Consider the following 576,716-nt stretch of genomic DNA (forward strand, 5'->3'; position numbering starts at 1 on the left):
AGCAGTAACCTGTCTGGACCGAGGCCCAGAGGAGCTTCCTCACCCCACCCCCAAGCCCCACCACTCAACATCTCAGGAGGCTCCTGGAACCCAGAAACACGTGAGGCTGTTTTTCCACCAGACGAGTGGAGTAAGGCTCAAGGCCAGAAAGCAAGCTGAGTTATAGAGAATAAAGGTGTGTTTTTCATAGACCTGAGTTTATGCCCATGATTCAAGGCAGAGAAGGTGGTGAGTGGCATGAGGGACAAGGATGTAGTGGCCCCAGGGCTGGAGGAGGCTGGGTCTGACTGTGGAGAGCGAGTCTGACTTCTCCTGGATTACCAAACTTCCACGCAGAGAGGGAGTTCAAGACCTGGTTCTCACAGAGCAAAATCTGTGTGTTCCGACAAAGTTAAATGTGTGATTGCTGATCAACAAGATACTAACGATAAAGCACTTTGTTAAACGCCTTCATACATGTTTGTTGATGTGGTGAATGCTGTAGTGAGAATTGCTAAGATACAGTGTTTACGTATTAATAAACTGAAAGGGATTTGGAACTTTTCCTATGAAGCGTGAAATTTATTCCTCTGAGTTGGTTGATGTAATGTTCATGATAATCAACCAAATGAGAAAGTTTATTTTGGCAATGGGTGTCAGGCGTTTTATTGTTTTCTTCTTAATCCTTACGCTCTTGCAAAATAAACAATGCACCTTAATACAAAATAAAGAACCGAAAGCATGTTTTAACCTGATTTGTGTTAGAGGATTCAAGATTTCCCTAAGAATGTATCATGCAGCAATCTTCTCTTCTACTAATTTACCTTTTTTTTAAATTAATAGACTTTATTCTTTTTTTTTTTTGAGTAGTTTTAGGTTTTCAGAAAAATTGAGTGGAAAGTACAGAGAGTTCCCATGTATCTCCTCACCCCCACCCCCTGCCCAATTCCCCCTATTACTAATGTCTTGCACTAGTGTGATACAGTTGTTACAACTGATGAGCCAATATTGATACATTAGTATTAACTAAAGTCCATAGTTTACATTAGGGTCCACTCTTTGTGTTGTACAGTCTCTAGGCTTTGACAAACATATAATGACACATATCCACCATTACAATATCATGCAGAATAGCTTCACTGCCCTAAAAATCCCCTGTGCTCCACCAATTCATGCCTCCCAAACCTGGCAACCACTCCTATTTGCTTTTATTATTCACACAGACAATTCTGGAGAAAATGAGAAGCCAATGAATATAAGCACGATTTACATATATTTAAATTAAGTCCTCATCTTTATCAGTAGACGAGCTTATTTTTTTTTCCCATAGCTGTAATAGCTGCACTATTGTGAATTCTAACTGTTTTCAATCAACATTATTTCATAGATCTACTTCCACGAACAAGCAGAGTCCACATACTTATCATCGCTAATCTTTTTTCCTTTAAAGATTGGCACCTGAGCTAACATCTGTTGCCAATCTTCTTTTCTTCTTCTTTCTTCTTCTTCTCCTCCTCCTCCCCCTCCCCTTCCTCCTCCTCCTTCTTCTCCCCAAAGCTCCCCGGTACATAGTTGTATATTCTAATTGTAAGTCCTTCTGATTGTGGCATGTGGGACGCCGCCTCAGCGTGGCCTGATGAGCAGTGCCATGTCCACGCCCAGGATCCAAACTGGTGAAACCCTGGACCGCCGCAGCAGAGCTCGAGAACTTAACCACTCGGCCACGGGGCCGGCCCCTATCATCTCTAATCTTGCCATACTTTTTAAGGATGAATTACCTTATAGTTGCCATGATTTTGCAGGATGAGTTGCCCTACAGTTTTGAGATGTTTGTTCAAGTCTAGCTCGTCTACAGACACAACGGCCATTGAATTGCAATTTGATTCTTTACTTGTGAACTAAATGATGTCTAGCTTTTGTCCACCATCTTACACAGCGGGTCATACTTTACTCAAGGAAGAAGTTTTTAGAGATGTCTCATAAATCAAGACTCATTTTCCCATAGGAATAAATAAAAAGTATGAGGGATGCATTCCTGGCATACAAAAATTTATAACTGTTGACATACATTTTTATTTTAATGCTGCTTTTAATTTTTAAACACTGTTTAAAATTTTTCCCATGGGGCTGTCTCTTAAATTGATAGCAGAGTACAAATTTGGTTGATTGGCCTTATTCACACAATTTTATCATATCTAACTTTTATTCTTAACTTTTTGATTTATGGTTGCATTTTTCAAGCCCACTTTTGGCAATATCATTCTTTGAATAATATTTTTATAGGATTTATAAAACCCTTTAAATTATAAAAATAGTAAATGTTAGAATAACAATGTAATAAACGTTAAAATCACTCATAAAATTGCAGGTGTCTTCAAATAATCATAGTTCTCCTGACATGGGGAATGAAGGGAATTACAGTTTGCCAGCTAAAGGGCCTCAGCCAGGGGCCAGACAGCAACAGAGAACAGGTTACAAGTCACCGCCTTCACAGTCAGACAATAATTCTCTATTATCCTACTATTGTGGGAACCAGAGCTGACATGAAGATTTTTTTAAGGTGAAAACATTTGAGATTCAACAGATGCAGAAAGAAGCCTTCTCCACTTATCTGACTAAACGCGGCAACTTCTGAGAACTGAGCTACCATAAATCCCTTGTCTGGGGGAGTTTCATGGCTTCGAGGAAGACAGAAAGACCACCGCACCTGCATAAACAAACACCACAAACTTTCTTCTCTCTCATTTGTTCTCCTAAAAATGCATTTGTCTTTCTTAAAGAAACCCACTTGTTCTTCCTGTAGTGCCTCTCCCCTCTCTCCCTTGTCCCTCCTAAGTTAGGTCTGTAAACCTCAAATTTTAAGCATTTAAAGAGCCAGCTACTTCTTTTGTTGGCTTCTGTACACACGGGAATAAACCTGTTTCTCCTGCTAATCTGTCTTTTGTCAATTTAATTCACAGGCCCCAGACACTAAACTTAACAGGATAGAGGAAAAGTTTTTCCTCTCTCACACTTTAAATTCACAAAAATCAAATTTGCTTACAATGCATCTCCACATCTGAATGCAGCCCTTAGCCTGTCCCCTGAATTTCATGTATCTTAAAAACACTTGGAATGTAAGCTTGTTTTTTAATTGAGGTATAATTGACATACAACATTATACTAGTTTCAAGTGTACAACATAATGATTCAACATTTGCACATGTTGTGAAATGATCACCACAACAAGTCTAGTAAACATCTGAGAGTTTTGTTTTTTTCAGCATGAAAACTTCCAAGGAGCTGGATGACAGCAACTACTTTAAAGAGGTTTCATCCTGGCAGGGCAAGAATCAGTCTGATTCTTGGGCTACGACTTTCTTTTTCCTTGAGAAGTCACTTTGCATAGATTATAGGCAAAGCTGTGTCTGTGTTCCACCATTTCCCATGCAGGACTTACAACCTCACTGCTGAAGGAAGGCCCAGGGCGAGGCTTTGAAACAGCCATTTTTCAGCCAACTTCTTACATTCTTTTAGGTGAATGCAGATGCTGCAGAATCCTGGCCACCCAAGCCCTAGATGCCTATGATGTTCCTCAAGTCAGCTTTGCAGACTATCCTGCAAGAGCCACTCCATGTGTACCAAACCTGTGTAGACTAGTTTTTTCACTATGGAATTATGAGTTCCTTTTATTTTTGAAGATTAACCCCTTATCATATATATGATTTGCAAGTACTCTCTCCCATTCTATAGGTTGCCTTTTCACTCTGCTGATGGTTTCCTTTGCTGTACAGAAGGTTTTCAGTTTGATGCAGTCCCACTTGTTTATTTTTGGTTTTGTTGCCTGTGCTTTTGGTGTCATATAGCTAAGATGTGGAAACAAGCTAAACATCCATCAACAGATGGATGGATAAAGAAAATGTAGTATATACATACAAGGGAATACTATGCAGCCTTTAAAAATGAAGGAAATCGTGCTATATGAAACAACATGGATGAATCTTGAGGACATTACGCTGTGTGAAATGAGCCAGTCACAGAAAGATGAATACTGCATAATTCCACTTATATGAGGTCTCTAAAATAGTCAAATTTATAGAATCAATTTGTGGAATGGTGGTGCCAGGGGCTCAGGGGAGGGGGAAATGAGGAGTTACTAAACAACAGGCATAAATTTTCAGTCCAACAAGATAAGCTCCAGAGACCTGGTGTACAACATTGCACCTACAGTCAACAATAACATGTTGTACATATAAAATTTGTTAAGAGGGTAGATCTCGTGTTGTGTTCTTACCACTATAAAATAAAATTTTAAAAAAACATGCAGACTAAAACGGAAATGAGCAAAGGGAAATACAGACAGCTTGCCATTGAACATCTCAGTTGGCTGATGCAGGCTGGTAAGGGAAGATCTTGAACTACGATCTCCCAGACCTTAGGATATTCAGCAGAGGGTCAGGAGACAGAGAATGCCCATCTGCTTCTCACATGAAAAGTCCTCACAGTAATCCACAAAGCCCTGGCTCCTGGCTATTTCTCTGACCTCAGACTTCTACCTCTCTCCCCCTTGCTCACTTTGCTCCAGAGGGAAGGGCAAAGAGAACTCAGAGATCTCATTAATAGCAAAGGAATATATAAAAGAAGCCATAAGAGATCATATTTCTTATAAAATGGCTGTTAACTGATGAACCCATACTGGTTCTTTGATCTGTGGAATCTAGAGCCTTGCTACTCAGAGTGGTGGGGTCCACACATCCAAGAGGCAGCATGCTAGGGGCTGAATTGTGTCCCCCTAAAAATTTATATGTCCAAGTCCTCACCCCCAGTACCTCAGAATGTGACTGTATTTGGAAATAGGGTCTTTAAAGGGATAAGTTAAAAATGAGGTCATCAGGGTGGGCTGTAATCCAATATGACTGGTGTCCTTTTAATAGGAGGAAATTTGAACACAGACATACACAGAGGGAAGACTATAGGAAGATGTGGGGGACAAGGCTGCCATCTGTAAGCCAAGCAATGAGGCCTCAGAAGAAACCACCCCTGCTGACATCTTGATCTTGGACATCTAGCCTCCAGAATTGTGAGAAAATACATTTCTGTTGTTTATGTCACCCGGTCTGTGGTACTTTGTCATGGCGGCCTAGGAAACCAATACGCAGCATCACCACCACCTGGGAGCATCTTTGACATGCTCATCTTCAAGGCCCCAGCCAGACCTTCTGAGTCAGAATCTCTGGGGGGTGAAACCCCAGAATCTGTTTGAACAAGTCCTCTGAGAGAGACTCGTGCAGCTGAAGTTTGAGTAGCACTGGTCTAGAGCAGTGGTTCTTAAGCTGCACATTAGCATTCCCTGGGCAACTTTTGAAAAAGAGCAGTGCCTGGGGCTCACCTTAACATTTTGATTCAGTTGGATGAGGGTTGGATAGTCAGGGGTGGCAAGAGCAGGCCCAGCCTAGGGATTTTTTTTCCTTTTTTTTTGTTTAGGTATCTTTTTAAAGCCCCCGTGTTGACTCTAAGGTTCAGCCAGGGTTGATCCCCAGGTCTGGAGCCTGTTGGCATGGTATAGAAACCTGCAGAAGAGATGACTGATTGCAGATACTTTGGGGTAAACTGAGGCAGCTTACTACCTCTCTAGCCTAAGGAGCCTTGTTGGGAGTCTGTGATTTCAAGAACAAACCGGAATCCTTCTCTAGAGATAATGAAGCATCCCTTCTTCCACCTGCAAATCCCCAGCTCCTCTCTGTGACTAGGTGTGACGGTTAATTTTATGTGTCAATTTGACTGGCCACAGGGTACCCAGATTAAATATTACTTCTGGGTGTATCTGTCAGGGTGTTTCCAGACGAAATTAGCCATTTGAGTCAGTGGACTAAGTAGATGGCCCTCCCTGATGTGGGTGGGCATCATCCAATCTGTTGTAGGCCTGAGTAGAACAAAGAACCGAGAAGAAGAAGTTTGACTCTTTTTCTTGCCTCAGTGCTTGAGCTGGGACATCTCATCTCATCATCTCCAGCCCTCAGACTTGGATTCATATCATCAGCTCTCCTGAGTCTCAAGGTTTCAGGCTTCAACTGAATCCCACCACTGGCTTTCCTGGGTCTTCAGCCTGCAGATAGCACATCATGGATCTTCTCAGCCTCCATAATCACGTGAGCCAATTCCTCACAAGAAATCTCATTTAGATAGAAAGATAGATGATAGACGATAGATAGACAGATAGATAATCTCCTACTGGTTCTGTTTCTCTAGAGAACACTGACTGATACACTGGGTAAGCACAAACACTGAGGAGGTAAGAATGTCTTAGTAGATCAGAGCAGCCTGACACCCAAGATGGAAAGAGAGAAATTCAGGGGTTCTGGAATGAGAGCTACTGTCCTTTTGTCTTGCATGGAGGGGGCATGTGCAAGCCCCCTCTAGAATAGCTTAAGGATGTATAGTGCCATTTCTCCTAAGGGGTTAGTAAAGTTTATATTCTAAGTTTCCAGGTTCCCTGTTGAAGATTTTATAAACCCCTCCATGCTGAGGTGTAAATAAATGCCTGATTAGGTTTAATGAGGTACCCTTTCTGCCTGTGTTTGCATTTTAAAAAAGGATAAAGCCTTAGGTTATGATAAAACAATTCTGCAGGTGGAATTTTATGCATTAACAAACCAGCAGGAGAGATAGGGTTGGACAGCAAAATGATAGTACCAATGGTAACAATCACTGAGTATTTACCACGTGCCATGCCTACACTTAGATCCCTTCATCCATTATCTCATCTACTCTTCACAAGAATGCTGAAGGTAAGTTGGGAGAACTTGAACCTGAACCATCTACACCCACACGTTTGACTGTCTACATCAACATGACTTTTACTATCCCACTGCCTTCAGGACTACAGCTTTAGGAAACTCTTGCCCAGGGAGATGAAGTTACAAATAACTTCTGCTAATTGTCCTGAAAATACTCCCCTGGTCTCATCAATTCCCAAAGGCTCCTTCGGAAATCCTTGCCTTGCTGTGTCTGTCAAGCCTTTGTCCACTCCTAATCAAGCCCCAAACTCATAAATACCCCTCCCTCCTCTGCTCTCCCTTTTCTAGATGCTGCTAAGACTCTGTTGAGGTAGAGATCGCCCTTATCTCAGCAAGCTAGAAATTCAGCTTTGCTTTGTCCAGAAGCCATTAGATGGGGATTTGGGGAGCAGCATTTGACAGTACCATTCTTTTTTTTTTTTTTTTTTAAAGATTTTATTTTTTCCTTTTTCTCCCCAAAGCCCCCCGGTACATAGTTGTGTATTCTCCGTTGTGGGTTCTTCTCGTTGTGGCATGTGGGACGCTGCCTCAGCGTGGTCTGATGAGCAGTGCCATGTCCGCGCCCAGGATTCGAACTAAGGAAACACTGGGCCACCTGCAGCGGAGCGCGCGAACTTAACCACTCGGCCACGGGTGACAGTACCATTCTTATCTCCATTTTACAAGTGAGGAAACTGAGGCCCAGAGAAGTTAATTAATTTATCCAAAGACATAGAGCTAATTAGTGGTAGGTCCAGGGTTCAAATCCTGCCATTCTGATGCTAGAAAGTACATTCCCAACCATGTCTACATTGCCTCCCCGTAAATTTGAAATCATATAGTACAGTCATTTTTTCTTTCTCCACCCATGGTCAACCATGTGGTAATAATCCCAGAGAAGCCAGAATTTAAAATGGCTCCCTGACCTAGGCTACATTTTAAGCTTGCTGAAGTCAGACTATGGTGCTGTCCAACTGTCTAAGCCCCAGGGCACTCCTGCCTGCTTAGAGCATTACACAAAAAGAAGTGTGCTACCTGATGTCTGTTAAAGATTTCCTTTGATGCCCATCTGCCTGAGCCATAGCCACTCTCCACTTTTCACAGAGCAGCTACCTACCCACCACCATTGTGTCCCTGGTATCCTGGCGTGACTTCACTCCCCACTTCACAGTGAAGACTAGCTGCTTCTTTCTTCTCCTCCGCTCCCCACAGCCACCTTTCTCTGTCTCCAGACGTATGCCTGCCCTGTCTTGCAATCCAGTCTAGGATGCCCAACATCCTGGAAGTTCTAGCAGACCACGCCTTGGCAACAGAGAGCAGGCAGGCAGGCAGAAGCACGCTGCTTTGGGTGGGGAAGTCTTCCCACCTGGCAACCCCTCCCAGATGGAAAAGTCAACACAAACTGTGAAAGAACGTGTGTCTTCAGCTTCCCTCTCCTCACTGGTAGGTCTCTGCTGCCAAGGGTGGCCAGGGGCCAGGACCTCCTTAGATGGGTCCTTAGGAAGCAAAACCCTCTGGGAGGAGGAGAGAGGAGTCAGGTAAAGTGGGAGACTCGCGATGTCAGCAAACACCACACTCCTCTGCCTCAATTCATGCGGGTTCTTACCAGCCAACTGTGCGTCACTTAAGTTCAGATCTGCTGTGGGTTAATTCACACAAGTTGATACAGGGGCTTAAAACATCTAATTAAGGGAGAAATGTCTGCTTGCTCATTTAGCAGACCCAGACCAAGGACACGCTCACAAACCTATGGAAATCAGCCAGCTGCAGTCAGAACCCCCTGCCCCCCCTTCTCACCCCCCACCGGCTTCAGTCTGTTGCTCCACCAGCTCATTACCTGTTTCGGTTAACTATTGCTGAATAACAAACCAACCCAAAACTTAGTGGCTTAAAACAATAACCATTTTTTTCTGACAATTCTGTGGGTGAGCTGGGCAGTTCCGCTGGTCTTGTTGGTTCTCTCTCCTGGATGCATTGAGCAGAGGCTGAGCTGCAGGCTGGGCTCAGAGGTGAGGTCTGGGGGTGCCGGGCCTCTCTTTCCAAGTGGTCTCTCAAGGAGGCTGGGTTTCTTCCCATGCAGTCCCAGAGCAGCATTTCAAGAAGGCAAGAGCAGAAGCCACAAGGCTTCTTCAGGCCTGGGCTTGGAAGTCGTATGGTATCACTTGCGCCACTTGGTCTAAGCCAAGTCACAGGTCAGCCCAGACTCAAGTGGGGAAGTGGACGCCACCCCTTACAAGGAGAATCGTGTTTTCATTGGGACTGTAACTGGCATCACCAGAGGAAGTCAACTCCATTATCCAGAAAGACGTGGGAAGCTTCTTAACATCCACTAATAATAACGAGTAAGAAAACAAAACCCACTTACTCTGTACTGGACACTGTGCTAAGGACTTCACAAGACCCCAATGAGGCAGGTGTTAGGGCTGAACTATAATTTATTCCCCAATGCTCCTGTTTCCATGCGGAGAGACAGAATACTAGAGGAGAACTTCCTGCCTTTCACCCTCACCCACCGCTATTTCCTCCTTCCCATGCGAGCAGCGACTCCTCTACTGGTGAATCTAGGAGAAGGAGTGCAGATCTTTCCCCCTGAGATCTCCCAGCCGTAAGGAGCGTGCATTCTGTCTGCGCTGGGGACAGGTGTGCCCTGTGGAGGAGACCTGCCAGGGGCTCAATTCAATCAGAAGGAGGGGTATACTAGCAAATCCATTGGGTCCACCACAGTCACATTCTCCAAACAGCTTTATTGGTTGTGAATGAATTACTGTGAACTCCATCTGCCTGGGTTTCTCAATTGTTTCTGAACCAGGCAAAGAAAGAAGGGGTGCAACTTATTGGAACCTTTCAAATCCCAACAGAAAACACTGTCAGCCCCTTTTCCTGGAAAAGTTAAGTAACTAGTATAAGGTTGCATAGTTAATACCTGACAGAACCTCATTCCAGAACCAGCCTCCTTGACCGGAAGCAGGACCTCCTTCACCCCCTCTCTCCCTGACCGCAGGAAGACATTTAACACTTATGTCACCATTTACTTTCCTTTAACCAAACCCAGGTTAACAAGCAAGTCTTCAAGACTTTCTCTGTTCGCACTTATTCTTCATATCTTGTGTGTCAAGCACTTGCACCCCAGAGGTCAACAGAGGCATCCTGACATTTGAAAATTCAATTAGAATTAACTTGAAACCCCTCCCCTGACGTCAGTGTGGTGAAAGTTCTGAGTCCCTCCCATTCCCCTGGACTTGGGGTGGCAGCACCAGTTTATCTTATTTTACCTTATTCCTAGTGGGTTGCACTCCACAATCCTGCTTCCACCAAATTATAAATTATCTCACCATCTATGTGCTGTTTTTCCTCCACACTATCCCCGGACCTGGAATAGAGACTCGTTGCCTTGGTTTCCCCCCTTAAACAGCCCTTACACTAAACACTGGGGAGTGAAGCAGACCTGACCGAGGGGCGGAGTGCTGGGGGAGTTTGCATTGCTCAGGCCCCTCAAGCCTCTGCTGACCTCTAACTGTCCATCCTCGCTCCCCTCCCACTTTGCACTTCATTATGTAAAACTTCAAACATATCTAATAGAAGGGATAATATTATAATGAACCCTATGTTCCCATCACTTAGTTTCAACAATCACCAACTCTCAACAGTGCATCATTTCAACTATACCTTCATCCACTCCCCTGTCGGGATTATTGTGAAGCTAATTCTGGATACCACTTTATCCACAAAAGTTTCAGCATGCACCTCTAAAAGAGATGCTTTTAAAAACAAACCACTATACCAGTACCCTCCTAAATATAATTAATAGCAATTCCTCAATATCAGTAAACATCAGTCAGGGTTCACACTCTCTCAGTCCCTCCTCTCCCACCCCTGGGCTTCAATCACACCTAACGGAGACGACTCACACACATGTATCTCTGGCAGATCTCAGGTCTCCTCGATGAAACACACACCCATATAAGGACCGCCTACCTGAACAGGGCCGACGGCTGCATTGGGTACAGTAGGCCCAGTGCCGACAGCCCACAATATTTTTAGGAGCTCACAAAAATGTTTTAGTTCTTTTTAAGTGAGAAGAAAAAATTAACTTTCATTTTAAAATGTTTTAATATATAATATTCATATGTCCATCTTTATACCAATGCAATCATAAAATATAATTTTTAATATTATTTTAAGGAAGAAAGAACCCAGAAAGGCAAAAGTGCCTAGGGTCTGTGAAAGTCCTAATGCAGCCCTGCACCTGACATCTCCTTTTACATGTCTCAAAGGCATCCTCTAAGCTAAGTGTCCAGAACTGGACACCTGCTCCTCCACTCTCCTCTTCTGGTCCTCTCCCAGTGTTCCCTACATCAGTGAAGGGCTCTCTATTGTGTAAAGAAAGATCACCCAAATGAGAACACATCAAGGCTATTTATTCAGAGCTTGCTATAGCAAGGGAGTCAGCCACTGTCACCTGCATTTGGCAGAGACTCAAAGGCAGAGCAGTGGAAAGCTTATAGTGGGATGGCGTAGGGGGAAAGCCTTGGGTATACTCTGATTAGAAGCTGTTGGCGTGGGGAAGTTGGAGGCTAACTAGAAACTGGGCATCCTATGTGATTGGCTTAGAGGATATATTTGGCTTTCTTTCTCTGGTTGGTCCTGCGTTGGAAGTGGGGGCAAAAAATAGGCACCAGATCCTGACCATTCTGGACTGCAGAGGCTGTGGTTTGGATTCCTGATCTGGTTGTGCAGAGGTTGTGAGTCAGCTCTATTGTCATGTATGGCCTGGCCATTGTCCACTTGTATATTCAGACTGTCAATATCCATCTTGTTTTATAAGCTAGAAATCCAGGTTATCTTGAACACTTCCCTCTCTCCCACCCTATATCCAATCCATCACCAAATCCTGTAAAAATTCACCTCTTCAGATATCTCTCAAGTCTGTCACTTCTTTCCATCTCCACCATGGTACCACCAAACGATTTTCATCTTTCATCTGATCTACTAAATAGCCTCCTAACTCGGTCTACCTACCTCCACTGCCCCCTCCCCAATTTATTTGTCAAAGTAATTTTTCCAAAAGACATCTCTGATTGTGTTATCCCTATGCTTAAATTACTTCAACAGCTCCCACTGGTTTTAAGATAAAGATTAAAATCTTTAACGTGGCCTCCAGGGCCCTGAATGGCCTGGTTCCCATCTTTCTGCCTCCTCCTGCATCACACAACCCCTTTTTTCTTTCCATATGAGACACTCTGGCCTTCTTTCAGTCCCTGATGCATCTCCCCACCTGCCACAGGGGACTTACTGGAAGACTGAGCAGCTCCTAAGTCTAAGGAATAAGTGAAGAGCCAGGGCAGCTCCAGGAACACAGGTAGTAGGAGCAAAACGAAGTCTCATCAGGGCATCAGTATTGAGAAATAGGCCCAACTAGCCCCCTGCCCCTTGCACCACTCTGCTTAAGATCCAAAGCCCTAGAGGACAGTTCAATGGCCATGGCTGGCTTGAGTCACATGCCCATCCCTTGGCCCGGACACTTTAATAAAAGTTCCAGTAAAGCTTTAGACAATGAAGAGAAAGTAATCCCCCAAAAGAAAATTGGGAGTTCTTACCACAAGGAGGAGGAATGGAGGCAGGGTGACCCCCAAATCAACAAATGTCCACTAACCCACGTTCCCACTCCCTGGACTGACTTCCTGTTCCCTCTTGGGTTAATCCTACTGATATTTAGATTCCAGCCCAATTGTCCCTTCATTAAAGAAGCCTTCCCCTGCCTTCCTAAGGGAGCCAAAGTCCTCTATTCTGTTATTTCATAGCACTGTACCCTCTCCTTCACAGCACTTGCCACTGCTTAATTTTACATGTATTTGTGAATGTTTGAATTCCATCCATCTCTCCCAATTGGCTTAACACTCCATGAGAACAGAGCCCACATCCGTTTGGCTTCCTGTGATACCTCAGGGCCCGCCGGCACAGTGCCTGGTGAAGCAGACCCTCCACATTCATTTAACATATGAATCAAGCCACGAAGATATTCATTTTCTCAGTGATATGAAATATGCCACTCTCCTCTTAGAGGCAAAAGGAGCTAAATTTTTAAACAAGCTTTTTCCAGTTCATACTTTATTACATAATTTTCCTATTTAATCTTTACAATAATGCAGCAGGACCCACTTTACACATCAAGAAACTGAGGCACAGGAAGCTAGGGAATTAATTTAAAATTACATACCTCGTAAAGGATCCATGGGAACACCAACCCAGGTCTGTCTGATTCCAAAACTCAAGTTCAAAACTTCTATATGGTATTGCTTCTCCACAACACAAGTTAACTCCTTAACACACACAGTTTAGAGACGGAACTCATTCATTTGTAAAACTGATTTTCAAATAAGATCATCTTCACGTAAACCTAGATATGACATAAAAGTTAGTTTAATTTGTAAAATACTGACCCACAGAGAGAATAAAACAAATTAAATAGAAAACTCTGGCCAGATGCAATTTGACAGAGAATTATAACATGTACCAAAAGCCTTACTTTTTCTGTCATTCATGATCAATGACACTGAGGGTGAGGGAAGGAATAGAGATTGGTGGAGATGCAATCACTTAACGTTCCCTAAATTTCATCTACAGATTATAAAAAACATTTCGACTTATCTAAAAAGGCCTCACCATGTCCGTGTTGTCTCTCAGTAATGAGGGGAGGTTGGAAAAGTGACACAAAGAATGATTTCTTGGGGCTGGCCCCGTGGCTGAGTGGTTAAGTTCAAGCAGTCCGCTGCAGGCAGCCCAGCATTTCATTGGTTCGAATCCTGGGCGTGGACATGGCACTGCTCATCAAACCACGCTGAGGCAGCGTCCCACATGCCACAACTAGAAGGACCCACAACGAAGAATATACAACTATGTACCAGGGGGCTTTGGGGAGAAAAAGGAAAAAATAAAATCTTAAAAAAAAAAAAAGAATGATTTCAATTCTTAGGATTTAGAGAAGGGACCAAGGAGAGATCAGCGACTGGGGACGCAGATCTCACTGGCAAATATAAGGAAGAGTGTTTCTTCAGGTCAGTTACGGCAATGAGACGGCCAAGATGCTTGTGAGGAGACAGGAAGGAGAAGAAGGCAGGCTGTCATTTTCTCTTTTATTGTATGCTGGAGTCCTCAAACCTGCTAAGCACATGATGACAGGGAACAGGAGCAACTGCTGTTTGACGTCACAGTGGGGCCCCTGAAGTCTCATGTTTTTTGAGGGGGCAAGGGAAGACAAACTGACAGGACCAGAGTCAGGAACTAAGTCATCTACTACGTCTTCTAATACATAACTAGGGTTTGACTGAGGTGGCTTTCTGTATTTAACGCATAATAGGTTCTGCCAACTCCTGGATCCTCGGAGAACATTGCGTTTTCAAAGCAGCTGGCTTGACTTTAAAGACATCTGGATCATAATATACAATACGCACAGGAGCCCTGAAATGAGGGAAAAAAGAATTCAACCTGAAATAAGATGAACAGAAAATGGAACTAACATTCCTCAAGCTCCACTATTATTAGGCACTATGTTATTATCCCATTTTGACTTTCATAAACACCCCATGAAAGAGGAATCTTGACCTCCACTATATAGATAAGGAAATGAAGGCTCAGGGAAGTTATAAGAATGATCTGTGGTCAAATCCAGATCAGATTCCTTTGCTCTTTCCACAGAAAGTAAATTCTGGAAATTGCTCAATAATTCGACAATGTTAAAACAAGCCAGACAGCCCTCTGGTGGACTTATAGAAATCAAATTGTTGAAGTTTCCACCCTTAGCACCTTATCACCAAATAATAACCTTGCCAGTGGGATAGAATCTTGAACACTTGATCTCATTCTTCCCTTTCCTTTGTCAATGAACAAAGAATGAGCTTCATTTCATTTGATGTTGAACTTTTTTTTTAAAGGAAAAACACATTGTAAAAGTTTACAAATATTTTATTATGTAAGAACTAACGTATTTACTGTTCCCTGAGCTCAAGACTTCTACAACTTTTTCAGTGTCTCCTAGGATTACCAGATGATGCTTAAAAAGGGGGATCAGATATTATCCCTTGAAGGTAACACAATGAATTGAGGTTCAGGCAAGTTAAGAGGTCTTCTAAAAAATAAACAGTAAGTAGCCATTTCTTCTATGTTGAATATATTTTCTTATTTATTTGAAATGGGTCCTATATGGACATGATGCAAAAACATTGAAAAATACAAAAGCTTAATTAGTGAAAAATAAGCCTTTCTCCCATCCCAGTTCCCCAGGCCCCCAAAAGCAACCATCGTTACTAGTGTCTCGTATACTCTTCTGAGATATTTATAGGCATAGGCAAGCAAATATATGGCACATATATATTTTTTTCTTACACAAACTACAACATATTACGTGCTCTATTCCGTAACTTGTTTCACTTAACAGTATATGTTAGATAAATAACCCCAGGTCCATACTCACAGAGTTGTCTCCTAAATCTAAGTTTCAATACTAGTCTACACACCCTTTAACCGTAGCCTTATACGTATGGTAAGAAGACCACAGATTTGTCACAATGAATGTAACACGTAAGCAAGAAGGTTTTGCAAATTTCCTGTATTTCTACAATTCTTTTCACTGGCTTTATTAGGTCGACTTTCCCCTCTCCCTGCACCCTCAGCCTTTCTTGTCCCATCTCAGCCTTAAATTGACATACCTTGTACTTGGATTAGCTAGTTCTTGAATTCTTGGAGACGCTTTGGAATGGAGAGCAGCATAAGACACCGGCCAGTAGGCATCACGGGCAGGTAAATAATCTTGATGAAGAGGCTTGGCTTTAGCTAGAGCTTCTATTCGAGGGCTTGGTGTGGCTAGCAAGGCAGCGTGGGATACCTATGATGGAAACAAAAAGACACAAAAATACATCCCAGATCTCACGATGTCTCCCTCTCTTTACGGCCATATCCCTAATTGAGCCACCACCATCTCTCTCCTGGATTACTGCAACAGACTCCAAACTGGTCTCCCTACTTCCATTCTTGCCCCTGTACAATCCAGCCTTCACATGGCAGTCACCGAGGGAGACAATGAGCATTTTAATAAGTGTATTCCATGAGCCAGAAGGTGTCCTACGTGATTTACCTATATCATTCCCACTTAATCATCATAACAGCTCTGTGAGGTAAGTCCTTTCTGAAACCCAATTCAGATCATGTCACATCCATAGTCTAAAACCTTCTGGTGGCTTCCCATTTTGCTAAGAATAACTCAGGCTCCTTGCTGTGTTCCAGAAGACCCTCTATGATCTGGCTGCTCTCCCGCTCCTCTGACTTCATCTTCCTCTCTTTCCACCTTGATCATTATGATCCTAGCCACACGAGGCCCTTCTGGCCCAGCTCTTTCCATCTCAGGGCCTTTGTACTTGCTAGTTCTTCTGCTTGAAGTCCTCGTTCCTCAATCCTGTCATGGCTGCCTCTTCATTATTCAAGTCTCCAGACTCGAATATCACATTCTCAAGGAGTTCTTCCCTGACCATCCAAGGTAAATCAGCCTTTCTAATTACCCTCTTCTACAGTACTCATTAAATCTTCTTCATAGCACTTACCAACACCTGGCTTAGCTCCTTTATCTCATTGTTGGTATGTTTATTATCTGCTTCTCCCCATTGGAATATAACCTCTTCAGAGAAGTACTTGTTTGCCAAAAGCTAGAATAGACCCTGGCACATAATTGGTGCTGAATAATATAATACGTTATAATATATAATATAACATGTTGACTGACTGATCAACTCTTCTTGGTCTTACTTTGAAAACCAAGTCTGCCAGGTTGCCTTTCTATTATGTTGCTCTATTGGTAAAACAGAAAGGCTAACATTTAGCTACTAATCTCTCTCGTAAGTGCTCATTCAAAAGAATTAGGACAATGAACACCATTCAGCAGCCCTGAAAGTGTTCTGTATTACATTGCTACAGATTTGTCTTGGGTTCTAAGAATTTGATGATCTGCAGTGGTATCACTTTTGAAATATACATATTTTTAACACCCAAACAATCCTAACAATTACAGAAAGATGCCTTTCATTCCCATCTTACATACCCAAAAACTGAGAATAAAGTGATTTGCCTGAGGGTCACAAGGTAAGTCACTTTAGCCAACTCAAGACACTCTCCCAAGGGTTTTTGATTCCCAGACTAGTTTTCTTTCCTAAGAATTCCATATCAAATCCTCAGGTTCCCAGAAAGAGGGTGAAATTGGTCCGACCTCCTTCAGCACCATGATCTTTAGATATTTACTGAAAATTCAACTGGGATTGGGCAACAAATTGCAACCACAATGAATGGAGGGGAGTGTCAAGGAGGAAGAGAGAGGGAAGCCACTGAAGGTGCCAGGCTCTGTGCTGAACACCATGCAGTATATTACAAGTCACAACCATCCTCCAAGTGCAACCGCTATCTTTACTCAACTTGCTCCACCCAGCTTCAAGGTCATCCCAACTTTAGGACTTTGACAAGTGCTCTTGCCATTACTACAATATTCTCCTCTCAGATCTTCACTTAGCTGACTCCTTCCCATTATTGAGATTTCAGCTCAACTATCTCTTCCATAGAGAGGCTTTCCCTGACTACCATATGCAAAGTATCTTACTCCCCACCCCCACCCACTGTCACTCATTTCCTCTTTTATTTTCTTCATAGTAATAATCACTACCTGATACTATCTTATCTGTTTACTTATTTATTTTTTGTCTCCCACCATCTTGTTCGCTGGGAGTGGTGCCTGGCACACAGCAGGCATTCAAATACTCATTGAATGAATAAGGCTCAGGAAGGCTGTCACAACATCATAAAGCTAGCAATGGTGAGGCTGGAACTTGAAATCAGCTCTTACTACTCCAAAGCCCATGCTTTTTGCCTTCTACGCCCAAGTCTCTGTCCATATCTTGCAGGTAGGTCTTCTTTCCTGCCACAGACCATTCTTTCAAGATTCTCTTTTCCCATGACTTTGGCTATAGAGGCAAAATAGCACCCTAGGAACAACCAGAAAGTGAACTGAAGAGGATGCCAAGGCAGTGATGGCTTACAGGACGGATGGGCATTTCACTTCTTTCTCTCTCATAGCATAGACCCTCTAACTTGATCCTTGGATGGGCAAGGTCTACAATTCTTGGAGTTGCGACAGCAGTCAGGGTAGAAATTGAAATCCTGGTTTCAATCTAGGGCAGAAAAACAAAATAGTACCTGTAAGTATCAAATAATAAACACTGTCTCAATCAAGATTACAAAGTACAGTCTGACCTCTGGACCAGACTTCTCAGCAAATCCAGCAGAAAGAAAGAGAATCTTGCAGTAACCCATGATCATAGCTGAAAGGATCAATTTCCATCTTTCCCAAACCAGGTTGTATGGATTCCAACCCAGCTTTTCAGGAACTTACTATTAAACTAAAGATGGGGAGGAAATGGCAATGTTACATACTGACTAAGAAATAAATGGTAATACTGATTTGTGGAGCAATAAACGCAGCCAAGAGGGAAGGCTCACCCTCACCACATGAGAACACTATAAGGGGGAGCATTCTGCTTCATTCTTACTATTTTTGCCCTTTGGAAACTGGGACTCACATTATCACAAATCTCCAAGCTCAGAGTGAATTTAACTGGCTCTCTTCTAATTGGAACAGTTAAGAAAAAGAAACCAAAGCCAAGAGAAAGAAGGGCAGAACCATATATCTCCATAGACAATGTTATACCAGTCCCCTGAGTCACTTCTCACTATCTTAATTGTGGAAATGTGTTCAAATTACATAGTCATCTATTTAAATTACTTGTATTCAAATGCAAAAGTTACCACAAGACTTTGAGGGGGAACATAATCAACAACTAGAAGTAAAATAAGTTTTTATCTGTGGGTGGGAAAATAATACACAAAGTTGCAAATCCCTTCTTGTGTTCTTTAAAATGAGATGATGATACTAACACTGACAGTGTTTTACATGTATTAATTCCTCACCTAGGGTGTCATTTTTATTTCTATTTCATTAATGGAGAAACCAAGGTACTGTGAAGTTCAGCAATTTATTTAAGTTTATATAGTTAGTAAGTGGCAGAGCCGGGATTCAAACCCAAGGTCCTATCTGTCTGTATAATACCATGCACCACTAGTAATTAAGCATTTCCAATGAATAAAGTTTTGTCTCCTAACAGGTTTAGGGAAAATCAAAGAAATATATGACAACCACTGCCTTCAGCTGAGGCTTACAATCGAAAAGGAAATAAAACAATCATTCATTAATTCGATTCATTAAACAAATATTTCTTAATTATATTATGTAAGACACCACAAAGAATAATAAAACAGTCCCTTTCCTTAAAGTAATATTCAAGTTAGAAGGAATCATAGACCTATAGGCAAATCATTAAGATTATTTGAGGGGCCAGCCCCCTGGCCGAGTGGTTAAGCTTGTGCGCTCTTCTTTGGTGGCCCAGGGTTTCATCGGTTCGGATCCTGGGGGTGGACATGGCACCGCTCATCAGGTCACGCTGAGGCAGCATCCCACATAGCAGAGCCAGAAGGACCTACAACTAGAATATACAAGTAGGTACTGGGGGGCTTTGGGGAGAAGAAGAAAAAATAAAAAAGAAAGATTGGCAACAAATGTTAGCTCAGGTGTCAATATTTAATTTAAAAAATTCATATTTATTTTAGAAAAGACTATTTGATATCCATAAAATAGAATAAATAAAACTTTGGAAGATACGAGAAGGGTGGAAGAATCCAAGAAGGATTCTCTTTTCAGGGATAAAGAGACATTAGATTGGACCTTGATGGAAGGATCAGATTTTGACAAGCAGAGAGAGAAGGAAAGGTAGGGAGGATGAAGGAAGGAAGGTGGAAGGGAAAGTCTGAGCACAGAGGCAAGAAAGCATGCAACAGACTGCGTCTAGTGATGCAGGGAGATCAGACTTGTAAATGCATTTGAAACTAGATTAGATGTGGGGGGCCTTCTTCATAGCCAGCAAAGAACCATCCGATCTTGTCACTAGAAAGGAGGCATGATGAGAGCTAGAGATTAACCAGTCAGGCGTGTGTGAGAAGAACTGAAGCAGGGACACAGGAAGCTCGAAGGACAATAAGAAAGTTATGGCCAAAAGAAGAGACACAAGGGTATACATACCCTACCCCATTCTAAAATATTTTTTAAAGTTACAATAATTTAAGCAAAATGATACTTGCACAATAAGAGATCAATGTAACCAAATAGAGGAATTCAGAAATATGATCTAGTACAGTGGTTCTCAAATTTTTTGGTCCAGAGCCCTTTGACACTCTTAAAAGTAACTGAGGGTTCCCCCAAACTGAGACGTTTAAGAAAACTTATTTAATCTTAAAAAAATAAGAAACTCATTACCTGTCAATATAAGGTTTTTTTTTAAAAGATTTTACTTTTTTCCTTTTTCTCCCCAAAGCCCCCCAGTACATAGTTGTATATTCTTCGTTGTGGGTCCTTCTAGTTGTGGCATGTGGGACGCTGCCTCAGCGTGGTTTGATGAGCGGTGCCATGTCCGCACCCAGGATTCGAACCAACGAAACACTGGGCCACCTGCAGCGGAGCGCGCGAACTCAACCACTCGGCCACGGGGCCAGCCCCAAATTTTCTTTTTTTTTTTTCTTTTTTTTTTGAGGAAGATTAGCCCTGAGCTAACCACTGCCAATCCTCCTCTTTTTGCTGAGGAAGACAGGTCCTGAGCTAACATCCATGCCCATCTTCCTCTACTTTATACTTGGGATGCCTACCACAGCATGGCTTTTGCCAAGTGGTGCCATGTCTGCACCGGGATCCGAACTGGCAAACCCTGGGCGACCAAGAAGCAGAACATGCGAACTTAACTGCTGCGCCACCGGGCCGGCCCCTCAGTATAAATATTTTTAAGACAAATAACCTGATCTCCCAAAATAAAAAAAAAATTGAGAGAAGATTGGTACGTTTTACATTTTTGCAAATCTCTTTAATATCTGGCTTAAGAGGACACTGTTGTTTTGGTTGAAGTATATGAAGAAATCCAGCTTCACAGAGTAGCTGGAAAAGAGAAGCATATTTTTTTTTTTATTGAGTTAATGCTAGGTTACAATCTTGTGAAATTTCAGTCGTACATTAATGTTTGTCAGTCATGTTGTAGGTGCACCACTTCACCCTTTGTGCCCACCCCCCACCCCACCTTTCCCCTGGTATCCACTAAACTGTTTTTAGTCCATAATTTTAAATTCCTCATATGAGTGGAGTCATACACAGATTATCCTTCTCTTGCTGGCTTATTTCACTTAACATAATTCCCTCAAGGTCCATCCATGTTATTGCAAATGGAATGATTTTGTTCTGTTTTACAGCTGAGTAGTATTCCATTGTATACATGTACCACATCTAAGAGAAGCATATTTTAACAGCCTTTTCAGATAATTGGGGATATTCTTCAATACTACAGTAAAACTTGACAAATGGCAGTTTCTTAAATATTTGTTGCAATGTACAACCTGAAACTACGTCACAGAAATTTTCACACTCTATTATTTTAAAATCCATTGGTCTATCTTGCAGAATGAATGAACTTCTTACTCATGCATGATTTTGAACTTGCAGATCACTTAAAAGGGTCTGGGAAAACTTTATCCATACCTGGGCCACAGTTTTGAAAACCACTGCCCTCATATAAACAACATTGTGGTATATAATCACTGTGGCAGTAAATAAAGCCTGGGGCAATAGTGTGGGGAGGATTCTTACTCCTACTTTATATAAAAATATAATTCAAATAGATTGAGGAATTAACTATTTTAAAAGTTAAAAGTAATCACAAAAATATTACAAGAAAACAGAGTTGACCAGTGGTGTGCAGGTAAATGTTTAACAGCTAGTTCCTCAGAGAAAAAAGACAGATTTGTAGTGCTTGTCAATTTCCGTGGTGTAAAAATCCCCATCGTGGCCAATTTCAAACTACCAAGGTGATGGCACTTAACATGAAGTTGCAGAGAGGTGTGCAACATCAGCTCCTGCGAGCCAGCACAAGCACACCACTGCAGGTGATTTTCGGAAAAGGATTTTCTAAACATAAAGCAATGGCAGAAATCTCAAAGAAATAAGATTAGTAGATTTTACCACACATAAAATTGTAACACTTTAAATGCCCCCAAAGTAACAAAAACAAAATTCAAAGACAAATTAGGGCATTCTGCTTCCAGTAGCAGTAGAGTAGCTTATATTGAACTGATTCACTTGCTGATAAGAGTTATAGACTCTGAACAAAACATTGGGGAAAAAAAAAAAACTCTTTGAAGGCACTGGAGAGCAATCAAAAGCAGGCAGAAACTAGAGCGGGCACGACCCCGGAAAGAAGGAAAGCAGTTCTTCCTCGTCCCTTCCTCATCAATTGGGAGAGGAAAGCAAGGTAGGTGTCTGAGGCTGGTAGGAAAGGAGAAGGCACAGTGTCCCACAGCAGGGTGTCAGAGGATCAAGAGAAGGGTCAACCAAGTAGGAGGGCTTGAGATATCAGAGATACCAGTATGACACGGCTGCTGGGAGTGCAAACTGGTGCAGCCACTATGGAAAACAGTATGGAGACTTCTCAAAAAACTAAAAATAGAAACACCATATGATCCAGCTATTCCACTTCTGGGTATTTATCCAAAGAACATGAAAATACTAATTCAAAAAGATATAGGCACCCCTACGTTCATTGCAGCATTATTCACAATAGCCAAGACTTGGGGGCAACCCAGGTGTCCATGAATGGATGACTAGATAAAGAAGATGTGGTATATACATACACACACAATGGAATACTACTCAGCCAAAAAAAAAGTGCCATTTGCGACAACATGGATGCACCTTGAGGATATTGTGCTAAGCGAAACAAGTCAGACAGAGAAAGACAAATACCATATGATTTCAGTCATATGCGGAAGACAAACAAACAAACAAGCACACAGATAAGGAGAACAGATTGCTGGTTACCAGAGGGGAAGGGGATGGAGGGAGGGCAAAAGAGGTAGAGAGGCACATACGTGTGGTGATGGATAAAACTAGACCATTGGTGGTGAACATGATGCAGTCTATACAGAAGCTGAAACACAATGTATGCCTGAAGCACACACAACGCCATAAACCAATATATGACCTCAGTAAAATAATTTAAAAACCCTGCTAGAATTATAAATAGAAAAGTGAAACTTACAAGCTAAACATAAAAGCCTAAGAAAGGAATAGACTTTTAATTTGAAATTTTAAAAACTGACTATTCATTATTTAAATCGGGAGCGTATCTCTGAACAGTCTTTCCTGCATACGGAACCAGGCTCCAGGACAGCAAAAGATTCACATCAATGGGCGTGGCAGGTTTTTTTCTTAAGTGGCTATAAATTCCTTGCCACTTCTCTCATGGAGAGGTGGAGCTTGTGTCCTGGGCATCCTCAATCTGGCCAGACTTGTAACTGCATCAATCAACAGAGTATGACTGCAGTGACATTACGTGACTTCCAAGGCCAAATCATAAAAGCATGCAGCTTCCACCTGGTTCTTTTGGAATGCTCACCCTCGGAACACTCCATTTTAGGACGTTCCTTCTCAGAATACAGCTGCCATGCTGAGAGGGGTCTAAGACACATGGAGAGGCCATAAGAAGGTGCTCCTGAACATATTCCCAGCTGAGTCTAGCTTTTAAGTCATCCCAGCCTAGGCGCCACCCATAGCTGTTGCTATGGGCTAAAGTTTATGTCCCTCCCCCTCCAATTCATGTGTTGTGTTGAAACCCTGACCTCCAATGTGATGGCATTAGGAGGTGGGGCCTTTGGGAGGAAACAAGGTTGAGGTCATGACTGTGGAACTCTCATAATGGGATTAGCGTCCTTATAAGAAGAGGAAGAGAGATAATAACTCTCTCTCTCTCTCTGTGCATGTGTGTGTGCTCACACAAAGAAGAGGTCATGTGAGCACACAGCAAGATAATGGCTATCTGCAAACCAGGAAGAGAATCTGCTGGCACCTTGATCTTGGATTTCTCAGCCTCTAGAACTGTGAAAATTAAATGTCCCTTGTTTAAGCCCCCCAGTCTATGGTATTTTGTTACAGCAGCCCAAGCTGACTAGGACAACCCCACCATTTCAGACAGCCAGGCCATTAGAGATAGCCCAGCTGAGGCCCCAGACATGAGCAGAGACAAGCAAGCCGTACCTACTTGCCCTGTCAGAATTTCTGACTTACAAAATCCTAGAGCATAACAAAAGGCCTGTTGTTTTATGCCACTGAGTTTGGGGGTGGTTTGGTAGAAGCAACAGACAACCAAATCAGAACTTTAAAGATGAGTCCTCTGTATTGGTTCTAGATTATCTGGAATTTGTTTTCAGAGCTGTTTAGATTTAAAGGTATTAATGATCCTGTTGCCAGTGGTTAAAAAAAAAAAGAAAGAAAGAAAAAAAAGCACTACCATGCACTGGTAGTCCATGGCATGCAGTGGCAAAACAGAAAGCAAGACTTCGGTGACCAAGTAGCTGCTGCCAGAGAACATTTTAGTGAAATAAAGAGGTATAGTGGGGTGTGTTGGTTGCTTTTAAGTGCACTGAAGAACCTGAGGGAAGAAATGATCAGCTTAGGCCTTTAAATTCCCACCTTAAGGTCTAGGTAAGGGACCAGAAAGTTTTCATGACTTCCCTAAAAGAAATCCTTATCTTCCATGGTCACAGGGCTGAAAATTCTGAAACCAAACTCAAAATTTAACTCTGTGATTGGGTCGATTACAGCACAAACTGAATGCCCAAACTTGTATGGTCTCCTGTGTTAAAGTCAGGGCAAATGACTGAGAAGGGAAGGGACCTTGAAAATTGCAATGGGGATATATGGTCAGATTCCAATGAAGCTGGGGACTTCAAACCCCTAACTACTACTGAGCCTTCCCTACCAATAGCATCAGCCCTTCCTCCCCTGCTGAGGAGGCTAGATTCCCCTTGCTTGAAGAACCAGTAATGGGTTCCCCTAAAGTAAATACCTTCTGGGGAACTGCTGACCTACCCCTACTCTCTCTCATTGCTTCTACATCTATAAGCAGACCCAAGCTTCAACTGCCATAACAGCCTTCCATAGAATTCTCCATCAGCTCCCATAATTGCATAAGGTCTAATTCTATATCATCATAGTCATTCTGCTTCTCTGATCAAATCCTGCCTAATACATTAGGCGCATGGGAGGTGGTTAGAAAAGTTCATTTGATGAGAGGGGAAAATAAACAGGAAGAAAAGGAAAACACACACCTAGAAATAAGAGCAGAGCATGTTACAGTTACAAACATGTTACATGTTACAAAATCAATCAGGAACTGTTTCTTTCACACGGACCCACTTACGATTTTTGGAGGAACATAGTTTGGATTTGTGCTTTTGGCTATTGAGAGTCGCAATATCCGGGGAGAAGGATCAGAGACTCGAGGAGACTCTCTTGTGAAGGAATCACTGAAGGGCCTATATGCAAATAGAACATGAAATAGTATAATCATGGGAGAAAAAATAACTGCACTTTTCATTGGTATAATCAATCTCCAATCAATTATATACATTGTTTCCATCTTAGGATCATCTTTTCCCATAACCATTAGTGCCCTTCCTACCAGATTGGTGTAAAATTTTTTTACTATGATCCACAGTAAGAAGTGCATTTTATATGGTGATACAATATATGCAAATCTGTGTGTGTGTGTGTGTGTGCGCGCGCGTGCACGCGCGTTTATGTTTGGGTGTATCTGAAGCAAAATTATCACGAAACAATGCTTTCCCTGGGTAACGTATTCTGATTTTTAACATTTCACTTAAAAAAAACTGAATCAATTTCTTGATCCACTGATAGGTTGAGACTTGTAGTTTAAAAAGCACTTCACTTCGTTCCAAAATCTCATTAAATCCCTGAGATAAAAATTCCAGTCACTACCAAGGACCCCTCTGTGATGGCCAGTCTCCTCTGCACCGCAGTTTGAAAGACTGCAGCTCATAACTCCCAGAAGCTTGGCCAATTTTCACGGGCTGTTCCCCACATATTCCTTTCCCGAACAAAAGACCACCAACCAACAAACCTAAAAAGCTCACGTGGAGAAAGTTTTTTTCAGATAAATATATGATTACCCTCTAGGAGCAGTTTGTGTTAGTCTTTTAAATTAATAAATAATTAACATACATAGAATTTGCCCTTTTAAAGTGTGCAATTCAGTGGTTTCTAGCATACTGACAAAGCTGTGCAACCATTTTCACTATTAAAATTCAGAACACTTTCCATCACCCCAAAGAGAAACCCCATACCAATTAACAGTCCCTCCTCCTTACTCCACCCCTCCCCACCCCACCAGGAACCACTAATCTATTTTCTGTCTCTATGGATTTGCCTGTTCTGGATATTTCAAATAAAATGAATCATACAAATATGTAGCCTTCTGGCTTCCTTCACTTAGCATGTTTTTAAGATTCATGTATTAGTACGTTATTCCTTTTTATGGCAGAATAATATCCCATTGCATGGATTTGCCTCATTTTGTTTATCCATTCATCCACTGATGAACATTTCAGTTGTTTCCACTTTTTGGCTATTACGAAATGCTACTATGAATATTCATGTACAAGTTTTTGTGTGAACATATGTTTTCTATTCTCTTTGGTACATGCCTAGAAGTGGAATTGCTGATCATGTGATAACTCTATTTTTAACATTTTGAGGAACTAGAAAACTGTTTTCCATATAAACTGCACCATTTTACATTCCCACCGGCAATGTATGAGGTTTTCAATTTCTCCACATCCTCATCAACATGTTATTTCCTGTTTATTAATTATTATTGTCATTCTAGAAGGTGTGAAGTAGTATCTTGTGGTTTTAATGTGCATTTCCAAGATGACTAACGATATTTTGCATCTTTTCACCTGCTTCTTGTTCATTTGTATTTCTTCTTTGGAGAAATGTCTATTCAAATCCTCTGCCCATTTTCTAAATTAGGTTGTATTTTTCCCTACAGTTCAAAGAATTCTTTATATATATTCTGAATAATCTCTTATCAGACATATGATTTGTAAATATTCTCTCCCAGCTTATGAGCTGTCTTCTCACTCTCTTGATAGGGTCCTTCGACGCACAAAAGTTTTTACTTTTGATGAAGTCCAATTTATGAATTTTTTTCTCACATGTGTTTTGGTATCATATCTAAGAAACCATTGCCTAGGTCACAGAGATGTATGCCTATGTTCTCTTCTAAAACTTTTGTACTTTTAGCTCTTATGTTTAGGTATGTGATCCATTTTGGATTAATTTTTTGTGAATGGTGTGAAGTAGGGCTCCAACTTCATTCTTTTGCATGTGGATATGCAGTTATCCCAGCACCATTTGTTTAAAAGACTATTCTTCCCAATTAAATTGTCTTAGTAGCCTCATTAAAAATCAGTTGACCATAAATATAAGGGTTCATTTCTGGACTCTCAATTCTATCCCACTGATGTGTATGTCTATCCTTATGCCAGAAGCACACGGTCTTGATGACTGTAGTTTTTCAGTAAGTTCTAGCACCAGGAGCTGTAAATCTTCCACCTTTGCTCTCCTTTTTCAAGATTGCTTTTTGCTATTCTAGGTCCCTTTCATTTCTGTATGAATTTTAGAATCACCTTGTCAATTTCTATCAAAAAAGGCAGCTGGAATTTTACTGGGGATTACACTGAATTTGTAGGTCAATTTGAAGAGAATTGCCATCATAAGAAACTTAAAACTTCCAATCCATTAACAGGGAATGTCTTTCCATTTATTTAAATATCCAATTTCTTTCAACAATGTTTGTAGTTTTTTGGGGGGTTTTTTTGGTGAGGAAGTTTGGCCCTGAGCTAACATCTGGGCCAATCCTCCTCGTTTTTTTTTCTTTTCTCCCCAAAGCCCCAACACAGTTGTATATCCTAGTTGCAGATCATTCTAGTTCTTCTATGTGGGATGCCACCACAGCATGGCTTGATGAGTGGTGCATAGGTTCGCACCCAGGATCCGAACCAGCAAACCCTGGGCCGCCGAGGCAGAGCGCATGAACGTAACCACCTGGCCGTGGGGCCGGCCCTCCGGTTTGTAGTTTTTAGTGTACATGTCTTGCACTTCTTTTGTTAAGTTTATTTCCAAGTATTTTGTTCTTTTATTATTTTTAATTGTAGTAAAATACACATAACATAAAATTTACCATCTTAGCCATTTTTAAGAGTACAGTACAGTAGTGTTAAGTGTATTCACACTGTTGTGCAACCAATCTCCAGAACTCTTTGATCTTGCAAAACTCTATACCCATTAAACAACTCATTTCCCCCACTCCATAGTCCCTGGCCACCACCATCCTACTTTCTGTCTTTATAAATTTGACTACAGTTGGTACGGCATATAAGAGGAATCATCCAGTATTTGTCTGTTTGTGACTGGCTTATTTCATTTAACATAATGTCCTCAAGCTTCATCCACATTGTAGCATGTATGCGAATTTCCTCCCCTCTTAAAGCTGAGTAATATTCCATTACATGCACCATTTTGTTCATTTTGATGTTATTGTAAATGGAATTGTTTTCTTAACTTCATTTTCAGATCGTTCATTGCTAATGGATAGATATGCAATTGGTTTTTTTGTACATTAATCTTGGATTCTGTGCCTTCCCGAACTCATTTATTAGTTCTAATAGTTTTTATGTGCACTCTTTAAAATTTCCGATATACAAGATCACGTCATCTAGAGCAGAGATAGTTTTACTGCTTCCTTTACAACCTGAATGCCTTTTATTTCTTTTTCTTGCCTAAGTGCCCTAAGAATCTCCATTATGATATTGAATAGAAGTGATGAGAGCTGACATCCTTGTCTTATTCTTGGTCTTAGGAGGAAAGCATTTAATTTTTCACTACTAATTATGATGTTAGCTGTGGGATTTTTGTAGATGCCTTTGAGCATATCGAGGAAGCTCCCTTCTATATATCTAGTTTGTGACCATTATTATCATAAAAGTGTGTTGAATTCTGTCAAATGATTTTTCTGAGTCTACTGAGATGATCATGTGGTTTGGGGGTCTTTTATTCTAGTAATTTGGCATATTACATTGATTTTAGTATGTTGAACCCAACATACTCTTGCATTCCTGGGATAAATTCAACTTGGTCATGGTGTAGAATTATTTTTATATGTTGTTGGATTTGGCATACTAGTATTTTGGTGTGGATTGTTGCAGGTATATTTGGATTTGGTTTGATAGTATTTTGGTATGGGTGGTTAAATGTATAAGAGATACTGTCTTTTGTTTTCTTCTCTTCTAATGGCCTTTTCTGGTTGTGGTATCAGGGTAACACAGACCTCATGGAACGAGTTTGGAAGTGTCCTATTTTTTGGAAGGGTCTAAAGGATTGGTGTTAGTTCTTCTCTGAATACATCATAGAATTCATCCATGAATACATCTGGTCCTGAGCTGTTTGTGGCAAATTTTAAAAATTACTAATTCAATCTCTTTACTTGTTATAAGTCTGTTGAGATTTTTCTATTATTGAGTCAATTTCAGTAGTTGGTCTGTCTAGGAATTTGTCCATTTCATCTAGGTTATCTAATTTGTTGGCCTTACAATTGCTCATAGTAATCCCTTATAATGTTTTTTTATTTCTATAAGGTCAGGACTTTATAGAAATGACCCCTTAGAAAGATCTCGTCTTTCGTTCCTGATTTTAGTGATTTGAGTCTTTTCTATTTTTGTCTTGGTCAGTCTAGCCAAAGGTTTGTTTTGTTTATCTTTTCAAAGAACCAATGTTTGCTTTTGTTGATTTTATGTTTTTCTAGGTTCTATTTCATTTATTTCCACTCTAATCTTTATTATTTCCTTCCTTCTGCTTGTTTTGAATTAGTTTGCTTGTTTCTATTTGTAATTTCTTAAGATGGAAGATTAGTTATGATTTGAGATCTCTTTTCTTCTTTAATATAGGCATTTATAGCTAAAATTTCCCAGTAAGCACTATTTCATCTGTGTCTCATAAGTTTGGTATGTCGTGCTTTCATTTTTATCAAAGTGTTTTCTTCTTTGACCCGTTGTTGTTTTTCCCTGTGATTTCTTTGACCCATTGTTTGCTTAAGAGTGTATTTAATTTCACATATTTTTGAATTTTCCAACTTTCCTTCTGCTATTAGTTTCTAATTTCATTCCATTGTGGTCAGAGAACTGATTTTGTATGAATTCAATTCTTTTAAATTTATTGAGACTCATTTTATGACCTAATATATGATCTATCCTAGACAATGTCCCATGTGCACTTGAGAAGAATGTGTGTTCTGCTATTGTTGGATGGAAAGTTCTATAAATGTCTGTTAGTGTTTATCAAGCCTCCTATTTCCTTGTTGATCTTCCGCTTGTTATCCTTTCCTTTATTGAAAGTAGGGTTTTGAAGAATCCAACTATTATCATTGAATTATCTATTTCTCTCTTCAGTTCTACCAAGTTTTGCGTCATTTATTTTGGGGCTCTGTTCTTAGGTGCATGTATGTTTATAACTGTCATATTTCCCTAATGAATTGACCTTATAAAATGCTCCTTTTTTTTTTTTGAGGAAGATTAGCCCTGAGCTAACATCTGCCATCAATCCTCCTCTTTTTTGAAGAAGGTTGGCCCTGAGGTGGCATCTGTGCCCATCTTCCTCCATTTTATATCTGGGATGCCACCACAGCATGGCTTGACAAGCGGTGTGTAGGTCTGTGCCTGGGATCCAAACCAGTGAACCCCAGGCCACCAAAGCAGAACATGCAAACTTAACTGCTATGCCACTAGGCCGGCCCTGTAAAATGCCCATTTTTGTCTCTAGCAACAATGTTTGTCTTAAAGTCTATATTGTCTAATATCAGTATGGCCACTCTAGATCTTTTTTGGTTGGTTGACATAGTACATATCTTTTTCCATCCTTTTACTTTCATCCTATTTGTATCTTTGAATCTAAAGTATGTTGCCTTGTAGACGGCATATTGTTGAGTACATGTTTTTTAATCCATTCTATCAATCCATGCTTTCTGATTGGAGTGTTCAATTCATTTATGTTTAATGTAATTACTGATAAGCTAGGATTTATGCCTGCCATTTTGCTGGGGGTTTTTTATATGTGTTACATCTTTTTTGTTACTCTATTCCTCCAGTCCCCCCTTCTTTTGTATAAGGTATTTTCTAGTGTACCATTTTAATTCCCTTATTATTTTTACTATATTTAAAAAATTATTTTCTTAGTTGTTCCCCTGGACATCTTAACTTACAACAATCTAGTTGGATTAACACAACTCCATTCCCTCCCCTTCCCTTGTGCTGTTGTTTTTTGTTTTTTGGGTTTTTTTGAAGAAGATTAGCCCTGAGCTAACACCTGCTGCCAATCCTCCTCTTTTTGCTGAGGAAGACTGGCCCTGAGGTAACATCCATGCCCATCTTCCTCTACTTTATATGTGGGATACCTACCACAGCATGGCTTGACAAGCAGTGCCATGTCTGCACCCAGGATCTGAACTGGTGAACCTCAGGCCGCTGAAGAGGAATGTGCACACTTAATCATTGCACCACCGGGCTGGCCCCTGTGCTGTTTTTCTTAAATACATTGTATGCTCACCAACACAGATTTACAATTATTGCTTTATGCAGTTGTCTTTTAAATCAAGTAGGCAAATAAAAGAGTTACAAATAGAAAAATACATTTATATTGTCTTTTATATTTACTTATGTCGTTAGCTCTCTTGGTGCCCTTTATTTCTTCATGTGGATTCAAGTTATTGTCTAGTGTCCTTTCATTTTAGCCTGAAGGACTCCCTTTAGTATTTATTGTAAAGCAGGTCTGCTGGTGATGAATTTTCTCAGTTTTTGTTTATCTGAGAATGTCTCAATTCCTCCTTCATTTTGAAGGATAGTTCTGTTAGCTAAAGTATTCTTGGCTGACAGGTTTTTTCTTTTAGCACTTTAAACATGTCATTCCACTGCCTTCTGGCTTCTCTGGTTTCTGATGAGAAATCACCTGTTAATCTTATTGCAGATCCTTTGTATGTGATGAGTCTCTTCTCTCTTGCTGCTTTTAAGATTCTCTCTTTGTCTTCGGCTGTGCAGAGTGTGATTGTGATGTGTCAAGGTGTGGATCTCTTTTGAGTTTATCATACCTGACGTTTGTTGAGTTTCTTGGATGTGTAGATTAATGTTTTTCATCTAATTTGGAAAGTTTGGGGCTATTATTTCTTCAAATATTCCTTCTGCCCCTTTATCTCTCTCTTCTCTTTATGGGATTCCCATTATGGAAATGTTGATACTTTTGATGATATCTCACAGGTCTGTGAGGCTTTGTTAATTTTATTTCATTCTTTTTTCTTTCTGCTCCTTAGACTCGATAATCTCAGTTGACCTATCTTTAAATGTGCTGACTTTTTTCTTCTGACTGCTCAAATCTGCTGTTGAGCCCCTCTAGTGAATCAGCTAAAATATATATCACAAAGCCCAAGCTCACGTAGGTCACTTATTGGAGAGCCCTGTGTGTCTTCAGTAAGCACTTGCTTCCTCCCCACCCTACAATTCTAACAAGCTTGGTTATCCATTCCCAAAGTACAAAACATAAAAAAAAGAGGCTAGTTAGAGACTATTCCTCTGACAAAAAGAGAAATTACAAGAAAATTATGAGAAGCAAATATCTCATAATCTCAAAGCATAGGCGTCAGACCACTTAGCCTAAGAAAAACTGTGCTGTGTACTTAAATAGCTCCTGAGAGGTTTTCTATATTAAAGTATAATAGTCAATGTTCATAATAAAGATCTCAATCCAATGAACAACGGTTACATGTATGTTCAATAGCAGAAAAGTCTGCTTAGGAAAGGTGAGAAACAAACTTTCAAAAATATAAAAAGTTTTAGCACTCCAGGGGGTTTCACTTAGATGAAACATCAAAGTGAGTTCTCTCAAAAAGTGGTGACTGATAAAGTATTCCTCTGGCTTTTATATAGAGATGTACAAGTACCAAATTTATAAGCGTATTTTAACTAAGTCAGCAGATTTTACTGAATGAACTGATAAATAAGCAAGTGAAGAAATTTTCTGGGAGGAATTGGGCCTCTTTTGCTGGATTCTATGATGGAAAAAGACTCCCGTTCAACCTCTCTCTGAATGCAGGAATCTTTTCTAAAATCCACATAAAGTCACTATTCCAGCCTGTGCTTCAATACTTTCAGGGACTGGGGTGGAGAAGGCAGCTGACTTTTCCAGATAAACGTTTCCATTGCTGGATAGCTAGTCAGGAAGATTTTCCTACACTTAGCTGACATCTGCTGCTCTGTAAATTCTTTGTTCTAAATCCAGTTCTAGGATCAACATAAAGTAATTTTACTTCTATCTTCTCTTCCCCTGTCAGATGCTGACCCTGTAAACATTTGAACATGGCTATCACTGCTTCCTTGGTCTCCTCTCTAAGCTAAACACGTCATTGCTCTTAGCTATTTTTCATACAACAAAGTTTCCAGAAGCCTCAACATCTCATTCATCTTCTGAATAGTCTCAAATTTCTTATCAGTTTCTTAAAGTATAACATCTATATGTGGAAACACATATCTAAGGTGTTCCTACTAAAGTAGTGTACAGTAGTACTATCACCTTGCTGTAATTGTACACTGTGCGTATTCCATTAATGCAACCTAACATTTCTCCAGCAACCACATCACAATCTCAGCTTCCATGTGAAAGGTACCAACTAAGTTGTCATTTAAAGACAAGGGGAAATTCAACATCCAAAGCAAAAGAAAGAGCATTTGAAAAGTCACAGAGGCATCAGAGAACATCGAGTTCTACAAATTGCAAAAACCTGTAATGTTTCACTTGTAAATTTCCCTTTAACTGGCTGACAATGGTAAATTTAGCGTGAATTTTAGCTTCACCACAATTTGAGTCAAATGTAATTAGTGATGATGACCTTCTGATTACCTACAATTGCTGCAAATACTTGATTTTTGACCCTGATCCTTTGAAACACAAGTGGACTTTTAGTTTATGAAATTGCATACCCTAAAAGAACAACAATATTGTGACAGTTAACCAAATTAGATTAGAATTTATGGACATTCTCAAGGTACTCCACCTATTCACTAGATACTCTTTCTTGAATCTTTTGGGCTGTGCCAGCTTCTGGATCCTTTTGGAGGGTTGGCTAAACAGGGCAGCAGGAGGGATCGGCCAGATTACAGAGTCTCTACCGCAGCTGAGGTAATATTGAGCCCTGCAAGTTGCAGAAGAGTAAAGAATTAAGTGAAACGAGCATGAATTTAAATTATCATAGTAACTTCCAACATTGAACCCTGGTCTACAGAAGCAGGTATGACAGTCTACCCCTTTACTACTGAGCTATTTTCCACACGAGGAGAAATTAGATATGGTTATAGCCATCAAGTTTTCAGCTGGCTTCTAATATCCTATTCCAAAACAGAAAATTTTCTGTAATAAATAAATTGCATCTTCTAAATAGACCAAAAATACACCAATAAAAAGAGAAAATTTGCTGCTTTTAAAACCAAATACTTGGGCCAGCCCGATGGCGCAGTGGTTAAGTGTGCACCTTCCGCCTCAGTGGCCCAGGGTTCGCTGGTTTGGATCCAGGTTGTGGACATGGCACCGCTTCACAAGCCATGCTGTGGTAGGCGCCCCACATATAAAGTGGAGGAAGATGGGCATGGATGTTACCTCAGGGCCAGTCTTCCTCAGCAAAAAGAGGAGGATTGGCAGCAGATGTTAGCTCAGGGCTAATCTTTCTCAAAAAAAAAAAAAACCCCGAATACTTTCTTAGTCTCTAAGAGATAATCACTAGAGACTGGACAGATATTAAAAGGAAAATAAGAGAATACAGGAACAACTTTACGCCAACAAATTTTAAAACTTAGATGAAATGGATAAATTCTTTGAAAGACGCATACTACCAATGCTCATTTAGAGAGAAATAATCTGAAGAGCCCTTGCCAAGAGTTTAGCTAAGCTACTCCATGGTATTGTTGTCTCAGCAGCCACTTTGTTTGGCTGAGGAGTCCACAGTGACAAACTGACACTGGCTGCTCGTGTAAGCACATGCCCTAATGGCAGCCCACAGAATCACAAGTAAATGTGCATTCCCGATATGACTTCCCCAACAGCCCTTGTGGCCAACGGTCTCCCCTGACTTCCAATGCCTTCCCCTTACACACCCCTTTGATAAGACTCCCAAGGAGCTTACCAAAGTCCTACTCTTTTGGTTTGAATTGACCAATCTGGCCTTAGCCCAGGAACCCCAAAGCACTCCACCTGGGACTCTAATTAAGGCATATGCCCCAGTTCCTGCCTCTCTCTGTCTGCACTCTGCCTTGACCTCCCTGTGTAGCCCCTTGAAATGTACCAGATACTTCCTCTAGGACTTGTGCATATTAAATTTCTCTATTTCAATTTCTCTTGTGGTCTCTTGTTGAACCGTGGCCCTGCACTCCACTTAACAAGTGTTAATTTGACAAATTCATAACAGCTCCGTATCTATTAAATAAATTGAATTTTTAGTTAAAAACCTTCCCACTAAAAAACTCCAGGCCCAGATGACTTCATGGGTGGATTCTAGCAAATGTATAAAGAAGAAATAAATACCAATTCTATACATTTTTGAATTGATTCTAAGAGGACAGCATTACCATAAATAAAGATATTACAAGAAACAAAGACATTACCAAAAAACTGCAGACCAATATCCCTGATGAATATAAATGCAAAATTCCTAAAGTTTTATTGGAACACAGACACGCTCAGTTTACACAATGTCTATGGCTGCTGTCCCACTACAGTGGCAGAGTTGGGTAGTTGCAACTTTGAGGCTAACTTTACCATCTGGCCCCTTCCAGAAAAAGTTGACTAAAGGTGTATATTTAAATAGATAGAGAAATGGCCACCTCAATTATCTTGGACACCAAACTTCAGATAAATAATAGTATCTTCACCTTTTTCTTGTTACTTTAACCTCCCTTACAGCCTGCACCCATCCCCCGACCCACAGTCTTTCCTCAAAGAGCCAACCAGCAGAAAGCTTAGTCATTCAACAAACATGCCCTAACGCCATTCTTACCTTTAGATGTAGTAATTATCTCATGGTAATCAAACCCATGAGTGGTATACAAAATTCATGCACAAATAAGTTCACCCACTACAGAGTTCTAGATGGTACATATCCTTGCTCAACACTCTAGTTTTATTGAAAAAACTCAAAATCCTGATAAGCCAAAACGTTGTAAGATATAAGTCCACAAGAGCTAAATATTAGACCTTACTCTGGAAAAGTTTTACGGTAGCATCAGATTGGAAACACACATAGAATCCCTAATCCTCAATACGTTTTGACTATAGATTGGACAATTTCTGGCTTTTAGATAAAAGGGCTGGGTTATGTATTCATTTTCCCCAGAGACTCTGATGAAGTAACCTGATCACACACCGACACTGACCTGTTAGGGACATATCGGTGGGAGACTTCCTTCGGCTGGGCAAGGTCCTCGAGTCTTCTGGTCAGCTGAGCCTTCAGAGCACCCTGGGAAATAGGGCGAATAGGATCTTGATTCCCCCAAAACAGTTTCCTGTTAGAAAGCAGAAAAATAAAACGGTAAGGAACTCACTACTAACGGACAACTTAGAAATGGCTCTCGACGGCTTCTGTCCTGATTCTACCTCACATCCAGAACACTCTCTGTGAAGTCTTACAATTTCCAGGCATCAGAAACAGATAAACTACATATGGAAGTTACAATAAGAATAAAATAAGACTGTTTCAGCTACTGTGTTAAAACATGGTGACCAAAAAATGAACCTAATAGAGAGAGTTCTGTCTCTGCCATCATGTCATTAACACTGTAATTTATAATCAGGTCCGACATAAAATGGGCATGCCACCTATCTACACTGCTCTCCCCCTTTGGATAAAGCCCTGTACCAGATCTGAAAATAAAATAGCATCAGGGTAATCTTAATCGCTTCCATTTGTGGAATATTTACTGTGGACCAGGTATGGAGCTAAGTGCTTTATAGACATCAGATCTTTTAGTCTCAACAGCCCTGTGAAACAGGTATGATTATTGTGCAGGGGGTGAAGAGAAAACAAGAAATGAGCCCAGGAGTAACCTGAAAAAGCTTCATGGAAGAAAGTAAAAGGCACAGACTCCCAGAAATGACGCACATTCCATGTTGGGGTAACCAGGAGAAATGGAGATAATCAAGCATTAGACAAAGCATGTCTGGGCAGAGGCAGAAAAGTCATGTTGGGAAGTAATTAGCATTGTTGGAATGGGTGGGGAAGGCAGGAGGCGGCCCTGGAGGCCTGGTCGACGAGTCAGAAAAAGGTACCTGAGTAACCTGAGTTTGCACATAACTGAATTTGTCAACCAATTGAGTTTATTCCTTTAAAAGGCCCTAGCTGTTTTTTTTTTCTTTGTATCTATTTTGGCAGATAATGTTTCTTTCTTTACTCTGTAAGCATCAGCCAGAGTCACTATTAGAAATATTAATTAATTAATTAAATCCCCACCCTGTACATTCTGCTGATTCCATTTCCTAAATATGGCTCAAATCTGTCCATTTCTCCTCACTCCCATTGCTATCTCCCTTGTCAGATCCCATTGTCTCCACTCTGTTTTCCACACCACTGCCAGAGTGATCAAGCCATCCCCTTGTTTAAGCTACTTCAAAGGTTTCCACTGGCTTTAGAATGAAGTCCCAACTCCAGAATGTGGCTTACAAAGCTCTCCACAGTTTGGACAAAGAAAGCCCGCCTCACCAGCCTGTACGTTCTTCCAGGGGAGGGACCACATCTTAATCTTTGGGAGATTCCCTCCTTGTATGCTTTAGTGCTGTACACAACAGGGGCACAATCATGGTTTAATGAATGAACGAATAGCAAAAACTGGACCCACCTGATGGTGATGGGACACAGAAATTAGAGAGAATGGGAGGCTAAAGCAGAAGTTGGGGCCTCAGGCGACAAGGGTCAGAGTGGGACTGACAGCGGGAAAGACAGTAACTATGCTTCCTAAAGAAAAGGCTGGTGGATAGAGAGGCTAGCACCATGGAAGGGGAGTCAGGAGAGGAAGATTTTGAGAAAAGATGCATGCAATAGATCAAAAAGCATCAAATATAATTTAGACGTCAAAAAGGATGGAAACTGAAAAAAGCAAAAGAAAATAGGATTTGGCCAGGAGAATATCGTAACAGAAAAAATGAAAAGTATCTTAGGGGTAAACACAAAAGTGCAGGTGAAGAGAGGCTAAGGGGTCAGGGATAGGAAGCAGGGGTGATGGATAATATGCTGGTTTTGTATTCATTGTTTCAAATTCAAAGCAAAAGTAACTTTAGACACAACAGTTAAATCAAGTCCATAAAACATGGTCCTGATGATGCCTTCTAGGAACTGAACCCTTTGAGGTTACGAGCTCCTTGAAAATTCTGTGCATAAAAACTAGAAAACACATAGTGTGAACTAAAAGCACTGAGGATTACGTAAAAGACAGGAGATCTGGCTCAAGATAAATTAGAAGAAAAGGATCAGTGGAATGAGAAAGAGCAGAGACTATACAGTCAAGAAAAATGTGGATACAAAGTTCACCAGGAAGATGGAAGACTAACCAGGATGTTAAAGTAGCATATCATGCAGGTAGTTGTTCACTCTACTGTGCCAGCATTTAAAGAGTCACCTATGTTTAGCTGTCACATGGCTAGCAATATCAAGGAAATAAAATTTTAATCTTCTACGGTCCATATGAAGGACTTGACCCCCGAGCATAAGATTCTTACCCATGTCCTACCTGTTTGCTGGATCCATGAAATATAACAAAGTCTGGTGCAATCACACCCTGGAATTCTACAATAGGGAACTAGAAATGTTCTTGAGAGTTCTGTGTTCAGTCATCCCTTTCTGAACAGCAAAATCTCTAGTCTCTAACAGATTTCCAGAGTCAGGAAACACGAAACAGCTTTCATCAGTTTCCTTCCGCAGTGTTACTGTTCTGAAATTCTTATAATCTCTATTATAAAACAAATATTGATTTAGCTTTCATCTCTTTAAACTGCTTTACATACTTGAAGATAGAAGTCAGTCTTTAATCCTTCTTTGCCAGTCTGGCCCACCACAAACTCTTTGAATCTGTCCTCATAGGATCCATCTTCCTTTTAATAATTTCCTTCCTTGGCTTTTGAGGCTCTCTCTTTCCTGATTTCCTTTTGCCTATGCTTTCTCAGCTTCCTTAGGCAGTTCCTCTTTCACAACTTTCACAATGGCCTGTGTCTCAGGGTTCCATCCTCCTCAATATTTTTTTTTATTACTACTAAATACTGATGATTCCAAAATAGCATCTCCAAGTATCCTCAAGTATTCTCCTGAGTGCTAACTCTGTATTTCCAAATACTTACTGAATGTCTCAAAAGCACCCCCCATGACCAAATGTTCCTTCCTCCCAAATCCATCCCCGTCTTATATTTCCTTTCACAGTTATAACAGCGTTTTCCACTCTATTTCTATAGAAACCTAGAAATCATATTTGACTCCTCCTCTCCCTCAGACTCTTATATTTCATTTGTCACTAAATTCTGTCCATCTCTGTCTGTTTTGTTTTTCTTTTAAAGATTAGCCCCTGAGCTAATATCTGTTGCCAATCTGCTTTTTTTTTTTTTTTTTTTTTTTACTGCTTCTTCTCCCCAAAGCTTCCGAGTACATAGTTGCATATTCTAGTTATAGCTCCTTCTGGTTGTGCTATGTGGGATGCCACCTCAGCATGGCCTGATGAGCGGTGCCATGTCAGTGCCCAGGATCCAAACCGGTGAAACCCTGGGCTGCCAAAGCGGAGCGCATGAACTTAAACACTCAGCCATGGGGGCAGCCCCTGTCCATCTCTATCTTGACTCTAACATTTCTCTTAACCCTTAAGGCCACCGTCTTAGGACAGGCCTTAATTATTTCTCTCCTGCATTATTGTAACAGCCCCAAATCAATCTTCCTGACTCCAGTTCTCCATGCTATCAAAGGGACCATGCCTTTCTAAAACAGTCAGTGCTGTAAATAAATGGGCTTTCTGGACGATGGACATAGATTCAAATTTCAGTTTTGGTACCTGCAAGCTGGATGAACTTTTCTGACTTCAATTCCCTAATGAAATCACTCCTTCAGTTTTTCTACTGGTTTCAAATAGGGGTGGGTAGGGAAGAGTGTTTTAAGATTACTGACAGTTCTAGCAATATTCGTTAACACATCTCTTATCAATGTGTACCTCTAATACATGTATATATATCCATCCATGAAAAAGAGAATTTAAAGCATATTATATTTTTAATGTTCAAAAACAAGGCTTTTAAAAATTCAGTTTTTAGATTATAGCAAAGTTTCAGGATACAACATTAATATCCAAATTCTACTGATTTCTTATATACCAACAATGAACAATTGGAATTTGAAGTTAAAAACATAACAGCATTTACACTAGCACCAAAAAATTGTAAATACATAGGTATAAATCTAACAATATACGTACAAGATCTATATAAAGAAGAACTACAAAACTCTGATGAAAGAAATCAAATAAGAACTGAACAAATGAAGAGACAGTTCATGTTCATGGACAGGAAGACTCACTATTGTCAAGATTTCAGTTCTTCCCAACTTGCTCTATAGATCCAACGCAATCCCAATCAAAATCCCAACAAGTTACTTTGTGGATATCGACAAACTGATTCTAAAGTTTATATGGAGAGGCAAAAGACCCAGAATAGCCAACCCAATATTGAAGGAGAAGAATACATTCAGAGGACTGATGCCACCTGACTTCAAGACTTACTATAAAGCTACAGTAACCGAGACAGGGTGGTATTGGTGAAAGAACAGACAAATAGATCAATGGGACAAAATACAGATCCTAGAAATAGATCTACACAAATACAGCCAACTAACCTTTGACAAGGGAGTGAAGCCAATCCAATAGAGAAATGATAGTCTTTTCAATAAATGGTGCCAGAAAAACTGGGCAGCCACATGCAAAAAAATGAACCTAGACATAAACCTTACACCTTTCACAAAAATTAACTTGAAATGTAACACAGATCTAAATGTAAAATGCAAAACTCTGAAACTTCTAGAAGATAATATAAGAGAACATCTAGGTGACAATGGATTTTACAATGCATTTTTAAGTATGACACCAAAAGCACAATTCATGAAAGAAAGAAATTGATAAATTTGACTGCATTAAAATTAAAAACTTTTTCTCTTCAAAAGACACTGCTAAGAGAATGAAAAGACCAGCATATTTGCAAAACACATATCTGATGTCTTAGTTCATTCAGGTTACTATAACAATACCATAGAGGGAGTGGCTTATAAACAACACAAATTTGTTGCTAACAGTTCTGGAGGCTGGGAAGTCCAAGATTAAAGCATCAGTAGATTTGGCGTCTGGTGAGGACCTGCTTCCTACTTCATAGCCAGGCATCTTCTCACCTTGTCCTCACATTGCAGAAGGGGAGAAGGAACTTTCTGAGATCTCTTTTATAAGGGCACTAACCCCATTCATCAGGGCTCCACCCAGTTGACCTAATCACCTCCCAAAGGTCACCTCCAAATACCATCATATTAGGGATTAGGTTTTAACATATGCATTTTGAGGGGGACACAAACATTCAATCTATTAGCATCTGACTGGTATTCAAAATATACAAAGAACTATTAAAATTCAACAATAAGAAAACAAACAACCCAATTAAAAAGTGAGCAAAAGAGCTGAACAGACACTTCACCAAAGATGGCAAATAAGCATACGAAATATGCTCAAGATCATGTCATTAGGGAAATGCAAATTAAAACAATGAGATACCACTATACGCCTATTAGAATGGATAAAATACAAAACATCAAATGCTGATGAGAATGTGGAACAACAGGAACTATTATTCATTGCTGGTGGGATTGGTACAGACACTTTTGAAGACAATTTAGAAGTTTTTTACAAAGCTAAACATATTCTTACCATATGATGCAGCAATTGCATTCCTAGATATTTACCCAAACGAGCTGAAAACTCACATCTATGCAAAACCCTGCCTATGAATGTTCATAGCAGCTTTATTTGTGATTGCCAAAAATTGGAAGCAAACAACATGCCCTTCAACAGATGAATGGAATAGACTGTGGTACAACCAGACAATGGAACATTACCCAGTGCTAAAAAGAGATGAGCTATCATGCAATGAAAAGACATGGAGGAAGCTTAAACACATACTGTTAACTGAAAAAGTTACATATTGTATGACTTCAACTATATGACATTCTGGAAAAGGCAAAACTATAGATAGAGTAAAAATATCAGTGGTTGTGAGGGGTTCAGAGAGGGAAAGGAATGAGCAGGTAGCGCACAGGTAACTTTTAGGGCAGTGAAACTATTCTGCATAACACTGTAATGGTGGACACATGACATTATGCATTTGTCAAAACCCGTAGAAATATACAACACAAAAAATAAACCTTAATGTAAACTATAGACGTTAGTTAATAATGTGTCAGTATTTCTTCATCAATTGTAACAAATGGACTACATTAACATAAGATGTTAATAATAAGGGAAACTAGAGGCATGGGTGGTAATATAGAAACCCTGTACTTCTGCTCAATTTTTCTGTGAACCTAAAACTGCTTTAAAAAATAAAGTCCATTAATTTTTTAAAGCAATAGGAGATCACAAAAAAAGGAAAAAAAATTCAGCTTTACTCAGGAGCCAAAGAAGAAAAGGGGGAGTCCTATGGCCAAGGGCAGAAGGACAGTGCATCCAGCACGCTGGAGATCCAGAGAACAGGCGTGCTCTGGGCAGAAGCTTAGAGACAGCAGGACCAGATGTGAGAGGCAGGGAAGTTGAACCTGGAGGATGGACACGAGAGTGTCAAAGTGGTTCTCCAATCCGTCTGCCTACTAGAATCATCTGCGAAGCTTTTAACACTCCTGAAGCCTAGGCTGCACCCCAGACCAAGTAAATCAGGATTTCTGGGGACAGGACCCAGGCATCAGTCAGTTTTACATGTCCCCAGGTGATTCCAACGTGCAAACAAATTTGAGAACCACTGAACTAAGGTTAGCCTTCCATACGTTGACTCAACTGAGGTGACAATATTGTTTCAGTGGATCTAGTTGAGCAGAGAGGTGGATATACCTGGGATGCAGGGTTAGTGGGAAGGTAAGAATAATATTTATCTATTTAATATAAGCAACACAATCATCACAAACAAGACTATACAACATTGCCTTACCTATCTGGGGCTCCCCATTGTTTTTTAGGCCTAGAAAGATCTTGGATTCTCTTCCTAGAAAAAAAACTAACAAACACCAGCTGATTAACTCAAAGAGAATGCTTAACAAATATAGTTACATCAGATGACTCCTACTCAAATAAATCCCAAGGGGCAAAAACTCCCCCCACCCATGCCCTATTTGATATGATTTGAAGAGTGCTGAATAGCTCACAGGATTAAAAAATATTGTGGACTCAAAATTCTCACTCCTGGAATCATTAATAATATAGTACAAAGTGAAACAAAAACAACAAAAATGCAATAAAACCAAAGTATATTGTCTCCAGAAGACCTCAGATAAAATGCACACTTAATGGGAAAAACCCTCCATTCTTTTTTTTTTTTTTTTTTAAGATTTTATTTGTTTCCTTTTTCTCTCCAAAGCCCCCCGGTACATAGCTGTTTATTCTTTGTTGTGGGTCCTTCTAGTTGTGGCATGTGGGACGCTGCCTCAGCGTGGTTTGATGAGCAGTGTCATGTCCACGCCCAGGATTCGAACCAACGAAACACTGGGCCGCCTGCAGCGGAGCACACGAACTTAACCACTCGGCCACGGGGCCAGCCCCCAACCCTCCATTCTTATATTGTTAATTTGCAAATGGCTTGATGGCTTTGGATTCTGATGAGATTGTACAGATAAACTTCAGACAGAATATCTGGCTTTGGGAAAAACTATGAAATAGGCAAAATATATTTTGGGTACCACCCCACCCCCTTTCTTCCCTACTCTGCCCCCTTGGACCTTCCCGGACTCTTCTGAATCCACCTACAGCAGACATGTGGGGATATTTGTGCTTCCCAAGTATCCAAGGGTTTCTCTACATTTCCCAGCCTCCCTTGCAGCTGTTTGGAGCTACGTGACGAGCTATGACTAGTTATGTCTAACTTCAGCAGAAGTGTTACGTATCACTTTCAGGGCAATGCACTTAAGAGCTAGCATGCCTCCATCTCTTTCTTTCCCTGTTGCAGTGACTCTAGAAGGCACATATTCTAGATGGCATAGCTACAAGACAGAGCAGGGCCAGCCAACTCACACTTGGCTGTGATGTGAGGGAGAAATACACTCTCATTGCATTAGGTCATTGAGAGTTTTGTATCTTGTTTGTCACTGCAGCATGGCCTATCCTACGCAGACTGATACACCACCTATGTTACTGTAGCTCATATTATGACTGCTTAAGTACTTGCTTGGAGTTTGAAGGGCACAACAAATAACACCCTTTTTTGCCCACCGCAATTAGGAACTAAATGAAAAATAGGCACAGGAGTTGGACCAATAGAATAAAAATACTTTATTACTCACTAAATGATATTGCAGAGAGTAATGTGGATCACTGACATCCCTGAATTGAACTTGTGCCCCAAAGTTGCAAGCCTCCCCCCATCCCCCCCAGGGGCTAAGTTTGCTATGTGACAGAAAGCAGACCACAAAGATGACTCACTGTAGACAGGCAGGTCCCAAAGGGACAGGACCCAGAAGGGGCCGGTTCTCTCTCCCACCTCCATCAGACACATGTCATTCCCACTCCCTGGGGAGTCTAGTTCAGTGATGAGGCAAGAGGCCAAGAGAATTACTCAAGGAAAGTGCTTCTGTTACAAAAAGGGAGGTGACCAGGAAAAGCATTCTCCCTAAAACTTGCCTGAGCTCTTTAACAGGCTCTAAACTGTTTGTGTTAGGATAAGCCCTGGCCCTGGTGTCAGGCAGGATTCAGGCCTGACACAGCCAGTGCAAACCCTCATGTGAAGACATGGCCTCCTCAATTAAACGGTGATTGATGCATCACAAAGCTCCTTTCAGAAAGTGGGACGAGGCCGGGAGGCATTAATAGTTAAGAACTCCCCAAATTGCACAATCACAAAACTGACCATCCACCCTGAACATCAAGTTAAAAGGCTTAATCAGATGGTCTGTTTTCACGTTATTCTGTGTTTAATACACTTGCGTTGCCCTTCAGCCTTCAGTAATGGCCTATTTGCCCCTTACTGCTTTGCCTTACCTGTGCTAGGGGAGTAATGCAAGTAAAGGATTCTATGCATACAAACTAGGCCACAGTAGTGACAGCGGAATAGCTCCCCCGAGGTCAGAGTGGTGGCGACAGCAACCAACCTTGGGGACATGGAACACGTGGTCCAACAATTCTTTTCACCTAAGATATTATTATTCCAGTACTAACAGTGGAGATTCTGGGTTTTATTATTTTAAAATGGAGTGCCATTTTCTTATACCTGATCAAGTTACTTAGTTCTCTGAGTTTTAGTTCGTTCGTTCAATAAATATTTACTGAGCACTTACTATGTACCAAGTAGTGTTCCAGGGCTGGGAGTACACTGGTGAATAAAGCAGACAAAAACCCTTGCCCCCAAGTGGGGACAGAAAGACAATACATGAAATAAAGTAAATATATAGTACATTAGATGGTAGTAAGAGGTATAAAGAAAAATGAAGCAAGTGAGGGGGATAAGGAGTATGTGATGGGGAGAGGGCTGCGATTTTCAATAGGCGGTCAAAGAAGGCATTACTGATCAGGTTACATTTGAACAATGACTAGCTATACACATTTTTCAGGGAAAGATCATCCCATTCCAGTAGCAATAAATAGCAAGTGCAAAGGCCCTGGGGCAGAAGCATACCTATATGTTTGAAAAATAACAGGAGGCCAATGTGGTTAGCCTCATCTATAAATGAAAATAACTGTACCCATCTCAAAGGGTTGTGTGCCTAGCACATTTTAGCGACGGATTGGGTACTCAGTAAATGTTAGTTCTTTTTTCCTTTCTCACCTGCAGCACCTAACATGATACTTTGTATGTAGTAAATACTCAGTAAATGCTAGTCGAGTTGAACTGAATTGGTATTTAATTGTTTAAAATATAAACTCATTATAAGTGCTCTATAAGGGAAAATCATGGAACTATCCGTAAACCGGATAAAGAATACATTTAAGATTGTTTAAACTGTTTTATCAATCAAAGAGGTTGCTAGATAAAATACATGTTTGAAGGTAGTAAGAATGGTACCCCACCTCCACACCCTTTTTTCCCCAGTGTCTCATCCTTCGGACTCTTCTAACTCCCCCCTTTTCTATTGTAACTAATCCACCTGCATTTTGTCCCTCAGGACTCTGCTGCTTAATACAAGAGTTTCCAGCCTGCAGTTCCCAAATCCTTAGGGCATCCACGAAGATAATAATGGGAGTCCACTACCTTCAGAACATTTCAAAAAGTCAAATGGAATCCTATACCACCCACAGCCAGGCTGTAGACACTACCCAAAATACCAAATTTGTTTCTGAATTATATCATCTCCATATGTTACTTCATGCTGATAGGAGACTCTGATCAATACTTAGATGTGTCCTTAACTTTTCAAAAAATTAACAAATGCAGTGTGTTTTGTAAACAACAACAACAACAAAAATCTTTCAAAACATGAGATTGTGGGAGTGGGTAGAGATAACTAAAAGATTCTTTGGTAGTGAAACGTTCGGGATCTGCTACATAATTGATAATGATGTAACCCCAAACCAGCCAGTAAATATCTAGAAACAATGAAGATACCGTCCATTGCCAGAAAAAAAATCTACATCCTATTCAAGAGAAGAACGGCTTTGCCACGTAGGTACTGCGTGAGCCCTGTGAGACAGCCTAAGCGAGCTTTCCAGGGAGGGGGACTAGGTGGAGGAGAAAGAAAGTCATAGCTGCAGACAAAACATTGTATTATATATTAATCTTTTCGAGCAAGTGAGCTTCTGGCTTCCATAATCACCTCCAAGCCAAGATTTCCCTCACTGCTTTCTCTTCACCCGCTAAGCATTTTTTTAATGTATCATTTTATACAAGACTATTGATAGTTTCCTAGTTCATTCCTGTAGATACTTAAATTGGGTTCTTATTTCAACTGGAAATAATCTCATTAACAACTGCTAATTCTGTGTAGAGGTCTGACCAACACCTCCTTTTCATTCACTTACTATGCATTACGTCACCATAGCTACACCTCCAAACTACATCTCTTCATCTTAACTCAGGCTTCCCTTCTCTCTTGGGTATTGCGTTACCTCACAATGTCTAGTCGTGATCCTGTGCAGAAACAAAAGAATGAGGCTGAAGGATTTAACTCTTGAAGGCAGATTTCTTCAAATGAGGATTACACTGCTGTCCCCTGTCTTTATTGACAATTAGTCTCCTACAGTTTGCCAATAGCTAAGAAAGTTTTTGAAATCCTTACCTTGCATGCAGAGCAACAAATATACATTTATATAACAACAATTATGGAAATGATTTCAGGTCTAAATTAATGAGGTAATTCAAATAATTCTCTCTTTCAGTCAAAATTCTCTTTTACATTTAACTATTTTGTTTATACTCAGAAGACATTTTCTTTCATAACAATCAGGGATAGCACATTTGTTTAACACGAATTTTTATAGGATGGGGACAGGGTTACATAATGGAGGTAGCACCATTCTCTCATAGAATCAAACCAAATTAACCAATCAAACAAAAGCAAGAAGTAGCAAAACAACAAAAATTTTAAGAAACACTTTCTTCACAGTCTTTTTTTCAAAGTATAAAACTTACTAGGGATAAACTATTTCGCTGTCCATCTAACCACAGGAGAGTTTGCTCACTCAGCACACACTTATTTGAAGTAATGTGGTATTTTAAGTGGACACTTGGTAACATCTAGTAAACGTTAGTTCCACCAATTGTTCTCTCAGCCACCACACAACTTTGGGAAAGTGACATCATTTCTCTGAATTTCATTTTCTCTCAGTAAAATCTAGTTGATTACGTCTCCCCTATGGACTTCTCAGGATTCTTGTGAGGAAAAAAAATGTTTTAAACTGCAAAACATTACACAAAAACAAGGTAGCAGTATTTACCGCCTGAAAGAGGTGAGAATAAAAACAATTAGAAAGCCTAGTAAATAGGAAAGGCAAAACAACTCTAATAACAATAAACGTAAATGTTAAACAATAACAATAAATATGAATGGTTTTAACTCACTTATTACAAGAGCGGATAAAAATAAAATCTGGTATTATTCACTTCTCATCTATATGAACCATTGACAAGAACCCTTGGTATTTCTCTTTAATGATTCTATCGTTACCTCTTCTAACTATATCTTAGCCAAACCAAGAGTAAGTATCTACTTTCAAGAGGCATCTATTTTGCACATTGTATGTACACACACACACACACACACACTTTTTTTCATAGAGGGCACTTTCTTGAGATTTCGTTAGCTACTGTACTTGAATGAGAGACAAGGCAAGACTGGGACACATTGACCTGGATCTTCAGAAAATCTATGACATGGAGACTGTCAAGAACCCAAGGCCCTTACAGGTTCAGACCTAGCATGTGACACGCCTAGCATTCAGCAAACAAGTAAAACGGGGACTATAATGCTCTCCAACATCTCAGTCTTCTTCCCCATCTCACTCCCAAATCACTTTCTCTCTCTTCTTTCCTTCTCCCACAGGAATTGTCATTAGAAAAGGGCCTAATGAAAAAGGGAAAACACAGAAATCCTCTTCTCACAACGCCCAAGACAGGCTTTCACTTCAAATGGCCCACCTTGAGTCTGTTCCATCCAGCTAGGCTGGAGAGTATTATACCTATAGTCTTACCTTTTCCTTACAAAGACACGGGGACCAGGATCTGTGAAAAGGAAAGTAAAAGCAAAAATTAGATTCAGTAAGAACCGAAGATAGGATAAAGACAGCATCACAAATCAACAGAGAAAGGAGCTAGGAAAAATAACTATTTAGGGAAATGACCAAATTAAATCTGTCACGCTGTGTACCAAAATAAACCACAGGTAAATCAAGGAGTTAAATATTTTTTTAAAACTCTAATTGGAGCAAAAATAAGAGAACATCTACTTAATCACTGGATTTTAATCTCTTAGAGTTAAAGGTGACAAAAGATATAGAGGACAAATACAGATTAGGGACTGCCCCAGTGGTGCAGTGGTTAAGTTCGCACGTTCTGCTTCGGCAGCCCCAGGTTCACCGGTTCAGATCCCGGGTACAGACATGGCACCGCTTGGCAACCCATGCTGTGGCAGGCATCCCACATATAAAGTAGAGGAAGATGGGCATGGATGTTAGCTCAGGGCCAGTCTTCCTCAGCAAAAAGAGGAGGATTGGTGGCAGATGTTAGCTCAGGGCTAATCTTCCTCAAAAAAAATAAAAGGTTAAAATATTTAAAAATTGAAACTTCTCTGTGTCAAAAATTAAAAGTTGAACAGGAAAAAATTTGGAGGAATATTTGGCAACAAATATTATAAAGACAATAGTCTCAATATTTGAAGAGTACAAAATGTATAGATGAATAAGGAAAACATTAAGGTAGGTGTCAAAAGTTAAATGGACAAAGGATGGGAACTGAATTCATATATGAAGACCTGTAAAAGGCTAATAAACAAAAGAAAAAGTTCAAATTTGCTTGTAAGCAAAACATGCAAATAAAATATGAGATTCTTTTTTGATGAGGAAGATTGGCCCTGAACTAACATCTGTGCCAGTCTTCCTGTATTTTGTATGTGGGATGCCACCACAGCACGGCTTGATGAGGGGTGCGTAGGTCTGTGCCCAAGATCCGAACCCACAAACTCTGGGCCACCAAAGTGGAATGTGTGAACCTAACCACAATGCTACCAGGCCAGCCCCGAAAATGAGATATTTTTTAAACTATCAATTAGCAAACTTTTTGCAAAGGATAATGATGCTGGAAAGGTAAGATGAGATGAGTACTTGGGTACTGCTGGTAGAAATTTAATTAGTACACTTTATGGAAAACGACTTGGCAGGATGAGTCAGCATTCCTTATACAGTGTTCCTTAATCCAATTCTAATTCTAGAAATGTACCCTAAAGAAACAATTCCAAGTGTGGGCAAAGATTTATGCACAAAAATGTTCACTGCAGTATCTTTAACAGTGGAAAACTGGATACACCTGAAATTTCCAAAACAGAAGACACGGTTAAGCAAATTAAAAAGCATGTGTAGAAGTTTTTTTTTAATGTGGGAAACTGTAGGAAATCATACAGGCCAAGTTATCCAAAGGTCTATTATAATAGGCCTCATAATGACAGATTGTTCCAGACAGTTTCTTCTTGGGAGTTTTTAATCACATCCAAGAGTTCTGAAATAACATTTTCTACCCTCTGGAGTGCTTTGGGTGAAGGAAAGTGGGTGTGCTCGGGCAACAGACAGACATGGCTCATTTGTTACTTACTTGGCTGCACAATCTCAGGCAAAGGAATTAACTTCTCTGAAACTCAGTTTCCCCTTCTTAGATAGGAGGATAATAGGTAGGTCTGTGTCATAAATGTAAAGCACCTTGTCTATAATAGGTGCAGAGAGTAGACAAATGATAGTTAGAATCATTAGTTACAACTTCAGTGTATCAACAGCTTCAACAGAGCCCTGCAGGAAACACACCATCAAGTATCGATCCACTTCCGCTATGTGCAGCACGGTGCCAGGGCTGAGAGAACAAAAATGAGCGGTCTCTCTTCTCAAGGAGTTGACAGCCTAGTAGGAGATAGGCTATGAACTTTAAAAAAAAAAAAGAAAAGAAAAGAAATGGAATTTTTGAATTCAGATATTTTCTATTACTCTCCTTCTTAAGGGTAACCTGACTCAGACCTAAGGAAAAGGGAGAGTAGTCTACAAAAACGTCCTTGTGCCCAGTCATGCTGTCACTTGTGAAAGACGCAGCACGTGTTCTGTGGACTCCTCGTGTATTACCAAGCTTGGTTTCTAGTTTTATGTACACAGGTCAGAGGGTCAGTATAATACTGAATCAATCCTAAAAAAACTTCTATAAATATGATAACGTGAATGAATAATGCTCTTTCCTATTGTCCTTTCATACTATAACTTCTCCCATGGTAGAGCTTACACTCTTTATTTTAGAAAACACACTTTTGATGTTATCTCACCAACTGGTAGAATGGAATAGCTCTCAGGTGGCTGTTGTTAGCTAATGTCCCAAGCAAAGCGGTGTTACAATGGTTTCCAAGCTTGTCTGCACATCGGAAACGCCTAGGGATCTTTTCTGCAGGTCCCAGTCCAGACCAATTAAACCACACCCTCTAGGGGTAAGACATGGGCATTGGCACTTTTTGAAGCAGACAACCTGGGGACTATTACAGTACTGTTTCATGGGTAAGATCACTGGCTCTGGAATCAGACTGCCAGCAACCAGATCCTGGATCTAACCTCTGATCTTGGGCGAGTTTACCTATGCTCTCTGTACCTTGGTCTTCTCAAGCGTAAAATGGGTTCTTACCTCAAAACGTTGTTATAGGAAAGTTAAATAAGATAATACATGAAAAGCACGTTGCATAGTGCCCAAAACACAGTAAATACACAACAAATGGTAGCTATTATTAATCCTAAAAATTCAAGAGTTAAGATTCTGCTTACATTTCTGTGAATAAAGAAGAACATTTGTTTAAGTAATTGTTAAGTTCAAGTGACTGTTCAGGAAGCATTTGCTATTAAGGGTTCCAACTATGAAAACTAATATTAGTGAAAGGAGAAACTAATTGGGAACAGGTACTCACATGTCTTTTCACTGGTTTCTTTATGTATTTATACCCTCCTCTCATTCCTAAAAGGATTTGCGGTTGCTTACATAAACACATACACTACAATAGGATATTATCTGTTTTAAGATGAAAAACTCAAGGAGAGAGGTAGAGAAATAGCAGAGGGAGAAAGGAAAGGAAAATAAAATGAAACAAAAGAAGAATGTATCATAAAGCTCAGTACAGTTGTATCAGAGCATCCTACCATTGAAAGCAGAGAACACCAACTTTTCCTAATATTGAAATCTGAAATAATTTCTCTTGTGAGGTCTCAATGGTGTTATACAGGCACAAAATAAATTATCAGACTTGATAATGGAGAGGTGAAGAGAATCCTGCTTTCTTACTTTTTTCCTTCCTCAAACTTTACTCTTGATATATGTGTTTCAAAAGATCAAGTTAAATCAAGAAAAATAAGAGAGTTTCAAGCAAAGTACCATAAATTAGTGAACATAAGGCAAGATTTTTCCCCAAAAGTTATTCCTCAGAAAAGAGGAGGTTACCTTATATGCAAGTTCTTACAAAAACCCATCTTATGAGGCACTTTCTCAATTACTTTATTTTTGCAACAAAGAACTGGTCAAGGAAAACATATTAGCCTGAAACAACTTTAATGCTAGAATGGAATAATTATAGAGCTCTCCTTACAAAAATTAATATTTAAAAACAGAAGAGAGTTGAAGAAATTTAAAACAGATTTACTAACTATTCTTGGGGATGATTCTTGTTGGATGTTGCTCTAAGCAAGCTTTAAACATCATTTAAAAAAGCAAAATAGAAACACAAAACACAAAGAATATAGTGATTGTACTGCGAAGATAAAAGTACACTAAGCAAAGCATGCATTTAAAAAAGTTCTTACTGCTACATTACATGAATGGGTTCTGAAGGCTTGTAACATAATTGCCAGTGACAGCATCAAACATGGGTTCAAAAGAGGCCCTATCTTATCCCTAATAAAATAATGGAATCGAGGCAATGAATGAGACTGGATGCTAAAACCATTTGGCGAAAGGTGGATGGGGAACCTTATAATGGAGCAATGAGCTGACCTCACCTGAATCTATTTATCAACCTTAGAACCACACAAATGGGAGAGCCAAACACTGTGTGCCTGGAAGCGTCATGCAAGAGGAAATGCACAGCATCATCTGCGAAATATTCTTGCCCGAAATGATTTATTCTGAATCTAAGCAAGCTTCTTAATCTATATGATTTGCAAGAAATATGGGAGCTAGAAGAAAAATTTAAAGACATCACAAAGAACAAATCAAAGTCAGAATATGGGATATTTTACCCAATTTTTCTAACAAATAGTGTTTTTAAAAGGGAGAAGATAAGGGGCTGGCCCTGTGGCCAAGTAGTTAAGTTCACGTGCTCCGCTGCAGGCAGCCCAGTGTTTTGTCGGTTTGAATCCTGGGTGCAGACATGGCACTGCTCATCAAGCCACGCTGAGGCAGCATCCCTCATGCCACAACTAGAACGACCCACAACTAAAATATACAACTACGTACCAGGGGGCTTTGGGGAGAAAAAGGAAAAAAATGTAAAAAAAATTTAAAAATCTTAAAAAAAATTTTTTAAAAAAGGGAGAAGATAAGGGTTGGTGATAAAGAATAAAAGAGAAGGCACATAACCTCCCAAATGCAATGTGTGGCCCTTGTCTGAGGCCTAATTTAACAAAACCAACTGGAAAATACATTTTTGAGACAATTAGGGAAGCCTAAATATTTAGTGGGTATTAGAGGGTATCAAAGATTAATCATAAATTTTGTTCAGTGTAATAATGACATGATAATTATGTTTTTTTTAAAAAGCCCTTAGCAATTAGAAATGCATACTGAGGAATTTATGGATGAAATGACACGGTATCTGGTATTTACTTTAAAACAATTTGTCCTATAGGATGCCCCAAAAATGTGGGGCTGGAGGTGGGGTGGTGGTGAAGGAGTTGGGAGAGGATGCCTATATGAAACAAGATTAGCAAAATGTTAATAATTATTGAAACTAGGTGATGGGCACATGGGAGTTCATTATAACCTTCTCTATTTTGCGTATGATTGAAAATTTCCATAATAAAAAAATCTTTTGTTTTCTATCTCAAAACTTTACTTAGAAATAAAAATTTACTTAAAAACAAAAATGATATGCCCTGAAAAATTGTTTTAAATTACTCAAAAAGTGACTCTAGTCATGTCAAATATCTATGTGAAAAAATAGAATAAAACTTTTTCATGAAATATGACATTAGAAACAACTATTTCTAAATTATATAATTTATTTTAACATTACTTCAATTTTATATGTATAACGAAATTAACACAATTATAACTAAGCATTTGTCTATTATATCTTTATCCCTAAAAGTTTATATATTCAACTTGGCCAGAATTTTTTAAAATTTCCTTATATTCAAGAATACGTAGCAATCTCACTTTGGCAACATCTTGTTATATCAAATTAAGCAGCTGTACTAAAACACAGAGTCTTAGCACCAGAGATGTCCATATAGAGCGGCTAATCTACCCTCCTCATTTCACTAGAAAGGAAACAGACAGACAGCTATGAAAAACCAGAAGTAAATGCCTCCTAGCTCAATGCTCTTTCCAACAGCATCAAGCTTCCTCTCCTCTGAAGTGTGTGCTCAAATTGAAATGCCCAGTACGGAGCTGGAGCCATGACTCTTGGGCACAGCAGTGTCCAAGCGTTCACATCGCTTTGGGGTGGAGGAGGAGGTCACACACCCAATCCATCCTTATCGGCAGAGCTTCCTGTATCACAACCCCAGCATCGCTCCCTGTCCATCAAATATCTCCCAGCTCCTTCTGTAGGGAGAACACCAGTGCTGCTCTTCTCCCATTTGAGGTCAAGCCGGTACCCACCCATCTAGACCCTGCAGTATTTCACAGGCTCTGGATCAAACTGATAGGGCTTTGAATACTGGTCCACCCACCACATGCCCTCAGACAAAGCACTGAGTCTCAGATTCCTTATCTATAAAGTGGGGACAAAAATAAACTGGGGCCTTTGCAGGGTGATCCAAGAATAAGAGAGAATTGCATGTAGAGGGTCTGGTTATGGTTGGGCTGAATGCCCACATCATGCATCTGGGCTCTGATTACAGATTCTGTCGTATTTACGTCTACATTATTTCCCTTACCTTGTGAACTCCTGAGGAAGGACTCTGCTTTATTTTGTACTCCTCACAGCACACAGTGTAGGCAGTTGAAGAGATGTCTTATTCCCTGACTCTAACAAACATACTAGGTGCTATTGACTAAACACTATGATATCTACTGAGCAGTGACAAGGCACCAGCACTGCGCTGAGCCCTTTCCCTTCATTATCTCACCGACCTTCACCTCTCTGTCCCCCATCGCACCTCGCCCAGGTGAACAGTGTGGGGGTGAAGTGGAGCAGAGTGTGGGATCCGACTGTCTGGGTTCAATCTCTGCTCCCTTACTCTGTGTGTGGCCCTTGGCAAGTCACTTAACTTCTCTGTGCCTCAGTCTCCTCATCTTATAATGGGGAAACAAATAGGACTAACTTCAAAGGGTTGTTTTAGAGATAAAATGAGATGATGTTAAATATGTAAAACACTCAATGAACATAAGCTACTGTGAGCTCAGTAACTACTAAGTGAATCTAGAAAACGTTCAGGAATGTCCCCGTGAACGACTTTCATGCTGAATTCATCCATGCATTCTAAGTGTCAGACTAGAGAAGGGTCAACACAAAGTCCCTGTCCTAACCTCATGCAGCTTGCCTTTCAGGTGGAGAGACAGGAATAAGCAAGTAAATAATTTCAGGCCGTGGTAAGTGCTAGCAAGAAAATGAATTACTGTGATGTGGCTGGTAAGGCAAGAAGGAAGGGGGCGCCCAGTTTAGGCAGAGTAGTCAGGGCAGCGTCTTTCAGAGAAAATGATGCTTCTCCTGTGGAAACAAAAGACAAGAAGGTGCCAGATACATGAAGATCTAAGGGGAGAAGAGGGAATGAGAGAGGAAGGGCATTTCAGACAGAGGACACAGCAAGTGCAAAGGCCCTGAGGTGGAATCAAGCAAAAGGCCCAGCAAGACAGTTGGTCAGTGTGGCTGGAAGGAAGAGAGCCAGGGAAAGGACAGCAGGATTTGTTGTCAGACCAGAGGATGATGAGTCCTGAAGAAGTTGGCTTTTTTTCTAAGACCAACAGGAAGAAGCCCTTAAAGCATTTTGAGCAGGATGATGAATAGCATCTTCCTCTAAGAGACAATCAGAACATTATGGTTGTATTATGCCCTTTAAATGTTTTTATTTTACTGTATTCTGCAGAACATAAACCACGCTGCTCCTGTTGCCCTTTCGAGCTAATAAATGGGATGATCTGACCTATGTTCCAAACCATCTGATGGGGAAGGCTGCCATCTGCTGGGAGAAAGCTGTTTATGATTAAAGCCGTTCCCTGATGGGGATGAGGCACTCCTACACTGGGAGTCCCACTGCAAGAAGTAAAGCATTTTGCAACATGATAAGGATGAAATATCAAAGTACAACTATTCCCCACCTTGCCCTCTTCCCTGCCTCCTAAGGAGCCCATGTTTGAGCTGCTCAGCCTCTAGTCCCTGGTTGTACCTAACGAGGTCCCGCTGAAGACAGCGCCTCTCAGAACAGATCTAGTGGGAGGAAAGGAGAGGGTTAGAGAGGGGAAAGCTGGAGCTTGAGAGAAACAGGAGAGGTATTTGCGGGCAGCAGCTGTCATGGGGACAGGGACTTGGGAAGAGAAATGCCTCAAGAACGTTTTAGCAGGTTTTGCTCTGTGTTAGATGGTGTAATTCCCTTGAAGCTACTTCAGCAAGACCTACATTACTTTTCAAGGCTTTTTGAAGTAAAATTCATGCTTATTTCAGGGGCACTATTGTTTTGAAGACTGGTCTTAAAGTGGTCCAGTTCTATATTGGGTGTGAGTACGTGAACAAACATTGGACGTTCTTTGATATGAGATACTAAGCTGGATGATCTGTTACTACTGTTCATTCTTCCCTGCTCTCCTCTTAGGCACAGTTCCCTACCTGAGCTCCCCAGTGCCTCAGCTCAGGGTAATCTGGGCAAAAGACCGGAGAGCGTGAGACAGGGTTTTGCTTGAGGGTGAGAAGGCAGCGCCAGGAAGAGGGCAAGCCCTTCCATCTGGTTAAAAAACAACAGCAATAAATCTGGGACTTCTATGCAAACTAGAGCTCAAAAATTAACTATTTTGAGCAAGCTAACTATTAAGCTATGCCTCCTCTCACGCCCCTAAGTCTGCACTTTAGTGATTTTTTTTTCCAATTTCAAATCTATTGTTCACGTTCACTTTCACCCAGTCTCCCCTGTGTGAAGATGGCACGGCAACGGGTAGCCACCAAGAAAGGTGGATTTATAACGCACACCATGCACCACGATAAAGTCCAAATGGATCAAGGATTTAAATGTTTAAAAAAAGACTATGAAAGAAAACACATAGGTGAATTTCTTCATACCCTATAAGTAGGAAAGGACTTTCTAATTATGATTCAAAGCCATAAAAGTGATGATTGATGAATTTTACTATAAAAATGTTTTTATGGCAAAATCAAAAATATAAAGATAAGCAAAGACAAAGAGACGACCAACAAACTGCAAAAAGTATGTCATACACATCCCAGAAAAAGGGCTAATCTCCCTGCAAATAAAAACTTAGCAAGTCAAAAGGAAAAGAGACAAAGGACATGAAACAATATATATCAAAAAGGATGATTACTATCACTCATACACTAAGATAAATGCAAATTAAAACTTAGTTGACATACCAGTTTTTTGTATTAGATTTTCAGAAACACAAACGTCTGCCCACATGCTACAACGGTGAGGCTATGAAGAAACAGGCACTTCCACTGCTGGTGGGCCTGCAAAACGAATCAACTCCCATGCAGCCCAATGTCGCTAAATCAAAGTCACACAAACACTTACCCTCCAGTAATTCTGCTTCTGGAAATTCATCCTACAGATATGCCTGCATGTGTACAAGTTGATATTTTGTACAAGTTTACCTATTATGGCATTGCTTGTAATAGCAACATCCTGAAACAATCAAGCGGTGTTAAATTAGTGCACATCTATGTGATGGAACATGAGGCAGCTGTTCTCTTAAAAAATGAGGAAACTCTAGCAGTGGGCCAGGTGGCATAGTGGTTAAGTTGGTGCACTCTTCTCCAGCAGCCCGGGGTCTCTAGGTATGGATCCTGGGTGCGAACCCACGCACCCTCATCAAGCCATGATGCGACAGCGTCCCACATACAAAAATAGAGGAAGACTGGCAAAGATGTTAGCTCAGGGCCAATCTTCCTCACCAAACAAAAATAAAAAATAAAAAGAGGAAACTCTATATGTGCTTATACGGAAAGAAATACTGTCGGGGGCTGGCCCCGTGGCCGAGTGGTTAAGTTCTCGCACTCCCCTGCACGCAGCCCAGTGTTTCATTGGTTCGAATCCTGGGCACAGACATGGCATTGCTCATCAAACCACGGTGAGGCAGCATCCCACATGCCACAACTAGAAGGACCCACAACGAAGAATATACAACTATCTACCGGGGAGCTTTGGGGAGAAAAAGGAAAAAAATAAATAAATTCTTTAAAAAGAAAAAAAGAAAGAAATACTGTCAAGTGAAAAGAGTGAAGAACAGTATAGCATATGCTACCCCTTGAGTAAGAAAGGGGGACACACACAGAACCTTGTATGATATTTTCTTGTATTTATATAAAGATACATAGAAACTAACAAAAGTGGTTACCTGTAGAAGGCAAGAGAGGGGACAGGATGGGAGTGAGACATTTCCTTGTAGTCTTTTAATATTGTTTTGGTTTTTTAATCATGAGAATACCTTATAAATTTCAAAAGTTTTAAATTTTCACTCAATATGATTTCCCTCCATACTCCCACACTTGCCTGAGGTCCTGTTTCTTTTAAATCACTTGCCTAATCCTTTATAAATCCAGATTAAATACTTTCGGTTCTGTATAGTTGAGGTTAAATATTTAGTCTCTATTTCAACCTATTTTAGGTAAGTGGCTTTAATGAGTACTTTGGGTCTTTTTTCTCAGCCTTTCTTCTCTTTTAAAAAAAAGAGGTTTAACTCAGAAAAATGAAGTGACTATCCCATAGGCCACTCCAGTCCACTTTACTTAGTATGCTATGGACGTGTTATTGTTATAGACGTGTTCAGCCTCCCCAACCACAGTAACAGTCCTTCAAGGATGGGATCCACCCCTCACTCATCTACAGCTCAGTGTCTACACCCTGAACACCGTAAGTGCTCAATAAAATTTAACGGTGACAGTGATGATACATTAGTAAGGTGATTTACTAAGGATGGGACCTATTCTATAATATAAATTTGAAGAATTTGCACACAACCAAACTGCCATGTCTCAGTCATCATCACACCCCCACAGGACACAGAAAAGTGCCTTAGAATGCTCGGTAAATGTTAGACGAAGGAACTTTTATTGAGTGAGCAGAGGCATGGTGACATGCTGACTAAATACTGCCTATTGTTTACATTATTTTATGTAAATATTATATAATTATGCTTGATGCTTACTGAGCTCTACTAAAGGGATTAGCGTAAAGATTTATTGGAATTTTTAACAAGAAAAATCTAGAAGACAACTGAGAAGACAGGAAGCTTTAAAGTGATGTTTTCTAAAGCAGAGTTTGAAAACTTTTTAGAGTCTCAACATCAAGCTACTTCACAGGGAGCTACTACAGGACAGCAGCATGGACAAGGAAAACCCTCTAAAAGGTAGGCTTTCCCACCTTTTAAAAACACGGGCTGAGGAATTAACCATGAGACAATCCTGGGAAAACTCCTGGGAAAACAATAAGCATCTGGGGAGAGGAAACCACACATTGCAGGGGCAAGTCTGCGATTGGCCTTTTAGAGGAACAGAAAAGAAGCCAGCATGACTGTGGCAGAGCGGTAGGAGGTGGGGTCAGAGAGCCTAGGGAGCTCTAGGGACCCCTGCAAAAAGTTTGGGTTTATCCTAAGAGCAAGGGGAAGCCACAGGAAGGACTTTACAGTGAGGGAAAGATGTGACCTGATTGGGTTTTTAAAATACTCACTCTGGCTGCAGTTGCAAAGAGACTGCGGGGGACAAGAGTAGGAGCAGGAGACTGCTGCTCAAGTAAAACTCCAGGTGACAAATGACCATCATTGGGAGGAGGGTGTTAGCAGTGTAAATGAATGAATTCAGGAAACGTTCTGGAGAGAAAACTACCAGACCCTGCCTTGGACTCATTGTATTTGAGGGTAAAGAAAGAGGAATCAGGGAGAACTAACAGATTCTTTTTTTTTTTTTTTTTTGGCTTGAGCAACTGGATGCTATTTTCTGGGAGCAACCAGTTGTAAGGAGGAGGGAGGGACAAGATTGGGAGGAAAATCAAGACTTCTGTCTCAAAGTATATGACATTTGAGATGCGTATGATATATCCAAATGGAGATGTCCAGTAGCCAGTTGAATACAAGAGTGTGGGACTCAGGAGAGAGAGTAGAGATGGAATATATAAATTTAGGAGACAGCAGCACAGAGAATCTATTTAAAGCCATGAGTGTAGATATGACCACATAGGGGAAAAAAGTGTAAACAAAGAGAAAAAGGGTTAACATGGAGGCCTTTAGAGTTCAGGAAAACAGGGAGGACTCAGCAAATGAAAGATGAAGCAGTTAGGTGGGTGATAAACTGGGAGACTGTGATGTCACAGAGGCCAAGAGAAAGAGGTGTATGTTTCAAGAAGGGCGTGGCCAATTGTATTAAATGCTGCCAAGAGGTCAAATAAGATAATAATCCTACCTACTACTAACAATGGCTAACATCTACTAAGCGCTTACCATATACCACAATCTGTTCTAAATGGTTTACAGGTATTAACTCATGTAATCTTCTTAACAACCAGAGAAGGAATCATTAGGTTTGGTGACATAGAGGCTGAATGAGAGCTCTTTCATTCAACAATAATTGCTAAATCCTGACCTGTTCCAGGCACTGTTGGAGGCACTGCAGATGAAACAGTGGGGAATACAAAGGTTCTGCCCTCAGAGAGCTTATTGTAAACAGTAAAAAAAAAAAAAAGATACCTAATAGAGTCATTTAGATAAGTGCTTTAAAGAAAATCGGAAGGCCAAAGAGTGTTCTTTTTGACAGAGGTGACAAACACTTGAGGGGAGAGTGTCCTGGGAGAGGTAAAAAGCAAGTGAAATGATTGTGAGGAGCAAGGAGGCCCATGTGGTTGGAGAGCACACACTGTGGGGAGAGTGGTGGGACATGAGGTTGGGGAGGTAGGCAGGGGCCAGATCATGTGGGGTCTTATAGGCTTGCTAAGGACTTTAGATTACAAACTACTTGAGATGAGAACCCCCTCTGGAGAGATGAGAGCAGGAGAGTTGCATATAATGTATGTTCTAAGGAATCCTTGTGACCACTGATATGAACAATGAATGGGGGAGGAGGGGCAACACTGGAAGTAAGAGCCAAGCTGGAAGCTACTGCAGTGGACCAAACAAGAGTGGCTTACAAATATAATGAAGGTTAGATGCTAAGAATTGTCATAGTCATCATATATTTCAAAACTGGGGTTTGCTAATGGTTTGGAGGCAGTGTGTAAGAGAAAAACAAGTGTGAAGAAGGACTCCAAGGTTTTTGACCTAAGGACCTGGATGGATGAATAGTGGTGCCATTTGCTGAAATGCAGAACAATTGGGAAGAGCAAGTTTGGACGTGGAAATAAGAGTTCAGCTATGGACACATTATATTTTGCATGCCTACTAGATGTTCAAGTAGGGATGTTAAATAGACAAGTGGTTATTAAACTCTGGAGCTCAAGGGAGAAGTTGAGGCTAGAGATAATTTGGGAAGTCACCAGCACACAATTAAAGGCATGGAACTGATGATATCACCTAGGGAACAAGGAAAGTTCTAAAGAATCTGAGAGAACTGAGCCATCACTCACGTCAAACTAGAGGCTGGGAAGAGTAGAAAGATCTAGCAAAGGAAACCGAGCCAGGAACAATGAATGAGGCAGGATGACAATGAAGACAGTGGTATCCCAGAAATCAAGTAAAGAAAGACCTCCAAGAAAGAGGAGTGAATGTGTCAAATGAGTAAGATAAGGATGAAGAATTAACCATTGAATTTGGCAAGGCAGAGGTCATTGTGACCTCAACAAGAGCAACTTTAGCTAAGTAGACAAGATGAAAGCTTAAGTGGGTTTTCAGAGAATGAGAGGAGAGGATATGCAGATAATGACTTACAGACAATTATTCAGAGGGACTTTTCTCTAAACAGGAGCAGAGACGCAGGAGTGGTACCTGGAGGGGTACATGGAGTTAAGAGAAGGTTCATTTTTTTAAAGATAGGAGTTATTGCTGCACGGTCATGTGCTGAAGGGAATAAAGCAGGAGAGGTCCTGATTAGGTCCTGAAAAGGTCCTGAAGCAGGAGGCTCCTTTAGGAGCAAAAGACCTAAAGTTAGATGGGATGGGATCCAACACACAGGTTGAAAGAATGGCCTTTAATAGGAACAAGGAGAGTTCGTCCAAAAATAACAGGAGAAAAGGTAGAGTATATATGTACAGATACTGGTAGTTTGGTAGATGCCATGTTAGAAAATGAATTGACTGGGAGAAAGCAGTATGATTGCCAAGCAGCACTGAGAGCCCATTTGAAGTTCAAGGGCATGAATTTAAAGATTAGTCAGCATAGTTGTTTGTTTTTCTCTTATCATCTGTTTTTCAAGTGCAGGCAAGAATTGGATTTAACTAGGCAAGAATGATGGAAGGTAAAGCAAGAGAGTTAAGGATATTTGCAAGGGAGCGATTCCATTGGTGGACCATGGACAACAATGTTAATAAGGAGAGATAGAAGGATATAAGGTAGTGATATATAATGAAAAGTTAATAGCATTAATGGGTTAAAGGTCCCTTTGAAACTAAAGAATTGACAGAAGGGATACAAGAGGAGTGAGTAAGCTGGAAAGACAGGACATGGTTAGAGATTAGAGTGCTTGAAATAGAGATTTTGGAAATAGTATGGCAATGGATGTTATCAAAGGCTAGGGTAGTGGGCGCCTAAGATGGGGTGAAGGACCCCATCATTCAACGTGAGGAGGTCAAACAACTGAGAAGCCAAGCGGATCATTCATATGGCTACTGAAATCTCCATGCATGATGACAGGGTTGGCAGTGGAGAGAAAGGTAGTTACCTAGAGCAGTTTTGGTGGAGTGAGTTATTTCAAGATGGAAGATTCTACAGTATATGTGTATGGTCATGGGTCTGATTCAACAGAAAGGGAGAAATTGATGCTGTATGAGAGGCAGGAACTGCAGGAACAAAGTTCTTCTGGAGACAAGAGTGGAATTCAAAGCACAAGTGGAGGGTTTTGCTTTTCATAGAAAGAGGAACAATTCTTCCCTGAAATATGAGAAAAGATAGAACCCATGAGTGCAGATTTGGGGAAGGCAATAGATTACGGTTAAGAAAATAAGGGAGTTCACGACTATTTGCTTCTATTTTCTTAAGGTGTGAGGCAAAGTCTTCAGCTGTTTGGGGGTCAAAAAAAAGTACGAAGGTTAGAGGAGAGATTAGGAGAACTAACTTACGAGGTGAATAAAGTGGGCTTGCTAGGCGCTGCCAAATGACCAAATGAGATTTGTGGTCATGAAATGGAAATAAACACAGTCAGTCTGATTGTGTGATTCTGTATAGCAAGAGTCAGGTGTAGGCAGAGAGTGAGTGGTTGGGTTTAACCAGGGTTAGGGTTTTGCCAGGAGAAGTCTGGTGCATAAGCAAAGAGCCAATGCGGTGGTGGAAGATGTTCTAAGTGGGCAACTGAAATGATAGACCACAGAATCGAGGCCGATAAAGAGGAGTCAAGGAGAACATGAGATAAAAAGTGGTCAGCCAAGCGACTGGAAGCCCAATGTGAACAAAGAATTGTTTTGAGTGGGGTCATCAATGAGAGGTCATAAGTGATCTGGTATGGTCAGAGCAAAGGATGTAACCCAAGTCCCATCAGCCCTGCTACCTTGTGAACTTGGTGAAGACTGAGCATATGGTAAGCACTGAGTAAATGTACTCTCTGAATTCCTGCTCAATGAGTGTTTTGTTACTATCACAATGTAATGGTAGCATTCACTGAGTGCTGCCATGTGCCAAACACTGACAAAAATATCCTTCCTTCAGGGATCCTCCCCTTTAGTTGGGGAGAAAGATAATGATGTAACACACAATCTTAAGCGCTATTATAGAGGTAATGTTCAAAGTGGCAACTCAGAGGAAAGCAATGAGTAACTGTAGAGAAGAATTAAGAAGGGCTTCAAAAAGAAGTGACAACGGAAACTCAAGGACAGCTAGGAGGTCATCAGGTGGAGAGAGGAGAGAGTGAAGAGATTCAGTTTCTCTGGTTACCAGAGTCTCAATTTCCCACAGAGCCCCTTGAGGTCCAAAGATAGGAGACTGTAAAGCAGCAGGTAAACGAAATGACAAAATAATTACATTCCTTCAGAACAAAGCGAGCTCTTCCATGCAAACCTTCACATCATGGGACGGGATTGCTCAGAGCCTCGGAGGGGCCCCAACACCTACCGCTCAGGGAAGGCAGCGGAATCCGTGGCGGGAATCTGGTCACCAGAGATGGGGAGAACACCACGGCGGTGCTGGGAAGGTCGGCTTGGCGGGGCTTTCGGGGCTTGTGGAGCTTGCGGAGCTCGCGGGGCGCATGGGGCTCGTAGGGTTTGTGGGGCTCCTGGGCTGCACAGGGAGCATGCGGCTCATGCGGCTCATAGGGCTGGTGGGGCTCACAGGGCTGGTGGGGCTCATAGGGCTCGTAGGGCTCACAGGGCTCGTAGGGCTCATAGGGCTCGTGGGGCTCACAGGGCTGGTGGGGCTCATAGGGACTGTGGGGCTCGGGGGTCTCATCGGACTCATCAGCCTCATCGCCCTCGTCTTGCTCATGGGCCTCCTCTGGCTCCTCGGGTTCCTCCGGCGCCTCAGACTCGTGCACGTCGAAGATCTTGAATACGAAGGGCTTCCGGTGGGCTTCGAAGAGAGCAGAGAATTCTGGTGTGTCAAGGCCGTCGGACAGCGCGGATGAACCGGAAAACTCGCCACTTTCCATTGCGGCCCGAGCTCCGGCTGCGCGCGGCGCTCCTGTGCGCTGCGCTCCGCCGGGCCGCAGCGCGCCTTCTGAGCGAAAGGTGAGGGATGCGGGCCGCCCGCGCCCCGCCCCCGCCCCCGCCCGCCACCCCCCACCCCGACAGCCCCGCCCCGGGCGCCCGACCAGCGCGTTCTCCAGTTGCCAAGGGGATGCGCCACGCTCCGGGGCTCCCCGCGCTCTGTACCAGGCAGAGAGGAGCCCGGGGGCGCGTCCGTGGAGAAAGGCGACGGGCTGCTGACCTGCTGTTGCCCGTGTTAAGGGTGAGGACTCTCGCGTGCTCTCCGTTGCCGCTGCCCAGTCCCTGGGGCCGAACGTATCAGCTTACAGTCCAGTTACAGCACCGCTCAGACAGCAGAGCTGGGTCTCTGTGGTGTTTCAGAGGTTCTCTGGCACAGGGTATCCATAGTCCTTTGTCCCCTGATCGTGCTGGGAGGGGATGCCGAGACTGACAAAATTCTAAGGCCCTGGATCAGTGAGACTGATTTCCATCAGATTCTAGTAAATGCGTGGCAATAGGAATGAGGGTTGTGAGAGGAGGGCGATACCAGTATGTCATTTGGTCCAAGCTTAACATTCGGGAAAAGTCTCAAATTTTGATTTTTTACTTAATTTCCACATGAAGTTCTACACACAGTCACAAAGAAATACTGACGAGAGTAAAAGAAAAATATATTCATCTACAACTTGTGTCTCATTACAGGGCATAGTGTTTACTGAAGTGCGCTATAAATCATTGTTTTTATAAATCCTGTAGTTATCTTGTGAACAGCACACTTTTAGTGCAATGTATTTGTTTGTATGTGTGCTTGTGTATTGATGGCATTAGTTTGTTTTATGTGATATCTTTTAAATACAACATACCAGAGTTTTTATAACCTTATTTTTGGCAACCCCCTCTCTTTTTTAATCATTATTATTATATCAAGAGATTTTAAAAAGGTAAGTGGCCAGGATCTCTCTCAATTTCTTGAGGAGTGCTTTCAGCTAATTTTCATGTCGTGGTGCTGTGGTAGAGGAGAAAAGCAATGGTAGAGTTTTAGTGGCATGTTCTTTTCAAAAGGAGAGACTAGAGATGTTAAAGAATAAGTCATCTGCCCAAGTATATGGTAAACCCAAGTATACTTTTTGCACCCTACTGTGTACTCCTTAGATGTTCTCACAGATGCAAAAGTTAAAAGAGAAACATTTTGAATTGTGGCTGTCATCTGGAATGGAACTAGAAGAGAGTGCAATACATGAATCAGGAAATCTGCTCCCCCAGACACACCCTTGTATAGACATGCGCAGTACTATATAGAAATTCAAGAAGTATCTCCCAAAAACTTGGGGAAAGAAGAGATAAAGCTATCCAGAGAGTGTTTTAACTCAACATGTAAACAATCAGGGAAGAGTTATGTAAATTCACCTTAAAGAGGCAGGATGGCCCCTAAATCAGTACATCTAGTCCTAAATGGAATGCCTTCAAATATCCATTGGAAGAGGAGCTTCACCCCACAATGGATATACGGAAGGATATCCATTCTCTGCATCTGTGTATCCTGGCGGCTGTGCCCATTCAAGAACTGTGAGGGGAGAGGGACCGAAGCCAACAGACTGCAAATGTTACAGCTGGTTCTTCAGGCCCTCTTGAGATGCATGTCTGGCCTGATGCCACTAGACATCAACAGATCCATGCTCACCAGGCAACTTTCTGACATGACCCAGCTTCCCAGAGTCTGCTACCTGGGAGAGATTAGGATCACACAGAATGAATTCTGGTTCATATCACAGTTATATATTGGCATTCTGATTTTATACACTAACCTCATGAATCTGACTTATGTCTTTTCTGGGAGAAATTTAGGAATCAATCTTGATTCTCTCTTTCCCTCGCCCCCATCCCCCACTCTAATGCATCAGCAGCTCCAGTTCGTTCTTCAAATATGTCTTTCTTCCATGCTTTTCTTTCCATCTGCAATCACCATGCCAGTCCAAGCCACCATCATCTCTCTGGATTCTGCAGTGGCCTCCCAACTGGTGTTCAGACTTGGCCTATTTCCAGTCATGACACTCCAAACTATTTAGAATAAATCTCAAGCTTTGTACCATAAGGTGCCCCTGGATCTGGTCCTTGCTTCTCTCTCCAGTCCACTCTGGGCTGCTCCACCCTTGCTGTCTACATTCCAACCTCCCTGTTCTTCTCTCACATGTCATGCTTGGTTCCCGTTTCAGCTCTTCCTACACCTGTCCCCACTGCCCGAGCCCACTTCTCTTCACAGACCGGTTCTTTTCTATTCTTTAGGGCTTGGCTTAAATATCACCCACTCAGAGAGGTTTTTCCAGTGCACGGTCATTTTAAAAAATGTTCCCGCCTTTATTTTCTATCTCAGATTCTTGCTTCTACACAATTTATAACTATTTCTTCTGCTTTTTTATTTTTGTGTCTGCCTCCCCAGCAGAATGTAAGCTCCTTAACAACAGGGACATTTTCTGTCCTGGTGGCTGGTGTATGCCCAGTGTGGAGCACAGTGAATGACCTTGGATAGTTGTCGTTATTTCTGTTGTTTTCCTCCCTAGCATTCTTTCCCTCTTCTAAAAGTAGCATCCCTCCTTTCTGTTAGGAATTCATCCACTACGGTTTGAGGGGGCTAATCCTGCTCCCCAACCCCAGTCTGGGCAATATGGCCACAAGGATTGGTTCAGAGATGAATATGTGACCCCAGCAGAGCCAATCAATGTCCTTCCATGAGATTTGCTAGATGGCTGCTTTAAAAGGAAGGGTTCCTTTTACTTTGGGATCATGAGCTGTACGAATGTAGCTTGGTGTTGACAGCAGTCCCCTGCAAAGGGGATCTGAGAATGAGGCAAAGCAGAGGGTAGCAGGGCTGAGAGACAGGCGGTCTTGTTATCTTTGAACCCCTGAATCCACCTATGCCCAAACTGTCCAGTATGATGACTCCAAAAATGTTCACTTTTTTTGGCACACACAAATTTAAGTTGAATTGCTATCATTTTTAACTGAAAGAGTTCTTGCACATTTTCTGGCACGTAGTTGGCGCTCAATAAATGGTGAGTAAATGAAAAAATGAAAAGACAGATCCACTGTTAGTGTGTTAACTAAACCTATAGTTTCTGAGCCTGGAAGGCTGGCAACAGATGCCAGATGTGGTAAGTTCTCCAACGTAATGAATGCCACCCCGTGAGTCCTATTGGGAAGACTGCCAGCCAGGCAGCCTCTGTGACCACACGCCAACTTGTCTTGGCTGAGTGCCATTTCCACTAGAAACTCCTGTGACATATACCTCCCTCGCTAGCCTGAGAGTATCTCAAGTCCCCATTTTAATCATCCCCAGCATCAAGGCAGTGCCTGCAGGTTGGCACTCAATAGCTGTTCACTGAAGGAAAAACTCCAGCCACAACACTTATTGCCAAAATGTGAAAGCTAAAATCAGAATGGGAGCAAAACAAGACTGAACAAGGAAGAACACAGGTATCATTCCTATCCTGAAACCTTTTGGCATCACCTTTGAAATAGGCATCCAGGAACTTATGGCTGTCCCTGACCACTTTAGACAATATAAAGAAGAGAGACCACATAGAATCAGAATTTAGGGCAAGAAGTAGTCTGCATTCGATTTAATGCTTTTCCAGGTGAAGACCAAGTAAGACACAAGATGGTTAAGGGATTTGTCCGGGGGCCGGTATGTGGCAATCCTTGGGCAGAGGCTGAAATTCAGGATTTCTGACAATCCTGAATCATTGTGTGATCCAACCTCCATAGGACAGACAAAGGAAGGTCTGACATTAGACACTTGAGTGGCTGTTGTGATATGATTCTGTTAAACATTATCCTGAAGCTCTGACAGAAACCTAGTAACCTTAAAGGCACACACTCTAATGTCTCATCTCTCCTGGGGCAATTATTTTGCACATACATGCCTAAATTCAGTTATGTTCCGTTTCAACCCAAAACTTGATAGAGAAGGCGATGTGCTAACATTGGGAGGGGATAACCATCTTCACCAAATTTGGTTTTTCATTTTGCCACAGATTCCAAATTTTAAAAGGAAGGATTTGCAGAACAAATTCCCTTTTCAAATCTTTTTTTTTTAGCTCATGATATTTTTAGGTTTTTTAAAATAGACTTTATTTTTAGAGCAGTTTTAGGTTCACAGCAAAATGGAGCAGAACATACAGAGATTTCCCATGTACCCCCGCTCACTCATAGCCTCCTTCCTTATCAATATCCCCCACTAGAGTGGTACATTTGTTTCCATTGATGAACCTACAGATTGACACATCCTCACCCTAAGTCCATAGTTTACATTAGGGTTTACTTTTGGTGTTGTACATTCCATGGGTTTAGACAAATGTATGACATGTATCCACCACTTTAGGATTGCACAGAGTAGTTTCACTGTCCTAAAAGTCCTTTGTGCTCCACCTATTCATCCTTCCCTCCCACCTAGCCCCTGGCAAGCACTGTTCTTTTTACTATCTCCATAATTTTGACTTTTTCCAGAATGTTATGTTGTTGGAATCATACAGTATTTAGTCTTTTTAGATTAGCTTCTTTCACTTAGTAATATGCATTTAAGTTTCCTCCATGTCTTTTCATGACTTGGTAACTCACTTCTTTTTAGGACTGAATAATATTTCATTGTCTGGATGTACCACAATTTATTTTTCCATTCACTGACTGAAGGACATCTTGGTTGCTTCCAGGTTTTGGTAATTATGAATAAAGCTGCTATAAACATCCATGTAAAGATATTTATGTGGACATAAATTCTCAGCTTCTTTGGGTAGATGCCAAGGAGCAAAATCGTGTGGTAAAAGTATGTTTAGCTTTGTAAGAAACTGCTGAACTGTCTTCCAAAGTAGCCGTACCATTTTGCATTCCCATTAGCAATGAATGAGAGTTCCTGTTGCTCCACATCCTAACAAGCATTTGGTGTTCTCAGTGTTCTGGATTTTGGCCATTCTAATAGATGTGTAGTGGTATCTCATTATTGTTTTAATTTGCGTTTTCCTGATGACATATAATGTGCAGCATCTCTTCATATGCCTATTTTTCATCTGTATATCTTCTTTCATGAGGTGTCTGTTAAGGTCTTTGACCCATTTTTCAATTGGGTTGTTTATGTTCTTGTTGCTGAGTCTTAAGGGTTCTTTGTCTATTTTGGATAAGTCATTTATCAGATGTTTCTTTTGCAAATATTTTCTCTGAGTCTGTGGCTTGTCTTTTTATTCCCTTGAGTGTCTTTTGAAGAGCAAAAAGATTTATTTTTGATCGAGTCCAGCTTATAAATTCTTTCTTTCATAGATCACGCCTTTGGTGTTATATCTCAAAAGTCATCGCCATACCCCATACCCAAGGTCATCTAGGTTTTCTCCTATGTTACCTTCTAGGAGTTTTATAGTTTTGCATTTTACATTTAGGTCTGTGATCCATTTTGAGTTAATTTTTGTGAAGGTTGTAAGGTCTGTGTTGAGATTCCTGTTTTGCATGTGTTTGTTCAGTCATTTCAGGCCCATTTGTTACAAAGACAATCTTTGCTCCATTGTATTGCCCTTGCTCCTTTGTCAAAGATCAGTTGACTACATGTATGTAAGTCTATTTCTGGGCTCTCTATTTTGTTCCGTTGATGTATTTGTTTGTTCTTTCACCAATACCACACTGTCCTGATTACCATAGCTTTATAGTAAGTCTTGAAATCAGTGGTGTCATTCCTCCAACTTTGTTCTTCTCCTTCAATATTGTGTTGGCATTTCTGGGTCTTCTACCTCTCTGTGTAAACTTGGGAATCATTTTCTCTATATCCACAAAATAACTTGCTTGGATTTTGATTGGTCTTGCATTGAATCTGTAGATCAAGTTGTAAAGAACAGACATCTTGACAACAGAGAGTCTTCCTATTGATGAACATGGAATATTTCTCCATTTATTTAGTCCTTCTTTGATCTCTTTCATCAGAGTTTTGTGGTTTTCCTCAAGATACAGATCTTGTACATATTTTGTTAGATTTATACCTAAGTATTTCACTTGGGGGAGGGTGCTAATGTAAATGATAATTGTGTTTTTAATTTCAAACTCTACTTCTTCATTGCTGGTATATAGGAAAGCAATTGACTTATGTGTGTTAACCTTGTATCTTGCAACCCTGCTATAATTGCTTATGAGGTCCAGTTTTTTTGTTGATTCTTTTGGACTTTTTTATGTAGACAGTTATGTCATTTATGAACAAAGACAGTTTTATTTTTTCCTTCTCAATCTGTATACCTTTTATTTCCTCTTCTTGTCTTATTGCATTAGCTAGGACTTCTAGTAGGATGTTGAAAAGCAGTGGTGAGAGGGATGCCCTTGCCTTGTTCCTGAAGTTGCCCTTGCCTTGCTCTTGAAGTTGGGAAAAGTTCAAGTTTCTCACCAGTAAGTATGTTAGGGGTAAGTTTTTTATAGCTTTTTTTTTTTTTTTAATCAAGTTGAGGCAATTTCACTCTTTTCCTAGTTTACTGAGCGTTTTTATCATGAATGGGTGTTGAATTTCGTCAGATGCTTTTTCTGCATCTATTGATATGATCATGTGATTTTTCTTTTTCAGCCTATTGATGTGATGGATTATATGAATTGATTTTCAAATTTTGAACCAGCCTTGCATATTGGGATAAATCCCACTTCGTCATGGTGCATAATTCTTCTTTTACGTTGTTGGATTCAATTTGCTAATATCTTTTTGAAGATTTTTGTATTTATATTCATGAGAGATATTGGTCTATAGTTTAATTTTCTTGTAATATCTTTATCTGGTTTTGGTATTAGGGTAATGCTGGCCTCATAGAATGAGTTAGGAAGTATTGTCTCTGTAGATAAGTGGTATAATTTCTTCCTTAAATGTTTGGTAGAATTCATCAATGAACCCACCTGGGCCTGGTGCTTTCTGTTTTGAAAGGTTATTAATTGTTGATTCAATTTCTTGAATAGAAAAAGGCCTATTCAGATTGTCTACTTCTTCTTGTGTGAGTTTTGGCAGATGGTTTCTTTCAAGGAATTGGTCCATTTCACCTAGGTTATCAAATTTGTGGGCATAAAGTTTTTCATAATTGTTCATTTATTATCCTTTTAATATCCATGAGATCTGTAGTGATGTCCCCTCTTTCATTTATTTATTTGTGTATTATTATTTATTTGTGTATTCTCTCTTTTTTTCTTGGTTAGCCTGGCTACAGATATCAATCTTATTTATCTTTTCAAAGGACCAGGTTTTGGTTTCTTTGATTTTTGCTATTGATTTCTTGTTTTCAGTTTCAGTGATTTCTGCTATCGATTTTATTATTTATTTTCTTCTGCTTACTTTGGGTTCAATTTGCTCTTATTTTTATATTTTTCCAAAGTGGAAACTTAGATGATTGATTTTAGATCCTTCTTCTTTTCTAATATATGCATTTAGTGCTATAAATTTCCCTCTAAACACTGTTTTTGCTGCATCCCACAAGTTTTGATAAATTGTTATTTTCATTTAGTTCAAAATAATTCTAAATTTCTCTTCAGAGTTCTTCTTTGACCCATGTGTTATTTAGAAGTGTGTTGTTTAATCTCCAAGTATTTTAGGATTTTCCTGCTACCTTTCTGTTATTGATTTCTAGCTTAATTCCATTGTGGTCTGAAACCAGACATTGTATGATTTCTATTTCTTTAAATTTGTTGAAGTGTATTTTATGACCCACAACATGGTCTATCTTGGTGAATGTTCCATGTGAGCTTGAGAGGAATGTGCACTCTGATTTTGTTGGATGAAGTAGTCTATAGATGTCCATTATAGCCAATTGATTGATGGTGGTGTTGATTTCACCTATGTACTTACTGATTTCCTGCCTGTTAGATCTGTCCATTTCTGATAGAGGGGTGTTGAAACCTCCAACTATAATAGTAGATTCATCTCTTTCTCCTTGAAGTTCTATCAGTTTTTGTCTCATGTATTTTCACACTCTGTTGTTAAGTGCATACACATTAAGGATAGTTATATCTTCTTGGAGAGTTGCCCCTTTATCATTATATAATTCCCCTCTTTATCCCTGATAACTTTCCTTACTCTGAAGTCTGCTGTCTGAAATTAATATAGCTACTTCTGCTTTCTCTTAATTAGTGTTATCATGGTATATCTTTCTTAATCCATTTATTTTTAATCTATGTGTGTCTTTATATTTAGAGTGGGTTTATTATAGGCAACACATAGCTGGGTCTTGTTTTTTGATACACTCTGACAATCTCTGTCTTTTAATTGGTGCATTTGGACCATTGACATTTAAAGTGATTATTGATATAGTTGGATTAATAGCAACCATTTCTGTTACTGTTTTCTATTTGTTGCCTTTGTTGTTTCTAATTTTGTCTTCCACTCTTTTTCTGCCTTTTGTGGGTTTTTTTTTTAAAGGTTTGTTCAATGAATGAATGATTGAATGGGTGAAGTTGAAGGTAGTTGTTTATTTATTTAGTTAGTTAGTTTTTTGGTGAAGAGGATTGGCCCTGAGCTAACATCTGTTGCCAATCTTCCTCTTTTTGCTTGAGGAAGATTGTCCCTGAGCTAACACTTGTGCCAATCTTCCTCTGTGTTTTGTATGTGGGATGTCGCCACAGCATGGCTTGATGAGTGGTGTATAGGTCTGCACCCAGGATCCAAACCCACAAACCCTGGGCTGCCAAAGTGGAGTGCGTGAACTTAACCACTATGCCACTGGGGCAGCCCCCTGTCTTTTTTGGTTTTAATTGAGCATTTTACATGATTCCAATTTTTCTCCTTTCTTAGCATATCAGTTAAATGTCTTTTACTTTTTTTATTGGTTGTCCTAGAGTTTGCAGTATACATTTACAACCAATTCAAACGTTATACTGCTTCACAGGCAGTGCAAATACCTTATAACAACAAAGTAATTCTAACTCCTCCCTCCCATGCCTTGTATCATTGCTGTCATTCATTTCATTTATACATAAGTAACATAAACATATATATACATGTAAGCATACATAATTGAATTCAGGGTTGTTATTATTTTGAAGAAACTCTGATCTGTTAGATCAATTAAGAATAAGAAAAATAAAAGTTTTAACTTTATCTTCACTTATTTCTTTTCCAGTGCTCTTCCTTTCTTTATGTAGACCCAAATTTCTGACTTACATATTTTCCTTCTCTCTAAAGAAATTCTTTTGACATTTCCTGCAAGGCAGGTCTATTGGCAACAAATTCCTTCAGTTGTTGTTCATCTGAGAAAGTCTTTCTCCATTTTTGAAGGATAATTTTGCAGTGTAGAATTCTAGGTTGGTGGTTTTGTTCTCTTAACACTTTAATTATTTCATTCCATTCTTTCTTACTTGCATGATTTCTGAGGAAAGGTCAGATGAAATTCTTATCTTGCTTCTTCTATGGTTAAGGTGTTTTTTCTCTGACTTCTTTCAGGATTTTTTTCTTTATCTCTGATTTTCTGCTGCTTAAAAATGATATGCCTATGTATAGTTTTGGGGGGCATTTATCTGCTTCTCTTAGCTTATGGGATCTATGGTTTGGTGTCGGACATGAATTTGGGGAAATTCTCAGTTATTGTTTCAAATATTTCTCTGTTTCTTTCTCTCTTTCTTCTCCTTGTGGTATTCCCATTACATGTGTGTTACACCTTTTATAGTTGTCCTATAGTCCTTGGATATTCTGCTCTTTTTTTGTAAGTCTTTGTTCTCTTTGCTTTTCAGTTTTGGAGGTTTCTATTGAGATATCTTCAAGCTCAGAGATTCTTTCTTCAGCCATGTCCAGTCTACTAATTAGCCCATCAAAGGCATTCTTCATTTCTGTTACAGTATTTTTTTATCTCTAGCATTTCTCTTTTGGTTCTTTCTTAGCATTTCCATCTCTGCTTATATTGCCCATCTGTTCTTGCCTACTGTCTGCTTTTATCCATTAGAACCCTTAGTACATTGATCACATTAATCATCATTGCTTTAAATTCCCAGTTGGATAATTGCAACATCTCTGCCATATCTAAGTCTGGTTCTGATGCTTGCTCTGTCTCTTCTGTGTTTTTTGTCTTTTAGTATGTCTTGTAATTTTTTCTTGATAGGAAGGCGTGATGTACTAGGTAAAAGGAACTGCTATCAATAGGTCTTTATTAACATGGTGGTAAGGTGTTGGGGGAGAAGAAGTGTTCTATAGTTCTATAATTAGATCTCCATCTTTTAGTGAACCTGTGCCTCTGGACTGCAAACTTCATGTGTGTGTCTTCATTTTCTCCCCCGCTTAGGTGGGACAAGATAGCTAGTGTGGGCTGGAATTGGGCATTTTTTTTCTCCAGGTCAGTTAGGCTCTGATAATACCCCAGCGGGTTAGGCTCTGGTTAACTAGTTTCCCCTGAGGGCAGGTCTTGTCTGGTGTATTTCAAAAATGTTTCCTCTTTTTCTCCTCTGGAAGCACTGGGGGATTTTTCTGTGATACTTAGCATGGGAATCTAGTTGAGCTCCTAGAGATAAATCTCACAGAGTTGTAGGGACCCCCACTATCACTGGATCCCCCTGGAATTTTTAACTCTCAGAGTTGTCCACTCTGAGCCTCCAGCAACTACAGTTCTGGTTTTCCTCCCCGGCACTGGTTCCCGAGGGTAGTTTCTGCTTGTGAGTCTTTGCTCTGGTAAATTGTTCTCCTCTGTGTTCTCTTGTTGGTCGCTCCAATCTTGGGCACAGCAAATCCTGGAAGAACTGTTGATTTTTCAGTCTGTTTAGTTTTTTACTTGTTGTTGGAAAGAAGTGGCAGCTTCCAAACTTCTTACATGCCAGACAGGAAACTAGAAGTCCTTTTTTTAAAATCAAGGCAAGACACTAAGGTTAAAAGTGGCATTTATATCATGTCTGTAGGTAAATAGAGTTACCACTCTTACAAAATATTTCTAATGAAGAAAGCTTATCTACATATAAAAGCAAAATGTCAGGAATTTAAAAAACAAATCCCCACAATGTTCCTCATCCAATATAATAGGCTCCTAGAAGAGAAGCCTTTCCTAAATCTTTCTGAATGCTGCTAATTTATATTTCTGTGTGGGTTTGATAGTGCTTACTTTTCTCATTGCCCTATCTCAGTATTTCTTTCCCTACAGTATTAAACGGATCTACTTAAAAGAAAGAGACCGGGGTTTTTACTTGAAAAGAGAAAATTAAAATATTTTAATATAAATCTCATGCCTTTGAAAAACTACAGATGGGATGAATGCTCGCTAATGTTCACTTTAATTTTGTTGATTAAAAACCCTAATCCCCCCAAATACATTGTTTTTACCAATATTTTTCAAGTTCAAAATCTAAATAAATAGATGCTCTTAATCAATTAACATTATCTTTGTATATATTCTGTGCATTGAGAAAGTAGGAAATGGCTTATTTTTTATTTGAAGGTGGAAGTCTTTGGCTTCTAGGCCGCCGCCAACGCCCCCTGGTGACAGTTGGATTGTGAGCCCCACAGTGGGCCTGGGCTGGGTCACTGCATGTCTGCAGCCAAGTGTGCAATTAAGTCTCTGGCATCTTGCATGGCGGAGGGTATCTCTGAGCCATTCTCAGTCACTTGGGTTCCAAACAAGAACACCTTCCTGTCGTTTCCCACCTCAGATAATGCCAGAGCTTCATGGATATCTGTAATGCGATAGGCGGCTTCAAGATCCTTCACTCAGAATGGAAAAAGAGTACGAAAAAAAAGTGGGTTATTTTGCAGTCCTTCTGAATAAGACATATTTATTACTCTCATTTATTGCTCTCAATGACCCCATCTCCATTTTAATACAGAGGATATTGTGACCCCATTGTTATGACCCTAGTAGTTGTTTGACTAGAAAGATTTTCATCAGAATTATACCAGCATTTATGAGTTATCATCCAAAAAAGTATTTTCTGGAATGAAGTTAAGCCAATATAATACCTTAATCAATTTTCTAAACAGTGCAGTCAATCTGCTTCTGATTTTCTATTTTCCTTTTTATTTTCCCAAGGTTATATTCGACAGGACCAATTTTTTTTTTTTTTTTTTGAGGAAGATTAGCTCTGAGCTAACTGCTGCCAATCCTCCTCTTTTTGCTGAGGAAGACTGGCCCTGAGCTAACATCCATGCCCACCTTCCTCTACTTTATATGTGGGACACCTACCACAGCATGGCTTGCCAAGTGGTGCCATGTCTGCACCCGGGATCCGAACCAGCAAAACCCGGGCTGCCGAAGTGGAACATGTGAACTTAACCACTGCGCCACCAGGCCAGGCCCATGGATCAATTATTTTTAATTTATCTTTAACAATAGAAATTTGATTCATTAATTGGTTTTTGTTCATATTGTATTTTACTGATTATAGCATTTGCCATTGTGAGTTTTCTTTTGTGACCATTATTTCTACTGAAACAAAAAATTTTGGATCAGACTTTGAGGGGTGGAGGTTAGATAGAGAAGGAAGCAGGGAGAGAGTGGATTTAGAAAATGGAATGGTGGGAGAAGGAGGCCAAGAGGGGAGGGACAGGTGGAGAGAAAGAGGACAAGATGGAGAGATGACAAAGGCTTAAAGGAGGGAAACCCACAGGGAGAGGCAGAGAGAGGAGAGATTCAAATGAGCAGACAGAGAGCCTTTGCTTATGCGCACAGCAAGGTCAAAACCTTCTTGAGGTCAAAATGGCAAGGTCAAAACATATTTCTTTGCCTCTCATACATCAAGAATTATTTATGCAAATGGCTTCCGATATTTCCTTTTCTAAATACACACACGGATTCAGTTATAGTTTTTCAGTCCTTTGCAAAAGTTTTATCGTTTTCACTTCTAAAACTGCATTTGTAATTGGCTTTTTGTTGTTGTTTCATAGTGTTCTCCTTAAGTTTTAGGAGATCACTTTTAAATCTCTGGAAATAATCCAATGTTGTGTCATTTTGTTTCATGTACCAGTATGACCCTATCCAATTCCATTACTGGGAACCTGTGAGACATTTCCTCATGTGCCATACATAGTTTCTGGCTGGAGTTGATTACTTTCTTGGATGTTGGTCATCCCAATATATTGCCTTTTTGAAACCTGAATTCATTTAGTCCTAAGCCTGCAGTGACTTTTGTAGCAGTGTTAATGGATCCAGTAACATGTGGACAGCGTCTGAAGTTAATAAATTCCCTGATGGAATTGGAGAGGAAGGAAATAGAAGAAGGAGGGTTGGAGGGGAGGAAGGGCTCTTTGTAATGATAAAAGCTTATCAGGGCTAAATACCAGGTTTATTCCACACTTACATAATTGTGCCTTAGTTTTATTGGTTTTTTTTTTTTCTTTCTTTCTTACAATTGTGCCTTAAAGAGGTCATCACTGAAAGAATAAAGATAGTAAGACTTTTTAAAAACTCTTACATAATAACAATCTGAAAACATAAATTACTTTGGCCAAGGAAGATCAACAAAGATGCATTAATCTTAAATGAGAATATCCAAACCTTTCATTATTATGCCCTAGGAAAAGCTATAAATTTGACACCAAATGGCTCTGTTTATTCAATTTGATGAAGATAAGACATACAAACCACAAAGGAAAGTATTGATACATTTGAATGTTAAAAATGGAAACCTCATGTGCAAAAAGCCCTGGTGGTCTAGTGGTAAAGATTCTGCACTCTCACCACCGCGGCTCTGGTTTGTTTTCAGGGAACCCGGTGGTCAGGGAACAACACCACCCACCTGTTGGTTGTCATTCTGTGGTGGCTGTGTGTTGCTGTGCTGCTGAAAGCTATGCCACCAGGATTTCAAATACCAGCAGGATCACCCATGGTGGACAGGTTTTCAGCGGAGCTTCCAGACTAGACAGACTAGGAAGAAGGACCTGGCCACCCACTTCCAAAAATATTGGCCAGGGAAACCCTACAAATAGCAGCAGAGCTTTGTCTGATATAGCGCTGGAAGGTGAGAGGATGGTGCAAAAAGACTGGGCAGGGTTCCACTCTGCTGTACACAAGGTCACTAGGAGTTCGAATCTAACAACAACAAATGTATAAAAAAGGAAACCATAAGCAGAATAAAATGATAAGCTGGTGAAGGGATTTGTAGTACATGAAGAATGAAACTAATTTGAAACTAACAACCAATAAACACCTGAAAAGACATTCAAGTTCACTACTGGTTAAGAAAATGCAAATTAGAATAGTAAAATAAAATTTCAGCCCCATCAGATTGGCAAAAATGGAAAAGTTTGACAATACCAAATATTGACAAGGATGTGATGCTGCAGAAACTGTCATATTCTGCTGGTGGAAGAATAAATTGATGCAGTATCTTTGGAAGCAACTTTGTAAGAGCTAGTAAAATTGAATCTGTACAAACCCGAAACCCAGCAATTCCTTTTTTAGGTACATGCACTAGAGAAATGTTGATACACATTTACAAGGAGACATATATATGAAGCTTCACTGTAGCACTGTTTATAACAATAACAACTTGGAAATAACCCAAATGCCCAGCAAGAAAATGGTTAAAATGTGATAATTCATGCAGTGGAATACTATACAGCTCACTTATATGTACCCTTATCCTCTACATCTTTGTAGTTTGTGCTACTTAAAATGCTCTTTTTTTTTTTTAAAGCTCCATCCTTTCTTTTAAAAATAATCTAAGCTGCTGGACTAGCTTCTATGCTGGACTTTACCATAGGCTCCTACTTCAGGTCATCATTTGTAATTAGTTTACTTTCGTAAACGTTCAGCCATTGCAGTATTGGGAGAGAAGGTAGGAATTCACCTCTCTTATGATTGACAACACTAGCAATTGAGAAAGGGGCTTTGGTAGTATAATGCTATAGGTGTTTATTTTCTTTTACTTTTTTTGTTGTGGTAAGATACACATAAAATTTATCTTAACCATTTTTAAGTATGCAGTTAAGTAAGTACGTTCACATTGTTGTGCAACCATTCATCTCCAGAATTCTTTTGATCTTGCAAAACTGAAACTCTGTACCCATTAAACAATAACTCCCCATTCTTCCTCCCCCAGCCCCTGGCAAGCACTATTCCACTTTTTGTCTCAATGAATTTTACTACTCTAGGTACTTCATAAAAGTGGAATCATACAGTATTTGTCCTTTTGTGGCTGGCTGATTTCACTTAGCATAATGTCCTTAAGGTTCATCTGTGTTGTGGCATGTATCAGAATTTCCTTCTTTTTAAGGCTGAATAATATCCCATTGTATGTTTATACACATTTTGTTTATCCCTTCATCTGTGGATGGACACTTGGGTTACTTCTGCCTTTTGGCTATTGTGAATAATCCTCCTATGAACATAGGTGTACAAATATCTGTTTGAGTCCCTACTTTCAAGTCTTTGAGGTATATACCCAGAAGTGGAATTGCTGGATCTCATGGGAATTCTATTTTTAATTTTTTAAGGAACTGCCATACTGTTTTCCACAGCGGCTGTATGGTTTTACATTCCCACTAACACTGCACAAGTGTTCTAATTTCTCCACGGAGGTTTAATATTTTTAATGCTTATGTATGAAGTAAATTAAGGTCAGTCCAATTAATCTGAAACAAACTATTTCTTTATACGTGGCAGACACTCAAATACTTTGTTGGAATCAATTCGACAATCAGTAAATGTTTGTTGAATTAAATTTAACATATTTGTTGAATTCCTACTATGCATAAGGCAGTATTTTAGGTATTACAAGGGACACAGAGGTGAATAACAATCTCTACCCTCAAGGAGTTGATAATCCAGTAGATCTAATAGGTATAAATTGAACTGAATATGCAGCGTATTGTTGAATATCTAGCTATTAAAAGTAGACATTTCTGGGGCTGGTGCCGTGGCCGAGTGGTTAAGTTCGCGTGCTCCACTTCGGCAGCCTAGGGTTTCACCGGTTTGCATCCTGGGCGCAGACATATCAAGCCATGCTGAGGCGGCATTCCATATAGCATAACCAGAAGGACCTACAACTAGAATATACAACTATGTACTGGGGGGCTTTGGGGAGAAGAAGAAGGGAAAAAAAAGATTGGCAACAGTTGTTAGCTCAGTTGCCGATCTTAAAAAAAAAAAGTAGACATTTCTATTTCTTGTACTAATAATAAAACTATTGAGTACAATTTCTATTTGCACAGACTTTTACCTGTTTGTTTGCAAACACAACCAGAGGAAGGATTGGGTTTGTTCCAATTAGTTGATGAAGGTGTTTCTTGGCTTCAGGTAATCTGTTGTGATCTGCTGAATCCACCACAAAGACCAGCAGCAATCCCCTGGACAGGTACATTTCCCAGTAGGAACGGAAAGGTTCGCTGCCGCCAACTACAGAGAACAGGAGGGAAAGAAGACACACAAAGCTCGCAGAAGCGTCCACTGAGGAGGGCAGGAAAGGCACGTGTAGATAATTCTGAACAGTGGACAGGTGTTCTGATAAAATACCACTGTGTGAGAGTGTACCCAATTCTGAGAACAACCAGAGAGATGTTACTGGGGAAATGGTTGGTGGCAATATTTACCCTCCATAAGTGGTTCATTCATTCTGGAACACAAAGATACTAAATACTACAGCGGATGCCTCCTGATCCTGTTATACATAGTGGCCATAGCAGCCACTCCATGTCTATCAGTTATAGCTCAAAAAATAGGAATAGGCTATTAAAATCATTGAGGGTGGTGGGTTAAAACACCTATTTCTCTAAAATAAGTTTGGTTTTTTTTGAGGAAGATTAGCCCTGAGCTAACATATGCCAATCCTCCTCTTTTTTTGCTGAGGAAGACTGGCCCTGAGCTAACATCCTTGCCCATCTTCCTCCACTTTATATGTGGGACACCTACCACAGCATGGCTTGCCAAGCAGTGCCATGTCCGCACCCGGGATCCAAACCAGCGAACCCCAGGCCGCCAAAGTGGAACGTGCGAACTTAACCACTGCGCCACTGGGCTGGCCCCTAAAATAAGTTTTAAATGTACTGAATTCATTGGCTAGCCTCATTTGCACAATTTTTTTCCTTTGTCAAAATCCCATAACTAATTTCTCCTCTTAATACTGCACTAAGAGTTAATATGATCCTGTGGGCATTCAGGAATACTTGCCTCAGAAAAAAATGCCTTTGGATGATTTCGTTCTGCTGATTCTTCCCAGAAGAAACTTTTCAGTAATGATAATAATATTTACACAATGAATTTAATTTAGTTTTTATTTTTCTCTTAAGACAGAGGTTGGCAAACTATGGCCCACAGTCTAAATCTGGCCTACTGCCTATTTTTGTATAGCCCACAAAGAATGAATTTTACAATTTTAAATATTTGGGGGAAAAAAGTAACATTTCATGATACATGAACATTATATTGCATTTGGATTTCAGTGCAAATAAAGTTTTATTAGAACAGACAGGTGAATTTGCTTGCATATTGTCTGTGGCTGATTTCACACTACAGTTGCAGAGTTAAATAGCTGCAATAGAGATCATGTAGCCCACAAAGCCTAAATTATTTACTATCTTTATTTTATATTGTCCTTTTTATATTGACTAATTTTATATTGTTATTTTTAACTGGCTCATTGTGTTCAAATTTTGTGCATCTTTGCTGATTTTTTTCTCCTTGATCCTCTTAATAATTGACAAAGATATGTTGAAATCCCTCACTGTCCATTCCTACCCCCAGTTGAATTCTTTCTGTTCTTTTCTTTTTCCTTCTTTCCTTCCATCCCTCTTTCCTTCCACTTTTTATATTTTGAGACTATTTTCTTAGCTATCTATTTAGTTAAAATTATTATTTCTTCTATAGCTTCCGGGCAAATTGAAACCTCTATTCTTAATAATGCTTTTTAGCTTAAAGATTTGGTTACAAGGTTTACCAATTTCTCTGCCCACCATTTTCTCTTCTTAACTGGGTGAAAGCGAAAATAAAAAGGCGACTGCAGTAATCTAAGTAAGAGACGATGGAGGCGCCAACTCAAATAGGGGCAGTGGGAAAGGATGTAATAGATGAATTCAAGATCTGTTTTAGAGGTAGAAAAATTCATAGTGTTTTACTGTGGACTGGAGTTGGGGATACAGGAGGAATCAAGGGTGACTCCAAGTTTTCTGGCTTCAGCAACTTGATGGGTGAGGAGCCATTTACTGTCCAGTGCATTACAGAGAAAGGAACAGACATAGAGATAATTCAAGCATTTTGTTTTGCCCATGTTAGGTTTGAAAGGCCAATTAGACAACCAGGTAGAAATGTCAGGCGACGTTTCGATATGTTTGGGCTGGACAGATAAATCTGGGAGTTTTTAGCATATAGATGGTATTTAATGCCAAGAAGATGGATGAAATCATCCAAGGAGAAAGTGTAAAGAGAAGACAAGAGGATCTGATGCAACTTTGAGGAACAGCAATATTTAGAGAGGCGGTGACTCCAGAATGACTATAGAGTAGGGGCTTCTGGCCTGCCATCTGGCTACAAGAAGAGGTTTGGAGCTTGTCTGTAGTTGCATTTGCAGAGAGGGAAGCACACTGTACACTTAGATTGCGTGTTTATTTGGGATAGTAAGGGAGGGGGGAGGCTGTTATGTGAGAGGCTGCGAAAAAGCCTTCCTCAGCTCCCCTCTATCACCACCTCTGCAAAAAGGAGAAAATACAAAGAGCAGAAACTGATTTCCCCCACGGTGTACCCCAGTATTAATCTACACATGAATTCTAAGAGCCTGGGAAAGTCTGACCCAGTGTTACTTTTCCCAAGGACCCAATGTTGATAACGTTATGTCTGGCTTGAGGTACATAAGCGCGGCTACCCCGTAGCTAATGAGAAGAGGGCTTACTCTCCAGGAACTCCATCTGGCTGTCTTCAGTGTTGATGCACACTGCGTTGAAACCGTGGGTGGGTGCCACACTGTGCTGGACTCTGTTGAAAGCTAGAGAGTGGAGAACGCTGGTCTTTCCTGCTCCATCCAGGCCCAACACTAGGATCTGCTTATTTTTCTCCTGTGAAACAAAAGATAAATCCATAAACTTAGGCTATCAGGGGCCTTGTTTTCCTGCCTCCTGACAGTGTGCCTGCCTGTGGTAGGACCCAATAATATTTGTGGAACTGTAAACCAAAACAAAATTTCACAAGTAATTTAATAGGTCTAGAACAAACTGTACCAATCAGTTTGTATTTTATAATCAGCCATTAGTTACGTGATATTAATTACACATTCCCTCTCCACTCCCCAACTCCTGGTCAATCTGTCAAATAAATACTTTATATATATCAGCATTTATGTGAGGTGCCATAGAGCACAGGGCCAATTTTTCAGACTTCACTTTGCTTCCTGAGTTCGTGTTCATGGGGTTGCACCAGAATTCGATTTGTTGTTTGGGGTCTTGGCACCTTGATGGTCCACATATTGATGGCGCCACTCAGCATGTAAGCGTCTAAGGTCTTGTATTATTAATCTGTCTTGTCTTCCCAATTGGATCACTAGATTAAAAGCTCTTAGGGCAAGGTTCCCCCTCTCATACTTTTTAATATAAGTATCATAGTTAAATGAAAGGCTAAGATTATAGAAATTATTAAACCAGTTCCAATCACAAATGAGCATTTATTTTAAAACCTGATGTTAAAACCTGTTGTACTAGATGTAAACTTTAGAAAGAAGCGTTCCCCCAATGTACCAGCCTTAGAAATTTTTATGACAAGCGACTGAGGGACAAGAAGGGCAGGCTGGTATGAAGACAGAAATAGAAAGTTCAGAGTGCTCAGAAAGGTGGCTTTTAGGGCACAAACTTTAATGTAAACTGTAATAATAAGTGAGCAACAATACAGCCAGACTGCTCACAGGAATTCAATTCTATTTCCCAGACAGCCTACTAAAGAGGTTTCTCATGAACCAAAAAACACTAGTAAATGTCTTCAATGGCACTGTTTAAAACATTAATCTTAAGCATTTCTCCTTGGACACTAAATGTTGCCATTAGACTTAGACTGGATTTCTGGTAAAATGTGGTCCTAAGCAGCACTGGAATGTCTATCCCACCTCTTTTAAAAGAATTATTATCGTAAGATCTATGTGAAAGTAATGTGTTTTAAGGTCTGGTCTGGTAGAGACTTGCATAGAGAGCATGATTTATGAAGACTGTCTAGTGAATAACAGAACTAGAAAAAAGTCTACGTTTTTGGAGTGAATTCTTGATAGCTCTTAAATTGAGTGGTATTTCCACAGATGTTTCCTAACTCCGTTCCCACCACCTTCCCCATTGCTTTCCATCTGCATCTAAATGTTATAGTGTCCTTCTGAGAGTGTGATGGTAAAAAGGAGGGACTTGATGCACAAAGGAGACTTCACTGGGTGGTTTGAAATTGCATCTGTAAAGCAGTGGTGGCCCCAAGAAATGGCTGCAGGGTGTGGATTGTGTCCCTCTTATTATCTCCACCAACAGCCCCACTCAGGCTACCCCAACATATCTCATCAATTCCAGGATGCATTTTTTCCCACACAGTTTAACATCTCTGAAATGAGGGTTTTACAATCCATGGTATGTCATATATTGGTTGGCACATTTTTTTTCTTTCTTAATAGTGCCTAAAATAATGGCATCTTGGAGCCTATGAAATATTGTGAATAAAAACAATTCCCTAGTCCCTTTCCAACCACATTACTGCCCCTAAGCTCATCTTATCTAGTTCTTTTTTTTTGTACACTTATTTATTCATTTTCTTTTCAAGTGTTTTTCTTTTCTTTTCTTTTTTTGAGGAAGATTAGCCCTGAGCTAACGTCTGCTGGCAATCCTCCTCCTTTTGCTGAGGAAGACTGGCCCTGAGCTAACATCCGTGCCCATCTTCCTCTACTTTATATGTGTTTTATATGTCTGCCACAGCATGGCTTGACAAGCAGTGCATGGGTCTGCACCCAGGATCTGGACCTGGAAACATTCCCCTGGGCTGCCGAAGTGGAACGTGCGAACTTAACCGCTGCGCCACCGGGCCAGCCCCCTATCTAGAAGTTCTGCAGTCACTAATGCGCTATGACATCTTGCTTATTTTTTAGTCTAAAATACATACTTCCTCATGCTTATCATCTCTTAAGGAAAGCTGGGATTATTGTAAACCCAGAGTTCGGACACAGAATGTGATTCTGAACACCACTGCTCCTTGTCAAAAGTTATTCCTTTAACTATGTAGGGTTCTAGGTAGTCTGTGTTCTACCAGAGATCAAATCTCCATTAATCATTCAAATTGTTTAGAATCAGAAAGCAGCTCTGAGCCCAGGAACTCCAGGAGAAACAGAGCCCATTAAGCCAATTCAAACAATGCCTGGTTTTTCTTTTTTTTTCCCTCCCAATTTTTTAATTGTGGTAAAAGACACATAACATAAAATTTACTATCTTAACCATTTTTATTTCACTCGTATGTGGAAGATAAACTAACACATGGATAAAGAGAACAGAATAGTGGTTAGCAGAGGGGAAGGGGGCCCAGGAGTGGGGATGGGGGGCAGTGAAAGGGGTAAAGGGGCACTTATGTGTGGTGATGGGTAAAATTAGACTATTGGTGGGGAGCATGACACAGTCTATACAGAAACTGATAAATAATAATGTACACCTGAAATTGTACAATCTTATAAACCATTATGACCTCAATAAAATAATTTTTAAAAATTTACCATCTTAACCATTTTTAAGAATATAGTTCAGTGGTATTAAATACATTCATAATGTGCAATCATCACCACCATCCATCTCCATAACTCTTTTCATCTTGTAAAACTGAAACTCTGTACTCATTAAACGCAAAGTCCCCATTCTGCCTTCTCCCAGCCCCTGGCAACCACCCTTCTACTCCTTGTCTCTATTTTGATTTCTCTAGGTACCTCATATAAGTGGAATCATAGATATTTGCCTTTTGTGACTACAATGCTCGTGTGTAACCGTCCCTTCTGGGCTGTGGTGATCTGAAAACAATGGAAGCAGTAATCACAGGGTGCACGAGAAAAGTCCAGACAGGCCCCAAACACATCCTGCGCAAATTCAGGAAGCCTGCACCTTCCGACAAAGAACTTATTCAACAGAAAGGATTCGAATAGAGAGCCTGTGTGCGCCGAGGGCTCGGGGCTGGGTCCGTGTTGTGGGAGTTCTGAGCCAGTGCTGAGCGCTGGACAGAGACGGGGCCGGAAAGCGCCCTTCCTCGCGTCCCCGTGGAGACCAGCTGAGACCTCTTCTTCCTCAGCACTAGACCTGAGAGGGCTGGGACGCAGGGTCAGGGTTAGGGGTGAGGGTGGGCAGAGGGCCGGGGAGAAGGGGCTGGTGATGGGTCGTTCGAAGCTTGGCACATTCCCTCCATCCACAGATTAAAAAGCCCGAAAGCAAGACCCGATTCCCTCCCGCGCGGGTCGGGGCCTCCGACGTAACAGAGCGGGCGCTCGGGCCTGAACGCCGACAATGGCCTCGGGGACAGGGTCCGAGGCACCGGTCCCTTACCCGCGGCTCCAGCGGGGGCTTCGTCAAGATGCTGTTGTTGTCCTTCTCTTTCTTTTCTTTTCCCTTAAATTGTTCCTTCTCTGTCTCCTGCTCTTTCCTCTTTTCTTCCTCTTTACTCCTTTTCTCTTCCTTCTCTTTCTCCTTTACTTTTTCCTTACTTTTCTTCTTCTCCACCTCCTTCCTTTTCTCCTTTTCCTTTCCTTTTCCCCGCATTTTCTCTTTCTCCGGCTCCTTTCCCTTCTCTCTCTTCTTCTCTTTCGCCCTCTCCATCCCCACCGCCTGTTTCCTTCCCTCCCCTCGCGCGCCCGCGCGCTGGAGCTGCGGCCCTGGGTCCCGGCAGGTGGGGCCCCCGCGGGGGGCGCAGGGCCGAGACGTAGGTCCACGCGGCGTAGAGCACCCCCGCGGTCACCGCAGCCGCGGCCAGTCCCCGGGCGCGCCTGCCGCCGCCGGGCATCTCGCCTTCACTCGCGGGGGGCTGCGCGCAGCAGATTCGCGGAAGGAAGAGCGGGGAGGGGAAGGCTGAGGAGTTACAGGAATGGTCGAGCCCAGCCGAGGGGATCCGAGAGGCCCAGCCGCGGGGCAGATCGTCCGTGCAGGAAAGGCGTCCCCAGGTGCTACTTCCCCGGGAGGGCGCACTTTGGCGCGATTCCCTCAGGCTGGGCAGGGCGGGTCTCAGACAGCCCTTCTACGCCGAACACATTTTAGCGTCTCACCTCCCCCGCATCATCCCCGAGCCTGCACAGCCCACTGTCACCAAACGGTAGAACGCTTGAGGCGCCAGAGTCCTGAGCGTCCCCAGAGGATTCCCTGCTTTCCCGCAGCTAGAAATCACAAGCCTCAAAAGTGGAGTGGGGTATCTCCTCGCCCTCCGCCCACGTTCCACTAGGAATGTCTAGAGGCTGCTATCCAGGATGCTTAGGGAAAAACAATGGAGGAAGTTGAACAGTTCCCTTATTTTAAATTCCTACTACATTCCACTTAAAAAAAATTCCCTGGAGATTAAATTAGTAGTCTGCCAGGATCATAGATACCAGTAATACCAGATATTAAAACCACAACTAAACAGGGAGACGGCCTGTGATCTAGTGGTTGAGTTCCGCTTGTACTGCTTCGGTGGCGAGGATTCTGGGTGTGGACCTATACTACTCGTCAGCCATGCTGTGGCAGCGACCCACATACAAAATAGAGGAAGACTGGCACAGATGTTAGCTCAGGGAGAATCTTCCTCACAAAAAAAAGTTTACACCTCGGTTTATTTATATACACATATGACATGAAGTTTCAGCGAAGTTAAAACCAGGTTCTCTCAATTCCATTAGATTAGTTTTGTGGCTTGCTGGGAGGGGCAAGGGACAATTTTAGATACTCAGCTTAAAAAATTCTTAGCTACACTAACCAGGAAGTCCTCCATAAAATGCCAACACCCAAAACACCTTAATCCATATTCACTGCTAGAATATTTTATTTTAAAATGTGCCACAGTGAATGGATGTATCCATATGGGTTTCTATAAATGTACACATACACACACATATATATACAAAGTATATATGTCATTGTTTAAAGACCTGTCCAAAAGAAGAAATAATTACTAGCAAGTTAATGTAGATGTTTACACTTCATTTGACAATTATAACTACTTAAACTGAGGTTTTAGTTGCTTAGTAAAGACTAACAATGACTGGCAATCACAATGAGTAAAAAGAGAACTGCAAATGTCACTGTTGTACCTTGGGTCAAAATTTTCAATGATGGATAACTTTCACCAAAATTCGGTAGTTTAGTGAACCTAAAAAATAATTATCCTTCACCACAGAAATTTAATGAATCCTAACAAATTTACTAATAATTATTCCTGTAATGGGGAATATATTGAAAAGAATAAATATCTGTCTCTTACCAAGACTATTCTCTGAGAGTTCAAAAAGTATTATGCCATAATAAAACACTCATATGTAGGAGGGTCTCGTTTAGATGCCACCACAGATTCTGATTATGCTGAAGAGAAGGGCAGCACCGCATTTCTTACTTTTATAAAGGAGGAAAGCCTTTTAAAAAAACTCTTTGAAGAAGTTTCATAGATATTTACAACAGAGTCAAACACAGCAGCACTTTATTAACAAGGATGGAGTAATAAAATCACAAGGAAATACTCATAAGTCTAAATTCAATGCTATCTTGGGCTGTATAAAATGAATTCTAACAAGGGTGGGCATCCCAGTGTGTCTGTCTCACAGCTGTTCAAAGGGAAAGTGGCCTGCAAGCAAGGAAAGACCAGAGCGACACTGACACCACAGACTGACTGTATAATACTTCATTACTTTGAGAAGGGTAATGAGTGTTTGTACCCCTAACTAGAAAGAGGAGCCATGAGGATCTTAATTGGGCCAAACAGTTCTGTTAAGTTTTAGTACTGCCTGCTACTGAACTCTGGTATTGATTTCGTCTCTAACTAGGAAGTCAATCTTCATGCTCTTGATAGGGGCCATTAAATCTTTCTGATTGAGACAGTCCAAACCCATCTGAACTCAGAACACTGGGTCTAAGAGTCAACTTCTTACAACATTGATATATTTTCCTTGAGTTCTTTAATGGTGCTAAATCAATATAATGTTATCATAATCTGAAAACAATATGGGGGTACAAAGGAGTCCTAATTTATATATATGTATATATGTATACACACACACATACACACACTATCCCATGTTCCAATATCACATGACAGAGAATTTATGGTCAAAATTAATCAAGACATTTAGTTTTCCTGTGGCCACTCAGGTAATGAAGTGAAGAATACCAGTGTATTAATAAGGTCCCTTTTTATCACATGATATTTCTAAGCAGATATTTGGAATGCTCAGAAGATTCCACTTTCAGTCTCCTAAAGCTCCTAAGACATAATTTAAAGTGGGACTTGATAGGAACAAGTATCTTCAGACTTAGTTGAACCAGTAGAAGTGATTTCTGTTTAAATCCTAGGAAACTTTGGATAACATGCCTTGTTTGTGAAACTGAAAAAAACACCAGATCAGCACACAAAGAGAAAGGATGCAACAGGTATCAAGGTAGATATTCTGAGTCCTTATCATCTGTGCAAAGCTAGGTGGTACAGGTAGGCCAAGTTTGACTAGGCAGAGTTTGCAGAAGATATTTTCCTGTTTGATGCACAAGAAAATAATTGTATGAAAATGTGGGGATGGGAGAGGGAGCAGCTCTGTGCTTCTTGCTGTGTCACCTTTATCATGTTCCTAATGTCAATGAGACTAGTTAGAAACAGCCTGCAACAAGAATGTTCTAATCACCAGCCACCTTTTCCACCTTTCTTCTTTTTCTGTTGCTGTTTCTTTTTTGTTGCTGGAGCCCCTGCAGGTTTCTGGTGTCTTGGGGGTATGATATTACTTGTAGATGCAGATACTGTTGCTGCACTGCCAGGTCTTGGGGAGGTGGGTGGGCTGCTCACAGTTTTACTGGCATCCCTGAAATCATCAGATTAGGAAAGTGTTGGTTATTCACATATTCAACAAAGGAAAAGGCTATAAAAATAATGTAGGTACATGAATTTTACTGTCTACCCTTAAAAATCTCCCACACATATTCTATTTCTTTTAAGGTGGGTTCCCCAGCTCCCTATCCATTTTTCTTTTGAATAAAATTTTTATTACTTTATAATTAAATAAAAAATAATATATGGTACATGCCAACTTGTAGAAAGTTTGGAAAATAAAGAAAAAATTTTAAAATGACCTATAACCCTACCACATAAACTTATTTATTAACATTTTCAATACTTCTTTCTAGTCACATTTATTTATATCTGTTTGTTTATCTAGATATTTAGTTAGTTCAACAACTCAGTGTATTCAGTTTCCTTTTGAAGGTACTGAGACTCTAATATTTACAATACAATCCTACCATCCTAGTATTTACAATACAGTCAAACCAGAAATGCCACATTTTCTTTCCTTTACCTAAGCATACTGCAAAACATTTATCAAAGACATCTGACTCTACTTCTCATACTTAAAATATATTTTTAAAAATTCTTAAAATGATCCTGAGTCATTAGTATGAGATTAGTATGAGACTGACCCTGACTCTTCAATCTCAGAAGGAACCAACCTATGCTGAGTGACTTCAACTGGGGAGCAATGGAGCAATGACTTACAGTTCAGAGGAAGCTCCTGCAGTTGCTCCCTGGGTCCCTTTTCCAATCTGATCCTTCTTTTTACCCTTCTTTCTTCCCCGGTAATAAGAACGTTCTCGCATTGGCAGCCATCTTTCAGGATCTGGGGTCACTTTGGGATCATAATTCTTAGGCAGTTTTCCTATGTAACAATTAATTGATTAAAGAAATGAGAGATCTGTCCATAATGTTTTCAAGACAGATTGTTTAAACCATGTGTCCAAACCTGGGAATAAGTAACATTAAAACTGAAATAAACTTATCTGAGAAAGTTTTATTTGTATAATCTAGCAGGGGAAGAGGCCTTATTTCTAAGCATGACATGAAATTCAGAAGCCAGAAAGGGAAATATTTCATAGATGTATCTATATAAAAAATTTAAAATTTCATTTGGTAAAAGACACAATTTTAAAAGAAATAAAACAAAAATATTTGCATACTATATAACAGAGTGAATTATTATTCTTAAAATAGAATGAACTATTGATAACCACAGGTAAATCATGCAAAGAAGACTGGGTCCAGCTGTAATTAGGATAAGCCAGGAGAAATCAAAGTCTTTAATCATGTGAAAAGATGCTAAACCTAATTAAAAATGAAAATGGTAACAAATTCTATCAAATTATCAAAATTTTAACAAATATTAAAAGTAGTAATACCCAGTGTTGGTGAGACAGTGGGACATAAACACTATAGGCAGAAGTGTATACTGGTATAGCCTTTGTAGAGAGCAATTTCATTTGGTAGTACCAGTCAAAATTTATTACTTCTAGAAATTTATCCTGTAGATACCCACAAACCACAAAGTTACGTGTGTAAGAATATTCTCTATGATATTCTTTAAAATATTAAACTAACTTAAATGTCTCTCAATAAGAGAATGATCAGGGCCAGGCCCAGTGGCCCAGTGGTTAAGTTCGGCACGCTCCGCTTTGGCAGCCTGGGTTCAGTTCCCAGGTGTGGACCTACACCCTCCATCAGTGGCCATGCTGTGGCGGCAGCTCACATACAAAATAGAGGAAGATTGGCAACAGATGTTAGCGCAGGGCGAATCTTTCTCAGCAAAAAGAGGAAGACTGGTAATAGATGTTGGCTCAGGGCAAATCTTCCTCGGCTAAAAAAAAGGAACAATCAAATAAATTATAGTATACCTACACTATAGTAAGTTATAGCTATGGGTTAGAAAGTGAAATACATCTATATTTGATAATTTGGAAAAATGCACAACACAGTCTAAAGTAGAAGATTAAATTACTCTGAGGACATGTTCATATCAGTTTTGTAAAAACTTTTATTGACTGAGCATGTAAACACATAATAATGCATGTTTGTATATACAAAAAAATTAAGTAATTATCTCTAGGAGCATGAATTTGGGGTGGGGAATTTTCCACTCTTTATGCCATTTTATTTTATTTATTTTTATTTTTTTATATTTTGAGGAAGATTACTCCTGAGCTAACATCTGCCACCAATCCTCCTCCTTTCGCTGAGGAAGAATAGCCCTGAGCTAACATCTGCTGCCAATCCTCCTCTTTTTGCTGAGGAAGACTGGCCCTGAGCTAACATCTGTGCCCATCTTCCTCTACTTTATATGTGGGATGCTTACCAAGCATGGCTTGCCAAGTGGTGCCATGTCCGCACCCGGGATCCAAACTGGCGAACCCTGGGCCACCAAAGCAGAATGTGCGCACTTAACTGCAGTGCCACTGGGCTAGCCCCTATGCCATTTTATAATGAAAGAAATCTTAGTGTTTTCTTGTTTGCTTTTGTTTTCCTTTGTTTTTAGAATGAGCATATAGCACTTCTAAGTTTTAAAAAATGTTCATCTGTGAACTACAAAAACTGGAAAAGAAAGAGAAATAGCAGGTTATTGCTACCTATAGTTATCAGGTGTTCCCTTGCAGTATCACTAATACACAAAACAAGATAAAACAAATATTTATTGAGTTTTTACCATTTTCCAAGCACAGTGACAAAAGTGAAGAACTAATAACACTTCTAGTTAAAAAGAGAGAGTGAATGCAAACATTAGCTTCTGCACCATCCCCAAACCCCACTAAAATGGTAACACATTAGAAGGAAGAACAGGAGAAAAGGTATTATTGAGGAGGTTTCGGAAGAAAGAAAACAGACAGAGGAGTGGTAACAAACTTGGCAGACTTGGGAAACCTGAATCAAGAAACAACCTGATTTCCACCACAGATTTCCCAAAGACTCAGGAACAGGTAGGGGGCTCCAGGAATAATCTCCACTAGTTGAAGCCAGGCATTGTTAATTCCACCCCCTCTTGCCACGGATTAAGAACACAGCCTAAGTCAATAAACGCATGGCATTCCCCTGGTTAATGGTCCAGGGCTGGACACTGACCTATGCTGGCCCAATCAGATTAATGGGAAAGACCTGCCAAATGCAGGGAGACCCTCTTTGTCCTGCTGGATGTAAATGACAAGTTATGTGGCCTTGACTGTTTCCAACAAACATCCTCTGACTCTAATCGGATTCAGTTTTGTGTAAAGCAAAACAAAGAGATACAACTACTGGATCAACCAACCTTGATTCTACCCTTCATCTACACTGCCATTTTTATAAACAAATTTTCTTAAGCCAGTATGACGGAGTTCTATGGTACTTGTAGCCGAAAGCACCCTAAAGTATAAGGGCTTACTATGTGCCAGGCATTGTTCTAAGAGCTTTACATGTGGTATTTCATTTACTCCTATGAGGTATATACTATCACATTCCATTTTATAGATGAGAAACTCAGGCAGGTATGTTAAGTAACCTGTTCACAGTCACAGCAAAAGAGCAATGTTACTAGAGCAACATTTGAATTCAGGCAACCAAATTCCAGAGTTGCACTCTTTAAAGTAATAAAATTAAATGTTAGCTATCATCAAGACAAAAGTCAGTGTTCAAAGATACAAGAATGGATATTTATATCCAAAGCTTTTTATACAGGGCTAAACTCAAGCTTTTATCATGTAGAAAGGAATGTAGAGATGGGGAGGGTGGGTAAAAAACAAATAAACAAAAAAACTTACCCTTCTTTTTTTTCTTCTTCTTTTTCAAGTCTCCCTGCCTACAAAGAGAAGAAAAATCTTTACCATCAATGTGGTAAAATATTTCCATAGCACTAAGCATGTGCAAGAGTAACCTGGGCACTTTATCATAAAGGCATTTACAACTTGGTGCAGGTTCATCAAAGCTAATCAACTAGCTGGGATATTAATTCTAGTTAAATTTATCACATTTTAAAAAAAATATTTAAAAATCTATTATGAGGATGATAATGCTTTTTTACTAAAGACAGAATTCATAATGAAGTCAATCATTTACTGTTGCTGATATGTTAATGAAGTCAGGAAAAAATTTACACTTCAAAAGCCATTCAAAAAAGGAGTGAACAACTATGATGGCCACAAAACTGGCAAAGTATTCTCTCTCTGACATTCTCTATTCATCCTGAGTCAAAAACAGAATCTTAAACATTTTACTATAGGCCTCTGCTAACTGTGTTTTTGAGATGGCAATATAGGAGTACAAGGAAAGAATTGGAATTTGACTTCTTATAAATTAATGAAGCTGGCTATCCTTTTCTTCAAATCAGCAAAATAAACCTCATCTGAACTTTGGTTTAGAATTACTAGACTAATACTAAATGGATATACTAAATATACATCAAAAACTTAAGAGATAAATAAAGTAGGGCACATCCAGCCTATAGAATACTATGCATAAAAAGAATGAAATGTCTACATTTAGAATATGGAAAAATCTCCACGACTTAGTAAATGAAAGAAATTGGAAAACAGTAAGTACAATCTAATCCTACTTCTGTAAAAAACATAAAATAAACCAGCCCTAGGAAAATATTTCTAAACTACTTCTGTGTGTAAATACAAAGGAGATCCTGAAGGATAAACATTAAATTAATACCAGAGGTTAATTCTGGGCCGGGAGGAGGGCAGAAACAAGGACTAAGAGCTGGGCACAGCAAAAGAGAAGGGAAAACTAACAAAGGTGACAAATTTTATTCACAGGGAATTTTTATAAGAACGTTTTATTCCTTATATAATTTTAAATCAGTATTAGTGAATGTTACATTACCCTTGCTCCTTTGGTTGACTATCTCCAGCAACTTTTCCGCCTTTCTTCCGAATGTACGTAGCACCAGCAGAATTTTCAAGAGCCTCAACATCTACTTTTAGGGACATGCTATCTGATGAGGGCAAGTGTTTACTAAGACTGGGATCCAACAGTTGAGGAACACAATACGTATACATGTAGACCTCTGCCAATGTAAAAAGACACTTTTTTTTGATGCCCTTCATCAAAAGCAAAACAATGTTCTTAAATCTTCTATAGAATAACAAATCAACAGGTCATAAGGTCAATTATATATCATATATTGTGAAAGGACAACTTGAGAAAAGAGTCACAAAGTAATCATCTATTCCTTAACTCAGTGATGTACTTCAAGGTTGTAGCTTAATAAAAACTACATTTCAAAACAACTATCAAGCTTATAAAACACAAACTTGCTCCCTGCAAAGGTTTGACTTGTGGCTGCAGTTTTGAGAACACAGCTTGGACTGGAGGAGCACACATGGTCCAAACTCAGCCAGTGAGGACACTGAATCCTCTTATCTTCAGTAATTGTTTGACCAAAGACAGTTCAAACAGAATGACATTTCAGAATCATGTACAATTACCCAAATAAAATATGCTTTTTCTTTTTTTTGCTGCCAGACTTGAACTGGAGGGATAGAGGCTGCACCTTGTTGACTTCATTTTTGCCTCTGGATCAAACTGTACCCCAAGTTGGATGTATCACTATTTTTCAGTCACATTGATCAATAAATTCTCATTTTTGTCTCTACTAGTTAGAAGCGGGTTTCGTTTGTTAAAATTTACAACAGAAAGAGCCCTGGTCAAAACAGGTACTGGAAGAGATCTTGTGCGCTACTTGGGAGCTGTCTGGAACAACAATCAAAAGGATACGCTTTTGCTTTCTCAGGATCCACAAGCGAGTATGCAGAAATAAGCTGCGCCAGGGTGTGAATATCTTTTGGATTTTGTCTAAAAGAAGAAATAAGAAAGTTACTAAACAGTTTATAAAACTGGAGAAAGTAACATAAACAAGCAAAATAACTCCCTCATTTCACATAACAGCAATAAAGTTTGGATTTCTACATCTCCACCTTGCAGAGCTTACTTCCATAGCTGCTCTAGGTCACTAATTGCCTCCTTCTTCCGTCCATATTTGAGTTTGAAGTTTGCAGCTTCTCTTACCAAGGACAAATGAGCAGGAGATTTAGGCTATAGGTTCAATAAAAAGAGGGAAAAAAAGGTTTAATCTAAATATCTAGTAAGTCAATGAAGTTACTACATTTATTAGACCTTTGAATGGACCTATCCATTAAATTCCTCATCTTAAGTTTTATTGAATGCACAAAACAAAAACAAATTCACATATACACATACAGGGAGGGGGTAGACAAATTAGTACAAGAGAAGACCAATTTATGAATTTGGAACACAATCCATCTCTATTTAGATTGTCTACAAGTAGAAATATTCCCTCATAATCAAATCTCAAACATATGTCACTACAGTTTTCAAACATTATTTTAATACAATACTCCCTAGAACACTGATATCCCTCCACTGCTAATAGGGCTAACAGTATAAATGTCACCTGTGTGTATACATAAGTTGGATATTGCCTATGCAGAGACCCATACTGGAAAAAATGAAGACGTTCCTATTGGATGGAGATATGATATACAATTATTCTATGTACTACTATTCCACCAATTACTACCATCCATAGGCTTTCTAGCCACTAAAGATGAGCTCTCTTATGTGCAATCATGTACTATTAGCATTCTTATTTCTTAAGATTACATATACAAACACATACATACACGAGAAGAAGCTTCAGAAAACATAACAGCTATGTTTTTTCACTTGGCAACTTCTTATTTCTAATAACTTTATTTGGATCTAGTATACTTTAAAAAATGAATTCGACAGCCTAATAGCATTCTGTTTTTAAAATAGTGACTTGGAATATTTCAATTCTCCTAAATTTTGAGTTTACTACTGCAACTTTTTATTTTTATGTAAAAACATAGCCTCATAACATTTTACTCCATTTATTTACCTGATGGTTTTGATACCACTGGATAGCTTGTGTGAAGACCTCAATGGCACTATCAATATCTTCCTCATGGCTGTACATGGTCACTAACGCAGACACCTACACAAAGGTATAAATGAATGAATAAAATCTCCCCTTCTCTCTCAGAACAAGTTTTTGAAAACGAAAAACACTGAACAAATAGCAAATAAAGGCTGCTACGCACTCTGTGAGTACCTAATTCAACATCAAAATGACTATCTTTATAGAGCGTAATAACTAGAAATACCACGAACAGCAGTGTTTTTCAAATACAAAGGCAGTTATCTATAAAATGTACCTTTCCTCTAAAGCAGTGCCAGTTCACAGTTTGTTACCAGTCCACAACAAGGTAAGTACAGAATGTGAGAATAAGTGCTTAGAAAGTTAGTTTATATAAGAAAACATTGTTGGGATAAGTAAATGTGTGATCAGTGAGGTGCACACGAGTGTGGTTAAACTCCCATGATGAGTTACATGTGGCCTGAGCTACAGAAAGTCAGTGAAAAGCTTGCCTAGTGTGTCAGAGGGACAGCAAGGAGGCCCACGTGATTGGAGTAGAGTAGGGCGGGGGGGGGGGGGGGGGGGGGGGGCGTTTAGCAATAGATGAGGATAGAAAGGAAACAGAAACAAAAAGCTGGATCTTTGAAAAAAATCAATAAAACTGATAAACCTCTGGCCAGACTGATAACAAAAAAAAAGAAGACACAAATAACCAATAGTAGGAATGTGAGAGGATCTACAGATACTAAAAAAAATAAATAAGGAATATCTGAATTTTTATGCAAATAAATTAGACAACCTAGAGGAAGTGGATATATTTCTTGAAAGGCAACAGAAGGCCAGATATTAAATATTAGAAACATTTTATTTTCAGCCATATATTATATTTGATTCTAATTTAAAGTAATTGTAGCTCAGTCTTTAAAATATGAATCTTCAAAAGAGAAAGCACTACCATAATATTATACATTTATTGAGTGCCAACTATAAACAAGCCGTGTTAGAGGACACAGCCATGAAAACAGTCCTGTTCAATAAATGCACATACCACCACTACAGAAGTAGTCTCTACTTTGAAATAGATGCTTTCGTAGCTATATTAGCCATCTAAACCTGTGATGCCTGAATATTCAGAGAACTAAAAACTAAATTTGTTGGCCACTACTACTAAGTTGTTTTAACTGAAAGAAATCACACTTAAGACATGATAAAATAATTTAGGCTAAGAAACTCCCTATACAGCTTTTAGGTTATTTGAGGTTGGCTTTTAGTGATAATATAAGGCCTAAAGTGCCTGGCACATTTGACTAAATAAAAAACCAATGCAAAGCAGAGCACAAAACGAAATAAAATGTATACCAGATAAGTAATTATTATTTTTACTACCCTACATTATGAATAAACAAATAATTAGAAATCAAAATGAATACAAAGAAACAGCAAACATACCAATGGACTATTAATTCCATTACTTTTTCAGTCTAATAATCCTTTAGTTATGAACTCACCATGCCTGGTTTATGCTTTAACTCCTCTATGCTTCTCAATATTAGACATGCTTTGGAAATATTACCTTAAGAGATTAAAAACAATCAGCATCACATTGAAGAAAGTATTTTATGGGAAAAAAAAAGAAATTTAAGAGTCATATTTTGTAACATCACTAAATACTCAAGCTTGGGGATCTTGGGAATAATGTACTCTATTTATTCATTTTACAGATAAGAAAACTGAGTCTCAAGGAAAGAATATATCTTGCTTATACTCATAAAGAAAGTTAATGGCAGAGCTGCTATCAGAAAAAATGCTTCCCGACTCCCAGTCTGTTGGGTCCTATTTTTCCTTTTTCAGGCCACAACTTAAAGGTGCAGTCCTTCACTAAAGGCCTTGAAATATGTTACTGCAGACATGAGAACAATGGAAAATTTCCTATGGTGTTAAGATTCTGATTTTCCACTCATTGCAAACCTCAATAACAAAACTTCCAAAGTCTTTAAAAACAAAACAAAAACCACGACAGGCTCTCTCTCAGTAATTTGAGAATCATGATTAATCCTTGCAAAACTTAAACTAAAAACCAGATGAGGAATGAAGATAAAGAGCACAAGAAAAAGCAGAGAGGTGGGAAAAGGAAAAACAAACAAAGGAGAAAAGGAAAGAAATGTGAGAGCAGGGTAACAGGGAGACCAGCAGTGTTTCTCAAACTTGTTTTCTTTACTACCTACTAAAGAGCCTTTTCAGACATTTTTTCCCCCTAACTGCCAACTCTCCTCCCCTCTAACCACGAAATTTTCATTTCAGCCTCTGTAATAGCTAAGATTTTTTTGATGCCCCCCCACCAAACCAATCATCACCCCCACCAAGAATGCATGGTCTACACCAGAGGTGTCTCGTCTGACAGAACTTTCTGTGATGATGGAAAAGTCCTATATCTCTGCCGTCCAACTAGTCACATGTGGATACAAAGCTTCTGAAATGCAGCTAGCACAACTGAGCAAGTGAATTTTAAATTTCATTTAATTTTAATTTAAACTTAAAATAGCTGTGTGTGGATAGTGACCATCAAATACGGACAGCTCTAGATGATCACTCAAGGTTGGTTCAAAAATCAAGGACAAAAACACTAGCAGTTTTCTGCAAGATTAAAAAATGCCAGTTTCTCCCAAAGATAAGGGTCATAAAGTATAAATGAAGGATAAAGGGCTAAGAAATTTTGAAAACTAGGATGCAAAGTAACCCTTACTGCATGCAAATACAACCAAGTGACAGATATAAGCATTTCTACATATGACATACCCAGGAAATTTAAGTAAGTATGGTCTTTTGGAATAGCAGAATCCTTGGCTTCTACTGACTTTCAAGGCATAGAATAAGAATCATTCTAACAATTTAGGAATAACCCAAGAAAAGGCCAACTAACACTACTAAATCTGTTGGAGCTCCCACCATCCAGATTCATATTTATAGCAATAATTATGCTTCGTCATTATGCAAAAATCTTAAAATCACATAGCTCACAACTACTTCAGAATCATTTCAGCCATATGTTTCCATTAAAATGATATTTTAATCCTGATGAAATCATCATTAATACCTTGGGAAATTTTCAGCTGTGCCATGGTCAGCTTAATTTCAGCTGCATTTTCTGGATGCTGATCTGAAAATTCCTAAAATTTTTTTAGGTGGGGGAAAAAAATAACATTTAATTTACACAACTAATTGTACACATTCCAATTATTTATCTCAGTAACATAAAATTTTAAATCCAGTTTTAAAATATTAAACTTCCGGTTTCAGGTTAAAATTTTAACTTCGAAAAAATTTTATTTGACATCTACTTCACTTTAAAATTATGCTCTGAATGTAAGTGCAATAATGTCAAGTTTGCAGGAAGTCACTACTAGAGAAATAATAATTAAGATTACTATGTAGACTTTTTTTTTTTTTAAAGATTGGCACCTGGGCTAACAACTGTTGCCAATCTTTTTTTTTTTTTCCTGCTTTATCTCCCCAAACCCCCCCTGTACACAGTTGTATATCTTAGTTGCAGGTCCTTCTAGTTGTGGGATGTGGGATGCCACCTCAACCTAGCCTGACGAGTGGTGCCATGTCCGCGCCCAGGATCCAAACTCTGGGCCACCGCAGCAGAGCACGGGAACTTAACCACTCGGCCACGGAGCCGGCCCTTTTTTTTTTTTTAAGAAAGATACTCAAATACATGATGTCTCCTTACTGAGGGTCCCTGCTAAGCAACACTCCCCCTCAGGATGATCCTAATTTTACCCTGTCCAACTTTCCAATGTAGTCTACCCTCAGTAAATTCAAACATGTAATCCAACAGCTGGTTTAGGTTGATAAAAACCAAGTTAGTATCTCTGTAACTGTCTGAGGTTTTAGATTGGGACTCAACGTAGAACACATTATTGAAAAAGGGGTTAGCATGTTCTGGTATTATAAGCCTAAAACAACTCCCCAACTCATGTCAAATCTCCAAATGAAAAGCATTCTTCAGGGTTTATGGCAAACATCTACTAATACAAACTTATTTAAACAAAGCCATATTCCAAGAATTAACTAAAGTGACACGCTGGAATTTGTCTACTGGAGCTTTACTTTTAGTTTTCTCATGAAATTTACAGGCTTGTATGTTATTCTAACGTAATGAAAATGAAACAAGGCTGCAACTACCTCACACCTCATTGAAAATTTAAGTAATTCCTTTACCTGAAGCAGCTCTATTGCTTTTGTGTGCTGCTTTTCACGGCAGAGCTGGGCAGCTTGGATTAACACAGGCAGGAGACGTTCAGGACTTTGGGACTGTAAACTGCCAGAAATTTTGCGGCATTGTTCTGCCTAAAAGACAGTATTTTCCCCCCATGAAAAGAAGCTGGTTAATAAAATTGAACATTAAATGAATGATCAAAAAGAAAAGAAGGATTGGGGAAGGGGGAAGGAAATCAGCTGAAACAAAATAGTAAGTGAAGAACTGCCTAGGGTGAGAAAAGTGGTTTATAGTATCTATTCTCAATTTTTTCCTGTAAGAAAAAGATTTTCACTTACCAAATTTAAGCCATGATTTCTAAAAGCATTTAGGTAAAGGACAAGTTCTAAACATTCATCTGGATGCTTTAATTCCAAAATTTTCCTTAGAAAAACTATATCAAGTATTAGCCTTTGCTTCAAAACAACAAAAGGTATAGTTATTTCTTGCTAAAGTATTTAAGAATAACAACTCAGTTCTAAATGATGTTACTGCCTCTCATTCTCCCACTGAAAACCTCTATTCTAGAAGAGTATGAAACCATAATTTAATTAGAATTAATCCATATTTAAGTTAGAATTAGCCTCCTTAACATTTACAACTTTTTATGATTGTGCACAAACTGAAATGAAAGATGGATCTTAAATCTGTAATCATGATCAGCATCTTTGATGATTTTTACTTGAATTCAGAGATTAGAAATAAGGTAATAAGAAAATTGTCTCATTTACAGGTGTGAATAATGTTTTCTTCCTCTTAAAAGCCACCAACTGCACACCTTTACAAAGAACCGGGCAAATTACTTGCTTAACAAAATCCATGATATATGACATTCTGTAGAATACATGGGTTTAAGACAAAATATAAACAAAAAATATCAATATAGATTGGACTGATACACCCATTGTGCCTCATAAGCCATACTCTGAAACGTTTAGCCAGGGGAACCAGAGGTCTGTCACCTACCTGGTTTGTGTACATAGCAAGCAAAGCTTTGTTAAATTCTATGGCTTGCAGTTGTTTCTTGGAAAGCTTAAACTCTACTCCTTCTGCATTGGTTAATTTCACCTTCTTCTTGGAGTCAAAGACATTTTGGTCCTGACAAAGAAAAGTTCATCCACCATTAACAGCAATTTCAGACTTCAACTCTTTTAACACTCCAAGGCCTTATTCCTATTTCATTTAGTTATTTTATATAAACATGACAAGAGAGCTTGGAAGATAATACATCTACCTGGTTGGGGTGCCTCTGCTCCTAAAATGCATATAAGTATCTTGGGTTCTTGGTTTTCTTTCCTTTTGTCTTTCCACTATTAACTGCTTGTTTTGAGCTTTTTGAAGAAAAGTACTTGGGATAGCACAGATCTTACAGTGGAAGTTCAAACTACAAAGATACCTAAATTTGCAATTTCTACAAACTATGTCCTTTAGAATTTAGATGACAAATGAGGAATGTAATTCATTCCTCTTTGAAATATTATTATGTAAGCTTTGCTTACATTAAAATTCAGAAATCTATTCACGCCTCTTTTGAACCCATTTTTAGCAGAAAAATACTAATGTAATACAGCTACTGTTTTTCCTTTTCTTAAGCCCCTTTTCACCGAGGCAGAAGTACAAGGAAGTTCATTTCTAAAATTTCTGTGTGGGACGACACAGTGTTATCTGCCTAAAGAACGTCCTATTAAGAATCATAGAAAGTCACATACCTTTCGAGGAAGGAAGACAGTTAAGTCACTTTATACCCTGAGGAGGATAAACTGAGCATCTGAGGGTCTACTGTGTGCACAGAATTCTAACTTTGTTACATGATATATTTATTTGCAAATAAGTGATACCACTGTGCTTTTTAAACCAGATCTTCTGTAGCTTAAAGACTAAAAGGAGGCAAAGAAGAAATGTAAAATAAATTCTACTTCTTCTGAGTGTGAACTTCCAAACCAGTGTGAAATTATTTTAATTACAGCAAGAAACTGGCTTTTATATAAATCAATCCTCAAGAAACCGTACTTCCAGTTGGCTGTCCTATGCCCCTATTTTAATACTTCAATTCCTCATGCATGCCACTGCCAGACTTCTTAAACTTTGCTCCCATGGCACTTGTTATTCAAAAATTTTATTTTCAAGGCCTCTCATACCTTGATATCTATCATTCAATCTAACTTATTTTTTTTTAACTAACCAGCATGTATGTATCCTCTTATCTTCTGTTTTCTCACTTTACCCCCCACAAGTGATAAATATTTCTTCCTATGTTCATTTGCTTATACTGTTGCTTAACCTTTGAACTGTATCCCTCCTTCAAGGGTCAGCTCAAATTTGCCAACCCAGAGATCTTTTCTTTCACCAAATACTGAAGTTATAGAGAAGAAATTTAAACATGCACAATTTTTTTCTATACCAGAATGAGAATTTAAACTATGTAATGATTAAGACCATATTTCATATTTCTTTTGCATTACCTATTGCATCCAGCACTGTTTTGAAAAAAGTCAGATATAAATACCTGTTGACTGAATAAAGTTCAGTGCATATTTTTACATTGAGATATTCAGTACTTCACACACTCTCCTCTCCATAATTATATATCAGATCAAAAGAATTTGTCCTCACTGGCATTTCAAATTATTCATGAACATGGGCAAGTATATATTGCTAAGGTTCAAATGCCAGCATCAATTTTTGGAAACCTAAACCATGCCAATGGCCTGCAACATCCTATAACTACTATCATCCTTAATGCCATTATCCTACATCTGGGGACACTCTGAATTTCTGCTATAGGAAGAGAGATATACCATGAATGACTAGAAGGAGCAAGCTTTGGAGTCAGAGAATGGAATCTGAATCCAAGTTCTACCTCTTACTGGCTGTGACCTTATTCAAATTATTTAACTCCTTTCAACCTCAGATTATACTCCCATAAAATGGAGATGAGTATTGTCAGCTACAAAGATAATTGTGAGTATGAAAGAAGATGAGACTTGAAAAATCACATGGCATATCAAAAGAAATCAAATGTTACTTTTCTTATTTTTCTATTGACTTGAATTTCAAATCTGAACTTGAAATGTTTTCCCATTAAAATGATGTTCCAAATAGTGGTTAATTTCATTAGTACAGTACTCCTTAGGACTGTTTATATACATACTTGTAATATTTTACACATGGGTTGGAGGGAGGGGCAGAGAGAGAGAGAACCTGTCCATGTCTCCCCTCCCCCAAAATAAAAACTATTGGAAAGAAAAAATCATGTATAGAAAACTTGCATTCAGACTCACTAGATGAAGAAATCATGTAAAACATGCACACACTTAAAGTTTAAAAGTCCAAACAATTTATTTTTCTAATAGAGATTTTCCATATTATTATAAACTGTGAAAAGCATAAGATTTTAAAGTCCAGGGTCTGTAACTACAAAAAAGTTTTATTACTTGAATATAGCTTGCAGAATCATCATTGTTACAACACTCTCCATTATGATTTTTTACTATAACTGGACTTTGTTATGGAAAAAAGAACACTTATCCTAGGACAAAGGTGGGGTAATATGCTTTCAGGGTAAAATATAAGTGTAGGGAATCTTTGTTATCCCATACCTTGTTAATGGTAATGATGTTATTTGCAATCACAGCTAGCAGTCCCACATCTGTTGGCCTGGAAACAACAAGAAACAGTCAAAAAGGAATAAAGCTTTAAAAGTAAACTTCATTCCCTATAAAAGATACTTCATTTAAATAATCCACTTACTTTAGTTTTATTATCTGATTGTAAAGTTGCAAAGCCTCCTCTGTACGACCCTGGAGCTGCAGAATATAGGCCATCTGCCCGTGAATGATGGCCAGTTCTGCCTGTGGGTCTTCCTCAGTCCCATCCTAAGCAGAAGAAACATTTTTTTGTGTGTGAATTCCTCAAACTGATCCACGTATTTACCAAGTGATCCAAACATTCAAAAGATATACAATCCTAAAGAAGACATAATTTTCAGGAATTTTCCCTTAGAGTTGGTTAAAATTTAGGAATTATCACCAAAGGAAGTTTAAAAGAGAATGGCAAAAAGATTCTGGAAGAACATGGCAACAAGCTCAGAAATACCATTCACTGATCATTATCATTCTCTAAAACCTAAGAATGACAAAAAATGTAAAAGACCAGATAGCAGGTCTAACTTTTTATAGTTAACACCCCTAAATTCTGGAAACAATTTTATCATAAGAACACATTTTAAAAATGCTTCACTCTTAATTCTACCAACTCCAATCCAAAGATTACAAAGTTCTATTTATCATCATACAAAGAACTTAAAAAGCTGAAATGAATTCTGTAATTAAAGGAGCAGCTCTCTTAACCGACACTCCAGATTCTCCAATCGTCTGGAAAGGCTGACTGATGCCCATGCACAATGCTCAAGGCCAGGAGGCTGCTCTCTTCTACCACATCCAGCACTCCTGCTTTCACTTGTTGAGTGTATGCTGACCAGGAGTCAGATGTTTGTTTCCAACCCCATTATGCTAGTTGGGTTTGATAAGGAAATGATAAAACTTTATTATTATAGTAAAAGAACCACGAGTATGAAGAGACTTGTTTCAATGAAAACTATGTTGAATGCTCAGAAATATTTGATAAAGGTGAGTTCCTAAAGAAAATTACTGTCTTAATTAGATGTGAGCCAGAAAACACCAGAGATTGGAGAAAAAGTTAACATCTAATGCCAACTCTATAATGAAACTACTTCACAACTGTCTTTAAGATATTGCTGCACTGAAAATCACAACTGCTGGATTATGTAAGAAATATGCATGGAATCCTATCAATGCACTCATACTCAAAGACCTGAGTGCTACACCTAAAATAGGAAAATGAGTTTATATGAATTTAAAATAAAATGTGCAAGGCACATACAAATTTTTGTCTTGTAATTTCTCACCCTAAAAGACTCCATCAAATAACTGATCAAGAGGGTTTCTACTACGGTTCCTAATTAATGAATCACCATTGATTCCAAAAAGTCAATAAACACTACAATGAAGCCTCCTACAAATTTATATTAGTCAGAAATGTAAAATTCAGGTTTAACAAGAATGGAATACTTACACAATCTTCTGATAATGAACGGCGGCAAAGATCTATAGGAAAAAATTTTAAAATTAACATTGCCTGGTAACTCCCATTCCTTTCACCATTCCAAAAAGCAAGAACTAAATTCTTGGGCAGAGGATTTCAAGATAATTTTAATAAAAAGCAAATTTGAAAATGATCATTAGTATCAACTATATTGCATGAATATTACCAATCTCTGATTATTCTAGCTTTTCAGCATTTTTCTTTCATTTGTAATTTGTGTTAAAAAAAAATTTACAGAACGTTTATCCCTTAAAAAATTAAGACTATATGATCCAGCTATTCCACTGCTAGGTATTTATCCAAAGAACATGAAAACATAAATACATAAAGATACATGCACCCCTATGTAACTGCAGCATTATTCACAACAGCCAAGACTCGGAAGTAATGTGGATGCCCAACAAGGGACAAATGGATGAAGAAGATGTGGTATATATACAATAATGGAATACTACTCAGCCATAAGAAATGATGAAATCTGACCATCTGTGACAACATGGATGGACCCTGAGAGTATTATGCTAAGCAAAATAAGTCAGAGGGAGAAAGTCAAATATCATACCATCTCACTCATAAGTAGAAGATAAGAACGATGACAAACAATCACATAGAGACAGAGATTGGATTGGTTGTCACCAGAGGGGAAGGGGTAGGGAAGAGGGGGAAAGCAGTGATTAGGCCTATGTGTGTAGTAATAGACTGTAATTAGCCTTTGGGTGGTGAACATGATGTAATCTACACAGGAATCAAAATATAATGATGTACACCTGAAATTTATATGTTATAAACAGTTACCACAATAATAAATAAATAAATGGGGAGGGGAGAACATTTAAAAAATATAAATGTGGTGCCGGCCCCATGTAATGGTTAAGTCTGGTGCTCTGCTTCAGTGGCCAGGGTTCACGGGTTCAGATCCCAGGCACAGACCTACACCACTCATCAAGCCATGCTGTGGCAGTGACCTACATACAAAATAGAGGAAGACTGGCACAGATGTTAGCTCAGGGCTAATCTTCCTCAAGCAAAAAAAAGAGGAAGATTGGCAACAGTTGTTAGCTCAGAGCAAATCTTCCTCAACAACAAATATATATATATAAATGTAATAAATGTTGATTGCAAAAAAAATCAATTATAGAAAACTATAAAAATAAAGACAATCATTCTACCATTCAGAGATAATCACTATTAGCATTTCAGTTGCTTTTTAACGTAAACGCACAGATGCATTTTAAAATGAAAGTGGGATATTCTACACAATATTTTGAAACCTCTCTTGCTCCATTTAATATACTGTGAACATGTTTATGATATAATAAATATAGATCTACATTACTATTATTTTAAATGACTGCATGGTAATCTATTTTGTAGTTATAGTAAAACTTAGCCAATCCTCTAACAGAACAGAAACTCATGATGTTTCTAGATTTTTTCTTATGAACATCTCTTCAATTAGCATTCATACAGATACATATATAAATGTATCTAATTATTTCCTTAAATTTCTAGAAATAAAATTCTTGGATCAAAGAGTATACAAATTTTTAAATCTGCTAGACATCACCAAACCTGCCCACTGATAGTCTGTACTACTTTTACACTCAAACCTGCAATCAATGAGAATATCCTTCTCCCATAACACTGTCAATAATGGGTGTGATCAAGAAATTCTAATTGTCAAACATAGTTTTCTTCTCATGATGCTCTAACCTCTGATTTTAACCTTAACATTCAAGAGTAAAACAGACCCTGTTTAACCTTTTTTTCCTCTCCACCATTCACTGCAGTCCCTATATCACTTTTATAGCTTCCAGGGAAAATGTATGCAGAAGAAAAGTAAATGTTTGAGGAATTAAGACTCGACTTAAGTTCTCTAATAAATTTTCTTTTTTCTTATTTAAAAAATTCAAAGCAGGGCCAGCCCCAGCAGCCTAGGGGTTAAGTTCGGCAAGCTCCACTTCAGAGGCCCGGGTTCAGTCCCCTGGCATGGACCTACACTACTCACTTGTCAGTGGCCATGCTGTGGTGGAGACCCACATACAAAAAGGAAAAAGAGGAAAATTGGCAGTGAATGTTAGCTCAGGGTGAATCTTCCTCAGAAAAAAAGAAAACAAAAAAATTCAAAGCATATAAATACTCTATATGGAAACATACTAAATGGAGTTAAAATGTTCTTGAATAGTGTTATTAATGTATAAATCTAGTGTGTGTATATATATGCACACACAGAAACACCTCATATTGTTACTCTACTTGAGTACCTGTTTAATAACAATAATGATAGCCAGTATTTACTGAATACTTATATGCCACGTACTACTCTAAGTGCTTGATATTAATTAACTCACTTAATTTACACTTAACATCTATAGTAACTTGTTCAAAAACCTTCCCCTAAAAATTCAGACTTTAAGGTCTGGGGTGGTTGAAAATGGACACATAGTCTGGCTTAGGGATCAGACAGAAATAGAGGAGAGATATGGTCAAAAACTCTATTGAGAAACTCCCACTGCATCAGTAATTTCCATTTAAAAACTTCACAAAAGTCAAGTGTGATTTTTGGAAATACTTTGCAAAGTTACACACACATTACAATTACATATAATTTTAGTTAAGTCTGACCTTCAGCCTTTTGTAAGATTTTCATTGCCTGACTCAGCTGGCCTTGTCCTATGAGTGCACATGCAGCGTTGTAGCACAGTTCGTGTGTGCCTTCTTGGAGGCCCAGGTTCTCCTGTCATAGAGCAAAATACCAATCAAGTACCACATAGGAATATTATTTTATGGCTGTGTGGGTACACAGAGATACTCACTGGAACCACTTTTTCCCAATTGCTTTGAGCTGCAACAACTGCTGAAAGGTTTGTTTTTCTCTCCTCATCATAATCATCTTGGGAGTTTCGGACAAGATCTCTATACACAGCTAAGCATTCATCGTAGCGTTCTAACCGGTATAACTGAAGAAACAAATAGCAAATAAAAAATCAGAGAAGACAGGTATAGTCATATGTCTCTAACAACATACAAACCCTTTTTGAAACCACTAAGTAGAAAACCTTATTCAGCATAAGATGGGCAATCAACCGTTTTTCCTTTATAATTTTTCAATTAGTTCTGCTACTAACACTTTCAAAGTTACTTGCAATGAATCTCTACTATATTGTAGATTTGTAGTCATGATTCAGGAAAGTCATTGTATTGACGTTAGGTAAGTGCCTATGTGAGCTGTGAAAGAAAAGCTTTCTATAAAAATCATCCTGTTACCTAAATCTGACTTATGATGAAAAAATTTTCCCACAACACAAAACAATTACCAACCCCCAACAAATAGGAAGAAAATTAGATGTTAACAAAAGGATTTAGTATTTCCTAGGAGTTCACTATACTTAATCTTCATTTTCTCTTTTCCAGAAACCAGCTATTGCATAGGGTAACATAAAGTACACAAAACGTAATTTCTGCTTATTTCACTCAAGTTCTTCTCAAAGAGCAATAAGAACTGCCACTCTGGGTCAATTAGTCACCATGTAGGACAGACTGGTACCCTTCATCAATCTCAAAATGCTGGAATTTACCCTAAACTTCCCCAACTTACCTTAAAAGTTCTTTACAGACCTACAATCCATGAACTTTCTTCATCCCATTTGAATTGTTAAATTCATACTATCTCCTTGGGACAACACGTTCAACACAACATTATTTGCCCTAAACTGACATTTTAAAAATCTTTAAGAGGGTTTTGCTAGTTATAATATAACATTTCTGTCCTCTCATCATTAACAGCCCTATTTTACAACAGGCTTAATTACATGTCTCAAAACCATTTTAGAATAAGATATTTTCAGGGAGTTCATAAACTAGCTGAATTCATTTAAATTCTTATCCATCATGATTACATTATTTTAAACTCAGAATAAAATACCAGTTAAAAAGTAGAAAGAAATACAATTTCAAAACTGCATTAAGTAGATAAGCTCATTGGCCTTCATCTTTCCAACTAAAAAGTCCAAATTTCATAGGATAGTTCTTAATTTTCTAATTACCCTCAGGAAGTCATTTGTTCATAGAACACTATATATGCAATTGCTTGTATGAAGATCAAGAACTGGGAATATGTTCAAACCTCAAGAATTTGTTTGGTGGCGAGTTTTCTGGAGCACCAGGATGGACTGGGGTTCCTCATCCCTGCTCCTTCCTACAAGTAGAATCATGCTCACTCAGGATGATTGTCAAGAGTTATTGTAAAGCAGTAATTACCACTTGTCCATAAAGCTCCTTTAGTTTGTCTGTCTGCTGATTGGCACTTTCGATTGTCTTCAAGGCATTCTCAATTCTGTTCAGCCTGTACTCGCAGTATGCCTTCTCAAAGGAAAGAGAGTTACTGAAAAAGGAAAAAAAACAATATTTGATTATGTATTAGCTAACACTGCAGAGCATCCACTATCTGTCAGACACCGCTCTAAGCAGTGGATCTATATGAAGTTATTTAATCCCGATTAACAACAAATGAGGAAACTGACAAAGCTGACGTCTGAAAATCAGACAGCTCCTAAGTGGCAGAAAATATTACATCCATTTCCCTAGCCTCTCTTGTTTTCATGGATATTCTTACCAAAATTATCTGTCTTTTGAAACAAACATTTAAGAATGAAATAATAAATCAGTTAAATAACATTGTCTTCAATATAAAGACAATCTGAACACTATTTTAAACGGTTTATTATAGAAGTTTCTTAAATCTACTAATCAAAAAATAAGCCATATAAAGCTTTTAATTTGTTTAAGAAGCAAATTATTAGCAAAGAAAAAGAAACTAGAAATCTTAAAAACATAACCAAACAACTGGTAAACACACAACTACAAAAACACTACTTCCATACATTGACTTGAAAATTCATCTACATTTAATATGACACCTGAAACTCATTTTGAAGTTTCCACCATAACCCACACGAAAAAATACTTATCAAAGCAAATGGCAATATCCTTTATTTACTTGCCTAAAATAAATTATTTGAAAATTTCCCTATCTTACAAAATGGCCAAAATTCAAAATATTGAATTTTAACATAAACATGTTTACTAGTAGAAAGCAGTGTACCCTTTCCTTTTATTTTTAATGACATTTAACAGTTACTTTTCAATATGTAATACATGTATATGGCTCAAATAAAAAACCAAAAAGATATACACTAAGAGGCTGCACTCCCACTGCGATTCAAATCTACCCTGCTCTCCCTTACCTCCTGGAAGTGACTTTTTATTCACCGTTTTTCTGTCTACTGTTTGTTTTGGCAAATACAGGAAAATACACATATAAATTCTTATATCCTCCTTCTCTTATACAAAAAAAGTATACTATATAATGTTCTGCACCTTATAAACCAGTATCTCATTAAAGAATAAACATGCTGCAAACTTCATTTCAACACACATTTCTTTTAGGGCTTAGGTATAACCGTAAAGAAAAATCAAATTACAGTTACAATTTAGAATACAAGTTTACATTTCATGAAATGATAAATGAAATAAATAAATGAAAAAGGTTAATAAAACAAAAAAACTGCTACATCTTCTAAAGACTGCTAAAGAACCCTGACAATGAAAGATCTTGGCCTAAAATCACACTCACCTAGAAAATTCTCAAAGGGGTAGGGATAAGATTGGGCTAAGACTGTCATACCATCCTAGAGACCTCGATCAGCATAAACACTTACAAGCTATACACATGCGTTCCTGCTCTACAAGTTCTGCCCTCTCTGCCTTTTTCTTTTTATAATTAAACTTCTGCTGAGTTGTTCTCCCTATGTCTTCTAAGAAGTCTTGTTACATTTATGTCCCACAGGCTTGTATGGTTTACCTCCTTCTTAGTGGTTCAACGGGAAGACGCGTAAAGAAAAGGCTCCCTAAAGTAGAAAAGAACTAAAGTTACTATTGCTCCTTCCAGTTTCAGAAACCCTACTGGCAAGCAAAAGAAAAGAAGAAAGAAGAAAAGATAAAGGTAAAAAATCACTGAATAGCAGGGAAAAAAACCATGGAAATGGTTATGACTATGATAAAAGTGTTTCTAATAACTGCACAAACAACTAATTGTACCACTTACTTTGCTAACACTTTGGTGTGAGTATTGATGACATTCAAGGCTTCCTTAAAACTTCCATTCTGGATAAGGCATACCACTTTACAGTGTAGCGCAGTTACATCATCCTTGTTGATCTGCAGTACTAGAGAACACATTTAGGAAAGTAATTTTTAAATCCACTCCCCTTTCACATTTTACTACATTTTCCCACGCCCTGCCTCAGGAAGCTACATTTCCAATTTTATTGCAGCAGAAATGATTAGCTAAAATATTTTTAAAAAGCTGATCTCCATTTTTAACTTAAGAAGTGGCAATAAGGAGAGTTATAATTAGTTAGACTTTCAACGAGAGAGATTCCCGAGATACATGTACCAAAAAAGTAGAGTGAAATAAAGAAGTAAGAAAGAAGCTGTTTTCTACAGCTTTTTCTCTTGGGACCCATGCAACAACCTACATATTTCATTACTTCACAGGGAAAGAAACAAAGCTCATGTAGAATTTGGAAGCAAATGACAAGTTTGAGTACAAGCTTGTCACTAAATGCCTCGAGGTCTTACACAAGTCAATTACTAAATCTCAATTTTCTGATCTGCAAGACGAGTATGAAAGCATTACCTATCTTACAAGGTTATTAAGAAGATTAAATGAGAATATTTCAGAAAAATATATAAGCTGTAAAGTGTACAAACACAATTTATCTTGCTGGCAACATTTCCAAAAACCATTCAAAATTTCCCTTTTCACCTAAGATGACCAACGAGAAGTAACGGACTCAGGTGGCCAAGTTTCAGTGCTTAACAGCTGTTCACTATCAAAATGACCAGGCTCACTCCCCATGTTCTCAGGCAATTAGAGGAATCCAATTCTCAGTCTAAGAATCAAAGTAATTTCAACCAATTAAGAAAATATATACTGGATAACAAACTTTCAGCCGTTGCTGATTAAACAATTCCTGCAAAATACTTACTACACTGCTGAGTGGTATTGGTTGCAGGCCTAGCCAAAGGCTAAAGTTAATTCAAAATAAGTTTAAGAATCAAACGATTGTAATTAGTAGCTATTTTCCTCAATGTCTAAATCACCAAAAGTGCATTGTGAGCACAATCACTCCTTTTTACATTAACCCAGCAATATGTTGTTGAAAATTATTTATACACCTGTGTATGTTACTGACATACCCTGTATGTTATCACTGCTTTGAACAGCCAAACTCCGTCCCGGTAATTATGTTTCCAAATCTAACAAATATAAGCCGCATCTTCACTAAGGAAAAATTTAGCACGACAGAAAGCACTAAAAAGCATGGCCATATTACAGTTACATAATAAAGCATAAAAGAATATAATGAGCAAACCTCACACCGAAGGAAGGCAGTTTACTTGAAATGATCAGTTACGGGGCAAAACACAGGCCAAACTTTTCTTCCGATGTTTTTTCAAATGTTAGGGCTTTTACACACACACGTTCGGGTCTAATGACGTAGGAGAGATTCTATCTGTGGGAATGAGAGGCCTGACATCCAGATCCAGCCCTTCCCTCCACCCTGATTCTGTACAGCTTCCACCTTGTCAGCACCAACTTCTAAAGTACGTGTCCCAGGCAGGTTCCTCCCCCTGCTGCAGCCCGAGAGAAAAAGCTCCCTCAGCAATACTATCTTGAACACTCCGCTAAAAGCAAGGAGAAGAGGAGGCAATGTGGAATATCTGCGAAATAAGGCGTGAAAACAGAGGAGTAAAGAACCGCCTGGAAGAGGCGCCAGGCTGCGGTCTCTTTAAATCCGTCCCTCGCTTCCCGCGGGGGGTAAAGAGGGAAGTACACGTGGCTCTAAGCCCCAGGACCCCGGGCAGGCCCGGAGGACCCGAGGGGCTGCGACCTATGCCCCCCGGGCGTTCGCGCCCGAGCTGGGGGCGGGGGTCTCTCCTCCCAGCGTCTACTGGGAGGGGGTCGCGCACGCCGGAAGGAGGCCGCATCCTCCCGCCCGCTCGGGCTCGCCCCGGCGCCCGTCCCGACACTTACGCTTGTTGACGGTCTTGAGAGCCCGCGTGAAGTCGCCATTCTGGCCGTAACGGTTCACTTCACTCCAGAGCGCTGGCACCGAAACCCCCCCGCTGCCGCCGCTCGCCATCTTGGAGGAGACGCGGGAGGGGCGAGACGACCTCTACCCCGGAAGAGGATCTCGGAGGCGGCCTAGCGGAGGAGGAGGCCGGCGGTTGCTTAGTGTTTCGAAGTTGGAAGCGTCCTTATCCCGGAGCAGTGTTGGAGACCATAATCTTAGCTTGCGTAGCTAGAACTTTGCGTGGATAGAGTCGCTACTCCTGTCCTGAAGCCAGTCTGCAGGAACGAGGCGTCGGACCCCGGGAGCGAATTGAGAAGGTTCACCGTTTCGGCTCAAAGCGGCGTGCGAAACAAGCGTCTTAGTCCTACGAGGCGGAGCTGGGCGACAGTCTATGGAAGATAAATAAAAGGTCTGTGGGCTGGTAAAATAGCAACTAGAAACCGTAGGGAGTCATTTGAAAGAGAGAGACGGCTTCTCATTGCTGCTTGAGAATACTTCGTAGAGGAATTGGCATTTGAAAGGGATCTTGAAAGATGAGGAGGAAAACTTGGGGTTGATTCTAGGTAAAGTTCCGGCCGAGAAGCGAATATGAGGAAAGGCACAGAAGAAGAAAAGAATCTCCAAGTGCAAAGCACCTTTGGTGGAAACTCCTTGGCTGCCCTTTGGGCTCCGGTTGAGGAGCAGTCAGCAATAAGGCCGGAAGGGCAATATGTTTTGGAGTGAGAATGTCCAGGTTCAGTTCCTGGCTGTGCAATTCACTAGATGTCTGTGAACAAGTTACTTATCAGAGTCTCAGTTTTCCCACCTGTAAAATAGGGATAATATATAACCGTTCTAGGGATAAAACGTTCTTCATGCATCCTGGCATAGTAAGCACTCAAGTAACACATAGACATAGGGGGTTTAGGGTTTTTGTAAGACCTTAAATATCAAGATGTTTGAATGTCAGAACAGAATATCTATTGAATATTCTCAATGAGAATGACAGGACAGTTTATTGAACACCTACTCTGCAGGCTAATATCTTGTCACGATCCTACCAACTCTTGCCACTTTCCCTTTCCTCTTTCCCAGCAACCTAGCAAACTCCTTTTCATCCTTCAGTATTTCTGTAACTTCTGGTTCCAGGTTAAAAGTTACTTCTTTGACCTTGCTGAGTACGTGACGTTCCCCATCACTCTCTCTTATAGAGCTCTGTACTCCTGAACACTGATCATTGTTTAAGGCCTCTCTCTCTCCAAATGGACTGTAATTTCCATGGAGCCAAGGACCGTATTTTCCTTGCTCACTGCAGTATCCCTACGGTCTAGTACACTGCCTGGCTCATAGTTGGTACTGAACTTTTTAACTTAAAGTTTTGCTTCTTATTTCTTTTCTCATCTGTGAGTTCCTTGAGGGCAGAAAGTATGTCCAGCTCATGGTTATGTCTTATGGTGTCTGGCACATTTCATGTCTGGTCAGTATAGTACAATGCAAAAACAGCACTAATGGTCAAGCGAACTCTTAACTCAGGAGGATATAATCTCTGTGAATTAGTAAAAATCATGGGAAGAGCTGTGGACTTTTCACTGGCTGTAGAACTGTCAAAGGTTTCAAGCCAGTTATGCCTAGATTTCAGGAGGGTAAAGGGAATTCCAGATGACATTTGGTATACCCAAAATTTTGTGTCAATTTTGTGAGGAAAGGCTTCGTAGCTTCCATCAGTCTCCAAAGGTATTTATACCACCTTCTTCCTTCCCTCTCCACCAAAGGTTAAGAACCACTTCCCTAGTAGTGCTTTTGACTTTATTTAAGGGTTCACAATTTTGACTTTTTTATCAGTCTGATCCCATATACTTTGGTGCTTCTAGAAATTCCTCACAATTCCTCTGCTATCGATTCCAATGTTTCTATTTCCTCTGGCGTTTTAATCGGGTTTTGTGACAAACAGGATATAAATATATGGATTTAATCTGCCAGTTTTGACACAGGAGCCTTCCAAACCAGAGTGATCTTTCAAAGCACATATCTAATGCCACTCTTCTAACCTCAGGATAAAATCCAAGCTACAAAGCCTAGCATGTAAGGTTCTTTATGATCTAGCCTCTGCTTGCCACCTCTCCAACCCACATAGGTCTTTTGTTACTCCCCTTGCATGTTATACTCCTCTAATATTTAGTTATGTGTAGTTCCATGTTGCCATACCTCTGGGTATGTGCAGATTTACTCTTTGAGCAAATATTTATTGAGTGTCTTGTATGTGCTGGTGTCAGGCATTACACTATTAGCTAGGAATACAATTAACAACAAAGACAACCCACTGTACTCATGGAATTTATTTTCTAGTTGGGAGAGACAGGCAATAAACAGATACATACTATGGTGGTAATAAATTCTATGAAAATTAAGGAAAGGTAAGAGGGACTGAGGATAGAGTGCGAGGAGTTAGAGTCCATCCTTTTCACTCACATAGACACTTGTTCTTTAGATCCCTTCTTCCTTTGTGTACTCAGAATACTACTCAGAATAATTCCCTTATACTTGATTCCATATTAAGATGATATAGTGTTTGTCTGCAGCTGAAAGACTCCCAGACTCATTGAGGGCAGAAATTGGATCTTGTTCATTGTTGCATCCCCAGGGTCGTACACATAGTAGGTACTCAAAAACTTATTTTTGCACGAATGGATTTAGCCATTTATGATTTCTGAGAAGCTTCCATATACAGCACCTTGTCATTTTACCCACTCTGAGGCAGGCAGAAGAAATATTTAGCCCCAATTTACAAATGAGAACTGAAGCTCAAAGACTGATATGCTCAAGGAAGTCTTTTCATTTCCATTCCATTGCTGTTTTCACTGCACCACAATGCTAGGTTAACAACTCCACCCTAAGTATTTGAGGTTGTGGGAAGTTAAGTGCAAAAAGCACCATTAAAAGTAAGCATTTTCACTGGCTTTCCAAAGACTGCTGGACTGAAGATGGCAGGGAGAGATTGTGGATGTTCCATGGCACATCATGCTTCTTTTAAGCCACATTATGCTCTCTGTCCTTTTTCCTCATTTTTCAAAATTAAATCAGCTGAAAGGAATATCAAATTCAAGGCAGTTTTTCATGGTGAATCTATTCCACTCATTTCATCCTCTAACTGCCAAATGGATATTACATAACGCCTTATGTGCAAGGATACTTCACGTATATTGACTCATTTAATTCTCTTAACTACCTTAGAAGGTAGGTACTATTAGTCCCATTTTACACATAAGGAAGTTGAAGCACCAAAATTTTAAATAACTTGTTGACGGTCACATCATCCCTCACCTGGACTACAATAGCCTCTTAACCAATCTCCTTGCTTCTTCTCTTGTCCACACAATAGCCAGAGAACTTTAAAACGTTACATGTCATGACCCTGCTGAAATTTTCGATTGGTTTTTCCTGTCACACTTTAGTGTGGCCTACAGGCCCTAAGTGATCTGGCCTTTGCTTACATCATCTCCTTCCACTCCGACCCTTGCTCACAAGAGCTCCACCAATACTGGCATGTTTGCAGGTCCTCAAAAAGGTGAACTGTTTTACTTCCTGTTCCCTTAGTCTGGAAAGCTGTTCCCCCATATCTTTAACATCACTGCTCTGCTCTCCTCAAAACCATTCCTCTTTTTCTCATCACTGTCCTCTCACCTTGGTTCTTCTTCATATGCATGTATACTTTCCTGAATCTATCTGATTTATCTTTTATGGTTTGTCATCCCCAATAAAATGTAAGTTTTGTGAGGGTGGAGCCTTGTCTCTGTTCAGTGCAGCTTTCCTAGGGCCCAGAATAAAACCAGGCAAAACATGTATCTTATGAATGGATGAATGAATAAAGCTTCACACAAGAGCTTATCTGTGTCTTTTATTTGGCTAGTGTTTAAATTTCAGAAGGCATTAAAGCAACCGCAGTTCTAAGCATGGCTTTATGATACAAAATTTAAGTACCACATTATTTAGACACAATTTTTCTTCCCCTTTTTATGTTTAGCTACAAGATCCCACAGAAAGTATAAATACCCAAAAAAGGCAAACTAGGTATGTTTGTGTAAGTTACTTTTTCAACACAGTTAAAATATTCTCAAGCAAGTATTTAGCACTATTTGAGGATATATGTACTCTAATAAGAAACTAATAGTGAAATTGATGATGACCATTGATAAGAGTCCTATCTACCAGTCTAAATCAGTGTTTGAAAATTTTCATGTACTGCACAGAAACAGGTGGAATTTTCGCTAGGTAGGGACAGAAGACCTGAAATAGCAGCCAGTGAGTATTCAGAGATCATGAAGCCAAAGTTTAAAGATATTAAAATCACATCTTTTTAATTGTTCCTGTGAACTAACATATGATAGAAAACTAAGCAGTACATGATTTTTACAATTCCCCCATCCCTGGCACATAGCTAGGCATAGCACAGCAGAACATAAGGCAGTGTCAGGGAAATAAAGTGTAAAATTATATTTTCTCCTCTTGGAGCTTACAATCCAGAACAGAACTACTTATAGCCACTGTAGCTAGAGGTGATTAGGGAAGATTTCATGGAGACAGTGAAGATGAAGCTGTAGTAATTAACAAGTAGATTTTAATGACAGAAATGAGAACATTCTAAGAACTAAAGGTACAGATATCTAACAGTCCAAAAATTATGGGGAAAGCAAGTTCGCTTGATGGGTTAACACCAGTGATTCTTAACCTACGGACCATGGATAGGCTTCAAGGGAACCTAAGAACCAGTGGAATCTGTTCGTAAATTTTGTGTGCAGTTTTCTAGGGAAAGGGTCAATGGCATTCTTATTTTTCAAAGGAATCTATGTTGCAAAAGAGATTTTGAATTTATGTTGAAAGTCCTTGGACAATCAACTTCAAAAAGGTTTGGCTGGTAATGAAGACCTTCTAGATTAGGCTAGTAATGTAGAATTTGACTCCAACTTGAGGCTTTTGTACACAGGATGAGTAAAGAGATGAAATTCAAGACTTGGTGAAGATTTAGATGTGAAAGGTCAGAGAAAAATATCAAGGATGAAATCAAGCTTATGATTTGGGACAATCACTGTAGTCAGAGTTACAAGCTTGGTGCAAGATTGATTAAGTTTGGAGTATTCAGAGAAATGGACAGTTGAAAACACAAGTCTACAGAAACAGAGCTGAGAGTCAGTAATGCTAATTTTAGCTGAAGAAATTAAGATCATCCAACCATTATTTGGTAAAATGGAAGTACTCAAAATTTGGTGAAAAACTCAGTAGGAAACATCAATACTTAAGGGCAAAGAGTAATATAAGTGAAATGATCAACATTTGGGTTGGAATATCTTGGTGTCTAGCCCAACAAAGGAGTGGTTAGGTCAATCATACCCCACAGAGATCAAGTGAAAGAAGTGGTAAGAGATGCTAGCTTGTTAATGGTTGAAAGGGAAGTGAAAAAGTGTAGACAGTGTAGACCAGTGGCAAGGATTTTATTGAGATTCCACCTGTAGCAGATTCTTAACATTTTGGGGGACACAGATCCTTTTTGTAAAAGTGAATATATACATAAAATTTTACACATAAGTTTTCAGGGTTCATGGACACTTGGATTAAAGTTTAGTGATCTACAAAATCCTCAAGGCTGCATAATCTAACAGTGATTTCCAAATATGGTTTATAGACTGATGGTAAGTCAATCCCTCAGTAAGAACTGCTCCTTTAGAAATGAATCTTGCTGGGTACACTGCCCAGACTTATGCTATTACAAGAAAGAAACTAGTTACGGTTATCGACTGGGAGACTCCAATTTCTGAAAATGATGATAGGCTAGGGATTATCAGTGTGGCTAAAATATGTATTATCAGAACTAAAAGAATTTTATGATCCACAGAGGCACTTATCATAACCATACAAGATGTACTAAATCTTTCATTTGGAACTGGACAGGTGACTGTACTTTTTTTCCCCGAGGGAAATTGCCCTCACGTCCATCAGAGTTCTTCAAATAGTCCCCTTTCTAGGGCTTCCACAGTGCCTCTTCATCTTATTTAGTGTGTCTTCCCTACCCCTATCACCAATCTCAACTTTTCCTCCATCCTTTCTAAGATACAAACGTTTTAACTTTCTAAAACTTATAGTTTGAGATACAGAAGGTCAAGTAGTAACTTTAGAGCTGTATAATAGGACATTATTAGTATTTGAATATATTTGATTATGTTACCTACCTAAAAATGACCATATAGTGGGTAAAAGAATAATTTTAAAATGTCCTTATGGTACTTTAACTTTCTTAGTTATGTCGACTCTGGAAGTCTGGAGTTGTCTTAGTCTGGAAGCTCTGTTGAAACCTGTCCACCATAGGTGACGCTACTGGTATTTGAAATACTGGTGACATAGCTTTCAGCATCAGAGCAACATGGAACTGCCACAGTATGACAACTGATAGTTGGGTGGTGTGGTTCCCTGACAGGGAAACGTACCCGAGCCTTGGTGGTGAGAGAGCCGAATCTTAACCATTAGACCACTGGAATAATTTCACTGCTTATAAAGAAATATTAATACACATGTACACATATTCTACTAACCCATGAATCTAGAGAAACATTTACCCACTAATAAATTTTGTTTGCTCTGATTTAAAATCTTTTCTTCTTGATTTTTTTTCTGCAGCTAAACTAGAAATTTATAGTTTTTCTCCTAAGAAATGCAATGACGTTCTTTCCTATAAGTTGCCCTCTCTGATTTTCTTGTCAGACTGTTTCAAGGAAATCCATGTGTTCAATATACTTGCTCGCAGTTTGGCCCATACCAAATGGTTGTTTAATCCAAATATCTGAGCAGCAAACTGAGCTGATCCTTCTGGAGAAAGTACGGTTGAACAGCCAACACCTATTGGTTCAGAAAGGAAAACAGAAAATTGAGCTATCAATTAGTAATGAAAATAGCACGTAGCAAACTATTTTATATTCACAGAAGTCCTGTTAGTCACAGATGGTAAAAGTTACTGTATTATCCTTGTCTAAAGTAGAATCTGTGGAAGGAGTTTTCCATCTTTTCTGTTGGAGTGGTAAAGTGATTATTAGAGGATAAGTAGTATTTATTTTCCATGAACAGATATTTTATGTACATCATCTATCACTCTTTTCACTGAATCCACTTGCAAAGAAATTTACCTTTTTCAAAGTTCTTTTCACATACACTATCCCTATGAATAGCAATAGAAATAAAACAAAGGACAAGGTAAGTGGGTAGAAGCACCTATTCTTAGACAAACTTGAGGTATGTTGTTTTAATAATTTTATAGCTACTCCTTTTGTCTTTGCACTTGAACTATTTTAACATTTTTTGTTTGTTTTGTTTTGTTTCTCCTGAGGAAGACTGGCCCTGAGCTAACATCTGTGCCAGTCTTCCTCTATTTTATATGTGGGTCACCACTACAGCATGGCTGCTGAGTGGTGCAGGTCTGTGCTCAGGATGCAAACCCATGAACCCAGGCTGCCAAAGTGAAGTGCGCCAAACTTAACCACTATGCCATGGGGCCAGCCCTCTAACATTTTTAAGTAGTAAAAAAGTCAAATCCAAAGAATAATTTTAAGTAATATCAGTCGATAAATAAATTCAATAGTAATAAGATCTAAAAGAGAGTAGAGTAAGAAAGTAACTTCCTTGGAGGCCACATGTTTGCTCATGTAGTTTCTTGAGGAGGTACTATTATGTCTGTGTCATCACAGTCAACGATGAACTAGCTTACAGATACCCAAAGCTCCATTTCCTCAAATATGCTTGGAATTCATCAGACTCTCTGACTCTCACTATCCCCAGTAAGAACAGACTAAATACAAATCATAAGGTCATTTTATTCATTTGTATTAATAGTCAATTTATGCAGCTCCACCACTTACTATGTGACATTGGTCAAGTTACTTAATTTTAGTGTCCTTATCTATAAAAGGGGAATGATACCCAATGACATTCTTCACGGAAATAGAATAAAGAATCCTAAAATTCATATGGGGCAACAAAAGACCCTGAGTTGCTAAAGCAATCCTGATAAAAAGAATAAAGCTGGAGGCCTCACAATCCCTGACTTCAAAATATACTACAAAGCTTTAGTAATCAAAACAGCATGACACTGGTACAAAAACAGACACACAGATCAATGGAACAGAACTGAAAGCTCAGAAATAAAACCACACATCTACAAACAGCTAATCTTTGACAAAGGAGCTAAGAACATACAATGGAGAAAGGAAAGCCTCTTCAATAAATGGTGTTGGGAAAACTGGACAGCCACATGTAAAAGAGTGAAAGTAGACCATTCTCTTATGCCATTCACAAAAATTAACTCAAAATGGATCAAAGACCTGAAGGTAGAAATCATAAAACTTCTAGAAGATAATATAGGCTCTACACTCTCTGACATTGGTCTTAGATGGATCTTTCCGAATACTATGTCTTCTCAGACAACAGAGACAAAAGAAAAAACAAACAAGTGGGACTTCATCAGACTAAAGAGCTTCTACAAGGCAAGGGAAACCAGGATTGAAATGAAGACAACCCACCAACTGGGAAAAAATATTTGCAAATCATATATCTGACAAACGGTTAATCTCCATAATATATAAAGAACTCACACAACTCAATTACAAAAAATCAAACAACCCGATTAAAAAATGGGCAGAGGATATGAACTGACATTTCTCCAAAGAAGATATACAAATGGCCAACAGATACATGAAAAGATGTTCAACATCACTAATCATCAGGGAAATTGAAATCAAAACTACACTAATATATCACCGTATACCCATTAGAATGGCTATAATAACAGACAAAAAATAACAAATGTTGGAGAGGTGGTGGAGAAAAGGGAACCCTCATACACTGTTGGTGGGAATGCAAACTGGTGCAGCCACTATGGAAAACAGAATGGAGATTTCTCAAAAAACTCAAAATAGAAATACCATATGACCCAGCCATCCCACTACTGGGTACTTATCCAAAGAACTTGAAATTAGCAATTCAAAGAGACTTATGCACCCCTATGTTCACTGCAGCGTTATTCACAATAGCCAAGACATGGAAGCAACCTAAGTGCCCACTGACCAATGATTGGATAAAGAAGATATGGTATATACATATACAATGGAATACTACTCAGCCATAAAAAATGACAAAATCGCCCCATCTGCAACAACATGGATGGACCTTGATTTCTCTAGGATTTCATTCATATGTCAAAGATAAACACATGGACAAAGAGAATTATTTAGTGGTTTCCAGAGGGAAGGGAGGTGGGGGGTGGGCACAAAGGGTGAAGGGGCACACCTATAAGGTGACTGACAAATAATAACATACAACTGAAATTTCACAATGTTGTAAACTCATAACCTAAATACAAGGGGTTGGGGCGGGGGGGAGAATGACAACTAGTAGCTACTTTATATGAGGATTCCATGAGTTAATACAGATAAAGTGCTAGGAGCATTACCTGGCACATAGTTAAGTACTCAATGAATGTCAACCATTATTATTAGTAGTAAACTAAGTAGAGTGTTCCACTCCAGTAAGTGAAATACCTGTGCCTACTGTCCAGGACTCACTTTTTGATACCAAAAAAGCTTAATTAGCAAAAAACTAGGTTATCCAGTGAGCATGCTATAAGAGAAAGAGAAAAGGAGTTTTCAGGATTTTACACAGGCCACTATAAAACTGTTGCTTGAAAGATTATCCCCAATTCTAATGATTAGAATGTACAAATATTCCAGATTCCCTCTCTCTCCTTGGACAGTACTAGATTAAAACTGTCAAATTTTTGTTCATCGCATTCTTCTCTTCAAAGTTCCAAGGATAATACCTATACTCTTCCTCTGGCATAAACTTGGTTATAGCTTCCTTTACAGCTATGGTAGATTTTTAACTCGAAAAGTTGATATAATCAGATGTCTAGTTAAAGATGGATTAATTACAAGATGTATCCCTGAAATCATATAAAAACAACAGTAAAGGGAATAAAGAAACAGACAAACATAACAACAAAGAGTTAACAGCAATGACATTTTGGCAGCTGAAAGACAAATGGAGTGGTAACTAACTTAGCTGACCAAGAAAATTTAATCCTAGCCTGGAAGCAGGGAAAGAGGAAGAACAACCTGACTGACTTTACAAAACCCACTCAAAGGTTGAGGAATCAGTGGCACCACATACCTTTGAAGGGAGGAGTGGGATGAAAATGGGGCTAAAAAGCAAAGATCTGAGTGAAAGTCAAGGAGCAGTTAGGCTATCAGATCTCCCTCCCCAGTCTACGTGCCTGAGCAACTGCCCCTTCTGCACCAAGGCAGTTTTACATTTTTCTGAAGGTAAAACAGACTTTAGTCCAGACTTCTGTGGACTGGAGAACACCAGGCACAGTTAAGACAAGGAATGCCACAGTGAAAACAGGCGATCACACATGTTAAGATGCTTCCAGAATGCTGGCAGCCAGGTTTATTCCTCCAGTAAGAGACTGGGACTAGAAAGGTTCTCTGGGTAATTCTAATCAACACATGAGAAAAGATCAAAAGACACTGATGTGAGGGGTTATTCAAGCAACAACCCCACCAGATCACCCCACAGTGAAGCCCACTTTTGACAAGCAGCATCACTTGCACATAACTTCTAACTGGTTTTTTACAGTGTTCCACTCTTAAGAGCAAAGAGCCAAGGATTACCAGACAGTTGAGGAAAAGAACTAATGTGAAAAAATATATAATACTCTTAAAGAGATCAAATATCTTATTGCAAAGATTAAACAAGAAAAGAATGTTTGGTCGGGGGAAGGGAAGTGAGAAGAAAAAAGAGCTCTTGGAAATTAAAAATACCATATACAAAATGAAAAACTCAATAGAAGGGTTGGATGTAAAGTTGAGGAAATAGTCCAGAAATTACAGCAATAAGAGAAAGAAAAGAGAATAGAAATCAAGGAGTTCCAAATTTGAATAATAAATCTGAAAATAACAGAAGAGAGAAAATGGAGGGGGAAGGAAATTATTAAGTAATTGAAGAAAATTTTCCAGGGCTAAAGAATCAGAGTTCCAGATTAAGAGAGCCAACTGAAAGCCCAGGATGAAAACTGACTCATCAAGATACATTTTTGTGAAATTTAACAATGGATGGACAAAAGATCCTATAAATTTCCAAAAAGAAATAAAATTCATAAATGACCTAGAATCAGAATGGTGGAAAGGCACTGGAGTTCTCAGTAACTCGAGAAGCTAGAAGACAATAGAGTAATGCCCTCAAAATTCTGCTGGAAAATGATTTTCAACCTAGAATTCTATTCCCAAATTACCAAAGACATGTGAGGCTACAAAAAAACCTTTTAGATATGCAAGGTCTCAAAAAGTTTACCTTTTGTAACCTTTCCTCAGGAAGTTCACTAAGAATGCTCTCCAACAAAAGAAGGAATAAATGAAAAAAGGAGAAGACATGGGACCTAGGAAACAAGAGATCCAAGACTACAGAAAGGCAAAATGAACGTCCGGGATGATGGTAAAGGGTGACCTTAAGACAACAACAGCACAGCAGGCCTAGAGAGAAGCCAGTCCACACTGGAACAGATCAGGGGGTTCAAATACTTAACTGACTCAAATAGTTATCAAGAGGGGATTTATAAAACTGTGAGAAAAGTTTGGTATTTAAGTAATAAGCAAATCAACTCTTACTGAAACAATACTGACTCTCCAGACTTGCAGATCAGATCACTATCTTGGACTATGATGAGCCTACCACAACATTGTTATTCTGAGATTCTGCTCAATCAGTTGATTGATAAAATTTCCTTATATGTTAATTATTCTGGTCCCTAATTTTTAAAAATAAAATTTCATTTGCTCTACAGAAGTAATCAAATTCACTTAAAAAAAATCTCAATACCACAAATGATGTATTCTTGGGGGGAAAAAAGCAAATCCGAACTTGATCTAACTACAGATCTCACCACCAGTTTATAGAAAAAATAGGGGATGGAAGAGCAAGTTGAACAACATCCAGGAACGTAATGGGCCAAATTCAAAATGTGGAAAATTAAATAGGACAAATGGAAAAAAGGAGGGAAATTAAGAGAGACTTAAGAGATATCAACTAAATGCAATGCAAAGATTGTGTTGGATCCTAATTTGAATAAACCAACTGTAAAAACAAATGAGATGACTGGAAAAATTTGAACACTAACTAGAAATTAGATGACTTTAAGATATTACCATTAATTTTCCTTACGTGTGAATATGGTATCATGATTATGATTTAAAAACTAGTCTTTATCATTTAAAGAGCCTTACTTAAATATTTAAGTATAAAATGCTATAATGTCTAAGATCTGCTTTAAAATAATCCAGCAGGAGAGCGCAGCTACAGATACAAGATGTTAATTGCTGTATTCTCTCTATTATTGTGTATGTTTGAAATTTTTTAATAAACAATTTTTAAAAATTCAATATATCTTGGGGCTGGCCCCGTGGCCGAGTGGTTAAGTTCTGCGCTCTGCTGCAGGCGGCCCAGGGTTTCATTAGTTCGAATCCTGGGCGCGGAGATGGCACAGCTCATCAAACCACGCTGAGGCAGCATCCCACATGCCACAACTAGAAGGACCCACAACTAAGAATATACAACTATGTACCGGGGGGCTTTAGGAAGAAAAAGGAAAAAAATAAAATCTTTAAAAAAAAAAAAAAATTCAATATATCTTACCACTGGGCAGTCGAAGAGAAGACCACACATCCTGAGCTCCCCAGTCTGGAGTGAGGGGAGGACAGCTGATAACTGGATATGCTGTGTTAGCAGACATCACTGGTCCTAAACCATTGCTTCTGCCTGCCACTGCCACAAATACAGTGGGAATGCTATCCCCTAGGGAAATTACAGTTTATAATTGTTAAACATTCAAAAAAGATTTAAAGATAGCTTTAATAAAAAAAGGGATTATATGTCTTAAATACGACACTATTAAATAAGACACATAAATAAGGTGCTATTACTATATATATATTTAAAATATAAAGTTCACCCTGCCTCTTATTGTATGTCAAGTAATAAAGTAGCAAGAATAGGTTTGGCCATGTTCAAGATCTATAGTCTAAACGAGGTACCAGGATGTTAGTGAGGGAATGGCTCAAAGGCCCCTTCTACTATTGCTGCTTAGGCTCACTGAAACGAATGACACCACCCGAACCAGTGTCTGTGTCGGTGTCCTTCAACCAACAGGGTATAGGGAGACACAGTTAACAGATACTAGAGGTTTAGGGGCACTTCTTGAAAAAAAGAGTTGAAGGCAAATTAATAACGTAGCCAAATATTTAAAACCCTTCAATATATTTCCCAACATATCTCTTCAACATTTCATTCTTTGGTAAATTTACAAATTATTCCTTTGTTTCCTACAGCAGGGATTCCTTATGTGGAATCCAAAATTTAATGTATCTGCACTTTTCTGGAGAAAGAGTTCTGGCTTTTATTAGCTTATTATCAAAGGGGTCTGAGACCTGCCCCCTTTTGCAAAAAATCTTAATAACTATGTTCTGTGGCAAGTACCTTTAGAAGGAATACTCAATCAACATTTTTTCCAGTTGAGAAACATTTGGTTGTGTCTCCAGGGCACCATTATTTTAGACCAATGCTATCCCATCAAGACATTTCTTTTATATACTAAATTCTGCACTTATTCCTTAATTTCATGTTTGACTGCTTCCCAGGAAAGGCTGGCCATTAAAGATACTTGAGAGGATCTGCTGCTTCAACTTCAGGCCTCCCATAATTTATGTGGGGCCTATTTTCTGTGGGAGCATATTAGAAACAATGTTCGAAGGGCTTCTTATTAGGTAAAGACTAATTCTAGTCTTTATTTTCTGTCCATGCTTGAATTTTCAATTCTTTCTCCCTGATCCAATCTTTTATAAGCTCCTAGAGCACCTTAAACTCTCTAGAGGCGAGTATCAGGAAAGGCTAGAATACCACATTTTTTCCCTTGGAAATGTGGCAAAGCTCTTTTTCAGCATCATTAGTCTAAACATTAAATTTTTTGGCAAAATCAGGGTAACTTCCTCAAATGCTCTAGTTATTTGACATTTACCTTCATATTCAGCTTTAATCCTCAGAGTTTCATCTGGTCCTTTATGGGCAGATGTTACCCGAAGTTCACATGGAATGCCAAAATTTCCACAAGCCTTCTTGATTTTTTCACAGTGGCCGAGATCAGAAGTTGAGCCCATCAATACTACAACTCTGCACTGACTTTCTGGTCTCAGAAGCAACTGGAAAAGAAAACATGGATATGCAAAAGAAGATAAGGACCAAAATGGATAAATATAAGCATGAGTACCATAAGAAGTGAGTTCAGAGCTATAGTTTATAGTAAAACTGTACCTGCACAGAGTATTTTCTTTCTTAACAGGCCAAATTTAAGACAGAAACAAATAGAATAAAATGATAGAGGAGTTATTTTTCAAGATAACTTCTATATGTAAAGGAAAGTGGTCTTCATAATTAAGACCTCAAGAATAAGATTTTTAATTAGATAAATTATGTTTACTATTATAATAAAAAGGATAAATATTCAAACCTTCTAATTAATATTCAGGAAGCTGTAATACAAAATATTTCATCCTAAGATTTTTAGTACATTCTGTTTAATGTAGGTTTTAAGACCCAATCAGCCAAAATACAGAGGTCACGTTACAAATCTTCATTAAGTTAGTTGCTTGGAATTCAAAAGGCAAGTTTCCATGGAAATGTTCTAAAAGGTGGTTATGACCTTTAGATAACCAGAAACCCTATTCAATTTCCATTGAATTTAGTAATAATAATACCATAAATCTTAACGTGACATTTTAACATTACATGGAGTTCCAATTCTGAACTCTGCTAATGGAAACCCACGCTAATGGAACTCTGAGTAGCAGTGGAGAGGTGGGTAGGAAATGTAAAGCTTCTCCAGCAGGGGAAGGGAGGAGACAAGGATTCCAGATTTCCCCAGTGGAATTTGGGAGGAGTGTCCTGGCCAGCTTAACAGCAGGGGGTTCCAGTAAGCCAATGAGGAAAGTTCAGCTGATATATTTCTTAAAGGCGCTCCTTTCTTTAAAGTCATAGGGGGAAAAAAAAAAGTACTGCATCCTCTCACTGTCTTCTCTTTTTGAAGCAAGATTTTTTTGGAGAAAAACACAGAACACAGTATGGATTTACTACAAAAGATTTACCTCTACTCTTTCTGCAACCCACTCAAAATTTTTCTTTACCATCTGGAGCCCTTCAGGAGTTACTTCCTTGAGATCACGATATGACTAGAAAATAAGATAGGAAGTTTAGAATACAAGTATTCTATTAGTAATATTCTTGCTATCTGAAATTATTTGGTTTCTGAGTTTGGGGTACAGATGAATTATTAAGAGTTGGCATAGCAAAGAATATACGTGAAAATGCATCTGAGTCTACAAACTGATTTCCTGAATTAGACTACAGAAAGTTCAGATAGTGAAGTATACTTCTATTTTCACTTAAAGACAAGCGCACTCTACACTAGCAACTACAATGAGCAGGCCTGAAAATTCTTATATAGTAAGTATAGAGAGGGTCTTCCCTAATTTTGTTTTTTAAAGGAAAGAGCAGAAATGGAACCTGATAAGATCCAGACTTCAGACAGTGTCCCACATCTGCCACCTACTTATATAATTGTGATGACAATCTATCCTCTCGGAGCCTTAGTTTTCAGTTAGCCCAACAAGGATAATACTTGCTCTGTATGAGCATCTGTTAAAATAATAAATGAGAAGTCTACTTTATAAATGTAAAGTATTACTCCTTTATTTTTTTTCAAGATACAGGAAATGTAAGAGATATTTATCTTTAAAAATAAATAGCAATCAGAAAAGGGAACCCTCATACACTGTTGCTGGGAATGCAAACTGCTGCAGCCACTAGGGAAAACAGTATGGAGATTCCTCAAAAAGTTAAGAATAGAAATACCTTATGACCCAGATATCCTTCTACTGGGTATCTATCCTAAGAACCTGAAATCAGCAATTCCAAAAGTTCCATGCACCCCTATGTTCACTGCAGCATTATTCACAATAGCCAAGTCATGGAACCAACCTAAGTGCCCAGCAACTGATGACTGGATAAAGATGTGGTATATATACACAATGGAATACTACTCAGCCATAAAAAAGGACAAAGTCGTCCCATTCACAACAACATGGATAGACCTTGAGGGTATTATGTTGAGTGAAATAAGCCAGATAGAGAAAGATGAACTCTGTATGACTCCACTCATAGGTGGCAGTTAACATATGGACAAAGAGAACTGATCGGTGGTTGCCAGGGGAAAGGGGGGTGGGGGGAGGGCACCAGCAGTGAAGTGGTGTACCTACAACATGACTAATAATGATGGACAACTGTAATTTCATAAGGATGTTAACTTTCATAACCTTAATAAAAAATAAAATAAAAAATAAATAAATAAATAGCAATCAACTCAGGTTCAGATCTTAAGGAACAGTAATTGCCTTTTCTTTTCTTCCCATCTTTCCTTTCTCCTCCATCCCAGCCTGATCTTGCAAAGGATAAAAAAAAATCTAATGCACTACTTACCTGTTTGTCTTTCTGTTGGCTTCGATCTCCTGATGGCCAGAGTCTCCAGGAATCATTATCAATAACATCAGCAAGAACAATTTCTTTGGTGGTTACATCAACACCAAATTCAATCTAGAAACAGAGTATCACCAAAGAAAAGTTTTTCAAAACCATACTACTAAAGACAATTCTCAGTTATAATCTTTTCTTTCAAATCTCCCTTTTACTTGTACCTTCATATCAACCAGGGTACAGTTCAGGGGCAACCAGGACTTCTCCAGTATTTCAAAAATAGCCTGTGTTGCATGACTCATGATATCGACTTCAGTTTGGCCTATAGCAAGTCCAGCAAAGCAAAATTTTGCAGCAATTAGCTGTTCCTGAGACCACTGTGGATCATTATTGGCATCATCCTGAGAATAAAGTATAAGAGTACAATTAATTTAAACATAAAAATTTTTAACTTTTCAGATAACCTGAAGTCCTTTTTTCCTTGAGCATTAATTCATCAGAAATATTTTCTTTAAAGATTTAGTTTTTGTTTAAAATACCTTTAATTCACAATTATTTTTAATTTTTCTGTTTTCTATAGCTACTTTAAAATTCAAAATATTTGGATGAGTAACTTATTCTAGGTCATAAAGTATTTGAAAGAATTTGTTCTCTCTATATAAACTAATTTAAACACAAGTTTGTGATTTTTATTTTTCTTTAATCAGTCAATAGAGATGAGGAGGTCGAAATATATTTGAGTTCACCAAACTTTTCCAGATGCAGTTTTCATAACCTCCTAATCTTATTTTTGATAAGAATTTATACATCACAAGTCTTTAGAGACACTATTTGATAATTCAAGAGACTTCATACATAGAAATTAGTAAAAAAAGATAAAACACTTTCATTTTATTCTAAGTAGTGTCCCAACTTTATATGAAATTTTTCTTTTGTGGAGTCTTGATTTGCATAATTATAATCATAATATGATGCTTTAAATTGTGCAGTTCACTGATTAAAAATGCAACACTGACATTGCTTCCGAAGTAGGACCATGCTTAAGAGTATAACAATGGAAAGAGAAAAGCTGTTTCAATAAAGAAAACCAATACAAATTCAAAACCACGGATTCTTATATCCCATATCATATATGTTTTTGCTTATAAGAAACATTGATAATACAATTTTTCTGTATTTAAATATAAAAGATCCCTCATATTAGCCTGTACTTCAAACTCTTCAACAATAAATTCCAAAATTTTTTGAATTGTTACTTTTCCTTTCTTCCTAGTAACTGCTAATTTTAATTTATTCATTTTGTTAGTCCTCTTGGTCCAAAGTAAGATAAGTATATTTTCACAGATGTTTTCTTTTAAAAATCCAAATGATCATTGCCAGTGTACAATACTGGCATCTATTTCTCGAATGACAATTGCAATAACAAAAGCTTTAATAATGTTTACATCTTTTGACTGTGGTTTTAAGTTTGTTGATACGTTATAGTAAGACACAACAGCATAAAATAATTACCTTGAAAAACATCTCCACTTTAGGTGGGTAAAACTTATATCCTTCCTTGACACCAGGATTTCTTTTGAGAAAAGAACCAGTTGCGATTCTTCTACAAACCCATTCAATTGGAATCATCTCACACTTAGGTGCAATGAAAGCTGTCTCCCCACATTTTCTGGTGAAAGCAGTTTTGATGCCTACATATTGATGATAAAAGATTAAAAAAAAAAGAAAAAAAAGCATTAAAGTTGTATTTAAAAGGGTAGATCTGAGGCATAATAAAACTATACCCTTTACCAAATAAAAATCCTACCTGGCCAACTGCATTACCTTTAAATGGCACTATCAAAAATCAATGTAATTTTTTTTAAAAGGTGCAAGTAGGAAAATGAAATTATTAATATGGCTTTCTACTGCTTATCAAAATATTCAGGAATATTTCATCTTAATGTCGTATGGCAAAATACACACTGGATCAGATCTGGGGTCCAGTGATTTTTAACATTTATTCAAAAAATGCTGGACTACTACTTCTGCCACTGCACACTCTACACAAGGCACTTAACTATCTAAGTGGCACTAACTTATCTCTAAATGAGATTTGATTGCAGGATTCTCATATTCTATGGTTCAGTATTATACGGGTCTTGTAAAATATCAAGGTACTCATCACAATCAGATACAGCCCAAAATTTTAGACAGCTTTTTTGTCTTAATATTTGAAGCAAAGAATCCTTGAAAAAACCATCCAACAGGTAGCAGCAGGAACATATCGGCCAATTTGGCCAAGAGCAAAGAAAATGTTTGTCCTTCCTCTCCCTTCTCTTACTCTGTTATGAGTGGATAGACTAAATGTAGTACATACATATAATGGATTATTATTCAGTTATAAAAAAGACTGAAATTCTGATACATGCTACAATATGGATGAACCTTGAAAACATTATGCTAAGTGAAAATAAAGGCTAAATATTACACAATCCCACTTATATGAAGTACTAAAGTAAGGGGAATTCAGAGACAGAAGGTAGAATAGAGGTTACCAGGGGCTGGGGAGAAGGGGAAAGGAAGAATTATTGTTGAATGGGTCAGAGTTTCTGTCTGGGATGATGAAAAAATTCTGGAAATGGATAGTGGTGAAGGTTGCACAATATTGTGAATGTACTGCCACTGAATTGTACCGAACTACAAATGGTTAAAATGGTAAATTTTATGTATGTATAGTTTACCACAATTTAATTTTAAAAAGTATCAGTACCTACTTTAGGTCAGGAATTTTAAATTCATTTTCTTTTTGTTTAATCCTTATAGCACCTGATAAGGTAGATAGTGTGATCCTCATCCAACAAAACAGGTAAGGACAGTGAGGCACAGTGTTCTATCAGCTAGTACTAGGTAAAGAAGGGTTTCTAACCCACACTCTCTGAACTCTGTAGGCTGCCCACATAACCACATATACTGCCTCTCCTAGAAGTGTTATTACATCACAGTACAAAGTAATACTATAGCATTAATGTGAATTAAAACATCTCTTGGAAACGTGTATGGGTTTAACATAATAATGCTCATCTTCAGAATGTAATGTTAGTACCCCAATCCCAATCTAATCCTCTAAAATCAATTTTTGTTAACAGGGAAGGACTGGGGATCTTTGATCTTATGTATGTATTCATACATAAAGGGAGCCTACATTTATGGGAACCTTTCACCGTGCTAAGCGTTTTACATGTTATCTCATTTAACCACACATAAAATTTTCGAGGTAGTATTATTTACATTTTACAGTGAAGGATGCAGAGGCTCAAAGAAGTTAAGTACTTTGACAAGCTATGTCATGTTGCCAATCAGTAATGGAGCCTGGACTTGAAAGGCACTGTCTAGTTCCAAAATCTGTACTGTTTTCTACGCATTCCCTCTGGGTTTGACTAATAGATTCAACTAAAACAGGGAAAAGAATAAATTGTGCTATGCTGCACAAACAGGAATTCTGGGAAAGAACGTTATCAGTAAAATGGTCATTTTAACCTTTAATGACTGATTGGGCTTATGTGCAGGCAGGTGATTTACATCAATCCTTAACTGGAGGTGGTAAGCACATGCCTGGCCTCAAGAGCCCTTCTTTTTTAAGTCTGTTAATCATTAGTCATATCTGCTCATTTGTATACCACACTTGACAGACTAGTATCCACACCTATTGTTTAAATATAAACAATAGTTACTTTTACTCAGAGGAGAACCCTCCCCCCACATCAAAGAGAACCAAAACCACAAAATCAACTTATGGTAATGATCTCATACAGAAAAAAAAAGTTGCTCCCGGAAAAGATTCAGTTTAGATGATATAGTGATTGATTCTAATACACATGCTAACCATTAAAGCAAATTTCACGACTGCATACGATGAGCAAAAGAACTCCCCGTTTGTTTCAGTTGTCTACAAAATTCAAAACTCCTATCAAGATTACTAAGAAAATGTAAATGTCACTTCGTACTCTGAATTGCATGCCCATGTATGATAGCTAATCAGCCCACATATCCCTGGGGCCACCCACATATTAAGGCTCCCAGTTTCCCATCTGTGGTTTAGCAGCTGCAGGACCATTATTCCTAGCACTACTATTACAACTAAATGTAATTACAGTGGGTTTCTGTGGTTGGGAACTGACACTTAAAGGTTAAATTTCGATTTTTTAAGTATTGAGACCAAATCCATGAATTTCATTAGCTCAGGTACAGCTTGTAGAATATTTCCATGGAAAAACAGTATTACTCGTATGTATTATTTGTACAGTATTTAACAGTTTGCTTTTGAGTGACAACGAGAAAACTAGAATCCTGATTTACTGATTCTATTCTGGTGCTCTTTCCATTTTAATTCCTGGAAATACCTACATTTGGATATAACCTGGTTAGAAAGAAAGCAGTTTTAAACAGACCACTGGTGCTGAACCGGACATAGCATTTAACTACTAGCAAGTAAAATTACGTAAGGCTTAAAAGAACTCCTGATCTGTCCTTTAAAACTAATCTGTTGAAGAATTTTTTAAAAACTTAGGCTTTCCTTTATTTCACAGTATATAAAACCTGGAAAACACTTTTCAACATCTGTGAACCATGTTAGTTTTAGCTATGTTAAGTGTGCCAAATACAGTACTTTAAAGATAACTGTTGGAGAACTTCATTTAGGGTGACCAACTTCCCAGTCTCCCCAGAAGTAGGACGTTCAGACTCAAAACTAGGAAACCTCCTGGACAAACAGAGACAACTTGGATCACCCTGATTCACTTGTCCTTAAACCCCAGAAAGTGTACTGTATAGTGCCTTATTGAATAAGCAAATAAAAACTTGGGCCTGTACTTATCTTCCATTACTTAAAAGTATATATATAACTCCATAGCTATGAACAATTACTGTGGGTACATAGAAGCTAGTTTTTGTTGTTAATTTATAGGGTTAAGCAACTTTTAAAAATGTTAATGTACATGGGGAAAAGGAGATAACTAGGGAGGTCAAAAATGGGATCACTTTATCTGTACTGCAGAAGGAACCTAAAATTAGTTTGATGTTCTCTCTAGAAATCTACTCAGTCATTGGGAAACCACCAATCAAGGCAGGCTTGAAATAAAAATTTTGGATCATATTACTTAGGAACTGTGGGACGTCCTTCAATTTATAGCAATATAGTCACTTTCAATGCATAGAGGGATTTATGATGTGGATGACAATTTAGATTGGCAATTAAATATATATTTTTCCACACTAACTTAAAAATGTGAAACAGGTACGTACTTTAGAAGGGGCAAAACTACTCAAGAACCCATTCTGTACTGACAGAACAGATTTAACCTGAATTACCTTGTTATTTTGTGGAAGACGGGTACATCTGTCTTGACTGGAAACAGAAGTATTAAATTCCACTTTGGACTTAAGAAAAATTAATTTAAGACAGACTAATGCTTACTGGAAACTCTAAGAAATGAAAGGGCAACTGGAATATTAGAAGTAAATAGAAAATTATTAAATTATAAAATTAGAACTAAATTATAAGGAACAAAGCTTTTATTTTATAGATAAGGAACCAGAGGTTTCAAAGGTTGCATGATCCAAAGCAATGAGGGAAAGAGCTAGAGGGAAAGAGCTCAAATCTTCTACTAGTTGAGATTTCACACACTACAGACCCCAATCAGCTACTGACTGAATCCCTACAAAAACTTCTTATCCTAATTCCCTTCTTTTACTCCTTATGCCCTCCACATAATGTTTTAATCTTAATTTCATGTTTCGAATAGAATTCTCTATTAGAAATAGTCTTCATTCAGTTTTAGGTTAGAAGGCAACTCCTGGAAATCTTTGATCTAGTCCAAATCCCTCACTTGTGGAATGGCAGGATGAGAAGGTATGGCTGCAGTCTTCAAATACTTTCCAGCGCTTTCAGGTAGAAGAGGGATTTGAAATTCTTCACTATCTCCAAGGGGCAGAGCAAAGAATAATTATATGGAATTACAGGACTCAATTTCAATTCAGCTGCCTAACATCCAGAACGGGCTTTCTTCGTAGGTTAAATTCCTCAAAATTGAAGATTGCAGGAGAGAGAAGTTGTAGAGAAGATACACATGCCAGCCAAAGACAGCAAATTAAGATTTCTTTTTACTAACTAAATGATACTACTTACTAATCCCAAACCAAGGAAACTGTTACAGTGAAATTCAAGAGTTCCTGGCTTGATTTAAATAAGCTTAGCTTGTGAAACATCTCCAAACATGTTGTTAATCCAAATCTCACCCCCTGATGAAAGAGATCAGAGTGTGAGTGTGTGAGTGAGTGAATGAGTGTCTGTGTGTGTGTGTGTGTGTGAGAAAGGCAGGAGGTTGTGGGGAGAGTCACTTACCAGCTTCCTGTAATAACTGAAAAATATAACTGGTAATCAACATGTTCTTAATCCAAATAATGTCATTTCCCCATAAAAGGACCAATGTGTATGTGTGAGAGAGACCATGAAGGGAGAGACTACAGACCACTTACCTGCTTCCTGTAACAATTGAAAAATACAACTGGTAATTTTATTTGAGATTGCAGCTTTTCCTTCCAGGTGATTCTTTCTGGCTGCATTTCCTGCTGTGATCTGGTCCTTGGACTGCAGGAGGACTTTTCCTGGACTGTCTAACAATTCATAGACTTCTTTTGTTTTACCCTCATAGAGTTTTTTACCAATGTTCAGTACTGTGGAAATAAAATGCAAACATCAAATTTCAAGAATAAATTTCCTGAATATTGAAGACTAAATTATGAATGAATGACGAAGCAGTGAACAGAGTGATTAATAGTAAAAATTAACTCATCTGCATAGAGGCTTACTCTACAAAGTATTTTCACATGTATCATCACATCTGATTCACATAATTTTATGAAGAATTATGCTTATGTAAATAATTATAGAGACTAGGAAACTATATCAAAAAGGTGGAGGTCATGCAGTTAGGAAATGGCAGAGCCAGACAAAATCCTAAGTCTTCCGATATCTAATTTTGTGTTCTTTCCACTATCAGCCTACCTCTCTCACGGGAGAACTGAAGCAGAATTAAGATACATTTTGAGTTAATGTATAAGAGGAGGCCCCTCCACCCACTGAAGTTAGTCCATTTGGAAGCACCTCTTCTTATTTCATAATCCTGCTTTCCCATCTCTACCGTTAATCCTCTCTCTTCACTAATAGTTGTAGGAAACTGTGAGAAAGTAAAGACAAGAGAATACAATTTTGATTTGATGCAGGTCATAAGACCTAAAGAAAAGTAGATACTGGTCATTAGAAAGATTGATTTAGATGAAGATCAGAAATAACAGAAGTAAAACTTAAAATTTCCAAGGGGGAGAAATCACCCCTCATGCTCCCAGAACACTGACTCAGTCTCAATATCAGCATTTTTTAGTGTCCATGTGCCAGGTACTGGGGATATACAAGTAAACAAGACCAAGTTCCTGCTCTCAAGTGACCTGAGTCTGAGGGAAGCTGAGATTAAACAAGACGTCATAATAAGTATAACATGAAAAATACATAGACTATGGGATCACAGGTTCATAGCAGGGCCACCTAACCTAGCCTAGAAATCAGAGAATGAAGTATAGAACAAAGTGAGGATTAGGCTGAGATCTGAGGAATGATGACAATTCAGCCAGAAGAGGGAAAGGGGTAGGTAGTGGTGGTGAAAAGACCACTGTGGGGTGAAAGCGCATGGCAGAATTTCAGTATGGGTGGAGCAGTGTGTGTGTGTGTACAGTGCTGTTGGGCAGGGAAGAGGCAGCAGCTAAGGAGAAGAAAGGAAAGACAAGAGATAAGACAGAAGAGTTGGGCAGGGGTCAGACCACCAGATAGTGGAGGTAACCATTAAACAAACCAGTTACAATTCAGTTTAATAGTTGCCACTGCAGCATATCTAATTTAGAGGATGAATTCCCATCCTCCTATTCTAAGTGCTTGACTCACTGACAAGGTCTAAAAGGCCCTTCAAGATATAGCCCCAGCTTAGCACTCCAAATTCAGATTTCTCTATTTCCTTTCTAGAACTCCAACTTCCGTAAGAGAATCTCTATCCCACCTCCCAAGCTTTTGACATGTTCTTCCCCTAGGCCTGGAACACTGTTCCTTTACCTCCCATTTCAATACTCACCCTTCAGGCCTCATAAGCCATGCTGATTGAGTTTAGACTACCTATGAAAAGCCATGTGACTTTTGAACACTTTAGTAAAATGACAGATTTCTATATTAGAAAGATCATTATGGGTATTGTGTAGAAAATGAAGTAAGGGGCGGGGGCGGGGGAAGAAAACCAGAGACTGAGAGCAGTTAGGATGCTATCCCAGCAATCCAGGCAAGAAACGTCCTTGTCTAAAGAAAAATCAGTGGGAAAAAGACTCAAGATATTTACAAAGCAAAAGTTTTAAGAACTGATTCAATACAGAGGATAAAAGAGAGGGAAGAGTTAAGAATGTTGCCCAGCTTAGATAAAAGGCAAAAGAAAGTTTCTACCTACCGCCCCCCCCCTCAATTTAGCTGAATCAGTACTTATTACCTAGTTGATAAATAGGGTAGGAATTTCAATTAATGGGTAGATATAAGAAACAATCATAGGAGACATATACTACAAGTGCCAAAACGCCTGCTACAAATTTGTAGATGAATTCAGAAGAGATTGATGAAGACTGAGAATAATTTGTAGAATTTAAATGTTAAGGGTCTTGAAAAGTATAGAACTTGCACAGAGAAGAGGTAAGAACACCCAGGACTGTGCTGCCCAATAAGGTGCCCTAGCCACATGCATGAAACACCTGAAAATGCGGTTACTCCAATTTGAGATGTGAGTTAAGTGTAAAACACACAATGGATTTCAATATGAGAAAAAAGGATGCAAAACATCCCAACTTTTTATATTGATTACATGTTGAAATGATACTATTTCGAATATATCAGGTTAAACAAAATATACTGAAATTCATTTCACCTGTTTCTTTTTTACTTTTTAAAACGTGGCTACTAGAAAACAAAGTTACACACAGCTTCATATTGTATTTCTATTAGGCAGCACTGTTGTAGAACAAACAGCAAAATAAACAGAGAAGAGTAAACTTGGTGGATTAACCCGACTGGAACATGCTTAGATTCACAACAGAGAAAGACTAAAGTTAGAGATGAAGAGGTTGGAAAGAAGCAGTATGCAGCAGGTGAATGAAAGCGTCTTCAGGCTGGATTCCAACAGCACTTAGGCTGCTATTGAACATTTTTTGAGCAAGGAAGTGCCATTTAGAAACCATGAAAGTGAAATTTCAGAAAGATTAACTGCGAAGAACATGTAAGATGGAAGAAAGTGGGAGAGTAAAAATCTCAGACTCCACCAGTTTAGACGTAAGGCAGGAAAAATTCTGGTCCAACACCTTGATTTTGTGGAGGTGCTACTCGTGATCATCTGGATCTTTTTTAGTCTATAATCTTTTACCTAAATTCAATTTTTCTATGTGGAAGAGAATGGACTAACTGGCCAACACCAGCAATTTGGTTCACCACAAATTTGGAAAGTGCGTGTGTGGAAAAAACCAACGTTTCATCAGCACAAACAATCTTTCCCGAGGATCTGCCCACTCGCGGACAAAATGATCACGTAAATAAGTAAATATCATAAACGCAAAGTGAAGAAGGAAAACTTTTTTGGCTTAGTGGTTTTAGAGCTCTCCAAAGTCATCAGGGAACCAAAAGATTACTTTAAAAAACACACACAAAGTCCGCACGGAAAATAGGAAGATTTTTTAGAAGGCTCAATTATTAACTTTGTAGAATAGCAGGTTACTAGTAACCTAACAAGAAAAGCACTTTGATTTGAAGAGTCAAGACTAGACGTTCCTGTGATTGTTTTACAATACTACTGATCATTAACGCCATTTCCAGGCACCCCTCCAACCCCTGGCCATTTCTCGTTCTTCTTCCACACCCCGGAGGCAGGTGTGGGCGTTCAGAAAGCTCGCGGAGGCCCGGGAGCGCTTTGTCCAGCGCGCTTCTCGGCGGAGCGCGGGACACGTGTCCCCCCGCCCCGCGGCCTCGAGGGGCCGCTGCAGGGACACCGAGCACCGCCCCAGGCCTGGGGCCGTCCGCGCCGACCCACGAGCTCCGGGCCTGTGGGCGGAAGGCGGTGAACAGCAGGGACGCCCGTTACTCACCCTCAGCGGTCGCCATTATCCTGAGAGGGCTCGGAGCCGCGGCCGCGCAAGGAAGGGAGGCAGGACTCTGGAAAAGAGGAGTGGTCAGAGCGGCTCACAAACACGCCCCCGGAGGGCCGCGTAACGCAGAGCGCCCACCGCGCTACTGGCCAGAACCACAGCAGCAGGGAAACCCGCAGCTTCTCTGCCGCCACACACGAACTTAGTCTCCGGCAGCCAGCGAGTGCGGCCCCAAGGCTTCCCGCCACGCAAGCGCAGCAGCGCGGACCCGCCCCCCGCCCGCGCGGGCGCTGTGGCAGGAAAGGTGAAATGTGGCGCGCACTGGAAGCCCCTCCCCGTTCTACAGAAGCTCGCGACCCGGGTTCCTTCTCCCCAGCTTGAGCAGGTCATAGATTGGAGTGTACCAAGTAGTAGGGCCGGGGGAAAGCGTGTGGGGAGGAGCACACAAAGTTTACATCTTTGGGGAGAGAAATGATGTTAACCCCGCTAGTCCTCACCACCCCAGCCTTGGGTGCTGGAAAGTAACGGAGATTTCCACGTGCAGAAAAACTAGTTCCCGCAGGGCTCTGGTAGAGGACTAGCTCCACCCCCACCCAATCATGACTCCGCCCCTCAACCGCAGACTCTCTTCCTCGGTCCTCGCTCATTGGTGCGCCCGGAGAGGGGCGGGAGAGGGTGACGGGAAAAGGGGGCGAGCTAATCACGCTCACTTGGGGAAAGCTCGCGCCGCCGCAGTAGCGAGGGTCGAGCCGCCGTGAGGGAGGAAGCTCTTGCGGGCTCGAGCTCCTTGGGTTTTCCGGCCGAGGGAGACGCTGCTGCTTGGTACTTAGATCCCTCTTGCGGCGGCAGGTCCTTCCACGTGCTATTGGCGGCGACATGGAGCTGGAGGAGTTGGGGATCCGAGAGGAATGTGGCGTGTTCGGGTGCATCGCCTCAGGAGAGTGGCCCACACAGCTAGATGTGCCGCATGTGATCACTCTGGGACTCGTGGGGCTACAACACCGGTGAGCAGCCGGGCGAGGCGTGGGGGTGGCGGCGCGTATGCTTCTCTGTCTGCCCGAGGCGCTTTCTGCTGCCCGAATTGGCAACCTCGCGCGCTTTTGAGGGCCGGGAGGCCGGATCTCTCTACCTGAACCGGTACTTGCCTGTGGCATCGACCAGGTTGCCAAGGCGTGCGCGGGGGCCACCCTGCCTCCCTGGACTTCAGCCTATCCCCTCAACGCCTAATGCTCCCTAGGGGCCCTCTGCCCTCCTCCAGTTTGTGCACGCCTCTTGAGTCTGACCAATTTGTAAGGCTCTGGTTCGCTTAGGCTAGCTTGGTCCGGGCTGCTCCCGATTGCTTGCTCGTTTCAATCTCCCAGAGCCTGGAGCTGCTCTCCTTATCGGCTCGTGTCGGGTGGCTGCTGGTCCAGGACCCACAGCACCCTGAGATCTTCGCGCGGAGCCTCCAAACAGCACAAGCTTTTGTTTGCTTGCAAGGGCAGAACTGTTGAGCAGATTGTGGCTTTGGTGGTAGTTATAAATAGGGTAACTTAGCGAAACAGGACTAGTTGGTGTTCAAAAGGAACTACCGATTGAAGATCTTGTATAAATTAACTGATAATAAACCAATCACAGGGGATAGTGCATCTGCAAAAGATTTCATTGGTAAACGTTTTAGATAATGAATGAAAAGGTTGGTAGTAAGAAGAGTGCCAAAAAAGTAACTCCCTTTTTTAAAAGAAGGAGAGGGGAGTAGTTCCTCTATAGCAGGATACATATTGATTTTGAAAAATTGGTAGGTCCCTTTGAGTTAAAAAATAACTGTGCTTCCGTTATCTTGCCATTTCTTGCTACCTGACCTAACTGGAAGTTGATGTAAACAGTTCAGTTGGGTTAAGAAATATAAACCGAGGTTTGATATTACCACTGAAAGTATTACAAAGTTTCGATAAGGCATTACCGTAGCAACAACAACTAGGACAGTTAAGGAACTTAGCAGTAACCCTTTTGGCAATATGGGAGCAATATGCTTAAATGCATTCCAAATGGTTAGCTTTCCCTCACCAAACTTAAGTTGAAAGTAGCCTTTTTGCTTCTTTTCTGGGTCCCAAATACTTGAGTTTGAGTTTCACATCTTGTGTACTCATTGCTTGCTAAGAAGTGAGAGTAATTTAGGATCCCCGATGAATCAAAAAGGATATTTTTAACTTGAATGACTCTAATCTTGGATAACTGTGGGTTGACCATAATAGAGATCTTGTTTTAAAATACATTTGAGAGGATTAGATAAATAATCCAAGGAAAAACTAAAATCTATATAGTAGTCCAGAGCAACGTTAGTTTCTAACATTCTTAGAGAAGTTATTTTGGATATTCTGTCATGGGAAGAGGTGTGCAGAAACTAGGGATCTTTAGAGTTGCCTTGTGGTCTGTGGGAAATATATGGCCTGATCTTGAATTTTTTTTCTTAACTATGTACTTTTTAGCTAAAATAACTCAGAAAGTCCATCCCCAGTCTCTGCCTGAAGAAAAAGGGGCTGATTTTTTTTTAACGAATACAACTCGATTCCTAGTTACATGCACTTTTCTACAATTGCTTTTATGTGAAAGAATTATGAGATTAGATAATACAAGATAAAAGCGACAAATGTGATTATATGATAATAGAGCAATATTAAATGGGTTCTGTTAGGCTGCTCATTTGATCAAAAGTCTTTGCTAAACTGTGGTGTTGAAAATTGACCTTGTGATAATCTCAACAACAGTGGCAAGAAACCCAGTAGCTTCTGGAAAACAAATGTGTTAGTGGAAAACTATTTAAGATTTTTATTGTGTAGGCATAGAATCATTAAGGTGCACCGAGAGGGCCAGTTCTAGCCCATAATCCTATCCAACTGAAAATTTTAAGTTAGCAAAAATCTTCACCCTTTGGGAAACTGATTCTGATGGAAGAACAATGAAACTCCTTTATGTCTAGAAGATAAAATTTTCTGCTACTCTAAACTAGTAGGTTGGGGTCAGAGATTAAGAACTAATGTTTTCATATGGCATTCAGTCAAGGAATGTCAAAACTGGATAGGTTGTGATAGCTCAATAAACAGTAGTCGTTATATACCCTGTACACTGGCATGTGTGGTCTCTTGCAGAAGGCTCTACCTCCTCTCCCCCCTCCACTGAATGGTTAGTTTTATTTTTATTTGTTTATTTATTTATTTATTTTGAATGGTTAGTTTTAAAACAACAGCAACTAGATTCAATTTTTTTTCCCTTTTTGACAAAGGAATTTATCTGTTATACGTTATCTTTCTATAACATGGAATCTAGAAGGTAAGATTTACTATCATTTTTGCACTGTATTTGGTTCTCTTTTTGTCTTAGCCATAATCTGACCTCAAAAAACTTACTCTCAGGGTGACAGAATACCTGAAAGTTAGAATATTATGTATTACAAATGGAGTAACGATTACTAGATAGTCATGCGCTGGATACTTAATCCAGATGGGTTCATCCAGAAGTACTTCTTTTTAGTGGTCGTCTGGCTATTTGCAGATTTATTCTATAGCACTCCTTTCTGTCAGGGAGAATGTTAGTTTAACATTGAAAATGTCCTCTCTGGCTGTAAGCTGTGTGTGCGTACCTGTTCGTGTCAGCTTCATATAATCACCAAATGCTTTTTCAGTCCTGAAAACACATCAGTGGTTTGCAGAGTTCTGGACAAACCACACACCCCCTTGCAGATCAAAAATCTTCATCTTTAAATCACAGTCACATTTTATGGAGACTAGAATGACATGGACATATTTGAAGATTCCATAAAAAGAATTAGATATTAAAATTTCATAGATTTATCCCATGAATCAACGTTAGCCTTTCCTTGCTTAGTTAGGAAATGAAGATGCCCGTCCTTTCAGTGAATTGGCAATTTCCTGGGTTAGGAATTGAACACTACAACTGATAAACATTTTCACACCTCTTCTAAAAATTTGTGAGATTTACCTGATGAAGCTGGGTCATGTAGGGGGTCTCCTGTCTGCAGAAACTTTCTGTAGAATCTTTGGATTCTGTTATGCTTTGAGGAAACCAGTTTGCAATGATCTCAGGAGCAGTTTTCTTAAAAGATACAGACGCTGGTTCTGCAAATAGAGTATATAACATTATCACTGGAAAGGCACTGTGAGAAAGACAGATGCACTCAGACAAACCTCTATGGAATTAGTTCCCAGTTATCTTCATTTAGTTTGTTGGAGAACCCAGCCTAGGTTGTAAGAGAACTTGCTCTGAGTTGCCAAATTAACACTGGGGACAACTTTATTTTGATTTTCATCTCTGAGTGATAATGACCAAATGTGTCACATTCCTATAGTGCTTTATATCCCCTTGTTTGGGGAAGTGACTTATTTTAAAACTGTCTTTGCTAATTGTTCCAGTCTTTGATTTTGAAAAACTTTTAATTCAATTACTTTTGTGATTTAATGATTCTCAGTCTTAAATCGTGTGTTTTCAATTCTTCCAGTTATAGTATTATTTAGAACTTTGCATTTTGCATTAGTCTGAAGCAGAATTTATCCCCAAAAGTGTCTCAGAGTACTGCTGCTTTATCGTTTTGGTCAGTATTGGGAATAGCTCCTTAACTTAAGACTTGAAATCTAGTCCCAAGTTTCCTAGTAACATCAGTTTGATCTTGGGCAAGTCTTCTAACTTTTGAGTCTGTTTTCTCCTCTGTTGGACTAGATTTATATGTTTAAAGGTCCAGCGCACAAATTCACTGGGTTGGGAATGATACTTCAATGTGGTTAGCCCTTAGCAATTTCGCTTTGCAATAGTATATCCACTAGAGGGTATTAAGAGAAGGCAAAGGTAGAGCAACTCCTCTGGCTTGCAATTTATGTCCAAAAATGGAGAATAAAATTTTCAACTCACTTGAGCTGATGTTGGGCAGGAGGTGGAGGGGGCAGTTAAGAGGGTGTTTCCTGCTATTCTCTAATACTTTATTCAAAAAACATTTGTTGAGCTCCTACTATGTATATGCAAGGCACTGTGGCAGATACTGGGAATACTGTACCCTCAGCGCAAATGTGTTCCCTGCCCCTCACAGAGAAGCAGTGTAGCCAGCTGGTTCAAGAGCGCAGACTTCTCTATGCCTCCATTTCCTCCTCTGTAAACTGGGGATAATGATAGCACCCACCTCATAGAGTTGTGGTGGAGGTTAAATGCATTAATATATGTAAAGTGCTTAGAACACTACTTGGATATACACATACCCCATGACCCTGCATCCCACTCTTGGGTATATACTCAACAGAAATGCATGCATATGTTTATTGGGAGACATGCACAAGAGTTTTTATAGCAGCATTATTCATAATAGTCCCAATGTGGAAGCAATGGAAATGTGCAACAGTGGAACAGATAAAGAGGCTAGGGGGATGTATATTCCTCTAATGGAATATTCTACAGCAACAAAAAGGAACAAACTCCTGCTACAAGTAAAATCATGGATGAATCTCACAAACAATGTTGAGTGAAAGAAGCTTGACATTAAAAAATATGTACTAAGTACATCTTGTCTGATTCCAAAACTAATCTATGGTGATAGAGGTGAGTATAGTGATAACCTGTAGGGAGGCTAGGGAGATGATTCATGACTGGGAGGCCTCTAGGGTGCTGGTAATGTTTTGTGTCTTATTTGAGTGGTGGTTGTATGGGTGTGTTAAAAGTTGAGCTCTTCGGCTGTTTGTATCTACTCAAAACAGTTCGATAAATTATAAATCTTTAAATGCTAAAGCTGAATTTTCATAGAGATCCAGAGAGATGGAGTGATTTGCTCTGTGTTATTAGGGTCAGAGAGAGACTAGAACACAGGTTTTCTGTTGTCAGTCCCTGCTTTTTCTTCTGTACTGCAGTTTTCTTCTTTGCTATGCTACGTTACGTTACCTTTTCTGATGTCTGTAATGGGTTCCTTTTGAATTACTGCTCATGTAATTAGGTTGGCTTGTGAGTTTGGCTTATTTGTAGAATTACTAAAATGTTATTCCCATTACTAACTACCTTTGAAGAAAACCAAAATTCAGAACTTAGTGGTTTGTGGAGTTTTTGCCCTTTTGTATCCCAGTCTTGATAGCAGTCACTGTGAAGTCTAGTTTTAAAGGCTCATGATAAATGCATAGTTGTGCGGAAATTTCTGACTCTGGGAAAGTTTCCATTTACTCTGTTACTTTCACTCATAATGAGCTATGAAAGAAATCATTTCTCAGCATTTTTTGCTCTCACGCAGCTCGTAAACAATATATTTAGTCTAATTTTCAAGGACAGGCATAAACATCTCTTATCAGGTAAAAGCAACAGAAGCTTTTCTCTCAACATGGAAAAACTTGGCATTTCTGAGGCTCTTACCATCTTCATATGCTTTTCTCTTGATGCTCAAAGTTCTTGGGTTTTTGGTATGACCTTCAAATAGTTCTTAAAACAAACAACATGGGAAAAGAAGCATTATGACATCATTTAAAATACATTAGTCTTCAAGCATTCAAGTACACTAAAGTAAGAACATTTAAGCAACTGGACAGGTAAAGAAGAATGAGTTTAAGAATTAGGAGTATTTTGGTACAGGGTTTGGAAAGAAATTAAAACTATTAACTTAGGTACATGTTTTATAATAATTCTGGGGGTCATTTGAACATATAATAGTGTTAGAATTTTATTTCTGAAGAGTTTCTCACTAAATTAAAATGCAAAGAGGAACGTTTATAGAATTTTTTTTAAAAGGTCAATTCCAAGCTTACCATGTTTCCATTTGGCAGTTCTGAGAGTTGGTCGTCTTAGGATGCAGTCAACTTCTTCATAAAATCTCATTTTTCTTTGAGGGTTGCCATTTTTCCTTTGTAAAACTCTATATTCGTATTTTAAATTTTTGTATTTAGTACGACACTGTTTCCAGTCTCTGTCTATTCCTAATTGCGTTAGTCTTCTGGCAATTTCCTCAAATATTTCTTTGTTTCTTGTGGCCCCTTCAAGCATTTGCTGAATTTTTTCGTCAGACCATACGTGTATAAGCGCTCTGACCTCACTGTCACACCAGTGTTTTCCAGCCTCTGTGTCACTCGCTGTTACAATCTCTAAATGACTTTTAGCATCTTCTACAGGAATATGATTACCTATAAATCAACATGATTTGCACTTATTCAAACTTACAGATAAATCATGTATTTGAATGTTATTCATTTAAAACAACTTGGATTGATGTAAAGCACTGAGCATTACAGTGATTTCAATGAGGGTCAAAAAATGTTTTCATACATTCATATTCAAATAAAATATTTTTAAAATTATAAGGCAGACTTATCCCCAATATTAGAATAACTTAGCTGCTTTTCATCAATAAGTGATCTTCACTGGATATTTATGAATATGAAGAGCCTCAGTGTTTACTAATTTCTTGTAGTAAGAAGTAGGAATAGACACTTTCTTCCTCTACCATATTTTATCCACCAGCTCAGGTATGGGGCATTTGGGGTTATACACAATAGAGATCTGCCCTATAACTACTTAAACTGGTGTATATTAGACTTTAAATATCAAATTAACATTTAAAATTTAACAGTTTAGGGCCCCTGGCATAGTGGTTAAGTTCGGTACGCTCTACTTGAGCAGCTTAGGTTCACAGTTTCGGATCTTGGGCACAGACCTATACCACTCATTAGCCATGCTGTGGTGGTAACCCACACATATAAAGTGGAGGAAGCTCGGCATAGATGTTAGGTTAGGGCTAGTCTTCCTCAAGCAAAAAAAGAGGAAGATTGGCAACCGATGTTAGCTCAGGGCTAATCTTCCTCAGCAAAAATAAATAAAATTCAACAATTTAGACCCCATACCTGACCCAGTGGCACTTTGTGGTGCTGTGAGGCTGCCCACCTCTTCTGAGACAGTGCTTATGGTATCTTCTTCTGTCGGAAAACAAAGAGAATAGCAATTTAAATTTGTTGTTTACAAAACTCTAATCTACTTTCGTAATTGAAGATTGTGCTGCAAAACTAAAAACCAGTAAGGCTGGATTCCAGCATCAAAACTGTAACCTTGAAGCCAAGAGCGTATGCCATCTCTAACCAAATTTTAAAATGGCCTTGTAGTATTCACCACCTTCAAAATCTTAGGAGTATTCTGCCTTAAAAGTCACAAGGCAGTATGCTGTATTTGGAGTATGATAGAACTTTTAGACCCAATTTGATAACATCTTTCATTGTTACATTTTAATGCTTGACAAAGAGTTCTTACATCTGTTTGCTCATTTGATCCTCATTATAACTAAGAATGATCTTCACTGCAATACAGTACAAAGAGATAAAAGACATTAAGTGGTTTTAGCAATTTCATGTTGAGACATTAACAGCAGACAGGTGTTAAACATTTTAAGGAACCAATGGTGCTTAGCCTGGTAAATATAACATGGATTTTTCTAATGTACCAATGTATGCATAGGATGTCTACAAATCAGCTGTTTGTAATTTGGCGAAAGCTCCTCCTCATATGCGGATGTTGGATTGCTACGTTCAAGTATAGAAATGCTATGATATTATTCTTTTACCTCAGCTGTACTTTCCTATACACTGGGACGTTATTTTTTTGAAAAACATTCTGCGTTACTAAATATAGTTGTCTATGCAGTTGCTTGTAATGACTATTGTAAAACTAGACAATAGTTGGTGTTAATACACCAGTGAGGCAGAAGGTGGTTAGGGGGCACATAAGCATATTCAACAGTAGGTATGTGGAGATTTATATCAAGATAGGACCAGATCTTCTTATTAAGGACATTTGCACAGTGAGACTGGGATGAAGTTTAGCTTTTAGCAATATCAAGACCTCAAATGACAAGTACTCTGGAGCCACATAGGGCTACCTAGTAAGCTATTTTTTTAATTGAAATTTTTGCTGAATAATTGTAGATTCACCTGCATTTGTAAGAAATAATAGAGAGATCCCCTTTATACTTTGCCCAGTTTTCTCTAATAGTAACATTTTGTAACACCATAATATACGATCACATCAAGGATATAGACGTTGGTACAGTCCACCATTCTGATTCAGATTTCCCCAGTTTCACTTGTACTCATTTGTGAGTGTGTGTATGTTTTTATCACTATGTAAGGTTCATGTCTCCACCGTCAAGGTCAAGATATTCAACTATTCCAACAGCATAAGGATCCCTCTGGTTGCCATTTTGTAGCTACACCTACTACCTTCCATGCCCAAACCCTTCTCCTACCCTTGCCCCAGTGGCTACTTTTTCAAGAGTACAAGTCCAAGGTAACCTTTGAGCTCAAACCTTATTTCAGCAGAATATGAATTTATAACATTTTACTTGTGACTAAAGCCATCAGTTCTAGGCTAAGGTACATATCGTACATATTGAGAAATAGAAACATTTATGGAGATTAGGTGTTATGTAGAAATTCTGAGTAATTAGTCCTAGGAAATAAGATGTCATATGGGGGAGGAATCCTTAAATTTAACATCTTTTAAGGAAGGAGGCGCATTTAGTTTCTCTTGTGTTTCTGCCCCACCTGTGTGTACTGCAATTTAATTCTGGCACTAACTACCCAGAGTTAGCATCAGACTCCACAGCTTTAAAGGCTCAATCTTCCACAAGACTGCTCTTACTTCAGCTGCTAGCCACACTTCCAGCTGAGTGGCTGCAAATTCCAGGTCTGTTATGACCCTCCTTCAGGTTTGATAATTTGCTAGAATGACTCATAACTTAGGAAATTGCTATACTTAGGATTACAGTTTTATTCTGAAAGGTAGAACTCAGGAACAGCCAAATGAAGAGACACATAGGGCAAGGTCTGGGAGGGTCCCGGATGCAGAGCTTCCTTGCCATCTCCCTGTGGAGTCAGGAGATATCATCCTCCCAGCACATCAATGTGCTCACCAACCAGGAAGCTCCTCTGAACCAGAGTTCTTGTTGATGTGATTCATTATGGCATGATTAATTATATCACTGGCTACATGATTGAACTCAGTCTCCAGACTCACTCCGCTGCTGGAGGTTGGGCTGGCCCAAAAGCTCCCACCCTCTAATCACAAGGTTGGTTTTTCTCATGACCAGCCCTTTCCTGAAGCTATCTAGGAGCCCACCTTGGGTCACCCCAGCATAAAGAAGACACTTCTATCACTGGAAATTTCAAAGGTTTTTGAAGCTGTATGCCAGGAACTGGGGACAAAGGTCAGATATATTCTTTGTTATGTCACAGCTTCTTAAAAGTTTATTAAAATATAAAGCAGTAAGAATTAGGAAAGTCATGCCTTTATAATTAACAAGTTGCTTATATTTAAATTTATCAGCTTACATATATCTGAGCTTTTTTTACGTTTATAATTCTTAGGTTTTCTGAAATTTTAACAATCAAGTCTTTATCTGGATCTCCTATTGGATTAAAATTTTAAAGCTTCTCAATGTGTTGTTTCACATGACCAAGGTACATTAATTTACATAATGATTTCACTGATTACCCGAATTGTATGCAAAATATACAAAAGTGTTTAAATATTCCATTTTAAAGAAAATTATTTCCAATTTTTGGTCTGTTAAAAGAAATAAATTAATTGCAGAAAACAAGATGCTTAGCATACCTTCTGAGATACTAGTAATAGATACTTTAATGCCCTCTGCTGGCCATCACATTGCTAATTTTTGTTAAATTATGGGGATAATGAAAATTTTAATTTTGGAAATACATTTTATCACAGCCAAAAGGAAGAAGTTAGTTTTACAATTCTTCTTCTTTTTTTTTTTTCTGAGGAAGATTAGCCCTGAGCTAACATCTGCCACCAATCCTCCTCTTTTTGCTGAGGAAGACTGGCCCTGTGCTAACATCTGTGCCCATCTTCCTCTACTTTATATGTGGGACACTGCCACAGCATGGCTTGCCAAGCAGTGTGTAGGTCTGCACCTGGGATCCATACTGGTGAACCCCGGGCCCCCAAAGTGGAATGTGCAAACTTAACTGCTGTGCCACTGTGCTGGCCCCTACAATTATTCTTAAAAGAACAGTGTCGTCTTTCACTTGTGATTTTTAGGCTGAAGATAAGAGTGACTTCCTCAAATAGGATATAATGTACTACTGCAGGACTTCTGTGCTGAGTTAAGTATGTGTGTCTCCACCCCTCCAAGCCAAAATTCATCTACCTGTGACTGTCCTATACTAGAAAGCAGTGACCTGCAAGAATACCAAGATATTGAGGCATTTCACTTCATATAAATGGCAGCTGATTTGGAGATGAATTAAGTCAGTTTTGTTTCTCCTACTTAGAAGAGACAGGTAGCTGATAAGATTGTCAAACATTAATTTCTCTTTAGGCATTCTTTCTCCTCTGCTAACTTTCTGATTCCTTTTATCCTCTTTTGCTTATACTTCAGACTGGGGAGAAAAATTAATTTATATTAGATCCAAAGAAGTAGTTATTCAATTTTCCCAGATCTTTTCTTTTTACTAAATATAATAGGCCTAGCCTAAGAGTTCTCTGATTTTTCCCAGTGATTAACTTCTTTCATATTGCCTTAATCATGCATTTTTAGGTGTTCATGTAGTAGAATTAGCTAATTTTTCTCCCCTGAATGGAATCAAATTAGAATTTATGTTATTACTCTCCTCAGACTTCTGCTGATCTTATTCTCTACACAAGACAACCTACCTATGGTTTTCAACTGTGGCTGTGCTTGATGATCTATAAAAATACAGGTGTCTAAACCCACTCTACAACCTATACTGGACCAAAATCTCCAGGAGTTCTAAATTGGCAACTAATTATTTATCCAGAATCCAGGGGGTCCACAGCTCTGGCTGGATTTTTGTTTGAAATTAGAAAGAAACTTATAGGATACATTTAAGATAGGAAAGAAATTACTTTGGGGGGATCAGTTTTATCTCCTTCAATGTTAATAATATGGACAGTAGCAACTCCAGTTACAATATTTCATCAGTAAAATATATAAAATAAAAATGAGGTAACCTGTACCTATTTTTACATGAAAATATCATTTTATTGTGTTTTTGTTTCTAAAGAAAGAACATTGGATGTGAATTTATTTCCTAAAGATAAACATCTGTATCTTTATACCTCAATGCAACAACTTTCTAAGTAGCGGAGTGGTGATTTATGCATCAATAGGTATATATTACGGGTGTGCCTAAAATCCCTGCCTGTTTAAATTTTTTTCATATGTATTTAGATATGATAAAACCTGTGTGGGTTTTACCTTTGCTTTTATTTTCATGTGAAAAATTAAAGTAGCGTAATTTCTAGAAGGACTGTAAATATATCCTGTTTCATATTTTCTGGATATATTCCAAATTAACGTGTAAACATACAAAACAATTTTTTTTTAAAAACTGTCAGTTTATATCTTACTTAATCTTTTCCTTTTACATTTAAGAAGTGATCTTGAGGTATTGTAGTTAAGTGAGTTTTCCAGAGGACTAACAAGCTAAAATCTTCTGAATGCCAAAGCTCTTAATTTTTTTCATGGAAATCTTTCTATCTTATTACACAGGATAGCAATCTGATTTTAACTGTTAATGACAGGAATCATTGCTATGATGCCATCAGAAACCTTGGGAACATACAGTTTGTTTGCCCATTGTCATCATGCCCGTAGTCAGCTGCGTGTTCCTGTCCAGCTAGTCTTCTTAATTTCCCTTCGTTTTTACCTGTCACTGTTCTAACAGCTTTCCTTTCTTCCACTGAGCTTTTCTTTTTCCCTTCCCCAAAGCCCTCCAGTGCATAGTTGTATATCCTAGCTGTGAGGGCCTCTGATTGCGCTATGTGGGACGGCGCCTCAGGATGGCTTAATGAGCAGTGCCATGTCCACGCCCAGGATTTGAACCAGAGAAACCCTGGGTCGCCAAAGCGGAGCCAGCATACTCAACCACTCCACCATGGGCTGGCCCGGCCCCCATTGAGGTTTTAGTCATATCTGATAAATCAGAAGAAGTTTGCCAAGAATGTGGGGAATTTGATTACCTTGTTTTATTAGTCAACAGTGATCTTTGATCTTTACACTTTCCAAGGCTATATGAAGCTTTGGACTGAAAGGCTTATGTGCAAGGTCTGTGACAGCCAGGCTTCTGCTTGGGGGCTTGGTGGTCCCCCACCCTACCCCCAATTTTGGTTTGCATAGAAGAGGCAAACTATCAGATAGGAAGCACTCGCTCTCTTCCACCCCCTTAGTACCCTATACCATAGGGGAGTGTGTATCAGAATTACCTAAAGGACTTGACAGATTGATGGGCCCCAACCCCAGAGTTTCTGATTCTGGATGGGGCCCTAGAGTTTGCATTTTGAATAAGTTTCCAGATGATGCTGATGCTGTTACACTTAGAGAACAACAGCCATAGGGAACATAACTTTCATTAATAATTTCCACCTTCCATTTCTGTATTTTGTGAATATGAGTATTATCCAACAGTACCTCACATTTTATAACGTTCTTGTATATGGTTTTAGAACATCTTACAATAATATCTTAGGTATTGTAACATCTTATTATAGTATTATATATAGTTATGTTATAAAACCCATCATGAAGGCCCCCACCCTCATGACCGCATCTAAACATAATCATCTCTTAAAGGCCCCATCTCCAAATATTGTCACATAGGGGGTTAGGGCTTCACCATATAAATTGTGAGGTGACACAGTTCAGTCCGTAGCAGCATTTTATAATAACATCTATATATTTTGTCACACACAAAAAAACAAAGAATATTGTTTTACCTGTGCCAGGACTTCGTTTTGTATCTTTCTCTCTTAGTTCTTCTGACATATTACTGAGCAAGTTATCTTCAGCCGTATCTCCAGCAGTGACTGTATGAACATAATGAGATATATAGTGGTTCGTTTTTGTTTTTTATTCACTTTCAGAATTGCATTTTAAACTCTAATATATTATTTTGCCTTTTAGAGTGAACTTGATACTAAATACCGTGGCTGCTTGTTTTTCTGTAGTTTGGATTCCCTACTCTTAAACATCTTTTAGTTTTAGATATCTGTGATATAGTGATATCTTAGCACTATAGATATCTGGTGTTACAAGTCTCTAATTGGGTGTTCTGACATATAACTGATAGAGTCATCTTCAGCTGCATCTCCAGCAATTGCTGTATGAACATAATCATGCCACCGCTCTTGGGCTACTTTATCTCTTGTCATTTTACATTTTAATTTTAATAGGGCAGGTATATAGTTCTCTGGCAGACCATTTTTTTTCTTTCCAGCCAGTGAAACATTTTAGGATTTCTCACCATTTCCAAATCCTAACTCTCTATCATTCCTTCCTCTCTCTCTCTCTCCTAGACACACACTCATACTCTGAGAATTAAGACGGCATCATTAAGGCATATATTAAGATCTAGAAACATTACGATGAGTAGAGGTCTTTAAGACCATCTTGTCCAGTTCCCCATTTTACAGTGTTAGGTCTACAGGAGATACTTGGTTGATTCAAGGTTCCAGAGGGACTGAATTGGAACTTGCATTTCCTGACTCCTGGGCTAGAAGTCATCCAGTTTATTTCATGCTTTGTGTATACCATATCTCAGTCCTTTGGGTTAAATTCATTTTAAAGAACTTTATGATGTGTTGCAGAAGAACTTAGACTTCAAAGACATTCTCATGGGTTTTGTATTTTTCTAAGTTCTTCAATGCCCTTTTTCTGTTTACTCACAGTTTTTACGACAGTTAGTATGAAAATTTGTTTTAACTTTGCCATGTAGAGCTCTACTTTTACTTTATTAAAATTGGTCTGTTTTTAAACTTCGCCCTGGAAATCCAATTTTTATTATGTTCTGGAGGAGATCAAATATACATTAAATCTGTTTCATTATAATCCAGCAATTAGCTTGTTGAATAGCTTTTAATGAAACCTATTTAACAGACTGTATTTGTGTTATCATGCTACTGAACATTTTTATATGGTGTAGATAATATTAAGATTACTTTTCTTCATCTTCCTACCTGTCTGATGCTCTTCTGTTTTTACATTGGCACATTCTGTAGCTTGTTCTCTATCTTGGGATTCTTGTTGCGATTTTTCTGTTTTATTGTGTCCCAGAATAGCATCCAACTCAGTAAAAAATTTCATACTCTTAGTCGTGCCTAGGTCTTGAGCCATTCTTACAGTCTTATATTCATGTTTTAAGTTTTTGTACTTTGTTCTGCACTGCTTCCAGTCTCTCTCTATTCCAAATTTCTGAAGCTTGGCAGCAATTTGTTCAAATATCCTTTTATTTCTCACTGTTCCCTCTAGTTGTTGTTGTATGCTTTTATCAGACCAGATGCCTATTAGAGCCCTGACTTCTGGCACAGTCCAGTGTTTTCCTCCTTCATTTGCTACAGTTGGAATAAAAGTTGGATTGTTAGGGGGTTCCATTATTGATATAGAGTTACCTGTATCAGGTGGGGAGGAAAAGAGATAGACATGGGTTACATACATCAGACAAGATAAATAATTGGATGCAATATTAGTAAAGAAAGTAATTTTCTCCATAGGAGATGGAATAACAAATTGTAGCTTAGCTTTTCTCTTTAACAGGGAAGTGAAGTACAGAACCTGAATCTGTTCCTTATCGTGACAGTGACTGGCTTTAATAAAGTTATGTTTTAATTAGTCACGTTTTGATCATCTTTATTCTCTATCATTTCTTTCTCTTCCATCCCAATCCTTTAGTATGTGGGGTGTATGCCAGTATATAGCGAAAGTTGAGATTTATTTACTTGTAGAAAGCAATATAATTACATAAGAAAATGGTTCATTTTAGACAATTTTTTTGTGATAGGATAGGTGCAAGCAATTTATCCCCTTCCTTTTCTATTTCTTTATCTAATGGTTTCCGTTGGCTACCTATCAGAGGGAGATTCTGGGGAGCTTTTATAAACCAGTGCCCTGGTCTGCCACCCCCACCCCTCATCCCCAGCTTGCACTTCTAGTTGACAGGCAGGGTTGAGAACCAAGTCATGAATGAAGGGCATGGAAGAGGCACATTCTAACAATTGGTACTTCTTATACCTTGTGACAATAAAAGATATTTCATTGGTCAAAGACCAAATGCCATTTTAAGTGAAGTATTAGGTTCTTTTAATGTAAAGAAATGTGCCGGAAATTTCGTAATGACTTGTTTCTAGGCAGAATGTCTTTGCACAGTTTTGCAACTCATTTTATGGTAATAGCATTACTTGACATGTATTGTTTTTTTAACAACCATATTATCTTATGTTTTTCTCAGATTTCATGTTTAATAAAAAGGTAGTTCAGACCCCAGCATCTGTAATGTAAGTTATTAAAAACCACTCTGTAGCATTTACCTGAAATAGAGAGTCGTTTTTATTTTGTGGTATATATAATGTCTTTGTTTTGAAATGCTTTTCCGTATTTTTGCTTATTTGGGTTAACCTTCAATAAGAATTTAGAAGCAAAAAGAGGATTTCTGTTGACTTTAATTGGGTGAATAAAATCATACTTGACCTCATAATGGATTTGATATTATTTACTTTCAAATGTAAAATTCTGTTTGTCTTAGACCCCTCAGAATGCTGAGTGATATGCTCATTAAATAAATATGCTCATAAATACGCTACTATGTGTAATTTTGGTCATCAGATTTCTTAAAAGCATAGAGGTTGGAAATTTGAAGGCTAATATTTCCAGGCAATGTATAATTTGTTAAAGAAACGATTTGTTTTAGAAATGATTTTTTTAGTATAGATTGGTAAAAAAGGGGGAAATGAATTAATCCTAAGTGTTTCTAACAGGAAAAAATCATCCATTTCTCAGATTAGAAACCAGTCTTTATGTTCTAATTTGAAATTGGATCAGTTTCATTATATTTTTGGCTGATCATACTATACCTAGTTCCATTGGTTTGACATGAGAAACCAAAAGTAAAGGATTTCCTGAGATATCTTCCTTGTCTTCTAATGTGACTGACATTTTGCCTGGAAAGAAAACAGAATTCCTTTTAAAAATAAGTACTAAGGAAATAAAAATTGGATTAATGTAACCTATAGTGCTAGTAGCTTGAGCTGAATTTGATCATATTCACAAAGGATTATAGATTTGTGACAGACACATTTTGTAACAAAGTGGTATAATATGGTTTTAATATTTGTGTATATAAAGAGAAGTTAATTCTTGCATCCCATTGACATGATTTATTTTGAACTTCTAACTGGAATTCTATGCTAATTTTGTAATGGTTGTGGTTTTCAAATTACATTTCTTAATTGAGGCGTTTTAACATAGTAGGCACTTCATAAATGATACTAGCAGTGTAAAAGAGGTCATGTAATGAAATAATCAGAAAATCTTGTTTTGGCACGTGGTCAAATTACTAAGAGTTTATATGTATCTTATGTAATTAATTGATTGATAGATACTAACTCTAGAAATTAATCTAAGTTATGTTTAAATGGACTAGGGAATGTGTCTTTTAAAAAAGAACCATGCCAACCTTCAAAAATGAAGTCCCTCCTTGATTTCCTTGTTTTATGATTTGGATGTTTTATACAGGTTTTCATAAAATGAGTCATAGTCTATGTTTTAAAGTAATCAAAGGAGGGTGATATTGCGGAAAAAGTGAAGTACGTCTTTCAAAGGAATCCAACATACAGAATTTGCAATTCAGTTGGCATGTGAAGTGGAAGATGAGTCCTAATTACAGTGAGGTTTTAGACTGGTTAAGAACATTTTGATTGCTCTTTGTAGTTTTCTGAATTAAAGATTTATTCATCTTATATTATTTCCATATATGTTTTTCCAATTTTGTTTTACTGAGTAGCAGAAAAAGTATTATATTTTACTTTAGGAGATCAAATGTTCAGTGTGATTTTAATGACATAAACATTCATTTAAAATCTTGATTCACCTTATATTTGGAGGCATTCCCATTAAAGAATAAAGAAAATGCTGTTTATCATCTTAAAGATTATGTTAGGGATTCATATATTAAAATAGGAAAGTAAAAAATAAGGGAAGTTTTCCAGTGGCGTAATTGTATAAATTTAAAACTCTCAAAGTAATCGTCAAAAATTTTAAATTAGGCTTCCTAATTATTTGAAGCTAAATTGCAGTTAGGAAATGTTTGAGAATTAGTTGGGAATATGGAAAATAAAAATCGGGAGTTACATAAGAATTCTCTGTAGAGAGAAGTGTGGAAGATACTGACATACCCAGGTAATTTAACATCTGAGCCTGATTATAAGACCAGTAAGGAAAGGTAAGGTTTGCTGTTCTCTCATTTGGTTTAGGGCCTAGTTTTATATCTATAGAAAAGGGCCTGGAGTTGAGCAAACAGATGAGGGTGAAAAACAAAAGCTCTCTACCCAACTTCTTCAGGAAATTTTTAAGTTTCCCAGTGTGAATCTCAAAATTGTATGCAGGAGCCTCATGCCTTGGAGATTTTAAACTGAAACTCTTAAGTCATTACTCCTCATGCATTTGTATAAAGTAAGAGGGGGAAAACAGAGTGGAAACTTAGTCGCTGAAGAAATGTAATTCAGCAGCAGTAGGCCAAAGGTATTTTGAGGTTGAGGATGATTATAATTACCACAACATGAAGCCTCTTGGAGTTTGTATTTGGGTCCTTTGCCAAGGCTCAGCCAGACTACCTACTGCCAAACAGAGGGGACCAAATCCTTTATCCTTACCGCTTGCATGAGGTTAATCCCGCAGTGGAAAAGGCACATTCATTTTTTCCCCCCTTTTTTAGTTTATCGTACACCAATTAATATTCTGCTGGTTCCACCATAGAAAAACCAGTAGACCTTATAAATGAATTAGACCTGGAGAAGGGAGGGCTTTCTAAGCCTTAGAAAATAAACTATTTGATTACATTAAAACCTTTTGGATTTTGTTGGTGAAATAAAAATCATGCAAAATCGTAAGGCAAAAGAGATCATGCAGATTTCTGAGGCCTCAGTTGACATGAACAGTCAATTCATATAAAAGTGAATAAATATTATAGAAAAAATGTTCCATACCACTAGTAATTAAACAAATACAAAGTAAAAAGTTATTGATTGCATACACTATTGTAGACATTTATTAAATTAGCCTACTCCATCATTGATTAAATTAGCAAAGTGTCTTCCCCTCCTACCCCATCCGTTAGTCTTGCATGACAAGGTTCTATAAAAGAAGCATTCTCATTGTTAGTGAAGTACAATTCTTTTGGAAGGCAGATATGTTAGCATTATGTTTCAAAGTAATCATACCCCCTTGACCAGTAATTGAACTTCTGATAGTCTATCCCGAAGTAATAATGTTAAATATAGACAAAGGTATTGATTGCACATCATTTGTGTAAGATGGTCAAAGACCTAAACTCTAGTGTATGCACGCAATTAAATGTTATGGAGCCATTAAAAGTAACATTTAGTCCTAAATTATGATTAATTCTGGGTATAATTTAAAGATTATTTTTAATGTAAACAAAATGCCAATGTGCTTGTAATTTTATAATTTTAATAAGTTAAAAAACAACCACCACTAGTGTTGTGGAAGATGTGTGGAAAGGAGCTGGAAACTAGAGAGACCAGTTAAGGGGTTATCTTAATATTCCTTGTGGTAGATGGTGAAGTTCAGGATGGTGGTAATGAGAATGGAGCAGAGGGGAAAATTTATGAAACATGTCAGTAGGTTTTTTAAGGACTTAGTGACTGACCAAAGGTCAAGGATATCTCAAACATTTCTGTTGAAGTGATCAGAAATACAGTGATACTGAAGTGGAAGCGATTTGTGGGAAGATCAATTTTGATGGGAGAACAAAGTTTGGTTTTAGAATTGGGAGTTCCAGATACCTTAAACATACGTGGTTACGTTGTAATTATGGGCCCTCTGCTTATGAGTGAAACTGGGGAGTTTGGAGCCATGGGGGTACCTGCAAGGGCTAGAAGATCTTGTTAAGAAGTAGAGTTATTAGCACCCACATCTTCATTACACCAACCTCTGGTTAAAATCAAGGCCTTCTAGAAGCTGAGTGATTTACTTATCATTAATCAGTATTTAAGCATTTAAATAATGAAGAGTGCAGGGTGATTAATTAAATAAAATAATGTAATTGCTTTTTAACTTGGTAGTGACTGCTAAGCTTTCTCAGACTTTGGTATAGTATCACAAATGTAAAGGGAGTGTGTAAGTGGGGTGGATTTTTTACCAAATGATTTATTATTGAGCTTTAAACTCAAAGTTCAGATAACCCAAGTTAACCCAACTGTTATCTCTGTCATCTTAACGTCCTTCTCATTTGGCACCCTTATTATACTATGTACTGTTTTCTCTTGGGTGTTAACGTTTATTTATAGTTCCGTCCTTTCTGAGGTTACACATCACTGAATGCATGTAGCTCAGTGCTTTGCACATGTTGTACACAGACAGTAGATATTACAGATTTTGAATTGAACAACTTTCTCTTAAAAATAACATCTGTAAGACTTGGCTATGGGAGAAATCTAACCATTCGTTTCCCCACTTTGCCTAGTGATGCATTCGGCTCTTGCAGACAGTGAGCAAATTCTGTATAAGTAGTGTTGGGCTGAACAACACAGCAGGTCAAGAACTTTATTTTATCATCTGTCATTGAATCTATCAAATCTGTTTTTGTTTTACTTACAGTTAAAATGGAGCTCTTCTTCCAAACAGGTAGTGAAGAAGTTATCAGTTCTTAGTATTTTAGCACTTTTATTTATAAACTTAGGAAAATGGCAACATTAATACAGAGCAGAAAGTTCTGTCTTTTTTGGAACTGTGGGAAAACAACAGTTGAGTGACACATATATATATATATTTTTTTTTTTTTTGCCACTCTTATAAAATTAAAACCTAAAATATTTTCAGAACCCAGTCCATTTTCCAAAAACATATCAGACATGCGTAAGGAGCAGTTGGCACTAGCAGTAAGTGTCATTTTAGTGTGCTTTTTCTGTATTTTACAGATTTTAAAAGTAGTGGTATTTAACCCTTTGTAAATTAATTTTTACCTTGTGCAAAATAGCATAAGAAGTCACTTGTTTTTCTCAACCTTCATATTTCATGCTTTATTTATCATATGGACTCGGAAGTCCTGTACTCTTACAGTTTGTTAGGTAAAAACAAAAGAACGGTACTTTTTCTTTTTACCTTCAGTGGTCTCTGGGGCTGTACTTTGGCTCAGCGTTGCTAGGCACCTGCCATTTGCATCTTCCTCTGTTAATTGTGAGGCAGGTTCATACTGCAGGATTGCATCCAAATCGTGGAAAAACTTCATAGTTTTAGAGCTGTCTCCAGAGTTGTGTGCATGTTTAACTGTTCTGTATTCATATTTGAGATTTTTATACTTTGCCCGGCACTGTTTCCAATCTCTGTATACTCCTAATGCTTGTAGCCTTTTAGCAATATAAATAAATATTCCTTTATTTCTCAGTGTTCCATAGAGTTGTTTTCGTATATTTTTTTCTGCCCAGACACTTAGCAAAGCCTTAACCTCTTCCTGAGTCCAGTGCTTTCCTGCTCCACTCTCCATGTTGAAAGTGACCTGGAAATGATTCACTATTTCTAGCCAAGGTTTTGTTTCCTAGGAAACCAGACGGCTGGTTGTCAATAAGCTCCAGAGAGCTGAAAGGATCTAGTTTAACTGGTTCAAGCTGCCTTGAGGGGAGTAACTTGAGAAACTGCCAAATAAGCAGGCTTTGTGATTAAAGAAGCCTGGACCTGAGTGATTCCTAACGTTATTAATTTTAGCTTTAAGGAAAAATTACCTTTGAGACAAAAGGGAAAGAACCGTTTTTTTTGTTTATTTTCTTACATAATTTACTCTGGTTTACTAAATGATTGTTGATTTTTTAAAAATTGTTTTGGAAATGGTTGGCTGAGGTTCTTTCTGCCATAAGGTTTATAACTAACATTAATTTTCTTTTTCCTCTGATATAAATTGCTTAGTCTTCTAGCATCGGTTGACTTAAAGACCACATCATTTCACTAAATAAAGAAACCCTGTTCAGTCTTATAGGGTATATAGTATTATGCAAAGCTATTTTCAGCATAGTATTTAATGCAGTGATAATTTACGAAAATCATTTCAATTTTAATTTTTTAGAGTTTTACTTTGCAAGTCCATTTAGTGGTATAGTTTTTCTTGTTAATTAAATGCCTAAACAATTATAATATGTAATTTTGAAAAAGATCTTTTTTACCAAATAAATCAATGTATTAATTAACACATACACACATATATGGTAAAGATTTACTTTTTATTTCTACCTTCATATATGTTCTTTGGAACAAAAATTTGTTAATAAACGTCTAGTATTTATAATCCTTGTTCAGAATTAACAATTGTTGAGCAATTGAAACCTTTATCGTTTGAGTTTATACTCCACAGTGGTGCAGATCCTCTCAGTCTTAACCATGTGTTACCCTACCTCCAGCCTAGCTTTTGGCTTTCTCCTCTGTATCGTCACCTAAAATACTAATGCAGAAAACAAGATACAGAGTACCTGATCAGCTTAGGGTTTTTAAGAAGCAGCATTTATTTTTTTCTGATAACAGAAGTCATAGGTATTCGTTGGAGAAAATTTGGAAAGTGCAGAAAAACAAAAAAAAAGAAAAAAATCATAAATAAATTTTGTTCATAATTCCAGTACCCACAACTAAGCATTTTACCTGCTATTTCAAGATTTTTGTTTATATCTACTTAGTCATTTACATACTCAACCTTATTAGAGGTCACATAGAATGGAGGTTAGAAGCAGAAGTTCTAATCTCGGCTGTGCCACCGCTCTCTGTGTGACATTGGGTAAGTTATTTAATTTGTTTCTTTAGTGTCATCTGTAAATAAGAATGGTAATCATGGTACCTACTTCGTTGGATTTTTGTGAAAGCCTAATAAGTTAGAGCATTCGTGTAAATGCTTAGGACAGTGCCTGGCATATTAGAACTCTGACAATATGTGCTGCTGTTGCTAATTGACATCATTATCGTCATGGGAAGTGTCACTAGTACTAGTAGCATTTAATGTGTTGTCAGATTAAGTTCATGGATGCTTTGGAGAAAAGTATGTTTCATAAAGTTCATTAAGAAACTTATCAATGGAGTATATTTAACAGTTGATACCTTTTTATATTCACAGGGGTCAGGAGAGTGCTGGTATTGTGACCAGTGATGGGAATTCAGTACCAACATTCAAAACACACAAGGTATATTTGAACATAAAATAATGTTGATTATAATGATAACCATAACCAGATGATAACTAGTGTATGAGGATGAGGGAAGGAAATTTGAATAAATAATTTTCATTTAGAAGCAATGCTCTTTGGATCAGCTGTTTCCACTTGTCAAATTAGGATGCATTTTTTTTCCAGTGATAGTTTGCTAGACTGACTCACTCAAACAGGTCGTTTATTTGAATAATTAACACTTTGAATTTTTAAAATGCAAATAATTTAGTTTATTACATTTGACAAATTTTATCTCTTAGTACGTCTGTTCCTCAATGTTTTAATGGAAAATATCTCATAAAACAAGCATTTCAATGTTGACTGTATTAAATGCCACTAAATTGCTTACTTTAAAAAGGTTAATTTTATTTTATGCTAGGTGAATTTCACCTCACAAACTTTTTTTAAATGCTGCACAGTTATTACAATTAAGTTAGGGTTTTTTTCCCCCTTAAGGTTAGAATTCTGAAGCACAGAGAAGTGAAATGCATTGTCTAATTTGGGATTGCCTGAGCAGATTCCTAGAAAAGCCTCTACTCACTAGTGCTACTAGTCTATTTTTTTCTAAGACGAGCTTTTACTTTCACTTTGCAAGGGAATGGGTCTTGTAAATCACGTCTTTACTGAAGACAATTTGAAGAAATTATATATTTCAAATCTTGGAATTGGACACACAAGGTATGCCACTACTGGAAACTGTGAATTAGAAAATTGTCAGCCCTTTGTTGTTGAAACACTTCATGGGAAGATAGCTGTGGCACATAATGGCGAATTGATAAATGCTGCTCAATTAAGGAGAAAGGTAAGTTTTTTTTTAATGCTTTTCTCATGATTGGGATAAATTAATGAATCTGTAAAGAATGTTTTCTAATTGTCGTCACCTGTTATCTAACTCTATCAGAAATACCTGGAATAGTTGTCACAACTATAGATTCTAAGATACTACCCCAGAATCTGGGGTGGGAGGGTGCTGAGTGGTCATTTAAATATGCTACTAAGGTGATTCTGAGACACTGCTTTAGAGTAGAGACGTAGAAACATTGATTTACGGTTGCTACTAGAAGCACAGAGAAATTAGCGTTTATGGATTTTTGCTGTCCCTTTAACTTTGTCCCTATGTTCAAAGCATAAGAAGAAAATGGAATATAAACTCAAAGGTGATACATATAAGAAAAAGTGATTTGGAAACAATTACAGGAAACAGAGCCTGAGGAAAGGGCAAAGAGAGTTTACTTATAGTCTCTTTTGTTCATAGCGTGTTATTTCGAGCTTTCTGTGTTAATTTGTGCCTTTGACTTCTACCATCATTTCATCTTCCTTTTTTTTTTTAACTACTTAGTATCTTTGTATTCTTGATAAGTTCTTATTTATCTATTCTTGCCATTCATTCGTGGATGCCAAGTTTCTTCACTTCATTAGATTTCAATCTTGATTTGGTAACCTCAGAAATAAAAACCTCAGGTGATATTTAGTAATGGAATGGTAACACCTATTATCCACTTAGCATCCTAGAACCAGGCATTTCACATGGGATAAATAGTTATAGGAGTCAGAAGGTTGTGAATTGGTTGATGGAAAATATCTAAAACCCATGCTTCTGTACCACTCATTGTCCTCCCTTTTTTTTTGTCCTATTTTTGACTCTAGCTTTAGTTATTTCCCAGAGCTTTGTCCTGTGCCTTTCTTAGGGTCTGGCATTATAATGACCATCAATATACTTTTCTGCTCCTAAATGAAAAACAAATTTTTTTTTAATTCAGGCAATCAAAAAAGTATAAATAGGAAGTAAAAATTACTTAACTCACCACTTAGAGATAACCACTGAAAGTTCAATTCCAAACAATGCCTAGCTCATTATTTCTAGACATAACCTCTTACCCAGATGCTAGACTTCATCTCTACGCATTTAGCTGCCTACTGAAAATGTTCTAGCATCAGTTTAAGCTCAGCCTGTGCATGTCAGTAGTGATGCCCTTGTCCTGGTCAGTCTTGCTCTGAACCTCGTAATCATCCTAGACTGCACTCAAGCAGTTTTTGTTACATCTCCTACATTTAGTGGTTCAATACCATCAATTCCTTTCTTCTACTCTATCAGTGATAATCAGTGAGGATGGGTAGCCACCGTCACTATCACCAACAAACCTGGCTTGACTGTCCCCATTGTAGTGTGCCACTCTTGTGGGAGTGTGTTGTATTTATCAGGAATGTCAGTAGCTGAAAAAATTAGAACCACAATCCCCAGTCCTCATGCCTTCTCTGCCACCTCCCTCCCCATTGTGGGTCTACGTTCGTTCAAAGTTAGTTTTCAAAAGCTTTTCTATATATACCTCCTGAAGCCCCTCTTTTTTTCCTGCTTGAAAACCTTCAGAGACTTCCCATTGCCTCCAGCAGCGGTTCTCCATTATTATATATACATACCATTTGTAGAATTCGGGATTTTCATAACTGAGCATCCACACAATGCCTGATCTCTTTCTATTGTGGTGGGCTATTGGGCAACGGGTGAGGTAGAGCTTACCCTCTAATAGTTACACTTTTCTCCCTTCTAAATAGCTTCTGCGCCATGGTATTGGTCTGTCAACAAGTTCTGATAGCGAAATGATTACCCAGTTACTGGCATATACCCCACCTCAGGAACAAGATGACACCCCAGACTGGGTAGCAAGGTAATTGTAAAACTAGGCTAAACTTGAGGCTCTGGTAAATGAGAGTTTACCTCGCATGTGTTTATAACTGAAATTATTCATTCAATTATTTAATTAATTCCAGGATTAAAAACTTAATGAAGGAAGCGCCTACAGCATACTCCCTGCTTATAATGCACAGAGATGTTATTTATGCAGTACGAGATCCTTATGGAAATCGTCCTCTATGCATTGGTCGTCTTATTCCTATATCTGATATAAATGATAAAGGTAATGAACTTCAGATGGACTATAATTTCATAATGCTTTTGCAAGTCCTTGTCCTACTGTTGGCATGCTCTGAAAGCTTTAGGTCTAGGAAGCTTAGGAGTGAGAAGGGAGTAGGTAAAAGAAAATACTTAGTTTTAAAGATTGGCACCTGAGCTAACAACTGTTATCAATCTTCTTTTTTTTTTTCTGCTTTTTCTCCCGAAATCCCCGTGGCACATAGTTGTATATCTTAGCTGTGGGTCCTTCCAGTTGTGGTATGTGGGACATCGCCTCAGCATGGCCCGACAAGGGGTGCCACGTCAGCGCCCAGGATCTGAACCAGCAAAACCCTGGGCCACCAAAGCAGAGCCTGAGAACTCAACCACTCGGCCATGGGGCCGGCCCCAGAAAATACTTAGTTTTAAAAATACATTTCCTTGAGTATTTCTGAAGATGAGCTACTTTTAATATATTTAATGGACCATCCCTATTTTGTCCTGTCTGAATTGCCTATTCATAGCCTTTGCCCAGCTTTTTCATTTGTGTAGTATGATTTCAGTCATTTTCTTTTTCACTGATCAGATATCTTATTAGAGCCATGGAATCATAATGTTTGAAGGAATCCTGGGATCATTAATTTTATCTTTGGCTCAAGTCAAAGGAGGATCCATGTGCTCTTAAAGTCATAGAAATGGATGTTCTGTGAGCTTTTTTGTTTATCTGTTTGGTGTTTAACTGTTCTCTTGAAATAGGTAGCCTCTTTTAAAATTCCTTGAATCCATTAACTGAATTGTCTTGTGATTTGTAGAGAAAAAGTCTTCAGAAACCGAAGGATGGGTGGTATCTTCAGAATCTTGTAGCTTTTTATCTATTGGTGCAAGGTAAGTTTTATCTCACTCAGCATATTAGCTTTTCCCACATCGATAAAATTTTTTTTTTTTTAATTTTCATATAAAAGTTTTCTTTCTGATGTCTGCAAGGAGACATATTTATAAATGCAATTTCCTTTGTACATTGTGGTCAGCAGTAGTACTGACTTTAAATTTAAAGTTCCAGTAATACTTTCTAATTCTGAAACTGGCATCTTGCTTCCAAAATACCTTGAGACTTACTTTAAAAAGGAAGAATCTCCTCAAAACAGAATAGTTATGATTGAAAAATTTAAGCCAGGCTAAAAATGTTCTCTTTAGCCTTTATTCTTTCAAAAATGAGTAAAACTTAGGGATTTTAAAAAAATTCTAAATTAGAATTTAGAGGGTAACAGATTTACAAAAATTTCTGCTAAAGGAATATTAATTTTTTATTTTTTAAGCCATCTGGAAACTTTATATTAAACTTAACCGTTTTCCTTTATAAGGGAAGAACTCTGTGTACTTTATAATAGACATTGTTATCAAACTTAAGGACTGCTTTGTTTAAAGTCTTCTTTCTTTAACATTGTTTTCCAAGATATTACCGTGAAGTCTTGCCTGGAGAAATTGTGGAAATATCCAGACATAATGTCCAAACTCTTGATATTATACCAAGATCTGAAGGAAACCCAATGGCTTTTTGTATTTTTGAATATGTTTATTTTGCAAGACCAGATAGTATATTTGAAAGTAAGTAAAATATCTTTAACTGTAAAACCTGTTATTTATCTCATTGAAACATGGTGGTTCTTGGCCCAAAGGCTCACCTAGCTTTTTGAAGGCACATAGTTATATGTTGTGGATATGGGACTGAGCCTGCAAGTCATAAGATTGCTATTTTTCCCTTTCATCTGACTCTTGGATTTTGTTTTTCTTTTAGAAGTAAGGATTATGATTTTCAGATCTGTATTAAGGTCAATTTTTTTAAAATAGTGAATTCCCCAGTTTATGTATTTCCATTTTAGTGTTTTTGTATGTCTTACTACTTTTACTCAATCTATAGAGTTTTAACAAGCTAGTTTCTTACAATAGTGATATTATGCTATGTTTTATACTAAGTAAAAATAATCTATTTCCTTTTTAAAACATTCCAGACCAAATGGTTTATACAGTAAGATACCGTTGTGGTCAGCAGCTGGCAATTGAAGCACCTGTGGATGCAGATTTGGTTAGCACCGTTCCGGAATCTGCTACACCCGCTGCTCTTGGTTATGCAGGAAAGGTATTTTCTTTCAATTAACACACAGTGAATTGTTCTTCTGCCAGTGGAATTAGAAATCCTTGGATATAAAGGGAATCTCAATTTATTGTAAGGGAAAAAAAAGGTTGCTTCCTTTATAAGAGTTACTTAGTTGCTTATTTTCCAGCCTTTTCATTCAGTGGCATTATTTTAGTAGAGTCCACAGAAAGGTTCACCCAGAGGCTAGTAGAATGATCCTCTTTGTTTTAAAAAGATAACATCATGCATGTAGTATATAGAATTTAGTGGTGCAGCTGGCCCCGTGGCCAAGTGGTTAGGTTCGCACACCCTGCTTTGGCAACCCAGGGTTTTGCTGGTTTGCATCCTGGGCTCAGACCCAGCACAGCTCATCAAGCCATGCTGAGGTGGCATCCCACATGGCAGAGCCAGAAGGACCTACAACTAGAATGTACAACTATGTACTGGGGGGCTTTCGGGGGGAGGAGAAAAGGGAAAAAAAATGATTGGCAACAGATGTTAGCTCAGGTGCCAATCTTTAAAAAAAAAAGAATTTAGTGGTAATATTTACTTATTATTAAAACCTGCTTCTTGAAGTACCTTCACAAGCCACTGGTATATTTGTACCCTACTGAGTATGAGTGATAATAAAGCCATTTATGTTCATTTGGTATAATGTTCTTAGTACTATGCTTAATTTTGCTTTTTGTAACCAGGTAGGTTATAAGTGATTCTAGGGTATAATACCCAACATTCACCATGTTGGAGAATTTAGTTTAATTAATTTTTAAAAGAAATAGTATGCACACATTTTAGAGAAGTATTACCTTGAAAGATGAATAAATCACCTCATCTCTCAAAAAGCATCTCCTTAGCCTACTGGTTTTAATTCATTTCTTGCTGATAATTTTTAAATATGTGAATTTTTCTGACAGTGATATATTCTTTGTCGTGTCTTCATGTGTTTAGTGTTCTCTTCCAGGATAGAGAAATAATGTATAAGAGAGAAGCATTACAAATTGTAGCAAAATTAATTTGATATATTACTTTCAATGATTTTTCTTTTTGCCTTTTTTCCCCTATGGTTTAAGTAGTGAAGGAAAATTGTAATGTGATGATGGAGAGTTCAGAATAACAACTACATTTAAATTTTATACATATATATTATAATGGAAGTATGACCTAGAGAAAATAGGAACCTAGAGTTCTCTGTATATTACCACTCATTGTCCTTTTATTTCTTCTCTATCAGTGTGGGCTTCCCTATGTGGAGGTGCTGTGTAAAAACCGGTATGTAGGAAGAACCTTCATTCAGCCAAACATGAGGTTAAGACAACTTGGTGTTGCAAAAAAATTTGGAGTATTGTCAGACAACTTCAAAGACAAAAGAATTGTTCTTGTAGATGATTCAATTGTGAGAGGCAATACGATCTCACCCATAATCAAATTGCTCAAAGAATCTGGTGCAAAAGAGGTAAGTAATATTAAAACATATCCTAAAGCACCAATAATTAACAATATGATACAGGCATAAAAATTGCAATTCAGTATGAAGTGAATGAAAATAGTTCAATATAATAAATTGACATTTTTCAAACCAAGTTGGTTTAGGAATAACTGCAGCAACTTGGAAAACATGTAATAGCCACTTTTAAACTACCTACTGAATTTAGTCCGTAATAGATTAAAAAGTTCAATTTAAAAACTTAAAATTTTTATAAAATTAATTTTAAAAACACAAAATAGAATACTTTTTAAATTTGTAAAGTATTTATTACTTTCTCTTTTTGAAGGTATGGAACCAATCCTGATGTAATAAATATGACACATTAGGTTATATTCTTAAATCTCAAAGCTTACTCTAAATATTTCAGTAATTCAGATTACAGAAATGAGATGTAATTTGCAACTAATAGTTGAGCGGATTTAAAAAGAAAATTGTAGGAGAAAGTGGTATGGAAAGCAGTATGACGGTCTATTTAAAAAATTAAAAAATAATTATGATTGTGATTTTCTAGGCTTTTTTATGACTGTGATTATCATTATAATCTCTTTGGAATTCTGTGAAAATAATGTAATAAAAACAGAGATGTAAAGTTACATTCAACATCTATTACAATAGTAAAAAGAATAGACAAAAACAAACGAAAGAAATGGAGATGGTTTATATATCTACCAATAGGACACAGTGTAGTACCTTGATACATCAGTATGATGGAATGTGATTCTGCCATTAAAAGCTATAGTTATGAAGACTGGGAAAATCTTTGCTAGTATAAGAAAAGTAAAAAGTAAATGTAGACATGTATTATAGCCCTGTAAATGTACCTTGACAAAAGGTGGAAAATAATAGTAGAGAAAAATAGCTCTTTATAGCAGTAAGATTTTTGTTATATCATGGTAGATCATAGTTTTCTTTTTAAAAGGGTAAAATAAGAGGTAGGCAAAAGTGCCACTCAAGTGTTAGAAGAGAAAATGAAGGTGGTCCTAGGAATATAAGTCATTAAATAAGAAATAAGACATCAGAAGAAAGTTCCTCATTCATAAATGACAGAAGGAAACAATGGGCAGCTTTGTAAAAGGAACTCTTTACAACTGGCTGACATTTTGAAATTCTTGTCCAGGATACTTTGGAGACTAGAGCAGGCTGCTCAAGTAGGATTCTTGGTAATGAATTAATTCTAAAAGTATTTCTGACTCAACGCTGGAGTTATATATGTACACCACATGATTTTCCGGGACTCTTTTTCACCTATTATTCAATGAAAGAAATTTTGTAGTTTGCTTTATTACCCACATGTTCTTATTAAGTATTCTGTAAAACAATTTTATGTTGCATTTGTCTGTGTCAGAATGTAACAAAATTATTCATACAGTGAATGTCAAAATAATGAATGTGTGAAATGATTTCTTTCCAAGGTACACATTCGAGTAGCTTCACCGCCAATTAGGTATCCGTGCTTCATGGGAATAAACATACCAACAAAAGAAGAGCTTATTGCCAATAAACCAGAATTTGAGCATCTTGCAGAATATCTAGGTAGGTATTAAAATTTCTATGAACTTTATCTTTGTTTATTAATAGAGAAAATCCAAAGCTTCTCAGTCTTTACACTTTCAATAATTGTAAAGAAATTTTTATTTTATTTATTTTAATAAAAAATAGTGTTCAGTGTTTCTTAAAAGTAGATGTTATAGGGGCTGGCCGGGGATGCAGCGGTTAAAGTTCGCACTTTCCACTTCGGCGGCCCAGGGTTCGCCAGTTTGGATCCCGGGTGCAGACATGGTACCGCTCATCAAGCCATGCTGTAGCAGGTGTCCCACATATAAAGTAAAGGAAGATGGGCATGGATGTTAGCTCAGGACCTGTCTTTCTCAGCAAAAAGAGGAAGATTGGTAGCAGTTAGCTCAGGGCTAATCTTCCTGAAAAAAAAAAAAAGTAGATGTTATAATATGTTGAGCAGATATTGAACACTATTCTGAATAGTGAGAGTGCCTAGTGTGTATAGACACCACAGTAAGGGCTGTTGTTGGAGAGCTAGGCCAAGGTGAGATCAGAGGAAAAGAAAGGCTTTCCAGGTCTCCCAAAGGTCAAATCCCAAGAAAAACAAAGACAATTTTACCACAGATTCTAATAGAATAATTTAGATGTGGATAAAAATCAAAAAGTAAAAAGCTTATGCAGCTTACCTTTAATAATGAGGTCAAGAGACTTGGAGATCTAGCTTATCCTGGATAAGACATTTGCCTTTCGAATTCTGGTGAGGTATAAACTATTTAAATATCACGTAAATGTCCAGCCAGTGTGCCTCGCTACCTCCACACTGGTTGTTTATGGCTCGTGTTTCTTTTGACTGGTCCTGCCAGTGGCTTACCACTTAAAATAATTTGAATATCACCCAATTGATATCATATTTTGGGCACTTACTCTTTGCCAGGAATATATCTGTATTATTGTAGTAACATCACAAAAACTCTACAATTAGGCAGTGCTTCCCTTGTCTTACAGATGAAAACGTAGACTTAGGAAAAGTAAGTGACCTTGAGCTTAAATTTGAACCCAGATCTTCCTGACTTCAAAATTTATTTTCTTAATCAAGAAAATTACTCCTGAAGCCTTCTGAATTCATCCTCGACTTGAAGCCTCCCCTGCTATTTTAAATTGTTATCCCTTAAATCCCAATTTAAAATTTAAAAAAATAATAAAGGTCCTGAGTTTTATTGATTTGGCCCCCTCTATGCCTTTTTTTATTTTTGAGAGCGAGAGAGGCTAAAGAAGAAATTTTTATCCTGGCTTGAGTTTTTGTGTCTGTAACTATGCTCTCTTGAAGCAGTTCTTCATTTCTAAAGGAAGTCTCATGATCTTTTTCTTTTTCCCTCTTTCTCCCTGTAGGAGCAAACAGTGTTGTGTATCTGTCAGTAGAAGGACTGGTTTCATCTGTACGAGAAGGGATAAAACTTAAAAAAAAGAGAGAGAAAAAGCAAGATATTATAATTCAAGAAAATGGGAACGGTCATTATACAAACCAAGATAGTATGATTCAAGCAAATGGGAATGGTCTGGAATGTTTTGAAAAGAACGGTCATTGTACAAAGCAGGATAATATAATTCAAGAAAATGGGAATGGTCTGGAATGTTTTGAAAAGAACGGTCATTGTACAGCTTGTCTCACTGGGAAATACCCTGTGGAAATGGAATGGTAGCCATTAGGGGCAGATTTGATATTTCAAGGTAGAAAGTTGGTAGAGAAGTTGTAGTGGTTACACCTTATCCGTTTACTGTTACGCACTTGATACAATGTAAAATGCCACGTGCTTATGTTTACTTTTATAAGTTTAAGATTTTTTTCTGGAAAGGGTACCAAAGTGCTATGCTTTCTTTAATAATCTTAGATAATTTTGGTATTCTCTAGGAACTTGGATGATCCTTTCAGTTTTATTTAGCAGTTTAGTACTTTGAGGCTACCAGTTATGAGGTTGTATACATTTAATTTCAGATCATCAACAGTAATGTAAAGAATATGTAAATTTCTGTTTTAGAAGGGATTGCTAGGTACTTAGGGAAAATTCTTAGAGAATTTTGTGGAATGTCTCTTGAGTTACTGGAATTCAGTTATGGAATATTTTCATAATTGAACCTTGCTGATTGCATATGATACAATAATATTGGTATTCTTTTTTTACACAAGCATCAGCTAGTGTATCTTGTCATGGTGGCATTTCCCAGGTCCATGCTTTAAAGCATGTGCAAGAGGTTAGACTGAGATGGTGTGATGGAAATAGGACAGGTGAGTTAAATATAACATTTCATGCAAACCTTGAATCTGTTATACCCCAAAGGTGTCAACCTCTAGAGTTCTGATTGTAGTTATGACTTTGGCTTCCCTGTCTAACTTTAGACAAATCTTTAAAAAAAAAAAAAAACACAACCTTTTTGTGCCTCACTTTTCCCCACCTGTGCAATGGGGTAGTTATTTTACGAAATTAAATAATTAATAGAAATGTGAATAAGTGTCATACTTTTTGTGGTTAAAGGCATCATTTCACCCCTCAATTTTAAGATAGTGCATGATTATTAGCTTTTGAAATGTTGGCCGTTAGTCTGCAATTGAGATTTCATTATGATGAAGGGTGACATACAGTTAGCAGTGCTTTGCCACCTGACTTTGAGATGCCCTAAGAATGATTGTAAAAACATGTCTTTGGAAAAAATTTTCCTACATTTGACTAGAAAGTATGATCCATACCACTTAGTGCCCATATAGTATAAGCCCAGCAAGTAACCTAGTACATTTGAAGTAAAAAGAAAGTCTTTAGATTCTAACAAACTTCTATCCTTCATTTGATTTTATGCTTTTTTAATGAAGTGCTTGATCACTTGCAAGCATGTGTCCACATATGTGTGCATATACATAAATATCATTGCAATTAAATGATCAAATAGAAACACTGTAGGGGCCAATTTTGTTTAAGGATCAAGGAAATCACTTTTTTCTACTTTGTTTTATTGGGATCTAATGAATTAGATTTTTTTGAAGTTTTTTCTTGTAACATCTGAGATTTAAAATTTTAAGATGACTTGCCCCCAGCCCGTTTATGTAAGATTTTTAAAACATAAGTGTTTTTGTGTTATTGTTACCATAATTTTATGTATATAGTATCCCAGTCCATTTAGAAACTTAATATTTATTAATAACTGAAATCTTTGGTCTTCATTTGGTATATCGTCTTGTGTGTTATGTTATAGCAGGCCAAGATAAAATCTTGAGACAGCTCTTTAAGCCCACATGCAGCAGGCAGCAGCAGGTCAGATAACCCTGTGGCAGTGACACAAGCAAATTGGTGTTTGAATAAAGCCCTGTGTCCATTTGAGTGTATAGCCTCTTGTCTTAAATGTATTCCTCATAGCAGCATGGAGGAGGCAAGACCTATGGGTCAATTTTGAACTGGCCTTATTTACATTTGAGTTTTTAAAACAAGAGACTCAGGGAAAGTACTGAACCAAAATCTCTGATTTGACTTTGTGTTTTCCGTAGGTATTATTTTGTTTTCCATAGTTTTTATTTTGTTTTATTGAGATACTTTTATAAAGGAAAATGGTATTGTGACAGTTTGGTAATTCTACAAATTTCCTACTGTTTCTCCATCATGGCCTTTTATTTCACAAGTTTCTGAAGTCTGAATTCAATTAAAATTTTCTACCAATTTAATTTCGAATGTTTAACTGCTTTAAATTCATATAAGTCTTGTAAACTGCAGAGAAGACGAAAAATGTGTTTTCACAGGATCTATGTTGTGAACTAAAGTAAGCCTACTTTTTTGTGACTTCTTTGTGATGTGTTGGTGACAGATATTTGTAATAAGTATGTTTAAATACGTGTGTGTACTCTTTTTTTTTTTTAACAGTGACTTTCAGTTAGTGCCTTATGGTGAACAGCACAGTGACAGTCACATCCAGGCTCCATACTTGGCACCAGCTAGTCAGATCTTATTTCTCTGATCTAGGCGTTTCAGTAAATAGGCCATCTCTTATGAACCAGGCAAAATTGCTGGCTGAGTAGGAGGGACAAATAAAGTAATTAGAAATGCACTGCTAAGTAAGCACTACGATAGTGGCAAGATCCATGAAAACACTAGCGAGAATAGGGAGGGTGTCACAGAAGAGAAGGCTTAGATTCCAAAACTATGTGGGCATTGGAGGAGTACTTTTTAAAATCAAAATAAAGAAGGTAAATGAATAAACTGTAGTACATCCGGACAATGGAATATTACTCAGTCCTAAAAAGAAATGAGCTGTCAAACCTTAAAAAGACAGGGAGGGAACTTAAATGCTTATTACTAAGTGAAAGAAGCCAATCTGAAAAGCCTATATACTGTATAATTCCAATTATATGACATTCTGGAACAGGCAACACTATGGAGACCATAAAAAGATCAGTGGTTGCCAAGAATGAGCAGGGAGGGAGGGATGAAGAGGTGAAGCACAGAGAATTTTTAGGGCAAACTATTCGGCATGTTACTATAACGGTGAATACATGTCATTACACATTTGTCCAAACCCATAGAATATACAACAACCAGAGTGAACCCTAATGTAAACTGTAGACTTTGGGTAGTAATGATGTTCATCATTTGTAACAAATGTACCCTCTGGGGGGGATACTGACAGCGGGGAAAGTTATGTATATGTAGTGACAAGGGAGAGATGGGAACTCTGTGTCTTCTGCTCTGTTTTGCTGTGAACCTAAAACTGCTGTAAAAAATAGTCTGTTTAAAAATAAAGATACCAGAGTCCTACTTCTAAAAAACAGAAAATAATCAAAATACATGCACATACTTTAAAAGTTAGAAAACAAAGAGGTTACTGCCCTCTCCAGTCCTCTCTAGTGCATCCACATTTAAATATTTTTTTCTGGTGTTAAATCTGTTTTAAATAATTAACTCATACTGCCTCTTACTGTATCAATTTTAGACATTATTTCTTCTGCTCTGGAATCTAGCAAAGTCTGCTTTTAGGTAGACTTAATCCGTGCAATCATTACTACTATTGCCTCTCAAAATCTTGTGCCAGTGCTTCACTTGAATCTCTTAATGCCTTCTTTCTTAGGGTTTCAAGTAAAGCCTAGTCAGCTCCTCTAAGGAAAATTGTCCTCATGTTTCTTGAAGAGGTAAAATTAAAATCTAGGCCTCTCAGAAAAAGCTGCATCCTCCTTAGAAAGACATTTTAGAGTAAACTGCAGTATGCAATGTAAAATTATGCTTTTGTATGCAGAAATCATCTTCTCATGTAGCTGAGTTGTTCTTGGACAGTAGGAACCAATGCTTTTAAACCTTTTTGGAATTTCTTCCGGGATCTACCATAATACTGAACTCCCTGCACTGTGACAAAATGGAAAATGATCGCACAAAGGAGACCCAAGGGGGTCCTTGTACTCTTCCTCAATCATTGAATTTGCTTCATTGGAAATTGCTTGTTTGGGGGCCGGCCCCATGGCTAAGTGGTTAAGTTCGCATGCTCTGCTTCGGCAGCCCAGGGTTACACCAATTCAGATCCTGGGTGCGGACCTAGCACTGCTCAACAAGCCATGCTGAGGCGGTATCCCACATGCCACAACTAGAATATAAAAATAGGTACTGGGGGGCTTTGAGGAGAAAAAGAAGAAGAAAAGAAAATATTGGCAGCAGATGTTAGCTTAGGTGCCAATCTTTAAGGAAAAAAAGGAAAGAAAATTGCTTATTTGGCTTCACTGGATATGTTAGGCAATGATGGTAATTTTATGTGTGAACTTGGCTAGGCTCTGGTGCCCAGTTTGTTCAAACAGCAGTCTAGATGTTGCTGTGAAGATATTTTTTAGATGTGATTAACGTTCAAATCAGTAGATTTTGGGTAAAGCAGATTACCCTTCATAGTGTGGGTGGGCCTCATCCAGTCAGTTGAAGGCTTTAAGAACAAAGACTGGTTTCCTGAAGAAGATAGAATGCTCATGACTGCACCATAGAAACCCTGCCAGAGTTTCTAGCCTGCTGCCCTGTAGAATTAAAACTAAAGACTGCAACATCACCTCTTAACTTGATTTTCTAGCCTGCTGGTTTACCCTAGATTTCACACTTGCCAGCCTCCACAATTGTGTGAGCCAATTTCTTAAAATCTATTTATCCTATTGCTTCTGCTTCTCTAGAAAACTCTAATACAATAAGGTCACTATCTTGCAAACAGCCTGGCTTCCTTCATCCCTCCATTCTTTCATAGTCACCTGACAAAAATGCCAAGCCTGGAGCTGGCCTGTGGTGCAGTGATTAAGTTCACACATTCTGCTTCAGTGGCCTGGGGTTCACCAGTTCGGATCCCATGTGCGGACATACATATGCACCGCTTGACAAGCCATGCTGTGGCAGGCATCCCACATAAAGTAGAGGAAGATGGGCACAGATGTTAGCTCAGGGCCAGTCTCCTCAGCAAAAAAACAGGCAGATTGGCAGCAGATGTTAGCTGAGGGCTAATCTTCCTCAAAAAAATGCCAAGCCTGAATGAACCCAACCACCAGTTTTCTGCCTTCAACTGGGCAGCTGAACACTGTTAGAGTAAATCACACAACACACCATTATCCCAATTGTGATTATGTTCTACAGTGCTACAGAGCACATAACAGGGACCTAACCTTGTCTTGGGGTAGGGTCAAGGGTTTTCAAAATTCTTTTTGAAAGAAACAATGACATTCACGACTGAGATGAGTTGGGAATTTGGTGAAGAGAAGCAGTAAAATGAGAATGTACCAATAAATGTGCAAAGGATCAGCAAGGTACTGGGGTAGGCATTTGACATTTGCCAGGAACTGGAACAATGTAGTTGATGGAGTAAAAGGATAGTTGGGGAAACAGGTGCACAAGACATGAATCCCTACTGTCAAGGTACTTACTGTTTAATATAAGAAGTCAGACTTGGAAATAGAGCAGCTGTTAGAGGTCCTATGAGAAGTATATCAGTCACCATTTGAGAAGGATCTAGCCTTGTACCCTACTTAAAAGCTAATAATTAGCCTGTTACTGTTTCCTGGCAGGGGACATGAGATACCTGGGTCAAAGACAGAACTTTATTACTTGTGGCAAAAGCAGTAGCCAGAGCTTCATGTCTGTCAGTTCCCCATGCCTCCCAAGTCCCACTCGGGTGACTGAGGTGGACATAGATGGATGTCTGCACACACAGTAGGTTGCCTTACAAGAAAAGAATACTAAGTTTGGGGGGTTCACTACTTTTATACTAAGTGGAAGCAAGCACCTCAGCTCTGAAGATTGATCACCCCAAACAACCCAGAAAAATGACCTGGATAAAGAGAAGTCAGTACCTTGCACTCTATACCCAGCAAGAATTTGCAGGGACGTTCAGCCCATGGCACATTGCCCCTCCCAACAGTAGGCTGGGCTCATAGGATGGAGGTTAAAGGATGGGTAAATTCTCAGGCAAGGCTTAAAGAAATGCACTGAGAAGGTGATGTTTAAGCTATTTTTACAAGAGGAGTAAATGTTAATCAGGCATGGGGAGAGAAAGTGTATTTCAGCCGAGACCCAGCCAAAGCACAGGTGTGGAAACTTGATAAGGGCTTGGTATGCTCAGAAGACTCGCTGGGGTCTCATTATAGCTGGAGATTACAGCCTCAGGTGTGAGGATGTGGAGCATGGGGGGTGTGGGAGCAGTGGCCAACTGTGAGATCAGGCTAGAAAGATAATGAACTATCTTGTTAGCCTTGCTAAAGAGTCTGAATGTCATCGTGCAAGCAATGGGGGATGACTGAAGCTTCTTAATGAGGAGATTGCCATGACTGACCCGGTGTATGTTTTAGAATGATCACTCTAGATTACTAGGTAAAAAACGGTGTCTTGAACATAGTCTTCTACGTTTGCTTCCTCTTAGGATGCCCTGAAAATGACAGTAAAGGGATTTTTAAAGAGTCATAAACTCTCAAGGAGAGAGGAAAAGAGATAAAGAAAATTCTGAAATCAAAACCAAAGGGCTCAGATGATTGGAAAAGCTAAATTCTAAACCAGCAGTGAGCAAAGCCAGTAAGCAATCCTATTTACATTTCAGAATGCCCTAAACAACTCAGAAACTGGCTTCTGGAAGTAGGGGTGAAGAAGGTAACTAAAAGGATTGGAAGTTCATTTAGGAATGAGTTATATCCTTATGCCACCATCCATCACCCCCACAGCCTAATTCTAAAGGCCATTTTGTTGTTCAGGAGACAGTAAAACAGAAGTTCTTTATATTGGAGGACATCAGGCACTTGAAACAGGAGAATTAAGTGAACCATTTTATCCTGAATTCTGAGACCCCCCTCCCTTGCCCCTTGCAGCCCTCCTTTTCTCTCACTTGACTTTCAACAAACTTGTCCCACAGACTCAGAGCTTCTAATCAGCTTTTTAAATGCCCCACTTTTAAATACGAGCAGATAATTAAGGATTACCAGACACCCAAGGAAACCTCTAAGGTGAAAGTCCAAAACCAACAGAAGAAAAAAAGAGACTGCAGGGGACAAAAAGTTCTCAAAAAAAACTATTGTTAATATCAGAATTGAAAGATGATACTGCAAAATATGGTAAAAAAAAAAAATGACATTGATGCGGACATCAGTCAGGCAGCAATTCCCAGTCTTGGAGCCAAGCAAGACTGGAACGGCTTTACGGAAAAGCTGACTAAAAAGGCATGAAGTAACGTAGCAGTAGTTGAGATGAAGATGGTAGCATTTTAAAAATGCAGACTGGGGGAAAAATGCAGATTGTAGGTCCCTCAATAGAAAACTAATTCAGAACCTCTGGGAGTGGGGGTCCAGGAGTCTGGAATCTGTGTTTTTTAACATCACCACAGGCAATTCTGATGTAGCTGGCTGGTGGGCACTGGTCTGGAGATTGGTGACTGGAGGACATAGGTTATAACTGGATATAAGAGGATAAAAAAGAGGGGGGGAAAATCTAGGGTTTTTTTTATGGCTGCTAAGTGGATGATGGTGTCGTTCCCAAATATAGAAACAAAGATAAGATACACGTTTGGGAGCCCCCCCCCCCCCGCCCCCAGACCTGTGGTACATCCTGGTGAAAGTCTCATGGGCAAGTGCAGGTATCTCTTACTTGGATTACTGCTACAGTTTCTTGCCACCAACATCTAAGGACACAAGAGCATCCTATGCCTTTTCATCTATCCTTGCCAAATGGTGGGCTGCCTTCTCAGTCCTTTCCCTAGCCAAAGGAGAAAACAAAACCCTGATCATTTCCTCTCTGTTACCGCAGAGTAGCTTAATCACTACACATTACTGCCCTTGACGCTTTTAATAATTAACTTACACGTCTCCAACTGTAACAACTCCCTTGGAAACAGATTTTTATTCAAGAGTATAGCTTACGTAACTCTCTCCCCCTCAGACCTGCTTTATTTTCTTCATACCGCCTATTGAAAGCTGAAAATTTCTTATTGTTTAAATATGCCTTCCAATTAAAATATCAGCCTACTGATGACAGGGTCTGTGTTTGCAAGCCTCACCGCTGGAGTCACAGCCCCCCGCAGTCTAGGGCAGGTTCTCAGAAAATGCCGAATGGATGCAGTCTAGTCACTCGCATTTCACAAACATCTCATCTTTCTTCACATCAACCCTCGGCGATGTCTTTATCCTCACTTTGTGAACTAGGAGACCGCCGCTCAGAATTAAAGTATCTTGCCCAGAGTTTCTTGGCAAGTATGGAAGAGTACGACTCCAAGCCAGTCAGCTCTAAAATCCTTGCAAAACCTGACCAGAAGCCAACACGACCAGAGCGGACGTCTGAGCCGAGAGCCGTCAGTGAAGACGACCAGCTCTTCTCCTAGGTCTGCTCCGCAGTTTAGGAAGGGGCGGGGTCGCGCGACGCTGCGTGCCCCAGGTCGCGGGGTACTGACGTCAGCGAGGCGACGCGGAGGATTCACGGGAGAGCCCGCCCCATTCAGATCCTAGCGAGGTGCGCGGCTGGGTGGCCCTTCGGCTTGTGTGGAATTGCTTCTGCGCTGTGTGGGGAGAGGGGTCGGGGTTGGGCTTTTGGGACAAGGTCCCGATGGGCTCGGACCTGCCCCTCACCCCTAGGCCGTCTGAGTGAGTCTCGGCAGGCGGCAGTGTCTGGTAGGAGTTGTATGAGGGAGGCGAAGTACGACGAGACCTGGGCCTGGCTGTACGCAGGTTTGCTCAGCTTGAGGGCCACCATCTGGCCTCGGATTTGAGCCTGTCGTGTCTGGCGGGCCGGTGTGGTGCGAACTCTAAACCTGACCTGTGTATTTCTCCTGAGTCGCCCTGCCTTAGCCCCTCTGGAAATAAGCCTGCCCCGCCAAAGAATATTTCGGAAGCTATAAAGTGCATTGTTATTAAACGTAGTCGCATAACGTAATTTAAGAAGCCAGTGGATTCGGAAAAATAAAGTTGCTAGATTGTCTGTCTTTAAAATAACCGATAGCCTAGGGAGAGTCCCCAAAGCAGAATTTGTTGACACTCTTAACACCTCCGATGACTAAGTAGCAGCCTCCACGGTTGTAAAAGAAAGTAGCAAATATCTTAAGACTTAATGATCTCATTACGTATAAAATCTGTTGGTCAGATTTTGTTTTTTTTTTTTTACCTTATAAGGTTCTAGAAATGTTTGGGCTTCCAATAAGTATAGTATTCTCTTGGAGAAAGTGTATTTATGATTCAGTTAATGAAAATGAAAACCTTGGACAAGAATAGATTTTTGCCTTAATTCTCTCTAACAACCACTGGAAAATTGGCAAAAGCAGAAAAACACCTTAATTGTTGTATAGATATGTGTGGTGAGTGTTGTAATTTGTCGTAAAAGTGGCATTTTCTTTTTTAAGAATTCATTTTACAATCGCCCCTTACTTTGATGTCAAGTAATTTTAGAGTATAATCTATTGATCAAATTTTCCACACCTCCTTTACATGTTTTTGTATTAAAAAGCGTTTTTTGCACATAGACTATAGATTCTTGTTAAAATGCCTTAGTGGGGGGTGGGGGGGGAGTGCAGAGCGCCTGGAGGCCTAGTGGTTATGTTCAGGCGCTTTGTGGTGCAGGGGGTGGTCTGGATCCCTGAGCACAGGCCTACACACTGTTCACAAACCATGCTGTGGCTGTGTCCCACATACAAAAAATAGAGGAAGATTGGCACAGATGTTGGCTCAGGGCCAATCTTCCTCACCCAAAAAGATAAATAGAATGGCTTAGTATAATACATTCTATAGTGTAGGCAATTTGTTATTCATATGTGGGAGAGGGTAGTGGAAGTTACCCTTCTGCGCTAATTGTATTTTGCAACATAACTCATTCCCCATAACTTTAGTGCATGCTATGGGAAGTCCTCCTTATATAAGGATCATTTGTGTGTATGAGGAAAGCTTAAAAATTTTATCTTGTGCATCACAAAAAGCTAGTATTTATAGAAATGCTTACTAAAAATAGATATTGTAAGTACTAAAGTTATATATATATTTATTTTTTTGAGGAAGATTAGCCCTGAGCTAACATCTGCTGCCCATCCTCTTTTTGCTGAGGAAGACTGGCTCTGAGCTGACATCCATGCCCATTTTCCTCTACTTTATACATGGGACGCCTACCACAGTGTGGCTTTTGCCAAGCGGTGGCATGTCTGCATCCGGGATCTGAACCGGTGAGCCCGAGGCCACCAAAGCGGAATGTGCGAACTTAACCGCTGCACCACCAGGCCGGCCCCTAAAGTTATATTTTTAAACTTTAGAAATCGTAGCATTTCCAAACCTTATGGGTCTCAGCAGTTATTGGTTCATTTTGCTCTCTTCAAGGATGGGTTATTTTCTCTGATATTAATTAAATGACATGGATGAAAATGTTTTATTTTTAATCAGTAGGGAAATCAGTTCAAATAAGTATGAACAAACAAAAACTTGAATAATTAAAATAGGCTACTTGATAAGTCTTATTTGCTTTGAAATCTGGAAATAGGTTTCATAGAGGGGGGGAAAATCACATTTACCTTCAAAAAATACTAGCCGATGTGAGGGTTTTTTTTATCAGTGATCCCTAAAGTTTCTTTGATGAAATACTGTTTCAGATCTTTTTTTGTATAATCTGCATTAAGAAGCCCAGAGAACTTTGTATTGATACAATGATTTATTGAGTTGTAATACTATGTTGAGTCTAAATTTAAATGAATTTATTGGGAATTTAAAAATCAAATTAGAGTATGAAGAACCTACTTCTTCACAATTATAAAAGTGACTAGATGTGACCTCTGTAAAGTATTATAATAAATAGTAATTAGCACAGTTTATGTATAGTGGACTAAAACTGGATTGTAGGTAGAGTTTTTTTCTTTTTTTCTTTCAAGGATTGGTTTTGCTTTCACCTAAATTCAGTTCCTAAAAGCAGACTTTATTTGCATTAGTCTTTTCAAAGTCACCGTACAGGATTTTAACCACTTTATTTTAATCAATCTGTAACAATAACTGAAGAAAAATGAAAAAATTAAGCATGTGGTGCTTTGAATTTGGTTTTATTGGTTAATTTTTTTATATGCTTTTTTTACATTGTGATCAGTTGAGAGGGAATTCTACATTTCTACCAGTTTCATCCTCATCTATGTATACCACTCCCTTCCCACATTTTCTTCTAGCTCTGACCCAGTGTTAAGTTGATTCTGTCAGATTAATTTTCAACCTCATTCTTCTCAGCAAAGTTACTGTGGACAATTTATAAGTTCAGAGATTCTTTAGTTATGTGTCTTTGATATAGTTATTTTTGTGAGGAGTAATAGAAGTTTTTCTCTCTCTCTCTCCCCCAACCAACCTTCCTGAAACTCCGTGTCCCCCTAACATTCTGTATGTAGGTTGAGTTCTCTGCTACCAATGATGTTTAGATAAACTTCAGTGAAATGACTCTTCAGGAATTGGTACATCAGGCTGCCTCCCTTTATTCGGATAAAATAGCTGTATGTTTTGATGAATGTAACAACCAGCCTCCAGTTTATTACACCTACAAGACTGTGATTAATGCTGCTTCAGAATTATCGAATTTTCTGCTATTACACTGTGACTTTCAAGGAATTCGGGCAATTGGTCTCTACTGCCATCCTGGGATAAACTTACCCTCTTGGATTTTAGGGTAATATTTTTTAGAACTAAAAATTTGATATTACTGTAACCTAATCTGTAATTCTTTAATGCATAGAATATATTGCAAGTTACTGTTCTATTTGCTATTGGATTTTTCTATATTGTTTGGTCCATTCTAGATAGACTAAAGGAGTTCATATTTACCCTAGGATTATTTTTAATCGTTTAAATTAGTTAATCTGATCTTATTTCAGAGAGACTAGAAGTATTTACTGATAGTAGAGCATTTAAATATCTCCAAAATATAAAGGCTTCATTTGCCAAAGGAAAACAGTCATTAAATACTGTAGTTAGATCAAAGAAAACAAGTATTTCAGAAATAACATGACTGTTTTTTCCCCAAGACTGAAATTTTAGGTACTTACATATTCAGTAAGTGAATGAATGAATAAATGAGAGTGTTGGATGATGGTCCATAAAAATTGAGATATGAATTGAGGAAGACACTAATTCAAACAAATATTTGCAAATGTTCAATCTTTTTTTTTTTTTTTTGAGGAAGATTAGCCTTGAGCTAACTACTGCCACTCCTGCTCTTTTTGCTGAGGAAGACTGGCCCTGAGCTAACATCGTGCTCATCTTCCTCTACTTTATATGTGGGACACCTACCACAACATGGTGAACCCTGGGCTGCGAGAAGCAGAACGTGCGAACTTAACCACTGCACCACCGGGCCAGCCCCTGTTCAATCATTTAAGTTCTAGAATATTATCCTCATACAGTGGTTTCTCTACTTGGGTTCTGCAGCAAAGAAAAGCTGTTAAAGAAATAGAGAAGTTGATATTCATCCCATAATATGTGTCTTAGTAGATTAACTATATAAATGTGAAGCAAAAAAAGTTTAAAAATTTACTTTCATTCAATCGTTGACAACAATTTATTGAGGATTTACCATGTACAAATATCTAGTGTTCTCAAAGTGTACCTCAAAGTACTTGTAGTTAAAACGACTAACTGATCTTTGATCTTATTTTTACAGCTATTGCCACATACGAATCAATTTTAAAGCTTTTTTTTTCCCCTTTAAGGTATCCAGTTTTGGTGATATAGAACTTTCATGTGCAAATTCTATTAATCTGCATACAAATAAGTTACATGAGGCTATTTTAGCTAATTTTATGTTATCCTGCATAGACAGATGAAGAAATTAAACTCTGCTACCTGTTTGGTATTTTAGCAGTAGCCAATTAACCAAGTGTATTATACTGTAATGCATAAACTTTAAAAAAATCTTAGATTTCTCTATAATAAGTGATGAAAATTTTTTATAGTAAACACTCAGGATATTCAGTCTTAAGAGCAAGATAAAAATAACTATTTATAACCAAAGATGTGTCAACAAAAACATTGAGAATTTCTGATAAAATAGTGAAGTCCATAGAGAAATAGAAATGCTTAAAGTAAGATTATTGTCAACAGATATTCTATGCTCACTCTGTACTTTGTTTCTTTAGAATTCTCCAAGTCCCTGCTGCTTATGCTCCTATTGATCCAGATTCACCACCAGCGTTATCAATTCATTTTATGAAAAAATGTAATTTAAAGTTTATCCTTGTTGAAAAACAGCAAATTAATGTAAGTGTGGGTATTTAAATTGTTCCATTTTATGTGGTACATTTACCTTTCAATTGAAGGGGTCCCATCTTTTCTTGATTTCTAAATTTACTAACTCAGCAGGATTTCTCAGTCTCGCACTGTTGGCATTTTGGGTTGAGTAATTGTTGTAAGGAGTGTCCTGTAGGTTATAGGATGTTTAACAACATCCCTGGCCTCCACCCAATAGATACCAGTAGCATCCCCCAGATATGACAATGGAAATTGGCTCCAGACATTGCCAGGTGTCTCCTGGAGGCATCCTGCATCCCACACACTCCATTGAGGACTGCTACTCTATGGCATGGATATATCGTCTAGTCTCATAGTAATGCATTGTGCATTGTTTTGAATTTCTCTTTCCAAAGTTGTTCCTATACTGTACTTTAAACTTTTATTTTTGTGTATTTATGGCAATTTACAGTAGCTAACAACATTAAAAAGTTATAACCAAGCTTAGATTTTGAAAAAGAGATTGGCACTTAGATCAGACCTTTCTGGAAAACTAAATTTATTATTTTTTTAATTTGTAAGTGACTGCCAACCGTAGACCTAGCCAAGAAACACTGCTTTAGGGGCAAGAGTTGATATTATATTTTCAGCAAGATGCAGCCCATGTTTCATTAGTATTTCATTTTTTTGTTTATAAAATATTATTTTACCAAAGAGAAAGGGTGAACATTTTAGAAGGTATTTACCCATTTCCTATATGAAGCAGTTTATATTGGGGGTGACTTAAATGCATTCCGCCGTGTGTGTGTATATGCGTGCATCCATATCTGTATGTAGAGCAATAAGACAGATCAAGAGCTTGAGACATGTGGAGGACTTCCTAAAGACTCATGTGTGAGGCTTCCAGAAAGAGACAACTAAAGTATTAATCTGGTATTAAATATTTTGTAAATACATATTTATCAGTGTCTGGCCAAAGTTTTCTCTTCTGCTTCTCAAATTGGTTATTTCTTTGTTGATAAGTAAACAAAACTAAAATGGGGATGTGACATTGATTTTCCTTAACAACCTTGGTGAAAGTTTTATAGAAGAGGTGGTTGGATGTGAGAATTAATTGTCAATATCAAGCCATTCTTTATAACTGCATATAGGAAGGAGTTGGGTACACAGCAAAATCTCATAGAAAGTACCTTGTTTCCCATTCTGTGACTTTGATGGTGGTGTAGTGTAAGTGTTCTTCCTTCACTTAACACAGAAGCAATCAGGAAGTGTTTGTTGAGCATCTACTGTATGCCCAGCATCCATTAGAGCAGTGGTTCTCAGCTAGGGATGATTTTGCCTCCCAGGAGACATTCAGCAATGTCTGGAGATATTCTTTATTGTTATGATAGAAATGGGGTGATACTGGCATCTACTGGGTAGATGCTGCTGAAAATCCTACAAGGCACAAGACAGCCCTCGACAAAAATTTATCTAGTCCAAAATGTCAGTAGTGTTGAGGTTGAGGAAACTTGCACTAGAGACAGGGTGTTTAGGAGGGCATTGTTGTGTGAAAGAAGCCTAAGACATGATTCTTGCCCTCTAGTTGCTTTTATAGTTGGAGGAAAAAGGTTAATACTCGTGAACCTGTAAGATGTACATAGTGTGACATTGCCCTAAGCAAAGTAAATGTAACCTAGTAGAGAGAGGACAATTTTAATGGAGAAGGATGGGTTTGAGCTAGGTCTTAAGAATTGTAAGCCCTTAATTTTTTTTAACATTATAGGCCACTCCACAACCTACCCCAAATATACACATAACAAGCACAAATAGAAAACGTTAAGGCTCCTGGGTTGTGACATTTTTCTCTCATATTTATTGATTTCTTCAACATGAAAGCTTAAGTTATGTTTCATTACACTGCTTTTTATCAACCTATAAAGGTATATTCAAACGAAGCTCACTTTCAGCATGTACAAACTGAATTCAGCATCTTTTCATCCAAACTTACTTCTGTATTAATCTAACTCCATCCACGAAATACCTGAGCCAAAAATTCAACAATCTTCTTAGACTTACTCCATATCCAGAAAGTTATCAAGCCTATTGATTTTTTGTTCATAGATGCTTTCTGTCCACTCCTGTTGCAATAGACTAGTTCAGGCCCACATAGCGTTATCTGATTCGTTGTAAAAGTTTCATTAAATGGCTCTCATTTATCAGAGGCTTACTTATCAGTCTTTCCTTGAGGAGTAAAGTCTAGTCTATGCTGTTGCCACCTTCAGTTGGGTCCTATCACTTACAGGTTTAGGTCTAAACTTCTTAGTGTTGAGTATACAAAATTGTTAAGGATTAGCATCTCATCTCCTATCAACAGCTCAGCTCACCTTCTCCCTCTCCCCCAATTCTGCAAATTACTGAAATGCTTAATGTTCTCTACAACACCAGCTTTGTCAGGTCGGATACTCTTTATTGGCTGTTTGCCTAAAGTACCCCTATTCTTTATTTGGAGAATTGGTACTTATAACACAAATATTACGTATGAAGAATCAGTCTCTGCCCTTCCAGGCAGAGTTCAGCCTCCTCTGTTTCCATTAACATTTCAAACATATTTCATCATTGCATTTACCATGTTGCACTGCAGTTGTGTTTTTGTGTCTGTTTTTAAGGTGAGTTTGAAAATAAGCTTTATTCTTGGCGGGGTTTCTTATCTTTTTATCCCTGGATATATAGCAAGTACTCAAGAAAAAGCCATGTTGAATGAGTAAATGAATATTTCATATTATTTGTATGTAAAAAAAGAATACCTTTTAACATATTCATATTGTAAACTTTGTTCCCCATCTAACATAGAAATTCAAATCTTCCTATGAAACGTTATTGAACTATGATACGTTTACAGTAGAACATAATGACATAGTACTCTTCAGACTTCACTGGAAAAATGTTGAGGTGAGCTTGATGCTAAATGAAAGAAAAGAGAAATATGAAAAAGAAAAAATGACAAACAGCACAAGTTCTGAGAACAGCAATGAAGAAAAGTCAGAAGAGCACATGGATGCGAAGCTAAAGCATTGCTTAGCTTATGTTCTCCATACATCAGGCACTACGGGGAAACCTAAGATTGTCAGAGTGCCTCATGCATGTATAGTGCCAAACATTCAGCATTTTCGGTAAGTTCTGTCCTAAGAATCCTTCTTCAGAACTTGTATTTTGAAAGGAAAAAATAATTTTAAAATATTTGTTCTTTATAACTCTTGTTCCTAAATTGATAGTCCTAAGTAATTGGGTCTCTTTTGTTTCAGCTATATCTGAACTTTAGTTCTCTGCAGACTAGAGCTTTACCTGTTTGAGTCAGAACTGGAGCCAAACAACAAACAAATGATATAGTTGGAAGCTTTGCTTCTTAATTATTAATAAGAAGGGAGGAAGCACATTCCTGGCAGAGGTATAGCAGAATTATGGAAGAAAGAAGGAGTTTGGCTTTCTAGAGTCCATTAGGACAGAGCTGAGGAAAGAGAGAGCAGGAGCCATGTGACCTGAGGGGACAGGAGCCTAGTATACCCTGTTGAAGAAGTTTGAACTTAATTCAATAGATGATGAAGAATGATTAAAAAAAGATTTGCATTTCATTAAGTTCACTCCTGTAGCATTGTTGAGTTTGAGTTTGGTTTTGCTGTTATGGTTGGGAGTTGAGAAATCTCTATGAAGTTGAGATTCTCACCTTGTAAAGAAGGAAGGAAATAGAGGAGGAAGGGAACCAGAGGGGAATAGTCTTAGGAAATCAGAGGAAACAAATAGAAACAGAAACCCCAAGAGACAAATACATAATCTTATGTCATCGTAAGTTTTATGTAATTTAAAATTTTCTAGTAACCACATTTAAAAAAAGAAGTAAATGAAATTAATTTTAACATTATATCTTACTTAATTCAGTATATATAAAATCTTTCAATATGTAATCAATATAAAAATTATTAATGGGGCTGGCCTGGTGGTACAGTAGTTAAGTTTGCACATTCTACTCTGGTGGCCCGGGGTTCGCCAGTTTGGATCCCGGGTGCAGACCTACGGACCGCTTATCAAGCCATGCTGTGGCAGGCATCCCACATATAAAGTAGAGGAAGATGGGCACAGATGTGAGCTCAGGGCCAGTCTTCCTCAGCAAAAAAGAGGAGGATTGGTGGCAGATGTTAGCTCAGGGCTAATCTTCCTCAAAAAAAAAAAATTATTAGGTATTTTACCTTCTTTTTTTATGCTAATCATCTTCAAAATCTAGCACTTACACCATTTTGTACTTACACATATCAATGTGAATCAGCTACATTTTTAGTGCTCAATAGGCACATTCTACCGTATTGGACAGCACAGGTCTAGAAGAAGAGAATGGTTACATGCTGCAGAGAGAGGTGTCTGTTGTAATTGACAGTCTGGTCTTAAGTGACTTTACTTCTAAGTGCCCAGGGTTGAGGACAGATTACAGGCTGGAGATAAGGGAATGAGAGATAAGGAAAGGGAGATAACAAAAGTAAACTATTTTCTATAAACCAGTTTTAATAGAAAAGGAAGAATTCTGGGAGGGGATAAGTTTTTTATCTTTGTTTAAGATGGAAGAGGTTTATAAGTTGAGGGTAGAGAGTTGATAAAGAGGGTTGCTTTAAGAAATCAAGTAGTAGAAGTACAGTCATGCGCCCCATAATGATGTTTTGATCAAGGATGGACCACATATACAATGATGGCCCTTAAGATTAGTACCATATAGCCTAGGTGTGTAGTAGGCTACACCATCTAGGTTTGTGTAAGTGCACTCGATGATGTTAGCATAACAGTGCACTTCTCAGAATGTATCCCTGTCATTAAGTGATATATGCCTCTAGTGTATAGGAGTAAGATACTTTGAGATGGGAGGGGATGATATATAAAATACTGGGTAGAATACCTCTTCTTCAGAGAACCTTAAGAAGATAAGAGGGATAATAAATTACATAAATTATTTTATTTTATTTTATTTATGTAATTATTTTATTACATAAATTATTTATGTAATAAGGAATGCTAGAGGAAGCTGATGGATTGTAATTTTAGTGTGAAATAGAAAGCAAAGTCCTATGCTAAGAGTATGGGAGGTGAGAGGGAATGGAGATATAGGGAACCTGAAGAATGGAGCAGATTTAGAATCTGGGGGAGATGAGAGAGACAGCTGACTAAGAGGCACTGAGCCTAGCAGAGGCAGGAATTATCTGGAAGGGGAGAGCAAATATGTGTTTAGTGAGGGATGAGGGGTTGATTAATGAATAAAGCATAGAGATTTCTTGATAGCTGTTTTGTGCTTGAACTTTATGAAATCTGTTTGCCTTTTAAAAATCCCTTTGTGGTGTATTTTAGGTTCCTAAGTAAGTAAGGTGCTAAATAATTGGATTCCGAAGAGATGAAATGTTAAGATATCTAATTTAGAAATTAAAACAGTAATGTTATGGGGCTGGCTCGGTGGCGCAGCGGTTAAGTTTGCACGTTCCACTTCTCAGCGGCCTGGGATTTGGTGGTTTGGATCTCGGGTGTGGACATGGCACCGCTTGGCAAAAGCCATGCCGTGGTAGGCATCCCACATATAAAGTAGAGGAAGATGGGCACGGATGTTAGCTCAGGGCCAGTCTTCCTCAGCAAAAAGAGGAGGATTGGCAGTAGTTAGCTCAGGGCTAGTCTTCCTCAAAAAAACAGACAAAGCTGGGTTATTGCTTACGTTGGTAAGAGACAATGCAACCTGCTTCAAGAATGTGATAGTCTCAGAGAAGGAAGGGCAAGATTTGATTTATTGAGATTTTAAAGTCTAGTTTAAGGCAGATTTTTCAATACAAGGGCTTAATTTTAAGGATTGGGTAAGGTTTGTGATACAATAATTAAGGATTGGTGGATATAGCAAGGTGACTTTTGAGGAGAGGGGTTCAGAGAGTCTTGGGATGTAAATTGTTGATGCTTTTATTAAAGAGTTGATTTGGTTTTCAGTAATGAACAATAAAGTTGTGCGATTTTTATTTTCTTGGTCTAGAGTCTTCTAGAATAATAAAATTAGGCTAATGAAGACAATGGGATAGTAAAGTCCTGTTAATATAGGCAGTGAATTGTGGGGGTAAACCTTTTTGTTTTGTTTTGTTTTATCAACTGTGACAGTACTACAGTCGGAGAGCGGATTATGGCAGTTTGATTTCCTTTTTTCTGTTTGTCTTTTGCTTTATTGTTGCAGTAACACATGAAAAGTATGTGTTGTTTGTGCCCAAAGCTGCTCATTTTACAAAGGCATACATTGTATCTCTCTTTTGTAGTGATAATGTGGAAATGACCTTCCCTTGAAATATTTACTAATCTTTCTAGATAATGCCAAAAAAGAAGAAAGTTAAGGTGAATAGTTGCTCTTTGATAGCTATGCATCAAATATACAGAGTCTTTAGTTGTACGAGCATTTGTGAGGCTTTTAGTTTTTAAAGGAATGGTTTTGTTTTCTGTGGATAATTGCCTAGTTTGATTGCTGAGTCAGAAATGAAGTGGAAATTTAAAACTCCTTTTGTTTCAGTCAAACAAGAAAAGTAGCTCAGTGAGGAAAAAAAGTAAAACTTTTCTTTCTATTATTTTGGTGTGGCGTTTTTTTTCTCCTCCCACCCCCCTTTTACTTCTGGAGTTGGATGAGTTAATATAGTACTTTGAAGAAATACCCACCAAAACATATCCTTTTATATATTGGGTTAGGTTATTATCATGTTAAATACATTTTTGTAATCCTATCTTGAAGAGCCTACAGTTATTTTTCTTATTCTCTTCTCAATTGATCTTTTTAAAATTAAATTGTTAGACAGACATCTTTTCTAATATCACATACCTTAAATAGTCTTCTGGTGAAATTAAAACAGGCAGGTTCAATTTTAAAGTCTTTTAAAAAGTATATTTAGGAATTAGTTGGTGTTTCTGACTTTGACATGTTTCTTAACCTCCCTGAATTCCCTTTTTCTCCATTTTTAAATGGCAGTGATAACCATACCTGCTTCATAGGGTGGTTGGGAAAATGAGAAACAATATATTACATACACAACCCTAAGCCTCACAGGTAGTAAGCTGAACAAACCTTTGTTCCATTCTATCTTTTTCCTTCTTTAAAATCTCTTTTCTCTTTTCTCAACTTTTCCTATATTGAACAGTTCTTAAGCTGCTTTCTTGAAATTAGCTGCCAGATTCTCCATGAATGCTTAACACTGTCCATTTTTGTTCACAGAATTGAGAAATCACTAAAAATGATTCTCAGAGTTTAAGCTTTATAGGGAGCCTGTTGTTAAATTTGCTCTCCCCTGGATGCTAACTAGGAAACCAGACAATATTTGTGAGGAATAATTCCATTAAAAATTGAAGTTTGAGGGGCTGACGTGGTGACGTACTGGTTAAGTTTGCACACTCCACTTCAGTGGCCCAGGGTTCACAGGTTTGGATCCTGGGCATGGACCTACACACCACTCATCAAGTCATGCTGTGGCAGCGTTCCACATATAAAGTAGAGGAAGATTGGCACAGATGTTAGCTCAGGGCCAGTCTTCCTCAGCAAAAAGAGGAGGATGGGCAGCAGATGTTAGCTCAGGGACAATCTTCCTCAAACAAAAAGGGGAAGATTGGCAACAGATGTTAGCTCAGGGCCAATCTTCCTCACAAAAAAAAAAAAAAAGAAAAGAAAAAATTGAAGTTTGAGGGTAGCCTATATCATACAATGAATTTTTATCTTACCTTACAAATATAATGCATACTATAATTAGATTTTTTAAATCTTTATACTGTTGAGAGGAAAAACTTTTCTTCTACCCTCTTAGGGTCAATGTCTGGGGACCTATGAATTAGAAGAAAAAAGGTTTATTTGTATACATATGGGAGCTAACAAGAAGTAGCTAGCTGATTGTAGGGGAGGCTAACTTTTACTTTTTACCCTCTTAGGGTTCCTTTTGGCTGGGCCTGAGAATTAGATCGACATAAGACAGATCAACAGGAGAAAAGCATACAAATTTACGTAATACAAGTTTTACGTGACACAGGATCCTTCATAAGGAACAAAGACCCAAAGAATGGCAAAACCTGCTTGCTTTTATATTATGTTGAACAGAGAGAGGCAACTATGGAAAAGTGATTAAACTATGTAGGGAGGCTAAAGGAAGATAAGAATTATTTTAACAAGGTCTGTTTGTATCGAATTCTCTCGGTCTCAATTTCTCATGCTTAATGATAAGAATGTTACTTTCCTGCTGGTATAGGGAGGAGGACATCTTTCATATGGGAATTTTATCTCCTGCTTTTATGAATAAAACAGGAAGGTCAGAGTGTTTTTCTTGTATATGCTGTTTTTCAAGTGCCTTTAACTCAAAATAGTCAATATGCTAGAGCAGCATATTTTGGGGTGGTATGTTCTGAACTCCTTCATGGTTAAATGGTTGAAGTTAAAGGCTTATATACCTAACTTAGTGGGGGAAAGAGAGGGGAAGAAAAGGCTTCTGTTGGAAGAACAAGTAGGTTTCTTTAGGAAAGACAAAGGGAGATAAGAAACTTTGTTAGTCTTCTGTTCTGCAGGGCCGTAAAACTCCCCTGCAGAGGGGTTTTCTGGGAGGTTTACTTTTGATCTCCTTCCTGGGCGTAAAAGCCAACCTGAAAAGGGAATTTATGGCAGCCTCATTTCCCAGAAGTTTCTGCTATTAGTCAGATAAGGGAACTCCAAGAAGACTTCTTTCTTTGTTGAATCGACAATGTTTTCAATTTAGAATCTTCATACCAACTCTGGGGTTCTGAGTGGGTCTCCACAATACCATATTTGGAGATATTTTGAAGTTAAGGTAATCCCTGCTTTTAGATAGAATGGGTTTTGTGTGTTCAAATTGAAGCAGTGCTGTAGGCTCAACAGTGACTATTATGGATATCCATTATATCCGTAATATCCTATCCACGTATATTCTGTTCTGTTCTTTGTTCAGCTACTGAGGGGAAAATGCCAAAAAGTGGGAAAAGGGAGTCAGAAGTCTCTGCTAAGCATCCTTGAATAAGTAGGGATAGAATAAATCAAGATTCTACTAGAAATGCAGGACCAGGAGGATATATCAGGGATTTATTACAAGAAATTGGCTTACAGCTGTGGGAGCTGGCTAAGCAAGACTAAAGTCTGTAGGGTAGACAGAAAGGGATGATCATGAGCAGGCTGGAATCCCATGACATGTGCTTGTCCACAGGCAAGCCAGGAAAGATTAGGGGGAAGGGAGAGTAATTGCAGACTCAGCTGCTGTTCGGAGTCTCGTCTTCAGAGAAGGCCTAAACAGGGCTGGCCCCATGGCCAAATGGTTCAAGTTTCACATGCTCTGTTTCAGTGGCCCCAGTTTGTGGGTTCAGATCCCGGGTATGGACCTACTCTGCTTATCAGCCACGCTGTGGAGGCATCCCACATACAAAGGAGAGGAAGATTAGCACAGATGTTAGCTCAGGGCTGATCTTCCTCACAGAAAAAGAGAGAAGGCCTAAAAACTCTTTGAAAGGCCTTCCAACTGAGTAAATCCAGCCAACCCAGGACGATCTCCCTTTTGATTAATTTAAAGTCAGCTGATTAGGGACTTTAATCATATCTACAAAATCCCTTCACAGCATCACCTAGATTAGTGTTTGACTGAATAACTGGGAGAAGGTATGTGTGTAACCACATGGCAGCTGACTCCCTTCTGTCCTCCAGCTCTGAAGAGAGAATATCCTTTGTCTTCTACCCTATTAGGAAACATACTAGAAAGGGAATTCTAGAATTCAATTCAGCCAAGTTGACACATCAGAAAGCCATCACAGATGATAAAATATGTCATGGTAAAAAGTAGATATTGCTTTAAATGTCTTTTTTTTTTTTTTTGAGGAAGATTAACCCTGAGCTAACATCTGCCACCAATCCTCCTCTTTTTGCTGAGGAAGACTGGCTCTGAGCTAACATCCGTGCCCATCTTCCTCTACTTTATATGTGGGATGCCCACCACAGCATGGCTTAACTCCACACCCAGGATCCAAACCAGCGATCCCCAGGCCTCTGAAGCAGACCATGCGAACTTAACCGCTGTGCCACTGGGCTGACCTCTTTAAATGTCTTTTAATCTTTATATTTATAATTCTTACATTTTAATCTAGAATTAACAGTACTATTTTGGTTAATCTAAGAAAAACAAAAATTTGGCCAACATCCAGAAACTTATTGGTCGTAAATACTTTTTTAGGATATGTGTTTACCAAATGGTAGATGTTTCTCATAACTACATTCTGTTTTTCCTTAGGGTACTTTTTGAGATCACACAAGATGATGTTTTGTTTCTGGCTTCACCTCTGACCTTTGATCCTTCTGTTGTGGAAATATTTGTTGCTTTGTCAAGTGGTGCCTCTCTGCTTATTGTACCAACTTCTGTCAAGGTGATCCCATCAAAATTAGCTGCTGTTCTCTTTTCCCATCACAGAGTGACTGTTTTGCAGGTACACTTTAGGTGTAAATGAAATGTTTTGTCTTTCATTATTCAATATTTTAAGTGTTTTAGAGAATATTTTATATTTCTGTAGTTCTTTACATTAGGTTAATGATAATCTAGTTAGATTATCAAGGGCTGTCTCCTAATAATGTCACTGTTTTGTTTGAGAATGGAAAAAATCAGTTGATTCTGTCTAGAAAATTCTTTTACTGCATGTTTTGTACATAGTCTAATAACTAGAGGAACTTGACTTTCAAATCTGTTGGGATATGCTGCCTCTCCTGTCTTTAAGTTTATGATGTTTCTCACTAAAAGCTAGTTTAAGTAAGTTAAATTATAGTTGAGTTAGAAATTTAGGTTTTCTGATTTTTACATCAGTATATTTTACATTAACCTACAGAAAAAAATATTTTTTAAGTTTGCCGTTCTTTTTTTTTAAGATTTTATTATTCCTTTTTCTCCCAAAGCCCCCTGGTACATAGTTATGTATTTTTAGTCATGGGTCCTTCTAGTGATGGCATGTGGGATGCCGCCTAATCATGGCTTGATGAGCGGTGCCATGTCCACACCCAGGATTTGAACCAGCGAAACCCTGGACCGCCAAAGCAGAGCACACAAACTTAACCACTCGGCCACGGGGCCAGCCCCAAGTTTGGCATTTTTAAAGATTTAAAAAATATATGTCTGAAAGTGTGTGACTGGTGCAACAAGCCTTAAGATAGTACATTGCAAGCAATTAAAGATTTTAGAGAGAATTAGAATTAGCAAAATTACATGAATATCATGATAAACTAAAAGTATCCGGTTTATATCTAATGTAATGAGATTTGAGAGGATGTTAAATTTCTGCCCAAAAGGCAAAATTTGATATTGACTTTGTTTTTAGGCAATGTGTTTTTCATCCTAATAAACCCATATTATATATATATGAAATGAGTGTAGCAGTGTGGCTTACTATGTATCAATGGATATAAATTCTCATCTATTGGTGAGTGAGTCTGTGAATCTGGGCAAGATTTTAATATAGCTTTTATATTCCTACAAAATTTACGGAGCATGTATTTCAGGGGACATTTGCAAAGTACCTTAGATTTGAGTAATAGTTTCTAAAGGAAAAGAGACTTTCCTTCTGTGTAAAGTCAATGAATTACACCTCTTTAAATCTGATGCCTAACGTTTAGCACAGTCTCAGAGAAATATACTTTAGCAGTAGTTTTTACCCTTTTTGGAGTCATAGATTCTTTTGAGAAACTGATACACATTTCCTAGAACACAGCAAATCCCTTTGTGGAGTCATAGATTCTTCTGAGAAACTGATACACATTTCCCAGAACACAGCAAATTTTACATATAGTTTCATAGTGATTTTATTTAACTCACACTATTTATTTTGATCACATCTGACTTGGTTTGAGTGAGGAAGAGAAGTAAGAAGCTGACAGGCTATCCTTTCCTTTGTATAAGATACACGTCTTGTCCTTTAGTGAATATTAACTTTGTTGTCAGTATTCATCTTTAGCTTCCAAAATCAAATATCTTATCAAGTGATATGTAGGTTGTCAAGGATTTTTGCCTTGATGTATTTTTTCATATATATTCATAAAAGCTCCCTGTACAGGGCTGGCCCAGTGGCACAGCAGTGAAGTGCGCACATTCTGCCTCAGTGGCCCGGGGTTCTCTGGTTCAGATCCCGGGTGCGGACATGGCACCGTGTGGCAAGCCATGCTGTGGTAGGCGTCCCACATAAAAAGTAGAGGAAGATGGGCACGGATGTTAGCTCAGGGCCAGTCTTCCTCAGCAAAAAGAGAAGGATTGGCAGCAGATGTTAGCTCAGGGCTAATCTTCCTAAAAAAAAAAAAAAGCTCCCTGTACAGATTTTGTTTATAAATAATAACCTTACCCCAAACCTAATTGGATGTTAAGCAAGGGTCTTAAAAACTCTCAAAGAGAATACATACTGCTAAAGTTTTGAAAATTGGAAGATATAGAACATCTTGAGTTATTGTTGGGGAGAAAGGCCCCAAGTGAAATGGGCAAAGTTTTTGAGGAAATTAAGGACCTATTTTATTTGTTTTAGGAGTAAGGAGTTTCTCCTCTTGGGAGGAAAGGCCCAATTTTTGTTTCTTACAAACCTAAAATATATTTGGGCATTTTTTGCATATTCTGGGTAACAAAGTTATATTATTTAAACTTGATGCCCTTTAAAAGTGACACTTTTTAATTAGAGCAAAATCTTAGATTGCTAGTTACCAGAATGTCAGCATAATAGTGTTTTTCATTTTTATATGAGTTTTTCCTTAGAAAACTTGGAAGAAACCTTAACATTCCCTATTACTTTTTCTATTATTTGCTAAGTCCTGTTTTTTTATGCCTAGGGTGATTTGGTAGCAAAAGATATTTACTTGTATTCTGCCAAGTTTAGTTTATGAGTATTGAAAAGTGTTACTATGCTTTATCTTGCTGAATATTCATAGTTGTTCATTCATTTGTAGAGTTCAAAGTTGAAATTATCCTTAACCCCAGAAATTAGGCTACAATGTTTCAGATTTGCTGTAGTGAAAATGGAGAGCAGGACCGCTCAGCCATCATTTTGACAAGAGATTTTCCTTATGATAAAACTCTTGGTGGAACAGTCAAGAACTTGATGTAGAATGCCTCGTAAATAGGGTGGCCATTATAATTTATTACCAAAAACTGGAATTTTGAGAGTGAATAGCGGCATTAAATTCCTAGACAGGAACCTGGAATAGTAAGTACATACTGGGATGTATGGTTATCCTACTACTTTTGACAAGCCATGACCTTAAATCATTTTTCTGAATTAAAATTCGAATTGTCCATTAGGGCTTCTTCTAGCTTTTATTGAAAGAAACCATTGAAATATCTTTATTCACACAGAACCTCTGACTGTGGCCAAGTCAGGAGATTGGCACATCCTCTCCCCAAAAAGCAGTTATAAAGCTGGACAAAATTGACAGAGCAACCGTTTCAATGCTTTGGAAATCAACAAAGGCATACAACTATCTGAAAAGTGTTTATGTTTTTAAAAATTACCAAATTTTGCATAAAAGCAATAGGAATCCGTGGCATTCTAGACTGAGGCTGCTCTCCCTCAGGGGCAATAATAGCTCCAAAAGCCTGAGGTTGCAGTGGTGGGGAGGGCAAGCAAATTCCTGGCTGACCCTGAGGCTTTGTGCATGCATGTGAGAGACACAAAAGGGCCCATGGAAAATAAAAGCTGGATCAGGCTTGGAAATGGCCTGAACTTTGAATGAGCTCCCCTGTCCACACACAGATCCATCTGTGTGAACAATCTGTCCAGTCATTGGTTGACTTCTGAGCTATGCAGACACTAAGTGATAGGAAGCAAGACTTAAAAATGAAAACAAGAATATATATTTTAAAAAACAACTGAGCAGCGACATCAGTGGCCTCACATCACAGGGAAGACAGATTTCACAGAGTTAGCCCAGGTAAGTTACTAACTAAGAAATAAACAAGCAGGAGCCAGCCTGATGATGTAGTGGTTAAGTTCACACACTCCGCTTTGGTGGCCTAGGGTTTGCCGGTTCAGATGCCAGACATGGATGGATTTATATACTGCTCATCAAACCATGTTGTGGTGGTGTCCCACATACAAAATAGAGGAAGATTGGCACAGATGTTTGCTCAGTGACAATCTTCCTGAAGCAAAAGGAGGAAAACTGGCAAGAGATATTAGTTCAGGGCCAATCTTCCTCACCAGAAAAGAAAAGAAAAGAAATAAAAAACCAGCAACAGTGACATTTCATAATGACAAAATGGTCAGTACATCAAGAAGTACGTTGTTAGGGGCTGGCCAAGTGGTATAGTGGTTAGTTCACATGCTCTGCTTTGGCAGCCTGGAGTTTGTGGATTCAGATCCTGGGCACAGACCTGCACACTGCTCATCAAGCCATGCTATGGTGGCATCCCACATACAAAAAAGAGGAAGACTGGTACAGATGCTAGCTCAGGGCCAACCTTCCTCACCAAAAAAAAAAGGATATTGTTATATCAAGAAGATGATATCCACCTAAAAAAAGAGTTTCCAAATATACGAAGCAAAAATGGACAGAATTGAAAGAAGAAATAGACAACTCAATAGTTAGAAATTTTAATGTCCTAATTTTGATAATTAAATGAAAAACTAGGCAGAAATCAGCACATATAATATAGAAGACTTGAACAACATTATCAACCAAATTCCATATATAGAACACTCCATCCAACAAATGCAGAATACACATTCTTTTCAAGCACATTGAAAATTTCCTAGGATAGATCATATGCTAGGCCACAAAACAAATCTCAGTAAACTTAAAATATGACCGAGTGAGATTTATCCCAGGAATGCACATTTATTTGGTTTAACATCCAAAAATCCATTGATTTTATACACCACATCATAATGGACAAAAAGCACATAATTATGTCAACAGATATTGAAAAATTATTCAGCAAAATTCACCTCATAAAAAAGAGCTCTCAACAAACTAGGAATAGAAAGGAACTTCCCCAACATGATGACACCTACAAAAAGACTATAGCTAACATCATACCTGATGAAAAGCCATGCTTTCACTCTAAGATTGGGAACAGGGCAAGGATGTTTGCTTCTGTCACTTCTCTTCAACATTATTCTGGTTATTCTAGCCAGTGCAATAGGCAAAAAGAAAAAAACATGGAACAAAGAAATTAAGTACCCACATTGGACAGGAAGAAGTCAAACTCGATTTGCAGGTGACATGATCCTATATATAGAAAATCCCAAGGAGATGGGGGGGGAACTACTAGAGCTAATAAACAAGTTTAGCAAGGTTGCAGGACACAAGATCAATACACAGATCAACTGCATTTCTATATAATAGAGAGTAAAACCCAAAAATAAGAAAATAATTATATTTACAGTAGCATCAAAAATGGTAAAATAGGAATAAATTTAAAGACCAAGACGTGTACACTGAAAACTATAAAACATTGTTGATAGAAATTAAAGAGCTAAATAAATGAAGAGACATTTCATGTTTATGAATTAGAAGTCTCAGTATTGTCAAGATGGCACTTCTCCCCAAATTGATCTATAAGTTAAACACAGTCCCTATCAAAATCCTAGTAGACTTTTTTTTAAATGGTAGAAATTCACAAGCTGATCCTAAGTTTTATATGGAAATGCAAAAGCCAGTCCTGATCCATACAGTGGAATACCACTCAGCAATAAAAAGTCCTATGGTATGAGGGTTTGGGTCCCCCAAAATTCATATGTTAAAATCCTAATGCCCAGGGGCCGGCCCCATGGCCGAGCGGTTGGGTTCCCGCACTCTGCTTCAGCAGCCCAGGGTTTCCCTGGTTTGCATCCTAGGTGTGGACATGGCACTGCTTGTCAAGCCATGCTGAGGTGGCATCCCATATGCCACAACTAGAGGCACCCACAGCTAAAAATACACAACTATGTACTGGGGGGCTTTGGGGAGAAAAAAGGAAAAATAAAGTGTTTAAAAATCCTAATGCCCAATGTGGTGGTATTATGAGGTGAGGCGTTTGGGAATGCTTAGGTCATGAGGGTAGAGCCCTCTTGAATGGGCTTCATTGCCCTTCTAAAAGACCCCACAGTGCTCCTTTGTCCTTTCCACCAGGTGAGGATACAGCAAGAAGTGAGCATTCTGTAACTTGGAAAAAGGGTTGAAGGATATGTTCATTATTTGGATTGTGGTGATGAGTTCACTGATAATATATCAAAATTGATATTGTACGCTTTTTAATTTTTTTGTGTAAGGAAGATTGGCCCTGAGCTAACACCTGTGCCAATCTTTTTCTATTTTATATGGGATGCCACCACAGCAATGGCTTGGCAGGCAGTGCTAGGTCCATGCCTGGGATCCAAGCCTGCAAACCCCCAGCCGCCGAAGCAGAGCATGTGAACTTAACCACTGCACCACCAGGCCGGCCCTATTGTGTACTTTAAATATGTACAGTTTATTGTATGTCACTAATACTACCTCAATAAAGAAAAATTTTGATTCATATTATTTTGTTTAGGCAATTTTTTTTAATACTTCTACACAGTTTTTCTACATAGAGATAATGGGCGAGGAAATGTGAGTTGATTTTATAGATTTTGTCCTTTTTATCTTTAAACCTTTTTGTCTAAACTGTATAATGAAACAACTAATATTTTTGCATAAGCTTTTTGCTAAAGCAAAATTGATATCCTTATTAAGAAAATAATGCTGCCTCAGTAGTGTTCCAAATATGATTTGCCATTTAATAAACACAGCTTTAATTCCCATGTGGGCTCCCAATGTAAGCTTTGAACTTACATTACAGTTTTTACCTTTTTAAGTAAAGGAAAAGAAATCATTTATTTTTAATGTATCTACAGGCAACACCAACATTGCTTAGAAGATTTGGATCTCAGCTTATCAAGTCAACTGTTCTATCAACTAGTACTTCTCTTCGAGTATTAGCCCTTGGTGGTGAAGCATTTCCATCATTGACTGTTCTCAAAAGCTGGAGAGGAGTAGGCAATAAAACACAAATATTTAATATTTATGGTATCACAGAGGTATCAAGTTGGGCGACTTTTTACAGGATTCCAGAGAAGACTCTTAACTCTACTTTGAAGTAAGTGTTTCAATTACTAAATAGGGTAGAGAGAAATTGTATTTTTTCAGTATTTTAACACTAATAGTGTTTTTGATAGGCACTGGGGTAATAATTTTAGAAACACTATTTTATCTAGAATTTTAAGCTGGTAATCCAGAACCTTTCTTAGAACTTGTGCTACAGATCCTGGTAGAACTTTTTGTGACTAAACAGCAATGAATAACATGATACTCTTTCCACCTAACCTTTTCCTCTTGGCAGTCTTTGATTTATAGCAAAAATTTATATATTTTTTTCTTTATTTGGTACAATGTGATTCAAATGAAAGATTTTAAATTTGGTTTGGGTTGTTGTGTTTTCATAGATGTGAATTGCCTGTACAACTGGGATTTCCGCTGCTTGGAACAGTAGTTGAAGTTAGAGATACTGATGGTTTCGCAATTCAAGAAGGCGATGGCCAAGTATTTTTAGGTTGTTTTATATTTGTTGATTGGGAATAATTTTTTTTCAAGAAAAAATGTCTGATGTCTTTTTTTTATTCTTCCTCCAATTTTTCTTAACTCCAGTATTCTTTTCAGTGATGATAATTTTTAATTTCATCCTCATAGTCATGAAACATTTAATAAGTTACCATAATTATTTCAGATAGCAACGTCTAATACATTAAGGGAATATAAAAAAGTAATTTAGAAACTGTAACTTGGACCTTTATATTTATATATATATAGATAAAATTGTATTTAATCAATATTCTAAGAATTTTTTTAATCACATATTTTTAGAAATAAATTTTGTTTTATCCCTTTACTTATTTTACTGAGGTTATCGTATCTAATTTTATGGGACAATGTTTAAAAGTGAGCCCCTCTTTCATATAAATATTCAAAATTGGAAACTAATTTTGGAGATGTTCTTGGTTTGATGGTTTTTAATATATTTTCCATGGATTTTTTATTACATTGGTATTTATATCTTGCAAAGGTGGGAGAAACAGAGTATGTTTTCTTGATGACGAAGTGACAGTACCACTTGGCACAATGCGAGCCACAGGAGACTTTGTGACTGTGAAAGATGGAGAGATATTTTTCTTGGGACGAAAGGACAGTCAGATTAAACGTCATGGCAAACGTCTTAACATTGAACTTGTGCAACAGGTAGAACTACTTAAATATTAAATATCTGTTAATATACATAGGTATTGGAGGCAGCCATTACCAATTTTCTGTGCCAGGGTTCTCTATCACTATTATTTAAACCTAAGATTTTTGTATTAGTGATGAATTACAATAAAAGATGGATATAGTTCATTGTGCCCCTTATTCCCAGCATGAAGAGACAGTTGTTTTTTAATAAGTGACAAAATGGCTTTTAATAACTGTTAAATTGGTGTATTTTGCTCTAGGAGCTATTATTTTTTAAAAACATTAGGAACCCTGTGTGCTGATAATAGTAATAGTAGCAAACAATTTTTTAAAAATCTCTAGTGTATTCCAAAATTTAATTTGACTGTGTTGATTTCAGACATATGTTTGAGCATTTAGGAAGTTTGTTTTTAAATGTCCTCATTGGCAAATTGGGATAATCTCTCTTATAGGTTGCTGAAGGTCTTCAGGAAGTGGAGTCTTGTGCAGTTACATGGTATAATCAGGAAAAATTAATTCTGTTCATGGTGTCCAAAAATGATTTAGTAAAGGATTACATCTTTGAAGAACTGCAGAAACATCTTCCAAGTCATGCAATCCCGGATGAGCTTGTGTTGATTGATTCTCTGCCATTTACATCTCATGGTAAAATAATTCAAAGCAGATATGTTTCAGTGCCAAATGATACTAATTGTATTCATAACTAGTTTAAAGGCCACTTAAATCCTTATTATTATAAGTGATACTAGCATATATTGTGGTAGACCCTCTGTTAAATGCTGTGTATCTCCATAAAATGCTGTGAGTAGGTGGTATCGTTCCCATTTACAGATGTGGAAAATAAGGCTTAAAGAGGTTAAGTGATTTTCCCAAAATCACGTTGCTGGTTAGTGGTAGAGCTGAAATTCTGTTTAGGACTGTTTGACTTCAAAACATATGCTCTTAATCACCGTATTATGTTGCCTTCCCAATAGTCTTTTTATTTAATATTTACTTCAAAATGCAGTGATTACTGAGTTAATAGTACCATTTCTTTAACTCTTTAAATGAGATAAACTTTAATTCCTCCTTTCTTCTTTTTTCATCTATTAGCCACTACATTCTTGGTAGCATGGAACTGTTTTCTTTAGAATTAATTACATATGATAAACTATTCTATAGGATTTCTAACCTTTACAGTGAAATGACTAATGAAGATGTTAAGGGTTTGAGCTGAAATTTAAAAATTATTTCTCTTTATGTTAAGGCAAAATTGATGTTTCTGAGTTAAACAAGATTTATTTAAACTACATAAACTTGAAGTCTGAGTGTAAGCTCAACGGAAAAGAGGAACTTTGGGAAAAATTACAGCATTTGTGGAAGGTACAACTTTTAAGATACAAATTTGTTTTTATAAAAGGGTCATGTTATATCTTTAGAGAACAAAAGCATCCTAATAAGTCTGATAAAATTGTTTAAGAATGTTATTACTGCCCAGATGTTAAATAGTATAACTTTGTGGGGTTTTTTGCTTTTTCTCCCACCCCTCTCCCTGCTCCTCTAGCTTTGTTTATTCAATTTGTATTAAAATAAGTTCTCTACTATAAGATTAGATTAAGCTCCTCATAAAGAAATTTATTGGAAGTGAGGTAGTCATAAAAGGCACTGTAGAGAAAACCTAACTTGACATATCAACATGTGTGTTTCTGCTTAATGGAATTTATATATATATAAATATGTATAGCAAATAATTTTAAAAATTTATTTTGAAATATTTATTTTTTATTACAACCATAGTTCATTACAATTTTTCTTAGATAAATTGTGGAGTTTTCTAAAGGGTTCTGAAAAGAGGATGTAATTGTATAGTCTTATTTGAAAATAGAGGATATCTAGATAAAAGTCTTATCCATTTTATTTTTCTATTCTTGGAAAACAATTTTGATTTATGTGAAGCAAATGAAGATAAATATTATTCCTATATTATAGAAAGACCAGATATTATTATCTTATGGGCTTTATAATTAGTAAATTAGATGTTTTTGTAATTCCATTCCCTATTTTATGGGGAGGGAAACTAATGAGAAGTATAATTTGTAGTTTTAGAGTGAGTTTGTGACAAAATTGGCAGCATAGTGATGGTCTCATTAACTATAAAGAAAATTTTAAAATTTATTTTAATGAATTAAAAATTTTTGTGTGTGTCTTATGTTTATATCATTACTGTAGGTACTGTCATCTATATGTAACCTGTAAATGTTGAATTCTTTTGGTTTTGGGCCTTTACTTCACCATATTTTTCCCTTCTCTCCTGTAGTCTATTCTGAGTCTCTCAGAAGATCCTTTGAGGATTCCTGATGAGTCACTCTTCTTAAATAGTGGTGGAGATTCCTTAAAGTCCATACGGCTCCTCAATGAGATTGAAAAACTTGTTGGCACATCAGTACCTGGGCTTCTGGAAATTATTCTTAACAGTTCCATTTTAGAGATTTACAATCACATCGTTCAAACAGTATTTCCAGATGAAGATCTGACATTTAGCAAGAATTATGCCACAAAAAGAAAATTCAGCGACATTAATCAAGAGACCAGTGGAAAATCTTTACATCAGAACTCTGTCATGCCTTTAAATTGTGACAAGAAGATAAATGCTTTTATTGCACTGAGCAGAGGGGGTCAGATTTTGTCTGTGAATACTACGAGGCCTTTAACTAAGTTAGGACATTGCCCTTCAGCCTGTTCTTCTGATTTAATTTCACAGACTAACACTCAAAATGTAGAAAGCTTAAATCCTCCAGCTCTTAGTGGGAAATCAAAAGATCCATCCTGTGTTGCAGAATTCTTTTCTGAAGAGGGAACACCTGTGATAGAGGCTGAGAAGATGGAGTTATGTGTGAGGTGGATGTCAGACACAGGCAAATGTGTAGATGCTTCACCTCTGGTTGTAATACCAGCTGTTGATAAGTCATCTGCAACTGTGTACATTGGCTCCCATTCTCACAGAATGATGGCAGTTGACCTTTACTCTGGGAAGGTGAAATGGGAACAGATTTTGGGAGATCGAGTTGAATCCTCAGCATGTGTATCTAAGTGTGGAAACTTTATTGTAGTAGGTAAGTTTCTGAATTTGAAGTTTACAGAGTTAAATTCAATTACCATATGATAATGTTAGTAGAATCAAGTTAAATAAAAAAAAGAGCCTATGTGTGGTGGGTTTGGTTGCTGTCAAATAATAATAGTTAACTGTGGCTGATTCATAGTGTGGGCCTTGGGTCAGAGTCCCTGGGTTTGAACCTAGCTCTAAAGCTGTTACCAGCTCTCTGACCTTTGACAAGTTGCTGAACCTCTTAGAACTTCAGTTTTCTCATGAGTACATGAGCATAATAAATAAAACATGTTGCTGCATCACAAATTATCCCAAAATGTAATGGTTTAGAGTAACAAACTTTTTTTTTTTCTTTTTTGAGGAAGATTAGCCCTGAGGTAACATCCGTGCCCATCTTCCTCCACTTTCTATGTGGGACCCCTACCACAGCATGGCTTGCCAAGTGGTGCCATGTCCGTACCCGAGATCCGAACCAATGAACCCCAGGCTGCCAAAGTGGAATGTGCGCACTTAACCGCTGCACCACCAGACCGGCCCCTAAACATTTATTATCTCACAGTTTCTGTGGATCAGGAATTTAGGAGCAGCTTAGCTGGCAGTTCTGGCTTAGGGTCTCTCATAGGGCTGCAGCCGTCTGAAGGGTTGACTTGGGCTGGAAAATCTGCTTCCAAGATGGCTCACTCACATCACTGCTAGCAGAAGACTCTAGTTCTTTGTTGGCTTTTGGCAGGAAGCTTCAGTTTCTTGCCACATGGGCCTCTCCGTAGGGCGCTTGAATGCCCGCACAACATAGCAGTTAATTTCCCTCAGAGTGAGTGGTTCAAGAGAGTAGGTAAGGAGGAATGCAGTAGTTTTATGACTTAGGCTCCAAAGTTGCATACCATCATTTTTGCTTTGTTCTCTTCATTAGAAGCAGATCATTAAGTCTGGCCCACATTCGAAAGGAAGGCAATTAGGCTCTACCTCTTGAAGAGTAACAAAAAATTTGTGGACATATTTTAAAACCACAATTATAGAGCTTTTGAGAGGATTAAATGAGAATTGCTTATGAATCCTTTAGTACATTGCTAGGCTAAGTGCTGATTAAGTGTTAGCTATTAGCTGCTACTCAGTTTCATTAAGGTGGAGGTGACTTTTACTTTACTAGGAATATGGGGGTCCAGGTGAAATGTCTCCTTGACTACCACTCTCTTTTTACTACACACTACATTAGGTTTCACTTTATATGCTCATGGAATCTGTTCATCAAAGCTTTCAGACTAAGTGCTGAGGAACATATCTCCCTATTTGCATGTGCTATCCTAGCTGAGATGTACTTGAATCTGAATTTGATCCTTCCCTTTTGAACACCTACAATGTGAAACTGATACTACAGGAAGCTTTCACTTGTACATGTGAATGCTCATGAGTAATCCCCATCCCTGAGTCAGCTCATTGAGGTTACTGTTTGCATCCCAAGTGTCTAAACTGAAAGCCTGTGGCACATGGTGGTCACTCATTACTTTAAACATTTTTCTATTAGGATATAATTTATATATAGTAAAACTTACCTTTTTAATATACAGTTTTGTGTTTTGACGAACACATACTGTCATGTAACCACTACCACAATTAAGAGTCCATTACTCCAAAAAATTCCTGCAACACTTTGTAGTCATCCCTCCTCCTACCCCTACCCCCAGGCAACCACTGATCTTTCTTCTGTCCCTCTAAGTTTTGCTTTTTCCAGAAAGTCAAATAAATGAAATCGTATAGTATGTAGCCTTTGAGTCTGGCTGCTTTTACCTAGCATAATGTGTTTGAGATTCATCCATATTATTGCATGCATCAATAGTTTCTTTTTATTGCTGAGTATTCCATCGTGTGGATGTACCACAAGTTGTTTATCTATGCACGTTTGGGTTATTTCCAGTGTTTGGTAATTATGAATAAGACTGCTATAAGCATTCGTGAACAAGATTTTGTGTGAATATGTTTTTATTTCACTTGAGTCGGTATGTAGGGAGGGAGGTTGTATGGTAAGTGTAGGTTTAACTTTATAAGAAATTATTTTCCAAAGCGACTGAACCACTTTGCATTCCCACTGTCAGTGTGTGAGAGGTCCAGTTCCACATCCTTGTCAGCACTTGGTATTGTCAGTTTAAAAATTTATGTATTTTAGCCATTCAGATAGTTATGTTCATTGTTTTCTTGGTAGTGAAGCACTTTATTAAACTCTTAAAAAAAAATAAGGTACAACTGCCAAATAGGTATTTTACACAAGTGATTACTGTTCAGCTGGTGCTTTACATTGCTGAAAGCTAGATCTGAGCTGAACATGGAGTCCAGATACACATGAAGAACATCAAATATAAATTGTCATGATTTAGGCTAAAGAATTATTTTCCAGTGACATATCTAAATCTCATCTTTTATATTTTGTTTCCCAATAGGCTGTTATAACGGGTTAGTTTATGTTCTGAAAAGTAGTAGTGGAGAAAAATACTGGACATTTACTACTGAGGATGCTGTCAAAAGCTCAGCAACCATGGATCCAACCACAGGACTCCTTTACATTGGATCTCATGACCAGCATGCATATGCTTTGGATATTTATGTAAGAATTCACCTCATCAGTCTCATACCATAGTGAAGAAGAGTGTGAAGTCGCCAGGTGCTGTTGACCAGGAGAGCAGGTGTTAACTATTTCCCAAGTCTAGCTTTGTGGTCAGGGAATAATAAGGGGTTAATTAACAGTTTTAATATCTTAAGACACTTTTTTTTCCCTTCTTCTTCTCCCCGCAAAGCCACCCAGTACACAGTTGTATATTCTAGTTGTAGGTCCTTCTGGTTGTGCTATGTGGGACGCTGCCTCAGCATGGCCTGATGAACGGTCAGGATCCGAACTAGGGAAACCCTGGGCCACCAAAGTAGAGCACAAACTTAACCACTCAGCCATCGGGCTGGCCCCTTAAGACACTTTTAAATTCCTTTCCGGATTTTCACAAATAAATTTGCTATTCAGAGTTTTGAAATGTAAAGAGCTTAGAATTACTGTCTTGACAATAGAGAAGAACTACAAAAGAAAACATCTGTAAGACCTGATCACATAAAATTTAAAAAAATTTAAGAATTACAAAATTAAAAGAAATAAGTTGGGGGAAAATTTTTGAAATAAATGTAACAGAGTTAAAACTCATTTCTATTTATGTAAGTCTAAATGAAAATAAAGAGCAAATACAAATTAATAAAAAAAAAAATAAAGATCCAGATAGAAAAATAAGCAAGGTATATAAATGCACAGGACCCAAAAGAAGAAACGGCTAGTAAATTTATTTAAATGTTTCATACCTTTAATAATCAAAGGAATGAAAATTTAAAACTATGAGAGAGAGAAACAAATGGTATTGGATTAGAATGATAACATTAAATGCTGATGAGAGAGGTGGCAGGTAACTAGTGAGGCCTCCGAGGGAAACAGTTTGGCCACAGGTAACAATTTCATATCCTTTGATTCAGTAAAATTCTTCTAGGAATCTGTCCTGGAAAAATAATCAGAAACATGGACAAATATATGCACCAAGATATCTATTTCCGAGTTCTTATACCAAGAAATTAGTTGCAAACAATTTTCAATGATAAGGTAGAGAAATTATTTTATGTTCATATAGGATATTATGCAGTAAAGTAGTATTTAAAGAGTTTTACAAAATAAGTGAGCTAAATTAGATACCAAGTGTATATTCAGAATGATCTCAACTATAGTGAACTGTGTGTGTGTGTGTGTGTGTGTGTGTACCAGAAGATCAAAAGGGAAAATGCTAAAATGCTAACAGTGGTTATCTCTGGGTGGTGGCCTTTGTCGTCTTTATACTAACTTGATTCTCCACAGAGTGCATGTATTACTTTTATACTAAAAATAAAAACTTATATTAACTAAATAGACATATGATGAGGGATAGGATATGTGGATTTGTTCACCACCAACAGGAACTAATTAATTTGCTTTCTTAATTGTAGAAAAAGAAGTGTGTTTGGAAGTTAAAATGTGGAGGGACTGTCTTTTCTTCTCCTTGTTTGAGCCTGACTCCACATCACTTGTATTTAGCTACTCTGGGAGGACTTTTACTGGCTGTAAATCCTGTAGGTATAAAATAATATGTATTGATTTTATTACCTATTTTTAATATTCTTTTATTTTTGCTGAATTCTGAAAAGTAGAGGTACTTTTCACTTAGATATAGTCCAGATTCACTGAACCAAATCTCATTAGAAATGACTGACATGAAGTGTGAGAAAATTCAGGCTCTGTGTATGTATTTTATCTATTTTTTAAGTTGGCAGAGTTTTCTCAGTCATTTTAAGAACTTTGTGTCCATTCTAAGGATAGATCTTACGTGCTAGTTCTTTCTTGGTTTTACTGCAAGTTTTTATCTTAGCTCTCATAAATAGTAGATTAATTTTATAACTGTGTATTATATGTGTGCTAGTTTCGTTTATAATGTCAGCTTGCCACTATAGCATCTTCTGGTGTTTATGGCTTTGCCTCTGAGAGATTTATGAGATTGTTTTATAAAGGGTAATGACTAGTAGAATGATTTAAATGCTATGAATTTCTTTTTGCTCATGACAGGCTACTGGGAACAGAATTTGGAAACATTCCTGTGGAAAACCACTCTTCTCTTCTCCACGGTGTTGCCTACAGTATATTTGTATTGGCTGTGTAGATGGAAATTTACTGTGCTTTACTCACTTTGGAGAGCAGGTAAAAATTTCTAGTTCTGTTTTACATATCTTTCTCAAAGGCATAGTAGTTGGTGACAACTTAAGTAAAATTCTAGACATCATTACTCATTGTGTTGAAGATTAATTCTATTTTATTGTCAGGCCATGGGTTTCTTGATTTTTGAGTGATGCTATAGTAGATTTAAAAGATTCTACCCAAACATTGTTAGACGTTTGCCATCCTCCTCCTCCAATTTTTAAAAATTTACCAGTTTTTAGCCAATTTTATTAGAATTCCTATTGAGGTTATGAAAATTTTAAAAAGCCCCTGCTTTTTTATGAAAATCAAAATCTGTTGCATAACTCTTCATTGTATGGCGTCCCCTCTTCAACTTCAGACTGGCAGGGTGGGCTCCTTCTGGGTTATAGTAGATCTTTCGTTGGGAGCATAATCTCCATTTCTTTAGTACCCGGGAGTGACTATCATTTATGGCACAGCTTCTGCTGTGTTTTCCATTGGGGGGATTATTTTGTGGACTTAGAGTGCACTAGCCAACATCAGTTAGCCCACTGATGGCGAGGGTTGATTCTGGGTGCTCTGTATTCTACATTCACCCCTCACAGCCTAGCATTTCTTTTGCTTGTATAACAATTACTTTGTAATGAAATCTTTTATTATGTTCAGTTAATATTTTTATTTACAAAGTAGTTTGAATATATTCTCACCTTTAGATTCCTAAGAAGAAAAGGAAAATGCTATTGCTCCTATTTTATTTAGATGAACCATAGAAATATTAAAGTTATTTTGTCCAAATCAGGGACAGAAATGAGATTACAAATTATATTTTGTGAATATGCCTACTATTTTTATTTTATTTTTTATTATGCTGCTGTTACTGTGCATTTGTAAATGCTACCTTAGATTTGTGCCTTTTCTTCAAAGTGTTGGATGACAGGTTTGTCTGTAGTAGCTTTGAAATAAGCAAATAGTATATATCCACAGGGCTAGCACACACAACTCATAGCTTTTAGTTTAAAGCTTTAATTTAGGGGCCAGCCCAGTGGCAGAGCAGTTAAGTTCACGCGCTCTGCTTCGGCGGCCCGGGGTTTGCCGGTTCGGATCCCAGGCGTGGACCTACACACTGCTTATCAAGCCCTGCTCTGCCATATAAAGTAAAGGCAGATAGGCACAGATGTTAGCTCTGGGCCAGATTTCCTCAGCAAAAAGAGGAGGATTGGCAGCAGATGTTAGCTCAGGGCTAATCTTCCTCAAAAAAAACCCCACAAAACTTTACATTATTGCACATAAATTCTTCCTTACAGCCACACTTACTTCTTTCTCCCTACATTAGGAGACCAGAATAAGATACAGTTTTTAATCAGACACACTGAAAACTCAATGCACTTTTATCTGTGAACTCAGTGTCTCTGACATACTATTGTGAATGGGGTTCACAATTAATTTTACTTCATAATATTATGCATAGCAATGACTCATGTAATAAGGACACTCCGATGTATTTTGTGCTAGATTTTACCACTGGGGTAGAGGTCTTATCTAAGGGTGCTACTTTTCAGAAAAGCCATTATTTTCTCTGCGTAGCTATCATTCAACAGCCTACATCTCTTACATTTTTATTAAGAATTTCATAAAGCTTTAAGCTACAGAATTGTTGAAATGAGATGAAGGAATTATTTTTGCCTTTATCACCCTTTTCAGGTTTGGCAGTTCTGTACCAGTGAACCAATCTTTTCATCCCCATGTACCTCAGCATCAGAGCAAGAAATATTTTTTGGTTCCCATGACTGCTTTATCTACTGTTGTAATACAAAAGGTCACCTCCAATGGAAATTTGAAACTACTTCAAGGGTATATTCAACACCGTTTAATTTCCATAACTACAACCGTAGTGATGAAATGTTGCTGGCAGCAGCTTCTACTGATGGGAAACTGTGGATCTTGGAATCTAAAAGTGGGCAATTGCAAAGTGTGTATAGACTTCCTGGAGAAGTCTTTTCTTCTCCTGTGGTATGGGAATCAATGCTTATTATTGGATGTAGAAATAATTATGTTTATTGTCTGGATTTATTGGGTGGCAATCAAAAATAATCAAGTGCAGTCCTATTCGAGTGTATCTGTGAGATGTTTGCAAATATTTTACCATTATAGAGCATGTGGATAGTCTTATTTTATATTAAAGATTATGTTTTGTTACGAAACTTGTCTATTACCCTTTATTGGAGAACAACCATATTTTACTTCCTGTAGGAGCAACAAATGCTTTTAAAAGGAGTTTAAGAACAAAACATATCAATATATTTAGTAGCACTTTATTTTAATTAGGCTACAGATATTCTACCTTTTTTGTTTTTGTTTTTTTTTTACAGAAGACCTCTGTGGAAAAAAGAGCAGAATATACTTGGTGGGTTAAAACTTAGTCTGTGATGTAATACACCATTCACTCATTTATACTGAGATTCATAAGAAAAAGTTTTCAAAAGTAGGATCTATTTATCAAAAGAAGTTCTTTATTTGCTGTTTTTAAATGAATAAAGTGCCAATATAGAATAATATATATATACTATATAGTTTCAAATTGATATACCCTCTCTTAATTTTTGATATACAAACTTTGATGATGAATATTTTTGCACCTAATTTTTCAATTTATTAGATTTTGCTCTTGTCGCATCTCTTTTTTTGTTGTTCTGTGTCTTAGAGATAGGGAACACAGCAAAAACTAGGAAAGAAAAAACCCTCTATACTACTAAGTTTCATGATTTCTCTTAACGTTTAATGCTGCTTCTTCAGTCCCATAGCACTTTGCTTATACCTACGTGCAGTTGCCTGGTAGTAAGTTGCCTCTAGTGAACTGTACCTCCTCCTGGTAGCCATGTCCTTTATGGAGTTCCCTTATCTTACACCTGGGCTTGGCCTATGATTTGCTTTAACCAATAGAATGCAGCAGAGGTGACATTATGCCACTTCTGAGCTTAGCTTTAAGAAGGCCTGGCAGCTTCTGTTTTTGCAGTTGTGGGAGCTCTGAGCTGCCACATAAGAAGTCTGGCTGTCTGCTGGACAGGTCACGTGGTGGGAGAGTGGACCTAGACCACTCTGAGAACTGAGGAGGCCAGTTAACAGTAATAGCGAAGGCTCCACACATATGACCCCCAGCATTTCTGCCAGCCCCTGGCTGTTCAGGCCGTCCTCGCTGTGCTGCCAGATATTTAATAGCTGACCCAGAGAATGATGAGAAATAATGAAAGAGGAACTGTTTTAAGCCACTAAGTTTTAGGGTACTATGTTATGTAGCAAGAGAGCACTGAAACAGAAGTTCTGTCTTAGTCTTTTCTGTCACTTAAAATACTCAATAGAGGGGCCGACCCGGTGGCACAGCGCTTACGTGCTCACGTTCCGCTTCAGCAGCCCGGGGTTCACCGGTTCAGATCCCAGATGCGGACATGGCACTGCTTGGCAAGCCTTAGGCGTCCCCACATATAAAGTGGAGGAAGATGGGCATGGATGTTAGCTCAGGGCCAGTCTTCCTCAGCAAAAAGAGGAGGATTGGCAGCAGTTAGCTCAGGGCTAATCTGCCTCAAAAAAAACTTCAGAAAAATAAATCTTAATTTTCCTTGAAATTTCATGATATAATGGCTTAGGTAATACAACTGTTCTTTTTTTGTATAACACTTATGAATTTAGCCACTAGTGCTTGTAATAATAATAATAACTACTATTTAAGGCATATTACATCCTAGACATCTGTGCTAAGCACTTAAAGTAACAAAAATGTACTCTGTTGCTGACCTTTCCCCCATCTCTACAATCAATGTGGTATTGTTTCATTTGTCCATTTATTCATCAGTGAAGTCTCAAATATCAAACATGACATAGTTCTTGGCTGTAGGCAATAGAAGCCAACTCAGGCTATTTTAAGCAGAAAATAGTTTTTAAAGAGAATATTGAGTAGCTTGCAGAATTGCAAAGAGGGCTAGAGCAATATAGCCAGGAACAATAAGTGCCTGAAGTCACTATATGATTTCGGCCTGATGAAGACACAGCTGCTACCCTTCAGGCTCTAGAATGCTCAAACTTATGCTGACACTACTAATGCTGGACACTGTTCCCCTCCACTTCCAGACTTCCTCACAGTTTCCCCATCTTTTGGTCAGTTGCTCCCAATTCAGAGTCCCTTCCAATTTGGAGTGAAATAGGTTCCATGGCCATGAAAGAGTAGAGGAAAGCACATATCAGGCATTTCACGTGGTAGGAGGCGAGTGCTGCCTCCCACCAAGACCTATGAGTTGGAGATTTCCCCAAACATAGAAAGGGGATTGAGGTGCTGGCTGGCCAAAAAGAACAACATATCTCCAGGTTTTAGGTCAGTGCTTCTTAAACCTTCATGTGTATATTAACCACCTGGAGCTCTTGCTAAAATGCACATTGCAGTTGAGAGGGCTGGGAGGAGGGTGCTCTGCTGAGCTACAGTGAAGCCTGAGGCAAAAAGAAAATTCAGTAATACTGACCCTGTCTTTATTTAAAATTTTGATACTTGTTCATCATGGAATATGTGCTAATTTTGATGTTTTAAAATACTGCATTAAAATAGTTATTTATCAGAGGTGGCCCCATGGCCAACTGGTTAAGTTTGCATGCTCCCCTTCAGCCACCCAGGATTCCCTGGTTTGGACCCTGGGCATGGACCACTCATCAAGCCATGCTGTGGCGGCATCCCACATAGTAGAACTAGAATGACATACAACTAGGATATACAACCTCATGCTGGGGCTTTGGAGGAAAAAAATGAGGAAGATTGGCAACAGATGTTAGTTCAGGGCCAATCTTCCTCACCAAAAAAGCATACTTAAAAAAAAGTATTTATCTTGATTACTGAGTTTTCTGGCACCCCAGGCGAGGGCCTCACTCACATGGCTCATTCACCCTAGCCCAGCCATGTGAGTCAGTGTGTCTGGTCTGGGGCCCTAAGCTACGTTTCTCACACGCTCTCAGCTCATGCCCTTGCTGCTGTTGTACGGCTCACATTTTGAGTAAGGACGCTGTAGGATCCTTTTGTCTGAGATACAGACCATTCAATTCCAATTGAGGATTGAAATAGATATTTTATTTGCCCCCATTCATTATTTTTCTCCAAAAACACCTAGTGAAAAATATAATAAGGTACCACATAAAATGCCTTGAAATTTTTATTTCTCAACAAAAGCTATGTAAACATGAGCTTGCTTGTAGACCATCATTGAAATTAGTAAAATCTTCAACTTGAAAAGGAAATTCCATCAGCACCAAAGATCTTGTGGGTATTTTTTATTGAAAGATCTTTTCCTTCAATAATGGACATTTTACATTAAAACTTTATACAACCAAAATCTCAAAATAATATTAAAATCACATTAAGGTATTTTGATTGTTAAGTCTACTTAATTTTATTGTTGGTAAAAATATTGCAAGATGCTTGTAACTCTAATGTTCCTGCTTTAAAATAAGCAATTAAACGAAATGTCACAAGAAGAGACAAAAAATACATACTATAATTTGCTAACTGGCTAAAATGATAATTTAATAGTAATTAATAATATGCTGTGTAAGAAACAATTGCACTTGAAAAATTAAAAAAGTAAACAAAAAAACTCTAATTTTTTATATATAAGTCTATGAACAGAGGTTAATCATCTATAACCTTGCCAGAAGTATACATTTGTTAAAAAAAAAAAGCTTGTGTATTTAACATAGCAGTCATTCATTTAAAAAAAAAAAAGTCTTGAATTTTTTATGTTTTTACAGAATTTCCCCCCTAGTTTGTTGATCAGAAAAGACTGCAAAACAACTAAAGCAAAATAACACTTCATTGGTATTTAGTGCAAATTTGGAGTAATTTTTACATGAAATATTAAACATGTATCCTTTAGAAGTTGCTGGAAGTAAGTGCTGTAACTGACCTTTTCTTCAGCATGTGTTTAAAGATTGATGGAAACGTTTTAACTGAGGTATTTCCCCTACTTTGTATGGGCTGGGTGGCATATGAGTCAGCAGAGTTAACTCACTCACCATTCTTTGCTAATAATCTGATTTCTTCGCCTATTCTCTGTTATTACTGTGATAGTATCGAAAGCTGATGGGATGAAAGAAAAAGTCAGTTCAGAAGAATTACTGTAGCACTATAATTCCAGGGCTCTAGGTGAAAAGATCCCCTTAAAAAGTGTTATATTAGTGAGGAAATCACGGAAACTAACAAATGCCTACATATTCGATTTAGAAATGAACATCAGCGTGGGAAACGTGCAGTGGAATACTAAGTGCCTCCCATAGCAATAAAAAAAAATTAAAGTTACATTGATTCTTAACAGTCTGAAGGTCCAGTATATATATTAAGTACAACTTGCAAGAGCACAACTATCCACTTGACCACACATGCCAGCTGCTACCATGAGGCTGAGCCATCGTTTCCAGAAAGAAAATGCCTTCTATATGGTAAATAACGTTGCTGTCATCTTTTCTTTAAGGTAAATGATAGAACAACAGCACATTGCATATTGAGTGAGCATAAAGGGAAATGACTGACACCAATAAAATGTGTTTCTGTAGGAGAAGAGAAAAAGATGTACATCCCCCTGCACTGGGCAAAGGATTTGTATTTATATTTTGGGGTCAGAATCTAAAAAAAAGGAGAATATATGCCAACACGATGAAATACAAAGTTAGTACCAGCAATGTGTGGGTTTGCTGATATGTCTATGTTTCATATAAAGCAAATTTAGGGAAATAAAACTGAATATATGTGGCTTTAAATTGCCAGGTCCCTTCTTTCTATCACATGTGTATAACAACAAGGCCACTTAAAATTCGGGGATGCTTTTTAATGATAGCAAGGTGAATGCTCTAAATTATAAATACTACTGCACACTTGACTCTAAATATAAATTACTTGATTACGGTAAAGAAACTTCCCACAGGAAGTTCTTAGTACAAAGGCTCCAAATCTTGGCTTCCTGTTACCTTTCCCTAAAGACCTAAGGGAATTTTCAGAGACATGTAACGTCAATAGGCTCTTGTATCTTGTAATAAATGGCTGGTTTGGGGATTGTTTTATTATTTTTCCTGTCTCACTTTTGCTTCTTGGGGGGAAATGAGCCTCCCCTTCAGTTTTAGAAACCAGATCACCCTAGAGGCAGTACAGCCCAAGGTTCTACAACCTTTGGGCTACATTGGAATTCAGCTGAAGAGTTTTTGCCAGAATAGACATTCCCAGGCCCATCCTCACAGGATCTGATTCAGCAGGCCGGGGATGGAGCCTGAACATCTTAAGATCCACTGCACTAGGTAGGGATTCACAGAGATGGAAAGAGAATTTGTAGCGTCCTTTCTTCACCATATTAAATAAAAATGTTCTCTAGGAGCCGACTGGGCCAAATTTACCACGTCCTTAAGGAGAGTACTGGTATTACGGGGCCTGTGGACTACCAGTGTGGTAGAAGTGTGAATGGATTCGCTCTCTATGTTATGGTTGCGGGTTGGGGAAGATTCACGAAAAACAGACACGGGCACAGAGTTGAGAGCCCGACTGTTATTTACGATTCCCAGTTACTCACTGCATTCAGGAGAATGAGCATTCCTGGTTCTATCTATATATGATCCTTTCACCATTACTGTAGAAAACGGTAGAAATCCCCAAACATATGATGGGGTAAATGTTCTGGATAAAAGAAATTGGAGTAGAGAATCAAGAAGCCATTACAAAGATTGGCAAAAGTACATGTTCTGAATGGTGTGTGGATGGACGTGTAGAAGGGCCATGGGCTGGGCATGGCAGGCTCACATGAGTTCTTAGTTTAGAGATTTTGCTTCATGTGGTCCCTTGGACAAAATTTTCTCTTTAGAACTAGGAGCTCAAGGCACCAGGACCTAGGGTTGTGCAAATACACTCTTTACAAGGAACACCACCAGTTCAGTTTCTAAGCATTATTTTAGAGCCTATAAAACATGCTTCTTTTCCCTAGCTTGGTTTCTTTACCTCATATAAAAAATAAATAAATAAAAAGGGCAAGAGAGGAGCCAATAACTGGCAATAGAAATGGATGAGAGTCACTCTTCACTTAATAATCTGAGGACAGTCGCTCCAGGCCTTGGCTTTCCTTTTGGCCAAAGCCAGCCAGGCTGGTTCTGTTGACACAGGGGCAGCGTCTGGGGTAGAGAACCTCTTTGTGACTTCTTTCACCAGCGGCGCTGGGGGAGCTGAATCAGAGATCTCCACTGGATGTCGTTTTGAAGGCAAAGGAGAAAGGAATAAGTTAGAGCCACATTTTGATTTATCAGAAGTATGAGAGTCAGAAAGGAAAACCCAGTGAAGCACTGGGCATCCTTGGTGAGAAGAATTAGAGAAAGAAAGCTATGTGATCATAACTGTTTCACACAGATTACAGTGCAGTCAATTCTAATTTCCGAGATTTTTCTAGAAGTCTAATTTTTCTGTGCACAGAAGCTATGCCTGCATGATAATAAGAAATAAAAGGTTAATTTTTTTATTCTAGTCATACAACCAGTCAATTTCATGAAGAAAAAGATCAAACCAGCAGTATGAATTTATCAAGCTGGTGAGGTCAATAGTTATCACCCGCTCCACCAAGCATGCCCTGGGTCCCTCCACCCTGAGACGCACAGATCCTGCCAGGATCCAGCTCTTGTGCCTTTCGGGCCTTCTAACAATTCCTCGGCACCATATCACTTTCTTTACCAGACCTCAGAGGCTTCCTAAGTGAGGTACCAGTCTTATCTTTGGGTCATATTTAGTGCCCGTGGCAATGCCTCCACATTCACAGAACTCAGGAAATACTTACTGAAAAGACAAATACTCAGGACAAAGGCTCGCTTTCTTAAGCTGAACTACATTAACTCTTTGATACTTCCAAGAAGTCAGGCAGAGAAAGGTGTCATCTCTTTGACTTTGGAGCTTTTATTTTATTTTGAAAGAATTATCTCTCTGACACACCCACATAATGTTTAAAACCCTTAATTCCTGAGCATAAGATCAAATGAAATAATGCCCATGGAGGCTCCTGAGAAAATACACAGGGCTCCAAGTGGTTTTCAAATATAAAGTTTTTTTCCCCCCTCACCCAACAGTAAATGTAGCCTTAACAGTGAGACTTCTTTAGGGACCGGCCTGGTGGCACAGCGGTTAAGTTCGCACGTTCCACTTTGGCAGCTTGGGTTTCACCTGTTCAGATCCTGGGTGCGGACATAACACCACTTGGCAAGCCATGCTGTGGCAGGCATCCCACATATAAAATAGAGGAAGATGGGCACGGATGTTAGCTCAGGGCCAGTCTTCCTCAGCAAAAAAGAGGAGGATTGGTGGCAGATGTTAGCTCAGGGCTAATCTCCTCAAAAAAAAAAAAAGTGAGACCTCTTTACATTTCCAGACCCCAGCTAGCAGGTTACCAAGGCATACAAAGCCTGGGGCCAGGAGTTCAGTGCCCTCTGGGGAGGAGGGTTACCTAGTGGGGAAAACAGACACCCTATTAACCCCTGGGAGGAAGCTCATTCAGATTTGTCCATCCTCCAAGTGATTTGTAACAAGGAAATAGTTGGAAACATTATTGGATCATTTTACCTTTGAACAGAATAAAGACTTTTAAAAAAAATGTGTTTGTGTCTCTTGTGTGTCATGAACATATAAACACGGCTGTTGCTAATATTAACATTAAGGACTTAGAGCTGAAAAATCTTGCTCTCTAAAGTCACAGCCGGTCGGAAACTTGCTGTTTGAAATCACATCAGTGAGAAGGGACCATCCCACTTTTGTCTGGAGTATCTGAGCCATGTGGTCACCATGATTCAGAGCAGCTCCCACTTCCACCCGAGGTGCAGAGCTCCAGGTAGAGGTTTCCAGATACAGCTTGCACACATTTAGCCTAACTTTATAGTGTCAAAGGAAGCAGGACCCTGAGTGCACTTTTTAGCTCAGGTTTGACGTCAACCCCTTTATGTGCACCCTTGCTTTGCTTTCAGCCTATCAAAACACTGCTCCACTTAAATTTCACCTAAACTTCACCCTTTACCCCAAATCCTATTATAATCTTGTCTCTTTCTTTGTTTGGAAGGTTCTTATGGGATGTAGTCTCCCTTGCTACAGCAAGTTAATAGAGCTAATTCTGCTGGACTACAGGCAGTGGGGAGGTGGAGATAGTTTGAATGTTCAAGGAATTTAGCAAGCGAGTTGACGCCACATTGGTAGCTTGAAATTGGCCATGGTGGGAGTATTCACACCATGGAAAATGGCAAATGCTACAAATCAGAGGTCTCCCGGCTCCCTGAAGAGCTGATTGTTAAACATTTACTATCACACCACCGCTGGTGGGTGGGTGAGTTCCTGGTGGTCTTTATCAGTATCAAAGTTCAGGAATGGAGTTGTCACCCAGCCTATGCTTTGAAATGCCTAACATGCTGTGCTAGTTATTACACTGGAGGAAAGAAAGCATGCTCTAAGAAGAAACACCTGTAACTGCAGTTAAATAGAAATGGACCTGCTCTCTACCTGTCACAGATGTAGGAAGAGTGTTGGCCTTTTTCAGCTGCTCTCTGCGCTCCAGCCTGGACACTGCGGTCTCCAGCTGCTTCTCTTCAGGCTGAGTGGTGGACTTGTGCAGAGAAGCAGGTCTACTGACACTGCTGCTTCCAGGCTGTGGGCTGACACTGACCTGGATGGGCAGAGAAGGTCAGAGAAAGCATGTTTTCAACCTGAGGACATGGAGACACTGATCACATGAGGCTCTGGGGGCTTCTGCCTGCCAGCCCCCGACCTCTGCTCCCAAAAGAGCAGCTGGACCGCACTGGGGAACAATGTGTGCTCAACCCTGGCCCCCGACCACTGAGCAGCTCAGCGCAAATGTCCCAAAGAGGAACTGCTACTTCCTAGAGAAGCCCCATCGAACTGTCTATAAAATCAGGGCCATAGAGCAAGACTCCTGATTTCCTCTCAATTCACTGCACAAACACAATCATTTTCATATTTCTCACATAACTGTTGTGTGCGTGGATCGCTGCTAATTATATTGTGGGTTCTGCCAAATCAGGTTAACCTAAAGGCATAAGGAAACCAAATCAGATTTCTAACTGAAAATGCTTCCTTGGTTTAACAGTGGTCAATTTATTGACTGCTTTACCCTAAGTACTCTCTGCTAGTCTCGGTTAACCCTTTCTTTAAAAAATCCTTGTGACCTAAAAGAGCCAAGCACAGGAGGCAAAGTTAAAGCTGAAGACCAGGCTACTCACGTTCTCTTTGGAGAGCTTTTCTGCCTGTTTGGTCTCCCTGGCCTGCTTCCTCTCCTCTCGAGTCGCCTGCTGCTCCCGAAACCCCTTCTGCTTCTGCAGGGCTAACGTTATCCACAGGGGCTGTGCCGTTTCACCTTTCTCCGCAAGTTTGGAGCCATCTAAAGAGTGCCTGCTCTGAAGCACTGGCTTTTCTGTGGGAAAACAGACTGTGATATTGTGATTACAGTAAGGAATATATATATATATATATACATATATATATATATATATATTTGATCTTCGTCCTTGCTTCTGGCACAGAGCTCCTAACATCCTTCAAATTTCCTGTGATAAGAGCACAAAGGTGTCTCCTGTCATGTTAAGGAGGTGACTTTGGGACCACAGATACGGATGAGGGCTGGTTGGCAGAGGAACCAACCTTGTGATTAGAGGGTTGGAACTTTCAGTCTTACCCCCAACCTCCAGGTTCAACCACCAATGGCCAGTGATTTAATCACTCATGCCTATGTAATGAAGCCTCCATAAAAACCCAAAAGGATGGCATTCAGTGAGCTTCTAGGTTGCAGATTTGGGGAGAGAGGCCTGCTAAAGCTCCATGCCACTTCTCCATACCCTGCTCTGTGCAGCTCTTCCATCTGGCTGCTCCTGAGTTATATTTTTTATAGTAAACCAGTAATCTGGTAAGTAAAATGTTTCTCTGACTTCTGTGAGCCGCTCCAGCAAATTAATTGAACCCAAGGAGAGGGTCGTGGGAACCTTTGGTTTAAGTCAGTCGATCAGAAGCACAGGTGACTTGTGATTGGCATCTGAATGGGGGACAGTCTTGTGAGGAGACTGAGCCCTTAACCTGTGGGGTCTGAGGCTATCTTGAGGTGAAATGTATGACACCCAGGTAGTGTCCGAGAATTGCTTGGAGGTGTGGGAGATCTCCCCACTTCACACATACGTGTTGGAATTGTGATCAGAATCAGTAAAGACAAAAGCAGGTTTGCAGTGAAACTAACTGCTCACTTATCTCGTCCCTCATCCCCTAAAACTTGCGACATATTAATCAGCCCATGAAATATTCAAGTCCCCTCCTAACGCGAACTCTGTGGTGATGCCTGAGTGACTCCACTGGGTGGGGAAGTAACATCTTGATCAACAGAAAAACAGGAACGTTTCTCTTCCTTGGAAATGGAAGTAAAAATAAAATCTCCAGTGTCATAAAATCTCAGGTTTAGAGGGGACTCAGGCAGTTTTTTGATTCATTGTTTTTTTATTTATTACTTTTTACAATTTATTTCTTCAGTGGAACCTTTTTCTCCTCTAAACGATATCCTTTGTGAAACCCAACGTATGAAAGAGGAAAAAGGGGACGGGTCCCCCTAGTGGGGCTGCTGAGGGCAACAGGGCTCCACGGAACGCAGTAGGACGCCGTGATTTTGGTCCAGTGCCCTCCTTCGATAGACCTGAGTACTAGGGTCCATGGCAGTCATGGGCCGTGCCCAAGGTCACCCAGCAGTTAGTACAGGGGCTGAAGTTTGAACCCAGGCCTTTTGACTTCCAGTCTGTGCTTTTCTTGTGTTGACTGTCTCGCCTACGCACAGGGGGTGGGTATCAGGGTAATCAGGCTCTGGAATTGAGCAGATCTGGGTTTGACCTTATGTGTCCTTAGAAAGGCTACTTCTCTAAGGAGAAGTAGCTACTTTTTTTCAGTTTCGAATCCATAAAGTGGAGATGATAACGGCACATGCCTTGTCAGGCTGCCATGAAGACACATGCCTCGTCAGGCTGCCGGGAAGATTAAGAGACCTTGGGTATCGGAACATTTAGAACAGCGCTCAGCATATAGTAACCACTCTACAAAAGTGAGCTGTTCTTATTATCTATGTCTATGAGAGTCATCCCCTTCTTATCCCTGAAGTAAAAGTTAGGCATTTTTAGAAAGAATCACTCTGGCACTGAATCCCTTACTATCTCAAAGGAAAAGGGCTCACTATAGTCCTGTTCTTTTGAAACCCAATAGAAGTTTACACTTGATGATCCAGAACCTTACCAAACAGGGCTCTCAGTCACCCGGACTTTATATTGAGGAAAAAGAACCAAAACAAGTTTGAATTAGGAATTCAAGCACAAAAAAAAAAAGACAGATTCTGCTTAATTTTCTATACCCTTTAGAACTATAATGCTGTATAAAGCAAATTCATATTTATAATGAGCCCTGGGCATTGCAACCTCCATAATCATCAAATAAAGATGCAGTTAGGATCTAACACAGGAAAGGAAACTGACGCATTTCAGAATTTTTTGTAAAACTGAAACGGAAAGTTTTGAATTAATCTTTAGTTAACCAGAAAATCAAAAAATATTCACTTTAAGCATTCTGCTCAACTGAGAAGCTTTACATACACGGGAACTAATTTAATGTTTCGGTTTTTTACTCAAGGGCAATAAAATGTCTAAAAACCAAATTGCTGAGCTCTAAATGACTTCCATTGAAAGCTATTATGTAAAAGGGGATCCCAGAGCAAACCTTCCATCTGAACTTGCTCGGGAGGGTCATTAAAGCAACTGGACAGTTTTCTGCAAACAACTTTGACTGGTATTTATCACAAGGGTCAAAATACCTTTAAAGTATAATTGCCTAAATTTAAAATTGACTGAAATAATTTGAAAAGATAAACCTCTAGCCATATTTTTATTTCCTGAGAACTATAATTTGCATAGCACCTCCTGGAGTTATGGACCAGACTTCAAAAAGCTGATAACAGGGCCAGCCTGGCGCCATAGCAGTTAAGTGCACACTTCCACTTCGGCGGCCCGGGGTTCACCGGGTCGGATCCCAGGTGCGGACATGGCACCACTTGGCAAGCCATGCTGTGGCAGGTGTCCCACATATAAAGTAGAGGAAGACGGGCATGGATGTTAGCTCAGGGCCAGTCTTCCTCAGCAAAAAGAGGAGGATTGGTGACGGATGTTAGCTCAAGGCTAATCTTCCTCAAAAAGAAAAAAAACCTATAACATAGTATGCGTAAAGGAATAACAGGTCTGGACTGTAGTTGGGGATCAAAACACAGAAAGCAGGATGTTAAAATGGGACTCCTGTCTGGTTTCAGCTGAAGTGCTCAACCACAGCCTGTAACAGATAATCATCGGCCCCCACTCTCACATGCTGAAGTAACGTGCTGGGTGACCTGCTTGAGACTGGCCCAGGAGGTGGCCATCAGCCACCTCAAGGCCATAGAAAAATCAGGGTTGAGGCAGAAGATGCCAGAGTGGAGAATTTCTTTGGAAAAGACTGTGGAAGCATGATGTGTTCCCATGTCCTCTCCCCACACAGGAAGAAAGGAGCTTAAGCCAAGTGAGAAGGTCCTCAGATGACCTGAGTGTGTCTCCTGGCGTCTGTGGGGCACAGCCTTGAGGTTCTAGTCACACCTAGAAAAGTCTGAAGGTGAGGATGGTGGCTGCCAAGGGCCTGCCAGAAGATGGAGAAGAGGAGCTTGTGCTGGGAAGACTCTGGCCTCCAAGTTTGTTGAGTGCTGCGTGAGGTTCAGGCCACGTGGGCCACGTGGGCGAGAGAGAGGCAGCCTGGAGTGAGACTGAGGGACCCAGGGTGGCCTGGAAGAGGCACCAGTGCAATAAGAGAACTGCAGGAGAAGGAGAAAGAGCCCAGGCGGAAGGTGAGGGGTCTAAGGGTGGCACAGAAGTGCCCTGCAGAAGAATCAGCACTCAACATCAGTGAGCCAAGAGCAGCAAGCGCCAATGCCTCACCTCTCTCCCTTCTTTACCCCAGCTCTGGGGCCTGTTTCCGGGCTGGGAGGAAGGGGAGACGTCGACCATGCCTGCATCCCCACTGGAGGCATTTCAGCCCCAAGTGGGCCCAATTAGAAGGGAGACACTTTAATCTGAAATAGAGCTTGGAGTTTTGATTATGGCACTGGAGGTGATATATTAATTACTAACATGAGACTGTCATTACTCTAAGTGCCTAAGGACTTTTTATTTTCAAAAAGTAACTGAAAATATAGAAAGAACTCCTACAACTCAACAACAAGAAACCAAATAACCCAATTAAAAACTGGGCAAAGAACTTGAATAGATATTTCTGCCAAGAAGACATACAAATGACCAAGCATGTGATAAGATGCTCGACATCATTAATCATTGGGGAAATGCAAATCAAAACCACAATGAGATATCACCTCATACCCATTAGGGATGGCTAGTATCAAAAAAACAGAAAATAACATTTGTTGGTTTGGATGTGGAAATATTGGAATCCTGTGTGTGGCTGATGGGAATGTGAAATGGTACAGCTTCTGTGGAAAACAGTAGGGTGGTGTGGTTCTTCAAAAAAATTAAAAGCAGAACTACCATAAGACCCAGCAACTCCGCTTCTGGGTATTCATTCAAAAGAATTGAAGCAGGATCTCAAAGAGATAGGTGTACACCTGTGTACACAGCAGCACTATTCACAGTAGCAAAAAGGTGGAAGCAACCTAAGCGTCCATCAACAGACGAATGGATGAACAAAATGTGGTACATACGTACAAGGGAATATTATTCAGTCTTAAAAAGGAAGGAAATCTTGTCACATGCGACAGCATGGATGAACCTTGAGGACTTTATAATTAAGTAAAATAAGCCAGTCACAAAAAGACAAATACTGTGTGACTCCACTTACATGAAGTATCTAGAGTAGTCGAATTCATAGAAACAGAAAGTAGAGTGATGGTTGCCAGGGGCTGGGGGAGGGGACTATGGAAGTTGTTTAAGGAGTACAGAGTTTCAGTTTTGCAAGATGAAAAAGTTCTGGACATTGGTTGTGCAACAATGTGAATGCACTTAACCCTACTGAATTTTACACTCAGAAATGGTTAAAATGGTAAGTTTCATGTTAAGCATTTTTATCACAATAAAAACTTTTATTTATTTATTTATTTTTCCTTTTTCTCCCCAAAGCCCCCCAGTACATAGTTGTATATTCTTCCTTGTGGGTCCTTCTACTTGTGGCATGTGGGATGCTGCCTCAGCGTGGCTTGATGAGCAGTGTCATGTCCACGCCCAGGATTCGAACCAACGAAACACTGGGCCGCCTGCAGCGGAGCGCGTGAACTTAACCACTCGGCCACAGGGCCAGCCCCAATAAAAACTTTTTTTAAGTGACTGAAGAACTATGCCCAAGATTTTACCCAAGAGATGGGGGGAAAATGAGAGTCACAGATCAGGTTTAAAGGAACAGCGAGAAGAGAAATAAAATAGGTTTTGCTAAATCCTATGGAATTTTGAACAATGTTTTTTTGAGCAAATATATGACTAAGGTCATTCAGTCCAAGAAGCAACATAAGGACACTTATGTGAAAGTATTCTTTAAAGGCTTACAGCATTTTACAAATGCCAGGCAAGAATTACTGGAGGCAGTCCTGGCGTAAGGGGAAGACCGTTTAACCTGAGAAAGAACGCCTCCTCGTCCTGGCTTCGCCACTGTGGGGGGGAGGCAAGTTACCTACCTTTTCAGATGTTGGTGCTCTCATCTGTAAAATGGAGCCGAGATCATCATCTACACATGTGCTCCGAGCACTGAATGAGACAGTGTCAATTAAAGCACTTTGTAAATGGTTAAGTAGAAAGGATGACTGCTGTTGAAATTATCCTCAAAACAGGAAAAACCCTCATTTCAGTCAAGGTTTTGAATGACAGAGATATTCTTTGTTAATTACATGACCTTTTTAGTCAGGGGAGTTCAAAATAATCTAATTACAAATTTATTTGGCTACAATTTAAAGTTATTCCCTCTCATTTTAAACTCGGTGGACAGCAAGAACCACAGCCCACTCAAGTTCCCTCCTTCAGGTTCTGGGGAGACGAGCAAGTGCCCTCTGGAATTACAGGGTTCTAATAACTGCTCCCTAAGGTCAGTTCTTGGAGAAAGGGGCACCGAACATCTCTTCTACCCACCATAAGGAGGTGGGCATTTCAGAATGAGATGGCATCTGATGATATCTGTAATCCAAGTGTTAGAGGACAAACACGGGAGGCTTATTGTCGCTATTTTCATTCCTACCAGGCTGGGTTCTCCCAGTGGCTGGGCCTGCACATTGGTCCTGGCTGGCCTCAGCCTCGGGAATGCAGACTCCTTTCTATAGCAGTGGTCTCCAAAAAAAACGGTGTGTGTGCCCTACGGGAGGTGCAAGAATTCACTGGGGATGAAAGAAGATTAGAATTTCTATTTCTATATTTTTAAATCTAAAAATAAAAACAAAATCAAGCTTTTCTAATATTTAACACTCAGACTGGCCCTGACAACCTCCCTCAGCCCCTGCATCAGGCTATGTATCACAAACGGTGTTTCAAGACGCCCGAGGGAAGCTGGGAGCACTGTGATGTGATGTGATGCGATGCGATGCGATGCGGGGAGAGAACCAGCAATCTGGTCCTCACTTGTTTTGCTTTTAGCATATTGTGAGGTTCTGCAGTTAGATGACTTATGGAGCATCATATCTCCTGAGAACTAAATGATCCCTTATGAAATGGACAAATGTGTAAATTCCTGCAAACTATAGACTTGATATGTTACTAATAACGCAAGCCTAAGAACAGAGCAGACCTGACAAGCTCTTTGTCTGCCACTTTACGAAGACATCGGATCTGACAAGAAGCTGCCCAAAGAAAATAAAACGTAGCATCGTGATTTGCAATGTGGATTGACATCCACTATTGTTTCAGTGAACTTCACTCTAAGGGTATATGGTGCTCACAGGGTTTTAGCTAATGGTAGTACCACATGTACACAGCTAACAAATAAATTGGAGGTCCAGGCTGAACACTTTTATTCTTTCTTCTTTCTTTTTTTTTTGAGGAAGATTAGCCTGAGCTAACATCTGCTGCCAATCCTCCTCTTTTTGCTGAGGAAGACTGGCCCTGAGCTAACATCCATGCCCATCTTCCTCTACTTTATATGTAGGATGCCTACCACAGCATGGCTTGCCAAGCAGTGCCATGTCTGCACCCGCGATCCGAACTGGTGAACCCCGGGCCACCGAAGCAGAACATGCGCACTTAACCGCTGCACCACAGGGCCGGCCCCTGAACACTTTTATTCTGATGGGGTGTTCCATCAAATAAATTTGGTCAGCCCTGGCCTAGAGTCCAGACAGGAAAATCCCAATGGTCTTTAGGCAGCAACCACCCATAAGGCACAACGTCCTTGTTTTCATGGTTCTTTCCTACCAAATGAAAACTCAACTGGTAGAGTCTGACAGCCCAGAATCTGGACAGTGAGGAAGAAAACAGGGGCAGTGATAGTCTTTGGTAGAAAATCCTAAGGCTTAAAGGGACATCTCTATGAGAAAGAAGTAGAGTGGGAACATTATTTCTTTGGGGAGAAGATACGGAGTGATAGAGCAGGCCAGGCTGTGAGAGGGACTCTGACAATACCTTGAAAGCTAACAACACAAAAGCTAACATCAAAACTGAAAATGAGCTTTCTGGTTCCAGATGGTGACATGGGACTCCCCTCCTCCCCAGACATACTGAGTCTACAGCTACATATGAACCAATTTCTCTGAAAGAAATCCAGAAACCAGCTGATTGACTCCTACACATCGGACCAAGAGAAAAAAAAACACATCAAAACGGGTAGGAGCGGCTGAGGCACAATCTTACCATAAACCCCACCCCCGGCGCGGCAACCCACAACCAGGAGGGAGCACATGACTCCCAGCTTCTCCCCGAAGAGGGAAGGGTCTGGACCCTACATCTGGCACCTCAACTTTTAAGACGTCCAGCTGAGAGATGGACCCCCAAAACACCTAGCTCTGAAAGACAATGAGGCTTGCGACCATGAGACCCACAAGGCTACAGGGAACTGAGACAGTTCTTAACCGGCTTGTGGGGGCTCCCATGGCTTTCCCCCCAGGGCCCAGCACAGAGGTACAAAACAAAACTGAATATGGGCTCCTTATCAGCAGGACAAACAGAAATCACTGGGGAGAAATGGTCTGGAAACAGCTGATCAATATGCCAGTCCTTTTGGTTAAAAGGATGAGCAGGGCAGGGCTGGCCCCGTGGCCGAGTGGTTAAGTTTGCGCGCTCCGCTGCAGGCGGCCCAGTGTTTCGTTGGTTCGAATCCTGGGCGCGGACATGGCACTGCTCATCGGGCCGCGCTGGGGCGGCGTCCCATGCCACAACTAGAAGGACCCACAATGAAGAATATACAACTGTGTACCAGGGGGCTTTGGGGAGAAAGAGGAATAAATAAATATATTAAAAAAAAAAAAAAGGATGAGCAGGGTGCCGGCCCCATGGCCGAGTGGCTAAGTTCTCACGCTCCGCTTTGGTGGCCCGGGATTTCACTGGTTCAGATCCTGGGCGCCAACATGGCACCGCTCATCAGGCCATGCTGAGGTGGCATCCCAACACGCCACAACCAGAAGGACTCACAACTAAAAATACACAACTGTGTACCGGGGGGCTTTGGGAGAAAACGGAAAAATAAAATCTTTAAAAAAAAGAAAGTCTATTCAAAAGGACGAGCAGGTTTCCTTAAGGCAAGTAACCAAACCAACACTCCTCAGGAAACAGCCCCTTTCTCTGCAAAAATCACCCCAAACCTAAACAATTAAACCAAAGAGAAAAAAACGACCCCTCTCTAAAAAACCTCAGGGGAGAATTTCTCTGAGAAATGTGAGTAACTTCCTGGCCTATGACCCACACCTGACCTCTTACCCTGTAAAACAGAAAAGAAAAAGTATTTGATGAAGGTTCTCAGGGGCCCCAAAGCCACTGCAGTGATCCCTGAGCAGCCCCAAACCTCAGGTATGTAGAAACATGAGGGTCAGCCAGGAGCAGGGGTCCCTCCCAAATTTCTTTATAGGAGGGCTCTGCAATGGCAAGCTGGGAGGGCAGGATACATCTGCAGAGTATTTTGCATAAAACAGAGTCAAAGTCAATCACCCACACAGAGGCTCCTGAGGCCCATGGAGCTGTCAAAGCCCCCAACCTCCCCGCTTGGCACTGCTACTGCCCAGAGATAGAACAGTCACTGGTCTAGGAAACTCCAGTCTTTACTCTCATTGCACGGCCCCCTCATAATGATTAATGATCAATGAAATCTTCATTAATTAGGACTGTATTTCAATTTCCATCGTCAACTGAAAGTGCGTTTGTCTTAAGTGTCAGCACCTTTAACTTATTACTCGTGTAAATAAGTATTTTGATGGATATGAGCTACAAACACATAGCAGAGTCAGCCTGCATTTCCAAAATTTAAAGGAGGGCTGCAAAGGTAAAGAGCCTCACTGTGACTGAGGAGGGAGGGCCCTTCAGGAATAGCAAACTGTCCTCTAAGTAAGGGAAAAGCGCTCTCACACCAGCCCTGATGGCTCCTTCCAGCTTCAGGCAGTTCTGGCTTTAGCTGTGACACAGACAATGAGCTGGACAGAGGCAGTTTGCCGACCTGCAGCTACATACCTTTCCTGCCGGCCTCGGGGGTCTGGGAAGGCTTCTCTTGCCTGGTGGCAGAGGGAGCCGGGGAAGCGAACCTTCTCTCTGTTTCCACCTCTTCCTCCTTACCCCGCTTCTGTGCCTTCCTTTCCGGGGGTGGTGTCCAGGGCGGCCGGGGGGCACCGCTCTCCTGGCCCTCCTTGCACGGCTCGGTGGGCTCCGGGTCGGGCTTCCCAGCCCGGCGAGCCAGCAGCTCTACCAGGTAGGGCCTGCTCAGTTTGGGGAGTGGGGAGGACGGCGGGGTCTGACTGGCGGGCTTGGGAGCCAGGGCTGGCTTCTGCACCAAGGGCATCCTGTTCGCTGCCTTGTCCTGCTCTGGAGCCAGAGTCTGGCTGCTCGCCCGTGGGGGCCTGGGCTGGGCTGCAGGAGCAGAGTGGCTGGAGGGGCTCTCAGCAGGGTCCTTCCAGGTGGACAGGGCTTGCTTCCTCTCTGCAGGGAGTGAAAGGCCACGCCTGAGGGCCACACCGTCTGTCTCTTTCTCTCCGTTTGTGCTTCCCGGTGCAGGCGGCCCCCCTTCGATACTGTCCCCTGTGCTGCTGTGCCTTTTCTTCTTCTTCTGTTCTGCCTGCTGGTCACAGTGGAAGCGCAAGGAGTAGTTGGTCCTTCTCAACTTTATCCCAAAAGGGGAGGCTTTTTCCTCTCCACCTGGCATCACGGGGTCTGGCTTTCCTATACCACTTGTGGTCTCGCTGTCCAAAGTGGTCACGGGCTCTGCATTGGCCACAGCTTTCTGCGGAGGGTAAGGAAGGCTTGGAACAAGGAAAGATGGAAGGTCTTTGGCAAATTTGCATCCCTCTGTGGTGTCCGTTGGCTCCCGGTGCACCGTCAGTTTCTCTGCACCCTTCCGGTGCTCGTGAGGATCAGCAGCCAGGGGCTGGGGTGCTGTCTCTTCGCTGGGACCTAGCACAGGTCTTTTTCTAATGCTTTCTGCTTCTGTGTTCTGTTTGGAGGCCTCTGTGCCACCATCAGAGAATTTCTGCCAGGCAGGCATAATAGAGAACTTTGCGTTTACTGGCGGGGTCTTCCGGAGGTTCCCTCGGGAATCACTTCGGCCCCTCGGACTGTGCCCATCCCTGGGACGCCCTTGATCTCTCTCGCTGCGCTGGTCACTGTCTGCATTCTTCAGGATTCTGGACCGAATGGACGCCCATTCAGCCAGTGCGGCCACACTGCTCGGGGACTCCTGGGGAGGCTTGGCCTTCCCGCTGCCTGCCCGGGGATCGACGGGGGCTCGGGGTGGGTTCTCCAGGGCGGGGACATCCAGATGCTTCTTTTCTTCTGACAAGCCCAGGAGAGACTTGCACGCTGTGTCCTTGATCTGGCTCAGGTTGACAGCTGGGCCGCAGAGCTGTGCTCCTGTGACCAGGATGGCGGTGTGGGGGATGCTCAGGGACGAGGGCAGGGCATGGGAGGCCGGGCTGGCTTTGGGGGCCTTTGGCTCATGGGGAGCAGAGGCAAGTCCTGCATCTTTCACAGGCGTCACTGGGCTCAGATTGACTTTGGGGAAGAGAATTTGTTTCCCTCCTGATGATACCTGGAAGGTGTAGGGTCTGGGCATGGTCTGCCTCTCATCTACTTCCTGCCACCTGAGCTCCTCCACTTTTCTCTCTTTTTCTGGAGCGGCAGCTTCTTTCGTCTCCACTGGAGCCAGCTTCTCTTCCCCTTGCGCCTCTTGTTTCCGGGGATGTTGCACTTTAGTTTCTTCTCTCTTTTCCTGACGTACACGATCATCTCCGTGAACATCCTCCTGCTTTCCCTGCTGCTCTCCTGATGGCTCAGCCTCACGGCTCTGCTTCTCGCAAACGCTTGGTTCCTCAGAGTTTTCTCTTTGCTTCTCAGGTTTCAGGTGTTCTCGTTCTTCTGGTTTCTCTGCAAAGTCAGTCTGAAGTGGGCTCCTCAAGCCACTTTTGTCAGCTAGCTCCGGCTGACTCTCATCTTCCACTCTCAGTCCTTCTTGATGCTTCTTTTCTGCTTCCTGTAGCTTCTGTGCCTCCACTTCCTCCTGCTTTTTCAGCAATTCCTTTCTCTTTGCCTCCTTCTCCTCTTGCCATCTCTGCTCCTCCAGCTCCTCCTGCCTTCTGAGCTCCTTCATTCGTTTTTCTTCTTCCTCCCGCCATCTCTGCTCCTCCAGCTCCTCCTGCCTTCTGAGCTCCTTCATTCGTTTTTCTTCCTCCTCCCGCCGTCTCTGCTCCTCCAGCTCCTCCTGCCTTCTGAGCTCCTCCAGCCTCCTCTCCTCCTCCTGCAGCCACTGCTTCTGGGCCTCTCGCCGTCTCTGCTCCTCCAGCTCCTCCTGCCTTCTGAGCTCCTTCATTCGTTTCTCTTCCTCCTCCCGCCATGTCTGCTCCTCCAGCTCCTCCTGTCTTCTGAGCTCCTCCAGCCTTCTCTCCTCCTCCTGCAGCCACTGCTTCTCGGCCTCGCACCGTCTCTGCTCCTCCAGCTCCTCCAGTCTTCTGAGCTCCTTCAACTCTCTTTCCTCTTCTTCCTGCCGCTGCTTTTCGGCTTCCTGCCTGCTCTGTGCCTCCAGCTCCTCCTGCTGAGTGAGGCCCTCCAGTCGCTGGACCTCTTCCTCCAGACGCTTCTGCTCTTCGGCCTCCAGGTGCCTTCTTTCCTCTTGCTCCCCCTGCTCTTGGCCTTGGCAACCTTGCCTTTCCAGTCTCTGCCTCTCCTCTTCCTGCTGCCTCTTTTCTGCCGCCAGCTGTAGTTCTCTCTCCTCTCCCTCCTCTTCCTCCAAGAGCTCTTGCCTTCTGTTCTCTTCCCAAAGCCTCCTCTCCAAGGCCTGGAGCCTCTGCTCCTCCAGCCGTCTCCTCTCGGCTGCTTCCGCCTTTTGCCGCTTGCACTTGGCCTCAAGTTCTCGCCAGTATTCTTCTTGACGTCTCTTCTCTTCTTCAGGTTCCAGCAGCTCTGGCTCCTCTTCATGCAAAATTAGCTTGTCTTCCACAGGGTGTCCATTCTGGTCCAGGGACAGTGGGTGCAGAAGGCCATCTTGCTCACTTGGTCGATCCTAACATTGGTAAGGGAAACAGAATTAGCCCTTTCTTTTTGCACAGGTAACCATTCTCATCCTGTTCACAATGGAGGTGGCCCTCTTAACCTCAGAAAGAAAGGGCAGCTGTTCTAAGTACAGAGATAGGAAAACCTGGGCATCTGTCACCCCAAGAGTAAGCTGTGTGGGTGGAAGAAGGAACTTCATCTCCATCTTTACTCTCTAGCCCCTTTATTTCATTCTCAAATTCCTTTTTCTTAATATGAATGAATAATCGTAGGAGAACCTATAGTCCAGCATCAGAAAGATGAGGAAAAAAATGAGATTTACACTTCATCAATGTGCCCTGAAACTTGTGACTTTGAAGTCCATCCTAATCAAACTGAACCTCTGGCTAACCCATGGCGGAGGAAAGCTGGGCCACCTTTCTGTGGCAAAGGAAACGCTAAGTGTCTGGAGCCCTCAAAGGCAGACCTCTCTCTCATGGGTCTATCAGCCTCCTGGAGGCCAACATGTCAGAAAGGGCGATGAACACTAAAAGGACCTGCTTCCCCTCGACAACCACCCTACATGGTAGAGTGAGCGTTCAGCAAGCAAGGGCATCTGCTGGTCACAGGCTCTACGTACCCTGGCAAGCCGCCTGTGCTTCTTTGACACCCTCTGGTTTTTTGGCTTAACGGCCAGTTTGTGCTTGGCGGCACTGTTGTCCAGGCGAGCTATGACCAGGGGGATGGCATCTAGGTTGACACTCTCGATGGTGCCAGCAGAAGAGAAGTGTCTTTTTGGCCGAGACGGTTTAACTGGAACAACCTAGAGTGGAGATGGAAATAGAAAGTCAGTCCAGGTCAGAAAACAACCTGCAAGGAATCCCGGAATGGCGGCACGGTTGGAGCCTGCGCCTTGCCCAGCCTGGCCCAGGGAAGGCTGGCGAGCAGAGGGGCCCACTGGTACCTTGAAACGAGCACTGCTTTTGGAATCAAAACACAGAATGTTGACTATTTGTTCAGCCAATGATATTTGCATTCACTTGTAAAGATCATTTAGCCTTTCAGGGACTAATTTACCTACTCTGCATAATATGGGGGTTAGATTAGATGAGAGGTTGACAAACATAGCCAGGGGGTCAAATCCAGCCAGTTTTGGTAAATAAAGTTTTGCTGGCACACAGCCACGCCCCTTGTCCATTGTCCTTAGCTGTTTTTATGCTACAAAGGAAGAGCAGAACAAAGGAGAGTCTTAGCTGCAACCTTATGGCCACAAGGCCTACAATAAGTAGCAGTTTTCTGAGCTCTGGACTAGTTCATGTCTATGCCAAGAACTCCATGCCTCTAAGAGCCTTCCCTACCTCAGACACAGGCATACAGATCTCAGCCTCCTACCTCAGTCCCTTCAAGGCAGGAAATGTGTCTTTTTGATCTTCATATCTGTCCCTTTTATGCCCAAGTAGCAAATCTCATCTGGTAAATGCTCCATAAATATTTGTTGAAGGAACAATAAAGAATAGCATCTATGTCCAGATTGAGTACTGAGATTTCTAACCTGCACAAATGGTTTAGCACCATCACTCCAAGTCACAGAGCACTGAGTGCACTGAGAAGCTAAAGGGAGGCCGTGGTGAACAAACGAAGGGCAGAAAGGTGCCACAAGGGAAAGGGCGACTCCTCAAAGGATGAACTGCAGCAACGCTTGCATTTCCGTTATACAGGTGCGATCACTTACATACCACAACTTCAGACGAACACAAATTTAGAAAGGTCAGAGGGGCCACGGCTCTGCCTGAACCAAGAGGCCACAATGAATCAAATGGTAAGAAGCCACGCCTGTTAACTACAGACAATATACAGGCAAGCAGCCAGGCAACGGCTCCTGGCCAAACGTGCGGCAGAGGGCGCTCACAGGCCTCTCTGCCTGTGCCAGGCGCTCTCAGACATGGGGACAGCATGAGACAGGCCAGGGTTCATCTGTCTGACTGTGTTCATGCTTAAATGCACAGACAGTGGGGTTTAGCTGACGGCTTTGCTTTTTGCAGTTACCTTCCATATTTATGCACAAAAGATAAAGGACCAAGCCAACTCCAAGAGCAAAACGGACGCTCAGTAAATATTAATTTATAACAGGAAGCACGAAAGTAAGGAAAAATAACTCTAGCCTTTGGTCTCTAGCTTTCATTTATTTATGGTTTTCTTTAGAATGGGCATCAAATTCCGAACTATCGTTGAAAAGAGACGAATTAAACATTTCCATCCCTAACAGATGCATGAGTAAAAGGAGTTCGAGCCCAATGTGATAGACTGAAGTCACAGATATGCACCTGAAGCTGAGATTTAAATGCAATATTTTGTTTCTAGTTATTCCAGGTGGGCTTCTTCACTGTCTGTGCAGTGACACTGTCTAGAGCCAGCTCCTTCAGAAGCCTTGGGGATAGACCCTGCTCACTGTACTGTCTGCCAGACCCAGGAGGTCACCTGGACCCCTGTGCAGGTGAAAAGTCCTCATGGGAGCAGGGCAGCCTCTACAGAAGAGGGGCACGCAGTCCTGACAGGCCTCCCCAGACTTCTGCAAGTAAAGTCGCAGGTCTCAAAGGAATGCCAAACAGTTAAAAAACAAAAATAACTACAAGTAGCGAAATGCTAAGGTCTTTTTTTTTTTGGCATCTCTAAATAGAAAGAAACTCTTCCTTACAGACTTGGGTACGCTCAAGTATTCTGGAATGTCTTTTTCGATGGCTTAAAGTGTCTTGGAGTGATACATTTAGGAAAATTATCAACATCTAAGACTCCGAAAACATGCATGCTGGGAGTGTGGCTATTTTTCAGAGTAGGGTGCAGTTCCAGCAGTTGCGTCGCCATGGAAACAGATGCCACAACATCTACCACTGGCCACATTTTGAAGATGTTTAAAGTAATGGATGAACGCAGCATTTATGAACAGAAAAATGAGGCAGCAGATCCCAAAAAATAAATAAATAAATAAAGGAAAAATGGAAGTTAACGTAAAGAAGCTAAATGTATAAGTTCAAATCGTATTACCTTCTCTTCCATCTCACTTCGGGCTCCAGGCAGATTCAGAGGACTCAGAGAACTTGGCGTAGCACTGGACTGGAACAGTAAAGAGAGCACTCAAGTCAAACACCAGAACAGGAAGTTCTGGGCAGACAACCAGACACTGTCTGTGCCTGCGAAGGGGCGCCACCTCCTCCACACAGGGGCGCAGCTGACATCAAAGGGCCACAGGAGTCACCCTGGAGATTTTGCTAATGTCCAGACTCCACAAGGGCTCCTGAGACACAGAGTGTGCACTTCCCTTTTCCCTGAGTTCAAGACATTTCCCAGGTAGGGGGCTCCAACTTCAGTCCTTGATGTACTCCCCCCCGCTGACAGAATTTAGGGGCCGCCCAACAGCCACCCTACCTGGGAAGCAGGGCTGTGTTACACACGGCCTCCACCCTCAGAGCTCTTGGCTCTGCAGGCTGCCCTCCCCATCTTCACCTGCCAGACCTCTCTCTAATGGAGAAAAGACAGCTCACTAAGGCACACGCACAGGGCTGGGCTGAGAAGCTGAATGACCAGAGGAGGCGAAAAAATTCAGGAAGGAAGGAAGAGGAGGAAAAAGGATGAAGATTCACAGCCTGGCCACCTCGCCTGTCTTGGGAACACCCACACCACGTCATCCGCACCGTTCTAATATCTTCTATCTTGTGTTGTCAATAGTTGCAAAAGGGTCTCATCGTCCCTTCCAGAGCAATAATGTCAGCTTGCCCTACCTCAGTCCATTTTCTGCACCACACTTAGAAGCATCTTTAGAAAACACAAATCAAATTATGTCACTGCTCTGCTTCAAATTACTCAGAGGCTTCCTATTACTTTCAGGATAGAGTTCACTCATTTCCCGTGGCCTACACCATCTGGCCTCCACACCACGCTTCACCCACACTGCACCCTCCACCAAGCTCCAGCCGTCCACACTGGCCTGCTTTCTGCTCCTCTTTCAGGACAAGCTCAGCTCCATCTCTGGGCCTCTGTACTTGCTCTTCCCTCTGCCTAGAACACGGCCTCCTCTGCAGGTCTGCTCACGGCTGCTCTGACCTCCTTACCTAAAGAAGTAACCTCTCCCCTACCAAGTTCCTCGTTTTTCTATCATCCTGTTTTATTTTCTGTGCAGCTTGATCCAGAATTACATTTCTCTATTTGTGGGCTTCTCTGCCATCTTCCTCTCCTGTCATTAGAATGTAAACTACACGGGGGCAGTGCCTTGTCTAATCTCGCTCACCTCTGTCACACCCACAGCTGGGACAGCACCTGCTGAACAAACGATCCTCCTTCTCCCCCAGGCCACGGAGTCTTGCACTTATTGGATCATCAGTAACAGGCAAGACATTTGCTTCAGGCTGGAGGAAATCCCTGCATCAAGGCTCATGGCCGTTGCTGCTGCCTAGCACTGGAGAGGTTGCAGAGAGCATTTCTGGACCTAGCGGGAGGGATACACCCCATCCCTGCTTCACCCACCACCAGTGGGCACCGGAGTCAGCAGGGCCAGGGCCAGGCAGAGAGGGGTAACGGGGCGGGGGGGGGGAGGGGGGAGGACACCGTCCTTTTCTTTCCTTCCTCACTTTGTTCTGCAAGCTGCTTATCTTTCTTACTACTCTTATGACATATTAGCTGATAACCATCATGACTTCTTGTGGGAGCATGCCCATCTTAATAACACCCAGCGTAATTTCAGGCACTTTGACAGGCAGAGCACAGAGAATGCTTTCTTTTAAGACTGGAAGACTCAGTGCCTCACCTCGAGCACTCCTTACTCTCGCTGAGGAAGGACCTAGGCTCCTTTGCCGTAAGAGCCTGAGGGCGCCCCTTCTGCTGCTGGAAGGACTCAGTTTCAGGATATGCTCATGGTGTTTCTTTCTTTCTTTTTTTGTCTTTAATGGTGTTTCTTTCAAAGTATCAAAAGACCAAATTTAGGACAGGGCTGGACCAATGTGACTTTCTTTCTAGACTATGGAGACTTCAAGCTGGTCTGTTGGATATGTTCTGTCTCGTCGAGCACCTACTTCATTCTTTCCTCATTTCCCTCTAAATTAGTCCAATTTGACAAACAATGATTTGGTGCTACTAAGTAAGCACTAGCTAAGTCCTAGGGACACAGAGATGTGTAGGATCCAGTTTGTTCTCAAGGAACTGAACCTTTAGAGATGGAAAGAAAACACTTACGTGGACACAGGTACAGGTGGGGTACAGATGTGTAAGAATCACTAAGGACACCCAGGGAAGGCCTGGAGGAGAGTATAGCTTGGGGGCGAGACCAGGTAAGCTGCCCAGAAGAGGTGGGCCAACCTGATTCTCAAAGAATAAGTGGAAAACACTGGGACGAGCACTTGCAAAGGCCATGTCTCCTCTTCATTCCCCTCCTCCAAGTTGGTCCCACTGCAGGTCAAGGCACCGGCCCAGGAAGTGCTCTCCAGACCTGGGCTACTCATTATTCCCCGCCCCGCAGACCTCAGGGTTACTGGACGCCCCATCTACTGCCCAACATCCACCCCGGGGTTATTAGCAATCAAGTCATTCCCCAAAGGAGCCTTACTTTGTTCTCAGTGTCTGAGAGGACGATGTCCTGCTGAGTCACAATTTCCATGGGACTGGTCAGGAACAGATCCTCTTCTAAGCTAGCCTCCCCACTGTCTGCCTTCTTCATGGGAACGGCCTTGGGTGGTGGCTGCCCAAACTTGATATTCTTGCCCAACTGTCGCTGGAGAGAAACAAAAAAAAGATGTTCTGAAGCAGCGAAGCAGTTCACAGTAACCAGAACCAGGCTCCTCAGCATATCTAACAGGCACTGAGGCATATTCTGTACACAACTGGTTTCTAGACTAATCACCATGCCAGTAAACCACGATGCAGTCCTGTAATAAGTTAATTTGTTTTCCAGCATCTTTTCTTTTTCTTTCCTACCTTCAAGCCACGAGCTTTTTCATCCAGCCACCTCTTCCATGGAGATGCCAACATTGTCCAAGGGACACATTGGACATATTCCTTTTGAATATTTATACTTCAACTACCTTCCTCACCAGCCCATGGCTTGAACATCATGCTCTGGCCAGAGTGGGTCCCACTGCCAAGGTGGAGACGGCCCCAGGGCCAGCAGGTCTTCCCATGATCCATGTTGAAATCACGGATGGGATGGGAACAACCTTGTCCTGCCATCAGCACTTCCTCTTTGCCTTGCTGCAGCTACCCACTGAGAAGGAGGGGACAGAGGGAACAAGCAGGAAAAGGACAGAGAAGCAGGCAGGAGGAAAGAGTCCAGGAGGGACTGAGTAATGGGGGGAAGTAGCTTAAAGGGAAAAACCTGAGGTAGAAATTAGGAAGATACTTAGAATTAGAGAAAGGCCAGTATATTTCCTGAAGAAAGATATATAAACATAATAGCTAAGGAAGGGGAAAAACATTTAATGGGCTGTGGCAGAGAAGTGAACAACACTCAGGAAGAAAAAGAGTATTATGGGGCTGGCCTCGGGGTGCAGCGGTTAAGTGCACACGTTCTGCTTCTCGGTGGCCCTGGGTTCACCAGTTGGGATCCCGGATGCGGATATGGCACCGCTTGGCATGCCATGCTGTGGTAGGTGTCCCACATATAAAGTAGAGGAAGATGTTAGCTCAGGGCCAGTCTTCCTCAGCAAAAAGAGGAGGATTGGCAGCAGTTAGCTCAGGGCTAATCTTCCTCAAAAAAAAAAAAGGAAAAAGTATTATGCCATGGTAATCTGAAAGACTACCAGATTGAATACATTGTACAAACCACTGCCTTTATCAGATCAGGGTTGCTCAACCTCGGCACTACTGACATTTTAGGCCAGATAATTCTTTGTCGTGAGGTGCTGTCCTGTGCATTGTAGGATGTTTAGCAGCACCCCTGGCCCCTGGACACTAGATGCCAGTAGCAAACTGCTCCCCCTCGAGACAACCAAAAATGCTCCAGACACTGCCTGATGTCCCCTGGGGGTTAAAATCGCCTCCAGTTGAGAACAGCTGCTATCAATCTAGGTACTTGGGTTTTATAGTCCGTTTAGGCCTCAAAAAAAAAAAAAAAAAGAATACATTATCTGCTATTTATCTTTAATCTGGCTAATATTTAATCTTATAGAGCTGCAAAGAGCCTTAGCAATCACAAAGTCCAACCCCTTCATTTTACAAAAAAAGATGAGAGGTCCAGTGGGGAGAGGTGACTGCCCCAAACTTATGGAAAGTATGAGTGGCCCCAGGGAAATCTGAATCTAGGTCTTCTAAGACCACGTTCAGAGTTATTTTCATTGCACTCCACTGGTTCTCATAAATCTGACATCGCACTTCCTTCTTCTTACAGGGGCAGAAATAAAAGAGATAATGCAGCATTTCTAATCGCTTACTGAAGAGGAATCCCTTGATGGAAATGCCCCCTCTCCCTCTGAACTCAAAGGGTACCAAATCCACCCACCTTCATCCACCTCGCCCTCGGGCTTGCATGGTGGGCGGTGAGATTGCAGAGACATGAAAGGGGTGAGCCCAAGACTCCCCTCCCGCAGCCCTGGGCACCCCAGCATGCTAAGGAGCACAGAAAGACAGGACTTGTGTTTGATCTGCTGGCATTTCAGCCTGAGCCTGGCTCCCCTGGCACCACAGGAAGGAGCACACATCAAAAGCCTGAGTTCAGCCAGGGAAGGACAGCTGGAGCAGCCTAAAAGGGTTTTGGGGAGGAGAAGGCTGCAAAAGGGTGTCTCTAAAAACAAGTTTAGCAGGAAGCAGCAGTTAGTATCTACTCTTAGCAGATCAATAAGCAGGCACGGTTAGAACAGCCGATGGAGTTAGACAAGAGGACACGGAATAACGAAGTCATAGGCCGGTCTCGCGGGAGAGGGAGGGGACCCGGGCAGAAGAGGTGGGAATGGTTCTTGTGTCCGGGGCTCCCAGCCCAGCCTTTGGTTTACCAGTTATCCCTTCTCTAGGAATGTTGCCAAGAGCTGGAAACTGCTGTAAATCTCTTTAGAGTGAGACCTCCTGCTGTCAGGGTCTGCCATCTACCAATGCTCTCGCAGGGCTAATATGAGGGTATTTCCTCTGCTTAAATGGAAAGAATAATTCGTTAAGGAGAACTGGCCTAACACTCAAATGCCATTTAGTTAGGATTTTTGCCACCATCACAAAAAAGAATGAATATAGTGATATTTTTCTTCATTACTTTTTAGGATACTGATGTTGGTCTACCCTGATGCTTAAGAGACAGAAAAGAATATAGCAGGGGCTGGCCTGGTGGTGCAGTGTTTAAGTGCCCATGTTCCATTTCACCAGCTCGGGGTTTGCCAGTTTGGATCCCGGGTGCGGACACGGCACCGCTCGGCAAGCCATGCTGTGGTGGGTGTCCCAGGTATAAAGTAGAGGAAGATGGGCACAGATGTTAGCTCAGGGCCAGTCTTGCTCAGCAAAAAGAGGAGAATTGGCAGCAGATGTTAGCTCAGGGCTGATCTTCCTCAAAAAAATAATTAAAAAAAAAAAAGAATATGGCAAAATGTAATAGATTGAAATAAACTCCAAAGATGGGATGGCTATCGTGGCCACCAATGGAAAAGGAAAGAGAAAATGGAGGCGGGGGGCGGAAATAGATGGAATAAGAACAGGAGAAATAAGGTACATGGATCAAAGCTGGGAAATGGAGAAAGTAATGTTAAGAAATGAAGTGGAGAGTTAAAGAAAAGAGGCAGATTGAGAGGAGGGTGCAGGGGGCAGAGGAAATGCATAGGCCCAGGAAGAGCTGGAGACCTGATTGCAGGTGCAACAGCTGGAAGTTTGGGGGAGGGAGGAGCAAAAAGGAGGAAGAGGGTAAGGGAGGAAGGAAGGGAGTGAGAATGTGTGTGTATATCAAAGGGTTGATTTATGCCACAGATATATTCATCCTGGCGAAAGAAATACAATGCTGTTGCCTTTGAGAATGACAATGTGCATCTCCATAAAACCGCTGATTTAAATCCCTCTGGAGAAAATAAATTCAGCCTGGTGGCTAGGGAGCTTAGGAGGAGAAAGTGGGATGCAGGAGGGGAGGACCCAGGTCATCAAAGAAAAGAGGGTCACTGCTCAGGGATAGGGCTGCAGCCTCTCTGTCCAGACAAAGTACTGCCCTCACAGGCACACCCTGCAGCTGTCAGGGATGAGACAGTGGAACACGGCCAGGACAGGACCTAGGGGCCAAGGCCATGGTGACTGATGCTCAGGGTCTCCAGGCCGAGGCTCCTGCATCTGCATGTTTCTCCCTCTCCTGCGGTTCCTGCTCCAAATGCTTCCTCAGCTGGCTTGAAGAAGACTAGACTGTCTCGACACTGTGCGATTTACTGACAGTGAAAAGGTGGCTGCTAAAACCTATGTGGCAATCTCAGGTGTCATGTGAATTGATGACAAGGATAAATGTGGCTTTTTGGTGACTTTAATTCTGCCCACTATTCAGGCACTGTCACGAGAGGAGCTTCGATATAAGCAATCACTGCAAACCAGACTGTTAAGATGAGCTTGCCCTTAAGTTTTCAGAGAAATAAACTACTACCACTCCCTCCACTTTAAAAAAAAATTACCCACAGGCTCTTTTTACACCCTGCGATTATAACTATACTGAGAGTCCATGTTGTTTGTGGCTATGAATGGAGTTACTGTTGAGACTGGAATGTGAGCTAAAAGGGACTATATTTTATTCATTCCATTTGGGCCATTTTGTTGTAATATGGAATGCCGGAGAATGATGTTATAGGAATGCGCATCCATATTTATGAAGCTTTTGCCCACAGGGTGGAAATTCCAAGCACATCCTATTCTGCAGCTCTCGCACCGCCAGTGCTTAGATTCCCCCAGATTTTCCACAGCCGTTCTTCAGACCATGTCTGTAAGAACAAAGCAGGGGAAAAAGAAAGTTGCTGTCTTCTTGAGCGATCTGCCGATACGCCCATAGTTAAAAGGAAGTTTTTTTAAAGGAAAAAGAAAAAGCATACGCATTTAAAGAAACCTGCTCTGTGAAGAAGGGGCTAAGAGCAGATGTTTATTCTTTGCGTCCTTGACAGCTGCAGGAGGTGTCAAGATCCTCAAACATTTGACTTGGGCATTTTTAAGTGAAATCTATCTCAGCAGGAGACAGCAGCCACTGAGGATGGAGGTTTTCCCTCCTGAGCTAAATAGTCAGTGGACTTCCTGACAAAGGTGTGGTGCAATTCTTAAAATCACCTGCAGGCTTAGACTGTGATAGTCCTGAGTTTTATCATCAGTTGGTACACACTTCACAGCCTGCTCTGATCTCAAATAAATAGGCACCCTCCCTGATGTGTGCTTTGGGCAGCTGTAAGAACATCAAGGTCACTGCCTCCCAAATGCAAGAAGTGCAAAGCTTACAAAGCTACTCAGTGCTCCAGCAGGTGACCAGTGATTTCATATAGATGGCAGATGTTAAGAACTGGTGGGGCCCTTCAGATCATCCATCACATGTATCTCTTATTTTTCAGATGGGGAAAATGAGGCCCAGAGAGGCTAAATGACTGCCCCCGAGGCCACACAGCCAGGTGGTGGTGGAGACTGGCATAGGTCTTTTATTTCACCCACTGGCCATGCACCTGACTGTTATGTACAGAGTCCTCAAAAAGGACATCATTGTTGTTTTTGTCCCTATTACTGTCCTGGATATTAAAATCTGTTGTCACATGTATATTTTTATACTAGGGAAAAAATGTAGTTTTTTCTTTTAAAGTTTCATTCATTTGCCACAGAAATTTTGGCAGGCGGTAGAGTCACTTTATTCAGAAAAGTGGAGGCTGATTTATGCTATATTCAGTCATTTTGTACTCAGTAGAGAGAGCGGAACCGCCACAGGTGCAACACATCACAGTTCTAGCTGAGATGACCACGTGTGGACACTAGAGGGCAACCTTTCCTAACGCGGCAGGACAGGCGCGGTTCTGTGGGGTTCCAAGGGCTGGGAAGTTAAGCCAGAGAAAAACGGATTTTCTTTTTTTTTTAATGCCATTCCAGTAGAAATCTCATTTCAAAAGAATGTCTTAATAATAGTGTCTAATCAGCTTCCCAGGACATTCATTGTCAGATAGGTGCTATCCATTACTTCTCTCTCTCTTTTTTTAATAAACATACACAAGTACACAAAGACAATTTCAGACAAAAAACATACATGCCTCTGACATAACTAAACACCCTCATTCCATGCTGGAGTCTACGAGGGGGCGGTCTTTTATGCTGCTTACTAAGCATCAATACCAGCATAACGTTGTCAAGGAAAAATGCAAAGCATTCATGCAAGTTAATAAAGTTAACTACTGTGTCTATGACTTACCAGGAACATACTGCTTAGTCGACTGAAAAATAAAACACAGTCTTTTGGGGGTGATACAGTTATATCTGAAGTCACTCCAAAAATCACATTTTCTATGATAATGGTCCCCATTTCCCTCCTTGAAAAGCAAAGCCTTTTATTTATTTTTTTTTTTAAATATATCTATAGAGCTGTAAGGAAGCTTGTGAATCCATGCAGCAGAAGCCAAATTAGGCAGAGTAGATACCGTCCAAAGGAGAGCACTCCAATGAGATAGTTACTCGACTCTGCTCACATTTCTCTTCCTGTTAATAGAATTGTTGCTTCGGGGAAGTTGGTTGTTTTACATTTTATTCCTTGTGAGATCAGAGTCTTTAAACTCGTGCCTTATAGCATTAATAGGAACAACAAGTACTCACATATTTTTATCGAGTTTCCATATTTTCAAAACGGCAGAAATATATATATTTTTTACAACTCCAAATTCACTTCTTGGAGTGGCAGTGGCATGTGGTGTGATGTCACAGAGAATTACTAGCTAATTTTTAAAGAACTCCTCAAAAGCTCTCATAAAATACAGCTGTTCGTGGACTGAAATCTGAAAGTCATTCCTCTTAGAAAGGGGATCTTAGGAGCCAGGGGCTCAGAACTTCTTAGGAATCAAAAGACTTCAAGAAGGAAAGGTACGGAGGAGGGAGCTCAAGGTTTTCTTGGGCCATCACCACTCTTCTCTCTTCTCCAAACCATGAGAAGTGACTTCTGAGTCTGTAAAACGTGTAACGGCACAGCCAGCAAGAACTAAGAATGGGACCTGGTTAGGAAATGCTGGAATGTGAAGGAAGTGCCTAGGTGTGCCCTGAGGGCAGGACTCGAGCCTTGGGCAGTGGTGGCAGTAGGTATGAAGATCTAGGCAAGTTTGGGTGTGGTTCCAGGATGTGGGCTCCTTCCCCATTTGCCTCGTGCTATATTCAGCTGAGCGTATGTGAAATATGTAACCAAACACAGATCACAAAATACATAGCTAACCTCCAGTAGAAACAAGAACATTTCAAGAAAATAGAAAATTTTCTTTGAGAACAATGCTTCATCATGTCAGTGGCTACTCAAGCCAGCTGTTCCGGTTTTTTTTTAACTTGATTATTCATTCATTCCTTTATTCATTTATTCATTCATTGTTGCAGACTTGCAGACAGATGGAAACCAGCAAACCAGAGTCCCCCGGTTCATCCTTTGGATCACCTCCAAGCGCTCCCACCTCAGGGGAGTGCTTCTTAGGCACTTCTGTTGGGTAAGTGAATTCTACTAAGCAATCGGGCAAACCTACATGATGAGGTCCCAAGTGTCTTTGTTCCCCTTGCTTTTCCTGGATTCCCCACTATTTCAATCACATTTAGTGAAGGGTTATTTTATTATATTTTCATTATCAAGGAGTTACCACCTGAGTCACTTTTATGTAGGAAAACTGCCCAACTCTGTGGCATGAACAGGAGGGAGTTTTAAGAGCGTCATGGTCTTCCTCTGAGACAGGGTGGTTCCAGGGAGCCAGAGTCACAAACACAGCCGAATAATGAAGAGTTTCACCGTTCACTGTCCAGAGACGGAGACTTGGAAAGGGAACGCTTGCTGTGCACACCCTCGGCGGACGGGCAACCCTGCACTCGGGGATTATGGCCAACGCTTAACGATTAGGAACACTTTCCTCCCATCAGAGGCCTGCAGTGTCTCCTGGGTACTTGTCCTCGTGATGTCCAGTTAAAAATGAGGGAACAATTTGAGAGACAAGGAGAAGGGGTACATGCAGGTGGGCACAATGATGACAATGTACCTCTCACAGGGGGACAGAAGGCTTCCAGAGAACTGAGTCAGTTTGGAGAAAGCAACAGTTCTCAGCAGGAGCTACCCCTGGACCTCCCAATCCACTACTCAAGGCCAAGCTAGGGCTTCTTCCCACTTCCCTCCATAGCCGGGCCCACTCCTACGGCTCTGACCTTCCAGTCTCAAGCTGTCTTACCTGAAGAGTTTTGACTTTGCCCAGGATGTTGTCCTGTGACATTGCTTGAACTGTCTGCTCACTTTCTGCTCCCCCATCAGGGATAAAAATACTGTCATGGGAAAACGCCCGGGTTCCCATAGAATAGTTGAAGGACCTGGAATGCAAACCACGTGCTTCATTTTATTAGGATGATAAAATTTCTTTTGGCAATTCAGTTTCTCGTTCCTCCTGACTCAGCGGCTCCACCCACATCCTCTGTCTCACTCAGAAAGCACTTGCAGCATTGTGTCCTCGTCTGCTAGGGGTCAGCCAAGCGGCTGGGTAAGGAAAGGGTCCCGCAGGAGTAAGGGAGCATGTCTCCAACACAACAGCGTTTCAGAGCCACTCACTGAGAGGACTCAAAGATAGTTAATCATCTGTAGAGGACCCAGGACAGAAGGCACTGCAGAAATTTTCACTGGAGGAGCCTTTCTCCTGACGAGCCATCGCTATCGGTTTTACCCCAGTAAGTCTCGTCAACCGGCACTTTTTAAGTAACATGCAGATCTAGAAGTAAGAGGCAAGGGTTTCTTTCTTTCTCATTATAATCAAGTTGGAAGAAAGATACATCCATCTAAAACAAAGACTTGATGAGGACTAGAATTGCTAATAGGGACTAAGGGAATAAAGAGTCTCCTGGGCAAGACTCTTCAGGAATTCAGAGAAAGGACAGAGAAACGTGTTAGGGCCATTCTGATGGGCTTCAGGCACATAGAACAGCTTATAGGTGGCAGGTACCCAACAAGAAACACTTTTCAGGTGGAAGGTTGCACTTCGAGGACCTTGAGACTTCTCCCTGACTGTGAGGTACAGGAAGAGGAGGCAGCAGAAGCCAACTGTTCCTTAGTTGATCCTGGAAACTAACCTATCTCTGGGGAAGGAATACACGCCGAGGCTGCTCGCAGGGGCAGGCAGAACCACACACACCACAGGCAGGCAGCTGTCCATCGTGCAGACTACCAGGGGCGAGAGAGCGCCAGTTCTCTCTCTCCTCTCCCCAGAAAGAGGCCCCACCTGGAGGTTTTATCAGTGACCAAGTGCACAAGAAAGGAGCCAGCACTGGGAGAAAGGCGCCCCGAGCTGGCGCCTCTGGAGTGAATTACACTTCACTTCATGCAGTGGGCAGGGTCCCGACCAAGTCTACACCTAGTTGGGAAGACTAAGTACCAAATTATATCATCTAATTTGCCAAATTACAGGCAGCGTGGCAAAAAAGTATATGAGGTTCAGAAACAAAAGACTTGGACGTGCACCTTCTGGCTCTGTGATAGTAACAACCATCACCAACCCTTACTTTGATGAAAATACTGTGCGAAGAGTTTTACTTTCATTATTTCATCACCAACACCTTGTGGCAGATGAAACTCAGGGGGTAAATAACCTTATCTAAAGTCATCCAAATACAAGTAGTAGAGTGAGAAACGGAATTTGGATCTGGTAAATACAAGCCCACACGAGTCTGCTGAAGTGTTTAAAGTGGTGGAAGGTCTTAGAGTATTCCCTCCCATGATTGAAACGGGGTATGGGTGGGTGAGCAGGAGGGAAGACAGGAGGCAAATGCCACGCGGGCTGGAATACGGGAGGGTTGCAGATACTACATAGCTAGAATAACAGGTAAGCCTTCAGCTAAATAACACAAGACGCTGCATGGCAGCAGCCCACTTTAAGAAACATGAGGCATTGTTTTAGGATACAAATACGCAGGAGATTAAACACATCATTGTCTCCCTGTGGTCAGAGATTGTGTGTCCTACGTCACAAAACGAACTTCCAGGTTTACCTAAAGGCGCTGTAAAATAAACTTTCTATTCAAAAGGTTACGGAATCAAACCTTTTACTATTTTGTCTAAACTTACCAGATCCCCGGCTATGATTCAGATGGCAGAAGAGGTAACTGACCTCATTTTACACAGTGTTTTTACAAGTGGCTTATATACATGCACAGGCTCTCAAATAGGCTTACAAACAGATATATATGCAGAAGGTCATTTTAGATGCTTCATACGTGTTTACCAATGTCTCTCAGTAGTGTGGCCACCATATGCTAGAGCTAGGCCAAGTTCCATGCCAGTTTCTAAGTCAGTCTCCACTGAATCAGAAAGCTTATCTTCCTGCTCACGTTCTTTTTTCCAGGTAGACTAAGAATTGATATTCCCCTACTCATCTGTGTTGCCCCAAATGTTCCTTGTTGACAACCAGGATTTAATGTCCACCCATTTCCCCCTTCCAGATGATCATGCTGAAAAACAGAGAAAAGGAATACTACTACGAATAGTATCGTAATAATTATAACAATACTAGTAGCAACAGGAGTAATATTAACATGCTAAATTTTACTGGGCACTTGCCATGTACCTTGCATGTGTGCTAACCTCTTAACATAATATCTAAATCCTTTGGTATATAATATTTAAACCTTATGTGGTAAGCACTATTAATTTATAGATGAGGAAACTAAGGCTTGAAGACAGTGAGTGACTTGCCATAAATTAAGCAACTCTATATATCTGAATCTGTTTCTGGCCTCTGTTACGTTGGTCTACTCATCTGGTTTTACAGCAATAAGAATCCCATACTGTCTTAATTACTGTAGCTTTTTAATGGGTCTTGATTTCTAGTAGTTTAAGTTCTACAGCTTTTTTCCCCCCCAACATGGCTATTCTTGCCTCTTTGCATTTCTACATAAATTTACACACACACACACACTCCAACGTGTGCTTCTAGGATTATTTTCATGATGGCATTGCATCTATAGATAAATTTGGCATAATTGACATCTTTACAACGCTCAGTCTTTTACACCATGAACATCACATATCCCTTCATTTATTTAGATCCTCTTTACTTTCTCTTAATAATGTTTTGTAGTTTTCTGTGTCAAGGTCTTATACATACTTTGATAGATTCATTCCTACATATTTGATGTTTCTGAACCTACTGTAAATGGTATAGGTTAAAATTTTTATTTTCTAATTGTTTATTGGTGGAATATTAAAATACAATTGGTTTTTAGATTTCAAAAAAATGGTATGTCCCCAAGAGTAGAGGTTGGGACTCAGCTCAGTCATATACTTTACAAGGGGCGATGGCTCAGCGAGCTGCAGTGTAACACCCATACCCACTTTTTCCACAAAAGCATTTATCTTATCACCAGGTTGAGTTTTTATAAAGCACAAATTAAACATGGCAATAGGAGTGTGCAATTCCATTTTATTTTGTCTAACAAGATATTTCTTGACTATAGTTAATTTGACCTACATAGCAATGACCAAGTAAAACAAGTTTCAAAATAAATGCGTAAAAGGCTTTTATTTGGTGAATTTTAATACCCTGCTTTCAAAACACTAGTGAATAGTTTTTAGGGCAGAGCTTCTTACAAAATGCTTTAGTCTCACTACTATTCAACTAATAAATCAATTGCACATTCCTAATAACAAGTGGTACCTAAATTTATTGGATTTCCCCATTCTTCATTCGCTTATTTTTTTTTTTAAACTTTTGATCCCTTTACCCATTTCTCCCACCCCACACTCCTCTGCCTCTGGCAACCACCATTCTGTTCTCTGTATGAGCTGGGTTTTGTTTTTAGGATTTTTTTAGATTCTACATATAAACGAGATCATAGGGTATTTGTCTTTGTCTGACATTTCACTTAGCATAATGCCCTTGAAGTCCATCCATGTTGTTGCAAATGGCAAGATTTCCTTCTTTTTTATGGCTGAATAATATTCCATTGTATTTATATATACCACATTTTCTTTATCCATTAATCCACTAACGGATACTTAGGTTGTTACCATATCTCGGCTATTGTAAATAGTGCTGCAATGAACATGGGGGTGCATATATCTTTTCAACTTAGTGTTTTCGTTTCCTTTGGATAAATACCCAGAAGTGGAATTGCTGGATCATATGGTAATTCTATTTTTAATTCTTTGAGGAACCTCCATACTGTCTTCCATAGTGGCTGCACCAGTTTACATTCCCACCAACAATGCACAAGGGTTCCCTTTTCTTCACATTCTCGCCAACACTTACTTCTTGTCTTTTTGATAACAGCCATGAGGTGTGGTTTTGATTTGTATTTCCCTGATGATTAGTGATGTAGAGCATCTTTTCATGCCTGATGGCCGTCTGTATATCTTCTTTTTAAAAATGTCTATTCAGATCTTCTGCCCATTTTTTAATCAGATTGTTTGTTTTTCAGCTGTTGAGTTGTATGAATTCTTTATATATTTTGGATATTAGCCCCTTATCAAATATATGATTTGCAAATATTTTCTTCCATTCAGTAGGTTTCCTTTTTATTTTTTTGATGGTTTCCTTTGCTGTGCAGACGCTTTTCAGTTTGATGTAGTCCCACTTGTTAATTTTTGCTTTTGTTGCTTTTACTTTTGGTGTCAGATTCGAAAAATCATTGCCAAGACCAATGTCGAGGAGCTTACTGCCTATATTTTCTTCCAGGAGTTTTATGGTCTTAGGTCATCTGTTCAAGTCTTTAATCCATTTTGAGTTAATTTTTGTATATGGTCTAAGACAGTGGCCAGTTTCATTCTTTTGTATGTGGCTGTCCAGTTTTCCTAACACCATTGATTGAAGAGACTGTCCTTTCCCCATTGACTATTCTTGGCTCTTTTGTTGTAAATTAATTGACCATATATAATGGGTTTATTTCTGGCTTCTCTATTCTGTTTCACTGATCTATGTGTCTGTTTTTATGCAAACACCATACTGTTTTATTTACTATAGCTTTGTGATAGAGTTTGAAATCAGGGAATGTGACACCTCCAGCTTTGTTCTTCTTTTTCAAGATTGCTTTGGTTATTTGAGGTCTTTTGTAGTTCTATACAAATTTTAGGATCGTTTGTTCTATTCCTGTGAAAAATGCCATTTTGATAGGGATTGCATTGAACCTGTAGATTTCTCTGTGTAGTATGGATATTTTAACAATATTAATTCTTCCAATCCATAAGCACAAAATATCTTTCCATTTATTTTTATCTTCTTCAATTTCTTTCCTTACTGTCTTGTGCTTTTCAGTATACAAGTCTTCCTCCTCCTTGATTAGATTTATTCCTAGGTATTTTATTCTTTTTGATGCAACTGTAAATAGGATTGTTTCCTTAATTTCTCTTTCTGATAGTTCATCATTAGTGAATAGAAATGCAATAGATTTCTGTGTATTGATTTTGTATCCTGCAACATTACCAAATTTGTTTATTAGTTCCAACAGTTTTTTTGTGGAGTCTTTAGGGTTTTCTATATATAGCATCATGTCATCTGCAAATAGTGACAGTTTCACTTCTTCCCTTCCAGTTTGGATCCTATTTCTTTTTCTTGCCTAATTGCTCTGGGTAGGATTTCCAATACTATGTTGAATAGAAATGAATATTAAAATATAATTGATTTTTGTGCATTACAACTAAGCTTAGCTAAATTTATTAAGTATAAGAATAAGACTGTTGACTCATTTGATCCTTTTGGATTTTCTATGTATACAACCAGGTTGTCTGTGACAAAAGTCAGTTTTATTTCTTCATTTTTGGTGTTACTTTTGTTGGGAGGTGGGGGCGTACTGCATTAGCTAGGATCTTTAGACAAAGTTGAATAGAAGGGGTGATGGTGGCCTTTGTCATGTTCTCAAACTGAGCAAGAAAGTATTCAATATTCTGCCATTGTTATGATGTTAGCTATAGAATTTTTGTCGATATGCTTATATTACTGCTTCTTTGAAAAGAAAGGCAGTCTGCCTTTTATTTATAGTTGATTTTAAGATTTTTCTTGTTGTGTTTGGTTTTTAGCAGTTTTGCCCTGTTGTGGCTAGGTGCGAGTTTCTTCTAATTTATTCAGCTTGGAGTACATAATACTTCTTAAACCTGTGGCTTGGTGTCTTTCATCAGTTTTGGAAAATTCTCAGCCATTACCTCGTCAAATATTGCTTCTGCCCCATTTTTCCTCTATTTCTCCTCTAATTCTCCAATGTCAGACCTTCCCACCACGAGCCACAGGTCTTTGTGTTGTTTTCTATATTTGTCATTCTTTTTGACTCAACATGATCCAGTGTGGATTTTTCTACTGACCTAACTTTCAGATCATTAATCCTCTCTTTTAGTTGTGTCCAATCTGCTATCAAAACTATCTATTTAGTTCTTAACTTCAGTAGTATTTTTCAGATCGAGAATTTCCATTTGATTCTTTTTAACAGATCCCAATTCTCTGGTGAAATTCTCCATCTTGTCAACTATTTTGTTGAATATATTAATCATAATTATTTAAAAGTCTCTGTCTCAAACTCCAATATCTTAGTCCCTTTAGGTCTATTTCCATTTTCTTGTTTTCCTCATAGTCTGTTTCTCAACTACCTAGTAATTTTTTTTATTGAATTCTACAGATAATGCATGAAAAATTGTAGAGGCTGCGTTCTCTCCTTCCAGAGAGGATTCACCCACTTCTCTAGCGATCAGCAAAGGAGGAGATCACCTCAATTCAATCAGGGACTGAGCTGACTCAGGACTGGTTAGCAATCTGCATGAGGCTCAGACTACTTTTGTTTTGTCCCCACTTCTAGTGAATAGGCCTCCTGAAGTCTCAACTGAGAGCCTGGGCTATTTTCTAAGGTCCCCCTTCTTGGTAGCCTCCAAACCCCAATTTTTGTCTTTCCAGTATCACAGACTGCCAAAAACTCTGCCCTGCTTTTTGGCTTCTATTCCTGTGCAGCTGTATCAACAAATGCCTCAAAAGGAAAACTGTTGCCTAGATTTAGATTCATTCTTCTGGGCTTCTCTTTTCTTGAGGATTTTAGTCCCTCAAGTCCTGGCTGTCCAGGCAGCCTTATGTTCTTGGCTCCATGAAATTGCCTACAGCTCTGCTGCCTTCTCCTCCTCTTAGCAGCCACTCTTAGCTTTTTTGGTCTCTTGCCCAGCATGAAGAGTTAACCGATGCCCACAAGAGAGAAACAACATGCAAAAAGCTGGGCTTAACTCAACGGGCTTCCTTTCTCTCCAGGATCTCATTGCTCAAGTCTGGTGTCTCAGCAGCAATCTGATGCCTTCAAACAGATGTCTTTGTTTTAATATTCTATCTGTAGTTGCAGTTATTCTTGGTGTGAGGGCTGATTTGCTACAAGCTACTTCATCACATCCAGACGTGGAAGTAATTAAATAACTTTTTGATATTTATCAAGTTTCTACACATGTCAGAACCTACTTGTTGATATGGTCATTGCTCTTCAGAGGAAAAAATGCATTTATATCTTTTTCTTCTCATATCTAGTTTTTGTCCCATTTTAAAGCTCTGAGAAGAAACAGTGGAGGAGAATGGTAATTGGTTTATTAGTTACATGAATGAACACTCTCTTCTAAATAATTCAGTTTGCATAATGCAAATTAACATTAAGTCCTTGTCAATTTGTGTAATTTTAAACCTTCGGTAATCATGGTTACCAGTTCTGGCTCCAAACAACTCTACAACATAGATTATTTCCTTTTCTCTGGAGGGGAAGCTGAGACAAAGCGTGGGTAAAAATGATGCCCAAAGTTCCAGAGTTCGAGGCAGGTCTGGCGTTGAAACTGAATAGCCCACGTGTGGAGATCTAAGCTTGAAACTATGTTCTCATGAACAAAGAGCTTGGTGGCATCATTGTCCTTAACCAGCTGGGAACTTCGAATTACATGATTGGGAGGTGGAGGGGCAATTTACCACAAATTGTACCTTAGCAGAGTTCGTTTGGACTTCTTTATTCTTGACATTTAAAGATCTTTCACAATTGATTATGAAGCAGGCCAATCCTCCCCCTTCCTTTGTTAGGAGTGAGCGCCGAGGCAGCGTCCTCTGAGCCTCAATACTGCAACCTTCCCTCAGACTCCATCTGCCCAAACGGAAGAAACGAAACTGGCTGTGTGGGAACCTTCTCTTCTGCTGCCGGGAACACAGAGCAGCCTCTTGATCATAAGAGACGTAAAAAGACCTCTGAAATCCCCCAGATTTTTAATTTCTAACTCGAGGACTGGCAATCCAGTCATTTAACAGTCATCTTAATTTAAGCAAGATTTGCAGTTGAATGCAAAGCACATGTGGTAAAAGCAAACTCTCGAAGGAGAGGAAGAGGCCCACTTGGGAAATTTCTAACAGCGCTGGGCTCTGAGGAACAGTTTTCATAAGCTCAGGGAAGAGTCATAGCTGTGACTGAAATAAGCTAGAGAAACGGGCCCTGTGGACTTGGAGGCCCAAGCAGCAGAAGCTCCTGGGGCCTATGGACAGAAAGGAGCACGGCTGAGACGTTATAACCCTCGTTTCTCTACTTCTGTCCTGGCTCTGTTGTTGTTGTCATTGATATTATTGTTATTGGCACAGAGGTTCGGATTCCAAACATCTAATCAGAGGCTTCTAATCAGCCCAAAGGGACTAGTTTTTTGGTCTTTCCCCTCAACCCGTCCCTGACTCTTGTGGTTGTCTTTTCAAAGGCGTAGATGGTAGAATGGCCCGAGGCTACTCTTCTGGCTTTAACAGTCACTTTTCATAACTGTCTGTCTGACTTCAACACTACACTCTCTTCTCCCCACGTCTCCAGCTACATAGTGGACCCTGCCACTCGGCTATCCCACTGTCTCTGCAAACTCAACATGAATAAAAACAAACTTATCAGTGTCTCTCATTAAACTCCCATCTTTCCTATTTCTTTGTCACTATCATCCCTCAGGCTCTGCTGTAGTATTTTATAAATGAGGTCAGGTCCAGGTTAGGGGAAAGTTGTAGTGCAAAAGACATTAATAGGCAACATCATATGTTCTTTCACATTCAGAAATCCTTTAGAAACAACATAGAAATCAATGAGAAGGACTGCAAATGGTGAGCTCCTGGACTCCTTTCAAGCCTGCACTCAATTCTGCCTGCCCACACTCCTCCAGGACTGTGCTGGGAGGCTCAGCTTGCTGCTCCACAGATGTGGATCTCCAGTGGGTCTCTACAAGGAAACTAGCAGTAAAAGGAGGAGCTGCTAATCCAGAGCAGCAGCATCTGTGACAGACAGCAGTACTCACACAGCCAACAGGCACTGCTGACTCTGGGCCCTCTGTGAACACAGAGCCCAAGACCTGAATCCTTATGGACAAAGACGAGATCCAGGAAGGTGAAGAGAGAGACTTGATCCAGACAGAACTGAGGCTCCTGACTCACAGCTCACAGTTTTCCATTTTAACACAGTCTGCATAGATGTTTGGATTTCTTTGGGAACAAAGATGCTATGTGAACAATAGCTGCTGTGAACAAGACAGTAACATTAAGAGAGCCCCTGGTCACCCACACTGCAAATATTTTTTTTTCTATTATTAAATTACTTTTTTTCTTTTGAGGAAGATTAGCACTGAGCTAACTACTGCCAATCCTCCTCTTTTTGCTGAGGAAGACTGGCCCTGAGCTAACATCCATGCCCATCTTCCTCTACTTTATATGTGGGACACCTGCCACAGCATGGCTTGCCAAGCAGTGCCATGTCCACACCCGGGATCCAAACTGGCGAACCTCGGGCTGCCGAAGCAGAACGTGTGCACTTAACCGCTGTGCCACCAGGCCGGCCCCTTTTTTTTACTTTTTAAAAGATTTTATTTTATTACTTCCAAGGGTATTTAGTGCTTTTCTTTTTCTTTTCTTTTCAATTTAAAATGTCTTTTTATTATTTTATTTTTTTAAAATATGGAATGCTTCACGAATTTGTATGTCATCCTTGCGCAGGGGCCATGCTAATCTTCTCTGTATCATTCCAATTTTAGTATATGTGCTGCCCAAGTGAGCTGCAAATCTTACACAAAAGCAGGTGAACCCGTTTTACTGCTTAAACACCAAATCTGTCAGTATCAAATGGGATACCAGCATCCATGAATTTTTTTCGTATTTACATACATTGACTGAGGTTTTTTTATTATGGCAAAATATACATAACATAAAGTTTACCATTTTTACAGTTCAGTGGCATTAAGTACATTCACATTGTCATGCAGCTATCACCACCATCCATCTCCGAAAAACTTATCCCAAACTGAAATTCCATAACCATTCAACAGGACCTCTTCATTCTCCCCTCTCCCCAGGCCCTGGTAACCATTATTCTCCTTTCTATCTCTATGAATCTGACTACTCTATCTATCTTCTATAAGGAGAATCTTATATGTGTCCTTTTGTGTCTGGCTTATTTCACGTAGCATAATGTCTTCAAGGGTTCATCCATGTTGTAGCATGTGTCAGAATTTCCTTCCATTTTAAGGCTAATATTCCATTGTAAGTATAAACCACATTTTGTCTATCCATTCATCTGTGGATGGACATTTGAGTTGTTTTTACCTTTTGACTATGATGAATAAGCTGCTATGAACATTGGGATCAATCAAGATTTTAAAAAGAATGAATCTAGCATTATGACTCATGACGTTGCGTGGACACAGCTGAAGAGGTAAGCAGGTGTGCCAAAAGTCCTCATTTCCTAGCGAAGATTTAAGATAATTTCGATATCCTCTACCCAAATTAAACAGTCACTGTCTATAAAGATTGGCAGAGACTTTACAGGACAAAAGAAGAAAAAAAGGAGGGAGAGGAGGGCAAAAGGGAGAAGGAGGAAGAAGAGGAGGCAGGTGGCAGGAGGAGAAAAATGAGGAGAAGAGGGAGGAAGAAGAGGAAGAGAACATTTTTTGACATTTGCCTAACATTAAGGGAAATTTTGAGGTGCTGAAAAGCTGATCCTGGTGTCTGAGTCACGAAGTAACAGCTCCTAGGGTTCCTTCCCAGGAGGTTAAAACGCCATGAACAGGACCTGAGGCTTCTAACAGGTTGAGTCAATTCTAAGAGAAGGTGCGTTTATCAGCCCTGAAATAAACCAGGAGCGGCTCAGGGAGTCCTGTTCTCCCTACATCTTATTACACTGAAGCCCTTTGATCTCAGTCATTACGGGTGTGGAAGGACAGGAGGAAAGAGACACTGCTGCTTCTCCCCGACTCCACCTCCCCTTCTTTCATTTACCCAGAGTCAGCTTCTGACTGACTGTCATAATTCCACCTAGAAGCTCTGAAAGGCTACCTAACAACAAATAATATAGTTCCCTTGGGCACACTTTGGAAGCACACAGACCAAACTACAGGGCTGTTTTGAAGGGTTCGTTTCTGCACTTAAAGTTGTAAAAAGATTTCGGAAAACTCAGCTGAGGCCTTGATGGGTTATCCACTCTGCTGTAAGCCAGAGATGGGATTTTACGCAGGTAACCACGCCAAAAGCAATAGAAAGCTCACACTGTTTAACCTTTGCTCAGGAGAAGCTCTTACTTGTATTATTTTCTATTTTGAAACGATTTCAGACTTAGGAAAACGCTGCAAGTTTAGTATGGAGAATTTTTGTTTTCTTGGACCACTGGAGAGAAAGTTGCTGACATGATGCTCTCACCACCAGCCCAGCAGACAGTGGAGGCTCAGAGGATTTGTTCTGGAACACACAGGAAGATGAGTGTGGGAAACCTCAGAAATCAGTGGAGGAACCGCTGAGGGCCGCCGAAGGGCCAATGAGTGTATAACTGTCATTGTCGCCCTGGTTTTACTTCTGGTCTATTGTAATACGATCAACATCTGCAAATGATCTTCAACTGAAGTTCTCTCCAATTCCACTTCCTCTTAGACCCTACATTAATCTTAAAGCAGTTAATCTGCCAGCTCCGAAACCTCCAGTGGTTCCCTTTTCCCAAAATCCCACCAGATGAAGCTGCAAAGGTTGCTGGGCATCTAAGGCTCTTCATGGCAGGGCCCTAAACCACACTGGCCCTACGAATGGAGGTCGTGCAATGTAGAGATTTAGGGCTCAGACTCGAGCCCATGTGCCTACCTCTGAAACCTAGCTCTCCTACTTACCAGCTGTGTGGCATTCAGCAAGTCATTAAACCCCCAGGTGCCTCAGTTTCTTTATCTGGGGATGATAAGAGGACCTACTGCATGGAACTTTTGTTAGCATTAGATGAGTTATGATATGCAAAGCACTTAGAATAGCATAAGCACTTATCTAAGTGTTTCCCATTATTATCAAACGTTACCCTACTTCAAGTACCCTGTAAAGCAAGCCACTCGGTTCCCCAAATATCCTCTCTGGGCTCTATCCCTGCATGGGCTCTCCTCTCCACCGACTGTCCAATGCCAATCTCTCGGTGCAGGCCCTACCCACCCTTCAAGGTCCAGCTCAAATCTTATCAACTCCACACAGCCTTTCCTGCCGTCCTAGAAGAAAGGGATCTTTCCTTCCTCAGAAAGCCCTATGCTTGTATCTCTTGCTGTTTTATGTTATGGTTATTATAATCATGCCTTAAAAAACAGGGAAAATAAAAGTGCTGTGCATATGGTGAAGCGCTACACAGATGGGATTCTAATACTGACGGTATCATCTCATCTTCACCACAGTAAGTACTACGAGCTGCATGGGGGCAGGGATCACATCTATTATCTTGGTTTCTCCCACAGTGCTTTATATAATAAAGTTTGCGAGTAAATTTTTTCAGTGGCTGAGTAAATGATTAATCCTCTACGGTACTTGGTTTATCAGATGGGTTTCTTATGGAGAGGTCACTGAGGGAACAGAAAGCATGAGGTAAACATGCTTTGTGGATGGGTGGAGGGGGAGTATTTTCAGGTTATGGGCATTTTTCAGGTAGGGCAGGCCTAGGTAGGAGGCCACTGTGGAAAGCTCTGAGAAGCCAACAGGTGGGCAAGCCAGGAGGATGTTCAGCATCTTTAAAGGTTTCTTCCAGGCCTTCTTTTCAACTCAAATCAGGGAACTGCTCCAGGCTCTGCTTCCCACCTTCTATTTTAAACTGCTCTCTCTCCAAGTTTTCCTGGTTTCATTCCATGTCCGTTACAGTTCTTAGCTGCAAGCAACAGAAACTAACTTTGTCTCACTCAATTAAAATTTATTAGAATAGTAGGAGCTCAAAGAACAAATGAAGCTAGAGTCAAGGCATGGGAAAAGACAGGAGTGAACAGAGCTCTGGGGTCTAGGCATCAGGAACCAGAGCAGCCATCAGTGCTGCAGGAAGAGCCTGGTTAGTGGTTGCTCTCCTAGTTGAGTCCCTCACATCCTTGACACATCTGCCAAGTCAAAGCCCTAGGAAAGAGAGACTGACTGGCTAGGCTAGTCACTCGCTCATGCCAGGCTGCAGTGGGAGGGGAAGTGGCCCTTCTGGCTTCTGTCATAGGAAGCAGACACTATGTCCTATCAGAGGTACACACAGGGAGGCAAAGTTGACTCCCTGAAAGGAAATCTGGGTGGTGTTGAGAAGAGGAATTGGATGCTAACAGCTAAATTACCAGAAATAGCCACCACACTATGCTTTTGGATGTGTTTCTTGATTCCCCTTTCCAACTGAGCTCACGTGGATGGACAACTCATTTGAACAGCTCTCTGGTGTTTGATTCCACTTCTCCCCCAAGAAGCTGGCTGTCCTTCTTGGTGGCATGTGCTGCTGCCTGAGAGCAAAGGAGGCCACACCCATGCTACTGGGATGCCCAAGCCCAGGTCCAGTGCCCTTTGCCCATGCTTATCTACAGAGGTGGTAGAGATCAGACGAAGGGTGCATGATGGCCTGTGGCCTGCAGCTCAGGGCAAGAGCAGGGTTTCTACTTCAGAGAGAGAAGGTGAGAGAAAAGCAAAACAAAGTTAGCCCTGTAGTCATGCTCTTGCATCCCTCCCCACCATGCACTGAGTGCTAAGGAGAGCAGGGAGGAGTCAAGAAGAGCCATCTCCATTTTGAGTTTCGTTGTCTGGAAGTATTGTTTGCAGCGGGGTCGCATGTGAAAGGAACGATGAAAAGTTAGGGGAAGTTTGCTGGGGGAGGTGCTTCTAGGAAAGTTCTCCTCATTCACAAAACATGACATAAGACAGGGATGGTCCCTTTTCTGTCCCTGGTCTTTGTCATCTGCATGTGACGCCTGGAACCATGGCAGCCATCTTGAGGCTATGAGGGACAAGCCTGAGGACAAGAGCCTACTCCCTGAGGATGAGGGAAAAAAGGAATCAGACTGGATCTTGATGATATTGCTGGGTTGCATCACTAATGGACTTTGGAATTTGGAAAGTTCTCCAGACTTCCAGGTACATCAGATAACATATTTCATTACTGTTGAAGACACTAGTAGGTGTGTTTTCTGTTACAGCTGAAGTCATCCTACCGGACACAGCTTTCTAACCACTGCTCTAAGCATGGGCACATTCTAAGCCCCACTGACATCAGCTAACCTTGCAGTATGAGCCTGCAGAGGGAAATTCTCCTACCCAAAAAAGGAGATGGCTTTCTGCAGCTGCACAGTTTACACATGTCTCAGGCCAGCCCTCTTACTCCTTATTCTTTGTCTTTTTTGGACAAGCATCATGTAATTTGGGACCATAGATATTGGGTAATTACCATAGCAATGATTAGGGATTCACTTCAGGAATAAGGAAATATAATTATAGTGCCATGGCAGCTTGTTTCCATGACAACAGGGGCAATTGCAATTGATCAGCAGTTTTCTCCCTAAACAGATCCGTGAGCCTCATTCAGATGAAATGCTAAAGAGCAATTAAGTATCCTCATCAAACAAACTAGAGTTGCTGGAAGAGACAGGAGTCAGATTATATTTTTGTGTGGTATCTTGACGGCTCATCCTGGACTTTGGTATTCTATGAAAATATATGACACTCAGTAGGCTACAGAGCACCAAATTACCTAATATTCACAAGAGAAACAGGATACGTCAAAAAAAAGTCAAGGAAGAAGAGGAAAGTTTGGAATCTTAAAACACAGAAACATCTTAGAACTGGAGGTCAGAAGATCATCTACTCCAGCCTCTAGGCTCAGTCCTGCCTCTGCATCACACTGGACGGGCAATCATCTACCCAGCCTCTGAAGCTTTGTGGGGACTCCGCAGACTTCCATGCTATGTACTTCACTCCTCAGTTACTCCACTTGGAAAAAGGTCTTTTCCTAAACCTCTCTAGCCAGCATCTGAATCAAGTGGGTCTTGGTCTATGCTCTGGAAATAAAAAACTAGTTACCAACCTCCTCTTTATCTCAGTATTACCCAGCATATGTAAAGTGCTATCTTAGAGCAGATAGTATAATGTCACATGGACTTTTCTGTCCTCATCATAATCCTGGGAGATAGCACATCCATTTAACAGGTGAAGGGGCTGGTTCGGTTAAGGTCACACAGCTCCCCAGTGAAAGCAACTACACTTACAAGAGGACCCTGGCTCCTGATCTGTTGCTCTCGCACATATTGTATCTCCAATAATTGCTGTAATTGATTCATCAACCTTCTTCCCCACAGACTTATCCAACCCAGCTCCATTAATTCTCCTGGTTAGTCCCTAATTTTCATTCATTTAATGGTTTTTGTACTTCTTCTCTAGTCTCTGTTCAATTTCAGCGCATCCCAGGTTCCTATGGATAGAGGATAAAGGATTAAGTGAAATAAGACTTTTCTGACTTCATCTTCTGAAAGGCAGCAAGGCCAAGCGACCTAAGGCACACACGGGGAGTCAGGGAGCCTGAGCTTCACTGTCAGTTCATTGGTGACACGCTGTCTCATTACACCAACCGTGTAATTTTCAGTCGGTCAAAGGGACAGTGATACTCTCTACCATGGTGGGGAACTGAAGGATGAATTAGATGAATACTGACCTGAACAGTGGAAAGAGTCCGTCTGGTAAAAAGAGCTGTATTCATGTATCCATTCATTAAATGAGTAACTATTGAACGCCCGCTATGTGCCAGGCACAGGGCTAGAGGCTGCAGATACAGTGAATGGAAAGCTATCCAGGCCTACCCTTATGGAAAGGTAAAGGAAGTTGTGCGAACAACGGCAGGGGGGCCAGATCCTCCCGAGGGGGTCAGAGAAAGCTTGCACCCCACCCCCAGGAAGGCACATTTATGCAGAAAAATGAAGGATGAAGAGGAATTAGCAGGGTGAAGGAGGTGGAGATGGGGGATGTGGTTGTTCGAGACAAAAGGATAACCATGTGCAAAATCAGCTAACTTGGATTCTAGTCACATCTCTAACACTAACAGCACTGCGATCTCTTTGAGCCTCAGTTTCCCCATTTGTAAAGTGAAGGTATTGAATCAGGACTAAAAATTACCTTAAACTGTGAACACTGTTGGGGGGGGTTTGTGTGATGACTGAATAAGGGTATCATATAAGTGGAGAGTAGGATTTATATTAGCTTTGGGGGAGGAGGGAGAGGTGCGTGGGTCAACCATAGGGAATTGGATTCATAAGGAAAGGATTCCAGCAGCTCAGGCTCCTTTCCGTCAGTTCTAACAAAGTGTGCCTCTCCAGGTGGAGTAGGTTGGCACTTCAGTTGAACCCAAGTACCTTTCTCTTTGGCTTCTTTTTTCTGATCATTTTCCTTTACATATTTCAGGAAGCTATCTTGGCTCTTAGAGTACTTAATATGCTCAAAATATACACTAATTCTCTTGGCAAGAATCGCGCCCTTAACTTGGTCGTTTACAACAGTGCCAAGAGCATGCTGGGTAATACTGCAGACTCTTCCAGTTTTGCTATGTTAGCATTGGCGGTGCAATCCTTCTTGACAGCGCCCATCCCCTTGACGTCCACAATATCTCCTTCTTGTAGATTCACATGTATGTGGCCAAAGGAACAGCTCCATGTTTTCTAAAAGGCATAGGAATATATTTCAAATCACAGAAATTACCTGTATCTCTTTCCCCACACTGTCTCTCCCATCAAGATGCCTGCTTCCCTGGATGAACGGGCTCAATGCCCTCCAGCAAACAGGTGCAGCTCCTTACCCTTCCAAGCTAGTGTGCTCTACTCTGCAGTGATGTCCTACTTCAAAATTATCCCTTTCTGTTCCACCCCAAATTTCTACCTCCTACTTTAGGGTTTTAAGGGAGGAAAATAAGCCCCCAGTCTCCCCTGACAATATGAACTTATCACTTCAGCCAGATATGATCTCACCAATGCCACAGTCGTTCCTGCTTTTAAAAAATATCTTTATTGAGATATAATTCACATACCAAAAAATCATCCTCTTAAAGGGTACATTTCAATGATTTTTAGTATATTCACAAAATTGGGCAACTAGCACCACTACCTACATTTAGAATATTTTTATAACCCCAAAAAGAAACCTGCACCCGATTAGCAGTCACCCTGCCACCCTACCCCATGCCTGGCAACCACTAATCTTTCTGTCTCAATGGATTTGCTTATTTGGGACATTTCATCTAAATGGAATCAGACAATAGGAAGTATTTTTTTTAACTGGCTTATTTCCCTTAGCATAATGTTTTCCAAGTTTATTCAAGTCATACCATGTATCAGTATTTCATTCTTTTTTATTCCAAAATAATATTCCATTGTATGGATATACAACATATTGCATTCATCTATTCATCTTTTGATGGACATGTGGATTGTTTCAACTTTTTGGCTATTATGAATAATGCTGCTATGAAGATTCTTGAACAAGTTTTTATGTAGATGTGTTTTCATTTCTCTTGGGTATATACCTAGGAGAGGAAGTGCTGGATCACATGGTAACTCTATGTTTAACATTTTGAGGAACTGTCAAACTATGGCTGTACCTTTTTACATTACCATCAGCAATGTATGAGGATTCCAATTTCTCTACATTCTCACCAACACTTGTTATTGTCTTTTTTATTATAGCTTTCCTAATGGGTGTGAAGTGATATCCCATTGTGGTTTTGATTTGCATTTTCCTGATAGCTAATGATGTTGAGAAAGTATGTTTTCATATGTTAATGGACAATTTTTATATCTTTATTGGAGAAATGTCTATTCAAATCTTTTGCCTATTTTTTTAAAGGTATGCTTTTTTTCTTTTGGTGAGGAAGATTGGCCCTGAGCTAACATCCATTGCCAATGCTCTTCTTTTCTTTTTTTTAAAATTTCCTCCCCAAAGCCCCAGCATATAGTTGTATATCCTAGTTGTAAGTCTTTTTTTTTTTAAGTTCTTCCATGTTGGATGCCACCACAGCATGGCTTGATGAGCGGTGTGTAGGTCTGTGCCCAGGATCTGAACCGGTGAACCCCAGGCCACTGAAGCAGAGCACGTGGACTTAACCACTCTGCGACAAGGTCAGCCTCTTGCCCATTTATTAATTGGGGTTTTTTTCAGTCTTTTTCTTCTTCACTTATAGAGTTCTTTACTGGCCCAGTTTTGGTGGCATAATGGTTAAGTTCGGTGCACTTTGCTTCGGCAAGTTGGGTTTGGTTCCCGGGCATGGACTCACACCGCTCATCTATCAGTGGCCATGCCTTGATGGCAGCTCACATTCAAAAAAGAGGAAGATTGGTAACAGATGTTAGCTCAGGGCAAATCTTCCCCAGCAGAAAAAAAGAGTTCTTTACCTATTCTGAATATGTCTCTTATCAGATATATGATTTGCAAATGTTTTCTCCCATTTTCTTTTCACTTTCTTGATGGTATTGCTTGTAGTACAAAAGTTAATTTTGATGAAGTCCAATTTATCAATTTTTCCTTTTGTCACTTGTGCTTTTGGTACCTAAGGAATCACTGTCTAATCCAAGGTCAGGGAGATTTACCCCTTTGTTTTCTTTTAGGAGTTTTATAGTAGGCTCTTACATTTAAGTCTGTGACCCATTTTGAAATTCATTTTTTGTGAATGGTGTAAGAAAGGGGTCCAACTTCATGCTTTTGCATATGGCTATTCATTTGTTCCAGCACCATTTGTTGAAAAAGACTATTCCTTACCCACTGAATTATCCTGACACTCTTGGTGACAATCAGTTGATCACGAGTGTAAGGGTTTACATTTGTATTCTCATTTACATTCCACTGATCTATATATCTATCTTTATGCCAGTACCACACTATTTAGATTACTGTAGCTTTGTGGTAAGTTTTTAACTTGGGAAGCATAAGCCCTCCAAGATTGTTCTGCCTATTCTGGGTCCCTTGCATTTCCATATGAATTTTAGGATCTGCTTGCCAATTTCTCAAAAAAAGTCAGCTGGAATTTTGATAGGGATTGCATTGAATCTGTGGATCAATTTGGGAAGTACTGCCATCTTAACAATATTAAGTTTTCCAATCCATGAATGAGATATCTTTTCACTTATTTAGATCTTATTTAATTTCTTTCAATAACATTTTGTCACTTTCAATGTACACGTCTTGCACTTATTTTGTTAAATTTATTCCTAAGTATTTTATTCTTTTCAATGACATTGTAAATGCAATTGTTTTCCTCAGTTCACTTTCAGATTGTTCATTGCTAGTGTACAAAAACAAAAACTCCCATCTTATATTCTGCAACCTTGCTCAATCTTATTTAGTCTAATAGTTTTTTTGTGGCTTCCTTAGGATTTTCTATATATAAGACCATGGCATCTGCAAATAAATAGTTTTACTTCTTCCTTTTCAAAATTGATGCCTTTTATTTCTTTTTCTTGCCTAACTGTCCTCTCTATAACCTACAGTACGGTACAGGACAGTGCTGAACAGACATCCTTGTCTTGTTCTTGATTTTAAGGGAAACACATCCATTCTTTCACCATGAAGTATGATATTAGCTGTCAATTTCTCATAGATACCCTTTCTCAAGTTGAAGAAGTTCCCTTCTGTTCCTAGTTTTAAGTGTTTTTATTGTGAAAGATGTTGGATTTTGTCAAATGCTTTTTCCGGATCTATTGAGATGATCATGTGGTTTCTGTCCTTTATTAATATGGTGCTTTACACTGATTGATTTTTGTACGTTAAACTAACTGCACTCCTGGGATAAATCTCGCTTGGTCACGGTGTAAAATCCTTTTCATGTATTGCTGGATTCAGTTTGCTAACATTTTGTTGAGAACTTTAATGTCTATATTCATAAGAGATGTTGGCCTGTGGTTTTCTTTTTGGTGATGTCTTTGCCTGGTTTTGATATTAGGGAAACAATGGCCTCACGGAGTGAGTGGGAAAGTTCCCTCCTATTCTATTTGCCACATTCATGCTTGTGTGGAAGTCTCTGCTCATGCCATTCCTGATCTGGAATATTCGTGCCTTGCCTCTCAGCCACTCCAAGTCCTGCCCATCATTTGGAGCCAGTTCAAGGCCTCCTCATTCCTAAACCCTTTCCTAACTGCTCCAGTCTGAGAGTGAGTGCACCCGCCCTGGAGCCCCTTCAACTCTCCCTGTGCTTACAGCTGGGCACATACTATAATGTGCTGTCACGGCACAAGATGAGTAAATGCTGGGTGTTAGGTAGAAAGTGGGAGCAGGACAATGGGAGTCCCAGTGAGAGCAGAGCCTCAGAAAAGCAGCTGAAAGGAGGAAGACACCTGAGCCTGGTGACCCAGGACCAATAGGATAACTCAGAGCCATGTGACTAGCTCCTTAGTAAGGCTGCAGCCTCCTTAAGAGGCAGAATAGTGGATGCATAAGCATGCGCTCTTTCCTGCTTCAACAGTGGCTCAGCCAGCAACTTACCAGCAAGTTATTCTCTAGCCTTAATTTTCTCATCTTTGAAATGGGGATAATAATATCAATCTTAGAGTGTTGTGGTAAAGATTACATGAGTCCACCTATGCAAAATACATTGCATTAAGTTCAGTAAGTGGTATCTTTAATATATGCCATTAGATAGTCTCTGTGGAAAAAGAGTTTGTGGCTAAAGGAATCTTGGAGATGCTCCATCCCACAGCCCTCTTCTCAGAGATTCCCAGGGCACATTAGCATAGTAAAAGCTCTGCAAAGTCCTATGTAGAGGATCCTGTTTAATTTGTTTTGGCCCAGAATTTCCCAAATCTATTGGCCAAGATGACCCTCTCCCCCCTTTTAAATTTAACACCACTTTTGGAAACAGAATATTATTGTATTTCATTAATAAAGGAAGTTACATTAAATTGTTAAAAACTGATCATGTTTTACTGTTTTGCTTTTCCCACAGGCACGTATCATTTAAAATCAGCAGCCTAGGAGAAATAAAGGCTTCTAACCTAGAGAAAGAACACAATGCTCTAAAAGCCCGATGGAAATGAGAAATTTCAGGCAGAAAGAGCAGATCAATAATGAGCTATTTTTTGCCACAGAGACATTTCTGGAATTACAGATCCTTGGAGTTTGACAGCATGTTAAGCTCAGCTCCTTTAAATTCCCACCCAGTGCAGAAATTCCCCTTGGTCAGTCCCAACCCCTGCTGGCACATCCCCAGACTCCCCATTTTTAGGCAGCTCCACTAGTTGGGAAATTCTCCCTCACATTGGGCTGAAATCTGCATCCTTGGAACCTCCACCCAAGACCATGCAAATAAAATTTTGAGTTTTGTGTTTTAGTGAGAGCTGTCCATTTCTGAGATAGCAAATAAGATGCACAGAAATTCTGCGAATCATTACACAATGCAAAGTAACATGACTGTTAATTGAGCAGTGAACTACAAACGAGGGTTGTTGGAAACAACATTTTTTATTTTCTCCATCCGTAAATAGGGCAAATAATCAGAAGTTCACCTTTACTGTATGCAATGGAGGTACTACTTACTTCACAGGTGAAATAATTTGCAATTGTCAATTTCTGAGATGAAAGGGGAATACAAATTTTAAATTACTTCTATATTCCTGTCTTTTTAAATTTTAAAATTATGTAAACTTATGATCCAAAGCTTATCCTTCCAGCTTCTTTTATTATAAAAACAAATGTTAAATAATTAAAATATAGTATATGTCTCATAAATATAGGTTTATCAACAAGAGTCAATAATCATATTTTCAAATTATTTCAAAAAATTGAAGAGGAAGGAACATTTCCAAACTCATTTTATGAGGCCAGCATTATCCTGATACTAAAACCAGACAAAGACACCACAAAAAAAGAAAACTACAGGCCAATATCCTGATGAACAGAGATGCTAAGATCCCTAAGAAAATATTAGCAAACTGAATTCAATAATACATTAAAAGCATCAGGGGCTGGCCCCAGTGGCTGAGTGGTTAATTTCGCACGCTCCGCTTCGGCGGCCCAGGGTTTTCCCTGGTTTGGATCCTGGGCGTGGACATGGCACTACTGATCAGGCCATGCTGAGGCAGCTGTCCCACACAGTACAACCAGAAGGACATACAACTAGAATATAGAACTATGTACTGGGGGCATTTGGGGAGAAAAAGCAGAAAAAAAAAAAGAAGATTGGCAACAGATGCCAACTTTAAAAAATAAAAATAAAAGACTAAAACACCATGATCAAGTGGGATTTATTCCAGGAATGCAAAGATGATTCAACATCTGCAAATCAATCAATGTGATACACCAAATTAACATAATGGAGGATAAAAATCATATGATCATCTCAATAGATGTAGAAAAAGCATTTGACAAAATTCAACATCCATTTATGATAAAAACTCTCAACAAAGTGAGTATAGAAGGAATCTATCTCAACATAATAAAGGCCATGTGTGACAAAACCATGGCTAACATCATACATACTCAATGGTGAAAAGCTAAAAGCTTTTCCCCTAAGATCAGGAACAAGACAAGAACACCCACTTTCGCCACTTTTATTCAACATAGTATTGGAAATCCTAACCAGAGCAATTAGGCAAGAAAAGGAAATAAAAGGTGTCCAAATTGGAAAGGAAGAAGTAAAATTTTCACTAATTGCAGAGGACATGATATTATATATAGAAAACCCCAAAGATTCCACCAATAAGCCATGAGAACTAGTAAATGAATTCAGTAAAGTTGCAAGATACAAAATTAATATACAGAAATCAGTTGCATTTCTATACACTAATAACAAACTATCAAAAAAGAAAAATTAAGAAAACAATTCCATTTACAATTGCATCAAAAAGAGTAAAATACTTAGGAATAAATTTAACCAATAAAGTGAAAGACTTGTACTCTGAAAACTATCAGATACGGATGAAAGAAATTGAAGATGACAGAACAAATGGAAAGCCACACCATGCTCATGGATTGGAAGAATCAATGTTGTTAAAATGTACATACTTACCCAAGGCATTCTGCAGATTCAATGCAATTCCCCTCAAAATTCCAATGGCATTTTTCACAGAACCAGGACAAAGAATCCTAAAATTTGTATGGAACCACAAAAGACCCTGAACGGCCAAAGCAATCTTGAGAAAGAAGAATAAAGCTGGAGGTGTCATGCTTCCTGATTTCAAACTATATCACAAAGCTGTATAATCCAAACAGTTTGGTACTAGCATGAAAACAGACACATAGATCAATGGAACAGAAGAAATCAATCCACACATCTATGGTCAATTAATCTGACAAAGAAGACAAGAATATACAAGGGGGAAAAGACAGTCTCTTCAATAAATGGTGTTGGGAAAACTGGACAGCTACAAGTAAGAGAATGAAACTGTACCACTATCTTATATCATATACAAAAATAAATTTAAAATGTATTAAAAACTTGAATGGAAGACCTGAAACCATAAAACTCCTAGAAAAAAACATAGGCAGTCAGCTCTTTGACATTGGTCTTCGCAACAGTTCTTTGGATCAGTCTCCTTTGCCAAGGGCAACAAAAGTAAAAATAAACACATGGGACTACATGAAACTAAAAAGCTTTTGCACAGCCAAGGAAACCATCAACAAAACAAAAAGCCAACCTACTGAATAGGAGGAGATATTTGCAAAGCAGACATCTGATAAGTGGTTAATATCCAAAATATATAAAGAACTTACACAACTTAATGTCAGAAAAACAAACAACCCAATTGAAAAATGAGCAGAGGACGTAAATAGATGTTTTTCCAAAGAAGACATACAGATGGCCAACAGGCACATGAAAAGACGCTCAACATCACTAATCATCAGTGAAATGCAAATCAAAACCACGATGAGATATCACCTCATGTCCGTCAGAATGACTCTTATCAAATAAAAGACTAAAAGTAACAAGTGTGGGCGATGATGTGGAGAAAAAGGAATCCTCGTACACCATTGGTAGGAATGTAAATTGCTGCAGCCACTACGGGAAACAGTATGGACGTTCCTCAAAAAATTGAAAATAGAACTACCATGTGATCCTGCAATTCCACTTCTAGGTATTTGTCTGAAGAAAACAAAAACATTAATTTGAAGAGATATATGCACCCCTATGTTCATTGCAGCATTATTTACAATAGCCAAGATATGGAAGCAACCTAAGCGTCCGTCGATAGACAAATGGACAAAGAAGATGTGGTTACATATATTCAACGGAATACTATTCAGCCATAAAAATGAGTGAAACCTTGCCATTTGCAACAACATGGATGGACATAGATGATATTATGCTAAGTGAGATGAGAAAGACAAATACCATATGATTTCACTTATATGTGGAATCTAAAAAATAAAACAAACAAACCAAACAGAAACAGACTCATAGATACAGGAAACAAACTGGTGGTTACCAAGAGGGGAGGGGGTAGGGGACAGATGAAGCAGGTGAAGAGGATTGAAAGGTACAAACTTCCAGTTATAAAGTAAATAAATCACGGGGATATAATGTACAGTATAGGGAATATAGACAATAATATTGTAATAACTTTAATCGTGACACATAACTAGACTTACTGTAGTGATCATTTCACACTGTATATAAATATGGAATCGCTGTGATGTACACCTGAAACTAATAGGACACTGTATGTCAATTACACTTCAATAAAAAAAGAGAATAATAAGAATAGGTGATATTACCTATATTTTATAGAAATGTAGCTGTTTGATCCATTGTGGAATTTTCCAAGGCTTTATAAAACTTAAAACCTGAAGGAAAACCCCAAGAGGTAAATGGAATAGAGCTTAAATGGGAAGAGAGCAACCAGGATCCAGGCTCCTCTAAGAATCCAGCATAATTCAATATGAAATCAGGGACTTGGCAAAACCATAACCTACTATAAAAAAGGATAAGCTGTGCTTTCATAGGACAGTCCTTCTAAAGGAGAAGTCTCTAGACTCAACCTCATTTTGCATTAAACTGCTACTTAGTCACATTTTAGTAACTGTACCTCATTCTGATACTGGGAGGCAAAAGGTTCACATTCTTATTTCACAACTGAAGAAACGCAAGTAAAATCAACACTGATTCATCCTGGACAATACTCAACTATATAGCAACACTCACAGTCCAACAACTGGGTGAGTTCAGCGCTAGCTGTGCTCTTCTGGCAGTGAAATCATTTTCTTCAGTTCATTTCGATGGTTTTCTTACTAAAAACAATGGGAAACAAGTAGAGGTCTGTGGAGGAAGAGTGAGTACTAGTCAGGACTAACAAACGCTGTCCGTGGGCATGGTAAAGCCTCCTGGGCATTGCTGGCCTGAGGATTTTGCAATTTGGGTTCGACTGTAGCTGGCGACACACTACACTTACTGACACACACCACAGAGAACGTTCTTGTCCTCGTCCTTGAAACACAGTAAGAATACCACAGTTTACATCTTCTATTCCTTCAACAAGTATTAGGGCAATTTACGCAGCAGTAGGCATTCACAGGAAACACTTTTTTGTGCACCTAAGATGAGGCTGAATAAAAACTGGTCCCTGACTTCATGGAACTGGCCGTTGAGTGAGAGAGACAGACAAGCAAATCAATAATTTCCATAGAAAGTGTCCAGCTCTTTGCTGGAGCTGTGCAAATGATGCTAGGGGAAAAGAGGCAACAGCAGACAAACGAGATCCGACAGTGGGAAGCTGCTTCTCAGAGGAGCTGACTTCCAAGCTGTCAGTAGCAGAGTTTAACCATCTCTGACTCTGACTTCAATTCCCCGCACTCAGGTGAGAAAGTACCTCCTGACCCACTTTTCTGAGTACTTGACACCGTCACAGCCAGATTTAGTGCCTGTGTTCTAAGACGGGGAGAAGGAGAGAAAGAGACAGAGACAGAGAGAGAGAAACACAGACCACAAGGAGTGGAAGAGCTCCATCACAGACAGGTTCCAGAAGGTGCTAGAGGCTAGGAGGAGGAAGGGTAACCACCCTGTGCCTGAGCAGTCTGTGTCCTCAACACCAGTGTAAAATCTAATCCACAACCATGGTTTCTCCTTGCCAGCACTGGGATATGGGAACGCAGTCGCCTTCAATCCAAGGAACCTGGTTGAGCTAAGCCAGTGGGGTGCTGCCTTCTACCACCAGTGAGGGCAGTGAAATGAAGGCAGACCCCTGTGCTCTCCTGGAAAGTGAGTCCAGACTCATTGGCCCACTCCCCTCGGTGACTCCTCCACACAGAACACGCCAAGTACCGCAAGTCTTCCACCTTCCCAGAGATGAAACACATCTGTGATTCCACTCCTGCCTCCTCTGGGATCTCATTCCCCACCCCGGAACTCTGCCGAAGAGCAGAAAAAAAAAAAAGTGTGAGTTATTACCTTAGATTGTCGTCCAGGGTCTCCTCATCGGAAGAGAAGGTCCCATTGCTGACACTCCGGGGAGAATGGCTCTTCCTCACTGAGGCCTCCTGGGACAACGAAGTGTCTTTCTTTTTCCTTTTGCCAAACAGCTTCTTAAACGGCTGGAATTTGCCTCCCTTCTTCTTGTCTGTGGATTAAAAGACAAATGCACACTGCGGTTTGACAGGGTTGCACCTCTGAGCCTAAGAGCAAATTACAACTGAGCTGCCTCCAGCCAACGGAGCTGGGGCAAAGGGCGGCCATCGGAGTGAATGAGCGACCAAGCCCTGCGCCAGGAATGTGCGGGCCAGTGCCTGGCTGTGCTCGCTCAGGCAGAGACAAGCCAAGGGCACTGAGTCTTCTGCCACCCGAGCTTCCAAGAAACACCTGGGACAATAGGAAGGGGTTCCAAGCTTCATGGTGGCCAGCACAGCACCCCCTTGCACATGCCACACAAAGGTGATGCCTGCTTTCTTTAACAAAGCAGATGGCCTGTGCCCTTCTCCACGGAAAAAACTGAGAAAAACACGTGAGTCAGACAGGTGTTCAAAAAAAAATATATATATATATAAAACACCTCCTCTGTTTTAGCCTTTGTTAGACACAGATGATAACTGCTAACTCTTGGCATAAGCTCTGCCCCCAATTCCCTCCATCCCCATATATTTCCAGTTTATTTCTCTCGTGTCCTTTTAAAGTCTACTATGAAGAGCCACAAAGGAGTTGCTATGAACTTCCTTCCACATACTACTGCCTCCAGTCAGGACCCAGGCTCAGTGCCAGCATTTCCTGCAGATGTGTAGGTATTAGGTAATACCTTTGAGTTCTGCTCCTTCAGATACAAATCCTCCACATCACTCTATTCCTACCTCGGAAAACAAAGTGTAAATTACCCTCCACAAGAAGCAGCATCTTTTCAGCTCTTTCCTTTTAAGAAGCTTAAAAGTCATTTATCCAGAGGTCAATCTTTTTTTTTTTAATTATTTAACCCTTACTATGCACCTCTGCTCTAAGAACTTTACAACTATTAACTCAGTTAATCCTCGCAACAACCCGATGAGGGAGCTACTCTTAACATCCCCATTTTACAGATGAGGAACCTGGGGCGCAAGGGAAATAACTTGTCCATGTGACAGGAAACACGTCTTTGAAGCTGGAGTTAGGAGTCCTGAGGGAAAAGGAAAGACGAAAGCTCGCTCTGTGCTTGGAACAATTCTGCACAAAACACACAGGCACGAGCCCCAGCTGAGGATCAGAGCTCCCAACCTCTGCTGGCCAGAGTCTACCGGGAGGTCTGGGTAAACAATTGAGGGTCACGATGTTCCCGGCAGCCACCTCATTTCCTCTGGTGATCTTCAGTTCTGGCCTTACTGAGAGTTCACAGAAAATCTGAAGTGAGGAAGAAGTGTTTTAAACCACTTCACCCTAAGCAGTGGCGTTAAGACAGGAAGCAGACAGGAGAATCACCAATTACAAAAAGACAAGTCTGGGGTCCTCAGTACAGGCGCAAACAGACCTTCAAACCTCAGCGGTCCCTGAAACAACACTGTCTTATATCCCGTTTAAAAGGAAAGGAGCTGGATGATGTATCAGAGGGCTCCGTACACAAGGCATTGTGCTAGGCAGGTAGTCCTCAAAAAAGGGTTAAATTATTTCCACTGCGTATTACTTAAAAGACAAAAAAGTGTGCAATACAACTGAGATCATATCATTTAAAAATGGTAAAGACAAAAAAAGACTGGAGGGTTTGACTTCAGAATGTTTGTATGTTTTTCAGTGGTTATTTATTCAGGAGTGTAGGCCAGATATTTTCACGAAACCTACTTTTGGTTCCCATGAGTATAATCTCCAACAGATAATTTTTAAAAAATTATAATGAGTACTTTTGAAGAGCATCAAAGAACATTATGAAAGTGTTAAAAGAACTGACCTTATATAAAATGAGTCAATTAAAAAATTTAAATTAGAAAAAATTCTATAAGGTGCTACAGGTATCATTACATTATTACACAATTGGTCTTTGGCAGTGACTGATGAAATAAGTGAATCCTCTCTCTACGACTGTCCAAGGCTCAAAATACATAAATGACACCTGATTTCTAGGTCTGGCAGCATCACTGAAAATGGTCAAATAGTAATTTATGCTACACTTCACTTATTTCCAAGGTGAAATGCTTCCTTTTTTCTTTTATATCAATTGCCTTTTTCCCACTGCAGAAATGTCTAACCCCAAATTCTCTAATCAGAAATATTTTAAAAGACCATAGCAAAATTCTAACAATATCAGTTAAGACATCATTACCCCCAAGTCAGGGTCCACAAACCTAGTTTTTAAGATAAGTCGAGAATTTTAGATTATGTCAGAGTTTACTGATAGGAAAAAAAAATCACCACTTGCTCTAAAGTCAAGGTGGATTTGGTGGTGTTCAGTTGAGTTGGAACCAAAGGAGTTAACTATAATTAAAGACAAATTAAGTTACAGTTTCTTGAACAGGTTCCTTGTATATTTCACTAATGGGTGACTTGGTCTACATGGTCAGCTGGTCAGCTGAGAAGGCTGATGAGGTCCTTCGTATCAACTCAGGGTCCAAAATGGTGGCAGCCAATATATAAAATATTTGCTACACTGGTATATTGTTGGGGGAGACAGAAAGCAAACAGAACCTGGAAGAAGCTGAATACAAACACAAGGATGGGATAAAGAGAGGATGCCAGGATCTGGAAGCCTTATTCTGGAGAACTTGGTGGGCTTCATGCAAGCACAGAATGGCCTCCTTCAGGCCATCTGTAAAGCCTGAGGTCTGTTTGAGGACGGCTGATGAACCAGGCACTCTTGCACTCTGTGCTGCATGTTATATGGGCAATCACATGGCATGAGTACACATATTATCCTAGAAGATGGGTCAAAGTCCAAACGTCAGCGCACGTCTCAAGGATTACTCAGGAAAGGCTGTTTCAGCAATGCCTTAGCTATTATCGGGCAGGTAAAGGAACATTAAACCTACCTGAACTGAACTCTCTATCCAACAACCCATCCTTCTTACCATGAGAAGAAGTTCTAAGTCTTAAGAACACCAGTCTCTCTTCAGAGGAGTCAGAACACAGAAGCTTAGTGTTTGTCAGATTTCGGATACAAAAAATAATTTCTCCCTCCCCATTTCCAAAATTAATAATACATTTCCTGTCAGAAATATCTTTAAATTTTAAGTAAAATTTAAAAGGCTACTTTTATAATTATTTTATTGTTGACTGTGGCAATTAATTAATTTTCCAGGATTACCTTTATGAAAAGACTCAGTAATCACATTTAGGCCCACCTTATATTCTGACAGCAAACCATGACTAAGCAACATTAATAGGGAATGAAATTTTATAAATCAGAGAAGGCGTTATACTCTTATTTACTTGATCCCTCAATTTTATTCTCAAAGTTTGGGATAAGATCTCTTGCATCAAAAGAGCAAGTACCTAAACTTTATGAAACATTTCCACCTCAATGCCACAACCACCATTATGAAAACCTGAGCATGTGTCTATAAATATCCATTAAATAAACTACTTTATGATCAACTTATGATTTGGGGGCTGCGTTAACACCCTGTCGCTACAGGATTAACCCGAATAAGTGCATGGTCAGTCATCACTAGCAACTATTTTCTTGACAAATAGCACCACCTGTTATTGTGAGTATTTTTGTACAGATGGGGCCTAAGAGATTAAAGCAATTTTAACAATGTAGTAAAACAGTACTTCACCAATGCTAACATGAAATACTCTAAAATACAACTATCATATAGAAAGAGTATAGTTTAGTATGCTCCAACATTAGAGTATTTAAGATGGCGTTTTCAAATTTTACAACACAGACGTACTTTTGTTGAGTGGTTGGGGCAGTGGGGAGAAGGGGGAGGGAAAAGGAAGAAATGTAATTGCTACTAAATTTGCTGGCTGCAACTCTAGTTAGGGGTTAAGTGCGTGGGCCCCAGAAACAAGAGTATTTGGCCCGAATCCTGATCCCATCTCTTACTAGCTATGAAACATCTGTTTACCAGCCTCTCTGGAAATTTACCATCTCAAGCTGAAGGATTGAATTTATAGGTGAAAAGGCACTGGGTGCCACATTTTCTTAATATTTCAGCATTTTTCTATTGTAATTTTTCACATAAAAAAACCTAAATATGCATATACACTGCTTCAGGGATCACAGTAATTTTCATTCTTTAAGCACTGAATTAAATTAATTTATTTTCATCATCCAATAATTGCTTTGGGGAATTTTTTTTCATTTAAAAAAGTACTCATTATCCATTATTTCATGGATATAATTACATACCATTGGATGGCTGCATCATCATAATTGCCAGTTTATACAGAAGATTCTAAAAATTAAAAATCACTGAGCAAGCCAGGCAAATCAGATTCATTTTCCATTTGTCATAAGGATGCAATTCTTACTTTTTCATTTCTAAACCTTAAATAATAAAAGTATACCATTTCTCTGCATTGGATTTATATGGTATGTTTTCAAATGAGAAACAGAATTTCCTATCATAGTTTATTTTAAGCATCATTCAATGTCTTAGTCTGGGGTTTCTCAGAATGTGCTCTATGGGCTGGTACCAGGTTTTTATAAAAGACCAGCACATTTAAGAATCTAGGTAAAATAAAGGTAACATGTTTCTTTACTATGAGACCTTTCACAGTCTTCAATATGCTGATATTATTATGGCTCTCCAAAGGGGCAGAGGATATGCAGTGCTTCCCAAATTTGTCTGGCTGTGGAAACTTGACTTTCTGGACATCTATCATGTTTAGTGTTCCTCTGAACATACTCTGGGAAACACCGTCTTCATTATTTCTTTCAAACATTTTTCAGTTTCTTTAGGTACCATACATTTCATACACACACTCCCTGAAACTCCGGAGTACATCGCCCGGTAAACCCACATGAATTGACTGAAACGTTTTGGTTAACTAAACCTAATGTTTTAGGTCAAGTTCTGATTTCAAACATGCATGCATATAGCATATATTAGGACACAGTACACAGCAATTGTCTGAATCCTAGAATTTTACTACTTAAGGGGAATTTTGCAACGCTTTTCTTAGCATCGGAATACTTTTGAGAAGAAACTTAAGTTACAAAAGACGACTAGATGCGCACTGTGATGCACAAGTACTCAGTGGCTACCCCATTTTTACTGGACCCCATGATCCCGGTATATTTCAAGGAAAACTAAGGAGCTGGCGCCATGTCAGACGGGCTGTGTGCTCCAGTGCCACGCCCTGACAAGAGAGGCCTGAGAGAGATTCCACTTCCAGAGAGGAGGGACAGGGTGTTGCGGCAGCCTGTCAAGTTACATGGGGGAAGAAGAAGCAATTTTCTCCTTTTCTGGGGAGGCATGGAGGGAGAAAGATATTTGCTGCTGTGCCGATTCAGAAAATGAAGAGACAGGATCGATCATACTCTTTTAGAAGAGGATGGGGGTCCCTGGAACAAACGGAGAGAGGCCCTGTTGGGGTAGAGACTGTGGCTTTCACAAGTCAGGGGTCACAGGCAGAGAACGTGGTAGCCAGACCATATCAGGGAGGAGCAGGTCCTGGACACTGGGTGGAAGGGCTATGACACATGTTGCAGACCTCTAAGGCAGGCCCAAAGCTCAGATTTACTTTGTTTCCTCAGTGAGAAATAACCATTTTCTTCCTTTTCAGTGTGAAGAAATTCTATTCGTTCTTCAAGATGTATGTCCTTGAAGCTTTTCCCAAATCCCCAAGCCCACTAATAATTAATCACACCCTCCTCTGGCTCCTGTGTGCTTTGTCATACTTCTACTGTGCCACATCCCATGTTTTGGGCTGAATTGTGCACCCCCCATTCATATGTTAAAGTCCTAACCCCCAAGGACCTCAGAATGTGACTGTATCTGCAGACAGGGTCTTTAAAGAAGTAATTAAGGTTAAATGAGGTCACTAGGGTGGGCCATAATCCAATATGACCACTGCCCTTATAAGAGGAGGAGATTAGGACACAGACAGACACACAGAGGAAGAACCATGTGAAGACATAGGGAGAAGACAGCATCTACAAGCCAAGGAAAGGGGCCTCAGATGACACCTTGACTTTGGACTTCTAGCCTCCATAATTGTGAGAAAATAAATTGTGTTGTTGAAGCCCCCAGTCTGTGATACTTTGTTATGCAGCCCTGGTGAACTAATACACCCCATTGTAGTTGTGAGATATTACAGAGATCACTTTGGATCTGCTGTTTTGTGAGTGTGCCTTCGCACCTTTCCACTTGTTCTTTCACCTGGAACGCCTTTCTCCCTTTGCCTACAGAACTCCTAACCATCCGCCCAAACACACTCCAGGTGCCAGATTCCCTGGAAGGCCATCCGTGAACACTCTGGCAGGAAAGAATGACTCCCTCCTCTGTTCTCTGTGCACGTACAGACATCTGTTACAATGCTGCAAAGTGTGCCATCGCTCCTGGACCGAAGTTCCCCGGGTACAAGGACTGTGCCTTGTTTATTCCGCATCTATAGCACCAAGGCAGACACTCAACAACGCTGCTGGACCCTATGCCCTTAGGGGCGGATGCATTTTAGAAGTCAGAATTTTTCAGATTGCATAAAGGTATATTTAGACCCCAGTAGGATCTATGACAGCACTTTAAAATCAAATGCAATATTTCTGGAAAACATCTATATTCACCTTAAGTTTTGCTAACAAATGAATGTGCACCAAATTTACAAAGAACTTTTGAGATTTGGGGAGTACAGATAAAGGATGGCGATCTCTTCATGCAGTTCAGTCGGTCCTGCAATCACATTTGTTTTGAAAATGCAGATTTGTTCCATTGTGATTAATCTATGCTATCTCATCCAGGAGAAACACAAGGTGAACGCAGAATACTGCACCCAGCCGAACTGAGGTGTGCAGGAATACACAAAGACACACACACGTACACCTCAAATATCTACCAGTTACCCCAGACTGCCACCTGTGTGATGAGATATGCCCACACACACGTGGCGGTACAACTTTCGGTCCACTTTCGGATAAGCTCCCTTCCACTACCTCATAATAACACACAAACGGCAGCCCTTCCAATGCTCCAGTCCGTAAGCAAACTTCAGGTCTTTTTGAACGTAAAGTACCATATCAATTGTAGTGTTTATGTATTTACGTATCTCATTACTATTTAACACGTGTAAAACTGCTACATTTTTAAAATTAGGTTCCTGTTCTTTTAAAATATGTCACTGATGAATTTTTCTGTGTTGTGCTATGATCTCATTTTTCCCATTAGCCCTTGAGTCTCATTTTGTGATTTCGCAGAGTGCATTGATTTTTAGTAATGTATATGTCCATTATAGCAGAATTGACTGTAAATACCTAAACAGAACCTACTGGAATATGTTTGTATTTACCTAGTTCTAGGCAAGGACCTGTCAATTCAAATGACAATTAGTTGGCTATTTCTTGGGCCCCCTACTTCTCCAAATCACATCAACTTTTAACTTTGCAAGTTTTCCTGTTAGCCTGTCTCAGAACCTCCTTTTTTGTTTCCATGTTTCACAACAATTCACAAGAGAAACCAAATAATATTTAGGAAGAGTAACAGAGGCAGATATGATTTTTAATGTGAAGCCTCAGTGTTTCGCCACATTTCTCCCACACACTACATCTGTGGGTGGTGGTTCTGTCACTGCCAATTTCTGCCACTTGAGTTTCAGAGGATGCTGTGAATCCATGGCTGACTTTGAGTGGAAAATATTGGCGGGGGGTTGCCTGCTACTTTGTCCTGCATATTTAGCACATTAGCAAACCACATCAACAAAGAATACCTCTATACAAGGGCTGAACATATTAAATTCATTTCAATTCAACACATATGATTGAATATCCAACACCTGCAGGATTGGTGCAGGGCCTGGCTGGTAAAACCTAAAATCAAGGGAATGGGAAGCAAAAATTTTCCTAGGGGGTCACTAGTGATAATAGTGAATAGAGCTACTCCCATTGATTCCTGAACCCAAGAAGCCTGGCTATGGGAGAAACAACACCAATACTGCATCCCAGAGAACATAGTCCCAGCCCTACAAAATACTGTCATCTAGCCAGCACTGAAACTGAGTCTTCTAAAGGCCATTGCACCACTCTATCAAACCAGCTGCTTCAGGATGGTGGGAACACGGCAAGACCAGTGAATTCCATGAGCATGAACCTACCAAGTTCTTTGATCAGAAGTGATGTCTGTGTGAAATACAATTATAGTGGATAACGTATTCCATAAGTCCACAGATGATAGTTTTGGCAGAAGAACTGTTTGCAGTAAAGGAAAACCTGTGTCCAGAGTAAGGGTATGTTCTAGTAAGAACAAAGCACTGCTCCTTTCATGATGGACATGGTCCAATGTAATGAATCTATACCAGGTAGGTAGCTGATCACCCTGGGAAGTGGTGCCATATGGGGAACTCAGTGTTGGTCTCTGTTGGTCTGGGTGAGTGGAAGTCAATGTTGCTGAGCTCATGCATAACTTCCATCCCTGTCACTGGGCCAATGGGCCATTTTGTTCATAGGCCTATTGACAAATGGCTGGGGAAGAGGCTGACAGGTATCCACAGAATGGGTCACCCTACGCATTTGATTATTAAAATCCTCCCAAGGTCATCCTTTGGTGAACATTCACATGTGACACAAATATCTTGAAATCCTTTGCCCATTCAGAGAGGTCTATCCACATACCTCTTCCCCAGACCTCTTTGTCACCAATTTTTCCAATCATATTCCTTCAAGTCCCTGACCAGCCAGCCAACCATTAGCCACTACTATGAATTGTTATAGACTTCTACCTCCAACCATTTCTCCAAAATGAACAATCAGATGTACTGATTGAAGTTCTGCCCATTGAGAGGATTTCCCTTCACCACTGTCCTTCAGGCCTGTCCCAGAATGGGCCTAAAGCTTTCAAGTGGTGCCTGAATATCGTGCAAAACCATCCACAAACTAGGCCTGGGTTTTCTCTTCGTTAGCCAACTAGTCATAGGGAACTCCCCATGAGGTCACGGGGCAGGCTGGGAGAGAGAAGGGAATGTAGCAGGACTGGGGACTATGATATTTGGGCTACTACTTCATGTAACTTACTTGTGCCTTCAGGGCCTGCTGGAACCTGATCTCATATGTACAACTTCCTTTTGATAATGCAGTACTGCTGTGCACGCCCAGCTTTATGGCTTGGTGGGTGAGACAACACCCAGTTTACGATGGGCAGCTCAGGTCACATGGTAACTTGGTGCCCATAGTTAACACCCATTAGTGAGCCAAAAGCTGTTTCTCGAAAGATGAGTAGTTATCTGCAGAGGATGGCAGGATTTTGCTCCCAAATCCTCAGGGTGTCTGCTATGATTCATCTACAGGGGCCTGCCAAAGCCTCCACAGTACCCCTCTCTGTCAGTGACACTTCAAGTACCACTGGATCTGCTAGACCATATGGCCCAAATGAGCATGGCAGTTTGCATGGCAGCCTGGACCTGCTGCAGGACCTTCTCTTGTTCTGGGCACTACTCAAAATGAGGGCCTTTCAAGTTACTCAGAAAATGAGCCAGAGTAGCACAGCCAAATGAAGAATACGCTGCCTCCAAAATCCAAAAAGGCCCACGAGCTGTTGTGCCTCTTTCTGGTGGTAGGAGGGGCCAGATGCAAGAACTTATCCTTCACCTTAGAAGGGGCATCACAGTGTGCCCCAGACCACTAGACCCCTAGAAATTTTACTAATATGACAGGCCCCTGAATTTCAGTGGGATTTATTTCCCATCCTCCAGCATAAAAACGTCTTACCAATATGTCTAGAATAATTGCTACCTCCTGCTCGCCAGGTCCAATTGTCATGTCTGCGAGTTTATAGCCTCTGTGATATTATTTTGTCTCACTGATTTCTTTTAAAAATCAGCTTATTTTTAAAAGCTTCAGTGTTTCAGTTTGGTACTCTTTTAGTCTTGAACTGTTAACAGTTTCAAAGTTTGTGCGTCTTTACACTGAATTCACTAAATTCATTAAATTGAGAGCTAGATGGTACTGACACACCAGAAATGAGCCCTGAAGAACCTACTGTTTATTGGGGATTGTTGAGCAGAGGACATTGAGCAAATTGTGTGGCTATCACTGGTTTAACTGTAAAGGAGCTAAGCATTTAGATGGAAATCATGAGAAAAATTATAGAAATTATTGATAATACAGAGACTCAATAAAAGTTAGTTAAATAGTTACTTAGTTACAGCTTTCAGAATGATTTGATTGACTAATGATTTTTTTTTAACCTAGGGGCAGGTGCAATCTTAGTTCCTGCTAGATGAGTTTAGGGTCAAATTCTCGAACTGTGCCTAAGGGTGTAAAAGTTGTTAGAGATGAAGGGCAGAAGTCTCTAGTTCTACTTATGTGAGCATCAGTTCTTGACAAATTTAACAGGAATTCTCGATGGCACCAGTAGGAAGTGGACCCAGATCAAAGTGACACTAATGTGTCTTGGACTCATCAGGCAAAGTGCTTGATGCTTATTGAGTAGATGACCTATGAAATACAGACCCAAGAAGCAGAACGAATCCATTAGTGTTCAGAGGATCTAGGAAATGAATAAGAACTCAGCTAGTCCTCTGTGCCTACCTATGGGTAGAGCTACACTGGTATCATTTCTGAGAACAGAAAAAAATGTTTTATAAGATTTTCAAATGAAATTGTATAGTCTGTGTCAGTCTTCTAGATGGCGTCAGACAGTCCCGTCAGGCTAGTCTTCCTTGATCTGAACCCCATTCTCCTGCATTAAGTGTATTTCTTTTGGCTCCTTATTCTGCTCCCGTTGGAGAGCACCATGCAGGGATGCAGCAGTCCTTTGAGAATCACGGTCCCCTCACCAGGTTTCTCATTCCCAGACTGAATCTTGGACAATAGCTCAGACAGGTAATAGATTCAATCTGGCACTGTCCTATTCTGGGGAAACAAAAAGACATAACTGCTACCTTTTTTGTAGAACCTGTCCATTAATCCAGGCACCAGATACGAGTGGAATAAATGACAGTCCAATTCTGAGATTCTAAAGGTCAATGATTTGAATTTCCACCTGTGTCTTGAATGTGTTACCTCTGTAACTAGTGACTAGTTACAGTTACTAGTGTGACTAGTAACCACTCGGTTGATTTGAGGTGGGAAAGGAGAAAAAAAAGCAAAGCTGTCCTTTGTCCTTTTTGGTTGGGAATTACTTTTGTGAGGTAATCTAGGTTCTGTGGTGGCAAGTGCCTTAGAAGTGCAAATGTTTGCCACACAATTCACTGTCCAAAGTCTTCAAGGAGAGTCACAGAGCTCCACAAGTAACACCAGGAAACCTCACAAAGGTCACTCCTGAACCACAAATAGGATGGCTCGAATTTTGTTACCTAAATGCAGCCCCTCTGGGCAAATATTGCTGCTTTTTTGTTTGTTTTAGTACCACTGAGTCCAACATTGGCTAAAATTATGACATTTTGTTCACTATTTCTTAACAACAAGGAGAAATGCTTTTCATTTCAAGAGATCATGTAAATGTGGAGAAGCAAGCCCCGGAGTTTAGAAGAACTGGGTTTATTTAGTCACCTCTGCCATTTTCTGGCTTCTTGGGACCTCAGTTTTCACATCTGTAAAATGAGGCAACTAAAATACATACTATCCAATATCCTTCCTTGTTCTAAAATTCTATGAACTATTTCTTTCCTTTTTTTTTAAAGATTGGCACCCGAGCTAACATCGGTTGCCAATCTTCTTTTTTTTTTTCCTTCTTCTCCCCAAAGCGTTCCCAGCATATAGTTGTATATTCTAGTTGTAGGTCCTGCTGGTTGTGCTATGTGGGATGCCACCTCAGCATGGCTTGATGAATGATGCCACGTCCATGCCCAGGATCCAAAGCGGCGGAACTCTGGGCTGCAGAAGCGGAGTGTGTGAACTTAACCACTCAGCTCTGGGGCCAGCCCCATCTATGAACTATTTCTTTAAAAAGCTAGGCAAGTTTAGAACATATCTTGGTTCGTAAAACTTATAACTCTTTTCATAAACTATCTATTAATTATATTCATTATGTTTTCTCCACTCCTGGTTTGTCTTCAAATTATGCTGGTTTTGTTACCATTGTGCTTATTTAGCAAAATTAAGGACCGTCAGGGCTTGTGAGAGGCAATAATACAGTCTGCCAGTTGGTAAAAGACAGCCAAGTCATTCCATCTCTTTGTGTCAGGATCCAGGTCCCTTTCGCAGGAATGGCAATGCTGATGGAGAAGGAATAGTGTCACAGTCCTACAATCTGAATCCCTAACTCCCATCATCTCACTGCCATCCTGGGGTCTGACTCAGTGAGGTTTTCTGAGAAAAGTCACTAATGTGTGAGCCTCAAATCTGGCCAAAACATGTGAACCCCTGTTTTCAGACACACTTCTAAGATATCAGGGATGACATTAGCCACTCAGGGTTCTTTTTAAGTCCTGAGAAGCAAAGTCAGATGGGCCCCAGAAAAATTTAGACTTACGGGCCAATGATACCAATGGAGGCAGCTTTAGTCGCTGATGAATTCTGCCCCCGTATATTCAGATTTTGCTAGCCCTGCATTTGCCTGTCTGCTTTTCTTGGTGTCTTGTATATTCAGGAATGTATGCCCTACCTGGACTCTTACTCCACCTAATAATTCTACAACTTCATATCCTGTCTACTAAACTCAGCCCATCTATGGAGAAGCAGCATTATTCTGTCTAGCAGCGGTCAGCACTACCTCTGCAAGAGGCCTGTTTCCATCGTGTTAAGTGCAAACCTGGCAATATGACTGATCAACAAATATTTACTGCAGTTCTACTGTGTACAGAGCACTGAGCTAGCACTGGTGTATCACAGGAGTTCTTGAGTTCCTGATGCCAGGTAATACTCAAAATTTAGGAGGAGAGTAAGCAGTTTTTCAAAATGCACAAAGTTTTCAAGATTCTGGCCTCCTATGAGAAAAAGCTGGAGTCTTGTTAGGGGGGAAAAATACCCTGGTAGCAGATCACGGGGCTCTCTCTACCTGAGGGTCCAAAGGGTTTAGCGGCAGAGGCGATGGTCATGATGGCGGTCTGTGTGTGTATTGGAGGTGAGCTGGAAAGAGGATGCAAAGTCCTCCCTCATGGGCAGGTGAAGCCCAGTGAAGTTTGGACTAAGAGAAATTCTAAGGCCAGTGTCCTTCAAACAGTGGATGACAGCCCATTTACTGGACCCTGCAATCAACTTAGTCGGTCATAACCTAAATAAAGTCGGTCATAAAACTAGATAAGAAAAAAAGAGAAGAGAACAGAGTGGAATACAAAATAGGGTGAGTACTACTTCATGAAACTCTTATTTCTATGTGTGTTTATATACACAACTTTATACGCACATATGTTCTGATATAAAACATATTTCTTGCTCTAGATCAAGTAAAAAAAAAGTTGGCAAATGCTAATCAAGGAAAGTTATCACCCTTCCCAGTAAGTTAGGCATTTCAATGTAAGAGTCAGCAACTATTTATCGACATAAGCCATTGTGTATGTGGCAGTCACTTTGGCTAAATGAAGATGAGAAAGCATCACACGCAACAACAAGCTGAGAGCTGCCAAAGGGATTAAATGAGCTCCCTGACACAGCCAACACCAGAGCTGATGTTCACGCTGCTGAAATCTCTACTTTGGTTTTGATCATTTTGATTCTCAAGTACTGAAACTCCATCTCAGAGTTGGACAAAATCTTCCCCTTCTTAAAGAAGGAAGAAGGCTTTATTAAACTTGAGACTTTGTGGCTGCTGAGCTTGGTTTTGGAGCATAACTTAGAAACTCAGAATTTGGGACATAACTTTACAAAAGTATTATGCTTTACCTTTTGTATATCCTTTACCTTCAATATCAAATTCTTTCAAAATAAAATTTCATGCAGAAAATCAAATCTACATGCAGATTCATTTCTGCTGAATCGCGTCACTTGCTACTTTTCAAGTGCCTCTCACATAACAAGTTTGAGGAGTTGAGAGTGATGGTTAGGTCACTACTTGCTTTGTGCAACAGGCTAGTGAAGTTAAGTGAGCTGAACAAGGTCAGATGCCAGCTGAGTGAAGAAACCAGGTCTCTGAACTCTGAGCCTGATCTCCAGCTATCTAGCCAGGCAGGAGACAGATCTGAAGACAGACCGTTGAGGAATTCCTCTCCATCAGTTTTTCAGGGATTCCTTTCCTAGACCAATATCCAAATACTGATGAAGCACCAGGTTATCAGGCAGAAGGCTGAGAGATCATTCTGGAACCGTTAAATGGAAGGACTGTATTATGCTCCTTCACAACTCATGTGGGAAATTTTAGAACTAGTTCCTAACCCCCAGAACTGCACAGGATGAAGATATGAATGGAGATAAGGAATCTTTAGATACATCCATTAATGGTAAATTGCCAATGGTTATGGAGGGCAATTAAAGATATTTCAAAATATGTTTGTAATTAAGTGAAGTTGACAGCAAAGGGGGCAAATGCTATTTTCTTCCATAAACAATAATACTTGTAAACTTTACTAGACTTTGGCTATGTGCCAGGCTGAGTTTCACATATAATATTTCATAACCACTCTGTAGGTTATTACTTTCCACATTTACAGATGAAGAAACTGAGGCTCAGAGAGGTGAAATGATTCACCCAGTGTTACATGGCTAGTAAGTGGCAATGCTGAGATTCAAACCAACTGTGTCTAATTGCAAATACTATGCTTTTTGTATGTGTGTGAGGAAGACTGGCCCTGAGCTAACATCTGTGCCCGTCTTCCTCTATTTTATGTGGAACGTCACCACAGCATGGCCTGATGAGCAGTGTGTAGATCCACGCCCAGGATGCAAACCCACGAACCCCGGGCCACTGAAGTGGAGTGTGTGAACTTAACCACTACGCCAGCAGGCTGGCCCCCCCAAATACCATGCTTTTAATCACTTTCCCTCATTCTGAAAGTGTGTCCTGGTGACACTATTTGAACTGAGAGCTCACTCTATGCAAGGCACATGAGCTCTAGAGTCACTTGGTTTGAGTCAATTCACTCACTTACTAGCTATGAGACTTTTGGTAAGTTCCATAATCTCTCAAGTTTCTGTTCTCTTGTCTGTAAAATAGGGATAATAATAACACACAGCTTATTGACTTGTAAGGATTAAATTAAGTACTACATATAAAGCATTTAGCAGAATGTTCAGCATATAGTAAGTATGCCAAAAAAAAAAGTTACTGTAGTGCTAGTTAGCATTAAGAAATTCACTGAATTAATGAACAGGTATGTCTTGACCAATATTTAGTATTTCCTAATTATTACAAAAAAGAGAAGAGAGGGAGTGACGTCAGCATCATGGCAGAGTGAACTTGCCTGGGACTCTCTCCCCTCCAACATACAACAAAAAGGGGCAACCATACTCCAACAGAAGATATCCTAACAACACAAAACCCTCAGAGAGTGCAGCCACATGGTGGAGGGTGCAGAGGCTGGAGCCCCCCTCGGAGGAGCTGGAATGGGGTAAGAGAGAGCATCACTCCTTCCCCTACAGACTGCTGCAGAAGGATCCGTGAGGGAAGGAGTAGGGGAGGGGTCACGCATCCAGGGGTTCACCCAGGACTACCTAGCACCCTTGCAGCCTAGAGGGAAGCCCTCGAATGGAGCGAAAGCTTTCACGCAGGGTGACCTCATTAAGCCAAGACTCCAGGAGACCAGATAGGGAGAGCTGATCAGGAAACCGGGGACTGCGCACAGGAGAAAGCACCCCTCTCCTGACCCACACTGTACCATCTCTGATGAAGGTGGAGGGCTGAGACTACGAGGCTCTCAACCCCCACCCACTGGCAATAGGCTGTAACTGCAACCAAATAATATCAGAATGATAATCAGAATGAGAAAGAGCTGACCTTCCAACATCAGACACTACAACAAATCTCCAGACCAGAGAAAAAACAACAAACACCCAGAACTCAGTCCTGAGGACTAAGCTAAACGACAAGGAATTAAAAATAGCTATCATCAAAAAACTGAACGAGGTAAAAGAGAATACAGAGAAACAATTCAACAAGTTCAGGAGCTACTTCACAAAAGAGATTGCAACTATAAAGAAGAATCAATCAGAAATATTAGAGATGAAAGACACACTGGAAGAGATAAAATAAAATATGGATTCCCTGAATGCTCGAGTGGACATCATAGAGGAACATATCAGCATAAGCAAAGATAGACATGTTGAAATGCTCCAGGCAGAGGAGGAGCGAGAACTAAGACTAAAAAGAAATGAAGAAAATCTCCGAGAAATATCCGACTAAATGAGGAAATGCAACATAAGAATTATAGATATTCAAGAAGGTGAAGAGAAGGAGAATGGAGCAGAAAGCATGTTCAAGGAAATAATAGCAGAGAACTTCCCAAATCTAGGGAAAGAGAGGGAACTTTGTGTGGAAGAAGCTTCCAGATCTCCTAGATTTGTCAATGTAAAAAAACCTACTGCAAGGCATATAGTAGTAAAACTGGCAAAAATGAATTACAAAGAAAGAATACTCAGGGCAGCAAGGCAGAAGAAAATAACCTAGAAAGGAACCCCTATCAGACTTTCAGCAGATTTCTCTGCAGAAACCTTACAAGCTAGGAGAGAATGGACTGACATATCCAAAAGTTTAACAGACAAGAATCTTCAGCCAAGAATACTCTATCCAGCAAAAATATCCTTCAGATATGAGGGAGAAATTAAATCTTTCCCAGACAAACAAAAGCTAAAGGACTTCCTAGCCATGAGACACACCTACAAGAAATCCTCAAGAAGGCCCTCATACCTGAATAAAGAAAAAAAGGGAGAAAGGGATCACCAAACACAGAGTAAAGAGATAAATAGTTAGAATCAGAATAGGACAGCAAATATTCAACTATAGCATTAGGCTAAAGGGAAGGAAAACACCAAAAACAAAGACAATCTTGTCACTTTAACCACAAACTCACAACACAAGATGGAATAAGACATGAGAAAAATAACTTAGAAGGGGCAGAGGGAAGAGACTGAATCGGTTTAGACTAAGGAAATAAGAGGCTATCAGAAAATGGACTATCTTATACATGAGATTCTGAATACACCACATCAACAAATTGAGGAATAAAAACCACATGATCATCTCAATAGATGCAGAGAGAGCATTTGACAAGATCCAACAGCCATTTATGATAAAAACTCTGAACAAAATGGGGATAGAAGGGAACTACCTCAACATAATAAAGGCCATATATGACAAACCCACAGCCAACATCATACTCAATGGGCAAAAACTGAGCATCATGTCCCTGAGAACAGGAATAAGGATGCCCACTCTCACTGCTCTTATTCAACATAGTACTGGAGGTGTTGGCCAGAGCAATTAGGCAAGAGAAAGGAATAAAAGGCATCCAACTAGGGAGTGAAGAAGTGAAACTCTTGCTATTTGCAGATGACATGATCTTATATATAGAAAATCCCAAAAGATCCATCAGAAAACTAACAGAAATAATTAACAACTAAAGTTGCAAGGTACAGAATCAACTTATAAAAATCAGTTGCTTTTCAATACTCCAATAATGAACTTAGAGAAAGAGAACTCAAGAATACAATTCCATTTGCAATCACAACTAAAAGAATAAAGTACCTAGGAATAAATTTAACCAAGGAGGTGAAATGAAATGAAATACAATGAAAACTATAAGACCTTACTGAGAGAAACTGATATTGACATAAACAGATGGAAAGAGATTCCTTGCTCATGGATTGGAAGAATAAACATAGTTAAAATGTCCATACTACCCAAAGCAACCCACAGATTCAATGCAGATTCCACAGAATCCCAACGACATTCTTCAAGGAAATAGAGCAAAGAACACTAAAATTCATGTGGGGCAAAGACCCAGAATGCTAAGGCAATCCTGAGAAAAAAGAACAAAGCTGCAGGTATCACAATCCCTGACTTCAAAATGTACTACAAAGCCATAGTGATCAAAATGGCATGGTACTGATATAAAAATAGGCACACAGATCAATGGAACAGAACTGAAAGCCCAGAAATAAAACCACACATCTACGGACAGCTAATCTTTGACAAAGGTGCCAAGAACATACAGTGGAGAAAAGATAGTCTCTTCAATAAATGGTGTTGGGAAAACTGGACAGCCATGTGCAAAAGAATGAAGGTAGACCACCATCTCATGCCATACACAAAAATAAACTTAAAATGGATCAAAGGCTTGAAGATACGTCCTGAAACTGTAAAACACCTGGAAGATAATATCAGTAGTACATCCTTTGACATCGAACTAAAAAGGATCTTTTCAAATACCATGTCCTCTCAGACAAGAGAAACAAAAGAAAAAATAAACAAGTGGGAATTCATCAGACTAAAGAGCTTCTGAAAGGCAAAAGAAACGAGAATCAAAACAAAGAGATAACCCATCAATTAGGAGAAAATATTTGCAAATCATATATCTGACAAGGGGTTAATCTCCATAATATATAAGGAACTCAGACAACTGAACAATAAAAAAACAAACAACCCAATCAAAAAATGGGCAGAGGAGATGAACAGAAATTTTTCCAAAGAAGGTATACAGATGGCCAATAACAGATGAAAAGATGTTCAACATCACTAATCATCAGAGAAATGCAAATCAAAACTACACTAAAATACCACCTGACACCTGTTAAAATGGCTATAATCACTAAGGCTAAAAATAACAAATGTTGGAGAGGGTGTGGAGAGAAGGGAAACCCTCATACACTGCTGGTGGGAATGCAGACTGGTACAGCCACTATGGAAAACAGTATGGAGAGTACTCAAAAAACTAAAAATAGAACTACCATATGTCCCAGCTATCCCACTATTGGGTATCTACCCAAACAGTTTGAAATCAACAATCCAAAGTAACATATGTACCCCTATGTTCACTGCAGCACTATTCACAATAGCCAAGACATGGAAGCAACACAAATGCCCATCGACTGAGGATTGAATAAAGACAATGGGGTATATATATACAATGGAATACTACTCAGCCAGAAAAAAAGACACATTCATCCCATTTGCAACAACATGGAAGGACCTAGAGGGAATTATGCTAAGCAAAATAAGCCAGTCTGAGAAAGACAAACACCAGATGATTTCACTCATATGTGGAATGTAAACAAGTACATGGACAGTTCAGTGGTTACCAGGGGAAGGGGGGTGGGGAGTGGGCACAGGGGGTGAAGGGGACCACTTATGTGGTGACAGGCAAGAAATAACGTACAACTGAAATCTCACATTGATGTAAACTATTATGAACTCAATAAAGAAATAATTGATATTAAAAAAACAAAGAAAAGAAAAAGATGACGAAGAGAAGAAGAGTGGAAAATATGAAAGCAAAGTGGGAGAAAAGAGAGAATGAAGAGGAAAAAAATGTTGGAAAGTACATAATGAGAAAGAAAGCTAAAGAGCTTCAGATATCTTTCACAGTAATTCAGATTTACTCAGAAGATGTAAATAAGGTTGCTTTATGCTATTTCACCCCAATCTCAGAACATATTAAATCTCACTGGCATGTGGTAGTATTCTGGATAGCGAGAAAATAATGTTAAACCTCTTTCAAGCTTTCTACAATTCTAGAGAAATACAAAAACAAGTAATATTTGTAATATATCGGATACAGAGGCAATAAGAGACACACATACAATTCAACATGAGAGTTCAAAGAACCACAAGATAAGGGCTTCTCCTTTTTTTCTGGAGGGCTGGAAACCAACTTAGATCCTAACACCGGCACTAAACTCTGAAGTATGCAGCGAGCCTCTGCAGTCAAGGGCAGACAGACACGTTCCGAGGGGAATCCTCCTCCTTCCAGCACAATCCCAAGAGGCCTCTGTGGAGATGAGGGCTTTAGCAGACTATGAAAGATGACTGCCAAGGTAGGTATTGGTATTTTAGTGAAACTTAGTGCCTCTAAATAACTGAGCCTTGACTGCATCTTAATTTTTCAAAATCCATGCTTATGTTATCTCTCCAAGTAGACTGCTTCCTTGCACTGTTTATGTGACCCACGGAACTGTAGTGGGAACAGAGGCACTTAATAAAGACTTCCTGGCTGAGCTGTGGTTCTAGCTCACTGGAAGTGAGCAGATTAATTGCACAGTCTTCCATGGATAAACAATACTAGGTCCCTCAAATGTGCATTTTTCCTAGTAAGATGCCAGCCCTGACTCAGGACGAGTTATTTCAAGAAATATTTTCTAATAAGTGAATGAAGGAAGCACTCTGAAAACAAACTGCAGTGTGCTGTCCTCCGCAATGCTCCTGACTTTTCAGTGGGAAACAAATCATGCTGGTGCTCAGCCTGTAGGCAGCACCTGTCTCAGGACGATAAGCTGAGTATTCTTCAGTGGGATCCCACAGCCCTGCTCCCTGAAAGATTAAGCCCACATTCTGGCACTGATGTGATGTTTTATTCATTTACTTACTTATTTTAGCGGGTGTACCATATAGAATCCTCAGCCTCACAGAATCCACTCTCCCACATTATTTATATTGATAAAATACTGTGGATACTCTAAATATAAAGCACCTCATGCAAAATCCCCTCCCACTCTTCCCAATAGAACTCTCTGGGGTGAGTTTTCCTCTCCTGGTTATTAATTGGAAGGCTTCCAACTACGGGGAGAGACGAAAGGAGTTGAGATCCCTCATGTAACTCTGAAAGCTAAAATGGGCTTTTCTTTATATTCTGGGCTATTGTCAGCTGCAACTCAACAACTGCCAGATCACACAGCTGGAAAAGTGGCTAATATATTATCATCACTCAGAACACGGGAAATAAAGCCAGGTGAGAGAAGGCTATCAGGAGAATAGCGCTTCATCATGTAGGACGGACCTAGCAAGAGAGAATGAGAGCTTCAAAAGATACTGACTACATCTGGGCCCCAACTCTTAGCTTCTGAGGCAGAAAGAGAGGAAACAGTTTGCAAAAGGGTCTCATGCCACAGTAGTTTTTAGTCTTACTTTTCCCACCACCCCCATGACAGATGATGGTCACAGAGCACAAAGCTTGGATTACATGCAACTCCCCTGCCCTAGTAATAATACATCCCTTTCTCTGACATTCAGCAAAGTTTGTTAAAAGGCAGGTAAGTGAGAAGGACTTACAGAGGGCTAACTCTGAATGCACTCTCCCTTTTTTGAGAATTTAGGTACTTCACTAATGATAACAGAGTGCTTCTACAACGCCATTGTAGAAAACTGCTGCCATAGAGGCAAGAAGCTGGAGGCCATACTCTGATGTCATTAAGGTAACATCAGTTGCCTATTTCCCCACCTTCATTTCCCAATTTCAGAGGGCAAGTCCGGGGCCTTTTCTTCACTTTACGCACACTTACCTTCTGGGCTGACCGAAGCCTAAAGTTTCCCAATCAAACATATGAGATTCTTCCATCTGGTAAATTATCCCAGTCAAAGACACTGCAATATGGGAAGATGCACGGCTCGCCTGATGAGCTCAGTAGGGTATTTGGCACGTTATAATAAAAACTACAGTATGACTCAGGTACAGGTACCGTTGGGTTGGCTTTTGACATAATTCTAATTCCAGTAAGGAGAAAACGGCCAATGGAGTATTCAGCTCAGGATTCTGCCCCTGACAGTTGCTCTGAGAAACACTGTGTGAAACAGCATAACCACCCTGCATGCTTTCCTTCCTGACCCTGAAGTTATCTGTACGTCAACTACCTTCATTTACATTCACCGCCCATACATGGCCCAGGTGAAGATACAAGATCTTTTCATTAAAAGGTATCAGTGAAAAAGGAAGGGAGATGAGAGGGAAGAGATTAGATACTTTAGTCCCATTCAGCATTTTCTAGTTTCAGAGAGGATAGGAAAATGGCATCTCAAGGAAGTTTCATTTCCCCTGTATCTGACAAAATACAGATTTGCTGAGAACCGCATTGCAGAGCATCAGCTCTGGCTGGGTGCTCAGGCAGCAGGTTGGGGCTGGCAGTTACAGGCCATGTACCCTGCAGGCCTTGAACAATCCTCCTGCCCACCTTTCTCTCCATCTTATCTACCTAAGGCAAGTGCCAGACACTGCTTCTGGGCAAAAGAGACTGAGGCATCAGTGAGAAACCTACCATAGCCTGTATTTTGCTTGAATCTTCTTTAAAAGAAAAGAGAACAAAAGCCATTAGATGGATGCTAGGAAAAGAAAATTTGTCTATATACCAATGACCTTAAGTGGAAATTATTTGCTACCTCAACCAAACACTGGAAGTTTGATTTTTACTTCGCTTCCATGAAGGGCAATAGGAGAGCGAGTGTTTGAGAGAGATTACAGGTAGCAAGGTGGCATTAGGTATTCTGCTCTCGTATCCAACTTCAGGAAACGCTTCGTCCCAGCCAAAGCAATGACTCATCCTCCGCTGCCAGTGTCACAATAGGAGCTTGATTTGCTGCAGTGGAGCAAACAGTGCAACATACCTTAGAGAAAACCTCTGCTCTAGCATTTCTGAGAGATTAATTAAATTAAAGTGAGCACAGAAAATGGAAAATTACTATCACCTATTTTACCTTAAAGAGAGATGACCAAGACACAACTGGAAAGTACCACAAGCTTTAGTTCAGGAAATCAGCAAACATTTCTGCATTTGTTTGTTTTTGGTTTTGTGGTTTTGTTTTATTTTGTGTTTTGGCATGTAAGGAAATACTGTATTATAGGAATCAGACCCAGGGAGATTTGGGAGGAATCTGAGATTATTCTACATAGATATTCCAAAGAAATGATTAAACTGCTAGCAAATATATGCCAATGATAATTGCTAGAGTCCTCTCATTTAGATTCACAGTCTCATTTCTTCAACGATTATTTATTGCCTATCCACTATGAAAAAAATTTTATAGAAAGTACTAAGATACCCTAATATAAGATAGGAAGTGATAGGTGCCATGAGAAGGGATGGCTGTTTCGAGGAGGGGATCATCATTTCAAAGAGGGAACTACCATTTCTAGATGAGGAAGTCTTTCTGGTAAAAAGGGAAAATGAACCAGCCTTGAAGGATGAATAAAACATAGGATGTTCAGAAATCAGGAAAAGTCTTCCTGAATAACAAGCACAAAGAAAGGAAGGTGAGAAACGTAGGGAGTCAGTAGTGAGTAGTTCAGACTGCTGGAAGCAGAGGGGACTTAGAGCGGAGTGCTACCGGATTTGGGGAGCAGATTTGTGGAAGGTGATGACACAGACTAAGCACGCGGACGTGTGTTCAGCGTTCGTGAGCTGTAAGCCAGAGTTAAATTAAAAACTTTAACAGAGCAGACAGGACAGCTACAGGGCTGGGACAGGGTCCTGGAGGCCCACTTCTGGGCCACGAGTTAACCTGATTAGTGGACTGTGGGGTGTTGTGGGGGTTTCAAGCAAGGGCTAGGACAGCTACGGTGTTGGGGCAGGGGAGGCATTGGGGGTTTGGGAGAAGGGATCATTTATGAGTACACAATACTTCAGAATTTTAGCAACCAGTATAGGTACACTGAATTTCAGTTCTGTCAAAGGTGGATAAAACAAAAATGTCAAAAGCTAGTAAAAGCTTTTGATTTTTCAGATCTGTAGACTGGACCTCTACTGGGATGTCCCATAGACAACTCAAACTCAGTATGTCTAAAACTGAACCAAGCATAGTCTTTATTAAACACATAACTTCTTATGATCATTTCAGGAAATAGCACCATTAGCTACTCAGGCGCTCATGTCAGAAATCTGGGAATCATTGTCAGGCCTATAACATCGTGGCCAGTATATGAACCTCCTTCCTAGTTTCGGGGAACCATCATGCTATGAATTTTGATGGGAGCCAGTGCTATTCTCTCTTTCACACCCTATGCTCCCGCCTTCAGAACATTCTAAAGTTTTCAGAACATATCAAATATAACGGGGTCCTGAATCTCAGGCCTTTCCCATTTTCCCAGTAAGACCATCCTCCTGCCCTGGGCTCTAGATTTTTTGGTCAATTTACATATATAATGTTTTAGGCATTTAGTTGAAATATAATCAAATATGTTCTTAAAATATTATGTTAATTTAAAATATTATATTAATTTAATTATGCCTATATACTTAAATAATATATTAATGTGGAAATACTGTAGTATTCAACTCTCACATTTTAGAACAGCATCCTACACTTTTTTAATGCAGTATCTTTCTCTTATCTCTCTGAGAACTTAACTACATTTTCTTTGAAGTTTTCTTCTGCTCCCTGCATTGCTTCTGAGTCCTCTGAGCTCCCTTTTCCTGTTTCTTCACTCGGGTTGCTGCCTTTCATGTTGGAAGCTATAATCAAGCGTCTAGTGATCCCTCGCTGTCCCTTCATATTTAATAAAGAAGCACTAAAAAGCTGTTTTGAAGCCAGTACACGGTATGAACGGGTAGGCTTCACTACAAAGTATTTGGGCAAAAAAACCAAGTTCTTGTTTTTTTAAAAAAATATATACATGGTTTACCAGTTAGGTTCCAGGCTAAGTTTCTACAGTTTCTTTCTACAACGCAGAGGCTCCCAAATACAGCGGCTCAAACAAGTTAGGAGTTCATTTCTTTCCCTTTTGACATTCCACCGTTGATGGGTGGTGCCGGACAAGCGGATGCTGCTGCTCCTTCTCTTCTTTATATTTGCTGCTCCACCATCCCCGATGGTCTTGCCCTTGCCTCATCAGCACCATATCTACATCCTGCCCTTGAAGGGACAGAGAGAAAGGGAGGGACAAGCAAGTTTCTTTTGTTGGAGTGAAGTAGAAACTGCTTACACGGCTTTTAAGAATTTAGTCAGTGGTCACAGCTCCATGCAGGGGAGCCTGGGAAATGTGGTCTCTGTCTAGGCAGCCACGTTCCTTGCCAAAAATTGAGGGCGTTCCATTAGTAAAAAGGATAAAAGGGGAAATAGATCCTGGAGGACATGAGAGTCATCTCCAAACTGGGGAATCTCAAGGGTCAGTACCTCCGGGTTTTTCTCCGGTGGTTCATTTTCTCTAGCGGTGGATCCTCCAACCTCTTCTCTGGCATATCCAGGCTGCTGGTATTCACAGACAAGTGTACAAACTAGGGCTGCTCACTCCCGCCTCCTCTGTGCCTGCTATCTCAGAGTCTGGTGGTCCTCTGGTTTGTTTCCTCCAGAGAATGAAATTCTGATTTTATTTGGGGGTGGAGGAGGCTGGTTACCTGTCTGGGTGAAATGGGGTGCAACTGCTCCGTGGACAGGCTTTCTCCTAGAATCCCTATTCGGGGCCTCCCACCCGGTCCCGGTCTCCTGTGGTCCCTGGTGCCTTTATTTCTGAGCCTTTCAGGGGTTCTTTGGGTGCCTGTATTGCGGGAACTTAGGTTTGACCTTTCTGCTCTCTTACCATTCCTCCAGCACTTCTCAGTCCTCATAAATTCTAGTTCAGGGTTACACACATCCCTTAGCGTGATCAAAGACGAAGTCTGCATTTCTGTTTCTTTTCTCTTTACTATTTAGGGGATTTGAAAAAGGAGAAGGAAGTGAACATGGCTTTACTCTACTATCTTGAAACTGGAAATATTTTTTTCATCTGGACACGATGCTATCACTGGAAACTGTATCTCAACCCACAAATAGCCATTTGCCTAAAATAAGAAGAGTTTTATTTTTCCGTTCATCCTGTGGGTGTATACTCATGATCTCCACAAAGTAACCACTAATTGTATTTCATTTTAAAGTGATCTTTAAAAGGCTTATTTGCAATGATACCCAAGACTTGCAATTGTGAAGTCATTTCCCACCCACCCCCCAATACTTACTAAATCTATATTGAATTTCTTTGCTTCTTTTCTCAAATGACCTCTATAAGTATACAAACCAGCAGTGACAGAGGTAGCTCCAGGCTGTTATGTCTTTCTTAAACAATTCTTTTTGGTTCAAAATAATTGAGATAGTGCCCTGTAATATAAAAGGTGTTTAGAGACTGAATTTAAGGCAAATCTCTTTATTCTGAAAGATAATTTCTGAGAACTAAACTTTATATAAAAACTTTATAATTTGGCATGAAAGAACTGGACTCTCTTTCACTTTCCTACTTTTGCCATGTGAGGCCATGCACCTGGCACAGCTTCTTCAGCTTCTTCCTCTGGCTAACTCCTATTCATCTTTCAAGATGCACATCAGGTGTCAGGACCTGCAAGAAGCCTTCCTTGACCGCGTCCCAGAGCTCTCTCAAAGGCTGATCAGGTGCACCGGTGTGTTTTCATAGCTCCCAGGGTTCCCCCTAAATAGCATTTGCTATATTGTAACCACTGGTTTATTTGTCAGCCTCCCCCACTAAACTGTGGGCTCCTGGAGAACAAGGCCCATGTCTTATTTATCTTTACATTCCCAGCATCTATAAACCATGCCTGGAACACAGCAGCTGCTAGTTATATATTCACTTACTGAGTGAATAAGAGAAATGCTAGTTTTCAATTGGAAATAAAAGTTCCTCAATGAAATTCAGGGCAGAGGAATCAGAGGGATAATTCACCGTGGTTACTTTTTATTCACTCATTCCTTCAGTGGCTTAATATTAACTGAGCCAAGCAGAGAAAATGTCTTCTCTAAGACTCGATTAAATGGAATTTCAGAAATAGAAATTTACCATGGAGGATTAAGCCATTGGCTTGCTGGGCAGATAAAAAGATGAATAAAACTTGTGCTTTGAGTGTTTGTTTCAGTCAAGGCCCTTTGGTTGCAATGGATAGAAATCCACCCAGGTTAAAAATGGGGGTTAATGGACCCAGGAAACACAAAAAGCCCTTTAAGTGAGTATTCACGTTGGAGAGAAGACCCACTGAAGGTAGGAAAATTTCATGAGCACTTTGGGTTATGGTCTGCCCTTTTCCATATGTCAACCAGATACCTGGAAGAAAACGGCAACTACTCTAACATGGACTTTGACTTGTAGGGTGAACAGCTGACTGGAAGATCTGAGGTCCTTTACTGCTTTCATCCATTGCAGCTGCCATGATGCAGGCCATTCCATCATGCTGACATTGCAGCAGGATGTCTCTCAAACCATGGTGGATATGCACACATATTTAATCACAGCTGCACTCATGGAAACCTTGGGGTGCAACATATGAATAAGTTTCTGAGACAAAGAGAAATGGGCTGAAGGAGAAGAAGAATCTTAAGAATCTTCTTTTTAAAGATCCGGCATGTAGCTGGCTAAATGGAGGAGCAAGTCTGTGACTGAGGCCAGACACCTACACACTGCTTTAAATTGTGGTTGGTCTCCTAGGACCAAGGTAGCAAGGAAAGAGGCAAACAGAGGAAAATGTAAAACACACATACTGAGCAAAATCACGCTGATGGTTCTTGTGTAGCTTATTTATTCCTCTCAGGAATCTCCGGGGCGCCCCAGTTCTGCACCGCAGTCTATGATAGGTGCTCTCACCTCCTCAACCACCATGTGCTATGCAGATCTTTGGCATATCTCTATCAGGGTATTTATCGTCTGTGCCCTTGTCAATCTTCCCCACTTCTTGAATGATGTCATTTATTACAAACCATTTCATATACCTTTTGGTATGAGGAAGGGCATACAAATTTAATAAAAGAATACTAAGCCTCATACCTCTGTATTCTCAGAGCTTAGTCTTTGCCAGGATCATGTCAGATGGATGAATAATAAAACAGTGATGAAATTAATTGCTTTAATTGGAATTTAATTGCTTTTAAAAAGTTCTGCAATAAGAGTCACAGGTTTAATAATTTCTCATGACTTTCATTTAATTTATTTCACACAGAAACATCAGCAGAGCAGATGTCCATCTGTCCTTTTTAAAGCGTCTATATTCCAGAAGTCTATAAGTTTTGCGGGAATTACAAGATAAAGCTTTTTATCTTGTCTGGTGTTCTTAACACATAGGAGACTGGGGCAGGGGCTGGGTTGGGGTCCATGATTCCCTAAAGCTGAATGCTAACTGACTCGGATGGTGGCTGACTGTTTTCACAATGGTCGATTTAACCTGACAATACTCATCCTATTTCTAGATTTAGACACTTTTTGTTTTTAGGTGCAAAGATGACCTGAATTTGCTCCAGCTAAAGTCCTGCTTAAATGCATTTAGATTTTAGCTAAACTTGAGGAAGAGGGAGGTTCTGATGGCTTTCTTTATCATTCTTTGATGTAGATGTTGATGTTTTACATTAAAGGCCAATTTCCACATCTGTAAATTGAGCATGATGACACCCATCTCACAAGGCCATGGTGAGGGATGAACCGGTGACGTCAGTTTACCACAGTGCCTGGTATAGGTATAAAGAGACCACATAAAGATGGAGAAAGATGCCAGAGGAGTCCTGGCTGCTCCAGGCCCCGGCTGTTTGACTCTTCCCAGCCCTGGCACCACCCATGTGAATGAGAGCCTTCAAAAGATTCCAGCCTCCCCAGCCAATGTCAAACGGAACAGAAATAAGCAGCCCTAACTGAGCCTTGACCAAACTCAGATTCACGGGTAAGTTAAATGTTGTTGTTTGGAGTACTAAGTTTTGGGGTAGTTTGACATGTAGCACTGGATAACCAGAACACTATATACCTACAGCTGGGTTAAAAGATATCTATATTCATATATATACACATATATAGATATAGAGAGTTCTGGGGTAGTTTGTTATATAGTACTAGATGACTAGAACATTATATATTATGTATAATATATATAATGTATATAATGTAATATATATTGCTGGGTTAAAAGATATCTCTATCTAAAAATTTATACATCTATATTTATAATCAATCTATCTATATACATATAGATGTACAGACACAAATATCTTTTAACCTAGCAATTTCAGTTCTAGGAACTTATGCTAAGAAAATAACTTGGAAAGCACATAAAAATGGCCACATAGCATTATTCATAAAACTAAAAATTTTGAAACCATCTAAAATGTTTGGCAACAGGCAATTGATTAAACATATTACTTTATAGTCATACAATCAACTACTAGGCAGCCACCCAAAAAAGTGATGAGGTGAAGCTGTATTTACTGACAAGACAGTGAATCATGAAAAAAAGTATAATTAATCCAATTCTTCGCAGCTAAGGTCCAGTTTTCTTACTATTTTTTTATAGCAGCTTATGTGCAAATAAATCAACCTTAGGTGCAAAAATCTAGATTAATCATGTTCATCATTGGGTCCTGCCTGGCTCTCTTTAAATTATTTACTTATTCATACAAAGGTATTAAAGGCTAATGGCTTATTTTCTTTTTAAAAAGTAATTATATTCTACAAATTATTCTGCAATTTGCTTTTTCATTTCATCATACATCATAAATACATTATATATAATACATCATATTCCTCCAGGTCGTAGACTTGTTTAACTCATTCTTTCTAATAGCTGTGGCATAACTGATTCAACCTTTGCTCCCATTAATGCACATTCAGGTTGTTTCAGTTTTTTCTTTTACACCACTACAAGCAATGCTAAAGTAAATATTTTGGTTCCTGTATGTTCAGGTACTGAAGCTTTTATTTCTAGAAAATAAATTCCAAAGAGCAGGATTGCTGGGTCGGTGTGCACTTAAATTTTAACATACATTGCTACGTTACTTTCCAAAAGGGTTAGAGCAATTCCTATTTCCACCAGCAACGCGTGAGATTTCCCTCCGGCTTCACCAGCAACATATTGTCTCTCTCTCCCTCTCTCTCTAATGGGTAGAGAAAACAGTCTTAACGTTATGCACTCTTTACAGATTTAGGATATAAACCACTTGTCAAATGCTTTTTCTGTTTGCCTTTAAACTTTTCTCATGGCGTCTTCTGTAGCATAAAAGTTTTATAATACGGTCAAGTTTTATATGGTCAAATCTATCAGTCTTTTCCTTTATGGTTACTTAGACCTTTGTTTTAAAAGCTTAATATACTGTCAATGATTAGCATTTGTGGGTGTGGGAGTAGTTGAATAGACTTATCTGAACAAGACTCCTTTCTCCACTGAGCACTTGAAGTATGACCTTCAGTGAGCATTTTGCTGTCACTATCCAGAGAGACTGCACAGTTGTGTGACTGTGGTTCCAGACAAGTGGTTTGTCTGATACCTTTGTTCAAAAAGAGCAATTCCGTTTCTCAAAGAACTTAGCTTTACTGACAGAGGTGTGAGCTGGTATTTAATGAGTCAGTAGCACGACAAAACATGCTAATCTACTTCTGTTCCTCCAAGGAAATAAAAATAAGCTTCAAAATAATCTTTTCAGACACATCTTACAAAATGCAAGTTTCTAAGTTCTATAATATTTCATTGTTCCTAAACAGAATCCTTTAGTGGCTTATGCAAATCAGGTGGCTCGAGCTTTTGATGTCTTATCTGTTGTTGATGAAAGCCTTGACTTGACAAATACGCAAGATTTATTGCTTTACGGTCTCTGGTCAGATATGAGTTAAGAAGAGCTTTTACAATTTCTTCCCCTACTCCCATTGTATCTCTTCAAGCGCATAATCTTGCATTTTTATCTATCAAATGAAAACAGGGTGAGGCATTTTAATTATTTTAAAATCCACAGTTTGCAGTCACCTTAAAAGTCAATTTGCTAAGTATTCACATGTCAATGAATTAGTGAAAACATGCCCTTAGGGGCCGGCCTGTGGCCCAGTGGTTAGGTTCGCTTGCTCCGCTTTGGTGGCTCAGGGTTTCACTGGTTCAAATCCTGGGCTTGGACATGGCACCCCTAGTCAGGCCATGCTGAGGCGGCATCCCACATACCACAACTAGAAGGACCCACAACTAAAAATACACAACTACTTACTGGGAGGCTTTGGGGTGACACAGGAAAATAAAATCTTAAAAAAAAAAAAAACAAAAAGAAAACATGCCCTTAAACACAGGACTCTCCTTGAGGAATAAGACTGGAGGGTGGAGCAGAGGGCAACATGTGCTTAAGTCCCTGTTAGTGTTGGGAGAAAACCAAAGAACTCTCTTGGCTTTAATAGAGCCGCTATGGTAATTTCCAAGTCTATATTTTCAGCCTTAATCTTCCACCTCAGTTCTAACTGTCTACCAAAATGTTTCCACTTTGGTCACCTCATGTATAATTATGTCATATGAAAGCAAAGCAATCAACATCTCTACTATTTCCCAATTTCCGTCAGTGGTACCACTAGGACTTTAAATCTTACAGTCACCTTTGCCCCTACCTTGCCCTCACTCTATCAAATTCTATTGACTTTTTAACCATTTATTCATTCAACAAACATTTATTGCACATCTACTTTTTTTATTGTGGTAAAATATACACAAGATAAAATTTGCAATTTTAGGGGCCAGCCCCGTGGTGTAGTGGTTAAGTTCATGCGCTCCACTTCAGTGGCCCAGGGTTCACGGGTTCAGATCCTGGGTGTGGACCTACACACTGCTCATCAAGCCACGCTGTGGTGGCATTCTACATACAAAATAGAGGAAGATTGGCACAGATGTTAGCTCAGGGCCAATCTTCCTCACCAAAATATAATAATAATAATAATTACAATTTTAACCCTTTCTAAGTGTACAGTTTGGTGGCATTAAGTACATTCATATTATTGTGCAACCATCACAACCACCCATCTCCAGAACTTTTTCATTATCCCAAACTAAAACTCCATACCCATTGAACAATAACTCCTTATTCCCTCCTTCCCCGAGGCCTGGCAACCACCACTCTACTTTCTGTCTTTATCAATTTGACTTCTCTAGATACATGATGTAAGTGGAATCATACAATATTTGTCCTTTTTTGATGGCTTCTTTCACTTAGCATGTTTTCAAAGTTCATCCATGCTGTAGCATGTGTCAGAATTTCCCTCCTTTTAAAGACTAAATAATATACCATTGTATGTATATACCACACTTTGTTTATCCATTCATCTGTCAATGGGCAATTGGGTTGCTTCCACCTTTTGGCTACTGTGAAAAACGCTGCTATGAACATGGCTGTAGAAGTATCTGTTTGTGTCCTTGCTTTCGTTTCTTTTGGGTATACATCCAGAAGTGGAATTGCTGAATCATATAGTAATTCCACTTTATTTTTGATGAATCGCCATACCATTTTCCACAGCAGTTGCATCATTTTACATTGCCTCCAGCAATGCACAAGGGTTCCAACTTTCGCACGTCCACACCAACATTTCTTATTTTGGGTTTTTTTTTGGATAACAGCCATTGTAATTGGTGTGAAGTAGTATCTAATTGTGGTTTTGATTTGTACTTCCCTAATGATTTAGTGATGCTGGGCATCTTTTCATGTGCTTATTGGCCATCTGTATATCTTCTTTGGAGAAATGTCTACTTAAGTCCTTTGCCCACTTTTTAATCAGATTTTTGTTGTTGTTGAGTTGTAGGAGTTTTTTGTTGTTGTTGTTGTTTTTAGCATATTCTGGATATCAAGTACTTACCAGGTAGATAACTTGCAAAATATTTTCTCTCCTTCTGTCGGTTATTTTTTCACTCAATAGTATCCTTTGCTGCACAAAAGTTTTTACTTTTGATGAAGTCTCATTTATCTATTTTTTCTTTTGTTGCCTATGCCTTTGGTGTCATACTAATAAATCACTGCCAAATCCAATGTCATGAAACTTTTTTCCTATGTTTTCTTCTAAGAGTTTTATAGTTTTAGCACTTACATTTAAGTCTTTGATCCATATTGAGCTAATTTTTTATTATTTTTTATTTATTTTTTTGCTGAGGAAGATTAGCCCTGAGCTAAAATCTGTTGCAATCTTCCTCCACTATATATGTGGGTCGCTGCCACAGCATGGCTAACAAGTGGTGTAGGTCTGTGCCTGGGATCTGAACCTGTGAACCCAGGCCACTGAAGCAGAGTGCACTGAGCTTAACCACTACTCCACAGGGCCGGCCCCTAATTTTTATATATGGTGTGAGGTGATGTCCATTTTCATTTCTTTGCATGTGGATATCCAGTTTTCCCAAAATCATTTGTTGAAAAGACTGTCCTTTCCCCATCGAATGGTCTTGGTACCCATGTTAAAAATCATTTGACCATACACTTGAGAGTTTATTTCTGGGCCCTCTATTCTATCCCATTGGTCTATATGTTTGTCTTTATGCAACACTATTTTGATGACTGTAATTTTGTGATAAGTTTTGAAATCAGGAAGTGTGAGATTTCCAGCTTTGTTCTTTTTCAAGATTGTTTTGGCCCTTCTGAGTCTCTTCAGATTCCACATGAATTTCAGAATGAATTTTTCTATTTCTACAAAACATGTTGTTGGGACTGTACATCTTCCATACTTAAGGCACTGTTACTTGTATTTATTCCTTTCTTTCCACTTTCACTAGTCACCTTATTAATATGTTGCAATTGCCTCCTTGCTGGTATTCCTCTCACAAACTCTCTACCTTTTAATACTTCCTATTTACTGCTATAGAAACATATCCCTAAACATCATATTTATTATATTACTCATTGGATTAAAGACCTATAGTGCTTCCTAGTGCCTGGCTTATCATGTCCATACACCTCTGCTTGGTGTTTAAGACACTTCATCATTTGCTCTTGATCTGTTCATAATATTTATTTTTGACCACTTTCTAGCACCACACCTTGGCTCCAGTCATTGTGCTTTTCCTTCCCTCATGCTCTCCTCTCATCTGAAACAACCTCACAGCCCTCCTCCCAACTTCATGTTTTTACCTAACCTGACCCATCCTATAAGGCCCATTTCTAGTCCCACTTCCTCTATTAAATCTTCAGTGACAATACTATCTCACCATGATCACTTCTTCTCTGAGCTTTTTTTCCCCACTATTTTCCCTTTTTGACAAAAACAATATTTATATTGTAACAAACTGAGTTTAAAATTGATGGAATCACCACACAAAAACTTGTATACAAATGTTGACAGCAGAGTCATGGATAATAGTTTAAAAGTAGAAACAATCCAGATGTCCATCAACTGATGAATAAATGAACAAAATGTGGTATATATCCATACAATGTAATACTATTCAGTCATAAAAAGGAATGAAGTACTTATTCACGCTACAACATGGATGAACCTTGAAAACATTATGTTTTCATAAGTGAAAGAAGCCAATGACAAAAGGCCACATATTGTATGATCCCATTTATGTGACATTCTGGAAAAGACAAAACTATAGGGACAGGAAACAGATCAGTGATTGCCAGGGGCTATCGGGAGGGGAAGAATGGGGAGTAATTGATAATGGGTATTGATGTGTGTTTTGGGTGATGAAAATGTTCTGAAATTAGATGGTGATGGTTGTGTGATGCTTTGTACTAAAAAACATTGAATTGTATACTTTAAAAGAATGAACTTTACAGTATGTGAATTATATCTCAATAAAACATAAAAAATTATGGAATCTACAAATAAGCTAGTAAATGAGACTGCAGAATACAAGATCAATATATAAAAATCAACTGTATTTCTATGTAACGATGACAAACAACTGGAAGTTGAAAACAATATCATTTATAAAATGTAACACACTTAGGGTAAATCTGACAAAAGATATGAAAGACCTATACACTGAAAAACTATAAAACATTGATAAGAGATATTATATTCACAGATTGAAAGACTCAGTACTGTTGTCAGTTCTTCCTCAAATTGACCTATAGATTCAACATGATCCCAATCAAATTCTCAGCAGGCTTTTTTGTTGAAATTGACTGACTGTAAAATTCATATGGAATTTCAAAGGATCTAGAGTTGTCAAAACAATTTTTTAAAAGATGTACAAAATTGGAGAAATGATCCTGCTTGATTTGAAGACTTATAAAGTTATAGTAATCAAGATAGTGTGGTATTGGCATAAAGATAAATAGATAAAAGATAAACAAGAAGATAAAAAGATAGAATAGAGAGTCCAGCCCATGTACATATTGACAACTGATTTTTGACAAAGGTATAAAGGCAATTTAGTGAAGAAATATTAGTCTTCAACAAATGGTGCTAGAAAAATTAGATATTCATATGCAAACAAAAAAAGAATTTTGTTCCACATCTTGCACCATATATAAAAACGAACTCACAATGGAACCAGGAACTAACTATAAAACCCAGAACTATAAAACATCTAGAAGAAAGCAAAGGAAAAAACTTTTGAGAACTTGAATTAGGTAAAGATGTCTTAGACACAAAACTAAAAGCATGATCTATAAAAGAACAAATTGATAAACTGGATTTCATCAAAATTAAAAATTATTCTTCGAAATACACTGTTACGAGAATAAAGTAAGTCATAGGTTGGGAGAAAATATGTCCAAATCATATATCTGATAAGGACTTGTATCTAAAATATATTAAAAATTCTTGTAACTAAATAATACGAAAAAATCAATCACCCAATTAAAAAATGGGAAAAGAATTGAACAAACATTTCACCAAAGTAGATATACGAATGGTAACTAAGTACATGAAAAGATCCTCAACAAAATTAGTTATGAGAGAAATGTATATTTTAAGTCACAGTGAGATACCATTACACGTCTATTACATCAGCTAAAATTAAAAAGACTGAACACACAATTGTTGGCAAGTATGTGGAAGAACTGGAACTCACATACTGCTAGTGGAAATGCAACTTTGGAAAACACTTTGGCAGTTTCTTAAAAAGTTAAGTATATATCTACCATATGACCAGCCATTTCACCCCGAGGAAATTCCAAGCGAAATGAAAACATACCCGAGAGAAATAAAAGACTTACACTAGAATGTTCATTCATAGCAGCTCCAAAAGGAAAACAACGCAAATATCCATTAACAGGTGAGTGGATAAACAAACCTGGATATATCCATACAATGGAATACTACTTAACACTGAAAAGAAATGAACCATCGATACATGCTATAACAAATGAATCTGAGTTATTCAAAATAATTACGCTGAGTTAAAGAAAACAAAAAGGAGAACAAATATACCTTATGATCCCATATATAAAACTCTAGAAAATGTAAACTAATCTATTGCAACAGAAAGTAGATTAGTGGTTGCCTGGGTATGGTGGTGGGGACAGGAATGGGAATGAGGTAAAGGGCAAGAAGGAGGGATTATATATGGCGCTACTGTTGGAGAGTCAGGTTGGTTTATAAATTATCATAACTGCAATAAATACCATTACTCACTAATATTTTTTGCAAATACGTATTTCTTTATGATGCATAGTATATACTCAATAAATGCTCTTCAATGAATTAATCATCGTAGGATCAATTTTATAGCTGCTTGAACATAAAGTCTGAAAAACTAAATTGCTGGGTCAAAGAATAGCCAGATTTTAATACTTGTGACACACTGGAAAATTTTACTCCAAAAAGATGCCAATTGTTAAGAAAGACTGTATTTTTCTATACCATATCATGATTTATCCACACAAACCAACTGCTGATTAGTAGGTGAAAATGTTCACACTGTTTTAATTTGCAGTTATTTATCTACTAATGATTTTGAATATTTTTTATTGTTTATTTACTTATTAGCCATTTCCATTCCTTCTTCTAGCTCTTCTCGCACCTGATTCATATAGCACATAATTAGCACTCCATTATATATTATTTGTAGTGGACAATTTGGCACTTTACCATCTTACTATACAATGTAGTTATATTTGCTGCTGTTGGTGTTTCTGTAGCTTATGTGGGGGCTTATGAGATGCCTCCGTCGGTCTTATAATCTCAGCATACCACATCACCATTCACCAATTGTTTTTTGCATGTGTATATAGAATATATTTTTCTTTTCCTATATATTTTAATGTAGGTTTTAAATTAAGCGATATAGAGACCATACTAATTATAAATTACCAATATAAAGGCAGATTATATAATTCAGTTATAGATAATTAGTAGATAATCCAATTCAAGAGATAAAAGATTATCAAAGGATGGGGTAGAGTCTTGGTCTGATATGATTCTGCCTGCAGTTCTTATAGCACTATTTTTAATGTGATTTACAGTATATTCCTTTATCTGCAGTTTTCTCCTGTATAAAATGTGTGCAAACTCAGGAGAAGGCATCAACTTGGCAGAACATCATAAATAAAACACCAGAACGACCACCGGGAGCCAGGACAGTGCCCCTATCACACATCTTCCCTGAGTGAAGCTCTCATTCATTCATTCAACAAGGACTTGAGTACACACTACCTGCTGAGGATGTAATTCTGACCAAGAAAGACAGTGTTCCTGCTCCCAGGAAACTTATGGTCTGGTGTGGGGAAAAGAAAAATAGACAATTACAGCCTAGTGTGGTAAGTGCTGTAACAGGGAAGTATTCAGTGACACTGGAATACATCCAAGGGGTACCTTAATAAATAGATGCATAAGAGATTCAGTTCTCCTTTTTTAAGTGAAATACAATCAAATCCTTAACTTAATAGCTCTTTACTACTATATTGAGAATCACCTATAATTTAGAAAACTACAGAAGTTCTTTCAAAAATGTTATGCAAGTGTAATACACACACAGAAAGTGCACATATCTTAATTGTACAGCTTAACAAATTTCTGCAAACTGATACAACCACGTAACCAGCACCCAGGTCAAGAATCAAACAGTACCAGCACCCAGAAGTCCCTCCAATGCTCCCTCCCCTGCCTTCTAACAGCACAGATGGATTTTTCCTGTACTTTTCAGTGGAATCGTGGGCCATGCACTCTTCTGTGTCTGGCTTTGTGTCTGGTTGTGGATTGTTCATCATCATTGCTGTTTTGTATTCCTCATGTGAATCCACATATTTATCTCAACACATGTTGATAGGCATCTTGGCAGTTTCTAGTTTGGGGCTATTATCAGTATTGTTCCTATAACATTCTAGAAGATGTCTTTTGCTGAATGTACGTGTGCATTTCTGTTGGGTATTCACTTAGGAGTGGAGCCACAGGATCCTAATACGTTCATACGTTCAGCTTTAGAAGATGGGCAGTGGGAGTTTTAATATCACAGAACAGGCAGAATGTAAAATTTTTACATTTGCATAGTACTCATTTAACTAATAATCTGATTAGTTAATCTCTGTTGAGCACCAACTATTGGCCAGGCTCTGTGCTACGTGTTGATTATGCCTTGTTAGACAACATCCACTGGTCTTTGTCCTTATAGCACTAAGGAAAACATCCATGTTCTAAGATCAAATAAAAAGCCAGGATATAAAACTGTGTGTGTATATATATTCAAAGCTATGTTAAAATATCATGAGATACGGGAAAACAACCTTGAAGGAAAATAAATCAGAAGTGTAAGAATGATTGTCTTTAGGGGCTGGCCCAATGGCTTAGTGGTTAAGTTGCACCCTCTGCTTCAGCAGCCCTGGGTTCACTGGTTCAGATCCTGGGGACAGACCTACACACCATTCATCAAGCCATGCTGTGGCAGTGTCCCATATACAAAATAGAGGAAGACTGGCATGGATGTTAGCTCAGGGACAATCTTCCTCAAGCAAAAAGAGGAAGATTGGCAATGGATGTTAGCTCAGGACCAATCTTCCTCACCAAAAACAAAAAAACAAAAAGAGAGAGAGAGTGATTGTCTTTAAGTGGAGGATCTGTCAGCAGTTTTTTTCTTTTTTTCTACTCTTCTATATTTTCTAGAACTACCAACCATATTAAATTTCACATATATTTTGATCTGAATCCACAGAGTACCTAACCGAAGATAGCTATGATGTTCAGGAGCTATGATATTCCGCAACCTGTAAGGAATTTAGTGAATGTTTGTTGAATGACTGATACAGAATTCTGTCACACAACTAGCACATACTATGTTCTCATATTTTATTGCAAAGTCTTAGGCTCACAGAAAATCAAAATTGGAAAAGATGTTAGGACTTATTGGGTCCACATGCTTTCAAATACTTTTAGCTCTGGAAACTTTTATTTGAAATTTTATATGGAGACAATATATAAAAGTGAGCGATTGGAGCATTTGGAAGAGGCCTGGGGAGACAGAGGCCTACCTGCCCAGCCCTCTAAGGTAGACAGGTCCTAAATGTCAAAAATCTTTAAAAGACACTGTTTGAAAATCATTGATCCAATTCAATCCATCCATTTTATAGAAAAAGAAGCTGAAGCCAGGCCATAAAGCAAGTTACCTGCAGAATCAGATCTTCTGATTTAGAGTCTAATCTTTTCCAACACGCCACTGCTTTTCAAGTGGATTCTACGCTCCCAATTACAGGAACAATGCCTTCTGCCTCTGTCTCTCACCCAGGCCGGCACAGACAGATGGCAGTGCTCAGAACATCTTTTTTAATGGAACAATTGAAATATACCTGCTATTCAACCAGAAAAGGCCAGATTATCACCCAAGGTTAATTATATACAGAAAAAGCTAAGCATGCTTTTTATAAAAGGAGCCAAGGATCATTTCAGTCTCCATGCCTAACCTCCTCAGGGGCACCAAGGACGTGTCCCAATATATACTGATAAGAGGAAGATTAAGAAGTTAAACAATAAAGCTGCTGGGGTATGTAATGGACTTAAAACCAAAGGCAGGAAGAAGATCTATATTGAAGAAACTTCTTCCTGCTCAGACCAATTAACGTGGTGAACAGACGGGAAGGGAGTAGACCCTTTTCAAGCTGTAAAGGGGCGATAAAAGACACAAAGAAATAACAAGCAGCAAACCCACAGTGCAGAGGCAAACATGAAGGCATGTTTTTCTTTTCTCCAAAAGATATTTTTATTTTTAGGCAGTACTATTTGCTCTGAGTTTTACCCTATTAGTTGTTTTTCCACCATAATAAAAGAACTGGGTACTGGAAAGATAGAATAAGACATGCAGAAAGAAATTGCAGAGACATCAGTGGGAGCAACAGACATGAAAATGAGCTCCTGAATTCTGCTATGTGCCTAACCTCTAGCTGCAGTTATAAAAAGGCAGGCCCCCCCCTTTATTCTCTTTATTCATAAGCATACAGTACTTTTAGAATTGATGCTTATGATGATCATGAGGTGGCATTTGTATCAGCAAAGATGCATTGGGGTGGTATGTGTTCAATGGAGTTTTATTGTGGATTTTTTGCTGTGTTTGAGTTACTTCTCCATTGGTAATCCATTCACGGCAGCGCATAGGCCTCTTCCGTCCATTCAATTGTCTCTTAAGTCTAGTTTCTTCCATTACAATTCATTTTGCTCATAACCACAAGTATCCTCTTCCTGCATCACCACTGTCATAATATCATTGCAATTTCTGTCATTTGTAGAGCTTTTTTAAAGACTTTCAAAACATTTTTCAAGTCCACTTCTCATTTTACACTCATGACATCTTTGTGATATGCACTTACCATTTGACAGATAAGGAAACTTAGGCTCCAGGACTCCAAGTGCAGACTCCAAGACTCCATGGTTAGTAAGCAGCAGGGTTGACACAGGACATTTGAATTTCTGGGTTTTAGTCCATCATTCTTCTATTGCAACTTACTCTCTACTAAACCCCATAAAATATCATTGGATGTTCCCTGTTGTCCTCTTGATAAACTCCACAGCCTCAGTGGCTTTCCAGTTCCTCCCCATCTGGTGCTTTCCGATCTAACCTTCTCTCCTACCTCTCTCCAACACACACTGCTATTGCTCATAACAATACCCTCACCTGGAATCAAATTCTACAGAGCTCCGCACAAGTGTCTAGCAGATATAATCTTCCACCGAAAACAATTCATGTGTGAAGTGCACATTTTAACATCTCATTATATTCAATAGAACTTGTAGTAAACCATAGCTATTAAAATTGTTATACCACATTAATTAAATTATGTTATATTTTATTATTTAATGTGTTAAAGTCCTGTTTCTGTTAAAGACCAAATCCTTTGGTGGCAAAGAATGTTATCATATACTTTTATTTGTGCATATGTACCAGTGTCTAGCACAGAGTAGGTACTCTGTAACAGAAGTCGATTTTTGCTTTCGTTTCAATACAGTGCCTAGCATCATATGAGGATACAGTCACTGACATGACTGGGGTAACGAGGATAAGGCAGAATTTCAGTCTTAGAGGAACTGGGGTACCAGGAAGGGCTCTAAGGTAGGGATCCAAGACTTGAACCTGGGTTCACAGTGAAAGCAAAATAAGCAGCAAAGCTGACTGGATGCTCCTTACGTATCTCCCGCTTAAGAAAAAAGACCAGCTTCAATGCTGGGCCAGATCTGAACCACAGGTGGAGAAGTACTTCCTAAGAGAGCGAGAGAGTAAGAGGGAGAGAGAAAAGAGAAAGAGAGAAGGTGACTAGGTAGATCATTGGTGGGCTGTGTCCTAGAAAATAGTTTCCTTCTGTAAGACACTTTGTATGTATGATACATGACACACTTGTTGTTGATCATGGGAAACAACATTCATTTCAAAACTCCACGTAATTCTCTAAAACAAGGTTGAGCCCACACTCGTTTTTGAAAATAAAGTTTTATTGGAACACAGCCACATCCATTAGTTTAAGCACTGCCTATGGCTACTTTTGCACGACAAGGATGGAGCTGAGTAGTTGCAACAGAGTTTAAAATAGGTACCATCTGGCCCTGTACAGAAGTTTGCCAATCTCTGCTTTAAAATCTGGTTCTACCTTTTACAAGGAGATCACAAAGCAGTTTTTGGCGAGGGAGACCCAGGAGCTGTCAGCAGATTCAGAAAGTTTCCTTCTGTTACTGACAATCCATTGCTCCGGCCTATGACCCCATCACTTGACCATTCTGTCTAGCTGTATCTATTTGCGAAGTGGGTATTCTACCCATTCTAGTGTCTTGGGTCTGAAGTTTTCTAGCACTTGTGCACTGTGTCTACCTATGATTATTCCCTAATGCTCACGTTCTTATGAAATGTTAGGGCAGAAAAAGAATGAGTTGTTTATACAATCAATGCTCAGGAAAAGTAGTTACAGCAACAACTTGAATATCTGACCATAAGGAAGTAGCAGATTTTTTGAGTCACCCAAAGTATATCCCTTACATTATGTTTACCACTCTTAGTGGAATCTTTTCTTAAATGGATTTCATAAATTTTCTCTTAGCAACAGGGTATATAAAACATAATCTGACCATTTTTTGCTGACTCAGAATCATCATTAATGAAATTTGTTACATTATAGCCCTCTGCGGCCACTAAGGAACAGAGGTTAATTGAGCCAACAACAAAGAGCTGAGAAAACTGATTTCATAGTTCTGATATCTGCTTTTCTCCTTCCCTCATTCTCAGCAGCCGCCCTGCAGTGGAATGCGAGGATTAGAAGGCAATCTACATCAACCACCAATCTCACGCCGAAATTCCTAGATCACAAAAATGTGCCCATCTACTGGGATGGTCTGTGTCTTAGTCTATTCAGGCTGCTGTAACAAAATACCACAGACCGCATGGCTTATAAACGACAGAAATTTATTTCTCATAGTTCTGGAGGCTGGAAATCCGAGACTAGGGTGCCAGCATGGTCAGGTGGGGGCATTCTTCTGGGCTGCAGACTTCTCGTTGCATCCTCACTGGCGGAAGGGGCAAGGGATCTCTCTGGAGTCTCTTTTCTAAAGGCACTAATCCCATTCATGAAGGCTCTGCTCTCGTGACCTATCACCTCCCAAAGGCCCCCACCTCCTAATACCATCACAGTGGACATCAGGATTTCAACATACGAATTTGTGGGGGGCATAAGCACTCAAACCTTAGCAGGGTGGTCTAGTTTAGTTCACCAAATCATCAAATACTTACAATATGTCTCCTCTGGGTCAGTCAGAGTCTTAAATTCAAAGATGAGCAAGACATGATTTGTGTCCTTATGAAATATAAGATTCCAAGCTTGGAAGAAAGCCCAACGTTCTCATATAAGACTGTATGTAGATAAGAACGCCCCACTTCTTATAGCTTCAGATTTTGCTCATTCAATGCTATCTGATAAAGCCCAATCTTTTGCTTGAGGGCTTCACTCACACACTTACCATATTTTCTGATGATATCGAACAATGTCTAAATGGATAAGGAGACCGTTCATGAGCAGTCAGAACACTTGCTTTCCATGGTTAGAATTTTGCCATACAGCGAGAGCTTTAAGATGGGGTTTCCAAGACTGAGTTCTATCTAAAAATACAGTAGTATCTAAGAGAATCCTTTTATAACAAGCAACGTTCTGTTCTTGAATTACTTCCTAAAGGTCCAAGGGGACATTAGGTAGACTCTGACATGATGCTCCTGCTCCACTACCCTGTTGTTCCTGCCTCAGTTGCACAATGATGAACTAAAAGAGAGTCCTGACTATTTCTACCTAATAAAGCATGGCAAGTCCAGCTGTAAGATTTTTCTTTTATAAAAAGAATTTAATCATCCCAAGAGTCAAAAGTAAATATATTTCCCTGGGGAAAGAGAAAGATTGAAGGGAGAAGAGAGAAATCAAAAGAGAGGTAAGAAGAAAAGGGTCCAGGGAGGCAGAGAGAAATGGAGGTAAGAGAAAAGAAGAAGATAAGATCAAGAAGAGAAAGACATCGAAGAGGAATATTCAATCAAGATGTCTTTATTCAAGAAATTACAATGTTGAGGGTCCAGCCCCATGGCCGAGTGGTTAAGTTTGCACACTCCGCTTTGATGGCCCAGGGTTTCGCTGGTTCACATCCTGGGCGTGGACATGGCACTGCTCATCAGGCCACGCTGAGGCGGCGTCCCACATGCCACAACTGGAAGGACTCACAACTAAAATATACAACTATGAACTGGGGGGATTTGGGGACAAAAAGCAGAAAAAAAAAGAAGATTGGCAACAGTTGTTAGCTCAGGTGCCAATCTTTAAAAAACAAAAAAAAAAGAAATTACAACGTTGAGAGAAGATCACAAATGAAGAGCTGTTTACCTAATTTCCTTGCAAGAATAAGAGAGTGAAGAGCCTAAGGTTTAGACTGAAGGACATGGCTGAAGGCGTGTATCCTTCGACACCCAATCCTCTCTAGATCTGATACCAGCTGGTCATACCTGGCACCCAGCTCCAGGGCAAAGGAAGCAGATATGTCGCCTGCTGCCAGGTGGTGCTGGAAAAGCTGGATTTAAGCCAAAAGCAAATATGTGGTAAAACAGTACCAGCCACAGAGGAAAAAAACATGTTTGAACCAGGATTAAGTAAGTGAAAGATTTAGCCAATACAATAGAAAGGAATTAGATGAATAAAAGACTGGAATAGAATAGGTTAAATCATTACTATTTACAGATGATATGATGAAAAAACTAACAAAGTCAACTGAAAAACTACTAAAACAGATTTAGTAAGTCTGATGGATGACTCAGTAGCTTTCATAAACAACAAACAGGAGATATAACGGATGAAAAGTCCTCGGTTATAACAGCCAAGACAACAAAATACCTCAGAATAAACTTGATAGGAATGTGAAGGAAATATATGAAGAAAACTTCGAGACACTTCTAAGGAACAGACAAATAACCAAATAGAAAGGCATATCGTGGTCTTGGATAGGAAAACCTGACATCATGAAGACAACATTCTCCTTAACCTAGAGGTCAAATGCAATTCCAGTAAAAAAGAATACTGAGGAAAGCTCTGAAAAAGAAGAGTAATTAGTGTAAACAAGCCCTACCAGATATTAAGATGTTTTATAGACCCTCAATAATTAAAATGGTATGAGACTATTGCATGATTACACAGATGGATCAATGCAACAGAATAGAAAGCCCAGAAAATAGACCCAAATACATCTGGGAATTTAATATATGATAAAAATGGCATCTTAAATCAGTGGGAAAGATGAACCATTCAATAAATGTTGTTGGGATAGCTGGATAGCCAACTGGAAAAAGATAAATTTGCAACTATACTCACACTGTACACCAGGATAAACTCCAAGTGGTGCAAAGATTAAAATGTAAAAAATCAAACCATAAAAGTACTAGAAGCCACACAAAAAAATGAGACAACCTGATATTATTTGCTCCCTGCTGGAAGAATACACCACCTATGAAGTAGTCTTGAAAAGAAAAATCTAATCTAAATCTGATAGCGCCTTGATCCAACGGCCAATTCACAGAAAATACAGAGGACAGAGGAACATATAAACTACAATTTACAATCAGCAAACTCTCGGCTGTGGGAGACTACAGGACACTCATGGTGCAACACTCCAGTGAAAAAAGCAAGAACAGTGTGTCTGGCATACATGTTTGTTATAAGGGGGAAAAGAATATAGAATAATTTATTCTTGTATATACATAAAAAATTCCCTAGGGAGTCACATGCAACCAAAAACTGGTATCTTGGGGAGGGGGAAGTAGCATGAGGAACGGGGTGGAAAGTAGAGTTCACTTTATACCTTTTAAACTTTTGAATTTTTGACATATGGAAATTCATTACTTATTTATTAAAATTAAATTAAAGAAAAATTAAAGAACCAACGAACTTAAAAATAAGCAGCAGCTCTTAACTTGCAATGACTATGATGAAAGCTCCTCCGTAGAAGTTCCTGAAGACGGTAACAGCAGGCAAGAGACAAGGAGCACTTGAACTAAGGTGACGCGTCTTGCTTTTTTCTCTGGAGTATTGCAATGGTTTCCATGTTCATTTTCCTCTCTGCAGTCTTGCACCCACTGATCCATACTCCATGTGGCTGTCAGGATGATCTTCCTAAACCACAGACCTAATCATGTTTAAAAACTTTTAGGAGGTTCCTTAAAAATTAAAAGTAGAACTACCACATGATCTAGCAATTCCATTTCTGGGTGTTTACCTGAAGAAAACTAAAACACTAACTCAAAACGATATATGCACCCAATGAGAACAGATCTTCAAAGTTCTCATCACAAGAAAAAAATTTTTGTAACTATGTATGGCAACAGATGTTAACTAGACTTCTTGTGGTGATCATTTCACAACATATATACACATACTGAATCATTATGTTGTACACTGAAAACTAACATAATAAGTCAATTATACCTCAATAAAAGAAAAAACCTTTCAGTGTCTCTCTCTTACAGGATCAAGTTCAACTCCCCAACATGACACAACATTGAACATCTTTCATAAGCTAGCCTTAACCTACCCCCTGTCCAGGGGTGTGCCCTGTCACTCTTCACTATAAATCCTGAGTCCCACGCATGTTGGATGACTGGCTGGATTCTGAATATATCAAGCACTTTCTTCTTTGTCCATGGTTATCTCTCTGCCTGGAACTTCTTTTCACTTCTCCATCTAGTTAGCTTTTACTTTCTGCCCATCCTTCAAGACCCAGCTAAAAAGCTACATCCTTTAGGAAGCCTGCCCTCGCTTCCTCCTCACAGAACTAATTTCCCCTTTCCATTTGGCTCACAGAGTCCTTCATTCAAACCTATAATATAGCGCATGTCACAGCATGCCATAACTATTATTTGTTCTAGTCAGTGTTTAATAAATGAATAATCATGCCTTATGGCCAACCCAACTCCTTCTCCAAAGGTCCTAAGTTCAAAGAACAGGATTCCACAAAGAATATCAAAAGCCAGGCTTGTAAAAAAATTACTAGTCCACTGAAATGAATTATTGGCTTGTCTTCATTCCAGATGGTCCTGGAAATCAACATCCTGTATTATTCACATTGTACATCAAGAGCTGCAGCGAGGCGTGTGGTCCTTTCGCCAACAGGCTCCAGCAAGCTATCCAACTCCTTCAAACAAGACCAAGTTTCCTTTAGGCATCTACCAACTAAACTCCTCCCATTCACTTCTTCGGGAGCAGAGTGAAGCTCGAAGGGCTTATTTATGGAGAGCCATGAGTTGGTCGTAAGAGCAGAAACTAGAAATCACAAGTCCTCCTGATTAGCTCCCTGTGCTAATCTAGCAAGCAAACAAAGCCTAGGATCTTATTACCTTTTCTTGCATGTTTAGGATATTTGAGCTTATGGGAAAAGTAAGAATTTGGCTGTAGAATACACCTGAGCGGTGATAAAGATACAGGTGTGGCTGCTGATCAAAGTGCTGGAGTGGAGGAGGCCCTCCAGACCAGCGCCTGCCTTCTGTACCCACACTATACCGTGGGTTTCTGAGCGTAACCTACTGGAAGCCTCAATGCACTAAATAATCATTACATTTTCATAGATTATGTTGAATCTCTTACCTAACACCTTCTAAGACTTCACCAAACACATACAATTGAGCACTGACCTAAATAACTCCTATCTACCTGCTGCTTCTTTATGCAGAAGTAACCCTGGAATCACAGGACTTTAAGCTGGAAGGTACCTGAGAGATGGCCTACTGATCCAAAGCCCGCCCTGTCCACTGCGTAAACAGAAAGGCGAATTTACATGTCCAAGGTCATGTCAGTCAACTGCAGAACCTTGACTGGTCAGTTTTCCTAATATTCAGTTCACTGCTATTTCCCTCACATCAAGCAATCTCCATTCCTTCCATTTTATTCACTTAATCTTAGATACTGTTTTCAAATTTCTGTTTCATAACAAACTGTGGTCTAGCCCACCAGAATCCTCAAGTGAAGAAATCTCCTGATATCAGGAGCATCTTCTTGATTTATCTTCAAACTCCTTCTTGCAACAGGGAGTAGTAGTGGGCGGAGGGGAAGAAGTCGGCTCGGGGGAGACTTGTGTTATTCATCTCCAATTAGATGAATTCATCTTCAATTCATCTACCAGTTACAAAGTTCTGAGGTGGCCTGCCCTGATTTATTGTTTCATAGCATCAGATTCTGTAAGCTGTATTCAGGGCAGTGAAAGTCAAAAGGCAGACCAGGTTCCACCACCATTACTTGGCCAAATATCAGGAAAGACGGCAGATTTAACTGCTCTGTGTTATAGCTCAAAATAAATGAAAGGAACAGTATCACCATAAAATAAATAATTCTTGTGAGAGTCTTCCTGCAGTCATCCAAAAGCTCCAATTATTTGCAGCCATAATTTATAGGAAGAAAATTCCTGCATGTTCAAGGAGACATCTGTTATGGGTTAAATTTTGTCTCCCCCAAAAAGATACGTGGAGTTCTAACCCCTAGGACCTCAGAATGTGACCTTATTTGGAGATAAGGTCTTTACAAAAGTAATCAAGTTAAAACGAGGTCTTAGGGTGTGCCCTAATCCAATATGACTGACGTCCCTATAAAAAGTGGAAATTTGCACAGACACATACAGAGGGAAGACAATGTGAAGACAGGGAGAACATCACGTCCAAGCCAAGGAACACGTGAGGCTACCGAAAGTTGGGAGAGAGGAATGAAACAGCTTCTCCCTCACAGCACTCAGAAAGAATCAACCCTGCCAGCACCTTGATTTTGGACTTCTAGCTCCCAGAACGGTGAGACAATGAATTTCTGTTGTTTAAGCCACCCATTCTGTGGAACTCTGTTATGTCAGCCCTAGCAAACTAATACAACACCTGATGACCAGTGGGTCTCCAGGACCCCCAGCCAATGCTGCCAGGAATCAAGTTCAGGTTAACAGAGGCACCACCTCTGAATGTTAACAGAAGACACATAGCTTACTGCAGAAATAAATCCAAAAGATTTTCCTCTTCAGAATAATCTACATATTTATGCAAAAGCTAATTTTAAATGATGCCTCTCTCTAACTACCACACAGCCACTTTTGCCAAACCAGGGTACAAAAAGTGGTCACTCACACACACACACACACACACACACACACACACAGAGTATATCTCTATATTTGGCCTTGAATAGATCAGAAGTTCCCACAGTTGCTGGGACTATGATTTCAACCATTCCTGTCAGTTTAGCAGATGAAACTGGAACAGCTGCATCTTCAGTACTCATCATTGTCTTAAAAAGATGCTCAGAGCAAATTACAATTAAATTACAGAGCTGTCAAAAAGGGTTATAATTATAGCATTTATTCACCACAATTACAAGGCCAGACATACACAAAAGGAACTAAAAGCTGAAGAAAAAAACAAAAAAACCCCACTCCACATTACTTACCTCAGCAGAAAATTTGGTTGAGGGGAGAAGAGAAAATGAGTTACTTATCACGCAAAGAGTCCACTTATTGCAACGTTTTGGGTTTCCAGAGCGTCTTCCATTCCAGAAGTCAGAGGCACTTTAAGACATCATCTGGTGGCAACTCATCTCTCTTTTGACAGTTGGAAAAAGGAGGACCAGCAAGGTTGCCATGACTCACTCACAGTTACAGACAAGCAAGGGAGGAGCTGGGACCTGAACCAAGAGCAAGGGCAACTCCCGCCAGTGGGCTGAACAAGGAAAGCAAAATCAGGACAGCCAGATCTGGCCCCTTGTTTTGCTCTCATCTAGAAGAGGATATTAATTTATCCAGCAATTATTTACCATGCAGCTCTTGGAGAAGCTTGAAAATTGCCCTTCACTTCTCCTGCCAAAACGACACAAGGTACAAGAGAGGAAGAAAATCCTCAACTGCCATTTATGCTAGTCAATTCTGCTGCTAATCAATAATGCATTCAGAACCACCGGAAGGGATGGTACAATTCACTTAGTCACCTTCAACCTCAGTGTCCGAAAGATAAATTGAGGATTGTAATGCTTATGCAGTGAGCAAACTCCTTGGGAAAAAAAAAGTGCTAACCAGAGCACCACGAATGGTTTCTATCGAGCAATCAATGAGTATCTATTGCGCTCTCTCTTTGCATCGTAAGAGATGCTAGAGACTGTCAGAGACACAGAGATGTCACATTTAGACTTGTTTCTCAAGAGCTCATAGTCTAGCTGAAGAGAGGAGATACATAGAAAGGTAAAGTAAAACATTCAGTACACAGAGTATTTTAAACTCCTAATTCAGTCATATAAACAAGTTCAGAGCAAGGAGAAAATTAACGGATTCTTATCAATCAGTTTTTCACACTTTCTTCCCTGAGTATGATCACATAAGGGTGGCTTTCTTAGTGCCCTCGGGTTTATCTGAGTATTCTAAAAATTTATTCAATTGGTCATTCAGTTAAACCTTCCTTTCCACTGGGTGGTACTTCCTTTATATATAAAGCCCCAACCCCATCCCCAAATTTAAAACCTTGCTTGCTGGCAGTGGAATGAACCACTGTGGAAGAAAGAAAACATTCCTAACAGTGCTACCTACAGTAGACTCTATGACTTTATAGGAGTTGCTCTCTGAATTAAGACTAAGGATAGCAAATACATGACATTGTCCTCCTATCCTGTGCCCAGGGAAGGTATCACTTATTGATCATCTAATTACTTTCCTACTCAGTGCAAATATAGCCCTCAATCTTTCTTAACACAGTAGCACTGGCAGCCACTGGTAAATGATCAAAATCGACTTATGATATGGAAGCCATTTCTATTTAAAGTCAGATTTTGTGTCTCCCTTCTTAATAAGCTAATTATGTCATACAACATTTAGTCTTCTGGGTTCAAAATGTGATGAGTAGAATATGATCTCAAAGAGAATATGATCTCACAGACTGACAGCTACGCCCCAGGATCCAGTCTCCCTTTCCTCAATGATGCTGAACTCCAAGATTTTCAGCTGGGTACCCAGCCACCTGCTAAAAAGTTTACAGCTAAGTTCTGAATAAAGGGATACAAGTAACTTCTAGGACGTGTGCCTAAAGGGAAGGCATCTGCTGTTTTTCTTCCCCTCCCTCCATCCTGGTGCACAGGACATGGACGTGGTAGCAAGTCGTCTTGGACCATATGGATGAAACACACACAATAGAGATGGCCAAGCAACATGGAGAAGGAACTTAGGTCCCAGATGTCCTTATGGAGTAAAGCCACTATATTGTCCCTGAACTGTCTACCCTGAGCAGTCAACCAGAGAGAAATAAACTTCAACTGTATCTAAGTTACAGTTATTTTGGATCCTGCTCTTCTCTATGGTCAAACTTACCTCCTAACTAGTAAAATAAGCACAGAATAATTTACACTAACCTAGAGGTCTGATTCTTTTATCAAGAACAAAACAAAATGGGAGAGTAAAAGGAAGTTTCCAAATAAAAATCAAAGAAAATATTCTTCTAGTCTGCCTTAAATATTTTTAATGGCGAGAAACCCACATTCCTATAAATTCTGGATTTATCCAGAGAAGAGGTGAGCAAGAACACATGCACACTTATTGTATATCTGTTTATAAATCTGTTCATATGGAATATCTCTAAGTTCATAGATACAACACTGATCCATGGGAATACCGTAATCTGTTTCAAAACCATAAACCCTGAATTTCTGCCATCAGAAATGGCAAACAAATCTGAGGACCTAAGCAAATAAATAAAAGAAAGTATTTTTTTCCACAATGAGTACTGGACTTTTAACTTCCAGTCCTGTCCCCAACACACACACACATGCTTGTGTGCATGCTTGCACGCTCACACACATGCATGCTCACAGACACACACATACATGCATACAAACAAAACATTTAAACAGGCTATAAAAGAATTTTGGAAAGTTCATGGGGGCCTAGTAGTCTAGTTTGGATGATTTCAGCTCTTCTAAAGTACATCCCCACAGCCCCTGTCCCACCTCAATCCATTCCTTGCCAGAACCGGAATCTGAATACCAGTCTGGATGGTCGTACAGCAGCCCAGCACGGCTCTCCTGCCACTCTCATCTCATTTCATGGTAGGAACATACGCAGGGATTTAAAAGGCCAATATGAACAGATTTTATGTCCCATAACTCTTTCTGGGTGAGCGCATTATTTATTTTTGGTGGGTGGGGGAAAGAAAGGGAATCTGACGTCCTTTTAATTTTTAATGTCAGAATCTAGTCAAAAAAAAACCCTCTTAAGAACCCAACTTCACTTGTTCTTTTCTTCTCTTACCTCAGGCCTCATCTTTCCCTGGCTTACTCTCAGGCAAAGGTAGCCAGGAATTACAAAAGACTATAAAGATCACAATGATTCATTTTTCTCTTCTTCTATCTCATTAATTTCTTTTCTCTGTTTAAACATATATCATCTTAGGATGAGACCTAAAACCCCACCCATCAGCCTAGAACAGAAAGATAAAGGGAGAGTCTAATGAATCTGTTTGCCTGCTGCTAAAGAAACTCATTCAGTGAAGCTGGGTAGATGGATTGCCAGATCCCAATAATAGACGATTCTTAATCATAAGAAAAGGAATGGTAAAAATAAGTGAGCAAAAATAACCAATAAAAAGGTCAAAGAGCTATGGCTAGAGGGCAAACCAGAGAAGCCTCGGTACTCAAGGACCCCAAATCAAGGGATGTGGACTGTCATGTGTAAACTATTAAGGAGAAAGGACATTCTAGCCTAGAGATCTTGCCACTCTGTGACAAAGGAGCGCCAGGTTGTTCCCTAGGCTAGGTGATTATGTAGGATTATGCAGGCTGCTCCCTGCATGAGGATGCCCAGCCAAGTATGCTAGAGGTGAATGAAATCCAGCTTTCCTGCCGTTCACCAAGTGCCAGGCTAGGTACTGTAGCATAGGGCTGTGTCCACCTGAAGGAAAGGCAGTCTTGTGTGAATAGGCACAAGTTTTCAAGTCATGGGCCCATGGGGCTACATCTTTCCAGAGAGGGCACTGTAGGATAGCAGAAAATGCCACCCAAGAATATGCCACCCCCAAAATATGCCACTTTAGCATAAAGATTATTTTGAGCTGAAGGCAACTGAGAGGAAGTAGATACAAGAAATGCTCTCTGCTCTCTATTTGCCTAAAAGCAGGACATAAATTTACAAAGGTGTCCCTGCCCCCTCCTCTTTCTACCAGAAAGGACAAAAGTTAACCACCAGAGACAACTTTAGACCTGCGCCAGTCTAGAGATGCACCAGAGAAATCTACACAACAAACCTTACTAACTAGCTCTTATCATCCATTAGTTTCCCCATATATTTGCCTTTTAACAATTTGCTGCCCCTAGAAACTCGAAGTCTTTTTCCTTTGTCTAGTCACTTCTCTAAAAATTTATTGTTCCTCTGCTAAGATACCATATAAGCCCAACTTCTACCCATTCCGTGGAGTTACTCATCTCTGGGTACTCCCATGTGTAAGTGTGATGCACATGTTAATAAACTTCTGTTTATTTTTCCCTTTTCCCTCATTAATCTGTCTTTGTCAGGCCAATTTACAGGGTCACAGGTGGAAAACCAAGGAGGGTAGAAGGAAGAAGAATTTTTTCCTCCTCTACAACACCTGTGTCTGGTTCTCAAAGAGTAGTTTTGTCCCAACGATTAGAAGGCTGGTAGCCCCACAACGGAGGTAAGTACTAGATGAACTCAAAAAAGAAAGAGGATGATTGGGGGTACCATCTATGTCCCCTCTCTCAGAAACAGGATACCCTGGTCAGAAGGTAAGGCTAAGGTGAGCACAGCCAGCTTCGTAGGTATGTAACCTGTGCAGTCCCAAAGGGCCCTGCATTTGTTTTAATGCTTTGCTTGCACTGTCTTAAAATTCTTAATTTTTGAACAAGAGGCCCCACGTTTTCATTTTGCACTGGACCCTACAGGTTATATAGCCATTCCTTAAGGTGAACTATAATGACCAACGCAAAGATATAGAAGAAAACAACAAAAAAGAAAGAATAGGAAGTGTCTTGCAGAAGACTGAAGAAATCAAAGGAAAATTTAAACCTAGATTAGGAATGCAGAATGACCAACAGGAAAGCACATATCTAATCAGGAGAAAATAAAGGGAAGGTGGAAACAGTATACTGAAGATCTATACAGAAGAGATGAAAGGATGACAGACTCCTTTGAAGAAGATTCCTATGAGGAAAAATTTGTAATTTTAGAAAAGTGAAGTGAAAGCTGCCCTGAAAGTACTAAAAAGAAATAAGTCACCAGAGGTAGATGGGATATTGAGAGAATTATTTCAAGTCACAGAGACTGAATCTGTCAAAGTCCTAACAAGACTATGCCAACAAATATAGGAAACAAAACAGTGGCCTACAGAACGGAAACACTCACTATGTATCCCAATACCCAAGCAAGGAGACGCCAAGGAGTGCAGTCACTATAGGACCACTGCTCTCGTTTCCCATGCAGGTAAGTGATGCTCAAGCTGCTGCAATGAAGGCTTTTACCTTATGTGGAGCAAGAAAGGCCTGACGTCCAAGTTGGATTTCGAAAAGGGAGAGGCACGAGATCTACGTGCGATTATTTGTTAGCTACTGGAGTGCTGCAAAGAGTTTCAGAAGAAGATTAATCTATGTTTTATAGACTATAATAAAGCCTTTGACTGCGTGGATCATGAAAAGCTGTGGGCTGCTCTGAAGGAAATGGGCGTCCCTCAGCACTTGACTGTCTTGATGCATAACCCGTATTATGGACAAGAAGCCACTGTCAGGACAGGATGTGGAGAGACAGAATGGTTTCCTCTAGGCAAAGGTGTCAGACAAGGGTGTATTTTATCTCCCTATCTGTTTAATCTGTATACAGAACACGTCATACCAAAAAATGGCCTAGACTCAGATGAAGACAGAGTGAAAATTAGTGGAAGAAATATCAACAATCGAACATATGCAGATGACACCATCTTACTGGCAGAAAGCAGTAAATGAAACAACTTCTGAGGAAACTGAAAGAAAAAAGTGCCAAAGCAGGACTGCATTTGAACATCAAGAAGACAAAATCATGACCATAGAAGAACTACACAACTTTCACGTAGACAATGAAGATACTGAAATGGTTATTTTGTTTTCCTTGGTTCAGTCATCAATTGAAATGGAGACCGCAGCCAAGAAATCAAGAGAAGACTGAGACTTGGGAGGACAGCAATGAAAGAATTAGGAAAGATCACCAAGTGTGAGGAAGTGTCATTAGAGACTAAGGCCAACAACATCCACACCCTTGTATTCCAATTACCATGGTCAGGTGTGAAACCTGGACATGAAGAAGGCTGACAGGAAAAAAATCAATTCATTTGAAATAGGGTGTTGGAGGAGAGCTCTACAGGTACCCTGGGCTGCCAGAAGGACGAACAAGGGGTTCCTAGAGCAAACTAAGCCTGAACTATCGCTGGAGGAAAAAATGACAAAACTGAGGCTGCCCTACCTTGGGCACATCAGGAGAAGGCAGGATTCTTCGGGAAAGACAATAATGCTCAGAAAGTAGAAGGCAGCAGGAAAAGAGGAAGACCAAACATGACATGGACGGACTCCATAAAAGAGCCTTAGGCATGAGTCTACAGGAGCTGAGTAGGGCTGTTGAGGACAGGACAGTGTGGACATCACTCATTCACGGGCTCGCCAGGAGTCAGAGCCAACTTGACAACATGAGACGACAACAAAGGTGAAGATAGCATGGTAAAGTGCTGAGGAGATAGAAACTACTCAATGCTGTAGGTTCTGGGAGCGAAGTTCCGTATGCAGTTCTGGACTTGGGGGTGTAGGAAGGAAGGGGCTTTAAGAAGCTACTGACCAGACCCACCTGGAATACATGGGCTGATAATTACAGAATACCCAGGACGTGTCATGGAAAAGGGAAGACTTCGATAACACTGCTGGGGTGAGAAGCTTGGGATGGTTCTTTGTAATCCAATCACTCCTCCTACAAGTATGAACATATTGTGAGGATTTGAGTCCCTCAGAGAATTACTCCCCAGGTACCAAATAACACAAGTACCCCAGGGGAGTGACAGTCCTTTCCACTCTTGCCAGCCCCTCAATGATTATCGGTTGGCTGCCAGCACAAGACAGCATGAGGGGAAAGACAAAGAGAAACGTCTTTACCATCTGGTTGGATCACAGACACTTCTACTCTCTTCCTTAATAATGTGAAAATTTAGGATTTGTCATATGTGTCTGCCCTCCTATCTACTTCTTTCTATCTTTCAGCATTTTATCCTTCTTTTTAAATTCTTATTACAATGTGTAATATTACCAAAGCTAATTTCCTATAGGAAACATTCAAGAAACTTTATTCAGATTTTATGTATCCCTGCACTAATTCAGCAATTAGACATGTGATTAGGGTGAAGCATACTCTCACGGTGAAAATTCAACCTTTCTGAAATTTCAAATTGACAGCATAAATAAGATTTTAAGACTTAGCCTACTATTATCTCTAGGGGATAGAATCATAGGTAATTTTTATTATTTTCTTTATATTCTTACTTCTTTTCAAAATGCTTTATAATGATCATATTTTACTTTTATGATTAGAAAAAATAAAAATTATTTCAAAAGATTTAACCTGAGTAAAAACTATTTCTATGTGCCTTAGAAACATCTTTTTCCATACAAACTGCTAATATACTAATTAGAAATCATTTTTACCTACTCATTAAAGCTAGTTCCTTAATGACTTCTATTTGGCAATACTTTGACAGCGTAGCTAAATTGTTGCATTCTTTCATCTTTGAAAGCCTTAAGAATGTCACTTAATTTTTCAAATTATGGGTTTGAAAAACACCAGGGGAAAAAAAGCAAAAATCACTCATAATCCAATTAACTGAAAAAATCATGTAAAACAAAAAGCAAAATGCCCCAACACCAGTTTTCCTACATATAAACAGACTTATCCACAAATATACCTTTTTTAATAAAAAAGGGATGATAACATTTCCACTTTTTCACATAAAAGTATATCACACACATCTGCACTGGGCAGTACATATATTTGGATCTTGTCCTTTTTTATGACTGTCTCAACCATAATTTTTTAGCCAGTTTTCTTATTATTGAGCAATATATTGTTTCTAATTTCTTGTTATTGCAAATATGGCTTCAATGAACATCTGTATGTGTATTTTTATATATAATGATATTATCTGCAAAATTTTTAAGAGTGCTCTTCTTCAATTAAAGATGATAGACATTTTTAATCTTAATAAATGCCATCAAATTAGCCTCTTAAAAGGTCGATCAATTACACTCTCATGTAGTGTATAATTGCTCACGTCCTTTATCGCACTTAACATTATCACTTTTTCCAACTGTGCTTAATCCTATTCCAGAGAAAATGTTTTCATTCACATCCCCAGAGCATCTTTTCATATATTTTTTGCCCATTTGTGAAACTTCCGTAAATGTGTTTGGATCCGCTGGCTGTGTTTCTACTGTCTTGCTCTTGTTGCTCAAAGTCCCAGTACATAGTTATATATTCTAGTTGTAGGTCCTTCTAGTTCTTGAATGTGAGCTACCACCACAGCATGGCAACTGACAGACGAGTGGTGTGGTTCTGCTCCCAGAACCGAACCAGGACCACTGAAGCAGAGCACGTCAAACTTTAACCACTAAGCCAGCAGGGCTAGCTCCACTCTTGAATACTTCTTGATGTTAGTTGAAATGAGTCCTTCACAATGCCCAGTGCCCAGTCTGCCCTTAGTCTGAGGGGACACCATCATCAAAAGACATACCAGCTTTATTAACTTAAGCTTTTAACATTTTCACACCATAACACAAAGGAATAAAAGACATCTATCCACTATTAATGACCAAAAGTCTAAAGCTTTAACAGTGCTCTGGAATGTTCAAATATCAAGAGAGATGGCTTAATGGAAAGCATCACACCACAGCACACACAGCCATGAAGTTCTTTTCTCCACGTGAATAATTTCATATGTACACACAGCAAGAAGAACCACAGCACACGTCACCACAGTGTGAGCAGCCTTAAAGAGACAGAGCCATCGACTCTCACCGGGACACTTTTAAATAATTACATAGAATACTCTCCTCATCCTTTGTAAAAATATCTGGATGTTAAAAAAATCTGAAATAAAATATACAAAAAAATGGCAAGAGTTTGGTTAGAATACTGAGTTTGAGGGATGTTTTTTCTCCTTTTCTTTAAATTCTCTAAATGGTATTTTAATTTCATCATTTAAAAGTAAATTTTAATTCTGAAATTAAGAGAGTGGTGATGGTTGCACAACTCCGTGAATATACTAAAAAACACAGAATTGTACACTTTAAAACGGTAAATTTAATGATAAGTGTATTATGTCTCAATAAAGTTGTTATTTTTATAAAAGTCAAATTTTAAGTTAAAATACTATACTGCAGGGGCAGGAAACTCTATACTTTCTGCTTGATTTTGCTGTGAACCTAAACTTGCTCTTAATAAAAGGGTATTTAAAGAAAATTAAACTGCATTCTTTGTTAATTTCTCATTAATTTTATGCTGAAAGTTCTGGAAGGTAATAGAATACATAAAAGCTACAGCATGACAAGCCTCCTTGCAACGCCTTGTTCTTGGCAATGATATCTGATGAGCAGTTAGTTGAAAGTGGCTTCCTAGAGTATCAGTGAAATGAGTGTCAGCATATTCAAAAACTTTTGGGTGACTTTTATCCTAGGGCAACTTATGGATCCTGTGTAGAGTGATCTATGCTCCCACTATGCTTATTACAATTAACAGTGTTAATTTGGGGAAGGAGATATCCATTCCTTCTCTTTCTATTCTAGCTCAGCTTCTGAGGGTCCCAGCTGATGATTAATGAGAATTTCGTTGTGTAGAACTATTTCATAGGAAAAAAAATTAAGTTATAGGTTAATTAAAAAGCTACAGAGAATAAATTAATTCCATCGATCACTAGCACAATGTAATGGCCAAGAGCACTCTGGGGACTAGCTATTCTTTTAGAACTTTCTATTTGAATGCCAAATCAGAAAGAAAGGAAGAACTTGCAAGAAATATTGCATCTAGGATGCTGAATAAGACGTCAGAGCAATCATCAAGATACAAGTGGAATTACTTTATTATAATGAATTTGGTAAAAATAGACTTCTGAATGTTTTAAAGTTTCTACTCTTTGAAAGGAAATAATAAAAATAAAATCCATTTTTATTCCCAAATCATGAATAGGAACAAAAGAATATTTCTGTGTTATGGTGGTGGGGGCTATGCAAAGAGCCACTACTCTCAACTTGGGATCCTAAAAGTCAGAAGTTTAAATTAACTTTCAGTGATGTAAATCTGATCCTGGAAGATCAAGGAAGAGAACACTTCTTTCTGGAAGGAAACTTGAGAAGTTCTTAGGGAGTGAGGGATAAATCACATCAATATCGGTTAGACTTTAAACTAAGGGCATAAAGAAATGCCAGGTTCTCTCTAACCAAGCCTATACCTCAAAGCAAAATTAACGCACTGCTACAAGCATGAAAAAGGTTTAAACAATATTTGCCACAAAATTTCAGCATTTCTCCTATTTCAGTTTGCTACCTTGATAGTGGCTTTGTGTGCCTATCTCATTCAAGCGGCTGTGTCTTCCGATCACCTTCCCACAATAGTGTAACCTAGCAGGAGCATCTGTGACTGGAGGCAACTTTCTTGAGGATTTGTCTTGCCTGCTATCATCAAGCTGTGGGGCCTGACCTGCCCAAAATGCCTCTCTGCTCTGAGGAGCTGAGAAGGAGCCCACCAAAACACAAACAAACAAAAACCCGGTAGCTGATGAAATACAAGGAATCCACTTGATGAACAAAAAACATAGGAAACTTTTGACGGAACCTAAGTGATCTATGGCTGCCCAGGTTTTACTAAATTTGAATCACCAATCATCAAAATGAAAACCAGTACCCGAGGTAATACTTTGGTCTCATTGTAAAGTGTATTATTTTTTTCTATGCCATTTATTTTCTCCTTCAACTTTAACAGCACTAATCTTCTACTCTGACTTCTTTTTTTTAAGTCAGCATGGGGAAGGGAAAAATTTTCTTTTTCTCTCTTACGGACACTAAAAGGACATGGACATGGCTCTGAGAAAAACGACACTTGTGAAGCAGCACAGAACACAGTGCCTGGTACACAGTAGGTAATTTAAAAAAGCCCAGAAGTAGAGAATAGGAGCTCTGTTTATGAAGGTTTTATGGATCTATTTCTTCACAGGTACTAACGGTTCAGCACATACTTTCTTTCCTTTTTTTTCCTTCCTATTTCCATAGTAAATACTACCCCCAACCCCATCCAAAGAACAGATAGAAATATCTTGCTGTATTACAGGAGAGTAGGAATGAGATCATGATGAGTCTGTTTCTTCCCAGATTAAAACGCTAGAGCCAACTTCTGGTGTCAAAGACATAAGATACACAAACTCTCTCAAGAGAAAGTGTCTTCTCTCTTCTTTTTGAGGTTCAAGGTCAATGGGCTGCACAACTTCTCATGTCTCAAAGGAATAATAGCTTATAATATATGGCAGCTGTAATGCCATTATATATATGGCAGTATAATTTTTTTTCTCTAATCCAAAAATGAAATCTGGTTTGTTTGGGGTTTAGGTAAGAGAAACCTGAAAAACCTTTATAGCTCATATAACAACAAACAATCATAGAACTGTGTAGATGAATCACACAGCAAAGTAAATTTGTGATGTCTAACGAGGAAAGACAAAAAATAATGGAGTCAAAGGGAGTCACTTCATCAAGAAAAATAAAAAACATTTCCTAAAAAAATAAAATTCACTCTACACAATAAGGAAATAGGGAGGTTAACAGACTTTGTAACCTCTCTAGAGATGTTGTAAAAGCATCACGGTATGAGTCACAGAACAATATTCTGGGGCCAGGCTTTCACAAACACACTGTCAAGTCATATCGGCCCAAGGGTGTGTGTTGGTGAGGTGGGGCACAGAGGAAGAGAAGCTGAGTGCAGACATAATGAAGAACTCTGCCAAAGCTCTTGTTTACCCTAATTTTGATATCTACTTTCTCAAAGGGAATAGTCTATAACGTCCAAATAAGCTATCTTCAATCTACTTTTTTTTTTTAAAGAGAGAGCAACTCTGCTCTGGATAAAATAAACAAAAACATGTAACACCCAGGAAATTAACCAGCAAGAATGAACCAAACACATATCCTTTTCATTTCTGCCAAGAAACGTGAGGTAAACCCAATTACGGGGTAGTCTCCCTGTAACTCATTTGAAGGAATTCTGCCAAAAAAAAAAAAATCAAAAACGGGAGTTTGAAATCAAAATGTTCTGATCACAAATAATGAAAATAGACGTATTTCAGGGCTCATTCAATGCAATATAATATGATAATTCTTATTTATATGCTATTTTTGAAGGATGAGGTTATGTTGTGTATTGGTTTGATATGATTCCAAATCTTATTTATGACTTAAGCGAAGTTGTTTTAATCCCCTTGTTTATGACAGAGACAAAAAACAAAGTTGTTTTGACATAAGAATGAAGTAATTTGTGTCAGGATGTCTTCATCTCATCTGTTGTGTTGATAAAAACTCAGTAGCTCAGCTGATGACAAGGCTGCTGGGCGCTTATCAGTATGAACATGTGGAGAAGCAACTAGGCAAGGGGACATTTAGCCTATGAATACCCAGAGTCGGTGAGACTTGTTCGAGAGTTTCTGCCTGGGCAACGCACTCTTTGCTGACCTAAACAAACTCTCTGAAGACCTTGGGACACTAGCTTCTCCTGTGGTCAGGGCGACTCCCTTATCAGTTGTGGAAAGCCAGCAGTGGGCCCCACAAAGATTATCTTGCCCACTGACACCAGCGCCAACCGTTCCCTAGCAACGAGCTCTAGCAACAGGAGACTTTTATTCTGCGCTGGCAGCTGGAAGCCAGCTCTCGGTTGGTTTAGCCATCTCTCCCAAGTACCTACTCAAATAAAAAGATACACCTCGATTGAATTTGGACTTTATTCCTTTCATCTCCTCTTGCCTGGAACAATAGTGTGATTAATCTATCATTGCTTTGAAGTATATTATTTCTTTATTGGCTTATTAAGAGAGATTATCCTGTATGCTATTTTGGCTTATCAACCTATCATAAATCCCATAGCAAACCTGCGTTAAATAAACTATTTGGCAAAAACAGTCTCAGTCTCTGAGCCTAATTTTGTCCCCCAAAACAAAACAGGTTAACTAAATGTTATCCCGATCAGTATTAAAATTTTTTAAAATTAAGGCATTTTGAATGGAAGTTTTTCTATAATAGATTATACATTGAATAGGATTGTAAACTGTTCGTGATGTCTCAGGACCATGATGTCTAGAGGGGAAAATGAAGGACACAGGATGGTCTGTTTCTCTCAATGATCTTTCTGCCTTAAAACATTTTTGTGCCTGTTTTTAAATAAGTATTCTGCCTCCTTTCACATTTTTACTGTCACTTCTTATTAGGTCGGTGAGTCTCATAATTCCTTCTCCTTTCTAATTTATTGTTTCTTGTGCCTGTGAGACAGGAAATTAGTCAAGTATGATAGAATCGTATGTGAAGAGAGAATCACTAAGTGCCTAGCAAAAGCCTAGACTGCTCCCCCAGGAGTTCAGAGGATGACTGGCATCTGTTTTAGCTGTCTTTGCTTTGCTTTGTTTTCCTTACAGCTGGGTGCTTCACTGTGTCCTAGACAGTTGAGATTACTGTACCACTTATTTATGGTTAAATCCAGGTATTTTTGTACACTAAAAACAACAGGGAAAAGATGGCTTCTGTCTCTTTAATTTGCAACTCAGGGTAGCCTTTGTACCATACCTGAACCATCAGCACTCAGAGCCTCACTGTGGACATTCTGTATAAGTTTAGTTTCCTCCATGGCCATGATTTTGTTAAATGTTACTGAAATAGAAAGTACAGCATGCAGTCTATGAGCACAAACCTTATGAAACTGGGAAAAAAAGTGCCCTACCCTTATGCCATCAATTTTGTCCTACACCTCCGACTTCAGGGAAAGAAAGCACATTACCTTTCATCATGTTGGTGCATATAATATGCAATAAAATGTAAAAGATGAACAAAGTGATACCTGTAATAAAACACTGAGATTATGATGGCATTTCACAGTCTATAAAAACCGCACATTCACTGAATTACAGCCTCGATCAAATTGCTGACCCCTGCCCTGAGGGAGAAGTTCAGTGTATTCCTCACACCTGAAAAGGAAAGGTAAGTGAGTTCAGGGATGCTTTCTTTCACTGTATTAATAAACTCAATGTTTACACTGCTTGAAACTGCATAACTCCCAAACTATGCCTAAGAAAAATATATCTTGCCAAATTTACAATCCTCTCACACCTCATCTCTTCTGTTTCAGAAATGCTCTCTAATATCCAAAGATTTTGTATTCTGCTATTCCAGTACAATTTCTCATAATATTGTCAGATGAGAGAACAGGTTTATAAAACAATAATAATAATGATGATGACGAAGATGATGATGATTTTTCTTTTCTTCCTGTATTATTTTCCAAGTAACTCAAAATTCTTTGTAGACATTCATTCTCAAAGAGGTTGTTTATTAGGGGAAAAATATCCTGAATTGATAAACTAAGGCAAAAATAATTTTTTAAACATTTGAATTTATATAAGGTCAATTTTTATCTTCCTGTTTTACCAGATATAACACATTTCCATTCTAAGTTCTGTTTCTTTAGAAAAATTAAACTTCATGTGCTTTTCTTGCTTACACCCACAGTTCCTTTGGCACTCATCTTCCTATTGGTATAAGTAATCACCTAAATTGTCTTAATACCATAATGTCGTATATTTTTAATCTTTCTCACACTTCTTCAAGTACCAACCACATTTTTTCTTTTTTTTTTTTCTGCTGAGGAAGATTAGCCCTGAGCTAAGATCCGTTGCCAATCTTCCTCTTTTTTTTGTTTTTGTTTTTTGCTTGAGGAAGATTAGCCCCAAGCTAACATCTGTGCCAATCTTCCTCTACGTTATACGTGGGTCACCGCCACAGCATGGCTGACAAATGGTGTAGGTCTGCACCTGGGATCCAAACCTGCCAACCCAGGCTGCTGAAGCAGAGTGTGCCAAACTTAACCACTAAACCACGGGGCCAGACCCCAACCACATTTTTGAAGCATTCATTTCTTTGCATTTCTGTAAACTTTAAACTTTTGATCTTTGTAATTTGTATAGCTTTATCAGCTATTTCTTACAACATTTTGCCATGAAGCTTGCGTACATCTTTTTCCTACATATTTACAGCCATGTGTTGACTACACCCTTCTGTACACCTTGAAACTCCCATATCCTGGCACAGTGGCTATACTAAGCAAACTGCACATCCTCCCTGCTTCTCCATCACAGTATTAAGTATTTCCTTAAACTCAAAATATCCTTTACACGACCTGTTCCTTTCCAAAGTCTTCTTCTATTAAAGGAATCATATCATCCATGAAAAATCTCAAGTAGAAAGACAAAACTGAATAATTTTCTTACACCTTTCATCAACATTACAACTTAAGAGTCTCTTCCTTTAAAAATTCCTAAATTTATTACTTCCATCCCTCTCTTAACATTCTTGAATTTGTCGCTACAACAATGACCACAGACTCAGCATGAACGTCATGTCTCCATTTAGACTTAGCCAGATCTGTGTAGGAGGTTCGAACCACTGGAGGAGGTCAACTCACTTTCAGAGAACTATCCCGATTTCCTATGATTTTACTTCTCATTTTGCTTACCTGTGAAACATAAGCTATAACATTAATGGTTCCTTATTCAATTTTGATTCCTTTTATGTACCTCTTAGCTGCTTTCTTAGCTGAATTACTCTGTTAGTGCTAATCTTAAATCCATCACCACTGAAGAACTGGTTATTCTGAAGCTTTGCTACTTTTTTCTTTGTTATCACTGTCATATTGCTGTGAATGCCACAATATTGCTTTTGAATGCAATTTCCTGGGCCTGACTTACAAATGTCCTCTGTTGGATTGACCTGAAATCAGCTTCATGTTTTCTTTTATAGTATCTCTTGCCACTGTATCCTGTAAAGTATTGCCTGTGAATTTGTCTTCTACAGTCTACCCATCTGATCATGGAACGTTAGCAAAGAGTTTGGAAAATACATCAATATAGTTTACTATATATGAGAATGTATTTCTAATCATTTTGTGCCTACCCACGCTAACTTTACAGTGCTCATACTGGTATATTTTTCCATATATTTTACTTACTGGGTGCCCATGAAGCCCACAATATCAAACTATGCAAATCAGGGATAGAAAAAGAAGCGTAAGTCATAAATCTGTCCCTAGCAAATTGATAATCTCAACAGAGGCAGGATCAAGAATGCTCCAGTACTGGAATATGAAAAATAGAAACTCTTCCTCCTGATCTTCTAAATAAAACAAAGTAGCCCATAAGCATTCTTTGATTTAGTATTTGCCAATCTGATTATGTGCAAGTGCCTCCCTGAGATTATGTATACAACAGTGGGCATACAACAAGTAGCAATTTGCAATTTAGTTGAGGAATGAATGATTCTCACTCCTTAATATCAACATCCGAATCCCAATATACTTTTGTTGTTGTCTGCTCATAGTGCATACGTTTTTTGATGGAAAATTATATGCTATAGTGAAACGAACAATTTAGGAATGAAGAAAATTTCCAGCTATGTCCTCTGAAAATCTCAATAGCCTACTTCATAATATATTTTTTATTTTTCTTTTCTCATACATTCCTTCTCTTGTCAACTTCTTTTAAATAATTTCCTCCAAATGAATCAGTGCTGTGTTATGCAGGAAGGGACTAACTCGGCAATCATTTTACTTGGTGTTCAACAAACATGATGACAATATGCCAAACCATGTGCTAGGGCCTGGGGACACAAAGATGAATCAGACCCTGGCCCTGCCCTGGAGGAACTCACAGCCGTATGAGATAGTGTTGTTTGTGTGGAGTGAAGGGAGCCTGGTATTAATCAATCTTACGCCACTCCCCTTTAACGGCTGATACAATTCCATATGGAATTTCAAAGATCGTTTGTGCCTATATTTTGTAAGAAAATGTTCCCTTTTTTGAGACCAGGAAAAAGTCTTTTCATTCTATTTATTTGAAATCAAATATCTCCCTTGGTTTCCTCTGCATAGGACAATGTTTATGTTTTTTGAACCAAAGTCTTTTAAAACGTGACATATGTTAGACTTCAAGTCATTTTTCTATCCCTTCGTCATCTTTCTTTTCATCTCTCATCTCCTTTCTCTACTCCTCCTCACGGTCAACTTCTTCCCACAAGTCTTCACAACATTATTAACCTCCTCAGATACTATGTTTCCATTTTAACATTTGTATGATGCTCTACTTAGTGACTGCAGTATTGAATAGACGGTGCAGCAGTTTACTGGGCAGTGGGCGTGACATGCTTAAAACTAAGACTGCCAGCACAGTACACCTTCTTGAACAAACAGTAAACTCATTACAAAATGATGAGTTTTGCTCTTCTTTCAGTGTATAGTGGGGTCACATTTATATACAGTCATGTGTCACTTAATGAGGATATGTTCTGAGAAATGCATCACTAGGTGATTTCTGCATTGTGTGAACATCACGGAGTGCACTTACACAAACCTAGATGGTATAGCCTACTACACACCCAGACTATACGGTACTAATCTTATGAGACCATCATCGTATATGCGGTCCATGGTTGACTGAAATGTTGTTATACAGCACATGACTGTACAATTTAAAAGATCTTAAAAAAACTCTGACAGGAAAAAAATCCTACTGGGCAGTTCTATCATACGATTTGTCTGATGTATTGTGCAAACAAGGGCTATATATCTGGGATGGTGAGAGAAGACAGTTTAAGCAGATTCACGTACAAGATGGCCATTAGTGGTTTTTATTGTTATAACTGCTGAGGTTGCTATACAAAGAGATCACAGTTTGGGGCTGGCCTGGTGGCGTAGCGGTTGGGTTTGCACATTCTGCTTTGGCGGCCCAGGGTTCGCCGGTTTGGATCCAGGTACGGACATGGCACCCTTTGGCAAGCCATGCTGTGGTAGGCGTCCCACATATAAAGTAGAGGAAGATGGGCACGGATGTGAGCTCAGGGCCAGTCTTCCTCAGCAAAAAAGGAGGACTGGCAGCAGATGTTAGCTCAGGGCTGATCTTCCTCAAAAAAAGAAAAGAAAAAAAAAAAAGAGTTCACAGTTTAACCATGGTTGTGTATCACAGATGTGAATTTATTTTGTACCACAATTCAGAAATCATTTTCCCTTAGAAATAATGTTGTAAGTGGTGGTTGTGGTATTCCACGGATCTCTATTGAGGATGAAGGGCTTATTCCCCTAAGTACAGAAGAACACATGTCCTAGGGTAGGTAGAATAATGGTCCCGAGAGATGGCCACTTTCTAGTCCCCAGAACTGTGAATGTATACTTTTCCTGCCAAAGGCACTTTGCAGATGTGATTAAGTGAAGGATGTTGAGATGGGAAGATGATCCTGGATTTTCCAGGTAGGCCTCATGCAATCACAACCGTTCTTTTAAGAGGGAGGCAAAGGTGTCCAGAGTCACAGGAGGAGATGTGGTGACAGAAGCAGAAGTCAGAGAGAGAGAGAATGACTGGAAGATGATAGGCTGCTGGCTTTGAAGACAGAGGACAGCACCACAAGCCAGGGAAGGCAGGAGGCCTCTGGAAGCCAGAAAAGGCAAGGAAGGGGCCGCCCGGTGGGAAAGTGGTTAAGTTCGTGCACTCTGCTTCGGCGGCCCAGGGTTTCTGTGGTTCGAATCCTGGGCGCGGACATGGCACCACTCATCAGGCCATGCTGAGGTGGCATCCCACGTGCCACAACTAGAAGGACCCACAACTAAAAATGTACAACTATGTACAGCGGGACTTTGGGGAAAAAAAGGAAAAATAAAACCTTTAAAAAAAAAAACAAAAGAAAAGGCAAGGAAAAGGATTCTCCCCTCAAGCATCCAGAAGGAACACAGCCCTATTGCCTCGTTTTAGATTTCTGGGATGAGGGAGGAGAGAATGAGATACAAAGACATAAGAAGGCCGGCACAGGGGCACAGTGGTTAAGTGCACACATTCAGCTTTGGCGGCCCAGGGTTCGCCGGTTCAGATCCTGGGTGTGGACATGGCACCACTCAGAAGGCCATGCTATGGTAGGCATCCCACATATAAAGTAGAGGAAGATGGGCACAGATGTTAGCTCAGAGCCAGTCTTCCTCAGCAAAAAAGAGGAGGATTGGCAGCAGATGTTAGCTCAGGGCTAATCTTCCTCAAAAAAAAAAAAAAGACATAAGAAAAGTATCACTGACTCCAAGGAAATTATCATTTTTTAGCAGGGGATATAACATATTTACCAAAAATTATAGAGGAGGTAGAAAATGTCTGGTTCTGTGTGTGTGTATGGGAGGGCGGGGATAAGCTGCTGTGGCAATACAGAGGAAAAAAACAAATCACGTGTACAGAGTGGGGTGTCAGAGAATGAATTATGGAAGGGCTGGCATTTGAATTTCCCTTTAAGGACAGCTAGGCCAATGACAAGAGAGAAAGAGAGAGAGAAGAGGGAGGGCATTCTGAAGTGGCAGCATCAGGGTGAGCAGCCTTACCTCAAGCACTAAGTTTCTCCTAGATGAAGAAAACAGGACAAGCCTTGGTAAGCCACATCCTTATCTGTATGATAATCAGAATTATAAACCAGGACTCCATCTCTAGAAAATCCTTAAGTCCGACAAAAACACCAAAATTTATCACAAATAAATGAAAATAAAGTGATAGATGCTTTTATAATACCTAAGTATATATACCCAAATAATATAAAATTTAAGTTCTGTCTTAAATGTTGCTTTTGGGAGTATTTCTCTGCATGGAATAGATTTTCTGAGGTTTCTTAAAAATTACACCCAGTAAAGTCTCAACTGAAGATGCTTTTTCCTTTTCCTGGTAAATCTTCCAGGGGTAAGTATAGCTTTCTTCATCGTGCCTCGGACTTCTAAACTTCAGAATTAGTCTTCTATTTCAAAAAGTTTCAATGCCAATTCTGCGTGCCTGGATGTAACCAAAGACTTCGCCTTGATTGTAAACAGGAGAGGAGGATCATTTCTGTGCTGACGTTAGCTTCCTGTTTGGTGTCAATTTTAGTCTCCCTGGGAGCAGAAACCATCTCTGTCCTTTGTGAGGCTGGACTCCAGAGCTGTGCCTTTTCTGTGGGAAGTGTTCACTGTATGTCTGTTGAAATGGTGAAAGGATCATGGAAGTGGATCATGGCTCCACCTGAGCCAATTTAGAAAAGGAAATAAAATATTTTTTATTTATTTCAATAAGGAAAAGGAAGATTAAAATACGCAGGTGGCATTTTAGGCATTAAGGAATTCAATAGATTTTTTTTTTTGGTGGGGGCGGGGCTTTTAGCCTCTAGAATAAAGAAGGCTCATCACTTTCTGGAAAGGTGCGTATATGGTCCCAGAGCTGGATCCAAAGCTAGTGGAGAATCAAGCACTTCTTTTCTGGTTTCATTAAGGAAAGAAAGGGCAGGATTTAGAGGATCAAAGGGCCCCTCCCAGGAAACACTCTGTCGTAGCTGTGACCTCTGGAGATTGTGGCCCCCCGTTTGCCCGGCAAACACCTCCTCATCTTTCAAGACAGATCAAATGGCTCCTCCCGGAGGCCCTCTGGCTCCCTTTGGCAGTTGTTTACTCTGCCCTTTGTGCTTCTCAGCATTCTGTGCAAAACTCTCTCAAATATCACTAATCACATTTTATCCGGTTACCTGTTTACATATCTGAATTCAATTCAATAAAGTTTTGCCAGGGCAATGCTGGATTCAGTGGCTCCAAGGCAGGCAGGACTCTGACCTTTAGAAGCTACTTCCTACTATGGGAAACAGACAAGGATACAACTACTTACAGGTGTCTGTAACAGCAGGAGAACGTAAAGCAGCAGAGATAACAGGAAGGAGGGAGGGACCATGAACTCCTGGATGGCAGGGTCTTAGTTCACAGCCTTAGCCCTTAGCACAGTGTCTGGCACAAAACAAGTTCCATACACATTAATGGAGGGTGGGACGGAGGGAGACATGAGAGGAGGAGGGAGGGAGGGAGAGAAGGGAACGGAATCAACAAAAAAGCCCCCACCTGTCACTCGGCTATATGCCGACAAAGCCATTAGTTACTCTAAAGGTGGTATTTTCAAGCTCCTAGAAGAGAGATTCTTGGAGCAGATAGCTGATGATTCAGTCAGACCTAGCACATAATACGGTACATGATAATCACCATTTGAGAGAGACAAGTCATAATTTGTCCTGTATTTAACTGTCATCCCACAGGGCATGCTAATAACTCTCAGGAGGTCTGTGGAAAAGAGACTTACAGAGGCTGCATTCACTGAACCACTAGCCCTACACCCATTTAATTCTTGGGTTCTGCATTATTAGACCAGCAGACTCTTTTGCTCCTGCAAAAGGATTTATCTAGAAGGTTGGTCCCCTCAGCACCTTGTTTGCCATTCAGTTCCCCATTTCTCTGCCAGCTTCATCTGTGCAACTTATCTTGGGTTACGTCTGGCAGATGGAGAGAGGAATCTCATTTCAAGCCTCTGCTGCCTGCATCCCGGAGCCCTTCCTGAACAGCCCCTGTTTCACCGGGGAGAGAAGGGAGGAGGGAGGACGACTGGCCTCCCCAGAGAAGAGAGTGTAAAGTATTTCTCAAATTTTCATCTTCAACGGCTGGTATCCATTTAACTCCCCGGGGGGAGACTCTGCTTGGTTGCCTCGGCTAGCAATATGATCTCTATCTACCCCAATGCCAAGATATCAATTACAGGTGCATCTGGATGACGGGATAAATGGGTGTTCAGACCACTAGACAATGACATAAATTGCAGATGGGGGGGAAAGGATGTCGAAGGGGATTGAGCCTCAGGATAGAAGGAAAATAGGTAAAGTCGAATTCCTCATATGCTTGCAAACTCAGTAACTTTATTCTAAACTCCTATTTGTCTCATGAAGAGAAATCCACCAGCAACTGAACTGGAGCAGGTATTCCTGAAGAGGTTTGCTTCTGGGAGGTCCTAATTAGAGTGATGGTAACACTCTGGCGGCACCCGAGCGCTCCCAGCATAGTGATCAGAGAAGATGGAAAAAATAAATGTAATTAAAAATAAACGTTCTATCAGACACAGAAAGTCACATGTTGTGTGATTCCATTTATACGAAATAGCCAGAAAAGGTAAATCCATGGAGAGAGAAAGCAGGTTGGTGGTTGCCAGGGGTTGAGAGGAGGAAGAAATGGGGAGTAACTGTCAAGCGGGTATGGTGTGTAATTTAGGGATGATGAAAATGTTTGCGGACAAGATAGAGGCAGTGGTTATACAACACCGTGAAAGTACTTAATGCCACTGAATTGTTCACTTTAAAATGGTTAATATTATGTTATATGAATTTCATCTGAATAAATAATTATTTTATAATAAAATGTTTTATAATTAAAAGACTCAACATTGCTCAACAATCTACCTACTGGGAAAAAAGGAGGATTTTATTCCCATTCCACAGAGATAAGAGCGATTAAATAGGTCTCTGAGTTCTAATATTTGTCACCTTCTGGCCTTTCTTGTGAAAAGCCTAGTGTCTTCCCAGAATGTCTGTAGCCAGGAAGTAATTCTAATCAATGCCCCCTGACCTGCTGGCCCTTCACAGTCTGCAGCAGCAGCAGCAGTAAGAGTAACAGCTGTTTATCTGCAGTTGCAAAGTACCGGCTAGACGATCAAAAGTCGATGGGGTGCACCTGTGTTTACCAGACTCTGAGACCGCCCCCCCCAACCCCCAACCCCCAACCAGACCCATGGGACTGAGCTGCATTCTGGGGAGTGGCCTTTTGTGGTGGTGACATCAGACAAAGACTGTGGGTCACTTTAATTCAGTAGAAAAAGACGAAGACCTTGCTCTTTCCACACATGTTCAGGATCAAAGAAAATCGATTTTAACAAAGAGTAGAACCAGCTTTGGAAGAGAGGCAGCGTTCTTTTCTTCCTTTTGATACTAAGAAGAACACATGGTCCCACACACAGACCCAAAGCAGTCAGTTGTTAAGTGCAAAGAGAAGCCCAAGAACTTAGGGGGAATAAAAACATACTGAGAACAGAGGTAAAAAGGGACCTTGAAAGGAAACTAAAAGACTATGTAACAACAACAAAAAATGGCTAACAACCATATTTAGCAAAAGCAGATAGGGGACCACTTGGTCTTACACAACACATTCCCCCTTTCAGCCCCACACTGGGCAGTCAGGGCCGTGGACACACAGGCCTCCCGAACCCCCACCCAACCAACTTTCTGAACCATTTCATCTGTCTAACTCTACTTCTTTTTTTTTTTTGAAGAAGATGATCAGCCCTGAGCTAACATCTGCCACCAACTCTCCTCTTTTTGCTGAGGAAGACTGGTCCTGAGCTAACATCTGTGCCCATCTTCCTCTACTTTATATGTGGGACACCTGCCACAAGCATGGCTTGATGAGCAGTGTGTAGGTCCACACCTGGGATCTGAACCAGCGAACCCTGGGCAGGGGAGCACGCAAAGTTAACTGCTACGCCACCAGGCCAGTCCCCCCCCGACTCCAACTCTACTGTGTGATATAGGTCTGATCTTTCTGGTTTTGACCCTATGACAATTTTTTCCAACCAGAACTTTGTCTCGCCTCCCAGACTTAATGCTTGGCTTTGAGCATTTGCTTTCCTTGACCAAGATTTAGACAATCTTCTGGGACTCCTGACTCCGGTGGATTCATCCATGTTCAGCCTGGCCCAGGGATGTCACTCCTCACTATGACTCAGGGAAAAGTGTTCTGTTCTGTTTTGGTGTCTCTTCCTTTTCTCAGATGTATCCCTCAAGACTAAGCCTAAAAATAAGGCTCTAGTGTTGATTTCAGGCTCACAAATGGCTAGACAAGCTTCACATTAAGAAGGAATTTTTAAATATAATGAGAAAGCAAAACACATTAAATGCTTTCAAAGTCCTCTAATTCCATTGCAATACGCCAACTGACTCAAGAGCCATATTTTTTTTTCCCATGTTGTGTGAGAAAAAAACATGTGGTCCTGTCACAAGATGTTCTACACGTCACAGAAATTGCAGTATTATTTTTTTGGAAGAATTCCTGAAAAAGAGAAAAAGCATCTGTTTCCTGTGTTTGTCATGCTACAGAACGAAATGCAAAATGGACGGTGGGTTACAGAGGGGGCATCTATTTTTCCCTTGGATAGGAATGCTGAGATAGAGCATGAACTTGGAGCCATCCTGGGGTTAAGTAGTATGGACGGGGACTGTGATGTTGTACGTGTGCAATTCTTGTCCTGAGCCAGGGCAATTCCCGGTCACCTCCATCGTCACCTCACTGCCACAGGGGTGCAGGAGTGCCATGGTACAACCGCACTGACCTGGCTTCTGCTTACTGACTCTGACCTTGGGCAAGTCCTTTAAGCTTTTGGAGCCTGTGTCTCCACTTGTAAGAGGGGAATAGTAATACCTATTGTTTATTATTAAGGCAGCTGTTAGGGTTGAACTGCATCCTCCAAAAAGATATACTGAATTCCTAACCCCTAGTACCTCCGAAGGTGACCTTATTTGGAAATAGGGTCATTGCACTGTAATAAGTTAAGATGAGGTCATCCTGGAGTAGGGTGGGCCCTTTATCCAATGTGTCTGGTATCCTTCTGAGAGGGAAAATGGCCATGCGAAGACACAAACACACAAGGAGAACACCATGTGGCTATGGAGGCGGAGACTGGAGTGATGCAGCTGCAAGCCAAGGAACGTGAACGGCGGCCGGCCCCCACCTGAAGCCAGGAGGAGGCAAGGAAAGGTTCTCCGCAACGCGTCTCCGAGGGAGCATGGCCCTGCCCCGCTTCTGGACTTGCAGCCTGCAGAGCTCGAAGACAATAAAGTGGTGTTGCTTTAAACCACCCAGTTTGTGGTAGTTTGTTACAGCAACCCTCAGAAACTAAAACAGTGGTGGAGGAATAATTTATTTATTGTGTGTGTGTGTTTTAATTGCAGAGGAAACACATTTAGAATAAACCAGGTAGGCAAGAAGAAAACAAGGTAACTTTTCTTATGTATCTAAACCAAGGAAATGACATTATTTCCCCCGGCGCTGACGTTGCCTATCTAAACTCACCTCCCCACTCACTCTGCTCCACCTCACTGGCCTCCTGGCTGTGTGTGGAATGCCCCACCATGTTCCCTCCTTAGGACCCTGGCATCGGTTGCTTCCTCTGCCTGGAACACACCAGGGCTAACCCCTGACTTCCTGTCTTTCCTCCATGAGACCGGCCCTGGCCGCTCCATTTAACACTGCAATTTGTACTTCCGCCCACCCAGCACTCCCAATTCCCCTGACTCGGCCCTACTTTTTCTTTTTTCCATATTCTTATCGGCTTCTAATATCCTAGTAATTTATTTATTTCTATATCACGTGCATTATTTGTTATCTGTCGCCCTCCCTGCTAGAACACAAGCTCCATGAGGTGAGGGATCTTTGTCTGTTTTGTTCACTGACGTGAACAAGCATCCAGAACAGTACCTACTTTATAATAAGTGCTCAACAGACTGTTTTTAAGAATCCATTTATTTTTAATTAACCACTTCACAATTACAGAAGCTGTACACGCGCATTGTAAAACATTAAAAAAAAATTTAAAACTTCAAGTTCCTACCATCCAATGATATCTCCCAAATTATGATAAACCAGAATGATTTTTATCTTCTTTTAAGTGACTCCCTAAGGAATTCTGTCTCTTGAGGAAAAACGTCATAGTAGGGATAACACCCACCTTACAAGGCTTAGTAAGTGGATTGAAAGAAATAATGTATTCAAATCCTTAACATAATGCTTGCCATAACAACAAATACAGGTAGTTGTTATTTTCTTTTCTTTGATCTTATCTTTAGCTTCTGTCCTTTCCCCCAACTTCCAAAAAGCAGGTAACAGATACCTGCAGCCAAAAGAATGTTATGATGTTGTTCTTACAGGGGGGCAAGTGGGGAATGCTGTCCACTCCAACACTCAAGACTAAGTCCCCAAATCACAGTACTAGGCTCTGTGATCCAAAAACACCATGAGACAGAAGGTCACTAACTATTCCACAGGATTTCATAACAGCAACAAAACAATAAACAATGATAATTACATTTTTATATTACACTTTCCCATTTGCAAAGCATTTTTACATGACATTTTCTTTTATAGATGAAAGAACTGGGGCTCAGAGAATTTAAGAGATTTGTCCAAATTTACTCAGTTGGTAAGAAGATAATCAATGACAGGATCTTTTAACTTGATATTTAGCAAAAAATGCACTATCAATGTCTAGAGTCCCACTCACAATAAATGAAATCTTCCTTAGTATTTTCTCCAAAAGCTACTTCCTTCCCCATCCTCTAAACAAATGACTTACCTGTCGTGATAGCCACACGTCCTTTCCTTGTTGGATGGCTCTCCACCAAAATTTCCTTCTTGTAAAAAGGAGAATTCACCTTCAGTGGTAAGTGTGTCAGGAAATGGGGTACATTGTCAAGACAGCCAGGGAATCACTGCTCTTGCGAACTGTTGAGAAAAAACAAAACATCAAGAGCTTTATATCTTCAATCCTCTCTGGGAACGCCTTCAAAATGAATCTCCTTTCCATTCCTTGGCAGAAATCAGTACAAAAGAGTTTTTTGCTGAGGTATCCAATTTGATTTAATAATATTAAATTTGAATTCCTTAGCCTAAAATTATTCTAGGGGCTTAAAAGCATTTATCATAAACTGTTCCCACTTTTGAAGGAGGTGAAAGAATCCTATCCACAAATTTGAGGCTCCCACGCTTCTTACATACGGAATTCTCATATTTATTCTTCATGGTAGTTTAGCTAAAATTCAAGGAGCTAAAGACACAAATTCAACCTAGCAGAGAAGTGAAGGCAGTATTCATTAGATTACTTCATTCCTCCCCCAGAGGTAGTGAAGGCACCTTTTTATTCAAATACCAATCACAGAGTTAATTAGGTCGATGGGCTTCCTGTGGGTAGGGCAAGCACAATCCCTTCTAAACATGCTGGAAGAAAAACTGTGACACGATGACTCTAGCTTTTAACTGGAATGGAGATGGGAAACATCCAGAAAACAACCCCAGATTCAGATATGCCCTTTGTAAAGCCCAGGAAAAGAAGACAACTTTCTGGGGTAATGATACAGGAAGCAATCACTTCAAATCTCAGGATGACAATGGCTGGCTGGCCTTGTGAGGAGTTCACTGTGTGGGCTTGGAGAAGGGTTCCCTGTTCTGGCTATGAGGGACTATCTTGTATCAAACTAACTTCCCATTAAACACAACTAGAAGAGCTGAATAAAATGATTCTTAAAATCTGTTTGAAGGCATTGGAGTGCCACCAAGGCAGCCAGGACATGAGAGGCCAAGATCTTAGGGAGAAGGAAAATAAAACTGAGTTAAGTCATTGTACCACTTTTTCTCTCAAAACATCCACTGATTTTTAAGAGTCACAGGGCAAAACTGCTGAGAAGCCAAGCAGAAAGCAGCTGCTTGGAGGCACATAAAGTGAGCAGACCTTTTGGCAGACTCACAAGCCTGAGGAGATCCCAAAGAGAAGGGAAGTGCAGAGAAGCCAGCTTGACATTCTGCCTCTCTAAGCATCTGCTAATTGATAAACGATGTAAACCAAGCAGAAAGCAACAGTTAAGAGGCTGGGGAGTTAAACAGAGCTTTTGACAGCTTCATGATCCTGGAGCAATGAAAAATAGAGTTCAGGGCCCACCAAAAATAGAAGGAGCCCAAGTAAATATCCCACGCTTTTAGTTATTTAACTGAAATCCCATGCATCCCCTTGAAGGCTACATCCTAGGATGAAAGCCTAAAAAATACCAGAACTAAGCCTCAAATCGATTCAGTCCCTCATCGGTTTAAGGAGATCTGCCATACTCTAACTGCCTATCAGAAGCAAAAGTAAGCCCTCCAGAGAAAGATACCATCATCCACAGTATCTACAATTCTTTAACGTCCTGCATTCAATCAACAACTACTAGGCATACCCGGGCAGAGGGCCAAGAAAGAAAGAGATAATAAAAACACACCCAGAAGTGACCCAGATAGAGTCATAGGATATAGTCTTTAAAATAACTATGATTAATATGTTCAAAGTTATAAAGATTGTAGAAGATTTTTAACACACATCTCTCAGTAACTCACAGAACAAGCCAAAAAAAAAGAGTAAAGGTATAAAAGATTTGAACAACACAACTAACAAACTCAACCTTGCTAATCTATTTAGAATACTGTACCCAACAATAGCGACTACATATTCTTTTAAGGTACACACGAAACATTTACAGAAATTAACCACATGTGGGTCATAAAGGAAGTTTCAAGCAATTTCAACAAGTGGAAATCACAGGGTACTTATTTGAACAAATAATTTTGAAGTAATATAGATTCACAGGAAATTGCAAAAATAGTATCATTTTTTAAATTGAAGTAAAATTCAGTGCTTTTAAGTGTAAAATTTGATACATTTTGATAAAAGAATCTGTGTAACCACCAATGAAATAAAAATATAGAACATTTCAAATCATCATTCCAGAAAGTTCCCTCATGTCTCTTCTAGTCAATCCTCACATCCCAAAGGCCACCACTGTTCTCATTTCAATTATCATGGATTAATTTTGCTTGTTCCTGAGCTTCACACAAAAGTGCTCATTTGGTATATTCTTTTCTATCTGGCTTTATTGACTCAGCATAATGTCTTGGAGATTCAGCCACACTGTTGAGTATATCAATAGTTTACTCCTTTTTATTGCTGATCAATAGTCCATTGTATGAAAATATCACAACTTTTTAATATATTCTCTGGTGGATGGGTATTGTTTCCCTTTTAGAGCGATCATGACTAAAGCTGCAATAAATATTCTTGTACTAATCTTTTTGTGAACACGTGTTTTCATTTCTCTTGGGTAAATACCTAGGAGTAGAGCTGCTAGGTTATAGGATTGATGAATGTTTATCTTTAGAAGAAACTGCCAAACATTCTTCCAAAATGGCTGTATCATTTTATATTCCCATCAGTAACACATGAGAGTTCCAGCTTACACAGCCTCATCAATATTTGGTGTTGGCAGACTTTTCCTTTGAGCCATTGCAGTGTGAGGTTTTGATCTGCACTTCCCTAGTGACTAATGATGATACCTTTTTGTATATCTTCTTTTGTGCAGTGTCTGTTCAAGTCTTTTGACCACTTTTTAAAATTTAATTAAATTTTTATTGAGGTAACATTGATTTATAACATTATATAAATTGCAAGTGTACAGCATTATATTTCAACCCCTTCATAGACTACATTGTGTTCATTACCCAAAGTCTAGTTGCCATCTGTCACCATATTTATGTGCCCTTTTGCCCTCCCCCTCCCCCATGTCCATTTTTTAAATTGTAGTTTTTTTATTATTGGTTTACAGGAGTTCTTTATACATTCTGATGTCAGTCTTTTATCAAATATATGTATTACATATATTTTCACCCAATTTGTGATTTGCCTTTTTAATTTTTATCAGTCTTTTGATGAGCAGAAGTTTTTAATATTGATGAACTCTAATTTATCAATTTTTTTCTTTATGTTTGATGCTTTCAGTGTCCTTTAAGAAATCTCTGCCTACTTAAAAGTCTAAAAGATATTGTCCTATTTTTTTCTAGAAGTTTTATAGTTTCAGCTTTATTATCTAACTCAAATTAATTTTTGTGTCTGGCATAAAGTAGGGGTAAGAGGTTAATTTTCCCCCCAACTTGTTCCAGCAACATTTGTTGAAAAGACTTCCCTTACCCCACTGAATTGTCATAGCACCTTTGTCGAACATTAATTGACGTATGTCACAGTATGCTTTCAATTAAGCTGGAAGTCAACAGAAAAACGACAACCAGAGAATTGTCAAATGTTTGAAAATTAAGCACTACACAGCTAAATAGCATGCATGTGTCAAAGAAGAAATCACCAGCGCAATTAGAAAAAATTTTTGACTTAAGTAACAATGAAATGATCACAAATAAAAAATAGTGACATGCAGCCAAAGCTATATTAAAAAAAGTTTGGAGATCAATCATCTATATACTCATCTCATGGAATTAGAAAAAGAACAGAGAAATAAATCCAAAGAAAAAAAGAGGAAGTAAACAGTAACAACAAGAGCAGAAATAAATGAACTAGAAAACAACCATAAATAGAAAAAATCAACAAAGGCAAAAACTTGGTTCTTTGAAAAAGACTAATAACCCTGATAAACCCTTCAGCAGGCCCTCAAAAGAGAACCAAAGCTTTTCATCTCAGCTTCATTACTTAAGATTCTTCCCCCCACAACACTGATTTCAGACCAATTGTCTCCTCAGCTCCCCTATTATTGTTCCCAAAGACAAGCACAGGGTCTGTTTTGCTTCTAAGAGTTTTGCTTTTATTCTTTACAGAGAAACAAATAGAGAATAACAGAAATCAACATGTGGATGTTGCACAGGTTCCAGAATCTCGAATATGAGCTCTTCGTCAGCAACATTATGAGGTTAAAACAATGATGATCTAATATTTGACAAGCCATCAGCCTTCAACATGTCAATAAGACTATCTGAAATACTGATTTACATCCACTATTATGAGTGAATTTCATTCTAAGTGCACATTGCGCCTTAAAAGGGCACACATCACTATAAAGCCAAGGTGATTGGCAAGACATTTTAAAATTAAGCCTCCAGAATGTGAATACAAATCTCTCTATATTTTTCACGGACGTTAAATCTCTGCAATACTCAGTACAATACTTAGTATTTTTGAAAATAAGTATTTTCAAACAAAAGACAAAAAGCCACACACTATCTGTGAAATATTTGTTCTCCCTGCCACTGTAAAAAATGATTTACTTAATACCCAAATATCAAGCACTTCTATTAATAATTTATTGATAAATAATGCACAGATAAAAATCTGGCAATCAAACTCATTCTTTAGTTAATAGTTAAAGAAAATGTTGGTAGATTTTTGAGGAAATAAATATTAAAAAATTACTCAACATGCAAAATTTATATTATTGGGTGAAAGTACAGACGTTTCTGTCTCACTAACGAAATATAGAAAGAACTACTTTTTAATGAGCCACTAAAGAAAGAAGTATAGCAGAGGAAATATATGTTCTAATAATAGATGACTTCTTCAATAAAAACAATGTTTTAGGGGCCCAGCCCCGTGTCCAAGTGGTTAAGTTCGCACGCTCCACTGCGGCGGCCCAGGGTTTTGCCAGTTCGGATCCTGAGCGCAGACATGGCACCGCTCATCAGGCCACGCTGAGGCGGTGTCCCACATGCCACAACTAGAAGGACCTGTAACTAAGATATACAACCATGTGCCGGGGGTATTTGAGGAGAAAAAGCAAAAAAGAAAAAAAAAACCCCAATGTTTTATGGAGAACCTATACACATTAATTGAGTAGAGTGAAGAAAGGAGTCCAGGAAAAGATACTACCACGCATGAAACGCATTCATCGTATCATTCATAGGCAAGCTATTATAGAAAAGAAGTTGAATCTAGAAGAGGCATTTTGTCATTGGTATGGTCAGTTTAGTAGAATCATTATAAAACCCTGTAACAAGATGGAGGGTCACCATGAAAACCTTTTCTACTACATAGCGGTTCCTTGGTTCCTTCACACCACTGCTCCAAGAAGAGTTGTCAAATTTTAAGTTGCGTCACATTTTTTCTTTTACAAATCGACAAGCGTTATAAAATATCCTGACCGCCTCAGTGATGCCAATTGACTGTCAGCTGTATATGCTTCAGAAGAGATATTTTTGCTGTAAAAAAAATAACATGTTTAATCTGTTATGTTTTTTTGTTCCAAAAAATATTTTCTAAAGAGCAATACTGCTAACAGCCATTTGTTATTTCCCTTTCTGATAAAGCTGATGCTTTAACAATGAATGATAAAGTCACTACTTTTCAAAGAAATTTATTCTAGGGAAAGAATATTTTGCAAAGGGGCGTTTGGAGAGGTTTCCATCAGGTGATTTTGTTGTTGCCGCAAGTGATGAAAGTCATCACCTTGAGGAGTCATCCTTGACTTCTTCCTTACTCGCAATTCCCACAATTAACTGTAGGCAAATTTTGTTCAATCTACCCTCAAAATGCATCAAGAACACAATCACTTCTCGTCGTCGACAATGCTACCAGAGGAGTCCTGGCCACCATAATCTCACAGCAACAGTTTCCTAGTTGATCTGCCTGCATGTACTCCTCTCCCGACTCCTTCACCACACCTCTGCCCCCAGCAGCCAGAGTCACCCTCTTAACACCCACGTCAGATGAGGCCACCATCTGCTCAAAGCCATCTAACGGTTTCTCATCTGTCTCAGGGTAAAAGCCACTTTCCCTACAATGGCCTCAAGTCCCTACGTGATTTGACCACTACCTCACTGACACCGTTTCCTGTTACCCTCTTCTTGACTTAACCTACTCCAGCCCCAACGGTGCTGTGCTGTGCCTCAAAGAGGTCAGGGCCTTTGCACTGGCTGTTTCCTTTGCCTGAAAGATGTCCCCAGATATCTTCCTTCACCTCCTTCAGATGTTTATTTAAATATCACTTTTCCACGAGGTCTTCCCTGGTCTCCCAGCCACCATGGCAACTACTATCAACACTTCCCTTCCCCTTCGTTGCTTTATTTTTCTCTTTAATGCTTATCACCGTCTAACATGTTTTAACTATACTTGTTTATTTGTTCATTGCCTATCTCCCTCTCCCACTGAATGAGGGCAGCAAGTTTTGTCTGTCATATGTTCACGGTTCTATCTCCAAAGCCTAGGACAATGACCAGCGGTAATACTTGAATATGTGACTGCTGAAAGAATGAGCAGTCTATGAAAACCTTCACATCTGCATACTTAAAAAACTTGGAAAGAGAGGTTTCTAAATCTTCCAAATGAAGAAGTTTAATGAGTTTGAAGCATTGTTAGAAATATAAAAATGTAATGTCTTAATTTTAATTTGCAAGAACAAAGGAATGACATGGGAAAGTAAAATTTATTAGCTGCACTGAAACAAGAATCTTGGCACAGCTGGTGGATGTGCTTTAAAAACATGTATTATGATTTACTAAGTTCAGTCAAAGATGTTCTCCTATTTGGATCAACATCTCTTTCTTAGTTATCTTTTTTAGCTACTAAAATCAACTATGAAAGTAAACTGACCTTATAACCACACCATCAAATGTCCATATCACAGTGTTAAATTAAAATAAAGTAAAGCAAAACATAATGACATATATTCAATTACAACGCTCTCAGGGAACAAAGGGAATTTTTTGGCACTGTTAAAAAATTTAAATATTTTATCTTTATCTCACGCTTGATAATTTCAATTTTGTGACACATATACATAGTCTTACTTCATGTGTGCTCCTGTTTAAAGACAGCTTATTTAATATATATTATTAATTCCTTAACATTGAACTCACGGCCAACAGCCCTATAACTCATGCGTGAATGAAGCTTATCTAACATACGTACAGTAGTCCCTCCTTATCCATGGTTTTGCTTTCTGCCGTTTCAGTTACCTGAGGTCAATTGCAGCTGAAAATAACGCTATGTCACAATGCACACGTCATTCACCTCACATCATCTCATCACGCAGGCATTGTATCAGGCCCCATTATCACAAGAAGGGTGAGTATAGAACAGTAAGATATTTTGAGAGAAAGAAACTACATTCACATAGCTTTTATTACACTATATTGTTATAACTGTTCTATTTTATTATTACTTATTGTTAATCTCTTATTGTGTGTAATTTTTATAAATTAAACTTTATCATAGGATATATGTATAGAAAAAAATACAGAATATGTGAGGTTTGGTACTATTCCCAGTTTCAAGCATCCACTGGGGGTCTTGGATCATATCCTCCACAGATTAAGGGGGGCTACTGTTTTTCTCCATAAAGTACATCACAGCCTTCTTTGCACTTAAGGAACACTAAACAGCACTTTGGTGCTATGCTGGGGGGGTCATTTAAAACAGCAAAATCACCAACAAAAAAACATAAAAACGCAAAAAATATGGCACCTAAGTAGATTGGAAAAAGGACACTTGATTATGGTATGAGATTGGGAACAAGAAGGCAGAGCATTGCCCTTTTTGATCTCAACTGGGAACATGCATGTCGGGTGGCGTAAATTTTTTGCTGCTCTGTGCATGTCTGCAAATGACCACTGAAGTGTCATAAGTAATGATTTTAGGGTTATAAATAAATTTTAGCTAGGCAAATTGGCAAATATGGAATCTGAGAATAATAATATTGACTGTATATATAGTTCCAAGTCCGCAATTTTCCTTTCTTAAATTTCTTCCCATTTAGACAAAAGAGGCCTGGTGAAACTCCAAGTAAATTTAATGACAAGGTTTTAGCTCAACTAAACTAGCTACACAGAAGCCTAGCTACTGTTCAGGTAGCAATTTACAACTTGTCCTATGTTGAACATTTAGGTTTGGAAGCCTTGCCCCATCTCTATTCATGTCCTTTCTCATATCCTCAGGAGGAACTTTACAGAATACTTCAAATGTTAGCAGTTTGTTTGTAATCCAAGAATACAAGAAGAAAAGCAGCAACAAGGCCATAATGTTTGGTATCATACCCTGGGGAGTGAAAGGGAAGAGGAAGGAGAGGGAAGAACAATGTCATCCTTCTGTGGACCCAGAGTACGCATATCCAGGTACAATCCTTTGAATAAATTGAAAAGTGAACATTTTCCATTTGCCATGGCCACATATAGGATATTTCACAGCCCCTGCTGTCTGTGGGGTCTGCTGTAGAAAACAAGTGCTAAGAATCAGTTTCCTGTATTTCAAGCTCTCAGTCCAGCAGTCAGGAAGGCCGGGTGTCAGGACCACATCTCTAGGATTTGTTTACTCCTGTAAGTCATGATGCCTGTGACCTGCCACTTGAGAACAGATTGTAATAGAGAAACTGCAGCTGAATTACTCTGAAGGTTTCTGCCCAGGAGTAATAACTATGCTGCTGGTTCTGGACAGGTGGAATTAGGTTTCTGTCTGGGTGACTTCAGCTTTGCAGGCAGATACAACACAGTCACTTTGAACAGTGTATTCTCAGCCCATTCCCAACAGCAGTTGGCAAGACAAGCTGTGATACTAGTTTTGGAGGCTTTCAGTGGACAGAGGACCAGAGTAGTAATACTATCTATCTGACTTTCCCTCCTCTAAGGACCCCGACCTGACAGCAGGATGCAGTAGGAATGATCTGGACTTTAGGCCAGCAGACCAGATTCCAGTCTTGGCTGGATGTGAAATTATACTGTGATGCTTTGGAAAAAAAAAAAGGATATATCAGTGATGTCAGCAATGCAGCGGAGTGAGCTGTTCCCTTTATCTCTCCCACTTTGAATTAGAACTAAATGAACATTCACTAATCAAGAGAGGATACCCAAACAGCACACAGGATGCTTGAGAGATGCATGCAGCTATAACCTGAAGGTGGATGGACTACCCCGGGGGAGGCGGTGGAGATAGGTGAGCACTCTCTGGCCTCCCAGCAGTCCTGTGCATGCATGCAACCGCTGTCTCGGCTGGTGTGAGCACCCATAGTACCACTGCAGCTCCAAGGGTGGGAGCACACATAGGCATGAATGTGGGAACAGGTCATGGCAGCACTGAGCCCCCACGTGATCACTTTCCTGTCTGGTAGGAGAGCCCACAGTGCTGCTGTGGTCCCAAAGAGTGGCCCAGGATTGGACCCCATGAGGAAGCCCTGCCCTCCAAGCACAGCAGCTGGTGTCACTGTAAGAAGAGAAGGCAGTGAATCTACACACATGGGTGAACGATTTCCTGGCTGCTGCGAATGCCCACAGTACCACTGCAGCCCTGAAGGTGGGACCATGCCTTGGCGCAACTGTGGGAGCAGGCAGCAGGAGCCCTGAGCCCCAGCACGATTGCTTTTCAATCCAGTGGGAGAGTCCATATTGCTGCTGCAGTCCCAAGGAGTGGTCCAGGCTTGGACCCATGAGGAAGGCCCGCCCACCAAACACAGCAGCCTGTACGACTTTAAGGAGAGGCAGCAGCAGATCTACTTGCCCAGGTGAATGCTCTCCCAGTTGGCACAAGCATCCATAAAACCCCAAACTTCCAGCAGACAAAGTGGGATCAGAAATACAGCTCCTGCTTCCCCTCAGAGCTCCGCAAGTGGAATCTGTGACCTGATACGACCACAAATGCCCTGGCAAAAGATTAGTTCATCAAACACCATGAGAAACTACAGCAACAATTCAGAACGGAAGGAGAATGACAATTCTCCAGAAACCAACCCTGAAGTCACAGAAATTTACAATCTTAATGACAGAGAATTCAAAATAGCTGTCATAAGAAACTCAACAAGCTACAAGAATACTCAGAAAGATGCTTCAATGAACTCAGGAATAAAATTAATAAGAAGAAGGAATACTTCACCAAAGAGATTGAAACTATTTAAAAAAACCAAGCTGAAATTCTGGATATGAAGAACACAATTAATGAAATAAAAAATAATCTAGAATCCTTAAAAAATAGAGTTGATGGGTCAGGCCGAGTGGGACAGTGGTTAAGTTTGCATGCTCTGTTTCAGGGGTTCACCAGTTTGGATCCCAGGAGCAGACCTATGCACTGCTTATCAAGACATGCTGTGGCAGGCGTCCCACATAGAAAATAGAGGAAGATGGACACAGATGTTAGCTCAGGGCTAATCTTCCTCAAAAAAAAAAAAAAATAGAGCTGATGTTATGGATGAAAGAATTAGTGACTTAAAGGATAGAAATATAGAATTGATTCAAGTAGCGGAAGAGAGAGAACTAAGGTTTTTAAAAAATGAAGGAATTATTCAAGAAATATTCGACTCAGTTAGGAAAAGCAACATAATGATTATAGGTATTCCAGAGGGAGAAAGGAGCAGAGAGCTTGTTCAAAGAAACAACAGTTGAGAATTTCCCACACTTGGGGAAGAAACTGGATGTACAAATACATGAAGACAATAGAACTCCTAATTACATCAATGCTAAAAGACCTTCTCCAAGCTTATAATAGTAAAACTCGCAAAAGTAAATGACAAAGAAAAAATATTAAGGGCAGGAGGCAGAAGAAAATAACTTACAAAGGAACCCCTATCAAGCTTTCAGTGGATTTCTCAGCAGAAACCTTATAGGCTAGTAGAGAAGGGAATGATACATTCAAAATACTGAAAATACAAAAACTTTCAGCCAAGAATACTCTATGCAGTGAAACTATCCTTCAGATATGACAGGGAAATAAAAGCTTTCCCAAATAAACAAAAGCTGAAGGAGTTCATTGCCACCAGACCTCCCCTACAAGAAATGATCAAGGATGCCCTCATACCTGACACAAAAAGACAATGGTCTACAAAGCTTTGAGCAAGGAGATAAACAGACAAACAAAACCAGAAAACTGCAGCTCTCTTCCAGAACAGGGAAGCAAATACTTAAATATAGCTTAAAAGATAAAGGAAAGGAAAGTATCAAAAGTAACTATAAACACTTCAACTTAGTCACGAACTCACAATACAAAACAGAATAATTTGTAACAACAATAACTCAGAAGGGGAAGAAAAAAGGGATGGAACTTGTTTAGGCTAATGGAGATAAGAGGCTATCAGAAAATGGATTATCTCATCTACAAGATCTTTTACACAAACCTCAAGGTAACCACTAAACAAAAAATTAGAGCAGAGCCACAACTCATTAAAAAATAGAAAACCTCCACAGAAAACCTCCAAAATAAAATGGCAGTCAGAAATATAAAGGAAGAGAAACAATGGAAACATAGAACAACTAGAAAACAAAAGATAAAATGGCAGTATTAAGCCCTCATATAGCAACGATCACTGTAAATGTAAGTGGATTGACTTCTCCAGTCAAAAGACACAGAGTAGCTGGAGGGATTAAAAAACAAGACCCAATCATATGCTGCCTCCAGGAAACACATCTCAGCTCTAAAGACAAACAAAGGCTCAGAGTGAAGGGATGGAAGACGATACTCCAAGCAAATAGCAAAAAAAGAAAGTAGATATTGCTATACTTATATCAGACAAATCAGACTTCAAGATGAAAAAAACAATGAGAGACAAAGAGGGGCAGTATATAATGATCAAAGGGACTTTCTACCAAGAGGACATAACACTTATGAATATATATGCACCTAACACAGGAGCACCCAAGTATATGAAGCAACTATTAACAGAACTAAAGGGAGAAATTAACAGCAATACAATAATAGTAGGGGCCCCAACATCCCACTTCCAGATAGATCATCCAGAGAGAAAGTTAACATGGAAATAGTGGATTTAAATGATACACTTGATCAGATGGACTTACAGATACAGAGCATTCCATCCCAAAACAGCAGAATATACATTCTTCCCAAGTGCACATGGAACATTCTCAAGGGTAGACCATATATTGGGAAACAAGGCAAGCCTCAATAAATTTAAGAAGATTGAAATAACATCAAGCATCTTTTATGACCACAATGCCATGAAACTAGAAATCAACTACAAGAAAAAAGATGGGAAAGTGACAAATATTTGGAGATGCTAACCAACATGCTACTGAACCACCATTGGATCAATGAAGAAATCAAAGAGAAATTTAAAAATACCTGGAGATAAATGAGAATAAAACTCTTACGGGATGCAGCAAAAGTGGTCAGGGAGTCAAGGGTGGGCAAAAGGGGTAACCGGGCACATATATATGTTGACAGACAAAAATTAGACTATAGGTGGTGAGCATGATGCAGTACATAATGAAACTGACAAATAATAATGTCCACCTGAAATTTCACAATATTATAAACCATTACAACCTCAATAAAATAGAAAATTAAAAGAAAAGAACTCCAAAAGTAAAAATGGATATAAATTACCTCTTTCCCTTTCTCCTCTACTTCCACACACTAGCTGGAGGAATACAGAAATTCTGCTCCTTCATCTCCTGCCTTCCCCTGCCTCTCACCCAACAGAACTTCTGGGAACGAACGCAGAGGTGCAAAAGATCTACCTAAAGCTGTGTGGTTGGAGCTGTAGAGGAGGAAAACCTACAGCTGCTAGCTCATGGAAACATCTTCACAGATGCCTTATCCATAGGAGTCAGGCTCAGGGGTTGCAATCCATTTCTAACTATCCCCCGAGCCCTGCCCTGGTCTTACAATTTTCTACTATTCCTCTGCACAGAAAACACTTCTTAATCAAACTACAAGTTTTGCTAATCTGTAATGTAGCTGCTACTATTAATTTTCATTTTTCTTCTTTTCACTGTTAAACTTCAGAGGCAAACGGGCTGTACCTTTTATCTCCATCATCTCAGCATTTTTCTCTCCTTAATTCTCCAAATCACTTTTGATCCCACCATTCTACTTGAATTGCACTTTTGAAAGTCACCAATGATCTCTGAAGCCCAAATAAAAGTCTTTGCTCAATTCACATTTGTCTTGACCCTCACCACTCTCCCATCTCCAGTCCTAATACATGATGCTGGTAATTGGACACCACTATTTGAAATGCTCCGTCTCTTTGGTTTCCTTGAGAACTGTGTCTTCCTGGTGCTTTTAACCCTCCACATTCTTTTTGCCCCTCAAATGATAAGTCTTTAAAGCAAAACAAACATCTATTCCTTGCCAGCTGTAATGACAACACAGTTTTTCTAAGACTGACACCTGTCATTTTACTTTTTCATTCTCCGTCCTTCTCCATGCGTGGTTAGTTTTTTGAAACTCTTATCTGCTTCCTTCCTTGAATATCTCTTTAATCATTTCTCTCTGTCACCATCCTAATCCAGGCTTTCACCTACTCATGCCTGACTTCGGCAATATCCTATCCTTCAGTTAGTCTGCCTCTGTTGCGCCCTAAACATTACTGCCAGATTAATTCAGGAAATTCTGCTTACGTTAAGTTACTCTCTTTCTACAAAAATGCAATGACTCCCCTTATTCACAGAATAAATTTCTAACTGAGTCTGGCATTCAAGGTCCCCTCCCCACAAAACCTAGCCCCATTGAACCTATACAAGCTTTATCTATGACCTAACACCTACCACCTCCCATCACATATTGTCTACTTGGAACAAATCAGTGTCCTTGTATCCCACAAATATCCAGGATAAGTCCCTACTCTAAGCCTTCCTTACTTTCAATGAGCAGCATAGAAAAAAACTTGGTTTTCCTTGAACCTTCCGCTTAACAGTCCCCCAGGCACTGTGATTCATGACTACCGCTCCCAACAGAGCAACAACACACGCATAATCCCCACAAAGAGCCTGCACTCTTCAGGGCTAACCGGATTCTACCAGGAACTATCACTCCAATCAAGCAGAAAGCACGTGATAGGCAGGGAGTGGCAAGCCAAGAAATGAAGGGTCCTCTGTGTTTGCAATGTTGGCATCAGAAGGTTATTCCATTACAGAGGATGGAGGAGGAAGAGCAGGGAAAAAGGAGGGTTTTTTCTTCTGTTGCTCAGTGAAAGTACAAACAGAACGTAAGCATCATAGACTGAACTCACTCAATTCTTTGCAGTAAAGTAGCTCACCAGATAAATACTTCTGCTGGTTGTTTGAATTACAGATGAGTAAACTAATCTGTTTATTTTGAACTTCTCAAAGGTAACTGTTTATGAGCAGATCTTAGGCGATAAACTGCATCTCCTCAATACTCGGCTGGAGAATAAATAGCTATCAATTTCCTATATTCTTAAAGGAAAATCTAGAGTTCTGGCATGAAAGGACAGGTCTAGTAAAGGGGTCATGAACCTGCTCACCTGTTCACCAGGTATGGAAGGTAGAGCTTTGAGACAGAGGGCCAAGAAGCCTTTTCTTTCGAGAGTACTATCACTTAAGCCAATGCTAAGAATCCACGGCCCTTGATCAGATGATAAATCATTTATACTTTAGACATGATTCTAAGACAACCGTCAAATGTGTAACCTTCTTGAAGGCTCTCTTGAATTTCCATTCTCCTATTTTCATTTTCCCATTTCTTTTCCACCTTGTTTTATCTGGGAAAGTACTTTTTGTTCCAACTCGGGTCTAGTCTCTCCTGCTTGGGTTTGAGAACTCAGTGGAGAATCTTCCCTGGTTTAGCTACAAAGAAACAACTTACTCCCCATCTCTTCATTGGCTCTCTGCCAGTGGGAACAGACTTCCACAGATCCATCCACACCCCAACCATGGATGAATCTTACCGGTCTCAGTAATGCCTTTATTTTATGCCCCATCAACATGGGTAGTCTTTAACCTAAAAAAATGTGATGTATTTTATGTGCTGGTTTGTAAAGTCAGTTGTTGAAATGCTGATGGTCTTTTGATATAGAAACTATGTGACAAATGGTCATTAGGTTCTCAGGCTAGCTCTCACGCCTAATTATCCATATCACCACAATACTATGGGGGGGATGTGAAGTCCTTCTGTGTTCCTGAACCCCCTTGATCTCAAGGAAGGCTGGCAAGGGATCCTTTACACATACAACCACGTATGTGCATGTCCTCAACCCTTTCTCCCCTTCTTTTTCTTAACTTAAAAATTAGATACAATACACACTGTCCTACACATTTCTTTCTTCTCTTAACAAGGTATCTCGGGGATCATTGCATATCCATACAATGCAGACAGGCCATGTTCTTTTTAATAGTTCTATGGATAGAACACAGCTTACCTTTTTAAAAAAATTAAAGTCATTTATACATTTATTAATAATTTGATAAATTGTGTATAAAATTTAAAATTTTCTTTTTTCAATGTAAAAACAGTCAATCACCACCACCACAAAAGAAAAATCAAAAAGTAAAAAAAATTATCCACAATCCCACTAAAACTATGTTGGATCGTTCTCTCAAGACAGCATTCTTAAAGCTGGCGGACAGACCCTTCATACCAGAACCACTTCGCATGCCTGTCAAATAGGCAGATTCCAGGGCACCGTCCCACACTTACTAAATCAGAATTTCTGAGAAGGGGGCCTTAGCATTGCAAGATTTACAGCTGAAGTTTGAAAACTGTGACCTGAAGGCCCTTTTCTCTGCCTTTAAAAAAAAAGTTTTAATTGTACTTTACATTCAATTTTGTATTCCTACTTTTTTCAGTTCTTACAGCTAATGTTTTATAATAAGCATTTTTCCACGTTACTAAATTGTCTTTGCTATACTCATTTTAATTGCCTGGATAATATGCCACTGAATGTTTTTTTTTTTGTTTTTTTAAAGATTTTATTTTTTTTCCTTTTCTCCACAAAGCCCCCTGGAACGTAGTTGTATATTCTTAGTTGTGGGTCCTTCTAGTTGTGGCATGTGGGATGCCGCCTCAGTGTGGTTTGATGAGCAGTGCCATGTCCGCGCCCAGGATGTGAACTGAGGAAACACTGGGCCGCCTGCAGCAGAGCGCTGGAACTTAACCATTCAGCCCCGGGGCCAGCCCCTGAATGAGTGTTTCTTAATTTACTTATCTGTTCATCTGTAGTTGGACATTCAGATTTCACCCTCCAAATTCTTGCTCTTTCATATTGTCCTTTGAAACAAGTAAGGAGTTAAGAGCTAAGGCTAATATTTACAGACAAATGATCCACTTGGTGCCCCGCTAATACAACTTCACTTCCATTTAAGACAAGTTTACTGAAGCCCGCCCTGGCCACAGTACACTGGGGGACAACAAGATGAGGAATTCAAGACCCTATCTGTCAAGCAGTTTAAAATCTTGCAGATAGTTTATAATCTAGAAACAATTGACCAAAGTTCCACTTAATCTGCTGGTCTTGGTAGGGGCCTGAGTTTGAACGCCTCCGAGGCAGCTACTCTCACGATCTCTGTTTTAAAGATGAAGAAACTGAGGTTTAGGGTAATCAAGCAGCTTGTTCAGCGCCACACAGAAAGTGGAAGAATTGAGATTTGAACCTAGACAGCACGACCCTAAGGCAGGGATTGGCAAACTTTTTCTGTAAAGGACCAGACAGCCCATATTTTAGGCTTTGGGGCCAGAGAGCCCCTGACACAAGTACTCAACTCTGCTATTGCAGAGTAAAAACGTCCACAGACAATACTTGAATGCACGGCTGTGGCTGTCTTCCAATTGAATTTTGCTTGCAAAAACATGCTCCTGCTCTAGGGCATATACTCTTCACTCCCATGCTACTGCGCTACCTCATTTGGTCAGTCTGATATATTGAGCATCTTCTCTGTGCTAAGTAAATGCATGGCTGCAAAATGAATAAAACGAGTCTCTGTCCCCAAAAAGCTCCAAGATGAGAAAAAGATCATGTAACTGAGTACGACATTTAACCTCTGTCAATGACTCAATTTTAAAGCTATAAATATTAATAAATAATATTTTTCCCCATACAACACGGATGCTCTGAAGATTAGCAAGACTTCATGTATTTTGATTTACTCAGCTGAATGCCTTTTTTTTACATGTTAAATTGATGTTTGCTCTTTAGCAGTTCCAAAGGCGATGAGTAAATCAACCAATCTATCCTTTGCTCACATAGGAGTCCCCTTATGTTAACAAACTAGCAATTTTTATCTAGTTTGATTGCTACACTTTATTTTTACGAAGCACTTTTAAAATTTATGCTATATTAAATTTTCCACTGGGATTAAATAGCTTTTAAAATTTTATTTCATAACACAGTGGGAAAGAACAAAAATCTGTATAATTCAGAAACACTGTGATATATCCTCACCAAGTTACAAATTTACAATATCTTCCTGTTATTTAGATTTTCTGGGTTATATAAGTTCTTTGCATGTAACTCATGGGCATTCTGACACTCTTGGTGCATCTGTAAAAACAGCCAGGAAGAATCAGACATTTACTTTTAGGGGATAAACAGGATGATTTTTAAATTGCTCAAAAAACTATATACTCAGAAATAAGGAATGACTACATATACATGCATTAATGTGAATGAATCGCAAAAGCACTATGCTGAGTGAGAGAAGTCAGACACAAATGGCTGGGTACTGTATGATTTCATTTATATGGCATTTGAGAAAGGGCAAAACTATAGGGACAAATTTCAGCTCGGTGGTGGCCAGGAGCTGGGGACAGGAGGAGGGGATTGATGGTCGAGGGGTGTGAGGGACATTTTTTCCTATACCCTGATTGTGGTACGGTCACATGACTGTACATATGTCCCAACTGGACCTTAAAAAGGGGGAGGTTCACTGTTTGTAAATTAGACCTCAATAAACTCGTCCAAAACTGTTGTAGAGAGTTCCTCGGGCAAAGATAAATGGAGACTAGGCCTAAAATTAGGTTCCAACAAACTGCTCTTCAGGTTAAATTCTGAACAGGAGCTAATATTGTGATTTGTGTCAGATGCGCTGCATCTGTTTATTCCCAAGGACAGAGAGAGCGAGAACCTTGGGGCAGGGCGATCTTTGAAAGCAAGTGGAAGGAAAGAGAAACAGCTGAGGCAACTGGAGAGCCCTGACCCAGATGGCAGTTTCTGGTCGTTCTTCACAGACTCCTGGAAGTTCTAGTTCCACTGTGTTAAGGAAGTTCAGGTAAATTATATCTTTCTTCTATATTCAGTCTGACCCACATCTTTACCTCAAACTGCCGGGGAAAATGAAAAGTGCAGACACTGTAGTGGTCCGATGACTGCCTTCAGTCACGTTTCTAGGGCTAGTCACTTAAAGAATATCCACTGAGGGCCAGCCTGGTGGCGTCGTGGGTAAGTTCAAGTACTCCGCTTCAGAAGCTCAGGGTTCACAGGTTCAGATCTCGGGCACGAACCTACACACTGCTCATTTAGCCATGCTGTGGTGACATCCCATATACAAAATAGAGGAAGACTGGCACAGATATTGGCTCAGGGACAATCTTCCTCAAGCAAAAAAGAGGGAGATTGGCACAGATGTTAGCTCAGGGATAATCTTCCTTACCAAAAAAAAAAATTTAAAAATTAAAAAACAAAAATAAAAAGGAATATCCAACGAGAGTCTATTATCTGCAAACGAGATGGAAACCCTGCTCTCCAGGAGCTTAACGTTCTGACAGATGGCTGAGAGTTCACATTTACTGATGCTTACCGTGCACCAGGTGCCACGTGGACTGACTCTTAATTCATACAATTACTGAAGGCAGAATCCATTCTTACCATCCCCATTTAAAGGTAAGGAAACTGAAGCCCTGGGAGTTAACTAACTTGTCCAAAGACACACAGCTAGTAAGTAGCACAACCTGGATTCAAACCCAGACAGATGCACTCCTCAGGCCAGGCTCTTAGCTACACTGCCTCTCTGAGCAGCGTGCAGGGCAGCAGAAAGGTTGTCCTCAGAGAGTCCCAGAATATCAGTCCTAGATACCTAGAAAATATCTGCAGGATTAAATAAAGCTATCCTACTAAAAATCAAATAACATCTATTTATAATTTACAAAAAAATAAAAAAGAAATACTAATTAACATATGCAGAAAAATATTTACCTTACAATCAAAGAAATAAAACAATAAAATGAGATTTAGTATTTTGCTTATTAAATTAGCAAGCAAAGAGTTCAAATAGAGACAGCAAAGACTCAGGCACTGCTAATGGAAATGTAAATTAATACAGTTGGGAAGGTAGTTTGCATCTCAGCCATAAACATATTTATTCCCCTTAACCTAGTTTTTCCATTTATATGACTTTATCTTTAGGAAATAATCCAAAACATGGAAAAAGTTATGTGTGGCAAAGATACTTGTTGCAGTAGATGGTATTTATAAGCGTATAACAATATTTATTATTTATACAATTTATCACTTATATAATTTAAAAAGCCAAGCCTAAAAATTAAAATTAAAATAAAACCTACACACCTCTGATCCAAAATTGTGGTTTTTAACAAAGTAGGCATTTTGTCATCTCACCAGCACTGGTTAGGCTGTGGTTAATACCAGCTAGAAGATGCATAAGTAGAAGTGTGCCAAAACACAAAATCGCTATCAAGGGTTTCACAAGGAGAAGATTCCATTTGCCAGAAATGTGAAAAGTCTGGTGGGCATATGTAACAAAATCATTCTCAGGCCCCAAATCACATCAATCTGTGTGGCTGTTTCTTTTTTCTCATCCTCAAATGCCAGAAGAAAATAGAACAAGTTTTTCCTTTCCACAGTCCCTCCTAATTTTACACATTGCCTAAACATGCAAATTTATGCAAAAGCAAAATGCTATTTTAGTCTTTCCTGATAGAATCACTTTCATTAAGTGATCTTCCTATAAAAACAAACATCTCATGGTGAGCTACCCCTACAAATCCAAAGACTGAGAACTAGTTATTACAATTACCAGGAATAATGAACATTTTTCAGCTCATTATTTACTTTATAGACATTAATGGGTTTTTTTAATCTACAGATCTTATTTAGGATGAAGAATGTCTCTGTGGCTTTCTTACTATATCCAGAACCCCCAGATAAAGCCTTTGTGTGGAGTTCTTTATCTCCCTCTACATCTTCCTTCTGCACTAATGCACATCTTCAGGATTGAAAGGCAATGAGGAAATATGCACAAGGTATTCTCGTCTATTTAATGAACTACAGGAGGTTCAAAAGGCAGGAGCACAGGGGCAAAGAGTATTGAGAATGAAGCTGGACAGCCATGCAATGGTGAGCAGACTAACACTTACCACGTGACAGGTGTGTGTATCATGTCAAATCATTTCTAAATCATTTCTTTTCTTTTTTTTTTTTTGGTGAGGAAGATTGGCCTTAACATCTGTTGCCAATCTTCCTCTTTTTGCTTGCTAACATCTGTGCCAATCTTCCTCTATTTTGTATGTGGGACGCCCCCACAGTATGGCTTGATGAGTAGCGTGTAGGCTGTGCCTGGAATCCGAACCCGTGAACCCCAGGCTGCCAAAGTGGAGTGCAGAAACTTAACCACTATGCCACCAGGCCAGCCCCTCAAATTGTTTCATTTTTATGGTGCCTAGGAGAGGTAGGCATAATTGTTCTCATTTTTACTGATGAAGAAATTGAGGCTCCTAAGGCTGAAGCAGCTTGCCCCAATTCACATAGCTGACAGGGGGCAAGAACAAAATTCAAAAAACCTGGAGACAGTGCACAGGCTCTTTTTATTTGGTGTCCTTAATGATCTGTCATGCAGCCCCTGCATCCTGTAGAAGGGGCATATATCTTCCGAAGAGTCTGTTCATATCAATATGAACTTTCTAAGTAGCCTGCTTTAAAAAACAGGTAGCGAAATAGTATGAAACCTTTCCCGACTCAAAATACAGGATGGCTAAAATATCAAAATATGGAAGTAACTTAGCTATGAGGTTTGTGGTATGGCTGCTTTTGCTAGATTTTTCTATAATAAATATGTGTTAATTTTTATACAAAAGAAAATTCCAGTGAAAGTTATTTTTAATATTTTAATGTTTTTAAAGTCCAGGATAAGAGTCCTGCTACTATGTAGCACTGTGCCTGGCAGGATGGAGAAGAGGCTACTGGGGTTAGTTAGCACTGGTGATGACAGCATTTGGACAGTGCAACTATGTTTAGAAAGATTTTGTATAGCTTTACTAAAGAGATCTTCTCCCAAGAAACAGAAGAAAACGTACTAGAGATACGGCAGTAAGTGCTAGAATTTTCTTCTCCTCCTTGAATACTGACGATAACCTTCTCTTCCTTTTCATGGTAACTTTATAACAGGACTTTCAGCATGATTCTTCCCCTGATGGGTGAGCTCTCACAACACTATAAAGTACTAACTACCATCACATAAGATACAACAGGCAATGACTTCTGCACAGGGGACGTGGGAGGTGTTCCACGGGGAAAATGACTTTGGGCTGGATACGAAGAAAGAGTCAGATTTTTGCCAGATACGGAAGCAAGAAAGGAGAAAAGAGCATTTAAAGGTTCTGGGGAGCAAGAGTGCAAGCTTGTCTTTCTCTGGAATTCACAAAACAATACTGAGAAAGAAGTTGTGCTCTAAGATCTGTCCTGAAATAGTTCCCTATCTTTCATCGATATGCAAAACTAGAATGCAGCCAGAATCCGTAAAGAGCTGATTGATGGCAGTGCCAGCTCAGTGACATCACCCTGATGGATGCAGCAGTTTGCTGTCACCTTGTGACGGACATTCTTCTCTCTCCTTGTTGACATATCATTGCACAGGTGACAGCCAGCCATAAAGATAAGGCATCTAAACAACTATCAAGTAGACAAGTTGTGGGTCTTATGCAGAGATTTATTAACTTCTACAAAATACTAATAAAGTAGTTGCCAATTGAGCTGACATGATCACAATGCCTCAAAAATGTCCTTTTTTGAGAATTACAGGCAGAGCACAAACAAGGTCTATCTTTACCCAAGAAGCCAAGAACTTATGGATGATCTCTGTTCTTTCCTCCAGAGGAGTTATAAAAAACATTTATTTATTTATAGCATTTTCTGTCAGGGCTAAGAGACTTTCACGCAAAAGCACTATTTTAGCAAACCTTTGAAAGAACACAAAAATAGGCCGTTCATTTTCAGAAAGCTACACCTGCATGATCCAAACATTTTAAAGAACATATTTATACCGTAGGAACCACAGAGACAACACAGAGAAATGGCATTTGGTATTTTCACTTGATCTACGGAGAAGAGATTCTTCCTCCTAAGTGTCAGCAACCAAATTTAGAGGCCTTTGTATGAGAAGTTGTTAGAACTAAGAATGCATGCATGCATGTGTATTTGTGTAGAATTTGCCTCATTCCATAGGGATTTGGGGTAGCTTTCAGCAAGTCCATGTGTAACCAGATAACAGTAAAATATTTATAGAAAGTTTAAAGTCCAGACAGCGAACAACGCAAGTGAGAGAGTAGAAATTCAAGACCACTGAAATGAAAGACATACATATGCACGCCATAATTAAACTTCAAGTTTGACTCTGGGGCCCTAGGCAGTCAAAATGAAAAGAGAGGCACAATTAGTCACATCATGCTCATCAGCAGAAAGGAGGAGGCATACAATACCTCCGGAAAGCTAGGTTTTCCTGAACCCTGAATTTTAAAAGGAAATTATCCAATAGGGGCACAAATTCTTTGGGGAGCACTGAATTCAGACAGGAGACACTGCCCTCAAAACTTCTGTAATAAATGCAGTAAATGATTTCATAAATTTTTTTTCTTGTATCATCCTTTGATTTAAAAAAAAAGACAAAACATTAAAACTCAACTCCATGAAGGGGGTTCTTTGAATGACTAAGGTGATTTTGCTCAGCAGTGTTACTTGCTAGCAGACTGACTGATAGGACTCAGGAGTTCAAAAAAAGAGTGGATGGATGACATTTTTTGCAGTCAATCTTCCAGAGAACAGACACTCATTCATTCATTCATTCATTCGTTCGTTCATTCATTTCTTGGGCTTCTCCCAGATGCTAGGGATCAATTAGGTGCTGTGGATCAAGGGTATAGTGAGACACAGTTCCAATGCTAGAAGTACTCATGGTTTGGTAAACTCTGATTTTTAAAGATTTTTTTTTGTCAGAGACATTTTCTCCACAAGTTTTTACGGTAGCTCTTCATGGCAACTTGGAAAGGATGATAAAAGAACCATATTTACCCTGGTTCACTAGAAGCACTTAATAATGTCTTTTTAATTTTTTTTCTCCAGAAGACATCATATTCACTCATTCATTTACAAATATTTATTGAGCGCCTATCATTTCCAGGCACTGTTTTTGGCACTGAGTTTTAGCCACGAAAAATACAAACAAAAATCCTTGCCCTTAAGGAGAGCATCCATTCTAGCGGGTAATAATACGCGCCAGGCAGAGTTCTAAGCTAAATACAAATATTCATTCATTTAACCCTCACAATAAGCTACAGGATAAAGTACTATGACGATTTCCACTTTACAGAGTAGAAAACTGAGGCAGAGTAATGTTAAATACCAAAGTCCCACGCTAGCAGGTGGTAGAGCAGGGACTGAGTCTGGCCCCAGAGTCCACGTCCCTAAGCACGGCAGAGACTGTCCCTCACAGCAGGTGCTCAGGAAATACCTGCTGAGCGAAGGAACAGAAGAGAGGAGGACAGAAAGGTCAGAGAAGTCAGAAAGAATGTTACAAAGATTAATCAAATCTTCACCTTTCTGCAGAAAACCTTAATGGTCACAAAGCACTTTCAAATGAAACCTGATTGAAGCTTCATTACCACTCTGTGAGGCGTGTACTCTGATCCTCTTTATTTGGAGGTCGCACAGTTGGCAAGTGGTGGCATCCTGTGCTCTCTCTAACTCGCCCCAGAGGCAGGAGTGGTAAACGCAGCTGGAGGTGCCAAGTAAAGCTCCCTAGAGGAAGAGGCATCGAGCCGCGCCGTGTTAAATGAACGAGTAGGATTTTAAAGTCACATTTCCAGAAGATTAAGGAAGTCAAGAAAACCGAAGTGCCGGGCAAACAGTAATAATTCAATAAATATTTGAACCAAAATGTATTTATTTCCATCGGTTCACAAATCAGAATGCTGCTATGAAAGGCCAATCTAAATGAAGGGAAATGCTCTGGTCCTGAGAGATCACTGGAGTGGTCCATCTAGTTATCACAGTTAGTGTCCCCTTGAATTGTTAGTACCTTGGAAATGCACTATTCCTAGAAGAGTAACTACTCATACAATTCAATACTAGTCACTATGCAGCACTGATCTTCTCAATGGGGAAAATAAGACATTCAGCAAGTAAATAACCAAATGCCTTCAAATCATGTTAAGCACCATGAAGAAAAGAGAGTGTTTTAATAAAGAATACTGAGGTACGGGGTAAGATGAACTTAACTGATAATCAGGGAAGACCCATCTGAGTAGAGAACAATTATCCTTTCTCATACTGAGTAAGACAAGAAAAGTGCAGCTGTGTAAAGGGCAAGAGGACACGTGTTCAGGTGAGGTTCTGGGGTAGAAAAGAGTATAGAATGTTCAAGGAGCTGAAAAAAATGGTTTGCTTCTCTTGCTTTCTACATCATAGCAAAAGAAAGAAGAATATGAAATGGAGTTGAAGACTGAAGCGTAAGTCAGATCATTTGGAGCTTTTATTCTGAGAGGAATGAGGAAACACTGCATGGTTTTAAGCAAGGAGGTGACATGATCAGATTTGCACTGATAAGAGATGTCTGGAAATGGACCAGAGTGAAGCAGGAGTGGAAGTGGAGAAACCAGTGAAGAGGCTACTGTAATCGTGCAAGTGGAAGGAGAGAGTGAGCCAAGAGGAACTGGAGAGAAGTGGAAAGACATGAGGCATATTTGGAAGTAAAATGTATACAGTTTGCTGGCAGACTGAAGCTAGGAGTAGTGCGGAAGAGAGCAAAGACTAAAGGCTGACATCTATTTTTTCAGCCTGAGGAAGGAGGAAGATGGTAATGCAACCGAATGAGATGGAGATGACTAGGGGAGGAACCCACTTAACGGATGAAGTCAGGAATTCTATTTTGAACAAACAAAATTTAAGATGCCTGTGAGACAGGCAACTGGAAATGTCAGGTAAGCAACTGGATAGACAGGGATGGAACTCAGAGGAGAAAGCTGAGCAAGCAATAAATTTGGGTGGTCACCTATGTGTAAGGAGGACATTCCCAAGGGAACTGATGTCAGAAAGTAAGGAAATAGCAAAAGAAAGAGGTGACGTGTCACAAAAGACAGAAGCCTGCTTGAAGTGGCTCTCACTGGCCAAAAATACTTATTTATTACAAAAATAAAAAACAGTAATTGAACAGTGGAGAAGTTCAGCAATCACCACCTTAATCAAGTATTCAAAGCTAATTTCAGTAATAGGATGAATCAAAATAATCTTTCACTGGATAGGATGCAATGGGGAGAACACAGAAGGTCATCTTCTGTGATATTCCTGGAAAGATACCTAACTTAAATCTAACCATGATAAAAACAAGAGAATCATAAATTGAAAGATATTCAACAAAATCACTGGCCTGTAACCTGCAAAATTGTCAAGGTCATGAGGGTCAAGGAAAGCCTGAAGAGTGGTTCCAGGTTAGAGACCAGAGAGCCATGGCAACTAAACACAACGTGTAATCTGAACTGGATTCTTTTGCCATAAAGGTCATGATTCAGACAATTAGAAAAATTTGTATGGGGTCTATAGTTTAGACAGTAGCAATGTAATCATGGAAATTTCCTGATTTTGTTGGCTATATTAGGGATACATAGGAGAATGTCCTCGTTTGTAGAAAACACAAACTGAAGTATCCTTGCACATTAAAGTATCATGTTGGTATCTCAAATGGTTCAAGATAAAAAGGTTATTTGTGCTGTACTTGCAAATTTTTTATAAATTTCAGATTGTTTAAACAAAAAGCAATGAGTTGCAATAATATACCTATATACTAGATTGTAAACACTAAAAGTCTGACCAATACCAAGTATTTGTGAGGATATGAAACAACAGAAACGCTCATACACAGTTGCAAAGAGAGAAAATTGGAAGAATCATTTTAGAAAACTGTTTGGCATTATATAATAAAATTGAAGCCACACATCCCCAGTGAGTCAGCAACTGCATTCCTAGAGAATCCCTTAAATAGGAGCACCAGGATGTTCATGCAGCACTGTCTAGGAATCAAAAACTGGAAATAACCTAGATATCTATCAATAGTAGAATAGATCAATAAATTGTTTGTATGTTTATATAGTGGAATACTATACAGCAACAAATAGGAATGAATTAGAGCAACACTCATCGACAAGGACAAATCTCATACACTATGTTGAATGAAAGAAACAAGATGCAGCCATTTAATAAAGTTCAAAAATAGACAAAACTAAACTAAAACTTTAAGAAAAGTAAAGAAGTGATTATCACAAAAGCCAAGACAGTGGAGGCAAGGAGGGAATGGGTTATAAGAGGGAAGGTGCACAGAGAACAGAGGTGGTTTCTAGATGCTAGCAATGTTCTATTTCTTGCCATCAGAGTGGTGGCTCTGCTGACGCTCATTTTATCATTATTTGTTAAAGAGTACATACATGATTTGTGCACTTTCTGGATATATGTAGTATTTCTTAATTTTAAAATTATTAAAAACAATTGCTTGCATTTTATGAATGCTTACTATGTACCAGCTACTGTATTAAGCATATACACATGTTTTATTCTATTTAAACTTTCCCAGCCTATGAGGCAGATGCTATTACTATATTCTCCAGTTTACATTTGTGCAAACTGAAGCTTTGTGAATTATCCAATGTCAGAACTAACAAATGGGAACATGAATCCCTTTAGGCTAACATGGAGCTTGAAAATTAACCACTAAACTGTTCTTACCAAGTATTGCTTTGATTTTTCACTATTTTTCAATATATGTTATTAGAATTTGGGCTTCTTAAAGGATTTGTCTATGAGTTTCCATACTATTTAGTGTAGTGCTTTAAAATTGAGGCTTGATAAGTAGTGATGACTAACTGAACAATTTGCTATTTACTTTTTTTGCTGAGGAAGATGTGCCCTGAGCTAACACCTGTGCTAATCTTTCTCTATTTTGTATGTGGGTTGCCGCCACAGCATGGGTGATGAGGGGTGTGGGTCCACGCCCAGGATCCAAACCAGCGAACCCGGGCGGCTGAAGAGCAGTGCGCCAAACTTAACCACTATGCCACGGGGCCGGCCCCAATTTGTTACTTCCAACAGAACTATAAACCTTTGTGTAATGTGCTGAGATTTTTTTCAGTCCTTCAATCAGTGCTGACAGCTTGAATTTTCAATTATAAGGCAAAAATCTTTAAAAAGTCATTCGAACTAGGAAAACATTAACATTGAAGCTTACATGTCTTTGACAGCAAGAACGCATGCAAGCACACTACAGCACTTCCAAGGAAAGTGAAGGACTTGGGAGAGCATTCCACATACAGCCCATTTGAAGGAATTATGTGTAGCCATAAAAATTCAAACTTGCCCTGAAAATCAGGTTTTTGTACTTGACAAAGTTCTACTGAGCCAATTTCACTATACTATATTTTGAAAAGAAATCATAGCTTTTGATTTCCTTTACTGGCTTTGAATTTATGCAATATCTTTCTCCCTAAAAAAAGCTCGGCATTTCATTTTGACCAAATATTATCCAATTTATTTTCCAATTTTCCAAGAGTTTTATTTTCAACTTTACAGATAAACAAATGTAGAAGATTCAAAATAAACTTTAAAAGGCAATTCCCAAAAAGGAATCAATTTTTTTTCTATTTGAAAGATGTACCAGTCTCACACTGCAGGATTCAAGAGTTTGAGAATTGCATCTTTCCTCTCGAACAGCTAGAGCTTTCTACTGAACTTGTAGTACAATCCAGCACCAGGATCATCTCCTATGTAACTCTAATCAGTTTTATGATGACATAGAAAATCAAGCTGAGATCAATTAGCAGCAATGGCAGGGGGACAGAGAGGAGAGCGGGCAGTTGTGGTACTAGAGAAGAAAAGAAAGACTGCTAAGGATCTCACTGTTTCATCCTTGCCATGGACAGAAAATACACATTTAAATGCACTCATAAAAATCTAAGGAGTAAACACTACAACAAGTGAAATAGGATATTTAACTTATGAACCTGATCAATTGAGTAAATCGTAGGAAAGAAAAATAAAAGGAACACTAAATCATAATAAACAGAAGATAAAAGATTTAAGGAATAATAACAAATATAAAAAGATGCTCAACATCATTAGCCATGAGGGAAAGGCAAACCACAAACCCAATGAGATACCAGTTCACATCAACTAGGATGCTGCATTAGTTTGCTAGGGCTGCTATAACAAAGTACCACAGATTAAGTGGCTTAAAGAATAGAAATTTATTTTCTCAACGTTCCAGAGGCTGAAAGTCCAAAATCAAAGAGTCAGCAGGTTTGGTTTCTCCTAATGCCAGTGTCCTTAGCCTGCAGATGGCTGCCTTCTTGCTGTGTCCTCATATGGCCTTTTTCTGCGTGCACATCCCTGGTGTCTTGTTCTCTTCTTATAAGGACACCAGTCTTGTTGGGTTAGGGCCCCACCCTTATGACCTCATTTAACATTAATTAGCTCTTTGGAGGCCCTATCTCCAAATATAGTCACACTGGGGGTTAGGACTTCAACATATGAATTTGGGAGCACACAATTCAGTCCACAACAGATGGCTATAACAAAAAAGATGGGCAATAACAAGAGTTGATGAAGACGTGGAGAAATTACAACCTTCATTCATTGCTGGTAGTACCACAACATGGTGTAACAACTTTGGAAAACAGTCTGCCAATTTCTCAAAAGGTTAAACACAGAGTTACCATATGACCCAGCAATTTCACTCCTGAGCATATACTCAAAGGAAATGAAAGCACAGGCCACACAAAAACTACTACATGAATGTTCAGAGCACTATTATTCATAATAGCCAAAAAGTGGAAAAACCTAAATGTTCATGATGAATAGATAAATAAAATGTGAAATATCCATATAAAGAAATATTATTTTGGAATAAAAAGGAATGAAGTATTGATACATACTACAAGACGGAAGCTTGAAAACATTATGCTAAGTGAAAGAAGCCAATCACAAAAGCCCACATATTATAAGGTCCCAACTATATAAAATGTCCAGAAGAGGTAAATCCATGTAGACAGAAAGTAGATCAGCAGTTGCCTAGAGCTAGGGGTTAGAGGGATAGGGAGGAAAAAAGGAAACGATTTTTAGTGGATAGAGGATTTCTTTTTGGGGTGGTGGAAATGTCCTAAAATTGATTGTGACGATAACTGCAAAACTCTGTGAATCTACTAAAAATCACTGAATTATAAACTTTGAATGAATTAATTATGTGATGAGTGAATTATCTTTCAATACAGCTGTTAAAAAAAGAATAAATTTAGCATTGTCAAAATATATGTAAATGGATTAAATTCCTCTATTAAAAAATCAGGACACTCAGCGTGGGTTAAAAAAAATCTTATCATATATCAGTGACAAGATACATTAGATAAAAATTGTAAAGAAATTTTGAGAATAAAAGTCTGGGCAAAACACATATCAGACAAATGAAAACAGAAAACTAAGAAAGGGTGGCAATACTACTATTAGATAAAATATTCTCTGATCATGCTTATTATAAAAGAATAATAAAACATTGAACAGGGGCCGGCCTGGTGGCACAGAGGTTAAGTGTGCACGTTCTGCTTCGGCAGCCTGGGGTTCGCCGGTTTGGATCCCAGGTGTGGACATGGCACCACTTGGCACGCCATGCTGTGGTAGGTGTCCCACATATAAAGTGGAGGAAGATGGGCACGGATGGTAGCTCAGGGCCAGTCTTCCTCAGCAAAAAGAGGAGGATTGGCAGCAGATATTAGCTCAGGGCTAGTCTTCCTCAAAAATACAAAACAAAACAAAACATTGAACACATTTATACCTAACCAACTGTAACCTAAAATCATAAGCAAAGTCTAATGAATCACTAGATATTAAAAAGCACTCTTTTGAATAATTCTTGGGTAAAACTGGAAATCAAAACTGAAATGACAGATTATTCAGAAATTAACACAGGACCTGTAACGATAAAATCTATAGGATGCAGTCAAAGCTATATGCAGAGGAAAATTAACAGCATTAAAAATGTTCTTTATAACAACTTTGAAAGCTGCTAATGAATAAGCTAGGCAATTAACTTCGGGAAACTAAAAAATAACAATAAAATAAACCAAGATAAAATTAGGATAAAATAATCAATAAAAATAAAAGCAGAAATTAAAACATTAGAAAAAAAGAGAGGATTAATAAATAAAACTATGAGCTGGTTCTTTGAAATCATCAAGCTGTGTTCTACTAAATACTCATTCCAGGAGATATTAATAGATGCTCTGTGGGCGGAAAAACTTTTTGTGGCAAAAATGTTTGAAAAACATACTAAATCTTCCACTTAAGAATTCATAAACCACATTAGCATATTAAAGACTAAAAATTCCTAAAGCATATAACTGTTTTAATAGAATGATCCAGTCTCCCCATCTTATTTAGGGATGCATGTTCTTACTTGTCAGTATTCTTTGGGACAGCGCTCCATGGAATACCCATCTGGGAAATGTTGATATAGGTAAATCTAAGGGAAGTATTACTAAAAATAAATGAGAAAATATGAACATAGAGCATTTAGATGAGAAGTGGAATTTAACACAGATATAGATGAGGTTAAAATAAGAGAACTGTATGTAAGCTTTATACTTACAATTTTGAAAATATATATAAAATGGATGATTTTTAAGAAAAATATGCATTACCAAAATTTACTCAGAAAGAGGCAGAAAAATGAATAATCTAATAGCCATGAAAGAAATGTAGAAGGCTATGATTAAACAGCTCATTTGGAGACCTTGGCCCAAATACAGTCAAAATCTATGAACTCTTCTTGAACAGAAGAGTTTCCCCATTCTCTGGCATCTAGTTATCCTAGTTCTCACCACTAGCTTCTCTCTGCTGGATTACCACAACTTTCCAGCTGGTCTCCTGGCTCCAGTCTTGCCTCCCTTCCTATTCAACAAGTGAGATTCCTCTAATAAAGAAATCTGATCATATCACTTCTCTGCTTAACATCCTTTAAGGGCTCCTCATTAATCGTAGGAAGAAAATCCAAACTTCTGGCCATGTTCTACAAGACTCTGCAGGTTCTGGTCTCTGGGAAGCACTCTAGCCTTATCTCTCAACCCTCCTCCCCTCCCACCTTTGCTCCAGTCCTACTAAACATTTTCCCTTCTCTCAGGAGCACCACGTTCTCCCTCACTTCAGGTCTTCCCACAGGATCTTCCATCTCTCAAGGACACTCTCCTTGACTAACTCTCTGAGTGGACATTCTTACTTAAATGTCAGTTTAAATGCTACTTCCTCTGGAAAGCATTCTCTGATTTCCCCAAATCTAGAATAGATGCTCCTCCTACCTTTCTCTTATGCCATGTACTTTCCTTATTGTAGCATTTACAACACCAAGTTTTAATTTCCTATTTCCTTGACTCCATCCCTCAACAGACTACAAGCTCCAAGATGCCAGAGATTTTACCATCTTGTTCACCATTTAATCCCTAGTATTTACTAGCATTCCAGGCACATAACCGAAATTCAATATAAGTTTATTGAAAGAATGAATAAAGTTTAACACTGACACCAAAGATGAAAAAGACAGGAACCCCCCTAATAAAACTGAAGGTCAATCTCATCTATGAATATGCATGTAAAATTTGAAATAAAATATTGGTAAGTCAAATCTAGCAGTCTAATGAAAGAAGAATAAATCATGGTCAAGATGGGTTTACTCTGACTGCCAGGATAATTAACATTAGGAAACTTAAGAAGAAAAATTACATAATCTTTTTGATAGCTGATAAAGAATATTTGATAGACTTCAAAATTCATCATGATAACCACTCAGTAAATCTAAAATGGAAAGATATTTAACTTTATGTATATATAAAGTTTATATATAGCATTTGTTATAAAAGAACAGAAAACTCAATCTTAATCGTGAATCAACAGAGGCAAGAACAAGCAAGACAGAAGGGTGAAAACTGCTATTATTGTTTTGAACATTTTAGCTGAAAAGTAGTAAGACAAAAAAGAAAGACACAGTAAAAAAAATTGGAAAAACAGACAAAAATTACCATTATTTAAGCTTATCACTATCTACCTTGATACTATTCCGGACTAAGAGGAAATTTTAGTAAGTTTTCCAGTTACAGGATAACAACTTTGCCACATTAGTTAGAAAATATAATGGGAAAAAAAGGTACTATTCATGAAAACAGCAACAATATAAAATTCCTGTGAATAAATCTAATAAAAAAAGTACAGACTCTAAATGAAAAAGACTTCCCCAAATTAATCTCTAATTTGACTGAAGTCCAAGCAAGTCAATGAAATTTTTATGCCTGCAATTGGATATTATAATCTAAAATTCTTTTAATAAAGTAAGTGATTAACAATATGTAAAAAAAATTGTGGAAAAGAAAATCAATGAAAAGAGGCTTGCTTTACCAAATGGTAAAATGAAATATAACACTGAAATTTAAATAATGTGCTACCAGAACAGGAATATGCAAAAATGATTACAGGGCCAGGCTACAAAATATATAAATAAATCTAAAAATTATTGGAATTTAGTTTAGGTCACATCTGGACTTTTAAATTAGTATGGAAAGAATGTATTATTCAATAATTTTTCTTCTGACAATCAAGTAAACATTTGGGAAAAACTAAGATGACTACTTTATAAGTTATTATAAACAAGTAGATTAAAAGTGTAAATATTTTTCAAACTCAGAATACTAAAAGAAAATGTTATAATGTTGAAAGAAGCAGGCTTTCATAAGCATGACAACAAAGACAAAAATATGAGAGAAAAGACTGGTAGATATAATCACATAAAAATTTAAATTTCAACTGCACAAAATGCCTAGCAAAAAAGTTTTTTTTGAAAAAAGGTAAATTGGGAAAAGATTTGATAATTCCCAGATTTCTCAAGGCTATGGGAAAATAAATATTTTTCTTACAAGGAAGATGGTATGAAGTGGAATAAACTCTCAGAAGGGCACTCTGGAAATATACCCACAAAAAAACAAAGATGAAGAAATGTAATCAATCTAAATGCCATCATTAGAGATATGGTTAATTAAATTATGGCATAACCATGTAACAGAATACTATTTAGGCATTAAACATCATAATATAGATCTATATTTCTCGATATGGAAGAACACCCACAATATAGTAAAAAGAGAAAAGGTTTAAGAAATAATCTGTATAGCATAATCCCTTTGTTGTAAAAAATTTACATATATATAAAAATAGACAATAAATGTTAACAATAGTTATTTCTGGGTATAGGAAAATGGATGATTTTTACTTTATTCTTTAAAATTTTTCTTACATTCTGTTTTTTTTTCAGTGAATACCTATTACTTTTATAATTAGTTAAGGGTATTAAAGCAAACTCAATCAAAATAAGAGAAGTTGAAATTCATAACATATCTCATAAGTAAAAGTAAATATTTCAAGTGAAAAAGAATTATTTTTAAGGAAATTTTATTCCAAGCCCTAGAGTATCTCTTGAAAGCTTTAGTGACAGGTAAATCAGTGTTAGATGACAGGTAACTACAAGAAAATATTTCCAATATATTTTAAAATCCTCTGTCTAGTATTTCAAGACCTTCCATTAACTGGCCCAACTTTATCTCCCGCTACTCCCTATGTAAACTTTCTGTCAAGTCAGTCTTTGTTTCTTTAGTGGAAAACACAAAAAATCTGTTTGGTGTTTATCTCTGGTATGTAGGGTTTAAACAACTCTAGTTTTGTTGTTAAATGTTTGGGTTTAGCTCTTCATAACATCCCACTTGGTAGCAGTTACCAGAAGTAATGGCAGAAAACTGAAGAGAAGTTAAAGCTTATCCCTTCTCCGATTATCCGAATTCACAATGATCTCCTCTTTCTCTGACTTCTAGAGCAATTATTCTATGCCATCATAACTTTTTACTTGTTCATATACTGATGAACAGTACTTTTCTGTAATTCATGCATTCATTCACTCATTTATGCTTGGTTGTATGACTTCTTGTTTTTCCAGATGAACTCAGCAGCCACTCACGCCAGAAACAGGCATGGAGAAAGAAAACAGTTGGGATTCACCCAGGGTTTAGTGTTTGCTGGGCTTGCATTATGGAAAGGCAAGAAAGTTCAGGATATTGCCAAGAGAGTGGCTGTCAGAATGGACTATGGACTCTTACAGTGGATGGGATAAAAATGTGGATGAGAAAGCTGACAGATAGGGAGAAAGTGGATGTTTCAAAGAACGAGACCCAGGAAATGCTAACTAGGCTTTTCAGGATTGTTTTTCATTTATCTTTCATTATCTGTGACTATCAAGACACATTTTCAGAAAATAGGAATGTCTGTGTGCACAAGTAGTTATGCAATGTAGAAATATTTATGTCATTCTATTAGGAATAAGAAATGCAGAAATTCAATAATAGAGGGAAGTTCCATCAATCTCACTTACTAAGGGAAGATTTTTCTCTTTTTCATTGATGTGTATATGCATGCTTCGGAGAGTGAGGCTTTTAAAATTGTAAAACAAACACAAATAGCAAAGGGCAACTATAGTAGTAAGTGCAGGGGACACCAAAAAGAGCATGTTAATAACCAAGCAGTATCTATTAGCCAAGGCACCTTCCCCACATCCTCAGAACCGTTGGTCGTCTCCGCTGTGATCCAGAGCAGAGGCCAAGAACAAGGTCAGTCTGACGCACAGTGACAGTGCCTAAGACACTCCAGCCCTTCCAGATCTCAGTTAAAATGAAGCTTGAAGAGTGTCTGTGGACAGGAGGGAGAAAGGGCAAGAGAGCTGAGGGATAAAACACTAAAAGGAGTTAAAATATACATTTCCCCCAAAAAGAGAAGAAAATTGATTCTGTCTTCTGCTGATCATACTTTTATTAAAATACATGGTAAGGCTAAATTACACAGGTTTACAGTAATTCAGAAAAAAATTGCTGAAAGCACAAAAAATTTGTACTATGTGAAGCTGACTTAAAAAATCTGAATACCAACTTGTATTTATGTTGTGATTTTATTTCAAAATCATTATGCAGGTGGGCAAATATTGAATGGGAATAAAAAAGTTTAAACACATGGAGATGGAGGACAGCCAAGTTCTACACGCTTTGCTTTGGCGACTTGGGTTTACAGATTCAGATGATGGACGTGGACCTACTCCACTCATCAGCCATGCTGCAGAGCCAGCCCATACACAAAACAGAGGAAGATTGGCACAGATTTCAGCTCAGGGCTCATCTTCCTTAAGCAAAAAAAAGAGGAAGATTGGTGACAGATGTTAGCTCAGGGCAAATCTTCTTCACCAAAAAAATATATATATATATATATATGTGTGTGTGTGTGTGGAGACGGTTATGGATTTTTTTCTTTTTTAAATATATGTATATATATAGTTAATTTGTGCAAAAACTTTAAAAAGGCAAAAAATTTTTTTTTCTCTTACGTAAGAATTTTCACATTTCACTGTATTCCCAGGGACATAAACCCATCTTCCACCTATATGTCAATCATCTCAGCATCCTGAAGCATTTCCCTTCCTCTTACATAGGAATGTTTCATTTGCAAGCATTCCTTCCGAGGTAGGTTGGAGATTCAGACGCTGTGATATAAAACGAAAACTGAGCAGACAATGCCTCATCATTCCTTTCAGAATCTCTTTCTTTCACTATCTATTCAAAAACAAAGGATCTGCTCTATGCTTTCCAGTTACAAGGTTTAAAGAGGACTGCTTCTCTTGTCTACATCCTTGCCTCTAGGGATATAGTAAAAAGGAAGGTACAAGGCTGTTTCCCAAACAGTCATGAAAAAGACTGAGAGACTGAGAGAGACAGAGAAAGAGAGAGAGAGACAGGCAGAGGACTCTATTTCCAGATTCCAAAAGAAGAGGAAGAGGTAACGCAAGGCTTTTGTTGTTGTTGCTCCTAAGAAAGCTTTACAGTCATGATGGCAATATTATGACACATAATGATTATTAAATATTGAAGCAATTTCACAAGTCAAGTACCATAAGGAAAAGAGGTTTTATCACTTAAAGATACTTGTAGTTGAGTATATGGAAGCACCTTTTGGTGAAAACAAACTTCAAAATGACTTTTCTAGCTTAATTTGGACCCACTGATATATGGACGCCATTATCAACTTCATTAGCACTTTTCTTCATGTCATCAGCAGGCCTTTCATCAGAAGAATTATTATACACACTGGCCTAATTCTGAAACCTACTAAAGTTATATTTATTATCAGAGGGTCTAATAATCAGGGCTTTTTGAAATTTGTTGAGAAAAAGGAAGAAATCCTTAGGAAAGGATGGGAAACAGGAATTATCAAATGTGTTTTCTTTGTTGATTAAAAGAAGGACAAGTTATTTTCAGTTTTCTAGGTTAAAAGGTTTGAGATTAGAAGAGGCATTTCTTCTAGTCTTAAGTAGGGTCAAACCTTTTCAAATCTCACATTTCAGACTCTTCTGATAGAGGATGATAAATGGTCCGTTTACACACAGGGAGTTCAAGTGCAGCCACATGGTACAAGATAGCTAATAGATATAGTATGAATTTAGAATCTGAGAACTGAAGTGTTAGTGATTTCATATCATTCCTTCATCATCCCATCTATCTCCTAAACCAATGATTTAAACCTTTAGATCATAATCTCAGAGAAAGTCCTCAAGGCCAATGTAGGACAACTGGAGTTCACTGTCACCTAAACCTAGATGAGCATATCTAATTCTCTGAAAGGCCTATCCAGAGGAAAGGCTTAGCAAGCTAAGACGGGCTTGACGCAAGAGCTTTCCACTGAAGTTCAGTGGAGAAAGGGGCCTTATCCAATCTGTTTCCCCCACCATTAAATCGAAGAAACCAGAATATCTGAAATAATAACACTCAAATCCACACTCTTGTTTCAATTTTTTTCATTCTTTAAAATGTTACCTGAATTGTGGCCATGATGAATTAAGAGGGACCAGATTTTCCTTCTCAGCTTAAAATAAGTAAAAAACCGGACAAAATATATGAGGCAATGTTTTTCAGACTCCAGATGACAGTCAGTGTAGGACAGAGATCCCTGAGAGAAGGGAAATGTAAGAAGTGAGCCCAGTTAACTGACTGCAGAGAACTTGCAGCCTATAGTGCAGGTAGAAGGAGGCCAGGTGCAGGCCAGTGATCTCTCTGAGTTGAGGAAACAGACTTGAGAGTTAAGGAAGCCAAGGCAGCTGGAATTCAGGGACAGGGTAGTAATAAGGAGGGCTACACACAGAGAGATGTCTGGAGATCTGCAAAGGATTACCCTTGTCTTTAGCTGAGTACTGACTGGCACACACATGCGAGGAAACTATCTCAACCATGGATTAGAGGGCACAGTAAGCGGACTTCACGCAGGACCATGAATAGTTCATGTTCCCACCAGCTAGAATGCAAAGATTTTCTAACACATGGGCAAGGAGAACAAAGCTCAGAAGGGTATTACCTGAGTAATGGGAACAACTGAGCACTAGACTAAACGCTGTTCTAGTTAGTGAGTTCACTTAACAAAAGTCAATAAGAAACCTTGAACAGATCAACTGTTTCTCAGAAGATCAAGCTGTTCCCTTGTTAACTGCACCCTCAAATTACAAAGTCCAAAACTATTTCAAAGAATTAAAAAAAAGAATCCAGCACCCAACAACATAAAGCTCACAATGCCCAGCATCCAGTAAAAATTTCCAGACATGAAGATAAGAAAAATATGACCAACAATGAGAATAAAAATCAATCAACAGAAATAGACCCAGAAATGACACAGATGAGAGATGTCTCAGACAAAGGTGTTAAAACAGACAACAGCCTAAGGATTTGTTTATCTCTGAGCCTGAGCATCCATAAAATACACTCCATACGTTCAAGAAGGTAGAGGAAAGTATGCACATGATAAAGAGAAATAGAAGGCATAAAAAAGATCAAATCAAACTTCCAGAGATGAAAAATACACTGGATGGAATTAATAGTAGACAAGAGAGTATACAAGAAAAGATTAGTAAGTGTGATGACACAGCAACAAAAAACTCTCCAAAATGAAATACAGAGAGCAAAATTACTGAAATGAAGGAAATGAACAGACCAACAGTGAACTGTAGGACAACATCAAGTGGCCTAACATAAGTATACTGAGAGTCTCAGAGGGTAAGGAGAGAGGTGAGAAGAGACAAAATTTATACTAAGAAATAATGGCTGAAAATACCCCAATTTCCTGAAAACTATAAATTCAGATCCAGTAAACTAAACAAATCTTCAGAAGGAAGAAATATTTAGAAAACCATACCAAGATACAACAAAAACCAATTATTGAAAACCAGTGGTAAAGAGGAAAACCTTTACAGGGCCAGAGAAAAAAGATACAGTACATACAGAAGAATAAAGATAAGAATGAGAGTAGATTTCAATAGAGGCCAGAAAACAGTAGTATATCTATAAAGTCTGAAAGGAAAAAAAAAAATTATTAACCTAGAATTCTCTATCCAATAAAAACACTTTTCAAAAACAAAGGTGAAATAAAATTCATCACCATCAGTACAGAACTATAAGAAATTTTATAGGAAGATCTTCAGGTAGAAGAAAAGTGACACCGGATGGAAATCTAGGTTGACACAAAAACATGAGGAGCACCAAAAATAGTAAAGATGGGGTACATACAAAATACTTGTTTTCCTTAAAGTGTCTTTAAAAGATAATTAAATGATTAAAGCAAAAATAATAATACATTATAGGGTTTATAACCCCATATCATGTATAAGTAAGATGTATGACAACAACATACAAAGGTCAGTAGAGGAAAACGGAAGTATACTATTGTAAGACTTGTATAATATACGTGAGGCAGTAAAATATTACTTGGATATGGAATATGATAAGTTAAAGACGTACACTATAAATTCCAGAGCAACCCCAAAAATATAATTAATAAGCCAATAGTGGAGATAATTGGAATTATAAAAAATACTCAAGCCTGCAAAAAACAAAAATACTCAGTCCTGCCAAAAGAAGGCAAGAAAAGAGGAAAAAGAGGACAAAGGACAAATGGGACAAATAAAAATCAAATAAGATGGTAGCTTTAAACCCAACTACATCAATAAATTAGTTCCAAATAAAAAAGGAGAGATTTGTCAGGTTATGTAATAAGGAAAAGTTCATTTCAAATATAAAGACGAAGATAGGCTAAAAGTAAAAGAATGAGAAAAGATATACCATAATAACACTAACCAAAAGAAAGGAGAATGGTTAATATTAGACAAAGTAGAATTCAGAGCAGTAAATGTTACCAGAGATAAAGAGGGTCATTTCATAATGATAAATTTTATGTACCTAAGGACAGAGCTTCAAAATATATGAAGCAAAAACTGATAAAAGTGAAAGGAGAAACAGACAAATTGACAATTAGAATCAGAGATTTCAATGCTTCTTTCAACAATTAATAGAACAAACAGACAGAAAACCAGTAAGAATATAGAAGACTTGTACAACACTATCAACAAACTAGCTTAACTGGCATTTGTGGGACACTCAACCCAACAACAGAAGAATACAACATATTCTCTCAAGTGACCACAAAAACAAGGCCAAATAAATTTTAAAGGATTGAAATCATAGAAAGTATGTTCTCTGACCACAGTTAAAGTATTTAGATATCAATAGGAGAAAGATTCCTGGAATATCTCCAACTATCCAAAAACTAAAAAGCATTACTTCTGAATAACCCGAGATGAACAAATCAACAGGGAAATTAGAAAATATTTGAGCTGAATAAAGATGAAAACATTACATATGAAAATTTGGGGGATGCAGCTAAAGCAGTCTGTAGAGAGAAATTTCAGGCATATTCATACATCAAATCTCATCAAATTGCACACTTTAAATATGTGCAGTTTATTGTATTTCAATTTCATCTCAATAAAACTGTTAGAAAGTACCCTGAGCATTCAACGGTTCACTGTTCTTTTAACCCAAAATTTCACATTTCCTCATTCCCAAGCCACTCAACACCAACTTTTTAAAGGCGGATGGGAAGTCTGTCCTCATCATGTTGGCATCCATCCATGAAACACTATTTAAAATAAGACATCTAATTTCCTCTACCAGAAAATGTAGGTGGAGGTGAAGGGTCAGGACACAATAGAGCAGATACTTGATCAACACTAATTAGAGAGTGGAGGGAGGGTGAAAGTAGACATCTGACATTCCCTTGCTCCTTGTTATACAACCTGGGTACCCCCTTACCTGGAATTGCTTTGGAGCTCCCAAAATCAGTGTCTGTCTTTGCCACATAATGCACTGCTCCAAGAAACCGCTTGAGTTGACACATGGCTTTCAGCAAAAAACATATAACTCAGCTTGTTTTCTGTTGACGTACTACATGGTATTCAGAGAAGGAAAACCAGTGTGAATCTGTTCTTTCCATCTGAATCACAGATCCAGCTCAGGTTTTATCCTCTCCAGGCGATCAGCCTTCCCTAACCACTCTAGGACCTGCCGACATCCCTTCTCCTTGACCTCTGATCTCTGTAGAATTCTCAGTTTGCATCATAGAATTTATCATTACAACTGTCCATTTTCTTATCTAGTGTGGGGAGATTTCTTTTATTCTTCTCCTCAGGTATCCAGTTTTGCCTATAATATGGGAAGTTCTGTCCATAGTTCTGCTCTCTTAGGGAAGAAATGAGGAAAAAGCTTTCACTCTTACCATTACTCATATTTCCTCCCCTCAAGAGACATAAACAATCTGATTGGGAAGAAAGTCAGTACTCAGACATGACCCAGCTTCTGGGTAGCCCCTTCTCTCAGACAGAGCTTCTTGCCCATCAGCAGAGCACATCTTCCTCTGGAAGGCAGTGTGCAGTTTTCCAGCTGCTGCGTCTCCAACAGAGCAGACACATGAAATTGAGGAGAAGGGAGAAATGCTGTAGGCACCATTTGGCCTTGGGTCCAAGCCACATTCCTCAATCCAGCTTACTCAGCAATACAGCTGCTAATATATTTTAATCTCTGCCACCAACAGGAGTGGATGAAGGATATGATTAATTAATACCACCAACATCCAGAATGCTTCTCCTTCCCTTATTTGACTCTCAAAATGTCTACCTTTCTAGGCTGACTTCTTATTCATGGAGTCTTTTGAAATTCCTGAGGTCCTAATTAACTATTTTCTAGTCTTTGCTCCAAAGTACTATTTTTGTATCCTTCCCACAATATTTATTCTACTTATTCTAGTCAACTGTATATATCTTTCGACACAAATTGTAAGTTCTTTAAGAGAAGGGGCTCTGTCATATTTATCTTTGTGTCAATCAATTCAGTTAAATTTTTACATACATCTAACCTGGATCACCTTTGTTATTACTTGTTTAGTGTTAGTGTTTAGGCAGATTATAAATTCAACGAGGCAGGGAGTCGCTTCTTGTTAACTGCTGTCCTCTTCCGCTGGCACAGGGCTTGACACAGAACAAATGCTCTGTAAATATTTGTTGGATTGAATCACATTTTGTCTTACACATTTATATCCATGCCTAATAAATATTTGTTGACTAACTGATTAATTGATAAGAGGAGGGTGAGATGTGGAAGATGAATCTAAAATCAAAGTGCCATTTTATTTAATTCCAGAATAACGAAAGTTAAAACATCAACAACAAATATGTACTTCCTTTGAAGATAACGGTAACAAGATGAAAAATACTCCTTTACTCACACTATACATTGTCCTGCCGAGTTTTCACACCTGTAAATTACAATGGTCCCCCTTTATCCGCGGGGGTTATGTTCCAAGACCCTGTGGATGCCTGCAACAGCTGACAGCATCGAACGCTACGTATACTATGTTTTTTCCTATACATACATATTTGAAGTGTGACAGCAAAACCGGCACGAATTTCTTTTTCCTTCTTCACAATTTCACAGATAGAATATTCGTTCTTACTATAAATCTTAGCAACCTCAGCATATGGTTTTTTTTATTAAGTCGACAACTTTCACCTTTTCTCTTAAAGGAAGAGCTTTACGTCTTCTGTTGGGCATATCTGAACTGGCAGCATCACTACTCTTGTGCTTTGGGGCCAGTATTAAGTAAAATAAGGATTACTTGGATACAAGCACTGTGATACTGTGACGGTCAATCTGAAAAGTGAGATGGCTACTAAGTGACTAACAGGCGAGTAGCATATAACGTGCGGATGCAGTGGACAAATGGATGATTCACGTCCCAGGCAAGATGGAGCAGGACAGCCCAAGATTTCATCACGCTACTCAGAATGGGGTGCAATTTAAAACTTATGAAGTGTTTATTTCTGGAATTTTACATTTAATATTTCAGGAAACCAGAGAACCGAGGGTAGCTGAAATGGTGGAAAGCGAAACGGCAGATAAGGCGGGTGGGCCGGGGGGAGCCCTCTGTACTAATCTATTCAGTGTAGTCAATGCAAAGGGTAAACTCTAATTTGCATCATCACTGATTGCTCTTGTTTCTAAACGATCACTTTCTAATGAAAAATAGGTTTTTCACATTGCAGATATAAGGAAATCTTGGAAACAGAATCCAGCCAATCTAAGAGAGTTTCGAAATAGTGACTCAGGAAAAGAGTGCAAGCTACAAGGGCAATCAGACCTCCAACAGCTTTCTGCTGTCTTGTTTGCAAAATGGGTCAGAGATCCGAGCTCTCTGGTAGGCAAGGATGACAGGGGGATTTGCAGTTGCGAAGTGGTCAGGTGCCCGATCAACCAAGTTGGATTACATGCTAAGCCACTGGAGGGTTTTAAATAAAAGTGACATATCTGAATTATATTTTCAAGAGACCATTCTTTGAATGTGTGGAGAATGCATTATGCAGAGGGGCAAGGACAGAAGCAGAAACACCAGTCGGGGGGGTTTAGAGTAGTCCCGACACGTCACAATGATTGCTTAGACTAGAGGCGCTGGAACTGAGACTGAAGGAAGTGGATGGATCTTTTAAGAACATGACTGGGGTTTAGTTTCTTCAAAAGGAAAGCGTAAGTCTGAACTCAGGCCTAAAGGATGAGTAGGAGTTGGCCAGCAAAGGGGTAGAGAAAGGAGGACAGAGAAAATAGGCAAGTCCTGGAGGGGAGAGAGAGCACAGTACATTCCAAACAGTGCAAGAAGGTCAATGGTTTGGAATCTTACCAGTGAGTGGAGAAGCACGGTGAGAGATGAGACATAAGTGGGGTCAGATGTGGCCACATTAAGAAGTCTGAACTTCATCCTAAAAGTAGTGAGGAAACTGAACGGTTTTAAGCAGAGAAGTGACAATCTTTTCAGGAAAGATGTGCATTGAGCAGTATCTCTCAGATGTAGTAACAAGGAGATAGTGACCTCCCAAAGGCAGCTTCATGGGGTGGAGTGCAAGTCAAGTTGGCAGACAGCCAATTTTGTCTCAAGCAAAGAAACCTAAAACAACTGTGTAATTATTGCACATTATGCACTAACCAACTAGCAGATGAGAAAATAGAATGCAAAGCTTTTTTTTATTCCAAGCTCCCCAGAAGTCGCTAACTCTGATAGATGATAAGACAGATATAGATAGATTAGACAGATAAATAAAATAGAAAGACATAAAGAGATAGGGAAGGGAGAATCCATTGGGTTTTGATCTTAAAAGATTCAGGGTAATTTTTAAATAGTTTGAAACCAAGATTAGAATAAGAATTGGTCGTTAACAATAAGAGATTAACCAGAAGATAACTAAATATATTGACATTTATATTCTTTAAATCTTGCTCTAAATAATTTTCCTACACGAATTATTTTATTTTTAGTAATTTGAGATTTAGAGTTTTTTTGTCTAAGTTTATGGTTACAGTGTTTTAGAAAAACATAACTTACATAGGTAAATTATGCTCTCTTCGAACCAGTTACATGCAAACTATCCTCACTTTAACCTAACTCAGTCATCCCTTGAGGTACAGCTCATATAGAAGCTGTCTTCAGGACATCTTCCATAAAATCAAGGTTAGCCGTATGTTTTCGCCTTTGTCCTTCTGTAGCACTGTATGCATAATTCTATCACTTTACTGGTTTTGTGTCTTATTCATCTCTGTATCCCCAGTGCCCAGCACAGTGTCTAAGGCATAGGAAGGTTAATAAATGCTTGTTAAACTGTATAATCAATGAGATGCCTTCCGGTTTGAACCACGTAGCCATGCCTAGGCACCAGCATCCACCTGGTGGCAGCAGCACCACAGTGTAGCACAGAGGAAGTAAACAGTTTATAAAGAATCAGTCTTACGAGCCTAGATGATCTATAAAGTAATAACAAATCTAACTATACTCCAAACTCTCTACTTTCCCTCCACCTCTTCCTCCAACTAAATATCTAAATCCATACAACAAAAAGACACTTCATACAAAATTCTAATGCTTTATCTTTCTTTTCTCAGAATCAATCGGATAATACTTGTAATGAAGATATGAGAAAAAAGTTTAATAAACGGGTAAAACAATTCAGTAGTACTGCCAGATTTTTAAAAACAGATTCCCAAAATAACTGTTTGACAGATCTTCTCAGCTATTAAAAAATAAATATTAGTTAAAGAAATTTTACTTCGGAAATATTTTTTCTTATTGACTCAAATATTATTAGTCAACATAGCCAAGCTTATTATTTATTTATTTATTTTATTGAGGTCATAATAGTTTATAACATCATGAAATTTCAGTTGTACATTATTATTTGTCAGTCACCATACAAATGTGCCCCTTTACCCCTTATGCCCACCCCCCAACCCCCTTCCCCTCTGGTACCCACTAAACTGTTCTCTTTGTCCATGTGTTAGTTTATCTTCCACATATGAGTGAAATCATATGGTATTTGTCTTTCTCTGTCTGGCTTATTCCACCTAACATAATACCCTCAAGGTCCATCCGTGTTGTTGAGAATGAGACGATTTTATCTTTTTTTATGGTTCAGTAGTAGTCCATTGTATATATATATATACCACATCTTCTTTATCCAATCCTCAGTCAGTGGGCACTTAGGTTGCTTCCAAGTCTCGGCTATTGTGAATAATGCTGCAATGAGCACAGGGGTGCATAAGTCTCTTTGAATTGTTGATTTCAAGTTCTTTGGATAAATACCCAGTAGTGGGATAGCTGGATCATATGGTATTTATATTTTTAATTTTTTGAGAAATCTCCATACTATTTTCCATAGTGGCTGCACCAGTTTGCATTCTCATCAGCAGTGTATGAAGGTTCCCTTTTCTCCACAGCCTCTCCAGTATTTGTTATGTTTTGTCTTGGTGAATATAGCCATTCTAACGGGTGTAAGGTGATATCTTAGCATAGTTTTGATTTGAATTTCCCTGATGATTAGTGATGTTGAACATCTTTTCATGTGCCTATTGGGCATCTGTATATCTTCTTTGGAAAAATGTCTGTTCATATCCTCTGCCCATTTTTTGATTGGGTTGTTATTTGGTGGTTAAGTTGTCTGAGTTCTTCATATATTTTGGAAATCAACCCCTTCTTGGATATATGATTTGCAAATATCTTCTCTCAGTTGGTGAGTTGTCTTTTCATTTTGTTCCTGATTTCCTTTGCCTTGCAGAAGCTCTTTAGTGTGATGCAATCCCACTTGTTTATTTTTTCTTTTGTTTCCCTTGCCTGAGTAGACATAGTATTTGAAAAGATCCTTCTAAGACTAATGTTAAAGAGTGTACTGCCTATATTTTCTTCTAGGAGTTTTATGATTTTAGGTCTTAGCTTCAAGTCTTTGATCCATTTTGAGTTAATTTTTGTGTATGGTGAAAGATAATGATCTACTTTCATTCTTTTGCATGTTACTGTCCAGTTTTCCCAACATCATTTATTGAAGAGAATTTCCTTTCTCCATTGTATGTTCTTGACACCTTTGTCAAAGATTAGCTGTCCATAGATGTGTGGTTTTATTTCTGGGCTTCCAATTCTGTTCTATTGATATGTGTGCCTGTTTTTGTAGCAGTACCATGCTGTTTAGATTACTATAGTTTTTTTTTTTAAAAAAATTTTTTTTTTCCTTTTTCTCCTCAAAGCCCCCAGTACAGAGTTGTATATTCTTCGTTGTGGGTCCTTCTAGTTGCAGCATGTGGGACGCTGCCTCAGCGTGGCTTGATGAGCAGTGCCATGTCCGCACCCAGGATTTGAACCAATGAAACACCGGGCCGCCTGCAGCGGAGCGCGTGAACTTAACCACTCGGCCACGGGGCCAGCCCCATAGATTACTATAGTTTTGTGGTATATTTTGAAGTCAGAGATTGTGACGCCTCCAGCTTTGTTCTTTTTTCTCATGATTGCTTTAGCTATTCGGGGTCTTTTATTACCCACTATGAACTTTAGGATTCTTTGTTCTATTTCCTTGAAGAATGTCATTGGGATTCTGATTCAGATCACATTGCTTCTGTATATTGCTTTCAGTAGTATGGATATTTTTAACTATATTTATTTTTCAAATCCATGCGCATGGAATATCTTTCCATTTCTTTATGTCATCATCAATTTCTTTCAATAATGTCTTATAGTTTTCATTGTATAGGTCTTTCACCTCCTTGGTTAAATTTATTCCTAGAGATTTTATCCTTTTTGTTGCAAGTGTAAAGGGGATCGTATTCTTGAGTTCTCTTTCTGTTAGTTCATTGTTAGAGAATAGAAATGCAACTGATTTTCGTAAGTTGACTTTACACCTTGCCACTTTTGCACCCTGCAACTTTTGTACCCTGGAACAACTCTGTAGTTGTTGATTATTTCTAATAGTTTTCTGATGGGTTCTTTAGGGTTTTCTATATTTAAAGCCTGTTGTCTGCAAACAGCAAGAGTTTCACTTCTTCACTGCCTATTTGGATTTCTTTTATTTCTTTTTCTTACCTGATTGCTCTGGCCAAAAACTCCAGTACTATGTTAAATAAAAGTGGCAAGAGTGGGCACCCTTATCTTGTTCCTGTTCTCAGAGGGATGGCTTTCAGTTTTTCACCACTGAGTATGATGTTGGCTGTGGGTTTGTCACACATGGCCTTTATTATGTTGAGGTACTTTCCTTCTATACCCATTTTATTCAAAGTTTTGATCATAAATGGATGTTGGATCTTATCAAATGCTTTCTCTGCATCTATTGAGATAAGATCATGTGATTTTTATTCCTCATTTTCTTAATGTGGTGTATCACATTGACCGATTTGCAGATGTTGAACTATCCCTGCATCACTAGCATAAATCCCACTTGATTACGGTATATGATCCTTTCAACGAGTTGCTGTATTAGGGTTGCTAATATTTTTTGAGGATTTTGCCATCTATGTTCATCAGCAATATTGGCCTGTAATTTTCCTTCTTTGTGTTGTCCTTGTCTGGCTTTGGGATCTGGGTGATGTTGGCCTCATAAAATGTGTTAGGAAGTGTTCTGTCTTGTTCAACTTTTTGGAATAGTTTGAGAAGGATATGTTTTAACTCTTCATTGAATAATTGATAGAATTCTCCAGAGAAGCCATCTGGTCCTGGACTTTTGTTTTTTGGGACGTTTTTGATTACTGTTTCAATCTCTTTACTTGTGATTGGTCTATTCAGATTCTCTATTTCTTCTTGATTCAGCTTTGGGAAGTTGTATGAGTCAAGAATTTATCCATTTCTTCTAGATTGTCCAATTCGTTGACATAGATTTTCACAGTATTCTCTTACTATCCTTTGTATTTCTGTGGTACCTGTTGTAATTTCTCCTCTTTCATTTCCCATTTTATTTATTTGAGCCTTCTCTCTTTTTTTCTTAGTGAGCCTAGTGAAGGGTTTGTCAGTTTTGTTTATCTTCTCAAAGAACCAGCTCTTGGTTTCATGGATTCTTTCTACTGATTTTTGTTTCAATTTCATTTATTTCTTCTCTAATTTTTATTATTTTCCTCCTTCTGCTGATATTGGGTTTTGTTTGTTATTATTTTTCTAATTCTGTTAGGTGTAGTTTAAGATTGCTTATTTGAGATTTTTCTTGTTTAAGGTGGGCCTGTATTGCTATGAATTTCCCTCTTAGGATCGCTTTTGCTGCATCCCATATGAGCTGGTATGATGTATTTTCATTTTCATTTGTCTCCAAATATTTTCAGAATTCTCCTTTGATTTCTTCAATGATCCATTGTTCATCCAGTAGCATGTTGTTTAGTTTCCACACATTTGTCACTTCCCCAGCTCTCTTCTTGTAGTTGATTTTTATTTTCATAGCATTATGGTCAGAAAAGATGCTTTATATGATTTAAATCTTCTTAAATTCATTGAGGTTTGCCTTGTTTCCCAACATATGGTCTATCCTTGAGAATGTTCCATGTGCACTTGAAAAGAATGTGTATTCTGCTGTATTTGGATGGAGTGTTCTATATATCTCTATTAAGTCCAACTGGTCTAGTTTTTCATTTAAATCCACTATTTCCTTGTTGACTCTCTCTCTGGATGATCTATCCATTGATCTAAGTGGGGTGTTAGGTCCCCAACTATTAATGTGTTGTATCTCCTTTTATGTGTGTTAATAGTTGCTTTATGTACTTTAGTGCTCCTGTGTTGGGTGCATTTATATTAATAAGTATTATGTCTTCTTGGTGGAGTGTCCCTCTGATCATTATATACTGCCCCTTTGTCTCTCATTGCCTATTTTATCTTGAAGTCTCCTTTGTCTGATAGAAGTATGGCAAAACCTGCTTTCTTTTGCTTGCCATTACCTTGGAGTATCATCTTCCATCCCTTCACTCTGAGCCTGTGTTTGTCTTTAGAGCTGAGATGTGTCTCTTGGAGGGAGCATATTGTTGTGTCTTGTTGTTTAATCCATCCCACCACTCTGTGCCTTTTCATTGGAGAATTCAATCCATTTACATTTAGAGTGATTGATGTATGAGGGCTTAATGGTGCCATTTTATCACTCATTTTCTGGTTGTTCTGTATTTCCCTTATTTCTCATCCCATGTCTTTCAGACTGCCAGTTCAGTTTCGTAGTTCTTTATGATGGTTTTCTGAGTTTTCTCTTCATTTATCATTTGTGTCTCTGTTCTGATTATTTTTTTAGTGGTTACTGTGAGATTTGTATTAAAAAATCTTGTAGATGAGATAGTTCATTTTCTGATAGCCTCTTATTTCCTTATACTAAGCTGATTCCATCCCTTACCTCTTCCCCTTTTATCTTATTGTTGTCCCAAGTTATTCCATCTTGTGTTGTGAGTTTGTGGTTACAATGACAAGATTATATTTATTTTTGATGTTTTCCTTCCCTTTATCTTTAATGTTAATGTTTGCTAACCTGTTCTGATAGAGAGCTACAATTTTCTGATTTTGTCTGCCTGTTTATCTCCTTGCTCAAGGCTTTGTTAACCCTTACTTCTTTTTTTCAGATATGAAGGCCTTCATGACCATTTCTTGTAGGAGGACGTCTTGTGGCAATGAACTCCCTTAGCATTTTTTTTTCCTTTTTCTCCGAAAGCCCCCTGGTACATAGTTGTGTATTTTTAGTTGTGGGTCCTTCTAGTAGCGGCATGTGGTTGATGAGTGGTGTGACATCCGTGCCCGGGATTCGAACCAGTGAAACCCTGGGCTGCTGCAGTGGAGTGCATGAACTTAACCACTCGGCCATGGGGCCGGCCCCTCCCTTAGCTTTTGTTTATCTGGGAAAGTCTATTCCTCCATCATATCTTAAGGATATTTTTGCTGGATAGAGTATTCTTGGCTGAAAGTTTTTGTCTTTCAGAATTTTGAATATATCATTCCACTTGCTCCTAGCCTGTAAGGTTTCTGCTGAGAAATCTGCTGAAAACCTGATAAGGGTTCCTTTGTAAGTTATTTTCGTCTGCCTTGTTGCCCTTAGTATTTTTTCTTTGTCATTGACTTTTGCCAGTTTTACTACTATATGCCGTGGAGAAGGTCTTTTTACATTGATATATTTTGGAGTTCCATTAGCTTCTTTTACTTGTATTTCCAGCTCCTCCCCCAGATTTGAGAAGTTCTCAGCTATTATTTCTTTGAACAAGCTTTCTGCTCCATTCTCCTTCTCTTCTCCCTCTGGAATATCTATAACCCTTATGTTGCATTTCCTGAGTCAGATATTTTTCTCAGAGAATTTCTTCATTTCTTTTTAGTCTTAGTTCTCTCTCCTCCTCCACTTAAAGCATTTCTATATTTCTGTCCTCTGGACTGTTCATTCTGTCCTCCATAACATCAGCTCTATTATTCAGAGACTCTAGATTTTTATTTATCTCATCCATTGTGTTTTTCATCTCAAACATTTGATCGGTTTTTCTTAATAGTTTCAATCTTTTTTTGTGAAGAATTCCCTCTGTTCATTAATTTTGTTTCTGATTTCACTGAACTGCCTATCTGTATTTTCTTGTAATTCATTGAGGTTTTTTTATGATAGCTATTTTGAATTCTCTGTCACTTACATTATAAATTTCTGTGCCTTCAGGATTGATTTCTGGGTGCTTGTCATTTTGCTTCTGGTCTGGAGTATTAATACACCTTTTCATACTGTTTGATGGGGTGGATTTGTGCGTTCACACAGTGGTAGTATCTGGTCACAGATTCCACCTGCCGCCAGTGGAGGATCTAGGAGCTGTGTATTGTGAACCCAATGAGATCCCTGGCACCTGTGCTGGTCCTTAGAATCTATGCTGACAGGGCCCTTTCTGTGGTTTCCAGTTCACTCACTTGTAGCTGCTGCTTTTCTAACGTATGCACAGGCACTCTCCCTGACCTGCTGAGCTGGAGCACCGGGTGGGGGAAGGGGTGCTTTCTTTCACCTGTGCAATCCCAGGGGTGTTCTCGTTCTGCCTTTGCTATCTGCTCTCCTGGGGTGCTGGCTTGATGAAGACATTTCCACAACAGCTTAGGCACCTCTCTGTGGGGCTTTCCCACCAGCTGTGAGGGAATTTGGAGAGGGAAGGTATTCTTGTGGAGGGCTGCCCTTCTCCCTCTTCTCTGAGCCACACACAGTCCCATGCCCTGGGTCACTGCCAAGAAGGGAGAGAAGATCCTCTTACTTCCTTCCACTTCCTCCCAGGGGGTCCAGCACCTCACCTTCAGACGTATGGCTATGTGGGTTTCTCAGAGGTCTTTTGTGTTGTGTTAATGTCCTCTGTTGGTTTATGAATGTCCTTTTCATTGTATCTTATTGGGGAGAGTCTAAGGGAAGAGCTCACTCTGCCATGATGCTGACATCATTTCACCTTGTTATTTATTTTAAAGTATTTTTAGCTCTTGTCCAGTTATCACTTTTGGTCTTTGATTTTTTTTTTTCATATAGAAGAGAACATTTTATGTGGGAGGTTCAGAAACTTAAGGAATACTTTTACTTATATCTTATTTGAACTATTATTTTTATCCATCTGTTTCAGAAAAATAAAAATTGAAACACCTTCCTAACTGCCTTTCCAGTTTGGTTGCATCTCAAAATGGCAGAAAAATGATCCAATCACCCGTGTCAAGAAGCATTTACAGCGATGATGTGAAAGATCTCCCCAGGAAACAAATTAATTACAAGACCAATCACCAGACTAAAGAATTCCAGAATCGGCAGTCACTAAGGATTCTTTTACACACAAGGAGAGAGGAACAGGAACTCTGTTTCATCCTGATAAAGGCTCTGTGATGAGTGTTCTCAGAGGTTGGTAGGTCATGCTTTTCAGACTACTTTGTATTCTAAGAAAAGCAGTAAATTAAACTCATCTACTATTTTATAGACTCTCAGTCTAGCCAGTTTGAGTTAAAATCATTCCCTGGTTCACCTGTGTTTTAAGCAGCCTATATTTTTCTAGCATCACTTAACTTCTAGTCCCCTCTACACCATCACTGCCTCCTCCACAGACACACACACAAACCAAGAAATACTGGTAAAATGGGACACAGTGACAACTCCCATCTTATTTTGCTCAGATTCTAGTGCCTGCCTGTACTTTAATCAATCTCTTCCACTATAAGAAAACACTAGAGAGAAACAGTAACATTTCCCTCTTTCACCAACTGTGATACCAAGGACAATATAATAGAAGTCTCCCTTTGTGCAAACAAAGCCTACAGACAGCTTCGATATGTGCTGCCTCAGAGCTGGCTCTGGCTCTCTGGAGCAAGGCTGAGATTTAACGAGGCTTTCCAGATTGAAGGTCACAATGGTGCTGAATAACATGGTTTCTGCAGAGAACCATACATTATCCTAAAGAACTGCATACGGTTCGTAGACAACTGAGACAGGCTAATAGATGACACCCGATGATGGATGATGGTATTTCACAAAGCCAGCCACACACACCCAGATATCTATCTTATGAAACCCTAAGGTAACAGGTCTCTACAACAGGGAAAGCTCTCATTCACAGGTAGAAAAGTTCCATAGTCCATTCACTTCTTGAAACATCCTGTGTGGCCTCTGCCTGCAAAACTATCAGCCACTTTTCATGTTAAATATTAGAGTGGAGGAAGCAAGAAAAAGGAATTCTAGAAAAAACATTTTCTATAACAAAGAATTCTGTTCTTTTTAAACTGGAAAACTCAGGCGCCCTGCTTCTATGGACTCTTGTTCTTAAAATAATAATCTACTCCTCCTCTCTTCTCTCTACAAGGCCATTCCTTTTATTTGAAGGTCTTTTTCTCACTGCATTCCATAACTTATTGTGAGATATAAGTGGGGGTAAACCACTTCTTTTTTATGAGAATAAAAAACATATAAACATAAAAACCCTAGGCTCAGTTTATCTCTGCTAGTGTGTAACCTTAAGGAAGTCACTAATCCCAAGCTTCCTTATACATAAAATGGCAGGGTTGGAACATACCCTAGGATCATATGGGGGGTTTCATAGAGTTGACTGGGCTTTAGAAGTCCAAGAACCCAATAAAATTGTACGCAATTTTTTTTTTGTTTATGAGCATTTTTCCAGGGCTAGAATCCACTGGATTTCAAATTGGATTTCACTGGATTTTCAAAATGGGCTGAGACTCAAAATTGGTAAAGAACCACTGGTTAAAACAATTTCTAAGTAAAAAATTGTAAACTGAAGGGTCTACAACTCTATGACTCTCCAATAACAAGAGAGGAGGTAAAATTTTAAGTCAACTGGAAGATAAAAGAGCCTACAAATTTTCATCCTTAGAGAATGGAAAAACTAGCATACTCTTCATTCAACCACCGACAATCCTAAGGGATCTGTGAGAGATTAAGGGACTGTCTCAGCAGGGCTGAAAGGTCTCCTCCACCCTCAGCCAAAGACTTAGGAACATGGCACAAAGGGTATGGAAAGAAGCAATGAGTACACCTAGCACCCAGATCTTGGTTTTTAAATACCATTCCTCACTACAGAGGTGAGAATCCTTGAAGTATTGGCTGAGGTCTAGTCTGGGGCAGGGAAAGCATGAGGTGACCCTGGTATATCTTGTTGGGCTAGAAACGAGGAAGTGCTCAAAGACTAATGGATCACGTTAAAGGTTGAAAGGAACTGGTTGGAAGGGGATCTCCCTGGCCAAATTTGGGCAATATGAGCATCAAGAAGAATTATGACAATAAAAGATTACAAACATAAAAATTTAAAATCCATGAGTACAAAATGATGACAGAAAGAGAGGGAGTGTAACCAGAGAGCAAATAAAAGAGAAAAATAAGGAAAGTTTTTCTTTACAGAAGAATGCCAACTAATAAATGTAGAAGAAAAAATAAAATCAGAAAAATCTTCATTTTGCAACCCCCATGTAACAACTGATTTAGTCAAGCATCGTCAATGGACATAAAAGTCACTGGCAAGTAAGATATTTACATGGCCTTGAAATGTCACCCAACATATTCCTTACTACCAAAGTTTCCATTCCTAGAACCTAGATTTTAAGAATGAACATAGCTTTGGATGTTCTAACTAAATGATATCCTGAGTAATGAAGATTAATTTTATCAAATATCTGTGAACTTAGCAGTTTTCAAAGAATTAGAACATATCACTTAATATACACTCAGCATCATTTGATATTATTTGAGGATTCAGAAGGCACTCCTGTACCTGACTATGCCTCTTTATTATCACTATGAACATAAAAGATAAAAGGATCACTGCACAGAGACAGGTCCCCAACAGCACACTGGTATTGTCAAGCTGGCTGTTGTCCGTCTCAGCTTCCCAGTGGCCAGTGGTTCCACTGAGGGACATCACAGTCCACAATTGCTCTACTATCCTCGCCTTGACTTTAGGGAAACGAAAAACAGCTCTTTCTCACCCAAAGGTAGGGTGGCACAACATAGAAAATTCTATAGAACACATGATTATGCTTCTTCAACAAATGGTAAGAGAGACAAAAGGGAAGGGACGGAATGTTTAAGGATTAAAAGAGACTTAAGAACCCTATCAACCAAAGGCAATGTAAGAATCTTATTTGGATCCTGCTTCAAACCAACTAAAAAGATACACTTATGAAACAGGAAAATGTGGACACTGACAAGACATTAGATATTAATTATACAGTTTAATTTTTAGGTGTGATAATGTGCTTCAGAGCACATTTTTAAAGAGTCCTTTTTTGATAAGATACCTACTGAAGAATTTACAGATAAAATAATACGATGTCTGGAATTGTTTCAAAATTTTCAGCAGGGGTGGGAGTGGGAGAAGAGAGAGGAAATAAGATTGGCCTTGTGCTGAGAACTGTTGAATCTGGGGGATGGGGACACAAGGGGCCTTACACTATCCTCTCTACTTTTGCATATGCTTGGAAATTTCCATTATTAAAGAATTTTTTTTAAGTAAAGAAGCCCTATTAGTTATAGATATGGACAAATGTGGTTAGTCAGGACGTGTGGCTATTCAGATTCCGGATTTATGCATAATTGCTTTTATTTCTGTAATCATTTACTCAGTGCCTGCTGGGTCCCAGTGTTTCTAGAACTCAGTGACACCCAACAGGCCTTTTAAGTATCACTGAGAGTGCAGTGGCTAATACGGTGGTCTTCGGAGCCAGATCGCCCAGACTGGAATCCCAGCTCTGCCACCTACCAGCTGTGTGACATGGAGAAAATTGCTTGATCTCTCTATGCCTCAGTTTCTTCATCTATATAATGGGAATAATAAGAGTACCTACCTCACTAAACCCACATAAAGCACTTAAAACAGTGCTTCATACGTAGTAAACAATCAACAAATGTCAGTTATTATGACTAATGTTCACCAGTTAATCATATTAAATGGAAATCTATGCTTTATACTTTACTGCCAGTGAAAATCTCATATAAAACACTGTCTTACTTTGATAGCAATTAAACACTTCAATGCCATTCCGGATTTCCTAAAATTTAATGGAAGTGGCATTTGGCTGTGACACATCTACACTTATAACAGTTTGAGGAAACATTATGTTCCTTCATATTAATTGACAAAAAAAAGATACCAAGATGCAGAATAGCAAGAAGTCCCCCCAGCCGCCCTTTAGTGAACCAGTTTATTTGGAAACACATCTTGTCCTCAGGCAATACATCACTGATACTCATCCGTGGATATAAGGTCACATCAGCATAAGCAGGGCTGGAAAATGCAAATCAAGTTCATTCACCAATAACCCTGTCTACTATTGAGATTTTGAAATATAATAAAGCTAAAGCTCAATAAAGAGGAACGACCTCCTGCCTCTTCTCTGACAGCGAAGGTTTGGTGAAATTGCTGATGTTACTGAGGATGGGGAATGAAGGTCTGAAGGTCGGAAGAGAAGGTGGTGGGAGATATTGGAGGCAGTGGGAGATTACTGAATCCAGGACAGAGGTCAGGCTCCACCTCAACAGAAGATATAATGCACATTTATCAGTGGTGGTTACAATAAATGGAAACATGAAAGGGAAATCAAAACAACAATAACTCAAGACTGATCAGTGATGTCTCAAGCGCAGGGCAGTGGGAGTGGTCTGCTCCAGCTGCAGACAACAAGGGGATGCGATGTCTGCAGAGAATTTTAAAACATGGATAGAGCTGGCCTGGTGACACAGTGGTTAAGTCCGCACATTCCACTTTGGCAGCCCGGGATTGCCGGCCCAGATCCCGGGTGTGGACACGGCACTGTTTGGCAAGCCATGCTGTGGTAGGCGTCCCACATATAAAGTAGAAGAAGATGGGCATGGATGTTAACTCAGGGCCAGTCTTCCTCAGCAAAAAAAAGAGGAGGATTGGCAGCAGATGTTAGCTCAGGGCTAATATTCCTCAAAAAAAAAAAAAATGGATAGACTGACTAAAACTCAGTCTGCTTTTTATTATCATCATGAATTGTCACTTCAAAACAATGTCAGTGATAAAATATTCCTCCCTCAAAAAATCTCGTTAGTCTAAATTCTAAATAATTATTGCAGTCACAGTCGAATTTTAATAATATACATATAAGCATCAAATCAGCACATTCTAAATTCTGTATCTCTAATGAACATTTAATATGAAAGTTAGTATGGAGAATGTCCATTTACACATCTATGGAAGCGGATTCAGCCTCACAGATTCATTTCCAGGGTAAGTTCATAACCGTTCAGCATTGTTATACCTGGTTCCACAGTTCACGTAACCCCTGTCATGCTACATATTCCTGCACTTAAATAGCAGAAACAACAAACAATGAATAGTCTGGTGATAATAATGTGAAGAAAGAGAACTTTAGGTACTTCATTTCTGTCATTTATGTGACCATTTGAAGTTTTTCATTTGCATTTAAAACAGCACAACAGTGCAAATTGCAAGGTGTAATATTTTTGTTTGGTAAGTGCAAATTTTATTTTATACAAGAAATATTTTTCTGAATACGAACAATATCTTTAAAATTGAAATTTATTATTGTGTATAGTTGGTTTTTAAAACTGAAGAATATAATAATTCTTTAATGAAATGATGATTTATTGATATTATAATAATGATTACTATATAGAAAATAATGACTGTTATTAATATTAAATGATTATTAGCAAAAATAATTATGTTGAATAGAGGAGAGGGTGTTAAAAAATGATCCATCCCAAGTTAAAATCACTAGGTAGGCCACTGTCTTTGACACTCTTCTGTTCTACGATTAATTACTTAATAGTATTAAAAAGCCTAAGACCTTGAGGATAATTATCAGAACTAGAAGTGTTGACTGGTGCTGTGTTTTAGCTGTGAAATGCAAGGACAGACAAATCTCTATGCTAATTTGTAATATCACATGTGTAAGTCAAATGTTTTTAAAAGGGCAGGACAATTCAAATCAAATAGATAACTGTCTTTCACAAAAGAAGTATGAAACAAGACTCAAATTGCTCACTGCTGGTATTACTGCTACTGAATCATGGTTCATACACGAATATTTGTAACCATTCTCCTAGTTACGATGTCTTATTTTCCTATCTACCTTATTTTCACATCAGATTTTAAGATCCTTCAGGTAAGAAATCTCAGAGCAGAGCTTTATAATCAGAGTTGAAAAGACACTTGATTGGTAGGTAATGAGCAGCCACTCAAGATTTTTAAGCAGTGAAATTGTATGTTCTAAGTGTAACAACTTATATTGTGTGAATTGATATGAAGAAGGCTAAGATTTCCTAAAATTATTTGACTGGCTGTATATTAATAGAGAATAATTTGGTAACTTCTGAGAAAATTAAATTATGTGTTCCCAGCCTACTTGTGGTTAATTTTCAATTTTAAAATTCTGGTGAATCACTCCTTTAACTAGCAAACATCAGGACATGTCTGCTCTGTGTCTGGCACTGTGCTTGCTGGTGATGGCTGGGCTTCAAAGACACACAGGACCAGAGTCTCCGCTATTCAACAGAATGATAAATAGAAACAAATAATTATGAAAATATGACCAGTGAGAGAACGGAGATATAAAAGTGCTACAGGAGCAAAAAGAAGTAGCTCCCAGTAAGCTGCAAATCTCGACTACTTTGAAACCAGGACGGAATTCTGACGTGTTTGTCAGAATTAAACATACAATCAGTGGAAGTTGATTTAGCATGGACTTTTTCTTCACATCCAAGTAGTCTGATCATTTTGACTAGTTTCATCTTCATGAGATCTACTTAATTAACTTCACCACACAATCCTGAAATCAGGATATTTTAGGTAAACGACTGGGGGCAGTGAAACCCATAGTTTAGAGTGGAGTCAGCCATGGGACAGTGGAAGAAAGCAATGGCAACATCTGGACGCGTGTGCTATGAAGGGCATAACAGCGATGCCATTAACAAATTCCGGAATAGAATGAGCAGATACAGATCAGCAACTATAAGTTTACTTTTAGACACACTATGTATGAGATGCCTATGGGAAACTATCTGCAGATGTCCAGTAGAAGCTGGAAAAGGAGGTCTGGAGTCACAAGAGAGATGGGGCTAGCTGATATAGCTTTAGAAGTCATCAGTTGAGAGATGGGGAGCAGAATAATGGGGCTGGATGAGTTTGGCTATGGAGAGTATGTGTAAGTGGAAGAGAAAAGACTGAGAATGGAACTTGATTATATATGGTTTCATATTATTCCTTAAATTTTTACCCTGTAATAAAAAAAGTATAAACTTTCCTAAACTACAGGTCCCCATCTTTTACTTCTTTTATCCAGAGTAGTTGTTAAGCGCATGGGCTCTGAGACAGATGGTTCTAACTTTGCCACTCAGGAGCTAGGTGATCATGGGCAAGCCATGCAGTCTCTCTGGGCCTCAGTTCCCTAATCTGCACAATGGAGATATCACAGTAACCACCACATATGGTTTTTGTGAGAATTGGATGAGACGATGCATGTAAAGTGCTTACTATAGTGTCTGGCACAGAGAAAGCACTCAATAAATGTTAGCTACACTGATGGGACAATGATGTTTCTTTCTAACTATAATTCTGGCCACACGGCAGGAACTTACATACTGGTTGTATTGTTCTATATGTTTTTAAAATCTATTTTCATCTCTCAATCTATGGTCCACACAAAGAGTATCTTGTTGATTTAAGTAAAAGATAATTCACTATTTTATAAACATTGAGCTCATTCTCTGATTACGTACATACAATTGTCACTATATAAAGAACTTGATTGAGAAATTATTGCATTCTTCTATTTTCTGTTGATATTAAGTAAATAATCTGCTGCCTCTGATCTTTTCCTACTTTAAACATTCTTTTTTTAAATTTTTTTATTTTTTTGAGGAAGGTTAGCCCTGAGCTAACATCCGCCACCAATCCTCTTCTTTTTTTGTTGAGGAAGACTGGCCCTGAACTAACACCTGAGTCCATCTTCCTCTACTTTATATGTGGGATGCCTGCCACAGCAAGGCTTGATGAGTGGTGCTACGTCTGTGCTGGGGATCTGAACCAGTGAACTCTGGGCTGCCAAAGCAGAGCACATGAACTTAACCACTATGCCACAGGGCATACTTTAAACATTCTTAAGTATCCATGAACAAAAACAAAGTATCCATGAACGAAGACAAGAACATCTACCCCATGGAAATGAAGACAATAAAGCCTACACTGATTGGGTAAAGGGTCTACCCTGCCATATCCAGGCTCCAGATAAAATTTGTTCAATTTATTTTTTTCTTACAAAACCCTAAGTTCCCTAATCAGACACTACAACAAAGGATGAAAATATTTAGACATAATTAACCAATGTGTCCTCAAAGCTCCCATAGTTTACGGCTCTATTACTCCACTTATTAAACTGTATCATAGTTAGCTATATGTGAGTCTGTTTCTTCTCAGATTTATAGGTACCTTGAAGTGAAAGAAGATATTGTATTCACCATTGTATCCTCAGGATCGAACCCAGTACTTAGCATGCAGTAGAAGCTCAGTCAGTATTCTGAATGAATGAATGAATGAACAAATGAAAGAACTCAGAAGCAGACAGGACAGGGAAAGGGATAATTTGCACTATACAAAATAAGGAGGCTGGGCCAGATGATCTCTACAGTCCCTTCTGGTTGGGTTGATGACCAGCCTATGGTTGATGTATCTTATCATAATGGTATTATACATGTCCCACTGTCATTAATGGTGAAAATCTGTCAGTTGAACAGAAATAAATGATACAGAATGTGGGCTTTGTTTGAGCAGTTTCAATATTCATAAAGTATTGCTATTTTTATGGAAAAGCGATTTTAAAAATTAAAAATCCAGTCACTTGGAAAGAGCCAAAAAGATCTATTCTGGCACTTATTTTTAAATTGCATAAGTTTACTTGCAATAAGGAGGCTAACAAAAGATAGGGCAGAGGTTTGACAAACCTTATGATGACAACTGAAATCGCTGTGCCAGAGCCTGTGAATATCCAGTCCTTTTACCAAATCTACACTGAAGCAAAGATCCCTTTCTAATGTCCTGTGTGATCACCATGCTGCAGTACAAAGTGGAATTAGAAGGCTCTGGGATTGAATTACAGCTCCATTACTAACTATGACCTTGTAAAACGAAGACAAGAACGTCTACCCCAGGGAAATGAAGACAATAATGCCTACACTGACTGGGTAAAGGGTCTACCCTGCCACATCTAGGCTCCAGATAAAATTGGTTCAATTTATTTTTTTCTTACAAAAATTCTTTTTTCCCTATGCTATTACGAAACCAGAACATCAGTGCTATGCTTTCTGAGTCAAAGAGCAGGAGTCGTGTCACTCATGAAACCAGATAAGATCTATATAAACACATCAGAAAGAAAATTTATTATAATCTCTTATGGGATAGGACTGGTGCAATTTATTATCCCCTTCTGCACTACACTACAGAGAAGATGACTAAGCTTGTTGGTTAAAGCAATTCTTCAAGAGCGCAGGCAGAGGAGAACAGGAGCAGCGAACACTAATGCTGACTGGCAAGGAGACAGATTAGCTGATCTTTTTGATTCTGAAAGTGGGTCACTGTATCCTCAGCAGTAACCTCAGAATTCTAACGACAGTAGAACCCAGAGAACGCCGGCCAGAGAAACAGAGCAGTGGGGACAAATAATTTGCAAGGTGTGGAATCATTTTGTTTCTAGAAGGAATAGAAGGTCCTGAAATAGCATTCTCCTGGGTTCTCAATTCTTCATCCCTGTGAAAATTACTAGCTGGAGATAGTTAAAAAACAGCAATGGGCTGGGAGATCGAGGACCCAGGTTGGGTTCTTGGCTTATGCTTCATTACCTTCACCTCTTTGAATCTCCATTTCCTCAGTATATATTAGGTGAGGTGGGACCATGTATCACTGACGCATCTTCCAACACTAAAACTCTCTGAGTTTAGGAGCATTTTGATTTTTAAGCAAAATTTGTTTTATTTTATTGTCAATACCAATCTTATATTTCTATAATAGCTTTGCCATTATCTTACCGGGAAAATAAAGGAGCACAAATATGACCCTATTTTTCAGTAAAATAAGAAGAGCAATTATTATCTGAGACTTGGGGGTAAAGATGATTGGTCCAAAAGTCACCCTGATATTCTGGGATTTACAAAATGCGGTCATTTTTAAAAGAGGCAAAATGAACAGATCCAGAGTAAAATAAAGATATTCTTAAAGTTTTTATAATTCTGAAACAATTTGGTTGTGAGGGGACTTAAGGTTCTGATCTGTGCATGATCCACTCTTATAAGGTGTGAACAATGCCCCGGGCATTACAGGCGCAGACAAACAAGGAGGACCCCGATCCTTCAAGCCTCCATTAAAGTGCCACTCCCTTCAAAGATCTTTCTGGACCTCTGCTCACCCCACCCCTTACCCGTTAGAATTACTATAAATCGAACTCCACTGACCCTCCACCCTGCTTTACTGGTATCTTTTATAGCACATACAGCTTTCTTCCTGTGTCATAAATCTTTATGCACAGGTTTTACCTCCTCTATAATATGTTCCCCATATACCCCCAAATTTCTTATAATAATAAATACTTGTAAAATCAATGATTCTCCAGAACAAGGGATTTCAAAGCTTTCAGACTAGAATGCACATGTAAGAAATATTTTACACTGTGATCCAGAACACATACACTATATATAAATATAAATATATACAGCAAACAAGTGTTTCACAAAATATTTGCTCTAACAAAGTGAGATAGACTCTGATATTCCCTATTCTTTTCTATTTTACTCTATTTCACTCTTTTTAATAGTGGTAGCAACTGACTGGATTGATGTTTATGAACCCCTAATAAGTCTCACTTTATAGTTTGAAAAAGAGTGCTCCGGAAGAGCTATTTAAAAAGAAAACAAAAATTAAAGGGAGATCTATTTTCCGAAATTCACTTTATAGTTTGATTGCCCAAAAGTCATTCACAATCTACTTACTCCTCACCTCCCTACAGATGCTGAAAAGCTAAACACTTATCTTTCCAGGCTCCCTTGCAGCTATGTGCAGCCACAACCCATTTCTGGCAAATGAAATGTAAGCACTGAAGTGTCTTCTAGGAAAGTTTTTAAAGGGGCCAGTTTCTCCTGGCATGCCCCTTTAGTCCTTTGCCATTCTTCTTCTTCTTCTTGCCTAAAATGTGGAGACAATATCTGGAGGTGCAACAGGCACCTAGTGACAAGCACGAGACAAGGCCTACAAGGAGGAATGGAAGAACAGAAGGAGCCTAAATCCATGGTGACATCATTGAGCCACCAGCTCAGCCATGGGATGCCTACCCCAGACGTTTTATTATGTAAGACAAATAAAGTCCTTGCTTGCTTAAGCCACTGTTAAGTTTTTGGATACTTATAGCTGAACATATTCCAAACTGAATATGTTCATTTGGAACTTGGTTCCATTGGAACAATTCCCATGGAATTGAATATTCCATATTCCTACACTCAATAAACATTTTGGACTCAAAGATCCTCCATGGGAAGTAAATTTTTTTAAAAGTAAGAGTCTCTTTTCCAAAATGTATTATGGAGGGTCTCAAACGCTTTTATTTATAAAAGAAAGGCGTTGGGGTGCTCCAGTATGGAAAATGCCTTCAGTGATCAGTTCCTAGAAAAGAATCTTTTTTAAAAAAAATTTAATCATGTAGGGGGCAGCCCAGTGGCGCAGCAGTTGGGTTTTCACATTCCACCTCAGCAACCTAGGGTTTCCCGGTTTGGATCCCAGGTGCAGACCTACGCACCGCTTGTCAAGCCACGCTGTGCAGGTGTCCTACATATCAAGGAGATGAAGATGGGCACGGATGTTAGCTCAGGGCCAGTTTTCCTCAGAAAAAAAGAGGAAGATTGGCAGCAGAGGTTAGCTCAGGGCCAATCTTCCTCAAAGCAAAAATTTGTTTAATCATGTATTCATTTAATTTCATCCCCAGGCACAGTGCTAGTCACTGAGGATAGCACAAAGAACAGAACCCAATCTCTACCCCTAAGAAGTTCTGCTTCAGAGGCCCAGGTTCGGTTCCCAGACATGGACCTACACTACTTGTCAGCAGCCATGCTGACCCATAGACAAAACAGAGGAAGACTGGCACAGATGTTAGCTTAGGGCAAATCCTCCTCAGCAAACAAACAAACAAACAAAAAACACCTCATCAAAATGTACACTTAAATATGTGCTGTTTATTGTATGCCAATTATACCTTAATAAAGCTGTTTTTTTAAGTTAAAAAAAATTCACTTCTTAGGGTAAATTAAGTATTTTAAACTTTTCAAATGACTTACATTTGGGGAGTTAGTTTTCACTTTTATTTACTTTCTTTACTTTTTTTATTTATTTTTCTTTTAATACCAAAGTGATCTATATAAGTAGTTTAAAGAATCAAACAGTTCTACATGGCTTATCACACAAAACAGCAGCGCCTTCCCCAGCCCATTCTTCCCACTTCCTAGAGGCAAGTGCTTCAAAATCTTTTAGTTGTTTCTTTCAGCATTGATCTCCATATCCTCAAACACAACGTTACGTTGCTACTGTTGATTTTTTAGTTATAAAGGTTTATTATCTTTTGACTTTCCAATATGGAAGTCACCCACCCCCTCAACCCACATCCACACATCCACATTTCCCATCCTCCCACTACAGTTAGATCATTCTTTTGCATGGTCCTATATTCAATGTCTACATTATGACTACATAAACACTATTCACAGCTGTGCCATGTCCATACTAATGATTATTTTTCTTTTCTTGAACAATCCTATTTTCACTCTAACCCCACCCTGAGTGATTGTCTTATTTTTCTTTTAGCTTTTTCTTTACGTATTTAACGCCAATTATTTTGAAAATTCTCCACTTGATTATTGAAATCTTCTCTTAATAAGTTAAATCAAGAATTCCATCAATTTCGTCTTCTTGGAGACATGGCCCCTGAGATTTCTGACCTTCTCAAATTTGGACTATTTTGCTCTCCAGGCTTCTGCAAAGAGGTCACTTGAGAGTTTCCCTTCCCATCATCCTGGCGATTCCTTTTGCCTCACTTTTGTGTTAAATCCACTATTTCCTGCTTTCCGTGTTTTTCTTTTTCTTTCTTTCTTTCCTTCTTTATTTTTTTTCTGACATTCTTACTTTGATGAAGCATATCTTCTACTAACATCCTAGGCAATAAAATTTTTGAGACCTTGAATGTCTGAAAATGTAATTATTCCACCCCCACACACTGTTTGCCTAAGGACAGCATCCTAGGTTGAAAATACTTCCCCCGGAATTTTAAAGGCATTGCTTCTTTTTCTTATTGCAGTTGCTTTACTGTGTCTGTGTTTCAACAGTGCTATTGAGAAGTTTGATGCCCTTTTGATTCTTAACTTTGGATATGTAACCTGCTCTCTCCCTTTTCTCTGAAAGCTTCTCTTCATCCCAAATATTTTGCAATGTCACACCAGTAAGCCTCAATATGGGTCCACACGCTTGTATTGTGCTGAGTACTTAATGAGCCTTTTCAATATGGAAAGTCATGTCCTCCAGTTCTGTGAAATTTTCTTGACTTATTTCTTTGATGACTTTCTCCCTTCCATTTCTCCTGCTTTGTGGATTTCTGCTGATTGGGATATTGGGCCTCCAGCACTGATACACTAATTTTCTTATATTTTCCATTTCTTTGTCTTTTTTCTCTACTTTCAGGGAGTTTTCCTCAACTTTATCTTCCAAACTTCCTTATTATATTTTTTGATTTACCTATGGTATTTCAATTTCTTCTTTTTTTATATTTAATTTTGAAATAATTTTAAATTTACATAAAAGCTGCTAAAGTTTTACAGAGTTCACATATACCTTTTACTCAGCTTTCCCTAATGTCAATAACAAACATAATCAGCACAATTCGCAAAACCAGAAAATTAACATGCTATAATTCTATTAACTAAACTATTCAAATTTCACCAGTTGTTCCCCTAAAAACCCTTTTCTGTTCTGGGATCCAATTCAGGATCCCACCTTACAGTTAGTTGTTACGGCTCCTTAATCTCCCTCAATCGGTGACAGGTGCTCAGCCTTTCCTTATCTTTCACGATCCTGACACTTCAGATGAGTACTGGTCAATTATGAGTATTTTGTATAGTCTCTCAGTTTGAATTTGTCTGATGCTTTCTCATCATTGGATTGAGGTTATACATTTTTGGCAAAAATACCAGAGAAGTGATGTTGTGTCCTTCATGGTACATCATATCGGGGTATCAATACATTGTATCGTTGGTGGTGAAAATCTTCATCACTTAGTTAAGGTGATGTCTGCCATGTTTCTCAACTGTAAATATATTTTTCCATTTGTCATTGAAAAAAGGCAAGAGAGAGTCAGGCAGGCAACTAAGCAAACTAGCCCATTTTGACCAAAAGTAACTGCTCTGGATTAACTGGTTACTCTTCTTCATGTACTCCATCCAAAACAAATAGAAAAGGGCTCTTTTCCCTCTGAAAACTTCAAAAACAAGTAGCTCTCCATGGCAACAGTATCCTGAGATCTAACACAGTCTAGGGCTCTGCACACACAGTGTTTACGTTTGTGGTCCCTTTTGTTAAGTAAGACCGCAAATTTGGCAGGCAACTAGTAATAGCCTAATGTTTGAATCCTAACAGACAAAAATGTAGGTACTTCCCTGAGGAGAAAAAGATTCATATACAAATGCGTCAGCTCCATGGCCTGTAATATCTTCTCCATCTGAATTAACACATTCTCCTCTTGCCTCCCAGCACTAAATGCTCATCTCAGCCAGGACACCAATTGTGCTCACCTTCCCTAAGGTAGTATGGACATCTTGGGTTCGATGATCTGAAGAGGAAGCTCCAACTTGGAAATTTCACTAAGAGAAAGGACATCTCATTTCTACTACAAGAGGTAGCCCTGAGTAAACCAAAGGGACTGCCAGGGCTGGCGGGCCCCTGGTAGGTCCAAAAACTAGAGAAACAAGTTGGAAAATTGAAAAGAAGGAAAGAAGAGATGAAAAAAGTGTCAGGTTAGAAATAGAAAGAGAAAAGGAAAGGAATAATAGTAGCTAATTTATTAAGCACATATGTGCCAGATACTGTTCTAAGTGCATGATAAACACAACAACCCTTTGAGGTAGGGACTATCACTGGCCCCATTATACAGAGGGAAAAGATGGAAGCACTAAATGGAGAGCAAATAACCTGTTCAAGGTCACACAGTAACTGGTCAGTCCAGGATATGATCCCATGCAGTTTGACTTAGACACTAACACCCTTTAAACATTATGCACGCTGCCTCCATTAAAAGCTCATAGGGAGGCCAGCCCAGTGGCGTAGTGGTTAAGTTCACACACTCCGCATCAGTGGCCCCAGGTTTGCAGGTTCAGATCCCAGGGGTGGACCTACACAACGCTCATCAAGCCATGCTGTGGTGGCATCCCACATACAAAGCAGAGGAAGATGGGCACATATGTTAGCTCAGGGACCATCTTCCTCAAGCAAGAAGAGAAAGATTGGCAACAGATGTTAGCTCAGGGCCAATCTTCCTCACACACAAAAAAAGTTCATGTGGGGCAGCCTTGGTGGCCTAGTTGTTAAGTTCAGCATGCTTCACTTCAGCAACCCAGGTTTGCTTCTCAGGTGGGGACCTAAACCACTCCTCAGTGACCATGCTGTGATGGAGGCTCGCATACAAAACAGAGGAAGATCGGCAACAGATGTTAGCTCAGGGTGAATCTTCCTCAGCAAAAAAGAGGAAGATTGGCAACAGACACTAGCTTAGAACAAATCTTCCTCAGCAAAAAAATAAAAATTTTAAAAAGTTCATAGGCATGGCTGGCAAATTTCACCAATTCTCTCTGGTGTTACCCAAGGCACTATTATCTACAACTGCATAGCCTTAGTGTAAAAACAGAGAGCTTGGCCTTAAATATGCCTTGTGCTTTTCTAGTAAATATATTTGTGCTTTTCTACCAGAATAACCACCACAGTTCAATGGTGTTCATTAAATATTCTCACGTTCTGGTACAACCCCAGTGAGATCTGATTATTAAAGACCAAGCTATTACAGAGGAACCAAGAAAAAAAGAGGAAAAAAAGAATAATGATTTCCCTCACTGCGTTTAGATAAGCCAGCCAGCTTAGGGTTTTTTTTTTTTTTTTGCTTTAGGGAACTATGTGACCTCTTTTGACTATAAAACAGCTTTCTTACGGCTGATGAGAAAACTTCCACAGAGGTAACACTGAAAAGGTGTGCAGACTGGAATAAATCAATCTTGCAGCCTTAGAATTTTCCAAATATATTATTCAGGTTGACAGTGTCAGAAAGGTTAAGAAAAGTACAGATCTCCTTTAATAAGGAGGAGTGCTTGCCAATACTACTAGTCTCCAGAGTTTAGTTTTATCATTCTTTAGAGGAGGATCCACTCCTGTGACATGCACTCATGTCTCTCCTGACTGTGCTCTTCCAGCTGTTTACAGTTTATAATTCTGAGGATCCCGAGGGTTTCCCAACTCTTGCAGAAGTCTAAAGGACAGAAAGGATTCGGCTTGAAGATGTGTGGCCTGGGAACAAACGAGATTATAAAGAGCTCTAACAAGACAAGAAGCCTGGACTTGGAGGTACAGTCTGCCTCATCAAGGCCCCTGACTGGGACAGGAGAAAGGACACTGCCCAGAAAAACGTCCTAGGCACCATTTCACCTGGGCCTGAAAGTCCTTCAACAGGAGACCAAGCTATAGCACAATAACTTCACTACACGCCCAGTGACTTTCCGGAAAGCGGGTTTTAATGAGGACAAGAGCTTGGGGTTGGAAGAAGAATCTTGAAGGAAGTCAGACATCACAAAAAGGATTATTTCGAGGCACTAGCCCAGAGCTCAGGCAGAAGCAATTAGATTTTTCCAGGGATGGATTTGCAGAGCATCCAGAGTGGAGGGAAGGGAGGAGGAGTAGATACAATAAATACCCAACAAGCTTCAGAGATGTTCCACATTTGAAATCATATGCTAGCTGATCTGCAAACTCAAGGAATTTTGACAGAAAACAAAGGTATTAACGGTTGGAAAGGATGCTGTCTCTTCACTGAAAAAGACACTATAGGTTTGCTATATTGAAAGGCATGAGATAACAGTAACAGCAATAACATAATTAATAATAGCCAACACTTAACATACAGCTTACTGTGGGGAAGGCAAACTCTAAACCTATAAACTCACTTATATTACCTCATCCAACCCTCGACAACCTCTAATTATAGGGTAGTAGGTCCTTTAATTATAGATCAGTGGGTCCTATTATTTGATCAAAAATGAGAACAGATTTAAGTTTGTACTTTGCTGCTACCACATTAAACAATTCAAGTCCACTGAGTTTCGGTTATTTTTACTTTGTCTACAATCAAAATAATTGGATGCTCAAAACTACCGTGAAGAGTCATTTGAAAGATCAATAACACAGTACAGGCAAATATCTTCTATTTTACAGCAAAGACACTGCACTTACTTGGGGACAGGTAGTCTTATTTAATTAGCTTCCGTGTTCCCACTCGGCATTCTTGCAATACCACAGTTGCTCTTTGCTTCTAGTGACAGCATGGAGTTTGTGGAGCGTGCTCCACTGAGAACCCTGAGTGCCCAAGGCTGTGAGCAGAAGGAACACTTGTACAGGAAGTACTTAACTCCCTGCCTAAGAAAGAGATGCCAAAGCTGAACAGAGCACGTGACAATTCGTTATCATCCATCTTGAAAACATGTGTTTGCTACCAATTGCTAAGTGAAAGATAACTTATCTGCTACTCCAGAGATAACGTATTTTTTTTTATAGCGAATTCAGAATAACATAGAAGGGGGCGAGACTGGTGGCGTAGCAGTTAAGTTTGCCTACTCCGCTCCAGCAGCCCACGGTTTGCTGAGTTCAGATCCCAGGCACAGACCTACATACTGCTCATCAAGCCATGCTGTGGCAGCATCACATACAAAATAGAGGAAGACTGGCACAGATCTTAGCTCAGTGACAATCTTCCTCACCAAAAAAAAAAGAAGAAGAAGAAGAAGAAGAAGAAGATAAAAGAATTATGGCTATTTAATGCTTTAAGAATTATGGACATGCTTACAAAAAGGTAAAGCTGTCTCCTCTTTTCTTCTATCCGGGGCAATGCTGAGATTACAAAAGACACAGAATAGAAAATGTAATAATAAAGATTTCTACTTGGACATAGAATCTCACCATTTGGACTATGCCAAGAGTTCCATTATCCTTTAAGGATTAATATGACAAAATGATTAGTCACATACAGAACTACATTTGTTTTGGGCAAGTAAAAATAATCACTTGAGGGGAGGCGGAAGCAAAACTGCTTGTTAGTCTTCCACTGTACCCTCATTTTGAGTTCTTCAAACCAGAATCCTAGAAGGAAAGGCCAAGCTAAGATCTACTCAGTGGCTTTCCTTCTAAGTCAATAATATCTGCCACTAGCCTAGAAGTGGTCCACCCTCCCATGGTCCAGACCCTCCTGGATTTGGAGTTCAGCCAGCCAGCCAGGTGGACTGGGAACCCTCAAAGGGAGCTCAAAGGGCCCGTTCTGGGGGCTCCCTGATTAGGCGGACACTGCTCTAGCTCTCCCCCTCCCAATGGCTAATCCTCTTTTGTTCCTCTTCTACCTAGCCCCTTGCCATATCCTTTGAGCCATGACTATAAATCTTTAACACAGCCCATATCGCATTGCTCTTTTCCTGAAGAACGCAGTGTAGGGCCAGGGTGAGTCCAATTAGATAGAGAGAGTTTTGCCTCCAGGGAGTCTGGGAAGATGAGCTTCTTAAAGACTCTGACCATTTATTCCTTCACTCGTTCCACAAACATTTATGGAGTTCCAACCATATGTCAGGCACCCTGCTAAAAGCTAGGGATAGAATGGTGAGCAAAAACAGACACAGTCCCCGACTTCATGGGACTTAAGGACTAGTAGGAAGAGAGACCTCAATAAATAATCGTACACATAAATGTAAATGTGCCGTTGTGATGAGTGCTATGAAAGGCATGAGGCCTCGCAAGCACAGAGGAGAGATGTGGTCCAGTAGGAAAGTTCAGGAAGGCCTCCCTGAGGAAGTGACAGCTGAGAGCTCAAGACTGAGCTGGATGGAGATGTGGCGGAGTGTAAGGGCCCTGCTGAGGAAGGCAGCTCAGCAAGTATAAAGCGGAAAGCAAGCCGGTGTAGCTGGAGGAGAGACAAGATGAATCCAGAAGAGCCTGAAGAGGTGGGAGGGGCCCCACCGAGCAGACAGAGTTAAGCAGCTTTGACTTTCCAGCAATGGGAAACCCAGAGAGGTTTTGAACAGGAGGTAGTGATTCGAGTTCTCAGCACTTCAGCTACAACAAAATCACATATGCAATCCTCACACGCTCACTAATTACACTCTTCTGAAAGTCAGTTTAGCCCCACACCCTGTTCTTAACAATACCGAAAAGAGAAATCATTCAAAGGGATGATTTGACTATTTGGTATAACAGGAAGCAGTGAGATGGGAGTCACTGCCCTGACTGAGTTTTTGTCTCTTTGGGGACCTTAAACTCGTCACTACATTTCTCTAGCCTCTCTCTCCTTTGCAAAATGAGGAGATGGACATTAGGACCACTCGGTCCATTCTGGCTCTGGGACTCTGATTAGTAAAAGGAAAAAAAAAAAGCCACTTTAAAAAGCCCAAGTAGCCAATTCATGGAAGAGATGCTAATATTCATTCATCACCAGAGGAATTAAAATGCATTAGATTGGCACAAAACCATTGCCGGCAAGGATGTGGAATAGGAACTCATACTATGAAGTAGGAGTGTAAATTGGTACAACCACTTTGCAAAACAATTTGGCAGTATGTGGAAAGACTGAAAATGTACACAACCTATGACTTAGCAACCCCACCCACAGACATATACCCTAAATAAACTTTCACACAGATGCACAAGGAAACATAAGATTATTCATAGCAGCAGCATTTTTGAGCAAACTAGAAACAGTCTAAGATCAGTAAGAGTATAGAGAAACGTAGTCTATTCATAAAACAGAAAACTATACAGCAGTGGATGAATGAAATGGAGTAATATATACGTCAACAAGGGTAAATCTCATAAACAAAACTGAGTGGAATAAAAACAAATTGAGAAGGATAGATTTATCAGGATATCTTCAATATGTTTAATGTATGTACAATACTATAGATTGTTACTAATACATTCACTTTTTATAAAAGTACAGAGATACATGGAAAAGCTAAATGCTAAATTCAAGAGAGTTGTCACCTCTAGGGGGAGGGAGGGAAATGTCACCAGGGAAGGGGCTTTAACTCGATTTGTAATTTTTAACAGCTTAAAGTGGGTGGTGGATACACATGGTAATTATTATGTTATTCTTTTTTTTTTGGTGGGGAAGATTAGCCCTGAGCTAACATCTGTGCCAATCTTCCTCCACTTTATATGTGGGTTACCACCACAGCATGGCTGACAAGTGGTGTAGGTCTGCACCTGGGATTTGAACCTGTGAACTTGGGCCACTGAAGCGGAGCACACCAAACTTTACCACTACATCATTGGGGTGGCCCCTGTAGAAAACATTCTTAACAAAAAAAAAAAGGACAGGAGGGAGGAAGAAAAGCAGGTTGCTTCTCTAAATCAATTTTGCCAAAACAGCAGAACCTCATTATATACAGACATAGCCTTGGGAAGAAAGGGGTTGGGCCTGGCCTTGAACCAGAAAGTGAGAGACCTGGGATCTGCACAAAGATGTGCCAATAACCAACCGTGCACCCCTGGGTGAATCCTCTAAGCACTCCAGGTGTTAGTTTAAAACTCTGTAAATAAGGAGGTTGCAGGAGATGATGTCTAAGATGGTTCCTTTCCAGATCCAAAATCTCATGGTTTTCTACTGTCCTACCCTCCCCATCTCAGTTGGGCTCTGGCACCGGGAACAGAGGGGCTAAGAAACGGTTTTCCCCACTCAGATCATTTGCAATCCAAATTAAGGTTTTAAAACTTGCATTTACTTATTTATCTACAAAATCTTATGATTTTATTCTCTTGCACATACTTGACACACGTATTCGTTTGCTAGAGCTGCTGTAACAGAGAACCATAGACTGGGGGCTTAAACAAGAGAAATCTATTTTCTCACAGTTCTGGAGGCTAGAAGTCCAAGACCAAGGTGTGGGCAGGGTTGGTTTTTCCCAAAGGCCTCTCTCCTTGGCTTGTAGATGGCTGTCTTTTCCCTATGTCTTCACATTATCTTTCCTTTGCATGTGTCTATGTCCAACTTTCCTCTTCTTATAAGGACTCCAGTCATATTGAATTAGGGCCCACTGAGCCTCATTTTAACTTAATTATCTTTGTAAAGACTTCATCTCCAAATAATCACATTCTGAGACACTAGGGGGTTTGGACTTCAACATATGAATTTTGGTGGGGACACAATTCAACCCACAACAGGAGGAAAGCCCCAAATCTTTCTAGTGATAGGTTTGTGGGAGGAAGTAGCAAAAAAGTACTAACTTACTAATTTAAATTTAATTACTCTAACTCTATAACTATTTACTTCTTGTCACTAAAATGTCACACTTTTTCATAATTAACCTGGGAACAGTCTGTATATAGGGCTGCATAAAACTGAGTAAATCGATTATTAGATTTAGTTACTTACGCTATTCAAGCAAAGTTAATTCTTTCTGACATTGAAATTAAATAATTATGTGTTTTAACAAAAATTCATTCATTTCCTAGAAATAATCTGGTTGGGAAAACTCCACACAACTGGTTTCCAAAAACTAATATCTGGTGCCAAAAATGACATAAATATGATTTCTTCAGCCTGTTATTTCAATAGGCTCTGCTAATAAAGAGACATCACCTTTTCGGAATTTGCCCGTAACAACACACACGGCACTGTGTGATGTGCAGTTGGCCAGTCTGTCCCACTTCCAGCTGGGTGCTCACTTAATTTAGCCCAGTGAGTGACAAATTGAACGCCGGTGGCTTGGCCTGCAGAAAGCTCAATGTCTGCTAACTCATACAGAGCCTCCTGTCCTCAGCTTGTAAGTCACAAGGAAGAGAGCCAGGTCTCATTAGGGCAAAACCATCCAAGGACACTGGGAATCATGGAAACTAGCCATTTCGGAACAGTCAATATGCCAAAACCTAAAATGTTCAGTGTGGGCAGGTGAAGGACACTGTTCCTTAAGCCACAGACTTGTCTATTTTTAACTTGGGGAAACTCTGTTTTTGGCCAAGTGACACCTGACGCCAAAGACAGGTGAGTACATGATCAAAGGATGTCCCAAAGAGCAGGTATTTATAAAATTCAAGCTCATTTGAAAAAATAAGGGAGCCAGAGGAAATAGAGAACATCAAACACTAATGTCAGATCCTGGCCCTAAAAAGGGTATTTGAATAAAGTCAGTCACCATTAGATAGATACAAGTCCAGCCTACCCACTCTTCCATGTGACTCTAAAGGTACCTGCGGTACTCTTGAAAGATGGAGGTCCAGGTTCCCAAAGCTACCTTTGATGATTCAGACAGAAGTCCACAATCACCTATGCCTTCAAGTGAAACTGAACACCCACCTGTTCCTCAACGAATGGTCACGGAATCTACACAAATGTTGTTTCTAATGTAATTAACTGGGCGAGAATCCAGCAGAGTTCATGCTGTTTACCTTGGTAAAGAATAGCTACATGTGGCAGCACCACGTTTAAATGTGGAGGTCTCCTGGGAAAACTAGCTGTTGGCCCCTGGGAATTATCCTGTTGACATCTTAAGTGCTTGCTATTATTAAGAGGAAGAAGTGTTAATTCTATCAGTTATTAAAAATGAAGCAACAGTGCTCCAAATCTGTGATGACTACAATTATTCTTAAAAAGGAGGTCAGAATAAGTTTCAGTCACTAACATTCTTTTTAAAGTTGATCACATTTTGTAGGATTTCCCAAGACCATAATATTTACTTACATTTATTATCAAAGTAGCATAAGCACCATATGCCTATATAAAGAGTTAACATAGAACTTGTCTGGCATCATATATGAAATGAAAAACTTCAAAAATGTTTCAAAATTTCATATATGAAAAATCAAGGCAGATTTTACAACCTGTCCATAGCAAAATCTATTACACCACTCCACCAGAAAACCTTAAGTCCTTACTGTTTTTCACATTACGTTTTAGGTGCCAGATAATTTTACTTCAATTTCAAAGTAACTTTACTACGCACTCTACATGTGCTGCAGGAAAACATTTGTCGAGTCAATGTGCAAAGATAGCTTAAACACCAGAACTTCAAACCAGAAAGTCTAAAGTCATTGGATTTGCCAAAGGGCATTTCCAAAAATATTTTAAAGGGGCAGTAAAAACCAGCAAAGCATTTATTGTTTTAAAGACTTTTTTTTGCAAACTAAACATACCTACTAACTGTTTCATTTTAGGGTTTCTTTAGAGAAATTTCAGTGTTGATTTCTGGAATATTAACAACTGAGGGGAGAACAGGTCAGACAAAGAGATGATTCTTTAAAATAATTTCCAGGAGCCGGCCTCGTGGCATAGTGGTTAAGTTCGCACGTTCCGCTTCTCGACGGCCCGGGGTTCGCCGGTTTGGATCCCGGGCGCAGACATGGCACGGCTTGGCAAAAGCCATGATGTGGTAGGCATCCCACATATAAAGCAGAGGAAGATGGGCAAGGATGTTAGCTCAGGGCTAGTCTTCCTCAGCAAAAAGAGGAGGATTGGCAGGAGTTAGGTCAGAGCTAATCTTTCTCAAAAATATTAATTAATTAATTAATTAAATGAAATGAAATAATTTCCAACTAAAAAGCAGATCAAGAGGAAAATGCCACTTGTCTAAAATTATCAATAATGGCAACCCCTCCACCAAATTCTCTGCTGCTTCCTTTTCTTCCTCCAAATATCTCTAACAATTCCTTGACCCCACTGTATCTGCAAGTCATTGATCCCATACCTTTTTCATCATTGCTCACTATTTCCTGTCCTCAAATTTCTCAGCCAGCTTAGATCCATGGTCTATCATGATAATCATTTCCTTGCACACACCTTCACCTGCCTAGCGCCTCCCCTCTCATTTCATCCTATTCATGTGTCAAAACACTAAACCCAGGTAAACCCAGTCCTTACCTCTTCCACAACTGCACCAGTGTTTTTGAACATGGCTAGAGAAACACACTCAGCTAGAATGACTGGTCAAATTTTCAATTCATGACCACGAACCTCAAGCAGCAGAGCCCACGCTAAGGTGTGGTCAGACAATCCTAACATACTACCACACCATCTGTACTTCCACTGTCCTAGACAACTATTCTGTACCTTCCCCTCTTTCCTCCAACAGAGCCTCCCTGGACCTTCACTCTCAGCTGATGGAATACGGGCAACTGGAAGAGAACTTCCACAAGCTCTCACCGCTGCACCTACTTACCTACCTGCAGCTGGGCCCATGTGTAGTATTCTCTTGTCTCTCCTAGTACTATGAATGGCGTATCCATTTCCCTAAGGCCAACCCCTCCACTTGTGCACTAGATCCCATTCACTCTTATCCACTCAAGGGGAAGGCTCCGGCAATTCTCTTCCCTTCTCCTACATCACTAATTTTCCCACTTTACTTATGCATCCACTGGCATCTATTGGAGCATATAAACATGCTATATTTCCCATTAAAAAAATAAATAACTCTCTTGACCCTTGTTTCCCTTTATAGCTTCTGTCCCATTTCTCTGCTCTATATTAAAGCAAAACTCAAAAAGTTGTCTCTATTTGCTGTCTCCATTCTTCTTCCATTATCCCTTAAACCTATTTCAATCAGTCTGTCACCACCACCGTTCCACTGAACTGCTCTTGTCTCCATCACCAGTGACCTTCATACTGCTAAATCCAATCATCAATTGACAGTCCTCATCGTCCTCGACCTCCTAGCAGCATTGGAGACAGTGGATCGTTTCCTCCTTTCTGAAACACCATCTTCTCTTAGCTCCAGAACTTCACCATCACTACCTCACTGGAGACTCTCTCAGTCTCTGTAGAGCCCTCCTCATATCCCAAGCCTTTAAATGTTGAAGTGATCCAGGGCTCAGTCCTACAACCTTTTCTTTTCATAATTTATACTCACTCTCTGGGTTACCTCATCCAGTCTTATAGCTTTAAATATCAACTATATGTTGATATTTAAATAAAATTCCAAACCTATATTTCCAACCCAATCTCTCCCCTGAACTTCAGCCTCATATATTCCTCTGCCTCTTCTGCATCTCTACTTGGATGTCTAACAGACATCTCTAACTTACTATGTCCAAATCTGACCCTCTGATCTGCCCCTCCAAACTGGCTCCTTGCACAGTCTTCCTCATCTCAATAAATAGCAACTCCATCCTTCCAATGACTCACATGGAAAACTTTGGCATCATCCTTGACTCTTCCCTTTCTCTCACCTCTACTCCATCATTAACTCCTGTTGGTTCTACCTTTGAAAAATATGAAATATACAAACACCTTTAAAATCTGACCTCTGCTCACTCCTCCATAACTAACACCATGATATCTCAACTGGATGAGCAAGTGCTTCCTAGTTGGTCTCTCTGCCTCCTCACTGTTACTCTCCACACAGACGTCAGAGTGACCCTTATAACTCAGGTTATATCATACCTCTGTCAGAATCCTCCAATGACTTTCCATCCCTCTGAGGTAAAAGCCAAAATCTTTGCAATGGGCTACAAGGTCTTGCCTGAGGGCATCAGGTTACCTCGTCTCCCATTACTCTTCCCCCAACTTACTCCACTCCAGCCACATGGTCTTGCTGCTCTTTGAACAGGCCAGGCATACCCTCACCTCAGGGCCTTTCCACATGCTCTGTCCTCAGCTTGGTTCACTCTTTCCCCTCATAGCCACATGCTACCACTTCAATTTCTTCAAGTCTTTGCTCAAATGTCACCTTCCGAGAGAGGCCTCCCTAACAATTCTCTATATAATTGTAACACTCCCTGTTCCCTTTCCCTGCTTTTTCTCTATGGAGGTCACTGATATTTCTCCACAGCAGTACTGATAGGAATGATAAATTGTGTGTTCTTGATTTTCAGTTTATTATCTGTTTCCCTCACTAGAACGTAAGTGCAAGAGAGCAGGAATTTTTGTACACAGTTGTATCCTCAGAACCCAGAAGAGGTCCTGGCATATTTCAGGCAATAAATATTTTTGGAGTGAATGAAGATATTATATGATTTAAACTACATATTATGTTTTTCATTTTGGCATAGTCTAATTTACCAATCTTTTTCTGTATTACTTCTGCATTTTAATGTCTTCTTTAAGAAATCCTTCTCGACTCAGATATAGTTTTATGCCATCACTTTAAAAAGAAACAAACAGTGAGAATCATAAAGGAGGGACTGATAAATTGCTTTACTTCCTCCTGACTAAAGACAACATAAATCAAGCCAAAAGATGAAGAACGGATGGAGAGAAGATCCAGAATATATAAAGACTTTCTTGAAATTGGGGGGAAAAACAAAAACAAATCACAACAATTGAAAAATGGGCAACAGTGATGATGAAGCAATTCATATAAGGGGAAGTTCATAAGGTCAATAGTCCTAAGAAAAGATGCTCAGTCACACTGCTGATCAGAAAATGGAGATTAAAACAACTATAAAATACATTTGATACTCATGAAACGGGCAAAAATCGAGCTATCTGTCAATAGTGAGTGGTGGTAAGAATGTAGATAAATTGTAACTGTCATACCTTTCTAGTGGATGTATAAATTGGTACACAAAATAAATTATATTTCTTTGCTTTTATTAAAAGAAATGTAATTTTTAAGATTTCTGGTAGATAATTCTGTTAAATGTATATAGATAAATGTACATGCAGTTATGGAATACATATAAATGAATATATATGTCATTATACAAATTCCTTCTATATTTTCCTATGCCTACATTGCCAACTGAAAGACTATAGTAGCCAACGGAGCAGAGTTGCAGACATTATTATAACTTATTAAGGAAGAAGGCCTATGCCTCTTGAGACATAAGGATTCGAAAGAAACAAGTGGTTATTGGAAGAAAAGATACTAAACCAACACAACTTTCATTGCATTTCAAGTAATTTTCTTTCAAATGCTATTTTAAAATCCCTCAGATGTTTAATAAAATGGCAAACCATTTTTCCAACATTGGACTCAATAAATATTACTTGAACTGAACTAAAATTTAAGCAAACATTCCCATGCTATGCAATCCACTTCTGGTGACTATCTTAACAAGGAGTCAAATTCAGTCCTTCTAATGACATCATTTTAAAGCTTCCTGATTCAAATCGAATCATCATGACCGCCAGCGTCCCAGTTTGAAGCCCAGGAACCGCCAGGCACGGTGCACACATTACTGACAGGGCAACAGAGACCACCTGGGAAAGAAAGACCTTTGTGTTTCTGTCAAAATAAAGGCATCAGCATTTTCTTCCAAATAATCGTTATCTAAAACGGCCTTGGGCCAGAAGGGCCTCTGGTTACCTGGTCTCTTGAAGCACACACAAGGTCTTCAGGATTCTGATATTGCCACTTTTGTGGAACAAGAGTATCAAAAACATTCAGAAGATAAGGCATCACTTTGGCTTGGCACCTGGCACCAGAATTCCTATTCAGAGCTTCCAATGGAAGGACTCACCCACCTTGTGGAGAAAGACAACAGGATTTAAGGGAAGAGAAGTCAACCTGATAGCAGGAAACGTGAGGCCAGGCTCTATGGGCCCAGGAAACTCTACAGAGCCACTCTGGATTTCACGTAATTTCTCTATTTGTACAATGCAAACAATTATTTTCATCATACAATAAAACTCCCAGAAATCTCAAGTGAAAAGAATAAGGCAAAAATGCAAATTAATATAGTGTCATGAACCTGCATAGGAATTTCTCAATGCAGTCACTCTGAGTTCCAAACATGTGCCCAAATACCCACAGGCAGGCACGACTAACTTATGCCACATTGGGAAGTGGGGGAAGGAACTAAGACTTGTTAATAAGAGGCGAGCATGATTTCCAGGGCCTAGTACATAATAGGCACTCTACCAAATCTGATTTAATACTCAAAACAACCCTACAAGGTAGTATGATTGGTCCCATTTGATAGATGAAAAAGGATGGAGGAGAACCAAATAAATTGTCCATAGTAAAACAAACACAGAAACCACAATGAACTCCTAGTAAGTACTCAAGCTTTCATCAGTCTGATTCCAAAGCACTGGCTAAATTATCTATACCAGCGCTGTCTGACAGAAACATAACACAAGCCACAGATGTAATTTTCAACCTTCTAGTAGTCACATTAAAAAAGTAAAAAGGAATCAGTGAAATTTACTTTAACCATATATTTTATATAACTGATGTCAAAATATTATGAATTCTTTTTTTGTGTGTAATCAATATAAAAAATGTTGAAAAGTCTGACATTCTTATCTTCGTACTAAGACTTTGGAATCTGGTGTATATTTTACACTGACAGAACATTTCAGTTTGGACTAGCCGCGTTAAGAGCTCAATATCCACCTGTGGCTAGTGGCCACAGTACTGGGACAGTCCAGGTCTATACTATGCTGACCCCCCTAAGCAAACAGACTGTTCCTCAGGGTCCAATCCAGACAAGATTCTCCACCTCAGAGCTGGTGGTATGCAGAGTTCCCTTCTTTCTCTGGATCAGGTGTATCTCACCTGAAAAACGCCCTCTTTAGCAATGCCTTCCCTGATCCTGAAGTCACGCTCCACCCCTGGCCCAGTCACCCTCCTCCACCGCGCCCTCCTTCATTTTTCCTCGTGGAATTATCACTAACTAAATTATCTATTCATTTATTTGTTCACTGTTTACTGCCCATCTCCCCCACTAAAATTTAAGATCCATGACAGCAGAACCTTTTCTGTATCTTTCATCACTGTTTGCAAAGCTTGGAACAGTACCGGACACATAGAGGGTATTCAAAAAATATCTGCTGCATTAATGAATTGCTACAGCCAAGGGGCACAAACGCTCCTCCCCACAAACTAGGAAACGCATTTGCCACAGAAACAACGTCATATGGAGTTAGTTTCCCAGACTAGCCCACCAATGTCTACGTAACCCATAATGTAAGTAAAACCTAGGAGGAAACCACAGAGCACGTGACAATGGGAGCAAGTGGTTCAGTAGAGAACAAACGCTCCTCAAAGGCCCAGTGCACTGTAATCACTTTTGCTTCTTCAGTGCCTGGTATAACCCCTGGGACAGAGCAGACCTTCAGCAGGAATGAATGAATCCATTCTAAGGAGAGAGAGACATCAGCTCCAGCTACACTATGGGTTAAATGATCATTCGTGGGCGATCCCAGGACTCAAACCAACAATTACAACACTGTGTAAAAATGCTGCAAGTGACTTTCCCCGAGCTCTTTATTAGGGTTAGGTCCCTGTGCTATATGTGTCTGTATCAGGAAAACCTGCTCTGGCGTCATGCAACAGAAATTCAACCCAAACCACCTTAAGCAAAAAAGGGAAATTCACTGTAAAGATTCCGGGTATTTCAGTTGGATCTCATGAAGAACTCTAATCAGAAACCCAAATGCTGCCAAAACTTTCTACCTCTGGAATCCACACCTCTGAGTATTGGATTCATTTCCTCCCATTCTCTTCCTGTGGCTTCCTCCTCTCCTCCAGGCCTTATGGTGACCCTGAAAGTTCCCATGTCTTCACAGTACTGTTTTGACACCCAGAAATTCCTTGGTTTTACTGCCTCTGTTCTATTTCCAAAATTCCTGAGGAAGAACAGTTATTGGCCCAGCCTGACAGGTGCTCACTTTCGAACCAATCAATTGTGACCCCAGCATTGGTTCAACCTGTACTCACAACCAGCATGTGGATGATCGGGCACAAGGGGTGAGTCCTAGAAAAGGGGTGCCCGGCAGACGAGCCTACTGTAGTCCATTCAGCTCCCCTAAATCCCACATTTCCCTCTTCATTGTATTCATCACACATGAGTGTAACTACCTGTTTCAAGTTTACTTTTCAGATTGAGCCATAAACTCAAGGAAGGCAGAATACGTGTCTCTCTTGGTCTCTATCCCCTTAGTGGGAGTAGTCCCTGGCACATGGCTACCCTTCAATATATTTCTGTAAAATAAATAAACCTATTTTAAAATAAAAATTTAAGGTGAAGACATATAGTAAATGTAAAACTTCTCATTAAGAACTTTTCATACACATTAATAACAGATTGAAACTCTATCAGTGCATGAAATAAATCCTCCTCCTTTACAGGTAGGTCCCTGGAGCAGTCCAGCTGGGAATCCAGCACTGCAGACCACAAAATCCTGTAACACCCTCACCACAACTATTTTGTCCCAATGATTCCTGCGCACACACTGGCTTAGTTCCCTACAGGAAGTGATGCCCATAGGCGGCAACTTAACAGTCAACATCCTATCAAGAAAAGCAATAGGGCTGAGGAAAAAAAAAATCCGCAAAGTGAACCCTCAGGTAACAAAAGCAGCAAGAGAGCAGGAGGGAGAGGGAAGCATCGTGTTTACAGCTTAACAAAAAGCCAGGATAAGAAGCCCGGTGACTGGAGCAATTTAAGCTCCTTTCACTTAGAAAGTGACCCAATTCAGCTGGCACAGGAAATCCTACTTGGAGTTAAGGTATGAACTTTTCAAGGCATCTAAACTTGTACTCTTAAACTTTTATAGGGCATTCTAAATGTTGCCCTTCACTGGTGATACGAAATATTAACTCATTTACTCCTCAAATCTAAAGGAAAATATCTCAAATTGGTAAAGAAATTGAGGTATAATACTGTGAAAAAACTAATTTGCCAGAATCTGGTTTCTGAGGTGGATCCACATATGTAAACTCAAAGGAAAAACTGAGCAAGTAGTAAGTCATATCTGCACACCCTACAATGGTACCTCCACATGCGGTATATGGTTTGTTCCATTATTATTACGCTCATTTGAAAGATGGGGAAAGGCTCAGAAGGAGTAAGTAAATTGGCCTGAATCAGTTTGGCTAGAAATGATTCAAACAATACTTCAACCTATGCCTTTGATACTTCATCCACTGTTCTCTCTACTGCCTCAAAAATCACAAGAAAATTTTGGTAAAAGTGAGCATTTCTTAAGTTTACAACTGCAAGTTGTCGTTTCCTTCTGGATATAAAGCTAGCATGTGTAAATACTAACCAAATCCCAGCTCTCCTGCTACTCTAGCCATGTGTTACTGAGCAAGATATTTATTTAGCTTCTTTTGAGCTTTAGTTTCCTCATCCATAGAATGGGTACAATAACGTCAACTGCACAGGGTTATCATAAGAGTCAAATTAGAGGAAAGCTTTGGGATTCGATGAAGAACAAGCAAGATTCCTCTGTCTTGGAGGAGTGCACAGTGCATGAGGGAGACATGGTATCAACAAATAACTTCAATAAAAGTGGCAAAAGAGGGCGGCCCTGTGACATAGTGGTTAAATTCAGTGCGCTCCACTTCAGCGGCCCGAGTTCATGGGTTTGGATCCTGGGCATGGATCCATACCACTCGTCAGCCACACTGTGGCCACGACCCACATATAAAGTAGAGGAAGACTAGAACAGATATTAGCTCAGGGCTAGCATTCCTCAAGAGGAAAATTGGCAACAGGTGTTGGCTCAGGGCTAATCTTCCTTAGCAAAAAAAAAAAAAAAAGTGGCAAGAGAGAGGGAGGCACAACACACAGGAACAAATCTGAGCTGAGTTTTGAAGGACACATAGAGTTAGCCAGGACAAACTGAACAGCACAAGAAAATACATGAAAACATGAAGGCATGGACTGTCCCAGGAACTTCAAGAATGTGGTATTATTAGAAGGTAAAGTAGACAAAGAATGTCAAGAAATGGATCTGGAAAGGTGGAGGAGCCAGATCATAAAGAGTCATGTAGGCATGCTAAGGAGTTTGGGTTTTATTCTAGAAGTGATGAGTTGCCACTGAAGAATTTTAAAGAGTGACACTGTAACAGGTTTGGATTTTAGATACGGCTACAGAGGGAAGGATGAATTTGCGGGGGACAAAACTGGAGAAAAAGATGGTGGAGAGGGGTGATGAGGACCTGAATTAGCGACGCAGTAGCAGAGAAGGAGGGATGCAGAGGAGAAGCAATTACAAGATAAAATCAACAGAACTTGCTGAGTGACTGGGTGGGGAAGGGAGCGGACAAAAAAGAAACCTCAAGGTCTAGGAAGATGTTCACACTTCTGGCTTGGGTGACTTGGGTAAGTGAGAAGGGGATAAAAGAGGAGCTTCAGGTTTGGGGGAGAAGGTACTAAGGTCAGTTTTGCATATGGTGAACCTTGTGATGTCTAGGGGGACATCTAATTGGTTATGTCCAGCAAGGATCTGGATAAGGGAGTGTGAATTTAGGAGGAAAAGTTGGGATGGAGACGCACACCTGGCAGCCACAAACACAAAGGTCACGGTAAACACCTCAAGAATCAATGAAACCAGCTCAAGAGAGCATATAGGAGAAGAGGGTTTTGGAAAGAACCCAGGGAGACTGCAACATTAAAGGGGTGGGCAGAGCGTATGCAGAGAGAGGAGACTGCACGAGAGGGAGCAGGGAGAACCATGAGATGGATCCAAGAAAGCAGGGAATAAAACATTTCAACATGTCAATGGCCACCAGCGTCTCTGCAACAGGCATTCAGTTAGGAAAGGACTGAAAAAGTGCACATTCCATTCATCAATGCCAAAATCACTAGTGATCCTTCTGAAAGGAAAATAGAGGCAGTAAAGGCATTTTTGTGGAGTGGAGGCGGCTATTAACAAATTACTGTGCTTGAGAAGTGAACAGAAGGTGAAAAAGTGGAGTGTAGGCTTCTTTTTCAAATGTGCCTGCCTGAGAATAGAAGGAAAGTAAGTGTTCAGAGTGGCTCTGGAATCAAAGCCCAACGTCAGTAATTAGACCCCATGGCATTAATGGGGGCTGGGCCGACTCACCAACTGCAGCAGCCAACAGCAACAGTGGAGCAAAGGTACGAAGAAATTCACTGGGCAGTTTTGGGGAAGTGATGTGGCTGGACAGTTCCTGACTGCCATGGAAGTCAAGTAAGAGGGGCCGAGAAGAGGGGAAAAATAGGAGAGGGCACAGGACCCGGGTGCATGGGTGGGGAAGAGGCGGAGGGGGAGAGGGAGAGTTTGGGGTGTGTGGTCCACAGCACCCTCTTCTGGATCTTGTCCTCCAGGAAACAAAAATGCCAGCACATTCCAATCTGCGCTAAGGAGGCTCTTTAAATGGAACTTTGGACTATTGGTTAACTGTAAGTAACAGCACTCAACACCATCAGAAAAAGATTGGAGTATTTCTTAACATTCATTCCTGGCTTCCTCCTGCCACTCCCCCCGCTCCCTCCTTGAAGCTCCCTGCCAGAATTCAGAGTTGTCCTGTTGGCCTGCTGTACACTCATTTCTTTGCTTAGGCCTCCAGAGGCAATAAAATGGCTGCTTCCTTTTTTGTAAGTTAAAGGTCACATCTCCATCTGCAAAGAAAGCCCCATTCCTCTAACCTATTTGCTTCTGGGGCAATTTGTATGCAAGAAGAAATCTGGGGGGTTTGACAAATGGTAAACAGTAATATGCTGGAGAGTCAAAGAAGAAAAATAGGAGACAGGAGTGAAATCAACTTTAAAACCCAGGAAATTGCAAAAGAGAAACTCTATCATGAATAAATACATAATATTTAAAATAAGACAAAAAAATGAACAGGAAAACAAAAGTCCTTGCCTCCAGAATCTTCTCTTTAGCCTGGTGTTCCTCAGAGTCCTGTATCTAAAAACCGTCAGCTCAAACTCCTCCTTATTACTTTTTCTCCCCTCCTTTTCTATTCTATATAATGGGGTGGCAAAACTAAGGCAAGGGGGCAAAAGCCAGGCCACAATCTGCTTCTGTATGGCTCAGGGGCTAAGAATGGCTTTTATAATTTTTAAGGGTTATAACGAACAGGCAAAACCAAAACAGAATATTCAATAGACACCACATGGGGCCTTGGAAGCTTAAAATATTTACTTTCTGGTCGGTTACTGAAAAAGGTTGTCAACCCCTGGCACAGATCAAGACTCCGGTGCCCAGCAGGGCAGAGACTGTCTTGAGGCCACACAGCTGTTCAGCAGGAGCGCCTACACAAGAATCCACGTCCTTGGCTCCATGGCCAGGGAGCTCTCCCACCACCACGCTCGGTGCTGACAGGACTGCGAGCCAAACACAGACTTGCAGTAATTCCCACTTGAAGGTGAAAAGCGGAATCTTTAGGGTTTTCAAGAGAGCCACATAAATAAACAATAAAATAAATATTCTCACATTTACTCCTGGTTGAGTCTTGGCAAACGGGAGGGAAATATTTAGTGATGGGTAACACACAAGACTCTCCCATTTTCCTCTCACCTTTTCCTCTTAAGGTGCCTTCTGGAAATCTATTCTAATCTGTGTCACCTGAATAAGAATGTTTGTAGAGAAGGTATGTCAGGAAGCACATTTGTTCTTGGCCAGGCACCAGCACTCCACTCTCACCAACCACACTTGCACACAATACCAAATGGCAGCTACGTGGCAACCCAGAGGCACCACCCGCAGTGAAGGCCATGCCCGAAAGATATTTTCCTGTGGTTTAAACGGTAATCTAGGTCAAAATGTCTCTCTAGTAACATTTAAAGCAGTTTCGTATGTAATCCATTTACCTAACATTTGAGGAAATTGTATGTAATAATCAAAACCTACCTTGAAACTTCCAAGAAAAATTCAAATGTTAATAACCTCTGCATAAAACTTTCCATACTAACCAGACTACGTCCTTGAATGACCACTCATAAACAACTCCTCTGGAGGCAGATATTTAATATTACTCACTAAAAAAGGGTAGTGACCATTTATCTGTCTTTGTAAATCACCACACATGCCCAGTTCTCTCATCAGACATTTCTTGGTGCCCATGGCCTCATTCTGTCTGGGAGCCGGCCAGAGCTGACCCCGCTGGTAACAATATTAGGATCATCAGAAATATCCTAGAAGGCAAGAAGCCAGGACAAGAGGACACATGCAAATATCATATTAAGTATTCTTTTAGAATGTAAAATTAAAGTGGATTTTAGAAATCTATCCAGTTTTTTCACAGAAATGCTAGGATACAACCATAAATAACAGAACCCAGGTGTAACGTCTTGAGTGTTCTTTCCATTCCTCTTAAGGAAAGATCAGATAAGAATTTAACAAAAAAAAGACAAAGAAAGAAAAATCCTCAACCAAAGGGAGTTCCTGACTTTTCAGCCCAACGTGGTTCCATAGCTTTTAAGCTCTCAATTATTTTCATTATTTGTGATAGAGTTTCACTGGCCTTTTGGGGTGAAGCAGAGTGGAAATCCCAACAAAGTACCTCCTCTTATAGTACGCCTGGCATGCTTCTTGGTCTTCTAGTAATACACTTATCTAAAATCTTGTTCCTCATATTTCTCTATTGAATTGATTCATTTGTAGGTTCTTGCAGATTTGCTGTAAATGCATTTTTAATCAATAACCAATTTTTAAGAAAATTAACCATGAGTCTAGGATGGATGGAGATCGAACAATCAAAAAAACTCCAAGTATTTTTCTATTCTAATTGGAGCCTATTTATTACGTCAAAAAATTCAGGGCGGTTTAGGGTTTGGCACAGTGAGGTATGGAATGTACGTAATAGATTTGTTGTGTAATTGTCCATGTGTTTTTTCCTGCAGCTCAACTTAACCTCTTAATTGACAGTTAATTTCTCACTTTTCCATTAAGGACAAAGAATCCCTTTTGAGAGCCTCTTTTCTTCACAGAAATGAATGAATTGTGCACTGTTATTGATACATGTTTCAGGTCATTATTTAACCTGCTCCTTAGCTAATAACAAACTGAAAAAACCATGTTCATCCTGGAAACGTTTCAAGGTACAAGATTCTCTGAAATCACAAAGAATGGAATAAAGGCAATTTTTCTACTCCTGAGTAAGATTTGGTCTCATTCACTTTTGGTCGGTCTCTTGGTATCACTTCCACAGTTAATTACAATAAAGAAAGAATGTTCTGACCTCCTTACAACTGCCTCTAGCATCTCTCTTTGGCTCTAAGAGGAGAATGCAGACAAAGGCAGAGTCTGTGTGGGTGGGTGTGTCCTTTGTGCCTCTAACTTTGAGTGTCTGTCTCTTTGGTCTGTAATTTTTCTCTCTGTATCTCTCCATCTCCGTCTTTCCCTGACTTGCTTATTCCTCTTGTTTCTATCTGCCACTCTTTCTTCATTTCCCCAACCTTCCTGCTCCACTTCTTCTCCTGACAGGCCACCATGTAGAAAGTAACTATACATTTATAATTTTTAAAGTTTATTTAATTGAATTTGATGTCCTCTGTTCTTGGAAGCACTGAGCAAAGCTTTTTGTTTTTTCCAAATCTTACAAGCCTACCACATAAGCCATGTCTATTCCTACCTTCATAACTGAAATTCTTGGCTTCTTTTCTCCAAATCCTATCCTTTCTTCAAATTTACCATCATTCACCCAGTTGCTTATGCCAGAAATCTAGAAGCCATCTTTGATTTCTAGTTCCCTCACATCCCATTTCAAATCCATTAGCCGGTCCTGTAGGCTCTATACCCAAAACACACCCCAAGTCTATCCACTTCACCCCAGCCCCTTACACCCACCTTGTAAAAGACACTATAATCTGTTGCTTAGACTTCTACTGTCACCCTCTAATTAGTATCTCTGCCTCTGCTCTTGCCCTCCTTAAATCCATTCTTTACACGCATCCAGAAGGAAATTTTAAAACATAAACCAGCTCAAGACCCTTTGCTTAAAGCCTTCCCATGGCTTACCACTGCAATTATGCAATTAGCATTTACTCCAAACTCCTTATCAAAAAACCTACAATTCCTCCATGATCCAGTCCCTCCCAATCTTTCTCATATCATCTTTTTGTTTCTCCAACATATCAAGCTCCTTCCTGCCTCAGGGCCTGGGCACTGGCTGCCCCTCAGCCTGGAGTGCCCAGGTCGCCACATGGCTGGTTCCTTCTTATCATTCAGGTCTCAGCTTAAATGCCACCCCTTCAGAGCAGCCTACGTTGACCAACAATATGAAGTATCCTCTCGAGGCACTCTTTCGTAGCACCCGATATTCATGTTCTGCAGAGCCATTATTGGATATTTCCTATAAAAGAGATTTTCTTTGGTTTATTGTCTTCTTCTCCCAGCAAAACATAAGCACTTCAAGACCAGAGAACTAGTCACTCTTGTCCACTGCTGTAGGCCCAGTATCTAGAGAGCTTCCAGGAACTTAGTAAACAGTCAATAAACATTTGATAAATGAATGGATGAAGAAAAATCCCACAGTCTTCCAGAAGCCCTCCCTTCCCACTCTAGCCTTCAAGGCTATTTTTCCTTTATGACTTCAAAGCATTAATTCGACTCTTAATGTCTTGCCATATCTCTTATACTAATGCTTTAAATTAATCTATTATTTAACTTTTCATGATGTGATCATTATCAACCACAAATATTAAATATGTATAGCTGAATCAATAAAAGCAGGAAACAAAAAATGCTTTTATCAGAAAATTAATTAGCTCTTCTACTTCAGCATGCCTCCTCAAAGAGATCTTTGTATTTCTGGCTGCCATGCTGTGCAGGTGCCTAGACCATTAAAAATAGAACTATATACAGGATACATTCTCACAGAACATCCAGGTGGGTCTTAGGCAAAGCAGTGCTGAGTACAAAATGTTGCTGTTCTGAAAGGATCTGAATAAAACAGTCATGCAGGTGTTTAACTTGATCTCTAGTAACAAGATAATTAGAATAAGAGAGAAAATAAGTGGCTAGATCTAACGTAGCTTGAAAATGACACAATTTAGGAATTTTGTTTCAGAAAGAAGGGCTTCACTACTGTAAACATATCAGTTGTCTTTGTTAATAAAGCTTGTTGGTCACCAAAGGGTGGGTGCCTTTAAAATTTATAAATATTTTAAGTCTTGTCACCTTGACTTTGCCACTGAAACTATCTGTTGATGAGAGAGGGGCCTTTATTTTGTAACTATATCTTCTGGAAAACTGCCCTTACTAATGAGTTGGCAAGCTACTATCATTTACCACAGCATGTGCAATACTCAAGTCCAAAAGAAGTTTCAGTTCCAAGGAGGTTCCATAAAAAGTAGGGGCCACTCTTTAGTTTACAGTCAGAGATTATCTGACAAACAAACAAGAATTCTTTAATCACCCATGCAGTAACACGTGTGTTGTAACAGCACTGTAAAAAAATTAAAAATCGTACAAGACTTCTCAGGCAGAGGTGACATCTGATCCTTGGACTTATGCCATAACTGGCCCTTAAGACAAGCGAAAATCTGGTGCAATTTAATATCTGATCCTGTGTACTTAGTTGCCTACAAATAATGTAAGATGATTTACGGACATCAAATTTAGAATTGTTTCAACTCTAAAAAAAAAAAAAAATAGCATTTTATGAGCCAGAACACATGATCATATTTCCAGCAAATGCTGCCATTTTGAATCATTCCTTCCAGTTTTTCACCACCATTTGTATTAATGTAGTTCTGAAAGGTATTCTAGAATATTAAATACTCAGTTAATAACACAAATTATAAGCCATTAGAAAACAGTGATTCTAGGTTGCAATTTTCCTTATCCTGTCTCATATATTCCCTCTCATGTCACTCTTCTAGTGCTCATGTTCTGATCATTCAAATTCTTAAACTGTTCAAATGGTAAACCTACACTTGCCTTCCGTTGTTGGGAAAAAGATAAATCCGCTATTGCACAGTTAAGGTTCAAGTTTTTACTTTTTTTTTTTTTTTGGCTAAGGAAGATTCACTCTGAGCTAAGATGCGTTGCCAATCTTCCCCTATTTTGTATGTGAGCCACCACCACAGCATGGCCACCAATAGATGAGTCATGTAGGTCCAGCCCAGAAACCAAACCTGGGCCTCCAAAGCAGAGCATGCCAAACTTAACCACTAGGCCACCAGGGCTGGCCCTGAAATTTTTACATTTTTAAAGAAAAAAAAAAAAGACAATTAAAAGCAAAAGTTATCAGAGGGATGTTAGAAATAAGTTTAGCTTTGACCAAGATGCAATAAACAATTGTTAGGCAAAAGAGACAGAAAAAATATCCTCTAAAGGGGGCGGGGGGTGACCTGTGATGATTCAAATATGAAGTAATCAAAAATCTCTCTTTTTTTTAATCTTCCTTCTACAAAGAAAATCAGCAAGGAAACCCCTTTGCATATATACCTTTAGAGTCCGTTGTAACCTTTGGTCTCACAGTGAACTCAAGAGTCTACTCAGCCTTACTCTAAAGTCGTTTCGGGAAAACCTCCAAGCCTGCTGTCTGGGAAGATACGGTGCCTTTAAATGCTTCCCCTATGCTGGCAAGACACGCTGGACTCCACATAAAAGGAACCTTCCACCACCATCCAAGCGTCTGCAGACTTCGTTTCCTGTCAGCCTCGCGACTTCACCTGCCCAGCGTTTTGGCTCCATTCTCTGGACCTGCAGGGCCTCTGAGAGCTCCATCTGTGGATTCTTCCCCTGTAACTGAAATAATCCAGTCTCCCCATACCCCTCCCAGTCACCTTTTTGTCTCACCTTCTTGGTTAAGCTCACTCCACTAACCGCATCAGGGTAAACTCTCTCTGCTCAACCAGCCAGAAGACACAGTTTCCCCTTATACTTCAGCAAAGGCCTATCCTGGCCTCCCAGACCAGACCCAATCAGTGGAAACCCAAGGGAAAAGGAACTTTGGGGTCTGTTTATCAAAAAAGGAAACAAATGGTATCCTGTTCCATGCCCTCTTCTAAAAACCCAGTAACAATTTAGTCCATTAAGCAATACTAGTTTTTTAATCTGGATGTTAAATTAAGCACAAATATAGGCAATGAGAAATAAGTTAATTCACTCAGGCTCTGATACGATAGTCATAGACTATTGTTTAATTTTATTTTGAGGTATGAAAATAATAGAGCAACAATATTACAGGAAATTTTGAAAAAGAAATCTACCCATATTCCACAACCATACAACGCCAACTATTCACTTGGGGATATTCCTTTTCAGTTTTTGCCATTTACATACTCACTTTTAGACCAGATCTTTCTATAGGTTGGTGCCTTTGTGTATTTCTTTCCCATTTTTTAATCTGGCAAATTCCCACTCTCCTTTCGAAAGCCAGCTTCTATATGACGGCTTCCCAAAATACCTCCGGGAAGAGCAGCTGCTGAGCTCGTCAGGCCTCACGGCATCCTGTTCCTATCTCTGCTGTAGCACTAACCCTGCTGCGGTAGAACTCATCTGTTTCACGACTCGTCTTCAACAAATTGCATGCTGCATGCAAGCAGGGGCCTTTCTTAGTTACCTTTCTATCCCAAGACCTAACATGCTACCTGCAGGGTCTATGTGAAAAGAAGGAATGAAACAATTATAATCATGGTGTACATATAATTTGGATTCAGCTTTGTTAACTTCATATTATATCATAAATGTTGTCTAATACCCACATCTAGTAACGGCTAAAAGGAAGAAGGAATCTCTTGGATCACTGTCTCCAAGAAGAGGTTACTGGGAAACTATGAAAGGACTAACAAGAGACTTTTTCAACGTGGTAGGCAGCATGAAGTCTTTTGGGGAACACGTCAAGGTGTAAGTCCATTACACACACACACACACACACACACACACACACATTCATGCATGCATGCACACATGCCACACTGTCAGAATGTAAAACGGGCCTCGAGAAAAGTACAAAGAGCAGACCCCACTAGCATTCTTTTGTACTCAGAGACAAAACCATGCCCATATGAGAAATAATTCAGATGAATTATTAGAGAAGTAGCGTGGTATCATTGAGAAAGAACTGAATTTAGAAGCTAAAAAAACTAAGTTCAAGTAATAGCGATATGATCTGATTCATCCATCAACAAAATATCCTGGCACTCTGCTGGAAGTTCACTGATGACAGGCAGAGTTCCCACTCACAGGGCTGCCAGTCTGATAGAGGAAACGACAATCAACAGTCAACACAGTACAGTGTGGCTGGCACCATGGTGGGGAAAGAATGGGTGCGAAGGAAGCATGTCGGAGGGTCAGGGAAAGGCTCCTGGAGGAAGCTAGGTCCTGAAAGAATTTAGCAGAGAAAAGGGGGTGGCATGTAAGTGTTAGGGAAGTGTCTCCCTAGGCAGAGGAAACGATATGATAAAGGGCCAGAGGCATCTATGAAACAGGGATCTTAATACCTGATCACCTCATAGAGCAATTTAGACATTCAAATTGGATATTGATGTGGAAAGGTAAATTCCTTTGCAAATGGCACTTATTACAAGATTACAAAATTGAAAACCAATTTTGCAATTGTTCAATAGTACAGAGGATTGAAAAGAAATAGACCTGAAGTAAAAAGAACATAAAACAGACTAAGTTATTCCACGTGACTGTTTCTCAACCTTTTTGTCATTATCGTCCCCTCTATTAGTTTGCTAGGGCTACCATAACAATGTACCACACATCGGGTGGCTTAAATGACAGAAATTTATTTTGTCACAGTTCTAGAGGCTGGAAGTCCCAGATCAAGGTGTCGGCAGGGCTTGCAGATGGCTGTCTTCTCCCTGTGCCTTCACCTGGTCTCTCCTCTGTGCTCATCTTTGTCCCAATCTCCTCTTCTTAGAAGGACACCAGTCATACGGGATTAGGGCCATCCTAATGACCTCATTTTAACTTAACCACCTCTATGAGGCCCCATCTCCACATACAGTCACATTCTGAGGTACTAAGGGTTAGGATTACAACATATGAATTTAAAAGGGAAGCGCCTCCCAAGGAGCCTTTTCAGACATTTTTTTCCTAATCATCCCTCTCCCCCACGAAATTTTTTTTTTTTCTTAAGATTGGCACCTGAACTAACAACTGGTGCCAAACTTTTTTTTTTCTGCTTTTTCTCCCCAAATCCCCCCCAGTACATAGTTGTATATTTTAGTTGGGGGTCCTTCCAGTTGTGGCATGTGGGACGGTGCCTCAGCATGGCTTGATGAGCGGTGCCATGTCTGTGCCCAGGATGCGAACCAGGGAAACCCTGGGCCGCCGAAGCAGAGCGCACAAACTTAACCTCTGGGCCACGGGGCCGGCCCCTCCCCCATGAAATTTAAATATGTTTATATATTGTGGCCTTTTAGAGAGCCGCAAATCATTGATACATCTAAGATTTTAGTCCCCGCAAAAAGCAATTTTTGTCCTCTTAGAGGCAATATCACCCCTGTTGAGAACACATGCTCCACATAAAGGGCATAAGAGAGTAACTAATTCTGAACTAAAATTTCATATGACCCTAATGTGGCTAATAAGATAATTTTTATTTTTTTGATACTTTTCTGAGTTTCATACATTCTTTTTTTTACAACAATTAGGTTTCATTCTTTTCGATTAGGAAAATAAGCAAACTATATTTTTTATTATCTGTGCATTCATCTATCTCCCACTAGTCAGTGATCTTCCTAAAGATCACAGTAGTCTGATGCTGGCACAAAAACTGTTGACAGAACAGAGCTAAACTCTAGAAAACTGTTAAAGTATAGAAAATTGCTTACTGGTTGTTCGTAAGGCCTGTGTTAACTCTGTGCTCCTCTGCTCCTGCCCCACCCTCTCAAAAGATCCTCAAAATGGGTGAAATCAAGATAAATGAACAAGGCCATTGACTGGGAAAGAAGTCACCAAAAGACAGCCCAGCGGATGTGAGTGGGACTGGAGAAGGGCAAGCCCTTACCAGCCCATTGTGTGTACGCAAGTCTTAGGGTTTATTTCTTTAACAGCACCAGATGGTTAAAACATCTCCTTCACCACCTGGCCACGAGCAGCTGAGACCCTCAGAAGTACGTACCATAGCCTAAAGTGAGGTCTGACCACTTGCCACAAAGTTTAACTGCTAAAATCAAAATTGTAAGAGACAGAGTTGGTTCATTTCATTTACACTATAATTAGGGGTTATAATAACTTATATCACAGCCAAGTGAAGATAGAGAAATTCAGCAAAATATGCCAGGAGTTGAGAGGGGGGCTGAAAGAAAGAGAGGAGGAGGAGAAGGGAAAAAGGAAGAAAGAAGAGGAGCCAGGGGAAGAGATGAAGAAGAGAAGAGCGAGAGGGAAGTAGAAAGAGGCAGAAGACAAAGGGAGAGAGTAGAAGAGATGGGAGAAAGGAACAACTGAAATGAATAATGTAAGCAATTCTGCCAGCCTCCAGTCAATGAGCACATGTGCAGTGAGGGCCTGTGAAAGGAGTGTGAATCTGCTTTGAACCCAATTTCTACATGCACTGAAATTCTAGTGTTTATTTTACTTATTTTATTTTTATTTAGTTATTTTTTTAGGAAGATTAGCCCTGAACTAACATCTGCTGCCAATCCTCCTCATTTTGCTGAGGAAGATTGGCCCTGAGCTAACATCCGTGCCCATCTTCCCCTACATTATATGTGGGACGCCTACCACAGCATGTCTTGCCAAGCAGTGCCATGTCTGCACCTGGGATCCGAACCAGTGAATCCTAGGCCGCCGAAGTGGAATGTGTGAACTTAACCAGCGCCATCAGGCCAGCCCAAAATTCTAGTGTTTAAAGGAAAGTATTTTTCAAAGAGCAGAGCCCCTAAATGGAAGCCGACTCCTTCAGCTGGTGCTCAACTAAAAAAACAACAAGGTAAAAAACTGGCCATCTTGAACCAATGAAAAATGGTGCCTGATCTCCAAAGGTTGCACCTTCCTGAGGATTTTCAAGGGTAACTGCACCTGTGTTTGTTTTGTGCCTTTTCCAATGGCGTTACTACCTAATCCAGTAAGAGACAACTCTACCGTATAAAACTCAAATGCCCTTTTGTAACGTGAGTACTAAAAGGAAAAGAGTAAAGCCATATTAATCAAGACAGTGTGCCAATGGCGTAAGGATAGACATATAGAACAATGGAACAGAATTGACAGTCAAGAAATAAACCCTCACATTTATGGTCAATTGTTTTCAACAAGGGTGTCAAGACAATTCAATGAGGGAAAGAATGGTCTTTTCAACAAATGGTGCTAGGACAACTGCATATCCACGTGTGAAAGAATGAAGTTGGTGGGGCCAGCCCCATGGCCGAGTGGTTGAGTTCGCACACTCCACTTTGGCAGCCTGGAGTTTCGCTGGTTCAGATCCTGGGTGCAGATCTAGCACTGCTCATCAAGCCATGCTGGGGTGGCATCCCACAGAGCAGAACCGGAAGGACCTGCAGCTGGAATGTCCAACTATGTACTGGGGGGCTTTGGGGAAAAGAACAAGAAAAAAAAAGAAGATTGGCAACGGATGTCAGCTCAGGTGCCAATCTTTAAAAAAAAAAAAAAAGAATGAAGTTGGGGCCCTACCTCACGTCATATACAAAAATTAACTAAAATGGATCAAAGACCTAAATGTAAGAGCTAAAACTATAAAGTTCTTAGAAGAAAAGACAGGCATAAATTTTCATGACTATGGATTAAGTAATGGTTTCTTAAATATGATACCAAAAGCACAAATGACAAAAGAAAAAATAATAAATTATACTATGTCACAGTTTAAAACTTTTGTGCTTTAAAGGACACCATCAAGAAAGTGAGAAGACAACTCATAGGATGGAAGAAAATACTTGCAAATCATACATCTGTTAAGGGACTTGTATCTAGAATATACAAAGAACTATACAAAACAGTTTTTAAAAAACCAACCCAATATAAAAATGGCAAGGGATCTCAATAGACATTTCTCCAAAGGAGATATACAAATGGTCTATAAACACATCAAAAGATGCTCTACATCATTAGCCATTAGGGAAATGCACATCAAAATCACATTGAGATACCACTTCACAGGCATTAGGACAGTTATAATCCAAAACACTCATAATAGTAAGTGTTGGCAAAAATATGGAGAAATTAGAACACTCATACCCTGCTGGTGGGAATCTAAAATGGTGCAGCCACATTGGAAAAAGTCAAGTGATTTTTTTAAAATAGTAAACATAGAGCGACCATATGATCCAGCAATTCCACTCCTAGGAATATACCCAAGAGACTGAAAACATATATCCACTAAAAATCCTGTACACAAATGTTTATTATATAAAAAATATAAAATTACGTATCCATTCATTCACTCAAAGTTTTAATGAACACCTTTATGGCACACAAGATAGAAAGCCTTATACAAAAATAATTTATGAGAGTGAAAGTATAAACAGAAGCATACTTCAAGTTCCCTAAGCTATGAACCTTAGCCAGAGTTCAGACTTCATTTGGACCCAAATATTCCTATTCTGAAACTTTTGTAAGCATTAAAAAAATAAATAAATACAACCTGTCCTAACAGTAATTGTTACCATCACAACATACTAAGGTAGAGGAAAGCAACCTGGATTGTCTATTGACAAGGTAAATACAGTTTTACACAGAGGAGCAGAGTAAATACAAGAGGACTAAGCCTTCATTACTGTCATGCTCTGGTATTTCTCAGTCCTTGACACAAGGAAACATCTATCTGAAAAGATACTGGTTACCGTGAGCACACATCACTGTTACCAGTATCTTTCTTGCAAGAAATCTATTTTCTCTTTTTATGGGTTATCCTAAGTTTACCCTAGTGTAAAGGAAGCTATTTGATTCTTAGAAGTTATCTGTACAAATAGGGCTATTACACTATCTATTTTAATTCAGATAATATTATAAGATGGATCCAACTTTAAAGCCTCACAAGGTCTTTTTATAACAAGGTAATAAACGAGGGAAAAATGTCACACAGGCCATGCCAGACACAATACACAACTTCTGTTAAAAAAGACAGTTCTTTTCTCCTCAGGAACTCAAAGCCACACACACACACACACACACACACACACAAACACACACTGCCCAGCCTCTGGGCTGCTTCCCTCAGTATTTACCCAGCAAGCTCTGCTCTGCAACACAGGCAGGAAGAGTCTGCAGGAGAGGTATGATGGACTAGAAGCTGATAGCATTTTACTCCCCCTGAACCACCACCACCAGTTTAGTAGCTGCAGCACCCAGATAGTGTCCTAGGAATCGTGCTCAAGAATTTCACAGAGGAAGAGAGTAATGTGGCTAGACAGGGCAGGAGGGAACTCACAGGTGTTGTTAGAGCTGTGAAAATGGGCAAGGCACTGGCTAGGGAGAGAGGCAGTGGAAGGGCTTGCAGGCGAATCACACACAGGGAAAGCACGGAATCAAGAGGGACCCACTGTATGCACAAGGAGAGGGAAGAGACTGGAGGCACTGAGCGGAGGGTCAAGCAAGAGAGTAGGGGGTGAGGAGCTGGAACAGAAATGCAGTTCGAACTAGAAAGCCGAGGGCCTTGGATGCTAAGCTAAGGACTTTTCACTAATTTCCCTTTCTTTTTGTGTAGCTTAAGGGAGTCACCGTTGGTTCCTGAACATCCGAGTCTCAATTTCCTTATCTGTAAAGGGAAAGTCTAGGATTAGAAAATAGCTATTACCTAATAATAACTACATAAGTTGCTCACCTATTATATGTAGAGCTGTATGCTGAGCTTGTACACACATTATCACATTAATTAAGCCCCTTCTAGTCTCAACTTACTACGACTATCCGAAAAAGTCTCTCTCTCTCTAATTGATTCTAATTCCTCCTTTGATCTGGTATATTTCTCTTTTGGAGTGGAAGAAGAGAAGGACTGAAGTCACAGCTTCTTTGCTGCTCTGGTAATATTCTGGCAGCTTTCTACACTCATTCTTTTTTTTTTTTTTTTTTGAGGAAGATTAGCCCTGAGCTAACATCTGCCACCAATCTTCCTCTTTTTGCTGAGAAAGACTGGCCCTGAACTAACATCTGTGCCCATCTTCCTCTGTTTTATATGTGAGACGCCTGCCACAGCACGGCTTGACAAGCAATGCATAGGTCCATGCCCAGGATCCAAACCAGTGAACCCCAGGCCACCAAAGCGGAACATGTGAACTTAACCACTACACCACCGGGCTGGCCCTCTACACTCATTCTTGAACAGGATAAAAGGGCCTCTCTATCCTTTCTTTCTCCCCTGATATAAAATGTTCCCCGGTGGAAGACATTTGAGGTTAGTACAGAACAAAAGCTAACCGACCGCCTTAAAAGTAGGAGGTCTCTAACTCAACACATCATTTTTCCCCTAGATATTCAGAAAGGGAGAGAGATTCAGGCCTTCCCCACCAACTTCTGCCCGAATGAGCTCACTAGGTGGTCTTCCCAAATCCTCACCTGCCCAACCTCTGAACACAGGACAGCCCCAGGACTCGGTCCCTGGACATACTCTCTTCTCAAGACACTTTCTCCCTGGGGATCTCATCCACTCTCATTGCTTTAAACATCACCTCTATACTAAAGACTCCCAATTTTACATCTCCAGCCCAGGTCTTTTCCCCGAAACCCAAACGCATTTGTCATTTCAACATCTCCACGTTGACGTCTAATAGGCATCGGTATTAGTTCCCTAGAGCTGCTATAACAAACCACCACAACCGTGGTGGTTTACAACAAGAGAAATTTACTCTCACAGTTCTGGAAGCCAGGAGTCTGAAATCAAGGTGTCAGCATGACCATACTTCCTCCAAAGGCTCTAGAGGAGGCTCTTTCTTTGCCTCTTCCAGCTTCTGGCAGCTCCTGGCATTCCTTGGCTTGTGGTAGCATAACTCCAATCCCTGCCTCCAACTTCACATGTCTCTCTGTGTCCTCTTTCTCCAAACCATATCCAGAATCTGACATTCCTCCATCACTATCACTCCAGTCCAAGCTATGAATAACCTTCTAAAGGCACACCCTGCTGTTGCCCTTGTTCCCCTACAGTCATGTCATCCTGATGCTTAAACCCCTCCAATGCCATCCTATCTCATTTGGAGTAAAAGCCAAAGTCCTTCCAATGGCCCACCAGGCCCTACAGAGTCTGCTCCTGCTTCCCTCGGGACAGTTCTCCTGCTGCCCTCGCCCTTCACTCAGCTAGGGATGCAGGGACTCCTCACTTCCCTTAGACATGGCAAGCAGGCTCTGCCTCAGGCCCATTGCAGTTGCTATTCCCTCTGTCTGAAATGCTTTTCCTCCAGATAACCACATCGCTTCTTGCTCCCTCACGTCCTTCAAATGTCAGCTTCTCAAAGAGATTGTCCCCCACCACCCTCTCTAAAATTGCCACCACCGCTATCTCCCCACCCTCATATGTGCCATCCGCCTTCCCTACTTTTTATCCTCCAAAAAAGGAACGACCTTTACATGGAATGACCATAAACCATGATCTGAAATTCTATATATTTTACCTATTCATTTGTTTATTGCCTGCCCTCCCCACATACACACTAGAATGGGAGCTCCATGAGGGCAGAGACTTTGGTCTGTTTGGTTCACTGTTGTTTCTCTAGGATCTAATGAAACAATCTCTAGCACACAGTAGTCACTCCATAAATGTTTTTGAATGAATGGCAGAAGTGAGTATAACCATCTGATCTGAAAGACAAGGGAGAGAGAACTAACCTTGTCACACAATGAGATGTAGAACCTGGACCCGTTTTTCTGTTAAGTGATTTGTGCTAATTAAGTACATTAATTTATGCTACCAATGGGTTACCCACCCCTCCCAGGCAGAGAATTGCATTTTAAAGAGGAATCCTTAGAGACAGGTATCCAGATCCAAAGAATTAAAGCACAGGATGGAAACTGAGATATGAGAAGGAATGTTTTGGGACAGACCAGATTATTCAGAAAGTCAAGCCACCCCAGTAGCGCCCTGCAGGCCCAACCCAGGGCAGAGGACCGGCTGCTGATGCATGACACTCATCCTCTCCCACCCTTCCCATCGCTAATACATACTCACCTCCTGCTTCTGGCTTTTCTCTGGAGAAAAATTACTTATCAGAGTGTTTAAGAAACACACTTTTTCCTTTTCTGAATTCCCATTGTCTACTCCTAATATCCTATAAAAAATAGATGCTCCTGGATGAAGACTTCCTCCCTTTCCTGAAAAGGTAAGCATCTTATATAACAGAACAGGCAATCCTTGTTCTATTTTGCAACTTTCCATCTGAACCACCTTGACTAATTCTAACTTCCTCATTAAATCTCTTTTGAATGTATCTGACTCTAATTTTTACTTTTTTGTCTTAACCCACTTACTTTTCTCTACCTTCTCCTATCACAATCTTCTTTCCTCCTCTATGTTGTTGTCCAGTCACCTATAATACCCAGACACTCCTAATCCTCATGGATTTCACTTATTTTTTCATGCACTAATTCAACAAGCTATTTATTTAGTTTCTTCAATGTACACAGCACTGTAACAGACCTTCCCCATACTGAGTGTGTGTGTGTGTGTGTTTTTCAGGTAGACATGTAGGACCAGAGCAAAACAATCCTGTTTACAAGGGATAATCACCTCCACTATTCCCCATCTGCCTCTTAGCCACATTGAAGGGAATGACAACTACAATTAAAATTTTTGATATGCTACTGATCCCCTAATAAGGTGGAAAATTCCTCATGCAGAACCTTGGAGCTTTGATATATATTTAACAATGCTCCCAAGAAAACTTAAAGATGGAGGTAATAATACAATTGTCTGATTTCTTATCTCTTAATAGGGTATTCAAAAGTAACCAACTGCAGTGGCTGCCTTCTGGTGTTTGTGGGGAACCACCACCCCCTCTCTGCATTGCATGGCATCCTGAGGGCACCTTCAAAACTACGAATCCAGAAAGCCAACCAGGACAGCACACACTCAGTTTAAAGATAGGCTGGCCTGCACTTTATCTACCTGGAAGCTGTAGGTATTACAGAAGAGCTGGGGCTCACAGGCAGGGACAAGAGGAAAAAGGAGTAGTACTTCTGCTAGTGGCCTCATCCCACACATGAGTAACTACAGAAGGAAGGTGATGAATCATAGAAAATAATGGTCCCCTGCAACCTGTGTGATAGATAATAAAGGCTCACGTCAAGAGGTTGCAGGGGCATTCACCATCTTCCTCAAGGACTGAGAGCTCTTGATAGCTTTCTGTATTTGGCTCGGCTCCCTCCCCCACTGCCCAACAACCACAGCTGGTCATTGTGAGCCACACAGCACCAAACCTCAGATGACTTCAGTTGCTCAAGGGTGAAAAATCAACTTCAGATGTCTGTGCTCAACCTGTGCCCAGATACAGATTGCAAAAAGGGCAGTGTATTTTTTTGGCTATGGTTGGAATTTTTAGTGAACCTGTAAAACGCAGTTTCAGTTCAAGATGAGAATAGGAAACCAAGACTGCATGCTATAAGGATTTAGTAGAAATTTTTAAAGTTAAGGTGGAGACATAAGGCCACACTTGTGAGAAATCTGTGAGTGACTGAGTGGAAGATAAAAGACGGAATGGCATCTCAAAGAGGGAGTAAGTCCTAGGAGTTTTGTTTATTTGTTTGTTTTTTAATATTAGGCCAGGCCTAAGGATATTTATATCAAGAAGGAAATAACCAGTGGGAGAAAGAAGATAACTGAAGACCAAAGTTTCTGAGGAGGTGGGAGATGATAAGGTTAAGAGAACAAATAGAGAGTTCGGCTTTGTAAAAGGGTAGTTTTTGTTCTGAATCACTAAAGAAAAGGAGCTTGATAATGATTAAGTGAGATAATGTATATGCAAGTACTTTGTAAAGTATAGGATCCACTCTAATTTAAGTTATTATTATCCAATACCTACCAAATGTCAACAGAGTAGGCATTCAAAAAACGTCTGTTAAAAGAACTGAGATCTAGAGAGAACCTAAGACAGTGAAGTAGTTATGGGAACTGAAATACTTGAGAAGGAGAAAAGTAAGAGAGGCAAGTTTAGGCTTAATTTCCTGAAAAAACCAAAAGGCTAAGTCATCCAAGAATGAAGGTGGATTTGAAGTGTACGGAAAAGGTTTGAAATAACTGCTTTGAAAAATTTGGTAAGGAGTCAAAGGCAATAAAATAAGTCATTGCAATTTTTAATTAGTATTTTATTGGAAACATTTTAGTTCTGACCAATGATGATGGCTCAGTTGAGGACACACAATATAAATGTGTAATAGAACGAGGGAAGAGAGCTGGAACCAGGGTGTGCACTGGCTTGGGTTCTGGGTGGGTGGTCAAGAGTGCCAGAAAGTTGAGTACTGATGAGTATAGAAACGTTCACTCATGGAGCCTAGGCTGAGCGTGAGGGCAGACTGAAGCACTGGGAAAATGGGAAGGGGTGAAAAAGGGGTCATAATGAAGGCAAAAAAGAAAGGTTATAACTATGAGGAAATGGTGGGTTGAAAGGCAAGAAGACCGTGGTCAGAGAGGGGAGCTCCAGTCTGTAGGGTTTGGAGCAAGAAGTCCACAGTACGCTGGCAGGTGGAGATGAGTCCTACGAGCTTATGCCTCAATCCTGAATCCTGGTTGTCTCTACCCTTTAAACAGCGCAGAGATATTTAGAGATGTTGGACAAAACAAGATCTGCTAAGGCCAGAGTCCGGAAGTTTCAGTCTGTTGAGAAAGTGAAAGTCCTTATTTATTTCTTCTCTCATTGCAAGGATGGTGGGTGGTATGGAATTTATATTAAACTATTCTTAGCTCTGGGACAGATGCTAACACATTCATTACAGCTGAAGGAAGGAGGCCAAAAAATGCTGCAAGACTATATAACCTGAGGCTAGGTACAGAAACGGCTCATTTCTTTTACACTGAAACATTACTTGGTGCAGTAAAACTCTGAAATATCCTCTGAGGAAACACTTGTTTCCTTATTACCTTTTCAAAGATACTGGCTCTCTAGCCAAACAAATACAAACAGCATATTTTGAGAAACTATTTATAAATAAGGTTGCATAAAAACAAAGTCATGTGTATATACACATTTATAAACATAAAAAACTCAGCAACCATAAACTTATTCAGGCAAAGCAGTATTACAATGTTTTTATTTCACTGACTAAAAATGAAGATTCAACTGCATCTGAGAACAACTCTTGTTCTCTTATAAGAAGACAAAATGCCAAAAGTTCTATACTGGTTGAATCTATTTGAGCAATACTGGGGTCATGAAATCTATCCATTCTTAGAACTGAGATGGGACCCTGGGAGTGGAAAGCACACAATTAATAGCTCTCTTCCTGCTTTGATATCAACCTGTTTGTCAAGGCTAATTCTACAGCCCACTACACTTGGAGCTATCTCATGCACAAAAAATGGGCTCTTGTATGCACCCCTCTTATCAATTAAAGACAGAAGTACAGAGGTTAGGCTTCCATCTTCCATCGTTGAACCTCCACAAAGACAGGTCAGGAAACATCACCATTTCTAAACTTGTTAATGACCTTCATTCTCCTACAGGATTTGTTCTGTTTTGTTTTGATTTTACTTATAGAATTAAAGACAAGGCATCACGTACTGAAAATTTATACTATCTCCTCATGCTGGTTCTCCATCCATCACGTTGTAAAGACAATTTCCTGGAATCTGTACTGTCTTTTTTGCTTACTTACTCAGCTTTACATAATCACAGCAAAGTAGTCTTTGCCAGACTGAGACAGCCAATAAGTATACATTGGTGTTTTCTTCCCATTGTCCTAAGTATGGGTCTGGGGAGAGTAGTAACAGTAATTTTCCTCACTTTAACAATGAAAACCATAAGCACACCACTGCAGCTTCAGGTTGTAAACAAACAATGAGAATTCCAGTCAAAAAGGCAAATTTCTTGAGAAAGTTGGATATGGAAGTTGAAAACAGAAGACTTGTAATGAAAAACATCTTGTAGATGGAATTGTAATGCATAGTCCTGTTCCCCAAAGAAAGAACCAGAGTGAAAGCTTATCTGGTTACTCACTGAACTAGCAGAAAGCTTTTCTCTCACCAACATGGGCTATGGACACACCAGGACAAATGTACAATCAGAAAAATGTACAATTAGTACAGAAGGAGATAGGATAGGGAAAAGAAGGTGAACACCATGGGCAGAATATCAGTGCTGAATCAAAGTGAATAGAGATACATAAGAAAACCAGAATGTGGCGGTTATCAGCAAAGTCTCAGGAAGCAACACGGAGGAAAAATATATGAATAACCAATACTCGACTCCACTCTGTGTCAGATGCTCTGACTATAGGAAGGCCTGTGTTTCTCAGGATTCACTCACGGCCTTGCCCACTGGCTACCCAGAAGCAGCATTTACAAACTCTCAGGAAAGCTGAATCCAAACTGCAACTCAGAGACTTTCTTCATCTTGTCTTCTCCTGGGAGCCTTCATCAAACAGCAGCAATACGACCAGCTACCTGAATAGCCAGGTTTGTGTTTGCTGCTTGCTTTTTATAGTAATCCCCCTTCACATTCATGTATTACTATTATAGTTAAGAAAACATGTGAGCACTATCAAGAGAGTGAAAAGACAACCCAAAGAACGAGAGAAAATCTTTGCAAAGCATATATCTGATGTGATTAATATCCAGACTATATAAAGAGTTCCTACAACTCAACAACAAAAAAGCAAACATCCCATTTCAAAAACGGGCAAAGGGAAGAGGATTCTGGGAAGATGGCAAAGTATAAAGCACCAGGAATCTCTCTCTATCCCTAGAAAACAACTGCACTGGCAGAATCTGTCCAATGTAATTGTTTTGGAATTCTGGAGTCTGTCAAAGGATTGCAACTTCCAGAGGAAGTCTTGGAGTGTAAATTGTGGTTGATTTCAATTTCAGCTCTTAGCACTATAGCAGTTATCCATCCCCCATCCCCAGCAGTGTAGCAAGCAGCTGTGCTTGGTTCCTGGAGCAGCTTGCACACAGCCTGAGGAAGCCAAGGTGGGCAAAAAGGACTCTGTCCTCCAAATATTGGAGATCTATGCTCTGATAGCTGATTCTGGCTTTTGATCACCAAGGCTGGCAGCCACTGTTGTTGTACCTCCCCCCATTGTTGCAAGCCCCTCTCCCTCTGGCTGAAGTGACTTTCAGGGAATTTAAAGGGCCAGCACCTTCCTCTCCTTCATTTTTCAGTTTTTTTCCTTCCAGGAACCAGACGTTAAAGAGTAGGACATTCAAACACAACAGCATATACAGGGAAAATTAGAAAGTGACCCCATATGCCCTGGGAAAGGTTCAGAAAAGACCCAAGAAGACATTAAGTTTACATTTCAGGCTAATTCCTAGCACAGAGACAGCCTACAACAATCAAAGAAACAATAAACAAAAAACAGCAAATCCTGGCAAAGAGGGAGAATCTGATTTCCAGAGTTAACACATTATTAGATTCAAATGTCCAGTGTTGGACAAAAAGTCACATGGCATACAAAGAAATAGGAAAGTATGGTCCATTCAAAGGAATAAAATGAATCAAGAGAAACTGTCCCTGAGAAAGACCTAACAGCGGATATACTAGACAAAGAATTTAAAACAACTCTCTTAAAGGTGCTCGAGGAACTAAAGGAAGATGTGAAGAAAGTCAAGAAAACAACGTGTGAACAAAATGGAAATATCAATAAAGAATAGAAAACCTAAAAAGAAATGAAAAAGAAATTCTGGAGTAGAAAAGTACAATAACAGAAATGAAAAATTCACTAGATGGAGTCAAAGGTTGATTTGAGCAAGAAGAAATAATCAATGAACTTGAAGACAGGACAATGGAAATTACTGATGCTGAGGAACAGAAAGAAAAAAGATTCAAGAAAAGCAAAGAGTCCAAAGGACCCATGGAAAACCATCAAACAGACCAACATAAGCATTTTGGGAGTCCTAGAAGGAGAAGAGAGCAAGGGGCAAAGAGAATATCTGAAGAAATAATGGCTGAAACTTCCCAAATTTGATGAAAGACATGAATATAAAAACCAAAAAAGTTCAATTAACACCAAGTAAGATGAACTCAGAGACCCACACCAAGACACATTATAATCAAACTTTCAAAAGAAAAAGACAAAGAGAGAATCTTGAAAGCTGTAAGAGAGAAGCAAATCATCACATACAAGAGCTCCTCAGTAAGACTGTCAGCAGATTTCTCATCAGAAACTTGAGGCCAGAAGACAATGGGCCAATATATTCAAAGTACTAAAAGAAGAAAACTGTCAACCAAGAATGCTATATCTGGCAAAACTGTCCTTCAAAAGTGAGGGAGAGATTACAACATTCCCAGATAAACAAAAGTAGAGGGAGTTTGTGACCACTAGACCTGCCCTGCAAGAAATGCTCAAGAGAGTCCTACAAGGTGAAATGAAGACACACTAGACAGTAACTCAAAGGCATAAGGAGAAATAAAAATCTCAATAAAAGTAAGCACATGGGCAATTATAAAAGATAGTATTATTTTAACAATGGTTTGTAACTGTACTTTTTTTGTTGTTTTTTACATGATTTAAGAGACTAGTACATTTAAAGAAAAAAAGGAATTATTAGTATAAAAGCTATTATTACTGTAACTTTGGTATGTAACTCCAGATCTTGTTTTCTAAATAACTTAGGAGACTAATGCATTTAAAAGAATTATTAGAGTATGTTTTTTGGCATAAAATTGCATAAAGATAGGTGGGGACAGAACTGGAAAGGCGCAGAGTTTTTGTATGTTATTGAAATTAAGCTGATAGAAAATCAAATCAGAGTGTTATAACTTTAGTGTGTTAAATGTAATCCCCTGGTAACCACAAAGAAAATAGCTATAGAATATACACAAAAGGAAATTAGAAAGGAATTTAAACATTTCACTATAGAAAATCAACTAAACAAAAGAAGATAGCAATGCAGGAAATGTGGGACAAAACAGCCACAGGACATATAGAAAACAGTGCAAAGATAAAAGTAAGTCCCTCCTTATCATTAATTACCTTAAATGTAAATGAATTAAACTCCCCAATCAAAAGACACAGATTTGGGCCAGCCCCAGTAGCCTAGTGGTTAAATTCACCATGCTCCACTTCAGCAGCCTGGGTTCAGTTCCCAGACCTACACTGTTGGGTTAGTGGCCATGCTGTGCTGGCAGCCCATATACTAAAAAATAGAGGTAGACTGGCATGGATGTTAGCCCAGGGCAAATCTTCCTCAGCAGAAAAAAAAAAAAAAGGACACAGATTGGCAGCGTAGATAAAAACACATGCCCCAACTATATGCTGTCTACAAGAGACTCACTTGAGATCCAAAGACACAAACAGGTTAAAACTGAAAAGATGGGAAAAAATATTCCATGTAAATAGTAACCAAAAGAGAGCAGGGGTGGCTATACTAATATCAGACAAAAGAGACTTTAAATCAAAAAAGGGTTACAAGAGACAAAGAAAGACATTACATGTTAATAAAAGGTTCAATATAGCAAGAAGATATAACAGTATAAACACACATCTAATGACAGATGATCAAAACGTATGAAGCAACTGACAGAACTGAAGGGAGAAATAATTCTACAATAGTAGTTAGAGACTTCAATGCCTTACTCACAATAATGGCTAGAACAACCAGTCACAGGATAAGAGGACTTAAACAACAAAATAAACCAACTAGGGGCTGGCCCTGTGACCTAGTTGCTAAGTTCACACATTCCGCTTTGGCCGCCCAGGGTTTCGCTGGTTTGGATGCTGGGAGCAGACCTAGCACCACTCATCAGGCCACGCTGAGGCGGCGTCCCACATGCCACAACTAGAAGGACCCACAACTAAAAATACACAACTATGTACTGGGGGGCTTTGGGGAGAAAAAGGAAAAATAAAATCTTTAAAAAAATAAAAATAAAAAAAATAAACCAACTACACCTAACAGACACACCAAACACTCTACCCAACAACAACAGCATACACATTTTTCTCAAGTGCACCTGGGACACTTTCCAAGACAGACAACATGTTAGGCCAGAAATTAAGTCTTGATAGATGTAAAAAGATAGATATCATACAAAGCAACTTCTCTGACCACAACGGGATGAAATTAGAAATCAATAACAAAAGTAAAACAGGGAAATTCACAAAATTGGGAAAATTAATCAATACACTTTTTTTTTTTGAGGAAGATTGGCCCTGAGCTAACATCTGCTGCCAATCCTTCTCTGTTTGTTGAGGAAGACTGGCCCTGAGCTAACATCCATGCCCATCTTCCTCCACTTTATATGTGGGATGCCTACCACAGCATGGCTTGACAAGCAGTGCCATGTCTGCACCTGGGATCCAAATCAGTGAACCAAACCAAGCCACTGAAGCGGAACGTGCAAATTTAACTGCTGCGCCACCGGGCCAGCCCAACAATACACTTTTAAACAACTAATGGACCAAAGAAGAAATCACAAGGAGAATTAGAAAATACTCACAGATGAATGAAAATGAAAACACAACATACGAAAACTTATGGGATACAGTGAAAGCAGTGTTAAGGAGGACATTTCTAGCTATGAACACTTACAATAAAAAACAAGAAAGAGCTCAAATCAATAACCTAACTTTACAAGTGAAGAAACTAGAAAAAAAAAAACTAAACCAAAAGCCAGCAGAAGGAAGGAAATAGTAAAGCTAAAAGCAGAGATAAATGAAATAGAGAAGGGAAAAACAACTGAGAAAACCAATGAAACCATAAGTTGGTTCTTTGAAAAGATCAACAAAACTGACAAACCTTTAGCTAGATGAACTAAGGAAAAAAAGAGAAGACTCAAATTACTAAAATCAGAAATGAAAGTTGGGACATTACTACGGATTCTACAGAAATAAAACAGATTATATGAGAGTACTATGAATAAGTGTATGCTAAAAAAGTGGATAAGCTAGATGAAATGGAAAAATTCCTTGAAACACAAAATCTACCACAATTAAATCACAAAGAAATAGAAAATATGAACAGACCTATGACAAGTAAGGAAATAGAATCAATAATCAAAAATCTCCCAATGAAGGGGGCTGGCCCCATGGCCGAGTGGTTAAGTTCACGCACTCCGCTGCAGGCGGCCCAGTGTTTCGTTGGTTCGAATCCTGGGGGCGGACATGGCACTGCTCATCAAACCACGCTGAGGCAGCGTCCCACATGCCACAACTAGAAGGACCCACAACGAAGAATATACAACTATGTACCGGGGGGCTTTGGGGAGAAAAAGGAAAAAAATAAAATCTTTTAAAAAAAATCTCCCAATTAAGAAAAGTCCTGGACCTGATGACTTCACCAATGAATTTTACCAAACATTTAAAGAATTAATACCAATCCTTCTCGAACTTTTCCAAAAAACTAAAGAGGAGGGAATACTTCCTAACTCATTCTATGAGGCCAGAATTCCCCTGATACCAAAGCCAGACAAACATACTACAAGAAAAGGAAACTACAGACTAATATCCCTTAGGAACATTAACACAAAAATCCTCAACAAAATACTAGCAAATAGAATTGAGCTGCATATTAAAAGGATTATACACCATGACCAAGTGAGATTTATTCCTGGAATGCAAGGATGATTCAACGTAAGAAAAATCAATCAAAGTAATATGCAACATCAACAAAACAAAGAAAAAATAACACATGATCATCTCAATTGATGGAGGAAAAACAGGTGACAAAATTCAACACCCTTTCATGATAAAAACACTCAACAAAATAGGAACAGAAGGAAGCTACTTCACCATAATAAAAGCCATATATTAAAAATCCACAACAAACATCATACTCAATGGTCAAAGACTGAAAGATTTTCCTCTAAGATCGGAAACAAGGCAAGGACGCCTGCTTTCACCACTTCTATTCAGCATGGTACTGGAAGTTCTAGCCACAGTAATTAAGCAAGAAAAAGAAATAAAAGGCAACTAAATTGGAAAGGAAGAAGCAAAATTATCTCTATTTGCAGATGATATGATTTTCTATGTAGAAAACCCTAAATACTTCACAAAAAAAAGCCATTAGAACTAATAAATGAATTCAGCAAAGTAGCAGTAAACAAAGTCAATACACAAAAATTATTTGTATTTCTACACACAAACAATGAACAATCTGAAAATTACAAAAACAATCCCATTTACAACAGCATCAAAAAGAAGAAAATACTTAGGAATTAACCAAGGAGGTGAAAGATCTGTACAATAAAAACTAGAAAACAATGCTGAAAGAAACTAAAGAAGACATAAGTGAAATGAACATCTCCTGTTCATGGACTGGAAGACTTAAAAAGATCGAGACTACCCAAAGAAATCGACAGAATCAATGCAATCCCTACCAAAACCCTCAATGACTTTTTTTGCAGAAATAGAAATTTCATCCTAAAATTCATATGGAATCTCTAGGGGCCCCAAATAGCCAAAACAATCTTGAAAAAAAGAACAAAACTGAAGGACTCACACTTCCTCATTTCAAAACTTACTACGAAGTCAAAGCAATCAAAACAGTATAGTATTGGCACAAAGGTAGACAAATAGACCAGTGGAATAGAATAGAGAGTTCAGAAATAAACCCTCACATATATGGTCAAATGATTTTTGACAAGGGTGCTAAGCTCATTCAATGGGGAAACGACAGTCTTTTCAACAAATGGTGCTAGGAAAACTTGATACCCACATGCAAAAAAATGAAGTTGGACTCTTACCTAACACAGTATACAAAAATTAATTCAAAACGGATCAAGGACCAAAATGTAAGATCTAAAACAATAAAACTCTTAGAAGAAAATAGAGGACAAAAGCTTCACCACATTGGATTCGGCACTGGTTTCTTGGCTATGACACCAAAAGCACAGGTAACAAAAGAAAAAAACAGACAAATTGGACTTTGCAAAAATTTTAAAATTTTGTGCATCAAAAGACACCATTAGGGGCCAGCCTGGTGATGTAGTGGTTAAGCATGCACATTCTGCTTTGGCGGCCCAGGGTTCACCAGTTCAGATCCCAGGTGCAGACATGGCACCACTTGGTACGCCATGTTGTGGTAGGCGTCCCACATATAAAGTAGGGGAAGATGGGCACAGATGTTAGCTCAGGGCCAGTCCTCCTCAGCAAAAAGAGGAGGATTGGCCACAGATGTTAGCTCAGGGCTAATCTTCCTCAAAAAAAAAAAAAAACACTATTCAGAGTAAAGCGGCAACCCACAAAATGGAAGAAAATATCTGCAAATCATATATCAAATAAGGAATTGATATTCAGAATATATAGAGAACTTCTAAAACTCAGCAACAAAAAAGAAAACAACTCTATTCAAACATGGGCAAAGAACCTGAATAGACATCTCCAAAAAAAGATAAAGGAATGGCCAATAAGCATATGAAAAGTTGCTCAACATTACTAATAATTAGGGAAATGCATATCAAAACCACAACGAGATATCACCTCACACTTGTCAGGATGGCTATTATCAAAAAACATAAGACAACAAGTGATGGTGAGTATGTGGAGAAACTGGAACCCTTGTGGATTGTTGATGGGGATTTAAAATGTTACAGTCACTGTGGCAAACAGTTTGGCAGGTCCTCAAAAAGTGAAACCTAGAATTACCATATGATCCAGGAACCCCACTCTTAGGTGTATATCCAGAAGAACAGAAAGCAGGGACTCAAACAGATACTTAGACAGCAATGTTGATAGGAGCATTATTCACAATAGCCAAAAGGTGGAAACAACCACATGCGCATCAACAGACGAATGGGTTTTTTTATTGTTATGTGAACAATGGAATCTTATTCAGCCATAGAAAGGAATAAAGGTCTGACATATGCTACAACATGGATGAACCTTGAAAATCCTATGCTAAGTGAAATAAGCCAGCCACAAAAGGACAAATATTGTATGATCCTACTTACATGAAATACCCAGAATAGGCAAATTCATAGAGACAGAAAATAGAATAGAGGTCACCAGGGGCTGGCGGGAATGAGGAGTTAGTGTTTAATAGGCACAGTTTCTGTTTGGGATGATGAAAAAGTTCTGCAAGTGCATAGTGCTGTTCGTTATGCAACATTTGGAATGTGCTTAACGCCAATGAACTGCACACTTAAAAATGGTTAAAATGGTAAATTTTATGTTATATAAATTTTACCATAATGAAAAATTTTTTTATTTGAGGGAAAAAAACAGAATATTGGAAATTCAGATATAATAAGCAAAACAAACATTAACATGACCTGTTGGTACAGTATCCAGAGTTCTCTTTCTTGTTTCCCGTCCCTCCCTCCTTTCCTCCCTTTCTTCTCTCCCTCCCTCTCTCCTTCCTTCCTTCCTTTCTATACCGAATAACTAAACATTCTGAGGACGACAGATGCATGAGGGAATTATAATGAGAACTTAATTTTAAAAAATAAATGATATTACAACAAGGACTGGCAGAATGAGTAATCTAGAGCAGGAATTATAAACAACCAGCAGGAGAACTGAAGACCAAGGAGGTACTTCTATCTTCTGTAAAAAGGAAAATGAAGAAAGAACAAAAATACATGTGCAAGCCCCAAACTGTACATCATTCAGTTCTAATAGCAACTCCTTGAAACTATCTTAAAGGACAAGATGAGTTAAATTATTCAGGCAGGGTCAGCTTCACTGGCTGTGAACTGCTAGGTAAGGAAACAAAGCCACATAGCCTGGATTCCATGCCAGCCTAAGGTCGGGGATCACATCTTACACTGTCTCTAAAAGGACAGTCTACCACTCTAGCTTCCTGACACGGCAGACATAATTGGTGGGAAATCACTTTAAAACTCTGTGAACAGTCCTCAATAAACGGTAAGTCCAGATCTCCCTACTTAATATCTCACACAAAGAACAAGCCACTTTTAAGCATACTCTCTTCCTCTCTTCTGCTGACTACCGCTCAACTGTTCCACATCACCAAGAAAAGGTTTAGGGCCAAAGAAGAATGTGCGCCTTCTTCAGCCTTTCATTGATTCAGCAAGAATCACCTACAAACCAAACTTTAAGACCTCAGGATAGACTCAGCTTATTACTGATTCTTTTAAAAATTCCTAATGCCACTGTTATGATTATAACTGGCAGAAATGGTCTCCTAAGATGCATTCCAACTCTAATTAAAACAGGGCTGTCCCAGAGCTCCCACTTAATTTTAATTTATATTAAAATAACTTGGAAGAGCTATTCAACATATTGAACAACTGCCTTAAATCTGGTTGGTTAAATGTTAGCATATTCCCCCTTCCATAAGCCACAAGGTTGGAGATGGATAATGTGCTGAGGGAGGGGCAGGATCCAAAATTACCAACATGAGCAACATTTTTCAGATGATGAAAGAAATTGTTTCCTAAAATTAAATTATGCTATACTTAGTCAAGCTATTTAAACGATGGAGTGCTAAAAAGATTCTGCCCATCAATAAGCGTATTGGTGGAACGAATCGAAACTGTAAGAACAACATCTATTTGGAAACCGATTTTAATCAATGTTGAAGAGATTGAACTCCCATAGCTTTTCCCTTAATTATACCTATGATTTGAGATCTAGAAGAGATCTGAAATATTCCCACGGCTTCCTCCACTTCCTTCAAAGATCTCTGCGCTACGCTATCTAGAAACAGCACCACTTTCCACTCACTCTGCTCCACTTTTGTTATAGTACTTATCACTACCTGACATGACATTATATACTCTTCACTGTGTGTCTCTCCCACCAGAATATCATCTCCCTGGCACAGGGGCCCTTTGTGCTTGCTCTAGGGTTCCAGCACCAACAGGAGCCCTGGCACAGAGTAGGCCCTTGGTAACTACTGTATCTGTTTACTGATTGACTGGATAACACTTGCCCCACCCTTTTACCTCATGCAGGAGATTATTTGAGGCCCAGAGGAGCGAAGTGACTTGCGCAAAGTCACTAGGCTAATTAAAGGGAAAGCTGGGCCTAGAACCAGACCTCTCAACTCCCAGTCATCCTTCCAAAATAGATGCAAATATGCCACTCCCTGGTTTCCATAGTTCCCCGTTGCCTAAAAAATGTCAGCACCCTTCACCCTTCAAATCCCTCCACATTTTGACTTACTCACTTTTTTACTCTTATCTCCTGCCGTTCCCTTCCATGCCCACTGTTCCTGCGTCCTCAGTACACCATGGCTTTCGTGCTTGCCCTATCTTTGCTCATTCTGTTCCCTAATTCTGGAATACCTTCCTGCCCTCTCTCCATCTGTTAAAATTCTACCCATCCTTTAAGACCCAGCTCAAATGTCACTTCCTCTGCAAGCTGCCTCCTTGTCTTCCCTCATTAGACCACTCCTCACCAGAATGACAGCTTCTTCCTCTGAGTTCCCATAACACTGCGCCCTTCTCTCATAGCATACTCTACATTCTGTCTTATCTTTCTTCTTTACTAGACCGTGAGTTCTTCATTTTTATATTCACTAGCAACTCCACAGTGCCTGGTATAAACAGCTGGAGCAGGGAAAAAGGAGAGAATACAGAGGAAGTGTGCTACCCTCCCATGTTCAATGATTCCCCAGGTGACAACAAGCCTCTCATTATTCCAACTGACTGCCCCCACGACCCCAAGGAAAAAACCCGGTTACTGCTAGAAATGGAACACGACAGTACATGAAATCAGCTAGTGACTTGCTGAACGTGAATCGTAATGCAGTCGTTCTGCAACAATGTAAAAACGCTACATTCTTTTCTCAAGTTAGAAACGACAACAAAAGTGATGAAGACTTTGGTCTTCAAGTGAGCTGTAGTCCCCCAGCCCTTGTTCTTGTCATACTCTGCCCACTGTGCCCAGCACATGGTGTGTACTCAGTAACATATCTGCTGACATGAGATGAACTGGGTTTTGATGACTCAGGCTGGATGGGATGTGGATGGTCATGGCACTTTTCACTAAACTTCATACCACAGGACACAGTTTCTTATTTTGGCCTGCTCGAAGGTAACCATTCAGAGATTGCCATCTTGCTTTGTTTCTCTGTACCCAGGATAAATCTTGGTTGTTTGTAACAGACAAAAAGCATAGAAAAATGATAATCCAGAAATGTTTTTATAAGCCCCCATTCTGGAAGTAATCACATACCTTCTTTCAACCTCCACACTGCCCCTAATGAAAGGATAAATTCATGCACATTACTAGCTAGTACGGATGATGAGATTAATTGAAGTGTCCGAGGTTGCCTGACAAAGTCATCGTTCACTAGTTGTCACTGAGTCACTGATAATAAACTGATAGTGACTTGGAACTCTGTGTGGGCCAAAAAGAAAGACCAGATCTGAAGGCACATAAAGTAAACATCTTTAAGATGTTAATTTGAACTGCCTATGTTGATTAGGAAAGCAAAATTCTTAACCAAAAATAACAGACAATAAATTTGGTCCTGAGGTTTTCTTCTTTTTTCTCTTTGCCAATTAAAGACCATTATGCTGGGGCCGGCCCGGTGGCGCAGCAGTTAAGTGTGCATGTTGCGCTTCTTAGCAGCCCGGGGTTTGCCAGTTCAGATCCCGGTGCAGACATGGCACCACTTGGCAAACGCCATACTGTGGTAGGCGACCCACATATAAAGTAGAGGAAGATGGGCACAGATGTTAGCTCAAGGCCAGTCTTCCTCAGCAAAAAGAGGAGGATTGGCAGCAGATGTTAGCTCAGGGCTAACCTTCCTCAAAAATAAAGACCATTATGCTCACAAAACTGACAGGAAGCCCACATGCTGGGGCCACAACTTTCGCACCAGCCAACCCCAGCTATTTCTTCCTCAGCTGGAACATCAGGAGAAGCCATGGCTAAGAGATGGTAAGTAACAGCTCATAATAAGTTCTGTCTTCAGAACACAGACTGAGCCATCTCTCTTCACTTCAGCTCTCCTCCTTCCAAAAGGGACACAGCCCGAAAATCCTGCTGCCTTGTCTATCCAGGTTCATTAAAAACTACCAGAAATCTTCTTTGTAATGAGAAGTACACATTAAAAGTACCCACTTGAATCCAGAATTACAACTGTTAATGTCTAATATTTTAATGTACTTTTCTCAGAACTAAATAAAGCTGTAGGGCCTCTGACCTACACAGGAAGGTAAAATTGAGCCTAAATATCAACATCACAAACAAGACGAAGTCCCTTCCTATATATGTGGCATGTGTATACACTCACACACACTCACAATCGACAAAATACCTAATATGCAATGAGTCAGGCACAGATCTTGTAACATATGATAATTGCCATGCACTAAATGGTCTGCTAATGGTTCAAAGAGCTCCTATCTTCCTGAGCACCTAACCTATTAGCAGGAGAGATTACAGGCAATGGAAAGAACTCAGCTCAGTTACTTAACCTCTGACCTTAGCCTTCTCATCTGTAAAATGAGGGTTTGGGCTAGAACAGCGCTGCCTAATAGAAATATAATGCAAGCCATAAATGTAAGCCACATATGTAGTTTTTAATTTTCTAGTAGGCACATTTAAAAAAGTAAAAAGAACCATAACATTATTTTTAATAATGCTGTATTCAATCTAACATATCTAAAACATTATTTCAACATGCAATCAATATTAAAAAATTATTAATGACATATTTTACATTCTTTTTTTTGTTACTTTGGGGATTTTTTTGTTTGTTTGGAAGACTGGTCCTGAGCTAACATCTGTTGCCAATCTTTGTCTGGTTTATGTGGGATGGTGCCACAGCATGGCTTGATGAGCCATGCTAGGTCCGCACTGGGGATCCGAACCTGAGAACCCCGGGCCGCCACAGTGGAGCACACAAACTCAACCACTACCCCACCAAGTCAGCCCCTACAGTCTCTCTTCATACCAAGTGTTTGAAATCCAGTGTGTATTTTAAACTTACAGCACATCTCAATTTTGACAGGGCACATTTCAAATGCTCAATAGCCATATGAGACCAGTGGCTATCATATGAGATAGCACAAGTCTAGATGATCTCTGCTCTTTCTCTTGATATTAGAAGTAATTTTAATAAAGGGAATAAGAGATTTGCAGACCTAGGTATACTTAAACTACAAAGTGTTTCCCTAGATATTCTCAGTCTATTTGTTCTCATTCAAAACAGTGTTTTGCTTTTTTTAACTTTTATTTTTTAATTCAGTGGAGCTGGATCTGTAAACAACTGAGTAGGAGGTTTGATCCTCTACTTTCAGACATTTACTCCACCCTCACTGACACAGTCGCTGTCCTACACACCTAGAGGAAAGTTCAGAACACTCAGGACAATATGTAACTGCTGAATGAATGAGATATCTAAAAACTTGCAACTAGAAAAACCTGTTAAAATGAGAGTTAAACAGAAATGACCAAGAAAATAACGTGACAATCACGTTATCTTCCAAATATTAAGAAAATGCTATGAAACACAAACTGGCACATGCTTTTGGAACTGTTTCTCTAATAACTCAATTCCTGCCACGCCTCCCACACTGTCTTGCTTATTAGTCCCTTTGTGATCAATGATCTGCCTTCGCCAGATGGCTGGTCTGGGTTAAGAGTACAATATGAGATCAGAGAACAAAGCAAAGCTAACTGGCCTTCGCAGGAACTGAACCTGTGACCCTGACCTCATTAACTCCAGAAAACAGTTAACCCACCGCAAACATGCCCGGGCAGCTGCATCGTAAACAGAACCAAGAAAGCCCACTGCATCTGTCACAGTGATGCTCTGACAGGGAAAAACAAGCACTCCAAATTTATCAACAACTTCTGAAAAGGAAGAAATTCATCAGCAGTGTCTTCCCAGCTCTGCTGAAGCTGTCAGAAGCTTCCCTAAGCCCATCAGCAGTGGCCCCACCTGAGACCAGAAAGGCTTTGACATTGAAGTTCTGATGTTTCCGCTTCCAAAAACAGTCATCTTGGGACCACGGACTTTTTATTCCTCCCAAGTGAGGAAACTGTGGGTTAACAATTATATACAAGACTTTTCACAGATTATTTATTGAATCCGGCTTATGCCAGATTTAAATAATAACTAAGTTTCTCCGCTGCCCACCCTCCCTGCCTGCTCACCTCCGCCCTCTCAGTGCCAGCCAATCCCTCACCAGGCGAGCGGTGCGAGGCCAGTGGACCTCTGGGTGGGTCGTTCCTACCTTCCCTGATAAAAAGCCCAATGCCTTTCGCCAAGCTGTCCTTCCTTTCTTGTTACTGGAATAATTCCTCTCAGCAGCTACTGTTGCTCTTAAATTCTGTTCTAACAACCTGTCTCTACTGAACTGAGTACTTAGTTCTGATTTAAATATTTCCCAAGTCTTTCAGGGAGGCAGTTTCTGTATCTTTTCCTCAAATACTTAATATTTAATATAGTACCATTTTCAGAAGCAAAGTTATTGGAATCTCCACTTAAGCCTCAAAGTATACTATTCGAAAAATTCTACAAACATCTGGAAGAGCTGGCGAAGATTTAAAAATCTGAATGAAAATATTTCTGCTTTTCATTTTTGACGTTTTAAACGGAATCACCTTTCTACATACAAACTTACTAGAATATAAAAGCTATTGCATATGGTTGTTCTATGTGGCTTCTTAAATATTTCTGATAACATGTGACTGACTATAAGGCACTCAACATCTCAAAGATTTTTACTTAGTTTTTTTTATTTCCACAATGTTACTTAAGATAATTTGTGTGTGTGTGTGTGTTTGTGTGTGTGTGTGTGTTTAAGGAAGATTGGCCCTGAGCTAACATTTGTTGCCAATATTCCTCTTTTTGCTTGCAGACGACTGTCACTGAGCTAACATCTGTGCCAATCTTCCTCTACTTTATGCGAGACACTGCCACAGCGTGGCTCGATGAGTGGTGTTGGGTTCGTGCCCAGGATCCAAACCTGTGAACCCTGGGCCACCAAAGCAGAGCACGCGAACTTCACTACTACACCACCAGGCCAGCCCCAAGATAATTTTTTATTTATGGATTAAGAGTTTGTAATCTCGCACTCCTCACATATCTGTGAAAATCGTACATATACATAAACCTAAAATATGCATATGTATCTGCCTCAAAGACACTAGTACAAGTAAATATCTAAATTGGTTTTGCTCTCCTTATCTCTAAGAATGTTCACATCAAGAATGAAAGTAGTAAAAAATGTGATGGTAACCGAGGTTAGTATCTGCCTGAACATACAAATTACAGTGACTGCTTTATAGCTGGAACGTTTCTTGACGCTACAAAAACTATACCAATTCATGAAGGGTCAGGTGTTAGAGAAAAGAAATAAATTAATAAAATAAGCATAAAAAGTAAGCTTACCACATTTATACACATTTCATCATAAAACAATTTTTTCAGGGCTAACCTAAGGATGAAATCTGATATTCAACAACAAATGAAACAATACATTCACTTTAATCTAATCTCAATAGAAAAGGATGACAGACGAGCAGAAACATATGGATTTTCAAACCACATAAATAAACCATGAAACTGCTGTCCTTCTCTAATATATCATCATGATCTACACAGACTCTGATTTTAAAATGATCAGTTTTGGGGGCTGGCCCGGTAGCGTAGTGGTTAAGTTTGTGTGCTCCACTTCAGTGGCCCGGGGTTCATGGGCGTGGATCCCAGGCAAGGACTTACCACGCATCATGCCATGCTGTGGCAGTGCCCACATAAAATAGAGGAAGACTGGCACAGATGTTAGCTCAGCAACAATCCTCCTCAAGCAAAAAGAGGAAGATTGACCACAGATGTTAGCTCAGGGCCAATCTTCCACACACACACACAAAAAGTTACTAGTTGTGAAAAGACTAACCTTAATTCAACAACTAAACTGTTTCAACATACAGTTAAAAGTTTAAAGCTCCATGTATGCAGAAGCTATAACACAAAAGCAGGAACATATTTATATATCTTTAAGCACCTGGAATCAGCTTTTCGACAAGATACACTCCTACATGTTGACAGCAATACGCAAACCAGACACTAAAGGGCCTGAATCTATAAGATATAATTGTGAAATAAACAGTGAAATTTGCCTTTGCATTGTCATTGAAAATCATCTATTTGTGTATTCTAAGTATCATTTATAAAATATATTTCCTTAAAACATTCTTCAATCCCCTCTGACAATATTTTTCAAAGAGGAGGAAAGTTTCAGAAATAGCAAAAAATTAAAACACTGCTAAAAATTTAAGAAACATTTGCAAAGAATTGAATACAAAAAAAAAATTAATAGGACAGTTAGTGGTAGTTTCTTACAAGCACTTTCCAAAATAAATGCTTTTACTGCCTGGTGATTTTGAGACAAATCAATATACTATTAAATACTCTTTGTAGCTCTTGAGTCTTCATTTTGTGCCTTAACAAAAGCCGACATTCATTTGTAATGAAGCCTTTTTATAGTTACACAGCTATTTCATGTCTCAAGATATATTAAACCTTTGGGTGCTCAATGAAACTGACCAATTAGTTGACTCCATCATAAAACCCTGAGAAGCTATTCCAAAATATTTACATCAAAGACCAGCCAAAGTCAAAATGAATTACTAGTCTACCCAGTGTGCTTTCTTACTTCACTAACTTGAAAATTTTCTTCAAATGGGTCCTTTCAAAGGAAACTACAAGACATGTACTACAATGGGTAAATTCTCAATATTGCCATTCAAATTTACGTAAAAGAAAAATGATACATCTTTAGAAATCACTGTGAGAGAACATCAGAACAGAGCGTGGGAGAGAGCAGAGAAATTTGGGGTCAAACAGAACTCAGTTGGAATTCCTGCTTCATCTCTCATTAACTTTATGACCTTGAGCAAGTTAATAAAACCTCTTTGAGTCTTAATTTCAATTATCAAATGGAAACACAAGGCCAAGTTACAGGCTGTTGTGAGCACTAAATTAGATAACATATATAAACAGACTGTTTAGCACAGTACCTGGAGCATAATAAATACTCAATAAATGACTAGTTACTAAGAAATGTTTAAGAACTTATTTTTAGTGTAATTTAATATTCAAATTCCAAATCATTAGAAGGAAAAATATAAAGATTCAATAAGAAATTTTTCTTTAATGCACTTAATCTGATTATCCTTTACATTAGTTGCTTGTCAAACCGCAAGTCCTGACACATTAATGGGATGCGAAATTTAGTGGATCTCAGCTGGCATTCCTAAATAAAATAGAATAAAAAATATAAGAATGCATGACACATGGGAAGTCTAAGCATTGGTTCATGAGTCTTTTAAAAAATTAAACATATTTGTAATGTATACTGGATGGCAATGTAAAATACATCTCTTACTGCGCAAAAAAGAAAGTTTAAAAGTCACTGCTTTACATTATAATAATGAGAATAAAAATAATTAGCTGACACTGAATGCTTAGTTTGTGCTTGACACTGTGCTAAGCAGACACATTATTTCATCTCATCCTCCCCCAAATCCTATGAGGCAGGTTCTATCACTTCCACCATTTTACAGATGAGGAAACTGAGACACAGATTAAGTCACTTGCCAAGGACGCAGAGCTGGTAACTGGTAAACCCAGGGTTCAAATTTAGTCACCTAACTCCAGAATTTGCACATTTAACCACTTCAGTAAGCACTAGGTTGTAAACTATAACTTTTCCCCATATAAAAGTTATTCAAAAGGTAGACTTTCTCATGAGGCCTAACTGGAGAAGGATCTTTCGGGAGGTGCAGCCTCTCTGGGAGAAGGCAGTGTGATTCAGAGGAGAAAGCTCTAGGCGTGAGATCCAGATCGAGTCCCCAGCCTTGGCGCTTCAGTGGCAAGGAGTTGGCAAGTCATTTAATCTCGCTGAGTCTGGATTTCCTCACCTACAAAATGGGAATGATAGTATCTGCCCTGCCTCCCCACAGGCCTTTGTGAGGAAGTATATGTACATACAACAAGTGAAATGTTCTATTGTGCTACTCGGTCATATGAGCCGATCATTAATACCACCCAGGGGCCCCGTTCTTCACAGAAACATACACACAACAGGATCAAAAAAGGAAGGTCGCCAGGCTTCTATAACCTGTGCATGGAAACACTGCACAGTTCTTGGCACACAGTAAGCCTTCAGTTAATGTTCATTATACTAAAAGAAGCAAACCAATTCAATCCGTGTGTATGTTTTACCCATTTGTATTTTTTTTTTCTTTTTGAGGAAGAATAGCCCTGAGCTAACATCTGCTGCCAATCCTCCTCTTTTTGCTGAGGAAGACTGGCCCTGAGCTAACATCCGTGCCCATCTTCCTCTACTTTACATGTGGGACGCCTACCACAGCATGGCTTGCCAAGCGGTGCCATGTCCGCACCCAGGATCCAAACCTGCGAACCCCGGGCCACCGAAGCAGAATGTACGCACTTAACCGCTGCGCCACCAGGCCAGCTCCCTATCCATTTGTATTTTATTTTGCATTAATTCATTCTTTCCACAACTATTTATTGAACCCTACTATACGCCAGATTAGAAATATGGACTACAAAAAAAGACTGAAAGACCATCCTTTGCCCTGGAGAATTTCATACTAATTTCAATTAATTTCCAAAATCTCGTAAGAGAAAACTGTTAAATACAGCTTCCCCATCTAGCAATAACAACTTACACTTATCGTAGTGCTTTATAGTTTAGAAAGAACTATGTGGTGGCTTTTGTTTCTCACATCAATTGCCTAAGTATGTCAAGTCAGTATTATTATCTTCCTGAATCCAAATTCAGTGCTAAGTACTAGTAAGTCTTTAGAGTGAAAGTTTCTCGACGTCAGAGGTGCCTGTAAAAATAAGGTTTCGAATAAAACACATTTTAGGTAATACTGCAAAGTGGTGATCTGGTAGCATTATTTTTATCCCTTCACATTTTTGAGTTGAAGTCATCTATAACGCAACAATATCACCTCCATATGATGCATTTTTTCAAAATCTTTCTTTAAAAAATCTGCCTTTGAGGTTTTTTTTAGTACAGACTATTTTCTCTTGAATATATTGAACCAGGACTCAGTTTTCTCACAGAATAAAGGAGGCAGTAGTGAAGGTGTCTTTGTTGACTTTTTAAATTACTCAAAATTGATTGTTGTATTCAGATTCCTGAGTCACATATAATGCCAGATAATTGTTAGCCATTTTATATATAATTCAACAACTACTATAGGTGATTTTCACAGGGAGACAAAGATGTAATGACAGCTAAATGAATTAAAAATTTGCTACAGGATGTTTACTATGAACCTTTTACTAAAATTGCCTTATTCTTTGTATTCTAACCACTCCCCGTCCATCACCACCACCCCCTACACAGACACTCCGTCACCTACAGCAGATCAGTTTCCAGGCCACTATTCATAAAACCATATTAAAATTTCACAACACATGGTCCAGTTACTAGGTTTTCTTCTCCCTTCCCCCACCCACTGAATCAGTGTGTCTTTAAACATATATATTCTCTCTCAAAAATCTAGAATTCAGAAAATGATTACGATGCCTCTATTCTGCAAACATCCCATATAAAATGTAAACGTCTGCCCTTCTGTTTACTGATAACCATGAATAAAAGCCATACCCCACCCACCCTATCTGTAGGATTAGAAGGTCCAATCTCGCCACTACAGAGCTCTGCAAGAAAGGACGGTTATAGAACCAGGAAAGCCACTGCAAGAACCCCTGGGAGAAGATAAGGAAAACACATTTCACACCACTGGCAGCGTGCGGTCTCCCGGCTCCAGCTCTTGGTAAACAGGGAAAACCTTTGTCTTGCCTCAGCCATCAAACTGGTGGCTCATCAGAATTGGGGCAACAAGAGTTTGTGCGAATTGGCTTGGCAGAGGTTAAACAAAGCAATGCAGCTCTGACGGGGGGAGAGGGCTGACCCTGGTCAGCGTCCAAGATCCCAGACGGCGAGGTCTCGCTCTGCCCCCCGCTGCAGCCAGGACCCGCGCCGGGGACCCCGGGACATGATGCCGCGGCGCGGGAAGGAGAGAGGGAATTAGTAGGTCCCACGCTCTCTGCAAGTTCCCGGGGTTGCAGCCCGTCCGCAGGTTCCTTTGCGTGGGATCCAAAGCGGTGCACACCGTGCGCCGGTTCCTCGGGGAGGGTCCGCGCCGCACACACACGCGGGGACACCGCCCCGAAGTCCACGGCCAGCCGCCCCGAGCCCACGCCCCTAGGGCAAGGGCAAGGTCGGGAATCCCGGGGCGCCGCGGGGGCCCGGCCCGGGGGGTCGCGAGTGGAAGGAAGAAGCCCGCCCGCTGCCCCCATTGTCTGGCTCCGGCCGCGGGCCGAGAGGGCGCTCACCTGAGGTCCCCGCCTGGCGCCGAGGCTGGCCGAGCGGCCGGACGGCGACGGGCGGTCCCGCGCGGGCGGCGGACGCGGCTGCACAGCCCGCGGCAGCCCCGCAGCACCAGCAGCTCCGCAGCAGCCCCGGCAGCGCACCCGCCTCTCAAGCGGCCGCGGCCTCCATTGCTCTGCCCGCCGCCGCCACCGCGCGGCACTGCGCGCCCGGCCCCGCGCGGCGTGGTCACATGCTCCGCCGGCGCCTCGGGCGCTCGGACCCGCGTCGCGGCCCCGCCCGGCTTCGCGCCTGGACCCCCGGGCGACGCCGCGGGGCACCCGGCGCCCCGCGTTCCCTCTCGCGGCCGCCGGGGATGGCACGTACCGGACGGCTTTCTTCCCTGGATCCCCAGAAACCGGGAGAGGGCCACAGGGAAGGGCGTGGGATTGATCAGTGCCCTCCCCACCGCTGCAGGGCATGGCCCGAGGGGCAGCTGAACGCGTGGGGTCTGAGGTTACGGCGGTGGGCTCACAGGGAGGCGCATCTGCATGGGGCAAGCATCTGGGACAACAGTCACTACCCCCATGGGATGCAAATCCGGCCCCTGTTACCTGGATGACCCAGAGACTGACCGGGGCGAACTGGAACCCAGAGTTTCGCCCTACAGAGCGCCCAACAATGAGAAATGGCATTAAGACTCCTGAAAGTTAGACAAGTTGAAAGATGCCACACAAATAAAAAGGTTCGAAATTGCTTTGCTGAGTCGCTGTACATCTGAACAGAGTGACAATGACATTATTGTCCCCAACCATAATGAAATTCAATACTGACTTTGATATTTTAAGGAAAATATTTATCTTTTCCTTTTGTGGCTTAACTGGAAACACTGAGACTTTTTTCTCCATACTTTTTGCTATGACTGTTTTGATGAAACACGGAAATAAGTTTCTGGTGATCTTTTCATTCACTCTGCATGCAAAGATGCTAAAAATAATTTAGTGTCATTATTAATCAGGAAATGGAAAACAAAGCCAAAATAGTCCGCTGTGACAAAAGATGCAAAAGATGAGAGGTAACCCTAATAGGTAGTCGATATTGAGCAGGATGTCCCAATGCCAAAAACAGGACTAATAATTTTAATGCAGGTGCATGACTTAGAAGGAGCCACTTTGATGCTGGGAGAATCCAGAGCATGTTGCCTTATCCAACTGGATTTTTCAAGATGAAACATTTTAGTTAACCAGCAGCATAAAATATGTTTGGGTATTTTTGTGAATATAGGTATCATTCAGTTGTTCAGTGCTTGCATATTCTGAACAATGTCTGCTTTATTCCAAATAAGCATAATAAAGAGTTTCATAAAGGGTTGAGCAAGTTCCTTTTGATTTGATCCAGCAGCCCTAGAAGTTCTCAGAAGGCAAAAATTAAATCTGTAAGAACATGTAACTGGGGTCTTTTTCTTGACATATTATAGTCTTGCCAACTACATGAAAACACACTCTATAAAAATTCATATTTACATAAATCAAGTGTAGTCTACAGTCTTTTAATTTTGCAGGGCAAGATACCCCAAATTATACACTCTTAAAATATTGAAAGAGAGGCCGGCCCGGTGGCTCAGCGGTTAAGTTTGCACGTTCTGTTTCTCAGCGGCCCAGGGTTCACCGGTTCAGATCCCAGGTGCAGACATGGCACCGCTTGGCACGCCATGCTGTGGTAGGCGTCCCACATATAAAGTGGAGGAAGATGGGCACGGATGGTAGCTCAGGGCCAGTCTTTCTCAGCAAGAAGAGGAGGACTGGCAGTAGTTAGCTCAGGGCTAATCTTCCTCAAAAAAAAAAATATATATATTGAAAGAGTTCTAGAGAATTCATGCTCAGAGCTTTCCACCCGGACTTTGTGTCTCATGGGCCTCAGAAATCAGAAGCTGTCAGGCACCATTTTTGACAGGTGCTGTTTTTTCCCTCACTTTTCAAACACGTTGGTTCATATTACTACATATAATAACAATGATAGTGGGGCACATCAAACCAGGTATCAGTCCGCTATTCCACTTTTGAAATAGCTAACTGCCTTGCAGTTAAGACATAGATTTTCAAAGACCATAAGACAATACAAAAGAAAGATGTAGAACATTAGCAATTTTTAAAATATTTAACCATCAAACTGCTGTCTTAGGGGTTATAGGAAGGACATGAGAAAGAAATTATATGGTTAAACCAGTAGTTCTCAATTCTGGGTAATTTGGTCCTCTAAGGAGACATTTGGTAGTGTCTGGAGACATTTTTGGTTGCCACAACTGGTTGGCAGGTGCTACTACTGGCATCTAGTGGGTAGAGGTCGGAGATGCTGCTAAACATTCTACAATGCATAAGACAGTCCTCACAACCAAGAATGATCTAGTCCATAATGTCAATAGTGTCAGGGTTGAGAAACCCTGAGTTACACCATGGATCTCCAAAGCCTTTTGATTCTGTATTCCACCATGTCAGCTTATCATCCTTTCCCTGTGTAGTCACACTGAATTTCCTTAATGTTCAGGGAAGGCATACAATAGGAAAATCTTTCACAGAGAGATGAGACTAATGAACTGAGTGGGACAAAAATTAATTGTGCAAGTAAAAGTCATATCGATAATAACAAAGAAAAAAAGATAGAGAAAAGCTAAAGCAGAAGAAATATTGTGGTGTAGGAAGTATCTTAACTGTCCCTTGCAACTTCTTCAGAATCCTGTTGTGTCTTCCCAACAGGCTTGACCTCCAAAGTGAGAAAATTGAAGTATACCATCATTTCGAAAGTTTCCCCTAGTCAGGTCTAAGATTAGTAACTCCCTTCTGACCACTCCAGGGGATGGGCCGTTGTGAATATTCAGAGTTTAAGGTAAATAAAGTGGGCTTATTTAAATGGCTCAGAGGGAAAGCAGTACCTTTTGGGATGGCTTGAGAATCAGAACACCTATCCTATCCATAGTACTAATTTCTGTCCCTATGCATGGGTCCTTGGATAACTCACTTAACTTGAGACATTTCCTCAAATCTGTAAAACTGGGGGCGGCCAGGCCCATGGCCCAGTGGTTAAGTTCACATGCTCTGCTTTGGCGGCCCTGGGTTCACGGGTTCAGATCTTGGGTGCGGACCTACACATTGCTCATCAAGCCATGTTTTGCCTGCATCCCACGTAGAAAAACTAGAATAACCTACAACTAGGATATACAACTATCTACTGGGGCTGTGGGGAGGAAAAAAAAAGAGGAAGATTGGCAACAGATGTTAGCTCAGGGCCAGTCTTCCTCACCAAAAAGCATACTTAAAAAATCAAAATAGAGAGATCATCTAAAATTCTAGAAAAGAACTAGAAAATGATTATATAATTTTTTTAAATCTATAAAATGGGGATAACTGTTGTATCTTCCATATCTTACATCTAAATTACAACTTATGATGGTATCTAAAAATAAATTAATGGGAAAGTATACTAGGTAAATACTGACAAAAAGAAGCATATGAGGACAACTGGCTATCCATATGCAAAAGAATGAGGCTGGAAAAAAGAAAAGAATGAATCTGGACCACTATCTCACACCATATACAAAAATTAATCCAAAATGAATCATAGATCAAAGGTAAAAGCCAAAAATATAAAAACTATAAAACTCTCTTTTTTAAAAAAAGATTTTATTTTTCCGTTTTCTCCAAAAGCCCCCCAGTACATAGTTGTGTATTTTTAGTTGTGGGTCCTTCTAGCTGTGGCATGTGGGACGCCACCTCAGCATGGCTTGATGAGCGGTGCCATGTCTGTGCATAGGATTCGAATCAGTGAAACCCTGGGCCACAGAAGCAGAGGGCAAGAACTTAACCACTCGGCCACCGGGCCGGCCCATAAAAACTATAAAACTCTTGAAGAAAACATTGGATTAAATCTTCACATCCATAAGTTAGACAATGGTTTCTTAGATATGACACCAAAAGCACAAACAATAAAAGGAAAAAATAATAAAATTAGACTACATCAAAATTTAAAACTTTCATGCAGCAAGTGATGCCGTCGAGACAGTGAAAATATGACCCACAGAATGGGAAAATATATTTGCAAATTATTTATCTAATAAGGGACTTTATACAGAAAATATAAAGACCTTGTATAACTGAATAATTAAAAGGACAAATATCCCGATTTTCAGAAGGGCAAAGGATCTCAATAGACCTTTCTCCAACGAAGATATACAAATGGCCAATAAGCAAATGAAAAGATGCTCAACACCATTAACCATCAGGGAAATGAAAATGAAAACCACAATGAAATACCACTTTACACCCAGTAGGATAGCTGTAATAAAAGAGATAGATAATAACAAGTGTTGGTGAGGATGTAGAAAAATTAGAACCCTCATACATTGCTGGTGGTAATGTAAAATGGTACAGCCACTTTGGGAAACAGTTGGCAGTTCCTAAAAATGTAAATGTGGAGTCATTATATGACCCAGAATTTCCACTCCTAGGTATACATTCAAGACCACTGAAAACATATATCCACACAAAACATGAATGTTTATGGTAGCATTACTTATAATGGCCAAAAAGGGGAAACAATCCAAATGTCCATCAACAGTCAAATAGATTAAACAAAATGTGATATTATCCATACAATGGAATATTATTTGGTAATAAAAAGACACATGCTACCACATGGATGAACCTTGAAAACGTTATGGTAAGTGAAAGAAGCCAGACACAAAAGACCATATATTGCATGATTCCATTTATATCAAATGTCCCGACAGACAATCTATAGAGACAGTAGTAAATTCATGGTTTGGGGGAGGAGTGTTGGGGGAAAATGGAGAGTGACCTTAATGGGTATGAGGTTTCTTTCTGGGATGATGAAAATGTTCTAAAATTGATTGTGGTAATGGTTGCATAACTCTGTGAATATACTAAAACTCATCAAATCATACAATTTAAATGAATGAATTGTATGGAGATATATAAATTATATCTCAATAAAGCTGTTAAAAAAAAAAGAAAAGGGGCCGGCCTCGTGGTGTTGTGGTTAAGTTCGGCACAGTCTGCATCGGCAGCCCGGGTGTGCAGGTTCAGCTCCCATCTGCTGACCTACACCATTCATCAGCCATGCTGTGGCAGTGACCCACATATAAAGTGGAGGAAGACTGGCACAGATGTTAGCTCAGGGCTAACCTTCCTCAGCAAAAAAAAAGGAAGAAGAAGAAAGTGTAAGCAGCAATATTAATATCTGATAAAAGAGATTTCAAAGTAAAAAGTATCAAATGCTAAAAGGTACAAACCAACAAAAAAATATATAACAGCCCTGAAACATTACATATCAAACAATAGATGTTTTGAATTTATTTAAGCTGAAAACTGAAAAAAAGGAAAAGTTAAAAATCTGCTCTCAGGGCCAGCCTGGTGGTGTAGTGGTTAAGTTCTTGCGCTCTGCTTCAGCAGCCTGGGGTCCGCAGGTTCAAATCCCGAGCACAGACTTATGCACTACTCATCAAGCCAAGCTGTGGCGGAGTCCCACGTGCTAAATAGAGGAAGAACGGGACAGATGTTAGCTCAGGGACAATACTCTTCAAACAAAAAGAGGAAGATTGGAAACAGATGTTAGCTCAGGGCCAATCTTCCTCAACAAAAACAAAACAAAACAAAAAAAACTGCTCTCATAGTGGGAGAATTTAACTTTTCTTAGAAATTGACATATCACATAGACAAAGATAACTATATAGTGCATTAACAAGCATGAGCTAACAGATATCAAGAAATGTGTACCCAAGAAACAGAAAATATGCATTCTGTGCAAAACCATTGGAAAAGTACAAAAATTAACCAAGTTTTAGGCCAAAAAACCCCCAAAAAACAAAAACTTCAATGAATTTCAAAAAAACAAAATCCATGCAGATCACATTCTTTGATCAAAATGAGATTTGTAACAAAATCTTATTAGAAAATTTTAAAACTTCCTTTTAAGTAAGTTGTGTTAAAAATTGGGTGACTACACTTTCTGGTTCACCTGGAACATCTCTGGCTTACACCAATTGTCCTGACATAGTATATATATTTCACTCACAAAAGTGTCTCGACTTGGATGATAAATCATACAGTGACCTCAGTTAAGGAATAATCCAGAACTGAAATTGGAATTTATTTAGAAAGCAATGAGAAACAGTAATGACAAAAAAATCTGTGGGGGTGCAACCCAAGGTTCTCAGAGGAAATTTTATAGCCTTTAATGCATACATCAGAAAATAAGGAAGATTAAAAATTAAGTATATAACTCAAGAATAAAAACAAATAAAAACAAAGAAAGCAGAAAGAAGGAAGGAATGAAAGCAGAAGTTAATGAAATAGAAAACAAATCAAACAGTACATTTAATCAACAAAATAAAAAGTTGATTCTTAGGGAAAAAATGGCCAATCTCTGGTCAATTAGTGAAGGGAAACAAAAAATAAATATTTCACAAGAAAAGAGAAATAACTGAGGTATGGATTTTTAAAAATCTAGATAAGGGGCCGGCCTGGTGGCGCAGCAGTTAAGTGCGCATGTTCTGCTTCTTGGTGGCCCGGGGTTCGCTGGTTCAGATCCTGGGTGTGGACATGGCACCACTTGGCAAAAGTCATGCTGTGGTAGGCGTCCCACGTGTAAAGTGGAGGAAGATGGGCATGGATGTTAGCTCAGGGCTGGTCTTCCTCAGCAAAAAGAGGATTGGCAATAGTTAGCTCAGGCTTAATCTTCCTCAAAAAAAATAAAAATTAAAAAAATAAAAATCTAGATGAAATAGATTTTCCAGAAAATCTGAATTACCAAGCTGACTTAAGAAGAGGGAGAAGATCTGAATAGATCAATATTTGTAGACGAAATTGAAAAGGTGAGCAAATGTTTTCGTCTAAAAAAGACGCCTACCCAGGTGATTTCACGAGTCAATTCTAACAGACTTTCAAGGAGCCATCAATTCCCATGTAATGCAAAGGGTTCCAGAGCATGGGAAAAGAGAAATTTCACAACTCATTCTAGGAAGCTAGGGCAACTATGACATGAAAGCTAGACAGTGGTGTTTCACACAAAAGATGACTACAGGCCAGCCCCACCTATGAGCAGAGATAAAAAATCTGAATAAAACACCAGAAAACCAAAACCAGCAGTGCATTAAAAATAATATTACAGTTCTGGAAATGGATAATGATAACAGCTGCATAACATTGTGAATGTATTTAATGCCACTGAATTGTACACTTAAAAATTGTTAAAATGGTAAATTTTATGTATATTTTACCACATTTAAAAAAATTAACATTACAAGTGTTGGGAGACAATTCTCCACTGAGCCCTCATTTCTGCATGTCTTTTTAGCAGAGGCACTGACAGTTTTTGCTTTGGACTATCTTTTCAAGCGTGTTCGTACAGCTTTGGGAGATATAATGTCACCCCAGAGCAGGGGCCAGATTTGTTTGCTGTCCAATATAAAGAAGTTAACATCTCCCTCCAGGGCAAAGGTTGGGCAGGTTTGCCTGAAGCCTCTTATGGAAGACTGAGGTTTCCTAATTTGCGGTTCTCAGCTGTGATGTAAACCCTCTGCATGTGCAGCATCCACCCAGGCCTCCCTGCATGGTCCCACAGGATAGGAGGACATGAACTGGTACAAAACTCATACTGCCTGCTGTGCAGTAACAAAGAGCTTTGTCTCTGACCCAGAAGTTTCATGTCTTCAGCTGGTCACTCAAGAACGTGTGGCAGTCCAACCTGATAGGTTGGGAGTAGGACAAAATTTCAGACCGCTTACAGTTCTTCCCAGTTTGGACAGCAAGGACAGGTTGCTGAGAGATGTGGCTATCTGGAAGAGAAAGGATGAGGTTAGGGGCTATGAGAAGATTGCACAGGAGCTGGTAGTGAATGTTCTCACTCAAGTATTGGACGATGGGAGGAAATAAGGGTCCCCAACTGTCCTACCTGTTAACAAATATTTAGAGGCTGAGCAATGAGAGGTGGGATTGCAACAAGCTGCTGAGTGGTGTTCTCCTCCTCAGGTGGGATATGAAAGGGATGTCACTATGACAATGGGGCAGTAAGCCCTGGACCGTCAAAAGAAAACATGACCATGGCTCTTGAGTCAAGGGGTCCCCAAAGCTGAAATAAATGGTGTCAGCAGTAAGGACACAGAATTTTGGTTTCATTTAGTTGAGTAAATGCAAAGCTTTGCTTACTGGGGAGGAGCTGCTCTCTCCCTCTACACCCTCTCATCTCTCCCTCCTTCTCTTTCCTGACCTCAGGAAAGTCATGCTACTTTAAGGAGCCTAGTCACTGGGTCAAGGTCTCCCTGTCTCCAAGGAGGACTGAAGGTTATACACACTCTGTATGAATATGTGAGGAATTTCAAGGAAGGAGGACTCAAGTTTTTATGGTTCCCTTGGATATAGACACACAGTCACCATCCTACCTGATCAGACAGTGCTCAGATTTTACTTATGGGTTTTGGGTAGGGTTCAGAGTAGGGGAGAGAAACTAATATGACCTTATAGGTGGGACCTTTTGGACTAAATCAATGCTCTCTTGTTGCTTGTACATCTGAACGTATAGTAGGAATTGACGTGCTATGTGCTTATACTTCCCATCCCATAAGTGTCAGAGGGGATTATCCCAATCAGGGAAGAGCTGAAAGTAGAGACATGCTAGTGGGACAAACTCCCTGCCATTTGTCACTAGTGGGTGAGCTAGGATTTAGGACTTCTGCCTCTACCCTCTGATTTCAAAGTTTTCACCTTGTAGGTGACCTCTTGTTGATCGGAAGTCAGAAGCCTCTCAAGGCCCCTATCACCTCTATACCAGCAGGGGTGGCTGATAAACCCCAACAAAATTCACAGGCCAGTTTGTCAAGTGAAGTGTTTTGGGACTATAGAAGCAGATTTACAATGCTCAATTCCTCGGGCACGCCAGGAAAAAATGCTGTATGTCTGCCCCTCCACTCTCCTCCACCAAAAAGGAGATTCAGCTCCTTGTTGGACTTTGTGGGAACTGGAGACAGTATGTGCCTCACTTGGGCATTCTATTTGGTCTTTTATATCAGCTAACCCACAAATCAGCATTCTTTGAGTGGGGCCCAAACCAATAGCAATGAATGCTTTCTTTGTCCCCTACAAAGAGCCTACATTGCAGCCTGGCAAAAAATCATATGGTCTGCCTGAATCAAGAAACTGCAGTGGCTGGCAGTCTGACCTGCTGCTCTATCTGTCATGCCTGTCCACGTGCTATGAAAACAGAAAATCTCATGTGGGCGTGGCCACTTTTGATCCATTTTGCTAGGCCTAATGCCATTAATGGCGGTTCCCGAACATGGACTCTACCTTATACATGTACAAACACACAGACAAGCACAATCTTTTTAAAATTTCATTGATACAAATCCATATGCTTCTCCTGACTGCTGAGCAGCGTCAGATTATGCCATGTATATGTATCAAGGCTGCAACTACTCAGTGATGTGGCCCATGGTTCTTAACCAAACCAATGTAATGATGATCCAAATCAGGTTTAACAACAAACCCCCAACTGGAGTGACTTGTGACCCTTTGGGCTATCTGTTTGCGTTTCAGGGAGAGATGGCCACAGACTTTCTCTTCTCTGTGGGTGAGGGTTGCTTTTTGGTCATCTATTACCCCATTGGCGATAACACCGGAGATTAGCAGGTCAGTCTACATTGCATGACTTATAATGTTTAACAGTTGACTTTAGACTACACCCTGGATGTCTAAAACAACCCACTGCTCCCCATGATAGTTACTCACAGTTGGCTGTGTCTGGGATCCTGGGAGGCATGACTGAGGTCAGTACTGCTGGTTAGCTTCTTCCTGCTGCTTGGAATCTTATTGATATTAGCCTTGATTGATGCTACATGCGACAAATTGAACAGGTTTGGCCCCAGTCTCTGTTGGACAGATTAAGCAGGGTGGCCAGTGGAGTGGCATACTTATACGAAAACTCAAGTTTGGCTAAGAATGTATAGGGTCAAGGGGTGGATTATCCTTGGGAAAGGCAATTTGCCATGGACCCTTAGCATCCCTGTACATTTTTGTTGTGGGTAGGCCAAGAATGCAAGGCCCTGATTGATATTTACCCAGGCCATTCCTCAGCATCATGTTTGCAGTGAGCAACCTTGTGGGATAAGGCAACGTCTCCTTCTGGGACAAAGAGCAAGCTTACTAACTGCTTCTGTAAAAGAGATGGATTCCCTAAACTCAGTGGTCCTGGGTTGTGACATGAACTTCTGCATGCCTAGAATTCTTCTGGGCTCCTCCACATGCCCCTGTGGGGGCTTGGAGTATTAACGACAACCAGTGCAAACATGATGCTTATGCTGCCAGCTGTGCCATGAGTAGCAAAGGCCTTTGTCTCTAACCCAGGGGGTCTCCTATTTTCTGCCAGCACCCAGGAAACAGCAATAGGTTAACTTATTAGCTTGTAAATAAGGTAAAATAAAATCCCAGACCTTTCATATTTGACCATGTCTCGATTTTTTTTAACACATATTGTTCTAGTGGAGTTCAATATTATTTCTTGCACCAAATTTCAACATTTTTAATTTTCGTGAAAATTTCATACATTAGCATATAATCATTCTTTATATTTTAATTTTCTTGATATCTGATGCTTTTGTAGTTATTTCTTTTTTGTTTTGAATTTTATGTATATTTTCTTGATAAGTCATTTCAAGTAAAGCTTAGTAATAAGTCCTTTTATAGATCCAACTCGGGTTTTTAATCTCAATTTTTTTAGTTGATGTTATTGTTCTCTAACTCATTGTTTTCTGTCCTTTATTATTTCCATCATTTTTTAAGGGGGAGCAGAGGTTGCTGTTACTTTTTTCCAATCCCTTGAGTTAAATGCTTGCTCGTTTGTTAAGTTTTTATTTCCCAATTAACATATTTAAAGTTATAGGTTTTCCTCTAATTATTCCTACATGTCCCACAATTTTGATTCTAGTGGTTCTATTATCATTAACTACCGGTCTAAATTATTTCATTTTCTCTATGATTTTCATCTTTAGCAAAGAGTAATTTAGAAGCAAATTTTTAAGTTTCCAAACACATTGAAGTTTCTTCTATCCTTTCATTATTTTCTAATTTTATGCATTACGGTCAGAGAAACGATTTACATGATTTAATCCTTTTGAATTTGACGCTTCCTTTAAGGGTTAATATGTGGTCTATTTTTTAAAAGTTAAAAATGGGCTCAAAAAAATGCGTACTCAGTTTGTTGGGTGTGGAGTTTTATATATATATATATTTGGCTGTATATTTATGATGACTATATCCGCTTGTTCTATTCTTCTTGACCAGTATATAACACCTTTTTACCCCCCCTAAAATTCTATCTTGTCAGATGATAAGTACTCTAGCTTTCTCTTGGTTCCCATTTGCCTGGTAAATCTTTTTCCATCCTTTGTTTTCAAACTTTCTATGCCTTTTTATTTTTAAATATATTTCTCTTGTAGCTGACGTATTTTTTAAATTCAATTTGACTTTGTCTTTTAATTGATGAATTTTATCCATTTATATTTATCATGGTTACTCTAACATAAGGATTTATTTCTGCCATCTCATTTCATATTTTCCACCTACTGAACTTCAACTTTCTTTTTTTCCTCTTTTCTTGCTTTCTATTGCAGAAAAAGTTTTGTTACGCTCGTTTAAATGTTAAATCTCTTTAAAAATTGTCTAAAAGTGACTTCACCATTACTAGTTATGTGTCCATGGGCAATTCTTGCCTGTGCCCTCATCTGTAAAATGACAATAAAGGAGAATATGGTTGTTGTGGGAATTAAGTTAACATATGTTAAAACTCTTAGAATAGTGCTTGGTAAGAATAAAGTCCTATGTAAGTGTTTACTGTTACATCATTATGATAGTTGCTCTTAAGACATATTTGTGTTATTTCTCCCTGAAACATCAATATTTGTATCCTCTCCCAACAAGACAAGTATTTTACCTCTTCTCACGTTCCTATGTGCTCTTTTTCTCCTTTTCCCCACCACCCAGTGCATTGGTATTATCCAGATTCTAGAATTTTTGTCCTGAATTATTACGGATATACTTTCTCCTTTTCTTTTTCTCCCTCCCCCTCTTTTTATTAGTACAACAGACTTTGCCAAGCTACTTGATTATCTTTAATTCACATATCTCTTGCAGTATTTTCTATGCTTACTTCTCTTCCTCCAAAAGTGTTTTCAGTGTGGATCTTCACCTGATAAAACTTCCGAGACTTTGCATGCCTAAGAACATTTTTATTATACGTTCAGATTTGAATGATAGCATAGCTAAAGTTAATAGGTTCAAAATTCTTTTCTTTCTGTACTCCAAAAATACTACATTGCTGGTTTCCAGTGTAGCTATGGAGAAGTTTGACGTTCTCAGTCCATTTGGGCTGCAGTAACAATTTACCATTGATTGGGTAGCTTATAAACAATATATATTCATTTCTCAGTTCCAAAGGCTGAAAGTCCAAGACGAGGGTGCCAACATGGCTGGGTTCTTGTGAGAGCCCTCTTCTGGGTTGCAGACTGCTGACTTCTTGCTGTATCTTCACAAAGCAGAGAGGGCAAGAGAGCTCTCTAGGGTTCCTTTTACAAGGGCAAGGTTCATTTTACAAGTTCTTTTAATCCCAATAATGAGGGCTCCACCCTCATGACCTAATTACTACCCACAGCCCCATCTCCTAACATCATCACATTGGGGAGCAGAATTTCCACACAGGAATTTTAGGGGGACACATTCAGTCCATAATAGATGCAGAACTGATCCTTGTTTCTTTTTAGGTGACCCATTTTCTCTCTGGAAGTTTTTATATAAATTTCTCTCCTTTCTTTGATATTGTGTCTAAATGTGGGTTTTTCCTTCTCTCCTACTTGGCTTTCTCTGAACCCTTTTAATAAAGACCTCAGACTATATCCTTCTTTGATTTGGGGACATTTATCTCCATTATTTCTTAAAATATTTTCTGCATTCCTTTCTAATATTTCTCTTTTCTAAGGCTTATTATTACCTCGATGTTGGTAATATCCTCTATAATGCTTATCTTTTCTTCTACACTTTCAATCTCTATTTCTGATGCTTTCTGGAAGAAGTTCTCCATCTTATCTTCAGATAAACTAATTCATTTTAAAGCTATATCTATGCCCAATCCTTCCTCAGAGGAACATAGGAGCAGCATCAAGTAAGTACAAAACATTACAAAAAAGCACTAGTGGAAATATTAGCTGTGAAAAAGGTAATAGTGGAAATAAAAAACACATGGGGTTGTTGGTACCTTAACAAGAATGGTTTGACTGGAGTAACGAGAAAAAAGCAAGATTGGAAAAGTCCAAGAAGAAAAGTGGGGGTAAAAAGGGGATGAAGTGAGTAAAGATAACTCTTTTCAAGGAATTCTAGCTATAAAGTGTGCTAAAAATGGAAAGGTAGGGTCTGGGAGGATTTTAAAATAGGAGGTATGTATGCGAGTGGGAACAAGCCAATAGTGCAAAAATGACTCAGGAATGTGGGGTTAATTGCAGGAGCGTTTTTAAGTAGTGGAAGGAATGGATACGGGTCACAACCAGATGGAACAGTTCATGTTATGATAGGAGGGAAGGAAGTTATATGGATTCAGATGTGTTATTAATAGATCTGGAGGGTGAAAAAGTCTTACTGTTTCCATTTTCTCAGTGAAAAAAGAAACAAGCAGAGAATGAGGAGGAAGGATAGAAGGTCTGAGTAGAGCGGAGAAGCTGTGAAATACTTGTTGGGGAGAGGTTAAGTGTGAACTGACCAGGAAAATGTGTAAGGACTGTCATACAGTGCTGTGGGCCGTTGATCTTCAGGGCCGTACATTTCAAGTGAAAAGTCAGCATGGTTTTGTTTCTCCAGCCACGTTCAGCTACTTAGTACAGATGCAGAGTAGTTGGAGAATAAACAGAGAATATACAGAGAAGTAGTTGGATATAAACAAGATTTGAGTTCTCAGTTCAAAGAGAAAAGATGATTTAGGGTATATGCAAGGAGAATGATGTCTATGCTAGAGAACAAGGAGAGGGAGAGTGACGGACTTACAGACAAGGGATGAGTGACAGAATCAACGGTCTGGAGATCCGGGTAGAATCAAGCAATTGTTGGGATAGGCATAATAAATCGAATGACCTAGAAAGAGAGGTGAGCAGGATGCTAGAAGTTGAGATTTTGTGAGGAAATGACAAGATCTGGAGCAGTGTTTTCAAACTATAGATTGAGTCCCACTAGTGGGCCATGAAATCAGTTTGGTGAGGCAGTTTCTAAATTAGCATTTTAAATCCTGGCTGCACGTTAGAATCATCTAGAGAATCTACAATTTAAAAAAATGCCCACATCGCACTCCGAGATTCTGATTTATCTGGACTGGTGTAGGGTTCACGAATCAGCTTTTCATTAAAATTGTCCAGGTAACTTCAAAGTACGGACCTGGTCAATAACCACTGTTCCAAGACGATACCGACATAAAAAGACTGATGATAGAACTAACAGTAGAGAGACAGTAAGCCAGATGCTAAAATCTTCTAAGAATTAGAGAGAGGGGTATGATATCAGATGTGTGATAAGTTGCAATAAGGACAGGTAGCAGGTGGCATAGTCAACGATAATTGATGTTCTCAACGAAGACCATTCACAAAAAAGAAAAATGTACACACACACACACACGCTCTTGTTTAACCATTTTGTACATGGATTTCAAATAGAAACTTTGACTTCATTTCCTATATTTTGAACTAACTGGAAACAAATGAAAGTTTAAAAAAAGTGCCTGACAGCTAAGTTCAAGGATTTCCCCATATCTCACCATGATAAACTTTGAATTGAATAAACTGTACCCAATTTGAGAACTAAGAATACGGCTAAAACTAGAAAAATCTATCTGTAAGAAAGAGAAAATAAATTGACTGGAAAGTTTATTAGAAAATTTGTGTCAAGCTCTATAACTTAAAATTATTTAAAACAAATTAAAAACATCTATAAAAGGTCAGAACATTCAGTATTTTAAGATAAAATTAATTTTTAAAAAATTGTAGTATCATGGTTATGAAAATAATTATGGCAAGCTACACATTTTTTAATTATAGAAAACATTAAAAATAAAACATCTATCAAAATATTTCTTGCTGTTGCTTTGGGGGAAAAGGTGGGGACAAATATTTTTTATTTTATTTACATGTTTATTAAAAGATTTTCCTTATGACATCGCAAATAGATCCATTTCTCTTGTATTTTGCTATAATACACGAATTCACACAAAGGAGATGGAATACATAAAATTACAAAGATGGTGGAAAAGTAAGCCATGTCACACCAAACACACACTGAATTATTGCAAAGGGCATAACCTGAACATATAAGGCATATTAGTTTTAGAAAAAGAGCACTGCCCACCCCCAGGTACACACAAACACACACACACATACACTCCACTTCATTAAACCACAGGAGGAAACAACATGTATCATAAATAATTGGTCTTCCACTTTCCTATGTAGTTTTTAAGTTCTTTTGCAATCATAATGAAATCTATTAAGAACAGGATTTTCTTTAAATGGTTATGGTTCAAACACAATTAGTTTTTGTATCTGGCATTCTGTTTTGTACTTCTGTTCTTCTACTAATATACGTATATATCTAAATTCTTAAAAATTACAACTTTGTATATTAATTGTAAAAAGCTGTTTTCTATTTAATATGCCACAGTTCAGTGTTTACATACTGTTCTGGAAGACTCATAAATTACAACATACAGGTTTAGAAGCAAAAAAATTGATATTATTGAATGTATATTAGAATTTTAACAAAATGTGCTACTATATTTACCCAATATATTTTTATACTCTGAAATTTTAGATTAATATAGTGAGGAATTTTATTTACTGAAAAGTGTCCCTAATTTCTGTTCTATTGATTTACAAAAATCTGAATATAGCTTTATTTTGATTTGATAGAATTTGTATTACATGTGATAGCCAAAATGATATAATTTTGTATATAACACATAAACATATCTTTGCTATCACCGTTCCTCTAGTTGGCAATAACAAATCACATATGGTAATTATTATTTTATCAAGACCTCTGCTGTTATAAGAATAGACCTGAATATATTCCCCTCGATGACAGACAGCAAATTGGTGAATAATTAATTTTACATTCAGAAGAAAAAAGTTAAGTGTGACAACATATCATCAAAGTTGATAATACTTTGTGAATGTGAAAAAGATATGGGTTATAAACACAGGCATGAAAACTAAAAACACTTTGAAAACAAGTATGTAAGAATATTTACATATATATATCACGGCTCATTAAGAAAAAGATTATTAAAGCATAATGTGAACAATACATTATATTAATTCACAGTATAAACACACTTTGAGGAGTAATTTAAGTCAGGAATAATAAAAAATACAGATATTAGTTAGCACTATTAATACATATTTTGTTCTGTTATATATATGAAAATATACACATTCAGCTCTTTTAAACCAAATTTTTTACATAAATATTCACTGATTTAAATAAAAGTTGACAGAGGTAGAATCTGTGTCAATGTTCATGATTTTCAGAAACAAGTACTTCAAATATTTCATTACTGTTCTGTCCTTTAAAGAAATCCATATAGCAAACTCATTGAAAGTCATCATTCTGAAAAAGAAGGGGAGGAAAAAGGTGAGTTAAGAGAAAATGACAAAATTACTTAGTACGTTCACGAAAAACGGAAAGTCAGTAACGTTTTAATTGAAATTACAGTCGCTAATAAAACCTTTGCCCACAATCAAGTTATATTTAATAGTTAAGAAGTACTGTTCTATACTTCAAAGAGATATTCCCCTCAAACTACCAAAGTACTTCAAAGTACAGGAGGACTAAAGGAATGATACACAGTGAAAAGAATATAGCAGGTTAATTGAGAAAAACCACTCAAAAGAAGGGATCATATGATGTCTAGCTGTAATAAAATTATACACAAGTACTGTAAATTATGTTGCCTGGGTCTTAGAATAGCACACTATGGATAATCAAATATTTTTTCCAAATATTTTGACCTTACGTGCTATCTAATCACCCTCCCAATTAAAACACACCCATTAAAATATGAAAAATCCCACAATGGAAACATTGAGAGAAAACAATAATCTTTTTCTATACCTAGGAAGACATACTTAAGAAGATATTAGACATGTTGTCCAATACTGATGTAAAACATTATTTATAACAGAAAAACCTGAAAATAAGCTATACGTCCCAGAAGAGGAGAATGATTAAATAAATCTTGGAATATCCATGTGATGAATCATTAGATTACTATTTTAAAATGGCATTTTTGAAAATGCTTTTAATGATAAGAATAAATGCTTGCAACCACAATGAGAAAAAATCCTAAAGAATAAGACAAAACAAAAAAAAACAGGATAAAAATTATTTTGAGTATGATCTCTATTAGAATTATATATGTATGTCTAGGCATGGGTGTGTATGTTCACTACAAATTAAATACAAGAAGGAAGTACACCAAAATGCTAACTGCTATTTTCCTTGGGTTGCAGGATCAAAGTGATTTTGATTTGCACATCCATGTTCATAGCAGCATTTTCACAATAGCCAAAAGGTGGAAGCAACCCAAGCATCCATTGATAGATGAATGGATGAACAAAATGTGACATATACATCCAATGGAATATTGTTATACAGCTTCAAAAAGGAAGGAAATTCTGACACGTGTTCCAAAATGGATGAAAACATTACGGTAAGTGAAATAAGCCAGTCTCAAAAGGACAAATATTATATGATTCCACTTACACAAGGTACACAGAGTAGTCAAATTCATAGACAGAAATTGCAATGGTGGTTGCCAGGGGCTGGGGGAAGGGGAAAGTGGGGAGTTAGTGTTTAATGTGTACAGAGCTTCAATCAGCTAAGATACAAAAGTTCTAGAGATGGATGGTGGAGATTAGTTTTGCACAATAATGTGAATGTACTAACTACCAGAGAAATGTACACTTGAAAATGGTTAAAATGATAAATTTGATGTTATACATATTTTACCACAATAAAAAAAGGGGAAAAAGGTGATTTTTGTTTCCTTCTTTTTACTTTTGTATTTTGTGTTTTCTCAGTGAGCATGTATTGGAAACAATAATTTTAAAAAGTAAAAACAAAATTGGATTATATATTTTAACTATCAGAGAGACACTGTAAATATGAATATTTCATATTCATTTCTGAGTACTTATGGGGAAATCCCTTAAAATTAGTTTGGGTGACAATATTTAGAAAATATGAATGGAAATCGGTTACCAATTAACAACATCATTAGGCTACTCTGAGAATCTGCAAATGGTTGTGTAAGTTTTCTAATCCACATCTACTAGGATGGCCATAATAAAAAAAATGGAAAACAACAAGTGTTGGCAAGGATGTGGAAAATTGGAATCCCTACACTGCTGGTGGGAACGTAAAATGGTACAGCCATATGGAAGAAGTCTGGCAGGTACTCAAAAAGTTAAACATAGAATTATCATATGACCCCAGCAACATTCTACTCCTAGGTACTCCCAAAAGATTTGAAAACAGCAACTCAAACAGATACTTGTACACCCATGTTCATAGTAGCATTATTCACAACAGCTAAGAGGTGAAAACAACCCATGTGTCCATCAACTGATGATGAATAAACAAAACGTGGTGTAAACATATAAAAGAATATTGTTCAGGCATAAAAAGAAATGAACCTCTGACACATACTACAACATAGATGAACTCTGAAAACATTATCCTAAGTGAAATAAGCCAGAAGAAAAGGACAAATACTGCATGATTTCACTTATATGAAAAAATCTAGAATAGGCAAATTTAGAGAGACAGAAGAGCAGATTAGAGGTTACCAGGGGATGGGCAAGTGAGGTCAGGGGACTGGAGAATTACTGCTTAATGGGTACAGAGTTTGTGTTTGGGGTGATGAGAAGGTTTTGGAAATGGTGATGGTTGCACAACATTGTGAATTTAGTGCCACTGAGTTGCACACTTAAAAAACAGTTAAGGTGGCGGGGCCAGCCGAGTGGCGTGGCAGTTAAGTTTGCGTGCTCCGCTTCGGCAGCTTGGGGTTCGCCGGTTCAGATCCCAGGTGCAAACGTACCCACAAGTTATCAAGTCATGCTGTGGCAGGTGTCCCACATACAAAATAGAAGATGGGCATGGATGTTAGCTCAGGGCTAATCTTGCACACACACACACACACACACACACGTTAAGATGGCAAAGTTCATGTTATATATTTTACTGTAATTTTAAAAAAGTTTTCTAACTCATCACAGCTTTAGAGATTGCTGGATTCTACTATGTTCTATAACAGTGGTTCTTAAGGTATAGTCTGGGGATCCCTGGGTGTCCCAAAGACCCTTTTAGGGGGTCTATAAGGTCAAGTCTATTTTCATAAAACTAGGGAATTATTTGCTTTTTTGGTCTTATTATCTCATGGGTGTACAGTTGTTTTCCAGAGGCTACAAGATATAAAGGGCTAGATAGTAAATATTTTAGATTTGTGGGTCACAGGGTTCCTGTCACAAGTTCTCAATTCTGCCAGTGTGGAAAAGCAGTCATAGACAATATGTCAACAAACGGGTGTGGCTATGCTCCAATAAAGCTGAAGTTACCAAAATAGGCAGTGGGGTGATCTGGCCCACAGACCCTCTTTACCAACCCCTGATCTAAAATGCAGCTGTGTCACAACCGCTATAAGGCTTTATAACAAGAAGCTGAACTTCCATCTAATCGCATTCAAATTAATGCAGTAGCTTAGAAGGACACAGTGACTGCAGCAAGCAGTGAGAAGTGGTCCTCAAAGTCAAAGAGAAAACCGTATGTTTTAATCAAACACACACACAAAAGCAAAAGCACAGTCATCAGGAATCACTTAAACCTAGGCCCTACAGACACCAGTAAACCCTGGTGGCATCAGCATGTTAAAGCACGGCGCATAACTAACGTTCAGGATGAGGATTCTGAGTCATCCAGGAAATGCTTATCTTCTATATACTTCTATTAAAAGAGGCAAAGAAATGCATAATTTTTAAACAGAATGACTTTACTATTCCTGTCAACGAGCCTACATTTTTCACGATCACCCACCTTTCAAACCCCGGGCCCGACACGCTTCTTTCCCACTCATCCCATCTACAAAGAATCAGTACATCCTTTGACCCTTCTGCAGCCAGTGTCCTCGCTCTTTACAACTACTTTGGAAACTGCTTTGCCATATCTACTCAAGCTTGAACATATGCATGTCCAATGACATGACATGCACTGAACACACATGTCCAGTGACCCAACAGTGTCACTCCTAAGTGTATCCTCGAAAGAAATGCACACAGCTCTTCACCAACATACAGGTCCTAGAGTGTTCATCATAACTATCTGTAATAGCCCAAACTGGAAGTTAGAAAATGTCCATCAACAACACATAATGGAACATTATGCAGCAACAAGACTAAACAATCTACAAGTACACACAACAGTATGGCTGAATCTCACAAACATACTGCCGAGGAGAAGAAGCCAGAAAAGTATGATTTCATTTATAAAATGTCTAAAACACGGAAAAGGAACTTATGCTTTTAGTAATCAAGACAGTTACTTTTAGAGCAGAGGTTATGACCAGAAGGGAGCCCATCACTTCAGAAAGTTCTGCTGACCACCTTTACAGGCAACCTCCCCTCTGCCCACACAGAAAACTCCCTTCTGAATTTTTATAAGCCTAGACTAGTTTTGCTTGTCCTTGGTGTTACGTACTTACCTTTCTGATAATTCTCAGTTCACGTCTTCAGGAGAATGTAAAGGAGACCTCAGAGTAGAACTGAGGGGTGGTGTGGGAAGACCATGGCGACGCATCTCTTGGATTGCTCGTTCTCTGTCAGTAAAGATCAAATAAGAGATTACATCAAAAACGTGGTATATAAACATAAGGTGCTGTTATTCTTATTAACTAATTAAGTAATTTCTACTCAACTAATTAATTAGTATTTCTACTACATTTAAGTCCTACGTCTTTCTATGAATTCTAAGTAATGGATAAAAGATTTCAATTAAAGGAATATGGATCATAGGAGTGTTCAAATCCCCTCTGAACACAGACTTTCAAAGTTGGTTGGTTCCCTCCTCTGGCCCTTCCTTTCACACCTCTTGTCGCACGTAAATCAGCCCTCTTCCTTCTTCCTGCCTCAAAACTCCCAAATGTCAGGAGTGAAATAACCCACTCTCTCTGCTATGCTTTCCTTCTATGTCTGTGTCTGCCCCACAAAGCACAGTAGCTGTGCTGCCACCTCCTTTGTGGCTATTCAGTAGGTGGCCCAGACTTTTCTGCCTTGACTTCTTCAGTGTCCAGGATTTCTACCTAGTTGGGTGTTTCACAAACCTTTTTTCACTATTAACTCCGTTAAGAAACTTTTTTAGATATTTTTTCCATCTATATTCCAAACAGTACATCACTCAAAAGTTTTGATGCAAATGGATAAGAATAAGAGAACTCAAAAATTGACCCAATAAGCAATTTGACCGCTATTTGAGAATGAAATTTCAGGAATGCTGATGTCTATGGTATTAACACAGTAGGAAAGCAGAAGGGAAGAAAAGTAACTTGACAGTTGATTTGCACATTAGACTTCGACTTTAACTGTTAAAGAAGGTCTCATTCCTGTTTGTATCACTTGGGGATTAAATTTTTCAAAATAATAAAGCAAATGAACCGAAATGTAAGGATGAAAATTACTAAGCTGTAAGAAATCTATTGTAAAGGTTAAGTGTACAGCCTTTAAAACTAGGCAGATCTGCTTGGATTTTAGTCTTGGCTCTGCTATTTACTATTTGTGTGATCTCAGTTTCCTATAATAGAGGCCTAATAGATTGTTAATAGGATTAATCAGACATGTACATAGTATCTGGCATATATTTGTTAACTGCCCTTATGATCATCAGCATCATCACTTTTATGATGATTTGCATTTGGAGCTTCCTATTGGACCATATTGTTTTGGGCTCTTGTAGAATCCTTACTGTCTTCTTGATTCCCTAGCTGCATCCTTTGAAATAACGCCCTAATCTTGCCCTGAGGAACGCTATGGGAAATTTACACAATATTTGCTATTTTATTTACTGCAGGGATATTATCTTTCATAACACCTATTGCCTCTTTAGGAGAATTACTAAAAAATTTTATTAATGCTAAAAAAGTTTGCCACTTGTAAGCCATATTAAATCCTTTTTGGAACAGGATAGGGAATAAATAAAAACATTGATCAATGTTAAACTTTTTTCTCACCGTTCATATCTTTCAGCTGAAATCTGCCTTTTCAGAGCATCATGATCTGTTTGTAACTGTGCCACTTTAGCCCGAAGCATGGTGTTTTCCCGACTTTGACTATTTCTTAAAAACAAATTTTAAAAATCAAAGGAATAAATAGCAAATATTCTGTTTTGTCAAGTGCTATGGATTTCTCTTTTTGTTATTAATAAATACAAATGGAGGTGATAGCTAAGCAAGAAAAAAGAGAAGATCAAGACTTTTCAAAAGTAATTCTCTAAACTTCTTGAGTTTTCATCACAAAATTTTCTTTCATTCATCTCATTTATTTAACAAACATTTACTGAGCTTCCGGTTCGCACCAGGCACTGCAGCAATGCTGGAGATGCAAATGGAAACAAGACATGAACTGCACCACCAAGACGTAAAGAATCTTCCTGGCCTCTTTCTTGACTCCTGCCTCAGAAAGAGAAGTATTCCTAACTCCTTTTAAGAGATAATTACTGCACTCGTACTATCTACTCTGGGTTTCCTCCCCTCTTCCAAAAAATATGTCCAAACCTCTCCAACCCAAAAAGACACCATCCTCAATCTCCCAAAAGGTAATCAATGTACTTATGAGGGTCAAATCTCATAGCCTTTTCAAAGTCTTTTTCCTAATCCACAGCATGAGACAGGGTCAACTCTCCCCATCCTGAAGTGCTCTCTCCTTTGCTGACTCCTCTCTCCGTTCCTCAAATTTAGGCATTTTTCTAAAGTTCACTCATTCACTTCCATGGGTATGACCTCTTCGGTGAAGATATACAAATCTACATCTCCAAACAAGATGTCTCTCTTGAACTCAAATCCCTGAATTTCCAAAAGCAGAAGCCACGTAGGCAAAATATTTTGGTTTTATACAACCCTTCACACTCCCATCTCCCTCTACCCCGAAAAAACTGAAAAATTCTTTTTTCTGTTCCTCCACTATTTTTTGTTTGTTTGCTTGTTTGTTTTCAGTGAGGAAGATTGGCCCTAAGCTAACACCTATTGCCAATCTTCCTCCTTTTTTTGCTTGAGGAAAAGTGGCCCTGTGCTAACATCTGTGCCCATGTTCCTCTATTTTGTATGTGGGACACTGCCATAGCATGGCTTGATGAGTGGTATGTAGGTCCAGGCCTAGGATCTGACCCTGCATACCCCAGGCCACCGAAGCAGAGTGTGCTGAACTTAACCACTACACTACTGGGCAAGCACCCCTCCAGTATTCTTTTTATCATTTGTTTTATGCTACAAATCTGCAAAAATTTACTCATATTGAAAAATTATTTTTGACAAGCTATCTTCCTCACATAGGTTGATTTACGACACTTACAATTTGCTTTCCGAAAGGCTTAACTTCTCTTTTAGTAGCTGAATTTCTGTATCCTTCTCATGGGAGGTTAAATGAGAATGAAATTCTTTATCTCTATTTGTAGCCAACAATGATTCAAGGTTTTTAATTGTATGTCTCTCACTTGACAATTGTTTTCTTAACAGGTCTGATTCTGATTTTACATTTTCTAATTCCACCACGACCTACAGGAAAAACAAAGTAAGATTACTTCAGCACAATTTTAGACTTACTCTGAAAAATTATCTGCAGAGCTATATACACATCGGGTGCTTCACTCTGGGTACCAGTTAAAGATTCTGAACCACTTTTTTAAGTATAAGGAAAACATCTTATTTTCAAAATAAACTTTGCCATTTTTAGTAAGGGCTTATTTGGCTATGAGACCTACTCCAACCCTCAGATAGTTTTCTCTCATACTGTCTTGCCAAGAGAGGGTCATTAACATAAAATCCTAAAATGTGGCCACCCTATCAGCAAGGAGGCCCTTTTGGTCTATTAAATACGTGTACTCTGACTACATAATCAAGCCAGTAGTGGAGCTTCTCAGTATCTGAAAATAAAGCTACTACTAAATGAGTAAAAATCGAAAACATCCATGTTTGAAAACATACACTGAGTTGTGTGAAACAATGCTTCGGTTTGGGAATGGTAAGTTCCAGCTAATCAGACTTTTAAAATTAAGTAAGACTTAAATGTTCTGAGATTTTTATTACAAAAATTATTCCACTTAGAAGCAATGAACTGCTCACTCCTTCATTTAAGTCTTACCCTTAAACAGAGAAAGAACGTATTGGGATATGCTCCTATGCTATAATTAGAAGATTCATAGTCTTCTAAATACCCATCCACCCCCAAAACAGCACCTAATTTCATCACCATGATTGCCAGAGAAACCTCAGCAAAGAACCTAGTAGTCAAAATCCTGTAGTCAAAGTAACTACTCTCAAGTGGATCAAATATGCTGGGTACTGAACGGCAAAGTGCAACAATTCGAGTAGGGCTCAATAAAACAATGTGCTACGACAATATCTTTTAAGCTCTTACCCTCTCAAACTCAAGGTTTTTGGAATTCAATTGCTGGGTCATAATATCTTTCCCAGAATCAAGCTTTATGCAAAGTTCTCTAAGAGATGACATATCATTTAATACTGCTGCTTTCTCCTCTCCTTGATGTCTCAGCTCTTCTTCTAATCTAGATACCACTTTTGCCATTGATGAGATCTGAGATTCATAGGCATGATGTGCATTTATGTGCTGAAAATAGAAAAAGAAACAGGTAAAAAGTTGAAGTAACCCAATAATTTTAAAGGCTTGAATCTGAGCGGCCACAACTCACTTTCTAAAAACAGGAGCCAACTTTTGCATATTTTAAGATATTCTCAGGAAGTTGCCTACTATTTTAAAGATGGCCTATTTAATGCTTAACAAAATGAACTGTGTATAATTATTGATCATGGTAACTAAGTACCTCATGTATATATTTGGAAATGCAAAGATGAAATTGTTTTAGGGTGTTGTAAATATGAGGCATCTTTGAAGTTACATTAAATTTTTCCTTTAGAAATTCTGCTATAATAATGCCTTTTCCAGAAAAAGAAACCTATACTTACATACATACTTAGAAGTAACAGCAACTTATCACTCCATTGTCTTTAGCTAAATTCTGAATTTCAAAAACACAGTTTGTGTTAAAACTAAATACAGTACTCCCCCAAGTATTCCACAATTTTGCTTTCTGAGGTTTCAGTTACCCGAGGTTAACCGCAGTCTGAAAATATTAAATGGAAAATTCCAGAAATCAACTATTCCTAAGTTTTAAATTGCAGGCCATGCAGAGTAGTGTAATAAAGTCTTGTGTTGTCCTGCTCCATCCCACCTGGGATGAGAATCATCCTTGACCAGCATTTCCATGCTGCATACCCTACTTGCCCATCAGTCACTTAGCAGCCATCTCAGTTATCAGATCAACAGTGGCAGTATTGCAGTGCTTGTGTTCAAGTCACCCTTATTTTACTTAATAAAGACCCCAAAGCACAAGAGTAGCGATGCTGGCAATTTGGATATGCCAAAGAGAAGCCATGAGTGCTTCCTTTAAGTGAAGAGGTAGAAGGTCTCTACTTAATAAGAAAAAAATCATACGCTGAGGTTGCTAAGATCTACAGTAACTTTGATTACAGTATATTGTTATAATTATTCTATTTTATTATTAGTTGTTGTTAATCTCTTACTGTGCCTAATTTATAAATTAAACTTAATCATAGGTATGTACATATAGGAAAAAACATAGCATATATAGGGTTCCACACTATCTGCAATTTCAGGCAGCCACTGCGGTCTTGGAATGTGTCCTCTGCGGATAACAGGGACTACTGTACCTGAAGTCATATTTAAATTTACTTTAACCTAAGAGTAATATACAACTTTATAAGATTTTAACAACTGAAATAATGAGCAAAGTCTGAAATACTGATAAATATTTTTTTCCTAGAATAATCCACATTTTAAATTTTTCACAATTTAAATTGTGAATGATAAATACAACCTAATATAAACTTTATTTCTACCGTGTAGGAAGAATTCTACACATGAAAAATAAAATTATTTTAATAGGTTTTACTGAAATGAATCAACATTAAACTCTAACACAGTACTGCGAAGATTTAATAAATTTCAACAATTTCAGAAAAGCAAATATTTGGATTTTCCAAATATTAATGAATTAATTAAATCAAAGCCCCCAAAACTAAATATAAATATGTAAAAGTCAATTTCAGATACCACATAAGAACATGAACAATGACAAATTAAAAAAAAAACTGAAGAAGTTTCTCCTGAGAACTCTTTTGAAGATTGAAAAGCATTCCTTTAGTTATTATACTCCAAAATATATAAAGAGCTCATACAACTCAATAGCAAAAAAGCAAATAATCCAATTAAAAAATGGGCAGAGGATCTGAATAGTCATTTTTCCAAAGAAGTATACCAAACAGGTATACCAAAAGATGTTCAACATCATAATTATTCGAGAAATGCAAATCAAAATCACAAAGAAATATCACCTCACACCTGTTAGAATGGCTATTATCAAAAAGACAAGAAATAACAAGTATTGACGAGGCTGTGGAGAAAAGGGAACCCTTGTGCACTGTTGGTGGGAATGTAAATTCGGGCAGCCACTATGGAAAACGGTATGGAGGTTCCTCAAAAAATTAAAAATAGAAATACCATATGATCCAACAATTCTACTACTGAGTATTTATCTGAAGAAAACGAAAACACGAACCAGAAAAGATAAATGCACTCCTATGTTCACCGAAGCATTATTTACAATAACCAAGACAGAAATAACCTAGGTGTCCATCGATGGATGAATGTGCAAAGAAATTGTGTATATACACACACAATGGAATATTATTCAGCCATAAAAAAGAATGAAGCCTTGCCAATTGTGACAACATGGGTGGACCTTGAGGGCATTGTGCTAAATGAAAGAAGTCAGACAGAGAAAGACAAATACCATATGATCTCTCTTATATGTGTGGAATTTAAAAAAAACAACACAAGCTCATAGACACAGAGAACAGACTGGCGCTTCCGGAGGTGTGTGTCGGCAGGGCAGGTGGTGGGAGAAATGATTGAAGGGGAGTCAAAAGGTAAAAAGAAAAAAAGAAAAAAGTCTCTCTTTTACATACTACATAAAAAAAATAAATTATAGAGGTAGTTATTAGTTTCCTGGGACTGATGTAAGAAATTACTACAAATCACTACATGGCTCAAAACGACAGAAATTTACCCCCTCACAGTTCTGAAGATTACAAGTCTAAAATTTAGATGTCAGCAGAGCTGGCTTCTTCTGGAGGTTCTGAGGGAGAATTTGATCCACGTCTCTTTCCCAGTTTCTAGTAGCTGCTGGCAATCCTTGACGTTCCTTGCCTTGTAAACACAGCACTCCAATCTCCGCCTCTGTCTTCACCTGGCATTCTCCCTTATGTCTTCTGTGTCCAGAATTCTCTTATCTTATAAGGATACCAGTCACCGGGTTATGGCTCGCCCTAGTCCAGGATGACCTCATCTTAACTTGATGACACCTGCAAGCACTCTATTTCCAAATAAGGTCACATTCACAGGTACTGGGGGTTAGGATTTCAACAAATCTTTTAAAGATATCTATCTTTCTACCTTCCCTCTGGCTCCCCAAAATTCATGTCCTTCTCAAGTGCAAAATATACCACTCCATCCCAACATTCCAACATCAACTCTAAGTCCAAAATCTCATCTAAGCATCATCTAAATCAGATATAAGTAAGACTCCGGGTATGGTCCATCCTGGGGCAAAATTCCTCTCCCTCCACAGCTCTGTGACACTAGAAAACAAGTCATCTGCTTCCCAAATACAATGGTGGGACAGGCATAGGATAGACAGTCCCATTCGGAGAGGGAGAAACAGAAGGAATAAAGGGGTTACTAGTCCAAAGCAAGTCTGCACCAAGCATGGCAAATTCCCTTAGATCTCAAGGCCTAAGAATAATTATCCGTGCCTGGATGCTCTGGCCTCTGGGTCTTCTAGGGTGGCCCCACCCTCCTGGCCCTCAGTGGCAGTGACCCTACCCTCTGGAACCAAGGAGGCAGCAGCCCCACGCCCTCTGGGCCTGTGGTGGCAGTAGCAGCCCCACTAGCCTTTAAGCTGCCCTTGGCAGCCTTGCTGGTCTCTGAGCCATCTTCAGAGTCATTCTTCCCTTGTCTTGAAGGAGAACACCTGTTCGTAGCCAAGTAACTCGACTGGCCTGTTTTATGCTAGTAGGATCCCAGAAGTTCAACAGCTCTCCTTCATCTTATCCTGTTTCTGTCTCTTTCAGTCCAAGCTGGCAGTTGTTTCTGCTGAGATGACTGATTGGATCCGTGAGTCACACACCTAATCTCTCACCAAGAGGTTGTCGAGCCACACTCTTGGCCTTGTCTCCAGAACACACTAAGAATTTTCCAAGTCATCAAGGCCTGGTTCCTTTTTTGCTCAAGCAGTTCCTTCCTCAATTTATCTCTTTCCTTTACATTTTACTATATGCAGCAAGAAGAAACCAGGCTGCACCTACCACTTTGCTTGGAAATTTTCTCAGCTAAATATGCAAGTTCATCACTTATAAGTTCTACTTTCCTCCTAAGAGTAGACCATAATTCAGTCAAGTTCTCTGTCATTTCCTAACAAGGATCACTTTTCCTCCAGTGTCCAATAATGTATTCCTCAATTCCATCTGAGATCTCACTAGAAGAAACATTCACATTTCTGGAAAAATTCTGTTCATGAAGATTTATGTATTTTATAAATGATAGAAGTTTTCTCTACAGCTCTCCTCTCTTTTTTCTGAGCCCTCACCAGAATCACTTTTAAAATCCATCATTCTATGACCAATCTTGTCAAGACAATCTAGGCTTTTTCTATCAAGCACCTCAAAATTCTTCCAGCCTTTACCCATTATCCAATTCCAAAGCCACCTTCACATTTTTAGGTTTATTACAGCAGCATCCCACTTTCTGGGACCAAAATCTGTATCAGTTCCCTAAGGCTGCCATAACAAATTACCACAAACTGGGCACGAATTTATCCCCTCACAGTCCTAAAGACCACAAGTCTGAAACCCAGGTGTCTGCAGGACTGGTTCTTTTGGAAAGTTCTGAAGGAGAATCTGTTCCATGTCTCTCTCCTAGTTTCTAGTGGTTGCTGGCAATTCTTGGAGTTTCCTGACTTGTAGACATATCACTCCAATCTCTGCCTCTGTCTTCATGTGTTGTTCTCCCCTGCGTCTTTGGTGTCCAAACCTCCCTCACGTTACAAGGATACCAGTTACGAGACTAGGGTCCACCCTAATCCAGTATAACTTGATTTTAACTTGATTGTATCGATAACGGCACTACTTCCAAATAAGGTCACAGTCAGAAGTGCCAGGGGTCAGGATCTAAATATATTTTTGGGGGGCATAATTCTACCTCCTACAGATAATCAAGACTTTCTCCTAAAAAATGAAGACTAAAATACTATATGAACAAAACTAATAGCCAACTCTTCTATATCAATCTAACTTAGGGTCCCGATATTTAAACTGAACTCAAAATTTTATTAGACTGTCTTTATGACAGAAGCTTATTTAAATCTACATGCAAAGAATGAAGCTGGACCCTTATCTTATACCACATACAAAAATTAACTCAAAATGGATCAAAGACCTGAACATAAGAAATAAAACCATAAGACTCTTAGAAAAAAAGAGGTGAAAAGCTTCATGATGTTGAATTTAGCACTGATTTCTTGGATATGACACCAAAAACAAAAACAACAAGAGAAAAAATAGATAAGTTGGACTTGATCAAAATTAAAAACTTTTGCACATCAAAGGATAAAATGAGTGAAATGGAAAACCACAGTTTGGGAGATATTATTTACAAATTACACATCTAATAAGGGATCAATATCCAGAATATATAAATAATTCCCACAACTGAATAACAACAAAAAATGACCTGATTAAAAATTGGGCAAAGGATTTGAATAGACTTTTCTCCAAGAAAATATACGAATGGCCAATAAACACACAAAAGATGCTCAACATCACTAATCATTAAGAAAATGTAAATCAAAACCAAAATGAGATACCATTTCACTTGCATTGCGATGGCTATTATTTAAAAAACCCAAAAAAATGACAAGTGATGGCAAGGACAGGGAGAAACTGGAACCCTTACATTGCTGGTAGGAATGTAAAATGGTACAGCCCTTAAGGAAAACTATATGGTGGTTCCTCAAAAAAGTTAAACATAAAATTACTATATGACCCAGCAATTCCACTTCTGGGTATATCCTAAAAAACTGAGAGCAAGGATTCGAATAGCTATTTTGCACCCATGTTCACCGAAGCATTGTTCTCAGTAGCCAAAGGTGGGAAACAAAGCAAATATCCATTGACAAATGAATGGATAAACAAAATGTGGTACATACATACAAATATTATTCAGCCTTTAAAAAGAATGAAATTCTGACACATGCCACAACATGGATGAATCTTGAGGTTAAGTGATCCTAAGGCTAAGTAAAATAAGTCAACAACAAGTCAAATATTACATGATTCCATTTATATGAGGTACATAGAGTAGTCTAATTCATAGAGACAGAAAGTAGAACAGTGGTTGCCAGAGGTTAGGCGAGGGGAGATGGGGGAGCTGGTGTTTGATGGGTATAGTTTCATTTCGGGAAAATAAAAAAGTCCTGGAGATGAATAGTGGTGACAGTAGCACAACAATGTGAATGCACTCATTGCTGTAGAACTGTACACTTTTAAAAATGGTTAAAATCATAAATTTGATGTTATGTATATTTTACCACAATTAAAAAAAAGTAATGAGACTCCTAAACAATTAGAATTAACTACAAAAGATTACATTGAACTTGATTTTATCAATGCTTAAATCTCACTTTAATAAGGTATCTTTGAATGTTTTGTTTTACTAAATAACATCGTCACAAGACAAATCAATGTATTACCTCCTGAATTTCTTTTTCCAATAGATCCACTCTTTCTCGAAGGTGTCTCCTCTCCGTGTCAATAGAAAGGAGTTCCAGTCGAACTGAGCTGCTTTCTCCCTCAGCTTGATGGGCTTTAACTTCCCAGTCTTCAGCACGGTTATGAAGCATCTGAAATCTATCTAACAAATCTTGATTTTCTTTTTCCTGGTTTAAGCATAATTAAGTTGTTTCTAAATTAGTAATTGTCACGCTTTGGAATACCCATGTCACAAACATATACACATATTGGGATTTTTGTTTTAATTTAGGAAGCATAAGCTAACTGGGCAGACACACACTAAGTAAGATCTGTGGAGAAATAAAAAAAAGACAATAGGCAAGAGCTCCACTCTCATATGTTAATATCTAATAGAGGAGACAGAATAAACATGAAAAAGTTAAAAAAAAAAGTCTTAAATCCAACCTAATGTTTTTTCACCTTGGCAGCCATTAAGCTCTCCCATCGTGACACCTCAGTTATGTAATTATGAACTCTACTCTTCATTTCTTCTTTTTCTTGCACTGCTGCTTCTAATTCCAATGAGATTTCCTATAAATCAGAAAATTGAAGACAAATCTAAAATGAACATAGCACCTAATAAATTCTATTTATATTCATATACCCTTTGGAATTTAGGGAATAAAAGAGAGTAGGAAAAAAGGAAAACTCTTCCTAAGGGTCATTTTCACATATTTTTCTTGACTGATCTTGACTTTTTAACCAAACATGTTCCACAACAGTCCTGACCGGGGCTAGCTATGCTTAGGTGTCGACATTTTAAAAAAAAATTCATACATCAACAATATGCTTTATACTGAATAATACTGAAAATAACTTTTTTTAAAACAAAATATTTAAAATAGGAAAATCATTGGTCGCCTTGGTTAATCCTTTAATAAATGAGCACAAACAAACAATAGCTTTTAGTATTTGCCATTCTAAAATATTCATTAATTTACTTACAGGTATATCTCTAAGTCACTGGAAGTAAGTACGAATAATTAAAATCTGTGAAGGGTTTGTAAAACACAGCAATTTTTCCCTGAGAGTGACGCTGAGGTTCTCACCCAGTAGGGTAATGATTTCTGCCACAGAGAATACCAGCTTTGGGATTCCTCGCAACAAAGACCAAAATGGTGAAGAGACCAGAGTTACACCCCTTAGACACGCTATATTATATAGCAGGATTCTAAACCACATTTTTTAATACCCTTATAAACACCATTCTCCTTACACAATTATTTCTTATGTTGTTGATATATAAAAATTTAGAAAACATATTTAGAGCTTTAAAATTTAGCAAACGAATATACTGTAAAACTGTATACTATAAAACTATTAAAGTATATGCATTGTGCTCATACCTGGTTTTCTCTTGCCATTGTAGCCAGATCATCTTGTAATCTTCTGTTTTCCTTAAAGGACACTTCTTTACATCTTCCTACTTCATCAAGTTCTTTGTGAGCTGCATCAAGCTGGCGCCAGAGGCTGCTGATCTCACGGTCCCGATTCATCAATGTTTCCTTTAGCTGGCTGTTATATGAGTGATGTGGAAATAATAAAGAAAGCTTTTTGGGAAACTGTAGTTTATTTAAAACAAAACTGTGTACTCTGAATTATACACTAAGAATACAAGAAATTATAACTACTGCATCAAGATACGTTAATTAGGTAAGGCAGATATTTTAGCTCTCTATCTATCATTATGCGCAAATGAAGTCATACAATAAATTTATTATTCTAAAAGTCAAGTAAAAACAGAAGACTATCAAGCATTAGGAGCACAACATAAGAGATTCAACTAGCAAATATTTAAGTCCCCATTATTATATAACATGTAAAGGTATATAAAATAAATATAATTAGTGACCTTTGTCTTGAAGTAGACAGACTAGACACAAGATGTAAGATTTTGTAACAGTGTTCAAGATAGGTTTAGATGTAAAATAAATTCAAGATTGGTTACCAAAGTCATCTAAGTTTTAATGATTAGGGCCTATACAAGGTAATTACAATAGAGACAAAGAGCAAGTATGTATGTAAGAGAATAATTAATAAGACATAACTGTTTAGATGGGGATGATAGAGGAGGGGAGAAAGTCAGAGAATAACATTTTCATGCAGTAGGCTGAGAAAATGATGCTACCACTGGCAAAAATAGGAAAATGGAAAAAAGAAATCTTCCTATCGCCAGATTGCTACTTAAACAAATGAAACAGTATTCACTGAAACTTTCTTAAAAAGCTAGATGCCATTTCACTGATTACTTACTTCATAGATGATTCATACTCTGAGACTGTTATCTTCATCTGAGCAATAGCTTTTTCCTATAGAAATTATACAAGTATGTAAGATTCTAAATCATTCATATAGAAATGTCTTTAGTTGAATTTACATAATTTATCACATTTATATAGTTCAAATCCAATTATATAAATTATGCTATAAAAGAGACCTCCAAGTCAACATATTTCCATGTCTCAATCGTACTTCACATATTGGCATGTCTCTACTCACTCTAAGGACCTGAACTGTTCCCTCGTGTTTGCTGTAATCACACCTGATAAAATTACATTCTAGAAACAGAACGTTTAAAGATTCAAATTACTGGGATAAAATGAAACTTAAACATATTAGAAGATAAAGCCCTGGGTCTTAGCAACTTGTACATGGGTGATAAGAACTACATACTTGGAACAGAGAATAAAATAATCTTTTCTGTTCAGAAGCATAATAATAACAGTGAACAGTCACATACTTTATTAGCTAGGTTTTCTTGCAAGTTTGCAATCTTTTCTGTCTTCTCATCTACAGTCTCCTGAAGAAAATCTTTTTCCTGATCAATGACTCCAATGGTCTTTTTCATTACATGAGCCTCTTCATCCTGTGAAGTCATCTTAAGGTGTAGTTTACCTATGAATGGAAAGAAATGTTTGTTAGACAAAGTAATTAGGATTAGCAAAAACAAAATTTAAAAACACTTACCTATTTTTTCCTCCAGAATTTTAATTTGTGTTTCGGCTGATTCAAGTTCACCTCTTTTTATGGAAAGTCGGTGCTGATACTCATCAACTGACCGCTGTAGCTGCTCATTTACTATCCTAAAGATTCAGTGGACAAAAACAAATGGTATTCTTTATCTCTGGGATAAATGATTTTTTTTAAATGAGAGATCTTAAAAAGTACTTTTCTTATATTTAAAGTTCTTCTCATTTTAAAGCTCTTCCAGTATAATCAATGGCATTATATTATATATTTCTTGCTCTCCACCATTCTTCTTCAAAATGGTTCCATCTTCCCAAAAATATAGTATAAAAATCAAATTAATTGTATACTCTTTTTCTAGAGGCTTCCTGATAGTTTTAAAGCTCTTCTCAGTTTCCTAACATCAACTCTCTTTCTCTTAAAATCAACTTCCATTAGTGAAGCCAAAGGGAAAGTCTTGTTTTTACAGTATGGCTTGGCAGCTCAAAGGATTATCCATAAATCCTGACAATGCTGTCCAGAGCTTTTAATTGTGCTTCCTATTCTGACTTTTTTGGTAGGTAGTCAACTGGAGGTCACAGTAAGCAGGGCAAGTAGGCATTTACTGTAGTGCAGTGAGGATTTAAGACTAAAGGTAGGTTTCAGGGAGCAAAAGAAAGGACGTACAGAGGAAATAAAGACAATTTCAGAAGAATCTCTTACTGATTGGTAAGATTATGTTCCAGAAGTAACAAGAATTTGCTCTCATGTCATCTAGAGTGTTTGGAATGCTTTTAGCCCTGACCTAGGAGCTTTTAATCCTGCCTTGCTGGAAAGACATGTTCTCACCTCAGGCTATTTATTGGGAACTCCCACAGGTTCCTTTTGGGTTTGAGGATAATACAGGGAAAAAAAATACCAAGGGTGGCTTAGCTTTGAACTACCTAATGAGGAGGAGGTTTGGATTCTGAAGCTACTAGTAAGATGAGACATCTCCATAGAAATGAAGAAGTTTTACTGGTAATACTGAAGTATTCTGAAAGACATACCTTACATGGAATAAGAAATGCCTAATTTCCAAACTGGATTTCGAAAAGGGAGAGGTACACGAGATCTAATTGAGACTATTTATTGGCTACTAGAGTGCTCCAAAGAATTTCAGAAGGAGGTTAGTCTGTTTTATAGACTAGAGTAAAGCCTTTGACTGCGTGGATCATGAAAAGCTGTGGGCTGCTCTGAAGGAAACAGGCGCGCCTCAGCACTTGACTGTCCTGATGGGTAACCTGTATTGTGGGCAAGAAGCCACTGTCAGGATAGAATATGGAGAGACAGATGGCTTCCTCTAGGCAAAGGTGTCAGACAAGGGTGCATTTTATCTCCTATCTGTTTAATCTGTATACAGAACATGTCATATGAAAAAGTGAGCTAGACTCAGATGAAGACAGAGTGAAAATTGGTAGAAATATCAACAATCTAAGATATGCAGATGACACCATCTTACTGGCAGATGGCAGCAATGATTTGAAATAACTTCTGATGAAAGTAAAAGAAGAAAGTACCAAAGCAGGACTGCATTTGAACATCAAGACAAAATCACTGCTACAGAAGAACTACACAACTTTAATGTGGACAATGGAGACACTGAAATTATTAAAGATTTTGTTTATCTTGGTTTAGTCATCAGTTTAAATGGAGACCGCAGCCAAGAAACCAAGAGAAGACTGAGACTTGGGAGGACAGCAATGAAAGAATTAGGAAAGATCACCAAGTGTGAGGAAGTGTCATTAAAGACTAAGGCCAACAACATCCACACCCTCGTATTCCCCATTATATGTACAGGTGCGAAAGCTGGACATGAAGAAGGCTGACAGGAAAAAAGCTGACTCACCTGAAATAGGGTGTTGGAGGAGAGCTCTACAGGTACCCTGGGCTGCCAGAAAGACAAACAAGGGGGCACTAGAGCAAATTAAGCCTGAACTATCGCTGGAGGAAAAAATGATAAAACTGAGGCTCTCCTACCTTGGGCACATCAGGAGAAAGCAGGATTCTTTGGTAAAGACGATAATGCTCAGAAAGTAGAAGGCAGCAGGAAAAGAGGAAGACCAAATATGACATGGACGGACTCCATAAAAGAGCCTTAGGCTGAGTCTACAGGAGCTGAGGAGGACTGTTGAGGACAGAACAGTGTGGCCTGTCAGGAGTCGGAGCCAACCTGACAGCCCGTAACAACTCAAAGACAAAAGACGTTACCCTGACTGCTCTAATAGCAAGTGAGTGATGACCCAGAGGTAGGGAGGAAAGTCAAGTTGAGACCGACTTCTTTAGACTTTCACAACCAAACACAACCAAGTAAGAAAGACTCTACGTTCAAGCATTTTATTTCATAAAATTACTGTGAGGTCTAGGGGACTTCACTGTATTCAAGGTGTTCCTAAAAGCTACAGCTATTGTTCTGAGGGATTAACTACAGGGAGTAGAGAAAGAAGAAAGCTAACATTCATTGTATTGATTCTTTATAAACATTAGCTCATTTATTCCTAGAACAGTTCCACAATTAGAACTGTTATCCCAATTTTACAGAAATAAATAACTAATAACCTGTCCCAGGTGACAATGCTATTAAGGCAAAGAAAACATGCAAATCCAAGCTAGTCTGACCTGGTATCAATGTTTTTCTACTACATCACATTGCCTTCCATGAAGAATTCAGGGAGACCAACATCCCTCTACGTGGAAGGGAAATGTCCGCCAGTAAGCTATAGAGTCCTTTAAAAAATGGAACGGCCCACAGAGTCCCTAATGAAGGACACTGAGTAGTTGGCAGTGCCTGAAATCCTAAGTAGAAATGTAAAGATCTCCTTACATGTAAGTTCACAACTAGGGTTAATTCCTAATGAAAGCAGGATTGAGAAAGGAAGGCAGGATACCATCTTGATTGATTGTACATATACACGAGGACATCGATGAGTCCTAAGAATAGCTTTACCTTTTCATAATCTGGTGCAGACAAGGAAGGGGACAACAGAGATTCTATATCAGACCTTGGATATAACTTTTCTGACAGAAGTATTGCTCCTAAGACAAAGTCTTCTTAATGAAAGAACTGAAGCATACAGTTCACAGAGAAGAATAATTGAGTGACTACCATATTATTTGTCATGGTGTTTGAAAAGGAAGTCTTGAGAACTAAGTTGTTAAGGAAAAAATGGACCAATTTTGTAGTTTCAAAAGTGCCATAAAAATAGAAAAGAGAAGTGATGACTTTCCATCAAAGTGAAGCAATAAACTTAACTTTAGAATCAAAGTCCTAGCTCTCTACTTAGTAGCCATGTGACTGGATAGGACCATCTCTCTGAGCCTCAAATTCCTGTTACATTACATTACATGCAGGTATGCATGCTTTCGTTTTAGGGGGCAAAAGTAATTACTTTCCTTCATGATTGAGTATATGCTTAAAAAGACAGCATCTCAAAGGGTCCTTTACTCATAAGAAGTGTTCAAGTTCTAAAACGAAGCTGAAGCTTCATTTAAGAGGAGTAGGTTTGAAATTTTAATGGCCTGTTAGAGGAAAGAGAGGCTGATATGGTATCTCTGTTTCATTTTAGATGTTTCCAGGAGTTGATGGTTATGGCCCATCACTAACTGAGAATGGCTACTACTAAGCATCATCTGTTGGTGAGCCAGACAGGGAAGAAGGATCAGGATTGGCTTTTCTTTTACCCTTCTGCAAATGGATGATAATTTGTATCTGGTGGTCCTAGTTCCCTTGGCCCTTTCAAGGCCAGCTCCATGAGCTGAGCTGTCCTCACTCAGGGCCCTAGCTCCTCTTCCTGTCTTGGTAGAAAAATGTTAGGTATGCCCAGAAGATAGTTCTTAGGCATCCTAAGGAATCTAGGAGCCTCCTTATCCAAAATGGATCTCAATCCCCTTAACAAATAAATGCTTCTCAAAGGAGACCAGTTATATTTCGTTTTCTGAATACACTTAGACAAATCTTACTGTAACAATTGATATCTATTGCCATAATAACTCTAATTAGAGTTTATGGGCCCTTTCCAGGAAAATCTGCTAACGCATTTATTTGATCCTGGATAAGTTATAACCCTTTAGTTTTCAAGAAGATATTCAAATAACTCAAGGTGAACTGAAAACAGTCTGAGGGTATTAGCAGCTGCAGGAATCTAAGCGTTTAGAGCCTTACAGCTAGTGGTTGTGAGGATAATGGCTGTTTACTATGTGGTTGAGAAAAGTTAGTTGTCTAACTGGGCTGGAAACTATGCTCGAACGGGGGTTGGCAAACTATGGCCTGCTACCTGTTTCTGTAAGATCTAAGAGCTAAGAATTGTTTTACATGTTTTGTTTTTTTGAGGAAGATTAGCTCTGAGCTAACATCCGTGCCCATCTTCCTCTACATTATATGTGGGACGCCTACCACAGCATGGCTTGCCAAGTGGTGCCATGTCCACACCCGGGATCCGAACCGGCGAACCCTGGGCCGCCAAAGTGCAAAGTGCGCACTTTATCGCTGTGCCACCGGGCTGGCACATTTTACATGTTTAAATGATTAAAAAGAAATTCAAAAGATTAATATTTTGTGACATTTGAAAATTATATGAAGTTCAAATCTCAGTATGCATAAAGTTGTATTGACCACAACTATACTCCTTCATTTACATGTTGTCTACTGCTGCTTTTGTGCTACAAAGATGGGGTTGAGTAGGTGCAACAGAAACTGTATGCCCCTCAGTCTAAAATATTGACTCTCTGTCCCTTTACAGAAAAAGATGACCGACCCCGGCTCTAGAAGCTGGCCAGCAATGCTCTGAGGGACGAATGGACCATCGTTCCAGGGTAGAGCAAAATTGCTTTATAGCATTATGGAGTTTTGATTTGGGGCATAAAACGCCAGATCTCATTAAATGCTAAAATTCAAGAAAAACAACAGTCATTTATTTAACTTTACACATGGTTATAAAGTAAGATTTTGTATTAGGTCCTCTGGTGCCGCACCAAGAAATCAGACCAAAGAGCCTCTATTTGGATAATTAGAGACTAGCTGATAAAGAAAAGACTGTTTGGTGGCACTGAAATTTGATGAAAAATGCCCAACTCAGGAAGGGAAAGAGAAGATGGGTCCACCAGGTAGATGGAAAGGAACATATGCTTCATCTGTCTGTCAGCTTCTTAAATGTCCTCATGTCAAGGGAAAGAGAACTTCATGTGATTAAAGGGGTAACAAGATCTCTATTAACCATATAGAAAGTGGCACACAGTTTAGATAGCACTGCTATTGCCACAGGGAGCTTGGTATTATGGTTTGTACTGGGTTCAGCTTTGGGTTTGGACCTGAAGGTTTGAACTCACGGTTCTAAAAACGTATACCGAGATGGAGAATGTGACTGATACACCTTCCTCAGACAAGATAAGTCAGATTTTTCTGTCAGAGCTAAACAAAGCTATGGAATCATACAATTTCTCCAGGTTATACAAGGTAGAGAAAAAATTCTCACAATCCCTTCCTATAACATAGTGACTGAATCACTCCTAGGTGAGGGAAGTAGCAGATTGAGCTCACAAGAGAAAAGGGTATGAGTATAACAACAAAGAAAACGCCAAAGGGGCTGTAGGCCAGGTGACCGAGAGAGGGCACTGAAAGCTCTGCCTTCTAAGACTGGAAAGGGCCTCCTGCGAGGAAAGGAAAGGGGAGTTGTGGCTATAGTCTGAAGGAAAAAGCAAAATGGATTAAATGCCAGATCCAGTCAGCGGGACACAAAAGGAAAAGGGCAGACTAATAATGGGTGACTATTTCTGGCTGACAGCAACATACCATGGTATCCATACACTGGAGCATATAGACATGAACTAGAAGAGAGGCTGGTTTCTTTCCTAGGATGTACACAGTACTTGCAAAAAAAAAAAAAAAAAATAGGGAAAAAAGCAGCTTCCATCTTAGTTCTTCCTAAAGACTAACTTATCAAGACTTGTAGGCAGAGCAGCAAAAGAGCAAAAATTGGAGATGCCCTGTATGAGTCCCTAATTAATACAGTATTCCTTAACTAAATGGACACATTTAGCTCTTGGTCTTATTTCATTGTTTGTTTGATAATCAGGGACTCCTTACGAACGCTGTCTGAGACCTTTCTTCTCCTAATTATTCCTTTGATTTTCAATTCTGCCATTTATTTTACTATGTATTTTCACAATTTTGTGTATATTAGATCTGTGTGTTTTCTCTCATTATTTCTTTTCACCATTCTGAGTTCTGAATTCTAGGTGAATTTCTTGAGTTTGTTCTCTATTTCAGACTCAGTTTTCTGAAATATCCATTCTACTGTTCACTAACGCTTTCAGTTTTAATTTCTCAATCTTATTTCTAATCATCATCGCTATAATCCTTTTTGATCACAAGTTGTTACTACTTCATGACTGATTTAGTTTCACATATGCAGTGTCCTGTTGACATCTGAAAATCTTTTCTTGATTTTACTGCAAAAGTAATTTAGGAGAAATATTTCCTCTGATTCTTTTTTTCTTCTTTTCACTTTTTTTTTGAGGAAGATTAGCCCTGAGCTAACATCTGCCACCAATCCTCCTCTTTTTTTTTTTTTTAAGATTGGTACCTGAGCTAACAACTGTTGTCAATCTTTTTTTTCTGCTTTATCTCCCCAAATCCCCCCGGTACATAGTTGTATGTCTTAGTTGCAGGTCCCTCTAGTTGTGGTATGTGGGATGCCGCCTCAATGTGGCCCGACAAGCAGTGCCATGTCTGCATCCAGGATCCGAACCAGCGAAACCCTGGGCCGCCACAACGGAGTGCGCAAACGTAACCACTCAGCCAGGGGGCCGGCCCCTCCTCTGATTCTTAAGAGTGATCCCCTTCTTCTGACCTTCAGTATCTTTTTATTTATTGCAGCTTCCTAGTCCAGAAAACACCTAACTTTGTTGACTTTTTGTTTCCTAGAGTCTGTATTCTAAATTGACCAATGTCTAGCCAACAACCCACTCTCCTAAGGTAAACGTTCTGCATTACTGTATTTCTCTCATTTCCATGTAAGTCACCTAATCCTTTTGATTTTATGGAAGAAATTTTTCCTAAATGTGGCCTCTGTTCTCCAAGTTCATTGCCACTGTTTCAGTCCAGACACATGGTCCCCCCTGTTTGCCATCAGTCTCTCAAGACTCCAAGTCTATCTTCCTTATTTCTGGCAGAGTTCACTTCCTACAAGACATGCTGCTCATGTCACCCTTTTGGTTAAAAATTTCTGTCTGTTCTCCATGTTCATAAGGTAAAATGCAAACATACTCAGTTGTCATACCAAGAGCTTCACAACCTGACTCACCGCAACCTGGAGATGCAGCTTATTTCTACACTGACCTTCTTACCATTTTTCAGACACATCACCTTCTTAGACTCTGTATATGAATATTCTGATTTTACATTTCTTTGAAAAAGGAAAGAGAAGGGCAATGACATATGTAGCAAAAAATTCTGTAGCTTTCGGCAATCCTACACTATGGAGTACAAATGATCTAAGTAAGTGTTGGTGAAATTTCTGAAGGTGGTAGGTATAAAAAATGGCCTGCAATCATATCAATCTGTGAAAGTCTTAAAAAACAGATACTCAAAACCTACCCAGATTCACTCCGTGAACAAGAACCTCCAGAGACTAGCCCCTAAATCCATACTTTTCAAAAGTTCCCCAGGTGACTCTGCTGCAAGGCCAACTTTGGGAATTACCACTCAAAGGCCTAGTCCAAACCGCCACTGTTATGAACCTTACACAGCCACAAACTCATTCCCAGGAGTGAAATAACAAAACTGTCAATAAACTTACCTAAGTGAGTTCATCTCTGTTTTCTGATGAGATGAGTCACCAGCCACATGGCTAAGTTTTTGAGCTTGGAGTAGTGCATTGTTCTCTAATGATTCTATTGTTTCTTTCATTATTAACATTTTAGACTTTAATTCACATTTTTCACTTTCAAGCTATAATTTAAATTTAAAAAATTAATAGGTATATATGTCAATTTTGTTTTCCTTAAGCACTCTTTAATAATATTTCTGGAAGAAAACTAAGGAAATAAATTAGATTTACTTAAAATACTTTAAAAGCCACATGTACACTTTGGGTTTTAGATGTCACAATGGGCACAAACATTTATTTACATTTATCTCTCCTCCTCATTATCATGGAAATAAAAGAAAAGATACACAGAAAAAGAAGGAAAGGAAGGAAGGAAGAAAAGAATATATCTATAATAGCAATGCAAACAGAAAGGGAAATCATTAGCAGGGTAAAAATTTTGAGGAATTTCTAAAAAACAGTTAAGTAGATAGGACTGAAGTGAAGAAAAATCAGAGCAGAAAATACTATAACTCAAACACAAAATGGGCAAGACTTATAAACTAAAAATTTACTGAAGGGCATAAAACATTATCTGACAATGTAAAGACACACCATGTTTCTGAATGGGAACACAATATTGGAAATGTATTAAAATTTCCTGAAATAGTTGTAAATTCAATGAAATTGCAACAAAAATCTTAACAGAATCTTTTTTAAATAAAAGGGGTGGCTTAGATTTCATTCTAAAATTCATTTAGGAAAAAAGAAAGGTAAGAAAAAAACAGGAAAAATTTGGGGGGCAAAAGAATGCAGGTAGACTTGTCTTATATCAAAATAAATTAGAAAGCTACTGTAATTAAAAGTGTGGATTTCACAGAGAAATGGACAAGCAAATACATGCACACAGATGTAAATTTAGAAAAGGTAGCATTTTAGGGAAGTGGGAAAAAAATGATCTTTTCAGAAATAGAGTTGGGGGGCCAGCCTGGTGGTGTAGTGGCTACGTTTGTGCACTCCGCTTTGGCAGCCCAGAGTTTGCGGGTTCAGATCCCAGGCATGGACCTACACACTGCTTGTCAAGCCATGCTGTGGCAGCATCCCACATACAAAACATAGAGGAAGATTGGCACACATGTTAGCTCAAGGACAATCTTTCTCAAGCAAAAAGAGGAAGACTGGCAACAGATGTTAGCTCAGCGCCCATCTTCCTCACCAAAAAAAAAAAAAAAAAAAGTTGAGACAGCCACTCATTGAAGAAAAAAAATAGCTAGATTTCTATTTTATTTATATACAAAAATAAATTCTAGATGGAATAATGATCTATATAGAAAATGCAAAACAAAGAAATACTAGTGACAAACGTAAGTCTTCCAGTTAAAACTGTAGACTGACCACACTCATTTTATTTTCCCTCCCTCTGGAAACAGTGCTAAAATGACAGTAAAGGAATACAAACGTAATATATACACTCATCAGGACATAGAGAACAAGAAAGAAAACAAGTGTGGACAAGTGACTTCAATAATTTGTAGAAGATAAAGAGAAGATGGAAAAGTGACTCAGAGTAGAAGAAAAATACAATCTAAAGTAGAGTTTCTGAACCTAGGAACTACTGACATTTGAGGCAAGATAATTCTTTACTGGGGGCTGTCCTGTGCATTGTGCATTGCAAGATGTTTAGCAGCATCCCTGGCCTCTACCTTCTAGATATGAGAAGCACCTTTCTCCTACTTGTGACAATGAAAAATTCTCTAGATACTGCCAAACATCTCCTAGGAGGCAGAAATGCCCATGGTTGAGAACCACTGGTGTAAAGTGACTACAACAGGGAATAGCAATGAGAAGCCAGCTAATTTACCCTGAAGAAGCTCAACACATGGAGGTACCAAGTGGTGGTGGGGGGGTCAGGAGCAGAATTCAACAAGGAGATTGGCTGAAAGTCTATATACTGAAACCCTCACAACACCCCAGATATTTCCCACCTCTTTCTAGAAAGTTTTCTTGGAAATCAAAGATATAACTAAAACTAAAACAAACAAACAAACAAAATCAATAGAAGGGTTCAAAGATAAAGGAAGAAATCTCCCAGAAAGTAGAGTGAAAAGTCAAAGACAAAATAAGGGAGAAAGACTAACAACCTCAGATCACCTCAGGAGGTCTAAAACCAACTACTAAAAGTTCCAGATAGAAAAAATACAAGAGTATAGTAAATATTCAAGAAACTGAAAATAAGAGATAAAGAGAAAATCCCAAAGCTTTTCAGAAATAAAAACATGTCATGCACAAAGGACGAGGGAACAGAATAGCATCAAACATCTCAAAGTTAAAAGACAGTGGAGGACAGTATTCAAATTATTTAGTGAAAATAATTATCCAATCTAGATTTCCATATACCTAAGCGAAATCATAAATCAAGTATAAAAGCTGTATATAGACATTTTTAGACAAGTAGAGTACCAGAAAACATTTCCTCCCACAAATTCTTTTTCATGAAATTGCTGGAGAAGGTGCTACACCAGAAAGAAGGAACAGAGCCAGAAAGAAGAAAACATGAGATTCAACACAGAAGAGGGGGGAGGGGAAAGTCTTATGAGGACAGCTATGGAGAGAGACAGTCCGCAATGGAACAAGATGACAGAAAGCCCAAGAAAGGGGGTCTTCAGGGAGCGAAAAACAGAACAGATAGGTTTGAATACTCAAAAATATTAAAAGACATGTGGCAGAGATGTTGGAGTTCTTGACAAAAAATTGAGCAAAGTGTTCAATGAAAAACAAAAAAGTAATAAAAAATGAAATAAAACAAAACAAAGGCAATTATTAACTCCAGGAAAAAAATCTACAAGAAAAAAGGCAAGAGTAGTACTGTCCCACTTGGCTGAGCCACAAACCACTAGAAGTCATGATACTATAAACAATAACTGCTAAAGCAAGCAAAATACGTAATAAAACCATGTTGAGGTAACGGGGGAAGAAGAAGGAGGAGTGCTAAGGTGTCATCTACCATAGGAGAAATTCACTAAGTAATCTTAAATCAACAAAGTAAGACGAAGCAGCATAAGCACATTATTTAGAAACAGGGAGCACACACCAGGACAAAGGGTTGAGAGTTGTGGGTAGTAGTTCTGGAGATAGTGAGGTGGGAAAGGAAACTGGTTTTAAAAACCTTTCAGAATTCCTTAGATACATCTTATACAAACACCAGTACATGTACAGTATAAAGAATTTTAAAAATGAACATTTGTGCATCCACCACTTGGCTTAAAAAAGTAGTACGTGAACCTTTGAAACTACTCGTGGGCAATCTCCAATCACATCCTCCAACCCTGCCCACGGTAAGCACTAGCCTGAATCCTGCACTTCTCACTTCTTCCTTCCTTCGTGTACCACATTTGTCCCACTCCCTAAACAATACACCGTTCCGGTTTGCATGTTTCTGAACTCTACACAAGTGGACTCACACTGCATGTTTTCTTCGACGTGACATTTGTAAGATTCACGCATGCTGATGTTTGCAGCTATTCTTCATTTTCGCTGCTCTATAACACTCCATCGTATGAATTACCACCATCTATCTATCTTCCTCACAACTGACATCCAGACTGTTTTTCATTTTCTGCCACTGCACAAATATTTTAGGTTTTGTGAGCCCTATGGTCTGTTTCTGCTACTCTGTTGTAACGTAAAAACAGCCAGAGGCAATGCGTAACAAGTGAGCATGGCTGTGTTCCAACAAAAACTTCATTGTAAAAGCAGACTGGCGGTCAGATTTGGTCCCGGGGCCAGGGTTTGCTGACCTCCATCCAGGTACATATGTAGAAATGGAATTGCTGGCTCACAGGGTATGCCTTTACTAGACAATGCCAAATTATTCTCCAAAAATGTACCAGCTTGCACTCCCAGAAGCTACACATACTCGCCAGTGATACTTGTTATAACTTGTTAATTTCTGATGACCTGATGGATATGGAATGCTTTTACTGTGGTTTTAATTTGCATTTCCCCTATTACTGAGGTAGATCTTCTTATGTTTATTAACAGTTTGTAATTTCTTCTGCCGCGAAGTGTCAGTTCACGTTTTCTGTCAAGTTTCTTTTTAGGTTAAATGTGTAGCAAGTTGTTCTCTCAATTAGTGGCTTGTCTTTTCAATTTATGGCTATTCGATAAACACAGATGTTCCTGTCAATGTGGTCCCACTGACACATGTTTTCTTTAAAAGAATAAACTTATTTGTGTCTTGTTTCGGAGCACACACTCTGGTGCTAGTCCCCTGTGTGATCTCAGGCAAGCATGCCCTGTGCCCTAGTTTCCTTACCTGTGAAATGAGGAGAATACTAGCATTTACTTCATACGGTTGTCGTGAGAATTAAAATAATATATATAAAATAGTGAGAAAAGTACCTGACACATAGTAAATGCTATACAAATGACTGCTATTATTATTTCTCCAAGATCAAAAAATTTTTCTCCCGTATTTTCTTTCAAAAACTGTAGTTATTTCTTGAACATTCAAGGCTGCAAATAACCTCGAACTGATTTTAGAGTATGGTAGATTTGAAGTAGGATTCAATTCTTCTTTTATATATATATATATGAATAGCCAATTATCCCAGAAAGAATTACTGAACAATCTTTCCTTGCCCCATTGATCTGAGCCCTTTATCTATCAAGTTTCCATATATTTGTGGGTTTCTGGTTTGCTCTCTACTGGGTTTCATCTCTCTTAATTCTGGTTTTAATCTCTTTCATTCTCTCTTAGTCCCTGTGCATACCACCCTATCTTAATCACTGATTCCAAAGCCTTCACATCTGGTAGGACAAGTTCCACATCTTGTTCTTCTGTAAAATTTCTTTGTGATTCTCAATTCCTTGCTGCCATGTAGTTAAAATCTATTGTCAATTTTCTCTCTCTCTCTCTCACACACACACACACACACACACAATCACCTTCTTAGGATTTCAGCTGTAACTACAATCAACTCTATAACTCAATTTGGGGAGAACTTACATTCTTTTTATAAACATGGTATCTGTCACCTTTTTTATAAACCTGCTATCTCTCTCCACTTATTTAGATCTTCTTTAATGTCTTTCAACAAAGTTGTATAATATTTTCTATAAAGATCCTGTAAATTTTATACATAGGTATCTTGTATTACTTATCACTATTAAAATGGTATGGATTTTCCTCTTATTTATCTTGCTTGGGATTTGTCATACCACCAAAATTCACCTTGCATTCTGAATCAGAGGATTCCTGTGTTTTGATAAACCTAGAAAATTGTCATTATCTCTTCAAATACTGCCTTCATATTCTATTATATTCTCCTAGAATTTTGACTAAATATGTTAGATCTTCCCACTTTATTCTCTAAGGCTTTAAATTATTTTATACTTCCCATCACCTAGTCTTGTTCCAATGACTTCTAGTACTTCAGATATATTTTCCAGTTCACTAATTCTCACTTTCAGCTTCTGGGCAAGCTGGAGTGACAGGACCCTTCTACCTGAAATAACTAAAACATGGGACAAAACATACAAAACAATGGTTTCAAGACACTGGGCATGAGGCAATGATGAACAATGACCCCTGAGAGACAGGAAACAAATGAGATGAGCCCTAGGATTGCTCCAGCTGGTTGCCTGAGGAGTTTCCAGGCTGTGGCACAGAGAAAGGAACCCAGGTGGAGCCTGGTGGTTCCCCTAAGTTCAGGAGACAGGACTGAGATCAAGGGAGGCCAAGGCAGTTAGAGGCTGCAGGGCAGACACTGGAGGAGAGCTGCACAGAGTGAGAGCTCCAGAGACCTGTACAGGGGGCCCAAGGCCAGGGCAAGCGCCATCAAAGAATTAGAGGGAACACTACTCAGGGCTCATGCAGGGCCAGGAATAGTTCCTGTTCCCACAGGTCACTTGAAAACCTCATAATTCATGGGGTAACAGGTAGTACTCAAAAGGGCTTTACCTCAGTAACGAAACAAAAAAATTAATCTGAGACTAAATGCTACTCTGGTCCCACCTAATGAAACTTAAAAGCAAACTAAAAGGACTAAGCTACTTCCACCTGACTTTACTGTATCCCAAAACAAACCTCAGGAGTATTTAGAGGAATACAAGCTATCCAGCAACCAAGAAGATAAAATTCACAATGTCTGATATCCAATCTAAAGTTACCTGGCATGCAAAAAAGTAGGAAAAGATGACCCAGGGAAAAAAAAAAATCAATTGACCCAAAGTTGATAGAAACAGATAACAGTATTAGTAGACAATAAAACAGTGAAGACACAGTAAAGGAAACTAGTCAAAATGAAACAGAGGGAGAAAAAAAAGACTGTCAGAACACATACCAATTTGTTAAAAATCCTATCTCTAGGAGCTGGCCCAGTGATGCAGTGGTTAAATTCACATGTTCCACTTCAGCGGCCTGGGGTTCACTGGTTCAGATCCCAGGTGCAGACATATGCACCACTTGTCAAGCCATGCTGTGGCAGGCATCCCACATATAAAGTAGAGGAAGATGGGGACGGATGTTAGCTCAGGGCCAGTCTACTACCTCAGCAAAAAGGGGAGGATTGGTGGTGTATGTTAGCTCAGGGCCAATCTTCCTCAAAAAAAAAAAAAAAAATCCTATCTCTACAGAGAGCAATAAGGAATGAAAATGAATTTCATTTTTTATTCTATGTCTGTATCACATGATTTTTAAACAAGAACAAAACAATAACCACAGCTAACACCTACTGAGTACTTACAATGTGTCACGACTCTTCTAAGTTCTTGACACATATTAACTCACTTAATCTTCACAAAAACCCTAAGAAGTAAGTGCTAGCGCCATTCCTATTTCATAAATAAAGACACTGAGGGATAGAAAGTTTAAGTAACTTGCCTACAGATAAGAGGTGTCAGAGATGGATCTGAACCCAAGCAGTGAGCCTTCAGAGCACACACTGCTGACCACTGTCACACAGCTTCTCCAGCATACTATTTCAAACTTTTAAAAACACAGCAGATTAAAACTAAAATTGAAATAGTCATTCATAGAACAAATTATATCCCACATCCAATTTGGTAAATTACCTGGTGATTAACACATGTCAAATGTTGAATAGTTTTCTCTAATTCTGATGCTCCAAAAAGATTCATTTCCTGGAGATTCTGAAAGAGAATTTTATAGAAGATGTTCACTCATTTCAGATAATAAAACAAAATTACCAAAGTAACCAATGCAAGTCTACTGTACTACTCTATTTGTCTTTTTATGACATAGAAATGTTTTAGAAAGAAAATTAGACATTTTACAAAAATGATGCTTTTGGTTGGAACAAAAAGCACAACAGGTTCTCATCTTTTACGCTCTACCTCCATATGTGACTGTAACAGAAGACACAGATTGGTATGAATTCATTTATAGAGATTTATACGGATCAATCCATTAGCACAACTATAAAAGGGGAATGGCAGGTTAAGCAAGCTCAGGAGTATGCCCTCATGAGAAGAGATGTGAGAGGGACAGAGTGTAAATGGGGAAAGGATGAGATCAGAAAGACACAGGAAACAATACTACAGGGCGGTAAACGAGACCAGAGTTTCAAGAACGGGCTGGTCAACAGTACTGCCACAAGTGCTCTTAATAACAGTGCTATTTTTTGGTTATATTATCTTTCCCAACTCCTGCTGATGCTGGTCCAGGACAAGCGATGAAAGTTGATGTTCCCTGAGAGTTTTTCTAGTGAAGATTCATACTTCCATCTACGTTATTCATTAAAAAGAAATAAATAAAGATATCTGATGTCTGGATTATACATTTGGTTCGAAGGGTCACTGTACTGTACGCATGTTTTCATTTATTAAATCCTTCAACCAGTATTGAGTACAAGCTATATACCAAGCACCAAGGAAGGTGTTAGGAAGTTAGTAGTGTGTAAAGGGATAAAGTCTCTGACATTACAGATACTACAGCCTAGCAGAAAAGACAAACCTTAAACAAAATATTAAAATAAAATCCATGAATACTCTGCTAGGAATACGAACTTTACAGCACCATATCAAAAGGGAATCTAGAGTTTAGGGTTCATTTCCTGTCTGAGGACATTAGGTTTAACCTGGCTGTAAAGGATGAAGAGAATTAGCTGGGCAGGGGGATGAGAAGGGGTGAAGGATTTTTCAATAGCCTGTGTAGAAAGCTGGGAGCAAGAAAAAGTCAATTAAGCCTAGAGACGAGAAAATGAGGGGTGAGGAACAGGGGGAGATGAGTGTGGGGAAAGAAACTAGACCCTGAAGGAGGCAAGGGACAATCACTGAAGTCCTTGAAAGCAGCTATAGATTTTAAATAGGAAATGATGTGATCGGATTCATATCTTTGAAAGATGGCTCTGACTTCAGTGTGAACTACAGACTTGAAGGGCCACTAATACACTAATGCACCTGAGAGGGAACAATGGCCAGAACGGGATGGTAGCAGGGGAATGGAAAGTAGTAGACAGATTCAAGAGAAAACAACATGAGCTCAGGGGCCGGACTCTCTGTGACAGCACAGCCAGGTGATCTTGAGCAAACTGTTGAAACTCACTGTAACTCAGAGACCACATCTGTAAGCATTACCTATCCGAAAAGGCAACTGTGAAGATTTACTGAGACAGCCCATGTAAAAAGCACTTAGAACAGAGCCTCCCACATGGAAAGAGCTTAATAAATGTTAAGTATTATTCAAGAGGTAGTATCAACAGGACTTGGTGATTAATTGAGAGATACGAGCTTTCAGGGAGACAGGAGTCAGTGACAACGCCTGGGTTTGACAATCGGGTAGAAAGTGGAATAACAGGAAACTATTGGAGGAGGCTTAAGGATTGAGATGATCACTTCAGCTTTTACGTAAAAATCTATTGTAAACTCATAAATCCTAGCTCCTACAATCCAGAAAGATTCTGGTAATATGAATGTCACTTTTCCTGAGTTTTCAGCACTACTGCATTTTTTATCCTATTTTTACATTCCTCAGTCCTTTCAAGAGATATGGAAAAGGATGAATCTTGTGCTAAAAGCTGCCATATTGCACAGAAGTTTTCCATTTAGTAATTTTAACACTTATTTTTATAAGAAAACACTTTCTGGAAGGCAGTATTCCAAAAGGTCCCAATTAAAAGTATTCTGTTAGGAGCCAGCCCTGGTGGCCTAGTGGTTAAAGTTTGGCACGCTCTGCTTCAGCAGCCTGGGTTCAGTTCCCGGGCGCAGAACCACACCACTTGTCTGTCAGTAGCCACGGTGTGGTGGCAGCTCACACAGAAGAACCAGAAGAACTATACACAACTACGTACTGGGGCTTTGGGGGCTGGGGTGGGAGAAAAAGGAGGAAGATTGGCAACAGATGTTAGCTAAGGATAAATCTTCTCCTGCAAAAAAAAAAAAGGTATTCTGCTGGGGTAGAATTTTAAGTGAAAATTTATGACATAAAGACTACCCACATAATGCTTAAGTGTTCTTATTCCTAATTTTAGCTACTAATTTATAAGCATTAATTCAATACCATTTATTGGAAATAAACTATGGACTCCATAATAGTAACAATAGTCAATATTGAGTTCTTATAATTTGCTGAGCACTGTTAACTGCTTTATATATATTAACATATATTTTTTTGGAGATTATAAAAGGAAATATAAAATACCACCCCTAGATAAGACACCAAAAACACAACCAAAAAAAGAAAAAACAGGTAAATCAGACTTCACAAAAATTAAAAACTTTTGTGCTTCAAAGGACACCATAAAGAAAATGAAAAGACAACCCACAGAATGGGGCAAAGAATTTGCAAATCATATATCTGATCAGGGGCTTGTATCAAGAATATATACTCTTACAACTCAGCAATAATGAGACAAATAACTCAATTTAAAAATGGGCAAAGGATCTGAATAGACATTTCTCCAAAGAAGATATACAAATGGCCAAATAGGCACATGAAAAGATGCTCAACATCATTAACCAGCAGGGAAATGCAAATCAAAACCACAATAAATACTACTTCACACCCACCAGCATGACAGTAATAAAAAAGACAGATAAAAACAAGTGTTGGTGAGGATGTGGAGAAACTGGAACTGTTGGTATGAATATAAATGGTACAGCAACTGTGGAAAGCAGCCTGGTAGTTGCTCAAATGGTTAAATAAAGTTGTCATATGAACCTAGGTATATGCTCAAGAGAAATGAAAACATACATCCACACAAAAAGTTGTACGTGAATGTTCATATCACCATCATTCATAACAGCCAAAAAGTGGAAACTACCCAAACAATAAACGTTGTCTATCCATACAATGGAATATCATCCCACAATAAAAAAGACTGAAGTATTGATACGTACTACAACATGGACAAACCTTGAAAACATTACACTAAGTGAGAGACGCCAGATACAAAACCCACATACTGGGTCAGTCCTGGTGGCCTAGTGGTTAAATTCAGCACACTCTGCTTTGGCGGCTTGGGTGTGGTTCCTGTGTGCAGACCTACACTGCTCTGTTAGTGGCAATGCTGTGCTGGTGGCCCACATACTAAAAAATAGAGGAAGACTGGCACGTGTGTTAGCTCAGGGTGAATCTTCCTCAGCAAAAACAAACAAACAAACAAAAAACCCAAAAATCCACATAGTGAATGATTCAATTTATACGAAATGTTCAGAATAGGCAAATCCATAGACAGAAAGTAGAGCAGTGGCTGCCTAGAACTGAGGCGGCTGGAGGGAAATGGACGGTGGCTGTTAATGGGTACAGGGTTTCTTTTTGAGATAATGAAAATGCTCTAAAATTGACTGTGGTGATGGTTGAACAAGTCTGTGAATATACTAAAAACCACTGAATCGTACGCTTTAAATAGGTGAACTGTATGGTATGTGAATATCTCAATAAGGCTGTTTTATAAAAAAAAGATAAATTTCCCTCCACACGAGGAATTTCCTATTGAGATTAGAGACTGGTTATTTTCTACCAGATAATAAACATTTTAGGCTTTGTGGGGAATACAGTGTCTCTTGCAACTACTCAACTCTGTCATTGCAGCACAAAAGAAGCCACACAAGGGCCAGCCTGGTGGCACAGTGGTGAAGTTCGTGAACTCTTCTTTGGCGGCCCAGGGTTTGCAGGTTCGGATCCTGGGCACTGACCAACACACCACTCATCAAGCCATGCTGTGGAGGCATCCCATATACAAAACAGAGGAAGACTGGCACAGATATTAGCTCAGGGACAATCTTCCTCTCTATCTCTCTCTCTCTCTCTCACACACACACACACACACACACACACACAAAGAAGCCACACAGAATACAAAAATGAATGAGTGTAGTATTCCAATAACATTTACCAATAATAAAATTTGAATTTCATAATTTTCATGTGTTACGAAATATTCTTCTTTGGATATTTTTTCTAACAATTTAAAAATGTAAAAACCACTCCTAGCACACAGGCCATTCAAAACCCAGTAGTCTGGATTTGGCTCATGTGTTGTTGTTTGTCAACCCCTGATCTAGTTGTACATTCTAAATAGTCACTTCACAGGAAAATACATGTAAAGATTTCCCTTTTTCTCAATAATTACCTTTCAAAAATAAGTCAATCTTGTTACTCACTTTTAACTTTTCTTTTAAAGCTTCCTTTTCTGCCGTAATCCTTCTTAAGTCAGATAGTGCAAGTTCTTTTTCCTTTTCCATGAGACTAACAATATTATGGGGGACTGTGGTTTGGGTAGATTTTTGTCTTAGAGCAGATAATTCTTCCTGAGCCTTAAAGAATTAAAAGATATAAATAAAAAACACTTTGGATATGCTCGCAGTTAAAAAAAAAAGGCAAACTAAACCCATGTTACCTTTGCTGTCTTCCCAAATACCCACAAAATGAAACTAAAAGGATTAAAATAATAATAATAAAAAACCCAAAAAGACAAGAACATGGGGGAAGTGCCAGTCACAAAATTTTGGAAATCAGATAGCAGATGGACAACTAGTAATGAACTAACCAGACCCAAGAAAGCTGAAATCTAAGCCAACAGTGGGGAAAGACCAGAAGTGGATCAATTTGTACTGCAGAATCCCAAAAAAGCTCTAAAAGTGAAAACAGCTTTTTCAACTTGACCTTTTAGCTTGCACGTCCTTCTCTCCCTCTCAAAGTAGCAGTAGGATTTCATGGGAGATTGGTATGGAACAAATTTAGGTCACAGACATCATGCTTTGCTCATTCACCTTGCCCTCTGACAACTGAGGCTGTGTAACTGGGCCCAGCTGTATTGATTCCCTCTTCCCTAGAGTTTTCTCCCTGGGAGCTAAGTCCTTAAAATCCAATATATCCAAATAGTGGGTGCTACCCGCCATCTGACAGACATATCCCAACATGTCTGAATCCCAAGGATAAACTCAGCTCAGAGTCAGGCTAAGACCTGTTCCAAGTGTTTTAGAAGTAGGAGATAATCTCTAACTGATCTGACACATAGACAGGCTAGAAAAGAGGAAGAAGAAATATGAAAAAATAATAGAAATCTCTGCTTCGGGAACAGGATGATAGTAGAAACTACTACTTATAATTCTAATTATAAAGGAGTATCACAAGGTCCATAAATTACAGCAGTGTAAAGGATATATACTGGCTCCATTATAATTTACTGGTTCTATATAATCTGTTGGCTCAATTATAATCTATTTCTTACCTCTTTATATAAGACACTTAGTTTATCTCTTTCTGCTGTCAATAATTTAACATTGGATTGTATATCCTCCATATATTTTTCAAATCTTTCCAGCATACGCTGAAGTTCATCTCTTTCTCTTGTGATCACATGAATTTCTGAATTGTAATCACCCTGAAACATAAAACAGAAGTTATCATTTGTTATAATTATCACCACATGGTTGTCACAAGGCTGCTGGCAATGAGACTGACTGAAAGATGCTAACAAAAAGAACACAAGTTGCTTTCATGTAATTAAGGAACACAGTTTTTAACATATAATGAGAGCAGGAGATGAGTGTGCCGGCCGTACAGGGGCAAATTTCCTGGCCTTCAAGTTCCTAGGAAGGGACCCAGCTGCCAATGATAATACTTGGTCAGATCCCATCAGATGCTTTAACTGTCATTCTCCTGGGGTTGTTCATACCAGCGGTAACTAAAGTGTAATCCCCAGACCAGAAGCATCAGCAACATCTAGGAACTTGTTAAACATTCACACTTTTAGGCCCACCCTAGACCTATCCAATCAGAAACTTTGGGAACAGGGCCCAAAAGGTTTATCAAACCCTCCAGATGATGATGATGCACACTTATTTTGGGAACCACTAGTTTTTAACCCTCTCCAGGTGAGACTAGGAAGGTATGCGTGTGCCTGCTCACCGAGTGCAAGTAACTGTAATAGCTTAGCACATTCCTCAGTGTTTTCTGTGACTGAATCTAAGATCAATTTTCCAGGCACACCAATCCCCAATTATCCCAGTTTCAAACCTATGTGACATCTATTTTTGCAATCAGATAAATACAAATGTTTCTACCATGCAGTGTACATGAAGGATGTTCACTGACTAAGCAACTCCTTCCAACATTTCTAAAACAAGAGTATGCCTGTTAGTCCAATACAATTCAAAAGATCCACTATTTTCACAGCTGTTATGGAAAATAAAGATGATAAATGTAGACTTGGGAACTATCATAAGTTAATTAACTCTTAAAGCATAAATGCAGAAGCTCCAGGTAGGAATAATCTGATAATTTGGTATGTTGGAAAGCATCTTGATCCATGTTATTCATTATCCACTGTGCACACACCAACTCCAGTGTAGACTTGGTAACTGGTAGACATCTGTGAGGTACCCCTCGACTGCCATTTGGAAATAAATTATCCTCTTGGTTAAACAGACAAAACCAAGGCATAATGGATGAGATTAGCTAAGGACAAAATGTTTTACAGGACATGGGGGCCGGGCCGGTGGCCCAGCAGTTAAGTTCGCACATTCCACTTCTCGGCAGCCCAGGGTTTGCTGGTTCGGATCCTAGGTGTGGACATGGCACCGCTTGGCACGCCATGTTGTGGCAGGCGTCCCACATATAAAGTAGAGGAAGATGGGCACAGATGTTAGCTCAGGGCCAGGCTTCCTCAGCAAAAGGAGGAGGATTGGCATTACTTAGCTCAGGGCTAATCTTCCTCAAAAAAAAAAAAGGTTAAAAAATTTTTTTACAGGACAAAAGCAGATTAGAGTTTGAGGACTTAAGGCTTAAATAACTATAAAAGAACATATAAACTATATCTAAATAAAAATATCTTACAGAAAGGGGGTGGTCTGGATAAATATAACAAAGGAGAGCTCAATGAATAAGGATTTGACAGTCTATTTTCATTACTGTCTAGGTCTCAGCTTAAATGTTACTTCTCCAAGGAGTCCTTTCAGATTCTCTGATCTAATTTAGATCTCTCTCTATACACCCTCATAGCGTTCTGAATCTTTCCTGTATTCTTTCTTCATTAACACTTATTATAAATGAGATTACCAAGTTATTTACATGATTATGTGTTTGATGTACGTCTTTACCACTGAACTGTAAGCTCTGTGAGGGACACGGTAGCATCTCATCTTATTCACCACATCTTCAGTGCCTGGCATGGTACCTGGTAAAATGTAGGAATTCCCTAACACTTACTGACTGGCCTTCTTAAGTAGGAACCCTAGCTCTTTTCTCAATATATCTTGTATGTAGATATTTACATTTGTGTTAATATATAATTGTTAATAACTCCCTTTTACCCGTCCAGTGTTCCCAACACACACACACACACACACATGAGCTCATGCACACACATGCACAATGCTGAAGGCTATGAGGATAGGAACTATGTCTTCTTTATCTCGTATCCTCAGTGCCTCACTCATAGCAAGCATTCAGTATATATCTGTTGACTGAACCTAACTTTTTACCTAGACCTGATGTGCTTTGAACCAGCAAGTAATAAGGAAATGAAAGATTTACTAGGAACTAGGTATTACAGTGGACCCTTATGCAAATTATCTCATATAATCTTCACAAGAGGTTGTGGTTACTTTCCCCACTTTGCAAATGAGGAAACCAGAGTTCCATGAAGTTAGGTAACTTGTCCAAGGTCATAAAGTCAGTTTATGGGGTTTGAACTTCCATCAGGCCTCCAACTCCAAAGCACTTTCCACTATACTATACTCAAAACTCACAGGTGGAACCATGATGAGTACAAGGTGACCGGGACGGCACCCTCCCTACATAGATGACAGAGAATCAACCAGTGTATTGTTGTCAAAGATCACTGATATTAAAAATGTCAATATTTTTTCTGAGTTATTGCAATCCCAAGAAGCTGTGCCTAACAGTCTGCCATAAAGCAAGGGTTGAAAGCTCACAGCTCAAAAAATCTAGCTTTAGCGAGGTCTTTGTTGTTTGCCAACAAAGTGTTTCTAAACATGTTTAAAATATCCAGTTTTAGGTGGGGATGCACTCTCTAGTTTCCAGCACTCACAACTGTCTTACGCTCCACCCATTTCACTCATGTACATACCCATTATTCCCTATCATGCCTGCAATTTGTTATTGGGACACTAAAATGCTCTGAACACCTTAACTTCCTAAACTTTAGAAAATGAATTTTTTATCCATGTCAGGTAACATTAGAGCATTTCAAGAAAGTAAATAAGTTGAATGAGTGTGAGAAGTCTCCCCTAATTTTACCATTACTTTATCAATATCTCTCATTTGTCTTTCAATTGTGAATCTACACCAAGCAACTGAATCAAATATTTATGTTAAAAGTTTTGAGACATTTATCTACTCAGTTCTATTTAATAAATCCTTGATTTAACTGACCAAGCATTCTGTGGAAGATTCTCTACACAATAAAGGTGATCGATTCAGTGATTTATTTTTTTGAGTCCTAAGTATATATGGAACTTCAAAAACACACAGTAACACATAAATTACACTGTATTTCCCCACCAATTCATTCTGCTTATAATAGATAACATAGCATAGTGTTTTCACTGACACCTGTAAATCAAATTCAGCCATTACCCAGTGAGGTTAAAAAAGCAGACCACTCAGGGGGCCGGCCCTGTGGCTGAGCGGTTAAGTTCGCGCTCCGCTTTGGCAACCCAGGGTTTTGCCGGTTCGGATCCTGGGCAGAGGCATGGCACCGCTCATCAAGCCACGCCGAGGCGGCATCCCACATGCCACAACTAGAAGGACCCACAACTAAAAATACACAACTATGTACTAGGGGGCTTTGGGAGAAAAAGGAAAAACAAAATCTTTAAAAAAAAAGCCAAAACCAAAACAAAACACAGGCTAATCAGAAAACGACTCAAAATCATTTGACAATGGACACAGGATCTTCAGGAAAAAGATGACAGAATTGGTAAATTCAGCCAAGTCTGAAATCAAAAGTCTTGAGTTTTAATGACTTTACTCCCAACTTTCCATAATTTTATCTAGAGTGTAGATAATGTTAGGGCCATATAATCCTCCAGGACTCCTATAGCTCCAAAGCTTAAAAAAAAGAAAAATTTGAACAACTCAAATGAAACTCATAAAACATTAAAAATAATTAAGACCTAAAACAGAGACTCATGATTTTAACCTCTCATGAATCATGGTTAACTTCACCTAATACACATCTTTAGACTACCAACTTGTAAATGTGGTTGTAGTGGACAAATGGGACGATCTGCCCAGCACCCACTTCCACCTTCTACCTTCTCCTGCTGCATGGTTAGCAAGGAAGATGACTGGGCTGTGCGTGACCTGCCTTTCTGACTGGTCCAAGGCTGGGAATGGCATGAAGCCATGTTGCCTGACATGTGGACAAAGCCACTCTGCTTCGATAGAGAAAATGAAGGTGACACTGAAAGTAAAGGATAGAAAGAGAAGAAATGTCCAGTAGCATGAATTCCTGGTTCCAGTTTCTAGAAGCCCACATGTCCCTGCACCCCTCCCAGATACGTAAAATGAACGATTCGATCTTTCCTTTATTTCCAGGAATCAGTATGTTATGCTTTGTTTTTAAGTACTTTTCCTAATTAATGCAGTGTTCCTACAGCAGAGGTCAAGGAAAAAAACAAAAAACAAAACTAAGAAAGACTTCTGAAAAAGGAAGTATGAATAAAGTTACATTTAATACAATAATGAACCTGAAAAGTTTGTTCATAAAGATACTCTCTTGTCTTATCAATTACTCTTATAAAGAGATATTACCTTTTCTAGCGTTTTAAATCCTGGAATTTTTTCACGTGCAGAATAATTTGTAGAGCAAGATTTTCGCTGTATTATACGCTGGAGTCTTTCTAGCTCTTTCTTATAAAAATCTCGTTCTTCTTCTATACCTTTCAGGAATGTATCTAAACGAGAAGGTGACTTGTCTCGACGTTTTATTCCATGTTCTAGTCTCATTCTCTCAACTTCCAAAGTAAGTTCTCTTTCTGCAAATTAAAGTAATTAAATCTTAAAACAGTCTTGCATATAATATGCATAATTAGCCAAATAAATTCTACCAATAACTTTTAGAACGCAAGCTATTAAAAATCATTAACTGTTTGGTATATCACTTATAACTGCCAGATATTAAAGAGGTAAATATTGGAAGAAAAGGAGAAAAAAACAAAAGCAAAAATTAAATTAAAAGTTTAAATAAAATCTACTAAGTCAAAGTCCTCCTGCTTCTGTTTTATCACAAGGATGGTTACTATCGAGTATTATAGAATGAAGCAATAAATTACCACATGGCACTTTCTGGAGACCTGAAAATGCACTAAATATATCTACAATTATAATGAGCATGATTTTAACATTAAGCTTGAATTCAATACAGTGTATACACAAAGAGATAAAAACAATGTCTTTGTCCAAATAAACACAATTATTAACTTTTACCATAGAAATCACCTTTTCATGAGTCAAAAGTAGCCAATACTGACAATACTTCATACAGTTCACTCTAATTTAACTGACACTCATTACACTCTGAGGCATGAAATGATTTTCAAGACATATTCTGATTCACTCTCATCTCTCCTTTAATTCATTTGACAGATACTTGTTGAGCATTTACTACATGCCCAGCACTAGCTAGGGATACAAGTATGAAAAACACAGCCAAGATCAAACATACAGCATGCAACTGATCTGGAGGATGAATTGGCGTTCCATCCCAAGAAGGAGTGACTAGAGAGGAAAGAAGGAAGGAGAGTGGGAAGGAATGGGCAATTGTGTTTAAATGCTAAGAAGTCAAGTTAATAAATGAAAGGTGTCCACTGAATTTAGCATAATGGAGGTGAGTGATGACCTCAACAGAGCAGTTTTGTTGGTTAGGTGGGGACATAAGCCAACTGGAGTGGATTGAGAAGTTAAAGGGTAGTGGGTGATCAAGCAGAAACAGCAAGTGTGAATGACCTGTCAAGATGTTAAAGCTATGAAGAGGACCAAAGAGTGGCTGGAGAGAAATGGGTCAAAGTTTTTGTTTTAAAATAGGAGAAAAGTAAGCATTTTTGAATGCCAATGGGAAGAAACACCACAAAAACTAAGGTTACGGAAAGGAGATGGGCAGGTTTATGGACAGTCACATACAAAAGAATGAAAGTAGAGCACTACCTTACATCATAGACAAAAACCAACTAAGAATGGATTAAACTTTAATGTAAGACTTGAAACCATAAAACTCCTAGAAGAACATATAGGCAGTCAGCTCTTTGACATCAGTCTTAGCAGTATCCTTTTGAATATGTCTCTTCAGGCAAGGGAAATAAAAGAAAATAACCAAATGGGACTACATCAAACTAAAAAGCTTATGCACAACAAAGAAAACCATCAACAAAATGAAAAGACAGCCTACCAATTGGGAGACAATATTTGCAAATCATATACCCGATAAGGGGTTAATATTCAAAATATATAAAGAATTCATACAACTCAACAACAACAAAAAAGTCAGTTAGAAAATAGGCCGAGGATCTGAACAGACATTTTTCCAAAGATATACCACAGGCACATGAAAAGATGTTCAACATCACTAATTATTAGGGAAATGCAAATCAAAACTAGAATGAGGTATCAACTCTTTAACAATCAGAACAGCTATTATTAAAAAAACAAGAAATATCAAGTGTTAGAAAGGATGTGGAGAAAAGGGAACCCTTGTACACTGCTGGTGGGAATTTAAACTGGTGCAGCCACTATGAAAACAGTACGGAGATTCCTCAGAAAATTAAAAATAGATTTGCCATATGATCCAGCTATTCCACTTCTGGATATTTATCCAAAGAACATGAAAACACTAATTCAAAAAGATATATGCACCCCTATGTTCACTGCAGCATTATTCACAACAGCCAAGATCTGGAAACAACCCAAGTCCCCATCAATGGATGAATGGATAAAGAAGATATCGTGTATATATATATACATATATACACACACACACAATGGAATGCTACTCAGCCATAAAATAAGATGAAATTCTGCCATTTGTGACAACATGGATGGATCTTGAGGGTATTATGCCAAATGAAATAAATCAGACAGAGAAAGACAAATACCATATGATTTCACTCATGTGGAAGATAAACAAACAAATACATAGATCCAGAGGAAGACTGGTGATTACCAGAGGGTAAGGGAGTGGGAGGCGGGTGAAAGGGGTAAAGGGACACATTTGTATGGTGACAGATGGAAACTAGACTTTTGGTGGTGAACACAATGTAGTCTATATGGAAGTTGAAATATAATGATGTACACCTGAAATTTATATAATGTTATAAATCAATGTGACCTCAATTAAAAAAAAAAGGATGGACAGGTTTAAGATCTCGGAGCAAGGAACTGACAGAACGCCTCTGATGGCTTCTAATCTCTTAGGGAAACTAGAGGTAAAATCATCCGCTTAGAATGGCGAGTGGAATGAGAGTCACAAGTCTACTGAGCATGGAAAACATTGGAAATATTCCCTGTAGAGAGCGGGACATTAAGCAGTAAGAAATATGGAGTAAGATTTCCAGAGATCATAAGGGTGCTGCTGAGGTTCGAGACCATCCAACTTACAGTGCACCATCAATGTGTCGGGGACACACACAAGTGGTACTTTGCTGCTCGTGTGCAAATGTGTAGAAGGTAAATGTTTTGGTTGATCCATGCCTGGGTTTTTGGCAGGGGGTTGCATTCGAAACAAGAGAAACAAGGGAGTTTCAGATATCTGAAAGATTATGCTGAAATGACAGGCCCTAGCTAGCTATGAAAGGAAGTAAATTGCAAACTTTTATACATAGGTCTAAGCACTTTAATACAGTAACCTATTTAATCCTCACAACAACCTTTTGGGTTAGGTGCCATCATTAACCCCACATATAGGGAAACTGAGGCATGGAGAGGTGAGGAAACGTGCTCAAGTCATATAGCTAGTAAGTAGAGAAGGGCTCAAACAGATTATCCACATGGGATGCTGAAGAACCTAGGATATAGCATCTTCTTAAAATGGCACACTGACTTTCTTCTATTTCCTAAGATACATGGAGTTCGACAGCACCAGGCTTCTGTACTTGCCATTCCCTCTGCCTGGAAAACTCTGCAACTAGATCTTCATATGGCTGCTGTCCTGTCATCGAGCCCTTCAACTGATTGATCTCTATCACATCCCTCCATTTTAATACCTCCCATCATCTAAAATTAACTTCTTCATTTATACGTTACTAGTTTGTACCTCAAACCAACTCATTTAGGCCTGGTACCTGGCACCTGGCAGAAAGCCTATTTCAACTGTGTGTGTGTGTGTGTGTGTGTGTGTGTGTACTTTCAGGTGACACAACTGCATTTCCTTAAAAAGATTCTGTACTTCAATTTTTCACTATTTCAGAATGGTTCCTCTTAGTCATAATTAAGTCTATTATCAGTCTGCCTCAAAGAAGGGATGTACTTCAACTGAAAAATACTCAAGCAGGGTTCCCTCTACCAACTAGTTAAAATATAAGAGAATTCTGTAAGGTCCTTGAGGGAGAGACATTTTCTACTGTATCTACAGTGCCTCATATGGATTCTGGTATATAGCAGGCATGCAATAAATATTTATTGAATGAATGAATGAAAGATTATCTACCAAAAAAACACATCAAGAGATGATAATCAATTTTTAAGTTATCAACATTTTACCTGTAACTGCAAAACTTTCAATTTTTTTGGAAAGTCGTTGCTTTTCTTGTTCAAGCTGATGAACAACAGTTTCCAGGTCTGATTTTATAAGGAGTTCATCATTCAGTCTCTCCTTTTCTTTATGGCATAAGTTTAATTCCTGCAAATTTTAATACTATAAGATTTCTAACACTTTATAAAATATTATAGCACTTAGATATTTTGTAAGCATATTTACTTAAGAGTAATTCACATACACATACTCTTTTAATTTGTCAAATATGGTTTCAATTAAAGTTAATTATCAATTGTGGCTAAAAGAACAACAAAATCCAAATGTCAACAGTGCTCCTGAGTAGAATTATTAGATTTTCCTTTAATTTGTTCAGCATATTGTCCTATTTTTTAAAAATTAATATGTCCTGGGGCCAGCCCCATGGCCGAGTGGTTGGGTTTGCACATTCTGCTTCAGCAGCCTGGGGTTTTGCTGGTGCAGATCCTGGGCGCGGACATGGCACCGCTCCTCAGGCCATGCTGAGGCAGCATCCCACATAGTACAAGCGGAAGAATCTACAGCTAGAATATACAACTATGTACTGGGGGGGCTTTGGGAGAAGAATTTAAAAAAAAAAGATTGGCAACAGATGTTAGCTTTGGTGCCAAACTTAAAAAAAAATTAATATGTACTTGTGCAATAACAAAATTTAAAGCTTTTTTATGTTTAAAGGAGGGCAGTAGTAAGACACAGTGCTCTAAGACGACCATAGGTGTCTATCCATAACCACGGTGGTTACTTTCTAAGCCTCATCTGCACAATGCGGTTAAGACTAGTACCTGGACACGGAGGATTCACTGTGAGGATGAATCTATGGACGGGAAGTACTCCACACAGTGTCCAGCACATGGGAAGTGCTTATGAGTGTCGGCTATTAATACCAATTAGTATCTATCTTAAAAATACATAAAATATAGCATTAATAAAAAAATAAGAAAGGCCAGAAAGTAACTACAGCAGCATCTTACTGTTAGCCAATACTACTGAAACCTGGTCACAGTTCTGACACAAGCATTATGAACCACATCAACTTGTTTATGATGTGCATACAAACAGCAGTAAACAAACACCAAAAACCCCAGCCCTCAGGAAGTTTACACTGTGGTGAAAACACCATGAAAACATCTACTTTACTTTGTGTGTGTGTGTGGAAGAGCGGCCCTGAGCTAACATCTGTTGCCAATCTTCCTCTTTTTGCTTGACGAATATTGTCACTGAGCTAACAGTGCGGCTGATCTTCCTCTATGTTATATGTGGGACGCCTCCACAGCATGGCTTGATGAGTGGTGCTAGGTCTGTGCTTGGGATCTGAACCTGTGAACCCCAGGCCACCAAAGCAGAGTGTATAAACTCAACCACTACGCCACTGGGCTGTCCCCTCTACTTTACATTTATTGACCTGGGAGAATTTTACAATATCTATGAGACTCAAGAGTGGACAACATTTAGCAAGGTTAGCTAATTCCATTATTCAAAATTGAATTGTACTCAATACCTGCTAAAGCAGTTGAATGAAACAGGAAGCCACTGTGATAGGCTGTCACCTGTGTGCCAGCCTATCACAATGGCTTTGTTTTTCAATTTGCCTTATGCCACCAGAACACTGCAGTTGGACTGCATAAAGAGTATACATAATGAGAAAACTTGGAAATTAGTCTTAGTCGTTGTTTCTGATCTTAGCAGAAACTCATCCAAATTAACAGGCCACCCAGGAGTTTTTACCAGCAAGCAAGCATTCTACCAGTTCTAGACTACAGGACTGTATGCCATATCTAGGCATATGCTGGGATGATTACTATTTTTCTCATTTGAAAACTACCAGAACAAACAATACGACTAGGAAAATGGACGGCACCACCAAACAAACCTATTAAAAGAGGACTGAGTCCTTTTAATAAAAGTCAATTTTATCAAGTAATTATCAATTTCTAGTTTTAATATTAGTAAACTGACAAGTCGCGAAGTAGCTAAAAGAATATAAAATTCATAACAGGTTTTCCAAATTTGAACTTAAATTATCATCTACTATAAATGAGATTAAAGAATTATAAAAATATAAATGAAACTAAATATACCCATACACTAGAATACTATTCAGCCATAAAAAGGAAGTACTGATATATGCTACAACATGCATGAATCTTGAAAACACTGTGCTAAGGGAAAGAAGCCAGTCACAAAAGGCCACATATTGTATAATTCCACGTGTATATAATGTCCAGAATAGGCAAACCTATAGAAACAGAAAGCAGGTTAGTGGTTGTCAGGGGCTGAGCAGAGGAAAATGGGGAGTGACTAATGGGTATGAGGTTTCTTTTTGGAGTGATGAACATATTCTGGGATTAGACAGCACACAGTGATGGCTGCATGACTTTGTGACTACAGTTGCCCCTATGCATGCGTGGATTCAACCAACTGTGGATAGAAAGGCTTACGATGGTTGCATTTGTACTGAACATGTACAGACCTTTTTTTCTTGTCGTTATTTCCCAAACAAACAATATAGTACAACAAATATTTACACAGCATTTACACTATATTAGGTATTATAAGCAACCTAGAGATGATTTAAAGTAACGGGAGAATGTGTGTACGTTATGTGCAAATACTAGCTGTTTTGTAAGGGACTCGAGCATCTGTGGATTTTGGTAGGTGTGAGGGTCCTGGAACCAATTCCCTGCAGATACCGAGGGTCGACTGTATACTAAAGCCAATAAACGGTACACTTAAAAGAGGCAGTATTATGATATGTAAATTCTATCTCAATTTAAGAAATATATGTTAAAGAATAAAAATTTTCTTACCAAAAACTCTGGCACTTTAATATGACATCTACTCACCAGCTGAAGTTTTGCCATTGTTTCTTCAAGATTCCGCATTTCAGAGAGTTTTCTTTTAATCTCTTTCTAGGAATAAAAAGCTTATTAGGTAAACACCTAAAAGTCAAGAAAACTTGTCACTAAGATACACTGCAAATAAGACTAAGTCATTTTTTGAGTAGTTCACGTTCCCTCTCACCAGTGAGATCTGAGGCTCTAGCCCTAAGCCTCAATTTCAACGAAGAGGAGGCAAAGCTTAGGCTTCTCTTTAATTTCTTGGCATCCTGAATGCCCACAGGGATCTATTTGTAACATCTGGAACAAGAGAGCCCTTGAAAATCTCTTTATACTTGCAGGACTTTCCTTTAGCCTTGATTTTCAGGATTCATGTCATGGCACTGTCATTTTCTATCCTATCTGCTCTCTCCCCATCTGTGACTACCAGTCTGGATCCTCTAGACTGCAACTGAGAGTGAATGCCAAGATTAAAATACAAGCTAATAGAACTCTTTTTTTGAGCCAAGTTATCATTCCTGAGACTGCCAACGGGGCACGCGAAGCCGTGTTAACATGTTGTGTGCATGGGCATAGAAGACGCAAAAGGAGGTGGAAAAGGAGAAGGATGACATACAGGAGGGTTGCAGTGAAACTAGAGTCACAAAAGCGAAATTAAAACTGCACTAATTACATTCTTTTTCAAGATTGTTTTGGCTATTCCAGGTCCTTAAGACTCCATATGAATTTTAGGATTTTTTTTCTATTGCTGCTAAAAATGCCACGGGGATTTGGACAGGGATTGCACTCAATCTGTAGATTGCTCTGGGCAGTATGGACACAGGAACAACGTTACGTCTTCCAATCCATGAACGCAGGATGTCTTTCCATTTATTTCTCTTCTTTAATTTCTTTCAGCAATGTTTTATAATTTTCAGTGTATAAGTCTTTTGCCTCCCTGGTTAAGTTTATTCCTAAATATTTTATTCTTTTGATGCTACTGTCAATGGGATTATTTTCTTAATTTTCTTTTTGGCGTGTTAATTATTAGCATATAGAAATGAACCCGATTTTTGTGCATTGATTTTGTATCCTGCAACTTTGCTGAATTTTCTTATTAGATCTAATTTTTTGTGGAATCTTTAGGATTTTCTACATATAAGATCATGTCATCTGGAAACATAATTTTACTTCTTTCTTTCCTATTTGTATGCCTTTTATTTCTTTTTCTTACCTAATTGCTCTTGCTAGGACTTCCAGTACTATGTTGAATAGAAATGGTGAGAAGGGGCAACCTTGCCTTGTTCCCGATCTTAGAGGAAAAGCTTTCGGTCTTTCACCAATGAGTATACTGTTAGCTGTGGGCTTTTCACATATGGCCTTTATTATGTTGAGGTAGTTTCCTTCAATTCCACTAACTAGTAGAAATGAAACCATATAAAATTAATTCAGTGATGTAGAGTAGTGGTTCTCAAACTAGGTTACACCCATTCCTGGGATAAGATGAAGATTTTCCAAGCATTATGTAAAACTCCCGTATATACATAGCTTTAAGGAATTAATAGCTGCATTCTTAATTTGCACATATAATCTTTCTTAAAAATTATCTGAGATGCGGCTTGTGGTCTAGGTATCATGTGAATTCTCCTTCCCCACCTTCCCTTTCGCAGCTGTCTTTCTTCCACTTTTCAAAAGAAAGGCATGCATCTAATAGCACACTACCTCGAGATATAAAAAACTTTTGAAGCACCAGACAAAAGGATAATCTGAAATGTTACGGCTGGCTGAAGCCTTTAATTAAGACACTATTTTCTGCCATTATATCTCACTAAGAGATGTATTTCCAATAGAATTTAATTTTCATTTAATAAGTATTTATCAACATTTGTACAATATTTACCACTTTGATCCACTGATTGCTAATAATTCTAATAGTAACATTATTCAGAGGAAAATGTTATCACTTTGAACCTTACTGTCACAGGACATTTTTTAAAATAAAAAATTTCAATTCATATATTTTTTTATTGCAGAGACGTTTGACAGACTGATCATAAAAAAATATTCAAGCATAAAATCTGTTAAAATAGGATAAAATTTTGTGAGAATTTCAAGAAGAAAGGGTCATTTGAATTCCACCGGCTATATCTAAAAGAACGATGTGACAGTTTTAAGAGATCGATATTTAAAATAAACTAAAAATTAAATCCCTTGTGTCTATTTAAAATTAAAGATGAAAAATGTTAGCTATCAAGTGGAAAATGTGCAAGGACATATGCGGTTTCAAAAGGTACCTTTAAAGGGTTCGTGAGCGCAAAATGACATAGAGGAGAAACTTCTGAAGATTGCTCCCAGTGCAGAGATAAAAGGACAGAGAGAAAAATCTCAAAAGAAAATAGGACAGAGGCTGGAGAACTATCCTAAGAAGAGGTGTGCTTCAGAAAGACAACCAAACAACTCAGACAAGTGCAAGCATTTACAGGGCATAAACAACACGTTAGACAACCCTGAATCACAAAACCAACCAACCAAAAGACCCAAACTGAGCCTTTTGATAAAGGGCTCAGGTTCACTCTGATCCAGGAGGATTAATGAAGCTGCCCGCAAGCTAGACATACCTTTGCTTCCTCAAGTTCTTTATCAGCAGTCTCAAGTACTTCTTCTTTATGTCTTTCCAACTGCTGTGCTAACTGGTCTATTTCAGTTAATTCTTGGCAGAGTTTCTCATTTTTGTTACTTAAATTAACAACTTCAGTTGTCACTGTTTCCTTGGTTTCCATAAGCTCTTGTATATGCTTCTCCAGGTCTTTATTAGCTTGCTGAAGAAAGTCAACCTAAATTGAATTTGTAGTACATAAGATATATGAATTGGGAAATTATCCTAAATACTGAACTTTCAAAATAATAGTTCATAATACTGTATTTTTTAATACTGAAAATTAAAACCACAGCTATTTTACATTTGCAAACTTATCCTGTTTAATTTGCAAAACTGATAATGTGGTTTAATAAGAATACATAGCCATTGGCTTTCAATTTTCAAGCAGAGAAGGACAGGAAACTTGTGTGAACTTTTTCCCAACACAGAGTTCTAAAGACATGACAAGAATACGACTATGATGATAATATTACTCTAGACTGTGCTGTCCAATGTAGGGGTCACTCGCATCCACGTGTGGCTACTGAACGTGCATGTGGCTAGTCCAAACTGAGATGTGCTATAAATGTAAAATATACACAGGATTTCAAAGACTTAGTACAAAAAACCAAAAAAGAAAAAAGAATGTAAAATATTTCAATGACATTTTATAACATTAATTACATATTGAAATAATATTTTGGGTATTTTGAGGTAAACACATTATTAGAATTAATTCCACCTGTTTCTTTTTACTTTTTTAATCCAGCGACTAAAGAATGTTAAAGCGCATATGTAGCTTCTCTCACATTTGCATTAGACAGCACCGCTCTAGAGCTTCTGCTGGTATCTGTGACTGACACTATTCTGGCTGCAGTCCAGGCAGCACAGACATGTCTAAATTTCTGAAGGTCACGTGTCATGCTTTACGGAACTCTCCTGTTCTTTCACTCTTAGGTCAAAGGCATTGCAAAAGAATCCATTACAGAGGTAGTTAAAAATTACATGTTTAATTTTTATATTTATTTTTAAAAATTCTCTTTTTTACATTATAAAATATACAGTCACAAAATTTTTGAAAACAAAGAAAATCATAGAGAAGAATGTCCCATCACACAAAGATAAACTTTGTTAATATATTTTGGTGTATTCTCTTCCAGTGTTTTCTCTCTCTGAGTTCATAAATACATTTTTTAAAGGCAAATTGAAAATCACATTGTGTCTACAGTTTATTCTCTTCTTTTAAATATTAACATTATAGTGTATATAGTCCTTCCTCATTAAATATTCTTTAAAAACAAGATTTTTCAACAGCTGCACCCTATTCCTGGTACTCTGGCTCTATCAAGTTTTTCCCAGTGTAAACAATCCCTCAGTGAACAACTCTGCCACTTTCACAAACCCTTAGACCATTATAAACACAATTTCATATACTCAGTGAAATAATCATAAAATTCATTACCTGAATATTTAAATGAGCAATAAGCTTTTCATTGGTTTTATTTCTAGTCTCCAGAGAGAGGATGTCAGGGGAGCGACCACCATCCAATGCGACCGACAGTCGTTCTATCTCTCGCTCTCTTAGCTCAATCTGAAGACATAAAGTTGTGTTATCACTTAAAGAAATCTGGTTTTGACCCAAACTGATTAACACTGGACAAACATTTACTTGGATATACTTCTATTTATCTTTTTTTTTTTTTTAATTTTTTTTTATTTTTCCTTTTCTCTCCCAAAGCCCCCTGGTACATAGTTGTGTATTTTTAATTGTGGGTCCTTCTAGTTGTGGCATGTGGGATGCCGCCTCAGCATGGCCTAATGAGCGGTGCCATGTCCATGCCCAGGATTCGAACTGGCAAAACCCTGGGCCACCAAAGCAGAGCACACAAACTTAACCACTCAGCCACGGGGCCAGCCCCTCTATTTTTCTTAAGTTGCACAATGTATACAAGAGATTAACATTCATATATGTACCCACACATATATGGGATTACAAAATGCATATAAGTAGAGCAAAAACAAACTACACAGAAAATGTCAACATAACAATTGTCAACATAGAGGCCTGGCCCAGTGGCGTAGTGATTAAGTTTGGGCGCTCCACCTTGGCAGCCCAGGTCTGCAGGTTTGGATCCGGGCCATGGACCTACACCACTCATCAGCCACGCTGTGTCAGCAACCCACACATAAGCTAGAGAAAGATTTGTATAGACGTTAGCTCAGGGCAAATCTTCCTCAAACAAAAAGAGGAAGACTGGCAACAGAGGTTAGCTCAAGGCAAATCTTCCTCAGCAGAAAAAAAAAAGAGAGAGAAAGAGAACTGTCAACATAGCTTTCATAAGTATTTCCATTGAATAGATTCTTCCTAATTTAATTTTTGGGTTTTCTCCTCCTCCTCTAAGATTAGGGAATGTTTATATAAAAAGAAACTACCGAGTACTGGAACTGAGTCTGAACTACTTCAGTGTTTGGTGAAATAAATGGAGAATAAACGAAGGAATGTAAAACCCAAAGAAAAGTGAACTGCTACAGAAACTCAATATTAAAAAGGATAGGAAGCTGGAGTAAATTCAATTATCTACTATTTAGAAAACAACAGATGCATAATCAAAAAGATCACTATTCACTATGAATTCACACTTATTCACATGCAAGAATTTGGAAAAACCCACACACTTTCAATCTTTGGCTTTTTTTCCCAAAAACCCCCTGAAAACAAAAACCAAGTACTCAGTTCAACAATTACTGAGCACAGTTCTAGGTACACAGAGAAGAATAAAACACGGTCCTTGACTTTCAGGAACACAGCTTTACAGAGAAAACCAGCAAGTAAACCAGTAATTGCTACCTAATACATTGTTCAATGGTAGAATAAAGGAAATAGGGATATGGCACCAAAGTATCTAAGGGAATAAAGTGATTTACTCCCCATGATATATTCACGCATGTGGAAATTAGTGAAGGCCTTATCAAATAAGTATGTCCAAAGGGTTACAAATGATGCTATGAAGAGAAGAAAGGAGGGATGCTCCAGGCAGTGACAGAAGCATAAAACAACACGGTATGTTTGAGGGAGTAGAAATGGCTCAGCATAACTGGACTGTCATGTGCAGGGGAACTAACGGTGGGAGATGAGTCTCAAGTATCAGGCAAGAACTAACTATGATAAGCTCTGAATACTTTGCTCACAGAAAGATTACTCTGGATAAAGGATCCATCTGATGAGAAAAGAAGCAGAAGCAAGGAAACCTATTGTAGAAATGTACAAGAGAGGATTAAGGCCGAAAATAAACAGTGGGATAGGGTAGAGCAGAAGAAATAAGTTTAGGAAGTACTTACACAGAACTGACAGAACTTGGTGGTGTGTGAAGGGAAGACAACCAGATCTGGAAAGACTAAAGAGTGTTAGGTTGGGCAGATGGTGATGCTACCAACCAAAGGAGACAACACAGGAGGAAAAACAGAGTGGAGGTAGAAGTAACAAGTTCAGTACTAGGCATCTGATTATGAAGAACCTTCATCCAAGTGGAAATGCCCAGTGCTAAGTTGAGTATACGAGTCTAGAGCTCAGCAGAGAGCTTTGAGTCTGAGAGCTTGGGGAGTCATCAACATACAGACAATATCTTAAATCAAAAGAGTGGATGAGACCACTTGAGAAAATATACAGAGAAAGAAGAAGGGGTCAAAGACAGAATCTTCATAAACACTGATACTTCAGGGAATGGGCAGAGGGAAAAAAGCACAGAAAAAATTATAAGAGGTTAAAAAAAAAGGAGAGAAAATGAAATCATGGAAGAGTTTCTAAGAGAAATTATCAATAACGTCAAATACCACAGAGTGGGTCAAGAAAATAAAGACTAAAAGTATCCTTTTGGATCTAGCAATTAATGTGACTGGTGTCATTAACTAGGCTAATTTATGTAGTGGGGGGCAGAAGCCAGACTGCAATAGGTCAAGCAGTGAGCAGAAGGTAGAGAAGTGGAGACAGAGGAGTAAGACACTCTTTAGAGAAGTTGCATGAGGGAGAAGGAGAAGGCATTAGCAAGAGGGAGAGGTGGTTAGAGAGATTTTTTTAAGGGATGTTAGTGATGATGATAGCGCCTTCTCATAGGACTGTCACGAAGATTAAAAGAATTAATAATTACAAAGTGGCCATATAAGAAAGAAATTAAAAGTGATCAAAGCAAAGTCCTAAGGAGAAGAGAGGAACTGGGGCCAAGAACAGAGATAGAAAGACTAAGCCTTAAACAGGAAGACCACCACCCTACCCATTAAGTCTTGAGAGCCTGGGTGTGAATATTGCGAATTTTAAAGGCAGAGATAGGAAGTTGAGATAAGGCGATATCCTTAGAAGGAGGGTATCATAGGTTGGGGAAAGAGCTTGAAGAGAACAGCAAAATTTAGAACATATGCTGAGAAAAACAAAACTCAAGCAAAAAAAAAAAATTGACAGGGAGCAGAGTAGACTCAGCTAAGACTGATAACCACAACAAACTGGCAGTTTCAATCAGAATGGTCAAGCTGTTTTCTCCAAATACCTCAGCCACCACACAGAGATGGTAAAGACTGGTCAGTTTATGTTCATAAAGTACTTGGAAAAAATGTGATGAAAGTGTGATTATAATTTGAAAAAATACCAATAATATTCAACTCGTGCATATTTGATATTTTCAACATTTCTCCATAAAGTAAGTTTTTTGGTTGACATTATTACGATTCCTTTTCTTTTAACGCCATTTTTATCCAAATAATCCTCAAAGTACTTTACAAACTTAACAGTTACCCCAACATATAAGTTAGATCTATATTTGTATGTGCAGATCACATCACTCCAAAAAAATGCAGTCATGTGCAGAAAATGAAAAACGTGTTACCCAATTTAAACTTCAGGAAGCATATGAAGAGAGAAAGCCTGCAATTACTCAAATCAGAATTTAGCCAAGACACCAACAGAAAATATGAAACAACAACACTTGTATGGTTATGATCTAATTCTGTACCTACTTCCCCCGATTCTTCAAAAACTTTTATCAAATACTAGTGCTTGCAAAGAAAGCAAAAAAAATATGGCAACACAGAAATAAGAGCAACTTCCAAAGAGACTTATGTTCAAAATAACAAAACCCCTAAGTTAAGAGTAAAAAAATACTTAAAAGACCATTATAAAACATAGCACACTTCAATAAAATAACCCCTACGATGGAAACAGTAATACGGTTATAAAACTCTATTTGGGTAAATATTTGACTCACCTAAAAGAAAAACAATTAAATAAAACAAAATGAAAAACTACAATTCATAATGAAGGGAATGCACTAGAGTTCTCTAAAGACATCTAAACGATTCCAGCTATTAACTCTATTAACACATGGATGAAAAACGTAAAAGCTGCATAAAAACTCAGTATCAGTAATATCAAATATAACCCAGTTCTCTTTACAATCATAGCATACTCATCTCAAGCCCCACTATGCAAGTAAATAAAAATCCTACCTGCTTGTTATAATCTCTCAGTCCACTTTCCATCATTGCTAATTTTTCTTGTAACTGGTGGACTTCCTGTTGAAGTTCTTGAATTCTGAAACACATCCATAACTAATGCCAATATACTTTTGTTAAGAAATACAAAATAACAAGAAACAAAACTAGATACATTCTTTTGTAAATTCTCTACTTTCTGTTTCTCAATGAGATATGAGGTGCTGTGCCAAAGGGTTCCAAAACCACTGCATAAATAGAGTACAGCATCCTGTAGAGTTAATTTTCTAAGAGATAAAAACTTGAGTGGTAAATAATTTGAAACAGATAAGTTATGTAATAAAACGCCCACTACTGCATTTCGATCCTTATGTTCAGGAACCTGAGGTTCTAGGCCAAAATTCACAACATTATTAAGTGAAATAAGGGACTAAAATGTTTTCTGACCCTAACTGATCCTGTATTTTCTAATAAACCACCTGCAATCCTGGGAAGAAGAAAAATATTGAGACATACCACAATTTTCTAAGTAATTACAGCAAAAGACCTACTCCTTTCTGGAACTGGTTAATTCTAACAGAATCAGGATTTGTCCAGGTTACCTGAATTCTACAATTGCTCACGTGGATTTATACTACACCCAACCTTGCCAAGCATTAACATAAATATGACACAACCATTTTCACACTGGAAAGATAAAGCCTGAAGCTGGGTCTGCTTTTAAGAGAGATTTTCTAGGGGGTAGAGTAAGCGAGGCTGGACACAGCTCATCCCTGCTTTTACTGGAACCAACATTTTCTACTCATCTAGGTGCAGGAGAAGAGCATGTATGCAACTGAACTCATTTATGCACGAATGACTCAATACAAACAAAGGGGGGGTGTGCAAATTAAAATAAGATAATCAAGAGACTAATGCCACCTAAGACAGTTTGATAGGAAATAAAAATGTTAAGGAGAAAGAAAGACGAAGAAAATGATACAAATACAGCCCAAAAAAACTCCTTAAATAATACCAATACATTGCCTGAGAAATCCTAGATTAAAACTGTAACAGAAGAACAAAATACAAAATATGTCATGGTTAAGGTTAGGTTAGATAACTGTATAAATACAGATACATAATACCGTGTTAGAATAACTGAGCTAAGAGATCCTAATCAGTACCTCAACCACATTTCTTTTTAGATTGTTACATTGAGATTAATAAAGTGGCAAACTCTCCCATATTCTCTGCATAACCTACAAAATAGAAAGTTATCTGCACTAACCATTTCCACTAGTGTATTCCATATTTTAAAGTGTTTCTCCAGCTATGACCGCAGAAGTTGTCACTAGTGCTCTCTTGCTCCTTTGAATCCTTTATAATTTTCTTAATGGCATTTTATGTATTTCTCCTTGTTTCATCTTCACTACTGGATTTTAAGCTTCTCAAAAGCAGCAATACCATCTCATTCATCTTTACATCCCCAGAACATTTACATAGTGCTCTTCCCAGAGAGATTAACAAAGTTTCAACTAAAATGGAATTTAGTTGATTGCAATTTAAGGAAATACAAACATACAGAGCTAGAGAATCATGAAGCAAGAATTTCAAAGCCAGTTACAAATCTATTCATGTCCATTGGCATTTGACGTAAATCTCAAGTAATAGAGTCCTGTAAAAAATAACTTTACTTGGGTGGTGAAACTCAATGTCAAAGCAACTCTACTAAAACAGGTTCTAAATGGCACTACACTGTTTTACAGTAAACAGACAGAAACATCAAATACACAATCTATCTGAAACCAACATTTCAAAACAAGTTTAACAACATTCGATACTCAGAATACATTCAGAAAGTATTTACTGAGTGCTTGTGCAAAGTTCTGTGCTAGCCGCTGGGGATACAACAGTTCAGAAGACAAAAGCCCTACTATCAAGAAACTTAGTTAATCAAGTGATCAATTAACAAAAGCCAACAAAAAATTATTTAATGCACCTGTTATCAGCCACCTGCAGGAGGTCTGCAATGTAAGGGTCTTCTGGCTGAGGCACTGGATATGAACTGACTTCAGAGGGAGGGACTGGTTCGTCAATTTGCATACGCTGGCGCCTGAAAGCAATACTCCTTTTCTTGCCACCTAGAAAAAACACACGTATTTCAAAAAACTAAAAAGAAACAACCATTATCTTAGAATTAAATATTCCAGAAGGTTAGCCCTTTTGTTATAAAGTGTGCCTCTGGCTCATATTATACACTGATAAAATATTTGCTCCCTCATATATAAATACCTACTCTGATCTTTATAAATAACGCCATTTCTGAAAACCTCAACAAGACATGGTTATACAATAAGTTTTACTTTCTGTATGCTTACATGTATGCCCAGATTTAATCTATTCCTCCACTAGATGGGGACCAGACATCAGCAAGATCAAGTGTGCCATGTGGTGTCCACTATGATGAGCTCAGGAAATCATCACCAGCAGAAAACTGTGAAACAAGGAGCTTAAGACAGTGGGAACTAAATACACATGCTTATTAAGCAAGGCCAAAAGAACAGGTAATTGAAACTTAAAGTAGCAAAATTAGTATATAATGGAACGTCATCTGTAACATAAAATCATGCTACAATCTAAATTAGTGGAGAAGGTTTTCTTAATTATCCTTAAAACTGGCAGGAATAATTTCTTTGTAGGAATAGATATAGCCTCTCTTGGTCCAAACGTGGATACTTTACCTTTTCCAGCATCTGCCCAAGATGAGACGTAAACTTGAAAAACTATTGATCCCCACGAAGAACAAACATAACCCACAAGTTTGTCTTCATTAGAATCCTAATAAATTTTGTATACTTCTATCTCTCATTTTGAAGATGAAGCAACCGAGGGAAAAGTATTTAAATGACCTGATGTAATTATACACCTAAATACGATGAATGATTTTCTTCTTCCTTTGTCTCCTGGTTTTCTTCCTTGATTCCTCCTCAGTTTCTTTCAAAGACCCTCTTCTCTTTTTCCATCAGTCCCTTAAATGCCAACTTCCCTAGGGTCTGTCTTTGATTCTCTCTTCTCAGTCTACATGATCTCACCGGATATTTCCTACCACATCCATAGCTTCAATTTCTATGATACTCCAGTGACTCCAAATTTGAATCTCCGTCGGGGACCACACTTCTGAGAACAGATCTATATATCTCACAGCACACCAGAAATCTCAAGGTGAATGTCCTGTGCGCACAAGATACTCAGCACATCCAAAAGTAGACTCCTGCTCCACCTCCCACATTCTCTCTCTTAAGACAAAGGGCCATCATCAACCCGCTCATTCACTTGAAACAGAAATCTGGGAATGCCTCTACCTCCCACGTCTGCCATATTCAGTCACTAAATTCTATAGACTACATTTCTGAATCTGTCCCATTCTTTTCTCAGATAACCTGATTATCTTCTTTTTTTTCTTAATCTTCCAGTTACTTTCGAGATCTCCCATTTTTCCCCATCTGTTCTGCCTTTGGATCAGTCTCCCTCTTCACCCCATTTCCTGCCATCTTGAGCTCCACTGATTCTTCCCTGACCCTGGCCACTCAATTCCTAATCTGTTGACTCTCATGGGTCTCTTCTCTACTCAGCTTCAAGCACACAACAACATGACTGCTTGGACTTTGTCACTACTTAGAACCGTGCCAGCCTCTATATCTTCACTTCCCTTCTGATCATAATCTTCATTCTGACCAAACTATTGTCCTCACCATGCTCTTCAATTCTTCAGTCTCTAGTTAAGTCTCATAATCCAGTACTTTCCTACACCTCACTTACTTCTATGATTTTGATCCCATGGTTCAGGCATCTCAATGATCTATCACTAGTACTGGAGATTCTTCTACCAACCTTACGCCCGGACAGCCGTCAACTCTGGATATCCCCTATTCTTTCTTTCCTCGTGCTCGAGAACCACTGAGCATAAAGCTCAAAACAGTAAAACTAAGAAAGTACATCATTTCCGGATTCTCTGAGTATGGATTACTTTTATAACTAAAATAGTAATAATAATGATAATAATAAGAGGAAAAAGAATTTAAAATAATGATTAAGGAGATAAAACTCAGGGCATTGAAGTTAGACTACTTGCATCTAAGAGGCTATTATTACATAAGCTTCTAAGCACATGTAAAAAACACTACTTGGATATTCAGAAATATATCAAAAGTTTTTGCGACTATCCAGATATATCTTTTCAAATACTAAAGTCTAGCATGAAAATTCAAAGTTCTGTTTCAGTCAACAGTTTAAACATCTTTAAAAGATTAGAGGTGTATAATTTGTTTTGAGAAGGAATAGACTTACCTGGAGTTTGCACTACAGCATGCAAATTCTTTTCTTGGAGTTGTTGAATTTTTTCATTTTTAGCTTTGCTCTCTTTCTCCAAAAGTTTGACTTTATGAACATACTGGTTATTTAGAAATTTGAGATCAGCTGTTTCACGTGCACACTTCTTCAATGTAGTTTTCAACTCTTAAAATGAAAACAATTCAGACCATTTTACAGATCAAGAAATCTCCAGAGTTCTTCCATTTCACAAAATACAAAAAGTCACATCACTTTGAAAGGCTCCACCTGATCCTTATGCATGCTTTGTTTGGAAGGCTATTAACTTTTCTACCACTAGTAACAAAACTGCAAATAAGTCATTAAGCAAGAAAGGGGATTATATTTTTCTTCTGCAGTATGAGCCTAATATAAACCATGGCTTTTGATCCAGTAAATTGGGTGGGAAGTTAAGGAATTATGAATTCATGTCAGGTTTCAGACAAGGCTTTCTACTGACTGTAAGAAGAACTTATAATAAGATAGCCCTAAAATTACCCTCTGCCTAGGACCTTTGAAATCATTCGATTCTACCTTCCAGCTCACAGATGGAGTATTAAAGAATCAGAATGATACATGGTTTTCACCTCACTTTACTCTTACTTCCAGAAAGGGAAAAACAAAAGTTGTTTCAAGAACAGTTCTTCACTTCCAGCATTTAATCTTTCCACAGCAACTATAAATGCAAAAATATAATCCACATATAGTGAAGACAAATATAGCTATGGAATGCAAATTTATTTTCCTTCTCAGGAACTCTTCAATACACCCTACTGTATTTCAAGAGCTGTCAGCAAGACGACTACTACATTTTCTTATAAATAGTTTTAAAATTAGACTAGCCTTTCCTACACATAAAACAAAAAGGGCAAAAATATTGCATTTTAAAAATCACAAAATTTCACCTTTAATGTGTTGGTCTGATTGTTCTCTCTGTTTCATTAATTCCAGGTATAATTCATTATTTTCCCTGATCAATCTTGCATTTTCAATTTTATAAGGTTCCAAAATAAAATCAAAATTGGCACTTTCTTTTTCAGCTTTCAGAGCAGATAATTTTGATTTCCGAAGACTTTCTGTGGTATGAACGAGGTCACTAAAATTAAAGAACAAATGTAAATTCAAGGAAATATTCCATTAACTTTCTAATAACTAAAAATAAATTCTAAAAAGCCTTAAAATATATGTTACTACTAGTGAGCTTAAATCTAAAACCAAGCAAAAACACTAGGAATCTTTCAAGGTACCAGGAAATGTTTAAAAATTTCTCAAAATAAGATTAATTAAAAATTATGAAATATATACAGTTAGAAGCATCTTTCTTTTTTTTTTTTTTAAGATTTTACTTATTTATTTATTTTTCCTTCTCCCCAAAGCCCCCCAGTACATAGTTGTATACCCTAGTTGTGGGTCCCTCTAGTTGTGGCCCGTGGGATGTCACCTCAGCATGGCAGGACGAGTGGTGCTAGGTCTGCACCCAGGATTCAAACCAGGGAAACCCTGGGCTGCCAAAGCAGAGTGTGCAAACCTAACCACTCGGCCATGGGGCCAGCCCCTAGAATCATCTTTGAATCTCCCCTCTCACTCATTCCTCATGTCCAGTTGGTTACCTGATCCTGTGGAATCTGTGAAACTAATGTGTTCATGTAGCAAATATTTATTCAGTGCCCGCTACATGCTATGTGCCAGGGACACAATAAATAAGAATCAATTCCTCACCTCTAAGAACATATGCCAGTGGAATATGTACCCCATCAATATTTATCGAGTAGGGAACACAATAAAGAACCCACCATCAAGGAGCTTATACTCTATTGACAGTTTGTCCAAAAAGTTATAATACCATGTGATAAACTCAACAAATACTTCAGTGCCAACTACATGTTCAGTCTGCCCCAGGTACAGCAGTGATAAAGTCTGTCTCTAGTCTCATGGAGTTTGCATTCTAAAGGGAAGACAAAAACAAGTTTCCAATAATGCTGAGTAGTTAAGGTAGCAGGGAACAGACGTGATGGAGTCCTGCAGGCCATATAGCTAACCAAGCACAAAGGCAAGGGAGGAGGGAGAGGAGAGAAGGACTTCACAAGCAGATAGAAGAGCAGTGGAGAGACCAAGGGTGAGAGCGTACATATGTGTAGAGAGCTTCAAGTGGCTCACCACATGGGAGATGAAGCTGCAGGGACCAGATCATGAAGGCCACACTAAAGACCACAAATATCTTTCACCCATTCTCTCCTTTCCATCACCATCACTTGTGGTCCTACTGCAAAACCTTCCTAAGTAACTTCCCTGCTCCAGTCTCAAACCACAGGAAGAGAGCTCATGTGGAAAAGAACAAAAATCACAAAGATTAATATAATAGCAATTAAAGACCAGTGAGTGAGGCAGACATAGAACTCCCAACTACATCAGAAAACCACATAAGAAACTGTAATTCTATTCACAGGGACAACCTCAGAAATGGTTACTCTGCACGGCGTGGTGTGAATGGTGCCCCTAGAGTTCTGTAATGTGGAAGCCCAGAACTGATGTCAGGGGAGAAGGACCTAGGAAGCAAAGAGGAGCTTCAGATGCTCTAAGGACTTTTCAGAAATCTACCCGTTTCTTTACTGAAGCATGAAGTTCAATCAGAAACTAGATAAATGGGATTAAGGGTCATACAGGTTTAGAACTGTATTTTCATCTTTACCTGAAAAGTTTTTCTACCAAAGGTAAACAATCCACCGTCAGAGTCTGGCGGTACCCCAGCTGATCCAATCTTCTTCTGATATTCATATACTTTCTTTCTACAGCTGTAGCCATGTTGTCTTCCAAAACTAGTTCTATTCAATCCCAAAAATTAAAGTCCTAAAAGAAAAAAGAGAAATGTCATTCTACTATTGTAGCTGTTATTACTGTTTCATGATAAGAAGAAAAGATTCTTTTAATAGGAAGCAGGATTTTTTCTTTCTCTTTAGGTAGGCAGCTTTCTGGAATATTTAGACAGATTTAAATCCAATGCTTAGGAGATTCATGTTCTTGCAGTAAAATAAGTATCTCTTCATAAACTTGCATATAAAGTTAAAACAATAAAGTTTCTCGAAGAAACCAAAACAGACTATTTTCCTGAGCCTGAGATAGGCAGAGAATTCTTAGAGAAGCCTCTTTTAAAATCACCAAATATAAAAGAAAAACTTCATAAATTCAACTTCATCAAATTAAAAACATCTGCTAATCGAACTATTCCATTAAGAAAACAAAAAGGCAAACAAAAGAGTGGGAGAAAATATAACATCTGAGAAAAGATTTGGAATAACATAAAGAACTCTTACAATTCCTTAATAAAAAAGACAAACACCCTAATAAGAAAATGGGCTAAAGACTTGAACAGGCACTTTGCACAAGATATCTGAATGCGCCTAATCATATGAAAAGGTGCTTAACACCATTAGTCGTTAGGGAAACACAAATTCAAACCACAATGAGGAACAAATTAACCTATGCTAGAATGGCTAAAATTAAAAATACAAAACCAAATGTTGTCAAGGATTTGGAGCAGCTGGAATTTTTACACTCCTGACAGAAGAGTAAAATCACTGTGGAAAAAGTTTATAAAGTTAAACATCCTTCTACCCTATAACTCTGTAATTCTGCTTCTAGGTATTTACTCAAGGAAACGAAAATGAACATCCGTGAAGAGACTCTACAGGAATATTCATAGCAGCTTTATTCATAATAGCCCCAGACTGGAAACAACCTATAAATCCATCAAGAGCAGAAGGATAAATAAACCATGATATCTTTATACAATGTTAAACCACTCAGGAATAAGAGGCAAGGAACTACTGAAACACGTTAACCACATGGATGAATTTGAAAAGCATTATTTGAGCAACAGAAGCCAGACAAATACTGTAGATTCCATTTACATGAAGTTCAAGAACAGGCAAAATTAAACTATGTGGACAGAAATTAGAACAGTGGGGGCTGGCCCAGTGGCACAGCGGTTAAGTTCGCATGTGGCGCTTCTCAGCGGCCCGGGGTTCCCTGGTTCGGATCCCGGGTGAGGGCATGGCACCGCCTGGCAAGCCATGTTATGGTAGGCGCCCCACATACAAAGTAGAGGAAGATGGGCATGGATGTTAGCTCAGGGCCAGTCTTCCTCAGCAAAAAGAGGAGGATTGGCAGTAGTTAGCTCAGGGCTAATCTTTCTCAAAAAAAAAAAAGAAAGAAATTAGAACAGCAGTTACCTGGGGTAGTGGGAGTGGGTGGAGACTGACTGGAAGGGCTAAGAGAAAGCTTTCCAGGGTGAGGAAAATATTTTGTTGATTGGAGTAGCAGTTATACAAGTGTGCACAGTTATTAAAGCTTTCCAAACAGTACACTTAAGATCTGTGAATTTCATCACGTAAATTTTACTTCCATTTAAAAAAGAACACACACATAAGTATCTCTGCGCATGTATTAATTCTTGTCTTTTTAAATATTTATGAATATATTCTCTATCAATCTGCCCGAAAATGGAGTTATCCAAAGATCACTTCTTTACAAACTTTGCTCTTTTCTAACCTTTGCCAAGGAAATACAGTTCTAGTACTCACAGTTCCATACGAAACAAAAACTGCTTCACACCTCTATTGTTCTTCACAATTTATAAAATGCGAACGCATGTGACTACGTGCAAAATAGATTCTCACAACTATCCTGTGAGAGAGATGGGGCCAACGATAAGCTCCTTGGATATTCTCCCTATTCAAAGATGAGGACAGGCTGTCTCAAGAGGATAACTTTTCCCAAACCGTAGGGCCACAAAGCTGGAGGGCAGCCACTGGGAGCCAGGCCTCCTGAGTCCTGGTCCAGCACTCTGGTATCGGTACCATGCCGCCTCAACCTAACCAAATCACTTCCAAATAAGTACGTCTCCTTGGTTACTCCTTTCTACAATCTTTCTACCCATTCTTGCTAACCTTTTCTTTGAGTGACTTCCCCATGGACTTTCTGGGTTCCTTCCACAAGTGGGACCCAACTGATGCAGGGTGTTTTAGAGAAACTCCCGGAGACATCAGAAACACACCTGTCAAGCCAACAACTAGCCGGGCCTGCAACATTCAGACATTTCTCCTCTTTGGTACCAACTGTGGTTACCGAGGAATAATACTTCCTTACATCCTGCTGAGTGAGAGAGAGAACAAACCAAAAAGTCATGACCACAGCCTTAACACACAGGACGGATGAAAAAGATCAAAATCCTCCCAGAAGGACAAAAAACATGTAGTAGGCTTTCCCCACCCCTGAGCTGCTGTCTTCTCCCCACCTCCATCATCCAAATATTGTGGCTATACCGTAAATTTCTAGCAAAACAACATAAAAGGTTAAGTTTGGAGGTCCCCCATGCTTACATGTTTACAACTACCCACCTGCTTACCTGGGGGGGTTGCCGTCTGAAAGCCAATACATAATATTTTTACAAAAATATCCCGTGTGTATGTCCGCATTGGGGTTTCAAACCACAATAAACCCTTAACCAAGGCGGCCCGGGAGTCCTTCCTTACTGAACGTAAACCAGCAGAGACTGGAAGGCAGAGGGGATGTTTTGAAAGATGCCGGGCAAAGGTTCCTAGATGGCTCCCGCCCTGCGCTTTCGGCATGTTTACAAAGAGCAGGTCTGACTGGCATACGAAGAGGGCATTTTAACTTTTAAATGAAGCCGTCAGTGCGCAGCAGGCCGCTCGGCACGGACCAACAGCCGGCCTGGGGCTGGAGGGCGGGCAGGACGACATCGCGGCTCGAGCCGCCCCGGCCGCCCCCGGCCCGCAGCTCCACCGTCGGCCGCCGGAGGGAAGCGGCTGCGGGCAGCGGGCCCGGCGGGAGCCTCGGCGCCCCGCCCCGCCCCGCCCCGCCCCGCCCGGCTCAGCTCGACTCGACTCGGCCCCACTTCCTCCCGCGGCCGCGCGGCCTCCCTCCCGGCAGCGCCCGGGCCGGCCCGCGGGGACCGCCCGGAGGGGAAGGCGCCGCCCGCCGGCCGCCCGCCGCCCGGCCCCAACCGCCGCCGCGACCACGCTCACTTGCAGCTCCGGCCGCCGCTCGCTCCGCCTGCGGCCGCATCGCGCCGAGCCGAGCCTGCCTCGCTGCTCCTTCCGCCCCAGACACCGGCTCCGGCGCTAGGGCAGTTTGAAAATGGCGCGGAGAGCCGCTCGGGGCCGGCGCGGAGGAGGCGCCGCAGTTGCCCCGGTAACGCGAGCGGCAGGCGATTCGCGGCGCGCGGCCGAGGCGCGCCCGGCGGCGATGGCGGCGCTGGGCCCCGGTGCCCGGAAACGCAACGGCCGCGACGACGCGATGCCACGGCGCCCCCTGGCGGCCGGCAAGCCCCCAACCTCAGCGGGGTCGGAGTGCGGGCCTCCTATCGACCGGGTGCTGGGTGCGAGGTCAAAACGCTGCCCCAGCCCCGGTTCCTGCCGCGGATCAGCCTGCACCGGCGAGGCGAACGCCTCCTGTCCACGTAACCGGATTCCCGTCTAAATATCACATTGTCTTTGCAGCTTTCCCTGATAACCACCCGGTACAATTAACTGTTGCTCCCACACCCATGTCTCTGTGAAGCTCTGTGTGGACTCATCTCATCACGATAACATCGTTACGTTTAGATCCCGTGAGTGCTGTCACCCCACCGAAACCTCATTGTTTGTATGTCTCTCCCTGCCGTCCCCAACTGTGACTTCCATGAGTCAGAGACTATTTTACCCAGCTGTGTTTCTCTAGCACCCTACCACGATGAATATTTGTGAATGGAATTAAATTTAAATAAACTGGTTAAAGAGAGGTTGCTCACATACGGAAAACAGGTGATCAAATCCAAGAATTCCATTTCTCCCCCGAAAACTTGTAGATAATCAGAGAGGAGCTCAATTCCTTTCAGTTTACTACTCCCCCAAGGAGGCCTTCCACTCTGAAGATGTACTTAGTCTTCCTATATCGTGTACTGCTCTGAGAGTTGTGAACAACATCGTACCCATTCATGTATTGCTTTAACGTTTCCATCGTGTCTGTTTTCACACACGTCTTAATGAATTTTATGAAATTTCTAGGATGCAATCAGGTTCTGTAGATGGCTTTTATAGTCATGAACATGTACAATTAAACACATTTTTTACTGAACAAGTATCTTTTTTGAAAACAAGGGGCCATAAATTAATTAATATCATAGCAAAATGGCTGTGCAACAGCCACCCAGTCAAGATGACTTTTTGGCTTCCCTTTGCCCCAAACACATAGCAATTAGAAAATGTAGGGGCCGGCCCCATGGTGAAGCGGTAGGTTTGCATGTTCTGCTTCGGAGGCCTGGAGTTCGCTGGTTCAGATCCCAGGTGTAGACCTACGCACTGCTTGTTACGTGGTGCTTCGGCAGGCGTCCCACATATAAAGTAGAGGAAGCTGGGCACGGATGTTAGCTCAAGGCCAGTCTTCCTCAGCAAAAAGAGGAGGATTGGTAGCAGATGTTAGCTCGGGGCTAATCTTCCTCAGAAAAACAAGAAAGAAAGAAAATGTAAAAATCAAAATCAAAACAGAAATTAAAAAAGGTGAGTGGGACACTGAATTCACAGGTGAGTTTTGCTCCAAGCAACATGAAAGACCAGAATCAGGCTCACTGCAGGACTCCAAGGCCTGAGGTCAGGGTCCCTGGCACACACACACACAAATTGTGATTGCTCACCCTACAGGTCCTAGGGCTTTGAGCAAGCTATAGAGCTCTGGAGACAGAATGAAACAGAAAGTGCCTGGCAACAGAAACTGAGCCCAATGGGCTCCACAGTTCTCGCAAATCACCACTGGACAGGAGCCCTGAGTTGCCTAGATGAGACTTGGTTCTTAAGTGGGGCAGTCCCGGTGGGGCCAGCCTTAAAACTGATAATAGGGAGAAGGGAGAGCCAGATATAAGAGAAAGAGAAATAAATAAACTTTCACTGAAAATGAGCTTGCAAACCAAAATAATGAAGAAATCTAATGCTAACAGAGGTAGCCAGCAAGATAATCAAAACATGAATTCTTTCCAGATGAAAAAGTCTGATGATGCCTTTAAAATGAAGATAGTTAAGAGGATCTAGAGCAAGTTTTCACGACCTGGGCACTTTTAACATTTTTGGGCTGGATAATTCTTTGTTATGGGGGGCCTGTCCTGAGTATCATAGAATGTTTAACAGCATTGCTGGCTTCTACCCACTAGATCCCAGAAGCATCCTCCCAGTTGTGACAATCAAAAACGTCTCCAGACATTGCCAAATGTCTCTTGGGAGGCAAAATCACCGCTGTTTGAGAACCACTGGTCTAGATGGATGAAGGAATAATTGCTATTACAAAGAATGAAAATTATTAAATAAGAACAAATGGATATGAGAGGGAACCAACCAGAAAATTTGGAAATTAAAAATATAGTCATCAAAAAACTTTAAAATTTAAAAAAAATTATTAAGTAGGATAAACTATAGATTAGATGTCTGTTAAAAGAATTAGAGAATTTATCCAGAACCCAGTGCAGACAAAGAAATAAAATATATTTTAAAAGCAGTTAAGAAATAACAGATAGGGGCTGGCCCGTGGCTGAGTGGTTAAGTTCGCAGGCTCCGCTTCAGCAGCCCAGGGTTTCGCTGGTTCGGATCCTGGGTGCAGACATGGCACCGCTCATCAGGCCATGCTGGGGTGGTGTCCCACACAGCACAACCAGAAGGACCTACAACTAGGATATACAGCTATGTACTGGGGGGCTTTGTGGAGAAGAAGAAGGGAAAAAAAATACAAATAATACCTTGAGCTGCTCGAAGAAGGCACTGGAGGGGATAGTAGTTAGGGTAGGCAGACCCTCTAAAGATATCCACACCCTAATGCCTGGAATTTATGAATATGTCATGTTACATGGCAAGAGGGACTTTGCAGATGTAATTGAAGGTAAAGGCCTTAGAACAGGGAGATTGTCCTGGGTTATCCACATGGGTCCAATGCATTTGCACAAACCCTTAAACGCAGAGAAGCATGAGAAGGACTGGATGAGCCGCTGCTGGTTTGAAAATGGAGGGTGCAGTGTGATGAGGAATGCAGGGGTCCTGAAAGGGCTGAGAGAGGCCCCCAGTTAACAGCCAAGGAATTGTAAACCACAGCCCTCCAGCTGTAGGGAACTGACTTCCTGCCAACAACCTGAGTCATCTTGGAAGTGGATTCCTCTCAGTTCTCTTACCTCCAGATAAAAGCCCAGGCTGCTAACATCTTGATTTCGGCAGCAGAGTCCACCTGGACTTCTGACCTACAGAACTGTGAGATAATGAATTTTGTGTTATCTTAAGCTGCTAAGTTTGTGGTGACTTGTTAGAGTAGGAATAGAAAATGAATTCAGCAGAGAAGCAAAATTTGAAAAGATAACAGCTAAAAGTTTTCCAGAATTGAATCAAGGTACAATCTTCAGATAAAAACTTTGCATCATTCTAATTAAAGATGGCAGGTTAAATGGACACAGTAGCTTCAGCCTCCCTCCCTCCTTCATCTTTCTAAAATGACAGTAAAGGGATTTTTAAGGTACTTTTTAGAAAGACTTTAGGACAGAGAATGGTGAAGGAGACACTGTGAATAAAACAGGGACTGGAAAGCAGTTGGACAGCTGGAAACTGATTTCTCAGCCTTGAAAAGTTTGAATCCCAACCAGCAGTGGGAAGAGCTAAGAAGCAACCAAACTACTCTGTACAAACCTCAGAGGCCCAGGAACTGGTGGCACCAGGTCCCCCTGGCGGGGCTAGCAGCAGCAGAGTTTTGGGCGAAGTGTATCCCACTGTCCTGCTCTGTAGGAAAGCTTGAGCTGGTTCCGTGTAGTTTCACCTTAGTTGAGGATGGATGTTTTGCCTCCCTCACCTGCACTACTTGTGCAGGTGCCCCCAGCAGATGGATCAGTTGCAGGCTGAGCAAACTCTCCGGGTACTGACAGGCATTATTCGTGACGGACATCATCGAGCTATTTGCTGGCTGACTATCAATATGGGTCCTCTCCAGAGAGTAATGAGAAGGGCAGCTGAGAAAGCTCCTAGATACAGGTGATATAAATGCGGAGACAGCCTGTCTCCCAGAGGTTCCTTGGCACTCCTTGCTCAGCAGGTGGGACGTGGAAGACAGGGATTTCCTACAGTCTGGGCTTTGATACTGATTCTATTAGCTTCATTATAAATTATCACAAAGTGGGGGGCCTCAACAGAAATGTGTCCTCTCAGTTCCAGAAGCCAGAAGTCTGAAATAGGAGTGTCATTAGGGCTGCGCTCCCTCAAGAGGACCGGGGAGAGAGTCCTTCCTTGCCTCTTCCAGCTTCTGGTGGCTGTTGGCATCCTTTGGCTTCCTTGGCTGGTGACCACATCACTCCAGTCTCTGCCTCCATCTCCACATTGCCTTCTCCTGTGTATCTGTCAGATCTCTCCTATGTGTCTCTTATAAGGATACTGGATAATTATATAATCCTGGTAATCTCTTCAACGTTCTTGACTTAATTACATCTTCAAAGATCCTTTTTCCAAATAAGGTAACATTTGCTGGTTCTGGTGATCAGGATGTGGCCATATCTCTTGTAGGGCTACCATTCAACCCACCACACTTCCTCCACTAGTTTTTGAAGTTTTTATTTAGTCTGAGTGAGCAGGAAGACAAAAGACTGTGTCATACGTCCCGCAGAGCCTTACACTTGCATAAAGGTTTCATTTCTTTCCTTCCTCCCTCACTTCCTCCCTCCCTTTTCATTTTACTTAAAAGCCAAGAATTTTCCATCTTTGCTCATTTATTTGGTTGTGGCTGGGGTGGGAGAGGGATGAAGAGGCTATCCAGGTAAAAGTGAAAGAATTTAGTGAAGTGTAAAAGCATTATTCTGCCGTTGCTGTATGCTGAAATAGAGCAGCACAGCAAAATATGAAATAGCGTCTTATTGGAAGTGAGATTATGAAGCTGGCCTATAAGGCAAATGTATTTATCAAATATATTATCAAACACATAGTTTTAAACACTAGGTCACATTCTCAGTGACTAGATGCTGACTTTTCAAGAGGCACAAGGAAATTTCGACCACCCAAGTTATTCAAATTATGTTTTTCCTTTTTTCTTATTTCTGTGTTTTTTGGCTGGGAGCATTTTGTTGAATTTGTGTAAATAAGTGCTCTGTGATGGAACTCCATTCTATATTGTTATAGGTTGTATTGTGTCCTCCTCCAAATTCCTATGTTGAAGTCCTAACTCCCAGTACTGCAGAATGTGACCCTATTTGGAAACAGGGGTTTTGCAGATGTAATTTGCTAAGATGAAATCATACTGGAGTAGAATGTGCCCCTAATGCAAGATCGCAGTGTCCTGATGAAAAGAATGCCATGTGAAGAGAAAGAGACACACGTAGAGGGAAGACAATGTGAAGACACAGGGAAAACACCATCTACAAGGAACACCAAGTACTGCTAACAAACCACCAGAAGTCAGGAGAGCAGCATGGGGCAGGTTTCCCTGCACAGCCCTCGGGAGGAACCAACCCTGCCAACACCTTGATCTCAGATTTCTGGTCTCCAAAACTGTGAGACAATAAATTTCTCTTATTTGAGCCACTCAATTTGTGGTTCTTTGTTACAGCAGTCCTAGAAAATGAATACATATGTGTTTAAGTACCAGTTTATGGCACAGAATGAATGTCACAGGTATTCGTAAAAGAAAACAATCCTTTAAGGAAAAGAACAACCACTCAAAGTTTCATGGAGCAGATGGGATCTGGATTTGAACCTTGAAACAACCAGAACTTGGATGCATAAAAGAGAGGGAGAGAGAGATTTGGGGAGAGGAAAAAGGAGGAGAGGAGATAACATGGTAAGAAAGATGCTGATGGGAAAGCATGATTGCTTCAGTAACAACAAAGGCAGCCATCTGACGGGGACAAGGGTGAACAGAGTGGCACAGATGATGAAAAGACTGGAAATGAAAAGCGACGTCAGATTACTAAAGGACTCACCAAATGGTAGATTTCAGAGCTTGAATTTTATCCAATATGGAATGGAGAGTTATTGAACTTTTGTGGTTTTTTTGAGGATGATTAGCCCTGAGCTAACATCTGCCACCAAGCCTCCTCTTTTTGCTGAGGAAGACTGGCCCTGAGCTAACATCCGTGCCCATCTCCCTCTACTTTATATGTGGGACGCCTGCCACAGCACAGCTTGACAAGTGGTCCGTAGGTCCGCACCCAGGATCTGAACCGGCAAACCCCGGGCCACCGAAGTGCAACATGCAAACTTAACTGCTGCTCCACCGGGCTGGCCCCTTATGGAACCTTTTTAAACTGGAAAATCACATGATGAAATTAGTTTTGGGAAAATTAATCTGAGTAGTAAAAGGATGGAATGGAAAATGGCAGAAAACAAGGTTGTCTAGGACAAGAGTGAGAAGATTATTTTAATGATGAGATAAAGGTCTGAGGGAAATATGAGAAATATTACAAAAGAAGAAGGGGCAGGGTGTAGTGAGAGACCAGCCTCTCTAAGTGAAGGAGTGGAAGGAATCCAAGTAAATGTCAAGGCATTGAGCTTCAGAGACTGAAGAAGGTGCTGCCAGGCAGATTCCTAGATAGTACAATCAAGAAGCCCTCTTAGGGTGTGCCAGGGCAGGAAAGGGACACGGGGTGGACGGTAAGTTTGGTCTGTGATATACGGGGCCTGAGGTGATATTACAAAAATATCCAGGTGTGGCATATAAGATGTTTAGTCTTTTTCTCCAGGAACAGAGCTCCTAAAGTCCTTGGAACTTCCTGAGTGATGAGGGTGACAACAGCATCTTTTGTTCTAATGAGATGACTCTCAGCAGGGCCCCAGATAGCTGCAGGATGGGGATGGTCACCAAAAAGACCAAGCCTTGATTAGAAGCTTGGAACTTTCAGCCTCACCCCCCCCCCCCCCCATCTCCAGAGAGGGACGAGGGGCTGGAGATTGAATTAATTACCAATGTCCAATGATTTAATCAATCATGCCTAGGTAATGAGACCTCCGTTAAAACCCTAAACGTGGGATTTGGAGAGCTAGGTTTGTGAACACATCAAGGTCCTAGGAGGGTGGCACAGGGGGAGAGGGCAAGGAAGCTGCACATCCCCGCCCCCTTCCTTGCCCAATGCATCTGTTTGGCTGTTCCTGAGTTGTATCCTTTATAATAAACTGGTAATAGTAAGTAAAGTGACTTTCTGAGTTCTGTGAGCCACTCTAGTAAATTATCTAACCTGAGATGGGGTCACGGGGACCCCTCCTTCCCAATTTATAGTTGGTCGGTTAGAAGTACAAGAGGCCCAGGACTTGTGACTGGCATCTGAAGTAGCGGAAGTCTCGTGGGACTGAGCTCTTAGCTGGTGGCGTCTGCAGTAACACCAGGTAGTTAGTGCCAGAACTGAATTGAATTCTGGACCAGTTGGTGTCCAGAGAGTTGGAGAAGTGGTTTTGGAAATGACACTGTATAGTTGGCAAAAAAAAACTCTCATCTGGTGTCAAAAGTGTTATGAGTAAAAATAACTCACTAGGAAACAGTTGACCATGTGTAGATAATATTTAGGAGAAACTTCACAGAGAAAAATCGAGGTTCCTTTTTCATGTTTCTTCTCTGTATTTTCAAAACATATTCTGTGTATCCAGGTGTCATTAACTCTACTGTAGTCACTGATTATCCTCTTTCCCCCTTTAGACTGTGAGCTCCTCACAGTATACAGAAGACTAGTGTGTTCTTTGTGCCCATAACCCAAGTAGAGTGTCTGTCACTTAATAAAAGGTCGGAAAGTGTGAATTGAACTGAATTGAACAGAACTGAACCGAATTGAGCTGAATGAACCAGGCTTTCTGACACCAAGTCCAATAAGCACAGTTGCCTCCCTTCAGTGACTGGCCCAGAGATGGGGCAAAATATCAATATTACTGCTAGCTAATTCAGATCCTTTTATGTAAGCAGTAGGGACTCAATTTCCCTCTTGCTACAGGTGTATGGTTTGGTTGGCAATCTGATTATTACTGGCAGATAAGGCTAATGGTTACGATAGCTCCAGTCTGTCTGGAGCCTTGCAGTGGAGGCTCTGTAGTGACTTGGCTACAAAAGACGCTCAAACTGTGTGATTGATCAGATGTTATGAGAAGCTAGCTCTTTAGCAGCAGAGACTCTGGAAAATTATTCTCAAGAAAGGGTCCCTTCTAAAAGCACAATGCTCAAGTATCTTGCTGATGTCGCAGTTTATTTTGTGTATCTACAAAGACATCAGAAATTTTCAATTCATAATGCTAGTGCAAGGAATTACATTTTTTTTAGTGAGGAAGGTTGGCCCTGAGCTAACATATGCTGCCAATCTTCCTCTTTTTTTTCTTTGCTTCCCCAAAACCCTAGTAACTAATTGGGCTTTTTTTTTCTGCTTTTTCTCCCCAAATCCCCCTAGTACATAGTTGTATATTTTAGTTGTGGGTCCTTCTAGTTGTGGCATGTGGGATGCCACCTCAACATGGCCTTGGGAGCGGTGTCGTGTCTGCACCCAGGATCCGAACCAGTGAAACCCTGGGCCGCCGAAGCAGAGCGCGCGAACTTAACTGCTTGGCCACGGGGCCGCCCCACCAGTGACTTAACTGTATATCCTAGTTTCAGGTCCTTCTAGATCTCCTATGTGGGACACCGCCTCAGCACGGCTCGACAAGTGGTGCTGGGTCCGCGCCCAGGATCTGAACCAGTGAACCCCAGGCCATCAGAGCAGAGTGCGTGAACTTAACCACTACGCTACTGTGCCAGTCCTGGAATTACACTTTTTAATCATCTTTCGGAGTCAGTGAGAACAGAGATAAGAGTGGGGGTTCTGCATGAATGAAAAGATTGATGAATACTAATATATATATTTGAAAAACCTTCTGCATGTCAAAAGTTCTATGGTCAAAAGACAAAGGATAAGCTGGGAAAAATATTTACAACTATTATCATTTACGTAATATATAAAAAGCTTCTATAAGTTGATAGTAAAATGAGTAACAAATAATAGCATATATTAGGAAAGTTATTTTAAAATGGGCAAAGGTATGAAAATGTAATTCATCAAATGGCTCTTTATCATTTGAAAAGAGACTCAAACTTACTGAAAATAAGAGGCATGTAAATTAAAACTACCAGAAATGTTAAGGATGAGTAGGTAGCCAAATAAAAGGTGGAGAAAGTCAATAAACAAAGCTACTAATAAACTAATAAAAGCCATTGTGTTTTGAGTGCTTGTTAGGTTCTGTTCTAAGTACTGTGTATGCTTTACAGGTACTATTTCATTTAATCACTGTAATAACCCTATGAAGCAGGAAATATTGGCATCCTCATTTTACAAATGGGATTAAGTAACTTACTAGAAGTCACCAAGTAAGTGATAGAGTCTTGACTTCAACTCTAGAAGTTAAAACAACTCTGAATTTGGCATTCATTCTTAAAAGAAACATTCTTCTTTATATGAAGCTAGACTCTGCCTTTCCTTATGATGTGATGACCTTTCAGAAATACCTCAAATGCTTCACCCTTTGCTCACGTAACATGGTCTCCAAGCCCATTACTTATCCAGGGGCCTCCTCTGGAGTAGAAACACTCTACTTTCTCAGTTTTCTTACTGAAATTTATACCCAGAAGTGATTACATCAGATTGGGGCTGAGGACTGCCATATATTTATTTCCCTTGATATATATGCACAGCACATTCAATATATATCAACACAGCCTAGTATCACATTAGCTTTTTTAGCAACTGTCACATATTCTCCAGTGAAGAACCGTGCACAAGCCTCTTTCTATGACTAAGTTTTTAATATCTACATTTATTTTTATTATCCATTCAAACATGAGGTTTCTGGAGCAGAGATCAAAGTTATTATTATTTACACCAATAACTATCAGTCCCCTTGCCCAACCCAGCAGGGTGATACGCTGAGAGCCAGATGTCGCCCCATGTATACAGGGTTCTGTACTGCAGGAGAGGAAGCCCCTCCAAATTAAGAATCTGAGGGATTGGCCCCGTGGGCGAGTGGTTAAGTTGGCGCGCTCTGCTTTGGTGGCCCAGGGTTTCCCCAGTTTGAATCCTGGGCACGGACATGGCACGGCTCATTAGGCCACGGTGGGGCAGCATCCCACACGCCACAACTAGAAGGACCCACAACTAAAGATACACCACTATGTACCGGGGGGCTTTGGGAGAAAAAGGAGGGATAAAATCTTTAAAAAAAAAAAAAAGAATCTGAGAGTTTATATATGACAGGGTGAGCTCTGTCCCTGCCCCTCCTGAGAAAGGGAGGGAAAACTTTGCCGCCTGGGGTACCCTCATTTTCCTTGGGAAGAGAAGAGAAAGGTCCTGGGTTCTTACCTTCTGGAATATAAATAAATGTCTCCAGGGGGAAGACAAGAGAAGCCTCTCCTGGTTTACCACTCCTGGGATGGCTCCATGGTGCCAGGTTTTGCCTCCCCTTGAAATGTAAACACACGCTTCCAGGGAGGAAAATCTCTCCGGAGTTCTCTCACTACCAATCAGTCATAGTCAGAATTTAACTTCCAAAGCTTGTTCTTTAACGCAAGTTCTGGTAAAACTTGCTCAGAAAGTCCTAACTGCAGAAACAAGGAAATACTCGCTGACTTGGGCTTGATCTAAATCTTTTTCCTAGGCCCGGATTCTCTCTCTCTCTCTTACAAATCACAGGTTCCCGGGACTCAGTCTGAGTATCAGTCAACATGCATTTGGCTGCAAGTTATCAGAACACATGATTAATAATTGGTTAGGTAATAGGAGCATTTTGTGCTTTTGTAACCACGGGCCCATTTAGACCCAGTTTGAACAGACCCCATCTCTTATCAACAAAGTGATTAAGGATTGTCTTTCAGAAAAACTGCAATGTCATGTAGCCAGAGCATGCGCAAAAGAAGAAATCGTGACCAGAAATGACCAGGGAACCAAAGATCCTCCTTCCCACGGAACCCAAGGACAAGGACACGACTGGAACTTGAAAGTTGGACTCATCAGAAGCGAGGGGTCCCTCATTCAGGAAGATCCAGTGTTAAAATTCCTTCCTCACCTCACCAAAAATGTTTAGAACCTCATCCTAAATGTTTAGAACCTCACCATAAATGTTTAGAACCTCACCATAAATGTTTGAAGCCCATCAATCAAAACCTGTTCTGCTGGTGTTTCCGCGTGCCAGCCTATTCTCCCTCACCTCTTAAATTTTGCCCCAAATCATGAACTGGGGAGACAGATCTGAGGGCATACGCCCCCCGTCTCCCTGCAGGTCGATCTCACTGATGCTGTAATTGGCTATTTATGTGCATCGGGCAAGAGAACCCCAATTTTGTGAAGTCACAGTCTCACTTGACAAAGTACCTGGCAGTCCTAGTTAGCAGGTCCTAGTTTGGTTTGTGGTTTAATGGCGCCATCAAGGACCTGACCACTTTTCATCCTTCTACTCCCTCTCCTCAGTGGGTGACTTTTATCCCCAGACTTTTTGCTCCACGGCCACAGGATGGCTGTCACAACTCTAAGAAACAGGTCGGCATGCAACAGCCCCAAAAACAAAAAGCAAAGGCAGGAGACAGGTATTGTGCGGCAAGAAAAAAAAATAGTTTTGTCTCATAGAACCCTATGGAAAAAGTCTCTCCCAGAATCCCCTAGTAGAGTTCCCTTTATTGGCCAGAACTGGGTTCCATGCCCACGCCTAGAGCAACAGAAAACAATCCTGTCTAGGAAGGTCTCCAGGAAAGACAAGGAGTCTACCGCTGCGAGAGGCTGGAGATAGTGCTAGTTCAAGGGGCGGAGGAAGGAGTAAGGGACCACTAGGAATAGAGATGCATTGACTCTTGGCTAGTGAGCTTCAAGTGAGAGACCCTGAGGGGAGGGAGGAGGGTTTCCAAAGGACCCACAAGAAAAAGAAAGAGTCAAGTTTAAACACCCGGCAGGGTCAGAGAGCAGACACTGGTTCAGAAACACTGGTCAAGTAAGAACTTCCCTGCCCCTTGCCGTCTTCCCCCTCCATTAGGAATTTGGGTATAAAAGGGTTTGAAGAGGGGTTGGGAACAGAGGAAAGCAAGTAACCACTTCCCTTTTCTTCTCTGCCTGCAGCAGGCCAAGCTAGGAAAGGGTGAGAGCATTGACCATGAAGCCATGTTTAAAGTTTTGGTTATCGCAGGATAAGGAACAGAAGTCTCAGGAATACCCTCTGCAGAGACTTAACGCCTCCAACAGATGGTGCGGACGCATAAAAACATTCAAGCAGAGTTGGAGAGATCAACGGATGCCAAACAGGTCCTGGGAGAAGCTGATGCTATTTCAAGGGATACCTTTAGTTTTCTAGTTGACAAAACGCAAAGTCAAAATCAGCCGTGCTCCCCAACTCGACCCGTCGGCAAATGTGCCCAGGGCAAATGTGCCTTTTCCACTGGGAAAGCCAAATCCTGGGCTGGATGCTCTATGGGTCTGATCCAACATAGTAATTACTTTTGCTGCCTAGAGCTCCCATAGCACCCTATGCTTCTTTTCCTAGCATTTAATACTTTGTATTGTAATTGATTTTTAAATTTATTTAGCAGGATTGTGAATTTAACTCACACCACTTCTCAGAAGTATGGAGAAATTAGAGTCCTTTTGTTAACTAATTCAGCCTTCGTCCTCAGTCCCCACCTGCTGGTAAGCAGTAAAAACAATTAATGTTTAAATTCTTCCTGGTTTAAACTTAATCTGACCCAATAATTTAAAACACTCCCTTTAAAAGGTGGTGTTAGTCTGTCCAGGAAAATAAAAGCTCAGTCTGTCAGATTTTTCATCCTTTCATCTCCAAAACGTTAACGGGGTGTATGCATGTGGGGAGGTGTGGGGTTGCTTGATCATGTGGCTGAGGGGCAGACTGTGGTCCTTGGAGACCTCCCTTACCTTTGTCCATCTGGTTGCTCTCAGTGTCTCTGGCATTGCAACTGAAGCCTGTAGCCGGTGTGATGCACGGATCTCTCCCTCTCTCCGATGGCCCTCTCTGACTCACTCTGCCTCCCCGGGCTACTCCTAACACTACACACTCCTCTGACTTCTAGCTGTGACTCCCACATCATCCTGACCCATCTCGCAGTCCCTCACCCACCTCTCTGGAGCTATGGACCCCCAGCCAGATTCTCGGATATTCTCAGTCACAAGGGCCCCATGTGGAAAGTATAGGTGACTCTAAAGTTAAACCTCAGGACCTCCCTCCGCCTGGCCATGCTGGCCCCACTGGGGTTGATACACGAGGCAGCCTGCAATGAAGCCTCGTCTTAGAGTCCCAAATGGAGAGTGGGGGAGAAGAACCCCCTTCTGTCCTTGGTGTCTCCCCCAGTCACCTGCTACACACTCAGGACGCATGTCTGACAGCTCTGCTCCTCTCTTGCGCTCTCCTTCCCACAGTCCTGGGGCTGAAGAGGAACAGCTTCCCTCCCGGCTTCCTCTGTAGCACACCTTCCTTCTACCACAGAGCAGTTAGACCCCTCTGTGGGTGTCTGCTCTCCCCAGGAGAGAACTCTCTGAGCCAAGGCATCCAGGCTTGGTTTCTAATGGATGGAGGGTGAAAGTGAATTCTGAGGCTGTTTGGCTGGACAACCTTATTTTGAAGGTCAAAAACTGATTATTAATTCTACCTTTCTTTTCGCATTACCTGTAAATTGCTTAGAACAGTGTCTGCCATCCAGTAAGCCATGAATGTTCTCATTCTGTAACAAATCTCTTAATCTCCTTCTGAGACTGGTTGATGTCTTGGGCCAACCAAATGAAAAGCGAAAGAGAAAAATCATGTTATTAAGATATAAGATATTAGATATCTAAGACATTAACTTTCTAAGATATTAACTTCAACATTTACATTTTACCATATTTCAAAATTACCAGCTAGTATATACTTGTAGCAGAATTCAAACAATGTATAAATATCAAGATTACAAAGTGAAAGTCCCCACTTAACTTCTTTTTTTTTTTTAGAAATCTTTTTCTTGTTTTTTTTGAGAAAGATTAGCCCTGAGCTAACATCTGCTGCCAATCCTCCTCTTTTTGCTGAGGAAGACTGGCCCTGAGCTAACATCCGTGCCCATCTTCTTCTACTTTATATGTGGGATGCCTACCACAGCACGGCTTGACAAGTGGTGCCACCTGGGATCTGAAGCGGCAGAACTCCAGGCCGCCGAAGCAGAATGTGCAAACTCAACCACTGCACCACCGGGTTGGCCCCTGTTTTTTATTTTTTATTTATTTTTGCTGAGGAGGACTGTTACTGAGCTAACATCTGTGCCAATCTTCCTCTATTTTGTATGTGGGACCCCACTACAGCATGGCCACTGATGAGTGGTGTGGGTCCAAGCCTGAGATTCAAACCGGTGAACCTGGGCTGCCGAAGTGGAGTGCACTGAACTTAACCACTAGGCCATGGGGCTGCCCCTTTTATTTAGATTCTAACCTTTTCCCTGTCCTGGCCACCCCCTCCCTCTTCCATTTTATTCTTTTCCCTGAAGACAATGACTGTAAGCATTTTGGTTGGATCTTTTTACTTGTCTGTCTCCCTCATTACCCTATGAGCTTTTGTAGCTTATCTCTGTAGCCCCACAGGTCATCAGTAAATGTCTGATGAATGAACAAATGATTGAATAATGAATGACCAAATAATATAAAGTAAAAGAAATATCTTTAAGAAAAAACTTACTGTTATATAAACTTGTGAAGATGCTATGCAGTTATTTTTTGAACTTCCTTGATAGGATGACATCTGATTAAAATAGAACAGATTAAATTATGAAGTTTTATTTGCAGGTATTTTTTAAATGCTTCCTGTTGTGCTTCAAAGACCTTATACTGAGTAATAGAATGAACAGATTGAATAATGACACAGCGTTTCATCAAGGCTTACGTGCGTTTATGTGAATGTCTGATACCACAGCAGTAAGGTCCAAAGCTTTCATGGCTTATTTTATTTTTGATGTTATAAAGCAGCCAGTACAGCCTCT

The 576,716-nt window shown here is 39.4% G+C and overlaps 9 protein-coding genes and 1 non-coding gene across 24 annotated transcripts; 2 read left to right on the forward strand and 8 right to left on the reverse strand.

The window, feature by feature from the left end:
* Nucleotides 1-14,077: 14,077 nt before the first annotated feature.
* On the reverse strand, nt 14,078-64,873 carry THEGL (theg spermatid protein like). Its single transcript, XM_046655766.1, has 9 exons — nt 64,342-64,873; nt 48,738-48,768; nt 43,057-43,122; nt 36,234-36,362; nt 33,866-34,003; nt 25,112-25,226; nt 17,807-17,938; nt 15,440-15,615; nt 14,078-14,192 (listed from the first exon to the last, which is right to left on the reverse strand). Exons 1-9 carry the CDS (start codon nt 64,871-64,873, stop codon nt 14,078-14,080), a joined length of 1,434 nt encoding a protein of 477 aa, XP_046511722.1.
* An 11,190-nt stretch (nt 64,874-76,063) lies between these two features.
* Nucleotides 76,064-87,603, reverse strand: ARL9 (ADP ribosylation factor like GTPase 9). Its single transcript, XM_046657490.1, has 4 exons — nt 87,334-87,603; nt 83,694-83,856; nt 81,033-81,208; nt 76,064-76,578 (listed from the first exon to the last, which is right to left on the reverse strand). The coding sequence occupies exons 1-4, from the start codon at nt 87,601-87,603 to the stop codon at nt 76,399-76,401; spliced, it is 789 nt and encodes a 262-aa protein (XP_046513446.1). The 3' UTR covers nt 76,064-76,398.
* Nucleotides 87,604-89,429: 1,826 nt separating this feature from the next.
* SRP72 (signal recognition particle 72) lies at nt 89,430-115,350 on the reverse strand. Its single transcript, XM_046656527.1, has 19 exons — nt 115,193-115,350; nt 113,198-113,318; nt 111,352-111,475; nt 109,908-110,051; nt 109,717-109,828; nt 107,062-107,093; nt 105,718-105,842; nt 105,567-105,624; nt 102,934-103,065; nt 101,931-102,059; nt 100,801-100,873; nt 99,215-99,279; nt 97,689-97,784; nt 96,738-96,841; nt 96,524-96,601; nt 95,630-95,767; nt 94,564-94,601; nt 91,502-91,661; nt 89,430-90,812 (listed from the first exon to the last, which is right to left on the reverse strand). Exons 1-19 carry the CDS (start codon nt 115,299-115,301, stop codon nt 90,635-90,637), a joined length of 2,016 nt encoding a protein of 671 aa, XP_046512483.1. The 5' UTR covers nt 115,302-115,350; the 3' UTR covers nt 89,430-90,634.
* Nucleotides 115,351-119,091: 3,741 nt separating this feature from the next.
* Nucleotides 119,092-142,353, reverse strand: PAICS (phosphoribosylaminoimidazole carboxylase and phosphoribosylaminoimidazolesuccinocarboxamide synthase). The gene is made up of 9 exons (XM_046656529.1): nt 142,017-142,353; nt 138,336-138,533; nt 133,332-133,510; nt 132,041-132,220; nt 131,826-131,939; nt 130,436-130,519; nt 129,313-129,493; nt 127,935-128,093; nt 119,092-122,096 (listed from the first exon to the last, which is right to left on the reverse strand). The coding sequence occupies exons 1-9, from the start codon at nt 142,030-142,032 to the stop codon at nt 121,930-121,932; spliced, it is 1,278 nt and encodes a 425-aa protein (XP_046512485.1). The 5' UTR covers nt 142,033-142,353; the 3' UTR covers nt 119,092-121,929.
* Nucleotides 142,354-142,728: 375 nt separating this feature from the next.
* Nucleotides 142,729-176,958, forward strand: PPAT (phosphoribosyl pyrophosphate amidotransferase). The gene is made up of 11 exons (XM_046656528.1): nt 142,729-143,020; nt 165,155-165,221; nt 165,841-166,047; nt 167,799-167,911; nt 168,015-168,160; nt 168,948-169,020; nt 169,589-169,740; nt 170,145-170,272; nt 171,501-171,722; nt 173,168-173,288; nt 174,642-176,958. The coding sequence occupies exons 1-11, from the start codon at nt 142,893-142,895 to the stop codon at nt 174,950-174,952; spliced, it is 1,668 nt and encodes a 555-aa protein (XP_046512484.1). The 5' UTR covers nt 142,729-142,892; the 3' UTR covers nt 174,953-176,958.
* LOC124237154 (trihelix transcription factor GT-2-like) lies at nt 145,960-157,174 on the reverse strand. Its single transcript, XM_046656530.1, has 6 exons — nt 157,011-157,174; nt 155,772-155,861; nt 149,870-149,941; nt 148,781-149,152; nt 148,392-148,457; nt 145,960-146,131 (listed from the first exon to the last, which is right to left on the reverse strand). Exons 1-6 carry the CDS (start codon nt 157,165-157,167, stop codon nt 145,974-145,976), a joined length of 915 nt encoding a protein of 304 aa, XP_046512486.1. The 5' UTR covers nt 157,168-157,174; the 3' UTR covers nt 145,960-145,973.
* A 6,242-nt stretch (nt 176,959-183,200) lies between the features above and the next one.
* Nucleotides 183,201-216,197, forward strand: AASDH (aminoadipate-semialdehyde dehydrogenase). 7 transcript variants are annotated; one of them, XM_046656412.1, is made up of 16 exons: nt 183,233-183,357; nt 183,883-184,064; nt 186,114-186,388; nt 187,854-187,974; nt 190,777-191,096; nt 198,237-198,429; nt 204,823-205,064; nt 205,411-205,517; nt 206,028-206,200; nt 206,641-206,833; nt 207,435-207,550; nt 208,485-209,280; nt 211,706-211,869; nt 213,273-213,395; nt 213,886-214,017; nt 215,698-216,197. In XM_046656412.1, the coding sequence occupies exons 3-16, from the start codon at nt 186,159-186,161 to the stop codon at nt 216,085-216,087; spliced, it is 3,300 nt and encodes a 1,099-aa protein (XP_046512368.1). In that variant the 5' UTR covers nt 183,233-183,357; nt 183,883-184,064; nt 186,114-186,158; the 3' UTR covers nt 216,088-216,197. The 7 variants fall into 7 exon arrangements, with proteins under 7 accessions (XP_046512371.1, XP_046512368.1, XP_046512366.1 ...); XM_046656415.1 differs by lacking the exons at nt 183,233-183,357; nt 183,883-184,064 and adding an exon at nt 183,201-183,226; XM_046656410.1 differs by lacking the exon at nt 183,883-184,064 and having other exon boundaries at nt 183,233-183,441.
* On the reverse strand, nt 202,664-477,300 carry CRACD (capping protein inhibiting regulator of actin dynamics). Of its 6 annotated transcripts, none has more exons than XM_046656407.1 (11): nt 477,163-477,300; nt 352,529-352,677; nt 277,468-277,636; nt 251,067-251,202; nt 243,314-243,478; nt 240,763-240,831; nt 238,361-238,543; nt 234,718-237,751; nt 225,265-225,470; nt 224,528-224,690; nt 202,664-203,092 (listed from the first exon to the last, which is right to left on the reverse strand). In XM_046656407.1, the coding sequence occupies exons 4-11, from the start codon at nt 251,184-251,186 to the stop codon at nt 203,088-203,090; spliced, it is 3,945 nt and encodes a 1,314-aa protein (XP_046512363.1). In that variant the 5' UTR covers nt 251,187-251,202; nt 277,468-277,636; nt 352,529-352,677; nt 477,163-477,300; the 3' UTR covers nt 202,664-203,087. The 6 variants fall into 6 exon arrangements, with proteins under 6 accessions (XP_046512363.1, XP_046512362.1, XP_046512361.1 ...); XM_046656406.1 differs by lacking the exon at nt 202,664-203,092 and adding an exon at nt 219,286-222,243 and having other exon boundaries at nt 225,265-225,455; nt 234,820-237,751; nt 477,163-477,299; XM_046656405.1 differs by lacking the exon at nt 202,664-203,092 and adding an exon at nt 219,286-222,243 and having other exon boundaries at nt 225,265-225,455; nt 477,163-477,299.
* LOC124237683 (U6 spliceosomal RNA) lies at nt 260,772-260,876 on the reverse strand. Its single transcript, XR_006888071.1, has one exon. It is a non-coding gene; the product is annotated as a U6 spliceosomal RNA (small nuclear RNA).
* A 15,041-nt stretch (nt 477,301-492,341) lies between the features above and the next one.
* On the reverse strand, nt 492,342-561,991 carry CEP135 (centrosomal protein 135). Of its 4 annotated transcripts, none has more exons than XM_046657273.1 (26): nt 561,764-561,991; nt 558,409-558,566; nt 556,625-556,815; nt 555,699-555,866; nt 553,351-553,492; nt 551,385-551,469; nt 547,354-547,482; nt 545,872-546,087; nt 543,245-543,346; nt 540,407-540,545; nt 536,468-536,691; nt 531,918-532,070; nt 530,848-531,000; nt 526,297-526,374; nt 519,214-519,365; nt 511,400-511,515; nt 511,173-511,327; nt 510,686-510,741; nt 509,779-509,947; nt 508,853-508,963; nt 508,393-508,578; nt 501,906-502,115; nt 500,841-501,043; nt 499,505-499,609; nt 497,984-498,097; nt 492,342-493,836 (listed from the first exon to the last, which is right to left on the reverse strand). In XM_046657273.1, exons 2-25 carry the CDS (start codon nt 558,519-558,521, stop codon nt 497,998-498,000), a joined length of 3,456 nt encoding a protein of 1,151 aa, XP_046513229.1. In that variant the 5' UTR covers nt 558,522-558,566; nt 561,764-561,991; the 3' UTR covers nt 492,342-493,836; nt 497,984-497,997. The 4 variants fall into 4 exon arrangements, with proteins under 4 accessions (XP_046513229.1, XP_046513231.1, XP_046513232.1 ...); XM_046657275.1 differs by having other exon boundaries at nt 497,980-498,097; XM_046657276.1 differs by having other exon boundaries at nt 543,281-543,346; nt 561,764-561,990.
* Between the last annotated feature and the right edge of the window lie 14,725 nt (nt 561,992-576,716).

This window comes from Equus quagga, chromosome 3 (genome assembly GCF_021613505.1).
Source record: "Equus quagga isolate Etosha38 chromosome 3, UCLA_HA_Equagga_1.0, whole genome shotgun sequence".
NCBI classification, from domain to species: Eukaryota; Metazoa; Chordata; class Mammalia; order Perissodactyla; family Equidae; genus Equus; species Equus quagga.

Excerpts from the sequence above, each read along its gene's own strand:
- SRP72 (XM_046656527.1), bottom strand. The coding sequence starts at position 115,301 with ATGGCGAGCGGCGGCAGCGGGGGGGTTTCGGTGCCAGCGCTCTGGAGT. Across the intron at positions 96,602-96,737 it reads GACCTAGAGCAGCTATGGAA|ACAAAATCCAAAAGATATTC; the intron begins GTAAGCTCTGCA and ends TTCTTCTTTTAG. Across the intron at positions 90,813-91,501 it reads GCAGGAGCTTCCTCTGAACT|GGATGCCAGTAAAACTGTGA; the intron begins GTAAGTCATTGC and ends TGATGATTTCAG.
- CEP135 (XM_046657273.1), bottom strand. The coding sequence starts at position 558,521 with ATGGCTACAGCTGTAGAAAGAAAGTATATGAATATCAGAAGAAGATTG. Across the intron at positions 543,347-545,871 it reads AAGAACTTGAGGAAGCAAAG|AAAGAGATTAAAAGAAAACT; the intron begins GTATGTCTAGCT and ends TTTTATTCCTAG. Across the intron at positions 508,579-508,852 it reads AGAGCTTAATGGCTGCCAAG|GAAAAAGAAAATCAAGATTT; the intron begins GTGAAAAAACAT and ends TGCTTAAACCAG.
- THEGL (XM_046655766.1), bottom strand. The coding sequence starts at position 64,873 with ATGGAAAGTGGCGAGTTTTCCGGTTCATCCGCGCTGTCCGACGGCCTT. Across the intron at positions 48,769-64,341 it reads TCCGCTGCCTTCCCTGAGCG|ATCCTGGTCCCCGTGTCTTT; the intron begins GTAGGTGTTGGG and ends TCCTTTTCACAG. Across the intron at positions 43,123-48,737 it reads CGTGTCTTTGTAAGGAAAAG|TTTTTTTTCTAGGAAGAGAA; the intron begins GTAAGACTATAG and ends GGTGTTTGTTAG.
- PPAT (XM_046656528.1), top strand. The coding sequence starts at position 142,893 with ATGGAGCTGGAGGAGTTGGGGATCCGAGAGGAATGTGGCGTGTTCGGG. Across the intron at positions 169,021-169,588 it reads TTTTTATCTATTGGTGCAAG|ATATTACCGTGAAGTCTTGC; the intron begins GTAAGTTTTATC and ends TTGTTTTCCAAG. Across the intron at positions 173,289-174,641 it reads GCATCTTGCAGAATATCTAG|GAGCAAACAGTGTTGTGTAT; the intron begins GTAGGTATTAAA and ends TTCTCCCTGTAG.
- AASDH (XM_046656415.1), top strand. The coding sequence starts at position 186,159 with ATGACTCTTCAGGAATTGGTACATCAGGCTGCCTCCCTTTATTCGGAT. Across the intron at positions 186,389-187,853 it reads TTACCCTCTTGGATTTTAGG|AATTCTCCAAGTCCCTGCTG; the intron begins GTAATATTTTTT and ends TTGTTTCTTTAG. Across the intron at positions 198,430-204,822 it reads ACAGAGTGACTGTTTTGCAG|GCAACACCAACATTGCTTAG; the intron begins GTACACTTTAGG and ends ATGTATCTACAG.
- CRACD (XM_046656403.1), bottom strand. The coding sequence starts at position 251,186 with ATGGGAACCCGGGCGTTTTCCCATGACAGTATTTTTATCCCTGATGGG. Across the intron at positions 240,832-243,313 it reads TCTCAGACACTGAGAACAAA|TCCAGTGCTACGCCAAGTTC; the intron begins GTAAGGCTCCTT and ends TTACTGTTCCAG. Across the intron at positions 225,471-234,717 it reads CCCCGAGGCCGGCAGGAAAG|TCTGTTTTCCCACAGAAAAG; the intron begins GTATGTAGCTGC and ends ACAATATCACAG.
- ARL9 (XM_046657490.1), bottom strand. The coding sequence starts at position 87,603 with ATGGAGAGGGCGAAAGAGAAGAAGAGAGAGAAGGGAAAGGAGCCGGAG. Across the intron at positions 81,209-83,693 it reads CCAGATGGAGTTCCTGGAGA|TTGGCGGCAGCGAACCTTTC; the intron begins GTAAGCCCTCTT and ends TGTTCTCTGTAG. Across the intron at positions 76,579-81,032 it reads TTGTGTTTGCAAACAAACAG|GATCTTGAAGCCGCCTATCG; the intron begins GTAAAAGTCTGT and ends TTCTGAGTGAAG.
- LOC124237154 (XM_046656530.1), bottom strand. The coding sequence starts at position 157,167 with ATGGCTCAAGACCTAGGCACGACTAAGAGTATGAAATTTTTTACTGAG. Across the intron at positions 149,942-155,771 it reads AAAACGAAGTCCTGGCACAG|AAGAAGATACCATAAGCACT; the intron begins GTAAAACAATAT and ends GTTTTCCGACAG. Across the intron at positions 146,132-148,391 it reads GAGAAAAGCATATGAAGATG|AACCAGCGTCTGTATCTTTT; the intron begins GTAAGAGCCTCA and ends CTCTATTTGCAG.
- PAICS (XM_046656529.1), bottom strand. Across the intron at positions 133,511-138,335 it reads TCAATTGTTACAGGAAGCAG|GCATCAAAACTGCTTTCACC; the intron begins GTAAGTGGTCTG and ends ATCAATATGTAG. Across the intron at positions 132,221-133,331 it reads AAGTGGAGATGTTTTTCAAG|GATGATGCCAATAATGATCC; the intron begins GTAATTATTTTA and ends CTTTATTCTCAG.